This window comes from Astatotilapia calliptera, chromosome 18 (genome assembly GCF_900246225.1).
Source record: "Astatotilapia calliptera chromosome 18, fAstCal1.2, whole genome shotgun sequence".
Lineage (NCBI taxonomy): Eukaryota > Metazoa > Chordata > Actinopteri > Cichliformes > Cichlidae > Astatotilapia > Astatotilapia calliptera.
The window spans coordinates 13,934,743-14,481,706 of NC_039319.1; the positions used below are offsets into that span (position 1 = coordinate 13,934,743).

Consider the following 546,964-nt stretch of genomic DNA (forward strand, 5'->3'; position numbering starts at 1 on the left):
TCAACACCTGAGCACAGCTTAGTTTGGAGATCCTAAAATCCCTGTTTAGAAGGGTTTTGTTTTAGACTGTTTGCCATATTAATTTAACCTGTTAGCATTAACATTTGCTTATTAGTTTAAAAGAATAATGGGAACTTCTGAAACTGATTTGTCAACTGAAGTAAAACTCAAATCAAAGTGATGATTTTGGATCCCCTTGACTTTGATGAGTTGCTAATTTATTACATTCATTTTTTCTTCCACTTCCACTGGGACCTGCTGTGATAGGGCAAAGGGTCAGGGCTAAAACATAGACAGAGACCTACATTAACACCTATAGTCCAGGGATAGTCAACTCCAGGCCTCGAGGGCCAGTGTCCTGCAGGTTTTAGATGTGTCCTTGAGCCAACACAGCTGATTTAAATGGCTAAATTACCTCCTCAACATGTTTTGAAGTTCTCCAGAGGCCTGGTAATGAACTAATCATTTGATTCAGGTGTGTTGACCCAGGGTGAGATCTAAAACCTGCAGGACATTGGCACTTGAGGCCTGGAGTTGCCTACCCCTGCTATGGTCAATCCAGAGTAACATAACATGTATTTTTTTGTCAGTAGAATGAAGCCAGAGTACATGGAGAGAACCCACATTTGACAGAAGGGAGCCCACTTAAATTCCACACAGATAGGCCCCAGCTGGTGGATTCAAACCCAGGGCTTTCTTGCTCTAAGGCAAACCCATGCGCCACTGTGCTGCCCAGTTGTAGATTTAAATGGATAAAATAAATAACATTTGCTTTAATCATATGGAATGTGCTGTTAAAACTTTGGCTGGAGTCCATGTCTGACTAACTAAAGTGTGTATGTAAGTGGTAAGATGAAAAAGGTTTTGAGGCCTGTTGAACACAAAGGATCGTGGCAATCCAACTAGTGCCTCTGGTAACTTTCATGAGTCAAGATTGCATGTGGCATCACCTGATCTGCATCGAGACCTGTGTTACACAGTTTTTCATCTCTTGAAAGTGCAATTTGTACCCGGTCAAAGTCTCTGAGGATCTCTGTTAATAGATGACCAACCGTTGTGTTGAGCATTGTTCTGCTATCTCAAAGCCAGAAAGATCAGAGGGGTGACCATCAGCAGTGTCAGTGATTTTCTTGAGGTTCATTTGTAGACCATTAATGTTTCTCCCAGGACCAATGCAGTCTACTGCTACAACATCCTGAGGCGCCTGAGGGAGGGAACTTAAACTAAGACACGACAGTATGCAAGATTTTTGGCACCAACACAAATGTTACTCCCTCCCACCTAGCTCACCAGATTTGGCTCCCTGTGAATTCATGCTCTTCTCCCAATTTTTGATACAGTGTAGGATATTCAGCATGTGACGCAGATGGTGTTTAATGCGCTTTCTAAATAGGACTTCCAGTGAGTGCTCCAGGCGTGACAGGAGCCCTGGAGTGGTGTATTGCTGCGCAAAATGACTAACAGCCAACTTTAGATTAGGTATGGTTTTTGCTTTAATGGATGCAGTCAATGAGCTTTTTGACTGCAGCTTTTAAATGCATAATCTAGATGGTATTCAAGTATACATTAAAAAGTTCAACAACAATCTCTCCATCTAATAAATATGGAATCAAGCTGTCACTCTAGCAAAAATGTGTTCTGCAGCAATACAAGAACCTGCAGCTCACCAGCTCACTTTATTAATGAGGCATTGATAGCAGACTACCTAGATGGAAGCAACTCTGAGTAAGACACACGAGAGTTTCCTTAGAATTTGTCAATATAAAGCAGCCGCATCACTGAGCGCTAAAAGCAATCCAAATTCTTTCATCTCCAATAAATAATCAGTGTATCTGTTCACTCAGGTTTTATAAGAATTAGATGTTAGCAGGTTAGCTGCTAGTTTCTATCGAGATGATGTAGACCACTTTCTGACTGAAAGATTTTTGGGAAAAAAAACAACCCTCAAGTGTACAGCTCTGCTGTCACTTTGGACATAAAATAAAGAACAACAAACTAAACAGCAGTGATTTTTGTTGGTTTCTGAAGTTAGGCTAGCTGACATATAATAGTCTGCTACCTGGTGGCTATGGTTAGGATAATATAAAAACATTAGCACATTCGAGATGGAGACTGAGGGTTTACGTTTTTGCCCTAAGTAAATGTCAAACTGAGTTTTTCAAATCGACAGAGAGAAATGCACACACATGGCAGGAAGAAGACACTGAAAATAAATTCAAACTTTGAGTTTAGTCATTAATAATCTCGTGCATGGTTTGGATGACTCTCTATGAACAATTTGTGATCTTGAGCTTCTTATCCTCAATAACTTCTTATTCAATCTGAGAAAGATTCTTTTCTGAAGCTTTCAGTTATTTAGTGTCTGGCAAATTGTGAGCCTGTGGCCTTCTTTATATTTATTAAAACAAGATAAAAACTATTACACACAATAAAACAACAATAGCCTCAATGAATGCAGTAGGACCCAAAAGTTGGGCCGATAATCACTTAAGAAGCAGATATTAAAGAACTGTGGTAGCTTGAGGTGGGTGGATTGTATCAATAAATATTGATAGTATCGATACCAACTCAGGTATTGGTATTGGATTAATATTAGTGCAAGAGGATCAATACTTTGTTTCTATCCTCTAAGTTCAGCATATGTCAATAACACCAAAGCTAACCCTGTCTTTTCTTGGTATTGGATCAATACGAAAATTTTCAGTATCGCACACTACTATTGATAGCAGCAACATTTTTGGGTGGTGCTTCTCAGACGCAGAGACAGGGACACCTTTCATAATTTAAACCAGAATGAATGCACTAAAATATAGAGAGGTCCTTGGGGTAAAAACCTCCTTCACAGTGCAGCAACCTGAGACTGAGGTGGCAGTTTACCTATCAGCACAACTGTGAATCACATCATGTAGACAAGGCTGGTGTGACTTCAGGGCAAGTCTCTAACTGTCTTTGAGGGGCCGAGTCAAAGCCTTTAGATGATCTGTGGAGAAGTCTGGAGACTGCAGTTCACACATGCGTCACATCCAGTCTGACAGGATCTGCCAGGAAGAGTCCAGCTGTGCAAAACCTGGGAACAAATTTCAGTTTTTTTACTTTTAGCATATTTGCAGAAAAAAAAGGAGTCGTGTTTTCACTTTATTATTCGGTATCTAGTAGTAAATTAACAGTGAATTTATAAACAGACACACTCCAAATATGGCAAATGTTAGCCAGGCAAATCACTCTGAGGCTAAACAACCTGAAATCAATCTCTTAATTACAAATCCACTAAAAATGGATTTCTCATGGATCACCAACAAGTAGCACTAAGTAATACATTTGTAATCTTGCCTCAAGAGAGTCATTAGATCTCAGTCACCAGTGCAGGCCAAATGGTCATTGTAGTGCACTGAAACCTCCAGCTGCTCGAACAAAGCCTGGAGGTCATGCAGCTGGCTTCCGCTCACCTTATAATTAGTTATCTAAAGCAGGATGACAGTGATTACTACATTGTATGTGGAACCATTAATCAACTGAGCAACTGCATAGTGATTAATGTAGCAAATCTTGGCTCACAGGAGGGTTTGAATCCTGAGAATATGTTGGGTAAATGTTTAGAATGAAAAAGAAGCCGAAACACGCACCTCTCTAATGCAATTGGTAAAATCTTTTTTTTTTTAATAGATAGTAGTAGATACTTTTTTAATTTCACCTGTTGAGAATGAAAAAAGAAAACAAGCAGAAGAAAACGAGAGCAATACAATAAACAACATCATGATGATATATGGGAATATAACAGTAAATACTAAATATTAAACATTATTGTGCAGCACGTAAGATCGACAGCGCACAGTGTGCTTTCAGGTAGGAGCCAAAAAGGGTGTAGTTTGTGTCTGTGAGCACCCGTGTGTACACCTGTGAGCATGGACGCGCTTCTTTTAAAAGGTTCCTTCATGTAATGATCTGCTAGAGGGTGTGGGGGGGCCACAGCCCCGTCCACCAGGGCATGAAACAGGTATGGAGGAGATCAAAACTCCAGACATCCAGAGGCCCTCAGAACACAAGAGACCAAGGAAGACCAACAGAGGGGCAGCCGCACCACTGTCCCAGAAAGAGCTGAGGAGAGTCCCAGATGAGGGCTCACTCAGCAGCTGCGGAGCAGAAGCCAGGGGGAGTTGCAGTGACGCGCCCGTGAGCTCCGCCGGCAGCCGAGGGCACCCCACCTCCGAAGTGGCCCGAGCGAGCCCCAGGCTCCAGGCCCCGATAAGCAGCCACCAAGGAGTGAGCCGGTGTGTACCTGGACGCCCATCCCCGGACACAAAGAACCACCAACGCACCGATGTCTGAGGGCGTCTGCCACTGGCAGGGGAAGTGGTGGGGGAGATAGGCCTCCATACCTTGGAGGACCTGGGATGTCCCCAGAGAGGTGCCATCTGATACCCGACCTGACATATGGACACAGACATACAGGCACATACAGACACAAACATCCATTCCCACCCTCATGCTCTCATATGCAATTACTCAACACTCACCCAACGTGGAGACAGACATAGAGAGACACTGTACACACAATCACACTCCCCAAGCGTACTCTAAGCCCCGGGTCTAGGTACCCTTGCCCCTGGAGGGGGAACTGCACCCAGACCCAGGTGGTGTTACCCTTTTTCCCTGCAGTGGGGAGAAGCAGACCGCCCTGACTCTGCAGCAGCAGGGAGGCCCCACATTCCAGACCCCAGTCGGACGGCCAACTTCTCCTCCTAGCACACCACCACCCCCCCCCCCCCCCCCCCCCCCCACCACCCCTGCAGGAGCAGGCCACAGAGAACGGGGGTGAGAGAAGACTCCAAACCTCCCTCTGCCCGCTCATATGTGTTGATGCATGTGTGTTCTAAGGTGCATTTAAAACCCAGGAGGGCATGGAGCTACCTGCCAGAGAGCAGCAGGTAAGCGCATAGCCCCTCCTGCTAGCCCTCAATGTCTACGTGTATTTAAAATTGAGAGGTGGGCAACGATGCCAGGGGTGAGGTGTACACCCTGATGGTCTTTTGGATTCCGTGTAGCGTGCCCACCCCCAAGATCCTATATGAATGTGTTATGAGAGTGTAAGTAATGTGAATGTCTAAGTAGTGAGATAAGTGGTAAAATCTTAATATACTGTAGCCAAGAGAAAAAAAAGAAAAGCTGATGACAGTCATCATCTGGTGATAATTTCTGCTTCTGTCTGGATTCAGGAGCATTTAGCATGATTGTTCACAGGATGGGGCTTTAATGTGAACAGAAGATGCATAATTTTGCAAACAAACCATTAAATTTAGACACAACCTGCGAAAGGCCATTTGGAATCATTTGCAATGCTGTCGCCTGCCGTCATTAGCGAAGCAGTGACTAAGAAATAAAAGTCATAGTGGTAAAAACAAAGACATCAGTGCCACACTGTTTTAGAATAAACAGAGTGGCAATGAATACAAAATTAGACCCAAACTATCTCCAAATTAAATTCTGGGTAAAAAACATCATATAGTTTCCTTTTTGTTTGGGGTTTGATGAAAATGCAATTTTTTCTGTTGTCTTGTTTCTCTGTAACATCAACTCTTTGTTTGCTACCTACATTTCACATGACAAACTGTACCTAGATACACAGACTCCAACAAATGAAACAACAATTTTGGTTATTATGAGCAGCAGATTGTGTCTGTTGTATTTTCTGGCATATTACAGACACAATTGACCATAACCACACTAATTTCTTTAATGATCCACATAACAACAGTAGAACAACAGATTTTTGAGCCAATTCATCCCTCATCCCTAGGTTATGTATTTTGGCTTTGAAAAGGCACGGCCTCAGGTTATTTATGATCCTCATACAACAAAAACACATGCAAGTTTTCATACTGTCGATGTATCAAAAGACAAAAGAAGGCCTGATTGATATGATTTGCTTGCTGTTTTTGTTTTACGAAAGCGAATGTGGTGGTAATGAAAACCTGACTCTACAAAGCTGTGTGTAAGTACAGTGGCTCCTAGGGACAAAGGAAATGCAGGACAGAAAGCACAAACATTAATGAAAACAAGTCGAGCTTCCAGAAATTCAACAAATGCTGAAACTAAGTAGACAAAACGTGTTCTTACAAGGAAAATGCTGCAGGAACAGAAAAAAGAAAGTGCGCCATTTTAGAAGGGGGAAGCGATACGCTCTTCATGTCACACACAGATCAAAACAAGAGATCGTCTACTGCATTTGTTTTGCAGCATTAATGACTTCAAAACTCTTCAAGGGCGTCTGCACAGGAAGTGATTAGCTCATCGTGCATTGTTTTGTCGCTGGCTGCTAGCTAACATTCCGAACTCCAGTTGCCTAGGTAACCCTCTAATGTATTTCCTACTCTGTCTTCAGTCAATCAACAGTATCCTCCACTCATTGCTATAGTTGCTGGAATTGCTTGCCTTGAAGCTGAGAAAACTTTAATTCCTGTTTTATAGTACCATGGTTGTATTCTTTGGCATAGATATTTGCCCAATGAGCGCTTACTAGGAGGGGTTTCAACCTACATAAATGTGCTCCAGTGCAGTTCTCCATAAATACTACAGCACGTAGCTCTCCCTATACCTGCCACTAACAATAAAAACTTTATGGAGAGGTGCATAAGTCGAATACTGATTACTTGATATAACTGAGGCAGAACGGAGCAATAGCAGAGTCCAGAAAGTTCACTAGAAACAGGAGAGGATAAAAAAAAAAGAAACATCACAAAATACTGCATGAGAGGTACAGACAATTGCTGCAATGGACACTTTTTTTTTTTTTTTTACTTGGTTTCACTTCTGCTCTTTGTTTGTGATAACTTCTTGTTCTCTGTGGCTTGCTGAAGGACCAAAAACAGCACAACTGAGGCAATTATGGTTCAGGCCGGTCGTGCCACATACTCTGAGTACTGCCTCCACCTGGCAACAGATGCTCTCTGCAGGTAGATGAGCTGCCTGTAGCTCCCTACACACTGCCAGCAGAGAACCATTTTCATCTTATTGCCTGAGACCTGCCTGACTGACGTCATTTACTTTCTCTGGTCTCTGCTGTTAGTCATTTCCCATGTGCCATATTTTGTAGACTGGGTAGCTGTTGTTGCATGCTGAAATCTCAAAATTGGCTAAAGAGAGATGAAGAAGACAGTGCAGGCAGGGTGGAGTGGGTGGAGCGAGTGGAGATAAGTGTCAGGGGTGATTTGTGACAGAAGGCTAGCAGCAAGAGTGAAAGAGAAGGTTTACAGGATGCTAGTGAGACCTGCGATGATGCATGGTCTGAAGACGGTGGCACTGACAAAAAGACAGGCCAAAGGGGAGGTGCCAGAGTTTAAGGTGTTGAAGATTTTTACTGGGAGTGACATGAATGGACAGGATTACAAACGATTACATCAGAGGGACAACTCAGGTTGAGCAGTTTGGAGACAAAGTTAGAGCTGCAAGACAGAAATGGTTTGGAAGTGTGCAGAAGAGGGATCGTGGATATATTGGATAAAAGATGTTGAAAATGGAGCTGCCAGGCAGGAAGACAAGAGAAAGTCCACAAAAGAGGTTAATGGATGCAGTAAAGGAGGACATGCAGAGGATTCATGTGACAGAGGAGGATGCTAGAAATGCTAGAGGGTGAGATGGAGGCAGATGATAGACTGTGGTGACCCCTAAAGGGAGCAGCTAAAAGAAGAAAAGGCTATTCATAGTTGTTAAGTATTTTTCTGTCTTGCTAGTAGGTTAAATCTAGTCCATTGTGGCAAGCTTACAATGCAATAATATTATTTAGCATTCCTCTATTGACATGAGGTCCGTTTTCCACCACCACCAAATCACATGGCTAGAGTCTGGCCACGTAGTACACCAAAGGTGGAGGAGAAGCAAACTTATATGTGTTTGCATACAATGGAAGTAAATTTAAATTCATAAGATATGAAAGCTCATACCAGTCTTTTCATATCTGAGAGGGTTCCCTTTTAACAAAGAAGTGAAAATTCTCTTCTGCATCACCTAAAACGTCACCGATTGAAGAGAGATCAGGGCTCTAACAAATAGAAATATGCAGCAAAATACTTATTTATTCCTGATATTGTCATAATTATTTTCAGCAGGTTAGATATATGATCCTCCTGTGTCTAGACAGCACACAATGAGCTAGCTAAACAACAACAGCCCGTTATAAGCTAACACTATGTTAGGCTTGGGAAAATTTCCCCTCTGATTACATCAGAGTTTATTCTCCCAACAATGTTAGATCCACTTCAGAGAAAGTGTCACTAATGCTACCGAAGAGCAACTAACAACAGCTAACAGCAGTTACACACTGTAACTTTAAAGCAGCTTTGATATAGCGGTGGGCAAGTGAGCAGTGTGACTGCTACATGTGCATAAGAACAACAGTAGTATCAATCCTTACCTGAATGTCCAGAAATTTTATCTGAGTTTATCTGTGAAAATCCCTGCAGTATGAATATCAGGGGGTTATTTAGTTAAAATGAAGCAGCATGAGTTTAAGAGCAATGGCTTGGAAGGTCTCATTAAAATATTAACAAAATGCCAAAATGTCTGCTAAATTACAGGCTAATTTCAGTTGTTTCACACTCGAGTTTAAATGTATTCAAATCAAGACAAGCTAAAAGTCAGTGTTCAGTTACGCAATGTGTGTCATAAAACATGGTTTTGCTTTAAAGTTGGTCTCAAACCAAAAGGTTGAGAAAGCACTCTGTAGGAATAATATTAGTTGCACAGATTGATCTGTGGTATTGTCATGTCTTTGTATCCTGTAGTTTTAAGATAAGATAAGATAAGATAACCTTTATTAGTCCCACACGTGGGAAATTTGTTTTGTTTAAAAAGAAAAGATAAAGTAGCTGCAAATTGTCTTTCTTTGTCTAGACTTCTGCATAATGTTCTTGATTCCTACTGATCAGCGAGTGATCACTGGTGGAAATGAACACAGAGACTAACAATTAACAAATGCACTGGAAACAGGCAGTCAGGCATGCACTCTCAAAGACACACAAACACTCCAAAGTCTCCCCTACCGAGACGTCTGCCGGGTGATTTGTCATTCTCTTCTCCCATACCAGTGAAAGGGCCTCGTGACGACATGTCATCCATTACAGAACATTTTGTTGAGCTGCTTTTCTCTTTCTCTGACAACCTGCAATTATATCCACATCCTCTGAGAAATCAATCCACACTGCCAGCCTCGCATTAAAGGCAATTCAGAGCTTTTGAAAAGTCTTGTCAGGAACGAATTGGAGGGCCAGGCCCTGTGCTGTCATACTAACTCTGACTGCTTAGAAAGAAGCCTCGGAAAGACGATCAGATATCATGACAGTTCCTACAGTATGTTTTAAAAAATTAGCTTCTGTATATCATTCCCAAATTACTATTTATGACGTCTTCAGTTATATTGTTTTTACAAGATGATATCTGTTTTGTAGCTATTTTTAAGAGCATTTTAAAAGTTACTGATCAACTTAGCCAATATTTAGACGGATATTTCGCTCATGTCTTTATAAGCCATGTCTCTTGTGGTGCTCCCTCCAACTTACTGGCATTTCTCTGCACGCATTTCTCGTTAAAAGCAAATAAGTGGGTGAGAGCTCATAACTGAGAACTCTGAGTTTTTTATTCAGCCTTTTGCTCATCTCACCATCTGCCATTTGAGAAAACATTAGCTCCGTCTGTGCTGGAAGATCAACAGTCTTCCTCCTCTTCATTCTCCTCGTTTCTGTGCTATAAACCAACCCAACAGACGTCCTGTGAAGATATAATGTAAATGTAGAGGAAACACCAGTTGAAATTGCCAGTCACCTTGGCAGAACTGTCTTTGTTTATGATAACTACTAAGACTTTTCCAAAGAGTTTAGTGCCCTGTGCAAGACATCCATTGCTACCCTGGAGAGACTTAGACTAGATGATGTTGTGACAATTAAATGTCATCAACTGTAAAGAGACTTTACATGAATACTCGACTTTGTTCTAACTTATTCTACCTTTTGTCATGAGACTGATATGAAACAATGTATTATTAGTGTCTGTTTGTGATTCAAACATGATCTGTTTCTGATTATTTGTGCAGGAACTGATTTGCCCACATCAGTGTCCTTAAACTAGTGGTAAGACTTTAATTTATAAATGTCTGGATTACACTTTATGATCCAGTCTTTCTGTTCATTGTACTGTTAACCATGCACTTTCTAGACATTTCTGTTTTAACTTTGCATTAAGAAGATATATTTTCTCTTAATTTTTTGCAAGCATTCCTTTTCTATAAATCTTATAAATTTTGTGAAACCTACCGACCTAGTAGTAGCACTTAGTACTTACTACACTATAGATTGGCTGACTTTACATACATAAACTCATAAAACGAGATTTCTAAAAATTCTGCATATTATTATAGAAAATAAAGATTACAGCAGTGGTTCTTAACGGTGAGTCGGTCTCAGGGGTTCGGCAGAGCCTTCGCCATGACATGCATGGCTCATTTTGTGCACCAGTAAAAAAATCACATTTTATTTTTCACTAAAGAGGGGTTCAGTGAATGCGCATATGAAGCTGGTGGGGTTCGGTACCTCCAACAAGGTTAAGAACCACTGGATTACAGCATTAACATTAAAGAAATCTCTTTTGCCATATCCCTGTACTCACTATCCACAGGAACACTGTGGAAATATAGTTTTGTATTAAGTCTGCACTGTATGGTAATACATCGTAACCACAAAACCTTCCTGAAACTATTACAATGTAACCTTCAGTGTAATAGTTGATTTAAACTCCTGCAGTCAATCTTCATAGAGCCTACAATCTGACATACACATAAGCGGCCGATTTAGTTGCCAGCATTCGTGCTTGTGTATGGTTTATTATGTGTTAATTACTTTGTGGTTGTATAAGCAGTGCCAGGCATGATAGAAACAAATGAAATGCTGGGACTTTTTCCCCTCCTGGATCATGACTCTTTGTTGCGGTCACTTCTTTTTGGAGGTAACATGTTTTCCCCATGTTCATTTCCTCGTGCCCATTCTGATCTGAGGAATTTGCTAACTTATATTTAGGCAATGATTATTGTTCCTTATATTGAGGTGATGATTGTTATTTCCTTACTGCTAAATTCAAAAACTGTTGAGAATAGTAGCTGGAAATGTGTATAAGGGATTGGCACTATCTGAAGAGATCAAACACAACAGCTGCGGGCTGCGTCAGCAATGCATGCAGTTACATTTCCAGGAAAGTGCACGTCAGGTTACAGCACAGGTTAGGGCATAGGGTTTCCGAGGGTAATGCACTTAAAACATAGGTTTCACACAGAAGTATAAGAAGCCATGCCATGTAACTGGGGATGCAATTGGGAATACACAAAACAACATAAAAGAGCAGCAGTTGCACTCCAACTGGATGTTTGAGCTCCTTGCTCGATCTCTAAGGCTGAGCTCAGCAACCCTGCAGAGGAAACTTATTATCCAGATTTCATGACCACAGGTGAGGGCTGGGGTGTAGGTGGACTGGTAAAAAGCATTGCCTTTTGGCACAGCTCTCTCTTCACCACAATAGTCCAGTACAATGCCCACATTACTGCTGACGCTGCACCAACTTACTGGTCTGATTCACGCTCCACCTCCCCATCAGGATGCTAATGTTGCATCAAGTCAGTTTGTGAAATTTCTTCCCTTCTATATTTTCCAGGGGTCAACTGTAAGTGGCCCTACTTTTTCTGACATTAACATCAGCATAAAAACCATACAGCGGGAGCTTCATTGCATGGATTTCCATGGCTGAGCAGCTCCTAAAGGTGTAATCTCTAGGTGGCCCAGTGCTTTTATCCATGCATTGTGTTAGCTGGACAGCTATTATGAAGTTTAAATAACGTTACTGTTTAATTTACTTTTGCCTCTCTTTTTGGTTAGGATTAGGAAATTACAAATTATTGAATGAATCAAGAGTGGAAAAATGTTCAGACAACAAAGGAATAAAAGAAGAATAGTTGAAGTTCTAGTCTTTTTCTCTGAAGCTCCTCTGATGCTGTCCAAGGCAGCCATCTAGCTTGCATTATGGCTACAAACAGGTTTTAATTATTGTCAAGTTTTTAAGCTCTATAATGCTTGTGTTTTTGGCACTGTATCGCCAAGAAGCATAACTAAGGGATAGTTTTCCTCCTCCTTCCCTGCCTTGCCTCATGTGCATAGCTGATTGATTAATCCCCTCCATGTGAGCCACTCCGTGGGAGGTTGACATGTGGGAGAAGAATGAAGATGGCATGGAAGTTAGGAGGAGGTCTTGCCTGGTTCCCTGCAGCGTCCTCTCAGCGATGAGATGGATAGGTGGTCTTTGCACTCAACCACTTGATGCTATCCTCCCACATGCTGTCAAAGATGAGTCTCCATGGCAATCCAATCTGATTAGTGCATGATGGCAGACAGAGTAGGAGAGTAGTCCTGTGGTGAGCCTCATTGAGTGGTGGCCCAATGGAGCGTACGCACTTGTTATATCAATAACACGACTAAAGAAGCAAATTCTTCCTGGGGATGTTCTTGAATCTGTGTAAATGGACAGAGTGTAAAATGTAATGCTTAATATTATATTTGACAGCACCTTCCACGTGTGTACTTGTTTGCAGGTTTTATTGCTGTGCTACCAACTTTATTTATTCATATAAGTAAACAACCATTATTTGGATTGCCTTTTTAGAATTTTAATGTACCCTGTGGTCAAATCAAATCCTGAACCCTTTCGTTTTCCTTAAACTTGGTACTTCCTACTTCTAGTAAGATGATGTTTGTTTGGGTTTGGTTTTTTTTTGTTGTTTTTATGTATGGACATTCATGTGCCCTTTGGGATGATCAGTAGTAACACTGGTTATGACCAAATACCTACAAATATAATGGCCTTCCAATAACTTTCAACTGTACTTTGGGTTTTGTGTCAATTACAAAATGTTAGCATTTTTCTCCCCATTTATGCAGAGGGTTGATGCAGAGGAGGATGATATAGAGATAGGGTGAGATGGAGGTAGATGAGCCTCTGTGGCGACCCCCAGGCACTGGCTAAAAGAAAAAAGTCTGTTTCAGTATGTCAACAGGCTAAACTAAGACAATTAGCATGGTAAGCCATAAATCTGCTAAGCATCAGCTATTTGAATTTATGAATGGAGCTGTCAAGGCGTTCAGGTTACAAATGATAACATCTTAAATCATCTTTCAGTGAGGAGGGAAAAATGTGGTTTTTAGACATAAAAACCCCAAGTGACTCACTCTTGAAAATCTTTTAAAGCTTGATTAATATTAGTTCCACAACCTTTTAGAAAATATCTTAATACCATAGTATTTTTTAATAAAGGACAAAATTGTTCACAATTATCTCTTTCTCTCTTTTTTGTGTTTTAGGGTTTTTATTTGGATAAAATGAACACCAGTGTCATATAACACACAGGTTACCATTGTGGTTTAGAGGCTATTTTATATCCAGAGTTGGTGGTTTGACCCTTGACACAGACACACATTTCTATTATAGTACCCATTACCATCCATGACTGAATGCCTGAAACCCTAAACTGACTGTTTGTGCAGTAATTGCACTGAAGAACTCTATGAATGTGGATATTTTAGAAAAAATATATAAACACAAGCAGCTTTATCTTCTTCTTGCCTTGTAATTCTGCGCACACACAGAGGCAGTTATCACAGCAGTAGGATTCTGCAATTGCTTTGCTGCTTGGTCTTGAGTTAATAGAGAACTGGAAAGCCAAATTACTGAAAGTAACTGGTAGAATCCGTGTTTGCCATGGAAACAAGGCTAAAATCAGTGTCTCACATGCTATGATGTACAACACTCTACAAATCTCTGACTTTAATAACAGAAGATTTTCTGAACTTGTCTCACTGGGAGCATTTCTGTGTCTGTCCTTGAGGCAAGTCCAGTAACAGTGTTAAAATGTTCCAGGAACAGAGGGAGGCATGCGTCATTGCTCTTCATGGGCCCCACCCCCACCCCTATTTCATACATTTTGATAGAGACGAGTGTCTTCAAGGCAGTTAATGTGGCCTTTTCAATTTCCTGTTTGGTTCTCTGGATTTAATACTTTTTATGCTTCATTGATTTATAGCCAACCCATCAAAAGCCTCATGCTGGGTGATCATTCACGTCTGAGTCGAGCCACACTCAAAACACTGGAAACTGCCTATATCCTTGGATTCTGGGGCAGGTTAAAGAAACAGCTTTAAAAAAAAAAAAGGTTTAAACTGAGGATAAAAATAAGCTTCTTTGTTTGTTTCAATGAATCAATGCAGAATTAATTCATGTTATATGCATAAATAATATGCATAAATAGCTGCTGTATGTGACTCCAAATATCTCACACAGGTGACACATTTTTCTTCCGCACAGCATCCCAAAGTTGTCAAAACACTGGGTTCAGGGTGTGGTGTCAGGGCAGGCTGACCAGAACAGCTAACAAACATCGTCTAATCATGTCTGTCCTATTTGAGTATGATGCCAAGACACCAATTGACAAGGATCCTTTGTGGTCACACGACTAGTGAGGACCTAGACTATGAGGTGGTACGGTTGGATAGGGGATGACCCACACAGATATATCACATTCAACCTCCTAAAAGCATGGAGAGAGGCTGGAATTGCGTCTCTGGTGATCCAGGTGAAGGAGAGAAGAGTTGGAGCCGGAGGTGCCAAATTCCACTATTTCCCCTCTCTCCATTGTGATGACCATCTCACACAGGAGCAGACGTTGCTGCATTGCAACAGCATTTTACAGATGTGTTCTCCTCCCTACCTGGCCGCACCAGTCTCATTGAGCACCATTTCGATACATGCCCTGGCATGCTGGTGTGTTCACAGCCCTACAAGTTACATGAACATAAGAGACAAATTGTTCAGAGGGAATTGGCTGCAATGCTAAAGCTGGCAGTAATAGACGAGTCACACAGTGCTTGGTGTAGCCCCATAGTTCTTGTGGTGAAGAAAGATTGGTCTATATAGTTCTGTGTTGACTATCGCATGGTGAATGAAGTGTCACAGTTTGATCCCTACACCATACCCTAGATCATCGAGCTCCTGGACTGGTTAGGCATGGCTTACTTTTTCACAACACTGGATTTAACCAATGGCTACTAGCAGAGGGCCTTCTCCTCTCCGTATGGTTTGTAGCAATTTGTCACACGTCCATTCCGCTTGTTTGGTGCAGCAGGTGGACGCAGTCCTGGAGTCCCTGAGGTACGCGTGGCCCACGGCCAAACCAAAGAAATGTGCGGATGAAGGTACAGTATCTGAGGTACCACTTGGTAGGTGGGCAGGTGTGTCCACAGATGGATAAAACTGCAACCATTGCATCCTGCCCATGTCCCAAAACCAAAAAAGAGGTGAGGCGGTTCTTGAGGCTGGCCAGTTACTACCGCCAGTTCGTTCCCGGCTTTGCATAACTGACCAGCCTCTTGACTGATCTCACCCAAAAAGGTGTCCCAGATCTACCGACTGCTGCAGTGGTTAGACTAGGAGGGACAGCTCCGTGGCCTAAGTAGGGTGATGGGGGTATGTGGCAGGGTGTAGGGGAGGGGTGGAGCAGTGGGTTCAGGTCGTGGTGTTAGCAGAGGATGACCAGAAATGCTGACAACCATCGTCTAATAATGTTTTCCCTTTTGAGTGTGCAGAGCAGAGGGACACAGCTGGAAAGCTGCGCAGTGATAAATATATTGTGGGGTACACTGCAAATAAAACACCATCAGCGTGCAACGCAGTGTGCGTGGGTCCTTATTCCTGTCACACTTATGTAATATGATTGTGTATCCTTTTTATCTCTTAGTAATTCTTGATTATGTCTTTTTTTGTCTTTATTGCTGAGTGTCTGGTTTTGCTCATTCTGTATCTTTTTATCTGTTCACTTTGCTTTTCAATATTGATGTTTTATGATGTTGCTTTGTATCCAGTTTCACTTGTTTTGCATCTGCAGGTTTTATTTCTCTTTGCCGTTGTTGGTACAGGTTTGTGGTTGTTTTTCATTCTGTAGTTTTGTCTCAATTATACTTTTGCACTTCCTTCTACTCATTTTATTTCATGATCGTGTAAGCACAATAGACTGACACTTTGCACAATTCAAATGTAATTTTTTGCGGGGGGTTAAAGTATTGGTCATCTTGTTGCATGTCTTTGTGGCCTTTTGACTTGTTTCCCAAATCAGAAACTGCTTCTTCTTGGTCTTTTGGGTAATTCATTCGTCTGGCTTCTCTCTCCTGTGTGGATACCAACAAAGAAACTCAACTGGAGATTTAATTAAAGCAGCTCAATATTGATACCTAAGCTTTGTTTAGCTGCTGATAAAAGGTCGCGTGGCTGACTGGAGGCGTTGCTTTCAGTTCATTGGTTCCCTGCGGCGATTTCTTGTGTGTGCTGTCCGTGGTCCTGAAAGTAAACAGCATCGCCAGCGGGCCACAGTGGCCTCTGCGGGCCACGCCTTTTGGAGTCCAGTTGACAGTCTTAACTCGACCAGCATGCAATTTGGGCTTTTTAAGTAGCACATGCAGGAATTCAGATGTTAAAGTTCTGACTAAATGTGAGTCACGCACATCACGCTGCCCACTCAGTGCCTCACAAATTGCGCACAGCAGGGGACCGGACCCTGTACCTTCTGGAGCGTCTGAAAGGCGCAGGCGCAAATGTCAGAGTTTTATGAGTAGTTTCTTTTTGGAAACAAAGTCCCCCGCACGCACGCGACGCAAAGACGTGAGGAGGATGTTTTTTCTTCCATCACATCCCAGACTTTGAAAATCTGTCTCCTCCCCGCGCTGCGTCGATGCACTTGTAGACTAAACAGCTGTCTCACTTGGCTTTCTGCGTGTCTGACGAGGCGAGAACCCCGAAGGTACTGACACCTTCATCATCATCATCATCCTCCTCATCCTCCTCTTCCACCTCATCGTGGTGCCGCAGCAGCCAAAGCGGTGAGTGCGTCCTGCAGCAGCAGCAGCAACAACAGCAGCAGTAACGGCACCTGTCTATTTTTCCCAGGACGGGCTTTTCTTGTTTTTTTAATTGTCTTAGGAGTGAAAACAAGGTAGAAACACCGCCGCAGAACCGTAAATGCCGATGGCTCCATGTGCAGACATTTGCGCAGGTGAAAATTAGGCATCGGTAAGTTGCTTTGACTTGTTTTCCGGGGCGAACGCAGCGCGCTCTCACTCACATCTGTGGCTTTCGATGTGACTGGTGAATTAAGGAGGCATTCAGCTGAAGCCTGCAGGTCTTTAAAATGCTCTCTGTGTGTGTGTGTGTGTGTGTGTGTGTGTGTGTGTGTGTGTGTGTGTGTGTGTGTGTGTGTGTGTGTGTGTGTGTGTGTGTGTGTGTGTTTTATTGAAAAATGGGAAGCAGTGAATCCGTTTCGAGTGAATGTGCCGTGAAAAGGGGAAGGCTGACGGTTTTTTTCCTGCTACATGTGCAAGCGAAGGTCACACACATGCCTGATGTGTTAAAGATGTGCGAATGTGGGAATAAAGGAAAAAGACAGGGCAAAAAAAATCGCCCCTTCTGTGCGGTTTAGCGAAGGAGAAAGCAGCTGTCACTTACTGTGTCTTGTGTAGACGGATTTCTTTTCCCTGTGATATGATAGAAATCAACCGACGTTTTGCGATCCGCGGTATGTGGGCCATGTGACCTCTGTGCTTCAGCAAAGGAACATTCATTGAATGTATGTGGAGGTTTTGGATTGCGGTACACGTTCACGGCATTGGAAGTGGGTTGATTGGACGCGGTTTTCTCGGATCGCTTTGAATTGGAAATGATGTATTGATGCAACACAATGTTCTGGGGAATTCAACGCACATACAGGGGAAGAGTTCTGTAAAATCCCCTTTGCAGTGAAAATAAATCTTTAAGGAATCTGAGCTGGGTCTCATATTTTCTCTCTTGTTTTTGTCATGCATCTGCTTATAGACACAAACACACACAGAGAGTCTTTTGGTTGATTGGCATCTTGGTGAGTGGATGTGTTTCCCAGTGTTTTCTTTTCAGCTTTTGTTGACATCCGTGCCAAACAGATGTGAGTAAAAACTGTTATAGCTTCGTCTTCTGCTCCATGCAGTGAATAATCCTGAATAGTCCCATGGCTGCAAACCTTCCAACATTTCCTGGTGACTCAGTACTGAGCGAAGCAGACTCTCTTGGCTTTCTTGCCCTCAGGGTAGTTCTGCCCGTCTGTTGTTTTCTGCACCAGAGCTTTCTCAGGACCAAAGAGACATTGATTTGCTCTACATAAGGCCGTTTTTAACTTCATTTGAAGCCCAGAGCAGCATGACTGCTTTTGGGTTAAATAGATGGAGTGTGGGGGAAAAAGAGCGGACCAATCATGCCAGTCCCCGTACCTATCTGCCCCTCTCTGTTTTATTTGTGCATTTCGGTTTGATTGCTCACCCTGAAAGTTTGCTTTCAGCCCTGTTGGACATATGTCTTCCTCCTCTGTATCTCTGGATTTTTCCTCTGAGCACACTCTGTCCTGTTACTTGATAAAGCATCCGAGAGATGCTTTAGAGGTAATTGGGTTCAGTACAAGAAGGAGGGGATGCAGAGTGGAATTTGTTTCTATGTGTGCATGAATTATCTTTAGGAGAAGGTGTGCATGTCTGCTGGTTTACTGGTTGTGTGCTTGTTATGTGTTTCTGGTGTTGCTGTGTTTTGTGTTAGCAGTGAATCATTGTGTTTTCAGGAGGCTGAGCGGATGAGTAAGACATGAAGTCAGGGAGGTTCGGGAGGGGGATGTTTTAAATTCTGACCCGAGGCACATGAATTTTATTATCTTAAAGGAAATTTAGAAGAATCTTCCAAATTTCTTGCCTTTTGGAAATCAATTTGTCTTCCAAAAACCCATGTTCATGTTTTAATTTAGTGAATAGATGATGACATCTCTTTTTCTGTTGTTTATTTACTCAGTAAAATGTTGCCTATGTGATTTAATCAAAGTGTGGGGTGCTTTAGAGACAAAATATCAAATCATGCACACCCACTGAAGGCCTGTGTTTGTTTATATGTTTGATGTGTCCTAGTATGAGAGTTAAGTTGTGCTCTGCAGTATAAATCAGGGTGTTTTTGCTTGTTTATATTCATGTTACACAGCTTAGGCAAACAACAAAATCCAACATTTGATGGAAATGTATAGAAATGCACTGAAGGGCTGCACCTGTTATTATTTGATATGAGTTGACAACTGAGCTAAAATAACCTGCTGGTTAATTAACTACTTAAATTCATTGTTTTGATACACACACCAAAAAAACCCCATCTAATTGTTCTTTTTCTATTTTTAAGTGACAATATTATCTTTTTTCTTCAGGGTTACTAATTACCTGAAACAATACCTGATGACAGAATTGATTCTCATGCGCATTGTTAAGTAGGACTGTGTGAGGCCCGTGTAAGTGTGTCAGAAGGTATGAAGGTATGGTAGGAACAATAAAACACATACTTTAAAAGCAGAAGGGTAGGAAACATCCAAATTATTTAATAGAGTTGCTCCATAAAACGTCCAAAGATTGCCTTGAATAAAGGTTAAAATGAAAGATGCCACAGTGTCCAAAAACTGTTGTGTAACTCTTATAAAATCAACTCAGTATGAATAAAGGCATCAGGAAGCATTTCAGTGTAATTTGGCTTAGACTTTAGCATTAAATTAGCCACTAATTATATTTATAGTACACAGTTCTTTCAGTCTTTAGAAGTGCACTGTGATTTAAAGTCTGTTGAATAAAGTCTTGAAAAAATTAAAAATAATATTTTTTTTAAAAAAGATGACGTTACAGGTCATTCTGGCTTTGTGTCTCGTTTACACAGATTCATTCACTTCATCTGACATGAGCAGTGACGTCAGCACTTGAAATAAAGCAGAAATTCTCAAGAACGAACCATTTTAGTCGCCACAATTAGCAGCAGTAACATTATTAGTTTACACACGTGTATCTGCAAATTGCGATTCTTGTTATGACTCAGAAAAACTTAATGATGTTGTTGAGTGATGGTTGTTGTTTCTTCTTCTAGTGTTTTTTCTCTGTGTGCTGTGTTTCAGAGCCCTTGATGAAGCACGGTGACGCTGTGGGGAGCATTTTTAGTGCATCCCTTTGAAAACACACAGGCACACACACACACACGAAGATAGCAAGGAGCCTTTTGGATGCAAACACTTCCCAGGGGATGATGAGAGGCTTCCTGCTGACTGCAATCTTTCTGTTGCCCTTGGTGAGTAGCTTCTGGGCACTTATCTGTATGTTGTCCAGATTTGTGTGTGTTTGTTTGTGCGTTTGTTTGTGCGGGTGTTCAGGAGCATTGGAATGCATATATCCATCCATACGGGTATGTTTAGGTCTCTGCTATTATCCTCCTGTTCCTCAGCTTGAGCCTGGTTTATTTTTATATCCACACTTTTGCTGATGTGTTTGTGACAAGCAGTAGAAGGATGGAAATCACCCCCATGCACACCACATCAGCATACGTTACAGATTCAGGATCAGCTCATCATTAAGGCAAGCACAAAAACAGATGGCCTGACTGACCAGAGAACTACCCATCCATCTGCCGTGACTCACTTTTCTGTGGTCTCATTGAAATGAAAAGCAGAATGGAAGAGTTGTGCAAGGTGTGTGGGAGGAATTATATTCAGAGAACTGATGCAGCATAGCAGCTCTTTCCTTGGCCAAACCACACAGATGTAGAAATTGCTTTAATATAGTTAATATCGTCCTTTTCGTGATGATGGTTTCTTTTTGCCTTTGTAGCTGCTAGTAAAAATTTCACAGCAGTGCCAGCTGATGATGGTGACTCAAATGAATTCATAAAGTGACCTGGCAGCCAGAAACATTGTGTCCAACCTTGAAGTCACCGCCCCCTGACATATGTGAAGTGCTTCTTCAGCTGACATCTTTGAACAGTGCCCATCTAAGGCTGACCTTTAGCGACTGTTGTGGCAGATATGTCTGTGGTGATGTACTTATTATGTGTCCGATGGGTCTGTACAGTGGGCCAGTGGTCTGCGACGTCATCTGAGAGTTATTATCTGTGTTGTGTGGTTCTGTGGGTGCTACTGAGTTATCTGGCTCTCGTAAAAATAGCCTCGAGGGGGGAAACTGAATTCTGCAGCCTCAGAATGGAGGCCATATCTGGATAGACATCTGTTTGAGAGAAGAAGAGTTACAGGGAGCAGAGATTAAAAAGCACGCTTAGAAATATATTGATGAGCCCTGTACTTTTACGCAGCTTAGTCATGCCTGTTTTATGTGTCTTTTAAAATCAAATACAAAAATTGTCACGAGTCGCTTAGAGGTTCCACTCGCAGGACTCCTGGGTAGCGTTCAAACGGAGATAGTTTATTACAGATCTTCACCAAGTGTATGTACAGACAGTGCGAGGTTAGTGCTATATACAAGACGTGAGGGGCAGGGGTCCAGGCCTCCAGGGAACACGGGGAAATCACACACGCGCTCAAAACAGCCTCGCTCCACTCCGCTAGCGACCTGTCACTCCTTCCACACTCCACACGGGGAAACACGGGGATGGGTCCGGGGAATCTAGGAACAAAGGAACACGTTAAGTCTCTGAGACAGAGGCACGGCAAACTTGAGCTAGGTGTGTACTGACAAGAGCCTTCACAACAATCCAGCGTTGAACAGCTGATCTCCTCCTTCTAATATACCAGCTGGTCTGATGAGGCCCAGGTGTGCACGACCCGGGAAGGCGTGGACCGAGGGCGTGAACCCGCCATGAGTTCCGCTCCGGCAAAACAGGGGAGAGGGAGAGAGAGAGGAAAAAGAGAAGAGAAGGGGGGCTAGGAGTGAAGAGATGCTGATCAGCGCCTTGCCGATCCCGCAGGTCGTGACAAAAATGTTGATGCTCATAGTTCTACCATCAAGTTTAAAAAATACTGATTTCACATTATATACTGATATTTCCGCATTTAAAAAAAGAACTTGAAAAAGGTGCTAATCACAATATTAGCTGTCTTATTGTGGCCTCAAGACCCATCACAAAAGTCTTTAAGGTACCAAGGTTTAACAATATCTGAAGCTAATGTTAGCATAAAGATTATCATTAAGAACCATTGACTCAATAACTGCTTAAAGCACATTCTTTTGTATATTAGAGCTACGATGTATTAAAGTGGGTAGAAATTCTTGCTAATATTGTGGGTTTAGATCACAGCAAGCAACATTATTGTATAAAAAAAAGGCTCTGAAAATCCAGTGTAGGCTGTGCTAAAGCTAGCAACTAGCAAGGGAAGTCAAATTAAAGCATTTAGCAGGTAACAGCATTACTGCCCCCAGAAGCTTTAGGACTCCAAAACAGAGCTAAAAGGAAAACTCACAATGCTGTCTGTCCCATGTTTAGTCAAAATACCACATGCAGGCTTGTTTTGTTTTGCCACACTGCAGGGTTGTAGTCAATTCAAACTGATGTAAATGGCAGACCTACAGTACAGTACCTTTGGAAGCTCTAATTAAAGAAGTACCGATACCAAGTAGCAGAGTAAACCAAAAAGTTTTACTTCTATTCAGTTTTGTAACACAGAAATATACTACTAAAGCTATAGGATAAAAACACATCTCTGAATATTTTATTTCCCATGTACATTTATTTTCTCTCGCACAAAACTGCATAAACAACGTTACAGTTATTTTAATGCTTCAATTCTAAACAACTATGATACTGTATTTATGTATGTTTCCATGAATATTATGTATATTTGTAGGTTTTGCCTTTTTCTTAGCAATCTCTCATTTTAAATCATAATTGTAAATTTTGGTCAAGCTATAAATTAAACAGTTAACTAAGATCCAAGATTCAAAGATTCAAGATTCAAAGTGTTTATTGTCATATGTACAAAGAAAAGCATTTGTTTGTACAATGAAATTCTTTCTTTGCTGTCCACAGGCAGATGCCCGGTTAATATATGCAAATTGAAATAGAACAGATAAAATACAAACAGTATAAATAAATAAATAAATAAATAAAGACAAAATTTAAGTGTGAAATAGATATTATGCAAGATGACCTGCATATGTGCAAAAATTATTATTACTGTTAAAATAGGTTAGCTGTTCAAGAGACTGATAGCAGTGGGGAAGAAGTAGTTGTTGAGGTCCTCATCAATGTTCCCTCTAAGCTATTGCGCACTGCTGGCATGATTGGGCACAGAAAAAAAATCTAACCTGAATTGAAATTAAAATTAATACTTTAACAATTCTGTTTTGCAGTGTTAGTCAGTAAGTGACTGGCTGCTCCCGTATAGGATTAGAACGATGCCACCTTATCCCATAGTCCAGCCAATAATGCGATTCACATTTGTATATACCGGTAAGCAGCTAATCAACATCGTTGACAGGCTATGACAGTGTCCTTATGCCGACACCGGTGTTTTAGCTAGCAAAGCGGCGTGGCTGATGTGGAGTGAAGCCACGTTAATGACAACGTGCACAACCATTGGAGATGTGAGCAGGACAGACGGAACAATTGACGGGTAAAGTGTGGACTTTATACCAGTTTTGATTTTGTGTTGATAGGCCACGTAAAACCAGAGTTATGATAAAAATATATGCAGTGTTTGTTTTTTTCCTGAATGCAATCGTTGTTTATATTTACTGCGGGAAGAAACGGTAAAAACAGTGTTTTATAAGGAAAACGCTCGAAAGCCTGCGAGCAAAAACACCCTCCACCCCTCCCAGCCTTTCCTACTGGTGGAAAAATGTACCATGTCGACCAATCAAAAAATGATATGGCAACATGACATTTAGTTGTTTAGGAAGGGGGAAGTTTTAGCAGTGGCGGCGGTGTTTTGAGATGTGAGAGATTTTCGAAGTTTAGCGCAAATCTTGTGTAGTTAGTGTGTAGTGTAGTCAATAGTTGTTTTGTGTGTCAGAACAATGAGGCGACTACTGAATGTTACAGGTGTTACAGGAGTGATACATCTCCTGTTGTCAGGCCTGCAGGTATCAGGCTGTTGTTCTCCTTTATCTCATAGTGGACAGGAATTATTTTTTGGACCACCACAAATAATTTGGGTGGCATCAGATTTGATGCAGAACAGCTGATTGTTCTGTAAACAGTTTGAAATGTTTATTTAAAAAAACGCCTTGGCTGCATTTTTAGGTAAACAAAAACAAAAACAAAACTCAGTTACTTTTTTGAAGAAGTAACTAGATAATTAATTGCCCAACATTGGTCATTATATACTGTATTTTGCAGACATAACTTAAGAGTTGTCTGCCAGTCTGGACGTGATAGAGCCACTGGTTGCTAGGGAAAAATGTGTTTTCCCCGGCTGGTTAGCAGTGGTTCCTGGAGGTTGTTGACTCTTACTGGGTACAATCAGAGGTTAAAAATGTGCTGCTCAAAAAAATGCCACAGTTGACTGTCATTTCTTTTTCATGTTTCTCTACAAATACTCAGTAACTTACATATGGAACAACTTTTACTTTGAAAGCAAACAGTCTCCAAAATGTAAATTTTTTGCCAGTACACTATCTCCGAGCTAAGTTTTACATTTCACATTTTTATTTCCATTTTTTAACAAAAAGAGTCTGTAAATAGTAATCAGTAAATGTGTAAAAAAAAAGTAATATGGAACACATTTTCATTTTAAAACAGCACATTATACTGTATTTTGTTTGTTTGTTTGTTACAGTGTAGGCACTGCTTTATAATGAGCTTAAAAGCATTTTGATTAAACATCAGGTCACATAAGTTGACCGTATTTCATATGATCTCTTAAGTTAGCTTGTTGTCAATTGCAGCTGAAAGTTACTGACATCAACAGCACACAGCACTAGACACCAAATGTAAAAATTACTTCTGGTATCATGCACTCACATAAAAATGTCCTCAAGCATGAATGATAACAAAATAAACTCCTGTAGCATGAACTTGCAATGCTTTCATAAAGTATTAGCCTTACTGAAGTTACTCTGCAGATAGAATCAGTAAACATCATTCTGAGTAATCATCACTGCCTGCAAACATTATGTTTACTACACTCATAGCTACATCTTTGGATTATTTCATGCAGAAATACAATTTTAAAGCTTATTTGGGAACAGGAAACGGTTCATATACATACATGCACACATGCACAAAACAGGTGAGTAACTTGAAATGGAATGAACAGCACATTTCATACTGTCATCTTACAGGCCTGCCTGCATTCATGCTAAACAGATATTAGTCATCTGCATCCAATTATTTCTCATTTCTGAATCTTTGCCTACACTGTGTGCTGACTCCTGGCTGGTAACCTGCTGCTTAGCAACATGGATGCTTGCGATGGGTACAGAGAGGTCTTCCTTTAAAACACTCCACTAGTTTTATTGAAGAATACCAAACGGTTATTACAACATGAAGAAGTGTGTGTGTGTGTGTGGGGGGGGGGGAAGCTTGCTTGCTTATTTTTTGCCATCACAGAGAAGTGGCGAAATTATTTGCATTTAACAACTGTTGCCCTTTAAATGGTAATGTGCCAGAGAATGGATAGCTCTAATAATTTTTCACATTATTCCTGGAGTGTTTCAAAATTCTGCTCTTGTGCTGAAAGATAAAGGAAGGAAGTGAGTCCTAGGACATCTTTACAGTCAGCTGATGACCCATCTTATCTCAATACCGATGCCTGAAGTGAATTCATATAGAAGAGGAGGGAGATAGAGTGATGAGTCAGCCATGGCTCAGACGGCTGGGATATATTACACCTATCATTTCACCATGAGAGCAAAGGAAGGGTTGCAAGAAAGCTAAAGGTGCAAAATAGAGATTGGCCTTAAGGGAGAGTGCGGGGGTACATCAACAGAGAAGATGACAGACATACTGTAAGTCTACTGCCTGAGAGTAAATAGCTTTCCTCACTGCATCATGGAGGAAGATGATATCTTGTTTACTCCACTGTGGTGGCTTTTGTGTGCCCTTTTAATGGGCTTTGGTTTTAGTGGTTAGCAGAGGATGTCTGAAGGACCATAATTTTGGAACCACTGTCCCAATCCCTGGTTGTGTTAGAAGATTATTCCCAAATTTAGTTAGTAACTCAATGGATACTCAAAATGGATAAGAGACAAGAGGATGTTTTATTACAATAGATCTTATTATAACAGTCAAGCAACATCTCTTTGATCGGGTTAGAGTTGCGCTTGAGAATGCAAATGTCCAGCACAGCCATCCAGTACATGTTTTTTATCCTGCCACCTCGCTAGCAGAAACCCAATTGCACCCGTATGAGAATAGCACAGGTCATTATCCTGATAATTCACAGTGAGCAAGTGGACGACATGGTCTTCTGCAGAGCACCCACACCAAAAGCAAACAAGCAAAAAGAGTGTTTCTAGTCAAATGCATCTGATGTGGACTATATTTCCCGAGTCTCCCCACATCAGTGTGTGCGCTTGTGTGTTTTCTTTAGGTGGCCTCCGAGTCTGAGCACTGCGTAATAAAGCGTGAACATGATAAATGCATGGAGAGGATCGCAATGCACAAATCAGATGGAGAAGAATATGGTAAGTGAGGATGCGTCCCCAAGTGTGGGTATGCAACGTTTTCATATGTTGCTTTTCATTTCTGTGCTCCTGTGATTACATGGTCTACGCCTCGGTCAGCTCCAAAAACACAGATCTGCGGATGAAAGTCATGAATAGCTTAATGGGAATTAATGGAATGCAGGCTTGTTTTTATACTCAATGATCTGGCATTTTTCATGTTTGAAAAGGTCATACAGGGACATGTAAGGATGAAAGATGAATGGAGCTGTATTTCTGATTCACATTGCAAATGCATTACCTCAAAAGGCCAGTCATGTAGAGCAAAGAGAAAAATGTTTTCCTCGAGTTGCTTTTGTATTTTATCCACGTCACTTTTCAGAAAAAAACCCCAGAGGAAACTTGTAATGTGGGCCCTGGAAACAATTATTTTCTTGGCTATGGATTGTGGTTTTCATTAGCGACTGCTACAGGTCTCCTGCTGCTTGAAATATGCGCAGCAGACTACAAATCCCAGACTGCACTGTGACTTACAGCTTTGGTGACAGTAACAGAGCCATGAAAAAAAAAGAAACACAAGAAAAATGTAAAAGATTTAGAGTGTAAAATAACAAATTTAAGGAGGAGAGGAGCTGTAAGGTCAGCTCGTTTTTCATCTGTAGATTTAAAGGTCGGCCCTGTAGTCTCCCTGCGTGCTGCACAGCAAACTGCATTAGGTTCGTCTGTTTTTATCTGAGTGTTTTCGCTTTATCTTTGCACAGTATGAGGTGGTAAAGTAGAGCTGTCATTTATAAGCAAATGTGAGCACAATTTCTCACACTTAAATGATTAAAATGAGGCATTGTGTTATTTATTCCTTCAGTCCTCTTAAAGATTATCAGTTTGTTTATTTTTTCTTTCAATTTTTTTGTAGCACAAACAGTAGCACATATTGGCCAGCCTTGAACCTTTAACCGATCCCTGTCTCCTCCCACGCCTTTAAAAGAAGCCGTCCTGCTGCTTTCTGCTGACAGCAAATCATTTGTGAGGAAATAAAACTGCCAGGTTTGCAGAAATCCGACATGGAGGTTTGAGAAAAAGCGAAGAGAAAAATGAAAACAAGGAAACAACAAGTCAGACAAAGCATAGAGAAGCTGTTATGATGAGGCTTTTTTTTCTGATTGATAAAAATTGATTTCTAAACAAACTGATTTATTAACGGATATCAACAAAAACAGTCTCCAGTTTCTCAATTAAGATGATTTGCTGATTTCAGTTGATTCCAAATAGGTTATCTGTGGATGTTGGACTGTGCAGATTTTGATAGCGCTTCTATGACCTTTAGAAGGTCAAATTGGGCATCTTTAATTTATCACTCTTTTATTTGTTGTATTGTATGGATTGGGCATTCTGTTATTATTTTATTCCCTCATTGCTCTGCAACACAAACAGTTTGTTTATTTTTGTTTTTAACTTTCAGTTTTTAGACCGCAGTAGCACATAATAGCCAGCCTTGACACTTTAACTGATCCTCCCCTCGCTGTAAAAGAAGCCGCCCTGCTGTTTTCTGCTGACAGCAAATCATTTGTGAGGAAATAAAACTGCCTGGTATGCAGAAATCTGACATTTCTTTCATTACAAATTAATTATCTGTGGATGTTGCACTGTAAATGTTTGACAATACTGCCGTGGCCTTTGGGAAGTCAAACCAGTTGATCGAATCTGCTTCAGAAAATGAAATTATACCAGTCTTGTGAATCCAGCCATGTGTTTTTTGTACAAATGTATTTTACATTTACGTGGACATGTACAGAATGTGTGATGTGTGATTTTCATATGCTGAATTTTTGAAGCCCGGCAAATACTATGAGATTTTGCGTGAGATAGGGACAGGGAGCTTTATTAAGCCAGTTACCTCTGTAGCTCAGTTCAGCTCATTTGGCTCAGATTTGCCCTTTAAAAGGTAATTGGCTTTGTGTCCGGCTCACCAGACAGAACCAAAACAGATTAGAGAGCCAAGCAGAGTAGAGAAAGCACTGCAAACACACCGGACACATGCACAAACTCACATATGCACATGAACAGATAACCCCCAGTCACAAAGACACTCAAAGTGCACACAAATCAGACTTCTGCCTGCCTCTGCAGCACTATAAACCGCCCGAGCATAAACTAGAAAAAGGGGGGAAGGATTGAGAAGAGATGGGAGCGGAGAGAAAGACAGACAGAAATTAAAACTGTGAAACCAACACATAGAATAAAAACAAAAATGTTGAGCATCACTCAAGCATTGAGACAGATGAATAGCAGAAGATCAAAACAAAGCAGAAACCGGTAAATGGAAATGAGCTAAGAAATTGTCTGCTTCCAGCTTGATTCAACTGGGACACCAGGGGAATTAACTGTATCACATTAAACCTGCAAAAACCTCAAGAGTTGCTCCTTTATAAGGTACAGCTTGCAAAAACTTATACTTAACCATTCACCATTTTCCTGCAAAAGGAAAATATAGTTGCGAAACAGGCAAACAAACCAGGGAGGGCATCACACTGTCACCCTTTACCATTGCTCTATTCACAGTTTTCAGGGTAACATATGGAAATGATTTCCAGGAAAAAATCCTTTCAGGCAAGAATGGAGAACAATAGAATAGTTCTGTTTCCTGACGGTTTCCAGATTTTGTGTGTTTTTGACATTATTCCTGATCACTGAGTGTGTTTTTTGGTTCCACAGGAATACAAACTGTTAAAACAGCATCAGCCCTACAGTGTGAAATGATGGGCTTTTTTCTGCTGCTGGTCAGACAGAATCATTTGTCAGCTCTTTTGACAGCAAGGGCTGATACTCTCAAGGGTGTGTCTGTGCACAGATAAATGTTAGACCAACTAAAATCTGTCATTTTGGCTCTGACAGTGCATGTTTGTGAATAAATGCAGGTACTTGTGCCTACCTCCTTCCTCAACATCCTCTTTAATGGTCTTTCCAGTGAATTTAGAGCATAAAAGGCGGCGAATAGTGCAAAATACACAGAGTTAGAATAGCTATAATTAATGTTTATATACTAAAACATATATCCATTGATAATAAAAGATAAATGTGCAGCAGAGCCTTATTGACTTTTACCTCACAAATTCACTGTTCCTCCAAACGCTCACTGCTCAAAGAGCTGGTCTTTTTCTGCCATAGCAGGCAGTAAAAGTGCTCTGGAAACACATCGTACAAGATCTGAGTCCAACAGCACACACACAAAACAGCTGGTGAACACAGTGGATCATTAAGCATCTAAAAAGCCACATGAATTTTCCTAAACGAGTTGGAGGAGACCAAAAATGGAGCTAAAAGACTACAGGGAACCCATTGCAATCATTTCAAGTCCTTATATTTTTCTCACCTATATATCATTCACACCTAGACTGGGCCTTTGTACAGTTATTCAGTTTGTCCATTTTCTGAAACAAGCTGTTTTAGCTCCTTTGCCTTTAATTCCATTGTTTTCATTCTACTTCTGTTGTTTTCATTCAAATTCTTTTCTTTTCATTCCAATTCCATTGTTTTGATTCAAATTCTGGTCTGTTCATTCTAATTCCGTTGTTTTGATTCAAATTCTGGTCTGTTCATTCTAATTCTGTTGTTTTCATTCAAATTCTATTCATTTCATTCTAATTCCGTTCATTTCATTGAAATTCCGTTGTTTTCATTCAAATGCTGTTGTTTTCATTCAAATTCCATCGTTTTCATTCAAATTCCATTGTTTTCATTCAAATTCCATTGTTTGTTCTCAAATTCTGTTGTTTTCATTCAAATTCCGTCGTTTTCATTTTAATTCCATTGTTTTCATTCAAATGCTGTTGTTTTCATTCAAATTCTACTCTTTTTATTCAAATTCTACTGTTTGTTTTAGAATTCTGTTGCTTTCATTCAAACTCTGTTCTATACATTCTAATTCTGTTGTTTTCATTTTAATTCTCTTGTTTTCTTTTAAACTTCCATTGTTTTCATTCAAATTCTGTTGTTTTCATTTTAATTCCGTCGTTTTCATTTTAATTCCGTTGTTTTCTTTCTAATTCTGTTGTTTTCATACAAATTCTGTTCTTTTCATTCTATTTCCATTGTTTTGATTCAAATTCTTTTCTGTTCATTCTAATTCTGTTGTTTGTTTTAAACTTCCATTGTTTTCATTCAAATTCTGGTTTTTTCATTCAAATTCCGTTGTTTTCATTCAAATTATTTTCTTTTCATTCTAATTCCATTGTTTTGATTCAAATTCTGGTCTGTTCATTCTAATTCCGTTGTTTTCATTCAAATTCTATTCATTTCATTCTAATTCCGTTCATTTCATTGAAATTCCGTTGTTTTCATTCAAATGCTGTTGTTTTCATTCAAATTCCGTCGTTTTCATTTTAATTCCGAAGTTTTCATTCTAATTCTGTTGTTTGTTTTAAACTTCCATTGTTTTCATTCAAATTCTGTTGTTTTCATTCAAATTCCGTTGTTTTCGTTCTAATTCTGTTGTTTTCATTCAAATTCTTTTGTTTTTGATCAAATTCTGTTCTTTTCATTCAAATTCTGTCATTTTCATTCTAATTCCGTTGTTTTCATTCAAATTCTTTTCTTTTCATTCTAATTCCATTGTTTTGATTCAAATTCTGGTCTGTTCATTCAAATTCCATCGTTTTCATTCAAATTCCATTGTTTGTTCTCAAATTCTGTTGTTTGTTCTCAAATTCTGTTGTTTTCATTCAGATTTCGTCGTTTTCATTTTAATTCCATTGTTTTCATTCAAATGCTGTTGTTTTCATTCAAATTCTACTCTTTTTATTCAAATTCTATTGTTTGTTTTAGAATTCTGTTGCTTTCATTCAAACTCTGTTCTATACATTCTAATTCTGTTGTTTTCATTCAAATTCTGTCGTTTTCATTTTAATTCTGTTGTTTTCTTTTAAACGTCCATTGTTTTCATTCAAATTCCGTTGTTTTCATTCTAATTCCGTTGTTTTCATTCTAATTCCGTTGTTTTCATCCTAATTCTGTTCCATTGTTTTCGTTCTAATTTTGTTGTTTTTATGCAAATTATTTTGTTTTTGATCAAATTCTGTTCTTTTCATTCAAATTCCATTGTTTTCGTTCTAATTCTGTTGTTTTCATTCAAATTCTTTTGTTTTTGATCAAATTCTGTTCTTTTCATTCAAATTCTGTCATTTTCATTCAAATTCCGTTGTTTTCATTCAAATTCTTTTCTTTTCATTCTAATTCCATTGTTTTGATTCAAATTCTGGTCTGTTCATTCTAATTCCGTTGTTTTCATTCAAATTCTATTCATTTCATTCTAATTCCGTTCATTTCATTGAAATTCCGTTGTTTTCATTCAAATTCCGTTGTTTTCATTCAAATTCCATCGTTTTCATTCAAATTCCATTGTTTGTTCTCAAATTCTGTTGTTTGTTCTCAAATTCTGTTGTTTTCATTCAGATTTCGTCGTTTTCATTTTAATTCCATTGTTTCATTCAAATGCTGTTGTTTCATTCAAAATTCTACTCTTTTTATTCAAATTCTATTGTTCTGTTTTAGAATTTCTGTTGCTTTCATTCAAACTCTGTTCTATACATTCTAATTCTGTTGTTTTCATTCAAATTCTGTCGTTTTCATTTTAATTCTGTTGTTTTCATTCTAATTCTGTTGTTTTCTTTTAAACGTCCATTGTTTTCATTCAAATTCCGTTGTTTTCATTCTAATTCCGTTGTTTTTCATTCTAATTCCGTAGTTTTCATCCTAATTCTGTTCCATTGTTTTCGTTCTAATTTTGTTGTTTTTATGCAAATTATTTTGTTTTTGATCAAATTCTGTTCTTTTCATTCAAATTCCGTCGTTTTCATTCTAATTCCGTTGTTTTCATTCTAATTCCGTTGTTTTCATTCAAATTCCGTTGTTTTCATTGTAATTCTGTTTTTTTCATGCAAATTATTTTGTTTTTGATCAAATTCTGTTCTTTTCATTCAAATTCCATTGTTTGTTCTCAAATTCTGTTGTTTTCATTCAAATTCCGTCGTTTTCATTCTAATTCCGTTGTTTTCATTCTAATTCCGTTGTTTTCATTCTAATTCCGTTGTTTTCATTCAAATTCCGTTGTTTTCATTCAAATTCCATGGTTTGTTCTAAAATTCCGTTGTTTTCATTCAAATTCCGTCGTTTTCATTTTAATTCCGTTGTTTTCATTCAAATTCTGTTCCACTGTTTTCATTCTAATTCTGTTGTTTTCTTTTAAACTTCCATTGTTTTCATTCAAATTCTGTTGTTTTCATTTTAATTCCGTCGTTTTCATTTTAATTCCATTGTTTTCTTTCTAATTCTGTTGTTTTCATACAAATTCTGTTGTTTTCATTCTATTTCCATTGTTTTGATTCAAATTCTTTTCTGTTCATTCTAATTCTGTTGTTTGTTTTAAACTTCCATTGTTTTCATTCAAATTCTGTTTTTTTCATTCAAATTCCATTGTTTTCATTCTAATTCCATTGTTATCATTCAAATTCCATTGTTTGTTCCCAAATTCTGTTGTTTTCATTCAAATTCCGTCGTTTTCATTTTAAAATGTGTGTGTCTGAGAAAATATAATAGAGCCGTCTGGAGCATGTGGAGAAAGAACTCTTCAAAGGGGTAATGCCTCGTTTTAGTCAAGTAGTAACACTGGTCGGTAATAAAATGATCTGAGATTGGTTAAGAGAGGTCATAACATTTGAAAGTTGCTTCCTTGGTTTTTATCATTTTGCCAAGAAAATGCTAGATATCTTTAGAAACTGAACTGTTTTACCACCATTTAAATTTTCCTGAATTCTTAGTTTTTTTTTAATTTTAGTTGCTCTGTTTCCTTTCCGTTGCCTGTCAGCATGTGATTGGATGTGGGACAATCTTACCTGCTGGCAAGCGGCCAATGTTGGGGAGGTTGTGGAGGTTAACTGTCCGGAGCTCCTTCATGACTACACGGTCCCTGAAGATGGTGAGTGGCAACACCATATTCGGATAGTCTTATTTGAACATCAAGTTTCTTTTCATTCAGCGCAGTTTTATTCAGGCATATTTTTTTATTTGCAGAAATGGGGAAGGTCAGTCGTAACTGTACTGAATATGGATGGTCAGAGCCTTTTCCTCACTATGCGGAAGTCTGTTTCTTCTATGACAACACTACCAAACTTGTAAGGCTTTGTGGATCTTTTTATTCCATATGGCATGTACTGTATATCAAGTACACAGACTCATTCTCTGTCTTTCTCCATTAGGATCCATACTACGCATCAGTCAAAGCCCTCTACACAGTCGGCTACAGCACGTCGCTTGTGTCTCTGACTACAGCCATGGTTATTCTCTGCAGGTTCAGGTGAGCTTTCTGAGCATCCATCCATCCATCCATCCATTTCTAATCCATCTCCAGAAGTCCTTCACCCCAGCAACACTTTCAAGCAGATTGGCATGCCCTGAAAATCTCCAAAGGAAGGTGTCCAATATGGACCCAGATGCCCCGACCGCTTCAGCTGGCTCCTTTCAAACACAGAAAAGCAGCAGTTCTGCTCTGAGCTCCCTTCAGATGTCCGAGCTCCTCACTTATCTCTAAGACTTTGCTAAAAGCATTTTGGAGTCCACTTGGGTCCTGGTGACAGATGTTGCAGATGATTGCAGATGTTCTTGTCTCTGCCAGGTTTCTTAGGACTCATCCGTGGAGACTTTACATTACAATGCACCAACTATGCACCCTAGGCAGTGAATTTCAAGCAGACTTCAAAGAAGTATAACAGAGCTGATTATGTCACTATGATGTCTCCACAGCTGTCCATGTATGCGACAGGTTCAGGCCTAGCTACCCTACACAGGAACCTCATTTCACTTCATTGTATTTGTGACCTCACTATTTCTGTCATTGCTCAGATCCCATTACTTTAGGTAAAGGTTGGAACTTTGATGGACTAGAAAATCAATCATTGATAGGAAAAATATGTTCACAATTTTTTTAACTATTTAAATAACAAACTTGAGTTTGTGACAAAGTTTATTCAAAAGTAGCTTTTTTGTGTGTTTGTTGTTTCAAACATTCAAGCAAAAATCTATATCATTAGTCCAACAGGAGAAGAATATTGTACTTTGATCAGTTATTACTAGAAGCTTTGATCATTATATAAATCATTATATTTATGTATATTCATTGAAAATAAATATCTTTAGATTCTTTAGGTTCTGGCTCTATACCTTTAGTTTCAATGACGGGCTTAATGACAGAGTCTTTAAAATTCACCCTGTTTTTACTCACTGACTAAAAGCTTGGAATCATGGAAGGGTAATGATGCGCATTTTATAGACAGTTTATTCTGAAAGGCATTTATTGGATTGTGTTTAGTTATTCATAAAGTAAAACCTTAAGCTTAAGAGGAAAATGCAAAATTCTCTTTACTTTCTTATTGCTACACAAATGCCCAGTGTGTGTGTGGGAAACTGTCAGACCTAAACCTCCCTAATGCACCACCAGATGGGTGTGGCAGTGGTTGTTTTAAGGCCACCCCACCATAAATCTTAAGGTTCAAAGACACCAATAATATCCAGTTGCAGCTTTAACATGTTTCTATCTTAGAGGTCCCTGTTCAGGGACCAGCCCTTATCTGTTATTAGAGCAAAGCTCGTCAGCATTTTTAAGTTTGCAAACACGGCACATTCAGGGATTTTTAGTTAAAGTTGCAAGAACAGGCTTTCAGATTGAATTCCACAAGGTTTCATGTGGTAATTTCTAAATCATCGCGGAGCTGGAAGGGTTAAACAGAGCACAGATGTAAAGACAAGATAAAGATGTGTATATGTCCTTTCTCATCTCTCCAGGAAGCTCCACTGCACCAGGAACTTTATTCACATGAATCTGTTTGTGTCCTTCATTTTGAGAGCCATCTCAGTCTTCATCAAGGACGGCGTGTTGTACGCTCAGGAAGACAGCGACCATTGCTTCGTGGACACAGTCAGTAACAACAACCATATATATATATATATATATATAGATATATACATATATATATATATATATATATATATATATATATATATATATATATATATATATATATATATATACACACACATATATATATATATATATATATACATATATACTATGTCGGCATCATAATACAAACTTCACCTGCTGCTGATGGTGTTAATCACTTCCAGAGGAAGCAATTGTGACTGCTGTTTTAGTGATTAATGGAAAATTGGTAGTTTTCAGTTTCCAAGGTTAATTAGATCATTAATTTTAATTTAAAGCCAATTGTTTTAAGCTGAAGCCTTTAATATTCTAAACAGTCCCTGCTCTGACAAAATAAGTGGACACTAGAGTCAGTAAAATACATGTCCTGGTTTATCGGGTGTACCGCCAAAATCCAGCCAATCAGGTTATAAAGAAAATGGGCATAAAAAAATATGGCCAGGCTTGTTTTGTTTGAGATACAGCGAGAGCTCGAGAACGCCTGAGAAATACGTCTCCTCCAGCGTTTCCTGTTTGCCGTTCACCTTTGAAAGAACTTCAATCAGATGCAAATTTTACAAAAAGCAAACATGCTATTAGATGACTAATACTCCCTGATTACAAATGCAGAACAAGCTCTTAGCCTTTGTCTGATAAGAATACATTGTTCACTATTGTTAAGCAGCCATGATAAATAAACCTAATTAGATGCGCTAATGGCTTTAGCAAGACCAGTGGAAATCTTCTGCTAGAGTCTTATTAACATATCAATGGCTACTTTGCCCTTTTTTTCCCGTTTCTTTTTTTTTCTGAAATCAAACACTTTACCACTGTTGCCATGGTGATCACAGGTCATTGTCATGGCAGTACAGAGAATCAGATCAGTCCTGTAATTGGTTGACCCCACAGTGTATATGGACTTTAGTCATTAACACAGTGTCATCACATGACACTTCGCCTGGCATGTAGGTGCTGGGGGAGATCATTTGCATATTAGCTCATCGGGTCGTGCTAAATATTTAGGGTTATTACCGTCCTGTGCGGTGCGCTGTCGCCTTGTTGTTTACATGGATAATGTCACTCTGACATTTGGGGTCTATTGCTTTTGAATAAATAACCATTGACCATTTAAACACAACTTTTCTGTTTAGAGAAGAAGAAACAAGATTATCATAATTAACTTCACTGAAATTTTGAAGATTATTTTTCTTGTTTAGATTAATATTGGTACAGAATCTTCTAAGATAATAATTGTTTCATACAGATAGGTAATCACAACTTATCTCCTAACGTGTCTTCATATGCAGGTGGCATGTAAAGCAGTGATGGTTTTCTTCCATTACTGTGTCATGTCCAACTATTTCTGGCTGTTCATTGAAGGTCTGTATCTCTTCACTCTGCTGGTGGAGACTTTCTTTCCCGAGAGACGCTACTTCTACTGGTATACCATTGTTGGGTGGGGTAAGTAGACATTTTTGCTTGATTATCATTATTGCCATAAAGTGGTGACTAATTTACATGACTGGCCATTTTATTACTATTATATTCCTTTTACTATATATTCCTGTTTAACAGCTTGTTAGTGCAAATATTTAATATCTATCTAGCTCATTTGTTGGGATTTTCCTATACTCCACCTCTAGATCAGCGGTCCCCAACCTTTTTTGTGCCACAGACCGGTTTATACCCAACAATATTTTCACGGACCGGCCTTTAATGTGTCGCGGATAAATACAACAAAATAAAACTAGTACCGGTACAGAAAAAAAGATTTATTCATAACACACGTGAAAACCGAGTTAACGAACAAAAAGATAACAAAATAACGCTGAAAACCGACAAAAACCCTGAAAACCATACATTTCACACCTGAGCCTGAACTCTTGCGGCCCGGTACCAAACGACTCACGGACCGGTACCGGTCCGAGGCCCGGGGGTTGGGGACCGCTGCTCTAGATGGTTCACAGAGAATGTTTTTGAAAAAAGACAAGAAAATATCCACTGAGCTAAAGAAAAGCCGTGTTGATGCCAGAGGTCAGAGAAAATTTGCCAATCTGCTTTGAGCTGATGGGAAGACAACAAATAGCAGTTGTTATAAATCTAATATGCAGAAGAGAATCTCTGAATCAAACCCTGAAGCAGATGGGCTACAGCAGCAGAGACCAAACTGGGTACCTCTCCTGTCAGCTAAATACAGGAAGCAACAACTCACATTTTGATGAGTCTCAATTTCTGCTGCTACATTTGGATGAATCAGAATTTGGTGTAAACAAAATGAAAGCTTGGATCTTTCTGCCTTGTATCAACGGTTGACACTACTGGTGGTGTTATGCTGGGGAGGACATTTTGGGGCTCCTTAGTACCAATTGAGCATTGTTTAAACTGCTAACCACGTCAGTCACTTTATGACCACTGTGCCATCTTCTGATGGCCTCTTCCATCAATTCAAACTGGTTTTTCGAACATGACAAAGAGTTCACTGTACTCAAAGTCATCAATTCTCAGTCCAACAGATCACCTTTGGGATGCGGTGGAATGAGAATGTTATGCTGTCATGTCAATATGGACCAAAGTCTCTGTGAGGAACGTTTCCAGTACCTTGTTAATTTTATCCCGTGAAGAATTAAAGACATTAATTAGGCAAAAGGGGACCATTGCTGAGTTACTAATCAGATTGTGAATTTTAAATTTTGTGCTGTTTACCATTTAAAATTTTGTTTATTATCTATTATATCTTCTGCACTGTATAGTTTTGATAAAAGATTTTTTTTAAAGCAAGTGGTGTTTTCTTTCTCAGTTGCTTGAGGTCTTGTTTAAACTTTTTTATAGCTGTTTGTTTGCCTTTGCGAGATTAGTGAAATTTGCCATTAAATGTTTTAAATATTGGCGAAACAAAGCTGAAGTAGGGAAATACGCAAATCTGATTGTGATTGTAGCCTTTGATACAGGGTATATCAGAAAGAATCATCCAATTTCAAAGTGCTTTAATTCCACGGCTGTTCTATCAAAACTATCAAAACATATATTGTTAGACAGAGAAGAGTCGTGAGTTTCACGCGGTTGCAGGTATGTAATGTAACAACAGCGGTGGCTGTTCAGACATGTTTGCAAAAACATATTTGACTTGGACTTGGCTTTGAGATAAGCCGTGCATCTGGAGGGAAAAACGTTGAGTGCCTTAACTTTATATACATGTATTTTAAATTTGTTCATTACTTTAAAAATATAGCCTTTTGAAATCGGATGATTCCTTTTGATTCCTGTGTTTATGTCTAAAGACGAGATTTGACTAGTAGCAACTATGGCAGTCACATTAACATTGTGCATTTTATTTCTGTTTTACTTTTTCTGTTTTTTTTATTTCTGTTTTTTCATGATTACAGGAACTCCCACAATTTGTGTGACTGTTTGGGCTGTTCTGAGGCTCCATTTTCATGACACTGGGTATGTCTGGACTCCTCTTCCCCACCTTTAGTCACTGAAACTAAGTGCATATAATCTTTCTGCTGCTTTACAGTCCTTTTCCACTGTAATTTAGAAGCAGAGATTATACATTATTATTTCACAATATTTATTGGATTTTGTAGTAACTATTAGTTATGCTCTAGATTTCAGAATCAGCCAATATTTGATTTATTATGAATACATTTCAAACAGGGCTCGAGAGCCATGGAGTAAAACTCAGTATCCATTAATACTGGTCTTCTTATATTATATTAGATAATTACACATTATTAGATACATTGTTTGATAATATCAGATAATGTTACAATAGATTATAATATTGGTTACTTTTACAATGATTTTTATCTTTTTTTGCTTTTGGTGCCCTTTAAGCAGGAGCCTCTTTTATGTGTGAACACTGGCACCTGTAAGTCTTTTTCCATGTGAAACTAGTTGCTTATTAACGATCACAAAGAACCGTCAGGACTGTTATATAAACACAGGTGTCATATTATTAGCCACACAGGCCAGAAAACCTCTTTTAGTTTTATTAAAATCATTTTTTAATAATATATTTTCATTAAGAAATTTACAATATAATTAATGTAATCAGTGTAACTGATATTGACAGAGGTTTGGTGATGTTTACATGAGAAGTTTTAGCCATTCTTATTAGCAAAATACTGATGACAATACTGATAATATTTGCCATTATGAAATTTCTCCCTTTGTTGGGTACGTTAAGCCTCTGTTGAGTGCTCGGTTATTGCATCCTTTTTCATCATTTTTGAGCACAATATGTGATGTAATACAAGTGTAAGAAAACAAAAAACCATCTGATAGTATTAAGCTAAGTTTGTAACTCAGTTTTTCATTCTCAGTTATTGAGAGTTTTTCCTTTCATTTTAAATCCTCCTCACTAATTTGAGTATTTGGTGTATTATAATTGAAACCTGGCTCATTGTTTGGCAAACTATGAGGTTGTGCATTACCTAATGTCTGAAGCATGGTGTATGATTACTGAAATGTACTGTTGGCCTCCAGATGCTGGGATACGAATGAGAACACTGCCCTCTGGTGGGTGATCAAAGGACCTGTGGTGGCATCTATAATGGTATGACACTTACTGGTTGCTCATTCAGTTTTCCTTTTATTAACTTGCTCACCTGCAAATGCAAAAGCTAAATGTCAAAGGCTTTCTTACAGTGGCCCCAGTTTAAATCCTATCTATCCTAATGTGGTGTGAAACAAAAGGGAAAATAATTTTTTATAGACAAGCGTGTGATTGAGTAGACCAGTTTTAAAGGCAACCAGCAACCTCTGCTTGCTACTTCCTCAGGAAGAAAACCAAGCAGAGAAGGGAAAGACCTAATGTTCAACTGACCGCAGTGAAAATATTTTCTGTTTCATGTCAGATCAATTTCGTCCTCTTCATTGGAATAATCGTGATCCTGGTCCAGAAGCTGCAGTCGCCTGATATCGGAGGAAATGAATCGAGCATTTACCTGTAAGTTACAATCGGTGGGGTTAAACGTGAGTTCAAAAATGTCAAAATTTGGATGAAGAATTTATGCTTTAATAAATTTGATTGCTGCAGTTTTCTAGATCTTGCAACCCTGCTACTCACAGAGCTAGGATTCAGAATTTTAAGTTAAGGCTGGCACTATTACTTTTTTTCATCTTGTCAAAAAATCCCAAAACCAGCATCAAAAGACCAAAAAGACCAAAACCTACAACCAACTGACCCTACAGAAGGTACCATCTGTATATTAAAAGCTGGGTGATATTTTTATAGATGCTAACATATTAAATGCATATGTTGCACAAGGGTTATTTTCTCTCTTGTGAGTGTCACAAACATGTCAATCCAGCCATTTTTTGTAATACTCTGTGATAACCTCTGACATGTCTGCCTAGATTATTTTTTTTAAAATTTCAGATTCATTTGTAGAACCCAGTGTCAGGAAGTTTGAACCTCATTATGGAGTTGTACTGTATCCAGACATCACTCCTGCTCCCCTCCCATCGGATAGTATCTTTGGAGGCCCAGCAGATAATACTTTTGTCTTCTGCAGCTTAGACCTGAGTGTGCATGACCGAGTGTGGAGATGTGTGTGCGCGTGACACTGTGCGTCTGTGTCCCTAAAGACATTGTCTTTGTTGTATTGTGTGTTGTCTTTGTGCTGTGTAGCAGCTGTGCTCAGAAATGCTTCAGTGAGCCCACACAGGCTGTTCAGCATTCGTGCAGGATGTCAGAGTTATCCACCATCACACTGTAAGTGTGTGTGTGTGTGTGTGTGTGTGTGTGTGTGTGTGTGTGTGTGTGTGTGTGCGTGCGTGCGTGCGTACGTGCGTGCGTCCGTGTGTGTGTGTCAGTTTCTGTCTTCTGTTCACTGCATGTGTGTGTCTATGTGTGTGTGTGTGTGTGTGTGTGTGTGTGTGTGTGTGTGTGTGTGTGTGTGTGTGTGTGTGTGTGTGTTTGTATCTTACACCAGGGGCTCTTAAAGTTTTAGGGGTTTTTAATTGTCAATGCATTACCTCACTCACAAAACAGAACAAATCTAATCAGTGCTCATGCTTTTGAAAATGTTCTAATCAATAAGTTATGAAAGGACTCATTTACGGTTAATTTCTGTTTGTTTAGATTTATATTTCTGGTGCTGTTTTTTATTATTATAGTTACTATTAGTTGCATATCTCCTTCCATTATGATAAAACATTTAAAAGAATTTGACATTTTGGGATATTGTTTACTTGTTTTCTTGCTCAGAGTTGGATGACCAACACCTTTTTATTAGCTAAGCAAGAGTAAACAGTATAACCTCACTATACACTTTTAATCCATAAACTGCCAAAAAAAAAAGTTTAGATTCAGGTAAATATAGACAATGTGTTAAATATTAAGCTGTGAGGATTCAGAAATATCTAAATAAGTGTTTGTTACCTGAACTTGCACTGTTAAAAATAATAATATTTTTTTAATAGTGTAAGTTTATATTAAGAAAAAACAGTATGTAGAAAATTTCTGCATTTCAAAACATCACATATATTTTTAGAGATTTCTTTTTACAGTGTGCACTTTCTCTATTCCCACTTTAGGTGCTAAGCTAGCGTCACACTAAGTGGACAGATAAACAGGTGACCTTCTCCTGTAACTCTCAGCAAGAAAACGAGTCAAACTCTAGTTGTGAAACTATTTCATAAGGACCCCTGGCGACACTGGACCGCACTGTAGAAACCACTGTTTTGCACAGTTGTGTCCACCAAGTGTTTGTCTGTATTGTGCCGTTGATATTGTGCGTCAGCCAGTGTTCCATCATACACGCCACAGTGTAATGACACAGCTTTATGTGACTGCCATAAAGTATCAAACACAGCGGCAGTTGAGTGCGTTCTTGCCGGTGTCTTGACCTAAAAAGAACTGATACATTAAAATAAACCTCAATCGTAAAGTTAAGAATGGATGTGTGGTGCTATTTTATTTTTCTGACTGTCAACAAATCCAGTCAACTACTTCTGACCTAATATTATAGAGCTTAAACAGCTGGGCTATGCTGATTTTTAGTCGCTAAAACTGGGCTAAGCAGTACAATTTTTAGGTGATTTAGAATATTTATTTATGCATGACCGTGTATGTGAAACTGAAAATAAACTGTAGTGCTTGTTAAAAAAAAAGTTCATCTAAAAACAGGAGAACATCATTGATCTTTTTTTATATATACTGGCTAGAAATGAGGGGCTTTAGACTACAACAAAGCAGTTTGTTGTTGGTTTTGGTCTTTTCAGTGGGTTTGTTGACATTAAGAAAAATACAGAATACCACCAGCCTTTACCTCGAACACTTTAAGTATTTATTAAATCCTCTTTTTTTATACAAAGCTGAGGATTAATATATTATTATATTAATATATAAATTTTAATATATTTTTAATATATCAATATATAAATTTGCAGCTTAATGAAACATTTAAGAAACAGTATAGTAGTGAAATGTGGCACAGCATTACATCAGCAATGCATCTCTAGCGTCACCTGACCAGCTCCAGTAAATCTACATTAAAACAACTTTGATTTGTGTCTCACTCAATCTCATTAAACTATTTGTTGTTGTTTGTTCAGGCGTCTGGCACGCTCCACCCTCCTGCTCATCCCTCTCTTTGGTATTCACTACACCGTGTTCGCCTTCTCACCTGAAGATGTCAGTAAGAGGGAGAGGCTTGTGTTCGAGCTGGGCCTTGGATCCTTCCAGGTACGCTCCTGCAGCTCCTTCATCATCCAGTTTTACTTAAAGAAGAGATCCCAGATGATGAATGAGTGAACGTAATGGGACAATAAATCATTTGAATATAGAAGATACAGCAGAATCTTAAGGAGAGTTTTAGTAATATCCAAAAGTTATCTTCTGCAGTCATTATCAACAGCTATGAAAAGTGAAGAGGAGCTAAGTACATACCCCATAAAGCCTTTTTACTGGAAGCAGTTGTGAAACTGTGAAAGTAATATTGGGCAGCACATTAAGCAGTAAGAATAACAAATTAATGCTATAAAGCTACATGCAGTTAAACACAATGCCGTTAAAATGAGCCCTGCAGCAATTAAACTGGATTTATAAAAGGATAAAATAGATGGAAACAATTATTCTATATTGTCTCCGATGCCAGGAGGAAATGTGTTTATCAGTGAAAGATCAGCATCAGTAATGATGAAAAAAAGACTAAAATATCTTCAGTGACTCACTTAAATTATTTTGTTTGTTTCATCCAATAAGATGCCATTAGGGGGTGATCAGCTAACATGCTAGGTAGTCAATTTCTTTTGTGTTTTTACATTTTTGACAGCACACTGAGGAACACATTTATAGACAATTGTTTTTGTTAAAGTAAAGCTACATGTAGATACAATGGTCGACAATTTCACTGGCTCTATTTTTCTAAAGTTGAGAGTTCATGATAGGCTTTTCTAAGTCTGTCCTTTTTCTAACGAAAAGCAGGCACGGCTGTCATCATCTTCCTAGTGCAGGTTAACCCTTTACCTTCATTTGCATTTGATTTATTTTGTGCAAAGTCATCAAAGGGTGACTTGAGAAGGCATTGTAAATTTTATTGGAAAAGAAAGTGCCTTGGAGTTCTTTGAGGATTTAGCGTATGTTTATCCTTTTCAAAGAACACCTTAAACAGAAGCAGTTTGAATCCAGGAAGTGCTCCTTCTCAGGAACAGTTGAACATTTATTTTATGCGTATAGTATTTATTTGATGAGAAAGATAAAATGCCAAACCTTATAATGGTTTTGTTCATTTTCTTTTTTAAAAATTATGGCTTTTTGTCATGCATTTTGTTAGGCCTTGGTCACCTTAGCTGGCAGTAAACTGACAGAGACAGGTATCTGTGGCAGATATGTCTTATCAGCCTGGTCACTTACAAAATGGTAGATGTAAATATAACCATTAGTTGTAGGTAAAACTAACTGCTGGTGGCCAATTTTTCCAAATAATGTACTTTGATATACATTTAACATCCCAAATACTGAAGAGACCTGTACGTTGTGCACAGCAAAAGCAGAAGTCAGTTTTCCTCTTTCTTTTCTCTTACAGTGCTTATAACATCAGTGCTATACATATATAGCACAGCTGTCATAAGTGTTGCTTGATTATATTAAATGTATATATTACCACAGTTAGATTAAACTGAATCTCGAGCAAATTTTCTCTCATTTCTCTTTCAATTTTCTCTCCATCCTCCTCCTCAGGGTTTTGTGGTGGCTGTCCTCTACTGTTTCCTCAATGGAGAGGTAAGCTTCCCCCTTATTTATTCATATACACGCTCACTTCTTCATAGTATTTTTTATAATAGTTCTTGTGCTTGCAATTTCAGGATGAATCTCTGTGCTTATAATCCTACCCAAATTAATATAACTTAATATAAATTTTATCACCATTTAATAAATTTTGTATAATATACAATTAGTTGTAATATACATTAGTTGTAAGCAAATATGAGGACAGATAGTATAACTTCTCCCATGAAGCATCTGCAAGTGATGCAGAAGCAATCTGTCTGTTTAATCATATAGTGTAAGAAATATTAAAAATCTAATGAGTTATTTTATATTTATGTAAAGCATTAGTTGCTGGCCAGTGTTGAAAAAAGTGTGCCTTCTGAGAACTGATGACCTTTTTCCATATTTTCCCCAGATCAGCTATAATTTAAAAAATAAAGTAATTTTAAATTAGAATCTTAAAAAGTCTTTCAGTTCTAACGTTTTATATATCAGGACATAATAAAAAAAATATTGTCCTTACCAGGTTCGAAAATTATTTGAATACAGATGATCAAGAACACACACTCCACTTTGTTCCAGATGTCTTTTGGTTTGTTCAGATGCAGTTTTGCAAAAACTAAACTGAGGCTTCCTCTTCACAACTCTTTGAAACAGGCCATATTTATTATAATTTTCTGATAGTACTGTCATGATCTTTAACATTTAACATGCTGAGATCCATAAAGAGAGATATGCTGGGTCTTGGGGTTTTTGCAGTTTCTCTGAGCACTGCATGGTCAGACATTGGGATATTGTCTTGGTTGTTTTCCACTTTTGAATATTTTTTCTCACTGTAGAATGATGGACTTGAGTTTGTTGACCTTATAACTCTTTCCAGATTGAGCAGCAGCAACAATTGCTTATTTAAGTTGGTTGCCAATGTCTGTCTCTGGAAAACACAAGAACCTGAAAAGTCAAAATAAGTCTTTTTATAGAGGTGCTCACACTTGCTGGTTATCAGATAATTAAGGTCATTCAATTATCAGTACCTCACTTCTACTTACCCTGTTAATTCCTCAGGAAGGGGAAAAGGTATAGATAGTTTTTCATACACAACTTCTCCATTATTCATATTTACTTAATTTTAATACCTGCTAAGAACCAGATTTTTTTTAATACTATGTCCTGATACATAAAACGTTGGAATTATTATCTATTATAAAAGCCATGTTATATTACAGTCCCAAATCCCAAAAAGTTGGCATGCGTGCATGTCTTTCGAACGCTCTAGATCACATTAGGAAACTCTTCTTTCTAAAAACCTCACCTTTACTGTACCTTTTCGTGGAGCTGGTACAGCTTAAAGTACATTAAAAATGACCTTGTGAAGTTTCTCCCTGAAGGTGCAATCGGAGATCAAGAGGAAATGGCGCAGCTGGACGGTGAACCGGTACTTTGCTGTGGACCTGAAGCAGCAGAGGCATCCTTCGTTGGCCAGCAGTGGAGTGAACGGCGGGACTCAACTGTCGATCCTCAGCAAGAGCAGCTCGCAGATACGCATGTCGAGCCCGCTGGCGGAGAATGCCAACATCAGCCTCCCGACCTGAGCATCTGATTTGCTAGAATCAACTTCAAGGTGCCGTTCCACTTACCTACATCAGACCAACCAGAGCAGACCAAAGTGGCCCCTCAAACCTCTTGCATGTAGTTAATTCACCTTTAGAAAATTAATCTTTCTGAAAACATTTACTGGAGATTTTATGTCTTTATCATTTAATATTGAAGTAATATATTTAATTTATCTCACTACCTTAGACTACTTTAGGTTGCAATTTATATGATTAATGACTTAAAATGAATATTTTTGCACAACTTAAATTACATTTTATTGATTTAAACTCTCTTTATATAATATTTCCCCCTTTTATTGTTTTATTTACATTCAGATAGGAGATGGTGCCACAAGAGACACTATTAAAATAATAATAATAATACATTTTAAGAAATAAATAGCTTGACATAAAGTATGGGGTCATATTTGGCTGTTGGTGTAAAGTAAATGTGCTTCAAAGTGCCAAACTGGTTGCCTGACTGGATTTCATTACAGCCCAAAGTTAATTATCAACCAAACGTTCGCCTTGCTTGTAAAAAATGCTCATTGTTTAAATGTTTTGTCTTGAATTTAAACATTTTCTACTTTCAGCCGTAAGTACAGAGTATGTCAAAATATAACTTATATATAAAGAAAAAAAAACAACTCATGGATTGTGTAAATAGTGACTTTTAGTGTCTAGATCAGAATTTCTTTATTTAGGATAACGCAGTATTGTTATGACCTTTTCAAATAAAAGGAACTGGAGCCCAGATCTGTAGACTACATCCCATATCCAGAGGACCCAGAAGATCCTGCCCACTCTAGTCTGGACTATTTTTTGTATGAAATGAAAAATAAAAACACATACAGTATATATAAAAGAGATGTGAACGAACAGTGTTTCCCAACCTTGGGAATCCCAAGATTAGATTGAATTAGAGGGACTGTGAGATGTTAGCCATAATGTGGACATTAATATTGGTTTGTTTTTCCTTCTAGTTCCTCATCTTGATGCTTAAAATAAGCAGCCTGTCCTCACAGAGTGTGATGATGGGTTGTGAGTTGACTTAGTTTTGTTTTAAGCGGTTACAGATCAGAAAGGTTGGGAACCACTGGTCTACTATCTGAACCAACTAGAGCCTTTAGCTGCTCTACTAGTGGAGCTCGAGTCCCCTTTTCCCTTTTCAGACAGATTTTTTTTGCAAACTGTGAACATAAACAGTACACGTGCCATATAGTGGATGCTTTCACCCAAAGCTCTTCATAGTGCCATGAGTTTAAATGTACATCGTTTTATTGTAGGGGAAAGATTCCCACTGTCAACATGCTCTTGAACATAACAGATTTCATTGTCTCTTGATCTCTTTCCTCCAAGCTTGAGACCATTGTGCCATAATAAATTGTTCCTACTCTAATTTTAACCATCCTACGCTCATATTCCAAAGTGCCTAGTCGGTCACAAATAGCTATCATTTTTACATTTTTACAGGTAATCTAAAGGTGCAGCGAGTCATTTCAAAGAATGTACAGAGTGGTGGATTTCAGTGTAGATTGAAGAAAATATGCTTTTTCCATTGTGTGTCTCAAAACTTTATTAGTGAATTTCTCATCATTGTCAGTTTATTAACTTACACACAGTGTAAAAAGAGTCCTGCTGTGTAGTTTTCCATAATTTTTATTTATTTTATTTATCTCTTGGTTTACAGCCATGATGTATCTACAACACTCATTTTAGCAGCAATGTGAAAGATAAATGGCTTCAAAACAAAACAAAAAAACAAGTGGTGTAACAGTCAACATTAAAGGCTTTAATGTGACAGCTCTTGACAATCGCTGATTTTTGCTCATTTTTCTGTTTTGTTTGTGCAAAAAACAGACTGAGAAACAATAATTGTACAAGTGGGAAAATTATTTAATAGAATAAAATGTGAAATGATGTAAACAAAAATAGTTTTTTCACCATATTTATTTTATGTACCATCATAGTTGGATTCTAAGAATGTAGTATCTTTGAACAATGAATTGATGATACTTTACAGATAAGGATGTATATTTATTTTCCATGAAATGGTGCCATGTAAAGTGACTATATGTACAGTATACATGCTTTTTTGTGCATAAAACATAGTTGTGGTTCTAATGTATGATTTCATTATTTTGAGTGATGTGGTGTTCTTGGTCTAAGTGCCATAAATGTAGTGTCAGAAGAAGTGAGAGTGGGAGATGCATAGCAAAGTCTCTCACTCTAGAGAAAGACAAAAAACACAAGAAGCAGATGCAACCTCTGAAAAGTAACATTATATCAAATGCATCATCTTTGCAGCTTGTGGACAGTAGAGTGAGGACAACAGACAGGGGACATGATTTTATTCAAATAGATTTTTAGAGGTGGAACAAATGCAACAGACAAAACACAAAGTGTGTAAGAGAGTGTGACTTTAAACACAAACACTCTGCTGCTGCTTAAGTGTTTCTATCACCAGCCGTCACTCTGAGTGTTAAACAGCTCAGATGTAAACGACCATGTCTCAAAGCTGTTACTGTATGTGAAAAAAAGAAGAGTAAAAATGACTCCTTGCTCATTTCCGTGCTGTGTATTTGTCTACCACAGGGTGGCAGTAAAATGTTAAGGAGAGTGGACAGTTTTGACAGGCACTGTTTTGCTCATGTTTAGAAATGTAGGATAGGGGGTAGAGATGCTTATATGCCATATTTTTATTCTTTTTCTACATCTGTTTTTGTGACAAGCCCAACATTTTGATGTCCATAATAAAACTTAAATTAACATTGTTTTGTTTTTTCAATGTAGAGATATGTGTTTTTCTGTCATGCCATATCTCAAATTCCTCCCCTTCACTTTAGTGAACTGTGAACTGTGTCAGTTTTTAACCATACTGTGAGATTAGAGGAAATCTGGAGAATTTGTTTTGATTCTTAGCACTAGCTAGAGGAAAACTGAGCATTGTAGCTTTTAGCTAAATTTTGGCTAAAAGAGACCACACTGCTTTTCATAAACCTCTTCTTGCATTTATTTTAGAATTATTATAACAAACGAATGTATCAAAGAGAAACCCTGATAATTTTTTTTAATATTATATATAGAGATATATAATAGCGTGATAACACGCTTATATCTGTATGCTAGAAAAAGAAGCTATATCCAGTGATTAGGGAAACAGCTAGCCTCTGATCCTCATTTAACTCCCTATTTTATACCCATACCAAAAATACAATATATATAATTTATGAATAAACCTAAAAGGCTGTTTCCCATACCTAGTAGATTTCTACTACCTGGAAGTGACTTTTTTTACTAGAAGAGAAACCCCCCCTCCCCTTAGCTAAATAAGCTACCTGGACAGCAAGCTAATATCTTGTCTTTTTGCCAGCATTTTTAGCATCAATCTCATTTAACTTTCTGCAAAAAAAAAAAAAAAGTAAATGAGTGTTTCTAAAACTGATTAAAAAAATATTTTGACTGTAGTTATTCTATGTGGCATATCTCTGTGCTAAGATGCTGTTACTTTGGCGGTTGTGCTTGTTGAGCCGATTTTATGATGTTTTGATTGTGTGTTAAGTCTTGATTGCCAATGAATTGAATGTACCGTTGTCGCTCAGCTGCTCTTAAATGTTGCCTGCTATAAATTTGCCATAGTGTACAAATGATGTCTTTTCTTTATCATGTATGCATACTTTTGGCACACAGGTGGACCTCTTGACTAAGACCTGCAGTGTTTGTGGCTGTGATTTTGTACATTTCTTTATGTACCAGTTTTCAGTGTGTGTGTGTGTGTGTGCGTGTGTGTGTGTGTGCATCTGTGTTTGAAAGTTGGAGACTGTAATCTGTATGCATGTGTATGTAATGACAAGCATTTAAATATATGTAAATTCTCAGTTTAATGAAGAAAAAATATCTATGAACTTTCATCAAAGGTTCTACCTGTGACAGTGTGCCATGTGTAACAAGCGTTCTGGTGTCCAACATTCATGTCTCCAGTTGTGTAAAATTGACTGCAAAATAAACTTATCGGTGGTAAGTTGTTGTACTTGCAAAGAGTGTGATTCATTATTCAAAGATGGAAGATTTACTTACATTTACTATCGGTGTAAGAAGTTTACATACACATGGGTGTGAATGTCATGGCAATTTGGGGCTTTTAATAATTTCTTTGAATTGTTCTTTTTCCAGGATGAAATGATTGCACAGTATCCATCTTTAATGACTTTAAAAAAATAAGAATTATCCACACAAGGTCAAAAGTACACGTATAAGCTACATCGCCACTAATATTTGATTAAATACAGAATTGGTAGAGTTCATTTAAATTCGTTGGTTTCCTGGCATCACTTGGCTTTAAGTATAGTCCACAAATTTTCAACAGGGTCGAAGCCAAGGCTTTTAAAAAGGTCATTCCACAAGCTTAATGTTAGCCTGCTATATTCATTCCAAAACCAGATCCAAGTTTAGGATGATTGTCCTGTTAGAACACCCAATTACGTCCAAGCTTCGGGCTGTTGATCTCAGGTGATGTTGAAGAATATGGAGGTAGCACTCCATTATTCTAAACACTTTGTTGAATGTACTAGTATCACTGACAGCATAACAGTCCAAGAGCACCACCACCATGCTCCTCCAAACATACCTCGTGCTGTAGGAGCCAAATAGCTCAATCTTTATCCCATCTGACCGTAAAACTTTTTCCCCAGAAGACAAGTTGCTTGTCTATATGTGCAACTGCAAATTTCAGCCAAGCTTGAAGGCAGCGATTTTGGAATAGGGGCTTCTTTCTTGATCAGTGCCTAATCAGGCTAAGGCAATGTAATACTGGACCCACTGTGAACAGTGACGCTGGTGTTTCAGCAGTTTCCAGGCTTGAGCTTTTGTGGTTCCTGGGTTGTTCCTGAATGCCTTATCAGATCTTGGCAAAGCGGTGACACATACAAATAACTTGTACTTATGTACAGTTGTTTGAACTGATGATCTCAGAATTTGCAGATGTTTAAAAATGGCTCAAACGTTCTTCTTTTTAGAGCTTCATTGTTCCTTGGACTTTACCATTGTTCTGAGTATCGGTCAATCAAACAAAGAAAAAGAGAAACTACCAGTTGTAGTCAATTATGATTACCGATGAGAAGTTAATATGTCTTTGCTTTATCAAGTCAAAAGACATTTTAGATCCTGAATATGTACTTTTGACTCTGTGTATATTAGAGAAAATCCAAAATAGCTTAAAACTTGTGCGCCTAATTCTTGCTTCTTGTTCTTGTTTTTTTTAAGTCATTAAAGATGCATGCTGTACAATCACTCCATCCTGGAAAAAGAACCGATCAAAGAAATCATTAAGAGTCCAAAATCACCATGACAGTCACACCCATGGTGTGAAAGTCACAACTGTGGAGAAGAACAGGATTTTTGCACTACACGTATAACTTTATTGCGGGGGATTGCACCCAGTGTGAGTAACAATCTTTGTTGGTGTCTGCGCTAAAGTAACCTGAGGGGTCCACTTTGGAAAAACTATCCTAAAACATTAACTGTACGACTTTGATAGATTTAACAGATAATCCTGGGTGCTTGTTAATAAATGTTAATTATTATTATTATTCTAAGGGGTTTTTGGACATACGCGTTCAAGACCAGTTTTGGTCCTCTGCTCCATACGGGATTTAAAAGTAATTTAAAAAAGAGTTTAAAATAAAATAATTTATCTAAAAAAACATTTTATTTAAAACAAGTTGGCTTTCAGTTTATGACTGCAGAATTTGTTCAAGCAAAAGTCAAATCCAAGACACAGAAAATATTTCTTACCAGTTATTGTGGGCAATTGTGTTTATTCAAGCCAAAAAATAAAACGTTTGCTCTCAGCAGCATTAAACTGTTACCCTCATTGGAGTACCATGTCATGAGGAGAACCACCAAAGCTTAATGTTATATTTCACAGTTTTCTATATTTTACATTTCCTACGATTTATAAATTATTCTATTCGATAAAAGTTTCATCCCATTTTATTGAGTATAGCTTCTTGTGTATATTGTATAACATATATTATACTAATTCATATACACATAAAATAAAATATTATTATACAAGTTGTATCTACTTATTAGGCCAATAGAAGGGGGGATAGATGGGCTCAGTAGGATCACTGAGATATCAGCTGCGACAACCGGAAGTGTTTTACATTCATTATGAATCGAGCAAGTAGGGCCTATAGGCATAATTTTTAGGTCTGAGGAATAAAGAGGGTCTGAGGAAGGTGAGGTTTGGCTTCAGGTCCAACATTGTATTTGGGGAAAGGAGAAAATGTGCTTTTCTTAGGTCCTGGTTAAAATTCTGATAGAAAGGAAATCCTATTCTTAGATGGAAAAAGTAAACACTGAATCCTTTTAAAACCACAAATGTTCATCTATTACTGTGCATTACATGCACGGGTACACTGTTACAGTGTTTGATGTCAATTGTGTGTAGTTAATCTGGTACTATCTTTGTGTTAAAGATCTTGTATAGTGAAATATTTTTGTACACTAATGTGTCTGCAGCTTTGCTGAATATAAAGACTTAAAAAGTGCAGGGCTGAGATGCAGCATATGAAGTTAAACCAAACTTAACTTCAGAGATGCTGGATGAACTATTACTTTAGGAAATATAATTAAGCAAGCTGTTCCCAGTCTTTATGGTGAGCAAATCTAACAAACTGCTGCTTAAAATAATTACATAATTACAAATGCAAAGGCTTAATGGTTGTACAATTCTCAATACGTATTTGTGTGCACACCTACTATAAAATTTATATACTGACTAGAAAAATCACGTGAACGTCCCCTGAGGTCGGAACAACAACACAGAAAGTCTGAAAAGACATCTTGTGCATCTCTGCAACCCCAGGCACATCTCACAGAAAGGCATAATTTGACACCCTGGGGTGAGGAAGTGTTGTAAAAGCACATGAACACACAGAACTCTGAAAAATGACTTCCAAACTCCAAAAATTGGACCACCTGAGGAGCACTTGAATGCACAAATAAGAGGTGCTATGTTTTATTGTGCTGTAACTTTGGACCATTGTCAGTGTGGGTAACCAGCCCAGTGTTGTTAAACACAACCATTTTATGACATTGTATTATGTAAATGCCAGGCACTCTTTTAATAATTTGGTATTTCTTTAAGTGCAACTAGTACATCAAATGCTCATGATTTATCACATCTGACAACACCATAAATATGTGGAAAGCAGCAAATAAGTATTCACAAATCCAATGGCTCATCATCAAACCAATAAGTTAAAACATGATGTACCAATTAATGGCAATGCAAAATGCTTGTCCTGGACTCTCTGGATCGCAGTACTTTAAAAAATTATATATAGATATACATAACATATATATTTCAGTCAGTGAAATGCTAAGTGAGCAAGCACGCACAACTCCAGAGTGGTCCTTCAAAAGTTTCCAGCATAGACTGCTCCTGCTGCTTGCTGCACAGAACTACTTCACATATGTTAGCGATTTCCCAAATCCAGTGTTTCCACAGCTGTCTCTATTGAGGTTTCTCATGTCATGAGCCCATTGCTCAAAAGTTGTCTTCCATAATGATGAAAAACACCCATCACTTGACAACTGGTCATTAGTGGTTTCTGGAGGCTGTTGGGTGTAATTGAAAGCAAAGATTTTTTTTTCTCTAATACGTCTCTAATTCACTTCTCTTGCTGACCATTGTACAGCTGTACAATATGAATTTCCCCAGTGTGGGATAAATACAGTCTATTTCTATGTCTAAACAAGGAGCTTCAGCACTGCAGCCCACATTTTTTAAAAGGCACAACTTATACTTTGCAGACACACAGTCGCCACTTTTTTTCACAGTTTTTACTTGAGATAAAAGCCCCTTTTCCATTAGAACCTACTCGGATCGACTTGCCATGGTTCACCACGGTTTTCAGGGTCTTCTCTTAGTTCATAGTATCTGGACCAGGTACTAACATAGTACCTGCTTGGCCAGGGTTCATAGTGAACCGAGCTTTTGCTAAAATGTGACGTGGTCAGACTGCATGCCGCCAATTGGCTAGTCAGGGGCATCGCTCAATGAGTCATGATAGCATCCCATTCACGAAAATCAAAAACACTTATTTTGAAACCTGGTAACGAGGGGAAATGGCTACAAAAAACAATGCCATGGTCCCCAAGTCTGATAAAAAGCCACAGACTGAACAGCAGGTATATTCTTGCCTCGATGTCCACCTTTGTTGTAGCATTCATTTCATACATTAACCGTGTATTTATCAACGCTCCGCCCCGTTTCTATAACAATGACCATGCACATTAGGTGGTACTCAGTTGTAATGGAAAACCAGTCGATCCGAGTCAAGACGTGGGCGAGTCGTGGTGAGTCAATCCGAGTAGGTATTAATGGAAAAAGGGGTTAACTAGACAACGTCTGTAGACAAATCACTTTCATTCAAATGATGACCATAGCAGCATGCTAGCAGCGAAAGCAATCACAAGGTTGGGGAATACACATTTTTCCCTAGAAACTGGGGGTTGCTAGGTGGTTACTGACCTATCTATAGGCCTGTTTAACCTCCAGCAAACACTTTTAACTCGTTGGGAAATAAACTTTTTTCCTTCTAACTGGTAATTGCTACCTGGCAATTACCAGTTACCTGGTTATTGACTGGCCTCTAGGCCAGTTTTTCTTGAATTTTGTGTTTTGGTGGATTTAGTAATTTCCTTTTGATCAATTTGCTACTGTGTTACTGTCACCGCTGCAACTTGACACCTTTCCTGAAACCTGGTTTGGTGGCTTTATTAGGTGGGGTCAGTGTTAGCCTAGCTCCTTGTTTTGTTTTCAGCCTGCTTGCTAAGTGCTTGCTACCTTCAACAGCTGTTAAGCACTATTATGACAGTGTCTTGACACTGCCTGCCAGCATACACACAGTTAAAAGATGACCTCCGCCAGGTAAAGCAGGAACTGGAGAAAAAGGATGAGCTAACCATGGAGTTCTCATCTGTCATCACTACACAAGCTAAGCACTTAGCTTCTCTACACTCCTCCTGCTGCAGAACCAACTGCTTTTCCACGCATTTCCTCACTGTGACACCATACTCCCCTTCTGTCCAGTTCTGTTTCTACTGGAGGTAACCCTGTCATATACTGTCAGGTCAGTTGAATCTGTGGTTTGTCTTATATGACAGTTAAAACCTAATTTTTTATAGTATAACATTTCCTTAGTCTTTTCCCATTATTTTTGGTTCTTGTTCTTCTAATGTGTGTATGCAGGAGTGAATGTACTGTAAGATATTTGCCTGTGTTTGGACTTGTACATTACATCCTGTTTCATCCAAACTAGGAATTTTGTAACTGCATTTTTTAAATAAAATAATCATTGTTGTTATTATTATTAACATTGCTGTTAGTATCATTATTAGCATTACTATTAGCATTATTATTAGCATTATTACTGCAATGTCACCATGCTCACACACTCAAAATGGCAGACAAATTAACATCTGAGGTTTGTCGTCATGTGTCTGCAAATGCTAAATATGATTCCACAACATTTTTGCTCAGTCATTAACTCAGGGCCAGCTCTGTCCCCAGGTTTTCCTCTTTCCTCTGTGGCACCGTGACATCCCTACAAATCAACCACCATCGGAGACGGTCCAAGAAAGAGCACGCTGTGTTTCAAATGAGAAATGTGTGCTGTACCATCCTTAAACTGCAGCCACAACTGCTTCTGAAATCAGTATAATGCATCCTGATACATTTCCTCCTCACTCACCTGTGCTCATTCTGGTAACCTGTTCTTAGAGAGGGGTTGTTGAATTAATGTCATCAGCATGTTCAGCTCCAAGGACTGATTCATTTTTCCCCTTCCTTTTCCTTTGTGAAACATTTTCTTCATTAATGATCTCTGAAATCATACAGAAGAGATGTTGCCACTAGAAGCAGGCAGCCCGAGCCCCCCATGAGTCCGAATTGTGATCTGAGTGATGCTTCTCTTAGCTGGTGTGAGATGACTTTGATTGTGGCACTTCCACAGCCACCTCCGCAGCTCTGTTTGGACCTGCAAACAAATAGAAATTGCAGAAAGTTACAGATGCCTAGGCTTTTTGTTCACCTGTTGAGCAAAATGGTTAATGTCTCTGCAATGCTGCCATTTACCCATACCAAAAAATGTGTTTGAGGTTTTCACTCCAAAGAATAGCTCTTACCTCAGGGCAGCTATTTATGATAAATGTTTGTATGACTTTTTTTTATTACACAAGCTTCCCCTCCATTTGCCTACCTCTCCATTCATGAAACAGTAAAGAAGCGCCACCACAAACCCCTGCAACATAAAAGACATCTGTTTCAAGATAAAATCATAAGAGTAAGAACTGATTGCATGTACAGTCCGCTTAAGGGAAAACAGTGACTTGTGTTGCTAACACTTAATTGCACAAAGCATCACAATAACTTCAGAGAACAAACAAGCAAAACAGGATGAAGCTGCAGGCTTTGAAGAAGTCATTCGGTTGCTGATTTATTGTTGTTTGTTAATTCATTTTGTCATGTTTATGGGATACATTTTGTGCTGCATAAATGTCAACATTCCACATAGTTATAGTCTTACACATGCACAAATATTATGGAGTGGTTATTTATGACCGTGATTATTTCAGCCAGCAAGGGCTGCCGCTCTTAGGGGTCGCCATAACAGATCATCTGCTTCCATTTCTCCTAGTATCTAGTATTCCTAGTATCCTCTTCTGCCACATATTCATATGAATGTACTCTTCCTACATATGCCCAAACCATCTCAACCTTGTGTCTCTATCGCTCAAGCCCTCCTTCTGATATTCTCATTTCTAATCGTGTCCATCCTGGTCACTCCCAATGAAAATCTTAACATCCTCAACATTGCCACTTTCAGGATCAGCTCCTGTGTTTTTGTCAGTGCCACCATATCCCAACCAAACATCACAGCAGGTCTCATTAACATTTTGTAAACCCTCCCTTTTACTTTGGCTGCTATCCTTCTGTCACAATCATCCCAACACTCATCTCCACCAACTCCACCCTGACTGCACTCTCCTCTTCACTTCTGCTGTGCACCCTGTATTGTGTCTTGTATCTACTGACTTTCATTCCTTTTTTAACTTGTCCATCACCACTGCATACAAGAAGGTCCTCAGAGCTGATCCCTGATGTAGTCCTACTCCCACCTTGAACTCATCTGTGTCTCTGTCTCCTACTGCACCTCAGTGATATACTCATACAATACCACAGTTCCTCCAAGCACACAATCAATGACTTCTCTAGATCCATGAACACACAGTGAAGCTCCTTCTGGCCTTCTCTATATTTCTCTATATTTCTCTATCAACTCTCTCAAATATCTTATCTGTAGTGTTGTCTGTGAAGGTTCTCAGTCATCCAGATCATTGCAGTCTAAGGAGCTTGGTGAGAAAAGTGTCTGGACTATACAGCTGTCATCCGAGAAACTTCCGAGAGTGCCAGACCCTCTTGGGGACATTCCCGTAGGGCTTAAAATCTGGGACTCTCCACCAGTTGCTCTTTGAACTGAAGAAGCTTCTTAGATGAGAGGTGAAACGTCTTCAGTCCAGATGCTTTTCTTTCCAAGTTCTGTAGTGTTACTTCTTGGCATGAACCCATACTGCTGCTAACTGATATCACCTCTCTCCTTAACCTAGCTCCATGAACTACAACTGAATGTCTACATGGGATCACTCATCAGCTTTATCCCTCTGTTACCTCCTGTTTTAACTTTGCGCATAATCTTGATAAATTGGAAGATACAATAGGATATCAGTGTGCGCAGGTTTCTCTAAAATATAATAATCGAGTTGAGAATTCAGTGAATTTTAGAGGGACAGGTGCTGGAACAGACTGAGGGATGGATGGCAGACACCTCACCATCACATAAGTTCATCTGGCCTTCAGCCGACGAGCTTTAGTTATTATTGTGCATGCACAGGTATAAATATCAATTCCATGATGATTCAGATTTGTAACACCTGTGCTTCTAATGTGACAAGGAAAATAAATCTGCTGGGAAGAATTTCAACTTGAGAAATGTGAGTTATTTATTTTTAGCAATTCTTTGTGAACTGTGATTCTGAAGTTTTATACCTGAAAGGAGCCCAGTCCCAGCTCGATGTAGAGTCTGGCTGCTACTCCAGTGTTCTCAGGCAAGAAGGCAAATACAGTGTAGTGCATCCCAAACAGAGGAATCAGGAACAGGGTGGATTTTGCCAGCCTCCTGAGTGAAGCAAAAAGAAAGGACTGAAAAATAAAAAATAAGTCCAGATAATGATGCAACACTTTGAAAGATTACAGTGTGTTACCAGTATGGTCAGCTACTTTCAGTCATGTCAGAGGTACAAGTTTCAAATGCCAGACAGACTAAATGCGTCATTCAGGTTTCATCAAAGCTACAATGGTGGTGTCAGATTTTCATTACACTGACCTTTAAAACAACATCGTCATCAGGCCAATCAGTGGAAAAGATTAAAATGTCAAAACACAAAACCTGAACACATTGTGCTTAGTTCAGCTCATATCACTGATGTCTAAATATCATGTAAATGTTGCCATTTAATTTCTTATGACATTTTGTTGAAACGGTTTCCCGCAAGTAATGCGGTTTGAAAAGAGCAACTCAACATCTGCTTCATCATCAAAAGACACTGAGATAAGTATCATGTTTATGCTCTTCATCATTTACTTTTCTGTATATCCTATTGAGATTGGAAAACCTAGCTGGGTACAGATCCACTCACAAGAGTATCCAGTTCATCAGAGATCAACAGACAGCTGTTATCCTAACAACTGACATGTGTGTGTTTTTTATTCTCACTTTAGTTTCCTCAGTGACACTCTCACATGTATGAGGATGTTGCAGTATATGTTTTAGTCATCTAGATAGTCAGATTAAACCATAAAATAGCTCTAATCAGAAATATTATCACAGCTTCAACTGCTTAAAGATTAAAGATGGAGGGGAGCTATCAGCTTATTTCAGGTGAATAATTTGTGCCTTTGTGTGAATGCCAAGGTTCCTCCTGAATCAAATTTAAGTTCCTACGACAGGCGGGGCTTTTAATCCTGTGAAACATTCATTGAACTGGTGGAACAATCCTGTCGCACGTCAAAGTAGGTAACATCTATTTCTGGAATCTGGAGCTATTTTTATATACTCTCATTCTAAATTAATTCAGCTGAGCACAAATGTGCACCAGCCAGATGTCAAGAGAAAGAAGGATTCTTTCAGGTGAAGCAGGGTTTCACTGCTGCTGCAGTAGATTCATGTATGCATATATTATATTAAAGTGTAAGAAGCCGTTCAAACTTTTGTCAAGGGATTTAAACAGCTCCCCCTCACCTTTTCTTCTTACATACTACTGCCTCAGTTAGCAGTTTCCACTTAACACCCAGCAAAAGGTTTACATGTTAAAATAAATTACTATTTATCCAACTGAATTATAAAGAGTTTAGTGCAAGAAAATGATTTAAAGCTCAGCTTTATTAATGCTGAACCACTTTTCTCTGCATATGATGTTTTTAACTCACACCTGAGCTATAGGTTCCCATAAGTAAAGCCCAAAATTATCTCATGTATCCACTTGTTGGTGTTAGACACTTGTAACGTTGATCTTCATTATGGTACCATGATGGTACAGTTCTGCTAATAGCAAGTGAGCAAGTCATGGAGTTCTTGGGATGTATCATTGCAAATCGGGGCGGAAAAAAATATGATATTGTGAGAAATTTTTATTTCTGGGATTTCACATTGCCGATGGATCTATTTTTACCAAAACCATTTTTTTTTTTCCTTAAAACTTACCAAGGGCGTAGATCATCTTGCATGGCCACTATGGTGAGGTGAGGCTGCTACCTCACCTGACTTATAAAAGTTATTATGTCATAAGCCAGTCTTGTTTTTATCATTTATTTTTCTGCAAAATTCTGACCGTACCATCTGTCGCAACAAAAATTCAGAATCAGACCGGGCAAGTCTGCTTCTTCTTCAAGTTATTTTCAGCCAGAGAACTGATGCTCACTGGAACTTTTCTTTTTATCTGACCACACTCTGTAAACCCTAGAGTTAGTTGTGTGGGAAAATCCCAGCAAATCAGCAGTTTAGGTAACAGTCAGATCAACCTGTCTGATACCAACAACCATGCCACATTCAAAGTCACCTAAATCCCCTTTCTTCCTCATTCTGCTTGATTTGAAATTCAGCAGGTCGTCTTGGCCAAATCTAGATCCCTACATGTATTGAGTTTCTGAGCGATTGGATAAATTGGATAAAACCAGATTTCAACCCTTCCAATAGTTGAGACATTTCAGTAAGTTATACGACTTTCATCCACATGAGAGAACAAGATTAAACGTTGGTGAAAAGTGAAAAAGGATTAGTCTTCTGGGCACAATATATGTCTGTAAAAATGTAATACACAAAATTTACAGTTGTTTCTAAATATTTGTGTGAATTTGGTTTGATTTATTCAAACCTATACTTGTGATGTGCTGGCTCACATCCAGGCTTCAAAGAAAGACGGTGAAAGTTGCAAACTCACAGAGCATATCCAATCCAAAAAAAAAAAAAAAACTTGAAAGAGATTGCATCAGAGAGGGGAAGTGTGGCTTTGATCTTATTTTTCAGTCATACAAGACATTTCTTATAAGTACAAATGTAATCTGTAAGAAATCAAATTTTATTCTTGTACAGTGTTTAAATTTTAAACTTACAGATTATTAAAATGATGGTTTATCAAAATAGCACTAAGATTAAGTTCAGCACCCTATGTAAGATGTATGGATATCGAAACTAATTTATCTGATAGGTTATTTGTTCTTCATCATTTCCTGACATCACACATGCACACACTGGGGTAAGTTCAGAGCTCTTTAGAGTGCTGTATTAGCTGATTGGTGCAAGCTACTTCTTTTCTTCCTCACAATCAGAAATCTGTTCATCAGCTGTAAGGTTTCCTGCTGAGACGTATTATCAAATCTCATTTTCACTAGATAAAACAGCCTTCCTGAGCAGTCCATCCTCACAGACTCCTCTTACCTTACTGCTGCCCTAAAGGTTTTTGGTTTTCATATTAATTTACTACTTTACAGCTTCTATTAAAGAGCAGCACGCTTTTTATCAAATCAAAGCTATTATATGTCACATCAATAACTTGTGACTAGAGTGATCATATGTCCCACTTTGCGAGGGGCATATGTTCAGCATTTTGATTGGTTCCTTACATCTCATAAATCAACACTGAGTTACACTTTTCAAAGCCTGGCTCTTATCCAATAAGAGAAAGAAGAAGAGGCCGTCTCATTGGGGGCAATCAATCGTAATCATATAATTGGTTCTTATATAGCACTTTTCTACTCTGCCTGAGCACTCGAAGTTCTTTATACAACTTGCTTCATTCACCCATTTACTTTTTTCTGTGTTTAAGTGTTTTTTATCTAACATTCGCACACATCCACACTCCGATGGGCCCACTGCAGAGGAACTTGGGGTTAATATCTTGCCCAAGGATATTTAGCATGCAGACTGGAGCAGCCAGGGATCAAACCACCAACCTTCTGATTAGTAGGTGACAAACTCTATCTAGTTACCTAGCTACAGTCAGGAGGTATAGCATTTAAACTCTGAACCAAAGAAAATGAATGGAAAGATAAAAATGGCTGAAATAACTAGCATTTACTACACTGTGCAGCAAACCCAATCACAAAGTTCATTAGACTGTTGCAGTAAACTAGCACCAGTCATTTTTTCAGAGTCAGATGAAAATTTCCTGCTTTTCAACCAGGTGCTTTCAGGGTGCTAGGGTGCATGTCCTGTGTGGGCTTGTAAGCTGTTGTTGCCATGATGAACAAACAGAACAGGTGTTTTTGAGTGTTTCTTTTTCTCTGGAAAAGTTTTCATTTGTATTAATGTGATTTGAACTATTTTGTTCAATGTTTTGTCTTGTGAATTTTATGCACCTTATTGAGATTAGGAGGGTGGCCTGCAGGACGCAAATGCATACTGACTTTTCAGAATATTGCTGTCCTTCAGTTAACAGGCAGTAGTCGAGAAACTTGTTGATGCAGTTTTTTCTCTGTTTTTTGTATCACAAGAACGACGGACTGTTCTTCTATTAATTTTGACCAAAAGAGGGAATACACAAGTGCAGACAGCCACATGTAAACAGTTCAGCTAAATCTGGATCTGTTGCATGATATTTTTAAAAACCAGCTATAACAAAATTTTGCACTAGCACAACATTGTACACTGTGCCCCACATTGTCCCACGGTAATAATCTCTCCTCGTGACTCACATAAAGTGTCCAGTGTCATTGTTCCCTGTCATGGCAGAAGATTTAAGCTTTTCAACCAGAATCCGGATGACATTGACGAAGATGACTATGTTGATCTGGAAGAGAAACATGCACAGTGGCCTAAATGGCAAAATCAGATACACACTAGTTAAAAGACATTCAGTGTTATCACAGGGGAATGAAAAATTTAAAAATCCTGTATCATCACAGGATAAAGGTGATTACTATTGAACTCGAGACAAAGTGAACCACAATGTGTCACTGCAAACGAGAACATTCACTCCGCTGATGGGCCAAATGTGTCTGAGGCAAGAAAAGTAAATACAGGAAAAAGATACTATGTTCTGGACTAGTTGATTACGTGGAAAATCAATGTGTTTATCATATTTATCACAGTAATATTTCAGGAAAAAAATGTACTCTGAATGTATACAGAACTCTGTTGCATCTCATAATGCAAAACGTAAAGAATTCAGGGAGGCTTTTAGCTCAATCTTGCAGCGTACACCAGGAAATTGGGTCGGCTCGAAGTTGGATCAGATCCTCACTATAAACTAACCACTCTGGAGTTTGTCTGGAAGTGGACCGAGTCCAGAAAAAGTACAGGTGAGTAAACAACCTCGGTTAACTGAAATATTACCATGGCTGCCAGAGATGTTCATTTCTACCAACTCACTGAAGTAAAGTTATCTTAATTAACTAGTTAAACTTGTGCCAGGAACAAATGTGATTTGCAAGAAAACTTCTGTCTCTCAGTATGTTGGCAAATATTTATTAACCTTTAGCTTTGACAAAAGAAAATCTGACATCAAAGGATTTAAAAGACAAAACCACCAATACATGTTTCTTAACAAGCTCCTAAAATTTTAAAACATCGCTGGTATATTATTTAATATTTCATGATCACTGCCCCAAGGGCCACAAACTTGCACTTCCTCTGCCTGAAGAATCCCACTTTAGTGTAAAATTTCATTGTAAAACTTTAATTGTAAATCTGCCACCACAAAACAAAAAACCAGACAGGCAAGTTTATCAGGTACTTGGTGTTTAACTCCTATACTCACCAGCAGTGAGGCTGTTATTGGTCCCTTAATAATCCACCAGATGCCAACATTGTCTGTATCATCCCAGCAACTGTAAAGCCAAATGTAATGTCAGTGCAATACTAAACCTACAAAAATAAAATGCAGAAATATGAAAGTAACAACAGTAAAAACATACCCTCTGTCATCATAGAAGAATCTGGTCAAAACCCACAGTATGAGAACTGTAGATGGGAGCCCTAAAACGTAAGGGCAGGAATTAATTATGCATGCTCTGTTTACCTGTCAAGTAAAATCAATCCGAACATTGCTCCAGACCAAACGCATCTGTTTGCTGCATATTTCTTTGTTGACAAGCATAGAAAATATTAAGTTGACTCTGTGTAAAAAAATTTCCATGCTACTTGCATCTGTTTCATGCCCAAAAAAAAAGGAGTACACAGAGAATAAAAGCAGGAGACACGAGAGAGCAGGATAGTAAAGACAGAAAGAAGCTGATAAGACGCATCAGAGCCACCGTGGTTACAGTCTGAGCACCACTCGTGTGCACACACGTAAACACACCTCAGGTGCTTTGTGTAAAAACATTCAGGACAAAAATATTTACATATCTTAACATATTCATCTGTGTAGTTTCATATTTTTTTAAGCATTATTATGGCTGTTATTGTTGTAACTTTGTATAGGGAATATCACAAGCAATCTATCACCAACCCAACATCTGTTGTCCAGGTATAAAATGTGATAATTTGGGGGAACAGCCGAATTTATTAAGTAATCATCCTTTTATCAACAGCTGAAACTGCTGTGCATTAATTCTTGGGTGAAAATAAGGCAAATAAGGAAATCCTGGGTTTTCAGTAATAGCGGTTCTGTTTTTTCTTTTTCTTACCAGGTTATATCGCCATGGTAACTTGTGGGTCATGTTCAACATTAGACAGGTGAAATCACTGCCTATAGATTAATCGACTATGCAGAAGACTGTGTAAACATTCCCAGAACATGATAGTAAAATGATCTAAAGTCTTTGTGTTTGCTAAATCAACTGGCACGTTCAGGTATGGATACAGATCAGTGTCAGAATTATTTGAACTACCTTACGAGTCAAAATATGAGCAATAGTGCTCATTACTTTCTTTTTTCTGGGGGGAGTTTAACACTTGCTGTGACAAGTCGTCAGGGTTTCTTACAACAAAACTGGGATTTCATTTGACAAAATGCAATCTTGGAACCACTGATGATCATCTGACAACGATTTAGCTCTTGAGATCTTTGGAATCATTTACATTCGTAACTAATGTTTGGTGCACACAAGCTAAATGATTGAGCTAATAGGCTAGCCACTGGGTTCTCTGATGAGCTCCGCTCATCTTTATGGGGAAATTATGGTTCACCAATGGCAGTGTGGGCAGCCTGTGATCAGATTAGGTTGCTGTGGGTCCATCAGGTGCAGAGAATAGTAAACTTCTAGCACACGAAGATGATTTGGGGAAATTTGTGGAATTTTTTTGAACTTCTACCTTTTTGCTACCTTCCCTGTCCCCGCCTACTCATAAACCGATCAGCAACGAACACACTCATCCATGTCAAGCACCATGCAGCATGGATTTTGGACGACTGTTGGGAGCATATTTACATAGTTTGAAAACCCCTCTCCGTGGACAAATCCCTCCATAAATCGAAACAATCGGGGTAGCATAAACTAAGCATGACACAGGTTCTGCTTCTATGCCACAACACGGAACAAATTTTGCTTCCTCCTTCACACACTGCTTCAAATCACACCATGAATGTTTCAGAAGAAGTCTGCACAGTTCTCACCACATTTTTCTTCAAGTCAATCTGATCTATAAAGAGGACAGAGTCATTTTTCCAAACACAGACGAACTTGTGTAATACTTCTGACTGAAACAAGCTCTGTCTTGAGCTGGCCTTAAAGCCATGTATTCTCATTGTTATGGGTACTTTTCCCTATGTAACCCTCTGAACACAGGCAGGATTCACAACAGAGTCCAGTATCAGCACTGGACTCTGATACTGCCTCATCTTAAACCTGAATCAGTGGTGAAAGATGCACGATTAGCTATTTGTCCATGTTTTTTCTCAACGTGGAGGAAAAAAAACAAAAACTAAGCTTCAGAAAAGGCAGTAAAAAAAGCAGGAGACCTTGGGCCTGATGTCTCACCCCATTTCTCTCTGACAGAGGAGGGGACAGCAACGCTTTCATGTCACCTTTTTTGAGTGTAGAGTGAGCGATGAGGTGATTCAAGTTGAGTCATACAGTTCAGAAGGACAAAACAAAAACACTGTGATGTGACGTGGTGCTGTATGTGTGCATGTTTGCACTTCAGTCTTGCGTCGCTGGTTACCGTTGGAAATAAATCCTTGTAAACAAAACTTCTCAACAAATTCATCACTGCGGTACACACATCCACATACATTTAATAAATGTATTCCTTAATGATAAACGGGTGATATTAATAAGGCTTACACAGTCTGCATTTTTGCCAGCTGGCTCAAGAGAGCTTAAAGTGCACACAGCATGTTTGATACTGCACTACTGTACAGTGCTCCTCCACTCACATGGCTCAGGAGCTGAACTGGTTGCACTCCATTGCTTTCAGACTGTATTATGTGCCTAAACAGTTTTTTCTAATATCATAGTTTGATTTTCCTTGTTAAGAATCAGTCACTCAGCTCTCTGTAAACCTTTCACATTACTGACTGGTCAGATGCCTCCATTTCCGCCTCTTCCAGGGAACCACCCTTGCAGCTAGATTGGGAAGCTGTGGACTAACTTATTGAAATTATAACCACCTTTGTGTGACTGATTAGGCTGATTGCTGATGTCAGAGAAGAGAGAGGGGAAAGATATCCTGAGTATGTTGTACCTGCTTTGAAGCACAGCCCCAAGAAGCATTCACAATTGTAATTATGACTAATCTCACAATTAAGAGATCTTCTCCAAAAGGTTAAGGAGGTTGTTAATCAGAGATAAACTACCTGGTGTAACTTATGCTATTTTATTAATAATAACTTTTAATATTGTCTCATGCCCATGAATTCAGTGCTATTCCATTTTTAAAATTAGCAGTTCAGGCTTATAAAGCAGTGCTGCTGTGAATTGGAGCTGGAAAAATTATCACGGTTCAAGTGCAAGTTCCCAGACAAGGTGTAGAATCAACTGATCTCCGGCAGGGATTGACAGCGGTGGAGGATTTCACTTTCCTCTCTTAACTTCCTGTCAAAGCAGCTGAGCAGCAGTTGCCAGCTACAGCATCCTGCTCAGCGTGACTCACTGTTTGCATGTGGAGCACCTTTAACAACAACCTACAACTGAGACAGCTCACAAGACCTGACGTGAAATCATAATAATGTCTGCCTGAATGCTGATGACCTACCTCTTCTTTTATTAAACTGTAGCGGCGTGCTTGTAGCCCTCAGGGTCAGATCCATTTATATCTTACCATAAATTCCATTCATCGCCTTATCAGAAATATCCCTGCCACCGTGTGTGAATGCAGCATTGCACTGGCATTCAGCGGAGGATTTAAAAAGCCCACGTGGTATGAAAGGTTTTGTTTTGCCAGCTGGACATTGCCTAAAAGTTTCAGGTAAGTGTGTTGCTGTTTCTCACCTTCACTGCTGCACTTAACAAAAGTTTCTGCTTAGCTCTGTGTGGCTGGACTAAGCTGCTATATTTTGGTAACAGGAACCATATGAGACTGACAGGAGCGGTGGAGTATGAGATTACAGGCTTGAATAGGAAAATATACAGCAGCATGAAACAAACAAAACAAAAAGACAGTGGGATGGGAATGGTAAGACAATGGAAAACACTTGGCTTAGGAACAAGGGATGAGAAAACATGGAAACCTCTCAAAACATCCATAGAAAGCTAAGAAAAAAAAAAAAGATGGGAGAGAAAATAAAAGGGGGGCCGAGGAAAACAAGCGCTACACTCATCTTTAGGGCTGTGCTGCTGCCTAAATAAACTGCTACCAGGATTTTGGAGGCTCAGTTCTTGTGTAAAAATAGATTTCCAACCCAGATATGAAGATAATGTGTGATAATACTGACTTTAACCCCTTAACACCTAGTGCTTTATATTAGATACATGAGTTTTTGTAAGCGTTTGAGGCTTCTATCATTAGTTTAAAATTTTCCCCTGACAATTCTAAATAAATTGTAAAATAAATGTCAAATTAATATTATGTTTTTGTCAAAAGGTCCAATAAACTCTCTCACTTCAAAATTTATAATTTTCTGGGAATAGTTTTGGCTTTAAAGGGTTAATCCATTTAAGGCACTGAAAGGGGTTTTCATACTGTTCCCCTGTTATCTCCTATTCTGCAGCTGAATATATTAAATTGAGCACATCACAATGTGCAACTGATGGCACTTATTCTCCAGCAGCATCATTTACGAGAGACAGAAAAGCAACAAGACGCCTTGACTTTAAATCAGCAAAAGCCACGATGGAAACATTTGTTTGTTCTTGAAAATTATTCCTTTACCTACATTACTCTGATGTTTTAGAATAAAAAAAAAATCATGTATTTATTAAACTTTCAGTGGAGCTTAACACATTTTTGCTTAAATAACAGTCAATTTTTATTTTTTACTTTTTCTTCATTAAGGAGTTAATATGAGTGAATCTTTGACAGGTCCTTCAGGCATTTGCTGGCAAGCCTGTAAACGTCTGACATGTTTGCTGCAGGACCTTTAGCAGATGTGGCCGATGATGGTGACAGAAACAATGAGGAGTGAGACCTCAAGTGAAGAACTTGCCATAAGCAGAATTAACAATGGGCTGGCTGCCTGGAGAGATGACGACGATTATGATGATGATGATGATTTGCACTGGATCACACTTCTCTGGACTTCAGAAAACCATTGAGAGCTTCTTTGAAATGGAGAAACCAAAAATATACAGCTAATGATAAGTTCTTGATGTTTTACTGGCTATTTTTTTAACGTGTAGTTGTGTAAGCTAGTTAGTTACTGTATAATATGAGCAGTACTGTGTGTGGAGGTCAAAGTGGCTCGCTAGCACCAGTTGAATATTTAATAGCAGCTAACATGCTAACTGCTGTGTTTTCTCCGCTTACCAAAAGAATATCTTTTAATGATTATTTTAATCACTTTTACATCTTTTAATGGTCTCTGACATGTGATATTTTAACGGTTAGATGAGCTGTTGCTGTTGTGTATTTGTCAGGCTACATGATGATCAGCTAGTGTAGCTCTAGAAAAAACATGTCGGGACCTTTTGTGTGACTCGAGGCTTCAATGCTACTTTTACCTGGAAACAGCGATTCAATTATTTATCAAGTATTTCCATTTTTTAAGTTCACAGGCATCCTGTTTGTAAGGATACAGTCTCTTCAAGTTGGAAAATATTGCTCATTCAAATCAATCATTTATAGTGTTTTTCTCACACAGAGACACATCCGGGATGTAGTGAGAAAACCAATCACTGTTGTAGGCTATGACCACAATTTTACATTTTTACATTTTTAAAATGTATGTATTACATTTTCCTCTTTCACTATCCTTCTTGAATACTGCTTATTTAACAGTTTTAGTTTTTTAAAGAGTACCACTAAATAGATAAAGTTTGTGAAGTGCCTTTTTTAACCAGTCCCTCCCTGCCTATATAAAACATTTGTTTTTAAATGCTGCAATCCATTTAACAAGTTAACATCATACGGGTGTTAACAAAGGGTGTTTTCCCATATTATTCAATTGAATTTCAATGTATTTTGCACAGTGCAAGCTGTGGAAAATTTTATTTGGATTTCTTTTAAATTACCCAAAGTCACACACTACTAAAAAAAATTTCTTTCCTGTAAAAACTTTAGTTTGTACCCCTTAAAACACAATGAAATCCCATTTAATTCTAGGAGAATTACACTTTTGTGTAATTAAAAAATAATCTGTATTAATTTGTGTAACACAATTATAGAGGCTGTGCTTTTGTACACAGAAACAAAGGAAGCCTGTATTTTAATTTGCCCATTTGACATGTCGGTGCAAATTGACAATATTCCAATGTGAGCAAAAACATCAAGTCATGGGACTTATAAACATATACAGACAAAGGACAAAAGGTGTCAATTGACTGTTTAGGATAATAAACACCCTGTTCAGTAGTCAAAACCGCAAAACAAGGCAAAAAAATTTTGACTTTCTAAGCATATTTTCAGAAAAGCAAATTGTTTGTCTTTGCATCCACAACTGAGCTTATTTGTAACAAAAAAGAAGTTTTTCTACCATATTTATAGCACCTCCCCTTTCAACTGAGCCTCTGTGTTCTATGGCCCTGTCTCTATTTCACCAATATTTGCTTTATTGCTAGAGCTGATCATGATTAACAAATGATTTTAGATAACCCTTTTGAATATTAATCTGTCTGTGGGTCACATTTTATTCTGTGTTTTTTAGTGTTTGTGTTGGAGCTACAGTGTGTGATTGTTTTTGTAAAGACAATTCAGTCACTCTTACTCACCCCATCCAATCAGGATATACCACCAGAAGTATTTCCTCTGTGAGACGAAGGTCAGAGCCAGCAGTGTCTGCAGATACATGCCCTCCACCAGCAGCCAGAAGTAATTGGCCAGGATGCTGAACTGGAAGAAAGCCACGGCTGACTTGCATGCTTTCTATAGAGAGGAAACAACAAAACAAAGTTAGAAAAACTGGATGTGTCATCATTTAACATAATAATACATCTTTTTGTGTAATAAAAGGGAAGGTAGTGACAAAAAAATATTTGATTCTTCTTCTACTTTTGCTATAACTTCAACTGAAGTCAATCAAGTACAAAGAAATACAAAATAAGCACCAAGGAACTCAAACCAATTAAAAAAAAGACAAAAATAAACTACCTAAATAGTCACAAAATCACAATTTGAGAAGACTTGCAAAAGAAATTAAAATTTATAAAACAATAAAAAAAAGGAACACAAAATTAGCAAAATCTAGAGATATAAACCAACAGGAAGATGTGCAGTACATAACCACAAAAACACACAAAAGTGTAAAACCAGCACCAAACAATAAGTGAACAAAGATAAACAAAAAAAACCCCACAAAGATACACAAGAGAATAAAAACCAAAGATGACAAAAAAGCAATAAAAAGCATGGACACCGAGACCAAAACATGTAATAAGGAACAAACACAAAGGCTGTTTTTTAAAATCAATTCATGAAAAAAGAAACAAACCTTTTCTCCAAATCCAACACACACATGTGCAAAAAAAGCATATTCAGTACATTCTATATAAGGAGATCCTGATACAAAATATATACAGGACGGAAGTGTCTGTATTCCTGTTCACTCTATAACCTTCTGACTTCCAGCACATGAATGAATCATGCCACCTGCAGAAGTCGTCTAATGACACTGCAGTGGTTGGGTGTATTAGGGACAGGGCTGGAGTGGGAGGTGATGAAGAGCTATGTGTAGTACTTTGGCGGAAAACCACCTCCTTCTGAAATTCAGCCACTCAAAAGAGATAGTGGTTGATTTCCGGTGACTAAGCCAATTAGCATGATGGGTGACTGAAGCAGTGGACGGCTACAGGTAATAGGGTGTTCACATGAATGACAGATTGGATTCTATTTTTTGAGGAACCTCAGTTCCTCCAGTGTTTGAGGCAAAACGGCAAGACCAATTTTTAGCAGCAAGTGCTGCTGTCTGCTTGGAGGGGTGGCATCTGTGCCAGAGATGCCAGCAGGAACAACAAATTCATCAGTGGCCAGAATCTGGAGGCGTTTGAGTCACAGAGGGACAGGAGGGCATTGACAAACTATTGTCCATCATGGACACACCCACTCCATTTCACACTACAGAGCCAACAGAGTTCGTTCTCCCTCAGACCCCACTAACATAAAGACCACTTCAGGAAATCATTCCTACGGTTATACCTTCATCTATCTATCTATCTATCTATCTATCTATCTATCTATCTATCTATCTATCTATCTATCTATCTATCTATCTATCTATCTATCTATCTATCTATCTACTGTAGATTTAAACCTATATTTTCTCATTTTTCCAATATAAAAAAAAAATCTTAAATTGTTGCTAAAAGATTTCATCAGTCTAATGAGAGTATTTCCCTCTCATCGTTTTGCCACGTGTCTTCCCCTCCTCGTTCTCTGTTTCCACTGTTAACTCAATCACACAGCATGTGGGAATCTATTTTGATGCAAACATCAATTAGAGCCCTCACCGTGGACATGGAGCAGTGGTCCAGGGTCTCATCAGCAAACAGCACGGTGTCTTTAATGAAGACGGCACTGGCTCTCAGGATGAAGGAGGCGAACAGGTTGATGTGGATGTAGTTTCTGGTGCAGCGGAACTTCCTGCGTAACAATAGCGTAAAGCATACACTGCATGTAAATTAATATTTCATAAGGCGGAAGAAGAAGGTAAACAACTTCATGAATTTGCATGTGTAAGATGATTCATAATCCTCTGTACTACAAAGGCTCTTTGAGGCTTTATCATCTGAATATATGCATATTTTCCTAAAATTATAAGATGCTGTCCTAACCACACAAATCCTGAATGTGTCTGCATCATAGAAATTTCCCCTTTTATTGGCCTTTTGTGGGTGCAGATGGTGGTGTGTGCCGCTCTGGTCTAACCTGAAGGCTGCGAACACCACGATGGCTGTAATGAGGGAGATGAGTGACGTGGCGTAGCCTACGGTGTAAACCTGTCTGAAGGTATAAAGGTAACTCGTCTGGAGACAGGAAAACAGAGAAACCGTTAGTTTAGAAAAATATCAAAATAAAAGTCTGAAGCTGTGAGTCTGACTCAGATTGCTGCAACTTCAAGGGTTCTTTCTTTATAAGATTCATGAATGAATAATAATTTGTTTAAGCTTTAGATAGAAAAAGCAGTAATTATGCTGAAACACTGAAAAAGATGTACTTTTAACTGTGTGGTTATTTAAATATATAAACAATTTCAGGACCTGTAATTTCCCTTGAGTTGTTTACATTTATTCCTGGAACAAAGGTCCTCACAGCTAACTACAAATAGGTCTGACATAAAAAGGAAACAGCGATAGAGGAAGCAGAAACAATATGTTCATCCTTCATTGACTGGCATGATTACAACCACATGTCCGTATACCTCGGACTCAGGCTCGCTGTCATCGCTGAACGCGCAGGCCTCCTCATAGGGTGGATACATTTCCGACCAACCGTCAGCAGTACAGTTCCTGTAAACATACCCTAATGTGGGGAATCCAAAGAGAGAACGCAAGGAGACAGTTAATTTCAAGTGTTTCAATCGCACAAATATATGAATGTTGTTCTTTTATTATTTTTTGTGCCCTTCCTGACACAACCCCAAAAGGATTGGTGTTTCCTTCCAGGAATAAACCGGAGGTCTTTTTGTTTGCAAGGGGAATGTGCAAACCACTTGGAGCCACTTTTTCTGTCTCAAGAATGAAAGCGGCAATTTCAGTTCAGTTTATGGGTCGCATAACCACTGCATGGGAACCTGTAAATAACACCTTCAAATTGTTTCTTTCTTATAAAGACATATAACTACCTGCTGAAAATGTTCACATGTAATGCACCATGCATTTGCAAAACATGGTGATGAACACCCTGAGATCTCAACAATGTTCAGTCAGTCTCCTGACCATGAGCTTTCAACACGATGCTTGGGTGAAACTGCTAAATGCCCTCTTTCTCTATAATTTTGGCACTTTTCAAATCCCTCCAGTGGGACAGTCTGATGGGCTAGTTCTGATCTACAGGCTGTTTGTTTGACAGCCTGGGTTTAGAAGCTCAGTGAACCTTTTTGTTACACCAAGTGTCCTTTTCTGTCTTGGTTTTTAGTCTTTTCATACATTTTACAACACAACTGACTGACAATACGAGCTATTTTAAATCTACCTGAATTAAAATGTGTTATTCGCATCCCTTTTTGTTGTGAAATGCTGTTGAAATTACACTCTGGCTCCTTTGGTCGAGTTTAACTTTTAGGATTTTTGAAAAGTGAAGAAAAAGGTGTTGTATGAAACCTACTGAAACCTACTGAAACTCTGCAGGTATATTTTCCTTTTTAACTTCAGGGCTAATAACTGCTACACCATTATCATCTTTTAATTTCTTTTTCTCCATTATATTTGAAGCAAATCCTCTACTCAGTCTATTGAAGCTCACTTTGGTCTCTTCCAACCTCTTTTGGAAATATCTGGTCCTTTATTGTCTAAAGTCTCCACTGTGCTTTCTTCTGACAATATATCTGTTGTTCAGCACAAAGCAGCAGTTTACAGTGATTTTTGACTAATGATACCAAAAGCAACACTGTGAGATGGAACAGAAGTTGCTGGCTGGACAGTTAAACAATATGCAGAACCTCATCCATAATCTCAGGGCAGCCTATTTTCACACTGCAGCAGTTTTTTCACAAAAACATATCGAAGAGACGTACTTTAAGTAAATGATATGCTTCCCGGCAGCTGTGTAAAGGGGGAAAAAATACGAATATTTAGAAATTTGCAAAATGCTTGTGAAACCATGAGCTGATTAATTCCTTTGTAATTAAATATTGAATCATAATTGCTTTACAAATCAATCAAAGCAATTTTCCTGTAGACTCCTGGTGAAGCATAGGGCCACAACAACACCACGCCAACGGACTCTGTTCTGGGCCGTTCTCTTCAGCTGGGTCCACGTCATTCCGGCGGCCTTCACTTCGCTCTCGACAGATCTTCTCCACGTCTGTTTGGGTCTCCCCACTTTCCTTTTTCCTTGTGGGTTCCACTCCAGTGCTTGCTTTGTGACGTTGTCGATTGGTTTTCGAAGTGTGTGGCCTATCCAGCCCCATTTTCTCTTCTTGATGTCTTGACCGACCGGGTTCTGGCTGGTTCTCTTACACAGGTCTGTGTTCGAGATCTTCTCAGGCCATCTGATGTTGAGGATGTGTCGAAAGCACTTGTTGATGAAAAGCTTACCCGGCTCGCTGAGGAGGCAGAAAAGACTGGCCTGAAGATCAACGTCAGAAAAACAGAGGTGTTGCGGCTGAACAACCGACAAGAACATCCACAGCAGCTACAGGGAAAACACTTGGTGGAAACTGACTGCTTCATCTACCTAGGAAGCATAGTCAACAGTGATGGTGGCGCAGATGAAGACAAATCAACAAAGCAAGGCTTGCATTCAACACCCTGCGACCCATCTGGAACTCCAAAGCCTTATCTCAGCACATCTTCAACACTAATGTGAAAGCAGTCCTCCTGTATGGGTCCGAGATGTGGCGGGTGACCAACACCACTACCAGCAAGATCCAGATTTTCATCAACAATTGCTTTACACGCCTTGTTTTAACCTACAAGCTTTAAGTCATCAGTCCGGTACACTTGCACCAGTATTTCTTCTCTGAGACTATTTCGGTCCATCGTGCTTTGAGTCAAAAAACGTTTTATTCTTTTATGTCCACTGACGTCTGCTTTTGGTTAAAGTTCATTTGGATACAGCGGGTGACAGGAGAAATTCATCTGGTATTTGTGGGACTGTGTATTTAAATATCTTTGCCAGAGATAGCGCATAGGTAATAGCAGAATTGCTGTTTAGCAGAACAAAGATGCATAAAAATAAATGACAGGAGGATTTTTTTTCTTTGTTCGTTATTTCCTCTGAGCAAACAGAAACCGACTGGAGTCCAAATGCTGCAAACTGTGCAGCTGAAAGCAAAGCCTCTTGTTTGGTTGGGTGATCAGCAATTCAGATCATAATGAGCCGTTATTTCCATCAAGGTAAAGGAGGAAAGAGCATTACTCGTTAATTAATGTGGCTTTCCCTCCTCTAATGGTCCTGTAACAATACAACAGACCAATATTGCTGTCTGTGTGCGTCATTTTAAACGTTTACTTGTTGTCCTATAAGGACCAGTTTAATAGTCGCAAAACATGTAATTGTTTTAACCAAAGAAAAAGCTAATAAAAATCTTAATGTGGATATATGTGCATTATTTACACACGTATGTGTAAATATAAAAATTGCTAAATGCAAAAGCTCATTATTAAGAAAGAATTTATTTCTCATGGTGTCACAAGGACTTTCTTTGAGGAGACAGCAGCCGAAAAGGATGTCAAATTGTGATGAATGAACCCTGCAGACAAGATTTCAATCCACTTCTGCCAAAAACATCCTAGAGCATATTATATGTGTGTGTGTGTGTGTGTGTGTGTGTGTGTGTGTGTGTGTGTGTGTGTGTGTGTGTGTGTGTGTGTGTGTGTGTGTGTGTGTGTATTCTTGCCAACAAACATACATGAATACATGCTATGATTCTCCAGCATTGACTCCAGCCTGCTTTAGCTCTGCTGATTATCCAGCAGAGCTAAAGCTAATACTGGTGCGACAGCACAGCATCCAAGAATCGGATTTTTACATTATATTATTTTAACAATGCTGGTGATCAGATGATTTGGCTATGAGGATCTGTGCTTTTCTGTGTTCACTGAGGCTGGTGCAGGAACCAACCTTGATTGCTGGAGAAATGCTGGAAGACTTCAGAGCAGGACAAATTGACCACCTGCCCAACCTCAGCTCGCAGCCAGCACCCGATCTCATCCCATTCTGTTTTACATCCTGCAAACAGAGACAGAGGGAGAAGCAGCAGAAAGTTATTAATAACACTGTCACAATGCTGACAGTATAGACATTCAGGTGCTCAAGATTTAGTGCAAAATCCAGCTGCAAAGCTGAACATCTCTTTTGTCAAGCTTTAGTTAGAATAACTCTACTTCCACAAACCGCATCCTAAAAGTTTGTACTTATATTTTAAACTTCATAGGTAATTAGAACAGGTTAAATTCACTAAATTTATGCAAACATTTACAGCTTTACTTAGTGGCTTTCCCAATTGCAATTTTTACAAAATGTACAGTACTGTTCAAAAGTCTTAAGCTACCCCTCATATGTTTACAAATGGGAAATAGGTGCAGCCTTGCTTATTTTGCAAGGTGAAGATGCCAACAATCAGTCAGCCCCTTATGAACAAGCACAAGCGTCAATGGGAAGGAAAAACTCCCTTTTAACAGGAAGAAACCAGCAGAACCAGCCTCAGGGAGGGGCAGTTTTATCAAGTTTATAAAGTTTTATGAAAAAAGAAAAGTTTTAAGTCTAATCTTAAATGATATGTGGCTTGAGATTTGTATAACTTAACTATTAAAACACGACTATTCTGAATGTTACTTGAGTATATTTTCAATGCTGGACTTTTAATTAATTAGCTTCAGCTGATTAGCTCTGCCAATCTGTCACACCAATCTGGAAAAATAGCAACGAATCACTATTCCATTCTCTCTCGTCTTCAGGGCTCAGACTGTGAAACAGGAAGCAAACTTTGTTTTGAGTCTGAAAACCTTCTCGTGTTTTCTGATAGTGTGTGTGAGTGAGTGTGTGTATGTTTGTGTGTTTAGTCCCCATTGCCGCATTTGATCACAAATACCTCCACAACTATTAAACTGACATTACAGTTTGTTTCAGACATTTTTGTGCCATTCAGGATGATTTGCAATTACTGTGATGATCCCCTCGCCATCAATCACAATCATTATGTTTCAAAGTTATTGTCATACGCACAGCAGAGAAACATGTTTCCCTGTACAATGAAATGTATGCTTTACTGTCAACAACAGATGTCAAACAGAACAATCCACATATAAAATAGATAAGTAAAAGAAATAATCATTTAAAAACATTTTTTTGAGAAATACAGTAGAAATACTAGATATGTAAATAATATATTTACATTTGGAAAAAGAATCTGAGCTCCAATAAGCTATGTAGATATTACGCTATATGCTACATCAGTGTTTGTATTATCTCTGTTAAAGTACCAACATTATCTGGTGTCTTTATGTGCACCACGAAGGAAAAATGAGATCTAATGCTTTTCAGTCGTCCGTCAACAGCCTCAGCATCTCGCATGTTTATGAAAGACTGAGTACATCTCAAAAAGCCCTGAACTCCAGCAATGTTATGAAGAGTTCCCTGCAGCGTGACATACATCCTGCTGTTTTATTTATGAAGAACGGAGCAGACGCATTTAAACCTCAGGCCTTCATGTGCAAACACAGTACATTCAGGTGACCTGATTGCCAAGTCACGTATTCACTCTCGTATAATTAAAATTGGGTATTTATATTAATCCTGACCTAATAAATCCAAAGTGATGCATAACACCAGCTGACAAGTCCCGTCCACAGTCTTGTAGCTGTGATTGGCCCACATTAAAAGCTTTCACTTTTTTTTTCATCAACTACATTCTATATAAACCGCGGATTACTCGCCGGTGTATAACGGACTAATTCATTTTTCACTGAGTTGACAGATTTGACAGGAGAAAGTGGATGATTGGATGGAGTAGCTTGTCTGATCAATTTTAATTGTGCTGATAAACGGAGCGTGTACTGCACCAAATATCTGCAGTAATCTCAGATAAATGTCAACAGCAGTGATGAATTAAAAAGGCAATGTAAGCAGATATTTTTCTTCATTTACCCCAAAGGCTGAGGTGAGATCAAAATAAATGTCAAATACATTTTAAGCAGGAAATCTCTTCTCTGAAAAAAAGGAAAAAAGTATCAAATCCTCAGGCACCATAAACTTCGAGGAACATAAAACAGTTTCGGAGGCTAGAGTGATTTCTGAGTAAAACATAAACACAGCCCGCCTGCATCTGAAATGGAGATTACTGCTCTGCACTCGGCAGGATGTTGGTGAGGCAAATTTTGTCCTAGTGCTGCCATTCATTTGATTGTATTTGTGACCCTTTATGTAATAAATACTTTCTTAACTGGTGACTGAAAAAGGGAAAAGTATACCAGAGGCTGTATGTGAGAAAATAAGCAGTAAGTCACTTAAGATATAATTTTTTATTGCCAAATCTCCAAGTTGCTCTACTTTCTCAAATCTGGTGACTCATTTCAGTGAGCTTGTTCAGTTTGGGGTTTCATGTTCTTTCCTAGAATTGCACTTTATGATAACCTAGATATATAAAAAGTAATATAGCACATGATGTAGGTCCGATGGCCTTAAGATACCATTTGAGGCGCAGACGGATTGACCTTATGTCCACTTGTGAGTGGGTTCTTCAAAATAATACCTTTTCAGGACAAACTAAGTCAGGAAAAGATGACAGCTATGGATGCATGTTTTCCATCTACTATACATATCTGTTATTAGGAAAATGGCAGAAACTTAACATTTTCCAAACAAAAAACTGTGCGGTGCAGAAGACACAACGATGATATGTTTGTATTTGTCAAGCACAGAAAAACCCTGAATGAAAATCTGAAGTTCAGCTTGGATTATTACCTACAGGCCATTAACTTTTTGGATGGATTTCAGAGGACAACGAAGGATGCCTGCAAACCTAAATCATCAGAAATAGGACTATCCGAAACCCCATGTAACATGCAGACAGTTTTCATTACCTTCTCATTGAGAAAATCTCTTTTAGGATGTGAGACTGAGACATTCTGATCAGGACTCCAGAATCCAGTCTATGAGCAGCATTTCGCACAGATATAAATCTCAGGTGTTCACACTGGCTCATAACAAAGTTTTATAACTCGAGAGAAGCAAATTGATCAGCTCTAAACCAAAGCAAGAGCAAGCTCATAGACCTTACTTTGCCGCATGCTACAGCATCAAAAAGATTAGAAAGAAAAAAAGGGAAACTGCTGAGAGTAATAATACTTTATGAGAGATTTTTACTGAATTCCCAGGAATCCGCTTCAGACGCACGGCAACAATCAAGGACAAACTAGTCTGGGGGCCTCTTTCTGCTCCAAACCAGAAAATTGGAAGTTGTTGTTGTGGTAATTGCAATTAATGTGAGAACCTGATGAAAACTGACAATTTTAAAGATGTGTTTATTATTAAAATCTGCCCTAGCACCAGTTTACAAACTGCTGATTAGTTTATTCTTAGTTTGTTCCCAGAGTCTCTCAGTTCTCCCTGGATGACTCCATCAGGGTTTGTTTTGTGCCTGTTTGTTTTTGTTAGTGTCCATGGGCGGGACCCATTTAAAAACACGGTAAAAAACAAAAAGATGATCCAAAATCAGGTCATTTAAAAAGGTAAAATAAGACTCTAGTCTAGTAGTTTATGTCATGGTCCGTGGGAGCAGTATCTGGGGAGTGTTCGTGTTGCCTCAGTGGCCACGCCCTCGGGTTGGACCATCAGCATCACACCTGTATTCCATCCCAGGCAGCAGGGCTATTTCACCCAGCGCGGACGGCTGATCCACCCCAGTCCGTTAGTCACTCTTGGTAATAACTTGGGTCTCCTAAGCTCTGAGTTTTTCAGGCATTTTGTTACCTGTGTTAATATTACGCCCTCCTGCCTGTTCTGCGTGCAAGAGAACTCCCTCGGTCTCCGTCTTTCCCTGCTAGGATTTTCCCACGGACACTCTCCCCTCCGAGCCCCACGGTCTGACTCTGATTATAAGCCGCAGCATTCTAATTCTTCTTTAGTTTTGACTCTCCGTTCTCCTGCACCCTTTCTGTTGCATCTTCCCACGATCCCGATCACGGCTTCCCAGGGCATTTCAGTTCCCGGTTTCCTCAGCTTGAGTTATATTCTCGTTCCCTTGGTTGTTCCTGGACATTTATGTTAAAGAAATAAATCTGTACATAGTTCCCGTGAATTTTGTATTGAGTTTGCCTTTGGGTCCCATCTGTGAGTGTAAACCTTGGTTCCTGACAGTTTAATCCATTTAAAATATTTCTCTAGCATTTTAGCATTTTTTAGTAGATAAAGGCGAATGGCTTAAACATGAATTGAGCTGCAGTTCGGGGAAGTCCTCTGAGGGGACTTGCGGCAGCTCCCGGGCCTGGCAGATCCCCATGTACTAATGAGAAGTGAAAGAACTGAAAAACGGAGGGTGGGGCATGAAAACGAGAACGAACAGCTTGTAGAACTGAGTGGTCATATATAGATGAGAACCGGAAGGGGCGTGTTCAGAGGCGTGGTCACACTCCTGAAATTCAGATAATTTATCTCCAAGTAAACTTTTCCTTATTTTTCCCACCTTTGTGATTTCAGGTAACAAGCAGGCAGAAACAGTAAGGCAGCCTGTGGGATTACATGAGAGAACAGTTGAGAAAAAAGAAACCAGTGTATGATAGAAAGCTACTGAATTATGTAAAAGTGACAAAGGGCAGCAAAGATGTATGTAGAGAAACCGATGAAGCTAATGAGATTTCTACACGTACAGAAACAATCGCTTGTTTCTAAAGGTTATTATGTATCAATAGAAACATATTTTTACCTATTACAAGAGCAGAACTGAAAATTATTATGCTCATTAAAGAAGCATTACAAATTATCCTGTTGACTAGACTATCAACATCCTTTTTCTCCCTCCTGCCTTATCTCCCCCCCTTCTTCCTCCCTGTCCTCCTCCATATGTCCCTTCATCCCTCACTCCTTCCATCTTCTTCTTTATCTACTCATTGTGTTCTTAATGTTAATGTTGCTCATTTTTAAAAGAATTGTGTATATTTATTGCATTTTGCTTGATGGTTGTGTGATTTCTGCTGACTGTACAACAAATTGCCGTTTAAGGACAAAGATTTCCTTCATCCTTGACCCCCTAGCTTTCTCATTCTTCTCAACCTTCCTTTCTCGCTTCTTCTTATCTCCCTCCCTCCCTGTCCCCTCTTTCCTTCCCTTCCCCCCGTCATCTTTTTCTACAGTTCTTCACTTGATGTCTTCCTACCTATCTCCCTCCCTGTTCAACCCTATCTCTCTCCATCCTCTTTCCCTTAATTTTCTTCCATCTACTTCCCTCTCAGTCTTCTTCCCTATCTTCCTCACTGCCTTTCTACCCCCATTTATTCTGTCCCTATCTTGTTCCTTACCTATTTTCCTCCCTTCCTCTCAATCTTCCTCTTTACATTTCCTGTCCATCATTATGTTTATCCTGGTCAGCTGTTTTTCTCATGTGTCTCCACTTCCCCTGATCACCTCATGTGTGTATTTAAGTCCTTTGTCTCTTACTGTTCATTGTCAGGACGTCTGCCAATTTGAATGAAGATACAGAGAAAGGAAGGCTGAGAGTGTCATGGCGGGGTGCGCCGGTGTGATTGTTAGAGTGGACCCAAAAGCAGACACTGGAGGAAGGAGCTGGTTTGCAAACAGAAGATAGGGTAGCTGAGAGCCTTTATTGCATCAGCCCTTATTTATTTATATATATAGATATCTCTCTCTCTCTCTCTCTCTCTCTATATATATATATATATATATATATATATATATATATATATATATATATTACATTTTATTTAAAAATAGCGCCTTTCAAAGCTCCCAAGGACACTGTACAACAGATAAAAACACAGAAACTGGAAATATATACAATAATAAGAATAATAGATAAAAGTTAGAGCATACAGAGGTTTAAACATAACCAATTTTAAACAGATGAGTTTTGAGGGTGGACTTAAAAAGAGGGAATGAACTAATATTTCTGAGGTCGGGGGGTAAGGAATTCCAAAGTCGAGGGGCAGAGCAACTAAAAGCCCTGCCCCCCCATTGTAATCAGACGAGCGGAAGGAACAGAGAGAGAAAGAGAAGATGAGGATCTGAGGCACCAGGATGGGAAGTTCATCTGTACTAAATCGGAGAGGTATGGTGGAGAGAGAGAATGAATAGCCTTAAATGTATAGAGGATTATTTTAAAATGGATGCGAAATTTAACCGGGAGCCAGTGAAGCTGCTTCAGGATTGGGGAGATGTGGTGGGTAGAGGAAGTTCTAGTAATAATACGGGCAGCAGAGTTCTGGACACGTTGGAGCTTGTTAATAGATTTTTGTGTAAGGCCAAATAATAGTGAGTTACAGTAGTCAATTCGAGAGATAACAAGATTATGGACGAGAATGGCAGTGGCATGAGGAGTGAGGAAAGGGCGGAGGCGATTGATATTACGGAGTTGGAAATATGCTGCACGTGTGACATTATTGATATGTGAATTAAAGGATAATGTGCTATCAAGAATGACACCCAAGCTTTTCACAGAGGGAGAGATAGGGACCAGTGAGTTATTGATGGTGAGAGAGAAATTGTTAATTCTGGATAGCAGTCGTTTAGTGCCGACCAGGAGAAGTTCTGATTTATTGCTGTTGAGTTTAAGGAAGTTGGAGGAGAACCAGGAATTGAGTTCAGCTAAGCAGAGGATAAGGGAGGGTGGAGGAAGAGTAGAATCGGGTTTGGTAGAGAGGTAAAGCTGGGTGTCATCGGCATAGCAGTGGAACTGAATATTATATTTACGAAAAATATGTCCGAGTGGAAGAAGGTAAATGATGAAAAGAAGGGGCCCGAGGACAGATCCCTGGGGCACCCCAGTAGATAGAGGAGAAGGCTGAGAAGTGAAGGATTTTAATTGAATGAACTGAGTGCGGTCAGACAGGTATGATTTAAACCAGGCTAGTGGAGTATGAGAGAGACCAATAGAAGCTAATCTGCTAAGAAGAATGGGATGAGAGATGGTGTCAAAGGCTGCACTCAGATCAAGGAGTGCAGCCTTGATCTCTCTCTCTCTATATATATATATATATAGAGAGAGAGAGAGAGAGAGAGCGATATATATATAGAGAGAGAGAGAGAGAGATATAAAGATATATATCTATATATATAAATAAAGGCTGATATAATCTTCATTATATAGTAGATTAAACAGCTCAGCACTCAGTCATGAGCCCTGCAGGTGATTTTTAAGCAGTGTAGTGGCTGCTGACATTTATGTGAGACAGAGCAGTGACTCTGTCAGAGTGAAATTCCCATTTTCTCTCTGTGCCTCACTTCATCTGTATAAAGCCACCATGTCTAATCCATTATGATAATGTTTTTCTGTCCCACAAAACCAACTGCACTCATCTAATCAGATAATCCGCAACCCGTCGTAACCCTGGGAAGCGATAGTGAAACAGGGGTGCATTCGCAGAGACCCCTGGATGGTTGGACTGTGTGGCTGTCAGGCTGACTCGGTCTGATGTTCCTGAAGTCGAGGATTCAGAAATGACAAAGGGGATTGTGTGGAGGGATGCTTCAAATCATCTATCATCTCACTCAGTGTTTGTTCAATGAGTTGGTATCTCATGGGTTGGCGCTATGAATTGTGGGGTTGTTTTAACACAGCAGGTCACAACCAAACACACAGACGATGCATGTTTTACAGTTCATGTCTTCATCTGTTGGCTCCATTATGACTAGAAGTGTCAGTCTTTCTTTGGGATGAAATAACTCAAAACCTACTGCATGGATTGTCTTGAAAATTGTATGCAGACACTGAACACTTGATGTCCACTGGATAATTCTGATATCCGTACTTTTCTTGTACAGCCACATTTTTGGTCCCCTCTCTGTTTAGAAAAATGCAAATGCCTTAATAAAGCTTAGATGCAATTCTGCACCTCTGCTTTAGTTAATTTAATCTATACAGAAGTTAGTCCCTGCCACCACTTCTAGCTGCTTGTTGGTATGGTGGACACTGCCCTAGTCAACAGTGAGAGGAGAGGAAACCTCGGTCCTTAATTTTGAACTAGAACATATGAAACACCTCTGTGGTGGACTGGCGCCCTGTGTACATCTCCCCTTGCCCTTGGCAGCTGTTTTCCCTTTGCACTACAACTATATAGTAGGGCATATGAAAACTTTCCTGCCCAGCTCTGCACCGCTCAGTGAGCTGCATAGTTAACCTCATCCTGCAACTCCCTCTTTCAGCCAGTTCATGCTCAGCTAATTCAGCATACCTTTGATCACTCACTCACACTTACCTTCTGCAACCCACAATCTCTGGGCAACCCTAATTAAATGTAATTAAACCGCAAACCTGGTGATAAACTGTTCTCATCTGTACCACAATCTTCTTTTGGATCCCTTTGGCTGTCTGTGACAGTTCCAGGATAAAGCTTGCATGCTTTTTGTAATACTTAAAAGCAAAATAACCATAATTAATCTCATTAAAGACAAATATGTGCAGCAAAAAAATTAGATTAAAAAAAAAAGCTTGTTATGTCTCCGCTAAACCAGCTAATTATAAAAGAGCCTCTTCTCCTCTCTCATGGCTTTCCATCCACACTAAGCCAGAATTAATCACAGCCTGAGAAACAATGCTTTTCAAACCACTCCCTGTCAAGAGCATCTTGTTGTGAGGGGGGTAAGATCTACTGTGGATAAGGCGATTAAAGTAAAGTTCTGAGTAAAAACAATGGTTACATAGTGGGTACAAGCTTGCAGTTAACTACCTGCTGGGGTTAAGCTCGAAATAAAAGATTTATACAAGGACTAGGAAAATGCATTCTCCAAGATTGCAGATATTTCTCACTGATTATAGACAAAACTGGATCCTCAAATTTAAATCTGGTGAGAGGGAAACGTCTTCTTAAGCACACTGTATGTGGGAGGATTGTCATCAGAGAGGTCTAATCCTTACAGAACAAAGAGAACAGTTACAAAATAATTCAGTTTCATGGCAGAGAACGAACAAACCCAAACCGGAGTCCTATCTGTTTTCTCAGCTGCAGCATTGTTGACAGTCAAAAAGAGAATAGCTGAAGGGAGACCTGATTTAATTATTGAATTTCAGGTGCAGAGCAAAAATGATCTGGCAGCTTGTAGGGTTGAATTTAAATCAACTTACTACAATATAAAGCGGCAGGTAAATTCATTAAAAGTCAGACATATCTAATATTAGAGTGCACTGTATGCCGTTGGTTGTACCTGTACCACGTATTGAAAGCTCCATATAGAAGCTCTATGAAGCTGTAAAGGTGAGAGGATGCCAAAATGGGAACCAAATGTGCTAAAATTGCTGCTTTTCTAAAGACTTGGTGCACGATGACAGTGTGAATTAGGACACTGGCATATCCTGACACAGTGACAGCACGTGGGCTTACTATACACAGGAAAAAACAGATGTGGATGCTTTGAAGTGCACCCACTGCCAATACTACATTATAGCAATTTAGTAATGAAATGCATGAATCTACTCAAATATTTATGTATGTAAGTACAAATTTACTTTATTTTTAACCACTCTGTACTTCTACACCACTAATTTGCATAGTTTTGCAATATGAAGTGTCTTAGATTAAAAGAGAAAGACCACCTTGGAATTGAGCAGGAAGCCTAAGGGTACGTCTTTCGCCATCTTACAATGGTGTAATTGCAGGCATTCCACAACTCTTTGTAAATGGTACTCATGGCCATTGATCAATGGTCATAACAATTTGCATGTTAATGATCAAGAAACTGACCTCTCAGCCGATTGTTCATTCACTGGTGCTAGTTTCAGTCATTGTGCAAATGTACTGTTTATAAGATTGGGGAAACCCAGGCTAAGACTGAAGAAGTCACTTGGATGAGTGACAAAACGTTTCTCCCACTGAAAACGCTACGTCCAGATGAACAGAATCAACCTTTTGTCTTAAGGTGACAGATGTGGATTGTTTCGGTATAAACGCACTATATCAGATAAAAGTATTGGACCACACCTCTTAATTTTCTAATTCTGGTGTTTTTCGTCCCATTACCACATTCTAAAGAGCTTATCAATTTGAGTGTGGTACTGTAACAGGAAAAGTGAATAGAAAAGCCAGATTGTGAAATGACCTCTGACTTAGATTTTCTATAATCAACTAACTGTAAGGGATATTATTGCAAAGTGGAAATGTTTAGAAAAGCAAAAGTGACAAACCAAGTAGAGGTAAATGCTGGGTTGGCCAAGTGCTGAGCTGCAGAGTAGTAAAACTCCCCAATGCTTTGCTGACTCGACTGCAGAGCTCCAAACATCCGCTGGTATTAACATCAGGACAAAACCTGTGCACTGGGAGCTTCATTTCATGGGTTTTGAAGGCTGAATTGCTCCTGTAGGTGCAATGTGTAGGTTTGCCCACTACTTTTGACCATGTAGTGTAAAAAAATTTTTTAATCCATTTTACTTAAAAAGTCAGTGGTTCACCATTTACAGTTAGCTCCATAATTTCTCTGTAAACCACCACAATGGATTTGAAACCAAACAACCAACATGTGGTTGAAGTGCAGACTGCAGGACTTAATTCAACAGATTTAAAGATTTTTGCATTAACTGTTTAGGAATTTCAATCATTTTTACACACAGTCCCCCATTTTCAGAGGCTCAAAATAAGTGCAACAATTAACTGACAAGCAGTTCCATGGCCAGATGGTGCCTGTTCCCTCATGGAATTTCATGATTATTGAAGCAGACATGATATCTGAAGTGTTGACTTTGTGTTGTACAGATTTTCAGTGTACTTTGAAATAGGAGGCCCAAAGACATGTTGGTGCAATTGACCATTAGACTGAAAAAACAAAATAAACTAATCAGGAACAAATTTAGGAGCGGCCAAATCAACAATCTGGTTCATTCTTGAAAGGATTTAATGCACTGACCAGCCCAACAACTTCAAAAGCCCCGAAAGACCAAAGAAGACAACTAAAGTGAATGATGGCTTATTTCCATGGTTAAGAAAAACAACTTCAAAACCTCTAACCAAGTCAAGAACACTCTCAAGTGTACAATCAAGGGACACCTTTATAAAAAGAAACAGAGAGGGCCAGGAGGGCCAGATTAGATTCTGACAGAAACTATCTGAAAGAGCCTGCACGGATCTGAAAAAAAATCTTCTAACAAAATAATGGGAAGAGAAAAGTATGGAGAAGATCATAAACAGCTGAAGCATCCAACATTAATGTCAAATATGTGGATGTGATATTATATCATGGGTATGCATTGAGCTGGATCATAGTGTTTAGTGATGATGTGAATGCTGATAGAAGTAGCAGGATGAAATCTGAAGTGTGCAGGGCTCTGCGCTTTGTTCTGACTCAGCCAAAAGCCTGGTAGAGGAAATATAGTACTTTGTGCTGGATCTACAATAGAAACAGTCACAAAGATTTTCATCTAAGTATTAAAAACAATCTTTATATTTAACATGCTCCTGGGTGAGAAAATCTACCCTTTTTTCGGCTGTAAAAGGGTAGATTGCCTACTCTGGGTTGGAGAGTTTAAGTACTTCAAGGTCAAAGGAGGCATTTGACTGGGATGCTTCCTGGGCACTTCCTAAATGCAGACCCAGGATGGATAAATGGATCGTCACTCTCTATGACAGCTCACTTTTCACTGCCGTTAAGTGTGGCCATTTGGAACAGTATGAAAACCTTTTGATTTTCAGCAAGCTCTGACAGTGTGTTATACAAGTTAGTTTAAGCATGACACTGCCGTTAGCTGCAGCTTACAACTTACAATCCTGTCCTGTCCATGTTTCTCACAGGACTGTCAGAAGACTGCAGACTCTTCATTCTGTTCCATATTTGTTTCCACAGGCCTTTTTAACAGGTCCTTTGAAGTGTATATGCACCAAGTTTTATATTAAGTTGTTTACCTCAAGCTGTTTTGTGTTCCTCATACATGTTGTGTTGCTTCCAACTTCAAATTAAACTTTTGCTGTCTCTCAAGTGGTGCAATAATAATTCCCATAAGAGAGTTCCCGCTTGGAAGTGCTTAAACTTAGATCTCTGAGCTTGAGTCATACAGACACTGAGCCTGAGATTAGAGGTGCCAATGAAAGAGGCACAATTATGTGATCTATGTTAAGGATTTTTGCATTTGTCCTCATTCATTCATGTAACAAAAGCCAGAGCGAGTGCAGCCAAAACCCCAAATTATGGAAACTTATACTGTTTCTGACATCTTTGTGTTCAACTGCAGGGGGAATTGCAAACAATCATCTCAGAAGCTGAAATGTTTTATTCCCCAGTGCTTCTGGAGTTCTATAAACTGCTAGAGTTTACAATTAACTGAAATGTCGAGAGGTTGATGATTTATTTTAAACATTTCCTTTCAGATCAAAGGGTTTTAACCCACACTGAGCAGGGATCTATTCTTAGGCTTTGATTAACAGACATCTCCAGAGTATTATACACTTAGCCATGAATGTCACCCCATTTAGGATTAACAGTGACGTATGAAGTAACTTTGGACACAAATGAGCGTTTCCCGAGCAGCACTGAGGCAGCAACTCGATAACATCTTCATTTATTATACAGCATGAATTGAACTGACTTCTCAGTGTTATTAATGTTAATGTTTATTGTGCAAACAGATGTTTTTTGGTTTGTTTATTTGTTTGTGTCTTTGTCTTTTTTGGATGACTGTACACATATGGTTGATTATGATCACATGATCATATTTTGCAATAGAAACTTTTGACTTACTACTTCTAGAGCAGGACATACTGGAGTATATTTATGAAGAACAAGTACTTTGGCCCCAGATATGGTATTTTAGAAAACATGAGTATCATGGTCCTGGGTCGGTTGGTTTCTGTGTCTTACCTGTGTTCCACGTTTAGTTACTCTTGTCTCAGTGTTTCTAGTTCCCTCTGTTCCCCTGGTCACTCATGTCTCCATGTCTCAGTTTCTAGTCCTGTCTCTGTTTTCATTCCCCCAGTCATACTGTTAAAGTGTCTTGTCTGCATTCACATATTTGTCATGCTTCCTGTTTTATTTTGATAGTCCTTATCCCATGTGCAGTATATTTAGTTTTGCTTCCTGTTTGTCTCATTATGTGTGATTATTCCCAGCTGTGCTCTCCTCCTGTGTTTCGTTCCCTCATTACCTTCTTGTGTATTGAAGCCCTGTGTTTTCCTCTGTCTGTTGCGTTGTGCCCTCTTTGCTGTGTGTTTACTCTTTGTCTTAGTTTTCTAGCTTCCCAGTGTTTAGTTCTTAGTTTGGGTTTGATTATTTTTCCCAGCAAATAAAGCTGCCATTTTAAGTTTACTTTTACGTGTACAAGTTCTGCATTTGGGTCCTTCATCCTGCCAGCCACACAGTTTACCATGACAATGAGTGTATTCATTGTTATGAGACTGCTTTTTAAAGCGACTTGAAAATTAATCTATTGATTGAACACACATTTTTTTTCTGGGTGACATATAACAATGCTTGCCGTAAGTCTGAGTGTGGTTGGGTAAGTAGGATGCCGTGGCAGTGGCAAAAGTTCTAATTCCTGGGGATGGGAATCTTATAGAGAACTGGTTCCCAGTAGTTCATTTCCTTGGAATTGTTATTCTGCTTGCCTGCTCATCCTGTTCATTGGTTCCAACTGCACTTGTGCTACAATCAGCTGATTTCACTTAGTGTGTGGGGGAGGGAATTGGTGATGCAGCGTGGATATGGACATTTTATTTATATTTCATTGCACTATAAAACAAGAGCGAAATGTTAAACGGAAAACTGCATCCAGGACAATAACAGCTGCATTAGGTTGCTAACACAACTTTGTCTCTTTGTAAGCATCTGCACAGACAGCATGCTAATGCTAAGCTAGCCAGTAACCCAGAATAATGTTAAAGCTAAGTGAATGCCTAACCCAGCCCAACAGCCAGACCCTAAACTTCAGCAGGTAGCAAACTGAAGCTTGGCTGTAGCCCGCATTTCTACCTGTTCATGTTTCAAAAAGTAGAATCACTCTGGCCACCGTGTATTCAATGGGATATGGATTTGTGTGTGACAACTTGAAGACTTTAGGTTTTTATTGTTAAATGGTTCAAATTGTTAAATTAGGAGATGATGCATTTCAGGTCATTTTACAGAGAAATGCAAATGTAATGTAATGAGTAGTAATGAGTAGTTATTTCTCCTTGCAGTACATAAGAATCAATCAGAATCAATAAAGAATCAAATCGGTAAGTGATGTCGATAATGACATTTGAATCACTAAATTTCCATCCCTACTAATCCCACATCAGAGTTTTCTGTGTTTACTTTGTAATTATACTGATATGTTCAATATTAGATCATCTTCAGCAATATTTTTATCAAAGATTCAAAATGTGCAGAAGGTTCATTGTTAAGTATTCTGAAACTGAAATTCAGTAAAAGCATCATCAGTTGCAAACAATCAGTTCATTTCTGAGAGAAAGGAATGGTAAATGGACTGATTCTTATATAACGTTTTTCTACTCTCCTGGAGTACTCAAAGCGCAACATTCACTCATACACACAAGCACTGTTGTCTATGCTTTGTCAGTGCTTCCTAACTAACATACATTCATACGCATTCATGCATCGGAGAGCAAGTGGGGGTTAGTATTTGGCATGCAGACTGGGGGAGCCAGGAATCTAACCACCAACCTTGCAATCAGTAGATGACCTGCTGTACCTCCTGAGCTACAGTCACTCCAATCCAGCGGCTGGATCAATACAGAAAGGGATTGATCTCATGTGTATTTGTTTACATAGTTTTTTGGTAAAATCATATTTGTCATTTCAATCTCACAAGCAACTCATTTAATGCCTGGCAAGCTTTGAAAAAAGAAATAATAAGGATAATAATAAGGAATTAATGAGGACTGCTAGACAGCCAGATGATGCAGCTAACTTGGTGTCACTTGAATGAATTCTTTTGAGAGATCCTCTGGCCATCAGACTGCTGAACACGTCATAGACACCTCAGCTTCACTACTGGAACTTCAACATTATGCACTCCACACTGTATATAAATGCCACTTGTTTTGCACATATTCAACTCTGTATATTTTATATATTTTATTATTATTATTATTTTTTTTTTTTTTTTTATTTTTTTTTACTATTTAATTTGTAAAAATGTGTACACACACACACACACACACACACACACACACACACGTAGGAAAATATTTAGTATACACATCCAGAAATGCATACACTATTATATATTGTACATATATTTATTAGTTTCAGGTTGGCCATTCTTGTATTTTGCTCGTTTGTGTTGTTGTGTTTGCACATCTCTGTTGCTTGTGGGGCTCGCACACAAGAATTTCACTCGCATGTGCTGTGCCAGTGTGCCTGCACATGTGATGTGACAATAAAAAGTGATTTGATTTGATTTGATTTGATTTGATTTGTTCTGCTGACTTAGAGATGCATAAAAGACTGACATATATTTGATGCCCTTGCTACAGCATTTGAAGATATCTTCTTTTTCTTTCAACTGCTCTCTTTAGGAGTCGCCACAGTGGATAATCTGCCTCCATCTCACCCTATCCCCAGCATCTTTTTCTGTCACACCAACCCTCCACGTTTTCCTTCACTACATCAATGAAACTTCTCTGTGGTTTTCCTCTTTAACTCCCTTTCTGGCAGCTCCATCCTTAAAATCCTTTGTCCAGTATATCCACCATCTCTTCTCTGTGCATGTTTAAACCATCTTGGCCTTGCCTGTCTATCTTAATCAGTCCACTGTCCCTCAGATGTACACATTTCTAATTCTGTCCATTTTAGTCATTCAGAATGAAAACCTTAACATCTTCAGCTTGGCTTCCTGTCTTTTTGTCAGTGCCAACATCTCCAAATCATAGCAAGCCTCACGACGATCTTGTAAACCTTCCTTTTACACTCTTGCTGATATCCTTCTTTTTTAACAAATCACTCCGCCTTACTCCACCCCGCCTGCACAATCTCCACCCTGTGTATTTAAACTAACCTACCATTATTACCTCTGTTTCTTACAGTTTCACTGTTACGCCTGTCTCCCTCTCACTCTCACACTTGCTTCTACTGACTTTCATTCCTCTTCTTTCCAGTGCATTTGATGCCTTTGTTACCTGTTGAAGATGCTGCTGGATGTTAAGCATTCACTCAGCCTTAACATCACTCTGGCTTCTTTAACTGGCTTGGTTTTAGCATGCTGTCTGTGCAGATGCTTGCACATAGCCAATGCTGGATTAGCAGTATAATGTATTTGTTTTACCCTGGTCACAAATTCCCCTCTTGTCCTTATGTGCAACAAAAATAAAAGTAATCTTCATATCACCACTCCACAAAAAATGTAAATGTTTTGCCATTTTCCTCCTCCCTTCACACGAACCAAAATCACCTGATTGTTGTGCAAGTGTCCAGAAAGAAAGGAGGGTATTTAATTGTTTTCTCTTTCAATGTGTCATTTATGCAAATAAATAATACATTATATTGCTGCATAACCCAAAAAACTTAATATGATTACAGAAATCGGTTGCTGTGTAGCAGATTTCCCCCAATGTTCCAAAGGACCTCCACAGGGGAGAAGAATGACGAAAACATGGACAAAATGAACCCTCAAACATTGATGATGCTTCAGAAGATAAAAGTAACGCAGCAACGGAAATTACATAAGTATTGTATTTTAGATGACGGCATGGTCCTTGATCCTATCATTTCCAACAGCATTAAAAGTGCACCTGCCTACCCCATTAACCTTTGAGTATACTCTTGTTGCATCAGCATGCTAACATACTCACAATGACAAGCTGTACATTAGAAAGCTCTTATTTATTAACTGTGAAGATATTATTACTTTTACAGATGTTTGGACAAATATACATTTTCCCCCTGATGATGGGACAGAAAGTTAGAGTATTGTTAAAATATAAATTCCATAGTAATCAACAGTATTTTTTAAAGATTTTAAAGGTCTGCAAACTTGAAGGACTTATCTTTCTATGTAGACTAAAACAGATGAGAGCATGTAAATGGGCACTCTGGACAAAATATCATAGCGATCTGTGCCGGGACCAGTATCCTTTACATCATACATGCTTCCATAGGGCAATATTATTAGAAAACACTGCATATATTTTCCTTGCTATGCAGACGATATTCAGCTATATCTGAATGAAGCCGGGGCATCGTAGAGAAATTTGACATCTTACCCAGTGATATCTGACATGCAGACTGGAGCAGCCAGGGATTAGTAGATGGCCTGCTCTAAGGCCTGAGCCACAACCAACTTTGCTTATGTTTTTCCCATATTAATATTTCTTCATTGGCTCCCTGTAAAAGCCAGAATTGAATTTCAAATGCTTTTCCTCACATGCAGAGTCTGAACTAATCAGGCCCTATCAGATCTTAAAGACCTCATACCACATTATGACACTACAGCACTTCACTCTCAGATTGTTGGCGTACTTGTGATTTCTAGAGTTTCTGAAAGTAAAATGGGAGGCAGAACCTTCAGCTATCACGCCCATCTCCTGTGCAACCAGCTCCCAATTTGGATTTAGAAGACAGACACTTTCCTATGTGATGAAACCTATACTTGGGTGGATCAAGTGACCCTATTATAGGTTCAGACTGCTGCAGGACTTCAGGCGATACACTGTGATGCACAGAGCACTTCTTTGCAACCAACAAATTAAACTGTCAATACAAATAAGTGTTAACAGGCATTAGATTGAATCAAACCATCACTTTCAAATTTGTAGCTAATGGCATCACATTTCTGTTAGGATGCCTGGGTCGTTGACCCAGGGTTTTTGAGTGTATGATATTATTTATATTTTCTAGTTTTTTGGTTTCTTTGAGTTCTGTCTCATGGTTTATGTCTCTGTCTTCTTTAGTTGCTCTGTCTCCCCTATCACCTGCATCCCCTTGTCTAGTTCGCGTCTATGTGTATCCTTAGTTCCTATATCCCCGTGTCCACTCAGTGTTTGTGTCTGCCCTGGTCCCACGTCTCTGTTCCCTCTGTAGTGCCTACATGTGAGGCTGTGTCTTTGTTCAGTCTGTGTTATGCGTTTCCTGTTTTACTTTGAAGGTCTCTGTCTTTTCTCAGTGTGTTCAGTTTACGCTTCTTTGGTCTCGTCAGTTCTGATTTGTCCCAGCTGTGTTTCCCTCCTGTTACTCATTCCCTGATTGCTCCCTCTGTGTATTTAAGCCCTGTGTTTCTCTGTGTCCGCGTCGCGATCTACCGTTTACTTTGCTGTGTGTTTTGTGCATCCACCGGTGTAAGTTTATTTTGAGTTTTTTCTAGTTATATGATGTTTGCGTTCAGCATTAAAGCTGTTTTGGTTTAAGTTCTGTCTCCGGAGTCTGCACCTTGGGTCCTATTCCTGCTTGCACACAGCCTCACCTAACAATTTCAAACTGGTACAGCTCATGTAACATCTGTTTGGGCCCTTTACCACTAGGAGTGATCTGCATTTCTCTTTGGGTTCTATCTCTGCATGATAACACATGTCATCTGCACAGTTGCTATTATGCAAATGGAGCACAAACACACATTTTATCAAAAGACATTTGTCTCAGTAATGAGCAGCAGATGACAACTTTGCACCGATGTGTTGTGCCACTTCACTATTAATTAAGATCAAATTAGTTTGGAAATGTTAAAGTTCATCACTCTCACAGAAGGAAACTTTTAAGTTGTTGTTGTATTAGGGTAGTATCTGATGAAATGTCTGCTATGGAGACATTAAAGTGCACGGGGAGATGGAAGTTCATTCATTTTAAAAAATAAATAAATAATAATAATAATGAGTGAGTCACATTGGAAGAATGAGCAGGTGAGGCCTCACCAGGAGGAAGTAAAGGTGACAAGAGTGAGAAAAAGGTCATTATGGAGATAAAGTAGTGCACCAACACAATTTTCCAGTGTTACTGGCATTTTCAGCCTTTTAAAAAAAGTTCAATTTAACACAGCTGAACTACTACAAATAAACAGACTATAGTTTTAATGGGTATGTTACTATGATGTACTTCTTCTTAATATACTATCACATGACAAACAGTAACATTTACATAAGTAAAAGTAGGAATATCATATTAAGTGGTGGTGTAAAAACTAAAGATGTTCTTGCATTCTAATGCAGTAGAATGAGCAAGGAGCACAAAATGTACCTGAAAGCTGTACAGACAATACAAGTAAATTAATTTGTCACTATTTTAAATGTATTGTGTTTTTTATCCTATATTATAATTTGATTTTAATCACAGAGGCGTATTCTATATTGTTTTGTCTGTTTTGTCACTTTAAATGCGTACAGTCCTTTCTGTTGCTATTTCTATTCCATTAGACATATGAACTTTTACCACCTATTACTGTGATCGTTGTCAGAAAGAAAGCATCTACAGAAGCTTAAATGGATGGTTGATAAGGTTAAAAGTAAAATTGGGTTAATCAGCTGATCTTTTCAAAACCATGGTCTCTCCTAAGAGGTTACACTGTATAGTTGCTGTGGTGGTCGCTGGTACATTTTCTGTCACTGGTTTGTCAAAACGGGTCATTTAAAGAAAGGAAACCAGTCAAAGCTGTGACTCTAATCTGTTATAAAAGAAATGCAGGTTTAAAAAAAAAAGAAAATTTAAATGTCTTATGTAAACATAATTTTCAGTTAATTCAAGTGGTTTACTTGCTCATTGCTCATTGATGAAAGCTCCAAATGTTTTCACCGGTATGGTTCTTTTTATATGTTTGGTCTTTATGATATGCATCCTGCATGCCGTGCTTGGATAGATTTCACTCAAAAATATGCTTATGTTCAAAAATGCTCACTAACTTTCCACGTAATTTTGTTACGTAAGTACGATGTAAAATATTCAATTTAATGGAATCTGGTCAAATGAAAAATACTTGATTGGTACATATTCAGTTTATACCAAGCATATTTTCTTTCTTTCTTTCTTTCTTTTTTTTTGTGTGTGTGTGTTCCGTGTTGAAAGCAAATTGCCTCTCACAAGGACGCAAATATCACAGCACAAAGAAGAAGACATCCAACCAAACTGCAAATAGCGGAAGCTTTAACCTGCACTGTGTTCCTCTGTGAGCGTAAAAACGCGTTTTGTTGTACCTTTCACTCCCCAGCCCATCTCAAAACTCCTTTTTTTTAGTTCAGCCCACATTCCAGTCTATTAAAATCCTCTCCCAGTGCGCCAACGTTTCTTGCTTATCTCTTGAAATGTTTGCGTGTTTGCAGAAACAGAAAGCCTCATACACTCACACACACGCGCGCGCGAACCCACCGCTGTGGTCGGTTTGGTTTTGCGCCTCGCTCCTCCTCGTCTGGCTACATATCTCACGAGCCCTCAGGTGCTGGGAGATGATGGCGCAGTCCGGATGAATTGCTTCGGCCTGAAAATAAGATCCAACTAAGTTATCTGCAGGAAAGCAGACACATGTGAACAAGCTGACTTTCTTTCGCTCGGAGCCTGATGGAGTTATGGTGCCAAACGGTGCAGCATTTGTGGGGGGGGAGCGACTTGGAAGTGAAATGCAGTTTATTAAACAAACATCAACAACAGACATAGTTTTAGAGAAGATAACGAGCCTGCACTCTAGAAAAGAAAAACGACATTTACGCGTGACTTCCCTGATGTTTACAAGTTAATTCAAGTTGACATTTTGAGCCAGAATTTGAATCATACTAAAGAACAGGTCCCGTTTTTGCGAATTCATTCCCCGATCTGTATGACAACATCTCTGTATCCCCCCCGGCCACCCCACACACACACACACACACACACACACACACACACACACACACACACACACACACACACACACACACACACACACACACACACACACACACACACACACACGTTTTCCCTGCTGATTTGCTCTTTGATTGATAAAGACGCAGGTTGATGGATGCCGGTCGCTAATTAGCGCCTCCAGCTTAATGAGGACATTTGCCGTTCAGGTCTGATGCACGCCCCGGAGAGAGAGCGAGAAAGAAGGCAGAGGACAATGTGAAAAGGGGTATTAAAGTAAAGATGTCATTAGGGCGTATAATTGAGAAGATCGTTTTCTAATTAAAAGCGTTTTTGCGTGTTAAAAGCTCACACCAAAGGGACTTTGTTTCACTTTGAGCAGCTTTTAATCACTTCATGGATAACGGCACCTTGGCAGAGAGGAAGATTCTGCGGCGAGTGCGCATAAATAAAAGAATCAAAATGCCACTCACCACGGGGCTGAACAACATCTGGAGATAAAAGATGAGGACAACAAATTTCCCCTGTCGTCCTTTCAAACCCTTACAGTTCATTTCCATGTTCTTATCTGTCTTCTTCATATCCCTCACCGGATGCCGATGAGACCGCAAATCCAGGTTTATTTGTTCTTTTTTTCCGCCTCTTCAAGCCTGACTTCTTCTTTATAGCCTCGGTGCGAGCATGTACTCTGTCAACCTATTTCTCCCTGCCAGCTGGAAACTTGAGGGAGAGGAAAGCTTCTCTCTCTCTCTCTCTCTCTCTCTCTCTCTCTCTCTTGCTGTGTGCAGATGAATGAATATCGCCATTCACAGACATGGGAGTGGGGGTACGAGATATTAAAAATAAATAAATTTTAAAAAAGAAGAAGAAGACAAAGAAACAGCCAATGGCCTATTTTCAAGTCATATTTTTATATTTTGTAAATATTTATGACTAAGATGCTAACAGTCAGCCTAAAAGTGTAAAAAAAAAAGCTTGTATTTGTACACAGGCTAATAGACAAACCATTTAATTATTAACAGAAGACATCATGACCTACTAAACAACGTGTAGGGGTGGAGTGCAAGTGTCAAGCATTTAGAAATGTACTAGTCACATATTTTAATAACAATTGTAATGCTCACACAAAAATGATGATGCATTTTAATCAAAATAAACAGTACGTAACCGTAGGTATTCTTATATTAGCACAGGTGCCATGTCATTTCAGCTTGTGTGGGCATTTGCCCCCCCTCCCCCCTTATTTATTTTTTTTCAAGATGGTTAGCAATAAATATTGTTAAATTGCTTTCATGGTAAGGGTTGGGTTTAGCATTGTTCATAAGAAAGAACACAAAGATGCTGCACTTATGTTTTTACAGTAGAGTGGTACACAAATGGGGGTTTTGGCACTCTGATTTGGAGCTATATAAAACTGCAGAGCCAGTTTATTTATTGGTAATCCAGTCCGTGATTTACGCAGAGGGTGTTCACGTAAAGCTCCTTCATGTAATAAAGCTGGAATTTGACAAATATGTTACTGACTACATGAGAATTAAAAATAAAATGAATTAGTCTCCTTTTATTTTTCTTGGAGAAAACACTGATGCTCTGCTTGTGTCCGCTGACTGGTTGGTTAACGACTTAAAACTGGAGATGCTCGCTCATAGCTTTTAAAATGATAAGTACAACAGACTTTAGAAGCACATTGGAAGCAAAGCATAAAAAATTGTACATGAATCTGAAAGGAACTGGTTGGGGTGGTCCCTGATGAGTGCTGTCAGGTGGCTGCTGGCAGAAATTCTCTGCTGCTGCTCTTTGATGTGTGAAATCTAAATGGCAAATGCAGTAAAGTGGTCTTTGGAGCTGTGGCATTCCCCATCCTTACAGAGAGGTATTGCAATAAGCAAAATGTCAAAAACAAAAGTAAAAATAAAAACCAGAACTTTGCCTGTATTCTATCAAATACAATAAAACATTTTTTTAAATCTCATCAGTGTTACATTTTTAGGTTACAGCTCTATAGGGTTCAACTGATTCTGGACTTGTGAGCACCCGCTACGAGACCAGAGAGTCATAGTTCCCATATTTAGAAAGTCTCTGGTATCAGAGCTTATGGAAGCTGTGAAAATGGTGATAACTGTGCAGTTACCTGAGGCTGGAGAGCTGAATATCTTTTTAAACAATGAGCAGTTTGATTTGAGTATATCTGAAATTACTAGAGGTGTGCCAGCAGTTGTTAAATATGAGTAATTAACAGTTAGCCTGATGTGAGAGACAACCATCAGCTTGTTAAGCTGTTTCAACTTGCTTCTTTGATCTGGCGCCACAGTCGCTGTTGATCATGGTCCCAGCAGGCCAGCATCCTTTCACTTCCTGTCTCTCTCATCTCCTGCTATCTCGTTTGCTACCATGTGGAGTACAGTCAGGCCTTGGTGTCCTGCCCTCAATCCAGTCACCATACCTGTCTATCGTCCATCCAGCCATTTCCCTCTATTTGTCCAATTCAGGGTCACAGGCGAGCTGGAGCCTGTCCCACTTAGTGCAAGAGGCGGGGTACACCCTGGACAGGTGGCCAGATCCTTCACTCTTCACCTGGTTGTTGTCACCTTTGCAGCAGTAACTTGGATTTCAACTCACGAGTAGTTCTTGAGTGTACCTTCTGTTTCCTGACCTCGTTCTCGCACCAAGCTTGGACTCAAGTCACTTGCGAGACTTTCATGTTGTTCATCTGCAGAGGAAGGATTTTTCTACAAATCCAAGCTGCTTTTATCTCCTTCAAACTCACCTGCCTGCCCACTCTCCTCTGGCACGGCATTCTGGAAGCCAACTGCCAATCACAAAGAAAACAAAATTCAAGTCGTTTGTTAACATTTTTGGCGAAATAATCTTCTGCAACCGTATTTACCTGCTCTCCTCTCTGGAAGTTCCCCGTGCCCCAAAATGACTCACATGATCTTTGCCCAAAAATCCTGTTATAATAAAAGTTATTAAAAAATTTGTTTTTCATTACAACTCTGTCATCACTTTCCAAAATAGAGGAGACTGAAAATTTTCATGACTAATCATTGGAGTTAAAGATAAGCAAAAAAAATCCAAGTTGACACACACACTGGTTTGAATACAGACTTTTTGGATGAAGAAACCGGCTGGGGCAGCAGTAGTGTTAGATTTCACCTGACAATTTGCTAAGGTAGTGTGTGTTAATGTTTTCACTTGTGTTGCTTGCTGTGTTTTGAAATGACCACATAGTAAATCTGGGGCTAAGTGGGAAGATAGATCTGGCCTCGGAGCTGCTCTGAGCAGGAATTTATGGTGTTCTTTGTTGGGGAAAAAGAAGCACAGTAAAAGTGTAATAAAGATGTTCCTTCAGAAAATAATGCTCATCTCCCTCTCACACCAACAGGTCAACACTATCACCCTAAGTGGTAAACCACCGTAAGTCTCATTCTGTAGTTGCTTTTGTTGAGACAACGCCGGTCTCTGCCATTCTTTTGGTCCTGGTAGAGATTACGCTGAGATGTTTCCCTGTTTTACACAATCCTTTTATTACCCATTATTCTTACAGATGCATCTGGAGAGCAGCACACTGCATCCTATGCAGTCCTATGCTAAAGGCTGATCTAAAGAACTTTACACAACAGTTACAGTTATAACCTCTGGTCTCCTCCTCCCCTGCAGTAAACACCCCCACAATGGAAATACACTAGTACAGTGGCCAAGGGTGCTGACATCCTGACCCCCACCTCCTTTTAAGGTAGTGTCCATTTGCCCTTTGTCTGCCCCTCACCCTCAGTAACTCTGGCTTCCTGGCCTGGGAATGGGGGTTGATTGTCCTCCTGCCCTGCACCCCAGTTCTTTGTTCCCATTCCAGTCCTTCTTACACCCATTAACGGCCATATTGTAATATTACAGTCAATCCCAAACTATATTCTCTTTAACTCTGATGTATATTAAGGAATCTATTCTCAACACTTTCTTCCTGTTTAAACGAGACATATTTTTTATCAATTTAAACTGCATCAAAACAGGCTTTGAACAAAAGCAAGTTAATACGCAGAGTACTGAGAGGCTCATTATCATCTATGATTTGATTCTTTTAATAAGAGTATATAAATGAATGCAAGGTTAGTGCTGATGCATTACATGATTGTGTTCTGTTTAGAAAGAGTGACATATATGATTTGGCAGAATATGAATGTATCAATTTACTGTAAAGAACTGCAAAATGTGGCTGCAATGAAAGAACAGCTGTTAAAGTACCCAGAATGATTTCAAGAAATTCACTGACTGGACTCAAGTGTTACCGTATTTATGCCTTTAAACAATGCAGTCTATACTGGAACGCTCAAGGTGGTTTTCAAATGGGGTCACCCTATACAGTTTTCAGATGTGAATGTGGAGCAGTGCAGTGCTAAAAAAGCCAAAGCCTCCCCTAAAGAGTAGCTTTCCAAGAACAGGAATATAGGTTTCAGCCTTGAAGTGCTTTTCAGAGCGACCGAGTGATTAATCTATCGAACATTTTACTGCAACCAGAGCTCCTATCAAACAACAGGGACGTCGTGAAGGTTTTCATCTTTCTCCAGGTGTGAAACTGAAAAACAAATCTCCCTGCAAAAACGTCACACGTTATCAGGGCGTCACCTCGGCACGGGTTTCCCATAATGGTGATCCTATAACACGTTACCTGTTCACACACTGGGGACAAAAGGTTTTTGTGCTGCCTGGTGGGTAATTACTTGTTTTTCAAACAATGCATTTCAACAAGGCTGGACATCGCCTGTTTGATCACTGGTTTCAATTCTGCGGAGGCCAATCTTTATGTTGCAAGGATGCCGTAAAGCAGCTGAGTGTCTGATAACCAGAGGAGTCAGTCCCCTTTTTTCATGCAGGTGTGGGGGGGATTTGTTTATCTTAAACCCATATGCAGCAGTCTCCCACTTTAGGATCCAAACAAAAGGACATTTTATTTTGCAAATTTAAAGACCAACATTCACTAATTCAAGAAATTCAAGTGTGTTTGGACCTTAAAATAGCATTTAAATCTATTTTTCTACTGCCACCATCCAGGTCACATCCTCCTCAGACCAAAACAATCAATCTTATCTTTATTTGTTTAAATATGTGAACAAATGGCAAATATGAGATTTATTTATTTGATTTTGCAAAGAGCTGGCTCCAAATTAACTTCATAAGTGAACACAGATCTGCTTTATTGTGCAAAACTCCTGCTTTATATTGCACAGGTCCCTCTTTTGCTGCCAAAATACTTCATGGTAGGAAATCCATAAGAAGTATACAGCTGTCCTTGATTCAGGGTGTAAGATGTTAGCACTGAGTTTACTCTGGGCTCTGCTTTCAGGTTTTAAAAATGCAGCTTCTAAAAGGAGACATTAACCTTTTTTAGGCCAGAACTAGTGAGCTGTGAGGTGAGATGATAAATTAGTTAAACACAACAGTTTGAATCCTGCGTGAAGCTAAGCAGCATTAGTGAAATCTGTGCTTGTCTGCTGGTGTGGTTTAGAACAGAGGGGAGAGTTGCAGGAGGACTGACTTTCAATTAACATTCACATATTGTTTTTTTCCCTCCTGCAGCTTTAAGTCCTGTAAGTAGCAAAATTGGGCCTCGAAGAACAAAACTTGTGTCACATCCGACAGAAGATTAATCATTACTGTGATCTGGGGAATTTGGAGGCTAAGTCCTTGAACTCTCTGTCATATTCAAACCATTCTGAGTAATGTTTGCAGTGTAACAGGACATTATCCTAATTAGTGAGGCCACTACTGTGGGGGAATGCTGATCAAGATATTGTCGGTGACAAAGTAACATTCATATGAGCACCAGCAGAGCATCGTGCTGCCTCTTAAGTGTTGCCTCTTCCCATATAGTTAGTCCAGCTGCTGTTTCTTCCCCCTCGTGAACAATGCTTACTCAGCTTGGCGTGTAAAACAAAATGTGATTCATCAGACCAGCTTCTTTCATCGCTCAGTGATGCTCACATGCTCACTGTAGGCAGTGTGTGTAGTCAGCATGGGGACACGAGCCAGCCTTCCTTCCCCACACACATCACTGAGCCTTGGGTGTCCGTGATCCTGTCACTGCTTCAGCTGCTGACTTCTGGAAAATGCTAACTGCTGCACACTGGGAGCACTTCCACTAAACCTGTTGTTTTGAAGATGTGACCCAGTTATAGCCATCACAAGTAGACCTTTATCAAAATCACTCAGATCTTAACTTACACTTAGTGCCATTGATTTCACTTGTCAGTGGATTTAATGTTGTGGCCAGCTGTATGAAGCAGCAGACCCCAGCAGACACTTGCTGTGCAGCTTGAATATGGAACATAAATAATGCAAAAATCATCAACTGACATCACAAGTACTAGAAGTAACACGAAACTAGGACAGGAGGAGGTTTGATGACAGAAGAACAGATTAGGCAGTCAGCGAAGTAATATTGTTGGACAGCATCCAGGAACATATGAGATCAAAGAGGAATGAAGGTCAAAAACACATGAAAGAGTTCATTTGTATTTAATCAGCCTGAGCTATATACAGCATCTTGAATGCTGATTCTCTTCCAACAGTGATATTTTGGTTCACCAGGATAACTGAGGACTAAGACTCCAAAAAGCAACTGAGTTCATTGGCTTGAGTTCTACTCCAGACAGAGGGGGGGTTATTATTATTATTATTACAAGTCAGTATAATAAACTTCAGTTCTTTTAATCAAACTGTGGAAAAGCTCACCTGTAGGGAGTGTAAAATTATTTTAACGTTGCTCAAAAAAATAAAACAATAAATAAAATAAGATATAATTTATTTACAGCAAATGTTGGAAAATTCCTTTGTTTACCAAATTAGACACAATCTATAACACAGTAGCTTAAAAAGTAGAATATATTAAATAAAGATCAACAAAAAAAATACAATGTGACCCAGCATTTATCTCAATAATAATAATAATAATAATAATAATAATAATAATAATAATAATCTAAGTCTATACTGTTGTATATTATATATTTTCTAGGTGATGGAGAAGGTCAAGAAAATATATTTGGCTAATTCGTTTGAGTTATTTTTGCTTTTATTTATTTATTCATTTATTTATTTATTTATTTATTTATTTATTTATTAATAAACAGGAGAGGGGGTGGGGAGACCTGCATACCTTTTTAAAGTAATATAAAAGATAATGTGCTGAGGAAGGCGGCACAGCCTGCCAAAACATCAGTAAACTGAGACAGCTGACAGCTAACGTATTCTGCTATGCAGTTCCTGGAGGTTCATGGGTAATGAAGTCTTTGAGCAAAATGGATTCTACCAATTTTGTGCTTTAATGTTAGCTAAAAAGTGAATTCCCTTTATTGTGAGAATTAGTAAACTTGCAGCATGTTTTATTTCTTGTTTTTGACTTATGTTATTTTATATAAATGTTAGATAAGCGTTTAAAATATCGTTAAAGTCGTTAAAACGCTAACGTCCTCCCCCCTCCGCCACTGAAGAATAGAGGGTGCCTGTTAACGTGAGTCCTCTTCTACCGTCGGATTACAGCCGAGGCGGCACGCTAAAGGACTTCTTCTTAGTCATAAAACGTCGAATTAAACCAACAGTAAGTACATTAAAGTTGTATTTTTTCACATGTGGAACATTTTTTAAAAAGTAAGATGATTGTTAACTCTGCAACTTATTCGGAAATTAAAGGTTTTTTTTTAACGCCACGTGGTCAGCTGAACTACAAGTTGGTGGTACTGTGAGAAACTTTGGCTAATGTCAGAGAGTGCAAGCAACCGGCGTAAGCCATCAGTGATATTTACGGTCGTTACTGCTACTTTGATTAGAAATGCATCACAGTTAGAGACTTCTGTTGCTCGTGAATTGTACTTTTCTTTTGGGTTCCCCCTATCCTTTTGGCACTTCTGTAGCTTTATCACAAAGGTTTTTAATATTAAATTGAATTTCAGAGGCTCTCTTGTTTCTCTGTTGCACATTAGCTTCGTATTCTAGTTAACAAGGTGAGTGTCGATGTTGAGGCTACTTTTCAACTAATACTTTAACACATGCACTGGCTTTTGCATTCTGGTGATAATTAAAGTAGTTAACACTCATTTGACAGTTTGGAACTGATTTATTTATACATTTTTTTTTCTTAAACATGTTTCTAGTATTTTTGTCAGGGACTCAATATTCACTAATTAGTTTGTCTTGTAGATCATTTCCCCCCCTTATTTCGTGCAAAGCTCAAAGACATTAGCATTGAAAAGTTCGTGCATGTTTGTGGTTTTTGTTTGAAAAGTGAGTGCAGAGAGTACTGTCAGAACGAATTGTTTTAGATCAAACTACATCCTTCAAAATGATGGCTAACCATTGAAAATGTCTTGAAAAGGTTAAATCTGTACTTGTTTTAAGAAGATGTACCTAATAAACTGTCAAATGAGACTACAATAATCAGCCACAACATTAAAACCGGCTCTATCCAGAGCTACTTTGTCCACACAGTCTGGCAGCGGCTTCAAAGTCTTTTTAAGGTGGAGGTTCTCGTGATTTAGGCTTGTTTCAACACATCCTGTAGGTGATGTGTTTAGCTTTAAGTTTGAGCCCAAGTAGAAAACCTTGGGTTTTCTATTATTCCTCAAGCCTTTCCAGAGTAGTGTGCATTGTGCTGGGACTGTCATTGTTATTTGGCAGGGTGTCCTTGGTTGAAAAGTAAAAGTAACATCTACTTGAATGCCAAACCCAGTGTGCCAATGCACTGCAAGCAGGTGATCTGTTTAATTCATTTTTTACCTGCCAATGGTTTTAATTTTGTGGCCGATCACTGAACACCTGCCATGTGACTGCAAGTTTGTCTGTTTGTTTTGATGTCTTAGGAATGAATTCTGAGTAAACAGTGAATTATTTCAATATCCAATTTTGCAATAGGCACTGTACTTTATCCCCATCATGCCAAAGCAAAGGTGAGCTACAAACTGAGTTAAAATGACTGTTTTGTCTTAGTTAAGGCATAAACAGTGTTTTCTTGTCCTGCTGTGTCTAACGGGAGTGGCCTTTTTCTAGTTTTACAGCATATCTGTCTTTATTTTAATTTTTACACCTTAAATGATAATAAACAACTTGATTTGAAATGGACACGAGGGAAATACTGTAAGCAAAACCTAACCTGAAGTTGGGTCTGGTTTGTTTTGGCATGGCTTGTCCGGTGTGAGATGAAAGTCTATTTTGTAACCTTTCTCTGCATTATTTCATAAACATTTATTCATCAAATCTTATGTAAATAAACTATTGACTAACCAGTGAGTGTGAGTGCAGTACCACCTTCACGCTGAACTAATGGCTCTAGTTTCCACCTGTTGCTTCTTTTCTCTCCAAACAATCCAAAAAAGACAAGCAAGTAAAGAAATGGATCAGTCTTGTCAAAATCATCAGCAAAGCAGAGCCCCTCAGAACGCTGTACCTATGGGAACCTTCAGGCAGGGTAGTGTTCCCGCCCTGGAGAGGGGCATCATTAGTGGAGACAACGTCCAGTTTGGGAGGCTGCGTCGTCACACGCGTCTGTCCCAGTCGGAGAGCTCTGGGGCTGAAGAGGAATGGTTGAGCTCCTCAGTGGAGGCGAGTGGCTCGTATGGTCAAAGCCCCGTGCTGCAGGGTTTGCAGGCAGAGGCAGTGTGGTACAACCGCAATATTCACGATCAGGTTGAGCGTGGCGGACTGCTGTCGTCCTCTCCCCGGAGCCCAAACACCAGAGGATTCTTGCTCTATCACTCCAGACCCAATCAAAGTCACCTGCAGGGTCAAGGACCCTCTGTCACCACAGTGAAGGCCTCCGGTACGCCCCACCGTCAGATTGGCAAAGGCCGCAATCGCACCTCCTCTGAGACAGAGCAGGGGGGCAAAGGTAGCAGGGGACCACACCCAAGGAAGAGGGGCATCTCTGAGACGGAAAGCAAGCCCAAACGGGACAAGTATGACACCTCTGTCATGGAGTGAGATGTGACGTGTGCTTTTTGGCTCATTTAACACTTCTTTTTTTTTTTTTTTTTTTTTTTTTTTTTTCTTCCTGTGTGTTGGCTGTTTATGCTGACTTCTACCTGTGTGTGGTTTTTTGTTTTTGTTTTTTTTCTCCCCATACATAGACCTTCTGGTTGAACTTACGTGTGTTGAGGGCAGGTGGACATGTACTGCATATGGAACCAACGTATGTTAATATGGGGTTATTCAAAGTTTGTTCAATCCAGTAAAAATGCCACAGTTGCTTTTCCCAACCCTCTTATTTACCAGCTGCTAGTGTTACGCTTATTTTTAGATTCGGAACATTAAAAAAAACCCACCTTTCTGACCCTTGTGTGCCTGTACATATTTGTTTTCACACATGGAGTCCAGACGATGTCGGGGTGGCCAGGTTGGGACTTTCTCACATGTGACTTACAACAGGAGATAATTAGCATTAAACTTATTCTCATAATGGAAATGCTTCATTTCATTAAGACGTGTGCTGCATGGATTTGCAATGCCTGTGCTTTTCTTTTTTTTTTCCTGTTTGACTCTTCAATTGTAACTGTCAGGTGTCGACTACAAAGGAATGCCCAAGTTAGTTGTATACAGTTCTCCCCTTTCAAGGGTAATGGTATGTGTAGTCAGGGGGGGTTGTTGGCAGGCAGTGACTAGCCTTTTGTTCAGTAATCCAGACTCTGCAGATCAGGCAACTCTGTTTGTGTGAGTGTGTAGACTGATGACTGACTGCTGCAGTAATTCACGAGCTGAATGTGACAGGGGTAAATCATAGGTTTCATTTAACCATTCATTTGTTGTCATCTTACAGCTGTAGCTGAAAGCATTGGGGAGAAACTAACTGCAGTGTCAAACTTCACCTGTAGTTCCTGCTGTTGTAACCTGTAATACAGCAAAATCAATCGAACGGCTGTCAAAGTTGTTACGTTGCTTTCCGTCTCAGCAGTTTGGCTATAACGCCTAAAATTCTTGTCTCGTGGTTTGCATATAAATTATCAAACTGTTCTGTTGAATTGCTAAATCTCTCATGAATTCTTATTCTTTTTCAGTACTAACATGAGTGGACTGATCTGCCTTACCACAGAAAGCATCTGGTTTGACAAAAACCGCTACGATGAGGCAGAAAAGCGTTTCTACGAGGGAGTCAACGGACCTGCCACGCAGCAGGTACAGAAACTTCATCAATCCATTTCTTAAATGCTAAACACTTTTAGAGGGTTTTAATCTGTAGTCTTTACTCAGAGCTATTCTGCCTGACTCTCTTTTGGTTCATGCCCTCCTGTCGGTGGCAGCGCAGCTCCCTTTTAGACAGTGTCCTGTTGATTCAGGCAGTAGTTACATCATCTTCTGTCACAGCTCATGGCAGCCTGGAGCAGCTGTGTGCATGTGAGTTAAGCCTCTCGATTTAGAAGTGGCTTGTACTAGCAAGAGGGTCAGGTGGTTTGGCAGCTGTCTTATCTTCTCAGGGCTGCTGCAGCAGTTCTTGGAGTTTCTATATAATGCTGGGAAAACAATGAAAAGAACCACATGCAGATAGTCTTGATTTTATGTGCAGAGTTATTTATAGATCTCTACAACTGATGTTGCTTGAGGGCTCCACAGGTAGACATGTCAGTGCATTTTATTGAATCAGGTTGGAAAAAGTTTAAATGAAAGGTCACGTCTCAGGACACAAGTGTGTGGGGGATTACATCGGCAGCATGAGCTGCTGGTTAGGCCATCGTGCCAGGCTCATGTACCCTCAGGTCTGCTCCCAGAGTCTGTAACTTTTGTATTGCTACATCAAATGCAAATAGATAAGACAAGTTTTGTGTGTGGGGGGGGGGGTTTTTTGTTTTTGTTTTTTGGGTGGGAGGGTGTAAGGTTTGCCTCTATTTTACAGAAGGAAAAGGGAGGGGGGGGGAAGCCTTTATTAAACCAGTCGCCCCACTTTTGTCAGTCCTGCACACTGCTTTGTCTTTGACTGCTTCTACTTCATTAGCTCTTTTCCCACACGTGCCTGCGGGTTAGGTGAGATGATGCTATCATGCAGGACATTGCTAAATCCACTAGGAAAATGTAGAGTGAGTACCACATTGTGCATGAACTGCAGATGTTCACCGTGTCATAATGTGGAATTGAAGTGTAAATGGCAACATTTTGTGCAGTCCATATTGAGCATTCACATGCCGTGTAGTACCAGTTTTTGTTTTATAATAATCATAATCATCATCAGTGGTTTTTAATGTTTTGCTAGCAGTATACGTTGGTGTCGTTTCAAAAACGGGTCTTGCACGTAATTGTTGTAATTGTTCCTCTCCTTTATTAATACGAGATTCCTTCTTAAAAATCTAATGTTAGTGATCAAGATTAAAATGAACTATTTTGGTTATCACCAGGCTACAGTTGTTACTTACAAATATGGTAACTTCTTTCACTGTAATACAAAGATTGTTTGTTTGAGGACCAGTAATGGAAAAATGACACAGACTTTAGTTTCAGTGGGGGGGGAAAGGACAAGACTATTTCTTTGGTTTAAGGTGAGGTTTATAAGAACTTATTTTCATGGGGGGAGCAAGGAGGACAACCTGTAGTTGGTCTGCTTTTATTCTTTCGTGCATGTAAATATGAGCACCAGTTGACAGTAGTATCCCAATAAATTGTAAAATATTGATCTCTTTGTACCTACATCTTCTACTTTTCCTGTTGTTTTCATGTTTCCCCCCTCATTTACCCTTTACATCACCGGGTGCTGGTGATAACTGGCGTGCAGCAGGCCAAAGGTCGCCAGCAGAAACGGCGGCACAGAAACGTAAGTCGGTCGCACAGCTTTGCTGCTCAGGCAATGCTGGAAATGCTGCATGAATGAGACAGCAATGCTGGCTGCGTCTGCTGCTGCCTGACCTGGAGTGTGTTATTCATCACGACATCATGGTATCTCATCCTGTTCCACCACCTCTCGCCATCCAGCTTCCTTTTCTGTCTGTCAATATAATTGATTTAGACTGCTTCTAATAAAGCTGATTTCATTTATTCTAGACATTGTGTTATGATTATAGTTGTGATTATCAGTTTTGATCAAACTGCTAATGATTCTTGGAAGCAAACTGTTTTCTGAGAGTTTGAGTTAGATAAGGTCAGTATCAGCCTCCCAGCTTTGTTAAAGACTGGAAGCAGAAGGTTAAAAAGGCAGATGACAATTTAAAGGAAAAGAGAGCTCTCATTATACTGTCAGTCACCATAAACTTGTTTTGGGATTTTTTTTTTTTTTTTTTCTTTATTTTGTTTTGTTTTTGTTTGTTTTTTGGCGAGTGTTGTATTTCTGTTCCCCATTTTAAAGCAGTTTGCTTTCAATCTCTTTGTTAACAGGCTGGAGGCTAATGATGAATTACTATCACTCTGACTCGGAAAGAAGCAATCTTGTTCTGCTTCAAAATTCATTGGAGATGGAGTTGATTTCTAATCAGTGTTTTGTGTTTAAATCTTTTTTTTAACCCCTGCATGTTTTTTGGTTTTGCTTGCTTTTTCACATCAGCCTTGGGTTTGTTCTTGACCTGTGCGTTAATGCATTTGTTGCTGTGTTTGCTGTCCTGCAGTGTGACTCTTGGTGTTAATTTGTGGTGTTCTTCCCGCAGTCATCCTCACATGCAGGAGACCAGGAGCTGGTTTCACGCATGAAGAGCCTGGAGCTGGAGAACCAGACCCTGCACAAAGGTTTGTGCTTAAACTATAATACACATGTTCAAGATTTTATCGAAATAAAACATGACATTATAAAAGAACTGCTCGTAGTAAAATATTGCAGGGCGGCAGTCAGACGTGTTGCACAGTTTCAAGATGAGGTTTTTTGGTGTTCCTTCAGTTAGGTTTGCAGCTTATCTGTCAGGACAGTGAGCCTTGATACATCAGTGCGCCAAGCTGCTGCACCCAGATGTTTGCCTGTACACAAGTGTGCACATTGCTACGACGCAGACCACAACAGTTGTAGTTTGTCTGTTTATTGCAGTGATGTTAATGAGCAGATTGATCAGGACACAAAGTCAAAAGTTTAATTCCATGAAATTAAAACTACTGATTTCTTTTAAAGAAACTTTTTTTTTTCTTTTCTTTTTTTTTTTTTTTAACAAATAAACCCCGTGGTTGAGCAGATTCTCAGTTTGTAGCTTTCATGATCAAAATCGGCCAAAACCAGTATCAGGTTGACCTTAAAGGTGTCTGGAATCTGAATCACCCAAAAAAAAAACGGTTTAGTGCAAATCTATTTAAAGGGTTTACTTAATCATCTTGACAGGTTCAGTCTTTTCTTACATGCATACATCTGTCTGCAGGGTGTACACACCCATGATGAATGGTGGTAAACAATCAATTTGGCTATTACTGTTACAAAAATGTAGGAAACTGTGGAGAAGTTCAAAGCAAAATGTGGAGAGGCTGATGAGGGATCGTAAACCAGCACAAACAGATTTGAATGTGTCAAAGTCAACCCTGATAACCTATACATACCAGCTTGAGATGTACCCTTATTTGTAAGCTTGTTTTTGCTGCCCCCAAGTGGCAAATGCATGTATTTGACTTTGACTTTGTGTTTGCTTGTGTAGTGGTGGTTGAGATGAGGGCAACCCTGCAGAAGCTAGAGTCCAGAGTGGCTGTGCTGGAGAAGAGCCCAACACCAGCAGCCATCCCTGCTGCAAAGGTAGATGCTGTGGGATGTTCATAGCTTCTAAAACGGACTTCTTTCGGGGGGTCCTACAAATCTTCTCTGTACTTGAATTCAAGTTTTGATGTTAATCAAAAGGGAAACGTGTACACTGGCAGATCACACTTTTGGTTTTGATTTGAAGTCATTTCTTTAATCTTCTGTCATGTGTGTGTGTGTCCTTGTCCTTGTCTGGTTGTTTGATTGTATTTTTATTCAAATATCTTGTACCTGCGCCCCTTCCTTATTTCATATAATCAATTGAAGTTCCTTTCCTTTATGCCTTTCACTGTGATGTTTTGAGTCACGCACTAGAAAGACTATTTGTAAAATACACCATCTATTCCCTTTTTTCCATCTGCATTGTCCAGGTTGCTCCAGTCAAACAGGAAAAAGTGATAAATGGTGACGATGATGACATAGACTTGTTTGGCAGCGACGAGGAAGATGAGGAGGCAGAACGTATAAAGCAGGAGCGCTTGGAGGCCTACGCAGCCAAGAAGGCAAAGAAACCAGCTCTCATTGCTAAGTCATCCATCCTGCTGGATGTCAAACCTGTAAGTATCTATTAGGGGTGCAACGATATTCGTATCGATATTGAACCGTTCGATACAGTGCTTTCGGTTCGGTACGCATATGTATCGAACAATACAACATTTGTAATTTATTTTATCAACTTTCCTTCCGACGATGCTGTCTGTGTTGAGCGCTCAGTGAATCTGCGTTTGACTACTCCGCCTAGGCTGCACTGTCGAGCGCAGATCCACTGAGCGCTCAACACAGACAGCATAGTCAGAAGGAAGAGCGCAGGGCAAGCTAGCAAGACACATGGACCTCCCCCACCCTCATTCAGATCTGGCGTTTGGAATTATTTTGGTTTTCATGTGACGTATGACCCTGAAGGTAAGCGAGTCATGGACTAAAGTAAAACAGTATGTTGGATGTGCCACGCAATGCTCAATTACATGGGTGGGAACTAGTGTGTTAGCGCAGTTAGCTCGTTAACGTGTTGGCCGTCTAGCCCCATGCACGGGGCGATCAGCGGTAGCTCGTTAACGGAGATTTGCCGTGTTGTGGCGTTAAGGTCATTTCAACGAGATTAACCTGAAAGCACTAGTGGGAACACAACGAATATGACTGCACATTTACGCCGACATCATCCTAGTGCAAAGACAAAAACAACAAGCATGCTACTAACTTTAGCCGAGTCATTTAGACAGCTGTTAGCACATGATTCTCCTTATGCTGCTGAGAATATAGCCCAGAAGAAGCGGATAGTATAGCTTTTATTTTGGAAAGAGACATTTCTCTGTAATAAACTCTCTTTTCCAAAGATGAGTGATTCCTCAATCAGATACAGGGCTTGCAATATCGCTAGCCCGACGTCCTGGAGCTAGCGATTTTTTTCAGTCGGGCTACCAAAATCTATCTCTTCCCTGCCCGTCGGGCTATTGTAGGAAAAATATATGTCAATGCTTTTGCATTCTTTCGGAAATGTAGCTGGGTAATTATGTCATTGGCATCGGTGAGCCACTGTCAATATGTGACATATTGAAGTCGCGTTTGAATTTGCGCTTGTTTTTTTGCTTTCACTTTGCAATTGTGTGAACTGTGTATAGAGAGCGACAGTACTGATCTGTGAGTGATGATAATTTGTGCACCAATTCCTCTGACATCGTCTTATTAATCGTTAGCTTACTATGCAAACATGACAAGTGAAATCTCCCGCAGCTTAAACATGTGAGAGGTTGATCGCGCAGAGAATCGCTGAGCTTATGTGAGTGCGTGTGTAAAAGCAGCAGGATTTATATTTGACTACGATGACCTGGATGACTGAGAACCTTCACAGACAGATATATATTTTAGTTCTGCTGAGCCAAATAAGACAGGTCAGGGTGAAGAAGTGACAGCCAAAGAAAAGCTTACCACAAAACGGAGAAGTTATGACAAATCAGACTATAAGGCAAAAAGAAAGTGCAGCTTTATGGTTTCATGGACAAAAGAATTTCTGTGGCTGCAATATGACGAGCTAAATAACCAGGGCTGCACATAAGTGGTCCGCAGGTGCACATTCGCTGTCAAAATAAAAAACACGCACAAGGGTTAGGGTTAAATTTAAAAACGGTACTTTTGAGTTAAAATATATATTTATAATTTTAATAAATGACAAATTAAAAAGGCATGAACATTTTTTTTGTATCGAAAAAATATCGAACCGTGACACCAAAGTATCGAACCGAACCGTGAATTTTGTGTATCGTTGCACCCCTAGTATCTATCGAAGCATAAAAGATTTTCACATGTGCAAGTTTTTCTTTAAAATTTTAATTTGATACATTTTATTCGTGGTTAAGGGTTTTGGGGGTTTTTTTGTTTTGTTTTTTTTCTGGTAAATCCTGAAAAACTGACTAGTCTGTAATAGTAATGATTGTTGAAGAGGAAAAATTTTTTTAAAAACTTTTAAGCGATACATTTTAACTGTAATGTGAGCTGTGTCATTGAACCCGATTGGTATTTGTGTCTCTCCCCTTCTTGTGTGTGTTTAGTGGGACGATGAGACGGATATGGCTAAGCTGGAGGAGTGTGTGCGCTCGGTGCAGATGGACGGGCTCCTGTGGGGAGCTTCCAAGCTGGTGCCAGTCGGCTATGGCATCAAGAAGCTGCAGATCAGCTGTGTGGTTGAGGACGATAAAGTTGGCACAGACATCCTGGAAGAGGAGATCACCAAGTTTGAGGACTATGTAAGTAACAATCACAGAGGTGTAAACAGTTTGTGGTGTTGAGCCATGTTTTAACTTACATTTATGCAACAGTTGTCACAATGCAGCTGGACGAGAGTTTTACATGCCAGTGTTCAGATTAGAAATGGTTCCCTCCTTTCACCAGACAAATATTGTTTCTCCAAAAATGCTTACATCCTTTGTAATAAGATTATCTATATATAGATAGGTTTGTTTTTGTTTATTAAAGAGGTGGTTTCCTCCTCTTTATGGACTCCTAACTCTCCATTCATGAATCTAGTCGTTATCTTTTATTCTGCTCTGAGATATGAATCGAAAATTCATTTTACTTTTTAATCATTGGTGCAAGAAATCATATATTGCAGTAAACATTTAGTGAAGACTTCTCACTCACTCATCACAAAAAGCATCTTTTACCAATTTTGTAAGTTAATCAGTAAAACAACTTTATTTAAATAATGGCTTTCATTACATTAAATCTTAATAGCATAAATATGTTGCAATAACTGACTTTGCATTCAATTCTTTCTTCCTCTGTAGATCCAGAGTGTCGATGTTGCTGCCTTCAATAAGATCTAAGCTCCTCCAGCCCTTCACCTGCTCCACCAAAGTGTTGTTGCTGCTGCGGGTGTGTGGTTAATAAAAAGAAAAGCAAATCTTTGAGCACAAACATCTGCCTCAGTTTCCTCATTCTCACTGAAATGAATTATTCTGCCTGTCTTCACATGTTAAATTGAGCACAGCTTCAAAGTGGAGCCCAGCCCCACCCAGAATCCAGGGTATAGAGGCTGCGTGAATGTGATCTTCTCTTTGTGAAGCAGAACCATTGCATCAGAAACATTAAAGAAGGATAAAGTCCCACCTCTGAAATCTAGATACACTCCTATTCTGCAAGCACACTGGGCACTGAGAGTCATGCTCTCCTTATTGTGCTGAAATGAGCAGGCTGTGGGTGAGCAGTCCAGGCTCCACGATTTAGAGTTGTGCCCCAGCTTGCACTCGCTCCCTCCTCCGGCCCGGCTCATGTTCTTGTAGCACACGCCGACGGAAACCCCTCCGTTTCCGGTCCACTCGATCTCCCAGTAGCAGCGTCCAGCCATCCCGGCCTTACACAGCACCTGTGCCCAGCTGGTGAAGCGGTCTGGGTGGTCCGCGTAGGGCTGCGGGTCGGCGCGTGTGGTCACAGCTCGTTGCCCGTCAGAGAAGCACAAGTAAGAGTTGGCAGTGTTCGGGTCCAGGATTATATCGTTGTAATCTGGACAGAAGATGAGCGTGTGCTACAGATGACTGTATTTGATGGTGGTATGATTTGTAAATGATCGTACTCACATTGAAGAAAATCAGCTCTCGTCTTTGGTTCTGAGTTGTAGGGTATGTCAGCGTCTTTAACTGTTAGATTTAGAGGATAAAGGGTTAAATTAAATTTAAGTGACAGTTTTCTAAGTTGCTTTTGTGTGTGAGGTTTAGTAAATCTCACCTTTAGACCTTTCAGAGTTGTTCTTACTGCTGCTTTCTTTCAGTAAAGTGACTGAAAATGTAAATTAGAAAATAAAGGTGTTGGGGTTTCTTTGTAAATCGTGTGTGTTGCAATGAGAAGTGAAGTAAAGGGTACATTTACGTCACTACTTACCCTTTTCAGATATTTTGGAGAATTCTTTTTGAAGTGTATCATCCAGATTGTCCTTCAGGTTAACCAGCGCCCCTTTCGTGGTTTTATACATCAAATAATGAAGCGCATCAGTGCTGGGCATCTCCACGGGCTTTGTAGGGAAGTGAAGAGACTTGCACTTCTGCAAAAACATTCAACACAACAGCATTTGAATTAGGGCTGTTGGATATAACAATATATATCGGATGACCACAACTGTTTACGGCAATATTTTTTTTTTTCATCGTTTTGACGGTCACTGTAGTGGCTATATTAATTTCTTAAAGTTCTCTCTTTCTCTTATAACCACACTGTGGACGGACAAGCGCCTGTTTTTATGCATTAGCAACAATGATGGTAACACTATCGTGTGTCCGCTTGTTTATTTTCCATATAAACCTTTCACAATAAAGCTCAGGATCCTGTTGAGACTTTTCAAAATAAACTGAATCACGTGAAAGAGCAGATTATTTACGGATGAGAAGTAAAAAAAGATCCGCCATGTGCTAAAAAATAAACCTTAGACTCAAATGTTAGAACAGGCTTTTCCCCGCAGCACGCCGTGTAATAAATACTCAAAGAAAACAGTCGTTACAACTTATGTCTAAAAATGTATCGTTTCATGCATCTGTTAAAACACTCGACTCCAGGTACATCACGCGCAGCTGGAAACACTTCCCGAGCTGCCCGAGATTCACAGAATTTACAGAAAATGTTACATTTTTGTGATTTATATCGTCATCGGACGATAGAATTCTTATATCGGGATATGAGATTTTGGTCATATCGCACAGCCCTAATTTGAATACAAATGCAGCAGGTGTAAATAAACCAGGAAGGCTCGCAGAACAGTTGTGGTGAATCGCTTACAGCCCAGACCATAATTAAAGAGCAAGTTTTATTTATTTATTTTTAATTTAATAAAAAGGATTAAAAGGAGACAAAACATTTAAATATATTATCGTGCTGAATACTTTGGATGTGTTTGATAAATAGGCCATTTGGCTGCAGTTCAAACATTACTCAGGTTAACATGGATCCAAATAGGGGAAAGCAGGGTCATAAGACGACAAGCATAAGTCGGCAGGTTTGACCTTTTCCATAGTTCTGCATCAGTAAACATACAGGAGTCTTTCTGGGAAGGGACCTTACAAAGTGCCTTTGCCAAATGATGTGTGACTGAAGTTCACTGCAACTCTGCAACTTCTGAATTTTAAAGTTTGTAATTTGAGTTTTCACTTCAGTTTTTCTCATGCTAAGTTTCAGATTTGTCCTTGATTCTGGAGATCCTGGAAACACTTCAACAGACGCTGAATGAACTTTAGTGTTAGTAGCTAAAGCTGATAGCACACGTGTCATTTGGATTATTTATCATCCTCAGTTAAATCTCACTTCATAAGTAAATATAGAAATTACAGTGTACTTAGTTTTAGATGTGATTAATTTCAGTAATTTTTAAGAGGAACAGTGAAAGTAAATTATCTAGACGTTAGTAAAATGGGAAATAACCTCACTGTCTTCTGCCTGATTAGAATTTCCCTCACCATCCAAAGCCAAAAGAGGTAAGTGAACACTAAACTGAGCAGATTGTGTATTTATAAAACCCCTTTCTGGCCTCAGGGCCCCAAATCAGCAAAGTATATCAAAAAGCTTTGAACGTTTCCCTTATAAGAGAGACTTGTGGTTAGATTAAAAACAAAAGTCAATCTTTCCCACATTTTTAGTTCAAACTTCAGTTTCACACCTGAAGAAAGTGGATGTGGTCTTCAGTGTGAGAGAGCTTCTCCAGCTCAGCGCCGGTCCTCTTGAGCTCGGCCATCTCCTTCTGTATCTTCTCCAGCTCCTCCTCAGCCTGACTGACGGCTGCTTTGCCCTGGACTCTGATCAGCTCCTTCACCTCGCTGTTCTGTTTCTCAATGGATCGGATCAGCTTGGAGAAAATCCTCTCACTCTCCTCCTGTGCAGCCTCCGTGGAGTGCTGTGGAAGATAAAAGTTTCCTCTTTTGGTCCCCTGGATTCACTGGAACTGCACTTTTGACAAAGACACATTTTAAAGCTCCTGGAGAGGAAATTCACTCACCTTGATGTATCTGATTACGTATCGTAGTTCCTTCTCACTCTCCTTCAGTTTCTGCACAGACTTCAAAGAGGTCTCCTGGAGTTTTTTCTAAGAGAATACAAAAGATGAATATCAATCACATGGAGCAGTCCCCTGTGCCGCTTAGGCGAATAATTTTTCGCGGCTGCATTTCACGGTGGAAAGTTTTGATTTCAAAAATCAAAGGATGGCAGTACAGTAGGAGGCCTTTGGTCTTCCAGCCAAGATACAGCAGCAGGACCAAAGCACACGTTACTCTGCTTGTGTTCAATATTTTCAATGCTGAGTTTTCTTTATTTGTATATAATGGCTATCACTGTGACTTTGTAGCCTTTTCCAGAGTGACACATATCAGTGACTTTGTCTTTAAAGCAACACAAGAAAAGATGAGAACAATCTTAGTCTACTTCATATGTTTTAAGTGATTCCTTGATTCAACAGGTCTGGCAGCAAAACTCAGCTTTCCAAAAAATGTCGATTAAGAGTTTTTTGAGCTTACATCATAGACTGTACACATGACCTTATCTGGAAAAAAGGAAAATATTCAACAAGCAGCCTAACAGGTAACAGCCTCTAATTGGTCGGTTTTTCTTTCTTTCTCATTCCTCATCTGGCTCTCTCTGGCTTTAACACTTACCTCTACAGACTGAGGAGTACTATCCCTAAGTACTGATTTGATATGTAAATCTTGACAAGTTTCCCCTTAAAATCCAAATTTGTGCTGCCAGTAAAAGCTCTCTGTCTAAATAAAGGTCTTAGAAAGCCAATAGAAGGTCAAGTGCACATTTTGAATTTCAAATCCACTCAGAAAAGATTGCAAAAAAAAAGAAAAATGCTCAAACCCACCTGCTGTTTTGCCCTCTCGTCCACCACGGAGACAGTTTCATGGCCCTTATGGCTCTCTTTAACACACTGCGAGCACACACAGTGCTGGTCATTGTGACAGTACAGCCTCAGTAACTTATCGTGCTGTGGGCACAGCTTCTCTTTCAGCTGATCCGAAGGTGGGATCAGCTTATGTCCCTTTCCACGAAAGCGTTCTTCGTGGGCTTTCAGGTGAGAGGCGCAGTACGACCCTACGCACATAAGGCATGACTTCACGGCTTTGCTTTTTCTCACCGTACATGAAGTGCATTTCACCTCCTCTGGTTTGCTGGATTGTTGACTTTCGGCCTGAAATCCGGTTTTCTGAAGCTTTTCCACCAGTTCACCCAGAACAGTGTTCCTGCTCAGGAGAGGTCTCGGGTTGAACACCTGCCTGCACTGAGGACAGCTCCACTGACCTTTCTGCTTCGCCCTGTTCCAGTAGTCTTCAATGCACTCCAGGCAGTAGCTGTGTCCACAGGGGATCGTCACTGGGTCTCTTAACACCTCCAGGCACACTGAACAGCAGAACTGGTCCTGCTCAACAGAAATCGTTGTGGCTGCCATTTCCTGCACTCTCGACTGAAACTAGAACAGGCAAAGATGGGCGTAGTTCACAGGTGTGCTGACAGCAGCTTCTCATGTTTCACCTGCTGCAACCTGAAGCCTCCAATCACAGCCAGCAAAGAAGCAAATGGGCCGTCCCAGAGAGCCTGTGCAAAGACCAGCCTGACAAAGAAAACGCCTCCAGGTCCTACATCAGGGAAGCTCCTGTGAGATCACATTTAAATACAATCTGATATGAGGCTGTACTGGAAAATGGCATTGTTTTCGTGCCTGGAGCCAGCGTTTTGGTCACGGAGCTGATGTGTAAACAAAAACCACCCGTGAGAAAATGTAGTGCGTTTGTTTTTTAATGCCAGCATGTCAAATAATCCACGTTATCATTGAAGCAAATATGACTGTTTACAGAGGATTACTGGGTTAAAAAAAATAAATAATATACCTTTAAAAGCATCTAACACTGAAATAAAACGCACTAAGTCAGTCCTGCTTGTTGCTGCTGAATACATCGTCAGTGCGATCTTCACAGATGCTTTTCTCGTGCCTTTCCCAACACTGATTACATTTGAGTATAGCAGAATAAAAAATTTAAAAAAAAACAGCAATTACATGACTTAAGTTGTAGTGTGGCTTTGTGTGTGGACAGCACTTGATTATAATGACGTTCCATCAGGGTGAGTGTGTGAAAGTGAGGTTTGATGTCCTTAAGAAGTCTTATTTCCTCCTGGGGTGAGCACGTCGTGGAGGGTGCTTATGTCTGGATCCCGAGGAGAATTTAGAGCCTGGAAAAAGAAGGAAACAAAGAAAAATCTTTTTTTTTTTTTTTGTCTTTAGCACAAATAAATACCACAACTTATACCAGTAGAGTCTAGCTTGAAATGTGAGGAAGGGGTAAAGTTGTTACTAATTTTCTGTTTAACCACTGCTTAATACTGGATCGAGCCTTCTACAAAGAATGATGATCAACAACAATAGCTACGTAAAAAGATAAAAAGATCAATGCACACGTGTGTAAAAACAAGCTTTTCTGGAACAATATGAATAAAAACCAAAGTCCCGCAGCGTGGAAGCGATTGATGTTCTTTTTTCATTGTTTTCTGAAGTTTTTGAGTTTTTTTTCTTTTCTCATTTTGTGACGCTGTTTAACAGAATTTAGATTAAGTGAATCGATCCCTGCCTGCCTTTAAGCTAAAATGTTCAATCCAAAAACCTGACTTAGCAGCAATCAAATAGCCAGCATGAGCAAACATTTTTTTAAAGTCAAACTTTACTCCGGCATTTTTTTACAAGATTATATCAGATTTGTCACGTGGCTATAGATTTATCTCAAAGTACTTTGGCTGATCCCTTATTTCCCAAAGGGTCACCACAACGGATCGATCCATGTTTTTGTTTTTTTTAAATATCGGACTATCAAATAGAAGCTTGTTTCCACTCCTGGAAAACAGTGAAAATTTCAGCTCAAACTTGTTGGAAAATAACTAAAAATTGAGAAAATAATTTAAAATTTCAAGTTATTTTCACAGAAGATAGAGTTAGTAAGTGAGAATTGTGAGATACCCAAACAAAAACTTTTAAATAAAAATCTAAATTGTAACTCGTGAATGTTTTTAGTGCCAGAAATGAGCTTCCATAAGTTCCTGACACAACCCTCCCATTAATCAAAGCTTGGGATTAGGACTAGGAGTGCCACGCAGCCACATGAGAGCACTGCTTGCTGACGTGTATCAAATAAAATTTAGGTCTCAAACTGTGCTGAGTGGCTCCAAAGTGTAGAGCTTCACACATCCACCTAACAAGGGAACGATCCCAGGCGGAGACAAAAATCGATATTTAAAGATTCTCGACCATCTGGCTGAGCTACTTATTAACTAAAGATTAGCTTTAAAATATTGACTATGTAAACAAAACACAACAAACAAATCTATCAAACAAAGAAACAAGAGTTAATATTTGCACAAGTTCTTGTTACAGTGACACCCGGCACTGGCGGGTTTAAGCACATCTAAACTCAATCGGCTTCTTTCTTTATTACACTAGAACAATAATATGAGCAGAAGGATTTGCATGTGGTTTGCTTGAGTTAAGTGGGTTTCACACACGTGCAGTAAATACTGTTTAAATGTTGTAGTTACCAAATGGTGAAAAGGAAAACGCTGGAGGTCCTGGAGTGAGGAAGGGGTTGAGAGGGCTCACATGACTTTGGTCTAGACCAGGCGAAGGGATCACTGCGATAACAAAGACGGGTAACAAAAAGAGGTTACTACAGTCTCAGCTATCGGTCTTTATCTGCAGATTCAGCAAAGCCAACTGCTGTGAGATAATAAGATCAGATTAACATGTCTCATTTTTCACAATTAAAATAAAAATAAAATAAACAGAGTTTTATCAGGACAGAAATTTTACATTTTTAGTGTGTTTTTGGTGACGTGTGAGAGTTTTTTGTGGATTTATATTAGTCTTACTTAAGTTTGATTTAAGGCAAATTCCTTCTAGAAAAACAGGAAAATATTCATTTTGTTTTCATGTTACACCAAACATGAAAAATATCAGTGTAGACCACTGAGCTTTTGATAAAGTGGATGAATTTCTTTTATATTTATATCACATTTCTGTCAGTATCTCCCAGCTGTTACAACAATATCACCCAATTATTATATCACTTTATATTTTTTTATTTAGATATTCTTTATTTTAACTGCCATTTATTATCTAAGAGTTGTTTGAAATCAGTAAATTATACATTTTAATCTTTAATATCTTAATGGTGTGTGACCCTGCTGCCAGGGGAGGTTTATTTAAATACGTGCGACTATGTAAAACCCTAAAAAATAAATGTATTGAGCTTTGTAAGAGTGTTTAATCCGGCGCAGATAAGATGGTGATTTTGATTTAAAAGAGTGATTTAAGATGATTAAAAATCATCCCTGACCACCAAAACTGCTGCACTGTTTAAAACTGTTAATAAAACCTGTGAATGTGACACACATGAACACTCACATGCAGCTGCTTCCATTTGTACAACTTCCAGATTAAAACTTCGATCCACCACCGTGCAGTCAGACTCGACTGAGAGATCTGGATTCCTTACAATTACGATATTTCTCACTGTAAAAGATAAAAAAGTAGAACAACGTCAACAGACAGTCGACAGAATCATTTATGGTGCAAAAAATTAAAATGTGATACAAATCTTTATATCTACCTCTCTCATAAATGCTGACACATCCGTTCTGACAGACCTCCTGCAGAAGCGCCTTAAAATCTGACACAGCTGTCGTCACCGGGCCGAAGATGAAGTCTGGGTCCGATGCAACCAACGGCGAAGCCGACAGCACAGGTGGAGCATGGAGGGACTGACAGCTCTAAATACAGACCAGGAACAGTGGTGAAGATAAAACTTGAACCACTTTTTTTCCCAAGACTTTGCTGTGGCGGTGTGTTTATGAATATTTCAGCACATGGTGGGCTTAGCAACATAGAGACTAGGAAGGTAAGCTGACGCAGAGATGTTTCCCAGCATGCTATTTATACAGAACACAACAAGGAAGGGTGAGTAGCAGAAATAAGTGGAGGGGTGGCATTCATGACAAAAGACAAGACATAAAATGGTTTGGTCAACGACCACAAGGCACCAGATCCAAGGCTGGGACTACAGTAGTGAAAGATTATCTACGAATGGGTCTGGATGTGATAAAAGCTTAGGAAATTCCTAAGTTTAAGAACTCCCTACAAACAGGGACTATTTTCATTGTGTAGCATATCGTCACAGTAAAATGTCCTGAGAGTGTGATAAACTCTTATCCACCTGAAGGAAATGGATGGGGTCTTCAGCGTGGGAAAGCTTATCCAGTTCATCTTCATTCTTCTTCAGCTCGCCGATCTCCTTCTGAATCTGCTCCAGCAGCTTCTCTGCCTCACCGATGGCCGTCTTCTCCTGAGCTTTAATCAGCTCTCTAACCTCAAAGCGCTTCAGCTCTATTGACCGAATCAGCTCGGAGAAGACTGCGTCGCTTTCCTCGGCTGCTGCACGAGCCGAACGCTGGAGGGAGACAGAGAACAGAACGCCAGGCAAAGAGTGAAGAAAGACCAAAAAAAACTTCAAAAGCTGATAAAATAGCAAATGTAGACCTTTAACAGTAGAAAGATTAGACATTTTTACCATCCAACAGTGAGATGTTGAACATCAGCACTTACGCTGAGAGAGAAAATGGCTTTTCTCAGCTCCTGCACCTCCTTTTCTCTTTGCTGAATCCTCAGCTGGGAGCTCTGCTTGATCTCACTGAGCTGCCTCTGAAGAAAATCAAAAATCAAAAGTCATGTAACTGAACAGAAGTAGATGCATTTCATTCTCTGCTACATTATCCAGATTTCCTGCTACACTGGGCCTGTGCACGGACTGAAGTCAGTTGTCACTAAAACTGAATCACTAAAAAAAAAGAGAAGAAATTAAAAATTATTATGAAGTCTTTCAGTTGTTTAATTCTTTGCTGCTTTTATTCCACACAAATACCCAAAAACAGGTTTGAGGAACTCCAGAGGTGTTTCAAACCCAAACTATAAACTTCACATCTCTGCTCCATTTCTCTGACGAGTCTACAGTTAAACTGTTTGGTCCTACTGTGGATCAGGCTGAAAATGTATTCTAGATTAGATAGTGTGGTGAATTAAAGACACCGAAACACTCAGTGATGAACGTTGGATCTTCTTAACACAAAGGATCTGAGTTATCTGCTTTAATGCGTTCCTCATTAAAACTGCATCACAAATTATGACTCGGTAGTAAAACCCTGAAAACCACTGAGACCTTTAAAATACAATCAATAGCTCAGTTCACAATAAAAGAATAATGAACAGCAGCAGTTAGCAACAGATATACAGAAAATTAAATGATGTTCATTTGCGTGACTATTATTTGAACATGTAAGCAGTGGTTTATATGTTTGCCTATCAAATGGAAAGGCCCTTGGTTAATTCCAGGAAGAGACCCAAATCAATTTGGAATTACAGCATGTCAAAATTTACATGAGGGTGTCAGCTTTTCTTTCTTTTTCTTTTGGTGAGATAAATAGGAAAAGATTTGCAGCTTTTCTTTAGATCTATTGGAGTCATTTTAAATATTTTTAAGTTGGTTGCACTTTTTTTCCCTCGTTTCTCTAAGTCAACTTAACAAGTGGCTCCATCAGGTAGTGATTTGCTCAGCAAGTGAAGCGGCGCTGATTTGATTCCAGCTGGAGACACAAGTCCCTTTGGGGTTGTATCTGGTGGAAAACTCAAACATGTGGCGCTTGCAGCTGTGACAAAAGAGCAGCTGAAAATACATTCTTCCTCTCTAAAGCACCCTGACACTTAGTCACATTGATTTTTATACTGCTGTGAATAGGGACAAATATTTGTTCATGCATAGGAGGCTCTGTGGTACAATGGTTGTCATGTTCATCTTACACACAAAAGTCCTTCAGGACTGAAACACAAACCCAACCTACAAGCAAATGTACATACCAGATGAATAAATGAGTTCTCTTATAAAGGAACAGACAAAGTTACCTTTAGTTGAGGATTATTTTATTTTGGAAAAATCTGGAAAATTTGACTTCTTTTCTCACATTTGATGTAAGGTAGAATACAACCCTACAAATGGCAACTGATTGACAAAACCAAATCAGCGCTTTAATGAAACATTCAGAGGTTCATAATTAAAGAACAGACAACACAAAATTAATGAAACAATGGGTTGATTTATAGATAATTACATGGCAACCACTTTGATAATCATTTCAATGCAGCTTCCAGCCTCTCAAATGTCTTTAATTATAAGATTTGCAGCTTTTCATTTTACCCGTGTGCGTGTGTGGTAGATATGTGTCTTTTCTGCCCCATTTCTCTAAAGCATCTTAACAGTTAGACTATTTTTGTCCCCCTGTGAATGGGTCCCTGGATTAGATTAAGTCTTCACTTAAAGAAAAAGAAAAGACACATTGTTTGACTCTGGAGTGGATTCAGTCCACTGTTAAAAGACGATTTTAAGAGAAAGTGCATGTTGGAAATGTCAACACACATTTGCATCTGTGGATTATGTTTATATGAGAAAAAGACTATATTCACTTTAATGTTTACCTTAAGCTGCACTGCAGTATTTAGACTTTTTAAACCCTGACTACAGTCATACGGAAAAAAACTCTAAGGAAGCAATTAAGATTTTATTTATGTAGCACAAAAAAGGCAAAGTGCAACAAAAATGCTAAAACATAGAAACAAAAAGTTACCCAAAAAGCAAGTTTAAAAAGCTGCTTTTTAAAAGAAAGCACAGACCACACGCTCAGACAGAGAAGGTTCCAGAGGGTCTCAGGGTCACTGTTGCAAAAGCTCCGTCCTATTTTAGTTCTCAGCTTTGTATGTTGCAAAGCCAGCAGGCCCTGATCACATGACCTCAGGGACCTGCTGGGGTTGCACGATGGTGCCCATCCCTGCAGCGCTTTAAAAGGCAAAACCAGAATCCTATAGTGGACTCTCCAGATGATGGGGAGCCAGTGCAGCAGATTTAACTGCGGTGTGACATTTGAATACGAAGGAGACTTAGTCAGAACAATTGTACTTGTAAGGTTCTTACCTTTGCTTCCTCTGGCAGTTTGCTATAGTTTAGATTTAGTTAACTGTGTCAAAATGTTTTGTTTCCCTTTAATTTTTTTTATCACTTTAAGTGTTGCTTTTAGTCTTTTTATAATATGGGGATATTAGTGAGGGGCAGACTGGGGTTTTAAATCAGGGAAACACTCCAGACAGCACATTGTGGAGGCAGTTAACTCAGCCTCAGAAAAAAGGGAATGAGCTCCATGTAGGAGGCTTCCTCCCTCTGTGTAATTCAGGTGAGGTGATTACCTTCTTCTGCTGTATCTCCTCCTCAGCCAGCACCGTGTCGTGCCCTTTGTGCTCGTCGGTCAGACACAGGGAGCAGATGCAGCGCTTGTCGGTCCGGCAGTAGACCTCGAGCAGCTTGTCATGTCGCGGACAAATGGTCTCCTGGAGCCGCTTGGAGGCAGCCACCAGCTTGTGTTTTTTGAAGGCTGAGGACTCGTAGTGAGGCCGGACGTGATCATCGCAGTACGACGCCAGACAAACCAGGCAGGAGCTGGCCGCTTTGCTCTTCAACCCGATGCAGACGTCACACTCCACGTCGCCGGCTTCGGCAAAAGTTCGGCCAGCTGTCGGTGCCGCGGCGTCCTGGAGTGTCGTGTTCTTAAATATCTCCACCACGTCGGCCAGAATGGTGTTCCTGGCGAGCAGCGGCCTCGGGTTGAAGTTCTGTCGGCACTGCGGACAGACATAAACCCCGAGGTAGTCGTCCTGGTCCCAGTAGTTCTGGATGCAGCCCGAGCAGTAGCTGTGTCCGCACGGTATAGTAACCGGGTCCTTCAGCACGTCCAGACAGATGGAGCAGTTGAACTGGTCCTTGTCCAGGAGCACCCCGGCTTGAGCCATCGTAGAAAACACCAAAGTACAGCTAGAAAGTGACAAATAGCTACTGCTTTGTTTACAGGAAGAGAATGAGGGGGCGTGGCCACTGAGGGCTTTAACAGGACTACTTCCAGTTTCTGTATCGACGGTCGGCAAACGACGAATGGGTGCTTTGCTGCCACCAACTGGCACGGAGCGGGAGTGAGGCGAACAACAGGTTTATCGTACTGCAGACATTCTGGCTTGATGTTCAGAAATGGTAAAAACCAAATATTTCATTCGATTTTGCAAACTGTGTTGTAACGTTATTTTGGTTATTCTCTTAAACGAATTTAAATTATATATAAAGTCTTTAAAATTACTTCTAGAAAACAAACCATAAAAAAATATAATATTCCAAAGCATCTACCCACTGAAATTGTTATCTGAGATAAATCACGTCTTCTATTATAGTTGTTGTTTTTTTCCCCGTCTTTCTCTCTCTCTTCGCATATGTGGCATTTAATTTGTAATCTGTCTAGATGTCTATATTCGCTGTCTATATAACGGGGAAGTAAGGGTACTTAAATTGAATTCTAATAACTTTTTACATGTACTCCCTACATTTTTAAACAAATATCTGTACTTTCGACACAGACGTGTTACTTTTGGTTAAACTGTATCATTTATAGCGTTTATACTCGGGACTTGGCACACTATGGGAATAACTGCACGCAGTCTGCGTGTTTACTGATGTTTGTTGAGCTTTGTCAAGGTTGCATTGAAGTGAGCTTCTGAGCATACGCGATGTTTTCTTAATGCGATATGATACGGGACTTTGTAAAGAGACAGTTTGGCTTGTTGAATTCTGTATCAAATGCATCAAATGCAATTTAAAAAAAATATCTAATAAGTATATAATAAAAATATATCATACACAACAAGATATAGAAAAAAGAAGAAAGGGGTTAAACAGTTCCAAGTTCCAAAAAATCTGATTTTTTTTTGGGCTATTTAAGGAAGGAAGGCAGCTGTTGTACCTGCTGGTTTTAGCCCTTGCTCAGTGAGTAAAATGGGTCGTTCCAGACATTGCATCGAGGGAGAAAAAACTTTGATCAGAAAGTTGATTGGATAGAGGAAAACTTAAAAAGAAGTGCAGAAAATAATTGGCTGCTCAGCTAAAAAGATCTCAAATGCTTTGAAATGGGAAAGAAAACCCGAAACACGTGGTAGAAAAAGGAATACTACCATCCGCCTAGATCATAGAATAACAATAATGGCAAAGAAGCATCCAGTGATGAGCTCCAGAGAAATAAAAAAAGATCTCCATTTACTTGTGAGAACTTCAGTAATCAGAAGATGCTTATGTGAAGCCAAACTATTAGCAAGAAACCTTCATAAATACCACTGCTGAAAAAAAAACACATGTATTGAAAAGGTGACAGTTTGCCAAAGAACACATTGACTGGCCTAAAAAGAAGTGGTGCGATATTCTGTGGACAGATGAGAGTAAGATTGTTCTTATTGGGCGTAAAGGCCACTGAATACAAGCCACAGTACACTTTGAAGAAAGTAAAACATGGAGGTGCAAGCATAATGGTTTGGGGCTGTTTCTCATACTTTGGAGTGGGGCCCATTTATCACATAACAGGCACCATGGACCAGTTTCAGTACCTAAAAATACTGGAACAGTTCATGTTGCCTTATGCTGACCCTTAAAATGGGTGTTTCAGCAGGAAAACACCCCAAACACACCAGCAAGCGGGCAATATCCTGGTTCCAGACAAAAACAGATTGATATCATGAAGTGGCCGGCCCAATCCCCAGACCTCAATCCGATTGAGAATTAGTGGTGTGACCTCAAAAATTCTGTTCTTAAAGCAAAACCCAAGAATGCAGAAGATCTGTGGAATGTGGTCCAGTCAGCGTGGAGGCAAGTCTAAAATGTTAGTTGTAGATCAGTATATACGGATATACAACTTAATATTAGTTCAGTGCTTAAAGGAAAAAGCCAAATACTCATTTCATTTTCATTTTATACTATAAAAATTCCAGTTTGTGAATGAAAATGAAGACACTGCTATTTTTGTGAATGATCTAATATTCTTTTTCTTCATTTTCAGTAAAGAAAAGAAAAGAAAACAATATTCATGTTTTTATCTGGGATTCCAGTGCCTTTGTATATATGGAAATACATGCTATTATCATCTCCAAAAATGTTAGAGCACTTATGCAAATATGTGATGTCTTGATGAATCGAGCAGATATTTGAAGTTTACACAGCACCATTCTCGCATGAAAATATCTTACAAGTTTATTTTGTGACCCAGAAAGAGTAATATTTCAAACTCTGCCACTCTGTGTTCCTCCGCCACTGCCTCGTTTGAATTTTGGACGAAATGGATTCTGGGATATTGCATTTCGTCATTTCGAACGGCTTGGAGACCAGAACAGCCAATCAGATTTTTTTGCATCCAAGTCTGTGATTGGCTGTTTTTGTGGCACAACTTTTTTTCTTTTTCTTTTTTTTTTAAACTTTATTAAAGAGTTGAGCGCGCACGGGCAGAAATGTTGAGCGTGAGCAACACATTTTGAGCAAGCGCAAATGCAAAAACTGAGCGAGAAGGGCTGCTATTGTGTGTGTGTGTGACCTCAGGAGGAGGAATGAATTTTGTTCACTCAAATTCAGCTTTTCGTCGCTCAAAATAAATTTCTCCTCAAAATACAACACTTGCACCTGCAAACTTGTTTTTACGTGCGCTCAGAATAGTGGCACAAAAATAACGCCATACAAATACGCTAAACGTCACAAATCTCTAAAAACTCCCTCTCTCTCTTTTTCTACTCTCTCTCGCTCTCTCTAGCCATCACTCCTAAAACTTCCCCCTCTTCCTAAACGACCAAATGTCATGTCGCCATATCATTTTTCGATTGGTCGACATGGTGCATTTTTCCACCAACACGAATCATAAGCAGAGAGTGCTTGCTAGACAGTAAACGTGGCGAAACTATTCAGGAAAAAACGCCGAGTATATATTGTTTATCATGACTCTGGTTTTACGTGGCCTATCAACACAATTTAAAAACTGGTATATATATTACTCGTTACTGAAAAAAGTAACGCCGTTACTTGTAAGGGGTAACGCCATTACAAGTAACCGTTACCAATTCTCCTAATTCCGCCGTTACCCCTAATTCCCATCACTGGTCTACATATACATCATTTCTAATGTGGGCCGTGCTGTTTTAGGACAGTGACATGTCTGACACTGACCATGTACCAGTGCCTGAGAACACTGGTGTGGAGGGGGAGATTGCATTCAGACTTCTGAGTTTGAATGCAAAGCAAATGTGTTGTTTAAACTAGAGACAGCTCTTGTGACTGAACAATAAATACTGTTCTGGGAACGAATTAGATTTTACAGTGACAATGAATCTTCCATCGTTTGTTGCATGTTTAAAATCTCAGTTTGCACTTGACACAGCTGTCAATGCCCATGATATTGAGATGTTCTTTGTAGATGTGCCTGTATTGTTGACTGCTTTGAAATTTACATTGAAAACCTGAAAGCAAGGTCAGAAACATATTCTAATTACAAACATTGCTATACAATGAAATGAAAAGAGTGTGGAAGAAATGGCAAAAATGTGAAGGTGATTGTGTATTTCTGACATTATTTTTGTCTTTTCTGGAGTATAATGAAACCCACATTTTGGAAATTACACCTGTGCCTGTACATCCTTGGGCTCTTGGTCACTGATGGGGGGACTTTTCTAAATGGATTAAAATGTCACAATTGTTGGCACTTTCACGTGGAAGGATTTTGAATGGATACCTATCATTACTTTGACGATCACATTTTTAATCTGGACTCGTTATCTACAAATAGTTTTAGTAACTAAAACTGTAAAAAGCACATTTTCCTGTAAAAACAAGATTAATTTGGTGATGGAAAAATTAAATACATAAAGCTACAGCATCTAAACATATAACTATAACAGCCCTGTACTTATGGTTTTTGAAAGTTGCAAATGCTGCTTTTCCAGCTCTGAACAACAAAGGAAAAACTCAGAAAGTCAGAAATTTTAGATTTACATGCCAAATGTTAACTGTTAAATGATCACCTAAAGGCTGTTTAATATAAATTAAGTACATTAGCTGTAAAAATGTCCCGTGAAGTTCTACAAACCAAACTGCATGTGTACTTTGCTCACAAAGACAAAAACAGTGACCCAAACAGTTTCCAGAGCATTTTTAATTGAAAAAAAATGCACTTACATGTTAACAAACACAATAAATAAATTTTGATACATTTCAATCAATCATAAATAGTTGGGACTTAAACAGAGAATGTATAACTTTAAACTTAAAAGAATCTGGTGATCAGTGCATCAACAACATAAATAAAACAGATTAGACATCTTTAAAAAAAAAAAATCGGATTTCCTTCACACAGAACAGTACATTACTTTGGTCACAAAGGAAAAACTCTGATGCGTTAACGAGAACATCTTTCAAATGACCCCCTCAGTGGACTCAAACATCACTCAGACATTCATTGGTAATTGTGCGTTGCAGGTTTTGAAAAGTTGCCAGCAACCTCATGTTTGCGCATTACACCCGTCAATCGAAAATATAAGCACGCTCTCATAACATGACACGCAGGCCTGATTGAGGGGCTGTCCTTTTAAAAGCAGATATTTTAATTCTTCATTGCACCGATATATTCATCCCTCATAAGAATTTTTGTTTTCTCCCTTAGGTTAATAATAACTTTGTGCAAAATACTGATAGGGAAATTAAAACAATCGTCAGCACATGTTCATTATATCCATTCAAGTATTTCATTGCACCCATGTCTTTTTTTTGGTGAAAAGTTATAACGTGTTCTAAACTACTAGAAACAGGCACAAAAATATTCTGGTTGTTTCAAAACATGCATTGACGTCAGTGGAAGATTACATTTTGTTCTACATGCTTATCTGAGGTTAGAGGATTTTGCTGAATGAGAATGAAGATGTGTAATGCTGGTCTACTTACAGTCAACTACTGAATAAGCTGCAAGGGTAAAGCTACAAACGCCATTGTGATCCATTTACATACTGAGCATTTGAAACCTTACAGTTCAAGTTTTCATGTTCAGCTCCCCTCGGGTCAAAGAACTTCACGTCTTACAAAAATACACAGCAGGTAGGATTTATTCAAAACAGAGATACTTCTGGAAGTCAACTAAAACACTCTACAATGTTTAAGTGTTTGTGTGCATGTATATGTGCGTGCAATGCTATATATGATATGAAATGTGTCGACACTCATGATACGCAGCGTCATGGTGTGGCTTCACTTGTTCTTTCCCTCTAGTCCACTCTCTGCTCTCAGGGCTTGGCTGCTGGCCGCAATGAAGTTCATCCAGTGTTTGAGGTCCTCCGGAAACTCTGGGCACTCGATCTATAGTGTTAGATGAATAAAATTGATTAATCAGTCAATAATACTCATAGTTTTGTGATACTAAAATGTGATGATTTTGTGGATTCTACTCCTGAACAGAAGCACTTTGAGGATGACGCCACCACTTCCCTTACCTTCTTTTTGCAGATAAATTCAATGATGGTTTCGGGGCTGCAGTGCACCACATTCTGCCTACAGAGCATGATCGCAGAGACGAAGCCATCTTTCTTGGATACAAAACGCTGCTCCAAGTAAAAGGCTTTCTCGTCCCAGCCCAAAACTTTGGTCCGAATCTCAAAAGCCTCACGGAAGACCAAGGAGCGGCGGTACCGGATGGTAGACGCCCCTACCACCAATTTCGCCCCCAGTTTGCGTGAGGCCATGAACAGTCCGTTTCTCATGTAATGGTGAAAGCGTGCAAAGTCACACTCCCTCAGATACCGAGAGTTGTTCATGTGGCCCAAGTAGTCCAAATCATGTGGAAGGACCATGCCTTCGATGCTCTGCTCGGCTAAAATGTCCCGTATCCTGGGCTGGAACCATGCCTGGATGAACACCTGGGCCCCTCGCAGGAAGTACCAAACATCCAGGCTGCAGAAGAGCAGGAGGAGGGCACCCAACGCCAACAGCAACATCTCTCTGGAGAAATAGTTCAAATATTAGCATCAAAAATGAAAACCGAAGTTTTTAGAAAAGAACGTGTTTATTTGCAATGTTACAGTCATTATCTTTTATCTTATTTTTTTAAATTAAAAACATAAGCATTTTTTTTAAAGAGTCTAAATTGATGATTGCCTTCAGGATTAAAATAAATGCATCTTTGACCTCATCAATGACAGTGCAGATGTGGGGGGAAAAAAACAAAACAAGAGATCAGTGTTCCCCTCCTTACACTGACTTGAAATTAACCTGGCTAAAAATACAGAAGCAGCATATTTTCACAAGCAGTCGATTCAACCTTGAGGGGATTGTAAAGCTAACGCTTCTCCTTTAAAATGAACGGCCTGCAGATTGCTGTCAAAGCCAAATCTGTTAGCTTAGCCGCTAGCTGCCAGCAGCCGGTGCCCTCGGAATTAAAGCGAGCACAGCCTCCTCGCACAGCCGCCACACTTCAGTTCACCATATCAGACATTAAGCGTCAACCATACAGACGGCAGAAGTATCTTTTAATGCCCGTGAAACTCACTGCGCGTCCTGAAGAAAGTGCTATCATGGAAAGCGGTGCAACTTGAAGAAACCGGTAGAATCAATGAACATAATTTCCGGGTGTATGACGACAAGAAGCCTTATTGGTTGACCTGTCGGCATGGTTACACGAAAACGTTTTCGCGTTTTCCAGGGATTGGCGATGCCACAGTTACACGTGATTTAGTTACTTATTTATTTTATATCTTAATTTATTCATTTGAACCTTGGTTAACACAGAGACGGTATGTAAGGTCGTTCCGTGCGCCCTTTCATTCACTAGAAGTTACTGTTTACTTTGTATAAGACAAAATAGTGCTTTTTAAACATAGCACTGCCAATAAATAAAAACATATTAATAATAATAAAACTACTTAATATTTTTATTATATTTTATGGTACGAGAGTTAGTTTTTTTTGTTTTTTTAATGTTCTAATTAGTTTCTGCTCCTAGACAGCTTTCTCCTTTCAGTTGAATTTGCATCTTATTAATATAATATGGAGGGTATTTGTCAGGTAGATTTCAGAGATTCCGAATAGTAATTACAACACAGCACTTTGTGGAGGAATTTGACTCATAAGGCCATTCCAAGTCTCAACAAATGTATGTATCAAATCCTCAAAAGGCAAGACTAAAGCTAAGAATATTTCCTAGAAATATTTCTTTTAGTTTAGTTTGTTTTGTCAGTAGACAACATCTCAATTACTATGTTTTGAAATTATTTTTATTGCAGTGAATATTTTTCTTCACTCATAGTTTGTAGCTTTGCTTCTTTGTTGGGACACTTTTTATTGTAAGGTAAAAATCCTACAATAATTCAGAGAAAACCTAACAATCAGATGACTTCCTATGAGCAAGCACTTGGTGACAGTGGGAAGGAAAGACCACCAACAGAACCAGGCTCAGTGAGGGGCAGCCATCTGCTGTTACCAGTTGGAGAGAGGGGAGAGACAGGACAAAAAGGGATAGGCTGTAAAAGTGTAAAATACGTAAGGCTTATGGCCAATAATGATACTTAAGTCTACACGTGGCACCTTAGTTACAGAGTAACAATGTACTGGATTGACTTTATCTACTTTTATGAATAGTGTAGATAGTGTATTCTTTTCCGGGTACTTTTTTCCCACTGTTACAAACCTCTGAACCAATTCTAGTTTACAGTGGACATAAAAAGTGTACACAGCCCTGTTAAAATGCCAGGTTTTTGTGACATTCAATGGTATTAACTCAAAATTTGCTTCAACAAAGTATTAGGTTTTCTCCATGGGTTGTCTCCGAGTACTCAGATTTCCTCCCACAGTCCAAAGACATGCAGTTGTGGTGGTTAACTGGTGATTCTAAATGGCTCATAGGTTTAAAAGGTTGTCTGACTCTTGGCGTTAACTCTGCGACAGACTGGCGACCTGTCCAGGGTGTACCGCACCTCTTGCCCTATGGTAGATAGATAGGCTCCAGCCCCCCTGAAGTGGGGGTGAACTGACAGATGAATTGTACAGGTTACAGGTGACATGAAAAGTGAGAAGAGTTTTGGATTGATTTATTGTGGTCTTATTTTTTTACATCAAGAAAAACTGGTATCGAATCTGTTCTCACTTGTAACCGCCAGTCAGCCGTGTGCATGAGAAGTGTTTGTGACATGCTTTATGACTCAGTGTCCAGGCAGCATTCATGACACAGTCGTTCTGACTGAATTTTCAGCTTACTTTTTAAGTTTTACATGAAATCTGTGGATGTTACAAAGGCTGATGTGTCCTGGCGGTTCTGGTCATGCAAACATGTAAACTGTGTGATCATCCCATCACTCAAGCATGATGTCATTCCCTGCTACACCTGTTCACACTGCAACACACACACTCTCATATAAAGTAGTTTAATCTCTTCCCATTTGGTTATAGTAAAAACTTCAAACCAATTTCCTGAATTCTTTTATTGCTGTCACACCACATCATAACACACCTTATAAAACTGTATTACTTATATTTTCTAATATTTTATTATTTTTACCATAACTGTCAACCTCTCAGAATAATGTAGTGTGCTGTTATCAAGTGTTTCATATCTGCAAATGTTGGAATTTAAATAAAGCTTGTTGTACAAAGTGCAGGCACAAGTGTGTTTAAGTGAAGAGATTCTGAATAGGAGAAGACTTTCCTCCTGGGCTTGTAAACAGGCTGACTCACAAGACGCCACTTTTAATATCTGCCCATGAAAGGTTTTATTTGTTCTTCTCCTCCAGGCCGCTCTCAGCCCTGAGGGCCTGGCTGCTGGCAGAGATGAAGTTGACCCAGTGCTGAAGATCCTCTGGAAACTCAGGGCACTCCACCTGCAGCGTGCAAAACACAAGCTCAATGTTATTCAGCGGGACAGCGTGTGTAACTCATGCATCTGTGTGGTTTCCTCCCTTACCTTTCTTTTGCACAGGTGCTGCAGAATCTTGTCCGGGCTGCCGCGTATGACACTCTGCTTGCAGTACATCACGGCACACACCAAGCCATCTTTTGTCGACACGAATCTCTGCTCAAGGAAAAAGGCTTTGTCATCCCAAGTGACGATGCGACTGCGCAGCTCATAACCCTCTCCGATACACAGAGCCCTGCGATAACGAATGGTTGTGGCCCCCACCACCATTGAAGCCTTGAGGGCCCGCACAGCCTTAAACACGCCGTTACGCATGTAGAGAGAGAAGCGAGCAAAGTCACATTCCCGGAGGTACCGAGCATTGTTCATGTGGCACATGTCGATGTCATGGGGAGTGACCCGGCCTGTTAGGACCTGCTCCGCTGTGATGTCCCAGACTGGAGGCTGAAACCAGGCCCGCAGGATGACCGCTGCGGCCCGCAGGAAGTACCACACATCCACAATGCAGAAGAGAGCCAGCAAGATGGCGAGCACCCACAGCACCCACCACATCTCTCTAGGGAAAAGATATTAATATTTATTAGTATTAATATGGTCATTAAGTGAGATGTATAAAAAGACAAGTCAGCCTAACAAATAATGAGCATAACCGAAGACAGACAGTGTTTCCCCTGTTCAACGGACAGACATTTTAGTTCAAAAACAGAAATGAAAATAAATAAAATATTTAGGGTCAAACACGGGCTCAGTGTGTGTTCACCGTTTAACACCCAGCTGGTCCAGCAGGGTGCTACTATGATCAGACTTCCATAGTAATGAAAAGTGTAAGTAGCAGCCAGGTACTGCTAATCAAATGTGCTTAATCAGTAAGTGAGAGCACCCCTGTAAAACCAGGGGATTTTTGCTGGTTTGGAGCATTCAGGTGTGTGTTAAAAAAAACAACACAGTTTTTCTCAGGCTGGATCTGCCAGCAAATTCACCTAAAGGTCAGACCATGCAGAAATCAGAGAAACTGCAATATGCATGAATTTATTAGCTGGATCCTCGTTTTGCCCTTTTAGCACATATAAGACAGCATCAGTAGCCCGACCAACAGTGACTTATGCTTAGAGTAAACGCTTACATGTTTCACACTTATTTACAAATTCCTAAAATGAAGACTATTATTTCTCACTTGTTTTTTATTTCATGAAACACAAGTGAATATTTTGCCTCCTCTCCCTGCAGCATGCTGTTGTGATTTAATCAGTTTAATCCAGTGTTTATGTGTCCATACCTTTCTGGAGGCACTTCTTCCATTATTGTGAAGGGCAAATGGGGAATCTCTACAGATCCACTGTGATGTACTCCATTTTCAAAATGAGTTTCTACTTTCGTAACACTTGTGCACTGATTTAACAAATCGTTAGGATAAACCGGTGCTGCAGGAAAGACAGGCTGCCTCTGCAAAAGCCGCACGTCTTAAATGCACATGCAGCTCAGAAAATGAAAAGACATACTTTTATTTAGATTTTAACGTAATTTAGTTATCCTTGATTCTCAGTGCTACCTATATGACTACCAAAGCTAAGGTTTGTGTGATGTTTCATTACTGCATCCACTAACTTTTATTTCATTTAGATTAAACTACGGTTACGACCAACGTTCAGGGTGGGCTAAGTAAAAACACCGGTTTGTGCGGGCATTAACTGCATTTTTAGTAAAAACAAGTTAAAGAAAGTGGGAAAAGACGAATAACCGTCAACGTGTTTACGCTTTACAATAGGTAAAGTGCTCACCTGCTGTCCGCTTCGTCCTGTTCAGACTGTCGAGTCGACACCACTCAGAGCGCTGAGCACAAGTAAAGCAAAAAGCGATAAACGCGGATAATACTCTTCCGGTGATGGCCTTCAAAATAAAAGCATGTTTACAATATTGCGTTAGAAATTCAACCCGAAAGGACGTAAGCAGGCTTAAAACCAAACAGCTTAATTTGTAATGACATAATGTTTTAAAATGACCTATAACTGTACAATGATGTTAAGTGCTCAATGTTTTTCCTACCTCGTTGACATTTAATTTGAAGGCCTTAGTGATTCACTTAGACGTGACGTAAGAGGAAATGGCGGCGGTGATTGGTTATTTATTAACCTATTACACTTGACAGAAGTCCGCAACAGCAAACATGGTGGTAGAAGAAACTTCATACGAAGCTTTTTAAAACCTTTATTTTATTGCCAATTTAACAAATCTTTAAAATAAATTTTTAAAAATGCAGCTTTTATGTCAGAGACCATTGAAATTTTCTTTTAATTTTAATATTTTTAAAACTCAGGCCGATTGTTCCAGTGAAAGTAACTCCTCATGCTTCTGCATACCGAGATATTTTGGAGCTTGGAGACTTTCAAGTTCACAACTTGGGGATTTTCCCCTTCCTGTTCCAAGACATGGTTGACCAAGTTTGGTGTGGTAGAACTTGATTGGCCTGCAGAGAGTAATGACCTCAACCCAAGAATACCCCTGACTTCCTCATGGAGATCGTTCCTCTCATGCTTTCTTTAAATCCACAAAGATACAGTGCAACTCCTTCATACCTTCTATATAGTGCTCTGTGTACACTCTAAGAATCTAGTCTGAATTTGGAACATGAGTAAGAATAAAAGAATGAGCTAGAAATACCAGAAAATCTGCCATCACTCATTTTTATACTTTATTATATAATCGCAACCAAAATAATTGCAATGAACTCTTATTAATCACTCCAAAAACAGAAGATAATCAAGCAATTTGGTCAAATAATAAACAACACAATCAACTCTGAACTGAACGTGTTTATGTCAGCAGCTATGCAGCTGAAATTCCTACAATATTTGACTTTCCCATACAGGAAGGCTGGTTTGTCTCTTGTAGAAGTTGTTCTATAAAAGTATGCAATGAACAGTGAATAAAAACTGTATTAAGTGCTCAGAGTCCTTTACAAACAAATTTTCAAAAATGGATATTAAAACTGACCTGAGACTTCACTAACTTGGTAACTTGTTCAGAAGTTCTGTGATAGAAACGCCACAGCACCAACAAGCTGAGAGAAAAAGAAAAAAAGAAACCCCTATAGAAGTCTAGCTAATCTTCAGCCAGTCTGTTCCCTCCCACATTCACTGAATTTGGCGAGCTCGATGATCCATCACCATTTTCTTCATGTCCCTGTCCGCCATCATGTCACTCGCATCAAGCTCGTTTCCTGGGCCAGCCATCGGATCATACCGGTGTCTGGAAGAGAGAGAGGAGATTCACAACCCTAGAACATAATCTGCCTGATCATTTAGTGAAATGCCAAAAGCAAGTTAACATTGCTAATAAAACAGACTGTGAGACAACTTTTGGAACTTTGTGAGGACTTTTAACCCCTGAACTCACTGTTTGAGGTGCTCCTCAATGGCTTTCCGTTCATACACGGTGCCATATACTGTTTTCACAGGATCAACAAACATCTTCTTGGTTAGAGGACAAATCAGATGTTGTGGTAGAAACTGTGGCACAGGATCAACCAGTTTCTTTAGAAAGGAAAATAAGTCAAAGTAATGTGATCACAAAAAAAATCTTTTACATAAAACAGAAAAATCCCATAAATACTTTGTTCACTCACTCACCTCCTCCATGCTATCCATTGACTTTCCAGCATGTTCTCCTGTGTGCTTTCTGGCTTCTCGTTCGTACGTCTCGCGGCTCGTCAGGAATTCCTCAGCTAAAATGCTTCCAAAAAAAGGTTAATATGCAAATGTAAGTATTCATATCTGGGGTCTGACTTGTAACTTGTATCAAATACTGAAACATCTTGTAGGTGCAAATATAACTAGCTGATCATACTGAAACAGTTCTAAATGCAAAAAGGGATCAAATTTGGTCCTAGCAATGTGTAACTAATAAAGTGGCTGTTGAGTGCATATAGTAATAAAGTTGTGCATGTCTCACCTGTCCAGTGGGTCATCAGGCTCAGGGATGATGAGGAGTCCATACACAGCATCAAATATGTCCCTCATGGTGATGTGGGCGTTGTAGCTGCGATCAAATATGTTGTGGCAGATGCGGCCAACACTGTTGACATTGCAGTGGTATACCTGCCGCTGTGTTAAGATAAATGCTCGCTATGAGAAACACATATGCAATAACCACTTTTATATTACCCTAACAACTGGAAACCATTTTAATATGAACACTGTAGATGTCAAAACAGCTTTTGTTTGTATTTTGTCAGGATACACGTGTGACAAAGCGAACGAGCGGAGGCTTCACTGGGTATTCAGGACCAAACTGGCAGTACAGCTCAAACACTCCTTTCTCATATGGTGTGTCAGGAGGTCCTTGCATGAGAATCCTCCAGAACGCTGAAAATCAGAAAACAATCAAACATTGTTGCTTTTCAAGGATTTCATCATTTTAATCAAGTTTTAACACTACAGGTCCAAGAAAGTGTTGCTATGCAGCTTCCAACAGTACAATGACTGCAAACACAAATCCCTAATAAGTAATCAACATGCTGCATTCATCTTCCCCCCCCCCATTTCATTATTTGATTAGCATTCAAATCTCCCAATGAATTAGTGATGGGATTTCCGGCTCTTTTTAGAGAACCGGCTCTTTCGGTTCGGCTCACTAAAAAGAGCCGGCTCTTTCGGCTCCGAACCGGCTCTTCAGGTTGTTTTGTTGCTTTAATTAATTTATTATTAACAATAATATAAAATTATGCACAAAAGGAATCACTAATGTAAAAAAAAAAAAAGTGGATTTATTTATACATGTCTATATATAAATATATGCGGTGGCTTCTAGAGACAAAGCACGTACAAACTCCAAAACACATTTCTAGCGTTAACTGAACTTCCTTAACAGAGCTACTAGATCACTTAAAATACACAATTGAAAGCATGTGTGTTGTTTGTGTATTTATACACAAGCACTCATATATATTCAAATGATTTAAAAAAAAAAAAAAAAAAAAAAAAAAAAAAAAAAGTTCATTTACCTGTTACTACCACACACCAAATACGATCCTTGGTACTTGCTGGCTTGTGTAGCCACTAGGTAACAAAAGCTCAACACTGCGCCCAGCATCCTGGAGCACTTCTGTTGTCTTTTGTACGTGTTTTGAGTTTTTATGTGCTTCTGAGTTTGTATGTGCTTTGTCTCTAGGGGCCACCATAAATATACTTTTATTTATTCACTCCACATAAAATGTAATAAATAAATCATATAATACAAAAATCAACTATTCACATTTCAACTTTTAAATATTTAAATTTTCAGCTGTTTCCTTTCACAAATTTAAAGTGAAACAACGCAAAACACTGCAAACCACAACACAATTAAATATAAATTAAAATATGAAAACAAAAAGAACATTCATATCCTCTGTCATATGGACCTGCATGAATAAACTTTCTAAATCCTTTATCATCTGCAACTGAAAATAGTTGTGCATGATCACTATACCTTTCTAATGTGACGTATTTGTCCCTGGCTCTCTTTCTCTCTCTCTCCCTCTGGCTCTGTTCCTGTGCTACTGAGTGTAACTACCGCCCTCCCCCCTCTGCCCAACGTAAAGCACAAGGCTCGCATGCGGAGTGAAGCGGAAAAAGTGCGAGAGAGAGGGTGAGAGAAAGGAAGAAAAAGTGCCGTTTCGTTCGCGACCGACACATCACTACAATGAATACAGAATAAAGATCTACCACAAAGCAAGAATTTATCAGCTGCATCATGAAAACACTGATATTATGAGTCTATCAGATAGCCGAGATCAAATAAAATACACAGAGCAATACAAACACAGATGAGGAGAAACCACATCACTTACTTAAGTCTGACTCTGATGGATAGACTCTAAAGAAAGGATGAGGGTCACAATGCAGGCACTTGAGCTCCTCCACGATACGTTTGTCCTTCTCCATGAAACGACCATCCTTTGCCTCCCGAATCTTATTCTTCAGAGCACTGTTTTGAATGTTATATAATGTTTCATAAGGAATGCATGTAATAAAAAAGGACCACAAAAAAGTCAAAATTATCACTATTCATATGGGACAAGACTAAGGAGGCATCCTGATCAAGTCTTAATCAACAAAATATTTTAGACTCAATGACATGCTTTTTGTCAGGAAGCCTATACACATTTTTAAAAATAAAAACCCAGCGTCGATGGCGCCTGATGCTGTACCTGTCCTGTTGGCCAGAGCATCTACTGGGTGTCAGAACCTTGTAAAATAAGATTTTGCATTAATCTACAACTACACTAAAAAAAAAAAAAAAAAAAAAAAAAAAAAAAGTTGCATGAAAATTGACATTTATGGACATCCTACAAGTGGAAACAGACTACTTTTTCTCTTAAGGTATGACTAAGTGGAATCTCTTCATATTTTGGACAGCTGAACAAAACTATATTGACAGATAAAACATGCAGACAGAGTAAATTGTTTCATTAACAGCTCAAGAAGCTCATTTTCTTTGATCAGGTGTGTTCTTAGCTTCTACAGGATGGGTGTTTCTGCCACTCACCTTTCTGTCACAGTCACTTTGCTGTTTATCTGGCTTGGCAAGGATGTCTCTGGATATGCATCATAGCCCAGGGTAACAAACATCTTTGTAAGTATTCCCTATAAAACATGAAAAAATATAATAAACATATGACGGCCATGTATGAAGTTAAAGAGTGATCAGATTTCCTTTTGAAGCAGACTAAACAGACCTCAGTGATGGAAGAAGGGTCAAGTTTTTTCTTGGGCTTCCTCTGCTCCAGAGACAGAACTGTCTCGATCTCAAAGAGTTTCAGACCATCCTTGACTGTCTGTGGTTTGAAACAGCAGCCACCTGTAAAACACAAGTCACTGTTTGGCCCTTTTTGGCATCAAATATTTTTTTCAACTTTATTATGTTTACATAAGCCAGGGTTTAGGACTACACTGTTAATACAGATACATGTAATTACAGACAATAATGACAAATTTCAGAAATACTGCAGAGATTAAGTTAATGTCTCATGTTCAGTTAACTAGTTAGAAAGAAAAAAAAACCCCTGAAAGCAGTTGGGATGAAATATCAAAGGTCCAATAAAATGGGCCAAAAGTTGATTCTGTGTGTGCCCATTTACAGGTTTGCTTTCTGTGATTCCAGTCCTAAACAGCTGCAGGTTCCCATTAACAATTTCACTGTTTTTCTAAAGTCACACAGAGAGTACTTCTATGTGCAACTGACACAACTTGTTGTTGATGGTCATTTTGTGTCCAGCTATTACGCAGATAGCAAACAGTTCACAACATCCAAGCCTGCAGATGGTACACTTGTTAAAGAATGCATCCAGATTGCAGCTTTATTTATTTTTTATATATTTATATATATATATTTTTTTTTACTTTTAAAGGCAGAGAATTGTGCATTATTTTATACATATAGTAGTACCTGTTGCATTGCTGATTCCATGGAGCATTGTGTTTTCCACATTTCCAAGAAGGATTGAATCCACAGTGACGTTTGATTTCAGCAGCTTGGCTGTTACAGCAGCTGGGTCCATAAAGGACCTATGGCAAGATGAAAACAGTCAGCTGCTGCCCCAGAAAAACATAATTGATGGGTGATCAAAGGCAACTTAGGCAGAAAGGGGAACTTACCCAGAATCATTGCCATCTGTGAGGCACAGGACGCGGAGTCTACAATCTGGGAAGCTCGCCTTGACCTTTTCCAGCTCTGAAGCTCCACGTCGTAGCGCGTCGTACAGCAGAGTACATCCGCTCGCCTCAAGGTTACGTGTGTGGACCTAAAAAACAAAAGAACCCCAAAAAGGCGACAAGGGAAAAAAAATTATATTAGCGCCACTGAGCAAGTTGAAAATGAGGGAAATAAAGTTGCCAGGCTGACCAAAGTAAAAAAAAAAAAAAAAAAAGCTTTTTTAGCTTTATTCTTTCAAAACTTCGAGTTACTGATCAGGTATCTCAAAACTCAGTTATTCTGAGTATGTCAAAATTTCCTCACACATAATACCACCTCACAATTTTTACATATAGAGGGCAATAAAATTCTTCTTGAGCGGAGGTAACAAGCTTCCAGAGGAAAGCCTTCCATCCTCACAATGTTTTGCAATCACCTTGAACTTCTCCAGATTTTCTGTGAATGTGTGGAGCATTTTCACCATGGAGTCAAACTTTACGAGACCAATGACGTGATGGAAATCATACGCCATGCTCCTCGTGGCAAAGTTGTCAAAGAGCTCTTTGACAGCATGGATTTTCTTTATTTCTGCATTTTCATAGCACTCCTCTTCCATCGAGGAGCTTGTATCGATCAGTACCTAAAGTAATAAAGTCAGGAAGAGGAAATATTTAGCAAATGTTTTGATTTGATTCCTTTAGAACTTAAAATTTTCACAGATCTCACCAGTATTGCCTCTTCTGGAGTCCTGGTTGTAACAAATGACTGGTCGTCTCTGTGGTCACCAGTGCTGTATTTAAAAAATAAAAAAAAAAGACAAAACACCATCTTTTTAGCTTTACACAGTTAACACGAGACAAGCATCACATACTCTGTGAATTTCCTGTTGTCAGGTGGGTAGATTGTGCCTTTAATGCAGATCAAGATGCACAATTCAATTCAATTCAATTTTATTATATAACACCAAATCACAACAACAGTAGGTGTTTAAGGTGTTTTAGCTTGTGAGATAAAGAAAAAAGGATCAGACAAGCCACTATGAGCAAGCACTTGGTGACAGTGGGAAGGAAAGAAACAGGAAGAAACCTCCAGCAGAAACCAGGTTCAGGGAGGGGCAGTAATCCGCTGTGACTGGCTGGGGGAGGGGAGGAAGACAGAATAAAAGACACGCTGGAAGAGCCAGAAATTAATAATGACTGATAATTAAATGCAAAATAGTGTACACAACCGTGTGAAAAGAGACAAGTAAAGAAGAACCTCTCAGTTCGTCATAGAAGACTCCAGAATGTGCCAGAATGAGTCTGCCCTTCGTTAGTTCACTCCATTTTGTTTTGGTTTAGGTACTCACTTGGCTGCTAGCAAGTTTAAATCCATCGTTTTTACTTTTCCATCCAGACAATCGCGCACGTCGATCATATCAGCTGCTCCTTTGCTTTTATGCAAATAAATGCCCAGATTATCTGACAGAGAAATGTGAAAATAAAGCAAACATTAATGATAATAATGGCTTGTATTTATTTATATAGCGCTTTTCGAGACCCTCAAAGCACTTGAGGGTCTCAATTCCACTATTCATTCACTCTCACATTCACACACTGGTGGAGGCAAGCTACAGTTGTAGCCGCAGCTGCCCTGGGCAGCGAGCCTGCCATATCATGCCATATCATGTGAAGTGTCTTGCCCAAGGACACAACGACCAAGACAGACAGAGCAGGGGATCAAACTGTTACAAGATGAGCTTCCCAACCCTTGAAACCATGGTCGCCCCATTAAGTTAGGTATAATGCCTCTCAACACACATGATAAACAAAACTTGATATCAGAGGTGAAAGGCAAAGTAAGAAAACTGGTGGAAATTCCTTTTCCACTTAAAGTGACTAACATTACTAGTGTAAGAGGAGCAACAGTAGAGACAATCTAAGCAAAGGTGGAACATACCCCTCAATTTAGACTTAGACTGCTGCAAAATGAACACATCTGTGGCCTAAAACCTGACAAGTCAGTGGCATCTGCTGTATGATACAAGTGTTTGCAAGGTATAAGCGTGATGATTCACTGAAAGATGTGAATATTTAGCCTGGAATAGTGTGAAATACCTTCACTGAGTAGAACAAGGCAGCTCTGATAATGTCCCAGATCCTTCAGATGTAGAGGTGGGGTCACATTAAGGCGAGGGAAAGATTTCAAACGTTCCACCATGCTGCCAAAAGTCCACTGAATATTCACCTGAAAGCTGTTTCATTCAATGAATTAGTCAAAAACAAACAAACAAAAACAACAACAACTCTGATTTAAAACAGGTCATTATTCAGCCTGTTTACACTGGCTTTGAGACAATCCTAGACACCATGTGTAATTAATAAATAATAATAATTATTAATAACGAAGGCAACTAACTCAACACCATGTTTTAACCTCAACTGTTTGCATATTATATTTAAGCATTGGACAGTGTAGACTAGACACTGTTCATCTATAAGAGCTGTTGCCACTGATTTTCAGTTCAGTTCTTGAGTCATTTGGCATACCTCAGACTTTTTTCTTTGTTTCCCTTCATTAAGAACAGCTTCTTGACAGCCAACCTTCCACTGAGACCACTTCTGATGAGGATTCAGTGAACAGTTTATGGATCAACTCAAGTGCCAACTAAGGTCCTGTGTCAGGTCTTTCCTGTTTTCTTTTTTTAAATACTTCTTAAGGACATGACATGTGCTGAAGACATTTTTTAAGCCTTTAATTTCTTTTTTTTTTGTCCTCCATTTGTTCAATTTCCTCAAATTCTTTAAGAACACACTGCATACCATGTTGAGACACACCAAGAGTTCAGTTATTGTGTCTTTGGCAGTTGCCTTTTTTGTGCAAAAACACTATTTTATGTCTGTCAAACTGGGTTATCTTTGGAATATTTTATACATTTCACTACAAAAATGAGAACAAATGAAATGCTTTTATGACAAGCTGCTAGCAATAAATTACCTAAAGATACAAATTTTTAAAAAAAAGTGAAATTGTATTTGTTTTTTGCTAGAATGTGTTATGTGTAGGCACAAAGCTGAATTATCCACTGGGTTAGGTGTCATTTTTATGCTTCAAAAATGCATAGGTCAGTGCTAAATGGCTTAACAAAAAATACCATTCTTCTGAAAAGTGTGATGTACAAGGACTGAACTGAAAAAGAGTGAAAATGTCCAAAGAAAACGTCTGAAAGACCTTTAGGAATCCTGGAGAACTGCTGCTTTAGTCCACTTAAATAAAATTAGAAGAAAGTCTGGCTCCTTGGATGCAAAATATGAAGAAATAAGTGGTGGTTTAAGACTTCTGTACAATACTGTATTACTAAGAAATCATGAATGAATAATCAAGAATTCATAATAAATTGAATGTTACTGAATTTACATCCATTTAAAACCACCAGCAGACCAAGCATATACTTTAAACCAAATGAAATATATAATCTTTCACTGTCCAGCTGTGCATAAGTGTATCATCTACACTAACAGAAAATAAAGAAAATCTGCTTAAGTTGTGTTGAAAGAAATAACTCAGTCACACATACTTCTGACCAGATGTCTTGTGGTGGTGACTCCAGAGAGGATACGCTCGGACAAATCGAGGAATGCTGAGCAGGATTTTCTCAATGTCAGTGGCTCTCTGTAGTGAGAATTCTCGCAAAGGCTCTTCGGTGCAATTTGGAATTTTCTCTCCATCTAAACAAAATAAAAAGAAGCCAGAAACGCATAATTCACCACCATAATGCAATTTAGTAAAAATTTTAACAAAATATAATTTTTGCATCTGGTTATGCAGGAATGCTTGTGCACAAGATTTCATTTTCAAATAATTTAAATTTTAATAATAATAATAATAATAATAATAATAATAATAATAATAATACATAACTATCACTGCACCTGACTGAAGGAGGATCTACCTTTAAAGACTCTCTGATTATCGATGCTTTATACTGTCAAATCTGGTTACCGGTATTTATTTATTTTTTTAATTTCCAAAGTAATTAGTAAACTAGCATTACAGCAAATATAATCTAAACAATTAAAACAACTGCATTCATTAAGCCACATTAAAACCTTTCAACTTTATAGTTTAAACCCTTTCAGTGCCATTTGTACCTTTGATTTTCTGAAGGACGTACGCCCTTTCAAAGACATCTGGTACTCCAGGTACTCTGACAGGTTCGCAGAAATGGTCATCATCTTTGGACACGAGAGAGATGGGAGCATAGACTTCATGCTTTGATGCTTGTTTCTGTCAAAACAGAGCCAAGCACGATACATTTAAACTACAGAGATAATATCTATACATAATACTAACACCAAAACTAAAGACCAGCTTCTGTTCAAAATTAAACTCAGTTATACCTTAATTTTTGAAAGGAGATGTGCCCAGCAGTACAATGAATTCTCAAAGACATCCTGGTCCTCTATGACTTTCTTCCCTTGCTGTGTTGCTTGCTGGGGCAATAACTCCCTGAAGAGCATGTATAAGCCCTCAACAACTGCAATCTGCAAGAAATCAGTCAGTACACAACAACATTTTCATGCAAAATAAGCAGCAAGTAAATCACAGTTATATACTGTACAAACGATGAGCCTTTTACGTGCTTCCTGCATGAGTAAAATCAGAAGATAGCTTTAACACACATACATGGAAACAGGCATGTCATATCTCTACATTCATGAATACTGTGACACCTCAGATGGTTTCAATCACAAGTTACCATCATGACGATATCATTTTAAATAAACAAATCAAATAAGGTGGCGTGCAAAAAGCTGCTGTGTTAAAATCAGTGGACAAAACATGCAAAAAGTCACATAAAAGTCTGATGCCAGATTTCTTGGAAGATGGTAAGGCCAGTGGTGCAAAGACTTAAAACTGCAGCAGCATGTCAGCTGTCCTTTATTTATGAAGAAGATATTAGAGAAAGACCGAATTCTAAAACTGTAACAAGTCTTACACCACCTCACACTTTTTACCTTCTGGTTCCTGGTCATCCTTTCATTCCTGCAGAGTAACTGATGCAAACTTTGGGCGAGGGGGTTACATCCCGTCAATTTTCGTATGTATGCGATCAGTTTGTTCTGGATTATTTTAGAATGATCTTTCTACAAGTAAATACACAGAAATATTTGAAAACAGGGTTAATGCCACTCAGAAAAATTAAACACAATGGGCTAAATAAATTTGAGTTTTGTTTGTGAACATAGGTCATCAAAGTGCACAGTAAAGAACCCACATTGTTTTTTTTCCTCCAGGGTTAATATTGGATCCTTTAGGACAGTGGATCTCAAACTTTTCATAGTGAGCACCACCTCATAAAATTAAAGTACCACCCTTATGACCGAAGTACAGTAGTATAGGCCTATTTAACACCATATACAGTTTACACAAGACTATTTTATTTCTTATATGAATGTTATTTATTTTAACTGTCACATACAGGATGAGAAAAGTGATAATAATAACAACTTTTGCATTGATATTATATTCCTCCATAAAAGCAATGCTGAAGAGCCTATATGCGATTTTGAAGTTAAATTGCAACCTAATCACTATTTGTGGAGGAATTTTTGAGGTTCACCAATGGCTGGACTCTGAATGTAAAGACTTCATGTGAATTTATGTGTGCATTTATCCATTATGTTGTCTTGGGTGTAGCTGCATGTTTTTCATGAGACTATAACTAGGCTTGAAGACAGGCTAGGCATGAATAAATAAAGTTCATGTTCATAGGATAGCAAGACCATGGGACAAATATAGGACAGTGTGTTAAATATAAAACAGCTTACCGCAACAGCATAAAGAGAAGACAGGAACACACTGATTCCTTTTTGGCTTTGTTGCACTGAAGGCACGACATCATTGATGTAGAAAGTTTCATCAAGGGGAGTCTCTTCAGTAAAAGAGGACAGAGTGAAGGCAACAATTGACCCTTCAGAGATTCCACACGTTTGGAGTGTCACAGCACCAGAATGAATACCTCTAAAAAAACCAAAAAACAAACAAACAAAAAAACAGGGACACCAGAAAACAGAAGCACTCATCAATGCTAAGACTTTAAGCGTATGAATGTGGGGGTGGGAAACAAGTTAGAAAAATACTGGTGTCTACTAATGCTACTCTTAGTTCTCTAGTTTTCTAGGAAATCCTAGGTGACTTGCTTGTTCCAATTAAGAGAAAACTTGACCTCTGACCTTGAGGTCTTTTAGTAGATCTACCTATGGTATGACTTTCAATATCCTACATCGCTTCATTCTCAAATTATTCTATTCACAAACCAGGTTGTCTCCGTTGCCCGCCCAGCGAGGTGATGACAACACTTTTCAGCCTTTTACATCTGATGGGTAAAAAAACAACAACACTTTTTTGTGAGGCAGTTTACCTGGGATGGAGGACATGTGCTGGTATTCCACTTGCATTTGACAGGATCACTTTTAGAGTTGCGATTGTGTCAGTTTCCAAATTCACCATAATCTCAAAGTTTCCCTTAACATGTAAAGAAAAAGATGTTTAAGTTACATTATGACTTTACATACATGTTAAAAATGGGGGCTGAAAGTTACAACAATAAACTGTACATTAATAAAATAATTGATTCACTTGTATTTCATTCTTCTCTCTTCAACACAATGACTGTTTATCAAGTAAAGGTATATATTTTTATTATTTTTAAAATGGAGAAGCTCAGATGCTACTTGGAACCACTTTGTTTGAACAAAAAGAGTTCAGAAATCATTACTGGCTATTTTATTCCTCACAAACATATAATATGAAATTTGACTGGCCAGTTTCATTTGCTAGCAGTTCCCAGCATCCTCAATTGAGCAGCATACGGTTGTTAAAACGCACCTTGAGCATGATGTGGCATTGAATGACATCTGTTCCAGAGGGCTTCCCAGACTCTTGTCTTGGCATTTGTGGAGCATGTGTCAAGTTTTCTTTTGGCGTAAATATGGCATAAATTACAGCTCCATTTTCAATATGTCTGTCTTTCAAAGACCCTGGAGAAGAAGACAATAAAATGAATAACTGTGCCAGATCCACAGTTAACACAAATAAGGTTATTTAAAAAACAAATAAATAAATAAAAGTGTTATTCCCATCTATATGTATTAAAGTGAAATCATCTCATATGATCATGATCATTTTAGAAACTCCTGGTGCTCACCACCAGTCTTAAAACTATTCATCCAAGACTGTAAATGAACTCTCCCAATATTTCATGCAATTAAAAGTTTTTCCCTGAAAGCTGTTTGTATTTTGATAATACACAAGATTTGTTTCCTACTAATTCTGTTTCAATAATACATTTAATTTAATACATTTAACTTTTCTTACCTAGTAACAGACAGAACTACAGAGTGAAAACAAAATTTGCAGGCAACAAATTCAAACTGCAATGGTGTCAGAACTCTAATGCCACCCTGTAATTCTAATTTACATAATTAAATAGTTAAAGCAAAAAGCTTGCCTATTACCTGTTTAAGTATACAGCACTTGGCTATGAAATCAGACACAGTCAGTAGTTCTCTTTAAAATAAATTATGATCATCACTCTGTAAAACAGTAGTTGTTTCTAACTTTTCTTCTTACAAAACAATTTATGGTACTTTTCACTTTTATACCAATATATCCCTTCACCTAAAGCCAGCTTTTCTTGCTAACTTCAAGTATTCATCTGTTTGGATCACAAGGAAACGCAGATAATTTGCTAATTTCTGATGGCCTAGCAAGATTACTTAAAAGGCAGACTTGAGACTAACTTGATTCATCCTAAATATAGTTTGTTATTTTTGGACAAACACACCTTTAAGCACCTGAAAATAAGTGAGTATAAAAGTGGCTACAATTCCTTAAAAGTTTCTGCAGTACTTTTCTTCAGTTCCTTGAGCCTCAGATGAAAGTCTGGACTCATAACAATCATGTAAATGTAACAAACATGTTTTGGTACATGGTGAAAATTGACTTAAAAAAAAAAAAGAAATAAATAAAGGGACCTAAACCTAAACAAACCTAACAGAATCATATACTGCTCCACTGTTGACTCACATGTGTTGAAGAAGGGATCGTCTGTCAAGGGCATCCCATCTGCTGTGTAGAGACAAACCCCTTTGGTGTTTCCAACATTTTCAAGATGACAGATCCTCAACATTATGTCTTCAATTGTGTTTTGTGCCAGATCCATATCTGTAGCATTCAAATATTAAATATGTCACCTCTATGTCCTTATGTAATCATGCCAAAGGGATGATAGCTTCTAAAAGATGTGATCCTGTTACCTGAAATAACCTTTGGTTTAGGACATTTGGGGTATGTGTACTGAAGACTGAACGACCTCACTGACTTTTGCACAGGTCTAACAGTTAAGACTTGGCATTCTGGAGCTAGGAGTCTTTGAATGAAGTCTTTCATGATTGCAAAACGATTCTTTTCCACATGACTTAAACCTGGAAAAGAGACAAAATAAATTCAGCTTTACCGTTTAAGTTTACTCAAAGGTTCATGTCTTGATGCATGCTGAATCATCCAGGTAAGTAAATCCCAAAAGGTTGATTCTATTCATCTGCTTTTACATAAATGTGGTGCTTTATTTTTGTTAACACGTTTGTTTGTTTTTTTTAGTTTTCTGAGTAATGAAAAAGCTAAACTGAAAATCCTAGCTTTGCTTTTGAGCACTCTTACCAATGCTGTTTAAATCGTCTTCCGTCACACTATCCAGGAAATCTCTTTCATCTTTAACACCCATCTGAACAAACTGGTTGAAGTACGACTCCAGTCTGTGCTGCTCAAGTAGGTTGAAGATTGCACCCATCTACACAAAGACCAGTAGATTATAATAATATCTGTCTTCATTAAAAAAAAAAAAAAAGTCTATAAACATATGCCCTTTGACAGGAGAGGCCAGATGTCTGAGTCATGATTTCCAGCTGCATACAATGAATGTATGACTAAGTGAATGTTGACTAAGTGAATGCGCGGGACTTTCTTTTGCAACTGAAACTAACTACAACATTATCTTATAACTATTTCAGAGAAATATGCTGAAGTGCATTGCAGAGTGGTCTTAAGGAATTCTTGAAGTTAAAAAAAAGAGATGGAAATCTTACCTTGACCCAACTCCAAAGACCACGAAGAACAGCTGTGCAGTCCTAGTTGTAGTTGGAGGAGGGGTCTTTGTGAAACTGAAACCTAAGGAAACGAAACCAAGGAGGTGGGATGTCTCTAGTGAGCAGTGGAGAAATAGTTATTGTATTTGACAGTTTATTGACCTACACAGAGCGTGGATTTCAGAAGGGGGGGGGGGGGGAATAGGAGTTTCAAAATTTCCTGTATGCTGAATAAAAAACAAACAAACATTGAGGACCCCAGGTTTGGTGGGATTGTTGATAAGACCTTTCTTTTTAAGAAGTTCAAGATGACTGTTCTCAGCATTTGCCCTGCAAAGGTCCTTCCTATCTGGTTGATAACACTGAAAATTTGAATATATTTTATGAAGGAGAGGTAATCTACAATTTTGAAACTGCATTTGACAGAGCATGTCAAATGCAAGTGCATAAATAACAGTTATAAATGATTGTCTAATGTTCCAGTTTCTTCCTTAGGCTATTTCTTTATGTTCACATTTCCTTATTCCTTCGTTTTTTCATATATTTCCAAATGCCATTCTTATTGACTTTATATTGGTATTTATATATGTGGAAAATGTCAGTCTAAAACAGGATTAGTCTGCAGGGGCAACCCTTTTATGCATTTCATTATTTATTGAGTGCATTGACTTCTACTGCAAATACATCGTTTCCCTTCAAACCTATTCTGTACAAATGTCTTGAGTAACTCGTCATTTTTTCTATTTGATATTTTTGCAGGAAAATAAGAAATAGGTGCAACAATTTATTGACACATGCAAAGATGGAAATACAGAGAGCGTCCATCTCTAAAGAGATTGAAATTCCAGATTTGGGATGACCACCTTTATTGTTTAACACAGCCCGACCTCTCTTAGACAAGCTTTCTTCTCATTTCTTTAAGTAGTCTTCAGGAATAGTTCACCAGGCTTCTTGAAGGACATTCAAAGTTTTTCTTTGGATCTTGGCTACTTATTATTCTGATCTCATGCTGAATCAATAATGTTGAAGTCTGGACTGTGGGGAGGCCAATCCATGACTGATAGTGTCCAATTGTTCATATCGTGACGTTTTTACTGCACGGTCTGTGTTTGGGATCACTGTCGTACTAATAAAAGTCACTGGTGACCAGATGCTTTTCAGTTGGCCTCTTGAGCACCAGCGCCCCTAGTATGCAACCCTCAAAGACTAAGTCTTTTATGTAAGTAATCTAAATGTGTGGGAGCCACAGAAACCTTAGAACCCCAGCTAAATGCTCACGCAAACCATTTCTAAAACCAACAAACACAGCGAAAACAAGCGATGACTAAACTAGCAGTTACGTAATTTCGCGTAAAAGTAAAAGTCCGCTAAACACACAACCGTGTCATGAACTCTCCCGACTTCATATAAAAAGGAAAACAAAGCCTGGTTAGCTAGCTGAGCTCTCACCGATTCCAAAACATCAAGTTTCACCCCGCTGACCAAAATTCACTGAACCAGCCGCAAAAGAAGACCACAAAAACGCAAGCTTCCCATATACCCTAAGAGAAATTCCCTTACCGGACAGGTTTCCTCAGCTGTTTTTCACCAGTAGCCGACAGCTGCTGTAGCTTGTGGCGGAGCTAACACGAGCCACTTCAATCTTCGGCCATTTTAGGCCCAGTTATAATAGGGCCACGTGGGGTTTTGGTCTTGCAACTTCTGATTGGTGGAAACCCCCTGCATGTGAACGTGTGGTTAATTCTTCAAAAACATAAAAAATAATAATAATAAATTTAAAAAAAGAGCAAAAACAACAACCATTTTCAGCATGTTAATGAAATTAAATATTTTTTTGCAATTTAATAGCTAACAAATTCATCTCATATATGGTGTCCAAAATGTCCCAAAATTGTGCAAACTGCACAACGCCTTATTTATTAAAAGTGCTGTCATTTTTCTCTGTTTCACTTTAGAAGCATACATCTTTGCCCAGATGATATTTATATGTTGATTACTGATTTTCTAAACTAAAGCATATTTTAAGGTGTTATATGCTAAAAATGAGTTTGTAATTGCATAGAAATACTCATTTTTATTTTTATTCATTTTGGGCATGTCATTTTGAGATGGAAGCTCAGAAAGTCCTTTGGGTAGGAACAGGTTATTATATGGTCACTGTGTTTTATAGATGGCTCTTGGCACTCACTGTTCTAACTATCTCCTGAGCTGCTCCATATTTATTGATGTTTTGAACCAAAAATTCCAAATCAGGATTCATCAGTCCATAAGCTCTATTGCCACTGAGGTTTTGTCCAGTTTGTGTGTAATTTGGCACACAGCAGGTTTTCTTTGCCACCCCTTCCTTAAGAATGGATTTTTGACAGCTACCCTTCCAATTTTCTAGGAACACACTGCACACCATGACAAGATATGGCAAGTTTGCCACTAAAAACTTTTTGGAATCATATAGTTTGTACAAAAATCATCTTTCATGTCAAACTGTGTTACCTCAACAAAAGAAATGATAACAAATTATGTGTTCTTGTAACTACTTGTATGAGCAAAGTACCTTAAATGAAAACATAGAGGGCATTCAATCCTAAATATATAAAGAAATGAGAGGTGACTCGAGACTTTTGCACCGCTATTATTATTTTTTGAATCCTTATATAAACAAAACATTTTTTGCAACTGTCAACTCATCCAGCTTGGAAATAAAAAGAGAAGAAAATAAATGACTAGAAGACACAGAATATCCATCAGAACTACAAGCCAACTTTATTTTTCCTTGTGACACACCATTGCCCTCAGGTAGTAGTCGTCTTTAAGTTTGGACTCTTGTAGGAGGCACTGGCTGATGAAACCTCTGGAGAAACTGGGGCTCTGCTGGTTCTTTTGGCTGACTTGTGCTTCCCCCTTGTGGTTTTTTTGAAGAGGTAAAAAAATGTTCATTAATCTTTGCTGGTGGTCGCTGACTGCATGCAGCTGAAGGATGAGATGGGCAAAGTGTTGCACACTGGCCACCCAGGTTTTGTTGCTCTTTGCCATCATTCCTGAAGGCACCACTTAAATTTCTAGAAGTCTCACCGCTGCTCTTCCTTCTGCATGTCTGTGCAGGAGTTCTCCGAGTTTCAGACATGACTGAATTCTCAGACATCTTCCTCCTGCTATCAGCATATGACTGTGCGCTCGCTGATTCTAAACTGCCTTCACAGCTACTATCCTGCTGCCTGTTTTGAATACCTGATTTCCATTTTGCTGCCACAGATTGGTCAGTACTTTTGCTGCTGCAACTTCCTGCATTACAGAGACCGCTGGGAGCAGGAACAAGTGACGGAGTGATATTGATGTTTCTTGGCCTGTATGCAGGGCTGCTCTTTCTCTCCCTCTGCGGTGACCATTCACACTCTGTGCTTTGGCTGTGAATCCTGCAGTTTACTGATAAATGGGTTTTGTGAAGGGGTGAGTTTCTCTCAGATTTTACTTCAAAATTAGCCGTAGAATCTGGGGTCCTGCAGGAAAGACCAGCACTGTCTTGTTCTGGACAAAAACCGCACTGGTTATTATTTCTCATTATGTGGTCAGTGGTGAGGAGACCGTGTGTATGCCCAGATGTGTCAGCAGTGCTGCAGGTAGGTGTTTTGCTTGACTTATTAAAAGCTGATGTGACTCCATGCTGACCGTGAGTCCTGGATGTTGACATCTTAGAGAGACGGGGTCTAGCTGGAGGCCTGGGAATAGGAGGGGACAGAGGAGGAGGTGGATGCGGTCTTAGGACTGATGGAGGAGATAAAGTTTTCAGACTCTCTGAGCTTTGTGCTGCTGTCAGTCTGTGGAAAAGGAATCAGAAGTTCACGAATTAAGGGAATTTTCATTCACAATGACAACAAAAAGAAGCAGTTGAAGGTATTTTTTGAGATGGTGTTATAGGAAAAGCGTCATCGTGTTCACATTCAAAATATTTAATGGAATAAGAAGACAAAAACAAGCAATGAAAGTGAAGCAGCTATTTTAATATTAATTACATAGCTGTCACTAATAATAATGCATACTAACCTGAAACCTTTCTTTGCAGGCAAAGGGGACGAAGGTGGGAACAGAAAGGGGCTGAGCTCCAAATCCACTTGTATAGCTCCTCTAAGTTCTCTCAGGTCTACAAATATACAAACACAACATATCTGAGATATGAAATGGTCTCAAATATGATTAAAACTATTTTGAGATATTGTGATTATTAATTACAAACATTAAATTAAGTCCCTGTTAATCCTAACTAATCCCTGAACGCCTCCTTGTACTCATGAACTACCTGTTAATCAGCAGAAGACAGACCCTGCATAGCTCACTTTTACATTCATAAATATGTCTTGGAATCAGTTTCAAATTGTAAACTCAAATAAAGACATGTAACGCGTGTTGGACAAAATATTTTGCCAGCAGATGGCAGCAAATGCCAAAATTTGTGACTTAACCTGCAAGTGAAGGTTCAGATTTATGAAGTCCGCTGTGACACTTTTGTTTAATGTTTGCCTGCAAGAAACACAAAGCACAGGAGAAAAGAGAAACTTGAGAGCTCATGTAAACTGTGCAGTTCTACTCGTCATCGCAGCAGCATTTAGCATAATGCTGTGGCACCAAACTAGGACACACTGGAAAAATAGGATATAAATGTATTAAACATGCTTAAGATGAGGCTTTGGAAATAGCAAAGGAACAGGGAAGAGGATAAAACTAACAGCGGGAGGAGAAGGAAAGGAATGTGTGTATGTGTGTAACCGCTAAATGATTGAGCAGCAGTGTTCCATCATAATTTGGCTTCAAACATCGATATCCATAGCAAATGAAAACCATAGAGCTCTGTGTGTTTGTGTGTGTCTGAAACTCACAAAACCAAAGACCTGATTGCAAAATGTGTCTTAATGTGCATGTGTTTGTTACCAGAGACTGGCACAGCCTCCTTCTCGTTTTACAGCAACACAAATACTAAGAGTCTTTATAGCCACCGCAGACTATTACACAAACACACATGCACGCGTGCGCACATGCACAAACACAGACATACCCACATAAACCCACAGGCCTGGAGACTGACAGATAAAGCACATACTCTGCCCTGTTCTCATAGTGGGATTCAAACCCAAACTTTCCAGTATTGTCTTTCAGAGCGACAGACAAAGTATGTGCGGTGCCACTGACAGAGAAGTGACTGAAATCTAAAACAACTCTAAAGCGCACGCACTCCAAAAATAGCCTGTGTGGTCCGTGTGGGGTTTGAACACATTACCACAGTGCAGACTTGGTGGTATTTTAGGAAAGGCTGTATGTTTTAGTGATTAATCTGATACATGAGAACCCAAATCCGCCTCTGCACGACACACATTTACGGCAACTTCCTCGGCAGCTTAATCCTTCTACAAAATCCAGCTCAAAGCGGTATGACAGCCATCTTTTCATAACCTGAGGTGGTGGTTCTCTAAGATGGCTCTGTCAAGCTTGATCAAGCTGGTCAAGCAGTAAAAAAATAAATAAATACTTTCAGCATCCTGATGGAACACCTTATATAAGTTGGTTTTATCAAGTCTCAGTCACACTAGAGTAAAAATAGGCCAGCAACCTCCTTGTGACTACGAAAAACTGGTTGTCACCTGGTGAATGCACTGAATTTTCTTCTCGTTTGGCAAAAACGAGAAGTTGCAGTGAACGCTTTCAACAGCAAGCCCATTGCACCTTTGACAACCTGTTTACAAGCAAGCGTTGGCCGACTCAAACTGAGTCGAGTAACTCTCTTACAAATTGGTGAAGCTTTGAAAATATCATTTTTATAAATGCAGACAGATTGACAATACATCGCATTCAATTTCAGTCAGTTTGGACTGATGAGCTCAACTCCAGTGCCACCTTTCTTTTTGCAATGGTGGGCTCAACTCAACTGGTTTTATTCTGGTTATAATCCTATATAAAAGCAAGTCTGTTCAGCACCTATGTTATTATACAGTTAAATAACTATCCTGCAGCAACTGCAACACCATTTGTGAAGGAATTCTTGAATTTGTCTTGCATATCTATGAGGCTCTGGCCAGACTGTAGCATTTGGTGGAGAAGCTACACCAGTTTAACCAGAACTGCATAGTTTAGATGTTTTCAGGATGACATATTAAGGTCATTTTTAATCACATTTTACACAGTATAACTTTTATAAAGTCAGTATTGTCAGAAATGCATCACCATACAGAAGTAATAATACTCTAGCTGTTGCACTGTGATGTGCTCGTTTATCTCTGAGATGGGACTATATTATGTTGATTTTAGAAGCCAGGTGTGTAGGGTGGGGTGTAAGGCAGCTTTGAGCTAGAGCAGGGCTGCTAGCAATTCAATAGAAAAAAAAACATGAATAAAATAAAGTAAAATAAAATGTAAGTTAAAAGCCAGCAGCACCTCTGATAGCACAAACAAAAATCAGTCCATCAGTTTAAATAAAGATCATATAAATCATGAAATCCCTGACAGACTCCAGTCCTATGACAGCAGTGAGTTAAAGCTGACTGCGATGTTTAGACTACATATCAGAGGCTCCACTGAGACGTACTCCTTTATTTATTATGAACAAATAAGTTTCAGTAACTTTGTGTAAAGCTCAAAGCGTAGCCAAAGTCAGACTGTGATGGAAGAGATCAGTGACCTAATAAGTAATAAAGCTGTGAAGAGAGTCATGATGATGATTCCGATTTACCAGTTAGTGTCCATAAAAGAAAAAGTTCACTTATTAACAGATTGTGTAAAATTGTGTGTAAACCTGTGCTGACAGCGCGGTCTTTACTTTAGAGTAAGGATGTTTTTGTTTTTTTTTACATATTTTCCGCAGCTCGAGTGTTTTATACTCAGTACACTCAAACAAGGATCAGTAGAGGTTTGTGTATACATGTGTGAGTTCCTCCTATCTACTGTCATTAAGAGTTGTTTGTTTGGTGCTGGTCCAAGTCACTATCTCTCCCTCCTGCTAAGAGAAAATGGGTCATTATGACTGTGTTTAGGACCATTTTATGATTGGCTGCTACATCCAGCACTAAAAAAGCAATTAGCTCATACTGTAACAATCCCTATATGCCTGATATGCCTTTGTTTAATAGCTGTTTTAAAAACAATATAATTTAACTGCACTGAATAACTCTAAATCAATAGAAACCTCAGCTGTGCGTGGTAAAAAGCTTACTGGCTGACAGGCGTAGCATTTAGAACATGTGGTTGATTACGTAAACAAGAAAAAGCCCCCCCAAAAATGTAGAAATTAAAAGCAGCCCTTGGAACAAAACAGAGGTTAACAATTATGATCTAAAACTCTGACTTGAACATTCAAATGTTTTCCTGCTTAGCTCTGCCTCTCCATAACGTCTTCCAATTTGGAGCAGAATCTGAATTCCCCTTGAAAAACACACAGAAAGAGAATTGGTGATTTAAAGAAAAATATACACAAGTCTGTGAACTACTTCTAAATCTTGACTGTCGATTCCTTTATGACCGCCTCAGATGTGGTGAGATTGTAGAATTGTTAATAATCGAACAAGTCACACAGAAGATCCTGAGGCCAGTGTTGTTCCAAGATCTGAAGCGCTCACTCTTAATAAGGTAATGATGACTTGCACAATGTAAGGCCAACACGGTCCCCACATCTGTGACTGAACATGCACAGTGAGTTCATGCCAATCGCACATCAGACAGCAGACACTTGCTTAAGGAAACAATTTCCTTACTGGCACTGATTGCAATCTCTTTTAAATGAGATCTAAGAGAGACAAAGAAAAGTGGTTAAAATTAACTTCCCACCGTCAGGCTTTTAAAGCTAACACATGCTTGGGTCACGTTTCCCCTTTATCTTCACTCTCCTACACGGGGTTTTACTTTGTCAACAATAAAAAGCTCAATGAGGGTTTCAATATTGTGTACCTTTCCCGCTTTGTTTATCTTTTTAATGGCATCTTCGCCTCACAGGAACGTTTAAGTAATTTAAGAAGCTGTTTGCGCTTCAGGCACAACAACACTTCATCCACTGCTGGGTCCTTGAAAACATGCAGTGAACTTGAGTGTCTGTTCTTTGCTTAGGTTTCTAATATTTCCAAGAGAAGCTCTTGGCAATGCAACACTTGTAGATGGTCAGACACAAAAAGAGTGTACAGAGAGATAACTTCAACATCTGGGCAGCAGAGAAGTCCTACATCTGGCTAAACTCACTCTGTTTCTGTGATAACGTACATGTGTAGTTAGATCGAGTGTGTGTGTGTGTGTGTGTGTGTGTGTGTGTGTGTGTGTGTGAAAATGTCTTTATATGCCATTTGATTGATTGGGAGGAGATTGATCTTACTCTTGGCTGGAAAAATGGAAAATACAAGTTCAGACTGAGGCTTTGCAGGCTTTTGTGAGCGTGCATGCATGCTGATTTGTGAAAATGTTCGCCCTGGCTGGGCTTCACCGCCAAAAAGAGAATTAGCAGGACTGCCTAAGGGACTGAAACTAAGAGGGAAAAACATATCTTTTGTCTTTCAGACTAAAAATTTGCTGACGCACGAGGAAGTCAGTGTAATGGAAACGATGAACATGCATCAAACAACTCAAGCTCGAAAAATGCTAAATGCTAAAAATGCTATTTTGTATGTAGTTTCTTTCTCTGTAGCTGAAGAAACTTTGGATGAAGGTAAACTCTCAGTTTGGGGATTAAGAGGAAAAATTACACCTGAAGAAAAACCCTACTCTACAGATTATGCTACATATTGATAAAGCACATATTATTCAGGCCTCACAGTCCTTCGCGATGCTCATAATTCATGGATTGTTTTGATGTGTAAAATTCACAGCTGTTTTGGTGCAGTCACCTGTAAATAACTGTAGGATTTTCATCAGTGTTGCACTGGCAACTAACAAAAAAAAAGGTTGAGTAAGCATTCATTTGATAGGTGGCTGTTCCATCCTGATCTTCTTACCTTTATATGCTTCACCAGTCTGGTCAGTTCTTCACATTCCCCTATTAGGAGAGCTCTGCATGGATGGATAGACAGACAGACTGACAGATAAATATCAGTTTCAATAGGATGGAAAACACAGGCAGCGACAACAGAATAGGTGCATTGCTCAGACTTTATCCTCTGCAGTTTTCATACGGTACAGAGGAAACAGTGTCCTATTTTTCTTTTCCCTCCCTATCTTTGCCCTTCTCCAGTTACATAACCGTAGTAGATTTTATTCACTTCTTTCAAATGAAAAAGAATCTTCTGCTGGCTCTGGTCGGGTCTGGGATCCATTTATTGACAATGGGGCCTTTTGTTCTGGTCTAGGCAGGAAATGGGAGAAAGAGAGAGAGGGAGGGAGGCGTTTTTCTAAGGTAGCTCCAGCGACTGCTTTGCCCCGTGGGCCTCAGAGCGAGGGGTGAAGGAAGAAACGGAGGGATGGAGCGTGAAGGAGGCAGGGCAATGACAAAAGCCACAGAGGAAGGCTGAGGGGGAAATTAAGGGGAAAATGAGAGGGCTCAGAGAAACTCTGACTTTCAGAGTTACAAAGACCAAATATGAATGAGTCAGTCACAAAAAAAATTATATGCAAGATGTGTCGCTGCTAGACTGTATTACAAAAACCAGGACAAGAGTTCATTCTTTAACTATTGTACCAGTGTGAACTGTGCTCTTTCCCAGTTTGGACCGCATGTATGCCCTTACGTTATTCCACTAAGTTGGGTGTGTATAGATGGTGCACTACAGGGTCATATATAAGGAGGTACGGAAAAAGATTTTAGGGGTCACAATAAACAAACAGCTGTTTGTTTATTGTGAAATCAAACCAGACTGGTTTGATTTCACAGAAGACTGATCGATACAACCGGTGCTTTCTCTGAACAGCACAATCCAAATAACAATATGTTGTATTGATACAAAAAAGTAATGAATGACAACACTGAAAGTGTTTTAAGTACAATAATAAAGGTTCTTTAAAGGAAGGTGTGATAATGTATTTGCTTATTAAAATCTGGATGTATTAGGGCGATACTGCCGGATTTGTAAATAAATTCTAATCATTCGACCCTGAAGGGCAGACTTTGTGGATTCACAGCAAGCACTGAGCCTCTTTTAAAAAAATCATTTCACTAGCATTAAAAGATTTTCTGTTCTTTTGTTTTTCTTTTAGCTCTGTAACTTTGAGAACGTGTGACATCAATGTTGCTTACTTACACATACCACAGATACCCAGCAACAGCGTTGTTTCGAGCCTCAAGTTTCAGGTTTTGATGCCTTGCCCTCAGCTTCTTAGCTTTAACAGACTATCACTATCTATCTGCTATTTGGTGCCAAGTATGGTGAAGACTGCTGCAGCTTCAGACAACAACCACATGTGAACACTTCAAATGACCCACAAACAGAAAAGCTGAGGGATTTAAAAACTTAACAAATAAAAGTCTGAAAGTAGTACAGATCTGTACATTCAGATGATAATATTCCCTTTGGTACAAATGACCCAGTTCAAAGTTGATTAAAATACTTAACAAAATTTTTTTAAGGCTTTTGAAATCCTTAACATGGCTCAAACTCACCTGAGTCGATCAACCACTTGGTCTATCTCGGTGACATTAAGCTTTCCTCTCACCGCTTCGATCTCATCTTCAGCTCTGGACTGGACTGAGCAGCGGGAGTCCGGCCTAAAGAGGGACAGGTTGGAATTGAAGACAGAAGATTACAAGACTTTATCAAGTTCTGCATAATCTCAGTAAATTAAGCAAGCCTGGGCTCTTGCTAACCTGCTTCCACTGTCAGTATCTTTAGGGTTGGTGCAATTAGTATGACATCTGTCTCGGTGGCCGAGGGCGTAGTTTAGAGTCTCAGGTTTGTACCGATGCAGGAGCTCCTCAACATCTCTAATACAAAAGAGCCACAGATTGAGCTTTTGCTTTTCTGCAGTTTTCCACAGTGCTTTAATCCTTTGCATTGCCTAAAAGAGGTTGAAACTGTATCCAAGCGCTTTGCACTTTTTCATAGGATCTGCTAATGATTTCAGCGGCATGACAGCTACACTGTAGTAATACTGGTTGGAAAAGTGAGAAAAGTTGTGGTAGAATGTGCTGTTTGGTGTTAAGAATATAATGAAGCATAAGCATAAGTTCAGTAAGAAAGATCTGTAAGCACTCATCTGCACTGGTGGTTTTTGCCTGCCAGTCTATTCTTTGTATCAGTCCCACTTTCACAGGCTCTCAAAACTCAATGCTGACATCACTGTTCTAGTCCAATCATCTTCTTGCCTGTCAGCTTCAACCCAATCAGCTTCCAATCTGTTTAATTTAAACCTCAGTGCTCTTCTGTCATTCTCTCTTTCAGACTTTCATTCACGCAACCCACTTCTTCCCCATCTCCACAGCACCCGAGTCACTCAGGGCGCCATCCAAGCCTTCATCTTCATCTTCACCATCACCGCCCTCCAGGGGGTCCTGCCCTACTTCCTGTCACTGGTGGGACGCTGTTCTGCTACGATGGGTTTTTGAAATCTAATTGCCAAATAGCTTAACTGAATTCTGTATATCAATAAATCATGTTCTGCTATTCCAAATGGTCTCTTCTTATTGAATTAAATTTTTAAAACGTGTCCACAAGTTATCTTTAAAAAGCATGTATATCTCAAAGCAGAAAAGTTATACAGCAGCAGCATTAAATCTTCTTCACTCATGGAGAAAGCCAAACCACAGGGGCAGCTGCAGGTGAGGTAGCTCTCTGCCTGATCCATTCTGCTTAATTTCACAGTCACTGCGCAATAGAAAATGCATGTTTTTATGCGAATCTGGCAACGATATGCATCTATGTGTGTTTGTGTATGTGTAAGAGACTGAATGGTAGGAACATCAGGACCACACAGGAGGAAGCCTACAAGATAAATCAGTCAGCTTTACAAGGCACACACCCACCCCCACCGCCTCATACAAACGACTTAAACACAGAAAAATGCAGCACCGACTGCATCAACAACTATTGCTGAAACCAGTCCTGTCAGGTAAATGTCTAGTAAACCTTTTTTTTTTTAAAGGTACAAATACTTTGTATGAGAGGTCCACACCTTGATGTATGTATTCTCAATTTTAACGCCAACAGAGCATATTAAATTAAACAGATGGTTGTCGAGCTCTACAGTGAAAGTGGCATCAGCGAGAAGTGTGTGTTAGGCTTATTCCTGAAAGCCATTCAGCCGATATGCACTTGGGACTTAGCCTAATTGAACGTTCAAAGACCTGGATCACACACACAGTACCATGCATCAAGGTCAACAACTACACAGAAGCCAACTTCAAAGAGAAAAGGTGATTTGCACTGGCACAGTCTGCGTGGCACCAATGCCTTTTTTTGGCACTATTCCCTCCCAGCCAATAACAACAGGCTTGTTTCTCGGTCTGAATGGTACTTTTTATAATCCATTTACATCCAAACTAGAGCACTTTACAAGAGTGACTTGTGTTTTGCAAGTGAGCGAGGCTTCAGTTTGTGTCTTGCTCAGTGACACGTTAATAAGACACTCTGCTGTTCTGGGCATCAGACCTGTAGCCTTATGGATATTGGATTGTCAGCTTAAACATCAGGCCTTGCTACCATCTGTAGAAAAAAATCCCTTTAAGATTGCTTCAAAATAAATCCCTGTCAACTGAGCTGTCATAACACGCACCAGTGTAACATTTTATATATTTTTTGATCCACGAACTAGATTCAGTAGGAGACTGTGGAGAAAGAAGTCTTAAATAAAAAAAATAAAAAAAACAGCCAGTCAGTGGAGGGCAGTGCTGGTCTGTTGGTTAACTTTGATCAAGACTGAAATATTTCTCAACTAATAGATGAATGAATTCGAGCATGGTGCTGTAATAGGATGTCACAGCTGCGACAGTTAGTCAGTTTGTGAAATATCTTCCCTCCTAGATATTCCACCATCAACTGTAAGTGGTATTACAGCAAAGTGGAAGCGTTTAGGAGCCACAGCAACTCGCCCATGAAGTGAATGACCATGTAAAGTTGCAGAGCGGGGTCGCTGAGTCCTGAGGTGCATAGTGCGTAAAAGTCGCCAACTCGCTGCTGACTCTGTAACTGCAGAGCTCTGAACCTCCTCTGGATCTAACATCAGCACAGTGTGCTGGATCTAACATGTGCTGGAAGCACACAAACTTTCAGTACACAAACTGTGCTGGAAGCCTCATGGCACTGGTTTCTAGGCTTTACATTACCAAGCACAATGTTAGCATTGAAATGGAGTGGTGTGAAGGATGCGGCCACTGAGCTTGAGAGCAGTGGAAATGTGTTCTGTGAAGTGGTGAAATCACACATTTCTATCAGCCAGCATGTAATGCCAAAAAAAACTTTACCTGCCTGACTATAAAGTTTGGTGGAGAAGGAGTGGGTTTAATACATCTTTAATTGGGTTGTTTTTCTGGAGCTGCGCTGAGGTCCTTTTTAATGCTTCAGACATCTTGGACAATTCTATGCTTCCATCTTTAACAGTCTGGGAAAGGCCATTTTCTGCCCCTGCATGCTCCAGTGCACAAAGTAACATCCATAGTTGGATGAGTTTTGTGTAGAAGAACGTGATTGGCCTGCACAGAGCCCTGACCTCAATCCTAGCAAGCACCTTTAGGATGAACTGGAACCAAGACTGAACCAGGCTGTGGTGAACAGTACTTTTCTGGATAAAAAATGGCAAGAACTCAGACACATTCCAAAATCTCAATGAAAACCTTCTCAGAAGAGTGGAAGGTGTTATAGCAGCAACAGGGAGACCAAAGCCATATTAATGCCTTTGGATTAACAACTGGTTGTAAAAGCTCCTGTAGGTTAGATGTGTAGGTGGCCCAGTACTTTGACCATATAGTGTAGACTTTATACGGAGTTTAATTCGTCTAATCAAATACCTGCAAATTATTCAACTTCTTGTGTATGTCAACTGTGTGCCAATCACACATAGACAGCAAAGAGGTGATAAAACATTTCCATGGTGCAATTTTAACTACTAAACACACAAAATAAGGACTTTTCTAACATTTATTTCTTTGGGTTTGGGAAATGTCAGTCTTTATGGCATTTTTACCATTTGAAAGACATGATTAATAAAACAAACAAACAAACAAACAAACAATATTAGATCAACCCGTAATTTATACCCACAAATAGCTCAAACGCAAATAACTACATTTAAAAAGACAAAAAAACAAGGACAACCTGATTGCCACTCATTCTGCGCTGTTAGTGAAGACTGGATGGCAATCAGGTTGGACTTTGGTGATACTTATACTGTAAACAGGGCAGGCCTTTGCTGGTGTCTTTCTTAAGGTGTCTTTATGGTTCTTTTTTAATTACCACATCACTTATTTAAAGTAAACTTCTTAAACTTCTTAATCCTTTCATCAAGTCCAATTTAAAGCCTAAATTTCTGATTATTGGCTTTTCACGACTTTTTAAAGGTCCACAGAAACCCACAGAATAAAAAGCTGCCTCCAGCCTACAACAGCCTGCACAAATTGACAGGCAATAAATGGTAAGCCACAAAGCGGAGTGCAATCCATCTTATGTCCTAAAAGGCCTCAGCAAAACCAGAGAAGTCATGCGGCAGCATTCCTGGCTGCAAACTGCAAGTTGTTGGGGTAGTTGCTACCTTAAACATACATAGTCTCAGTCTCTCACACACACCTCCTCACAAAGGCATTATGTCTTAATGTGAGAATGCAGGGCAGTGCTGGTAACCAATATTGCTCTGCCAATGGTTTTATGACATTCTCCAGAGTATTTTAATGCATGTCATTAAATTGCCAGTTGTTACAAGCTTATCTCTGACCTGCATTGTACGATTAGCTGTAAAACATTTTAAAAAAAGATGAAAAAACAGGAATTAGGAAGTTTTATTACTACTTCTTGAGACGCTTATAACTCCCTGATGACATATAAAGCAGATATAGAGTACTAAGTCTCAAAGCTGTCTCCCTGAGTGCCCTTCACTGGATCTCAATCAGCCTTTCTTTTCCTTCAAAGTTGTTGCAATTCTATACTAACTTTTCACAAGATTTTGAAGATGAGTATTTGGCTCCCATTTAAAGTAAAACATATCTGCAATTCGACAGAGCTTGCACTGAGTGCGAGTCTAGTGTTTGCAGTCATCTATCACTGTGTCTCGCTCCTATAATTGTCCTATTGTTCCTCAATTCCCACACCAGTTCCCGTCTCCAAAAACCTTTGTCCTTCTGCTTTCCCATGCCATTTGTAACCGACATGGGAGCACAAAATAGCATTTTATGGTACTTTTTGTCAGGAGGGAGAAATGACGTAAAACGTGTGAGACCATGGTCTTAACTCATCTGATCAGCCCACCTAATGGCTGGTGAATAAAGGAAAGACATGAATGATCAGGGGAAAGAAAGAAATGTATAAAATGGGCATAAAAAGTCAGGATAAAAAAAACAAACTAATAAAGCTTTTAATTTCTTAAGAAAATGTTCAATGTATTGTCACTTAGTCCTGGGACAGACTGGTGACCTGACCAGGGTGTACCCTCACATCTCACCATATGATAGATGGGACAGGCTCTAGTTAGAGTGGATAGATGGTAACATTATCAAGATAACAAATTAAGTTATTCTCCAAACTTTGAAGTGCATTTCAAGGCTGTAGCAGAGACTGATGAATAAAAGCGCCATAACTAGTTCATTAAGCATGTCCAGCAGTGTTGATCTGAGTATGTGAGATGTTCCACCTACCTTCCTGCCCTGCTGGCTTTCTCTCCGAGAGTCTGTAGTAACATCTTGACCTCAGCTCTCAAAAGCTCTTTCACAGCAGGGGGGTCAACTAGAGGGGCACTCTGCAGACATGGGAGCGGGGTCCCCGCCCCACCGCCGTGCTTTCCACTTCGCTGGTTCTCCTGCCACATCTTGTGCCACATCTCTGCCTGCAAAAGGTACCACAGTGAGACAAGTGTTTAAAAGTCCCACATTTACTCATATCTACATGGAAATGTAATTGGTGCAAAATACAAGTGTGCAGGGAAAATTACCATGAGAATTATGAAACGCCCATCGGCCTATTTTGTTACCACTGTGCACAAGTTAGTAAATCAATTTCATTTGGAAACAACAGGTTTGTGCAATCTGTTTACAATCTGCATACTGCAACACGCCCACGCCCACCTGGAGGTGAAGCAGAGAAAGTGATGACAATGATGTAAGACAGAAGCCTGCATGGCTAATAGGCTGGAAAGCAGGGGAAAACTGAAATAACAGAGGCTCACAAGCGGCAGAATTCAAAAAAGGTTGGACATGAAAGTTGAAATGAAAAAGACCACCAGTTACTTTAAAGGTAATCTACTAGTATTTACTCAATGTAAGGATACAAGTAGTTTCCCTCACAGTGACTCAGAAGTTCTACACTGAAAAAAGAATCTGTTAAACTGAGGGACAGATAAATATTTCCACTGACAGTGCAAATACTAAATACTACAAGGAGCAGACATTTTCTTGGCTGTCACTGATGCAAGAAGAGCTTGTTTACTGTAAACTGTTGTGCACAGTTGACAGTCTTCTTGGAACAGGAAGAAATACAACTTCTACATCCACAGGGACAAAGGAGAAAGAAAATCGATATAAATCTGAAAACGACATACACCGTTAGCATGCTTTCACACCACACTGGCTACTATATGTCTTGGGCTGAAAATTAGACAAACACCTCTGTTCATTTTGAGGCCAAGAACCTTTTTATTCTTTGTAGCGCGTGTGAATGCTCATGCCTCAGTGAAGTCTGGATCCCATTAGCACCTCGACACCTGTTGCCTGCCAATCATTTATGTCATGATGCAAAGACTTTACTTCAAAAGAAGGATATTAAACATAGCACTTCTGGTCTTTGCATGTGTATGTGTGTGTGTGCACATCCTCTCGTAACGCCAGCATTTACACCCTATCATGGTGAACACATACAAACACACTAACTTCCGCCATGTGCCTTTAGGCGTTGAGGTGTTTATATTAAAGGATTCATGGCTCACTGGCTAATGAGTTGTTCCTGGATGTTTTTCCCTTTTTCCTCAGCAGTAAGCCAATCTCATCCAAATGCTATTTCAAGGGAACACCGGTGAAACGTTTCCGTTTTGCTGAACTACTTAAATTGGGTTTTTGAAAATATTTAACTTTGGGGATGAAAGAGAGAAAGACAGAGTGAAAGTGAGAGTTCAGGGAGAGATCGGGCCTTATAGGGAGAGTCTAATATTTTCTCTGATCCTGCCGCCTTAGACAATGAGGGCCTTGATGGAGAGAGGAATGGCAGCGCTGAGGAATGGAGGAGACACCTGCAGATCTGCTATTACTTTTCACAGTGGCTCACTGAGGAATGGAAGTCATTATGTGGCTGCAAGAGAAACATAGACAGAAAAGAGAAAGAAAAGACATACAGAGAGCCGTGGAGAGAAAAATGAAAGTGATCCATCCTAAAGTAAATGTAAAGACTGAATCAAAACCTGAATGTACTTGTGTGACAGTCAGATAAGGCCCTCTCTGCTCTATTTTTCCTGAATAATTCTCAGAGCTTTTAGCCTCAAGTCTGTTATTCCACCTGGAGGCTTTACAGTCAGACACACTGAACTGTAGATGAAGAAATGTCAGAGCAATACTCAAAGTCACACACACATACACGTGCAAGGGTACAGGCGCACAATCAAAGCTGACGCACACATACACACAGTCGAGTCAAATTATATGTAGCTAACAGTCTTATCAACAGTTGAGGATTAGCCTCTTTAACCCTGTTATACCGACCCCCTGAGTGACTCAGCTTACTGAGCTTCTTTCTGTGTGTATATAGTGTGTGCGGGGTTGTGCATATGCTGAATTATCTTGCAGTAGTGAGAAGGAGTACCTGCATGCCGTACAGTTGTCGTGTGGATTTCACATAGAAACTGCTACAAATATTATATGTGGTAAGAATCTACATGGCAGGCCTCTAGAGCCGAGTTAAAGCACATCCAGGTGGTTTCCTTTTCTTTTTTTTGTGTGAGCAGTGACTGAACCATTGGGGCACGGCATGGAAAGGAGGGCTGACCAACACATGGAAAGATTTTAGTACTAAACAAGCAGAAGAAAGAAGCTGGTAAAGAGTGAATGGTCTGCATTTAGTAGTGGCTTTTAACCTCAGAGGCTCTACAAAGCATTTGCAGTGTTTCTCATTCATTCATTAACACACACCAAATGCTGCCACTGCAAGGTGTTTGGCTTCACTGTCTTGCTCAGTTACACCTCAGAAACTGGAGGAGTCCAGACAATAAACAGCCAAGCACGAGAAATTTCTGTTCCTCAGAAGGTGGTGAAAAGAAAGCCTACAAACTTGATCTTAAGTGCAGAAGCACAACTGTCTGTCTGAGGTCTGTCATTTGAGTGTTTCAGCTTTCACTTATTTCTTTAGTCAGCTGATCATAGATTCATTAGAAATGATCTTTTACAGTTCTTTATTTTTCTTTATTGAGGTGTTTGGTTGCTTTTTATGGAAAAAGAAAACATATGATGCCCTGACTTTGCACTTTTTTTTGGAAGGTACATTTGACTGATCCCTTATTTCCCAAGCGTCGCCACAGTGGATGGATCCACGAGTTGATTTGACACAGGTTTTATCCATCTCACGGAGTGCACTGCTGTCTCTAATCAGGGGTCTACATGTCTGAGGCAAAAATGCCCACAGAGCCAGATGCACTTATTAGAAAAAAATGCTTTTTAAGAATTCATTATTTGAGAAAGAAAAAAGGACAGACAATAGAAATATGTTTTACCACAGCTTTGGTTCAGTGGTTGTATCACATCAAGCCACAGTATGAAAGCTGGAATAAGATATTTCAATTTGAATGAATATATAATTACATTTCTCAGTTCTTCACAGTTTTTTATTAATGAGTATCAGGAAGTCACAGTTTCTTCCCTGACATGTTTCACTTTGACTCTTCTCAAAACTTTTCCTCTTTTAATGAACATTTTCACCTCAGTCTTGATTTTAAATGTGCTTGTTTAATGAGTTGTGAGCCATTTCAAGTCCCTGTAGGTCTGAGAGTTTAGCTGCTCTGGAATAAATACTGAAGTCTGTCTGGCTCACATTTGGATCTCATTGTGGCGCCGTGCCAGCTAACCCACATTTCACTTTTATTATGGAGTCTGGGAATTGTAAGTAATGAATATATGCAGCAAAACTAACCTACTTACACAGCCTTAAACCAGAGTCCTTAAATTGTTTGGCTAGGAATGCTTAGCTGAGCAATGTTTTGATTTGCTTCTGCCCAAAAGGAAATTCTTGCAGAAGTTGTGGTAGTACTTTTGTTAAATCCTGCTAGAAACAGACCCAGCGTGAATTCCTCAAAGAAATAAAACCATATGAATGATGAAACAATCTGCTGACTGTGAAGAGGGACCTTTCAACTTACAAACCAGGTGTTGTGGTACTGTATGCAGACAGAAGACATCAAACACTGGAGTTATAAAACTTCTCTCACCTCAGTGTGCATGTCCATGTACACATCTACCAAGGAATGGCCCAGTGCGGTGTAGATCTTTGGCAGCTCTGACTCAGAAATATGTTCAGCGATCAGGCCCCATAGGGACTGGCCAGGGCCCCAGACCTGGCTTTCATCAGGTGACTGCATGTGAATGTCAATCTAAGAGTGAAGAATACAAATTATTGTGGAACATAACAACATACACTGGTGTGAAAAGGTATTTGCCCCCTTCCTGATTTCTTTTATACCCCCCATATTTAAATGTTCCAAGTAACCAATGTATATAATAAATTTATTTATACATATATATGGTCCAGGTATTGACTACAACACTTTGTCCTGCTGCATAACAAACTGATGGTCAACATGGACTTTCTGGTAGAACGCAGAATTCATGGTTCCATCATTTATAGCAAGTCGTCCAGCTCCTGAAGCAGCAAAGCAGCCGCAGTCATGATACTACCACCGTCATGTCTGGCTGTTGGTATGACGCTCTCTTTATGAAATGCTGTGTTAGTTTTACGCCAGATGTAACAGGACTTAAACCTTCCAAAAGGCTCGTCAGTCCACGGAACATTTTCCTCAAACACTTGGGAATCATCAAGATGGTTTTTTTGCAAATGTGAGATGAGACATCAGCAGCATTTTTGCTCAGTCGTTTTCTTACTGTTGAATCATGAACTCTGACGTTTACTGAGGCAAATAAGGCCTGCGGTTATCCAGATATTGTTCTGGGTTCTTTTGTTTGAATTACTGACAGACTCTTTGAGTAATTTTGGTAGACGGGCCACTTCTGGGAAGGTTTATCATTGTTTTCTTCATTTGTGAATAATGCTCTCACCATGAATCCCAAAGCCTTAGAAATTCCTTTGTAACCCGTTCCAGGCTGATAGATGTCAATGACTTTGTTTCTCAGCTGTTTCTTGAGGACTGGAGTTGGACACCCCTGCTTTAGATCGTGACATGATGTGCAGCTTTTTGCGCTCTTTTTGCCTACTTCACTTTGTTAGAAGCTTCTATTTAAGTAATTTCTAGTAGTTTATGAGTAGGAGGGGAATGGAGTAGAAGAATCAAACTGGGTAATAAGCTAAAACTTCAGGCTACACCTTTCTGGCCAAATATTTGCAGTCTTTTGTTGCTTGTTGTTTTCATTTTCATAAATAACACCAAAAAAGAAAAGAAAAGAAAAGAAAAATCGTTATGTAATTAACGTCAGCAGTACTACACAGTATTTTCTTTCCTGGTAAATGGTGCTGCCATGTTTCAAACCAAACGGGCCTGCTGACTTAATAAACTTTAGCCGCACTACTGAAAATGAGTGACAGGAGCAGAAAGTAGGAGCTCGTTTAAACCGATGTGATGTAAGTTTAACACTAAACGATACAAAACACGCTGTGTGAAACCTACTTACCAAATGTGTTTTTTAAATAACACTGTAGCCAAAGAGGAAGAGAGGCTCACCTTTTCGATGTTTGATGGGCGTTGAGCTTGCGAGACTATGGTATCTAAGGATAACAATTGAGTTGCTAGGGAGAGATATCGCGAGATTTGTCTGAACCGTTAACACAGAGACTGCACTCAATTAAATCCAGGTAAACTTGGTATATTGTAAAATAAAAATAAATACAAGACTAAACAGATAAATCACAATAAGAGCAAATTTAAAGGCGCAGTAGGCTTCAAGTATCACACAAGGCCACGAAGAACTCTTGTAGGAGGCTGAAGTCGTGCGTGTTAAACTAGGGAGGGACAGGTTTCAGCTTAGTAACGTTAAGGGCAAGCATGTACTCTGATGAGAGCAGTGAAACTTTCCCCCTCATGCTCCCAGCCTCCACTCCCTTCCGGACTCCTTGCCTTGCAAAAGTGTGCGCAGACCCGGCAGACCGCTGTGGAGAGGTTCAGGATTTGGGGGGCTTTGTTTTTAACAATCTAACGAAGAAAAGGTTTTGTTTGTTTTTTCAAATCTTGGCTGATCGCTCTACTAAACCCAAGTAGGACTACAGTGCAAGTTTCCCTTCACTAACGAACTTTTACTCATTTGGATTAATCAGATAGATTATGGAAAAGCTTGTGAGAGAGCGCCTTTCCTTAGCGCGCGGGATACGCACGGTCCTTCTGGCACTCGTACTTTGCGCGCAGGCTTGTTTTGGCTTTTCGGTCGCTGGACAGCAGGAGAGCACCTGCGAGGCCAATGGCAGCATTTACTACATGGGAGAATGGTATTTCCTGGACTCTGATCACTGCACTCAATGTGAGTGCACCGCTGAGGGCTCCGTGTGTGCCCGCACTGAATGCACCTCTCTTCCAGCTGCATGTATCCACGTTAGCCACTACCCCACCGACTGCTGCCCCAGGTGTGAAAAAATTGGGTGCGAGTATCGAGGGGTGGTGTACGAGCTAGGACAGAACTTCCAGGTAAGTCAGTGCCACATAAATAAACATAACCTATTGGAAAGGTCTAAAAATTTGTCTTTTTAGGCCTAATTTTTTTTTTTTTTTTACACTTTTTCTATATTTACTTTGATATACGTTTGTGAATCATCAGGCTTTGAAGAAAATGTAAGAGGGTTACAGGTGTGCATTGGTTGAGACGTCCATCGATAATAGTTTAGTTTTGTAAGAATAGTGCTCAAAGTAGCTGCAACTATTTAGAAAATGGCCTACAAGTGAAAATGTCAGCATCGTCATCCTAAAATGAAGCACCTTAGTGCGCTTATGTCAATAGTATTATTTAAGTAAATCTTTTTGACGTCAAAGCTGTAGTAACTGTACTGTACTGTAAATGCATCACAGCAATAACAGTGTACAAGAACATTATAAGAATACATTATTCGAAAGAATGACTTGAACACTAATAATAACAACACTTAATAGAAGCTCTAAAATGTAATTATTATCTAAATAATCTGAATATCATAGAGATATTCTAGTAACACAAGGGAGCACCAGTTGGTGTTTAAACTTTGGGTCTTCTGGTCTCGCCCCATTGTTCCCAATCGTTGTCTCTGAATGCATGTGTCAGAACCAAATGAGGATGAGCTTTGATGAATACTAAAGCCTAAACCAGATATCCGTTTGTATGTAATGATTATGCAGTATTAAATTGGAGGTAAATGGCGCCCCCTTTTGAGTTGGTACGAGGATTAGTACACGCTTTAAAAAGGATACCATTATACATAATTCGTGTGCTTGCTAGGAGTGACTAACCCGCATTTACATCACGAGGAGATTAGGAAATGATCCCTGCTGGGTTTCAGTGTATGCGTGTGTTTGTGTCGGTGTGTGTGTTTTCCAGCCATCAGAATGTGAGCAGTGCACTTGTGACAGTGATGGCATTGCCCGCTGTCTTGTGGCAGATTGTGCGCCTCCACCATGTGTCAACCCTGTCTATCAGCCTGGGAAGTGCTGCCCTGAATGCAAGGAGGGTATGTTAAAAACACAGTTTAATAAAAGTAGAAAGTTAAAAAAAAAAAAAACACTCACAGACAGCATCACAGAGAGAACATTTATCTTTTTTTTTTTTATAATTTGAGCACAGTTTTCAAATGTTGTCATTTAGACCCACTCTAGTGTGGTCTTGTCTTGTTTTTGAAAATTGGTTTAAAATAGGGATGAGTGTAGTTACACAATGCTATCCATTTGACTGATTATGTGTAGTATCTGTTAATTTCAATTACCTGTTCTTCTCTTCTCCCCAAAGGTCCTAACTGCTATGTTGATGGATCACGCAGTAAAGTGATTCCTGCAGGAGAGCCCATCTGGGTTGACTCCTGCACCAAGTGTCGTTGTCACGACGGCCAAGATGCTGGTTACTGGGAGGGAAACCGCCTCGCCACCTGTTCCCGCCTCAGAAACTGTAAACCTCACCAGCCGCCCACCCAGAAAAACTGATTCTCTGTCAGTAGGTAGACTGTCAGAGGTCTACATTTCTTAAAATACATGTTGTTTAAAGAAGCAGTATGTTAATGTACTGTACAGTACTGTGCAAATGTCTTAAGCCACCGGTTCTTTCTTTTTCTTTTTGCTAGAAAAATGGGAAATAGCTGCATAGATTTATTTAAACTTGTGCAAACACACATAGAAATACATAATAAAAGGCAAAAACAGAGTTTGTACTATGCAGTGGAAGGGCATCTGTCAAGGAGTGAATAACAGATGGATCAGCTGAAAGGCCACATACAACTCTCAGGTCCTGTGTCAGGTCTTTGCTGGACTTTAAGATGCTGTTTATATGCTGCAGATTTTTGTTTGAGACTGCCACTTTTCCTCCACTTGTCCAGTTCCTCAAATTCCTTAAGTTCACACTGCACACAATGTCAAAATATGACAAGTTTTCTGCTAGAAGTTCTTTCGGACCTTCGCTTCTTGTTGGTGCAAAAATACTATTTTCTGTCTCTCAGATTGTGTTAACTTTGATATTTTTTGTATCATGTGCCTAAACATATGATTTTAAATTTGCTAAATTGTCTCTTATCTAATCTCTCTTACACTGGTTCATCTCTTGAGTTTTTTATTTTATTTTATAAAAGACCGCCCTTCAAAAATAATCAAAACAGCAAAGACCGTCCAAAACGGTCCAAAGAAAAAAAATTGCAAAGCCTCTCAAAGTTTGGAGAACTATTGCTCAGACCAATTTGAAAAATTACAATAAAGCCTGCCTACTTTGAAACAAAATATAAAGAATGACATGTGGCTCAAGACTTTTGCACAGCATTGTACCTTAGGCAACAGGACAAGGATACCTAATCCAACATTTCAGTGTAACAAACAACACTAAAGCTGTCACTGACAGGACACTAGCTGAGAATTATAAGAACTTCAAAAACACAAAATTAGGTTCCAGTAATGTTGTTTTGAATGGACAACAAACACTCCAACACTTGTTCCCAATACCTGCACTACTACAGAAGAATCTTTATTGAAACAAATCTAACAGGAACAAGTAAATTAAACGACCCTTGAGTAGTGGCCTTCCTATCATGATTGGTGTTTTTCTGAGAGAGAGAGATGAGTGGGCTATTGCAGACCTTGGGGAGGACCAAGGAGGTATTTCAAGCATCAGAACAAAGCCAATGTAATTATTGGATGACAAGAAATGATAATTGACCTGTCACCAGCTGATGCAGCAGTAAAATGCATGCATCACTGTGATGCAATTTAGACTAGGAAACAGCAGAACGGAGCAATAAACAACTTTGTGTCTGTTCTATAAATATTGTAGTTCAATTTCCATGCTAATTGAAATATAATGTATGAGAGTATGGCCTGACATATGACTGTACAGTAGTTGTAGACAAGTGTAATATTTGAAAGCAGGGGTTCATTTAGGAGAATGTGATTTGTACATGTACACTGTAGAGCAGAAAAAAAAACATCAATCTGTAACTCGCAGCTTTGCTCATTTTTCACAAGAAAGGTGTAGCTTTGATACAAACAACCTTCTACATTATTTGCACTCTCCAAGTGGAAAATTATGATTTTCTGTTTTCAGAATGAAATGTAGCATGAAGTATATTGTCTTTTTTTTTTTTAAACAGAAACATTGATAGGCAGCAGGCCTACCTTCTGTAATTTGTCATCATTTCTCACTTTGATCATGAGGGACATTTCATAGAAAAAAAACAAAAGTGATTTCAAGTTTAAAACTCTGTGTTTACTGCTTTGACATTACATAATAATCTCGGGCTGCTGCTGCCTGCATCAGTGCCATTGATCCATTGTAGCTAAATATCATTAATAAGCAGACGCTGTGTTTGTATTTCACAAAATATGAAAGAATTCCTACAAGTGCAGCTTTCAATTTACTGGCTGATATGAAGGGAACTGATGTGATGTGATGCTGCATACCTTTTTTGATAATCCATACAGGTGTGCAGAGAAAATGTGCAAAGATTCTTCAAATTAAAACTCCTTTTTCATGCCCATTAAACTTGTCTGTTTTGAATTGCTTCTTTTTACTCCGAGTGACTCATTTACTGTGCTTCTGTCTGTGAGGACACCTGCCCGATGCCCCTGCAGAGCTTTTCTGCTGACAATGGGAAACAAGCAGCTTCCTGGAAAAAAAAACAACAACGATAAAGAACCAGTAAACTAAAACAACAAGAGGACGAAAAGGCTTTCGTGTTGTCGACTTAACTAGAGGACAGAATTTAATTCAGTTTTATTTATATTATTATGAGCAATATATGTGGGAAGTGACAGTGGGAAGGGAAAACTCCCTTTTAACAGGAGGAAACCTCCAGCAGTGCAAAGCTCAGTGAGGGGCAGTCATTTTCCGTGACTGTTTGGGGCTGAGTGGAGGAAGACAGGTCAAACAGAGTATAAGAATAGAGCCTGAGAACAACTAATGAATAAATGCAGAATGGTGTAAAAACCTACGAAGGGTGAAGAAGAAGCACTCAGGAGAGAAAAGAGGAAAAAAGTCTGCAGAAGTTCAACTGGACTGTTTGAGATCAAGAGGAAATATTCAAAGAAACATGAAACACACCATCATCACAGGATCTTTTTAACTGCAGATTTATTGATTGTATAGAAAAAGTAGGTTTGATATGATTTAATGCATTCTATATAAGATATAACATTTTCAACATTCAATGTACAAAAAGAAAAAAAAACATACAGGTACAGGAAATCTTTAAAAACACCCACAGGCCTGAAAGTCCCGTCTGCCATCGGCAGCAGATGAACAAAAAAAGTATCAGAAAAAAAGCGCTTTGAATAGTTGAACCACCAGGTTTACCTGACAGCTGGAATAGCTTCAAAAGTCAAAAAGTCCAACAAGAAACATCAAGCACTCCTCGTGGTTCTTTCAAATACTACTTATGCTAAAGTTTCTTCTGCTGATTTTTACATCTTTAACCCACATTTTATACACACTGCACTGCACCCATCCCTCTCCTGCTTTAAATTATACCTTTTTTCAACTTTCTGTCAACTTCTCATCTCATAAAGGCTTCCCAGAAGGATTGATCTTACATTTAAAGGGACACTCCACAAATTTTACAGTTCAGTCTATTTGTTTAGGTGTGACTTGAAATACCACAGTGCCCATGAATTCCTGCTGCCTTTGCCATCGAGGAGAAGGCAGCTGGAACTGTGTTTTGAACTCTAGTTCAAAGTGACTTAAAAGGTGTTGAACCCACTCATAGTTGATCCACAGTTAAGGGCAGAGCATGCAACAACATTTTAAGCCCATGCAAAATGAACCCAGCGAATATGAGTCAAATTCTTTATTAATCTTTTGGTAAACAGGGAAGTAATTTTAATTATTTTTAAAGGGTTTTTTTCTTGACTGCCCAAAATGTCCAATTGCACTTACCAACTCTATGAAAGATTTTTAAACTTCTATTTTAAAGCTAACCGCACAGCTGGGATATGTTGGCCGGAGTGGCCACAACTTTACAAAGCACATTAAATTGCTGCACTGTCCCTTTGATATGGCGAGAATGATGAAAATAGTGATGCCATCATTTTATCTGCCTTTAATCTTTGATTATGTTTAGATAACACAACAGGTTTATAAGACAAATTTTTAAAAAAATGATGACTGCATTAGAATTGAAACTAGTCCTTAAAATGTCATCCCACATCCCTCAACAATGACTTAAAAGAAGAACATGATATAGAGGTGAATGAATCTGTAATATTGCACTGCGTGAGCTGTAAACACTTTAGAGAAGGGATCGTTGTTGACCCCTGTGTGCAGTCTGACAACACAAAAACTCACCAGGAGACTACTGCTTAAAAAACAAAAAAATAGGATCAAAGCACAGAGAGAAAAGTGAAAAATAAAATGACGACATCCAAAGAGGACATGAAAAGAAGGGAGACAAGGATGGGGATGTGTGCCGAAAAAGAAGAAAATGGAGATACAGTAAGTGGCCGGGACTTCACAGACTCAAAGAGAGGCCCTGTCAATATCTATTGAAAGTCGAAGCACCCTTGTGAGGCACGGCTGCGCCTGAAGTGGGTTCATCACAAAGCACAACAGTGTGCCATTGCCACAAACAACCTAAACTGGCAGAGTACAAAAGAAGAGGCATTGAAAAGGGAGATGGTGCAAAAAAAAAAAAAAGAAAAGGGGAGGGCTGGACAGTTTGAATGAACATGTGTGCTCGGGTGTGTGTGTGTGTGTGCAGAAAAGAGCGTTGATACCTTCCAATAAGCTTGAGGCAAAGATAACAGAGAGACAAACAGATGGGAACAGTTTTGCCTCAAGGCTAACCAAAGAGGAGGCCAACGGTGCTCGATTTTCACCAAAATAAAAGCCCCAAATTGTTCTCTGTGGTTCAAATTGCAGTCGCAAGACTTTATGCAAACCCCCTGCCACTTTCATGAAAACATACTACAAATGCTTTCTTTATTTTTTGCACCGAAACAAACATTTAAATATTTTCAATCTCAAAACACACATTTCTATCGCGTCATCTTTGCCCAAAAGAAAGAATTCAAGATAACCTTCCCTTCCCCTTAGCACACATCACTTCTAAAGGCATCAGTTTGGCGTTTAGGCGTCAACAATAACAACACTGACAGTACAGACCAGGAAAAGAAAACAGAGGAAGAAGAAAAGCAAAGCATCAAAGTACAAAACAGTCAAAGACTTCAATGCAGTGAGGGAAGAAATGACAGATGTAAACATGAGACAAAAAGTTCCAGAACTTTAAATAAAAAAAGGATTAATTTAGCCCATCGATTGTGAAATCTGAATGCGTGATAAAACCGTTTAGCATGTAGGCTTGACAGCTGATGTTGATAAAATCTGAAGCAGCAATAGGGACGTCAGTCATACTGCTCAAACTGTAACTTCTCATTACTGCCCTAAAATTAACAATTTCCACCAGCCAAAGAGCAGCACCTTATAATTTCCTCCGTCCGGATATGATCGTCTCCTGCTAAACGATTGACAGGAGAGATAGCAGAGAGATAAAACGGCATATTAATATTATAGTATCAACGGACTATTAATGAATTGTGACACTTAAAAAAAAAAAGACTACCAAGTTAGATTGTAGGCTTAAAAGAGACCTTGAGAATTATTTCACCTTGTCCTGCCCGTGGAGCCGCTTGTAAATCTTACAAGAGTCAGCTTTTGTATTCACGCTGCTTTTTTCTCATAAAACATAACTGACAGCTCATTTCTTCGACATCCCACCGAGCAAAAACCTGTTCAAAAGACGGCGGGATGACGGCGGGAGACAATTTTGCCAGATGTCTGAACGACATCAAGATTTGGTTAAAAAGTAAAGGATGAACAGCAGGATGACATCAATCCATTGATGAACAGATCGATGGATTGATGTCCCTTTTTTGTCGATTGTTGTTTTGTAGATTCAAACATGGAACCTTCTCGTTATGAGGCTGCGGCGCTCATCCTGCTCCTACTGTGCTGCTCTAGCATGCTGGAACAATGTGTTTAGCCTCTGCAGAGGTGTACACAAATACCATCACTATGCAACACACAATGAGAATAAAAACATCATTTACATGTGTATACACACTTGAAGTTCGGTCCATAATTTGTTGGACAAAGACATAATTTTTTACAATTATGTGCACAGTGCAGTGGGTTTTAATCAATAGGTGGCTGAAGTGCAGACTTTCAGCTTCAAATTCCAATTCAAGGGGTTTAACAAAAAGTTTGAATCAATGGCTTAGGAATTACATCAATTTTTTAAAAACTATTAACCAAACCAGCGTAATTTTAAAGATTTTTTTTAATACTTTCATGAAACTCCTTTGCAGTCAATAACTGCTTGGAGTCGAGAACCCAAGGACATCACCAAATGCAGTGTTTCCTCCCTTGAGATGGCTCGGCTTTTACTACAACCACCTTCCACTGCTGCTTGTTTGTGGGGCTTTCTGTTTTTGTATTTAATAACTGAAAAGCTCTGTTGGGCTGAAATAAGGTCACCGACTTCGTCATTGAAGAATCTCTAATTCCTTTGCCTGTAAAGGAAAAACTCTTGGGTTGCTTTCTCAGATTGCTTTGGGTCATTATCCATTTGCACTTTGGTTGAATCTGAGCAGAGAGCATAGTGTGTACACTTCACAATTCACTTGTGTAATTAGGGGTCTTAGATCTTGTTATAAGACGTCTGTATTTCCATTCATGAAGGTGTCTCATGATTGTGGACTTTGACAATGATACCATTACCTCCTTGAGTTCATTCTTGATTTCGTTAGACAAGAAGTTGTTTTTCTTAACATCCGTGTTATCATTCACTTTAGTTGTCTTCTTTGTCTTTCAGGCCTTTTGGTGTTGCTGCGCTGGTCAGTGCATCCATTGTTTTTAAGAATGAACCAGACTTTTGATTTGGAAAAGGTTTTTGCTGTGTCACTGATAGGTTTATCTTAGTTTTTCAACCTAATAATGGCCTCCCTCACTTGCACTTACATCTCTCTTGGCGTCATATTTGAAATTACTTTGAAGAGCTGTAACTTGAGATATTATGTCTGGTTCACTTGTTGTGAAAAAACAAGATAACAGACCTCACCTGGCCATGAAACTGCCTTTCAGCCAATTGTCCAAATAACTTTGAGCCTTTGAAAAATTGGGGATGGCATATAAAAGTGGCTGAATTTCCTAAATGGTTAATGCAAAACCTCTGCAATGCAATCAGATCTGGATTGGGTGATTTAAAACCACTGTGGTGGTATACAAATGACAAAATCTGTGTCTTTGCCCAACAAATTTTGCACATATCTGTACAGGTTGCCCAGTAATATTAGCCTATTTGGTAAAAAACGTTCACTTTTGGACCAAATTTAAAACTTTTAAGACACCCAAACAAAACAAATTTCACCCCCTGACTTTTCAACCAAATTTAGCGTTAACAGTGACATTAGCTAAAAGAAAACCAACACCAGTGGATGTCTGGAGCTTTGGGGAATACTGTATATGCAGAAAATATGGTAAATTTCCAATATCTTTTAAAGGAGTATTAGCTCAATGTTGACTTTAAAGTGCATATTAGCAAAATAAACTGAAAAAAAAGAAGTTTCCAGAAGTATAATCTCCTTATGTGCTGCAGGGGGTCAAAATCATAACTGAGCTGTCAGTATGTATCAGACCTGCTGTCTTCAGTTCTTCCATTTGATTTCAAATGCTCTCCAAAGATAGTTTCAGTACACTGCATACAGGAGAAACCCTTTCATCCTTTCAGTTTATTTACTGTTGTTGAAAAACTCTCAACAAGTCAGCTTCTGCTTCCAGAGTTTAACTTCATATATATGTATAAAAACAGAGAACAAAAAGAGAGTTCCCGGTCGTCTGTAGCGGCTGACAAACGTGTTTCATCAGCATGTTCATGTGTCACCAGCACTCATTTGAGTCTTCTGCTGTAGATGCAGGCACAATACACATTCATTAATTGATAGCAGAGGGTTTGATTGAGTAATTAGATCCAAACAAGTCACTCCCTGACGAAAATGTCCAAAGCAAATTGTCTGTTAGCATCACAGGACAAGAGACGCTGATGTCTCTGATATGCAAGCCGTTAGACACAGTAACACAGTTCATCGCTGCATGTCAGTACGTTGTGGTAATGTTACAGCTTGACTCCAGGGGCTGTTAATGCGCACAAAGTTAGTTCTTTCTTGCATTTTCAAAGTATGCATGAAAACAGTCTGTGCGTTTTCTCATGGAGACAGTTTTAAGACGTTACGAGAAATCCATCGTCAACATTTAAGAAAGTGTTACGTGACACACCAGCAGTTCCTGTCAATGCTCGCTGTCAACATGCCATCGGTTGCCCTCCAGTTTGATAGGAAAACTTAAGTTTGACGCCACTGATAATCCACCTTTGGTCCACAAGTTATTCATTCTGCAGTCATTGATTGTTACAGGTGTGATAGCACCCACTGTCTGCTTCAAGAAGTTGTTGGTGGAAAGAGCCTGAGTCCTAAAAGAAAGAAATATCAAGCTGAATAGAGTGGAAACAAGGCAGAAAGAGACACTATGATGTGCTTGCGACAAGTTTTGCTCTCTTATTTTCAATTTCATATTCTTTCAGATGCCTGTGAGACACTCTCAGTTTTCTTTCCGTCCTTTAAGTTCTCTTCTTTCACATCTTCCTCTCGCTAGGCCAGTTGCATCCTCCCCCACATCGTCCACTTTCTCTCTTTCATTTCTTCTAGCCCTTAATGGGCCGAGGTGGTGGCTTGCCGATCTCCACGGAGATGTTCGTGTACAGAGGATACTTCTTGACTTGAACCAGTCTGTAGGTCAGAGAGCTGATGCCGTCCTTCTTCATTGTGTTCTTGGTGTTCTGTATTTTGTTGAATCTAATGGAGTAAATGAAGAGAGGGAAGGAAGGGCAGGGAGAGAGCAGGAAATGAAGGAGACAATCAAGAATATTAGATTCAGTTCAGTGTAAGTTAAAAACAAAACAAAAACAGGAGTACCAGATAAAAAGTACCAGGTACCAGGTTACAGCCCAAGTTCGGTTACAGTTACAGCAATGCTGCAATGTGGATGAGAAAATATAAATCAATCGTTTCTTCTCGTCAACTGTTTTTTTTATTCTACGAAAAGCAACCAGATGCCTGACACACTGCTAAGGACTTTTGCGAGATCTCGCAAAAGTCCGTCTTAATTTTTTTCCCGTATATAACCTTTGTATATTTGCAAACCCTTAAAACTGCATCTGAAAGTTGTGCCAAGTTTGGTCATTTTTTCCATCCTCTAATCCAATTCCGGGTTGCGGCGGCACAGAGCACAGCTGCTTTATTTTGCAGGCGCACTTTTAATGGAATATGCAATGCACAAATATACACAAAAGATCATATTCTGTGCACAGGACACTGCAGAGATTGGAAATAACTTAAAGACAGGGGATAAACTAGTCCAGAAAGCATTCAAGGCAAATAAAAACAAAACAAAAACAGATATTAGAAAAGATTAAACTTTCAAAAACATGCATGAACTCCATCTGCAATGTGCTGCTGTGCACATTTAACCAATATGATGAAAAGAGCCCGATGTCTACTGGCTAAAGTTTCCTAAAAGTTAAGAAAATAGAGCATCTGATTTTTTCCCCAAGCTGATCGTGACCAACAGGTGGTGCTGTGGCCTAGCACAGGGACTCAGAGAACAGGATGATCTATAATATCTACCTGGGTTTGTCTGTCTTATGCCGGGATATCTTTTTCCATGGGCTGTGATTCAGCAGTTACATCAGAAAGCGCTCTGATTTTGGTATTAAAGATGGGGGAAAAAATTCACACAGTGTGTCAGGCAGTTACACAGAGCGGCTGCTGAGCCTCAGTTCAGCATGTGATGCAACCTTTGGCATTAAAACAGATTCATAACACAAACACGGCTGTCACCCTTGTAGTAGCATGAGTTTTTGCAGGCATTCAGAATGGAAATGAGGCCACAGTGTCTACCAGCGTGTTTACACTCTTGTCTTAAAATCTCTTCCTTTTTTTTTTTTTTTTGAGGTCTCTGAGCAGAGAAAGAGCTGATGTGTGCAAACACCCAGAACTCCACACTCACTTTCAAAAGACAGCCGTGACTGACTGCAACAAAAGATGTCTTCTTAATGATATGCTTGGACATGCAACTGGAGATGACACTTCAGTCCGACATGGACCAGTGAGTCTACAGATCCTTGTCAGAGCTGACGAGCAAAGATCTCTCTTCTCTTCCTGCATTCTGTCTCTCTCAAATCAAATCAAAAATCTTTATTGGCATGAATGGAAGCTGGGTAAAAAAAACGTTGTCAAGCATCTTCCTGCTGCACAATATACAATACAGTAACATATACATAGAATCACGTGTTCTCTGACTTCTACAAAAAGACAGCACTTTTACCTGGAAGGAGGGGGAATTCATTTAGGAGAAAGAGAAAGGAAGCAGAAGAGGAATGGGAGCGTGTTTAAGGTAAAATAGAGGTTGGATGACAGGGAAGAAAAATGAAGGACAGATAGGCGATGAGATAAACATGTCTGGGTGTGACAGATGGATGGCGATATACTGATATTAAAAATAAAGCGAATGAAGGGGGGGAAAGCTAAATCTTTGGATGACTCTATCATACGAAGAATATTAAACACAATCCCTGCCTACATTCAGTATAAAGAATATCTAATACATGTAAACACACACATACAGGCACACCCTGTAGGTTACCTTATGTATCCTTTCAAAGCTCTTGGACTTACTTTCTAGAGTTAGAGGGCGAGACAAAGACATCCTCGTTACATATTCATTAGCCTGATTTCCAGACGTCCTGACTGGGCTAAGTAAAGCTCCTTTTTAATTCCACTGAGGGTCTCACAGGAAAACATTTCTGGTTAAGAATCTCAACAATAGATTGTCGTGCCAGCTAATCAGGGTTATTTTGCTCTAGTGTCACATTTTGAGTTGGCCCACTTAACCTTGTTTGAAAAAAAAAATCTTAAAAGAAGAGTTTGGGTAACTCATTTGGTTCTTTCTTAAGAAAGAAAGGTTTTACAGGACTCTAATGCAGTACTGCGAAAAGTAAAAAGTATATCAATAACTTTTAAGAACCACATTTTGCAGGAATATCTTGAAGTAATTGTATTCTGTATGACTTTTGGTCCATTCTTCTTTACAATGCTGCTTCAGTTCTTCGAGGTTTGTAGGCTTCTTTAATTTGCTGTATGCATAACTCTCTTACAGTCCAGTGACAGCACTTTACTCAGGTCAAGGTCTAGACTTTGACTGGGTTATTGCAGCATCTTGATTGTATTCTGTTCATTTGTAGATTTGTTGCTGTCCTTGGGACCATTGTCCTGTTGATTTGACCCAATTTAGGACAAGCTTTAGCTCTCAGAAAGATAGCCTCACATTTAAATCTAGAATACTTTAGTAGACAGGCATGGTCTGACTAGCCTTCCAAATAAGCCAAACATGTTCAGTCAATTTCTAATTGTACTGCCATGAACTGAGATGTATCTTTTAAAAAATTTCTTTGAGCAATGCAAGGTCTGACTTTTGGGTGAATTTACTGGGAGATCCACTTCTGGGAAGATTGTGGCATTGTGTTAACACACACCTGAATGCTTCAGACCAGCAAGCTGCCAAAACATTTAAGCCAAAAGTTTTTCAATTAATCAGGTGCATTTAATTAGTAGCAGCTGCTTGCTACATACCCACACTCAAATAAATCTGTTGTTGGATGAACACAATTTAATCATGGCACCCTTTTTGCACACAATTTAACCAAGTACAATAAACCCTTTTCGATCATGTCAAACCAACACATTTAGCATTTGGTGGTTTAATGTAATCAGATTACGTTGGATCAACATACTATACTTACATTGATTTGAAGTGATTTATTTAAGTATGTAGAGTGAAATTTGTTTTAATTCATTCTACACAATTTAAAAAGTTTAGGAAAACAGAATTAAATCTTGTTGTTTCAACAACTACTTTGTTAATCAAGGCAATGATTTCACTCATTTCAACCAAATTATTTCAATTAGATTTGTTTACATTTGTTACACATTTAGAAACCCACTACTTTACAAAAAAAGTCACAATCAGATTATGATAACATTATCTTTATTAACTGGATTTAGTGGACAATATAAAAGCTTACCATTTTTGTACACCTGCAAGCATATACTTCAAAAGGTAAAATGTTAAAATACTTATTTACATAGGTAATATGTTGGAACCAAAGCTTCCACAACTAAAAACAGATGCAAAATTTGCTCAATATATCGACTGCATTTTAAAAAATTAAACTAAAAGATAAAAATACATCTCCCACTTGGCAAGTTAAAACATGTGACAAAATCGAATTGTGTGAATTTGGAAAAATAAAATAAAATAATTAGAAATATTTTGGGGGCAATACAACAACAACAAAAAATTCCATAGGTGATGAAAATCTATATTTGTTTGGTGTATCTCATTGAAATAATTATTAGTTTGACCAATTTTTATATTTCTGTATTTATTTTTTTAATTTTGGTTGCAGTCCTCCACAGCTAGCAATATAGTTTTGCTGTGTTTTAAAACATGCTAGCAAGCAAAATGGAAACAATAATACAGTGAACTTAACAGGTGGCAGTGGTCTTAAACTTTACAGGACCTTGATACATAAACACAACATAGTACTTCTGTCAGTACTTCTGATCCATTTTGAGCCATCTATATAAGGACAAACAAAAATCATCTGCAGTGCTGTATAAAAGGTGAATTGCCCAACAGAGAGAATCCAAAAACTTAAAAAAAAATGTTTTAAATGAAAGAAAAAAAATATAAACAACTCAAATATTAACATTATATATTGGAAATCACCATTGCACCAATGAACCATTCAAGACCTATCAGTCATTTTCAAGTGCTCTCACCCCATAAGCTTGTTTTTCAGAAACTGTACCTTTGAAGACAGCTTTTGTCCATCAAGATTTAAAAGTATCTTCTGGAGGACTTCAAAGGTGCATTTAAGTTCTGGTGGGTAGCTCAGGTTCAAACGGTATATGAGTCCAAACAACAGAGCACATGCTTGTGCAATGTTACCCAAATCAGTGTTAGCCTCCACACCCTCAATCACGACACCAACGTCCTCTGGGTCATCTTCAGGTTCAGCACCCTCCTTCTGGATGACGTACACCCCCATCACAGTTTGCTCCATGCAGCTTTTTGCCTCGCTGTCCGTATCCTACATGAAAAAGTATAAGACAACAAAGTAAAATTTAAGAGATTGTTTAAACAACTGTTTCTATGCTGTTCATAAAATCCAAGTAGTCAAAGTAATAAACAGAAAATTACACCACTAAAGTAGTTGTTAGTAATTACTCCAATACATAAATTATAAAATACACCTCTCATGTCAAAAGAGGTGGCATAATTGACCTCTCACCGGCCCCTCCCCCGAAAGGGCCATTGTCCAATTACACATTATAGCAACCGTTACTGTGTCTGACAAACATTAACCTCAAGCAAGATGGAGAAGCGGTGTGCCCACCGATACGCCGAGAGATTGTGTCTGGAGGAGTTGTGTTCTTTCCATTCACAAAGTCAAAAACAACGTGAATGGATTAAACAGTGTGTATGGCCCCATTCCCAGGTAAATGTACCGAACATTATGAAGCATGTCTGCTCGCACATTCGGGTACCCATTGGTGCGCAGAGGAAACCATTTGTTTGTCGGACGTAGCAAGAGTAACTTAGGGGGACAGGACTCGAGAAAAGGCTAACTCAGCTGCTAAAATAAAACAGGTATAGAAGTGTTAGTACTAAACAGCTCAAAGTTCATAGACATTTCTATTTACAAATACTGATGAACATAACAATGAAAAAACAACAGGACTTGTTTTAATCCAAGTACAGATTCAAAAGCAATATAGTCTTGATGCATGTTAAATGCATAGTATGTTTGTGTATCAAGTTTAAGTAGGCATAAATTTCTTTCCTTCCAATACCAAATTCCAGAAATTCTTTATTGCAACGCTTAATACTGTTTGGTATTCAAGACATCCTTCCCCAATACCAGGTGTCTTGTTGCTAATCTCAAAATTTTAATTTTAATGATTTGCATTTGAGGCAACGTCACAATTTGTATGAGAATGTTACAGACAACATGCTGTCACAATGGCTCACCAAGTACTCCTTTATTAACTTCTCATAGTCTTCGTTTAGGTGGATGCACAAAGACTTCAAGATGCATGCTCGTCTGGTATGGATGTTGTCATGCTGGAGAGGAGGAGGAGATAATATGAGCCAAAACCAGTCTGTTTTTCTTAAAGCTAGGGTAATCAGTTAACTTGCATAATTATTCTTTAGGTTAGAACCTGGCATGTACCACTTGTTAAGCCGAAACAAAATTGACAACTTCATCTCCAAATAAAAGTTATTTTTGCTGCCTATGACAAAGTCTACTCAATCCTAATACAAACCTTGGAGATGGCAAGCATGAGACCTCTTATTTTCTTTCCACGTGTCCCTCCTTTGGTCAGAAAGATTTCCATTAAGCGTGGCGCGTATTGGTCAAGCTCGGCAAAGAAAGTAGATAGCAGAGGCTTTGTGGTGATTCGCAGAAACTCCTTCTCAATCTGCAATAGAGAACAAATACATTGATTAAAAACGCAACTGTATATTTCACTCACTTCACATCTAAGCTGACTAAAGCTGCTTTTAGAAGACCATGCAGACATCAGTGCTGTCTGTGTAGGACATGAATCAGTCTGTGTCAGATACTGAATTTGAAATTTCCACTAAAGTCACAAGTAAGAGGCAAGTGGAACCAAGATCTACGCCATTTGCTTTTTGAAGTTTGCAAAGACTGCTAAATTGCACCAGTGGTAGTTCACTCTTTGCAACACAGTATGCTGTTCTAAACAGATTTTTCAGGTTTATTTTTAGTATATTATTTGCAATTGGTGTTTGTTCTGGGAAAGATATTGCAGACTGAGCAATAATCCATTTCTAATGGGGGCCTTTCTTAAAATGACTGGTCCCAGTAACAAAGGCGCTTGTCAACTCAGAAATCAAGGGAAAACCAACAACACACCCGGCAGAACATTATGTTATTTACACGGGTGCACATAAGTGGTCCGCATGTGCGCATTCGCTGTCAAAATAAAAGACGCGCAACAGATAAGAAGTTGCAACGCACGTTTGCATCCATATAAAAAGCACTGTTTTTGTCCGCTAGAGTGGGATTTTCACGGCACATTCTGCACCACATCTGTGTGTTCATCATTTGTTTGAAGCCAGCTCACCTCCTGCAATCACTTTTGCGAGAATACGCGCTTCTTTTGTGGTTCGGACTCCTTCTGACATTTCTTTGGAGGTGGAGGAAAACCAAAGTAATTGCTTAAAGGAGCTTCTTCGACATATTTAAGAGTTCTAAACAAATATGTCCTCCTCCAGAAAATCTTATGTATGCAAACACGCGTTGCAACTTCTTATCTTGTGCGCGTTTTTTATTTTGACAGCAAATACGCACTTGCGGACCACTTATGTGCAGCCCCGGTTATATAGCTCGTCATGTTGCAGCCACAGAAATTCTTTTGTCCATGAAACCATAAAGCTGCACTTTCTTTTTGCCTTATAGTCTGATTTGTCATAACTTTTCCGTTTTGTGGTAAGCTTTTCTTTGGCTGTCACTTCTTCACCCTGACCTGTCTTATTTGGCTAAGCAGAACTACAATTAATATCCTGCTGCTTTTACACACGCACTCACATAACACTCAGCGATTGTCTGCGCGATCAACCTCTCACATGTTTAAGCTGCGGGAGATTTCACTTGTCATGTTTGCATAGTAAGCTAACGATTGATAAGACGATGTCAGAGGAATTGGTGCACAAATTATCATCACTCACAGATCAGTGCTGTCGCTCTCTATACACAGGTCGCGCGATTGCAAAGTGAAAGCAAAAAACAAGCGCAAATTCAAACGCGATTTCAATATGTCACATATTGACAGTGGCTCACCGATGCCAATGACATAATTACCCAGCTACATTTCCGAAAGAATGCAGAAGCATTGACATATATTTTTCCTTCTTATGACAGCCCGACGGGCAGGGCAGAGATAGATTTTGGTAGCCCGACTGGAAAAATCGCTAGCCCTGGGACGTCGGGCTAGCCATTTTGCGAGCCCTGTACAGTGTTTCAATAATTGTACCTACTACTCTCCCTGATGGAACAACGCTTGCACTGCCACATACAAGTCACTGAAAGAAAAAAAGAAAAGCAGTTTTAAGGATAGTTTTATTGGCACCTTTTTTTCACTTTGATTAAATCATAAAACTATCATAAAAAATATATGATGGTAAAAGGCTTACCATGTATTAAAGAGGAGGCACAAACAATCAGAAAAAGGGGTCAGCTTTCTTTGTGGTGTTACTATGGTAAAGAAAACAGAAAAAATTATTTTATAAAAATTCCACAGTGGATTTTTTTTTACTTTGTTGCAAATGTATAAAAAAAATACAAATACATATAAATACCTCTTGCAATATAAAATTCACAGATAAATATCCAATCTGTTGCCAAATGTAATAGCAGTGTTTCACACTATGCAATAAAGATGCTGGTAGTTGCGGTAAAGGTCCCACAGGCAATTTTCATAACTATCCGCCATTGCCTTTTCCTCTGACCTCGTGTTTATGCTCTTTTTCCCATGCACTAGCATCAAGTCAATTCGAAGGATGCAGCCCCTGAATTTGGACACAGCTAATATTTAGCAAATCGCGCATGCTAGTTTAACTTGCATTACTGTGAGAGGCCGAATGCTTAAAATAAAAGGAGAGAGAAAGAAAGAAAAAATGCAAATGATAATAAAAAAAGTGAACAAAGACCATGTCTTGCAATAACCGTCATTTAAAACCAAAGTGAATGCTAACAGAGCTAGGTAGAAGTTCAATGAGACAACCATACTAGCTTTAGCTAACTTCATTTACTTTGAAAGTGAATTACAAACGTGTTAAATATTGAATCAAACATATCAATAACCGCTAAAAACACTATAAGACTAACTGCAAAAACGGGTAAAAAAAAGAAAGAAAAACAATGAAGTGGAAATGCTAATAATAGTATAAATATACCCAGAGCGGATTATAAATCAGGTATTAGACGGTACCGATTGGCACCGTCTAATACCAGATTTTCACTGTATTTGCTCCACTCCCGCTGTCTAATGACAACTTACACATTTGGAATTAAAAACATTGTTAAACAATTAATGGACAAAACAACTTCGTTTGACTAAGATATTTTGAGTTATTTATTACTTACCTGTATTGTGGAAGATTCCGCAGAGGGAAATGGCAGTCCACTGAACACATATAACTTCTCCGCGTTCCCGCCTCTTCACTTTTGGGAAGTTTGAGCATGCGCACTAGGCATCGGTTTTAGAGTTGTTGATTTAAAATAATTACATTTAATTGAACTGAAGAATGCAAATCTAGTTCATTAAACTTTTTGTTATTTTATGTTAAACCAACAACTGATAATGATTTAAAAACCTAAACTCAATATGTTCATGTTAAATAGACAAATGTCTATTGAATTAATCAAACAACTGCCTTAGTTGACTTTTTTGAGTGCACTTAAGTCCTATGCAAGAAGTAAGGGTGTACTTAGCTTTTGACAGCACAGCAACAACTACAGATCAAGGTAAGGTTAAGTTTTTTTTTTTCAGTACCCTTAGATCTGTGTACAATCAGTCCACCATCAGAAAATGACTTAACCTTCATTTATTTATTGAGTCTATAGGAAAGAAACACTAAAGCTTTTTAAACTGCAGTATTTTATTATAAGTTCATTATAATACCCAATATATAATAATTATCTTTTAATCTAATCAAAATGAAGATAAGATATGTTAGATATAACAAATACAAACATAGCTTAGAAAGATATCTATCAAGTCACGTAACATAATAAACTACAACAGCTCACAGGACTGTAAGCAGATTAGCTGCTATTGCTAACAGTCCAGCTAAAGATCAATGTTGTTGTTTTTTTAAATGTTGTTTTTTTTGATGAAATTAAGTCATTCATATAGAAGAAATTAATTAGTGTGCATCAGATAAGTCAATAAGTGGATTTTCTTTATCTCTTTTAGATGTAGGCTAGCTGTTTCTAGCTAGCTATACTAAGCTAAGATAATATTTACTACCCAGATGTGAGAATTTATCAATCCTCTCATCATTAGTCTCTCAGTAATAAATTAGCAAATGAGAACTACCTCCCACTTCTTCTGTATTATGAATGAAACTGTAAATTTAAAGTGATGTTAGGTTACATTTTTATCTTTAAAGGTAATTATTAGTTATGGTTTATTATTGGTTACATACACATACAGATATCAACCCAAATACACACAAACACCCTCTGAAGCTGCAATGTCCCAGGATGATAACAAAGGGATGGCATATTGAATGAGCTTGCTGTGCATCTGGTTCAATTGCAATGCTGTTTGCCCGATACAAATGGTGTATGGGTGTGTGCTCTAACTGATACTTGTAGCTTGTGATTAATGTTCCTCTTTCTTAAATCCATCGGCACAACATCTCATTGCTATGCCTAACCAGCATTTCAGACAAGCTGAGAGAATGGACTCCTGTGAATGTTCAAGTTAATGTGAATGCATGTGTGCAGAGGAGATAGTAAACATTCATCAGATAGTCAAGACAACGCTTCCCTTGGTAAAAGCTGGACATTACGCAGGTACTCCAGATAAACTCTCCCAAAAGGCTCAATCATTAATCTGAATCTAAACAGAGAAGAAACTCTGCACCTGAAGACAAAAAGCGGAAACAAAAGCTTAGTTTATCAGTGCAATTGGCAGGCTTCTGCAAGAACAACCTTAAAATGAAACTTTACACACACACACACACACACACACACACACACACACACACACACACACACACACACACACACACACACACACACACACACACACACACACACACGCACACACACACACGTGTGTGTTCTGCATATACATGCTGAATATATATACGGCACATAAGGGGCCAATGACCAAAAACTCCTTGATATACTTCAGAACAAGGCAACGTAAATGGTTTAAAGGTAGTCTATTTATGATATTCTATCAATTTTTGAATATTTCCCATTGACACCTTATTGGTTGCCAAATTTTTGGGTATGTGATATCATTTGAAAGCTATCAACAAGTATCCCCAAATCATCTCTTGGACTAAAGAACTGACAAATTAAGAAATTTATGGTAAAAGGTAAAAGTTTATATGCTAACAAACAAAGCAATCACGGTCCTTGACGGTCGGTCTGTGTGCCTGGAGGCTTTGGCAATTATTTTCCCAGCAACCAGCTGTCAACCTCCAGCAAACAAACACAATCAATCAGGGAATAATCATTTTTTCGGCCAAGTTGATGTTACATTGTTAATTGTCACGTCTGCAAAACCTCAATTACAGATTTATTCCATGACAAAAATTAACAACAGTGTTGCTGTTAATGTTTTGTTAGATAATTCTGAAAAATTAAACAGATGCATTGACACTTTTTACTTAAGGCTCCAGTCATACAGGACTAGAGACTGGCTTCTCGCCTGGCAACCGGTGGTTGCTAGGGAAAAAAGTATTCCCTGACTGGTTGAGAGTGGCTGCTGGCAATTTCTGTTAAATCAATTACTGAAGCCACAGTTATGCAGGCCTACAGGCCACTCACTAACCCCCTGGTAACCATTGGTTGCTCATCCACAGCTCCGAGAATACATCATGTCAGGCATACAATAGGCTGGTTATGCCAGTCACATTACTTGGATTATGGAAATCCATAAGAATTGAGTGGAATCATCTTCAACTTGAATCATCAATTGAATATACAAGCAAATCATTATGTATAGGTGATTCATGTACAAATACATGATTGATTTTAGGTTTACCATCTTGAGTTGCATTTGGTGGTGTGATAGGTGGCAGTGTTGGTTAATTGGTAGTTTGGTCCAGACTGAAATATGTTCAGAGATTAGCTGCAAATGCACTCTTGCCCTCTTATGAATGCCACTTTGGGTTTAGCAATAATCATCGGATGCATGCTAAAGTAAGATGATGAAGTAAATGATAAATCTGCTAAACAACAGCAAATGTGCATTTTTATTGTGAACATGTTAGCTTGCTGTGTTTTCTTTGGTGTGTCTCAGAGAACAGGGTTCACTCTGGTAACCAAACAACTATTTCCTTGTTTCTGCCTTTTTTCATGCTCTCTTCAGAAAACATTAGATGTTCTGGCATATTGAATTGACTTAAGAATTTCCTGCAGAGAGAAAAAAGACCCTTTAAAGTAAATTAAAATAAATGCAAAACTGTACAGCAGAGAAAGGACAGAGAAAAACACTCTCCCCTTCACCCATACTGCCATGAGGTGGCGGATTTTCCTTTCACAGCCTCCTGATTATTCTAAGCTGCCATGCTTTATTTAAGCCCAAATCCTGCTTCTTTTCAAACAGATCCTTTAAGTCAAAATTTCCGGAACATTATAATGAGTGTCCAGAAGGGCTGTAAAAATGAAGTTTTTGCCCACTAATAGGCAGATATTTTCTGCCCCTCGCCACAGTTATGAATAATGCATCGACCTCAAATAAATAGCATCCCTGTTGGTGTCACCTCTTATTGAGGAAGTGTGGTCTATGGTCTATAGAGTCCAGAATGACCATCAAGACGAGGAGGAAAACGACAAAAAGGTATCAATCAGACACACGCATGAGTGTGTGCACATACACAAACACTCTCTCCCTCTCTCTTTCAGTCCACTGGCTGATTTATTGATTTTGATGAAGGCAACTAGACCACTTTGACCTAGCGGGCTCCTATTTCTAACGGTGTCATTTCAGCAGGCAATTACAGAGGGATCGTTGAATCTTTCTCTCTGAGTCAAACACACACACTTTCACATATACACACATACACAAAACAATGATAGATGACACATTAAACAGGCCTGGTTATTTTAGACATCTTTGCATTCAAGTTCCTGCCGCCTTTTTCCAGGACAGATTGTTAAGTTTGAAGTTAAACTACATCTAGATGGACGTCTGACATCTCTACTTCTGTAGTCGTGAAGCATGAAAAAAAAAATCTTTCCATTTTGTTTCAGGTGATTTTATTTTTTTATATTTATTTATTTATTACCTTACAGGTTGTAATAGGAGACTGGCATGAAGAAAGGAAGAGATTTAATAAAACAAAAAACTAAGAAAAGACCAAAAGTCATGTTACATATTTAAGGTTAAGAGGAGACAAAAAGGTTCTCTTTAAGGTATCCAATTCATATTTATAGTATAATATAATATAATATATTTATGGGTATTTGTGATCAACAAGAACAGCTTTGTATGGATTTGCAGTGACCGTTCCCTCTCAGGGTACAAGTGAAGTCAAATCCTACCTCCCCATCGCATGACAGATGCCTCAGATCTCCTTACTGCAGGAGACAAGAGTTCAGCTTTTCCATGTTGAAAGGGGCCTATTATGCTTTTCTTATCTTCAGTCATATACTGCTACAATGGTGTATGCTCATAACAACATGGAGAAAAGTTTAAATAATGCGACCAGTGTACTCCTATTGATGGTACCAAGTCCAGATAAACGGGGAGGGCTGCATCAGGAAGGGCGTAAAATCTTGGCCAAATGAAGCATGTCTCATTCTTTATGTGTCATTTTCATACAGGATCGGTCCGAGTCTGGGTTAACAACGACCCTCTTTGTGGCCAACAGTGTGCTGGTGGACATTGTGCTACTGTTAGCCTAAAACAATAAAAGAAGAAAGCGGGGAAGACATGTTAAGAGATAGCGAGAGAGAAGAAAAGGCAGGAGGTTCAGAGGTGAAAGCAGTGACTGCAGAAAGATATCGTCAAGAGTAAAAGGGATCTTTTACAAAATGGTAGTGAAACCTGCTATGATGTATGGTTTGGAGACAGCGGCACTAAGAACAAGACAGGAGGTAGACCTGGAGGTGGCACATGAAGATTTTCACTGAAACTAAACAGGATGGACAAGATTAGAAGTGAGTACCTCAGAGAGACAGCTCAGCTTGAGCAGTTTGGGGACAAAGTTCGAAAGGCAAGGGCGAGATGGTTTGGACATGTGCAGAGGCGAGATAGTGGATATACTGGACAAAGGATATTGAAGGTGGAGCTGCTAGGTAGGAAGAAAAAAAGGCGACCACAGTGAAGGCAGTAGTGAAGGAGGACATGCAGAGGAGGATCCTAGGGTTAGCTAAGATGGAGGCAGATAATCCGCTGTCATGACCCCGAAAGGGAGCAGCAAAAAGAAGAAAGTGAAGAATAAGCGGGGAGTTGCCCAGCCTGGGGGTTTCTCAACCCAGTGACAAAGTGGTTTTGTGTGTTTTTATTTTTTAACTCTTGTCTCAGAGCAGAAATCCATAATGAGGTCACCTGCCTCACATAGCATTGGCTGTGGAAAAATTAGCCCGCCCATGTGTTTTTCAAAGTTTTGTCCGTGTTGAGCAGCCAATCAGAAGAAAGCTGAAACTCTGCTTTTAAGGTCCTCCTTGACCTTAAAGGGAGAGGAGCTGAAACGGCATCTTTCAGGTCTGAACAAAGCGGATGCACCAAGCTCCAGTTTATGATAAAGAAGGATTATTTTGAACTGTGACTCATACAAAGCTGCTCTAGGACAGTCCGAGAATAAAAATATGAAGATGGAAACCAACAAAACATATTTCCTTTAATTTGTCGCATACAAGTAAGTATTAAAGGTGTGCAATAGCTGTGACTTGATTTGTTTGTTAGTTAATGAGTTACCAACAAGATAAAAATAAAAACTATATACAACACTTCAGCTTTTGCAGCTCAGGCTCGTGGTGGGGCTCGAGGCTATTCGAGCAGTTGTGAGGTAAGAGGCAAGGTAGATCCCTACAAACCAGACAGGACCCAAGTCTGTCGTAGGGCTAAGAGACAGACAACCAGTTACCCTCACATCCACACTTACAGCTAATTTTAGAATCCAACCAAAATAACGAGCATGTCTTTTGACTGAAGGAGAAAGCTGTAGTACCCAGAGAATGCATGCTTTGAAAGTTTATCTGAAGTTTATTTTAAAAGAAGAAAAAAAGTGAAAGTTTTCAAATTCAGTTTTTGATTACAAAATAATTCTCGAAGATACCTTTGTGAAGCTTTCTTTTAGTTTAGACTGACCTTGGCGTATTGTCCAAACTTTTTATGAAGCACCTTTTCAGAGCTCTGTGACTGTTTTTGATGTGTTTTGCTGTTTGTAATTTTTTTCACAAGCTGTATAAAAGCCTCTCTTGTAAAAAGAGCTATTGATCCCATTCAGGCTCGCTCATTAAACAAAAACTTTAACAATGTATCAGACGCAGCGCTCACAGGCTATCTTCAAAATTCAAATCAAGCTGGTCAGAATTTGTCTGGCTCCAGCAAACACAGTCAATACTCTTTCACTCATGGCTCTTGTTGCCAGCAGTTTTTAATCTTCTTATAAACCAATTTAGGAGCTACAACTAAACCAGACCTCACTCCACCATGAGGCAGCAGTTTGTCAGAATGGTGAAACATAATAATGTCACATGAGATCAAACTAAAATGTTACTGGAGGAGACAACAGATTTCACTATGTCTCCATTCAGCCGGAGCCACAGCAGCTATTGATTTTTTGTGTTGAGAGGCATCGTTGCCCAGTCTATTCAGGCATGAAAACGGGGGCTCTTAGAGGAGAATAAACAGTGATAATCCACATTTAAGCAGCTTAATGTGAGGTGCTATACTCCTGGTGATTAATGTGTCTAGAAGGGCTCATCTCTGCATATTGGGTCTCATTCATCAAACCATAAAATAACACACTTATAGGGGAAGGTTTTTACGCATTTGTCTGAAAAGCAATTTAAATGGGTGTAGCCAAAAGAGCAACATTTAAGCCCCTGGGCTGTATCTCTGAAAAGCAATTTTTGGTTTAGTGAAAGTGTTTTGGTCCTGGCATTTAAAAATCGCACAATCTTTAGTGACCACCAAGGTTGAGCTGTGGCCTTCAGAGGTTTGTTTTATTTATATTTTGTTCAGTCATCTGATACTTTTAGGCATGAAGTTTCCATCTAGGATTCTCTACACTTACAAGAGCCACAACGCTCATATTACTATTTGCCTATTATTAGATTACTTTCAATCAATAAGGGTTCAACAAGAATTTATAATCACACCTTTGAGCCAAACAGATTTTATTTAGTTAACATGCCGCCTTGTCTTCTTGCATGACATCGGGCTATTGCTTCAATATTTTAATATCCTACTATGAGTAAAACGTTTCACTCATGTTGTTTACACCTGCACTGAGAGACTGAGAGATAGCATTGCATAGTGGATCAAAATCTGATGGCGCTTCTTCACGTTCATGATTTCCATCCAGCACCACTGACTGAAATGCAGCCCCAAGTCGTGACCTTCACTGTGTTTTACAGAATGCTCTCGACACTCACTGTTGTACCTCTCTCCTGACCTGACAGGCAGGAATGACAAATAACTCTTTGGGAGTCAACTTGGTGCAAAAATAGTATTTCATACTTGTCCTACTGATGTGCTTGGCATTTTTGTATATTCAACTAAAGAAAATGGGAATAAATGTGTTTTTGTGACAGGGTGCTCGTTACAAAGTGCCTAATGATACAAATAAATTTGCTTAAGTGTGTAATATGTGTAGAACGAACACTGGTTCATCCTTGAGTTAGGTGCCTTTTTGTGTTTGAATGATTCATAGGTCAGCAATAAGTGGCTTAAAAAATCTTCTGAAAATCACCTTGTACACAGACTGGAGTGAAAAAGCAGCAAAGAAAAACTGAAAGAGCTTCAGAAAGCCTGGAGAACTGAAAAAACCCTCCTCTGGCTTCTTGGCAAATATTAAACTGAGAGGAGCAAGACTTTTGCACAGTACTGCATATACAGTACAGTGATATTACTGTGTACATTTCCCTGGATCACAGTTTTCAGGGTTAAGAGTGATATGAAATCACTGGAGTATAGAAAAATCAAACATGTTTTTTTTATGTCTAAATGTTGGCACTAAATGATTAGCAAGTTAAAAATAATTGCTCCAAACTGCATCAGTCAGGCTGTAAAGATGCCACTAGTGAAGTAATATATAAAGTTAAGTCTTTTCTAAAACACTTTCACACTTCTAAGGTAGCAATTTTCCTTTTGCCCACCGTTTCTTATGACAAGCTGCAGTACTTGTCAGTTGTAGGGAACTCCCAAGTGTGAATGTGCACGGTGTAAGAAACTGCTAAAAATAAAGGTCAAGTCCTCATTTAAACACCTCTGATTAAAGGTTAAAGTATCCTTAACATTTAAGTTTTGCAAAACTGGACAGAGTGACAGTGGATAACCTGGACGACAGCAGTGAACAGGAGACCCACTGCTGCCCATAACACTGCCTCACATTTCAGAGCAGTAAATTGCACTGTAGGAAACATTAATTATAAAGCCACGCCACTGATGACTTCTGCAGTGCCACGCGATCATAATTCTTTCAAACTGAAATGAAAAATTCAGAAAGAAACGTCTGAACCGAGTAGCTGTGAAACAAAAGCGGCGCGATCGATCCGAATATAAAGCCGGAGAACGACTTCAGACAATGATGCAGTACCTCTGTGGGTTGGGCTCGTTGTGTTTGTCTCTCTCGTGCTTAATCATTCTGTAGCGGCCGATGCGAACGTCTGGCCTAGACACCTTCATCCCATTCAGAGTGATCCTGCAACACATGCAGATAGAACAGAATCTATTAGAGAAAAGGAAACAAACTGAGCCAAAGAGCAGGTGAGAGAGAAAACATGCTGATTATTGAGGAAAACACTGTAACAAACAGAGCTGGAAGACAAGGAGAGGGAGAACACATTAATGAAGAAATATAGCGAGGCTGCAACTTTTTATGTTATCTATCAGCTATTTTATTAAATCAACAGCAAAGAGAATCAATTTATGGAAATCGCAAGTTCCCAAAGCCGAAGCCTGAGATGACAGCACTTCTGCTGTGAGAAGAAATTATTTAGTCTACAAAAAGTGGGAAAAAAATCCTTTAAAATACCTGTTTCAAATATCTAATCCTTGAAATAATGTTTTAAATGCCCGAACCTGATGAATAGTAAACAAAAATAATAAAAATGTTTGTCACACACAACAGAAAAGCTGGAAATCCACACATTTAGTAAGTTGTATGAAAATAATCAATAATAAAATGTGATATGTTCAACTTGTGTTTATATTAATAGAGAGTCAACAAAAGCAGGAATTCCTCATATAATAGAAGCGAGAGCGAGCAAATGTTTTGCTTCAAAACAAATCAATAAATGCGGCTGCTTAATTTTGCCTTTTTAGTACAAAATCCCCCCGTGGTGTTCCCACTGACTTAGTCTCATGTGTGTTTGTCGTCAAACAGCTGAAGCTTCTCATTACTGCAGCTTTAGCCGAACTTTGGAGAATCGTGGATTTTGGCTATCCATCTGTCACACCAAACGCTCAGCAGCACTGAGAGAAAGGCCCTTATTTCCCATGATCTGTCGTGTAGCTGCGTCAGTTACTGCACAACGCACTTTTTAGATTTTCCTGCCAGCTTTTGCAACCAAATAATTAACTTTCGAACCCCAATATGTGCACTTCTGTGATGCACATGTTATAGAGAAAACTGTGAAAAGGTTAATTTTGTTCCTCGGAAGTGATAGTTATGCAATGCTACTCTGTGAGTCTACTGAGAATTGGATAAACCTTGCAGAGACCAAGAAAAAAGAAAGGAGAATATGAGAACAGAAATTTAATGTTGTGTTCGTTTATAATCTGCTATGGTCTTCATTAGGTATCCCTGGGTCCATTCAAGGCCAGGAAGGGCAAAAAAATCATTACAGCAACTGACAACTCTATTAACAGACTGTACAGCTAATCAATATTTGTGCTAAAATATTTCTGTAAGACACATTAAATCTATACATATCTCACAATAACTGACTATTCTTGCTAACAGGAAAGAATTTGTGGTGGTGTATCGGCTATTTTGACTTCTGCCCTTCACATCGAACTCTTAGTCCCATCCTTAAAGGGTCATAACTCACCTAGACAGGACATTGCAAAGCAAAGGAAGCTAAAAACGAACACAGCAATGATACTTGTATACCACAAACATAAACGATCCAACCAATCAATCTCCACTCTCGAACTCTGGGGACATCAGCTGGGAATAAGGGGAGCATTAGCGGTGTTTTTCCCTGTAAAGTTTGGGATCAGAACTTTTAGAAACAGTGGTAACATTGTATTACTAGGATTCAACACAGAGCCAACTCGGCACAGAGATTTATATCTAATGCAACAGCAAATGGGATGTAGACAACACAAACAACATCTCTGCTCCACATAAAGCCCAGTTTAAAACCATAGGCTTCCAGAGACATTGATATTCATACCCGAGACGGCATAACGGATACTGAATGAGCGATTCTTATTTATTGTAACGCTCTGATTCGTGCAGTCTCTTTGTCTTAAAAATCATCCATGCCTGATATTGCTCCGCAGCAACTTCACGTGTATTCTAGACTTTCAATGCAGAGCTTTCCCTTTTTTCTTCTCCTCTACTTGTTACATCCTCGTTTATCTTATTCATACCTTTCTCTTTTTGAATCTGCTCATTACTCTCACCTTCAGTTTTGTTCTCTTTACCTGAGTTTTTAAAAGCTGATTCCAAATGTTTGCACAGTCTGCTGAAGGTTAAAGTCGGTGCTTTGTAACAAATTTCCCACGTGTGGGACTAATAAAGGTTATCTTATCTTATCTTATCTTTGTGAAGTGCTTTTGTGTCAAAGAATCATATCTAATTGGCATGGTGAAAAAACACATTTTATAATAAAAATATCTTTGGTTAAGAAGTGGTGAATTTATTCAACCCCACACAAATGACTTGAAAATTCAATTTATTCACTTTAGTGACTCAATAAAATGTGAAAACATTCAACCTCATGTTGAGAAAATATGTAGCTATTCCTTTTCTTTCTAAATTGTATTCATTTGGTGTATGGAGCTAGATATTAGGCTTAACTTTAAACAAAAAAGAGCCCAATTAACCAATTAAAAAGCTCTATAGTATAAATATTCCCCAACTGGCAAGCAAGTTATTACTTTGGTTGCTAACAGATTCCCATGGTTCCTTGTATATGACATGAGTGATAATGACCTATCTGCCAGTACTCGCTAACTACTAGTTAAGCGATAGGAAAACTGTAACACAAATCAGAAACAGAACAAACATTCTCCTAAGCACAGTTTTGAAGAGTATCAGAGTATTTGCATGTAAGTGGACGTGTTCACTGCAAACTATGAGCCTGATTTACTTTATCCTACACTGCCACTATTTCAAAACGTAGGACAAGTTTATCTAATTTGGTTAGCGGTTATGTGAAGGCAAAACTGATAGATATTATGATATATATCCACAAATAAATAATATTCAATAAAAAGACCAAATTTAAAACCTAGCTAACTGCTATATAACCATAGCTGCAGCCTAGTAGCGATAACATTTAGCACCACTAGACATTGCTATATAAATATACCTTTATTTGTGTAGCACTGTTCAAGTTTTTTCATCAAATTTTTGAAAGTGTATATTTTTGAACTCTTCTGCTCCAATAGCTTTTCCAACTGTTAAGCTAGGGCTAAGCTAACTGCCTCCTCTTCTCATGTAGCCCTCAGTAAAAATACAAATTAAAAAGCTACATTTCTCAAATGTGTGTCTTCAGTTAAATTGGTATTACAGAGGGAAGTGATTTTTTTGTGGACTGGATAGAGTCACAGCAGTCAGCACTCTTTGCACTGATGCTAAACTCAGTTTTACTGATTTATCAGTTTAACTCAATCTCTGCCTCTTTTCATATCCACTCCTTTCCCTCCCTGACCATCTCTAAAGGTATTTCCACACATTAACTTTGGAAAATGTGTAAAGAATCAGGTCAGGGAATTGCTCTTCCTCAAATGCAGCTAACAACAGTATACAGTTAGCACTAACAGCCTTCTCTCTTCCCGAAATACTTTGTATGGTTTAGAGGAGGGTGCTGCTTGAGTGTGTATGAGGCAGAAGACAGGATGACCACTCAATAGTTGCGAATACCCCGGACTATTACCAGTGCTATACCAATATTGGAAGTGAGGGTAAAGATCGTTAATGTCCAGTCTGATTGCACAGTACATTTGCTTTCTCATTTGCACCTCCGTTGGGTAATGTGTATAAAAGTACAGGGCTGAAGTGAATGTGTAAAAATGGCTTTCACCTACCTACTCATGCTCCTTGTTTTCTTTTCACCTTGCTACTCCCCTCTGTGCATTTTCTTCTTCACAGTATGCTTATTTTCACCTTTTTTCTCCTCCCCACCCTTCCTCATCTCCCCCTCTTGTCTGTACTTTCTCTGTGTTCATCTCCTTCTCTTCACGTTCCCTTTTCTTTCTCACCTCTCATCTTCTCTACAGACTAGCAAAATGTAAATAACCCCGAATGGAGCACCATGCCATCAAAAGCACATCAGCCTGTAAGAGAAACCCAAACTCCATCAAAACAACCCCATAAATAAATTCATTGAAAAACTAAATAAGAGATTTTAGCCTCTTTTTCTTTATTTTTCTCTCAAATCTCGGGGACTTTGCTGATTTAGCAGCCACGCATAGATAACTGCTTTGTCAGTGTGTGTGCACATGTGAGCATGAATGCATTTGCATAATTTTGAGAGTTATTATGGTGCAAATAATGTGTGGGTTTGAAAGTGAGCAAAGCAGTCCTTCTCTGAGCTTAGTTTTATATTATGCATAGTTCTGCATCTTTAAAATAATCTTTTTTTTTTGCCTGTTACCCTGCAGAGAGTGTAGCTAAGGCTCGCCCGGGGTGAATCCTTTCTCCTTCATCTGAATCAGTACAAATCTCAGCATCTTATTTTTATATTCAGAGATTCACGTCACGAAAGAATTTTTGAGTAAATCAACAATTCGTTTCACCCTTTGCCATACAGACAGCTTCATAGCTGGCTGTTTTTCAGACTGGTAATGGTACTTTCAGAAGAGTCTCCCAGAACTTCCGTAAGTGAAAATATAGATGACACAGCATAAAAACTGTTGCAGGTAGAGGCCTGCTATAGAAAAAGGACAAAATAACAGCTCTATTTACTAAGAAAGCTCAATAGTTCTCAAGGCTAAATTATTAAATGCTGCATTATTCAGATTGATGCTTTAATGTGAATCAAAAATTATTTTGTACTATTTTCTAGCCTTTAGTGTCTCATAGAATATTCAACAGTTTTACCTCATGGGTAAAACTGTTTACCACCTGTCATTAAAATTAATCCTCTGAGAAGTTTCGAAGGGATTTAAGATAAATGCAGTGACAATATGCCACTCTGGTGTAAAGTGGAATAAATGTGACCTTAATTATATTTAAACTGTACTTTTTAATATAGTACTTGTGAAAAAAACTGGAATACTACGCATGGATTACAGGCCTGTAGCACTGACTTCCCACGCCATACACACCCTGGAAAGACTCATCCTTGACCAGCTACAACTTCTTTTTAAGGCCACATCAGGATCCCCTTCAGTTTACCAGGCCTGCTTTGGAGATGAGGATGTCATCGTCTACCTCTTTTGATGCATTGTCATGACCATTGATCAAGAACTACTGATCAATGGAGTACCATGCACAGAGTTGGAGAATGGCTGCAATCACAGCATTGTAAGATGGGGAAAGATGGTGTCCGATCACTGCAGGCCAGTGGCCACTCTTTCAATGATGAGGATGTACACATTCTGGAGAGGGAGGAACGCTGGTTTGAGAGGGCAGTCAAGGAGGCCATTTATGTGAAAAGGGAAAGACAGTGTCTGAATCAAGGATGGGGCCTAAGGGTACATATTAGGCCCCCTGCTGGAGAGGCAAATTTTGTCCAAGATAAGGACGATGCTGGACAATACTTCCCACCCACTGCATGATCAGAATCAGAATACTTTATTAATCCCGAAGGAAATTAGGGAAATGATGTTCAGTGAGAGACTGAGGTTACCCAAATGCACCACTGAACGACACAGGAAGTCATTCCACAGTGCAATAGTTACACCCTTTTGCACATCATCTACAGTGAAAATAACAAATAACAAAGTTTTACAGTTCAGAGTAAAATGTCAATCATATAGGTCTCTGTAACATACTGGATATTTGTAATTGAGCTATTTCTTATAGTTTGTAAATTTGTAATGTATTGTATTATTAAATTTAGTTCAGTCCTTTACTGTTATTATTGTCTTGGAGCAACTGTAATTACATAATTAAGCAATCCTTAAATATAAAAAGGTCCCATGTGAAAGTTTTAAGAAGTGTGAAGGCATAATCAGACATTTTTAAATCTGCGCTCTCCTTTATCTAAATGGCTGTTTAAATGAATACAATTTTAAAAAAAGCTAAAAAAAGAAGAAGAAGAAGACAAAGCTTACATTCTTTGATAATAAGAACGACTGTTTTGTACTGTTATAGTTACAGGAAAGCTTCATTTTAACAGCTTAGTATTAAGTCACACTTACTTTGTTAAAATAAGATCAAAATATACATGTGAGACTATAGCAAAATTTCCTTTTATCCAAAGAAGTTCAGTTAAGTAATTTAAATAATTGAATCACTACCCAATATAAATCCAGCTGAGCTACTAGCAAGTTACTTCAAAATGTAGATAAATTGATTGATTTAATTGAGTTCTGTGATGATCCTAGGTTCTGGGCTCTGGGGTTTGAGTTTTGGACTTTCGGATTATTGTTGTTCTCTTTTGTTCTTGATTTGTTTATTGTTCAGGGATTTATTTCTGTGCTAGGCTAATTTCAGTTTTCAGTTATTAGTTTCCTCTGTTTTATCCTCCTGTGCCAAGTTCTCTTGTGTTCCGTGTTCCAGTTTTTCATTTCCTGTTTTATTTTGATAATCATTTGTCTCTTGTGCCTTATGTTTAATTTTACTTCCTCCCTTGTCATTATCTTGATTATCTTGATTAGTTTTTGTCTCGTTTCTCCCAGCTCACTCCACTCTGCCCTGATTTCTCTTCTGTGTATATATAGCGTCAGCTTGTTTTTGTCCTTTATTAGTTTGTCATCTCTGTGTGTTTCCAGCCCATTTAGAGTCAGTTTGTCCTCCTGTTGGATTGCTGTTTTCTATAGTCATCATATGGACTTACGACCTTGTCCTGCAATCAGGTCCTCATCTAGCAAACCCCATGACAAATTCACTCTTTTCCCAACATGCACTGAGAAAAGTAGAATGGGAGGCAGACTTCAGTTTTCAGGCACCTGTTTCTGCCACCAAATGAACAGATTGAATAGACAAATGCAGGTGAGGACCACTCGTTATGAATATTATGAGTATTATGAATTTAACTGGAATACTGGGGGTGTATGTTTAACTACATTTGCTATTGTTTAACACTTCTCTATAAATTACACCAAACTTTTCTGTGTGTGCGTGTGTGTGTGTGTGTGTGTGTGTGTGTGTGCGTGTGTGTGTGTGTGTGTGTGTGTGTGTGTGCGCGTGTGTGTTGAGCTGATCAGAAGCACTGCTAAGCTTTGTTTGCTGGCTTCTCAAACATAAGAAGATCGAGCGTGCTTGTGTAAAACAGCATCAGGGCTGCTCAGAAATCCTCTGCTACATCATTGTATCACTGCTTGTTACCTTCCCTGCCTGCTTTCAAAATCTTCTTTTCATCATGAAACACTCCCTGAGGGTGGGCCAGCTCTCTAGCTCCTCATTTTGTCAATATGAAACTTTGCACGATGATTAATGCTGGTCAAAGACACTCGTTCAGAAAAGGAAGGCACAAAGGCACACATAGAAAGAAAGCAAAAGCAGCTGTTATAACTCCACACATACCCACATTCATCAGCTTAACGCCGGCACACACTGTTAGATAAATGAAGTTCAGGGTTGGTACAGTGTGACGCAACACAGAGCTAAAAATGTCAAAAAACCCCTCCTCTGCCGCTGTGACCTTGCATGCTTATGAATGCATATGTGGATTAATGATTTGCATGCTAACTAATGAACTAGCATTTCTTTATTTTTGCAGTTGCATCCTTGCTTGACCAAAGGAAAAGAAATCATCTAGAGCGCACACACCAACACACACTCAAGTGACACATGAGTACAGTGAATATTTTCCACGGCTCTGACAGGCAGGAGGCAGTAACACAGTGTGACAGCGTAGTGTGACTATTATGCAAGAAAGAACAGGACAGTGAGGATACAGCGGAGCTGCAGGGAGGAAAGCTTTAGCGTGCTCTGTGTGATGTATATAATCCAGAGACAACACATTCAACAGCCACCTCCACTGAAACACAGCAGGTGGGTGGCTGCTGAAGAATTCTCCACTCGGGGGGAACTTACAGCACTTTTTTTGGAGACTCAAGTGCAAAGACCGAAAGCAGCCAGATTAAAGAGATAAAAAAAATACAGAAGAAGGCCACAGTGCTTTTATAAGATTCATTGTGCTATGATGAGATTATATAAACAGTTTCTGATTTTGTGGCTAGCACCGTCACCTGTACAGTTTCCTCCATTTTCCTCTCACATGGAAACAGGATGTATGCAAGGTGACGGGAAATTTGATGCAGATATAAATACGAGTGTGCATGTTTTTCCCTCTCTCTGTGCTAGCCCTGTAATGGACCTGTTCCACAGTGTACCCCACGGCTCAAAATCATCTGGGACCAGTTCCAACCCTCCTGTGACCCTAGATGGATACAGGTTTGGAAAATAAGTTAATGGATGAATAACTTCATAATTATTCATAAAACTACAAAATATTGAGCTTAACAAAAAAGGTCCTGCCCTGTTTTGCACTCTCTTCCATAACAGTCCACTAACATTCATCATATTCATCATAACTGAGTCAGTTATTCAATACCTGACAGTCACTGAAAACTTAATTAGGAATATAAAAAGAAATAGAACATTTGATTGACATAAATTACAAAATCCATTTTACTATTATTTCAAGTCTTTATCAAGTCCTGTTATGATTGGAATCATAGTTAATGTGATTGGAAGGGTACAGTTCTCACAAACTCACAAATTAGGTTCAGTTTTTGATTCCTTTCAAGTTAACAACAACAACAACTGTTCTTAGTAATAGATGGTTACTCATGAAATTACCCAGTCGGCCGATCATGTGGCAGCACAGCAATAGATAAAATATTAGAAAAGTCTGCTAATGTTCATATCAAAACCAAAACTGGGTTTAATTGTCAGGCCTACATGAGCTGGTATGGGTGTTTTTGAACCACTGTGGACTTTGGCAGTCTAGGGTTCATTCAGAAAAAAGAAAACATCAGGGATCGGCAGTTCAGGGGACAGAAACGCCTTTTTGATTAGAGGAAAGTCAGAGGAAAATGGCCAGCATGGATGGAGATGACAGAAAGGCAGTACACAGTAACTTAAATAATGGCTTTTTATAACCGAGCAGAAAAATATCTCGGGATGCAGCCTCGAGGCAGATGGGTTGCAACAGCAGAAAACCACATCAGGTCACACACTTGTGAGACTAAAACAGAACGGAGACTGCAGTGGGAGCAGGCTTAAACAAACTGGAAAGTTTAAACCAGAAAATAGTGGCCCAGTCAGGTTAATATAAATTTCTGCTAAAGCTACAGATCCTAGGCTTGGAAGGCACCGCAGTACAAGTCCATGGACCCTGCCAATGGACCCAGCTCAACTTCTTCTCACTCAGAAGCAGGAAACTGGTGCCCACTGCTAGAGCCAGGCCAGGCTAGCTTGAATGCATAGCCCAGAAAAAAGGCAAAAAAAAAAACCAAAAACAAAAGAAAGAAAAAAAAAAAGATTTCAAAAAGAACAGACCAAGATGGACATTTTTAAAACCTTATAAAATAAAATAATATGACATTTCTACGCTGATTTTATGTCATTTTGCAAGAGACCATGAACATTGTCACACAAGGAAGTGGTAAAACCATCCTTCAAACTGGACCTTCATAGTCGTCTGGCAACTCCTCCTCAATATACTCAGAAGGGATTGATTAGAAACTTTGCAGCAAGCAAGCAATCCAGGGTCACTATATGATCTTACTCATCTCAGCCTCAGTGTTCACACTGAAAGCATTCACCTCAACAGCTTTTATTCTGAATCAGTCGTGATGAAGAAAAAAAAAAAAATCACACAATTACACCAATTATAAGTGGAATAAAATGCTCCATAGAAGCTGAGTCACAGTTGGACTCCTGCTGTGAAACCATTAACCAGCAAAGTCTTCCTAACTACTAGAGCCACCACCCAAAAAGCTCTAATTTTATGTCTTATCCAACACTTTTTCCTTCTTAACAAAGATATCTGTCCGCTAGAGAGATCGGTCTTGAAAAGTTTCATTGCTCTGCAGCACTCTTGACGGAGGAGATGCACAAACCCATGTACCATAGACCTGTTTGATTGGATTAATCAGAAATGTCTCCAGCTCTCCTCTCTTATTCCCACAAGTGGAGTTAATTGTACTAGTGCAATGGAGTGAAGTAGAAACGGGAGCTGAGTCGTCTGATGTCCTGCCTCAGTTCCCTTCTGTGTGCAGAAATGAGCTGGGAGAGGAAGAGGAGGAGTGGGTGGCTGTGGTGCAGGTTGGACGATGTGCAGCAGAGAGTGGGTGATAATAGAGGAAGATTTTTCTTTCAGAACTAGCACATCTGTGTGCTGCGAGAGGGAAAACTGACGAATGGCCTTCTGCTTTTTAAATTTTTTTTAGTTATGGTAGTTTCATAACAGCGTGGTTTGTAGAGATAACTCAAAAAGTGCTTTTTTAAAGACGCACGTGAGGATGTGTACTAGATAAACTATGTCCTCCCGAATTTGTTATCATTACCAGACTGTTGTAGGAAGATGTTAGCTTTATCTTGGTGAGATGGGCAAGTAGCCAATGTAGTGGAAGCTAATGGGGAATTGACTAGATGCACAAAGACCTGAGATGGGGCTTGTAGTGCGATCATAGTGTGTGCAAAATGGCACTGTAAAATGACTCTGCTGTGTTGGTAAACTGGAAGCATGCTGTGAGTATATCACAGGTCAACATATTTAAGTATTTTAAAGATCAGAAGCAAACTTTTTAAACCAGTTTTGTAATCAACAGGTAGCCAAGAGAGATGTTTTTAGAATTACACTAATATCATCTCTTAGAAGCTCTTTGGAATATTCGGAACTTCCATCAATTTGCTGCAGACTGCATTATGATCCAGTCAAAAGACAGATAGACACAGATAGACAGAGAGACAGATAGATATATATAGATATATAAATAAAAAAAGGGCAATATAGTTTCCTGTTGGCAAAAATATTTGATATTTAAAATATTTCTGAGAAGACTTGGTAGCTGTTTCACTGATGCTGCTGATGGTTGGATAAAAATACAGGTTTGCATCAGTAATACCTCCTAGGATTTGTACTTTGTCAGTGGTTTGGGGGATTGAGACTCCAAAGAGGCACAGATCTGCTGACTCTAAGTCTTTGCAATGTGATTTCAGAACAATGCTGAGGCTGTAAGAAGCACCATCCTCATGCTCCAACAGCCTTTAAATGACATTTAAAGGCTGTAGCTCAGGTGGCAGAGCAGGTCAGCCACTAATCAGAAGGTCGGTGGTTCGATCCCAGGCTGCCTCCTGGCTGCATGCCAAATATCCTTGGGCAAGATACTAACCCCGTGTTTGCCTACTGGTGGTGGTCAGAGGGCCCGGTGGCGCCTGTGTCCGGCAGCCTCGCCTCTGTCAGTGCGCCCCAGGGCAGCTGTGGCTACAATGTAGTTTGCTATCGCCAGTGTGTGAATGTGTGTGTGAATGGGTGAATGACTGAATGTAGTGTAAAGCGCTTTGGGGTCCTATGGACTAGAAAAGCGCTATACAAATGCAGGCCATTTACCATTTACATGTCTGATGGCAAAAATCAACCATAGATAGGGCAAGTTTTTTTTCATTGTTCCATAACAATTTTTTTCCAGTTAATACACCAGAAAAATCACACAGGACATTAGTTCAGACAGATTACAATATCTGCTGCTGCTGGATGTACATCAGCCAGCTGACCTGGTTTATACTCATCAGTGCCCCCACACTCATGTAGCTCTTTCTGTTTGCTGCTGCTTCTTTTCGTCACCTTGCTTTCACCCTACATTGATTCAACTCTAGAATCAAGCAGGTGCTCTCTACCGTGTCGCGTTGACTTCTGTTCCTGCGACTGTCACATTGAAAGTATCGTATGATAAGAAAAATGTGCCTGCTTACTCTCTCTTTTCCCAGGGGCTTCTTTGTTCTCCCTGCCAAGCCTTGTGGATGCTTTAATTTGTCCACGGAGCATATATAACTGAATTACCAAACCAGAGGAAAATTTAAAAATGGCTGTCAGCCATGCATTAAAAGATATTTATCACAATTCCCTAAAGGACCTTGGACATTTTCCTCTTATTGCAGTCACCCCTAAGTTGATAAACTCTTTGTTCACTAAGCAAAAATGCACTCTTCATATTTTTCACAACACATACCTGGAGCTAAGTCAAAAGCTGGAGAAGTAGAGGAGGGAAGGCATTACATAATATAGAAAATGGGGATAATAACGCACTATTGGACAGACAGTCCTTGAAAGCATTTGTAGAGTTGCGTCGCTGTTTCACGAATGGTGGGGGAAAAGAAATCTTTTTCACAAATTGTGAAGGTGATTGAGGTGAAGTCGACGTGCTCTTACAAGATCCATCCATCCATCCATGTGCTTGATAGTCTCTTTTGCTACTGCACACTTAAGCTGCTGAATGAAGTGTGGGGAAATGTTCTTAAATCTCTTGGTCATTAGTAAGACAAGATTTGCCTCATGAACAACTGAAACTATCCCCTTACTCACTTCATTATTGTACCGGCCCTCGCCAAACTCTCCTGTCACATTGTCTTTTTATTACCACCACACATTTAAAATAAGACCATTTCATATTACCAAATACAAAAGAATAGAGCTCAGCCGACACAGCAACTTTAAAACTGATACTGATATTATTCTGATTAATAACATTTAGTCTAGTCATTTATTTACTCACTGACACTCTGCCCAACTCAACACATATTGCTAACAGGGAAATTGCAGAGTGCCCTCTGGTGGACAGGCTTTGGAGCATCAACAAGCACGAGCTGAAGGATGTTTCTCCCGTCTCTATTTTTACCTATCTTCCTTTATAAATCCATACTCTAAAAAACAACATCCTAAGTATTTGTACAAATATCTGTTGTATCTTTAGGTATCGGTTTACTGACATATACTTGTATCAGTACGTCTCGTGTGTGTTTAACGAAACAAAGTCAAACAATGATCTAAGAATAAATCAGGGCAACTGGAAAAAAGGTATAAAAGACTTGATGTTTGCTGCTGACCTGACCCAAGGGTGAAAACAGCTTCTTAACCTAGACGTGTGACTGAACTTACCAAAGGCTGCTCAAAGTGTTGAGCCAAAAATATCCCGATTCTTACACCATTGTCAAGACTTCACAGAAACATGCACAGTCCTTGTGCTGCATGTGCATATGATGCTGGCTCAGGCTCTGATGAAAGCCACCGCTGGGAGGTTTACAGAGAGGAAGGGGAAAGGGCAAGGGAAGGAGGGTGCGTGGAAAGAGTGAGCGTCTGCACGTGTGGTGAAGGCTGGTCTTGCACTCAAGCCCTTGGGATAGGAACAGTCTTTGCCTAAGGCTAATGCTGGATGTTCAGAGAGGGTGAGAGAATAGTGAGGAAAGAAAACACTCCCTCTCTCTTCTTCTTTCTCAGCAATAGCCACCAAGGAGGAAGTGGTGCTGACAGTTGTGCAAGTGGCATGTGCCCTCTCTGCCACAGGCTCAGGCCACACTGAGCAGCAGGGACAGCTAGTTCCCCCGGGCTGGCATTAAGCAAGCAGGACCCGTTTCAGGCAGTGGCCACAGCCCGTGGCATCAAAACCAGGATAAAGAGAGGAAAATTACTTTGAGGGAAAGAAGAGAGGCAGACAGGAAAAAAATAGATGTGAAGAGCTGGAGGGTTAGAGAGGAGGAAGAAAATACAGTGAGGCAAAGGTGCTGGAGCAGAGAGCAGATAGTATAAAGGGGTGATTTAGTCATTTAGCTGATGCTCCTCTTTCCAGAGCAGTTTTCAAAGAAAGAGCACATGGAGATTGGTGGACACATCGACTGCTTACACGTTTCATACCCATGAACTTTGTTTCCTTTTAACGAACCAGAGGCAGATTTCATGGACACTGCACACTCTGATGTGTACTCCTGTTCTTTTATCTCTTCATCCCTTTATCCTACTCCTCCAGTTGTTTTACTGAATCCTGAGAGACTTAACTGGCCAGCCTTTTAGTTCACTCAGCTGGAGATCCATCCTTCCCCGCTGCATCTACAGCTCGCATTCTTAGAAGCCTTTCAGCTTCAGATACTTGTTGTGCTGAGACGCCCCCCCCCTCCCCCTCAAACAAGGGGCAGTTGTTACTGTCTAGAAGCAGAAGATGTCAAAGAAGCAGCTACTGAGGCAGAAATATGTTCCAAAAAAGTGGACTTACACTTAAGTCTTAATGAAAGACAAAATTAATTCACTAGGGAATCTGACCAAATACAAAGGAACTAGTAAAAATAAAACTAGATAAAATACCACCTCCTCTCTCCTCCGCTACTCAAGCCCATGCACCTGCATGGACCGTACCATTTACACAGGTAAGGAAGGAGTGGTCAACATGAACATCTAAGGTTCAGCCAGGCAACACCATGTTCAGCCTATTAAATATCTATCGCTCATGTCCAGTTGTAGTTCGTTTTAACGTCTCTGTATTTATGCTCTGCTTGTGTATATATATGCCTATTTAAAATTGTCTGTTTAAAAAACTCTATTTTTTGTATTGAGAAAGCAAAATGAACCAGAGTGAAATCCCTTGTTTGTGTGCACAAATTGTTAAAATAAAGATGATTCTGATTGTGTGAATGTAAACGGGAATGGTTGTCTGTCTCTCTGTGTCAGGCCTGTGTCAGGCTGGGAATCTGTCCCTGCCTCTCACCCTATGGCAGCTGGGATAGGCTGCAGCCCCCCCTCGGCGACCCTGATAAAGTTAAGCAGGACAGAATGGATGGATGGATGTATCAGCAGAAGAGCGGCTGATTTTACAAAGAAAGATAGAACTACACTATGGGGAAAATATGAAGAGATTAAACACATTGAAAGCAACACAGCTTCTGCAGATCAAATCAGTGGCGTGAGTGTGCTTGAGAAGAAAACCACTGTAGAGTAATATACTATCAAAAGTGTGTGCTTTAGTCAATAAGACTGGAAAAGATCTTAATATTAATCAAGTTTAGCGTATTTAAAGCCAGAAAAGAAAACACAAATGCCGACTTTGTGAGATGACAGACTTATCAATATCAAAGCTCTATCACTAAGACACCGGAGAATCTGATGGATTATAATCAAGTATTTGATTACATTAATGTTTAAACGCCAGCTTTATTTATTATTCCTTCAGTTGCAACCTTGATGAATTTTAACAGTTGGAAACTAAAGATTAAACACAAAACAGAATTAAATGTTTAATCTATGTGGAAATTTGTTAAAAGGTCAGCAGGTGCAGTGTAGATATCCTGTTTAAGGATAATATATTAATGTTGATAGAACAATAAAACTGTTGTAAAATCTTTTTCTGCCAACATAAAAGAAAAAACAAGGAATAAAGTTGCCTTTTAAATATCTATATTTATTTTTGAAACTTCAGAGCCCCTGTACTATCTGCCAGAATCGATTGGTCAGTAGGCAGGGATTTCATACCTGTTGATCTAATCTGGAAGCTAACCTAATCCAGAACAGCTTTGGTTCATAGCACAAGTTACTATGGCGTTATACCATGAAATATACAATAGTATTGTTAACCCTGAAGTCACCTGGATAAGATGAAATCCTGCTTCATACTACAGGCTTCTGGTTTAAACTGTTTGCTCAGGTCTCAGAACTGAACCATGCAGGCCTGTGTTTTCACTACTACTACTACTAATTACCACCTTATTCCATTTTGTGTGCACTTTTATTCTGAAACTGAAAAACAATGTAAAGGTAAAGAAATGTCTTTGCTGTACCTTTGCTTCCTCTTTTAACAAGCCATGCCTGACTTTCCTTTTATCCCGACAGCTGATAAGACATGCCCAGGCCGTGCATCCATCTGACAGGCTAACACACCACCGCACACTTGACCTTTGGGTGGTGCATGTGCAAAAGGGTGGGTGCTGCTCAGTGCTCATAAAGCCACATTGTCATCATTGATAAACCTCCCAAATCTCAGCCTGAGGAAGATTCAATGTGATCATACTTAATAAATGCAAATAGTTGACACTGAGCTAGACACTATCCATAATCACTGCTGACATTTCTGCACTCTTCTATGAATGATGGGGTTTTATTTTATGGTTTATGTATGATCTGTAGCACTTGTTGCCAGTGCGTGAAAGTGGAGATGCTCCTGCATTGTGCCCTTGCTTTGTACTCTGAATGCAGCAGCAAGATGCTGTTAAAGTTTGTGCAAATGGCAACTGCTGTGAAAGTGAGAGCAGAGCCACATTTCTGAGGTTAAGATGCAGCTGTGTTTCGAGCTGAATGGTATCATTACCATCCTGACATGCTGATGTTTGGCAGCCAGTACTTAATATTTATACATAAACTTTATGGTAATGCCAAAACCTTTGTAAAGTACAATACAAATGAAACTTTTGATCTTATGATTTCACAAAATGAAATAAGGAAGTAACCCAAGTTATTACAATTCATCTTGTGGGTACTCCAAATGTGTGAATCAAATGTCAAGACAATCGATTGAACAGTGTTTGAGCCAATTCACACGAATCCACAAATGTCAACCTCATGGTGGAACCAGAGGAAAGGTCAGGGGATCACCAATGCCAGCAGGAAACTTACATTTCCATCTGTTAATATGATATATTTTAGTGTGGATCAACTAGCTGGACTGACAGGGACAACTAAGGTCTTGCTAAAAAACAAGATCTTTCATAATAAAAGCTGAAGAAGAAACTTGTTACTTGGTTTAAAAAAAGCCTCAGCTATGTGCACACGCAGCAATATCCACACTCCATAGTCTTTCAATAGCTTGTCCAAATGCGTTTTCAGGGATTTTTCAGGGCTTCAGCCTACTCTGTGAAAAGCTCTAAAACAAGCCAGCCCTGAAAAGTGAAGGTGGATGGTGGGAGGAGATGTGAGCCTTCAAATGAAGCACTACCCAGCCATCAGGCTCAGCTGTATTTGCTTTTTTCTGCATAAGTTTCTTCAAGTATTTATTATATACTATTATACCAAATATGAGTATAATTTCAAATATTATTTTTATTATTAAGTATTATTATTATTTATAATTATTGAGTTTGAGGCTTTTTACAGTACCTCTCATGATTTACAGAGTAAAAGTGTGAGGAACCAGATGCAGAAAACAAGTGAGCTATTTATTAAGGCTGATTAAATGTCTTAACAAAAAACTAAACAAGGAGTAAGGAATACGGGGAACACACAACAGGAACAAGCAGGAAACGTACAAGTTGACTAGACAGAATAACAACAAAGAACAAAAGTAAACTTAGGGTTTAAATATAAAGGAAGGAGAAACGTGTGGGGAACCAAACACAGCTGACACTAATCAAGGATCACAAGACAAGGGAAGTAAAAAGAAACAAGACACAGAAGATAACAGCTGCCAAAATAAAACAGGAAGCAATAAGATAAAGGTTAGAGTCTAATAATTCTAATTAAAACTCAAACCACAAACAGAAACTAGATTGCAAAAGGTAGCAAAAAAAGACTAAAGACCAAACTGAGAAAATAATCATAAAGAAATCAACCAGGAGTATCTACTACATAAACACAGTGAATCCAAATATAATACAAAAATTTAAAACTCCAGCAAAAAAACCAAAACAAAACATGTCGTCCCTGACAGCAGCATTTTGGAATGAATAAAAATACAGAATAAATACAGAAAAAGGTCAGTGAGAACTCTTTTTCTATAATTTTTTTTAGCACAACACTGTATGAATCGACCCCTCCAGCTACTGTATGTTTATTGGACAGCACTGTTGGAGTTTCCTCCGCAGCTGAAAAGTAAACTACAACACACTGTGGAAACACAGATAAAATGTAAAATACATCCAGAGTAATACTTATAGAGCCTTCTCAGTCAAATCTCAGTGGGACTATCTTATCTAAAGGATAAAATCCTGCCTCAAGTTTATATTATTTCTAAAGGCATTAAACATTAAACACTTAGCCAGTCAGTATTACTTCATTCAACTCACTCGCTGTTCTGATGTTGCAGTGTGATGTAAAGATGCACAAACTCCATTTTGTCACTGAACTGGCAAAAAGACAAAAAGTCTAATTTGGGATTGTGTTTCTGGTCATCTGATGAATATACAGTCGATATTTTGTGCCCCTATAAAGAGACATTTCACCCCATAATCAAATTACCATATTTTTCATCTGGTCTGTAGTGCTCTTTATCGATCTACTGTAGACTGCTCCTGGTGTGACTTGCCAAGTTTTGTAGATAGTGGCTGTAGAGATGTCTTCTCTTTACTATAATGGAACCTGATGGCATTTGCCTTCTGCTGGTCAAAGTGCCCCACAAATACATTAGGAAAACTCAGCAGCTATGCCTCGTTCCAGAAATCATGACCCAGTAATTCAACTACGAAAACCTTGGTGTGTTTCATAGTTTTTTCACTCTATTCTCCCAACAAAAAGAAGTATACACATAGCTAATACTGCCGGTTAAGTGAGGAGGGGATTATATCAAGAGGCTAAAAAGTTATTGGACAAACTAACACAATTTTAAATTTCGGGATTTATTTTAATACTTGGATGAAACTCATTTGTAGTCGATGACTGCCTAAAGTCCATGGACCCTTGAGATGCTCCATCGCCTTGCTGCAAACAATCTGCGGACTTTGACAATGACACTTGCACCTCTTTAACATCAAATAAACCCACCTAAACCTACCAGTTTATCAGTCAACTGCTAAATTCTCTTTATAATAGGGGACTGTGTGTGAAAATGTCTGTAATTCCTGCACAGTTGATTACACTTTTTTGTAAAACTCCTTGAATTAAAGCTGAAAGTCTGCAATTCACTCGCATCTTGTTATGATTTAATTTAAAATTCTCTGTCTTGCTCAGAAACAACTTACTGTCATCATCCTGTCATACATGTCATAAGAAACTGCTCACAAGTTTAGATTATGTAGAGCAATCTGGTCAGGATTTATGGAAAGACACTGCTGCTCATTTTGTGTCTGCATGCATCATCTTTGCTCTTTTTCTTTGACTTTTTGAGCTGATAGGCATTTAATGCCATTATATTTGTGACAATGCAGACATTTATAGAGTGAATATCTCCAAAACGGAGCAACTCACATTATAGCAAATAGCATTACGGGTCAGAGAAACAAAATCTAAATTGAATTTTTGGGAGAAATACCCCTTTAACACCCTCTTTGGTCTCCATAAGCTCCCAAGAAAAATAAGTGGGGCTTTAACTGCTATAAGTTCTACATTATTCACCACATCTACTTCAGCTTTCTGAACTTATTACAGACCTGACTCTGCCGAATTGGCAGCAGCTGTCTACAGTTTTATCTGGATGAGTGCATCCATATGGTACACAACATGTTTGGTCTAAGAAGTTAAAGTAATATCCTAAAAGAGGCTACAGGCTGTAAAGTAGAGCCAAGCCAACACTGGTATCTTCGGGCAAGTGCAGATGCCAGCTCTGATATAGATTTCTTTGTCAGTAATAAATTCAGACTGATATATCAGCCAGTATTCTTTGTGTACAAACACTGTATTTCACTAACAAGTAAGCAACTTAATATGAGGATTCCTTGTATTTGGCATGCCTTAAGTAAAGCAAATATTATTATTTTGCATTTTTTATTCTGGTTTGGTGGAAAATGTTGCTGTGGAGCTGGCAACTTAAGTATTTTAGTGTAAGAGCAAGTGTGAACTGAGTTAAATTTGAAGTGCAGAATTCAGTGTCTGAAAGTTTTCTTTTCCTAACTGGCAGTTTAATGATATATGCACAGCACTTCACTTCACATTTCATAGCAGCCAAAATAGCTCAGCTGGAGTGCAGAAATTATTTCCAGAAAAATCTGCAGCATCCAATTGTAAAGTTGAGCTATCTTCCGTTAAAGTCAGTACTTTAACTTTTGGTGCATAATTATAGACCTATACACACAACCGTTCAGTGAAGCACACATTGATCTCTTTTATCACATCCAGCCAGATGCTGACAAACAGCTGTAATCTTCTAATACTGTGTTGGCTGACACAGTCCATCCTCACAAACCACTATTCTCAACTGCTCTATTTTCAGTTTTCTTATAATGCTATTACTCCAAGAGGACAAAGATAAGCTTCGCATTGTGAGCGTGACAGCGGGACACAGAGAAAGACAGAGAGGAAAAACAAAAGAAGAAGAAGAAGAGGAGGAGATGCAATAGAGATGAAGGTGGCATCGTGTCTGTGGAGGAGCATCCTGCTGTGAGTATACAACCCTGTGTGTTTATAATTATACTCTCTGAATGCGAATGCATCTGTTTATGGGACTGCAATATATTCTTTTGGAGTTAATCTGCCATCTCATATGTTCATTTCAGCTGTTAAGAAACATGAAACTGACATTTTGGGTTTGTTTGTGTGACTGATGGAGCTAATCTGTGCTACGAGAGAAGATGTCAGGGAGAGATAGAGGTCCTGTGTTTAGTTAGCTTCATTATTTCTATGGTATATCATTATGCATTGCGTTTAGCTGTTATGATTCTTTACCAACCACAGACAGATGAGGGTTCATTGCTGTAGCTGTCATTTGTTAATAGTCTGATCATCACTTCACCGGGTAATCAAACAAAGTTCAGTGCAAACAACCTCCCGAGCAGACGATAAATTCAGCTAATAGTCCCGTCTTAAGTCATCTTTCTGTCGAGCTGTCAAACGAATATTCTTCTCCCAGATTTGATTTCAGCCAACATCCACAGAAATGTCATTAGTGAACTTCAGCTAGTCATTAAAAGCTGACTGAAGTGCTTCAAAAGGTTAATTTATTTGCTAATCAGACTCCCTCTCCTGAATAATTATAATAAATCACCTCTTCCATGAAGAGCTTCAACGTCACTTGCTTTCGCGATACTTGACTGTGCCACTACCGTCTCCAGGAGTGGCATAAATAATACATATTCAACACATAAAAGACGTGAATGTGTGGTGCAGTTTGAGTGTAAACCTGACAGTAGACTCTGTCCTCTACTCATGAATAAAAATAATTTAATGTAGTTTGGGTTTTATAAATTGCCTTCCTTTGCAGAAAAGTTCCATTATCGAGGATAACCACACATTTTAACAGCGAGAAAATCGCAGGCAGAGCTCAGCCGTCCACACATACCTGTTGTAAATGTCGTCGTCTTCTCCTCCCCAGCCCCAGTACTCGTTCGGGAAGCCGTTGATCTTCAGAAACTGTTTTTTACTGAGACCCGAAACACCTCCAAAGTAACCTGCGTAGGGCAGCCTGCACGACGAGAGGAAGGGAGGAGATGGCACAGATGAGACAAGAATATACTTTTACATTTTAGAGGCTGCACATGCATATTTGAAATGCATATATTACGTCGATTAAATTACATAAACAAACAAGAGCTGTCAGAAAGACTGGCGGTGGCTAAATGTTACGTTCAGCTTCAAAGGGCTGCATTTTGACAAAGTTCACTGCGCCGCTTTATGGCACGAAGATCGTTTGTGAGAAAAAACAAAAAAGTGTAATACGAGCTCAAGATCTCAGTGACTTAAACAGCTGTGTGTACGTGCATGTTCTCAGTGCTGTTAATTTCAGTGGGCTGACAGCGAGTCCTGGGCGGCATGAATACATGATAATGTGATGCATTAAGAGGAGTTTTCAAACGCTGCTTAAGAGACACGCAATTTACATTTGAATAAAATCTTTTCAGTTTGTTTCAGGCTATGAGATCTTTTCTTACCGTGTCTTGTCTTAGATGGTCTCTAAGTGGATAATTTAATGGGAGTCTTTTTACAGTAAGTGGATAATCCGCATCCGTATATAATCCACTCAGGCAACATGAAATGACCGAATGTAAAGACGGGTGAGAATATACTTGCAAATAAAGACCTCTACAGCTTCTTTAATGGCGATTCTAGCTATAATGCTAGTTATAGCTTTAGAGGCACCGGTCACTTTATTAGGTACACCTGTGCAGGTGTACATGGGAGCAACTCAATGCATGGATGGTCAAGACAGACAGAACCTGCTGAAGTTCTGAGAATGGGGGGAAGAAAGGTCATTTAAGTGACTTAGAACGTGGCGTGCTGGTTGGTGGAAAACAGGCCGCTCCGGGTATTTCAGAAACTGCTGGTCTACTGGGAGTTTCCCACACAACAATCTCTAGTGTTAGCAGACAATGGTTTGAAAAAGAGAAAACGTCCAGTGAGCAGCAGGTCTCTGGGTGAAAATGCCTTATTGATTTCAGAAGAGCATGGCCCGATTGTTTTGAACAGATTAACTCAAGGTACAAAGAAGACTTCAGTCTGAATGCACAGCATGTAGAAACTTGAAGCAGATGTGCTACAGCAGCAAAAGACTGGGTCTCACCAAAATTGGACAACAGAGGATTGTACAAATGTTGCGTGGTCTGTTGAGGCTCAGTTTCTGCTGCTACATTCAGATGGTGGAGTCAGAGGCAGGTCTAAAACACATAAACCTATAGATCCATCTGAATTGTATCAATGGTTCAATGGTGGTGTAATGGTGTGTGGATATTTTCTTGGCACACTTTGGATTTCTAAAGGTTAATGTATTATATATATCAACTGAGCATCGCCACGGCCCACCTGAGTGTTTTTGCTGACAATTTTCATCCCTTTATGACCACAGTGTACCCATCTTCTTCAAATAATTTTTTGAATTTTAATGGTCGCAAAACGGAAGCAATTTTATATGGCCCGCATCGTTCTACTGATTCTCCAGATGTTGATTTTGGTGATTTGACCTCTCATCTGAAAAGTTCAGTCACTAATCTTGGTGTTAAACTTGATTCTGCGCTTACTTTTGAAGGTCATGTAAGTGGGGTGGTAAAATCAGCTTTTTATCACCTCAGACGCCTGTCGAAGGTTGGTAAATGGTAAATGGCCTGTATTTATATAGCGCTTTACTAGTCCCTAAGGACCCCAAAGCGCTTTACATATCCAGTCATCCACCCAGTCACACACACATTCACACACTGGTGATGGCAAGCTACATTGTAGCCACAGCCACCCTGGGGCGCACTGACAGAGGCGAGGCTGCCGGACACTGGCGCCACCGGGCCCTCTGACCACCACCAGTAGGCAACGGGTAAAGTGTCTTGCCCAAGGACACAACGACCGAGACTGTCCAAGCCGGGGCTCGAACTGGCAACCTTCCGATTACAAGGCGAACTCCCAACTCTTGAGCCACGATCGCCCCAGGTTAAGCCTTTCCTTTCCAAACCCAATTTGGAAACTCTTATTCATGCTTTTATCACCTCACGTCTGGACTATTGTAATTCCCTTTTAATAGGGGTCGGGTCGGGCACCTTGTCACGCCTGCAGTTAGTGCAAAACGCGGCGGCGCGATTTTTAACCAGTAGTAGGAAATTCGATCACATCACTCCGGTTCTGGCTTCCTTGCATTGGCTTCCCATTGATTTTAGGGTTCGTTTTAAGGTCCTTTTATTGGTTTTTAAATCTTTAAATGGTCTGGCTCCTGTGTACTTAACTGACTTGCTGAAGCCACATGTTCCTCCTCGCTCGCTCCGTTCAGCTGAGCAGCTGCTGCTGTCGGTCCCTAAGTCGCGGCTGAAATGCAGAGGAGACCGTGCCTTTTCAATTGCGGCTCCGATGCTCTGGAATAACCTTCCCCTCCAAATTAGACAAGCGTCATCAGTGCAGGTCTTTAAGTCCAGATTGAAAACCTATTTTTATTCCCTGGCTTTTAACTCTGTAGGAAACTGACACCTTATTTATTTTATTGTTTGTAATGATTTTATGGTATTTTTAATTTGGTTGTTGTTTTGATCTGTGTTGTTCAGCACTTTGGTCTGCCTGGTGTGTTCTTAAAGTGCTATACAAATAAACGATGATGATGATGATGATGATGATCTTCTGATGTCTGCTTCTGGCAACATAGCATGCCATGGCTGTAAAGTTCAAATCATCTCAATTACCCCTTGCTGAATTCATGCCTCGAAGAATTTAAGCATATATATATATATATATAATTGTTGAATGTGTCATTGTGTTTCTTAAATTTGTAAACTCTGATCAATCTATAGGATCAAGACATTCCTTTGTCTCTGACCACCTCTCCAGCCACTCTGTGCTGGGGGAGGTTTTATTGCAGATACATCCTATCTGGAAGGCATGTTTTTTGTGTTGTAAGCTTCCTGCTTTTATGACCCTTTTGGTCAGCAGGAGGTCACACAAACGCACCCCCATGACACACACACATTCTCACATGCATACACATACACACACGCACACGTTCCTGCTCATGCATACAGGTGCTTACACATACACACACATAGTGTAACTAAGGGGGGTTTTACGGAGGGAGGTGCTTGTGCTGTGATGTGTATTGTAACAGTTTGTCAATATATAGCTGTGAGGAAAGCTGCTCTTTTAAGGATTTGGGGCTGGAGTCAGGTGAGGAGCGTGAGCTCCAAGAGCTGGTTCTGACCCAAAACTTCCCTCGTTAGCGAGTGACAAGCCGATTGAAGATGTTCTGTCTTGTTTTCCGCTCTTCATGAGGAATAAGTCTCTAAACTACCGGGGCTTGTGGCAACACAGACCCAACAGGAGCCAAGCAGGGTTTTATTTTTCCTCAAAAGACATGAGAACAGTCCAACGGACATTGGTTGGAAATGTCATGACAGGAGCCTGGAGTCTAACCAAAGGGCAGTGTGTGTGTGTGTGTGTGTGTGTGTGTGTGTATTCTACAGTGTTGTACAATTTTTGACAGCTCCCTGTTGAAAGATGACAAGTGAAAACTAATGAGACCGTATGTTTCAACACAAGCTGTCCCAGCAACAATATGGTCAGGTGTGTGTGTGCTTAAAAAGGACACATGCTGAGGGAAAAGAAAAAGAAAAGCAAAAAATTCAGAGTGAGCGAGAGTCGAACTGCATGTTTTGTTTGGGGGAGTGAAGTTTTTATTAAATCTTCCTACAAAGACAACAAAACTGGCGTATGCTGACACCCATAAACGGTAGCAGCTGTCACCCCAGAAGAAAAACACCAGCTGATCGTGTCGGGCCCGGTCGGTCGCACAGTGCTGCTGGTTGTGTTAGCATTAGCAAGCCTAATGAGTGCCGACGGGAAAATGACATTGTAAATGAACGAGATTAATTCCAGACACAACATGTCTGCGTACCAATGACTCTGGGACTGTGACATGAAAACATGCAGAAACACACATCAGTAATCAGAGCTCAGTCAAGGCGATTCTCTCAAAAGGCCATAAATGTTTTTCTAATTACTTCAAAAACTCCCGACTCCTTTCCTGACCTGAGCTTCTTCTGGCTCTGATCCGCAGCACTCGGGCTCTCTACATTACACTGAGAGGCAGGCAGTCAGTCTCCTGAATCCTTATACAACATATCCATGAAGCCAAGTTCATTATAAACTAGTCTTTTAATACTCTGGGAGAAGTGGTTTAAGCAAAGTTCAAAATGAAAAATTGTAGATTAAAGTTTCTGAAAGTTTTCTCATCACGCAAAAACCCATTCATACATTTTCTCAACCACTTCAGGTTAAAAGGGTACAAAAGCCTATTTCAGCTCTCGTAGGATAAAAGATGGTAGCTTGTCCAGTGTGTACCCCATTTCAGGCTAAAGCAGACAGAAAGACAACAGTTCATGCTCATATACACATCTACAGCCAATTTAGAGCCACCAATTAACTGAGCATGCATGTCTTTACACTGTGGGAGCAGTAATCCCACACAAAACATGCAACTCCGTACAGAGAAGGGGTCAACCGTCCAATGAATTCAAACCCAGGATCCCCTTGTTGTGCTGTGTACCACTGTGCATCCGAGTTCATTATTCAGTAATTACTAATTAATGTTAGGGAGAAATATTAAAGTTGTAAAACTAATGTTCAAATAGCTTGAATGTGTGAAGTTGTCATGAAATAAGTGTGCTAATAAACCTTCAGGATTAGATCAGCGCATTTAAATAAACAAGCATAATTGTAGTTTATTTGAATATACTGGACCACATTCACAATGTTCCCATCCACAAAAAAAGGTTTGTGAGGTTTTCCATATTTCTGCATAAATATAAACTAAAATGTCATCCAATGAGGGGAAACCAAGAACAACTAAAATTTAAATAAATAAATATTTTCTTGGATGAAGTCAGTAGACCCAATATTGCTCATCTGTGTGGGGGAAACTATGTAAACTTTGGAATCGGCATTAATTTGGAAAGGCAATCAGATGCTTGTGAAATACAGATCTATTATGACGCCTGAGCCTGAATGGTGCAAATGAGGCCACCTAAAAAGAGCTGTTAATGCTCAGGAACCTGGGAAAGTTTACAAAACTATCTAAAAGGTGTTTGGAATCCACCGATCTACAATCAGACAAACGTTTTGTAAATGAATGAATCTGAAAAACCCGACACAGGAGGGTCAACCAACAAAGACCCCACAGGCAAGGTGTATAATAATAATCTGCAATGTCACTAAGGAACCCAGGGTAATTTCTAAGTAATTAAAGGGCTGTCTTACAATTCATGAGTCCACCAGCTTTAAAAATGAAGAGCTAAACGAGAAAGCCACTGCTCATCAAAGGGAAATTAATTAGAAATTAATTTGGAATTATAACAGCAGTTAATTTCAAGAGATAGTGAAGTGACATCCCACACTTCATGTGATGAAACGGCACCTGTGTCACGGTCCAGGGTTTTTGGAGTTTTTATTAAATATATTCTGTTTGATTCCTTGTAAGCTTATTTCTTATAATGTATCTCGTTGTTTTCCTTAGCATTTACCTCTAGTGCTTAGCAGTGGCGTGTCTAGAAAATTTTTGTTGGGGGGGCCAGGTAGGGGCACAGATTTGGAGAAGGGTGGCAGATGTAATTGGCAGATAATGTTTAAAACAAATTCTACCAACCATTAACCATAATTCAATAACCCTATAAACCTAATAACCAAATGCACTTTTAACTCTTATTAGAATGAGATTTTATCCACTACGGTGCAAAGTTTTTAGATACTGCGTTGATAAAGTACAAGAGATACAATCAGTGCTTTGTCAGTGTTTACTCAGCATTCAAGGACAGCAATATTTGCATAGTATTTTTACTGACATATAGTGCACATATGTTTTGGGCAAAAACAGTTTTTAATATTAAAATACGAACATTTGTAACAAACAATTGACAAATTAGCCAATGCCAATGCAAAACTTTATCTGCCTGTTAAAAAAAGAAGATAATCTTCTCACAAACTGGTGATTTTGAAACAGGAAAAAAGTGGAGAAACAACTGAAAAGACTAACATTTGAATAAAACCTGAAAGCAAGTAAATACTTTCTATGCTGCCTTATGGTAAACATCTATACATTTTACGTCAGATAAAAACTTTGGTTGTAAGATTCAGATAATTATTTAATAAAAGCTAGATATTTTAAATGAGGATAAGAAAGAAAAGTATTTCTTTGTGCCCATCTTTCCCTGTTAATGCCCTACATGGACCCCTGGCAAAACTTTGCTAGACCCGCCCCTGCACAGTTACCAGCTGTCAGCTGCCTAAAAAAGGATCCTGGTGTTATTTGTCTCTCAGAAACAGTTCATAACTTCCCTTGAACTCATTCATGTCACCTGAAAGGTAAACCTGTTTCTCCATCACTGTTCAGCTCTGATGATTCAGTAAGGACATCTCCTGGTTTCATCTTCATGTTTCCCTCTCACCACATATCCAAACCGACATCATGACCAGCAGCTTTACAGCTGTGGCTCCAGCAAACATCAGCTGATACTAGAAATTGGAGGTTCCATTTTTAGGGCAGAAATACCGGGGTTACTCGCATATCTCACGGAGGAATAAACCATACACACGTTGTTTAGAGTTTTACATCAGAGGGACACACCTTCCTCTGCGCCATCATTTATTGCACACACACTTCCGTATTTATACCTTTCAGGTTAAGAGCACATACATATATGATAGGGCAACACCCCCACTTGCTCTTAACACTATACATTACACATGATATACATATTTACATGATATTCACATATCAACGTTTTATGTTCCAAACAAAATATGCGTAAATTTATCTATTTTCACTTTACTTACAGACTTAGTCATGATGTCTGCTACCATGTCTTCTGTTGCACAATACTTAACTTGTACTTCCTTCTCAGTTATAGCAGACCTAATAAAGTGATACTTGATATCGATGTGTTTACATCTTTGACGGTTTATAGGATTTTTGGACAATGCAATTGCACCTTGATTGTCTGCAAGAATGGTAACTGGTGAATATTGCCTTTTAATGTCCATGCCATTAAGTAGCTGTGAGAGGTATAAGCTTTCTTGTACTGTGGCGGCCATCGCCATGTACTCTGCCTCGCACGTTGACAAAGCTACTGTAGCTTGCTTCCTGGTTTTCCAGCAGATCACTGGCCCATTTTTGGATAATACAAAACAATAACCCGTTGTACTTCTCCTGTCACTCAAGTCTGTGGCCCAATCTGCATCGCTGTATGCTATAAGATTTAGGTTTCCTTCTATCCTTTTATAGCACAGCTCTTTGTTTAGTGTCCCCTTAAGGTAACGTAATACATGTTTTGCTGCTGTCCAATGATGCTCTTTTGGCTCAGACAGGGATTGTGACAGTTTGCTCACTATCCAACTCAAATCTGGTCTTGTACATGTCATTAAGTAAATCAAACTGCCCACTAATTCTCTATATTTTCCTGAATCAACTGATTCACCATGTGCACCAAAATCATTTTTGAGTTCACAAGGAGTAGAACGTGGCTTACAGTCAGACATTTTGAACTTTTCCAGGATTTTTGTGATGTACCGTGTCTGATTTAGTCTTATCTCATGGTTCTCTTGTATACAGTCAATACCCAAGAAATGTTTGAGCTCACCAAGATCCTTCATTTTAAATTTCTCATCCAACATTTGTTTCACGTTTCTGATAGCGTCTTCACTGTTGGCAGCTATGATTACATCATCAACCCAGATGATAAGAATCACTGTCTCACTCGCTGTCTGTCTGGAATATACACAATGGTCTACAGGATTTTGTTTGTAACCTTTTTCACATAAATGGTCATGTAACATCTTATTCCAGTTCCTGCCAGATTGTTTCAAACCATATAGTGATTTGTTTAGTTTACAGACCAGTTTTTCACCTGTGTCTGACTTTACTTCAAAACCTTCTGGTTGCTGCATATACACCTCACAATCGATTGGGGCGTGCAAATAAGCAGTCTTCACGTCCATTTGATGGAGTTTAAAGTTGTGCTGTACTGCTAATTGCATCAGCGTACGCACTGACGTCATATCTGCAGTCGGCGAAAAGGTTTCTTTGTAATCAATGCCTTGAACTTGGCTATAGCCTTTAGCAACATATCTTGCTTTAAATGTTTTAGTCTGATTTGGGTTCTCTTTTATCACATACACCCATCTCCCCCCCACTGCATTTTTACCTTCTGGCAGCGTGGTTAAAGTAAACGTATTATTGTCTTTCAAGGATCTTATTTCATCTTCCATAGCATCTGACCAACACTTAGAGTTCGATGACTGCATAGCTTCTTCAAAAGTCTTTGGTATGTCGTACATCACCCTGTAACAGTAATCTACAGTCAGTGATGTTTGGTCGTCTTCTGCAGTTTGGACATAGTCTTTCAGGTAATCTGGCCTTCTCCTGTTTCGTTTGGGATATCGTTCAGACTCTGTTCTATTACTCTGTTTGTCTGAGTTTTGTGCATCATTTATGCCATTGTCCTGAATGTCACTTTCAGGTTCCAGGATCATACTTTCATCTGATCTCTGGTCATTCCCTGTTTTGTCCTTTCTAGCGGGGTACTTCAAGATGTCCCCTGGAGTCAAATCATCATCTCCATTGTCATCAACCTGAGTGGTCTGGGTTTGGTGCTCAACTACACTTTTAGTGAGGAACTTGACCAACCTATGTCTAAGGACTCGTCCTGTTTTAGGGTAGTAGATTAGATATGACGGACTGTTTTTATCGTAACCCACAAAAACTCCTTCGTCACATCTTGCGTCTAACTTTTTTTTGTTGTGCCCGTAACCATAGCAAACTGATCCAAAAATCCCCATCCTCGACATGTCTGGCTTCTTTCCTGTCAGCATGTAATAAGGGGTTTGCTTTGTGCGTCTGTTGTAACACCTATTACGAATTACTGCGGCAGTCATAACAGCATAAGTCCATAATCTTTTTGGCAGGTTACTTTCGATCAACATACACCGTGCCATTTCAAAAAGTGTTCGCCATTGTCTCTCGGCAGTCCCATTCTGATGAGGTGAATACGGCGCTGATGTCTCATGCCTTATCGTGTTTTTATTTAACAATGTCTGAAACTCTTTAGATGTAAATTCAGTTCCATTGTCTGATCTGATTCTCTTTACTTGCCCATAGGGGGCGACGTCTGCCAAAAACTTTTCAGTTGCTTTTACGGTGTCACTTTTAGCCTTTAGAAAGTACACAAACATTGTGCCTGAGTAATCGTCAGTAAATGCTAACGTGTACCTGAACCCGTCTTTAGCTTCTGGTTCTATCGGTCCAGCTAAGTCAGTGTGCACTAGCTCTAATGCTTCTTCTGCTCTTTCATCAGGCTCTCTATTCCTGGTTTGGATAAATTTGCCTTTTGTACACACTTCACAGTCTTGGTAATGTTTAGCTTTACCTTTTATTTTCATACCCTCGGTAATGTCCTCTAGTTTAACCAAGTCTTCATAGTTGCAATGGCCGAGGATTTTGTGCCAAGTTTCTACATCATGACAGCCATTGCATTCGTCGTTGTCAACATAATGATCAGATGTAACACTGTTCAAATAGTATAGGCGTTCATATTCACTTATCTTAAACCTTGTCCCGTTCTTATGGATAAGCTGGTTGCAGCCCTTCTTGAAGGTTACTGAGGCTCCTTTGGCCGTTGCCGCCTGAACCGAGAAGATATCTTGCGGGTAAGAGGGAATGTAAAGTGCTCCCTCCAGTGTCGCCTTCACCTTTCGTCCCTCGCTGTCTTGTAGATAGACCTCCACATCTCCCCTCTTCAGTGCGACCCCACTCGTCCTTGTTCCGTCAGCTAATTCCATGAAGTGTCTTCCAGGTGTGAATGTCTCATCAAAACTCTTAAATCTCTGAATGTCCGTAATAATGTGAGAAGTGGCCCCTGTATCAACCATTAGGCCTCTCTGTTTCAGCCCTTGATTTCCACAGTCTTTGGCTTTGAACGCGAAACTATGATCTTCTGCATCAGTTACGTGTTTAGCAGTAATCTTCTTTCGTCGGCGACAGTCGCTGTCCTTATGCGTTGAGCTTTTACAGTAACCGCACCACTGCTTCACTTTTTGTTCTTTCCTTTCGGTCTTTGTGTAACACTCACGTGCTATATGACCCTCTTTTCCACAGTTGTAACATGTTATTTCTGCATTGTCTCTCTCTTTCTTCCAGTTATTTGCCTTCATCACATTGTCTTCAGAACATGTGGCCTTTTCGGTGCTCTCGTAGCTTCTTAATTTAGCTTTGAATTCACTAAATGTCATTGCTTTGTCACTGTGGGTTACATGTATGGCAAACGGCTTGAAAGATTCAGGCAACCCTTTTAGCACCATTGCAATAAGCAGTCCATCACTTAATGTCTCTTCTGCATTCCTCAGAGCTGTAATGGCAGTCTCAGCCCTTATCATATAGTCTGTGACGCTCTCAATGGGAGTTTTCTGTAGCGACGTTAGCTCCGTGTACAGGCTAATCACACGTGGTGTACCCTTACCGGCGTAGTGCTCTCTCAGAATCTCCAACGCTTTTCGTCCGTCATCCTTGGCATCTCTCATCACGAGTGAAAGACTTCTATCATCCAATACTTGGATTAGCTCTGCATAAGCTACTTCATTCTTTTCATCCAAGTCCTTGTCTTCTTCCTCCGACTCGCCGGGCTCGTTCAGAATGGCAGCCTTTAGCCCAAGTAGCCGCAGGTATCCCAGGAACTTTGTTTCCCACAGTTCATAGTTTCTCTCGTCTCCGTCGAAGCATAGACGGTTCCACCGGCTTCCCACATCCCTTCTGGGCCCATAACCTGTTGGAGGTTCCATTTTTAGGGCAGAAATACCGGGGTTACTCGCATATCTCACGGAGGAATAAACCATACACACGTTGTTTAGAGTTTTACATCAGAGGGACACACCTTCCTCTGCGCCATCATTTATTGCACACACACTTCCGTATTTATACCTTTCAGGTTAAGAGCACATACATATATGATAGGGCAACAAATATTAAATAAATTCTAACAACAGCTGATCAAGCTTAAACGTGCTGCTGTTGTTTAGCGTGACATCCGCTGGTTTCCTCTTTCTGGCAAAGTGGGCGATAAATAAACAAGAGAGAAAAGACGATCAGCTGATCATTGATCAGTTTCATGATTGAAGTAGAAACGGGAGAGGCAGGGGAGAGAATGAGAGAAGAAGAGGCAGCTGTGCAGCGTAACGACAGAATAAATCCAGCTTTGTGTCTTTTTTCCATTATAGCTGAAGTTCGGGACAAACTGCGTCTCTTCTCAGCTCAATACGAAACGCGTAATATTTTCTCTGATTGAGGGACCATTCCATTTTTTTAAGGAGCCGTTGGCAACTCTACTAACTAACCTTATGAATAAAATAAAGTTCACTATCAGTAACATCATAGCACCCACCCAGCTGTATAAAAACTCCGTCAAACTGGCTAGAATGCAGTACGAGTTATTGCAACTGAGGGTAAAAAGTCAGCACAACGAAAATAAACTCCACCTGAACTTGGTTTAAATCTGACCCAGATAGACTGCAGGTCATAACTTCTTACCTGAAGTTCAGTTCACCTGACACTCAGACTGGCGGCTGCCTCGGGTCTCTCCTCCTGCCTCCCCTTCCCTCATCCACCTCTGTGGAAGCCCCGTCATAGCCACCACCAAACAACGAGTTATTTCTACACATCGACCTGCATCTGGCCAATCCACCACCTCTCATTGTTCATGCGTTACAAAAAAAAATAAAAAATAAGTCATCGGGCATATGCCCGGTATGCCCGATGGCCAGTCCAGCTATGTTAACCTGCAACCAAATCTGCAGCTCCATACAGCAATGTTACGACTTGGATTATATCTTATAACTCATAACTCTTATGTTAGCTGCCCTCAGTAGCATACTGTCTGATATATTCGACGGCTGCAATTATTCTTTAAGTGTTATTTTTTCCTTGGTATTCTAATTTCACCGAAGTTTACTAAACTCAACAAACTTAATATTACTTACCGGGACATTTATTCTGTCCTCATTTTCTTTCACCGAAAAATTGTTTCCTGCAGTGCCGTCTTTCTGCTTGGCTCTCCTACCTTTGCTAACGTGATGCGCATAGCGCAGAAGCGATGCTGCATTCACTTACACTCGGATATCTGAGCGTCACCGTGAAAACATAATCGGACATTTGATATTTGATTGAATTTTATTGTTTTGCCTTTGGGGTGGCACCTGGGGTGGTCAGTCTGGTTGGGGGGGTGGCCTGTGCCCCCCCAGGCCACCCCGCTGGACACGCCATTGGTGCTTAGCTGCCCTTGCTATTTGTGGTTGAGTTTAGCCGTTCCTCAGGTTTTTCTTTTCTTTTATTCACTAGCATTTACGGTTTCTTATTTCTAGGTATTGATTGTTCCAGTATTTCCCTGTATCGTGTGCGACCAGTTCCCATTAGGCTTTGAGTCTTGGTTACAGTCTGTCTTCTATGAACTCTTGTTCCCTGCCTTGTGTCAAGTTTTCTATATTCTGTGTTTTCAGTTATTCCCTTTCTGTAAGTTATTTCTCTCTTATATTTAGTTTTACTTCTTTGTCTTGTTTAGAGACAAGAAAGTTTCAGCTGTGTCTCATCATCACTGCCTGTGTCCCCTGATTACCTCATGTCTGTATTTCAGGCCTCAGTTCATGGTTGTGTTATACTGTGTATTTGTTTTTGTAGTCTGTTCCTGTCTGGCAACCTTAGTTATTCCTTGAATACCTTGTGTTCTGTATTTCTTTTGGACTTTGTTTGCGTCTGTTTCTGAATTTACTGTTTTGCATTTAATCAACCTTAATAAAGGCTTGCAGTTTTGATCCGATATAAAAAGCACAGGGTTACATAAAAGTGTTATACATACTTTTAAATTTGTTAAATCAGGTTCTCTTTTTCTACCTAAAGAATTTAGTGAAACTCTGATATGTCAGGTCATGTTATGTAGAAATATGAAAAAGCTTAAAGAACCTCTGAACCTTTTTCTTGAAGCTCTAGCACATAATTTGTGCAATACTTTTGAAAAAGTCAGAGTTATGAAATGGACTTCAAGGTGACACACTCTGCTCAGAGAGCTGTTTGGTGTTTTGAGGTGCTAAGGTAATGGAGTAGCACTTAATGTGACCTGACTTTCACTGTTAGTGTTTTTACCATTTCCACCATTTATCAGAAACGTCTGCTCCTTTTACATTTTGAAATGACTGAAGTTGCCTTCATAAAACGACAGGGCCAAAATACTGAAAGGTACTCACTTTAAAAATGTGCTCAAAAGTCACTGGAGTCTGCTGCATTTTTTTCTTGCACAGCTTAGAAGTTTATGAACTTTTTACATGCTTAAATTTGAAGTACTGAACAAATGAGTTGATCGGCTGATTCAGACCACGCTGACCTTGGAATCAGTTTTCTTCAACAATCTCATTTTAACATAAGTAATTAACCACAATCAATTCTCTGACCTTCCAGTCACTCTCACCTCCAGGCTGTCCTTTCACTGTATGCCCTTTTCTTTATTTCAGAGGAGCCAAAAAAAACCTGATGAAACCATTTTAAGTCTTTACTGATTAATTGCTATTAAGAAATGTAAGCTTCAGCCCTTCTTACCACCTGCATTGTATTTGTTGCCAGATAGCATTAGCTTATTGAGCACTATATCAGGGACCTGCAGGAGCCCCTGAGGGTTTTCAGTAGGATAACTCTTGTGGACTGACAGCTTTTGGATGGCCAGGTCACATCACTGGCCATATTTAGAGTATTCATCAATACTTCCTGTGCTTTTAGATAATTGAGGGTAGGTGTGGTGTCATTATGCAAAAAGATGCTTAGACAGGACCCAGCCATTCAGGGCTCTGGACCTCTTTGGGTTATCCTGCATTAGAAATTAGAGACGTAGAGCCCAATGAAACACATCGGTTGGATTATTCAGTAATTCTAACTGAGCAAGTGACCTGTCCTAGGTTTACCTGCGTTCTGCCTTATGACAGCTGACTCCAGTCCCCCCAAAACACAAAGGCCCTAGTCACACAGGCCTACAGACTTGTTTGCACCCCTGTTAACCTTTGATAACTATGGTAAATGTATGTTCTCCAACTGGTTAGCAAGTAGTTGCTACAGATTGCTGGCAGTTTTTGGGAGCTGATTGCATTGGTTGCAAGCAGCCTACAATAGTTTCCAGGAGTTTGCACACTATTTTTAAGTGCCCTTTCTCACTGTCCCTCTTCCTCTTTGTTTTTCTTTTCCTTCATATTTCTTTCTCCCTTTCCTATCCCCCAGCCATGTAGGAAGGAGTTTGCATGGAAGACACCAACTTATCTGCAAACACTTGTCAACTATTCTACATATGATAGTGAAACTTGTGCAATGCACTTTTTCAGAGTATTTGCCTTCAAAGTAAAACTTACATATTCTGAAATGTGTTAGTTTGAAGGTGAACTCTTTCTTTTTCTCCTTTGTGTCTCACAGGTTGTCTACCGCTTGGCAAGCAGTGGGATAATGATTGCAAAGTACACAGGGTAGGTGACCACAACAATCTGTTAGTGAGCAAAGCAATCGCAAGAAGTTTTCAGCACAACACTTTAAACCTTGAGCAATGAATTTCACCTACATGTAGGTAGTGCCAACAACCTTCAGCAGCCACTCACCAGCCAGTCATGAAATACACCTTTTTGTCTAGTGACCTGTGGTTGTCTATGGTTTCAGACCAGACCAGTTAAAGACCTGCGTAACTGGAGCTGAAGTTGAATAAACTGCTAAGGAAATACATGAACCTTTTTAGAGTATAAACCTTTACTTAAACATACACCTTTAAATATTACCTTTTTTATCTGAAAGGTTTTTTTGTTGGTTTCAATGCGAGTCTGTTGTGTCTCCATTTCCCTGAAAACCGTATGTGCATAAATAGCCATGTCTTTCCTCCAAGTCTTTGCCACAGAGTCTGTTAAACTTCCCATGTGTCCTCACTCTTTGACTTCCTGGGCTTATTTGAGTTAGCTGAGTTTTTTTTGTTGGGACTATGTTGTTGTCTTGGAGTCTGCATTTGGGTCCTCATCCTACAATACCTGATGATTGTTTTATCTCCGCATTATCATAAAGTTCTATAAGATACCGATTAGATTTTATACACTGAATGATAATCATTGATAATTTCCTTATTTTATGTAACAGAAACACCAAAAACCAAAAATATTAATTGTGTGATTAGACAAGAGCAGTCTAAGCAAAAAATCTATACCCCAATAAGTTTGGAATTGAGACTAAATTATTAATTTATCACGAGGAAAATATTTTTCTAAAATCTAACAATTGTTTAGCACATATATTTTGTTTATTATGACTCAATTAAAAGTAACGATGGCAAATAAGACAGCAGCAATGAAACAGTAATAACATTTGATAATAGGCTCATCCAGCTAATTCAGTTTGCACAAAGGCTTCACAGTTACCAAAGGTCTCTTCACTTGCTGTAGTCCAAACTCGTTAGTTACACTCTGAAACATGTGCTCTTGTTAGTACGAACTGATCAAACTTGGCAGCAGTGAACTGTGGTGAGTTTTCATACTAATTAAGGCTGCAGACAAGGGATTCAAAGTATAATGAGATTTACTCAAATTAAAGACTGTTCTTTCACGATTGTCTGTCAGAACAAAGGCTGTAGGGGAAATTCAGTTAGGCAGGAACTAGCAGATTTAAATTCAATGTATTTACAGCATAGAAGAATGATGTACAACAATAATTGGAGTTGGCAAGACATGTATAGAGTCCACCAGACAAATAAAACCATGTGTGGGTTGTCAGTGTTTCAGACAAACGAGTGGGGAAACTGGATCTCATTCCATCACCTGAAGCCAAACTTGTCCATGGCGATGGCAAAATGTCTCGGCTGGTCGTAGCAGTGGTAGAGGTTGCGGTCGTCCATCGGGATCAGGTCAACGTCACTGAAGATGAAGCAGTCATATTCTGCATCCTTCAAAGCCTCCGTATAACCAACGTTCAACAACTTAGCGCGGTTGAAAGTGTCCTCGCCCAACTGCAAGACACACAAAGGAGAATTTGACATCAAGACACAAACCTAAAAACTTTGAGCACGTAAGAATACAAAGATATGCGATGTCAGGAAAACAGGCAGTGAATTTCTGATCAAATGTACATTATTAAAATGTCCGTGTCATAGAAATGAGAAACAAAAAGAAGACCGTATATAAAATAAGACATTTTCATTTTTCTTCAGTATTATAAAACAATATTAAAGTGGGAGTAGAGTAGAGCCCCTGAAGTTATAAATCTGGTCTTTCACATGTTATACGAATGAAAACAACATCTGAATGTACAACTGCTACAGGCACTTTTATCATAAACAAAGAGAGAATGAGTCAGGCTGTAGCAAATGAGGTCAGGCTCAAATCAAAGGTGTTTTTCTTCTATTAATCCACTATGACCTGATGTGTTTATTGACCCCAAGGAAAGATAATTTGCCTGAACCAGCGAAACGCATCTGTGATAAAAGATAAACTCCATTTATTTATATATAGATATATCTCGATAGAGAGATAGAGAGATAGAGAGATAGATAGATAGATTTTTGTAATGTCTGCTGCACTTGGGTGAAATTGATTCAAGCTATGTGTGAATGTGTATATGAAGTAATAATGTTTTTACTGTTGATAAATCCAACAGTAAAAAAGTGTAGAAAGTGGAAGACATAGTTCACGACAAAAAGCGAGCTTTAATAACTGATCTCCAAAAACAAAGCCCAAAGATGTAAGGAGCAGAAGTAACCCAAAAGTCTGGGACAAAAGGGACTTTACAGAAAAGAATATAAACTGGAACAAGACAGGAAGTAACACTGCCACAAACCAGGGCTTTTTATAGTCAAGTGATGACCGGGGAAGACAATGAGACGGGGGAGGAAGTGAAGCTCAAAACAACACACAAGAGAAAACTGGCAACATATGTATCAAAATGCAGTACTGTGCAAAAGTCCCGAGTCATTCCATTCTTTATATTTTGCTTCCAAGGAGCCATATATGTTGTTTTAAACTGGTCTTGTGCAACAGTTTTCCAGGTTTTCTGAGGCACTTTTAAAGTTATTTTTAACATTTTTCCTTAGACATCGGTTGCTTTTTCACTCTCATGCATATTTGTTCACATTTCTTTAGCTGGATTTATGAAAAAATGCCAAATACAATGGTTTGACAAACATGAAATAATATTTTTGTACCAGAAAGTTTATTTTTAACTATTAGCCAAAAACCTGGAATATCTCTACATGGTGTTCAGTGTGTCCTTCAAACAGTTTGAGGACACTGGAAAAGGGGAGGACAAAGGACAAAGTGACAGCCCAAAAAGCTATTTGCAGGAAACTAATTATCTGAAAGTCATGTCTTTAGGAAAAAGGAAGAATCTAGCAAAAACCTGACACAATACTTCAGAGATAAATCTGACCATTCAGTTGATCAATCAACTACTTTTTTTGTGCAGCTTTTCCTGATTTCTTAACACTTTCTGAAATTTTCTTTTCCTTTCATCAAAACATGTAACGCTGAGAGCATCACTAAACATCAATATTTAGTGTCTGCAGTGTTAGTCTGAATTTAATGCTACAAACAGAATGAAGTGATGTGTTCGCTGACCTTAAGAGACCCTGCTGCTGCAGTGAAGTGCATTTATTTTTCAGACATCCATGGCCCAGGTTCTACACTTTGGCTAAGATAAATTCTTACCCAGCAGCATGCCGGCGTGAGTTAGTTGAGGTTAATATATATGACAGTTCAATAGTGTAGAGGGTACTGTATATCTCTCTCAGCAGAACCCTTCTGCAACAGCTTGGTAAAGTCCAAGCCCTTGTCTAGCAGCAGGGAGGTCAGCAAGCAAGAAGAGAAGTTACTGCAACCTGAGACTGTTTGACACTTTGGCAGTCCATCAACCTCGAGAATGCTTTGAATTTATTTATTTATTTTCTTTTGCAGCTTTCATGAGAACTACAGTGAAGAAGAAGAGTCAAGGAGTGGAGACAGAAATGTGCCATCAAAAAGGGGAAATATAAATCCAAACCATTTGTTTTGTCAGTAACTGGTGTACGAGACCGAGTCATAAAGATGGTTCCCCCTCGGGAAACCTTTACCTTACACTCTGTTTACAACTAGTACATATATTTTAGAGCAAATTGCCTCGAGCCCTTTTTTTCTTAAGAGGAGCAAGTACAGCCTTTACTGCAACAATTACATCTCTAGTTGGGTCAGCAACTTCATCTGCCATAAGTGCAAAAACCTGATACGGGCAGGAAGCAAAAGATCCAATATAATTTCTGAGAGAGACAGAGGGATGAGATAAAATTAACCTTATGCCCTAGAAATTACAACCATATATCAAAAAACTGTTTCCTAATTATGGCTTAGTGACAAATATCACTGCCTGAATTTTGTGGCTCTAAACTGGAGGATTTTCTCTCCTAAGGCTGGTGTCTATTATCTGGGCCAACAGATAAGCAATTTGAAGATGCTAAAGAGATGGGCTATGCCTGTAATAGCAATTTTGGCATTAACTAGAAAAAGCAATGACTGTAACAGACACACCTATAAAATAAGTAATTCGCTTTAGCTAAACACATTATAGCAACAAGTTGACAAAAATAAGAAAATTCTATTTTTAAATTAAAATGTGAGACTTTTAAAGAAGCCTTATGCAAAGTCTCCAAGATGTGACAAGAATATCAATTTATATTAATGAGACTCCACATTCATGTCATAAAAAGGCCTTCCAATTTTGGATTAATGCCCAAGTGTACACAAAGTAGCAGAAAAATAAAAAAGTGTTACAAATCTGCTGGAGTCACGCAATACTTGGTCAAAAGAGAAAACCACCCACTTTTGACAGCAAGGTGAATCTTTGAGATGATTAATGTATCTGCTGTCTGTCCAAACTTCTGATCAGTTTTCAATTTTTTTGTCGTTCTTGTCTCTATGCCGGTGCATTATCTGTTCGAACCGAACGTGAATCAAGTACAAAGCGTAATCCCCGTGGTAAGCTCACTAATACCTGAGATTTGAAAGCATAATCCGTCTGTGCAGGTAACACACAAAAAAAATCTATTGTCACAAATCCACCGGGGCTCCAAGTATCAGCTAAAATGGGCTTCTGCCTGTTTTTGAACAACAATGGGTTTATTAGGTCGGAACCATATCGTATGAGGTCAGAAGAGCAAAATACAACCCAGGACCAAACAGCAGACAGATCAGAGGCTGGTGATGAAGGGGGAAAGAGTGGAAACAAGAATACAGATGATAATACAACAGTTTGTGTGCTCTGTGTAACTGTTGTGCATTTTTTCCAAGTACTGATTTCACTAATAGTATGAGAGCTAGCTGAAAAATTACAACCAACCACACCCTGTATAGAAAATAATATTAGGCCACACTAATCCCACTACCACAGGTGTATAAAATGAAGCACCTGGCCACATGGTCTGCCTTAACAAACATTAGTGAAAGAGCGGGTCAATCTAAAGAGCTCACTGAGTCCCACCATTGTGACAAGTTAGTTTGTGAAATTTCTTCCCACTTGGATTTCTAAGTGGAATTATTACAAAGCGGAAGCATTTAAGAACCACAGCAACTCAACTATGAAGCAGCAGACTGTGTGAAGTTACAGAGCCTCGTTGAGTTCCAAACCTCCTCTGAAAAAAGCAATTTCTCCCCATAGACCAACACTGGCAGAAGACATCTGCAACTCCAAACGATATAATAAAAGTGTGACTCTTTTGTTCATTAATTTTAAAATCACAAGTGTCTGCAAATATCACTCAGAGCTATGTAAGAAAAATGCAGTTCTGCATAAAAACAGGGCGCTATTTTGTCCCAATTCCTTGTCTTGGCTTTGAGGGGAAAAACTTCACTTAGTGCAGTCGCACATGCCTCGAGCCTTTATACTTGGTTGCTGACACATACACAGACAGCTGGAGACCTGATGGCCGAGTAGTCATTCCTGTCATACTTGAAATCGCCTTGATGTCAGCTGCCTGGGCGCATGCATAGCTGGTGCATTGCAATGTAAATTTCCCACTGAGAAGGCACGCACAGAGTCCACGCTGACTGTCTAAGGGGGCAAACATTTTCCCCTTTAATGATGCTGGTAACTTTTCCGTCTGTAGCCCATGGCAGTAACGCTGTATGGATTTTGATTGATTAATAGTTTCTCATAAACCTTGTGGAGTTTTATCAGAAGTTTACATTTTAAATTTATTTCTCAATTTGTAACCACAGTCGACACAATTTGACATCCTTAAGTTAAAGCATAGAAAACCATAGACAAGATAGATAAATCAAAACAGTTTTTTTATGTTAATGCAGAAGTTTCAAAATGTTCTTTTCTTCTTTGGGTCCTAGCTGGCAGCTGGTCCAGGTGGTCGACTGTGGTGTACTGTAGGTCCGCAGGATGTCAAGCTCTCTAAGTGACATTCTTCAAAGACTTTCGATCAGTGGCATTGGTTGTAGCTTGCTCGAGATCAAATTGTTGGCCCTTTAAGTTGTCCCCAGTCTGTTTGGTCCATGTTTTCTTTGGCATTTTTGTTTGACGTGCCAATGAGCACGCTGTAATTAGTGTGGTAGTTGACCTGGTGCACAAACCATTGAAGTTGACGTTGATGTATTTGGTCACTGCCAGTTGGTTGCTGCTGGCAACAGTCTCCAGTGATTTTGTTTCCCATGTGATCACTTATAGAAACTCCAAGGGCTTGTCGTAGACAATGCATTTAGAACACCTCAAACTTGTCAATGTCTTGGTTTCAGAGCCGTAGGGGAAGATGGGCAGGATCAGTGTTTGGAAGAGATGAAAGTAGGTGTTTTAAAATTTAAAAAAACGGATTAATTATTTCCCAAAGTTTAGGAAATTTTGGACATTTGCTAGTTCTTTGCATGCTTGTCACGTATCATGATACATGCCATGTTTTGTTTCATACCGTGGTTTTGTTTTTTTTGCTTGTTTTAATTAAGTTTTTCTGTCTCTCTCAAATTATATGCTTCTGCTAAAATTTAAGAAACGCATTCTCCCTTTTTTGTGCTGGAACCTGCAATTTTCTTAAAATGTAACCACCGGTATTTTTTTCTAGGAGACTACATGAGATTCAAACAGAGGTGCAAAAGAACACAAAGAGCTGTCAGGCATTGTTGTGTTTTTTCCCAGCAGATCAGCTCATATATCTTTACAAAAAGTCCACCCCTCTTTGTGTGCTCCTAACCTCATTAAGCATTATTGCGGTCACTGTTTATTATTTTCATTAAGACATCTGTGTGGGAAACTCCCATCAACGCCGCTTTATGGTGCTCTATGTCTTCCCTAATCACTTCATGCCATAAGCAAGTTTGCAGAAGGATGTAAATAAGTAAAACTGACATATGTTACAGTGGACAGGGCACTTAAGCATTGCAGGTAAACAGAGGCAGTGGGATTGATAGGTGCAGATTTTACATGTCTAAAGTAAGAACAGATACCTAGAAGGTGTATTTTATTGCATATATTCAAAATTTAAAAAATGGTTAGACAACATATGAAGAAAGATGCTGCAGATTCTCCTTCTGCTCCATTTTTGGGCTTTTATTGTTTCTTGTTTTTGTTTTGTTTTTTTGTCTTGATGCTGTATTTTCCTCTACTGCTGGCCTTATTTTCATGTTTTCTCTTCAGGCTATTGTTTTCTGACCAAAACCTGTCTTTTTTTCTAACGCAGAATGCACAGCCACAATTTGCCTACAGTGGCCCACAGGGGACAGCGAAACCATTCATGTGTGAATATTTGACAAATCAACAAATTACAGGGTGAAATGCAGAAAGGGTACTCCAATTTAGCGGAGAGCAATTTTTGGCTTCTCATTTGCAAATTCATAGGCATCTTTTAACTTTCAAGGACATTTCTGCTCCATTAATTTTTGATCAGGCTCTACATAATACAGTGTGCATATGCATGCGGGCATGCAGCCTCAGCCTTGTGTAAATGAGTTTACTGACAAGTGTGACAAGTATGTGTGCCACAAAAATAGTTTTCTTCAGTTTGCTGAGTCCTCTTCAGCTCACACTTGGAGGGAATATTGAAAGAAAAAAAAAAAAAAGTAAACAAGAAGTTCCCAAGATAGAATTTCATCTGTCTGGATGCTTGAAAACATCTACTAACCCTGACTGAAGTTTGTGTTTTGCATGTGTGCTTATTTCTGACACTTGCGTCCGGATTTTAAAAAATAAACTTAAAAACAAAGCAGGTAGCGGTCACTGTGACAGATTTTGTTTTGCAGGGAAGCTTTTCACCGTTTAGTAAACTGTGTACATACAAAAGGCTTTTTAATTCGCTGTTTGGTAATTGTGGAGTAATTGCCAAAAGAGTGCTGTCTGCTGACATTTGTGTATTATTACAGTAATCTGGCAGATCAATGGTGATGTGCAATAAGTGCACTCAAGGAGAAGCTATCGCTATAAAATCAAAACTTTTATATGCTCTCTTCACTTACAAATAACTAGAAGCATCATTTACGAGCCAGTGTTTACTCATTACTTATTTAAATGTGTAAATGTAACTAATGAACTGAATCAGTCAAACGTGGAGTGGAAATGTAAATATGGAAAACTGCATTCTGAAAATGTTGCTCGAGATTTATTTGGATTAATTTCCTTTTATATCCTGTCATATTTGGATTTCTGCATATCTTACCAAAAGTGGATACTTTTGGTAACTTTAATTGTAACAACATCTTAACTTTTCTTTTCTTTCTCGTCAATCAAGATTTGTGTTGACTACATTTCTTACTCGATGATGATGTTGGTGGCTCACCACTATCCATTAATAATGCGTTGGACAGTTCTTAAACCAATTTTAGTACCTTCAGCAATCTCCTTAGTGGTTTTAGTTACTTGATGATAATACTATAAAATAGAGCATCTTTACAGATGTAGGCCACAAGAAGGTGAAAATAAACCAAAAGAAAGTAAAGTTTCAAACTGTAAACTGGACACAGGATGTTCACATATACTAGATTATAGGCGAGCTAGCTTCTGCAGAGATGACTGCTACTTATTGTACGGTGTGTGATTGGTAACTGTGATGAAGTCAAAGGAGCAGCTGGGAAAGTGAACCGCTGGGGTAAATCACTGGCTGGCTCCGGAAAAAAATGGGTGGGGTAATTGAAAGGAAAACACTCATCATCTAGCGACAAGGTGTCCAGTCACTTCACTGTGGAGGCTTAGTGACTGACAGCAGGAAACTCTGGTTCCTGTTGTGGTTGTTGGCAGCTTCCTGTAATGTGTGTGTGTATGTGTGTGTGTGTGTGTTCCCGTGTGCGCGACAGGCAGGATTTGTGTCTAGTCAGTCCTGACTGGTGGGGATGATTGCAAAACAAAACATGCTTTAAGGAACAATGTGGAATACCAACAGTGATAAACATTCATTCCAGCAATTTTTAACAATGCCTCTAAAAGCCGCTTTGCATCAAAATCTTTAGTGATGAGATTTTCAGCACCTGCGGCGCTTTGTCAACTTTTGTGAAATCGATAATTTATCACTTCAAGAAACCCGAAGAAAACAGTCATTGTGAGAAACCACTGGTGTCGGAGTTCTGATAAAAAATTCATGTCGCTATATCCCAGGTGTCTTGAAAGCTCAGTACACTTCTGAGTTGTCCCGCTTGTTAGAAATCCGCGCGTACCCACCCATCGAATGTGATCTCTACTTCCATGACTACTGTGCCAGAAAATGACCCTGCGGTTCATTTGTGCAAGCTCTTAATACAATTTGTGGTTAGTGCACGCTGAAAGTACGTGACGTGTAGCTGATGTGTGTGTATGTTTGTGTGTCAGGGTTAAAAATGTCCCCTGTAGTCACTGTCTGTGCTTCTCGTGCTGCTTTTTTTACGTTTGGTTTTTTTAGCTCCTCCTTCTTTGTGATGAATTCAGCTGTCACTTCTTTTCCTGTTCAAAGCCACTTTTAACCAATCAGCATGCTACATACATCATCCCAGTCTTGTCATGGTCCTAAACCTGTGGACTCAGTGGTTTTGGTTTTGATTATTATCTTATGTTTCAAGTTAATTCTTGTTAGGATTTTCTTGTTCTTAGCTTTGGTTTCTGTTTTGTATTTTGATGGTAAATAAAGCTCACTCATTGCATCGTCAGCCTGTGATTGGGTCCTTTTTCCTTCAACCCCATACGACTGCCGCTGCAGCCGTGACAAGTTTGGCTACATGCTACATGTTTGTGCATAGGATCCACACCTAAAATCCTTCACCCTGTGTAGTGAAATGCCTTCACACACCATTTTCTAACATTTAAGATTATGAAAACCTGTTGTATTTTATCACAGACCATATTCTTTTCAGTAAGTCAGACTCCTTCATGACAGTCACCTGATTCTTAACACACTTCTAGTCCTTTGATGTGGCAGCAGTCTTTTTTAGCTTCAGTAAGGGTAGAATACGTTTTTCAGACGTCCAATATCATCGTTCAGTTGAGGAACTTGTTGCTGCTTTCAGAAATTTCACAGTACTTTAAAGATCCATAAATTTCTCTACCATGTCTGTAAAACCTGCTGCTCAATTATACAAATATAAAACATTACATCCTTTCAAACAGGTAAATATTACACAGTTAAAGGTGCAGCTCTTGGATATTTATTGCTGACATAGCTTAAATCCTTTAATCCACTAAATCATTTTCTAAATGTCACCTTATCAAGAAAAGCATTTTAAAGGGAAATAATAATAATGTTTAGAATAAAACCCACCAACACTAAAACCACTTCAGTCCATGAGGCAGAGGTAGAGTAGAGTTGTTTCCACTCTCGCCCAGCAACAACACTCATACAGTCAGTTTTCACGGTCTCGGTGATGTCCCCCATCTTTTCCCCTCTGTGGGAGTTCCTACTGTCATTTTATAAGTGTTTAATTTTTTACCTTACATTAACAACTGAATGACTTGTTGAAGCTGTATATAGCTGTCATGGGTCATCAAATTAATCTGTTAATGTAAATTATTCTTATGTATAAGGACATTATCTGCTGAACAGTCAAAAAGCTGCTGATACACTAAGAATAATATGAGTCTGATATTTTTTTTAACATAAATACATAACATGACCCTTAATTATAATAATTTTTTTTTATTCAATTTAAATGTATGTTTTCAAAAGAAGTTTGTGGAAGAACTTTTCCTCTCTTTAGTAGTGTGACAGCAGGAAATGGAGCAAGAGTGGAACTGGGAATGACATGCAATAAAATCTCAATAGCTAAGCACCAAGGATGGTAATAGACAACATTAGCCAGCAATGCCCACCCTGGAACCGGTGGGTGGGGAAGTAGATGGAGTTTCAACATGAAACAGCAACTGGGCGATCTCCAAACTCCTGCTGGTAAGAATCACATGACCAGATCCAAAAAATCCAGAGCAACCAGTTAATGAACCTTCAAAGAGCATTGCAGCCCATTTAACAGATGCAGGAAAGCAGAAATATGTTTTTCATATTGTGAATTTATGCTTGCTATATATGGTAAACTGACATTTACCATATAGCACGTTACACTAATAACAGTTATAATGTTGAAGTATTAGTCTTATAAACTGATAAGGGGTAGGTAAAAGAAGTCAGCTAAAGCCTCAGTCACACAGGTCTGGAGACAGCTTGGCGACCTCGTGGCAACTACCAGTTGCTAAGGAAAAATGTGTATTTCCCAATCAGTTTGGTAGGGAGAAGTTGCTGGCCGGTCTAAGAGAGGGACATGGTGCTGCACCACACATTTCTTTGTGAGTGCTTTGGTTGCTAGCAGGCTGCCACAATCACCTGTAGTTTGCATGGACGATGTTGAACTGTCTGGAAGCACTCGCTAACTAACCACAAAGAGGTAGGGAAACGCGAAAGAAATGCGATGCAAACTGGAAAACCGAGAATATCAAAGTAAAAGTGATGCCTTTCAAAATGCAACCAACATATTTCTAAAGCCCCAGCGTTAACTTTGAAGGTGAATGGTCTTCGTTTCGGGTTCGCATTGCACTTTCACAGTTCAACCACCACTTGGCAAGTAGTTGGTGAGTGTTTGCAATTGGTGGTGCAAAACAACATACCTGTTTGCAACCAATGCCAACTAACAACTTCCAGCAACCACTTGCCAGCTGGTTGGGGAATCACATTCTTCCCTAGAGACTGGTGGTTACAAAGCGGTTGCAGACTGGACTCTAGATCTGCACGACTGCGGTCAAATCTAACTTCTGTATTATATTTATATTAACACATAATATTCTCCAAAAAGTATAAAATCAGTGATATTCACCTTTAATGGGGGAAAGTTGTTTAGTTAAGTGATGCAATATAATTCAAACACTTTGCATCCAAACTCAATGCAATATAGCGTGAAATTATGGTTTCAGATAAAGTGGCAGGATAATTAATTTAAAAAGCCTTCAGGCCCTTCAGTTAGAAAAATACAATATAAAATAGCAATACAATAACAACAAAAGAAATTAAGGGAATTAACATTTGCCATATCCAATCTAATTTAGCTTCTATTTGCCCTCAAACTTTGCTTTAACTTCACAGCTTTCACTGCCTCTTGTATTCACTATTTGACTTCTGAGCTCTAAAGGGAGAAAGGTAAATCTTCTTCCACCTCTCCAACTGCCTGCACTTCCTGCTCTCGGGTCATCAGTTACATTTATTTTCTCTCTGCTCTTCTCGGGCTCCTTGCTCTGTCTGTCTCTGGCAGGTCTTCCCTGGTGTGTCTGCAGTAATCTGGTCAGTGTCAGCCATTCTCCCCCTACATGCCCTCGGAAAACCAATTAACCCTATCAGCCATATCTGAGTATCACCAGATAAATCCAGTGCCGCTGCATCTATGAAAGAGAGAGAGAGAACATGTGTGTGCGTATGTGATGAAGACAAATATATACTGTAACTTTCTCCTAGGCCTGGTCATTGCACACGCACCTATTGTTGTTGCCATGGAGAGGGATTAAGGTACAATCAGTGCTCTGCCTGGATGTCTGTCAGCAGATCGTCAGACCTAACGTGGGTGTTTCTGAATGGTACGTGTGTGTAAGTCCATGCACAACCTGTGAGTGTCTATGTGCACGCAAGTGAGTGTGACAGGATTTCAGGCTCCTTTGGAGACGCGGAGGTGGGGACTCGTGTCCTATTATTTGGCCAGTCGACCAGTGCCGGGAAAGAGCAAGCACAGGAGATGTACAGAGAATTCATTTTATCTCACTTAATGGAGATTTAGCTGAACATGATCAGGTTTTCCTGTGTGTGTGTGTTTGATTTTTATATATATAAAAAAACAGTGCAAGTGTACAAAAGAACATTGACTTGCTTTGATGTAAAAAAAAAAAAAAAAGAAGAAGTTAACATTGTTATTATTTATTGCTATTTCAAGACAGGGGTGATGATGCTGGAATAAAATGCATGAGCATGAGCATACTCATCTTTTTTTGTATTTTTGGAAAAATTAATTAGCTTAAAAATGTTACAAAGGCCAAACACACTTGTTAGTCCTCACACTACAAACACTTTTTGTATATTTGCAGTAAAAACATGCTGTTAGACAATCCAAATTACTACACTCACTAGCCACTTTATTAGTTATACATACTCAACCTACTCAATCATCCAGTCATATGGCAGCAACGCATTCAGGCATGTGGCAAGATGAACTGCTCAATACCAGCACAGGGAAGAAAGGTCATTTAAGTGACTTTTAATGTGGCATGGTTGATAGTGACAGACAGGCTGGTCTGAGTGTTTCAGAAACTACTGGCATTTTCCTTAAAGCGGATGGCCTTTGGAGGCAGAAGGCCACACCGGGTGCCACTGCTAAGAACAAGAAACTGAGGCTACAGTTCACACAGACTCAAGTGTGAACTGAGTGGTTAGATCAGTCTCAACCTGTGTTACAAGATTCGAAATCTAAAAAACACATGGTTTCATCCTGCTGTACTAAGCTATGACAGTTGAGGCTGCTGGTGCTGGTGTATCAGTGTTTAGGATATTTTCTTGGCACACCCTGGCCCTTTTGTACCAGTTGAGCATTATTTAAATGCCACAGCCTACCTATTGTCCATTTACCATGTCAATCCTGTAGTGAGCAGTATGTCCATCTTCTAATGGCTGTTTCCAGCAGGATAACGCAACATGGTCACAAAGCCCCAAAAATCTCCAACTGGTTACTTGAACATGACAATGAGTATCCATGGATACCAGATCTCAATCCAACAGATCATCTTTGGAATCTAATGGAACAGAAGATTCACATCTTGGACGTGCAGCTGACAAATCTGCAACAACTGTGTGATGCTGTCATGTCAACACAGACTGAAATGTCTGAGGAAAGTTTCCAGCACCTTGTTGCATCTATGCCATGAAGATTTAAGGCACAAGGGGTTCAACTTAGTATTAGCAAGGAGTAATTAATAAAGTGGCCAGTGAGTGGATTTTCCCACAGTTTCACTCTGGTGAGTTTGGCTTTAGCTTGAGACCAGTTGGCTGAATCCATAAAACAAGACATTAAAAAAAAAAAGCCTGTTACACTTCTTTCAGTCACTCACTGAGATAATTTAATTAACGAGCTGGTTATTGCTAAAAATATCAGCTAGTGAACGGCCGTCATTTCAACTCTTCAAATTTGAGCGTCGCCAGCTATAAAGCGGCTGCTTTTATTTGCTCTATGTGAAGTGGATTTACTGTTTAAACATTATTCATTTTAAGTGGTAAATCTACAAATATTCAAATCTGAAGCTAAAAAGTGACAATTTGACAGAATTAACCACCAAATTATTATTTAAAAAAGTACATATGAGAAAGAAGAAAGCGAGAGAATGATAAAGAGAGCTACCATGTTCATTAGAGCCTGCATGAACGCTAAATGCACTCGGCCATGCGTTCTTAATAAAAGATGATTATCCCTTCATTTCACCGCCACCTGGGAAACAGGAAGCTCATCAAAGCTTGATTAGATACTGCAGTCAGCCATGCACAGAAACACAAACACGGCCGGCCAATGTATATCTAATTCATAACCTTACAGTCTTCAATCGTATCCGCAGCAGTGCGTTTTCTGCTTTATGAGAGCTTGGCAGAGAACACAAAGACTGAGGAGAGAAGAGTGTGACAGAGTTGGCGTGGGGCCAGAATAACTAATTTGCTGTAATGACTTTCTGGCAGTTCTGACACAGAGGAGCTCCCACATAAAGTGAGAGGCCGGGCCACGATGGGCAATTCAATTACGATTCCGTCACAGTAGCCGATAGTCGCAGATCAGGGCAACATCAGCACGACAGCCGGCAATGATACGCTACACTGCCGGGCCGAAACAATGAAGCAGGTAATGTCTTTTTTCCTTTTTTCCTCTGGTAAATAAATACAGGACACATCTCTAAGATCCCGCACAGGAACTTTTGGTTGTTTTGTTGCAGAAATGTGAACCAAACCATCCATATGGAAATCAAAAGTAAGACTGCACCCCACTATATATTTTTTTTATTTATGACTAGATGAGGACATGCTGTACTCTTTTTTTTTTTATATTTATTATGTGCAAAAGGAGAAATAAGAATTGCACAATTGGCACAAAGTAAGTGTTATACTTTTATTCCTAATTAAAGGTTCAAATAATTTGAAATGTTCACAGCAAAGGTCAAAAATCCTCAAGAGGACAAAGCTGAAATTGGCAATGGAAATTAAAACAGGGAGCTCAAATCAGGTAAAAAAAAAAAAAAAAAGAAGACACATTTGATTCCTCGTCCCGTTCCTTCAGTGCTGAAACAATCATGAATTATATTTGGCACAGCCAAAATGATCCCAAGTCTGAACAAAAAAGTAGATCACACTACGTCAAAGAAGTCCCTCAGCTGCTCCAGAATATTTTTCTGCTCTCTGCCTTCCTTTAATTTGCCTGAATAAAAACAAAAATCATATCAATAATGGATAAAATAATACTGGTTAGTGTGACCCCAAATTCACACACAAATAATTATCATTTTACTTTGCTGTTATTTTCAGCTCTGCTCATTGTTTTGGGATTACACCACCCAACTTTTCTGTTTTAAGCCCCCCCCCCCCCAAAAAACCTCTCAAGATCCCGTATGCTACGAAGTCATCGCCAAAAAGCAGGAAAACAACCAGACGATGGAGAGAGCATTTGTAATAAAACATTTATCTCCTAATATTGCTCCTCATCTGCTGAATGTGTACATAAGAAGCTGTTTCTGACATGTTCACTGTCAACTCCAGCTCCTGGTTTGTGCATCTGCAATTTAGAAAAGGTCCATGTGGCGTCAGTTTTATTCAAAGACTGACTGTAAGAAGAACTTAGCTTTCAATCACTGTTTCCTTTAAAATATGCTATATTTCATATCTTTGGCGTCATTCTTTTTCAGCACTTTCACAGATTTTTACACCGCTAACCAAAACAGGTAAAACATGGAACAGGAACATTGTAAATTAACAGGTAGATTTACACACTTTTCTCTAAAATTCATACTTATGGGATGTTTATCTTAATTCTTTATCTATATGAGGGCAACTAGATGTCTTGAAAACAATGATTCTGCCTTGTTAACTTGGGCTTGCAGGCCGAGAAACTTGTGAGTGGCTACCCAGGTTAATGATGAGTGGTTCCTGGAAGATATTAGGTGAAAGGTTGCAAAGACGTTGCAAAAGCCTCCTTGCGAACACTGTGGTCAATAGCAGATTAAAAATTGTCGCTTTTAGTTTGCATAAAAGACAAAAGTCAACTTGTCTGCAAGCACTTGCCAACTACTTGCTGTAGTTGGCACTGTAGTGAAACTTGGAAGTTTGACCTTCGATCCTCTCTAAACAAGTTGGTTGCAAACAAATGATTTACATTTTCGGTCACACGTTTCCAAGGTTCACTACCGCTCACTGGGTAGTTGGTGAGCACAGAAAAGTCGGCGTTTTCGTGCAAACTGTAGGTGACAATCTGCTGGCAACCAAAGCAATCAAAAATGATGCTTTTCGGTGCGACACTCCCTTTGCGGCTGATTTCACCTGCCTACAGCCAGCTACCACTCGCCAGCTAGTCGAGGAATGCACATTTTTCTGCGGCTTGCCTGGCTCTGTGAGACCTAAGCTGTAATTCAATTTAGGCTAGATTTGTTTTCCTGCAGAGACGCCAAGAAAATTACCAGACAACATTTAGCTTGGCGGAAATATAGTGAAACATAAAAATACCATGTGATTGACAAACCACAGTACAGTTAGCAGTGCCCTGCGATGACAGTATAAGTGAATGAGCAGACCAAAGAATGACTGGCACTGAACCAGATTCATCAACGTGACGGATTAAGCCAAAGAGGACGAGGGTAAGAAAGAGAGAGGAAGACTGACAGAGAGAAGAAATGATGAAATAAAGGGAGCGGGAGAGGAAGAGAAAAGAAAAATATGATGATGATGATGATGATGATAACAGCGTAGCTGCCAAGAGAAATGACAGCAAAGGTTAGAGCTGCCCTGTAGGGGTTGGCTGACATGTGTCACTCAGAGAAAAAGCAGACTCGTGCAGAAAATGCACACACGCATGCATGGACACACTAACACATCAAAATGTCCTCACTCTGATGGACTGAACCTCAAACATGTCCTCACTAAGACAACTGTGCCATATGGACCTGCTCTTGTAAACATATGGGGCTTTGGTTGTGAGTAAAACAAAAAAAACACTGTGATGGTCTAGTAACAAGAAACACACATAAACAGATCCTGTACTTAGGAGTTACCACCTGACATGTGTGAGTGGTAAGCGAAAGGCGAGTGGCAGGGAGGTGAAGGGATGAGAATCAAACCCACCTGACGAAAGATGGCACCGCAGGAAACAATTTTTCGGTGAAAGAAAATGAGGACAGAATAAATGTCCCGATTCCGGAATGGCACCACTTACCTCAACATCCAGCTGTGAAAGCTGCATCAACCTGAGCCAAAAAGTGATCGAGCTGGAACAAAGGATATCCACGCTATACCAAATCCAGGGGGCTGAATGCGAACTTGACACGATCCTCCTTGGCAAAGCTCAAACCACCGCTACTAGCGCTGAGCTAGCCGACACAGTGCACCATCCAGCTGCTGTGTCCCAAGATCCCGCCAACAGTCAACACAGGCTCTCAACTTGCGTCGCTGGTGCTTCTTCCAAGGACGAGAACTCCTGGTTTCAGCTAGGGGCAAGACCCAAGGCTCTGGTCAGCTCCACTCCAACCAGCGCCATGGACCATGGTTGAGACGCGTGGTGGCTGCAGAGGGGGCAGGAGGATCCGTCTCTCGCACCCCCACCCCTCCGGTGCGGTAGTATTGGAGAATAAATTCAATGTCCTGGATCCTGTGGACTTTCCTCCTCTGACCGCTAGCCCTCGCCATCCCGCTGTGTCGCTGAGGTCTGCGCCATCTCCACCACTACGCCCCCGGAGCCGCGGCGGGCAACCCGACGCTGTGGTGCAAACTCACCGCGGAGAGCTGTGCTTTACCCCGGCTCCTCGGAGAAGAGGACCCACGGCACGGCTACCTGGGAGTCACTCACGCAGTCCGGCTGGCGCATCTCCATCTGAACACCCCCGGTGTCGCGGCGCGGGCGTCTCAGATGGCCAACAGCCCCCGGTGGCACCTCCTCTCTCCACGCTGGTCCTCGGGGATTCCATCGTCAGGAACGTGCGGATGAGGGGGGCGCTCACGCTGTCGTTCCCGGGAGCCACTGTTGTTGACATAGTGGACAGAATTCCCAACATTCTGGCATCCCACCCACAGGTTAACCGGCTCATCATCCACATCGGCACCAATGACATCCCCAAACAGCAATCTGAGCTGCTGAAGTTGGACTTCCTCGAACTCTTCAGCCTCCTTGGTCAGTTGCAGGTGAGTGCTTTTATCTCTGGGCCCACCCCCACCTGTGGCAGAGGGATAGGCCGTTTCAGCTGGCTGCTCAGCCTTAACACCTGGCTTTCCTCCGCCTGTGTCTCCCACGGCTTGGGTTTTATTAACAACTTTGATGCCTTCTGGGAGAGGAGGCATCTTTTTGGGGCAGACGGGCTCCACCTCAACGCCTGGGGACGCCGTTTGCTGTCCGCCAATTTGGCATTTGGCGTACAGCACTCCCGCACATCGCCCTGTCACTACCCCAAACTGACATTACCTGCTGATCTGTCTGCCACTGACTGATGTTCCCCTGGTCCCAGCTCCTATATTTATATTTGTTCCACTTTTAACAGTAATACACAAAACTCTGGACTAGGACCTTTCTCTCCCACAGTCAACACAATACCCGTCATAATCACAAACAAAGAGCAACAGAATTATCATAAATCTAGTAACTCCAAAAACATTAATAACCTCCGGCCTCTTCAAAAATATCAACATCCATTCAACTCTATTGTCAAAAATCCACCAGTCTCAATCAGTATGGCACTTTTAAATGTACGCTCTCTGTCGAACAAGTCTTTTATTATTAATGATTTAATTTTAGATAATAAACTTGACTGTTTATTTTTAACTGAAACATGGCTGGGTTCGGATGCACCAGTTGTTCTCACTGAGGCCTCCCCACCAAATTTTAATTTCTCTTTTTCTATTAGAAGTGGTAAGAGAGGTGGTGGGACTGCATCTTTAACCAACAACACACTCACCACCAAACAAATATTATTTGATCATTTTACCACTTTTGAATTCCATGCTATTGTTTTCAGCAGCCCTCCAGTTTTATCTGTCACAATTTATAGACCACCTAAAGACAGCGCTGCTTTTATCAAGGAATTCTCAGAATTTTTAACAAACATACATTCAAAATATAATATGATAATTTTAACCGGTGATTTTAACCTGCACATAGATAATCCTTCTGACCCTGCAGCAAAAGAATTCTTAAACATTCTTCACTGTTTGGATTTTATCCAGCACGTCACACAGCCGACTCACAACAGAGGACACACTCTGGACCTGGTCATCACCCATGGGCTGTCCACCAGCGTGTCCTCTGTTGTTGACTTGGCTGTCTCTGACCACTACTGTGTGTTTTTTAACATCACCGGTTTTATTCAGCGGGAGACCTCAGTGCGAACTGTGAGGAGGCGCTATCTAACCTCTGAAGTGGCTGCAAATTTTACCAGGGTTTTAGACGAATGCCCCCCTGTGATTTTACCTGCACCCTGCGATTTGATTTTTAGTTATTTCAACAGCAAACTGAAGAAAAGCCTTGACTCCGTTGCTCCACTCACCACCAAAAAGATTAACGTAAAACATGCATCACCCTGGAGAAACGAAGAAGTCAAAAAACTCAAAAGAAATTGCAGGGCAGCAGAAAGGAGATGGAGGAAAAATAAAAATACTATTGTAGCACCCCACCCGTGATACGGAGTCTAAATCCACTCACCTCAGTTTGGACCCCCTAGGCGGGGTGTTAGGTTCGTTACAGCCTAGATACCACAAAAAGGTTCTGGTATAGACAGGAATCAGGGAAACTATCAGTAAACCTTTGCCTGCAAGTTAGACTTAACCAGTAGTAAAAGAATCAACCCCAGACAACTCTTTAACACAAACCAAACGTTTACTGAATGTAAGGGCAGGAAAAAGTAATGTATAAAACACCCTTTTCTTAACTCAACTCAAATGATATCCAGCTCCATAAACAAATGAAACATGCTGTGTAAATGAAATATTTCCCTTTGAAATTATGTTAAACAACACAAATTATGTTATCACCTCTTGGTAAGTGACTCACGAATGTACACTCAAAAATATGCTATATAATCCACTAGATACACAATATTCACACATGGGCCCCACACACACTCACATTCACACTTGTTGCAGGCCTGTTTGCTGCTCACGCCGGACGATGGAGAAAAATCCTCTTCTCCCCAGTAAGAGCACGAAAGTCCAACTTACAGTTCAGTTGCTCGGTAGGTTTCCGTTCGCCAGTCCCAAACTAAATTCACTCTCCGCTCTCCCTGCGGACCGGATGCTGTCTCTGCTACAACGCGTTAGCCAGTCACTGTCCAGCTCTCCGACAGTCCATAGCGGCTGCCTCCGTGGCGCAGCCAGGCAGTCCGGGCTAGCCTTTAGCCTCGGCGGTCGTAGCTGGAAACACAGTTTTTTCACGGTGGTGCGACCATTGAACACAAAGTCACTTCCCCCACACTCTGTTGCGAAGCTCTCACACGGTTAGCTTTCTAGTCCGACACTCTTTTGTGCTAGGTAACTTCAGTAAAACTAGCTGAGTCTCTCACTTTGGTTCAGCTAACCTCGTGCATCTCTCCATGCCGTTCTCCTCTCTTCCTCCATTACAACAGATACCCAGGTCCCGTTTCATGCTACCTTCACGGGCCTCCAGAAAATTAGAACTCTGAACAATACTTTAACTCTCTTCAGAGTTACATACCATAAAATAATACTTTATGATTAACATAACAGGTTCATTGCTCTAATTACCTGTATTTACCTTGTGACATATTACAGGGCAAATTACATTCAGAGTACAGTTAAATCACATAATATTAACTGTGAACACCTTATGTTACTGTGGCGTTTAAGTCCATGGGAATTACGAGTATCTACTCCCAAATTCCCATCCGGGCTACACCCTCCCCCTTCTAAATGCGTTTGATGCCCCTATCAAACCCCACAGATTTATAAACACAAAAATCTGTGCTTTGTTAGTCCAGCTCTAATTTAACACAGGAAGGGCATAATGCTAGTGGGTGACACCATGAAGTCTGGCAAGTGTGATCTCGTGAATGTCTGTAAGTGCCACTTCCCACCAAAACCCCATGGCTCAAAACCACTACAGGGTGATCTGATGATTGCCCGAGTTCATCATAACTCAGTCTCACCACAGGCCTCTTTAGTCTCTGTGGGCGGCCCACTGGATGCTCCTCTCCTTCCAGCGACATCCCACTCTCTTCGGTTCCCTCCTCAGGGCCAGTCACTGTAACTGCCTCAGGGTCTAGCTGGAGAGCTGGAGGGTTATGATCATCTGAATTTCTTTCAATATCTGCCAAATCAGTGGTTGAACTCTCAAGATCCAACACGTTTGGCTTTTGACCTTGGTCCCTCAGAAGCTGTTCTGACAGTGACAGAAGGTTTTCACAATCCATGTATGGGAATTGTGTCAGGCATGCATCTTCGGATTCCGACTCTGAAGAAGATATTGCATCTCCCTGATTGTCAACTGGTGTAGCCTTGGCGAGTCCCCTTTGGGATCGAGTGACAGGTCTATCAAACAACTCTGGTTCACTATCATTTGGAAGTCTCACTAGATACCCTATGGGTAATAAGTGGTTACGATGCACCGTTTTCTCCACCCCCCTTCCCTTCTCAGGTTTCACTCTGTATACTGGTAGACGGGGCATTTTGTCAAGCACAACATAGGGTGCAGTTCTCCACTTATTCTTCAACTTGTGCTTTCCAGAGACACCAAAATTCTTTAGCAACACCCGGTCTCCTGGTGCCAAGGTCTGTTCTTTCACATGCTTGTCATGTGCTTTCTTGTTTCTCTGATGACTTTTGTCAGCAGCCTCTGTCGCTAGGCGGTAAGCTTGTTGCAAATCAGCTTTCAGCTTAGCTACGTACTGGTGATGTGTCAGACTGCTGTGTGTCTGGTCGTTGGTTCCGAAACAGATGTCCACAGGCAGCCGGGCCTCCCTGCCAAACATAAGCAGGTAGGGTGAGTACCCAGTTGCTTCGTTCTGCGTACAATTGTACGCGTGTACCAAATGACTGATGGACTGATTCCACGCCTGTTTCTTCTTGGGATCCAAGGTTCCCAGCATGGAAAGTAACGTCCGGTTAAATCTCTCTGGCTGTGGATCTCCCTGGGGATGATAAGGCGTTGTCCGGGATTTCCGGATTCCCAACACTTTCAGAAGGTCGTGGATCAGCTTACTCTCGAAATCACGTCCCTGGTCGGAATGTATCCGGGTCGGAAGTCCATAATGCACAAAGTACCGCTCACAGAGAATCTTGGCTACTGTGGAGGCTTTCTGGTCTTTAGCTGGAAAAGCTTGTGCATATCTGGTAAAGTGATCAGTCACTACCAGAACGTTAGCATATCCCTGAGAGTCTGGCTCTAGGGATAGGAAATCAATACACACGAGATCTAGTGGCCCACTACTGGTGATCTGGTTCAATGGTGCAGCTCGTTGTGTGGGTGCCTTACGTGCAACACATCTCCCACAATTCCTGATGTACTGCTCAACTTCTGCACTCATCCTAGGCCAGTAGAATCGGTCTCGTATGAGCTCCACAGTCTTGTCCACCCCCAGGTGACCTGACTCATCATGAAGTGATCTAAGCACCATGGCAACATGCTCTCGGGGTAGTACAAGCTGATGGATTTCCTTTCCAGGTTGTCTCTGTACTTTCCTGTAGAGTACTCCATCAGTGATTGCCAACTTGTTTGCCTCTCTTTGAAGCAACATGGCTTCTGCATTGGAGTCTTTGTCGAAAGTAAAGGGAATCGCTCCATTCATAGATTTCTTTACAGGAGCGATCACTGGATCATTGTCTTGTGCTTTGATAAGCTCGGCCTTGCTTATCTGGGTCAAACACCCATAGTCAAGATAAGTGGGGAAAACAAAACACTCTGGGAGTGCCTCAGGGGAAACTCCTAACGATTCAGCAAAGCTGACTGCCCCCCCTCCTGCTGAATTTCTACAGGAGATCTGCTTACACAGAGCTTTGACACTGTCCAAGGGCAGAGTTTGCCAATCAGTGTCCTCTGTTGGTAAGGGGTTGCGCGATAACGCGTCAGCATCAATGTTGCTGCTCCCAGGTCGGTACTGGAGAGTGAAATCGTAAGTGGCAAGAGCAGCTAACCACCGATGCCCGGTAGCATTGAGCTTGGCAGTGGTGAGGATATATGTGAGGGGATTGTTATCCGTCCTCACAGTGAACTGTGCTCCATACAGGTAGTCGTGAAATTTGTCAACTACAGCCCACTTCAACGCCAAAAACTCAAGCTGGTGCACAGGGTAGTTTTTCTCTGATGAGCTAAGCTTTCGGCTAGCAAATGCAACTGGTCGCAGCCCTTCTGGGTGTTCTTGGTTGAGCACAGCACCCAACCCCTGAAGGCTAGCATCAATGTGCAACACATATGGCTTGGTTGGGTCTGCAAATGCTAGAACAGGTGCATTTGTAAGAGAATGTATAATGTTCTGGAAAGCTTCTGTACATGCAGCATCCCACCTGTACCCAAACGGTTCATTTACGCGATGGTAGGTCTTTTCTGGGACTCTGACAGCTCGCTTTCCCTTCTGGGTTGGTGGGTAACCTTTACATAGTTCGGTTAACGGCTTGACAATGATGGAGTAGTCCTTTATGAAGCGACGATAATACCCACAGAACCCTAGGAAAGACTGCAGTGATGGGAGATCGGTGAGTTGCTTCCAGCGAGCTACCGCCTCAACTTTGCTTGGGTCAGTGGCAATCCCTTTCTCTGACACTATGTGTCCAACATATGTCACCTGTGGCCTGCAGAACTGACATTTGTCAATGGACAATTTTAGGCCAGTCTCTTCCAGTCTGTCAAGAACTTTGATTAGTCTCTGCTCATGTTCTTCCAAAGTTCTTCCGAACACGATCAAATCGTCAAGGTACACTATGACCTCAATCATGTGCATGTCTCCCACTGCTTTCTCCATTACTCTTTGAAAGGTAGCGGGAGCTCCGGTTATCCCCTGGGGCATCCTCTCAAATTGAAAGAATCCCAAAGGACATATGAAAGCGGTCTTCTCCTTGTCCTCTTCTGCCATGGGAATTTGGTAGTATCCACTACGCAAATCCAAGACAGAGAACCACCTGCTGCCAGACAAACAGTCCAACGCCTCGTCAATGCGAGGAACCGTGTATTGGTCAGGGACAGTTCTGCGATTCAGGGTCCGATAGTCCACACACATGCGCAACCGCCCCGTTTTCTTTCGTGCCAAGACGATGGGGGAAGCATAGGGACTCCTTGATTCTTTTATTATCCCCGCTGCCAAAAGTCCTTGCAGGTGGCGGCGTAAGTCATCCAGGTCAGCTGGGGCAACACGGCGGGACCGCTCTCGGAAGGGGGTATGGTCAGCTAGACGGATGTGATGTTGCACTCCTTTAGCCAAACCCACATCCCATTCCTCCGTCGAGAAAACTTTGCCTCTCTCTGCAAGTTTCTGACTAAGCCTCTGTTTCCATTCTGCTGGTATAGGAGAGTCCCCAAAATTAAACAGAGATGGGTCAAGCATAGTAGAAGCTTTTGTGTTTGGGCCGGGGACATCAGTCACTATGTCAGCTACATGCAGATGTGCAACCACAGCGCCCATGGGAATGGCAGTGTCTTTTAGTGACTGGTTGCGCATGAGCACCAGAAACTTGTCTCTATCAAGCATCTTGGAGAACAGTACGGTTGGCTGCACAAGCACACTCGGGGGAAGGGCATGTGAAGCTGCCCGTTCTGTGATGAGGATGCTGTCTCCAATAGTGTGGATGTCTTTGACTTTACAGACAGCTATACGTTCTTTCCCAGCTGGAATGACCAGTGGGCCAGGACCAGTCCACTTAACGTTAGCTACTGGACTGTCATCATCCTTGGCAGACTCAGACATAATAGTCGGTAGGTTCTGAGGCTGCTGAACATTCACTTTGGCAGAGCAAACATTCCCCACCCTCACTTTCTTTCCAGTTGCAGGAATGGGTCTGATTTTATGAACATTGGTGCCCAACAAGACAGGTATGGTATCTGAGCACCGAGGGTCTGGGCACACCAAAGCGAGGACTGGGATAGTCTCAACTTTCTCTCGTGTTTCTTCGGGGAATTCCAATTCAATTTGAATGTACCCCCTGTAAGGATAGCTGGTCTCTGATTCACTTAGTCCCCAAATATCTAGGCCCGTAACAGAGCGTAAAGGCACATGAGACAAGTGTTTTGAATACCAGCTGTCAAAAATGATGGTCACCTGAGAGCCACTGTCTAAGAGAGCGGTGCAAGATACACCATCTACCTTCACACCGGCTGTGGAGGGTGGCCCTACCAGTCCTTCAGGGAAACTAGGCGTCCTGACATTGACAACACTCCGGTTAACACCTACATTGGTGGTGGTCGGTTCTTTGGCAGGACTGGGAGTTCTATTACTTTCTCCCTGTTTCCGTTGAGCATGAATGAATTTCTGTATCACTTTAGGGTGGTTTTCTGGAGCCTTACACTTGGTAGAGATGTGCCCATCCTCCCCGCAGCGATAACAGAAAAAGTGACTGGGATCTCTGAGTGCTCTTGCTCCCCGCTGAAGGTGCGTGGGAGAACCATGGTGCCTGGGTGAGGGCACCGCAACCCCTTTGCTGGGGTTGACTGACATGACAGAGATCTGTTTTCTTAGCCTCACCACTTCTTTCTTTAATGCTTGGAAGTTTTTGTCTTCTCCCAAGCCGTCTGCTTCCACATTCTCTGTGGATGCTGCCCCAGGTGAATGGACACCTGGCACCCCGGCAGCAGTGGTGAGATCACTGACTTGGGTTTTCAGACCTTGTATCTCAAGTCTGAGATTTTCCACGTGTGCCCCTGTGGGTACAGTAGCGCTTTTGACATGCACGACTTTATTGAGGTTAAGTCTGCGCCGAGAAGCTTCATGCTCCTCTTCAATGCGGACCTCATTTAACAGCTGCAGAAAGGTAGGGGGATTATCTTTTCGTTCCCTTAAACGCAAACTTAACAGCATCAGGTCAGACCCTGTTGCACCTTTAATGAGCTGATCAAGACGTGCTTTGTCTATTAGGGCAGGAGACAGACCTCCCCTTTTGACCACCTTGCTGAGAGATCTCTCCATTCTTCTCAAAAACTCAGAAAGTTTCTCCCCTCTGTGTTGACATAGCATTCGGAAGGCAAAATAGAGTTCCTCTCCTGTTTCTGGTGTGTCAAAAGTATTCTCAATTACATCAATGTATTCTTGAGGTGTTGCTTCAGGGTTATTAAATCGTACAGCCTGTAAAATCTCCAACGCGGGACCCTTTACACTTTCCATTATCCTGATTTTCTTCTCTCTGTCAGGCCGATCATATTCCTCTATCATCAGTCGAGCCTGTAGTATCCAGTTCTCCAACTGCTCCTCTCCTGGGGGTGTGGGAACAACCCCTGAGAAGGTGCGCAACCTCCTGTAGCTGCTATTGTCACTGGCAGGCTTAGAGGTATTTTGCAGAAGGTCACCAACAGCTCTGATGATTGCTTCAGGAGTGGAGGCCTGAAGTGTGGCGGCAGGTCCCAAATCAGTTTGAGATGCCTGCCAGTCATCTGCAACCATCTGGTCAACTGAACCATCCTCCTCCTCTAAGTGGCCGATGATTCTCCAGGGTGAATTGCTGCCATCAGCTAGAATGTCCAGAGGAATGGCTTTAGTATTTACCTTTTCTCTGCATTCGCACAGTACAGTCAAACACTTGCTCTGAGGATCATACATACGTCCTCTAACCTTCACACGTCCAAGAACTTTAATGGATTGCAGAGTTCTTTCTATGACTTCAATCTCTGTGTCCTCGGGAACATCTTTAAGTAGTATGGCATGCGAAGGGTTAAGGCCTTCTCCTTTACACCAGTGCCGTAACTGAGCCATTTCTTGGTGTTGAGTGTGTGAATCTTACTGTATGTGTATAGTGTAACACAATACCAAACACAAACTGATTTTGCTCTGCTGTAACCTACTATAACTTCAAATCACCCTCTCTTTAAAGGTTGTCTGGGTCACAAGTTAATACTAATTACTACCAGTCTTTATCCCAGCGGTGCCTCCATTTTATGTAGCACCCCACCTGTGATACGGAGTCTAAATCCACTTACCTCAGTTTGGACCCCCTAGGCGGGGTGTTAGGTTCGTTACAGCCTAGATACCACAAAAAGGTTCTGGTATAGACAGGAATCAGGGAAACTATCAGTAAACCTTTGCCTGCAAGTTAGACTTAACCAGTAGTAAAAGAATCAACCCCAGACAACTCTTTAACACAAACCAAACGTTTACTGAATGTAAGGGCAGGAAAAAGTAATGTATAAAACACCCTTTTCTTAACTCAACTCAAATGATATCCAGCTCCATAAACAAATGAAACATGCTGTGTAAATGAAATATTTCCCTTTGAAATTATGTTAAACAACACAAATTATGTTATCACCTCTTGGTAAGTGACTCACGAATGTACACTCAAAAATATGCTATATAATCCACTAGATACACAATATTCACACATGGGCCCCACACACACTCACATTCACACTTGTTGCAGGCCTGTTTGCTGCTCACGCCGGACGATGGAGAAAAATCCTCTTCTCCCCAGTAAGAGCACGAAAGTCCAACTTACAGTTCAGTTGCTCGGTAGGTTTCCGTTCGCCAGTCCCAAACTAAATTCACTCTCCGCTCTCCCTGCGGACCGGATGCTGTCTCTGCTACAACGCGTTAGCCAGTCACTGTCCAGCTCTCCGACAGTCCATAGCGGCTGCCTCCGTGGCGCAGCCAGGCAGTCCGGGCTAGCCTTTAGCCTCGGCGGTCGTAGCTGGAAACACAGTTTTTTCACGGTGGTGCGACCATTGAACACAAAGTCACTTCCCCCACACTCTGTTGCGAAGCTCTCACACGGTTAGCTTTCTAGTCCGACACTCTTTTGTGCTAGGTAACTTCAGTAAAACTAGCTGAGTCTCTCACTTTGGTTCAGCTAACCTCGTGCATCTCTCCATGCCGTTCTCCTCTCTTCCTCCATTACAACAGATACCCAGGTCCCGTTTCATGCTACCTTCACGGGCCTCCAGAAAATTAGAACTCTGAACAATACTTTAACTCTCTTCAGAGTTACATACCATAAAATAATACTTTATGATTAACATAACAGGTTCATTGCTCTAATTACCTGTATTTACCTTGTGACATATTACAGGGCAAATTACATTCAGAGTACAGTTAAATCACATAATATTAACTGTGAACACCTTATGTTACTGTGGCGTTTAAGTCCATGGGAATTACGAGTATCTACTCCCAAATTCCCATCCGGGCTACACTATCAACCATCAAATATTTTCCGAGCAACTTAAAATGTACAATAATACATTAAGGAAGTCAAGAAATTCATACTTTGCCAAAATAATCAGTATTAACAAAAATAATCCCAAGGTCCTCTTTTCCACCATAGATCATTTATTTAACCCTGATTTTAACAGCTCCCAAAGAACCCCCACAGACTCGCTCTGTGAGCAGTTTGCAGACCACTTCAGGGGAAAGATCAGCGCCATCAGATCTGATATTTTATCTAATCGCGATATGATTTTAAACACATCTGAGGGCTCGATTGTACCTGAGGAGACACTGGACAGCTTTGTCCTGGTTAATGCTGAGAACCTTCAGAAAGTTTTCTCCACAGTGAGACCCACCACATGTCTTTTAGATCCAATCCCTTGTTCACTCTTTAAAACACTTTATGGATTTTTTGAGGCTGAGCTTTTATACATGATGAATTGCTCTCTTCAGTTGGGTGTCTTCCCTGCTGCCTTTAAAACGGCGGTGGTGAGGCCCCTTCTGAAGAAGAGCAATTTGGATTGTAATGATTTTAATAACTACAGACCTGTATCCAACTTACCATTTTTAAGTAAAGTCTTAGAAAAACTTGTTTTTACTCAGATTACTGATTTTCTCAATGATAGACAGATCCTGAAGATATTCCAGTCTGGATTTAGGGTGAACCACAGCACAGAGACTGCTCTCCTAAAGGTTTTAAATGATCTTAGATGTAACTGGGACGCCCAAAAGCTCTCAGTCCTGGTGCTACTGGATCTAAGCGCAGCCTTTGATACAGTAGACCACGCTATTCTTTTAAACAGACTGAAACACATGGTGGGCCTCTCTGGTGCTGTACACAACTGGTTCACTTCCTATCTCTCTGACAGATCTTTTATGGTGAGTATGGATACATGCTCCTCTAAGATCCATAAAATGACATGTGGTGTGCCTCAAGGGTCGGTTCTAGGCCCTGTACTTTTTAATTTGTATATGCTGCCTCTCGGCAGTGTCATCAGGAGGCATGGAGTGAACTTCCACAGTTACGCTGATGACACGCAGCTGTACATCTCCGTGTCTCCTGATGACACCAGACCAATGGATGCCCTTTTTAACTGTATCTTAGATATACGATCTTGGATGGCAGAAAACTTTTTACAGCTTAACCAGGACAAGACTGAAGTTTTAATTGTCGGTCCTGAGGCTCAGAGAGAGAAACTCTTGTCTAAATTAGAGGCATTTTCACTATGTCCTTCGCTACAAGTGAAAAACCTGGGTGTTATTTTTGACTCTGAGCTTGGTTTTATCCCACATGTTAAACGTGTAACCAAAATTGGATTTTATCATCTAAAAAATATAGCCAGAGTCCGCCCTATTCTCTCTCGGGCCAACACGGAGATGCTGATGCATGCTTTCATTACCAGTCGCATTGATTACTGTAATGCCCTGCTCTCTGGTCTTCCTAAGAAGAATATTTCAACTTTACAACTTTTGCAAAACTCGGCAGCTCGTGTGCTGACGAAGACCAGAGGGCGGGCCCACATTACACCGGTTTTAGAATCGCTGCATTGGCTCCCCGTGTGTTTCAGGATCGATTTTAAAGTTCTTTTATTGGTTTTTAAATGTCTTAATGGTCTTGGGCCTTCTTATCTCTCAGATCTGCTTTTACCATACGAACCCTCGCGGACCCTGAGGTCCTCTGGTACTGGCCTTTTGATTGTCCCTAAAGTCAGGACACATACTCACGGAGAGGCAGCTTTTCAGTGGTATGGTCCTCGTCTGTGGAACAGCCTGCCGGAGGAGCTCAGGGCCGCAGAGAACGTACATGTTTTTAAGAACAGGCTCAAGACCCACCTTTTTAATTTAGCTTTTACTTAGCGTTTATTTATTTTTTATGCTTATTTATTCTATCCTGTTATTCTATTATTAATTTAGGATTTACCTAATATTTTTTGATTTTATTCTTATTCATTTTTTAATCTTCTTACTCTATTTATATTTATATTTATATTGTATCCTGTTCTTATTTATTTTATCATTTTACCCTGTATATATCGTATTGCGTTATATCTCCAGTGTTTCCTCGGAGGGCGCTCTCTGCACCGGGGCTGTGATTGACCGTGGCTGCTGGGTCTCTGGGGGTCCTCTCAGCCTGGCTGGGGGGCTCCTTGGCCTCCCTCCTGCTGTGTGCCCAGCCTGGAGGCTGCGGTCTGTGACCGGCTCCCGGTGCAGACAGCTCCCTGTTATAGTGTTTCCTCACTTGGCTCATGCGAGCCCAGCCCAAATTTTACTCTTTAAGTGTGCGCGTGTGTGTGTGTGGGTGGGGGGATATATGTGTATTGAGAGTGTGGGGAGTGAGTTGGAGGGTGGGGTGGGCTGCTTTTAACTATGTAAAGCACTTTGTGCTACATTTTTTCTGTATGAAAAGTGCTTTATAAATAAAGATTGATTGATTGATTGATTGATTTGACAAATACGTGCAGACGCTTGCTGTGACTTGTAGCTTTGACCTGCTGTGTCAGACCTGCTCTCACGGACATATGGGACTCTGATTCTAACACCCTGTGATGCTGTAAAAAAACAAATACAAAGCAAAACAAACAAAAAAAAAAATCCCCAAAATAAAAAAGGTGTGCTTTCCAGAAGCACCTTTCTCTCTTGGGCATTAAAGCACTAGAGCTCCTCATCACATCTGGGCTCCTCAGCATCAAGGGCACTTAGTACACATTCAGCTGGAAACTATTTTCCTCCAAAACACCTTTACTGCAGGGAACATAATATCCACAGTGCAGCAGGTACCACTTTCACTACACACACGCTTGATGAGAGCGTTAGAAGCATTGGTAAAAATTTATCAAAAAGAGGTAAATAACACTTGAAAGTACTTGGTATCTTGTGCATTGCATCGTACACAAATATTTTATCAATATTTGCACTCTCTGCGGCCTCTCAGTGCATGTTCGCACCTATAGTTCATTTACTCTGGTCTGAATCAGTTCATGGTTCTGGAAGCCAAAATGCATCAGTACAAATGTTCATTGCGCTTTGTGGTCAGATGGGTCTGGGGCAGGGGCAACAAACAAACACAGGAAGAAGCTGGTGTTTTCTGGGCTAGTGGATAAAATTGAAGATTTCCATTCATCTTATGGCTAACTGCTTCAGTTTGTGCATTCTGTCTATAATACTGAGCCATATCCCAGAATGTAAAGCATACCTTGCTACTTCAAGCCTTTTAGCTCAGACTTACCATACCATACCATACCATAGTATATTTATAAAGCACTTTAAAACAACCACTGCTGACATAAAGTGGTGTAAACTGGAACTGAATAATGAAGATACATTAAATATAAATAAAACCCATTAAAACGTCAAACAACGAAAAGATGTGCGTGACTCGAAAGCCAAACAATAAAAGTTAGTTTTAGGACGTGTTTTAAAAGCAGCAATCATTGAAATCACATGACATTTTCACCAAAAACAAACAATGCTAGAGTTTATTTGAAACTTGACCGAGATTATCTCCTCCAAGCGGTCTCGGTGGGGTCATTTTTGTCACGGTGTCGGGTTTGACCGTGACAGTATTTGGTGTTTGCCTGAAACTGTTTCCCTCTTTCACTCTGTCATGTCACTGTGTCTGTGTCTCAGCGTTAGTGATTTCCTGTTTTATTGTGACAGTCACTTGTTCTGTGCGCATTGTGTTCAGTTTTGCTTCACTTGTCTGGTTTGTCAGACTTAGTTCATCTGTGTTCCCGGTGTGTTTAATCTCCCTAATTTCCTTGTGTGTCATGTCATTGTCATCTTATCCCCTCTCGCTGTGTGATCCGTCTGTTTGGAGTTTTCTTTGTCACCTGATTTAATATCCCTGAGTTCCTGCTTTATGTCCTGTAAACTCAGAGGTCTAACTTAAAGAGCAGCTTTAATGCTGAGTCCTGCATTTGGTCCAGTCTTGCCTACCGCACACAGTGTGTTACGACAGTTTATGCAGCTAATGATTAGAAGTGACAGGAAACATTTTGTTGGGCATCATTCTAAAACAAATCCATAATAAACTAGAATTTCAGCATTTCAAGTTGTCTGAAAGGACTATAATACTCCTGCATGTTCTCTATTTTGAGGTTTTGCCTGTGATGAGAGCCTTCAGGCAATCAAAGGTCTTTTCATACCAAAGCAGGTGACTTGTGCAGAGCAGGATGAAGAGTGAACGATCTGTTCACTTCCACAGACAAAAAAAACTAAACTTAAACAACACCTTTAGTCACAAAACTCCAGTGAAATGCCACCATATGAGATGAGTACCTGTGAGCAGGGTGATTTCATCATATTTGCATGAACTTAACTGAGAGACGTTTACACTAGTTTAATCTGTATGCTTAAAATCTCAGGTCAAATCTCTGTAACCTTTCAGCAAATTAGAAACTTTTTTCTTGTTCTGATGTTTCATCATATCTCTATTCTCCTTATCAGTCGCGGCTAAATCTATACAGCTTCTTCCAGGTGCGACACAAACACACAGAGGCTGGATTACATGCGAAACTACAGCTCGAGATGACTCATCCTTCCCCATTTCCCATCAGGACCAATATGGGACGCCATCTGCCTCAGCCTAATGATGACTGAGCCTTCTCTTCTTTCCCCATCACTTGGAGATATTGCTCAGTCCGAGTTTTTACTCAAGCAAATAAGGAATGAGTCAATCTCCAATCTCACCGGAAGAATCCGGAAGCATTGCTCAGTGAGTGAACAGACAAAGACACGCAGTCATAAGACGAGCTAATAATGGGTAATGATTCTCTTCTTGGAAATGTTTCTGGTGAATGAAAGTAGGAAAGCGTGAAAAAGAGACTTTCTTTAAAATGCGCCGCGTCGAAAATCAACACATTTCCTCCCGCTTCACTGCAGTTTCAAATGAGAAAAAAGGTTTAAGGTTTCAGAGTTGCTACAGGTGGAGTACAGTATGTATGAGGCGATGGGGCTGACTTTGATGGAACCCTATTTTAGCCTCAATTGTGTTGGTTTAAGAGCCAACATCTGAGGTGTGGTTGACAGCGTATGAGCAATTCTCACACTTCATCATGTTAGCACTCTCAGACTGTAGATGGAAAGAGAGCAGCTATGAACAGTACACAGCAAATCCATCATGTCCAAATTAACACTGTCGGATTTGATTTCAACACTATTAAAGTGTCTATATGGGTCCACACCAGAGAGTGTTAATTTAACTCTTTTTGGAGAGTTGGTACGTTAACTCTGATTTAGTGTTAAACACCAAATCTGTCTGGAGTTGATAATTTAACACTTGGTGTTAAGAGTTTATATATTAACTCTCAAAGAGTATTTTAGTTTAACTACGTAAGAGTTATCTTCTAATTCATTCTAAAAAGCGGGAATTTTACTGTTCTGAACTTCTAGAAATTTCTTTTGGAAATAAACATTTACTAAAAAGATGCAATGGTTTTTGAAAAACATTTATTCTGAACTGTGCACCACAATTTCAAAACATTTTCTGAAAGATGTAACAGTATACATGTTCTCACTTTCATTAGAATTTTGTTTATCAAAAGGTCTGACATGGTAAATGCAAATAACAGCATTCTCATCACTTATTTCTTCAATACAATATGCATGTCCTTCATTCATCACTTTGTGGAACTTCAACGCACTTCTGCTCTCCCCCATATTCCATCTTCACAAGCATATCCTGTGCGGAGATCGAATAAAAATTAGTTGACACTAATTAATGGCACAAATAATCCAGTAAACAATTGCAGCACAGTAAAAAAAAAAAAAGGAATCCTCTTTGAGCCATTACTTGTGTAAAGTATTTTCCCAAAAGACAAGGACGCAGGCAACAGGTAATACTGAACTAAATGTAAAACCTCAACCTTTTTCATTTTTACCTAAACCGTGCGCACAAAACTCTGGAGGGATCTAAATGCTAACTTAGAACCCAGTCAGGATGTCTGCTACTGCTGTTTGCTCGTTTTTTTTTATTTTTATGGGCGATCGTTTTCAGGCTTCAAGTAGCACCATTATACCAACATTTCACATTCTAGACATTGTTTTAGGTGTATTTGACCAAAAGTTTGACTGAAAATTCACATGCAAGCTTTTTTTCAAGGCTGTGGTATTTGCCCGCAAACGATACCTTTCAGCTAGCTAAAACAGAATATTATGCTATCACCGAGCAACATGGCTAATGCCTTTCACACAGCTTTGTCTCAACTCCAAAGAGCCACAGAAGTAAAAGCTAATAACAATTGAAACAATCTTTGAAAAAGTGACTTACCAAGCATGGCAAACAACTCAAATATGTAGCAAATGTTCTGAAACGGCTTCACTTCAGCTTCGATTGGAGCCGTGCTGGGGGCGGAGTCTGTGAATTTACTCTGTTGGTGTCATAGCCCCTGTAGGAGTTCAGAGTTAAGAGGTCAAGAGTTAATGTTTCCATTGTAACACCTCCAGATTTGACAGAGAAACACTCATTTTTAACACTCGATTTTAACTACTATCATTTTACACCTCAGAGTTACATTAAAAGAATGTGACTCTACTTAGAGTAAAATTAACTCTACTTTTGCAAGGAGACTATTAACACCAAAAAATTTAACACTTTTGAATTTGCTGTGTATTACATTATATAGCATAAACAATTGTAATTATATTATATTGACTTTTATGGGTGACTCCCAGGCACTAAATATGTATGTCAGAAAGGTTGAAGGCTGTTACTGGAAGAAATTGGCTGAAATTCAGATGCTGCCCCAAAAACCTAATTGTGATTGCTTTGGTTGGCAGCAGATTGGTGTGGTTGCCAAGAGTTTGCATAGAAGACACCAGCTTGTCTGCTATCATTCCCAAACTGTTTGCTGAGGGGTAATGAAACTTGAAAAAGTGCTACGTAAAACAATAATGGAAACAGTTTACCTTCAAAGTTCTGCCTTAACGAGGATAATACACGTAACTATAACTAAACTGACTGTGATGAACATTTTTATTTAGACTTTGGATATTTACAAACCTGTGTGTCTACTTTCTGTGTTTATATTCTAATAGCTATACTGTTTTTGCTAACAACACCTTTCCCGTAAAACAGCGATACTTAAAACGACCAAAGCTAACACTGAACTGATGACGAACTGAATAAAAATGAAACATTTTCAAATGATAAAATAAGCGGCATTTTTTCTCTAGCGATCTGTTGCCAGGAGATTACAGACCCTTCTCGATGGCTGCGTAACCTGTTATTTCATGTAATATCAAAATATCATAATGCTGGTCTGTTTCTGCTGTGTGCATAGAAGCATTAGCAAACAGTTGCTTTTCATTTTAGCTTAACAAATGTTAAGATTATGGGTTTAAAATGCTTTTTCTCTGTAGTCAGTCTGCAAGGGAAGATTTTGGTATTTTCACTTGCTGGTTTCTGCTGTAAGCGACCACCTTTCTGCCATTTGATGGCATGAAAAAAAGAGAACAAATCAGCCTTTAGATCAAATTTAAACAAGATGTTAAAAGGCTGAATAGAACTGAAGGATTGGGTTTAGTGACACTTGGCATTTGTGATCAGCTGTTTTGTTTGCTGACTAAACCTGCATGCTTTAGGGGTGACTGTAACTTATGAGACAGAGCTCGTCATCTACTGATCTGAAGCTCGGTACTTCGGTCGCTGGCTGCTCCAGTCTCCATGGCAAAGCATCCTCAGGTAATATTCTGAATCCAGCAACTCAAAGTTGTTCTCTGATGCATTCATCAGAGTGTGAATTTTAGATAGAAATCACTAGAAAAAAAGTGCTCGAGTGAATGATAAAGTGCTTTGAGTGCTCAAGTAGAACAGCGCTATATAAGAATTGGTCCATTTACCATTTACGGGAGATCGCATTTCCCGAAGCACACTGTTCAAGAGCACGTTTGCCGTGGGGCTCCTCTCAGGATTCACCTCAAACCTCTGTGGTAATTTTGATAACGAAAAGCCAACCAGTCAGTGAAAACCCTGTGAAGCATCTTCAGTCTAATATTAGAGCTTTAGTCTCACTCTTAGACTCAAACTTTGAAGCTCTTCAGGATTCAGTGGCATGGAAACTTACTGTTAATGCTGTCAGCGTGAAAGGTGGCCCAGCAGTGAGAAATCATGTTTCCTATTAGGAATTGCCACTGTGAAGAAATCCTGACACACACACACACACAGCAGAAACAGATGATCTAGTATCAGAGAGATTAATTTAGCCTGCGTTTCAGACTTGGACTTATCTGTCCTGTGTCAGCAGCTAAAATGTTAATAATTATGCATGATGAAGATACTTCGTTAATTATTTTTGTTCAAAGGATCACTAATTGGGCAGCAGACATTTGAATTTTTTTATAGTGTAGGTTTTTTCACATCCTCTCATCTTTCAATCTTAAAAAAAAAAAAAAAAAGTAAAACTGTTTGGTACTGCTTCCTGTTTCCAAATTTTGCCAGCCAACATTTTGAATAAATAAGAAGGCCATATGTTTATATACAGTACAATTTGCTATTTGAAGCCAGTAAAAGTTTCAGTACTTATAGACAAATAAATTAAGTTTCCATAAGCTGTAAGTGTGAGGGTGTATGAATCAGAGCCAATACATGTCCAATGAGGATTTATTAATTAGTGGAGTGAAAGGAGGGATGCAAAAAGAGCCCGGGCTATATCAGTCTTTTGGTAACATGACTTGTCATAAATGTGCTCTAATTAAAATAGTTTAAGACATACCAGCTGTTTGCATCACCATGACGCCCCCCTCTCCCCCTTTTCCTTCGTTTTTTTACTTCAAGTGATTAAGGTGCCATTTGCTTTACCTATTATCAGTCTTCCACTGGATGGAGATAAGGTCCTCAAGGAGCAAAGAAACATAAATCAGACTCTTAAAACAAATGTGCGGTGGATGTAGTCTGCAGAGATATGCAGCGTGATCTATTGAGACGTTAAGGCTGCCCTATATTATTCACAGCCATGTATAGCTGGGGTCAACAACATGGCTGCTTTGGGAATGAGAGGTCTAAAAGCACTGTATCATTATAGATAAATTTTACAGCCCTCAGCTGAATTTCATCCAAGTGAATTATGTCTAATACGTTAGCTTGATGTCTGCAGAAGGCCAAAGGGTTTCATACCTCTATAGTTAGATGAGTGTTTAGCTGATATGGAGCATGCATGTTGGATGATAAAGCTTTATATGCAGGATAACGTCTGCTGAATATTTAGATTGGTGTGAGTTCTGTACATCTATCCGTACCTTCTTTGCTTTATGTGACCCAAAGGAGCTACTAAGTTCTGTATGTGTTTCCTTGTTGCATTATACGATTCCACTTGTAACCTTTCACCACAAATAAAGCCATTTATTGTTCAGTTTTTTTTCAAATATATTTTGTGAGAATTATTTTTATACAGCATTTAATACACCATGTTATATTTTTAGCTCGGTCAAAAGTGGCAGGAAATGTTGCAATGTGACATGAATTAATAACAAGGTAAGTACAGTTTCAATCACCTTACAATGCTTTTCTTTAGGAACAAAGACATTTCGTGTTATGTTAACAAAATTAGCTGCAAAAGACTCTTTGCCTAAGTGAAATATACAATTTACACCAAGTGGCACACGCTAAAACTAGGACCTGTAACACCAAACAATCCTAGTAGAAGCTCTACTTAGAACTACTTTGCGGTTTGCGCATCAGATGGTGAGCTATGTTCATCATTTCAGTCTAAGACAGTGTCATTAGTTTTGCAGATAGAGTACTTTCAGCTGCTCCATTATTTCCCAATCGGTCGACCCCTTAGGAACAGCCAGCTTCCCTTCCTAATACAACTTCGGCTTGGGAATGACCCCTTGATGTCAGGTTTGTGTCTTCTCCCCTTTATAAATAATTTGCACACCTTAGCTATTCTGTCATGACGACAGTTGGTTAGTTCGAGTCAGAATACAATTGTTTAGTGACAGGTTACTTCCCATCAGGCATCCTGTGAAATCACGTTGTGATCCAAAGTCGTCACCCAGAGGTTGATTGGTGTTGCATGCTCAACCTCTTCCTCAACCTTTACTACAACAAGTTACTGAAGCTGAACACTGCAATCACTGGTCGCTACTATAAAAGCTCGTTGTTTACATTCTGTTCAGAGGATACACTACTTTAGGATCAACGGCTGCGTGCGCTGTGCCATACAAAATGCTGTTCTGTTCAAATGAAAGGCTGCCCTTTTAACAAATATGCATCCAGCTGTAGGTTATTACAGAAAATACCAAGACAGGTCACAACGAGAAAGCAGTCAGAGGGAGAAGATTTATTTTTAACTGAATCACAGGCACTAACCTTTGACTCGTAACTAGATGAAAGCATGTTCTTCCATCATCCAATAAAGTGATATGCCCGTGGTTTGGCCTTGTCATAGCTGAGCACTGAGCGGAGGTACCGTTTTCAGACTAAGCATTGCGAGGATAGAGCCCCATGGGGCACACAAGCCCAGAATCTGGCCAGCCAGCTTACTGCACAGCAGGAATGGTATGTGTGTGTGGAAGGGAGTGTGTGCTTATGTGTATTAAAGGTAATGATGCAGGGAAAAAATAAAAAGAGCAGATTTTTATCATCATAGAGTAACAGCAAGGGCCCACCATAAAGTGGTAAATCTAAACCAAATAAAAAGAAAATTCTCTTCGGTAATAGCTTTTGCAATTAAGCTGAAGATGCTACTTGCAGGATTTGTTCAACTATTGCTGTTGTCACACAAATACTAAACGTTTAATCAGAAACAACTATTAATAAATACAGAGTTTTGAAAAAAGAAACTGTTATATTTCACTTCTGAGTCGAGAATAAAGCATGTACTCTGGGGGATATAACTTTGATTTGAATTTTACTTTCTTTGATTGTAAATGTAAAACATCACTGTGCAACTACACTGGCTTTTTCACCACATTCATGCTGTTAAGTATTGTAATCCTCAAGTTCTCTCAGTGTTTTTTTAAAATGAAGAAATTTAGCACCACTCAGCTTGCTTTGAAGAACCTTCAAGTGCTTAATAACTAAGCAGACTCTTGCTTCTCACATCAAAATACCCTACTACAGTACAAACACATGCTTAGAAGAGAGTGGGAAAAAATTCTCAAAGAAATGTGGTTTTTATTGCCTTTTTATGTAATCAGCTCATTTCATCTGCTGAGTTAGGGAGCAGTGATGTAATGATGCAGATGATGGAAATCAACTTTCATGATTGGCACACGATCAAAGAGCTGCAGATGCAAAGGGATGGATTACTGCATGCACATGGCGTGAAATGCAAATGTTTATTTAATCACAAGGTTCAAACGATCATTTAGTTCAACTGATCACAGAATATTGGTGAAGGACGCTTTCATGTAGGAAGGTGGATGTTTACGGATGTACGCAGGGGGCGGAGGCCAGCAACTTTTTTTTCAGGGATGTCTGTGAGCAGTGTTGGGGAGTAACGGAATACATGTACCGCCGTTACGTATTTAGAATACAAAATATGAGTAACTGTATTCCGTTACAGTTACCGTTTAAAAAGGTGATATTCAGAATACAGTTACTTTGTTGAAATAAATGGATTACACTGCGGTACTTTCCTGTTTCATATTGTCGCGGGTCAGGACTGTTTCGGTTTTGTTTGACAGCTACGTTCTTTTGTTCCAGGCGGCAGCGTTACGGTTGCCATGGTTACAGGGCGACGCTCTCTCTCTCTCTCTCTCTGCGATTGTGTGTTTCCTGGGTGAGAGAGCGCCTTTTCGTTGTTGTTGTGCTAAGCTAACAGGCAGAATGCTACAAGCATAGCTCTAAAGAATGTAGCATCATGGGCAGTGTAGTCCGTGCTGCTGGGAGAATGGACTGCCATACACGTTATGTGTCTGTGAGCGCGAGGAGGGAGAAAAAGGGGAGTGGAAAGGTACGAGCAGTCATCGAGGAAAAACGGGAGCTGGAAGCATGTAAATATAATAATAACCACTGCAGCCAAGAAGAGTGCCTGACGAGCCCAGTTGTAAGTAAGCTATTAAGACTCGACTGTACACCGTGTTCGTGTTTTCCTCCGAAACAATAAGTTCCGTTGGAGCAGCCTTTCAACGCCTCTCTCTGTCTCTCGCAAGAAGTTGACCCACACAACAAAGTAAAGCTATTTTTCGGCTACAAGCCGACAGGGACCCCGCCGTATTAGTCAGAGGTCCCTTTACTACAGTTCGGAGTCGCGGACCTTCAGTAATAGTAATAAATCACACAGCAATAGTACATTCACGTTGTTGTAAAAAGCATGATAATATATTAAGTATTCCAAAGTATTCAGAATACGTTACTGTCATTGAGTAACGTAACGGAATATGTTACAGAATACATTTTAGGGCATGTATTCTGTATTCTGTAATGGAATACATTTTAAAAGTAACCTTCCCAACACTTTCTGTGAGGCGACAACATGCTATGACAGCAACTTAACACCAAGACTGGACAGGAAGAAACCGCACATAAACTGAGTTTGAGAAAAGAGAGTTGGTTCTGTGCTGACAATGTTGATTTTATGTTTCATATTATTATTATTATTATTATTATTATTATTATTATTATTATTATTATTATTATTATATAATGCGGATTGTCAGCACGGATTAACTCCAGTCATTAATGATTATCTCTAAGCCATCCATCTATCCATATTCAACACCATATCTGCATTGCAAAAGCAGTCTAGGCAAAGATGCCTCTCAGTCAGCCTCCTCCAGCTCTAAAAGGCATTTTCCAAGCGAGCCGAGACATTCTCTCCAGCATATCACTGGTCTATCCCTGGGTTTCCTTCCAGAAACACCTCAATTAGAAGGCGTCCTAGTTAGATGCCCTAACCACCTCAACTGTCTCCTTTTGATGTCTAGGGGGAGCAGTTCTACTCCGAGCATCTCATGAACGGCTGAGTGCACACACCCCTTGTAGTAAGCCCATCTTGACAATCCTATACTTCTCAATTCAATATTATTTATATAGAGCCAAATCATAACGAAAATGCCCTTTATATATTGTAAGGTAAAGACTCTACAATAATTCAAAGAAAACCTCAGAAATCAGAGGACACCCCTATCACCAAGCACTTGACGACAGTGGGAAGAAAAAAACTCTCTTTTAACAGGAAGAACCATCCGACAGAACTGGTTAGGGGTACACAGTAGGTGAGGATAGGAATGTAGCTGGCCCAATAAAACAACAGCTTTGTCTTCCTTCAGCTCTCTTTACTGTTACAGCATCCATGTCACTGCAAACATCTGTCCATCTCCCACCCTGTTTTTCCCCTCGTGAAGAGAGTGATACTTAAATACTTAAACTTTACCAATTTAAATTCCTCCACTTGAGGGAGTAACTCCAATCTTTTCCAGATGAGAACCATGGTTTCAGACGTCAAGGTGCTAATTCTCGTCCCAGGTACTTCACGTTCAGCTACGAAGTGCTCCAGTGCAAGATGGAGATTACTGCTCGATGAAGCCAACAGGAACACTGAACCTGACCTGTCCCTTGGCTTTACCTTGAAATTTTGTCCATAAAAGTTATGAAAATAATTGATAAACAAGGGCAGACAATTATTTCCCAGTGGAGTGTCTGTCTCTATGCCTGTGCTGGAACAGCTGATTGTATAACAAAATAATGATAAATTAGGTCAAAGAATTAAATTTAGTTTAAGGAAGACGCCACAGTGCAGTTTCCTTTACCAGCTTTTGTTACAGATAAATATGTACCAAGAAGTGTATGAAATATGCACTGGAATATTACACTAGAAAAATCAACAGGAGAGCAATTAACAAATACATTAATACAATAAAGTGCAAAGTTCAACAACACCTCTCTGCCACTGTTGTGACAAAGGAAGTATTGCTTGGCTGTGCAGATATTCATGTCTGTAGACTGCAGTAGGATGCTGTCAGTCAGGGTGTGAGCTTCACCTTCTCTCTTGTATGGACAATCAACCTGCTAGAGTTTCTAGTTTCAATAAGTCAGCTGAACCATAAACCACCTCAAACAGATGCTCCATCTTGCACAGAGGCTAAGCTGGGTATATATCTGTTTTGGACTGACGTGCTCCTTCAAAGGGAGTACCCCATTGTGATTCGATTATTCTGAGGAGCGCTCGGCAACGAGCTGCACACAAGCTCCACTGCGCTCTGATGTTTTGTCTTTCAGCTATGCGACGACAGTTGCATTAGGGTGCCGAAATGTCCTAAAGGATTGTTCAGTCAAGTGTGACGGTTGGACTTTGAACTCCAGGTATCAACATCAGTTTACCAACCCAATAATGAAGACTGTGGTGAGGGGGGAAAAACGTTTAGCTAGAGGAAGAAAGAAAAATATTGGGGAAAAGGAAAAATGAACAAAACAGGAAACAGTAAAGGAGAGAACTTTGACGAGTGAATGAGCTGTACAGCAGACCTGGTTATTTGAAAACAGTCATTCTGCACCTACTTGCACAGAAAATTTGACTTAAACTACACGCTGAGAGTAAAATCATAGAGCAGCGCTAAGAGTTAGCTGGTAAAACTGTGAAAATTTACAAATTACCTGCAAGAATATTACAAATTCAGTTTGAAATGTCACCAAAAAAAGCTTTTTTCTGCGACCACATGAAAATCTGTAATTTATCTGAAGAAAAAGGAAGCGAGGCACACACCAACCAGCCTTTATCCTTAAACAAACCTGGTTCCAACTCGTTACAAACTGAGAGCGGCTCATTCAATGCCACTGGATCTTTGGGGCTTTTTAAGGCGCCTCCTTAAGCTCGTGCCTATCTGCTGTCCTCATTATACCCTGTCTATATGATAAGCCAAATAGGACTGAGCCAGTGCTGTGAGATACTGAAGGCCATTTGACGAAAGGTTATTTTATGATAAATGTCACCATCCCCCGTGGGTACTGGACTTGCGGTCCAAATTTCCTGCAATGACGAGAGAGAAGCAGACGTTTCACATGCTGCTTTTACGAATATTTAGCACAGTTTGGGGAAAGATAAACTGGAACTTATTAAATAAACCAGTTTGGACACCCACTTTTGAATCAATCTACAATAACAAGCTCCCGACCGGAAAATATGAGCCAACCTTATTTTTTTTGTCCTCATAAAGTCAGCTATACATTCCTATGCACTGCAGTTTGATATGTAAATGCACCAAATGTGATTCAATTAATAATTCACAAGCTTGTCATTAAGGTCAGCCGCTCCAGTGTTTTCCAGGCCGTTTCACACCTTGTAAGTGGACGTTGAAGAAGCTTGTGTTATTAAGCTTGATGTAGAAAATTAGAGCACTGGTCCCAGTAGGGTTGGAGTCTTGGAATATGATCAGAATGCCAGGAGAAATAAGTTTGCGACCATCTGCCTGCTTGTGTCTCAATATGTTCGAAAATGTGGGGAGTGAATTCAATCCATTCAGAGCCTAATTAATCCCATGCAGTCGGAGATCACAAATGAAAGCTAGACTACCAAACAGATGGAAAAAACTAAGGAAGAGAACATTGTTTTAAGCATTTGCAGGCATTTTCTCAGAATACGTAGCAGGAGAAACACTCTCTGCTCAGGAGAGTTTGCAAAACTGAAAAGATTATTTAATATAGACGAAATGATGCACTCCTATTTGATTATCAGACAAAGTCGATTTGAGACTCAGCTTTTTAGCACGAAAGAAATCACAGTGGTTTCTGAGTTCAATCTGCCACTGTTTGCACGACATTTGGAGATGGGACGCTCAGACGCAGCAGCAGGTTGGGACGCTGCTGAAGACTAAAAGATGGAAAATCTGGACAAACCACAAACAATAAAAGCCTTAAGAGCTTGAACATTTTGTAGTTTTTCAGCAGCAGGAATAAGAACATAGCTGATGACAGAATTAATCATTGTAAACTTATTGTTTATACAGACATCAATTCGCCCTGAAAAGGTTTTCTGACATTCATTGTGGAGAAGAAATTAGACCGACTGCATTTTTACATTTTCACAACAACGCGATTTTTCACTTTTATTGACAATGATAATGACAGATATTTAATCAGGTTACGTGTCAAATACAATTTGGTCCAATTCAATCCGGTTCCAATCCAATTTTATTTATACAGCACTTTTTTTTTTTGATAAATTGCTTGATAAACCACAGAAACACCACATAGCAAACCAATAAGAAGACAAAACACAATAATGAACAGAAGGTAAGAACACGCCACTCTCATTCTGAGTTAAAAACAAAGGAATAAAAAATGAGTTTTAAGAGATATTTAAAAAAAAAAAAAAAAAAACAGGTAGTGAGAGGGAAAATCCTAACATGGGCAGGGGGATCATTCCACATATTAGTATATTACGGCTATAATATTATGGCTTTTTCATGAATGCCAGGAGCAGCTGGTCCATGGACCTCAGCTTAAGGGGAACATATGGCAACAGCAGCTCAGACATGTACGGTGGTGCTGATCCATTAAAGGTTTTAAAAACAAATAATAAAATCTTAAAATTAATCCTAAAACAAATGAGGAGCCAGTGGAGGGAGGCCAGGACGGGGGAAATGCACTCCTGTTTGCAAGGACCAGTTAAAAGATGAGATTAACTGTATTGGGAAGGCCAACGTAAAGTGCATGACATTGGTCCAGACACATTGTGATAAAAGTGATAAAACTAGTTTTAATGACATCAAAAATCTGCTCATGTAGGTTAAATTCACAAAATGTATTTAAGGGAATAGTATCGTATTTTATACACAATGTAGGAGTAGGTGTGGGTACTTGTAAATAACTGGACCTGCTTAGCTTTTTAGATAGTTAATAATATACTACAGTACATTTCTAACTAGTGAGCTCGTTCTCCTTCTCTTGAAAATCATTTCTATAAAGATAGAACACATTTTGGTGTCAAATTGGAAGAACAGGTAAAAGACCTCCCAGCCCACTGTTCATTCAGTGGTGCTGGTTTCAGTCATTATGCAAATGTACTGTTTATAAGGTTGGGAAACCTGCAGCCAGCTGACACTGAAGACGTCACTTGGATGAAAGACGAAACGTTTCTCCCACTGAAAACGCTCCGTCCAGATGAACAGAATCAGCCTTTTGGGAATGGGGAATAGACTATATGAAAGGTAAAAGTGAGGTCAGAGGTCAAATGTAATTTTATATTTAGACTCTTCATATACCAGCCTTATTTTCTAAATGTTGCCAAATACAAAAACAGCTGGATACTTTTATCCATAGTTTTAAAATATGAAAGACATTTTATGAAAGTTTGACCATATGACCTTAAAGAAGAGGTCAGAGGTCCAAAGTAACATGATATTTTTTAAATTCCCTGTAACACTCCATCACATATCTACTGTATATGTTGTCAACACGAACACTGGCAGTCAGAAACCTAGGTTTTAAAAAGCTCTATATAGAATTTTTATGACTTTGACCCTCAGTTCAGCGTATTGACCTCTAAGCAGAGGTCAGAGGCCAAATGTGACATGATATTTTAAATCTTTATATGGTGCTTTCTATGAAAGCCAACACAGACAGCACTTGTGTGAATCATAGTTTCTACGTTATAATGTTTTTTGTCTATTTTCAGCAAATAAATCATTAAGCTGACCTTAAAGGCAAATTTGAATGGATTGTTAACATGACCCCACCCTTCGCCCCTACAAAGTTTTAACAGGATTAATTCAAAACATTTTGAGCTATCGTGTTTACAGACAGAATGACATGCAAATGCTACTAAAAACATAAGCTCCTTGGTGAAGGTAACCAAGAACTATAAGGTTGCATGCTTGTTTGAGCTTAAACAAACAGTTTTACTGCCTGTTACACTGTTTTAGGATTTTAGAGCCTAGAGAGGCTGAAGGGTCAGTCCTCCACTGAGACAGAACAAATCAGCACCTTACCTGATGACTTCACAGACAAGTTAGTCATGTAAGGTCAACAATATATTTAATATCCTTTTAAGATTATTTTTAATTAAGACCAAGCTTACTGTTGTTGTTGAATGAGGTTCTGAAATTAGAAGAAACTAATTTTAAGCATTGAATAATTCAAGTTTTGTATCATTTATAACCATTAAATAAATGGTTACATATTTTTCTTTCCTCCAGTGTCACAGATTCATGTTAAAATATTACTGTGGCAGAAGGTGCAAAGTGTTTTATAGCTCCAGAAACATCTACTTAACAATTCACTTTACTTTAACCATGAAATTAGAAATAGCAGAAGATCCAACCTGAGTCAGAGTGACTTTTGAACCTGAGATTTTTAATCACCAAGTTTGTTTGCAGTGGATTAATGGATTTGATTTAATATCTTTGTTTTGGAGTCACAGAGTCAGAATTGGTTTGATCATAAGAGGATTAAATTATTTAATCCTAGTAGTAGAACCTTCTTTTTTAGCCTCACTGAGAGAATTTTTTTTTTTTTTTTTTTTTTTTTTTTTTTTAAATGACATCAGAAACAGCAGTATGCGACATTATGTGATGGCAGAGCTTCAGTTCATCCTTTGTCATTTTTTTTTTTTTTTTAATAAATAGGACAGGGGGAATGAATGAGAGAAAGAGGGGGAGAGAAAGAAAGAAAACCAAAGGGGAGAAGAGACGGTGAGAAGGGGGGGGAAGAGAGAGAAAAAAAAAAAAGAACTCCTGGGTCACCTGTATGGAGAAAAAAAGAAACAAACAAAAAAAACAAACAGAGGAGACAGCAAACAACAAAGAGCAACATAATAATAGAGAAAACAAAGCACCATCACAATAAACTAGCTAGTCATAGATATCAATATTTACTAAATAATAAACGATATTGTGCAGCACGCAAGATAGACAGCGCACAGTGTGCTTTGAGGCAGCAGCCAAGAAAGCTTTAGTCCGCGTCTGTGAATACCCATGTGTGCATACCTGTGTGGATCAGCATGCTTGCATTCCAAAGGTTTCTCCATGTAATGATCTGCTAGGGAGTGTGGGGGGGCCACAGCCCCGTCCTCCAGGGTGTGAAGTGGGTATGGAGGAGATCAAAACTCCAGACATCCAGAGGCCCCCAGAATACAAGAGACCAAGGAAGACCAACAGAGGGGCAGCCGCACCACTGTTCCAGTAAGAGCTGAGGAGAGTCCCAGATGAGGGCTCGCCCAGCAGCCGCGGAGCAGAAGTCAGGGGGAGTTGCAGTGACGCGCCCGTGAGCTCCGCCGGCCCCCAGCTGTGCCTGAGTGACCGAGCCCCAGGCCGAGAGGCCGGGGGCACCCCACCTCCAAAGGGGCCCGAGCGAGCCCCAGGCCCCAGGCCCCGACAAGCGGCCGCCAAGGAGTGAGCCGGTGTGTACCCGGACGCCCACCCCCAGATACAAAGAACCACCAACACACCGACACCTGAGGGAGTCCGCCACCGGCAGGGGAAGTGGTGGTGGGTGGAGATAGGCCTCCAAACCTTGGAGGGCCTGAGATGTCCCCAGAGAGGTGGCGTCTGATACCCAACCTGACATATAGACACAGAAATACAGGCACACACAGACACAAACATCCATTCCCACCCTCATGCTCTCATATGCACTCACTCCACACTCAACCAACGTGGAGACAGACATAAAGAGACGCTGTACACACAATCACACTCCCCAAGCGTACTCTACAAACCGGGTCTAGGTACCCTTGTCCCTGGAGGGGGGAATTGCAGACAACCCCGACTCCGCAGCAGCAGGGAGGCCCCACACCCCAGACCGCAGTCGGACGGCCAACTCCTCCTACTAGCCCCCCGCTCCAGCAGGCCGCAGAGAATGGGGGTGGGAGAAGACTCCAAACCTCCCTCCACCCGCTCATTGTAGTGTTGATGCATATGTGTTCTAAGGTGCAATTAAAACCCAGGAGGGCATGGAGCTACCTGCCAAGGAGCAGCAGGTAAGCGCATAGTCCCTCCTGCTAGCCCTCAATGACTAAGTGTATTTAAAATTGAGAGGTGGGCAACGACGTCAGGGGTGAGGTATACACCCTGATGGTGATTTGGACTCCGTGATTGTGCCCACCCCCAAGATCCTATATGTATGTGTAATGAGAGTGTGAATAATGTGAATGTCTAAGTTGTGGGATAAAATTTGGATACTGTACACAAGCTTGAAACCAAACCACTAGACCGGACAGCCCGTTTACTCTACTGGCCTGATTTAAAGCACCTAAGATAAAAAGCAATCCTTTTTCATTCTCTCACTGTTGTACTACGATGCGTCGTCATTTATCCACTCGCAGTATCGCTCTGCCCAGACACCGCTGGCCTGAAATCCTTGAATAATATGCAAAGGCCCTCAGTGATAGGATGTGACCTTGGGCCTGTTTATAATTAAACCCCCAACAGAAGCTGCCCTTCATTTTTGCTACGTTTTAAAGGTCGTGCACATGATGAGGGAAAAATAATAAAAAAGGGATGAAGAAAGAAATCTCCCACTGAGCGGGCTAACATGGCCTGTGACCTCCTTCTCCCCAGTGCATATTTACCACAAATTAGGATCTTTCAAAGGATTGCACAGTACGTGGCAGCGAAAGCTCAGGGGGGATGAAAGTGCTGTAAGGCCATATGAAAAGTCTTTATCTTAACTTAACTTGAAATGTGTCTTAATCACATATGACTCAAAAAAAATAAAAATAAAACAGAAACATGTGGGCTGAGAAAGGCAGAAATATAAGTGTTCTTGGATAAATAGTTATCAGGCGGTAAGCTAAACATTTCTCTTTTAAACTTTAAATAGTTTTGCGTGCATATAAAGTGGAAGCATATAAGCATTAATCCAATTTGAAGTTTTGCTTTGGGCATCGTTTATCTTGTTTTTCTGAGAGCACCGAAATGATGCGCGATATAAAACGTTCCTCACAGGCGCTATATGGTTTTATTCTCTAAAGTAAATCTCATTGGATTAGAAGAAAAACAAAAGAAAAGGAAAAGGAGAACAAACTCAGAGAAATGAAACTCGCATTGTTAAACTTTGTACATCCTCTGAATGGCGCATAGGATTTGTTTCTCGTAAGCTCATCAGTCATAATCTTTCCTCCTAATTTAATCGGTAAGTGTGGATTTTTAAACATCGGCGTTCACTCCTGAAGGGAAAACGCAGACACACTTTAAACTGAAAGGGATGAAAAATCTCACTAAGCTCTTAAAAAAAATGAAACTTGCACTGGTGACGTACTGTAAGTTGTTAATATTTCATATCGGTTTTGTCAGATTTTTCTGTAATTAAATATAAACTTTTGAGTAAATGTAGTTTTTCCAATATTCAGTGATTGCAGTGTGTAATTATTGTGGCAGCTGGGGTCAAGAGAGGATTTTCTATCTCCAGGAAGAATAATGGTATATATAATAGATAAATGTTTTATTTCTGTTACACTGTCATCTTCCATTATTGCTCACGTCATCTTTTAAAAGCCCTGCACTTAAATCATTACCTGCTGTCAGCTGTATTAAACAGGAAAAAAAACATCTCCACGAGGAACCATGAAACTTTGATGAACTGTGGGTTTAGAAAATTCTGCACTCAGGACATCCACCTGTTTTAGTTACACTTCCACGTTTGCCTGTAAACTGACTGTCCTGCCTAAAAATGAAGCCAGACGTGGTCCAAAATCTCACCGTATTTTCCATGTTCAATTCTAAAAATATCTCCAACACCACAGAAATACAGCAACAAACCATGACAGAGTTTTACTGACTGTAGACACTCACTGTTGTACATTTCTCCGTACACAAGGATGACGATTTGAACCAAAATGTAAAAATTTGAATTCATTACTTCATAAGACCTCAGTCTTCATTCTCAGTGTTCATTATCTGTCAATACTTTTGTAGGCCTGGCACTTATTTTTGTCCTCCACTTGTCCAGTTTCCTTAAATTTTTAAGGAAACACCACACACCGTGCTGAGATATGAAAGACTTCTTGCCAATAGATTTTACAAAATCACATTGTTAGTGCAAAGATACTACTAAAACAAACAAACAAACAAACAAACAATGAGGGTGATAATGAGTGAGTGAAAACCAGGCAATGTCCAAAGAGATTCAGACAGCATGGAGAACTACTGCTCAAGAGCTCTTTAAAAAATGATGAGAAAGTCTAGCTTGGAACCAAAATATCAATAAATTTGCATAGTAATGTATTCTGCATCTTAAATTAAGAGTACATATAAACATTGTGGATATTTTCTGTATGTTAACTCCAAATATTTTCTTACAGTTTATTAAAATGCTCATTTTATGGGCTGATAGTACTGTTTGGTAGCTACTGGGCTCTATGAGGTCTCTCCCCAGCTGGGTGATCCATCATGCGGGAGGATGAGAAAGAATGGCAATGATTCCCTGAATTACCTCCGACACACACACACACACACACACACACACACACACACACACACACACACACACACACACACACACACACACACACACACACACACACACACACACACACACACACACACACACTCTCTCTCTCTCTCTCTGGGAGTTGCCAGGTGGTGAAAGCGAGGAGAAAAGATGAGGTGAAGAAGGACAAGGAACAGGGAGAGTGTACAGAAAGAAATGTACAGAAAAGCGCAGGAGAAAAAGGGCAGCAGGAAGAGCAGAGACACAACAGGCTGTGAAACACAGCAGTCAGGGTCGAACGCTTGCTCCCTTAGCAACTGCCAAACTGACTTAAATTGCTGCAAGTTGCTGAAATAAACACCTTCCCACAAATCTGCACCCCAGCGCTTATTCTCTGTATGCACACCCATGTCACTGCGAACATTACATTTCAGTCTGCAGCGTATCTTTACGAGCTACAAGGTAAAAGAAATGGTCAAGGTGCTTTTCCTGATTTAACTCCCCATTAGCTCTGCTCCACGTTCAGGTGTGAGTCGAATTTGTTATAGTATTGTGCTGTGGCGTTTGCAATATGAGCGAGAAAGCATGCTATGCTGCCTTTGTGGGCACACACATGATGAATTTCTTCAACAGGCAATAAATAAACACACAGAGGGAAGTCTGTAGTAGAAATACTCCGTTTCTTGGAGTAATTCAGACTGCTGGAGCAACACACAGTAAAACAGAAAAACACTTGTCTTCATTTATGCCGATGAATACTATATGAAGGGGAGCACGTGTGTCTAAAACACAGTAACCTAGAATATTATTCCACATGAATTTACTAATCACATTACAGTTACTAATTAAACAATTATTTATTACTTATGTTCCATAATAAGGAGGAAAGAAAACAAACATTAACCAAAGCCTTGTGTCTGACTTTGGCTAATGTGGGGGGGACCAAAACAGCAGAGTGTGAGATGACTAAAAACCAAACAGCACAAAGGAACATTTTGATTATGCATTTGGAAAAACAACTAAAGGCTGTGGAAACACACTGTTCTTCTCTTTAAAATACTCTTTTATGCTGCAGAGGCTGGAAATGCAGATTAGTCACCTGAGTTCATGAAGAGTCTAACCAGCTGAAAGTTCCTGGTCTTCCCATTTCTACCCCAGTAATGAGTCCATTTCCTGTTTCAATTATCAGCAAAGCACCTTGCTTTTACAGTGAACCTGTACAATGTTACAGCTGCCATTTTGGCACATCTTTAGTGTCTAATCTTGATAAAGGTTCCACTTGCAATTACTTCAAAATTACCATTTATTAGCAAATTATTGGAAAAAAAGTTGTGGAACGTCCATTCAGATCCTTATTATTCAAATTAAAAATGTCTGACCCTTTTCAATCTGGCTTTCCAAAGCAGCGCTCCACTGAGACTGCTCTTTTAAAGGTCTATAATGATCTTTTAATAGCATCTGATTCAGGGAATTGTTCTGGACTCATTGTACTTTGTAACGCTGACCACAGCATGTTAACAGGATTAAGGTTTTGGCGGGTATCTCTGGCTCTGCGTTAGACTGGTTATCTATTAATCTGACAGGACCTTCTCTGTTTGGGTGAGCATGTTCCCTTCTATCACTGCTTCACTAATCTGAGGGGTTCCACAAGGATCAATCCTGAGTTCATCATTATTTTCTTTCTACATTTTTCTTTTGGGTGGCATTATTGATCATCTTTATACAGATGACATTCAGCTATATATGTCATTTAAGCTTCCCCAGCTCAATATGCTGCACACCAAGGTTGATTATTTCTACTAGATTGGTGCCTGGCTCTCCAAGAGTTACCTTATCTTTCATTTCTACGAGACTGAAAGCAACCATAACAGCTCCTCCTGAACTAAATCCAAGAATCAATCCAGGGCTTGCTTCTTTCTGCTCATCAGCGTTCACACTGATTCTTTTATGGTCTTTGACTCTTATATAAAATCTATTTCACATTCCTGTTGCTTTACTTTCTGAAACATTTTTACATTTCGAGCCATAGTTTCCTGAGCTGAACTCCCCCCAGATTCCTGCAATGCTCCTTTTACAAGCGCAAACATCTCTTTCACACCTCCTAGTGATACAAAATGCAGCTGCCAGACTAATAACGCATTCTACTAAACACACATTACACATAACTTATGCTTCTTACATCTTTTCACAGTAAATTATAGGATTTATTTTAAAATTCTCATACTTGCATACAGAATACTAAATGGACACTAGCTCCACACTAGTTATCCCATTTACCCTAATGGTTGTTCCTCATATGAGACTGAGGACAGATGGAAGGATCCTTTCAGTCTGTGGCGACTTTGGAATAGTCTCTCTGTTTAGTTGACTCTGTAGACTCCTTTAAACGAGACCATGTGTTGAGATTCTCATTTAAACTATTTTTTAATAATCTGACTTTATTCTATTGCGTTCTGTCTTTTAACCTTTTTTTGCGATTAATTATTGCTATTAATTTGATTACACAACGAATTGTGACTACTTTTCGTAAAAAACGTATGCCAATAAATGTTTTTTATTGGAGCATTATAGTTATTGTAACATATCAAGTCTCTATTGTAGTTGTTTTTTCTGGTGTTCTACTATCAGTTTATGCCAAATATTAGATATCTGCTAAAAAAAAGAAAAAGGGAAAAAGAAATGGGAATGAAAATGTTTCAGCATGTCTCACTTTAAAGCTACAGACATTTATTGCATAATTTAATGTCTTTATCAACAACTGTCAGGTTGCTAGCCACCCACAAGCTGGTTGCTAGCAACCCATCATTAGGTTTAATTAATGTTCTAAGTATTGGAAGCTGATGCAACAAATGCAAAGCTTTCCTTCTGCTTCTGAACTGAACTCTAATGGAGAGCGCCACTGGTATTTAGGAGATGACACAACTGCAGAGCTAATAAGCACAATAATTACTGAATGGAATGAAAAGGTTAAAGTGCAAGCCTCTTTAATGCGATGTTATTTCACCATAAGGTCTGTTAATTTTTAAGTATTAAAAATATGAATACAAATGATTTCCAATGCAGAGTGTTTTTTCTTTTCTTATTAGGATGTTTTCAAGCTTGAGTGGGATTGGATGGACAGGAGAATCCCACTTACATCTGAGTTTTTGAAACGATGGGCGTTTGCACACGTTAACATCACATCCCACTATCCATACATGGATAAGCTTAGAGCCATGCTAGCTGGAGCACAGGATGGGAAACGGGGATATTGGGGGATTTATGAATATAATCCAGACTACTTTTGAAGAAAGGACATTTTTGTCTTTTCAGAAACATAAACCGTCAATCACTTTTATCGGCTTTGGTGCGAATGAAAGTGACAACAGGCGCACTGGAGAGGCAACAACAAGACAACCTCCATAAAGAAAATGGTTTTGCAGGTATTGGCCACAGATCATTGCTCTCTCTTTATCACCTAGTTTTGCTTTTTGCCCCCCTGACGGCAGGGATAGGCTCCAGCAACCCTAAATTTTAAAAGCAGTTAAGAAAATGAATGGATGGATGGAGACGGAGCTAAATATGAGGTCAAAACTAACTTTCAGCTGTCTTTAAACATTGTTGTTTTTCTATATCTTATCTCCTTTCTTGATCCTTCTTATCTTGTTTTGAGAACATTTGACTACTCGACAAGTTTAATATTCCATGCAAACTTCTGAGCTGCTCTTTTTGCACCCGGCCTGCTTTCTACCGCAAATCCTTTCACAGCACTTTTATATGTTTGTATAGTTTATGCTATGGAGGTTGAAAAGCAACAATCAGACTGTTAATTTTATAACATGCTTCCTTTGTCTTTTCTGATATTGTTTCCCAAGATTGAAGAGCAATAGGTGCAGTTCAGATCTGCATCTTCTCCGCTTAGCAGCAAAATTAAATCTAGCTCTGAAACCCTGGCTGAAAGAGCTCATTAAAGATCAGTTCAACACCTAAAGACTTTGAATGCACTTGAAATTAGTAACTGTGGCCCTGTTCAAACCCTTTGCTCAACAGACTACATACAAAATTCAGTTACTCCGTACACACACACACACACACACACACACACACACACACACACACACACACACACACACACACACACACACACACACACACACACACACACACACACACACACACAAAAAAACAAACAAAAAAAAAAACAAAAAAAAACACAGGGATCAAAGGTCATATCAAATATCATGACAGCTTGCCTCCATTTCCCAGCACACAGTCAAACCTCCACTTGTTTAATTTTTCAGAGGGAAGCTTTTGCTGTGCCGATCCTCAGAGTACAACATGCTTCTCCTGCTGAGACCTTGAGGAGAACAATGCCAGATTCATTTTGCCAAATCAATACGTATGAGTTTCAAAGATGTGTTAGCTGCTATTGACAGAGATTTTTTTTCCTCCTAGTGGATTTAACATGGCGCTTCGGTCGAATGGGTTTCCTCATCGAGATGTCGAATGCCTTTCTTGTTACCCAGACGTCCTCTCCTTGCTGCTGGGCTGCTGGCACGAAGGCAAAAATAAACAAGTTGAAGGTCAGTCGGCTCAGAGAGGCGGTTTTAGATGGCCTGATGTAACACCAGCTATCACACCACATCCCGTGGCCCATCATGCGATCGCTGCATTACTGACCGCTTTAACATCCATCACAAACACTGGAAACACCGTCCTTGGTGTCAAACTACTGCCTCAAAGTTTTTTTTCAGAAGCATTCAGCAGACCGCAGGGATGAAGGCGGAACAGGCATGGCTGCTGGAGGGTGGGACTAATGCACAGGCTGCTGCCACAAGCTACAACTTTTCCTTGTTTGTAATTTGTGATTTACATAAAGAGTTTAAACCTGAATAAACCTGCAGACTACTCAAGAATAACTGAGAATTTATTACAAATTTGGTCTTGTTTTAGGAGTAATAGCAGCTCTTTCCTGAAAGCTAAAATGCTGAGAGTGTAACAGCCTCATGTTGGGATTGATAGCCGATTTTCCTTTCTCTTTTTCGTTCATTGAAAAATGCTTAGGACTGCTTTTCATTGATAAGCAATGATGGTGCAGTTAAGCTGTACTGACATTCATCTCAGTGTCCTGTAGTGCCCATCTGTGAGGTGCGTGCACAGCAGTTTCTATAACTACCAAATCAACGTAACTGAACTCAGGTGTGAAAAACCCGACAGCAAACTATGACAAACAAGTTTTGTTTGTCAAACAAGTTTTGTTTGTCACCAAAAACCTAACTAAGCAGATAAAGATGGGACTCTGATGTGGGAGAGTAAAGACCTGTGCTGTCCAAGTGCTTCAGTGGTGGCACTTCTAACACAGTAGTCAACCTGCCAACCACTGCCGACTAACAGCCGACATCCTCGGCTGTTAGTCGGGTCCTGGAAACAGATCACAACTACTTTTTTTTTTTAATTATTCCATGATATATCTGCACCTGGCAACATAATCGGGATCAGTGAGATGTGCTATAAACTAACCCTCATGTTATCTTGAAAGAGAAAAGTATAAATTAATACTAAAACTAAGAGGCAAGTGGTCTGTTGTAAATGTTCCCTCTAATGTATAGAAATATGAATAAAAAATAAGTTTGAATAGAAAGTCAAATATAGTCCCGTATTAGCAGGTTTTCAAACTTAGGTGGGATTGCAATGAGAAGAGAATCCCACTTTCAGAAAGCTTCTAGTTGGAGCACTTTTTATTTATAAATAATAATAAATATATTTATTATATTAATTATTAAGATTTATGCCTCTTATCTCAGTTTCTTTTAAAAAAGGACATTTTCTCTCTTGATAATTAAGGACTTTGATAGAAGCTACTTTCAGCTGCTACATTATCCACAATGGGTCGCTACAACAGGCAGCTCAACAATTTAGAACTTTAATTTATGTGACTGAAAAGATGATAAAACCTTTGAAATATTAACCTAGACAGATTCTGCGCATGTACAGTAGAAGAAATTAGGTCATAGCCACAGAAGCTAGGGAACAATGTGATTCCCCAACTGGTTGGTGACTGGTTGCTGGAAGTCTTTAGGTGAAACTCACTGCAAAGAGGTACAGTTTACTGTGCTGCACCGAAACAATGAGACAATGCATTGTATTTTGGCAAATTTCACTACCGCTCAGTCAAAGGAGCTTGCAAAGACAAGTGTCTGTACTTCTCCTTGAAGACGTTTCACCTCTCATCTGAGAAGCTTCTTCAGAACTGAAGAAACGTCTTCAAGTAGAAGTCCAGACACTTGTCTTTGCAAGCTCCTTTGACTAAGATGACCTGGATGACTGAGAACCTTCACAGACACTACCGCTCAGTAGACAGTCTGCAAACACGTCTTCCATGTAAACTACAGCAGTAACATCTTTGTTGTAACAGATTGGTTTTGCTTAGTTCTGCCGTTTTCAGGTAATAAACTTTAAAGTTTTGCAGCATCACGATTAACATCTGATCATCAAACATTGCATAATAAAGCAAAAGCGGTACATTAATGTGCAATAATTATGTGCATTAGCAGCTTTTCATCAACTAATGCAAACTGTTGTGTCCTTATAAGCCTCATCTGGCATGCTTGAGCACAAGCAACCCTGTCAAACAAATGAGACGCTGTTTGCAGAACTTGATTTGCTTGAGAAGTGGGAATACACATGCACGCACACACACACAGTAATGATAAAGGTTTGTCTAGAAGGAGAGAGAAGAAACAAAGTGGCCCTCTCATACCACAGACAAGTCCAAGTTACAGGATGTCTCACTTATCTCTGCACAGCCATTAGATGGAAACATGAATGAATGGGAAGCACTTTGAAGCAATTTTCTAAGCAATTATTACTAACAGTATTTTTTCCTCCCTTGTCTAGTTTTTGTGCTTCATAGCTCACCACAGTATGTTTTACACAATGGTCTTATCCCCGCCGGTGATCTCTAATACTGCTGACATTATTACAACTGGTCTCCGTGTTTATGCCAGTAGTAGGCTCAAAAGATGAAGTGCAGCAGCAGGGTAGGAGGAAACAAAGAGAGCAGACAGAGAGATAAATAAATAGGTATGCCTGCCTTTGTCATAAAATGCATTAAGAGACAAGAAGGTTGCAGAACATTAAAAACCTGCAGGTTATTATGATAGTTATTACTGAAGTAGCTCCCACTGAAAGGTATCTTTCTATCTGAGGTCACTTACCCGGGATTTGCATGCGGGTCATATCCCTACTACATTAACACTGATTTCCTGAGTGAAATCAGATTGTTATTCGCGTTTCCCAGACAGTAGCGGCATTATTTAAATCCTTTGCAGAAATGGCCTGCACTTTGGAAATGAAGTTGTTATGTCTGTCTGAACGGGATAATTTAATTATTTTTTGTTGTTGTTGTTGTTGTTATTATTTATTTTATTTTAAGTTGTTACAGACGGGACAGACACGACTGAGGGATAGGAAAGGGAGAAAGAAAGATGAAGGAAAAGAAAATCAGAAGGGAAGAGGGACAGTGAGAAAGGGCACTTAAAAAGAGAAAGAAGAGAAAAAAAATCTCCTGGATCACCTGTTGAGAGAAAAAGACGAGAAAACAAGCAAAAACAACAACAACAGAGCAACATACTAAACACAACACCATCACGTTAATCTAGCTAAGTGTAAACAGCAGTAAATACTAAATATTGAATGTTGTTGTGTAGCAAGAAGGACCGACAGCGCATAATGTGCTTGGAAATAGCAGCCAATAAAGGTGTAGTTTATGTCTATAAACAGTGCACACCCGTGTGCACACCTGTGTGGATCAGCACGCTTGTATTCAAAAGGTTTCCCCATGTAATGGTCTGCTAGAGCAGCGGTCCCCAACCCCCGGGCCACGGACCGGTCTGTGAGTCGTTTGGTACCGGGCCGCGAGAGTTGAGGCTCGGGTGTGAAATGTATGGTTTTCTGGGTTTTTAGCGTTATTTTGTTATCGTTTTTATCGTTTTTATCGTTTTTATCGTTAACTCGGTTTTCCTGGGTCTTTTCACATGTGTTATGGATAAATCTTCTTTTTTCGGTACCGGTACTAGTTTTGTTTTGCTGTATTTATCTGTGACACCTTAAAGTCCGGTCCGTGAAAATATTGTCGGGCATAAACCGGTCCGTGGCGCAAAAAAGGTTGGGGACCGATGTAGAGAGCCATAGCCCTGTACCCCAGGGCATGAAGCAGGCATGGAGGAGATCCAGGCTCCAGACATCCAGAGGTCCCAGAGTGCGAGAGCCCAAGGAGGACCACTGGAGGGACATCCGTGCCACCCTCCTGGGAACGGGATAACTAATGCAATATATAATTATCAATAATTAAAGACAGAATGAAGCAAAGTACAGCTTTAAATATGTGGCCTTGTTTAAATAGAGATAAAATAAGTACAGTAAAGTCATCCAATTCACAAAAAAGCAACGATATCATCTGCACAGGAGAACCTTGTTTGACTTCACAACACAATGTGACGTCTTGCAACGCTCTATCCTGGCCAATCGAACAGGTGGTTTAATCAAACACCAGTGAAGTAGTGTTTGTGTTTACCTCATCAGCCTCCCAGATGTGATCAAAGTGATTATGCTATTCTAAAAAGTGTGAATGTGTGCGTGAATGGGTGGATGACTGGATATGTAAAGCGCTTTGGGGTCCTTAGGGACTAGTAAAGCGCTATATAAATACAGGCCATTTACCATTTAAAAAATACAATAAAAACTAATAGTTATGCCCCATAATGTTAAAAATAGTTGTGCTGTGACTTTGCATTTGATTTGCCTTTAAAATGATGGATTTACGTGACAGTTAGTGGCCATAACAATCACCAGAACTGCATTTATTTATAAATGCTGACAGTTCGATCTTCGTGATAAGACCAACGCTTAATAAGACCAACCGACGTTCTGAAGAATATGGTTAATCTGGTGGAATATCTGAACATACCAACAGAAATAACAGGACAAGCATGAAATAATCCTTAGAAGTAATACTGTATAAAATGGACATGAACAACAGGTGACTGTAATTATTTTTAAACTGCATTTTTTAAATAAATGTATAAGAAATGTATTTATTAACATAAACTCACTGCAGCCAATGAGGCAAGCTATGGGTGTGGAGTCTTGCCCCAGGACACTATGGCAGCTGGAGGGGTCAGAGACCCTCGAAGCCAGTGATTAGTGGACAACGCGCTCTACCACCTGAGCCAAGGCCTCTCCACTACTAAAGGTGTATTATTAATCCTTTCCCATAACCTTTGTGAGCAAGAAGAAAAAATAAAAACAGTTATTTATCTGGCCTTTTCTGTCAGCAGTGTGTGATGCAGGAAAATGAAGTCAAAAAGACAGTTTTAGCGTGAGACTGAGGTAAGTGCTGTTGGGGAAACAGCAGAGCACCGAATGGGTCTGAACCAGAGTGACATTTTCGGGCCGTTTTAACGAGGCCCTGTCAAAGCAGTTAGAAGGTTTCATACAGCTGTTCTCAGCTCTCTGAGTAGCAAGGTTATGAAGTTTGGCTGTGTGGCTGATGTCTGCAGTGGACTGTGTGAACAGTGAAGACCCACTATTCAAACATCAAAATGCTTTAGCCCTGAGTGGAGGTGAAAAAAAGAAAAGAAACAGGTGATTTCAGGCTTTCAAAGACTAACAAACATCAACAACATGATTTTAAAAGAGAGTCGAGACAAACAGTCACGCACAAAGTTTATATGAGGAAACCAAAAGCCTATAAGCATGTCTGCAGTTTATCTGACTCTAAAGATGTAGCTGATTTAAGTCTGACACTGATTCCCTGACATCACATCTGGGCTAGCCTCTGTATCGCTACAGTTAAATGAAGGTAGAAACAGAAAGCAGATAAAGTAGCACCCAGGTGCATGGCATGCTACAAGAAGTTCAAACTTTAGTGCATTTGATAACGTACTTTTTTGATTCACGTGGCTTTGTTGCCAAATACCACCTAGATGTCATCTTTACTGTTAAAAAAAAAAATCAAACAGTAACAAACAAAACCAAACAACTTTACTGTGTTTTGTCCTCTCTGTTTTTCTGTTAATGTACACCTGTGTGTTTCTATAACGTAGAACTTCTGCTGAGCTTTGTTATGACCCCAGCTGCTTAGAGGGGAAGGGAAATAACATTAATGACCAGGCAGAAGACGGTAAAGCCAAAATTATAATTTCTCAGTAAATGAAAAGTCTTTATAAACAATAAAAGAACTAACAGACAATGAGCGCTATTTAAAAAGAGGAAATAAAGGATTTTATATTGTCCTTCCTGCCTGATTCCTTAAAAAAAAAAAAAATCCCCCTCTATCTTACCCAACTAACCACAGCAATAATCATTAGTGAATAGCACCTTTAAACCCAAGTGGTAAAAAATGAATCCCCCGCCCAGCGTCAAGGTGCAGTGAATGTGTTAAGCAAAAACAAGAAGGCATCAGTAAAAAACCTACTGCAACCTAACCACAACAGCAAGTAAGAAGGTAAAATCTAACCTAGAAAACAGTGACAAAAAACAACCACAACGCACATCAGCAGGCACAATTAATCACAGCCGGCCCAACTAAGCAGATGGTGCAATTGTTGGCGCAGCTTGATTGGAGCAGAGACTGAGATGCTGGTCCAGTCAGGCACAGCAGCAGAAAAGACAACTGGAGACACCAATCCTGGGCAACAGCTCGAACATACTAATTACCATGTTAATCAAGTCATGTTAAATGTTAATCAAGTCTTCAAGCTTGGTCACCAGATCCAGCTCCCTGCACAGACATGCAACCTCTGATTCGCTGTCAAGAAATCAGAATACTAGGAAGAGATCAAACTCTCCTCTTCAGGTGTGTCAGTAGTTTTCCTTCAAATAACTCACTTTAAGAATGTTACCACATAGACTTTTATTTGTATAACTGTATTCAGCTTGGTTGAGATTTCACTGATTAAAGCTTAAAATGCATTTTTTGTTGCAGTGATTCTTTCTTTAGCAATTCGCTAAACTGACACATATTTTAAGAGAAATCAGTGAACAGCCTTGGCAAGATGTTCAATAGTCTTAGAGGCATATAATTAATTGAAATAACCTACCAGGAGCTGAATAGCTTTCTAAAAGCTGCTGACAAGTCACGTATTTTCAGTGTAAGGCATCTCGACTTGAAGGGAGCTGGACTTCTTTTTCAGGTTCTTCACCTTTCATCCAAAAGAGTACTTTTAAGGCAGGGATCTCAAACTCCAGGCCTCGAGGGCCGGTGTCCTGCAGGTTTTAGATGTGTCCTTGATCCAACACAGCAGATTTAAATGGCTAAATGACCTCCTCAACATGTCTTGAAGTTCTCCAGAGGCCTGGTAATGAACTAATCATTTGATTCAGGTGCGTTGACCCAGGGTGAGATCTAAAACCTGCAGGACACCGGCTCTCAAGGCCTGGAGTTTGAGACCCCTGCTTTAAGCCCTCCCAGTAGACACACCTATGGTATCAATTTAAAGCTCCTACGTTGCCTTGTTTTTAAGTTACTGCATTCACAAACTTGAGTGCCCAGGCCACCTTACTAGCAATCTAATCTGCAGCACTAACTTCTGCTTTGTTAGTTTGGGATTTTTTTCCAGTAAGGAATATATGGCAACAATATGTTCCGAAACCCTGGTGGCCTTAAGGTGGCCTGTTCAGGTAGAATTTCAGACCAAGCTGGAGCTCCTTGGGGAGAAAAAAAAAAGACTACCTTAAGAAAAGCTTTGTTCTGATAAATCACAGCTGGATCACCGGGGAGAGGATTTCTGATGACTCCAGGGTACATTGTATTTACTACTAACTCTTCAAATGATGGCGATATATGAATCATATCGATCGTGTGTATCAGCATGTACTTTTGTCTGTAATTCCAGAAAGGTGGTTGTATATACTAAAACTAGTTTCAAGTCTCTTCCTGTGGTGTTTGGACTTCTTGTACTGTTTACTCCAGTGTCTACGAGGAACACTGTTTATTTTATACACCTGCTCACATTGGCCATTTGGGACAATAAAAAATGGCTTGAACTACAACTGAGTGTAAAAATGAAACAAAACTCCAGAAGTAAAATAAAAGCCTCACAACTGTACTGCACAGTAAAAATGACATTATTCTTTAGCTTGATGCTTTAGTTTTGTCTCCACAGCTTGGTGTCAATGCTTCCTTGATTCAAGCGGAAACTGATTTTGGGGGTGGGTGGGGGGGGCACACATTTAATTATGCATCACTAAAACGCTAAAATTTAAATTCATGGTTACGCCAGGCTTCACATTATGCCTGTGCGCATTAAGTAAACACACAGGCAGGTGCAACATAGACCTTCAGAAAAATTTGTTTCAATGAACGTCACATGATTTGAATGTAAAAACAATTACAATTGGAGAAAGGAACACCTGCAAAAAAGTAGCAGTTGTTCCTTTTTTGACCACACAGTTTGGCAAATTATGAAGAAATTGGGGAAACTAAGACTGAGAAATTTTCTTTTGTAGAAGCTCGGATGGTTTAAGTTTTCCATAGAAAGGCTAAAAAAACCCAACAAAACAAAACAAAGAACAAAAAAAACATTTTTGTTCTACAAAACATCAAAACCGGCAATGGTGGCATAATTTGAATAAACCTGAAAAACACACACACACTTTGACTATTTCTATCTTATTTCTAAAGAAGAACACTGCATTCGCAAAAGAAAATAAATCCTGACTCATTACCTGGAAATTATAAATAACTACCTAGTAACTATGAGAACTATGATTACTTTGGAAAATGTCACGTTAAAAGTCTTTAATTGTGCAGGCTGTGACATTAGTTTAGAATTGAAAGATATAAAAGATATCTATCAAGTTTCTTCATACTCATTGATACTCGATGTGCTTGTAACCAATGTTCCCTCTAACTTTTCATGTGTCTGAGCAAACGCACAAACTCCCTTGGACCACTGTGAGCAACAGCAGACGTGTGCACTGTGGTCACGGCAGCATCGAATCCATCCAAGTTTCATGGTTTATTAAAATAATCAAATTACAGCACTTATATTTATGTTAGACTACTTTTAATGAAGTGCTTTAGCCCACTTACAAGGAAAATTTAAATAAAATCTTGTTCATGATCTGTGTAGTATGTTACACTATTGGAAGTAAAAATAACTTGAACTCCAATTTTGAAAACACAACTTTCTTCTTTTTTTTTTTTTTTTTTTCCAGCTCAGACTTGTATTATGAGTCTGTGGTCTGGGAGAGAGTCCTGTAACTCTCTGTCTGCAAAATACAGTAAATAATGACCAATGTTGGGCAATTAATTATATAGTTACTTCTTCAAAAAAGTAACTCAGTTTTGCAAACAAAGTTTTTTGCAGCTGTTTACCTAAAAATGCAGCCAATGCAGTTTTTTAAATAAACATTTCAAACTGTTTACAGAACAATCAGCTGTTCTGCATCAAATCTGATGCCACACAAATTATTTGTGCCACTCCAAAAAATAATTTCTGTCCACTATTAGATAAAGGAGAACAACAGCCTGATACCTGCGGGCCTGACAACAGGAGATGTATCACTCCTGTAACACCTGTAACATTCAGTAGTCGCCTCATTGTTCTGACACACACAACAACTATTGACTACACTACACACTAACTACACAAGGCAACACACTAACTTTACACTCCAAACACGCTAAACGTCGCAAATCTCTCACATCTCTAAACACCGCCGTCACTCCTAAAACTCCCCCCCTTCCTAAACAACTAAATGCCATCTCGCCATATCCTTTTTTTGATTGGTCGACATGGTACATTTTTCCACCAACAGGAAAGGCTGGGAGGGGTGGAGGGTGTTTTGTTGGTTTTGTTTTTGCTCACAGGTGCAGAGTGCTTTCGAGCGTTTTCCTTATAAAATGCCGTTTTTTACCGTTTCTTCCAGCAGTAAATATAAACAACGATAGTATTCAGGAAGAAAAGCAAACATTGCAGATATTTTTATCATAACTTTTTACGTGGCCTATCAACACAATTTAAAAAAAAAAACTGGTATAAAGTCCACACTTTTCACGTCAATTGTTCCGTCTGTCCTGCTCACATCTCCAGTGGTTGTCCACGTTGTCATTAACGTGGCTTCTCTCCACTTATTTTATGCGCAACACAGATTTTCTGTGCGCAGAGACCGTGCCTGCAGTGCGCGATTGCGCATGCGCGCAGCTTAGAGGGAACATCGCTTGTAACTATCACTGAATTACTTTGATGATGGGAAAGTCTTAAAAACCGAGCCAGTGATCGATTCATTTTATAGACAGTGATGGTCTGAAAGCAAACATGAAAAAAACTTGGGTTATTTCTCTTTGATTTTTTTCTGGATTAGATTTTTTTTAATGCATCTCACTACGATCCACTTTAGGTGGATCTCTAGACATTAAAGTCATGTAGACATGGTACATTTTGCTACTTTTATGTTTGACAACTGGCTCTCTGAAAACTGCAGGACAGAAGAGAAGAACCTTGCAGCTAAATCTGATGAATCTATAATTCATCAAAGCGCAGGCAAGTGCTATCACATCAAGCACTTTGCACCTGGGACTTAATGGGGTCTAAGGGTACAAGAGCGAACAAGAACATTAGTGCAGTTCAAAACAGCAACAGCGCTCCAGCAAACACCGGAACATAAAGTTGCAGGAGGGCAAGGTGGAGGAGGAAAAGGAACACAGTTGTTTTTATAAGATCAATATCCTATTCCATGGTCAGCTGCACATATTTCCCTTTTCCTTCTCTTTTTTTTTTTACATTTACGGTTCAGACAGCAGAGAAACTTTGATGCATGTTGCAGGCACCAAAACGAGCTAGCATTTTTCATTTTATCTGTTGTCCACTGTATCACTTGATGCAATTAAGCAGATATTGCACTTTTTATATTACAATTAGTACATTTTTTTCCCACATCAATCTCCGATATTATTAGAGGTCTTTACACTTTGATGGATGAAACTGGTTCAGTCCTTCTTGAATGAATAGGGAAGTGAGGGATGTTGTTCATTATTCTCTTACATTTTACAGCCCAAAAAATGTCACCTTATTAATAATGAAAATTAGCTGCAGCTATAATTGATATATGCTCATCTTTAATTTTCACCATACCACTGACTGGATACTGTGTCCTCTTCTACGTGTGACTTGGCAGAGTCAAAGTCGAGAAAACTCACAACTCTCAAAACAAGTGAAGACAAAAAGGAAAGTGACTGATGATTATGGGCAAATTTACCAGCGAGAATAGATGGACACGGGCGTTTGCTCTCTTGAAATTTAATGAAATGAAAGCACAAAAACAAATAAAAAAAACAACAAATGTCACCCAGTGAAATGCACAACACCAGCCACTATAAACCCACACTCACTGCCTGTTCCCAGACCAATGAACCATCTAGTCTGCCTTAATGTGACCTTCACTTTAAAGTCCAAACAAATACAAACAGGAATACACACCATTTAATCCTTCCTGATCCTTTGGGGTCCACTCAGAGACGGACATTGCTGGATCTGAGGTGAAGACGTGAATGCAAACAACAAACAGTGGGAATATCTCTATTTGAACTTTCTTTATTTCTATTTTATTCTACTCTACCTCTTCATTTTTAAGGAAAATTAGTACTCTATTTGTCTTACATTTATTTGAAAGGTGTAGTCCATTTGGCATACAGTTTTACATTCATAAAAAGGTGAGCTATGAAAATTTAATGTCTTGCTAAAGTTCGAGCTGCTAATCAAATGTCAAGGTCAGGGGTTGCAAACCTGAGGCTCTGGAGCTTCACGTGGCCCATCTCAGCTGGCTACCTGAAGCTTTGTTAAAAAAAACAAAATCTATATAAAATGACTCTTATGTTAGTAACATAAGAACAGAAAAAAAGTCTTGTGTAGCAGAACATTTCCTTTTCCTCTTAAGTACAAATTTTAAATCTGACATATTTATTTCATGACCTTTAGGAAGAAGCCTGACGCCACAGTTGAGAACCACTAGATGATACATAACTCTTACTAAAACTAGCTTGACATCAACAATAAAATATTGCTTGGTGCATTAGTATTAACAGCTGAATAACGTCACACAGTCACAGAGGTCATTTGTTCTGCAGGATAAGTGCTTTTGGTTTTAATAATGATTTTGCTTATAATTTGTATTTTTGCTTCGGTGTGATTTTAATGCAGGATCATTCCTCGTAGAAATACATAAATGTGTCCAGTTTTCAAGTGACCTTAAGCTCTTATAAAAAGTCCTAACAGCAGATGGCTCTTCCTCCTTCATCACTTCTGTCGCTCACCCTCTTTCTCACCCTCTTTTCTTTTTGTTCTGTCCCGCTCTTTGCCTCTCTCTGGGCTTTCCTCCAGTTTTACGCGATGAGCTGATGGCCAACAAACAAACATTGGCCCCGGTCCTCGGCAGGCAGAGAGGACACAGAGCAGCAGGGCAGAACAGCAAGGTTGCTATATGCCTTTCCGCATGATCCCTCTGCAACGCCTACTCACTGTACCTCACCAGCTGCACCACCGCTTTTTAGAGCGAGATGATAGCTGCTTAAAATTTTTCAGTTGAGGGCAGTGACACAGTGCAGCAAGCAGGGAAACCACTCTTTAAGTTTATGAAAAGTTAAATGACCTCTGACTTTTGCTCTTATGGATAAATCATTGCTCTTGCACAGCACTCATACCTGGTCACCAGTATGAGGTGGCAGGAGGTTGAAAGGAGTTGTTTTGTAGTAAAATATTCTAAACATATAGAATCTGGAGGGTTAAAAAATGTTTCCAGTCAGCAGAGAGGACTGCAAAGTTACAGATAAATGGTTATTATTGAAGCAGATATGCGACGATAAATGGACTAATTTAATTCCAAAAGACCAAAATTCCTTTGTGTAAATGAAGTGCAATGACGGATGACCATATCAGATTTTCTTAGCCATTCAAAAGCTTGAAAAGTTTCTTATTGAAATAATGAACAATACTGTACAAAATACAATGTGATCTGAGAATACATCTATCATTCATTAGCTGCTGGTTCACTCAGTCCTGTTGTTTGTGGTGCTGCAGTTTCAACAAAAACACAAAATTATGACATCTGTGAAAGTGAGATGTGTTGCAGGACTCTTGCACTAGACTGCTCTGTGTGCTTAAAAAACAGGCAGGTGAGCTTATATGCTGATGATGTTTGTGAGGATGCTTGGGCCAAATTTGATGCTTCAACTCTGTGGGTGAAAATCACACCAGACAACACAGCCTTCCTGTTTCCCACTGATGTGAAATAGACTTGGTGATTGTAAAGGGTTGTATTTGCAGTGTGTAGCTGTTAGCTGACCTTCAATAAAATAAAGAGGATATTTAATATCTGTTTGAAGGACGAAGATTCATATACAGCACTGTGCAAAATTCTTCAGTCACCCCTCATTTCTGTATATTTTGCTTCCAAGAAGTCAGCTTAATTTTTAAAAAAGTGATCTTTTGCAATAATTCATGCTTTCTTCGGTCTTTCGCAGTTTTTCTTTGGACATTGGCTGCCTTTTCACTCACTTTCAGTCCTGTCCTTGTAATTGATCGTTTTATGAGGAGTGTTTATTGAGCCACTTAACACTGATGTGGATTATTGATTATTATGAATTATTTAAGCATAAAAAGGCACCTAACCCGAGAGATGAACCAAGTCAAGTATCAATGTATTTGTGTAGCACATTTAAAACCTCAGTTGACAAAAGTTCTCCACAGTAAAAGCCTGGATATGATGATCAAAGAAAGCCAGCGAGTATCAGTCTTTTTTTGATTGAGTGATTGCACAACTCTTTTACCAGCAGTGTTGGGGATATGTATCCGATGTCAAAATTCTGTAATTGCAAATGCATAATAATGCTATCAGATATTCATCCACCATGCAACACCATCTGAAAGGCATCCGATTATCAAAAGCTTCATTTTTCAGCACGGCAGTGCATGACAATGTTCTACAATGTTCTATATCGAATTTCCCAGAGGAACCCACCCGAGGGATTAATAAAGTTCTATCTTATCTTATCTTATCTTATCTTATCTTATCTTACAATAATGCACAATGAAACTATATAAGTCATGGATTGGCCTCACCAGAGCACATTACTGAAACTTTAGTGAAGCCTGAGATCAGAAGTCAGGCGACTTAAAAAAAAGACAGCTTGTGTAGAAGAATAAAGGTGGTCACAACAAATATTGATGTTCAGATTTTGTTAAAAGTGCACAAACTCTATTTTTTTCCCATGTATTTTTGCAGATGTTTCAATAACTCAGTGCATCTATTTCCCATTTTCCTAGCAAAATACAAAGAAATGAGGGGTGTTTTGCACAGTGCTGAATGTGCGTGTGAGTGACACATACACAAAAAGCCTGTGTTGACTCGAAGGACATGACAGCCATTATCTGTTAGCCAAGATGAGCCCGGAGGGTGGAAATTATCACAGCATGACCTCCATCCCTGACACACACACCAGTGCAACACCCCCACTCCAACCTTTTAACTCCGTGTTAAAAGGTTACAGATTTTCACTCTTTCAACACTTGAGCGAGCATGATAGCAAAGTTCTCTCCGCTATCCTTTTGGAAAGTGACGCCGGGTGTAAAGGTTTAATTGCCCACCGTGTCAGATACATCAGGGCTTCTTGTCATCAGAGTCCCACCTCTGTCGCTTTGATTCGCTTCCACTCAATCTGCCTGCTTGTTCCTCATCTCTGCCTCATTTTAGCATCTTTTCTTGTGACTCTCTTAGAGGTGTTCTGGCAATCAGAGCACTCATGTGTCCTGACTGACCTCTTTAACAGAAACCCGTAATAGCTGGAAGAAACAACGTTACCAATTGAGTTATTCAGGCAAACATTGTGGAAGCCTCAAGAATGAAGATTGGGAGCTCTTATGTTAATCAGAGGTCGAGTTTTTAAAAAAAATGAATCAGCTGATCAGCTGTCAGTCAAAATATTAGACCAGATAGAATCACAGACTGTATATTAAAGATGGACATGATAATGAAATCACCCGTTGACTGGTTGGTTGGTTACTAGGCTTCATTTTGAAGGTTCAGTTTTTGTAACTTTAGCTTTAAGTAACCAGTGGATGAAGTACTAAGTTATTGGTTAATAGATAAAAGCCTGAGCCTGGTTCTGCCAGAGGCTTCTTCCTGTTAAAATTGAGTTTCTTCCCCACTGTCATCAAGTGTTTGCTAATGGCGGTCACCTGATTGTTTGGGTTTTCTCTGTATTACTCTATGGTATTTACTTCACCTCATCTTGAGGCGACTGTTGTTCTGATTTGATGCTATATAAATAAAACTGAATTGAATTGACAAGCATACTTATAAATTAGTCCCAAATAAACCACATCACTGGACAGCCTGACAAGTCCACTGATTTAATTAGTCTAAGTGAAGCCCAGCAATGGGAAGGGATAGTGATAATTCACACGTTTAAACTTGCATTAGTTTAAACTTGCATTAGTTTAAACTCATAAGTTTCATTCTAAATATATGGAAGTGTTACCAAATGCAGTGTTACTAGGCAGTAAATATGTTTGTTTTTGCTATAAAGCTTTATGCTGTAGGAGCTGAACTTGCTTCTGATTAACTGCAGACTTTGGCCCTCATGCATTGGCTTAATTCTTCAGCACTGTAGGTCACTGTATGGCAGCATCAGAAGAGGTTTTGAGATAGAGGAGAAAAAAAGCAGTATGATTATGTTTCAGACAAAAATTGGGAACCTAGATTCACTAGCAACACTTAAACTTTCATTGTTGTCATCATTATTATTATTCATGACATGTTCGCTTTTTCAAAAAGTCCAACTTTTCAGTTAAACAAAACATAAAAAGGGAGATTCGTGTAACATCACAAGTCAAAAGATAAACAGAAACTGCATGACATAAGACCTCTGTGCCTGCAAACCGCCCGGAGATAAAACTGAAGGTGAAGTCAAAGTATTTACAGTCTTGTGATGGAAATGCCAATGAGAGATGGGCTGGAAGGAAAGGAGAAGGTTAGGTTAAAAATGCTTCAGATGTTGCACCCACTCTAACAGCTCTTACCCTCACTAACAGCTTTACTTTTGATATAAGGAAGATTAAAAACCGTTCAGATGTGTTTACGTGTGTGTGTGTTTGTGTGCATAACTGTAAGCGAGAGAGAGAGGACGAGAGCAAAGGAGTAAGACACTGGAACATAACCACATCAAGAGCAGAGCGCAGCAGGGCAGGCGAAACCAAAGGCCTGTTCCACAGGGGAAGTGATTAAGGCGTTGCACAAGGCCCACAGGGAGCAAAAGGGCAGAAAAGAGAGCTCATTATCCATAATGTGGAAGAAGAGTTATTCTCGCCACAGAGTCACACACACACTCTCGCAATATTACTTAAAAATCCATCTTCTGAACCGAGTGATAGTAAATATGCTGCTCTGGAGATGGGCTGTTATTTGGGTTAAAGACAGTCAATGAAGAAGTTTGGGATGGGAGAGGGGGGAAGGCAGCCGTTAGGGACTGGAAGATGACTTGTTCTCTGTTGCATGCAGCAATGAATTCGACTGTATTAATAGATTAAAAAACTTAATATTGTGTTCCAATGATTTTTTACAGCTTAATACAAGACAGATGTACTTCGTTGCTCTTGTCATAGTGTATTTGGAGTTTTACAGGTCAGGCTCTTCTGCTTAACCATTGGCTGGAGCCTATCGCAGCTACCACAGGGTGAGAGGTGGGGTACCATGGACAGGTCGCAGCCCATCGCAGGGCTAACACACAGAGACACAACCATTCATACCTATGGGAAATTCTGAAATATCAACTAACCTAACCCCACTAAAATATTTATAATATGTTTACTTTGACACCTAATGACAAGTAATGAAATAAGAAAGAAACCACTCAGTTCAGAAGAGTTACCCCCAATCGAGGGGAAAGAGTTAAAAACATTGTTTGTTTCGCTCACAACAGAACTTAACCAGGAATATGACCACAAATTCAAGATTGTGACTTTTGCTCATGGTGCAGTATTGTGAATAATCAGTCCACGGATCAATAATAATGACCAATTAAGCATTAATATAATTTATCAAGCAAAACTGCTGCAACAAGTGATTTGTAGACATTGCACAGCTATAAATAACAAATAATTAATTCCTCCTTTAAAATAAATTTAGAAATACATAAAATGAAGAGCTGCACTTCATAATTTTCATTTTCATGAAAGAGTAGAGTGAGAAACACAAAGAAGCCATCAACTTATTGGCAAAAGCAAAGTCGGTCCATAGCCTGTTTTTCTGTCGACCTAAGCCGAAACGTAAACACACAAAAAATAAGCCTACTTTTATTTATGTTCATTAATAGTCTGATAAATTACTCACATGGAAACCAAATCATTGTTTTTCAGTTTCAGATCATCAGCGTCAATGTTCTTCCGTTGTTTCTTCTGTGTCTCTCTCAAACTTACATGAAGGTGTTACCAAAGCCTGCAGACTCTTAAATATGCAACTGCTGGTCAGTTAAAAATAAACAGGTGGTCTGTTCAGCTGCTTCCCTGGAGGTCACCGCAGTTCCCAGGAGGTCACAGATCTGCATGTTTGATTTGGCCAAATGCCCACCCTCCCATTTATCCTGGCTTGTGACCTCCTGTGGATGGGTTTGTATTTCCTCACAGTCTCAAACCAGAAATCCTTCACGTGAAAGGCAAATTTGTTAACCACTACACCAAGAAGCCACCAGGTCACTTAAAAAGAAACGCCGTATTGCAGTTCTTACTGCCGTTCAGGCTCTCTGACATCCTACCTGGTTGATGATGTAGATGCCGTAATCAATCTTCTGGCGTCTGAGAATAGGGTGGAGGTAATGGAGCCAGTACTTTAGGTGATTCTCTCTGTGACGAAACGGGATGATGATGGCCACCTACACAACAGGGACAGTTTCAGCACATTACCTGATTGTCCTGAATGTGTAGATTTATTATAGATCATATCCCAGACATTACCACTTGACTGCCACGACCTAAACCTGGTTCTGTTGGCGGTTTCTTCCTGTTTAAAATGAAGTTTTCCTTGAGCACCTTGAGGTTACTGTTCTTGTAATGTGGCACTATAAACACACTGAATCAAACCGAATGACCACAAACACACACCAACTAAATCTCTAACACGAGTGAACTGTTATTTCCACAGCTCCTGTTAATGTCACAGTGAACATAAAGCAGGTTCTTATCCATAATGAATAAAGCACGCCAAGTGAGCAGAGCTCACTGGCATCGCATACTTGAGACAAATTAAGGGGCCGTGTCTCTGAACTTGAAGCGAGTCATTTTCAGGTGTCCAAGGTTGAACCGTAATCTCCTCTGTGAGTTCATGGTAATTTTGTGTTCAGATGAAGATTGGCAGAAAACTAACCTTGGTTTCTGTATAGTTGAGCACCGAAATTGCCCAGATACTCAAAGAGGTGTCATGTAGAGGAGAAAGTCAAACACTGAAAATGCTGAAATTAGGGAGTTCTCAAAAAAGCTGCCCTCCACACCAATATAGCAATGTTTCATTTGTCTCCATTAATTTAAATCCAGTAAAAGTGAAAATGAACTCCAGTAAAAGAGAGCTGATCAATCAAAGTTAAATGAGAACATCAGTAAAGAAAAGGTGAGTAACAATTTTTGTGATATATATATTAACTTCAAATTTTGACTGTCTGAGGATCTTCTCTGCCGCATCTCTGCATGCGTGTTTGTGTTTTTAGTCTTCTTGCAGGTGTTGAAGTGAAGATGGGTATCGTGGTCATCAGCAATGCCACGATCCCTGGTGGCACTGCTCCACCTGGTGTGCCAGTGCTCCTATACAAGCAGCTCAGTGGCTGATACGAAACCGAGACGTTAGCGAACGTTGAACTTAAGGTCAGTGTCAGATCTGAATTCTGTCTGTAGCCTATAATGTTTAAAGGTTCAAATCGCTAATATTCAACTATCACATTTGACCAGTGTTACCTTTAGCTGTCAGAAGATCTATAAATGCTATGAAATAAAATGTTTCACCCATTCTTTTTGAAAGCATCACGCATTTTATGTGCGCTCACAGAGAGCCTGAAGCAGAAAACCTGAGTTAAGAGAGAAAGTTGATAACCACCGATATGAAAACAGTTATCTCAGACTGTGGTTAAAAGGTTTATTTAACAAGGTAATGCAAAGAAAGCCTGACTATGGACTAAGTCATGCAGATGGTGATCCCCTAGTAACCACTGGTTACTTGGGAAAATGTGTATTCATTCACCAGTTGGTTGCTAAGGGTAAATATAGGTTTGCATAGAAGTTGGGGCACCAAACCCCCCTCCCAAAGCAAACTGCTGTGGTTGCCTGTAGTTTCAACTCAAGCCCAAACAAACGTTCCCCTTCAAAATAAAAGTTGCACCATTTAGAACAAGTTAGTTACTTATTCAAATTTCAGTATCGCTCAGCGAGTTTCCAGACAATTCTCCGTCTTCAAAGCAAACTACGAACTCTGAGTCAACACCTCATAAAAAAATGAAATAACAGTCTGTACCATTTTAAATTGGGTATGTTGTATTGTGTTAGCTTTTCATAATTTTGTCTATTTCAACATTTTTGTTTAGTACCTCATCATTGTGACTTCGTCCAAGTCTCAGGCACTTTATCAGGCACTAAATCTCATCTTTTATTTTTATACTGGCAGAAGCTGACTTCTGCTAGAATATATTTACCGTACAATGTGAAATATAGTTTATTCAAATGTTGTGAAATACAAATAGCGATGCATCTACAGACCTTCCATCTGGGCCGACAGTCTGGAGGCGTGTATCGGCCTCCCTCGGTCACATTGGGATTTTCTTTCTGCACTCGTTCCATCGTCATCTGGGAGCTGAACTCGATCAACAAACGCCCCACTGAGGAAAAGAAAAGAGACAGAGAAAGTGAAGAGAAAAGCATTAGTGGGATGAGTTGGGTAACAGACTAGACAGGGCATGAAAGAAGTGAAAGAAAAAAGACATGATGGGGGGAAAGAAAACAAGAGAGGGAATGAGGGACACGGAGCAAACGCTTTTAGCTTCAAAGCAACACTATACGTGTATCAAAGTGATGTGTGCAGAAATAATGATTTCAAGGGATATGTTTCGCATAATGCTTCATTTAATAAGACGCACAGGCTTTGGAAAACCCATACTCCTAAAAAACAAACAAACAAAGACTTTGAAGTCAGATGTGTAAACACATGGAAAGTAATTATGCAGCTTAGTGATAAACCCACATCATACAGTATGTTACATCTCTGCAAATCAATCCTTTGAGTACTGATGAGTCAAAAACTATCAGTGTGCAAGTGTGTTTATGTGCATGAGACCAAATTAAAAGAAAGATATGCTTTAAATCTCTGGCCTGGATGATAAATCCAGCCCCTTGCTCTGAGAACCGCCATCATTAAAACACCCGAGAAAGCTTCGCTGTTTGGACTCCGACCAAAGCCCCCAAACCACGGACCTCATTTCAACAAACCAGACTCTCAGCACTCATTCTCCAAACTGCAAAATGTCACTCATTAGTGCATGTCTTTCTTCAGCGGCTGGGAACTCATTAGCTCAAATCATCACGCATCATTTGATTCACCAAAAATATTAAGTAGTATTACATGATTTTTATCATTCAAGGCAACAAAAACAAGCCCTGCTTATGTATAATAATGCAGTTTATCTATATGTGACTGAAATCTTTAAATAGAAAAAGGACAGTCGGTGACTCGTTCTTCATTATCTGTTTTACAATGAACACTGTCACTGCACTACAGAGGAGAGAAGCACAGCGAGCGGCCATGAATGTTTTCAACAATATGAAATGTGTTTCAGTCTGCAGATGAAAATAATACATGAAAAAATGCACTTCTTATGCTGTTTAAATAATCGCTATATTTCTGAGTTGTTCAGATTTTTGGCATTCATTAGCATGAAGTATTTTAACCTGTTCTCACAGTTAATACAAAAGAAAAAAAAAACTTCAGCACGGCCGTGGTATAGCATTTCGTACACGATAAATCTGGTGTAAATTTTTACCTGATATTGTGGCACCATGTGCTTAGGTTCCCACGTTCCCTAGCTCGCATAAGGAGACAAGCAGACGTCTCAGAGAGAAGGAGCTGCAAGTGATTCTCTAATGAGAATTTAGTACACAAAAAACAACCTCCAACAAACTACAATACTTTAGCAGGGAACAGTTTTATTGCATATTTTCCAGTGGTGGAAAAAACAAACTTGTTTCACCACTTGAAAACCCACCATTGAGTACAACCAGGACACGAGGACAGATGAAGAGACACGAGCGGCAGGATGATGTGCGACTGCAGAAAAACAGGTTAGAAAGCTTGACTTAAATTGAAAAATGTTTATTTTATTATGTGACAATGTTGTGCACCTGCTGAGAAGTTGCAAGACTAAGTTACTGAAATGTTAAGCGGTTACGTTATTTACTTTGAGACTTTTCCATCATCAGACTGATCTTTTCCCCACTGAAAAGCATAAGTTCCACAATACACTTTTAAGCAATGAAGTGCCAGATTTACCAAATATGATACTAATTAAAAATCATATATGCAAATTTATATTTTATTATTATTTTATAATTTAGGCTTTAAAGGCTTAAAATTCCCATTGAAAACAATATTACTGTGCTTGTATATGACTTGCTGTGTCGCTGTTGCACTACTGCTGCTCGCACCTCGTGGCAATGACTTCACACTTTGAATTAGGCAGTCTGTCATCAATGACAAGGATGGAAAACGTCCTTCATTTACTTACACGTATAAATGCTGCTGCCTTCAAACTGTAATCACCAATAAAACATTGTTGGTGATTTCATTTTTTTCCTACATCACCATGACATCATTTTGAGGCTACATCATCCAACCTGTACTGTTCAGATGGTTGTTTATTATGAAAGCATTTACCTTTTTAAGCTTTGAACATTTTATCTAAAATCCATCCATCTTTTCCTCGACGACACTACAAGAAAAAAATTAAGGGAATTTCCAGAAACCGTACGAACCCCGTGTTTTTAAAACGGCTACGCTTGAAGGCCACCCATTTAGGGTGTTTTGCCGGGAGCGTCTTGCCTCCTGCTTAATCACTCAACGATGGACTGTCAGTTTTAAACAGTTACAAAAATTAACTCATCGAAAACGTACACGTGAGAGGGATTCGACTGTGTTTGCTGGAGTGCATTGGTGTGTTGAGTGCTTAAAGCAGAGCAGGTAAGTGATGAGAAACGACAGTAAAAACAAAGTTTTGCCAGACTGTAACAAACATTTAGATAATTACAGCTAAAGCAGTGATTATGCATCAGTGTACATGGATTGTATGATTCCCATTTGTAAGTATGTATATTTACTGTGCAGTAAACAATCTACTTTCAACATACTTTTGGTGGCCAAGGTGTGTCTTGTGTTGTATTATGCACGTATAAACAGACAGTATTCGCAGCATCAGAGCACAGGAAAGAGAGGTGTGGCTCGTAGAAGCCCACGAGACGATAATGGGCTTAACATTGATGCATGAGCTCCGTGTTGAGAGGTCTGCTCCAATCAACACCGTGCAGGTGAGGAGTGTAATCAATGGAAACAAGGTTACATGTCCATAACACACCTCTTTATCACACCACAAGAGCTGAATGCAAACAGTCCCAGCAGCCCCTGACTACTTCTACCCATCGCCCTCCATCCCCTCCGCACTCGGGTCTCTTTCTTCCTCGTTCCCCTCTCACCCTAATGAGACAGAAAGTAGAACATGGTGTTTTCATCTTCTCCCTGTGATTTTTTTCCCCAAACTTAGTTTTCAGGCAGCTAAAACAAAACGGGGAGCTTACTGGATGTAGCATAACATAGTATACTGTGTATTAGGTTTTCTGAAAACACAAGAAAACATTGGGCGAGGTTTTAGTTGTTCCTCTTGAAGATAAAAGCTGGTTTATGGGGAAAAATCCCCCCAATAAATATAGATTAACATCATTGCAGCACAGGTCGTCCAAGTGTGACTCAAACTGATACTGCTACAATTTCAACTTTGCCTTCTTTACAATTCCAAATATGAACCGTTTAAACACTGGGATGCATACATTCACTGGTCTGCAACGATCCTCAGGTAGGCTGTGGTGTTTAAACTATACTCGACTGCTATTAAGGTGCCTGTATCATTACACCATCATCCTGAACTGTTGATACAAGACAGAATAGATGCTGTTTACGCCACACAATCTGAACGCCGTAGCAGAAATCAAGACTCATCAGCCCAGGCAATATTTCTCAATCTTCTCTTGTCCAATTTTGGTGAGCTCATGTGAAGCAGATATGGTCTTCTCCATACTTTGCTTGTAACACGTGGTTATTTGAGTTACTGTTGCCGTCCCATCAGCTTAAAGCAGTATTTCTATTTTCCTCTGGCCTCTGGCATCAACAAGGCCTTTCTACCCAGAGGACTGCTGCTTACTGGACATTTTCTCTTCTTCAAACCATTCTCTGTAAACTCATGAGATGGATGTGCAGGAGAATCCCAGTAGATCAGCAGTTTCTGAAGTGCTCAGAACAGCCCATCTGGCACCAATAACCATGCCACTTTCAAAGTTCCCTAAATCACCTTTCTTTGTCATTCTGATGCTCAGTTTGAATTTCAGCAGGTTGCTTTTACCATATCGAAATGCACATGGCAGCACATGATTGGCTGATTAGATAAGATATTTAAGATTTTGAGTTTTGGTCACAACCACTTGTTAAAAGGATTTCATGTGTAGCAATTTTGGTGGCTTGGCTCTAAGAGCAATATCAAGACCACCAAAACAGCACACACTAGGCAATTAATGACAACAAACAAGACACTGATGATGGATTAGAAGCTGGGGTCCAAAGTGGCTTGCAGGGGGCAACATAAGCAGTCTAATTAATGTACATCGTCTTTGATTTACTGCTAAAATGCACAGAATGGTATCTGCAGCATTTAGATCTGGATATTTGAGGGGTGATTTGTCTCAGAGATTTATAAAGCATGATATCGAAAGAGCTTAAAAACATAATCATGAAATAAAATACATTGGCATTGTCATTACTGCATGGTGAAAATGTACAGGTACAATTCAGTAATCTTGAAAAAGCACGGTGACATAGGTAGAGGAAAACTTTTAAAGATATACAGACTGTGTCGAGCCAGAACACACAAATAACAGAAAGAGAGCATTTTTGTGTTTGTGCATGTGTGATGCAGAAATGTGCAGGTTTGTGTATAAAATACACTTCAACAAACAGTAATGTGTTGTACAATGATAGCAGTGGAATTATCTACACACACACACACACACACACACACACACACAACAGCCACAGACACCTAACATGCTTATCTAAGTGGCAATATTACAGTAATACATTATAATCACACTCTTTGATCACTCTATCTGGGACATCTGCTGCACTTTGGGGAATGCAGAACTGCTTTATCTGCAGATATATATACACAACACACACACACACACACACACACACACACACATTATATGACAACCAAATTTTCTGTCACAATACAGCTGTGTGCAGGCAAGAGTAGGACCCAAACGCAAACTCGCAGAGACAAAAAGTAAACTCAAAAAACGCAGCTTTATTGCTGGCGTGGAGTGGGACACGAAAAACAACACAAAACTAAACTGGGGAAACTAAAGCACAAGGAGCCACAGGGGAACACTCACACAGCTATGAGGGAGGACGCCACCCTGACAAAGAGACACATGGGGCTTAAATACACTGAGGGATAACGAGGGGGAATGAGCCACAGGAGGAGAGCACAGCTGAGAGTAATTAGGAGGACGAGACAAGGGAAGCAAAACTAGAAACATTAACATAGGACAGACTGTGAAAGTAAAACAGGAAACACACTGATGGAACTCAAGACATGTAAACTTAACAGACTGGGGAGACAGAACATAGGGACCAGAAACATGGAACAGAAAGGCACAGTAGACACAACATGAACATAACAACGCCACAGGGGAAGAGTAAAACAAAATGCAGAAACACAGGACCTCTTTCAAAATAAAATCTGAAACATAATGAAACGCAAACATGACAACATAAGAAACACAGACATGAAGCACATGAAGGACAAGGGAGACTTAACGGGGTTGGATACACAAGGGGAATCTAATAACAAACGAACTTAGATAACCTAATGAACAAAATAAACTCAAACTTAAAACGCTGGGTCAAAAGACCCAGGATCATGACATTTTCCCCTCACAACAGTAACGAAACAAAACGGCAGAGCTATTAGATTAGCAGCACTCCCTTTCTCTTCCTCCCTTCCTGCCATTGTTGCTCCTATTCCCCCTCCACTGAACCTAGGATCCGTGGGCCCTAAGATGAAACAGATCAGTTTAATCTAGCTCTGCCAAGACTCCCCTCAGACCCCAGTGTTGCTACATACGGTGTAACAGAGTTCTCTTATTATCTGGTCTATCTAGACTGTATAAATAAAATGCAGAAATACCTTTAACAACTGTGGTTTAAAAAAGAAGTCTGGTTGTATAGAAGGATACGAGAAAACTGCCCAATTTCTCAATTGATTTATAACCATCCATCCATCCATCCATCCATCTTCATCCGCTTTATCCGAGGCTGGGTCGCGGGGGCAGCAGCCTAAGCAAAGAGGCCCAGACCTCCCTCTCCCCAGCCACCTCCTCCAGCTTATCCGGGGGAATACCAAGGCGTTCCCAGGCCAGCCGAGAGATATAATCTCTCCAGCGTGTCCTGGGTCTGCCCCGGGGCCTCCTCCCGGTGGGACATGCCTGGAACACCTCACCCAGGAGGCACCCAGGGGGCATCCTTGTCAGATGCCCGAACCACCTCAGCTGGCTCCTTTCGATGTGGAGGAGCAGCGGCTCTACTCTGAGCCCCTCCCGGATGGCCGAACTTCTCACCCTATCTCTAAGGGAGAGGCCAGCCACCCTTCGGAGGAAGCTCACTAAATATTTTCTGCATGACTTTATGGTCTCAATTGCTCATTTTATCTTACAGGATACAATATGATGCACATTTTGTCAATTCTGACCTTCTTCAGAGTAAAACAGATCATTGCAAGGCTGCGCTTCTTTGCAATGGACAGTTTGCTTAAAAAAAAAGCAAAAAGAAGATGGCTATGACATGGTGGACACATCAATCATTTACATAAGACCCAAAAATGGCATAAATATCCATCAGATATAAAGATATAAGAAGAGAAATACACATTTTTCCCCAGCCAGGTTACTGAGCATTGCTAGGCCTGTGCGACTCTTATAGGAAAACAAAACATGCAAAATATAACAGATTTTCATGGATCTGACAAATAAATTATCAATGAAAACCAATTAACTTGTTTAATCCTGTGTTTACTCTTATGTAGCTGATTGCAAAAGGGTAATAAAGTGAATAAAAGCAGTTTGATACCCTTGTGCACTGACTCAGTAGCTTTCTTTGTCTTTCTCTTAAAGAATGAGTTCGTGTCAATAAGGCTGTGAATTGGTTTGTCCTCACAGAGTCACTGGTCGGGCCATCTGACCATGCAAAACTCTACGACAGGCTGTCTGTTAATCAGCAGCCCTGTTCTGAGAGTTTCTGCGCCTTTGTGTTACTTAAGTGACAACTGAAGCGGCGCCAGGGTCAGATTTCTGAGAGCGGTTCTGAGTTTATAATTGAGTTTGGCTCTTTGGCCTCAGGAAGGGGAGGGAAATGAAAGTTAGAGAAAGTGAATAAATGAGAAGAAAAACGGACAGAAAGGAGAGCGAAAGCTGGAGGAAGAGGTTGATCCTCTCCCTCCTGCTTCCCACTGACACTCTGTGACAATAGAGACTTTCAGCTCCCTGAATCTTATTAGCCTGTCCACTCTCTCAATCTCTTTTCTTTCAATCATTTACAAGTGCCTCCACCGAGCACAGGCCATAATTGAGATTCTTCCCATTTTGATGAAAGAAAGAAAAAGAGCATGAGGTACAAATGGGTGTGGAGGAGAGAAAAGGGAAAAGAGTCAAAAGTCTTCACGTCAGGTACCTACTTCTGCTAACATAGCGTTCATTTTGTTTATCTTCAGCACACTTTGTCCTTGTGTTAGCGATTTTACACCCTCTTCCAAGACTCATTACTGTGGATTGTGAAAATCATCGATGGCAAAGGCTATGCTCAGCTGTGAAATCCTGCCCGTGTGTCTGTGTCTGCATGTTGGGGTAAATTTATTGGATCAGAGGATTAGAGGTATCTGAGAATCTCCTCGACATGCAAGAAACACATTATCTGGTCGTGTGGGTGTGTATCTATGCAGAACACCCAGCGTGCACCCAAACAGACGAGATAAAGGGTTAACCGTGGTGTATTTACACCGCACCAACAACAAGCACAAAAGGATGAAGAGAAAGCTACAGCATTCACAAACTCATAGCTTTGTTGTCGCAAGTCATGTTGCTGGAAAATGGAATCCACCAGACAAAAAGGCAAACATGAATCTCAAGCAAAGGATAATGTGAAACTGGACTGTTTTGGATTAAAAAGTAAAAGGTTGATGTTCTGCCGCTGTCTTTCAAACAGGATGTGTCAGACCACAAGAGACAGAATTTTCAAGACAAAATAATTTCCAAAGGACCTTGACAGAAAGAGAGAGAGAAAAAACTGAGCTTATCTTTTGCAGGGAAATGAACTGCTGTCTTGAAACAAAAAAAATAAAAATAATAATGTGCTTCAAAAATGCCAGGAAATACTGTTAATACTATCCTAAAGAATATATAATATAATGTAGCCATTAGAGGGACATAAAAAATGCAGTGATTTCAGAAACAGGCGTGCTGTAAATGTTCTCTTTGTTTGGTTGATGAGTGTTTCAAAGCAAAAGGAAAAAGTCGGTCGGACCAAAGCCAGCATTTACACCCATCTGAGCTGCATCAACACAACATGTGTTTACATCTGTAGGCAAGTGCATGTCAGGTTAGGGCATAAATTATGACATACGCTGCAGTAAAAGTTACGGTGTAGATCTTGAGGAGGGTTTGGGGTTACGGCGCGCCTATGGCGTAGATTTACTACATGAGTATAAATCCAACATAAGGCCACAAGCTGAACAGGGGTGATAGTTTCTGCAAGTTAGCCAGGATTGACTCAGGTCTGAGTGAAGCAAATTCCATCAACAGACAGTAAACTGTGGGGTGACTGTGCAGACATCGGCGTAGCTGCCAAATCTTAGACCCGTCCAACTACGCGTCAGATCCAAGTGGCAGATCAGCGCTGATATAAGTAAAGAAGAAGTCAGAACTGGAAAGTAATTGCTGAGTGTTTTCTTCAAAGTTTTTTCCACAGAATTTCAAGTTCTCAAACTGTTGCAACATCTCCCTCTGTATAATCTGTGAATCTCTGAGCTTCTGAGCTGATATATCATTAAAACAGCCGTAAAAACCAACACAATCATACACTCGTGTCTTCAACCCAGGTGTAGCGGCAGTGGTACAAAAATCGAGGGTTGCACAACTGGTCCAAGTGATACCAACGTGGCAATACATGCCAGCAGATGTGGTATCATTTTGGCCATGTAGGGCAGGGTGTAAGCAATGAGCATAAAAGCAGCCTCAGAAAGCAAAAAAAAAAACCCGCAAATTTTCTTCTAGCAATCATTAGAAATTAAACAGGTAAGCTGAAATCTGGTGCAACAAAGACCACCAGGATGGCAACAGAAGCTTTTGTTTGCTGTTATTTCAACATAAATCAAATTTATTCTGCTTAGTTTTACTCAACATTGTAGCCATTGGCTGCTCAAACCCCAGTGGCTCCAGAGAAGCCTGCATCCAGTTTGAGAAATGCTGTATCATAGAGAAGACGTGCGATATTATCCAAGGACAAACATTGTGAACATTATCAATAAACCAGTTAGGACCCCAAAACACCTTCAGCAGTATCGTGATAAAAAGTGAGAGCTTGCTGAATAATAAGCAGGATTGAATGTGGCTGTTTAAAAATTCAGATATGTGTAAGTTATTTTACACGCATCCTTTATTTTGTCTTTTCTCACAATTCTACTAAAACTTGTCATGAAGTATAATCAAAAACAAAAACGCTGCCAGAAGCATCTTCCTTTGCGTTTGTTTTGCTCTCATGTTCAGACGTGTTAGCAGCCAAGAACTGGGAGATTTTTTTTCCTCATCAGGAAATGTTTTCTTTATTTACTGTCTGGTGTGATGCAAGGAAAACAATGTGTAAGCAAACAAGCCTTAACAAGAGATTTCATTAATGAGCGTGAATTTTAAGTAGGCCAATGAAAGTAATTACAGTGTGAAAAGCTGCAGATGCAAATACTGATTGTACAAAAGCTTGGTTTTTTTTTTTTGTAGTGCTGTTTCTTACATCTCGTAACAATACTTTTATCAGTGTAAAGTCCTAATTATCAGCAGCAGAGCTGCAGATCATCACCCAAACAAGCAAAGTAAAAAAGCAAAAACAAAAATAAAAACACTTAATGGCTCAAATCCACGCGCACAGTATGTTCACTGACTGTTTTTGCTCTGAGATGGAAAAAGCTGAAAGTAGGGTGCTTGAAACAGATGGAGGATGCATGTAACACAACAACGTTTCCTGTCAGGGGGGGGGAAGAATAAAGGTAAGAAAATAAAAGCACAAAAAGATGAACGATACAGTTTCAGATGCTGAAGGACGGCAGTTGGAGAACAAACACAGACAAAAAGAAAAAAGAAAGAACATGAAAACAGTAATAACACAGGAAACACAAAGTGATGGGGAGTGACAGATCGTGTAAGCCTGTGAGCCAGATGCTAAGCAACACCACTCCACACACTGCACTGCAGTTCTGCTACTGTCGTTGTTGCTTTTGTAATTTCCTCTGTGTCACAGGCTGTCATACACCAAATATCAAGAGCCATTTACATTATAACACAGACTAGTGCGCTACAATTGATACAGAAACCCTGTTGTTGCCTCTTTGATTCATCACAACAGCCTTTAATTAACACGGAGGTCATGTGATTGCTTTCATTTCTCTGTTTGTTTGTTTGCTAGCAGGATTAATCAAAAAGTTCCAGATGGATTAGCATGAAAATGTGACCAGAGGTGGGGGTTTGGTGCAAATTAGACGTGATTAACCTTTCAAGTCGGAGCCACGCATTCTTTTTTCTTAGCAAGACATTATGTTCCACATATTCACTACTAATAAATATATATATTAAATCCTAATTGAAATAAAAAATTGTGACACTTGATGTTCTCACATAAATATCACAAAGTAATCCGTACCCAGGATCCAGAAACTCAGTTTGTGCTTGGTATGGGGGAATTTTCAGCCTTGGCGGAGGGATGTAGACTTGGACTGCTCTTGCTAACAGAATGATCCTTTAATTAGTGGCAAGTAATATCTGTCTGAATAATAAGGGAGAAAGAATCCTTGCATAAACACTTGCATGAGCACCAGAGATGGGCAGTAACGCGTTACTTGTAACGCGTTACTGTAATCTGATTACTTTTTTCAAGTAACGAGTAAAGTAAGGGATTACTATTGCAAAATCGGTAATTAGATTACCGTTACTTTCCCGTAGGAACGCTGCGTTACTGCGTTACTAAAACCGTGATTTTTTTTGCGAGAATGTCTCATGACAGTGACGTAAGCAAGTGCGACGTTGGTGACAGCAGCTGTGTGCAGATCAACAATGGATAATATATTGAGTGCAGAGAGAGTATGAGCGTGCAGCGTTTAAAGTGTGGAAGTACTGACCTTACTTTGAGTTTGATTCCATAAAAAGTGACAAAAACATTAGCGTCCATCGTGCGTGGGAAGAAAACTTCTTTTTACAGCGAAAAAAACCCCTAAACTTCCGAGCAAGCACCGAGTAGCTACAACGTGATGGGAAACTCACAGAGACACTCGCGCGGATTCTTCAACTGACCGCAGCACACCTACACCAGGGTAACCCTCCGCCTACCCTGCTCCTGCTTTACAGGTGAAAATAGAGCAAAAGGACCGCTGAGTCTTTGACTTTATTTATTTTCTGCTGTGTTTTACTTGCATCTGTTTGAAAGAGTGAGTGAAAACACAAAAAATATTTTATTTTATGTGCTGGAATGTGTAGAAAATAGGTTTAAATGTTAAACTAATTTATTCAAGTCAGAGAATGTTGCATATAATTAAATGTTTTGCTTGATGCATAAAGTTAAAAGATTAAAACTGATAAAACAAGTTAAAAAAAGAGACTTTTCCATTTGATTACATTTTGTATGATGGATTATGTAGAAAAAGTAGAATTGGGCTGAAAGATCTATCACTTTATCACCTCTTCAGGTTGTAAATCGTGTTTTTAAAAAGTAACTAAGTAACTAAGTAATTAATTACTTTTGAAAATAAGTAATCAGTAAAGTAACGGGATTACTTTTTGGGGGGAGTAATCAGTAATTAGTTACTGATTACTTTTTTCAAGTAACTTGACCAACACTGATGAGCACATACACACATGCAAAATAAAAATGTGATATATGAAGCACATATGAGAGGAATGTTTCTTATTATGCCATTTAATATTGGGGATACTTTATTCAAAACAGTAATTCTGATGTTGGTAACCACTATCTTGATCCCCGTAGTCTTTGAATGGTGTTTTAGGTTTTGGCAATTAGTTAACGCAAAGAAAGCTAGCTAGGCTGAACTTGCTCACCCATCTGAGCTTTCACTACCAATCACAGAAACCTACGTGTTCTTGTGTTACTTTTCCCCAAATGTTGTTTTTGGCACAATTTGGATTATTCTCCCTATTGCTCGATATCAAATCTGCATGACTGGCAGATGAATTAAGAGTGGCACACCAGCATGTGTCCCTTGTATAAGCATAAGTGTCTGTTTTTGGCAGTACAACTACAGGTCCCACTGCCGCTGTCCAGCTGGCATACTGACGTGCTAGTTGGCACATGTGCTGACCTCGACACACACACACACACACACACACACACACACACACACACACACACACACACACACACACACACACACACACAAGTAGTTGTGTATCCCGAAACAGCCAGAGCCAAAGTCATGATGACTTCAAGGCCATGAAACTGTCAGAGCACTGTGTTTGGAGTGGTCGTTGGGACAGACATGAAATAGTGCAGGAAGCTCGAATCAGGCTGCCAGAGAATTACAATCCAGACACAACTGTTCCTGATGCCAGGACATCATCCAGGAATAACATAGCAAAATACATAATTATCGAGTATTGAGTTTAAGTCAAAGCTGAGGTGTGAAATAACGTGTAGCAGCTAAAAGCAACTTTTTTGTTAATCTAACACTGAGATCACATCAAAAATCATCACTTGTTTTTTTTAGAAAGTTGAGTATCTGCATGTTTAATGATGTGGAAAACATACAGTATCTGTCCTTTATATGCAAGCATTCTCTCAGCTCACAGCAGGTTCACAGTAGATGAACAGCCATGTTTGATTTGGCAGACTTTTATCCCAGACACCTTTTGTGATGCAGGGATTTGTCTCTCCTCCTTGTCTTAAATCAGGGATTTTTCACAGTTAAGCAAATGTGTTAACCACTGCAGTCATTCCACTTAAACACAGCACTGAGTCAAAAAGGTTAAAGAAGAGACCTCTGCAGCATCCTGCTTAGTTCAAATAAGTTCCTGTGTTAACAAACTAACCTGTCAATACGACATCCTCTGTCCCATAACTCAGTTATAAGTTCCTTATGTCTATGTTAATAGTAGCTGCCAAACTAACATAGATGACGAGCTACACTGTCCTGCAAACTTTAAGCCAAAAAGACTAGAAAAGGACCAGAGAGTGTCTTCTCTTTCCAAGGCTATAAAATATCTTGCACAAAAACTTTTCACAAGCTCTCAAATGTCGATTTCTTCACACAGAGAAAGATAACACTTTATTATATTGCAGGCAGGAGTAAGACTAAACCCCTGCAAGGATTCTACCATCAAAGGCCATTTTATTCATTTAAATTGCTCGTCCTGTCCAGGGTTGCAGACCCAAACGCAGACTTCATAAACAAACCCTTACTGAGGTGATGCAGGTAATCCAAAAGGCAGCAAAAAATACAATCAATTCCACAGAGCACACACAAGGGAGGACAGACAGGAACCCAGTATGACTCACAACAAGGAACAGAAGGAAACCGAGGCCTTAAATACACACAGGAGGTAATCAGGGAGAGTGGAAACACCAGGGTATCAAAACACAGCTAATACTAATTAAAACAATTAGTTTTAAGAAAGTAACAAAGGAAATTAAATTAATAGCAAGGCACAAGAAACAGGAATGACCAAATTAAACAGGAAATAGCTAAATGGGACTCACATACAGTACTAGAGATGAAAACCAAAACACAAGAAGACACAAATGAGGCTGGAATAAACTAAAGGATCAAACATCTGTACAAACACAAATAACTAGAAGAAATAAACTATCAAAGTTATTGGAGTAAAATAAAGAAATAAATAGAAATGATATAACAAAACAACCAAAAATAAACATAAACCACACCATGACAGGCCCCTAGTTGTATGGCATTATTTTTGTGCCACTATTTTGAGCGCTCATAAAAAAACATTTGCAGGTGCAAGTGTTGTATTTTGAGAAGAAATTTATTTTGAGCTAAGAAAAGCTAAATTTGAGTGAACAAAATTCATTGCTGCGTGCAAAAAATGTATTTCAGTGTTTGCTATTATACACACACACACACACACACTAGCAGAAATGTTGAGAGCGCAAGCAACGCATTGCAAGCAAGCGCAAATGCAAAAACTGAGCGAGAGGGGCTGCTATTGTGTGTGTGTGTGTGTGCGTACGTGTATTGAGAATTGCAAACACAGGAAGAAGACCGTTTCTGGCTCATCCTTGGTTGACCTTGAAGATGAACTAGTAGCCTAGAAACTACCATCGACATGTTTTGATGAACATGATGTCAAATATGAAATACCTCTTCTTGCAATAATGATTTCCTGTCAAGTGCTTGTTCTTTCGCTTCAATTCAAGAGGTTAGTTGATTTCCTCTCAATATTACCAGGCACTCTGGTGGAGGATACAACCCAATCAGCGATTGATCATACAAAATCTATTATCAGCCAATGGAACACTTTCTTGTGCTGCAGTTTTATGAATTAAAACATTTAATTGGCGACGGAAGAGATGACTCTGATTACAAACTAATGACAAGAAACGCAGCGTCTTTGTCTGTGAGCTAAGCATTCCCTGCTACTGTTAATCAAAGCTGCATTTATTTTATTTGAAATACAGAGAAATGAAACAAGAAGGAGCAGCCAGAGCGAGCGGTTAGATGAAGCGCTGCAGGTGACAGGCTGCACACCTCCAGCTTCTCGGGGAGGTGACCAACTGCTTTCACTGTGCCCTGCTGTTTGTGGACTCATGCCGTGTGCAGCATGAAAAGACCACAGTTGCTTACAGAATGCTGGAAAGGAGCCAATTATTGCATGACTTTCTTTATTAAGAACAACAAGAGGTTGCGTTGCTGCCCAGAGAAGTCGTGACCTGTAATATTAAGTCACATATACCACGGGAATCAAAGGATCAGCCCAGGCCAAAATCTCCTGATTGTTAACAAAATTCACTCTGATAGATGTAGGCTTGTGTGCAAAGACAGCTGCAGTCATCTACAGTCCATCACCATAGTAACAGTACACACAGCGTTAGCAAGCTAACACCAACTAAGATTTGCATGTATGCCTGTTTATGATTTGAACACTTCAATAACAATCTGGCTGCGCCTCTAGTTCCTTGAGATCCAACACTAATAACTTCCTGGACACCGTGTAAATTATAATCTGTAACTACATCCACACCATAATTCTCCAACATGTAGGACTATTTTGAAAAAAATATATATATATTCAACACATATTTAAAGAAGTTTAAAGACACAAAGGAGGTGTTTTCAATTGAGGACATACTCACACTCACTAAATTAATTTAAAACAAAAAACAAAAAACCCTTTTGGCTCAGCTGTGAAAATCCTAACAGGTGTCAGTCTTGCTAGATCAACTGTATCCCAAATACCAGCAAATGCACAGAGAGCTGCAAGTATTTTTAGCAGTACTTTAAACAGAGAAAGAAGTAAATGCTTCTTCATGGAGCAGGTGGTGTCAAGTAAATATTTCTAGCTGAGCCAAATGTGACATTTGACACTTCTGAAGGCCACGCTTTGACACTTCTTGCACGGATGTGTGCGTTTGTATGCATGTGTGCAGAAACACGCGCAGACACCTACAGACAGACACACTTAAACCCATCTGAGAGTATCAGTGTCCCTGTGTTCACGTCTGTCTTGATCTTCCTCAGCTTTAATCTTCTTTCCTTCTTTTCTCCCTGGAATTTTTTTTTTTTTTTTATATGTCCATCACCATTAAAGGCCATCGACATACGTCCAACTGTGTTTGGACTCAAATCACATACCACACACATACACATACACACTAAAATGCACGCAGGCATCAATCAAAAAGTCATGCCGATCTGGAAAGAGCAAGGTGGCAGATGGGCAAACAGTTGGAGGGCTCATAAGAATATTTAAGAATAATCATGAAATGTTTACATTTAAAATTTGAGAAAGAAAATGATTCTACGTAACTATTACGGTGTATGCTTTCAATGTTTAATCAATGTGTCTGAATTTGGGTTCAGTTTAGGTTAAGTTTAGTTTAACTCTAGTGTTTGAGGTTTTTTGGAATGACTGGTGATATTTATGATGTTAGTCTTTAATTTGTGCTATTACTTTATAGTTATTCTGATTGTCTGATTCTGTTAGTCTGATTGCTTGATTACTTTCACCTGAGTCTCGTTAAGGAAAACTTAATTTGACCTCTAAAAGCGGTTTTGCTGTGGGTCATTATTTCCTGACTTACACTCTATTGTAATTACATTAGCTGTAAAATAACTTAATGATTGCAAGGGTGAAGTGTGAGCTATATGTTTAAATTTAAATGACTTGCAGCATCAAGAAAAGAACAGAACAGCTACTGTGTTTTGCACCATATGGCTTCTTTTTTCCTTTTTTTAAAGTTGCCGCAATTAGTGAAACAAGCAGTGAAAAACTACCACAGAAGTCATCTGTGCTTGTCCTTACAGTCCCAGCAACATCAGCCGCAGCAGCACAATGAATCAAAGCAGCTTGATAAGTCAGACCCTCGTTTACTCCGGAGTGCATCACCATAATTAGGAGCCACAGGAAGTCATGCATGAATCCCCCCAGAAAGTAGTTGAAGTAGAAAATTGAGTTTTCTGTGCAAGAACAAGAGTTTTAGAGTGTCATTTTTATTATTGTAATTAGCATTATTACTTATACAGTATTTTCTGAATTTCTGCATTACTCAACTTCCTATAAGCTCCTTGCTGCTCACAAGGAGCATGTGGCCTGCCGGAGAAAGCTTCCTAACTCCATATCCTTTTTGAGTCTAGAAAAGCTGCTTTAAAGCTGCAGGGTGGTATTATTATTATTAATATTTCCCCTGCTTTCAGGGATTGTTTAGGAAGCAGATATATTAAACTGGTTCCCACTGTCTTGTGGGAGGAAAAAAAATATTTCTTGGTCCTGGTTTTTGCTTGCAGTGCAAAAAGCTAACCTGGCTTTAAACAATGTGTATGATATGTCTGGATTTGCTCACCTGTGAATTTTCTGATCTGCCTGCAGTGTTGTGGTGGATGGTGGCTAGTGCTAAATGTTGCAGAGATATCGGCAGAACTCATCAGGTACGTCTTCTGAACCAAAATATGGATTGCTTCATCTGTTTGATTAGTTAGTTGACCTGTTCTACAGTACATTTATACGACTATGCAAACATTTATTCACAATCTAAGGCGCGCTACATATAGTATAATAGTAAGATCAAATATGCTTCTTTTAAAAGCAGCCTTAATCTGTTCAAACACTGGCAGCCTAAAATTGAATAACAGACTCACTAAAAGCCATACTGTGACTGTTTTTAAATTACTGTGGAAATCAGATTAAGGCCTTTCTGCCTAAAGTAATAAGAGCTATTTTGACTTTAAAAAAAAAGATTTTAATAAGTAATGGGTATCCTTTATAAAGAATATGGAGCGAAGAGGCTAATGAGTTTAGATGAGCCATTTAAAGAGTACATGGCCCTACTCACAACAGGAAATGTAACAGTGGAGGTGCACGTAAGACAGAGAGGAAAACCGAGAGTTGACAGAGAGGGGCTGAAAACACCCCGAGGTATGAAGGAAAATGCAGTCCGTTAGAAAAACCGAGACAGTGTGAAAGGTAGAAGGTAATGCTTTCAATCTCTCCACCTGGTGGTGTTTACCCAGCCGGAGGCCCTGACAGGCTAGTGCAAACTTTTCCCACACCTGGGGTCTATGCCGCTTTCCTCTTTCCTCTTATAACCCTGACTTCTAGGATAAAACATGGCAAATTTCTCCTATTCAACAAAGATCACCTGCAGCATTCCTGTGCACGTTAATGATTTATGTTTTACCAGCAACGTAAACCAGAGCTCGTTTCGACTGATTGTAGTCCTTCAGCATTTATACTCGACTTTTATTAATATAAAACCTTGTGAAAATGTTCCCTCAACCAAAACTCAATTTCTTGGCCTTGAAATTTTAAGGCACCCCCCCAGAAAAAACCCCCAAACTAAGACTAAGTTAGAGGCATTTATTACATTTTATTATTTATTACAGTATTTTCCTTATTACTTACGGTCTTTGCAGAAATGTCTGCAGCACATGCACTGGAGCATATAAACTCAAGCAATAGGTTGTTGTGGCCCCAGTCACACAGGCCTAGAGACAGAGACACCCTGGCAACCACGGGTCACTAGGGAAAAATGTGTTTTCCTTGAACAGCAGGCCAGTTGTTGCTGGAGGTGGCTGGGAGTTGCTTGGTAAAATCGATCACAAAGAGGTATGAGGTGCAGCACCAGAAGCCTCCTCGTGATTGTCACAAGCAGATTGCCACAGTCGCCAGTTAGTTGGCCAGTTAATGCCATTGGCCACCATGTGTAGTTACATTTCTTGAAAGGCACATGTGAAATTACGCTGTAGGTTTTGTAGTTATGACATAGCTACAGCGTAGATTTCCCACTGAAGCATAAATCCCAGTCCCCTGGAAACGTTTGCCTTCAAAGTAAAAGTTGTACCTCGCACAGCTTACAGGGAAAACTCAAGGAGAGCGAAGTTTAAAGGTGTTTATATACCCACGTCTGCCTTGGAGAGCGCACAAATATCAGTCACAATTATTAAACCTGAATGATTTTACATGCCAGCAAATAACAAAGATTGGAACAGGCACAGTCCAATTTATATTCATCATCAGCTACAGATCTAATCTTGTACAGAGGCATATGATGTTCACAGCAAAATAACACAAAGTATAAACATTTACAGCACCAAACACACACACACACACAAATCACAGCTTGTGTGTCTGTATAAACATGTCTGTAGCCGATGATGATATATATCATCTATCTATAGGAATGAGAAGAGACAACGTGTCATTCCTTTCATTTCTGAAGAAACACACACCTAAGCCAATTCAATTACAGATATATACTCACAAGAACGCACATACACACGCACACACACGCACACACACACACACACGCACGAGTGAACCGCTCAATAGCAATATATCATAGCCCTCATAACAAATGAGCTATTTTCACCTCCTGTTCTTGTACGTTGTGCCCTGCACAGCAAACACTGATTCGACAGAAGAAAATACAATGATGAAATCACTGCAGTCTGAGCTAATAGGACTATCATGAAGTTACAGCACTATTTCAAATAGTGAGGAATTAGTTGTTTTGAATTATTTTTAAGTTTTCACTGAAACCAAACCAAAACTTAATATTTGATCATTATGAGCATGATGGCATAGAATATTTCCTCCACAGTGCTTATGTAGTGTACGTAAGATATTAGTTGTAAATAATTTTCTGTATTGCATTCAATATGTTTGCAGCCGTTTTTATTCTTAGATGACGAAAATGAAAAAAATCAAATAAAAAGGAGTTGATGCATACAGTAGAGTACAAAAGTGTCTAACCTAATTACCTGTTTTTAATCCTCTCGCACTAGAGTAGGCTCTGAATATGAAGGCTCACCTTTGTTAGAATAGGATAAAAGTTGCCTTTCGTAAAAACTTTTCAGCTTTATTATAAAATCAGCCCAGCAACTAGTGACTCTACGTGTGCGATACTGAACAGATTAAGTGCGGTACACCCCTCATTTATTCATATTTCTCTTCCAAAGAGCCAGACATTTTTGTACGTTTTTTAAAGTGGTCTTCAGGTTTTTTTTGAATGCCTTTCAAAGTTTTTCTTCAGATTGTGGCTGCTTTTTCTCTCATTTTCAGTCCAGTCCTTGCCCTGCAACCAAGATGTCCATCTCAGCATCTCTTGACTGCAATGAGTAATCTACTGACATTTAGCAGTGAGATTTTACACACTGTAAATTTACTGAAATGAACGAAGGAGAAAAGGCTGTGGTATGCTAAATTATGACAGAACTGCACTGATAATCATTGACAACCAATCTTATGGACTCACAAATCCAATTCATCAATTTTGGGTTCAAATCATCATCAGTATGTACATGACTGGCACAACAGAGACATCTACAGCCATCTGTAAAACATGGTGGAGGCTCTGTCATGGTTTGGAGCTGCATTTCAGGCAGTGGAGTTGGAGATCTCATCAAAATTCATGGAATTATAAAGACAGAAAAGTACAGCTTTTCAGCATGACAATGATCCCAAACACACTGCCAATTTAAAAGCAAACCTGGATAGAAAAGCACACATCAGTAATGGATGGGCCTCCCCAGATCCCAGGACTCAACATTACTGAAGCTGTGTGGGATCATCGTGACAGATAATGAAACAAAAAGGCAGCAAACATCCAAAGAAGAGCTTTGATTGTCCTTCAAGAAGCCTGGAGAACTATTCCTGAAGACTGCATCAAGAAATTACAGAAAAGCTGGCTAAGAGTGTTTAGGCTGTGTTGAAGAATAAAGGTGGTTGCACCAAATATTGATTTTCAAGCTGTATTTCCATGCATGTTTTGACATGTTTGAATACATTTCTCCAACCATTTCCCATTTTCATAGCAAACTATTATAGAAATGAGGGGTGGCTTAGGATGTGCACATGTTCATCTTCAAATTCATGGAGTCTGATTTGTATTGTAACAGAGGCCTAGCAGTCCTCCCCTCATTTACTACTCTCCTGCAGTTGGAACAGTGATAACTGAGTATATGAGCAATCATTTAAAATGGTAAATAAAGTTTTTGGCAGGGAAAAAAATGCAACTAGTGGCAAAACACATTCACTACGTACACAATTTGAGTGAACTTTTGTTTGTGTGTGATTTCACCAAGGAAATGTAGAGATAAGTTGATATGCTAGCTCAGATGGCATCCTCACTCTATAGTCTGCCTAACGTGTCTCTTGGCTGGGTAGCGGTTCTCTTAGTCCGCATGTAGCAGCCACTTCCACTAAAGGGCAATGACGCTCAGAAAGTGCAGCTCAGAAAAGATACATGGATTTCATTTACTTTCCAGCAGCAGTCCCTTTGTGGACCGGGCCAGACATCCTGCACTCAAATCAGCTGAGAAAGTTAAGATCTATAGAAATAATTATTATACCAGGATGTAAGCACATCCACAGACAGGCAGAAAGTCTCTCAAAGCCATATTCACAAAGTAACTGCCTACACGACCGCACGCACACGCTCGGACTTTGGCTGTGGCTCAAATAAGAGCTTTTAACTGATGTAACTGCAGTTTTGCTCTTCTGCTGGGCTGAAACCCCTGGCAACCAGACTCTATCAGTCTCCAAAGACACAGTGACAGATCCGATTTCAACAGAGTGCTCTGACCGTCCTGAAAGAAGAGAGGAATTGTGAGAAAGCTGTAGGGGAGTGAGAGAAGGAGAAGTAGAGAGCTGAGAAAAGTGGAAGAGAGGGAAAGAAAGCGATAACCCAAGATTGATAAAAATGAATGGACAGGAAAGAGGGAGGAGGTGGGGCAGACGGCGACCCAGCGACGAAGAGAGAGACCCATTTGGCATGGAAGAGGTGGAGTGGGAGAGAGGAAGGACAGAAGGTTCCTTTTGTTTCCTCTCCATCAGCAGCTGCACTCTCCTCTCTGCTCAACATGCTATTTCATCTCCATCCATTCAGAGGTAGAGGGAAACAAAGAGGAGAGGAGCTCTCTCGAAGTAATCTGATATTTCTATCTGCTCTCCACTGGCTTTATTCTCTCCTCTGGAAACCTGAGTGCGTTTTCTGCTGCCACCATGTTGGTGTGATGTCACCTTTTGAAAGAACCTGTGATTCGTGCATACTATGTTGAAATGTACATTAATGTGGAGTGAGACTTTAGGCACCAACATAATTCCATATACAAACATGCAATAAAAAGTAGAAAATGTGGAAAATTTCAATCAAATCACCTTTTATTTTGAATAAAAAGTACCCGTTCTCTCCTTCTGTGGACTGAATCGACCTCTTCTGTCTCTCCATGTACTCCCAAACCCCTAAATGTCTTCTGAAGCAGCAGTGACATCCCAAAGTAACAGAAGAGCTTGCTGCCACTCCTTTAATGCAGTGTAATATTTTAATCTTGTTGTTTCCTCTTGAGAAATCGTAATAGCACTACACATACTCGTTGGCTTCCTACAAATCTGTTTAGATTCCAGTAATTTGCTTTGCCAAACGCAATTTGGACGAGGTTTAATTGCTGCTTGGATTCTGATCATTGGCAGCATTTGTTACAATCAGTGTCCATTCTCATACGCACAGAAGTGATGGTGGGGGGAGGACGCTGGGTCTGGTATCCAACATGTTGTACAAGTTTAGGGTTAGTTAGGGAACAGTCACAGCTTTCACTCTGCATTTCATTTGATAAATTTACAAAACTGAGACCAACCCCATAACCAAAGATTCCTAAACATAAACGTGAAACTGTTTTTTTTTTATGCCTCAATAATCAGAAGGAAACAAAATACATCAATAAAAGAAACAGAATCAGTTCTCTATCACTTCCTTTTAAGATGTATTTGTATCACATAATATACATCGAATAATTTCCAAGATGATGAGAGTTTACTTTTTTTCCTTTTATGAATAATTTAAAAGAGCTCTTTTAGATGGAAACATATCTACAATTGATGCAGCACAAGCTGCACTTTTGGCCACTTGGGGGCTGCATAATTAGTTTTTTTTTTTTCTTCTAACAGACATGGAGCACCATTAGCATTCATCAGAAGCTGTGGTGCAATGTAATACTCACTCTCCATTAAAATCTGTTCTTGTCTCCACATCCTCCTGAGGGAAATATCTGGAGCTTTTCCAACTAGTGCTGACTTTTGCTCGCAGTTTGATAGTAAGCAGGTAATCTATAGTCAACCGTTTATTAGAGGAATTTAGTTGAAACCAGTTACTAGAAATGGCACCGTTGATAGCTATAGAAATGCATCATGACAGTAAAATGCAAAAACCAAAACAATGAGCTGAAAGACTCTAAAATGCATAGCAGAGCTCAGGCAAGCTGCAGGGTGGGATGCTAAATACCTGAACTACATTTGATATGTACTAGATTTATTGTTAATGAATAATATCCAATCCCCCAAAGTGCATAATCCTAGCTACAGTGGCCGCTGTAGGACAAATATATTTTATTCAGCTAAACGAGATCAAGGAGATCAAAAACATTACATTTAAACCTTTACCCTATAAAGGTCGTGGCCTGCTGCCATGTTTCTGCTACCGTTTGGACCATATCCATTTTTCCCTGTCTGTGGAAGGCTGTCAGTCCACGGTTTACCTCAGCTGTCCATGATAAGTGAGAAGTGTCAGCGTCTTTTCACTGTGGAAGAGGATGTAAAAACTTTGTGAAAAAAAAAAAGTGTGATAGGGATCAATGATTCAGGTCATTTCTGATCAATGATAGCAACACTGAGGTTATGCTTAACTTTTCCGTTGGTAAAACTGTTATTTTTACCCCTGTTAGCCTCCGTTAGCCACAGTTACTTGCTATTAGCCACTGCTAGTGGACGTTAGCCGCTGTTACTGTCTTTGAAGTGAATGTAGCTTTGTTAGACTCTAAAACTTCATGAATAAACTCTCATACAATGTAAAAATGCAATTTTTATTTATTATTTATCAAAGGTAAGAGTGTGATCTTTAGCACACTTGAGCCTAGCATTTGCTGAGCTAACATTAGCTTATAACCAGCTCCTGTTATTGTTTACAGATTCTAATGATGCTTCATATCTTAAGTCTTAAGATGAAGAGACAAATGTAAATGTCCCACCATGGCACGTGAATGCATACAACTTCTCTCCCTTTATTTTATGTATGTGGCCAGTCTCTAGCAACGTAAGAAAAATGTGGACGGAAAACCTCTTAATTTGTTGGAATACATAATTACATACTAATCTACAGTGGAACCCCGACTTACGAAAGACCCTCGGGAACAAATTAATTTCGTAAGTCGAAAATTTTCGTAAGTCGAAGCACCTTTTTACATCGCCTTTTGAGTGAGGTGATGCTGGCCGAAGACGAAGTTCTTGGTGGAGGAGGACCTCGCTCATATTTATCAATAATTTCTTTGTTTCCATCGAGAGCACTTTACGCTTCTTCTTTTTACTCTAATTACTTGCAGAAACAAGCTCGGCTTTTAATACCATCCGGCCATACAAACTCCGTCCCAAACTCCACCAACTGGGACTTAACTCCTCTCTGTGCAACTGGATTGTGGACTTCCTCACTAACCGTAGACAGAGTGTCAGAGTGGGTAAGAACACCTCTTCCACCCTTGTGGTCAACACCGGTGCCCCTCAGGGGTGTGTTCTGAGCCCTCTGCTATACACTCTCTTCACCCATGACTGTATTTCCTCCTGCGCGTCCAATCTCATTGTTAAGTTTGCAGATGACACTACAGTGCTCGGACTTATATCCAACAATGATGAGACAAACTATAGGACAGAGGTGCAACAACTAGAGTCATGGTGCCACGACAATAACTTGGTCTTAAACACCAAAAAGACCAAGGAGATCATTGTAGATTTCCGGAAGAGGGGTCATAACAACCATCTGCCTCTCTTCATTGGCAGTGAGGCGGTGGAGAGGGTGAGCAGTTTTAAATTCTTGGGGGTAACTGTGACCGAGGACCTGTCCTGGGGCAACCATATCACCTCAGTTGTACGGAAGGCCCAACAGCGCCTCTACTACCTGAGGAGACTGCGGAGCGCACACATTCCCAGATCTCTGATGTTGAACTTCTACAACTGTGCCATCAGCAGCGTTCTGACGTATGGATTTCTAGTGTGGTTCCCCAGCTGCACCAAGGCCGAGCAGCAAGCACTCCAGCGGGTGGTGAAAGAAGCTGGCAGAATTATTGGAACAAGTCTGCCAGAGATCAGTAATATCTTCCCCACTCGCTGTCTGAGGAGGGTGCACAGTATCCTGCGGGACCAACATCACCCTGCGCGCCACCTTTTCCATCTGCTGCCCTCAGGGAGAAGGTACAGGTCTATACAGGCCAGAACATCCAGACTGGCCAACAGCCTGTATCCACAGGCTGTGAGGCTCCTGAACTCTCTGCCCCCCTCTCACAGACAATAACCATATCCAACTTCTTAATAGCAATGAACTGGTCTGCATTGGTGCATCATATCTTTATTCTCTTCCCCCTCCTGCCCCCCCCCCCCCCCTCTTTCTTAAATAGATAACTATCATATCTGATATCATATCTCACAGTACAATAATATTGAATGGGTTGCATTGTTGTATTTTGTCATGTTTCTCAGGTCTTTGTCTGAATTTCTACGAACATTATTGCTAAGGATTGTCTTATTGCATTGGAGTCACACTGGGTTAAATATGTACACTTGGGTTTTAAGGGGTATTTATTATTTTCTTCTTTTTTTTGGGTTGTATGGAAGCCCCAAACGCAATTTCATTGTTCTTGACAATGACAATAAATAAATAAATACTAAATACTAAAGTTTTTTTGGCCTCATTATGAATGAACGATAGGCTAATTGCAAACAAAAAGCACACGAAATAGCGCACTGTAACAACAATACATCTTTCATGTGGAACAGCGAAATGCAACTGTTAAATAATCTAAAATAAATTAATTACTGACTGCACAATTAATTAGAGCAGTTTTAAAGTTTTAACTTTCTCCCATTTGTGCCTGACAGTGCCACAATTGACAGTGGGGCCTTAATTTACTCTGTGAGATGTGCTTCACGAACGATTTTTATCTGCACAGCTTTTTGTATTACAAATATGACCAAAACTTTATCAAGCAGGAAATCAGTGTGAATATATTTGGACAGCCATGTCTGAAATATTTATCATCATTGTGCTGCGGATAGGATAAGAGCGAAGGAAGGCAGAGTAAGGAGAAGAAATGGGAGAAAGTGAGAAATAAAAGAAGAGGAGAGGATAAGAGAGGAGCACATCTCGTGGCATTCTGATCTTTCTGCCCTCTGTGCTTTGAGCTACAGTTGCTCTTCTCATTGAATACAAAGCCTGCAGGTGTCGGGCCCCTCTTGTTAGCACAAAAACTCCTTTCAGACACACATTGAGAGGGTTTGTTTATCAGAGACTTTGCTCCTTTTGTTTCTTCTTCTTCCCCTCTCATGATTTGGATGAATTATTAATATTGTTTCTTGTACTTTCTTTGAATGCATACAACACATGCAATAAAATGTTCATGTGAAACTCGCTGAATACATTCCAGCCTTATTTTGCAAAAATCATTAATTTATGGACAGCCAGCAATCTATGAACTGAAAAAAATATGAAAAGTAGAAACACGAGGCAAAAATGTGAAAATCAGAAAGGACTTAAGAAAAGATGTACACACACGTACACACACATATTAGTCTGTTTTTTTATACCTTTATTGCTGGTTATTTGATTCAGACAGCCAGTCATCTGCATTATGCAAGAAACAAGTTCCTATTGTTGTGTAAAATATCCCAGGCAGCTCCATGAAAGTAATATCAGCAAAAAGGAAAATCTGAATGTGATGCATTGCTACATATTTGCTGATGCAGGTGTTCTGTGGTTGATATTCAAAGGCCTGGCTGCTATGTGCCGCTGCTAGAATACATCATTCAGTAAAATCTTGCAGCAAAAGGATATTGCTGTTTGTTTTAGTAGTGGGTCTGGTGTCGCATAAAGCTTTTTGACAGCTTGACTTCATTGTAAATAGGGGTCACTGTGGCTAAACAAATAGGAAAAAGCAGAGTCTTCTTGAAGGAAAGCTAAACAGATTTAGACACAGAAGTGAACTTGTTAAAGCTGCGAGGCTTTCTTCACTTTATAAACAGTGGAGAAACATTTGCATGTGGACTGGAAATGTAACCACTCATGTGAAAAGCTAAACCAGAGCTGTAGGTTGGAGGAAAACAGATGCCAGACATGTGCCGGGGTTGGTAAAGGGGCATCACTCTTTGTCTGCTAAGCCATGCAAACAGGGAACACAGACTGTTTATGTCAGCACAAGCACCACATTAGCATAGCCCGAGCTCTGCGAGACTTGATAAGCTATGTGGCAGACACTGACTGCACTGCAAATGATGGACGGATGGATTGATGGACAGACAGATGGAAAATGAGACCGGCAAGCAAGAAAATAAAGTAAAAGGGGATTGGAGACGGTAAAAAAAAGCATTACATAAAAGACAAGCGAGCAAAATGATGACAAGATATAGTATATAGTAGTATAAATGAATGACTACTCAAAACCTGAACAACTTAAACACCCACAAACTAAATTAATCAATTAAATCTGCTTTAATTTTTTGGGTTAGTTGTGGTCATCTACTGCTAACCCCAGGATATCCTGATTTGTGAGCAGTTAGAGGTAAGACAGCTAATGCTACAGACACACTAGTGAAAACGGTGGAGACCGTAACAAAACCAAATTATTGCAAATGTGAGCAATGAGCTTGTAATCTTGTTGCCTTTGAAATGGTTGCTTTTGTAGACCTGGTCACCGTTTTCAAACTCTTGCGGTCAGTTGCAGATCATAAAAGGACTTTGGTGCATCAGGACAGCCATTAAACAGCAAAAAGACAGAAGTACTCTGCAATCAGTTGGTGATTGAAGGGGTTAAGCTGACAATTGCATCCAGTCTTTCCGTGATAACATGACGATTACTTGATAAATCATTGATTTGTTGCTTTCTGTTGCCATCAGCGTACACAGAAATTCACACTAAGCCAATTACTTTTAAAATCTAACCAAAAACGAATTGATTTGAAACAGAAATCCAAATAGTCACATAATAACTGCAGGATGGCAAAATGATCTAAACAGTCCACAGCCTTTCTTTAATATATGAATTTAACCAAAATCCAATCAGTTGGAAATCAGTTCAGTCGAGTTCCCTACTGTAGAGATGCATCGCAGATGAGTTGAGCTTATCGGCACAGACTCAGTCAGACTGTGATTCGTTGGAGAGAGGTTGCTTCCCACCAGGCAACCTGTGCAACCACCTTGCAATTCAGAGGTTGGGCACACAACACCTTTGCAATGCATTACTATTACTACTGCTACTAACCCTGTGCTGGTCACCCAGTGACAGCTGAGATGGGCTTTAGACCCAGGTTGAATAAGTGGTTAAGAAAATAGATCGATGGATTGACTCATGGTTATTAGTAACGATAATAAGCAAAAAAGAACTATGTACTGTTGGCATCATCATTTTGCAACCACGCAGTGTTGGTGTGATCATATATGCCAGATTATCAGGCATTCTTTTTATGACGTGAAATACAATTAATTAACCTTGAAAAACTACAGCAGTCCTTCAATTTAACTACTAGCCTCCATATGCCACCACGGCTTCTTGACTCCACAATTCAATAACTTTTTTTGTGTGTGTGCAAGTAGCTAAATTACATTTCAGAGCTGCGTCCAGCTGGATTCCTTCTGCCAAAGAGACTGGCAGAAGTGACAGTTTTATCTCAGTGAAAGTCTCTCTGTGGGATTACATGGCCCAACTGCAAGGATCACATCCACCACACTGTCACTGGTGTTCATATTTGATATGCTGCTTCACTCAAAACAGAAAAAAAAGAAAGAAAAATAATATTCGAGTAGTTATGCTGCTGCTTAATTTTCCTTCTCTTTTGACAGTTCAACATTAGCAGACTCATTCTTTGATGGTTAAGTTTCATTAAAATATTACAGCCAATCCTGGGAGATTTTTTCTCTCTCCCTGTTCAATTCATGTTGTAGACTGTTATAAATGAAAATCTGAGTTTGTCGGTCCATGAATAAAGGCTCAGCCTCATTACCTTCCAAGTAAAATGGGCAAAATTTCCAGTATTTTGAAGAATAAATACAGCTGCGCACACAGTTCACAATTTATATGCTTCGTCTCAGCGGTGGACACAGTTTGTAGCCTTTTAAGGAGCGTATGATATCGATACTCGCTAAGACCACTTAAAATGACAGATAATCATCCTTATGTAATAGCAGGGTGTCAACATGCAGGAAGTCGCAGTTCACAGCGAGCACGGAAACACTTTTCACTTCATGATGAAAACCATTTTTTGCACATTAGTCTTTTTGAGTATTTTATCTTACAGCAGTGTTAACTGCGGAGAGATCATAAATGGACTGTCTAAACAGCCACAGTGTCCAAGATCGGATTTATTTTCTTAACTGTGTGAATTCATCTTATAGGAACCCTGACATTATTATTGCTCTCGATGGTCTCAAGATAAAAAAAGAAAAGAAAAAAGAAACGTTTTCGACTGCTTTGTCTCAGCCAAATCAAGTCAATGTTTTGTGTACAGTCTCAAAACAAAATTTTGCCTCAAATAGCTTTGCAGCGTCTGAAGGGACTTGGATGATTTATTCTCCGTGTGTTAACTCGATTCTCTCAGTGTCAAAGTTTTTCCGGCCTTCCCGGTTGCTCGACTTCATCAATGTGCCTGCCCACTCTTCTTCTGTCAAGTTCACTTCTAACCTCCAACTGTCAGTCTGACTTTATTGCTTGACCACCTGCTCCATCTCCGCTCCACTTTTTGCATTCACTGCAAAGCACGGCTTAGTCAGCCTGCAAATCCACCTTCTTTCACCTTTATCAACAAACCCGTTGTTGACCAGCAGCTCTTATCCTGCTGTGGGCTTTTATTTTTTGCTGAAGAAGCCACAGATACTTGGCAAATAACTGCAGCACAGAGTGACATTTGCCAAGCAGAAACCAAATAAACATTTATCACTTTTCAATTAACAAAATATTACTGGGTTTATGTTCTTTCGATCAACTACATGACTGATTTTTGCAGGTCTGCTTCAGTTCTTTGGATGTTTGTTTGAATTAAGCTCTTTTATTATTTGATTTTAATTATTCACAACTCAGTTTCAACTTAAAGCTTTGTATTTACCGGATTGTAGAAAAGATACATGAGGCAACACAGAGCACCAGAACACAATACACCAGAGCACACAATATGCAGACTCAGGCAGAGGAGCCATGGCACAGTAACAACAGTGCTGTACACACAGATGGCTGAGTCCCAGTCCAAATGCTGCAAGGCTCATCCAGTATCTCTGCCTAACTGGAGCAAAGGAAACGAGAATTATTTCCAAACTAGACATTTTTGGCTCGTGTATCGACAAGTCCCAAGCCCAAAAGTCCGGAGCCCCAGTCTCATTCCATCCTCAACTAAATATCATCTATTCAATTCAGTATATTTAGCTCAGTTATAACTCAGTAGCATCTGTTATTAGTTTTGGCCCCGTGGCACCTTTTTAAATGTGTAAATAAACTGCAAACTCAGTAGCCTTCTTATCCTCTGTGTTTCATCCTAATGCAAAAATCATAAAACATACAGAGAAGCCAAACCCCAACATTGTGGTACATGTCTCTACACTTTTCGGATTCCCTGCTCTGTTTGTCACACTCAGCTCTAGCTCAACCACTCTTATTGAAGCTATGAATTTCTAAAAGCACTATTTCTGAAAGGTGCCACGTACAATAAGTGCTGCTAAGCAGTGCTATTACTAGAACTGTTTTTAGACTATTTTTAAATATATTTTGTACAACTAGTAACTACAGCAGCAGGATGGTCTGTCTTGATTCATTTACGAAGAATCACGTTTTCCATCTACTGTATGCGATAACGAGTGTCAGCTGGTGCAGCTGTGAGACAGTGTGATTATGCTGCACCGACAACTTACATTCACTGATCAGTCAACTAAGACTTCAGTAACGGGGAAAAAATGTGTGTTCCCCAACCACTTGGTCAGTGATTTCTGTGGTTGCCACTAGACTGCCACAGTCACCTGTAGCTTGCAAGTGTCCAACTTGTCCACGGAGCAGCAGTGAAACTTTTGTTCAATGTAAAAGTTTTGGATTTACGCTGAAATCAAATTTCCAATAGTGCAACTTTTATTTTACAGGTGAATAGATGCGGTTCATGGTTTGTGTCGCAAAATGCAAGACAAGAAGAGGGATGGTGCTGCAGATTATGAATATATATTCTGTATATACAGTCACTGGTTTGGAACTGTGGTTAAGACTCTTAAACATTTTCATCCTGCCTGCTGCTACTCATTACTGGAGCTACTGCTCAGGGAGGCCTCCACAGAGTTTATCCCTCCATGGCATGAAACAATACATGTGAATCTGTATGCATGCTGTACATATGTGCAGTATATGCGTGCACAGGAGTGAAACAGAGGGAAAGAGAGGTATTTTACAGTTCAAAGCAATGACCTAAATACAGGTACCATGGTAATATACCACACCGGATCGTCTCTCAATAGCCTGAAAAACAGCTTTTGGGAAATAAAATCCTTTAGATCCAGTATCCTTTAGTGCTCAGTGCATTTTGCAGTGATAGGATGGTTACCACATGATTAAGTGGACAATATTTCTCATCCCACAGCATTTTTATTTGGAGATTAGAACACAAAAATCTGCTTTAATACTGCAATATTAACCCTAAAATGATTGAAAAATAATAAATAATAACAACATGTATGCAGGTAAATCTACAGCCAAGATGAAAACAAACCCAAGAATTACAACATGCTGTTTGTCAGGTTTAAATTATGTGTGAAGCTAAATCTGCCAGCCCCTCTGTCAATAGAGAGAGAGAGAGCACAATGAGACGTAGGACGAGGTGACAAATCATCACTTAAGCTTCTGCTGCCTGCCCACACTGCAGAACAATGTAGACCTGGCCATATGTGAAAAGCATTGAACACCATGACAATAGTGGGGAAAATATGGTGCCTTTTAAAATGCTGCCAAATATATGCAACATAAATTGGGAATATCTCAAAGACACAGAGACGTCAACCCTGCAGCACTGTAAGCCCTTTCATTTGGACTTCGCCTTTGTTCTGCAGCATATTAAAAGGAAGCAAAAAGTGCGCCTAAACAATGCTTCTATTAAACCAATATGTTGAGCCCCAAGAAAGCCAACATTAGTCATTTTTAGCAAAAGTGACAAAGCTCTCAAGCAAATGATAAAAACAAAAGTTTTTTGGATGTATAATTTGATGAATATCATCTTTTTGGGGCTAATTTAGTATACAGAGAAGCCTTACCATTGGAATTGTGAAATTTTAATGCAATTGCTTCTTAAATGTTCTTTTAAATCTTTCATATTTACCAAAACTAAAAAAGAAAACTGAAATGGATTCCAGCTTGCCCTTATTTTATTCTCAATAAACAATATACAGGCGAATTCCTATACTTTTTTATACCACGAAAGGATCCCTGAAATTTTTAAATCGCATTGAATGCTTGTTGTGTGTAGTCAAACCCTGTAAGCAGCAATGTGGGAAAGGGGCGATCGTGGCTCAAGAGCTGGGAGTTCGCCTTGTAATCGGAAGGTTGCCGGTTCGAGCCCCCCGAAAAACTAGTTCATGCATTTATTACTTCCAGACTGGACTACTGTAATTGATTATTATCAGGATGTCCAAAAAACTCACTGAAAAGCCTTCAGCTAATCCAAAATGCTGCAGCAAGAGTACTGACAGGGACTAGAAAGAGAGAGCATATTTCTCCTGTTTTGGCTTCCCTTCATTGGCTTCCTGTTAAATCCAGAATTGAATTCAAAATCCTGCTCCTCACATACAAGCAGAGATGGGCAGTAACGCGTTACTTGTAACGCGTTACTGTAATCTGATTACTTTTTTCAAGTAACGAGTAAAGTAAGGGATTACTATTGCAAAATCGGTAATTAGATTACCGTTACTTTCCCGTAGGAACGCTGCGTTACTGCGTTACTAAAACCGTGATTTTTTTTGCGAGAATGTCTCATGACAGTGACGTAAGCAAGTGCGACGTTGGTGACAGCAGCTGTGTGCAGATCAACAATGGATAATATATCGAGTGCGGGAGAGAGTATGAGCGTGCAGCGTTTAAAGCGTGGAAGTACTGACCTTACTTTGAGTTTGATTCCATAAAAAGTGACAAAAACATTAGCGTCCATCGTGCGTGGGAAGAAAACTTCTTTTTACAGCGAAAAAAACCCCTAAACTTCCGAGCAAGCACCGAGTAGCTACGACGTAATGGGAAACTCACAGAGACACTCGCGCGGATTCTTCAACTGACCGCAGCACACCTACACCAGGGTAACCCTCCGCCTACCCTGCTCCTGCTTTACAGGTGAAAATAGAGCAAAAGGACCGCTGAGTCTTTGACTTTATTTATTTTCTGCTGTGTTTTACTTGCATCTGTTTGAAAGAGTGAGTGAAAACACAAAAAATATTTTATTTTATGTGCTGGAATGTGTAGAAAATAGGTTTAAATGTTAAACTAATTTATTCAAGTCAGAGAATGTTGCATATAATTAAATGTTTTGCTTGATGCATAAAGTTAAAAGATTAAAACTGATAAAACAAGTTAAAAAAAGAGACTTTTCCATTTGATTACATTTTGTATGATGGATTATGTAGAAAAAGTAGAATTGGGCTGAAAGATCTATCACTTTATCACCTCTTCAGGTTGTAAATCGTGTTTTTAAAAAGTAACTAAGTAACTAAGTAACTAAGTAATTAATTACTTTTGAAAATAAGTAATCAGTAAAGTAACGGGATTACTTTTTGGGGGGAGTAATCAGTAATTAGTTACTGATTACTTTTTTCAAGTAACTTGACCAACACTGCATACAAGGTCTTAAATAATCAGGCCCCATCTTATCTTAATGACCTTGTAGTACCATATCACCCTATTAGAGCACTTCGCTCTCGCTCTGCAGGCCTACTTGTTGTTCCTAGAGTATTTAAAAGTAGAATGGGAGGGAGAGCCTTCAGTTTTCAGGCCCCTCTTCTGTGGAACCAGCTTCCAGTTTGGATTCAGGAGACAGACACTATCTCTACTTTCAAGATTAGGCTTAAAACTTTCCTTTTTGCTAAAGCATATAGTTAGGGCTGGACCAGGTGACCCTGAATCCTCCCTTAGTTATGCTGTAATAGACGTAGGCTGCCGGGGGATTCCCATGATGCATTGAGTTTTTCCTTTCCAGTCACCTTTCTCGCTCACTATGTATTAACAGACCTCTCTGCATTGAATCATATCTGTTATTAACCTCTGTCTCTCTTCCACAGCATGTCTTTTATCCTGTCTTCCTTCTCTCACCCCAACCGGTCGCAGCAGATGGCCCCGCCCCTCCCTGAGCCTGGTTCTGCCGGAGGTTTCTTCCTGTTAAAAGGGAGTTTTTCCTTCCCACTGTTGCCAAAGTGCTTGCTCATAGGGGGTCATATGATTGTTGGGTTTTTCTCTGTATCTATGAAGCGCCTTGAGGCGACTTATGTTGTGATTTGGCGCTATATAAATAAAATTGAATTGAATTGAATTGAATTGGTGGTGGTCAGAGGGCCCGGTGGCGCCAGTGTCCAGCAGCCTCGCCTCTGTCAGTGCGCCCCAGGGTGGCTGTGGCTACAATGTAGCTTGCCATCACCAGTGTGTGAATGTGTGTGTGAATGGGTGGATGACTGGTTGTGTAAAGTGCTTTGGGGTCCTTAGGGACTAGTAAAGCGCTATATAAATACAGGCCATTTACCAAAGGGAATAAATATACTCACGCTACAGATAAAGTTACAATCTTACACAAAAGCAGAGTAGGAATGGGGCAGATAGGCCTACAAGTGTTGTAGTCTATTCTTACTAGGGCTGTCAAAAAATATTGATACTGACATCGATATTAAAATGACTGGATTAGATGTTTGTTTAAATACTTGTACACTTACGGTACTGTCTTTGCCTGCTCGCCACTCTTACGTAAAATCACAGTGTCGTCTGCAAACATCATAATCCACAGGGACTCCTGTCTGACCTCATCAGGCAACCTGTCCATCACCACTGCAAACAACAGAGGGCTGAGAGCAGATCCCTGATGTCCTGCACCACCCTCACATACTTTTCTGCCACTCCTAACTTTCACGTCCTCCCTCATAGCTGTGTGTTATTCTCCCTGCGTCTTCTATGCGTTTGTTATTATTAGTTTCCCAGTTTAGTTTTGTTCTTTGTTTTACCTCCACACCTGCAATAAAGCAGTGTTTCTGAGTTCACGTTTGTCTCGGTGAGTTTTGCGTTTGGGTCCTTTTCCTGCATGCACACAACCGTTTTGTGACAGAAGGACACGACAGTAACAAAGAGAAACACAGGGCTTAAACACACTGAGGGATAACAAGGGAAATGAGACACAGAAGGAGAGCACAGCTGGGAGTAATTAGACTGGACGAGACAAGGGAAGCAAAACTAGAAACAATGACGTGAGACATGTACCTTCAAAATAAAACAGGAAACACACCAACTGAACTCTAGACATGTAAACTTAATAGACTGGGGAGACAGAGGATAGGGACCTGAAACATGGGAGAGAACGGCACAGTAGACTCAACACAGAACACAGAGAAGTCATCACACAAAACCTAAGAACTAAACCCTTGACAGCCATAACTGAAACCTTAGGAAATGACAATAATCAAAACAGTACAACCAAGGACTCAGAACATAAACCATAATATAAAAATACAAGAACTCAAAATGCTGGGTCGCAAAGACCCAGAACCGTGACAAAAAATATGACAAGTCGCCAGAAGGACAGGATTACTTAAAAATACAGTTTTTTGCACTACCTAATAGATAGCATGGTATTTTCGTTGGTATTTATATCCCTGACATGGGATGATGGCATCTAGTCCATTATAGCTCCAGTCCAGCTCACTGCTAAAAAGGAAGTAAGTGTCAAGGATGGAGATGCTTTGCTTTTCTATTTTTTAAATATATGTTGCCTTTTATTTATTTAGATTTATTTCTACTTTTTTTTAAGACAGCTACTATTGTGAAATCAGCTATGTTCCATAGGCTAGAATGTTTACGCTAGTTTAAATGATACGAATGGTTATGCTAATGTAGTCATAATATTTAGTAGGTTACTCAATACTGTGCATGTCCAGTTAACAAAACATGGTGACATTAAAAATAAACAGCCCACCACCAACCTCTCAGTGATTTAAAATGACTTTTTAATAAATAATTGATTCTTTAGGTCAATCCCATATTTTTGTTGTTGTTTTTCTTACTGCATAAATGTAAGAATTGATAGGGCAGCCAGACAGGATAAAGAAAAAAGATTAAGTTTAATTACCTAAAGCTGGATGAAGTGTATAAGAAGATCATAATAATGTCACAAGGCCCAGCGTATCATCTGTGTGTGTCGCTTCAGATCTCCTCTCTACTCTCTAACACAAACACGTCAGGCCTATGAGCTGAATGAAAAATAAGCATTAAACAAAACAGAGATGTAAAAAGAGAACAAATAATAATAACAGAAACTGCAGGTCTATCAAATGTTATGGTTTGTTTCGAAAGCTAGTTCACCCTTTTATTCCTACGACCCACACTAACACACACTCATACAAAGACTCATTTTATCCACAAGTCAGCTGAATTTTAAAGGGCTCATCAAAAGAGACGGTTTTAACAGGGTGCCCGGAGGGTGCCAACAAATCCTTTAAATGTACTGGCTTTAACAGATGTCCAGTATATAGCATTTATATTTAAATGAGGCCTTAATCAGCCAGGCAGCCTGAGCTTTGCCTGTGATGATGTGGAGTGCTTCAAATGACCACCCCTCTCGATAGTCTCGGTTTCTAAAGTTTTTCGAACGGTGCAATTGCAAACCTTTAATATAATATAATATAAAAATGTCATATTCAGCCATTTTGCTTTTTTGTGCTTTTTTACATTGCTTTTTTGGATTTTGTTTTTATTTTTTGCATCATGCAAACAGTCAAATTACTTGACACATTAAGTCCTCCTTTAGGAGGAGATGGCATTGCAGTGCAGACATGGCCTAAAAACATGTGAGGCTCATGTTTATTGGAAAGATGGAAATACTTCCAATGAATACAAAGTTTTTAGACATGCATTTGCTAAAAACACAACATTGTGCGTATCTAAGGCTACGTTCACACTGCAGGTCTTAATGCTCAATTCCGATTTTTTGATCAAATCCGATTTTTTTGTCTGCTCGTTCACACTACAAATAAAATGCGACAGCAAACGCGCTCTAGTGTGAACGCTCAAAGCGGCCCGCATGCGCAAAAGAAGACTTCACACACAACGCGCTCTGTTTAGACCCAGAGCAAACAGTATTGTTTGATAGATGGCCCTTAAGACTTCGGACTTTATGTTTCCCAATTTTTGCTTTAAGTTATTTTGTTGTTTACATAATAATGTAAATAACCTAATAATGATCCTTATTGCTGTTTTAGAGAGGAGCGGTGCTTCAAAGGATAGCTGCAGATTTCTGTCAGAATCTGCAGATTACACAGTACAAATAAAATGGTCACGTTTCTCCAACGTTGTCTTCCCAACAGTTTCACTGATATCTACACGGGATGGCCAGAGAAGCGTTCGCGATGTCTTCTCTGGCGCTTCTCTGGCACTGATAATTGGCGTCTGTCTTGTGTCAGTGACGTAAAAGACGGATTTAATGCGACCTGACCGTTCAAACAGCAGTCGCTTTCTAAAACATCGGATATGTATCGGATTCAGTACCACATACGAAAGTGACCCAGATCGGATTTGAAAATATCGGATTTGCGCCGTTCACACTGTCATAGCATGATCGGATATGGGTCGCATAGGGTCAAAAAAATCGGATTTGATGCGCTTTCGCCTGCAGTGTGAACGTAGCCACAGCAATAAGACAGTCTTACTCTTTTTTGCTTCTGAATTTGTAAAGGCAGCCTGTCTGTTTATATAGTTTTATGGGAATTGCTGTGGAAGCAATTAACTGATTAACCAATTTTATATATGTGTGTATATATATATATACATATATATATATATACACACATATATATATATATATATATATATATATATATATATATATATATATATATATATACACATATATGGCAAATGGTGGTGGCTAACCAACCGGACATAGTGGTGGTAGACAAACAGAAGAAGACGGCCGTAGTGATCGATGTAGCGGTTCCGAATGACAGCAATATCAGGAAGAAGGAACACGAGAAGCTGGAGAAATACCAAGGGCTCAGAGAAGAGCTCGAGAGGATGTGGAGGGTGAAGGTAACGGTGGTCCCCGTGGTAATCGGAGCACTAGGTGCGGTGACTCCCAAGCTAGGTGAGTGGCTCCAGCAGATCCCGGGAACAACATCGGAGATCTCTGTCCAGAAGAGCGCAGTCCTGGGAACAGCTAAGATACTGCGCAGGACCCTCAAGCTCCCAGGCCTCTGGTAGAGGACCCGAGCTTGAAGGATAAAACGCCCGCAGGGGCGTGCTGGGTGTTTTTTTATAATTGATTGATTTATTTTTAATTAAAGCAGTCTGTTTGGGGACTGTGAATGCAACACACATGGGCATAGATGCTAATTAATGGGAGGAAAATGCATAACATAAATCAAAGCAATTAGCCGAGTGACATATAATTTATATGAAATTCATTTAAGTAACACATTCATTGTCATTTTTTAAAGTCATATGTCGTTCAAATGTCAAGCACAAGCTTTTTTAGCTCGTCAAATATAAACCTTGTTTGCTTTACTTTTTCATGCATAACAATAAAATTAATGTTTAGAGGTTTGACACAGTTGATTCAACAAAACAGGTTAAACAAGTAATAGGAAGAAAGTAATCGGAACATACCAGCCTAATGTCTAAGAAGTTGTTTGACTATTTTTCCAGCAGTGACTCTAAAGTGACCAGTTATTTATTTTCTTTGTTATTCAGGTTAATTTTCCTAAAAACAGCACAGTCACTGACAAAGCAGCTTATTTTTTCCTTTCACTGAACCCGTCGGCTGACTCCCAAAAGGAGATGCGGGTCCTCTGCACATATTGGTGCTTTATCACTGAACAAATGTTTGCCCATTTCTAAAACTTTAAATACTAAACAAGTCCAATTTCAATATTACATTTTATCTACCATCGAAGGATTTGGAAAGCTATTTCCAAATTGCACTCATTAAGCTTTATCACTTCTCATCAACTTAAATGCCAGACCAGCCGGACCTGCTGTCTGAACTGCTCTGCTCAGGGCGGTAAAAACTTTAATATGACAACAACAACCGCCACCCCCAGCTGTCAGCATGTTATGGGCTAATTTCAGATTAAACAATGTTGCACATGTCAGAGGCAACTGTCAAGCAACAGTGGCTGATCATCCACAGGGAACATGAAGGCTTCAGAAACTTAAAAAAAAAAAAAACAAGGCTTGAGGCACAGCAGGAGGGAAAGTGAATTTTGCTGGCAGCGGTACAGAAAACTTAAGCGGTTTAAGAGACAGTTTGGATGCAGTCGCTCCCTCTAGCTACGCACTAACAGCTGACAATGGCCTGAAACTTGATGACATGAGGTAAAACATAAATTTTAAAGTACAAGATACAGCTGAGATCATTTGCATGAGGAGTATCAGGTGTCTTAAACAGAAAGAGATAAGGTCCTCTCAAAAAAACTGTCTACATGGCTACAAGCTCTGACAGATCAGAGATTTCAGGACTATGGCGCATTAAACTGCCTCAACGTTTGATTTTATCTCTGAGATGACTGCTTAGTTATGTGAGCTCTAATTTACTCTGACACATTCATACAAAGCACCGTCAGATGATGTCATTATGATGAAATGCACCCAATGCAGATCGTCTTTCCAAACTGGAGCATGAAGGGCAAACACAGTTTCAATTTCCCTTGTTAGGAGATCAGATGAGATGAGATGAGAGCATATGTTGTTGGAACTGAAGTGCTGCTGTACTGATTAGTTCGTGATGATCTTTAGTTAGTTTTAACTGAAGTTGAAGAAATTTTACTTACATTAACAGAAAGTTTGTTTTATATCAATGAGAATAATTTGTCCAGGTGTCTTACACACTAATTTACACTAATGTAACTTTTTAACTATTTCATTAATACAGTTGTTTTTAGTTATATTTAAAAAAGCACATTGTAAGCTTGATAGACGATTACCACTCCATCCTATTAGTATGCACTCCTGTTTTGAAGCCTTGAGTATCATGATTTGAGCCAGAAGTGATTTATTTAGACAACAAGGTGGCACGCTATGTTTTGAGCTAATTGTTGCACCTTGATTAGCAAGCTGCATCCACAGACAGTACCGGTACAATGCACACAGACATAGATAACTGCTAATTAGTGCTAACATAAATAAAAAAAAGACACTAGATGTTTAGTCACTGAAAAAACAAAGACTTCTTGGACAGCCTGTTAGCATAAAAACAAGCCACAATATTTTTAATGTAAAGTAATTGCATAAAAAATGTTTTCAAAGGCATAAATACAGTGAAGATACATAGGTGTCTATTTCCACCTGCTGCTTAGATCAGACAGACCCCTAATGAGCCTGTGAAGGTTCTTATCTATATCAAATATTTTAATGCACCATGTTGCTTAGCAACCACCTACCCATGGGCAAAGGTGACCCATTTATACCATGTATGCACCTATAACATCTATTATTTAATGACAGTAGAATCAAATTTATAATCACAAACCATAAATTATGCATGGTATATTATGATGTCACCATTTTGACTAGCAACCAATTCTTTTATAAGTTAATAAATTAATTTTTAGGCACTCTAACAGGGGCTGACTCCTGACTCATGTCATCCTATAAAAGAACAATATAATTTTAATTTAAAACATCTAATTTATCAAACATAGAATATACTAATTTTTGATATTTCCAAATTGTGATGTTTAAACTATCAAGATTACATCAAATTACGCAATCATATCTACTATATTTAGGCACTGAAGCATGGGCATGTACTAGTTTATTAAACGTGTGAACTGCAAAGCATCCATCCATCCATCTTCATCCGCTTTATCCGAGGCCGGGTCGCGGGGGCAGCAGCCTAAGCAAAGAGGCCCAGACCTCCCTCTCCCCAGCCACCTCCTCCAGCTTATCCGGGGGAACACCAAGGCGTTCCCAGGCCAGCCGAGAGATATAATCTCTCCAGCATGTCCTGGGTCTGCCCCAGGGCCTCCTCCCGGTGGGACATGCCTGGAACACCTCACCCAGGAGGCGCCCAGGGGGCATCCTTGTCAGATGCCCGAACCACCTCAGCTGGCTCCTTTCGATGTGGAGCAGCATCGAAATAATGCCTGTTATGTAGAAGGAAATTAGCTATAAAGAACATTTTTGTACCAGATATAAACATGTTTCTATTGGTTCTTCTATGAAGCTGGCCATTTTAACAAAGGACTCAATATGCGTTGACTCTCTTTTTGAGTCAACCTCAAGTGGCCACTGGAGAAAATGCTGTTTTGGGGGGATTCTGCTTTGGAGTAACTTTTTAGTCCACAAAGAGGTTGATTTTAAATTTACTGTCATAGAATAAAACAAGGAAAAACAGTTAAACAACAGACAGGCTGAAACAAGCACTGGACTTTAAAGGTCGATAAAGTAACTAATAAAGTAGAATATGTGAAAATGTACCATTTCATGCCAGAGACAAGGCAAAGCTGTATGAGCCAGCAGATCTGAAAGATGCTGTAATGAAAAAGAAGTACGTGGCAGGGCATTATAAACCAGCATCAGTAATGAGGCTGATACAGTCTGAGCTGCCACACTGGTGTGCAGCAGCATCGCTCAAGGAGTTTTACTGTGGACAGTTAATGTGCATCTTATATTCTATCGCCCATGTGTGAAAATGGGGGGGTCACATGGTATCAGAGGAGGCTGAATGTTTGCAATGAATTCTGGGTTATTAGGAAAATTAAACCTGTTCTTCAATTTAAGCAGAAAACTAGCAATATGCTTTCAGATTAGGCTTAGTGAAACATCAAGCTTCTACGTGTGTTAAGAAAAGATTATGCAACAGTGCAGCATAACAACAGTACTAATGTTTAAATGTTCTTTTAGCTTCTACCTGCGAGAAGAATATATTTAGTCCTGAAGTCATGAGGGGTAATGCTTGTTTCTTTGGTTATGCTTCAGGGTTAAGACTAAATGCAGAAAATGGTCAAATATAATCTCAGCTGGTGGGAAAATAAGGAAAGCACAAACATGCAAAGCTTTATTAACAAGAGACCAAACTTTTAAATAACAACTACCTGAACCTGAAGCCTACAACAGCTCAGGGGAACTATCCGGATTGTTCAGTGCATTGATTTTTCACTGTCTGTGTGTGTGAGAGCATGTGTGTGTGTGTTTGATTTGTCTTGGGGAAAGAAAGAATGGCCTACATGAACTTCTCACAGGTAACTGAAGAGAGACTGAGGAGTTGTAATTGGATCTCAGTGTGTCTAGCTGACACTTTCACACGCACTTGAACACACACACACACACACACACACACACACACACACACACACACACACAGAAGGGACCCTGGGAGCAGCCAAGGTAAAAGGGTAAAAGTGGAAGTTGGGTCTCAGGACTTCAGCTATTATGTGGAAAGTGAAAAGCTCCAAAATACCTCTTTGCTAAATTGAGGTCGACTGACAATGGCATGTTTGTGTGTGCCTACGCCATTAAGATGATCCAAATGCAAACTGCGCATCTGTAAAAGCAAGCGTGTTTACATGCATGAGCCTGTTCTTGTCACGGTCCGGGGCAGCGGCCGTGTGGAAAGTGGAAGGAGGACCCAAAATGCAGCACTTATTCAGATGTGAGGGTGATTTATTGTTAATAACAAACACAAAGTGGAGATGGCAAACAGAACTAAGGACGAAACTAAACTGGGATAAACTACACAGAGGAGTGGCAAACCTGAACATGAAGGGAGAACAGCAGGGAGAACACGCAGAGGATTACACCAGGTAGGAACACAGACGACGCGACGAGGAGCAGAGGAAATCACACACTATAAGTACACGAAGAGACACTGGGAAATCACACACAGGTGGGGGAAACAGCTGGACCTGATTAACCTGACGAGACAGGGGAACACTAACACCAGGGACCAACAGAGGGAGCACAAACCCAGAACCCAGTGTCTAAAATCCCAAACACAAACCATCCCAAAACAGCCATGAATAATAATGAAAGTAATAACAATAAGTACATAAACATAAAGTCACTGAGTCATGGTCGCGGGACCATGACAGTTCTTGTGCGCATGCCAAGCATGACAGCATGTCTGCAGCTACAGTATGCACTGTATCCCTGTATCTGTGTGTCTTTGCATGACTGGCAGCGTGGGTAATGAGGCTATCTACAGAGAAAGACTTGGCTGTGCTCTTATATAAAGCTGAACATAATGGCACACATACCACAGACAGCGACTGCTGGTGACAAAATGCTTGATATGCAGTGAAGATCAGAGCAGACAGCGTGGTACAGGTCAGTTTTAAATATTTTCAAGGAAGAATGCCAAAAGATGGAGCAGCCATAATAAACTACTTAATTAGAATTGCTATACACTCCAGTTACAGCAGCTTACATAAGTTTGATTGAGGTTCCAACATTCAAAACATCATTGAGGAATAGAGCCGTTCACGCTGGGTAGAAACACATAATCAGCAGGAGTGTTACATTCTTTATTATGCTAGCTTACATTTTATTTTATTCACGGGATTTGGTGTCCTGCAGTTAATATATGGTTACATTTAGAAATTGGCTCTTAACCCTGGATACACTTAATTTGTGGTGACTGCTTTCCTATCGGGCTGTCAAAACCCTTAAAGTCTCTCTTTAATTCACCTTATAGAGATTTTTCTTGACCTCTTATTTCACACAGAATTATAGATAATATAAATTCCAAAATATAGAGATTTTAAAAATGACATCCCAACATCCATATTGTCAGAAGTGTGCAGCAGCATGTGATATTCTGTTGTATCGTTTGTAAAGTATTGTGCAATTGCTTTATTGCATACCATAAGAGAAAACCACACAAGGCAACTGTAGCATTTCAACAAAAAAGACAACAACAAACATCACAAAAAAACCCTACATGGTCACACTTTTAGTAAATGTATTAAAAAAGACAATAAATTGACATAATACATCTATAGACACCAAACTTGTTGCATCAGCTTTGTATGTTATACGTTAATTTCTTCTTGATTCATCAAACTAGGACAAATACTGATTACAGGTACGGAAGTCATCTTTTAATTGTTATTTATGAGACAGTCAAAAATCAAAAAAAAAAAGATCTGGTATCTTCATGTTTGAATTTTCTGGGGGAGGTAGATCTCCTCGGTTGTGCATCTGAAATGATGAAACGTTTGCGTCTCCTGTCATTTCATTAATGAATTGTGATTTCATCCAGAGCAGATGAAGCATTACTTGCCTTCCTCTCAGGCACTCGGGCAGCAACATGGGGCACGGAAACAGGTTTGATGAATCACACAGCCGTATACTCCTTCAGCTAATCATGTAGGCAACATAACAGTAATTCAGCAGCCCTGGGGAGTCATATCCGAATCCAAATCCTCATAAAGATACAGTCCAACATAAAAAGGCTGGAAAGGAACTTGACAAATAAAAGGAACTTGACAAATAAGCTGAGATATCAAGAGGAGAGTGGTGTTTATTGGTTGTGTTCAAGTTAAAAAAAATTTTTTTAAAAAGCCAAGAATTTTTGCTAGATTTTAATAATTTAGTTTTTGGTGGCTCTCCAAATATATTTGAATGCTGTTGACAGAAGAGCAACGAAGAAAAACACATTTAGCTGAAAACATGTATTTTTGAGGGTACTGCATCATTCAAATGAGGAATAAAACGTGTCATTAACTTTATGTAACTCATTCTTTGTCATCTTTATCGCCACTACAAACAGTAACCATTTATTATCATTACCTCCCGCACACTAGCACTGTTCCATTGGACTGATTATTATACAGACATGCAGGATCCTCTAGAGGGCCACAATTTCTTAATCTAACACTTCAAACACATTACACTACCTTTTAGAAAAAGAACATACTTTATTCACTAACTATGCAAACCTACTCTCACAGGCCATGTTATTAGTATAGTACATAAATTATATAGTACAGTTACAAAGAAGCAACTCAGTTCATTCAGGTGCAGTATGTAGATAAGGTTAAGACGACTTTCTGAAGATTAAATCGAAATTCCGTGATTTAAGTGACTTTGAATGTGGCATTATGGGTTCCAGATGGGCTGGTCTGAGTAACTGCTGATCTACTGGGATTTCCCAAACAGGCATTTCTAAGGTTTACAGATAATGGCCAGAAAAAGAGAAAATATCCAGAAAGCAGGAGTTCTCTGGGTGAAAATGCCTTGTTGACACCAGGGGTCAGAGGAAAATGGACAGACTCATTTGAGCTGACAGGCAGGCAACAGTAACATAAATAACCTCATGTTTCTACCAAAGTATGCAGACCCAGAAAACATTCCAATGTGGGCCAACACTAGGAAGCTGTGGGTGAACTGTGGGGCTGTACGGGCAGGGCAAACCCACACTTATACAACATCCCCAACTGCACTTGTCCATACAGGGCCAACAGCAGTTTTGCCCTTTTGGGCACCCAAGAGGGATTTCTGTAGAATGGATCCAAGTGGGGTGTGTTTGCTGGGGAAGAGCATCTGAACAAGCATCACTTTGAACCTTCAAGCAGAGTGGCTACAGCAGTGGCGATCACACCGCTCCCAGTCCTGTCAGTTAAGAACAGGAAGCCGAGGCCACAGTTGTTATTGGGCTCATCGAAAATAAGCAATAGAAGATTGGAAAAATGTTGCCTGGTCTGATGACACTCGATTTCTGCACAAACTACATGACAGAATGGATCCATCGTGCTGGATCACTTGTTCAAGTTGCCGGTGGTGATGTAATTGTATGTGAATATTTTCTAGCAACACTTTAAGCTGAGTATTGTACCTGAGTATTGTTGCTGTCCATGTCCATCCTTTTATGACTGCAATGTATCCACCTTCTGATAGCCAATTCACCATGTCACAAAGCTCAGATCACTTCAAACTGGTTTATTGAACATGACAGTGAGTCCACTTTACTGAAATGACCTCCACAGTCACCAGATCTCAAGCCAATAAAGTACCTGTGGATGTGGTGTAATGGGAGGTTGGTATCATGGATGTGCAGCAACTCTGTGATGCTGTCATGACAATGATAGACTGTCGTCAAAGTTAGCTTTCTTCAACTTAATGTACTTCTAAAGGTGAAACCAGTTCTTTCCTTCAAAGATTGAAATTGCTATTCATTACTCTGATCTGGGCTCATGTAAAAGCCTTTATTCTGCAGCTATAATGCTGGCTCTGGCTCCTGACCTAGTACAAGGAAGAAAATCCAATTATCATCCATACTGCATGACAGTTTTAGAGTTGATTTTATTACTCATTTGTTTTTAAATAACTGTATTCAAAATTGTGGACCAGCCTACATCTTTACATCAGGACCTCACAGGTGCTATTTTTAAAATGTGTTTTTAGAGGTTAAAACCAGACAGACTGGGCTTTATTATTATTATTATTATTCAGTTGTGGTTTTATTTAATATTTTCAAGACACTTATTGATTTATTTTTACATGTAATTATTATTATCTTTGAGATGCACGGCACTTTGGTCAGCACCTGTAGCTCTCTCACCTGTACCTTGAGAAAAAATGAGCACCAACAAGTACTTTGCGTCTGTAAAATTCAACCGTGAGGTGATTATTTCCTGCTTAAATAACTGCACAGTGTTTTTGGTTTGTTTTGGGTAAATTAAAAAAGAACACTGACCCATAGCTTGTTATCAGATTTGATGTTTTATTTATTTACGCACTGTTTTAATATTGATGTAACTCTCTCACAAATCGGTTTATAAGAAAAACCTGAATTTTCTTGAGGTTGTGTGTATCAAGTATGGCCTGTCCACTACAATTAATGCTTAATGACATAAGCACCTTGGGGTTGGGTATTATGAGCTCTGAAATGGAAAATGGGCCTATATCTGCACAAACTGGGGGCACATTTAATAGCATGCTTTTCTCTTATTCCTCTCAGCTATGAAAGCTGATTCCCTCAGGTCAGCATACAAGTAGAATCTTAGCAGTATGACAGGAGCTAGCAAAGCTTTTCAAAAGACAGAAATGGACCAGTGAAAATCACAGGAGGCTTTTAACATTATAAGATTGTCTGAAAAGACAAAATATTCTCAAACCAAAAGCAAAAGTTGGAGAGCTTCATCCCTCAAGAATTTTAAATGTAATCAGAAAGCAAGCTGAACCTGATATGTCTACACATAGATATATGGTAATTAGTGTTAAATAACATATAAAATATTCTAATCAAAAAACAAATGTAAGTTTGTGTTTTACATACATTTTTAAACCAGTACTATAATATATGCATATACAAGATAATTAGTATAGCATATGCCTTCCTCTGGATGCGATGTAAGCAATCACTCATCTGCACAAGAATTGTGCAAGTATTCTGTTCATGGAGGAAAAGCTTTCCATTTATGGGTGATTGCAGCCTGCAGCTGTGCAGAGATGATTGGGTGTGGCTGCTTCTGATGAACAAGTCAACCCTGACCAAGGAAGTCTTAGGATATGCTCTACTACTCTGGCAGTGGGCACAGTTCTGCTGAAACAGCTGCAGGGAAAGATGCTGGCACAAGAATGGCACAATTACAGGTTGGAGGACCAAAAAGTACCTCTGTCCAGTCAGATTTTTACCAAGAGCATTAAGATCAGAGATTGCGCTCTTATAAGCGTGCAGGTCCGCAACAACACATTTGACATGCGTCTCAGCATCTAGCATCCCAATAGCATTGCTTCTGTAAACTCCAGTCAATCACGACACGGTGGCAATGATGACACCAAAGTTAGGCACTCATTTTTTGTCATTTTGTCTGCATAAACTGAACTAATTCTGAAGCTTACAAGTGAGTTTCTTTATGCTCTTCATGGAGAAAACCCCCCCCAAAACAGTCATACCCAACACTATCTTAATGAAACCAATCAACCAGAACCAAAAACAACTCCAAGTATGTATTCTAAACCAAGATTAAAAAATGTATTAACCGACAGATAATCATTATTATAGAATTATACAAACCAAAACTGGACCACAGGCATCTAGGGTAATGTAAGCAATTAACAGAATTAACTGCACAACAAGCATATTACTTGTCAGATAACTGCTTTAAAAACTATTCAAAAAGCAGCAACACCTTATGTCCAGTGTTTCTGATGGCCTAGATCAGGGGTAGGCAACTCCAGGCCTCGAGTGCGGGTGTCCTGCAGGTTTTAGATCTCACCCTGTGTCAACACACCTGAATCAAATGATTAGTTCATTACCAGGCCTCTGGAGAACTTCAAGACATGTTGAGGTCATTTAGCCATTTGAATCAGCTGTGTTGGATCAAGGACACATCTAAAACCTGCAGGACACTGGCCCTCGAGGCCTGGAGTTGCCCACCCCTGGCCTAGATCCACGCAATCAAGTTCATGTCTTTCTACTTAAAAGTCAAGTACTTTAAGACAAAAGTCTTTTAAAAGGGGCAGCACGGTGGCACGTGGTTAGCACTGTTGCCTCACAGTAAGAAGGTCCTAAGTTCATGGCTGGGGTCTTTCTGTGTGGAGTTTGCATGTTTTCCCCATGTTTGTGTAGGTTCTCTCCTGGTGCTCCGGCTTCCTCCCACATTCCAAAGACATGCAGTCAGTGGGGTTAGGTTAATTGGTAACTCTTAATTGCCCGTGAATGTTTGTCTGTCTCTATATATTAGCACTGCAACAGACTGGCGACCTGTCCAGGGTGTACCCTGCCTCTTGCCCTAAGACAGCTGGGGTAGGCTCAAGTCCCCTCCCAACCCTGAGAAGGATAAGCAGAAGAGCCAGGATGGATGGACTGATTTTTTTTGCTTTGCGCTGTCACGAAAAGAATCAGGAATCCAAAAGAAACCCAAACATAACCAGCAAAATGATCCTGAACATTTACTCAAACAGCAATTCCTCTGCAGATGTTCAAAGTTACTCAGTTATTAGCTTTCTCCCATCTTTGGCTCATACAACAACTTCGACGGCTATCCAACTATTCTGCCAGACGTCTGTTTGACCTGCTGAGTAAACTTCAAAGCATATGGAAGATGACACACCAAACAATGGCGTTGCTGTCCAAATATTTGCAGTGCCATGTTAAATAAATCATCTTTTAGCCTCTTTCCCCTTGCCGTGGCATTGTGTGAGTCACCTAATAGCCTGAATAGACGTGTTAGCTGATGCATTAGCCGGCTCTATTAAGATGAATCATCAAATGGCATCACAGGACTGAAAGTAAAATATTGCAAACTGAAAAAAGTAACACAAAATCTTTTACATTAAAAACAGATGAAAAAGAAGATTAAGCTATGTGGACATGCTGCCAGATAAATTTTCTCAACTCAACTCAAAATTGTATCCGTAGCTTTTAAATTGACAATCTCACCATGAAAGGTCCGATTAAAAGTTTTTTGACACAGGGGAATCTCGTGTACACTCTCATTCTTTTTTCTATGTAATACAGCTGCTCATTAAAGAGGGGAAAGTGTCTAGTTGTGAATATGAACCCACAGTAATTATCAATTGGAACAAATATCCACTTAGCGTCTTATCTGCGTATGTGTGTGTGTGTCCTCCTGACCCTCTAAATGGATCTATTCATCCCAAAGAGGATGTGGCTTCTCCACAGACTCCACACTGCTGTTGCCTCTAGCATACTAAACTATTCTTCAATCCACCCTCCCTTTCTTCCTCCACACCACCTCCTTTATTTGACTTTAATCTGTTCATCATCAGCTCATCTCTCTCCCCCAACCTTCCACTACTTATCTTTTCGTTTTTCCTCGCTCGTTTCGCGTTCTCCACCCTCATTTGTTCTGTCTGTTCCTCTGAAAACCCCTATTGGTCTATGGTGAGTTATTAACCTGAGAGGCCTTTAGTCTTCCTTACACCTCACATGAAACACAAATAGTCAAATGATATGATAAATGATCTTATCTCATACATCATCGAGACTTCATCGAAAACCAGCATGGAAAGCCCAGAACTGTGCACACATTACAGCAGCAAACTATCCAAATATAGTGCAAAAATATACTGACTGGTACATCCTGCTTGGACTGGTTTGGACCCCTCTTTTACCTTCCTTTATGGCAAGAAAATAAAAAAGGTGCTGGAAAGATTTCTCATTTCTCCATATTTACATGCACACAGTTGCACACAGTTGGTGCAGATTTGTCAGCTTGAATTGAGATGTGGGGGACATTTGAGTACACTGAACTCGCTATCAAGTTCAAATTTGAGAAGATTTGAGCTTTGTGCCATGCGTTATACTGCTGGAAGTACCCATCAGGAAATGGTTAGATTATAGTATTTAAACAATACTCAATTGGTACTAAAGGATGCAGTGTGCCAAGAAACTATGTCCCACACCATTACACCACCCCCTCCAACATGAGCCTTTGATGCAAGGCAGGACAGATCCATGTTTCCATGCTTTTATGCAAAATTCTGAACTGTTGCCTCAGTTTTCTGGAATGTGATGTGAGTGGCACCCTGTGTGGTCCTCTGCTTCTGTAGCCCATCTGCTTTAAGGTTTAGTATGTTGTGTATTCAGAGATGATTTTCTGCATACCTTTTCTTTTTTTGGGGGGGGGGGGGGGGGTTGTATAATCATGGTTATTCAAATTACTGCTACCTTCCAATCAGCTTGAAGCAGTGATTCCCCAGAGAACTTCCAACAGCTGGGTACTGGATCTTCTTTGGACCATTCTCTGTAAAACCTAGAGATGGTTGTGCAAGAAAATCCCACTAGATTAGAAGTTTCTGAAATACTCAAACCAGCCTGTCTGCCAACAACAACTATGCAACGTTCAAAGTCACATAAATCCCCTTTCTTCCCCATTCTGATGCTGTTTGAACTTCACATGTCTCCATGCACTGAGCCATAAAAAGTGTAATTCTAATAGTCCCCTTTAGTCGTAGATTGTAGATATTTGATGAAATATGTTTTCAACATTTATTGTGCAAATATAAAATCTATATATATATATTCTAAAAGTCATTAGACAAATTAATTCTGTCTATCTTGCTGGGCTTAAATGTGTAATTCTTTTCTAATCATTTTCTTTTTTAATCATTTAAAACATAATAACATGAGGCATTAACGTGCATTTAATTAAAACTGACATCATTTAAGATGAGGTTTTTAAATCACCACAGTGTAACTGTCATTGTCTTAGAACTGAAATGTTTGATAAAAGATCTCATGGATGTGTTGAGTATAAATTTAAAGGAGCGACAGTGTGTGCAGTAGGTGGTGGTAAGACAATGACACCACATGCAGCACAACAGAAATAGAATTAAGTAGGACGAGGTGACATTTCTATTCATATGTGAATTCTTTAGATCATTTTCCTCAGTGGTACGGCAGCAAGTGCTCATGCCATTCATTCAAATTCCAATAATATCCAAACCCCTTATTTGTAGTCCGCCGGTGCTGCGCAACTAGTAATAATCCTTTTAACTAATCCACATCAAATCTCTGACAATGCTAATCCGTTAGTCATGATGTTCCACCACAGCCATTCATCTGTGCACACTTCTAACTCTGGCATGCATAATTAAATTGTAATGGTAATTTTTTTGTATTGCTGGGCTTGGCAGCGTCTTAAGTATTCATGTGCTGGGGGTTCACACTTATACATAATGGGGTGGGATGTGAAGCGGTTTTGCATTATGTACAAGACAAGAATCACGTGAAAGAGGAAAATAGAAAATTACAGCATGCCATATTAAAGAAGTCATTACAACACATGAATAAAACAAATAATTAAATATATGCAGAGATGGCATATAGAAGATTGGAATCCAACTCTATATTAACAGTACATGCACTCACTGGCTACCTGGGTACACCTTCACAGCACAGTTATTATTATTAGTAGTAGTATTTTCAGAAGCTCTACTGGGATTTTCCCACACAACCACCTCTAAGGTTTATTGAATTAAATTGTAATGTAATTGAATGTATTGCAATGTAATGTAATTTTATCATGCCACCATATTTCCATCTAAAAACTAAAGTTTTCTTAACGTCTGTTGATTAAGTTCTATGAACGTGGCATACATTCATCAGTTAAATTTCATTCAATTATGTAGCTTTAAATTATTAATCATTCGTTTCGTCTAAATATTGAGCTTTACCAAATCCAACAAATGTCTGTTAATTTCCAGAGCATCAATCAAATACCTCAGAGTAACAACATGTTGCCTTGTTATATCAACTACTATGTACTTAGTGTAAGAAGTGTCAGTCTTGTTGAATGAATTAATAAACTGTTAGAAAGTTTTATGAATATTAATCTCGTTGTTTCAGTTATTTAGATATCAAAGTTGACCACAGATAAATTACATTATTAGCACATCCAAAGAAATGTAACATTTTCTCTGTAGATGGCAACGGGTAACAGCAACCAACATTACTATTATAACTAGTTCTTCCTCCTTTAACACCTCTGTCATGTGCTAATCTTTCTTCAGTTGCTGTCCATCCCACAAGCCACAGGATTAATTAAGGGTCATTTTGTGCTGATGATGTTTGACCCTGTCGCAGATTTGTTTCCATTATTGCTCTCTGTTCGGTGGAGGGCTGACTTTAAGTGCTATAAGGGGTGAATCAGAATTAAATAACGTGAACAATTCACAATTTGTGAGCACACAAAAGCTGTAGACAAATGTTACGTTAGTCAAATTCGCCACATGTAGGATTTTCACTCATTCCATTTGGAAAGCTCTGTTGAATCAACCGGTTAAAATCAGTCCTTGAATCGGTGTCACATTAAATCAATTTTAACCTGCGCTGTATTGTAACAGATACTAATTTTATTTTTCCTGCCCCCATCATATACTTTTGTGAATGTTATAACTTTTGTTCACAGAAATTACATCCAGTACCGAGAAAATAAATAAATTCAGTTTTTTGACAGTCAATATTAAGACATATAATTTAAAATACTGTAACTGATACTTTTAACATATTCTAGTTTTCCAGGTTTTCTGAAGGTTTTTCAAAGTTGTTGGGTTTTTTTTTTATTGGATGCTTTTTCACTCGATTTCAGTCTGAGGAATCAAACTACACATACCCGACAACTTAGCAAAGAACCAATGTTTAACTGTATATGAAGGTACTTTCTTTAGCAGAAAGCTGAGCAGAAAGTTGCCTCAGAAAGTTGAGGCTGTGTTAAATAAAGTTAAATAAAGTTACTCAGTCTTGTTTAACTTGTCCTAAAAGCTTGTTTTTGCAAGTTTTTGCCTTGGATGAAAATTTGTGTCCATCATTCCAGGATGTATTTGAGCTCTGGTGGATCGCTTAGGTCTGTTCATGTTGTTGGACATAGACAACATGGATCCATCTTGCCTTTTATCAAAAGCTCAGCATGCTACTGATGGTAATGTTGTGGGGGGATATTTTCTGAGCACACTCTGTACCCCTTCATATCAAGTGAAGTTTATGCCTAAGTTCAATAAGGAAAATCTATGGTTTCACATCTGTCCGCTTCCTAGGTGTTGCCGGCTAAATCTAAAGCTACATCCACACGTACCCGGGTATTTTTGAAAACGCAGATTTTTCTATGCATTTGCATCTTTCGTCCACACGTTAACGCCGTTTTTGGTCACTGAAAACTGAGGTTCTTAAAAACTCCTGCCAGGGTGGAGATTTTCGAAAACTCTGTTCTTGTGTTTATGTGTGGACGAGGAAAACGGAGAAAACACCTGGGTGGGAAAGAGTAAGCAAAGATGGCGCATAGAAGCAGAACTGAGTCCTATGTGTGGAGGGACAGTAACTGTGTGTAAGCATTTAAACACTGCAGAGAGTAAAATTAACAGTAACAGTAACCAAAACAATAACCTGGCGCACAGTGTGACATCAAAAAAGGCGCACACCTTTGACGCTGCGTTTTCTCCGTTTTCCTCGTCCACATGCAAACGCAAAAACTGAGTTTTTGAAAATCTCCACCCTGGCAGGAGTTTTTAAGAATCTCAGTTTTCAGTGACCAAAAATGGCGTTTACATGTGGACGAAAGATGCAAACGCATAGAAAAATCTGCGTTTTCAAAAATACCCAGGTACGTGTGGACGTAGCTTTAGATTTAGTCGGCAACACCTAGGAAGCGGACAGATGTGTTTTTGAAAGGTGCAAACGCATAGAAAAATCTGCATTTTCAAAAATACGTAGCCTAAGATTCACATCAGTTCCACTTTTCCACGCTGTCAAGCTGATCGCGACATCAGTGGTCTAGTCCAGTCATCTTTCTGCCAGCCTTCATTCCAATCAGCATACTTTAAATTTCACTTCACATCTGTCATTCTCCCTTGCAGACGCCTTTGTGCAACCCACCTCTCACTGGCTGACTACATTCAAGCCTCCATCTTTATCTCCACCACCAGCGTATAGACTCCAGATCACTGCTGGGATTCCGTTCTGCCAAGGCGGGCCATCGGACTCTAACCGGCAAGTACCTCTATCTAAATTCTGTACATCAATAAATCACATTCAGTATCGTCTAATGAGCTCTCCTTATTCAGCTGACCAGTGTTGAAACACCACAGCCTACCTGAGTATTGTCAGTGTCAATGCCCACCATTTCAAGTTGCGAGATGGAGGAGTGCATACTGCTTTGGACTGAGATGGAAAAGAAATCAGCTCTTGGGTTAATGGTAAACATAATCATTTCTATGACTAAATATTTAAATGTTGACTCTCAGGGATTAACAGCAAATTGGTTGGGATATCTCCATCCACTGTCACATAAATTATAGTGGGCTGTTTGCTTGATGCCAGTGATTACTCTCATCTCTGATTAGTGGGCTAATTAATGAAACTCAAAGCAATACCAACCAGCTCTAACATCAGCATAAAGACTTTAAAAGCATCAGCCCTGCAGACTAATAAGGTCAGTGTATGTCCTGGTATCATCAGCTGTCAACTGTTCTAAAACTTCTTATATTATAAGAGAGAAATTGAATGTTCAGCGATAAAAAATGAAAAACAAAAATCTGTAGTAGCACTACTTCTCTGAAGTACAGCCAAACTGCACTGAATCAATCTGCATACCCCTACACATACATTATATCAACTGCTCTCTGACCTTGCTCCTCTAATTAAAGGTCTTGAGTCTTTTGTGGTACTGTTTCTCAAGTTTATAATTATTTCATATTAAAGGCCTACAGGTAGAAATATTGATAAATCCTTTTCTGTTCAGTCGGTGCAATTTTCCCACAAGCATTTGTTTTATGAATCATTTCAAGGCACTAATCAGTTGTTACACTGGGAGATTTCCATTGCTAAGCGGCTGAAACGGCAACCTCTGCACCGCTAATTAATATATGCACAAAGCACTGTGAATGAATGATCTTTTAAGGCACTGATAGTCCCTTGTTTAATATGCTGAGATCCACCTACTTAGACACATTAAAAACTAACCTAGCAGAGTTGTGAATATGACAAAAAGTCAGCCCACACACTGTATTCATCCTCTCTCACTGTAACAGCATGAGAGCTCAGGGGCTTCAGCATCGTGATGTGCCGTGATTGATCTGAACACAAGTTTTGATTTTTCAAAGTGCTGTTTCTTTCCGGCTGGTGTTCTGGCAGCCTCTTTAATATCATCCTAATCAAAAAAAAAGTTCAGGGCATGTAGTGTGAGATTCTTTTTTCTGCAGGACTTTAAGGCTTATTTTATAGTTTATGCATATTACATATATTCTCTCATACAATGGGGTGTACTGTATATCTCCAGGTCAAAGGCCTTCTAACATTATAATCAGTTTAGAGACTAGAGTTTTACTAATAGAGTTGACATTTACTTAAGTGTTTTGAGTTCAGCGTAAACCGCAGCATTAACACCCCCCCAATAATTGGCATAAATGACATCGCTTAAGTACCAAATTTAAATCTAAAATTCTCAAAATAAGTATTTTTTCTCTCAGATGTAGCTGCGATGCAGTAGATACTGAAAAGAGCCTGCACAATAACAACAACAGGAGGAACAGCAGTGGCAACTGCAGGTGTACCAACACATCCGCTTTGCGCTGAACTGAACACATAGTTTTGATTCTCAAGGACCAATGAGACATAAGTTACAGACTGCGAATGCTAAATGAAAAACACATAAACACATCAAAAGTCCTAAAGAGAGGCATCCTGAATTCAAGGTGAGCAAGTATCAGTTATTAACTTCATATTAACATCATCAAAATGTCCTTGACAGCTGAATCTGGCACTTTTCACAAGGGACATTTTGATGTGAAACAGCATGTAAACACAGATGTTACCAATCACATTAATTGAAGGCCTGTGCCTAAATACAGCAGAACATTTACTAATGTCATTAGTAACATCTGTGTACCTACTTATTAGTGTCAAAATGGTATCAAAAAGTGCAAAGAGCTGGGTGCTGCTTATGATGTTAGTAAGGTACCGTAACGACCTGTAGGCATGTTAAAGTATAACATGCATGCGTTTGCTCCACTAGCAGTTTCTTATTGAATTAGTCTGATTAGATCTCTGTAGTATCAAATTTTATGTTAAAAAAAATTCAGTGGAATTTGTGTCAGAATTCTTCTTTTTTTGTATTATGACCACTCAAATGGAGCATTTAATGCAATCATTTGCTAACCATAACGTTCATATATAAAGTATTACACACATTGAAATTTTGGTCTTTCTGTACCAAATTTTATGCCTTTAAATCAGAAAGTTATCGAGGCATTAACCCTTGTATGGTGTTCGGGTCTGTGAGACCCGTGTTCAGTTTTTTTCAAAAGGAAAATTAAACAATTAATTATTTTTTCACGTGTAAATGTGTTGTGTCTTTCCACTCACTCCACTTGATTATAACTGATTTATTTATAACATTTTATATAAAAGAAAAACGAGAAGCACATTAATTCATAAATGTGATCTAACAAAGGTAAAGGGAAAAAATTAACCATGTTTGCTGTTCATATGTCTTGTAATTGGGATGAAGTAAACATCTGTTGAGTAATTTAACATAAAATTGTTTGATAGTGTTAATTTGGAAAGCCAAAACTAGCGGGTCCACCAGACCCATGAACACTGGCTGAGTAACAAAAATACGAACATCACACAAGGGTTAAAAATACAAACGTGTGGCATAAATGTCGGCACAACATTTCAAAGCAAATCTATGCATCAGTTCAAGAATTGGACCAAAGCAGTCAGCTCTCCACCAGATGGGCCTTGTGATCCATCCAACTACTCTAGGTAAAAACCTTTTGTTTATTTAACTTTTAGTCTGTTCATGTGTGAAAATGTTGTGCATGGAGCAAAAGAAATATACTTTAACAGTTCAATCATATGCCTGAGCATACAGTGAATCATCACCTACACAAATGATTTGATGCATACTGTAGCTGTTGGGTGACAACCAAGTGATGTCAAGTTTTTCTGAACCCAGTCATCGGCTGTTGTTAACAACAACAGCATAAATCAATCGTCTCCCACCACCCACTCAGCTTAATGAGAGCTTTTACAGATTTTGGGACGTATTATCAGATCCTGGTGGAAGAAGGGAAACAGAACAGACCTGTCTATAAAAGGAGAAAACAAATTAGTTTCACATTTAATTTAAACTCTAAACAGATTTTAGCACTGATGACTGGAAATTATTGCTTGAATTTTTCAGAGCTTCATAACTAATTGCTTACCGTACATGGCTTTTAGTTTCCTGGTGTTTGTTTTCATCTTGGATTAGTGGTCTAATTAATTTAGTCAAAATGGCCAGGATCAAGAACAACTCAAAAACCTCTTGTTATATTATCACCAACTTTGTATACTAATCAAGATAACTAAATGTCAGGGAATGTAGTTTTATAGTAATAAAATATACTGCTGTCAAACTGTGAGTCCTTGGATTCATGCAAATGTAGCATTGATGCATACACCTCATCAAAAAATGAACCGGTAACAATTTTTAATGTGTAAATAAACGACTTTAAACTGTATCTAACTCACAGGACATTTTAAGAATCTCAAAAGCTAACCTTGCAGGTCTGTGCATCTGTGATTCACTCAAATCCAACATGTTCCTTGAATCTTTGCACTTTAGGATACACAGCCAGAGAAATCTGCAGGCACCCAAACATACACGCTGTTCTTGGTACTGTGGGATAGTCATTACTCAATGATGAAAGATTGGTCCCTTTATTATTCTCCGCGACCAATCAGAGAAGCAGTTTGCATTTAAAATCCCTATAATCGCTCCCTTCCATTCACTGTTAGTGGATACGCATATGCACAAGCACAAGTATTACAGCTGTGAACATAGTCCCACATTTACAAATGTTTAAAGGAGAACACTCAGGCATAGACGTCTCACAATAGAACACATAACTCATTAGTAATGAGTTTAGTTGGCCTACATTTCCCTCACTAGAACCATTAATACTCAGTGGACTCAAAGGGAAACTATATTTTCACGAGAAATAATAGCTTCTACAATTTTCATAGTGAAGGTGTACATGAAGGCTTTGTGTTGTAGGGTGGCCTTGAGAAAGAAGAATCAAAGGACACACTAAAATAATGATAATAACAATAACAGCAGAGAAATAAAAATGAAAAGACACCAACAACTAAGACACACATTAAAATAAATGAAAACGAACACAAGGAAAATGTAAAAACACAAAAATCGGATTATCTATCTGATTGAATATACAAGAATATATTATCTTAGCCAGTAAGAAATTCTTTATAAAAAACAAAAAAAAGAAAGACCCATGACAATACACAGCAATACTTTTGGTTTCTGGTAAAAGACTTTTTCTTCAGCTCCTATTTGCTATCTTATTTTTCTACTTCAAACCTTCATGAATTAAGAGCATCACATACTTGAATGTGACCATGAAAGTGCAACTGAAACAAAACCTGTTTGGCAAAAAAATAAACCTCTCATAAAAGTCCCAAGTCATTGACGATAGGCAAGCTCCAATGCTGAACACTTCAAGGGTCATGGTAAGGGTTGCTGAGGGCTCAGCATTGACAAATTCCTACTGAAAGTTGTACATAGAGAGGAAAAGGCATGAAATGATGACAGGTTGTTTGGAAATGCGGAGAAGAAGGTCTGATCAACAACTCACTCCAGCTTGACCTGCTGTAAACATCTTTAAGTCCACTAGACTATTTTGACTGATTCTGACTATTAGGCTCTTAAATTGCTCTTATGCAACTTAGATTCAAAAGACTCGCTTAGTGAGGTACTAGCCACGAGGTGGCCATGGCTAGTACCATGCAAAAGCCAAAGAAATTTGCCAACTTGTTCTGATGATGGGCCAAACAACTGTTGACAACGCAAAGTGGGCACATAACAAGTTAAACCAATCTTAGCTTTGCAGCAAGCCATTGAAAAACGTCCAGTGTAATCAAAGAATGATGCTGGCTTAAAATATAAAAGACAGGTGCTTACACAACAAGAGTCTGCAATGACCACGAGCAATTAACTGTCAGCTACAAAGCAATGAGCCAACCACAACAAAATGAAATCTAAGACCTGCTTGTTCTCTATGGTGAATATTTTTGATTACTGCTGAAAAAAAAGAAAAAACAAGGCTGTCATTTGTGGTTTGATTTCAGTATTCTGGAAGGACACCCAGTGGTATTATAGGTTTAAATACATGACGAGTCTGTGTTCAGAGCTTTCTGCCAGACAGGTGCTCTATAACGTTGTTAATGCTGTTGAAAACTGTTTTTACTGAAACCTTGATCTTTTTTAAATCAGTTTTAGTAGTTTATCGCCTAAATCAACTCAAGCTGTAACAGAAAACTGAAAATGATATTTAAAACAAAAGAAAGCTTTTCTGCTGAATGACTGCTTGGTGTAAAGCCTTGAGGGCAAACTGTCACTCTCAATAGCAAAGGCAAATTAAAATTGACCCTAAATTAAGCACCTTGATTTGGCAATATATAAATAAAACTGAACTGGATCAAAAGATTCCTACTACAGTCACACTATGAGACAGGTCTATTAGGGAAACAGGTCTACTACCATTTGTGGTCAGCTGTGTTTATCGAAAAAACTTTAATGCACCACAACGATGATACGGCAATAAGACTGAGTCGATTGGGTGAAGTTGACAATTACATCCAATCTGTTTGCGATAAACTGTCACAAATCGGTTGTCATCAAAATACACAGAAATTCTTTTCATACAGAAATTTGTAGTCGGAACCTCATTGATTTGACACAGAAATTCACACATTCCTCCACAAATAGTGACAGAATTGCTGAAGGATTTATGGCACAGACTCTCAGCAACCTTAGTGTTACACAACCAGAATACCACCAGTGTGCCATCAATTAGGTCAAGTGCCCTATTGCAAAGAGAAAAATTACAGGTGAATTCCACTGGTTGGTAAAGACTGACTCAGATTGTTGGCACATGTAAATCTATCTGTGTTCATAAATTAGATGGCAACTAGTTGCAAACCTTCGACAATCTGTCTGAGAGTGACTGCAGTCAGTGCAGGTCTACCTGTGATTGTCTGGCTCCCACCAAGTGATCTGAACAACTGCTTTGGTTGCCCAGAGGTTGGAGGTTTTGCACATTTAACCAGAGGTTAACTATTTGCAATAGGTCTCTGAATGTTTTAAGAATTCATTAATTAATAAATTCTCCTAGTTGGAAGAAGGCTGCTATTTTTATTTTTTTAAAACATTATCTTTTGGGCATTGTTGCCTTTACTTTATAGGGCAGTGAAGATTATAGGGGTGAAAGAGCCGGGGGTTGGATTACATTTTCTGCAGTTTATTCATTGACTTCACGTAGACCCCAAACTGTCACTGCCATCCACCATCTGTTTTCTATTCTTTATGTTAAATGCTTTTATGTTTTATTTATTTGTTCCCTTAATAATTTGTTTTCTTCTGAAGGACCATATTCATATTACTTTTCGTTTCATCTTCTTTATTTATTATATTTTGCTGTTTTTGCAGACATGTGAGTGATAGAAACAGTCCAACATCTGAGGGAGAAAAGCAAAATGAGGCAGGTGAGAAAGAAATAATTGAGTGAGATATTGAGAGAGAGAAGGTGAGCAGTGAGCTCGAGTGTGTTTGTGTGTTTGTGATTGTGTGTGACAGAGAATAACCGACCGTGTTTTACCAGATGACAGCAGTGTGGAGGCAGCGTGTTTTGTCATTTATCACTTGGAGAGCTTGCTTGTTAGAGCACACATACCTTAATAGTCATTCTGAACTGGGAGAGCTGAGATGAGAGGAGGCATTTCATTACCACGCCAACACTACAAACACATGCAGCATACAGTATAATGTGAGAGCACAAAGACAGACGTACGGCGGTAACACAACATTTAGTATAAACATACACAGACGCAAAACAGATCCGCCTGTTGACAAGCACACTATACTGAAAAATAATCTGCGGCTTTCTACTGCACAGTCGATTTTGTTTCTGCGCGTTTTTATTGGTGCCTTTTGCAGTTTGGTGCAAAATAATTTTAACAGTCATTTAATGTTTATCTTAGAGTGTTTGTTCTAGAAAATGTGATAAACTGTGAAAATGTGCAACTTTCTACAACCCAAACAAATATTACCATGGAGATCGTTTTCCTTGATATACTGCACGGTCTAAACAATTACATAATGCACATTTATTTTCTCCTCGGTAATTATTTAAATTCATTCTTTGAATTAATTTCTCCAATTTTATTTATAAAGCACATTTAACAAGTTATGTATATAAAAAGTGTGTTACATTTTAAATTAAAAGACCCATGCCCATGTGCATTGATAAAATTATCCTAACAGATAACAAAAATACATATAAAAGCCTGAATTCCTACAAGTCTCACTCTGGGTTGAAAGACAGAATAAAAATGAGTTTTAAGGCATAGTTTACAAATGTGCAAAGTGGAAACCACGAGAAAAACAACTCATTCCACAGTTTAGAGGGTTATAGATGAGAAAGCTCACTCCCCCCTGTTCTTCAGTCTAGTCTTTGGAACACAGAGGTCAGCAGATCATAACCAAGATATGGTGTTGCCAACCCATCAAGGGATTTAACATCAGATTAGATTAAATCAGATTAAATATAAATACGACAAAGCTTATTTCTGCACCTACAGTCACTGGTCACAGCAGTGTAATGGAAATCAGTGTAAACCACAGGTGTTATTTGTGCAGTCTCGAATCTCTCATCATAAAAGCATTTATTGTCCTTTAGCTATTTATCCCTGTCAATAGACACTTACCTGAAACCGGCAGTTCAAGCACGAGGTGACTAATCCACCGGTGTAGTTCACTCACTACACATCACGTTTCCTGGTCTGATTCTTGCATGTAGGTAAAGCACCAATTGTGATTCTGCCCTCTGTTAATTAAACAGATCTTTGCGGGTGATGAGCGTGCTGAGACAGTCAAGCTGTCATTGTTACACCGTTCAAAGCAGGTGAGGCTCAGCTTGCATTTTACTGTATAAAAGCCCAAAAACTATCTCGTGTTTTAAATCAGAAAAACAGGACAGAGACAGAAAAATAATGACAGGAAAATAGGGAAGTCAAAAACAAATATGGAGTTAGACCGATGAAGAGACAGAATTGGATAGTGAAAATAAATTGTGCATCCACATGCGGATGAAACTCAAACGGTCCTGTGGAAAAAAACATGAATGGCACAGAGGAACGGAAGCAGGGCCATTTTAATGAAGTTATGGCAGTCATTATGTTGTCAAGAGCCCTTTGCCTCCACGGCCATGGCTGCGTTAGCTTCCTGGCTGTGTGGGAGTGCATAGCAATATGTTTCTGAAGGGACCAGCCTTGTTTATTGGCTTGATTGAAACCACTGAGGAAAACAGGCAGTTTTCCTTTCTCACTCGACTGATGTTATTTCTTTCCCTAATGAACACAGCGATAGCCGAGGAAACACAAGACAACCTCGAGGTTGTTCTCTAATCGTATTTTCAGGTTTTAAAAGGTTCAACGGTTTAAGTAAACACAAAGTCGCACGAAAATGCGGTTGGCATTAACTACTCCCTGCCATTTTTTGTCAATAAGAGGTAGCACAATGTATTTAGACTTGGCGACTCCAAATGAGTAAACACAGAAGAGTAAAAATTTTAAGAGAGTTCGAGGATAAGTATATTGAACTTTTTTTGCAGAGGTTGTTTTAAACTTTTACGTTTTAATGATCAAAGCTTAACACCTAGTTTGGTGGAATACAAATTCCAGTGAATTTTCCAGTTCAATTTGTCACCTGTTGCACTCTGGTGCAAATCAGACAACTAAATAATGGGTTTTAATCATATTAACCTCTCTGTTGTTGTGACAGCAAAGCAGACCATAGAGCACCGTCTGTATGCTCAGTGAGAAACCTTGTATGTGAAAGAGCTTAAAATGAACAGTTTATAAAAGATCATTTGATGGTAACATCTATATATGTTTGAACCAAAACGTGTTGTACTAGCGATATTATATGAGAGGGATAAGGCTCTCATAAAATACTGAATAGAAATTAAACTCCAAAGAACCTGTCTCCAAAGAGCCAATCAGCAGCCAAACCAAGAAACGTATGATCTAATCAGCTGCACTGATACATACATACTGATGAAGTTCAATTTCATATGTTTTAAAGGCATTTCTACTTGTTATTATACTGAAGTTGAAGGCAAGTGTACTTTTTTTGGCTTATTGTTTCCATAAAGGGCTTTGTGAATGAAATGTCACTGTAGAATGAGCCTGAATGAAGCTTTTATGTCCTGAAATTGTGCACATCTACAGTAGTAGTATAACTTATGTCTTTTTAACCCATATCTCTTTGGCAAGATTGCCAAACCTTTCCTGACTCTTAATTCTGTACATGTAAGAGTCCCTCTGACCACTGACATTACAGATATAGCTGTTAACAAGATGGATGCAGAGTTGCAAGGCTTAGTTTTGGAAGGACTCTGCATATACCTAAACTCTTCACCCTATTATCCAGATGTGATCTGCATTTTGAAAGACTCCCGCCAGAAGTTTCTTCCTGTTAAAAAAAGAGTTTTTCCTTCCCACTGTCGCGAAGTGCTTTTAAAAGGGGTCATTTGATTGTTTCGGTTTCTTTATTGTAGGGTCTTTATCTTAAAGTGTCTTGAGGCAGCTGTTGGTTTTGTGATTTGGTGCAAGATAAATAAAATTGAACTGAATTGGTATCAATAGATTTAAAACCTATTCCATCTTTACCCAAATGCAACCATCCATCCTGACATCACACTGAAGTCATTCATTGTCTTTGAGAAAAATGCAATTTACAGAAAAGAAAATCAATACCAACAATGCCTTGCAGCCCTTTCACACATCATCAGCCATCGCATTATTTCTTTTCCCACTGTTTCCTTGTTTCCTATTTTTGACAGAATAACTTTTACAAAAAGGAAAACAAAGAATAAAACAAAACAAAAAAAAAAACACCCACGCACTAACAACTTTTTTTTTACAGCCCATTTCATTTTTTTTTTATAAAATCCACTGAGGGCTATAATAGCTTAATTAGTAGACACTAAACTCTGTATTATGATGACTGGAATTGCTTCTCTGTGTCACAGTGTCTTATTTTCAGATGTTAATGTTAATGATGATGATGATGATAATGTTTCTTTGTGCTGATTTTCCAGCTTTGAGTGAGTCAAGTTTGAGTGAAACTAAGTCTTTGGAAACCCGCACCTTTGTTTGTCTGCCTGATAGTTCACTGCAGGCTACAGAGAAACAAACAAAATAATTTCCCTATCAGAACCTCTTGCTGCATAAAAATTCAACAAACCATCCAAAAGCAACGATTCATGTGACTCAAGAAAAATACAATAAAAATGCAATAAAATTCTGCAGCTTTTTAAAACCACCTTATGAAAGCAGGTGGTGCACGGGCTTCTGTGCAACCTTATAGATCTAATGCTGATGGAACAGACCAGAGAAAAAAAAGAAAAAACAGTCTTAACCTCGAGGCAACTCTTGCTAGTGTTACAAAAATAAATCTAGAAGTGTTCAGTGTAGTAACGTCATAACATTATCAATCCTTTAATAAGGGAAAATGACACAGGGAAAAGCAGAGGAACACCACATGGCTGTTAACTATAACATTTTAAAGCTTTTTTTTCTCTGCCTGTCCCATTTGGTTCTTTAGCCGTCAGAATTGTAGTCTGAAGACCAACAAGGATACCCAATGGATTTACTTTGCCAAATGGATCATCACGGCCTTGGTCCATTTGATCGACCTTTGTTGTTATTATTTATTATTTGATTTTCAGTTGTTACAGATGGGACAGACATGACTGGGGGATAGGAAAGGGAGAAAGAAAGATGAAGGAAAAGAAAATCAGAAGGGAAGAGGGACAGTGAGAAAGGGCACTTAAAAAGAGAAAGAAGAAGAAAAAATCTCCTGGATCACCTGTCTCAACATTTTAAAGCTTAAAACAAGTTATCCAATCGCCAGCATCACAATAAAGGCCTTTACACACCAGATGTGTAAAATCTGTGCAAATATTACATTTGCTAAAAATATTTCTCGGACTCCCCTTTTTCTCCTATTAATGCAGCTGTTCACACTGAATGCATATTTACGCAGGACGAATTTCCGAGATTTATTTTTTCAGTTTGCAGCGGAGCACAATTAAAGCGTCCAACATGGCGAAACATTTGATTGTTGTTGTGTCACAGAACGGCTCGCAATTGGCTCTTTGAAATGGTTTCTCTGCTTCTTCAGATATGGTTCCAGTTCTTCCAACAAGAGCTTAAACTGCTCAACTGACATTTTAAAATATGCACAAAAGCAATCATGATACACCTTCAACTCCTGGATCAAACTATAAAATTCTCCCTGTTGTCGCTTTCTCTTACGAATGGTTTATTAAAATCAGACACCAGGGCCCTGTGCTTCGTACATCGCTTACTACATCCAAGATCAAATGAAACATCCAAGACCAAACCATCGCGCTAACCGTGAGCGCGCTAATCCGGTTCCCCGAACACACCTGCTGTTGACGATTAGTACAGCTGGACGCAGTAATGTGACATCACTGGGTGTCGTAAAAGGGGCTACGCATCGATAGTAGAAACATTGATCGGCAACCCTCTGATTGGTCGGCGAAAATGTCGACGGAGCGCGCTCGGCTCGGTATTTTTCGGCAGCAGAGCAAGAACTCTTGAGTGAGGGATTTCAGGAGTTTCAGAGTTTAATCAGAACGCAAGGGAACACTGCAAAGGCTGCAAAAGCAAGGAGCGAGGGCTGGCAGGAAGTTGCTGACAAATTAAACTCGTAAGTAATTTAATAATAACAATAATAATGGAGTGGATTGATATAGCGCTTTTCAAGGCACCCAAAGCGCTGTACAATGCCACTATTCAGTCACTCTCACATTCACACACTGGTGGAGGCAGCTACAGTTGTAGCCACAGCTGCCCTGGGGCAGACTGACAGAAGCCAGGCTGCCATATCGCGCCATCGGCCCCTATGACCAACACCAGTAGGCGGTAGGGTAGATTTATTATATTACATTATATTATCCAATATTATATTACATTATATTATAATATGTTATATTATATCCCCTTTCACATTAGAGCCACAACAGGACCCACTAGAACATGGGAACAGGTAAAAGTGAAATATAAGAATATTCTACAGAATGGTAATATTTATCACTTATATTGCTTTTAGTCTCTTGGAAAGAGACCCTGGAATAATCTGTTTGTTTATAACAGCAACCAAGAAAAGGGCAGAGCAACAAAAGACAGGTGGTGGTCCTGCACCCCCTCGTCAACAAGTTGGTTAAGTAAATAATACCCTCACGGGAAAATCGATATCTCTCTATGAGCACACTGTCGCGCTGAGCTAAAGGATCCTGTCTGTCCCGCAATATACGCTGAATTCTGAAAACTCTCCTTATCAATCTTGCACCTTCCACAATGGGTTGCTCGCGTATACGGACAGGACATGGCTGCGACAGACTTCCCAAATCCACCTTCGCTTTTATAGCCGTGGTCTCTCATCTTGATTACACGAAGTAATTTACAATTGCTACTCTGAAATATGAATTACATCTGTAATAATCACATACATGTAATAGAATGTTAATAGTACATTTCCCTTTTTTAGGGAATGACCTGTATGTATCTGTGTGAAATCAATAAAAGGATCAGGTGCTGCATTGTCTTTAGTTACATTGATGTTATTTATTTATGGTGAAACAGTGGTGGAATATCGCTGTTGCTTTCGTATGAATGACGCGGGCATACCTGCGTGGCCGCGATCTAATCCTGTTTACATAAAGTAAACCTGCTCCCCAGCAGGTTTACGCTTACGGCTCTGTTGCTATGACAGCAAGTCCCGGATGGGCTTCGGGGAACCGAACGATCCAGGATCACGCGAAATCGTCAACAATCTCATCCAGCTAACTCACTTAGCGCGGTACGAAGAACGGGCCCCAGTTCATCATTGCTTGATGTAAACTCCGTTTTTTTCCACAGTGCATTATACGAGGACAAATTTTTTTTGCAAAAACACACCTCAATTGGTGTACACATCAAGCTCAAATTTGGAAAATTCAGGATAATGTGTCGGTTTTACCCAATGCTTTTGGTGTCACATTCACCATCTACACTTCTTTTCTGTGTAGTCTCCATGACTCCTCCAAACATGCTTTGGGCATGATGTTACAGTCACCTTAACATAAACATGTGAAGAGCCAACAATGACTAATCAGAAGGAACTTTGAGTCTATTATTTCCTCTTCCTTTTAATCCAAAGGATGATGACGTCTGGAGAATTATTCATTTCATGGGTTCTTTCATATCTTTTGTTTGCCTCAGAGGTCAGATCAAATTGTCTACTATAAAATAATTTTGTCTCCCTGCAAGGTTTACTTAAAAACATAATGTTTGTTTCCAGAGCTCCACTGACTGTGCTAACACATTGTTCTAAACCTAAGCATTTCTATTTAAACCCTCCATTAAAAATGTAGGAGAAAGGTAATAAAACATGCTGTGCTACAAACCCACTGTTCACTGAGCAGCAGGAAGGTAAGGGCATAAGGACCTCCCTGGATTCAAGCCTGGCCTTAAAAAAATGAGGGAGGGTGAAAAATTATTCAAGCTTGTCTGATGGGCTTTCCCCACAGTGGACATACATAAGTCAAAGTTACAAGGGACATGACATTCTGTTGAATTGAACTCGCTGGCTATGAATAAAATAAGCATTTGTGGTTCAGAAGTGGGAAAGGGGGTCTGCATAATGTACAAATGTATTTGTTTCTGCAAACAGTTCAAGCTTGTCAGTTATTATAAATATGCTTAATCTTGCATTTTTGCATGTTCAAGCTTATACAATAGTGCTTATCTATATTTTATATCTTTTTTATTTCATGCATACAAACACATGTAAGCATTCTTCGCTGGATGTAACCAGCATTTGTCTAATCAGTGTTTCAAATTACATATACAATTCCACCTCATCTAAGCCATGTTCTCTGTAGAGTCTCTGTAGCTGTACTGCAGAGCAGAGTAAAGAGTCGTGGACATAGTGGGCTGTTGACCTCAGTGTGATACAGTTGGCCAGTGGAAGGAATACTTCAAGGATCTCCTGAATCTCTCTAACATGTCTTCTGTAGAGGGAGCAGACACTGGGTACAAAGGTGGTGGCATTCCTATGACCACAGCAGAGGTCTGATGTGGGTTAACCCTATTTCTAACTTTTTTTCACAAATTAATATAGTGTCTCAATGTTTAACTTTTAATGTTTGGGTTGATGCTCAAAATTTGAATGGAAAAATCTTCAATTTCTGCATTTTTTCGTCATTAGCAGATCTAGTGATCCAGCCTTTTGGTGTACAGATCACATCTCACCATTCAAAACGAATCAGTATGAATATAATAGGCAATAACATGTTCTTTCCTGAGGCTGTTTAATAATTGTTATTTACAAAGCAAATGGAAAACATTTTACATTTATTTCATTTTGATGGGGTAAATTAAGCAAAGAACTTCAGAGGGTTATATGCACTAACTATCCTCTCCCCAGCCTCTCCTCCAAATCATCCAGACACCAAGGCATTCCCAAGTCAGCTGGGAATCTCTCCAGTGTATCCTGGGTCTGTCCCAGAGCCTCCTCTCCGTAGGATATGCCCAAAACTCTTCAGCTATGACACATCAAAGAATCATCCCATTCAGATGCAGAATATATAAAGGCAAGGTCTCAGTTAGATGATCCTTGTCCCAGCCTTCAAAAATGTCCTGCTTAGTTGACAGCAACTAAATGAATCAAATGCAACCGTCCTAGGATTTCTGCTTATATTTAGCACTTTTACATTAGTCTTTGTACATTAAGCAGCTCAGTGATTCACAGCTTTTTTTGCACTAACTTGCATATCAAATAGAGCAACCCCCTGTACTTGTAGACACTAAGACGAGGTACATGAGCTAACCTACGTCCTCTCTTTCAGCTGCTCCCTTTAGCGGTTGCCACAGTGGACCACCTGCCTTAATCTCACACTATCCCTCTTCTGTCACACCAACCCTCTGCATATCTTCCTTCCCTACATCCATGACTCTTCGCTGGGGTCTTTCTCTTTTCCGGCTGTCTGGCAACATGCAGCACAAGGAACTATAAAAATGATTAACAAATGAATATATTTTCTCAATTTTTAAATGGATTTTTTAGTCATGTGACAAGTAAAAACTGAAAAACGTGGCGTAAGCATGGAGGGTGTTAGAAAGTGAGACGCAATAGCATGACAGATGTGGAAATTACAACGTAGAGAAACAAAGCATTTAAAGAAGAAAGAACAGGTTTTTTGACAACATAATGCATAAATAAGAAGAAAAACAAGCATTAAAACTTAATGACGTAACCTAAACCATTAAAATAGAACAAAAATGAGGAGAAACTAAGAAAACTGTGGAAGAAAAATGAAAGAACTATTAATTACATCCACATACACTGATTAAACGTAGCAAGTATTGGTACCAATGTCCTTGATCCACCCTTCTTAATGGTCTGACCAATATCCAGAAACCCGTTGCTAGACAACACCCCTACAATTCTGGTATGCCATTAAATACTAAATCACCTACCTCCAGGAAGACATAGTGAAATGTCTGTATTTGTACGTTTATGATGCTAACAGTGCAGATTTTAGTGACTTTAGTATTTATGTCTTGGTGGACAACTGCAACTCAAGTAGATGGCTAATTCCTACTAATTACATTTAATTGAAAAAACCCAATGGAGCATCCAATTAAAACAAGACCTGGGAAATAGCTTTTAACCTCCCATTGAGCTCCCAGTGCATGTGTGTGTGGTCTGGGTGTGTGCTCAAGCATCCTCATGTCTTGTACATGGGACATCATGAGTAATAGCAGGAATAAATGCAGGGACGTGAGGAGAATTCACATACATGGACTTGTCTGAACTTAACTTGCGCACAGAGAAAAATGCATACGGAATTTAAAACCCACAAATCAAAACTAAAAACGTGACAGTGCATTTCAATATGCAGCGAAAAGACACCTGACACAAATGTGAGGCTAGTCTGTCATCAAATAATCAAGAAGAAGCAACAGAAAAAGATCAGTGGCGAAACTGAGATAAATAAGAAGAAAAGAGCATTTAAAAGCAGTAAAAATAGAAAACTAAATGCAGCACAAGACCATAAAGCTATCTTAAATATAAATAAAAATATTAATTAATTATTAAATTTTGTTATTATAAAAAAATCATAATTACAAATTTAAAAAATGCATTTAGTGTAAATACATTCAGCCTCATTTACACAACCATCACTTACATACAGCCTCCAAGTTTCAGGTTAACTCCTACTAATCTGTCAGATGTCATATTTCAGTCTATTGAAATTCTAGCCAATTACCAGAGACTTTAGGATTTAGTCACCTGTAACACGTATAGTGAGATAGTGTCACTTTAATATCCTGACGGCAACATGACGTGTGCATAACATGAAATTATCACATTGCATAGTTACCACATAGCAACAGGCTCAAATAACAGACCAGGCATCAGTGGACCAAGTAGCATACATGTTGTAGACATAAAACCTGACTGACTTGTTTTTTTGTGCCAAATCACAACAACAGTCATCTCAAGGTGCTTTAAGGTAAGGACCCTAAAATGATACAGACAAGAATTATTATTATTTTTTTTTTTTTTTTTTTTTTTTTTTGCCTGTCCCGTTTGGCTCTTTTGCCATCAGAATTGTTGTCTAAAGGCAAAGAAAGATGCCCAACGGATTTACTTTACCAAATTGACCATCCCAGCCTTGCCATAATGGTCCATTTGATTCACCTTTTATTGTTTATTTTATTTTCACTTACTGAATATGGGACAGACTTGACTGGGGGAAAGAAGGGGAGAAAGAGAGGGAAAGAGAAACAGCTGAGAAGAGGGACAGGGGAGAAGGGCAAAAACCAAAAACCAACAGAATGAGCAGAAAAAGAAAAAAAAGAAGAAAAAAAGAAAAAAAATGCATATATCAATCACCTGGATCACCTGCTGAGAAAGAAAAAAGAAAACAAGCAGAAGAGAACAAGAGTAATAGAATAAACAACATCACAATGATATATGGGAATATGACAGTAAATACTAAATGTTAAACATTATTGTGCAGCACATAAGATCAACAGAACACAGTGTGCTTTGAGGTAGGAGCCAAAAAGGGTGTAGTTTGTGGGTGTGATCACCCGTGTGTACACCTGTGAACATGGACGCGTTTGTTTTTTTGTTTTTTAAAAGGTTCCTTCATGTAATGATCTGCTAGAGGGTGTGGGGGGGCCACAGCCCCGTCCTCCAGGGCATGAAGCAGGTATGGAGGAGATCAAAACTCCAGACATCCAGAGGCCCCCAGAACACAAGAGACCAAGGAAGACCAACAGAGGGGCAGCTGCGCCACTGTCCCAGAAAGAGCTGAGGAGAGTCCCAGATGAGGGCTCACTCAGCAGCCGCGGAGCAGAAGCCAGGGGGGGTTGCAGTGACGCGCCCGTGAGCTCCGCCGGCAGCCAGCCGTGCCTGAGTGACCGAGCCCCAGGCCGAGAGGCCGGGGGCACCCCACCTCCGAAGTGGCCCGAGCAAGCCCCAGGCTCCAGGCCCCGATAAGCGGCCGCCAAGGAGTGAGCCGGTGTGTACCTGGACGCCCATCCCCGGACACAAAGAACCACCAACGCACCGACACCTGAGGGAGTCCGCCACTGGCAGGGGAAGTGGTGGTAGGGGGAGATAGGCCTCCATACCTTGGAGGGCCTAAGATTTCCCCAGAGAGGTGGCGCCTGACACCCAACCTGACATATAGACACAGACATACAGGCACACACATATACAAACATCCATTCCCACCCTCATGCTCTCATATGCACTTACTCCACACTCAACCAACGTGGAGACAGACATAAAGAGACGCTGTACACACGATCACACTCCCCAAGCGTACTCTAAGCCCCGGGTCTAGGTACCCTTGCCCCTGGAGGGGGGGAACTGCACCCAGACCCAGGTGGTGTTACCCTTTTCCCTGCGGTGGGGGGAGGCAGATCGCCCCGACTCCGCAGCAGCAGGGAGGCCCCACACTCCAGACCGCAGTCGGACAGCCAACTCCTCCTCCTAGCCCCCCCGCTCCAGCAGGTCGCAGAGAACGGGGGTGAGAGAAGACTCCAAACCTCCCTCCACCCGCTCATTGTAGTGTTGATGCATGTGTGTTCTAAGGTGCATTTAAAACCCAGGAGGGCATGGAGCTACCTGCCAGAGAGCAGCAGGTAAGCGCATGGTCCCTCCTGCTAGCCCTCAATGTCTACGTGTATTTAAAATTGAGAGGTGGGCAACGATGCCAGGGGTGAGGTGTACACCCTGATGGTACTTTGGATTCCGTGTATCGTGCCCACCCCCAAGATCCTATATGTATGTGTGATGAGAGTGTGAGTAATGTGAATGTCTAAGTTGTGGGATAAAATTGAGGCAGAGGCAGCCAGAAGGAGACGGGGGGGGGGGGTGGCCTCCTCTGCACCCTGGTGACATACCCCTACTCCAAGGTCCTGCATGTGTGGGTGGTTGTGGTGGAGCGGGAAGAGGGAGGCAGCTGGAGATGGGGAGGGAAGGAAGGGAGGGGCAAGTGACCCCTCCCTGGGGCCAGCTCCCCCGCTGACCCCAGTAGGCACCCCCATACTCCGCGACCCACCAGGGAAAGGAGGCCCAGGCCCATCCAGACCGGGGCCCAGCGCAGCAGCGCCTCCCGGCCCCCCAGGTGGCTCGATGCACCGGCGGCACCCTGCTCCAGGACTGGGCCCCCATGCACCCACCCGCCCATAACCCCGGCAACACACCAACCAGGACCCAAGCCCCCGAGGCCCGGCCCGGGCCCCAGCCCAGAGACGGAGCGCCCCCAGAACCTCACGCCCATCCCGGACCCACCCAGGGGCAGCCAGGCTACCAGGTCAGTAACCCACGTCCGTCAGCACAGACCCTCCCCTAGCCCCGCTGCACGCAGCCGCGAGGAAACAGTCACCTGAGAGCCAACAGAGCCCCTAACCGGACATGACCGCTACCCCGGGTTGAGCCCCCCAAGGAAGACAAGAATTAAAGTTAGCTCACCATCAGCCCTCACTTACACTCAGGTACTCGCACTCAAAACTAAAAACACTGCATGTGAACTAAAAAACAGTGTTTGTGATTTTCATATTATAGCCACATATTTTTTCTTCCTTTTTACAGAGAAATTGCTTTTAAGTGACAAACATGAACTCCTTAATCTGTATTTTCTTAATATCTATATAAGAATTTTCATAAGGAACTGGTGGTTTGCAAATCCACAAGCCAGCTAACACTAATAAACACAAACACACGGCCACAAACAGAAACGCACACATTCAGGATATAAACTGTGGATGCTAGCCACTCATACAGGAAGCACCTGTCAGCTGGTGTTGTGGGACAGCCAAGGACTTGCTTGTTTGTTTCTCCCCCCTTTTCACTCACTTTCTATGTGAGTTTGTGTGTGTGTGTGTGTGTGTGTGTGTGTGTGTGTGTGTGTGTAGTGTGTGTGTTTGTATATACCACTGTCCAACATCTCCCTTTCTCGCTCTACACCCCCCTCACCTCTCCACCTGCTGTTCCTTCCTTCAGTCCATCCCGCCTCTCTTTCTGTCGTACTTCATACAAACCATCATACCGCCATCAGAGATCACTCTCACGCTTTCTGTGCACCTGTGACTGAAAAACAGACTCGCTCAGTCTTTCTATGCCTTCCTGCTCATTACAGCCCCAAGGCAGCCACTTCATCACTGAGAAAAGGCAGAGATAAGCTACAAGAGTACACCTGTGCCTGGTATGAATGCCAAATCCAGTGTCAGTGACAGCCAATTCCAGGCCAAATAATGGAATCAGCAAACCTCAGCTTCAGACAAATCAGCCTGACAGCTTCATCTCTCACTCCCAATTTCAAAGCACGTTACCAACCTCATTATCAAATGAGAAAAGCAATCAGTGAAAAAAATAGAAAGATGTTCACTCCTCTACCCCCCACTGTTCACGAGGGATTACGTTTACTAAGCTCATTTACAAATGGAACAGGTGGGAAAGAAAAAGAGACATGTTTTTTTATTTTACCAGAAGATGTTTTGAGGGGTTTTTTTAACAAAAGAAATATAGATATACAATGTTGTATATTAACCTCATATACATATATATATATATATATATATATATATATATATATATATATATATATATATATATATATATATATATATATATGTTGACTATATGTGCCAAAGCTTAACTTAAACCACATGAAAGACAGCAAGTTTAAAAGAGTAATATCAAATAACACATTTTCATTTCAAGGTAAATATTTAAAAAGTCCACCTACTCTTTCTCCCTCACTGAACTATGAAGAAAAAAAGATTCTCAACTTAAAAACTGCTGGAAAAGTCTGTTTTTACCGTATGAACAGAGTGCTGCAAAAAAAGGGTTGACCCACTTCCTGATTTCTTTTTTGAATACTTGTCACAGTGATGTATTTCAGATCATAGCTTTTTTTAAAACTTATATTTAAACTTAAAATGTGGTTGATTTCAATTAAATGTAATTTATGTTGCATCAAATCCCAACAACAGTTGCCTCTAGGCCCTTTATATTGTAAGGTAAAGACCCAACAATAATACAGAGAATGATAGAGGCTGACGATCAGAAACAAGTGTAACAAATATGCAAAGAAAGAAAAGACACGTAAACGCACTTAAACTGAGACTGACTTTCAGCACAATGAAAGTTTTCTTTCTGATGATGATTTTAAAGAAATGTTGCCGTATCAAACTGGAAAGTGAGGAACAAACATCCAACAACAGGCACAACAATTAGTCCTTCTTCTCTTTTTGAAAGGAAAGAGACTTTAAAGTAATGGTAAATGGCCTGTATTTGCATAGCGCTTTACTAGTCCCTAAGGACCCCAAAGCGCTTTACATATCCAGTCATCCACCCATTCACACACTGGTGATGGCAAGCTACATTGTAGCCACAGCCACCCTGGGGCGCACTGACAGAGGCGAGGCTGCCGGACTGGTGGGCCCTCTGACCACCACCAGTAAGCAACGGGTGACGTGTCTTGCGCAAGGACACCACGACCGAGACTGTCCAAGCCGGGGCTCGAACCGGCAACCTTCCGATTACAAGGCGAGTTTTTGTTTTGACTCATTAGGATGAACTGAATGATGCTGAGATAAGCAGCACGCAGGTCAAGCCTACTTTAGCTAATGTGAAATAATGACAGTCAGAGTTCCTTCCTGAGCTCTATTTATCAGTAAGTATTCATGAAAGGGTGTGTTTGTGTGTGTGTGTGTGTGTGTGTGTGTGTGTGTGTGTGTGTGTGTGTGTGTGTGTGTGTGTGTGTGTGTGTGTGTCTGCATGGGTGTGAAGTAAGTGTGTGACCACCATGTAATTATGGATTTAGTGCACCCCAGGCTTAGTGTGACTCTATCGACCTCAGATTTGTTGGGTGGATACATAATGATGATATGTGTGTGTAAGCAAGTGGAGGTGCCCTGTGTGCAGCTTGTTTTACATACATATCGAATATTTTCCACCTATTCCCAAAGTTATTCATCTAAGCGTTACTGCCTCCGTGTGTGTGCATGTGTGTCTTAAAATCCTTTTGCTGACGATGGGAAGTCTTACAAAGTCCACACTGTTTACAGTCCCACGGTGCATTCACAGGGCAACCCGGCCAGTCTCCTAAAAAACATACTGGCTCTAAACCGAATTCACTGATATGCAAGTCAGAAGGTTGGGAACCAAGAAGCCGTCTCCCCATCAGACGATGTCTTCACTGAGTTTCAGTTTTCTTTTTTTAACTTTTAAATTCTGTTTTTTTTTTAGATGGATAATTCTGCAGTTACACTAGAGAAAACAGTGGTTTATGATCTCAACATGACAAAAAATTACTGTAACCATGTTTTCAATGAAGGTCTCATGTTAGCTTTGAAATAGCTGCTCTAAAAATGGAGAAAATGACTATGGCAGTCAGTCTGCTATCAGTTTGCATTTAAACGGCATCAAGGTAGCAATTAACTATGACAAATCTGCAAAAATTACAAGTCTGTGGCTGTAGCAAACCACTTGCTATGTACATACACAGAAATTCACATTTCATAGAGATTCAACTACAAAATGACATACAGATAGTTGGCAACCAGTCCAGTCCTCTATCGCAGACGGACAGATCGCAGACAAGTTGTTCACATCGGTTCACACTGATTCAGATCGACTGCAAAGTGCTGGCAACCTGTCGATATTTATAGAAATACATTTGCAAACCTTAGACAACCTGTCTGAAAATGACTGCAGACAGTCCGACCAGTCACCAGACCACGGTTGTTATGTGACTGGTTACCTCCCACCACTTGTGCAATCACTACAAGGACTTGCATTTAGTCTTTGACAGCAGAAACATTTAATGCAACCACCAGGCAAACAGTAATTTGTCCTCGCAAGGAGCCCGCCCCTCTGTTTTAACTCTAATGTGACTGAGCCATAAGAAACCAAAGCAACTAACTAGGTTGAGTAAATCGGGTTAAAATAATGTTAAAATAGAGCCTTTCCTTTGTTTTTAAGTTTCAGGGTGATGAGCCCACATTCTTTTTCTAACACATTTTTTTTTTTGCCTTACAAGAAACATTACTACTTTATATATTATATTAACATTTTTATTATAACACTAAGAACACTAAACAACTAAAAAAATGCAGGACTCTTTTAAAACTGATCCTGCACCCTCCGCTTTCATCTGTGCTGCTGTGTGTTTGTGTTTGTGTCAGCTCACGTGTCTCACTGCATGAATTAATAGCTCCACTGTGAGACTATAAGGTTGAAATACCACATTGTAAATTGTTGACATTAAATCCATTTTATGTTGCAGGCTGACCCAGAAAAACAAAATTATGGTTACACTTGCTCTTTTGCTAATTGGAGATGCATTTATTTACAGAATATAAAGTAGTACCTACACAGCTTTAAGCTCTGATCGAAGGCTCATCTAACTACATCTGCATCTAACATTACTCTAATGAATGATGTGCAAATCCTCCTGGTTTAGTTATACAATTACTCGGTATACAGTACAAGCAAACTGGATGAAGAATAAATAAATAAGCTACGTATTATCAGAAAAAGCTAAAGAAGTGTAAAATCAGAAAATTAAACCTCAAACTTGTGTACACCATAACTTAGATCTGACTTGAGCTAAAATGAGTTGTGATAGGAGCTGAAGAGTACAGTGTAAGCACAACAAAAGCTAAATGCTAGTCCACACATATTATATTAAAAGCAGGAGTTACAAGGGAAAAGCTTCTCCTAGAAAATATGATCATGAAATCTTTGTTGTTCTCAGGCAAAAAATTCACATCTTCAAAAGATTCATTTTGCATTAAAAGTCAGATCAAACAGAGATGCACACAGACGTCTGCTTCACATCTGTTCGTGTCATCGACATCCCCCTGATATATGCAGAATCCTGTCTATCTACAGTTAGCTTGCTGGCTACATGACAAAGACAGGCCAGATAAAGTAGAATCGACAGACTGCTGCTGTGCCCATGGTTTCGCCTCCCAAGAGGAAGTGTCACAGACAAACACAACTACAGACAGGAATATTTTAAATCTCACATTTTTGTGAAAGGCAACTGTGAAATTTCTCCCGGGTAGCTCCACCATATTTAAAGTCACCGCCAACAGCTTGACAATAAAGACAAAAAATCTACCTGTTTGTACATAATGCACATGTGAGGAGCGACTACACTGACCAATCAGAAAATCTGTGAAAACATATTAAGGGTGAGTGTGTGTGTGTGTTCTGGGGTGAAAACAACTCGTTATTGTAACTACAAAAGAATTGGAAAAAAGCGAGGGAAATGTAGGAGAAGTCTGTGACATTATTACTCACCAAGGCCAGGCGGGCTTTCAGGACATGGTGGCAGTGGTTTGGGAGACGGTGTCTGAGTGTTCTCCGGCTGCACACTTGGCACCAGCTGCTCGCCTGTGGCCAGGTAGCTGGCTAATGTGGCGTTGGGCCTGGAGAGGTTGTAATAGTAATAATGATGTCCGCTCCCTGCCCCACTAACATTGCTCCTGGATCCGTTGCGGCCATTGTTAAAGCGACTGAAGAGGTCGAAGCGCTGCGAGTACACATCGAAGTACAGGATCATCATGATGAGGAAATGGAGCAGGCAGAGCAGCAGCACGCCTTTACAGATGCGCTCCAGAGTCCGGCCCAACATCAGCCGGGTCATGGCAGAGGAAGACGACTGTCCTGCGGCGGCCAGCCACGACAACGCTGACGTGGCCAGGTTAGGGGCATGCGCTCATCCCGACGGACATGTGGGTAAAATCAGGCTACTGTTAGATCTCTGATTAGGTTATTTCATACTCAACGATCTGACTTCAGCAGGGGTCATGGGATTACTGATGAGAATGGGCAAGGTACACCATCACCTACGCCTGCTTTTCCCAAAATGTGATCAGCCAGCTTGTTTCTGGCGTGTCCTGAGATTCCCTGCATGACAAAAAGTACTAAATGCTATAGTTTCTATTTATCACAGCACTCCTCGAGCCTGGTGAAAAGCATGGATAGATCAATTTAAACTACAAAATAAGGTGGCTTTGTGAACATACTCATATGAAAATGTGGTAAAGGGTTTAGTTGGCCATCATCAAAGTATCAAACTATGGCTGATGCCAGAATTAAAAGGCAGTCCACTTCAGTAGCTAGTGCTGCAAAGCTCTAAATATGTGCCGATACCAGAGATGGCTCAGATGTTCATCGTTGTAAAGAAGAAAAGTGTAAAGCGTCAGCTGACATGTCTGTTGGGTCGATCTCTTCTCACATGTCTGCTCACGGGTCCATCAGACTTTGTTGGATGGTGAACACGGTCCTCTTTAGTCTCGCAGCGTTAAATGTGGAAAGCCTCAGCGACCTGGAAGATAGAAGTTAGATAAGAAAGAAATACTTTAGGATGAAGCCAAATCATCTTAAGTTCATTTTAATTACACTAATAAATCTTTTTTCATTAAAATAATGGCTTTGTGCTGTTAAATAACATTAATATTTTGGCTTCTTATTTAAACAGGAACAGGTGAAGTGTTATTAATTGAAGCTGTGCATTTCGACTCCGTGCAGTGACTTTTTGTACCATTTGCTGCATAAAATCAAACTGGGCATCATCGATCTTCCGCTGGCATTTTCAGTATTCTGTGACCTTGTTCGTATTCGAAATGCCTGGTTTAATAGCAGTGAAATAAATTTAGGAGTTCTCTCTCATCAGAGAAAGAAGTACACATGGGGATTTGGCAAAAACAGAATCAACAATAAAAGCATCTACAGGCGCAAACAAACACCAAGCCTTGACTGGGGCGGTTCAGCCAAATTGACATGCCAAGTCAATTTTCCAGTCAAGTGATTTAAAAAGCATTTATGATAGAATGAGAAGGCAAGTGGGAATACACAATGCAATGAACATGTGAGCAAAAGGAGAGAGGGAGAGAGAGAGGGAGCACTTAGAGCATTCCCACAGGCCAATCATACTGAAGGTTTATAGCTTTTCCAATCAATGAGAGAAAAGGAGGAGATGAGGTTGAAGATGATGATAAAAACCCTGAAAGGCACGAGACTTTCTGATGAAAAGAAAAAGAATTAAAGGGAAAGACAGAGGCGGTAATAGATATCTGTATATGAATGCTGGTATTCTGAATGAACGTCAGCTCATAGTTTCTCTACAGGTTAAAAAGACAGACACACTAGACAATCAGAGGAGGTTTTGCATACCCGGAAAAATTATTCTTGTCCTAACAACTCTGTCTTCAAATACAAGCGAAAGCAAGACCATCTTTAAGTGAAGACGTCACTTAAAGAAACGGGAGAGTTTTATCTTTTTAATTATCCATCCGGTGGGCCCGTTTTACAAGTGCTCTTTAAATGACTGTAACTATGTTAGCATCTGTGCTAAAGACAAAAAGGTTTTGTAAAGAAGAGAAGAGAAGCATTACTGTAGCACAAAGCATTCACAGCATACTGCTGTCTGGACACAGAAACAAAGCTCCAATTAGAGTTTACCATGTGCACTTCACATTACCAACTCCTCAACCATTTTCAGAGCCAAAATTACAAAATAAGTCCAGGTGACCATATATGTCAGTTTTTAAAATCCAATCCAACATAACATATACAGTGACTGGTAGTTCTCTTGGCAAAAATGCCTTGTTGATACAAGGGTTCAGAGAGAATGGCAAGACTGCTTTGAGCTGATAGGAAGCAAAGAATAACTCAAATAATTGTTACAACCGTGCAGGAGAACATCTCTGAACACACAACACATCAAACATTAAAGCACATGGGCTTTTTGCACTGGCAATAGGGAGTCCAAACCAGTACTAGTGTTCCTAATAAAGTTTCCAGTAAGTTTCCAGCAAGTCTAGAAACCTGTTTAAAACTTACATGTGGTATTAAAACAGGTCATTACTTACTCAGATGCATATTGGTTTAAATCAGAACTTAAATCAGGCAATTTCATTCAAGGTGATTAACTTGTCACTGAAATATCATGAAATGATTCTAATAAAAAATGACCACAGTGATTTCCAAAGGCACAAGATGGCTTTTGGAAATTCTCTTTCAGCTGAACAAAAACTCAGCGGCATTTACTTAACATTGAATAATAATAAAAAAAACATCTAAAGTTCTCAGTTTGCAAATGAGTTGTCATTTTTTACAAGCAAAACTAACTGAATTATTAATTATCAGCATATCTGACTGAGTTTCTCTTGATTGAGCAACTAATCCTTTCAAGTCTAATGAGGCTTTCAGACAGGAAATGACAAAGGCACTGCTGTGCTCTGAAAGCCATTATTTCCAATGGCTTGCACTAAGCAGAGCACAGTGCAGCACTCAGTAATTTGTACAGTCAAACTTCAGCTGAGGTTGGTGTTATGTATGAACCAAGAATTATTGTGTGCTATGCAAGCCATCGCCAGTAGGGGGCACCACGCCCAGTTATGTGTGTATGTTACTTCTGTGTGATCCCAATAAAGAAGAAGTCAACTTGTAAACAAACTGTTGTATGTGCAGTCTGACTCGGCATAATCCTTAATAGTGTATTGACACTACAGTGGAAATATAACAGTTGGAGCACTTCACGCTGTGACAAATGCACACATGGCTAGTAAAAAATCCATGCGGCGGCAGGCAGGGAAGGCAGAATGGTTTCTCTGAATGATGTGACTTGTGTATAAAGACCTTAAGAGGAAAACCCTTTCCTGGAAAAAGGCTTCAATCCAAAAAAGACATGCCAGGTGTGCACTCCAAAATGTTTAGGTTTCCCTAAACAGTACTTTGGTGACATCCATCCATCCATTCACTTCCGCTTATCCTTTTCAGGGTCGCGGGGGGCGCTGGAGCCTATCCCAGCTGTCATAGGGCGAGAGGCGGGGTACACCCTGGACAGGTCGCCAGTCTGTCGCAAGGCTAACACACAGGGACAAACAACCATTCGCACTCACATTCATACCTAGTGACAATTTGGGTTATCCAATTAACCTATCCCCACAAGCTGCATGTCTTTGGACGGTGGGAGGAAGCCGGAGTACCCGGAGGGAACCCACGCAGACACGGGGAGAACATGCAAACTCCACACAGAAAGACCCCGGCCTGATGGTGGAATTGAACTCAGGACCTTCTTGCTGTGCGGCAACAGTGCTAACCACCGTGCTGCCCACTTTGGTGACATGTAAAAAAAAAACAACTTTTTTTTTTTTACATAAGTACAGATTAAAATGTTACATTAAATGGAATCAAATGGAATATAATTGATTGGGAAGCTAATACCAAGTATATTTTACTGATTAAATATTTGGATAAATAAGCTTGATCTGATATATTTCAGTAACATTTTACTCAAATTATTGGTTCATGTTTACGAGGGCCAAGAATCATTTTAAGTGAGTATTTTAGCAGTTAGGTAGCTGTATGCTATTAACTCCTCCCCACAGTTCCATAGGATATTTAAAGCTTTTGAATTAAACCCCACTATGTTTTAAAAACTATACCTAACTTGTTTTGTCCTTTGTGCCCCCTTAAATGGTCGGCTGAATTCAGCAGTAGGAATTTATTGCATCCTGAGACTGGCTTTAAAACAGGACCTAATTTTGTTGAGTTTTATGTTTGTATTCTTTTGAATTCTACTGTTTTCTCTTTCTATAAAATGGAAGAAAAAGAAAGATCTCTAACTTTCTACAAGAAAAACTTTTACTGCCAGAAAAATAACATTTTCAAATAATGACCTGTCCAACTGACAAAGTTTCCAGCCTTTGGGTACGATGCTGTACCATCTGCTTTACTCTGCGTTCTGATGCTGACTTTTGAGGCAAAATGTAATAAATTTAAACACATGTTGGGTGACTGAGCTGATGGTCGTGGCCTGTCCAAAAAGCTGGCTGCCTTTTGTCTGTGGGCAGCAGTGTTAAAACTGCCAAGACCGAGCCTCGAGGGTGCGTGTTTGAATGATGTGTCTGCGAATGTGTGAGTGTGCGCAACCTGCCAGTTAATGAGATGGATTTCTGCTGACCGAAGGACCCGGACACTGCATGTCAGTCACATGCTTGTGCGAGCCAGGATTTATTTCCCAGTCGTGCTGCTCTTCAGTGGCTAAACAGGCCGACACGTAATGTATCGGGGTAAATTTTTCAAACGTGCAGTCAGGCAGTCAGACAGATAATCAGTCAGACAGACTGAAGAGTTTTTGCCCCATTTTCTGCTTCAGCTGCAGAGCTCAGGGACAAAAAGGTTGCCACTGGCGTCGAGCGGGTATTAAAGTGTTTGAGAGTCAAGTGTAGCGCTACTGAAAATCATCAGCAGCAAAACAAAAGAAATAAATCGGGAGACAGGACTGAGATTTAGTTTTCCCACGGACGACCGGCTGCACAGCATTTATCAAAGATCAATGTAGATAGCGTAAACATCACTGCTTTTGCTCTCTTGTGGGGTACAAAACAAAGTCCATGGGTGCTAAATCCATCTAGACATCGGCTTATTTATTTGCTAACATTTCGCTCAACTGACTTTTCTTTAAAGAAGTATAAGTTTGTTTTGAAAAAGGTCAGCAGAGCGAAACAAAAGAGGAAATGTGTGTCTTTCAGCCTCTTTTTAGCGCTTGTCTCTCCCGCTCAGCCCTTTATTATCTATCTCTCTCTCTGGGAGCAGAGATTGTATAGATGGCAGACAAAGTGCTCACCTTCAATTTAATATGTAAATGTAAACTAGGGAGGAATACGATGACCAGGAATTAATTAATTACATCTCTAAAGCTCATAAATCTCAGAGTATGGAGATGCAAGAGGCAGAGAGAGAAGAGACAGATAAAGGTAGAGACATAGATCTTTTATGTAGTTTGTGTAGCTTATTCAAGGATCCCTGAAACTCCCTTTTTAACAGCAGCAATAAATTTCATAACAGTCCCTGATCATATCACGTCTGCCAAGGAACCCACAGAGAACTGCTGTTAAAATATGTGAAGTAGAATATAACTGCTTGTTTCCATCTCTGTTAAGTTTCAAGGCTGAGAAAGATACTGCAGATGAGAAGGAGGGGAATATGAAGATCACTAAATCTACTATAATGAAATCAAAGAGGGGATGGGCCACAGACAGTCAAAGAGATTGGAAATGAAAACAATGATTAGGACAGGTGAGTTTTTATTACAGTTTGTCTCTTACTGGAGATTAGCAGGTTCACTAATCTCTATGTGAAGCTGCAGAAAGTACAACTCACTGTTAAATGGGTTGTGGATTAATTATGATACTGCAACTCTGAAAGAGGGTGTAGCTACAGTAAGCTTGTTGGATTAAGAGATGCGTTCAACAAAAGCGAACTTCCAACACCTCCACTGTGATGTTGCTAAAATGTTTGTAGAGGGAAAACTTTTCACATTGTGCCTGGATGTTAGTACCAAAAGTTGTCTCTGGATCATAAAGCAAATACATTCCTGACTCGAGAACTTTTTTTTTTATTCCAAAAACAACACAATATCCACTCACTGGTGTAACTACAGGCTAAATCATGTGCACTAGGTATGGGATTTAAATGCTTCCTCCAACAGTCCAAAGACATGCTTGTTAGGTTAATTAGTAATTCTAAATAGGCAGTCACTGTGAATGTGAGTGCGAATGATTGTCTCTCTGTGTTACACGTATGATAACCTGGCAACCTGTTTGGGTTGTAACGTATCTCAGCTAATGTCAGTTATCTGCAAGTGTGAATTGTACAAGTGATTAAGAAAATAAATGGATGGACGGGTGGATGGATGGATAAGTACCAATGATAATAACATCTTGTAATGTACTGTACAACTAAATGATTATAATTGGAGTAAGTGGTCAGGTGGTAGTTATTTAAATAAAGCAAGTACAACTTAAGTGCTCTCTTTCTTTGAACACCCTCTTTGGCTGGTGCTTAAAAGATAAGTGAATAAACAACAGCTGGAAGACACTGCTGCGACAGGAGGTGGAGCAGGTCATCTACTAAGTGAAAGGTTGGTGATTCAATCATTGGCTGGTCAAGTTTGAACCCTCGTATTATTCCTAATTTCATAAGAAGCCTCTCTGAACTTTGAACGTTGTCACTTAAAATGGATTAATGGACGTACATACAGAGCACTGGTACAACGCTACCCTTTTAACACTATGCCTCACCAGATATCAGCTCCAACAACCTTTAATACTTTTCAGCAAACTTTATGCAGTTCCAAATTAGATCTCATTGCTAAAAAAAGCCAAATGTGTGTTGTTTTACAACACTAAATTAAATTCTTTGAATTTTCCATCTATCACGAATCTTCATTGTTTGAAGATTGATTTGATATCAGAATATAAAGACCTCAGAATTCTTGTTTCACCTGGGTGGTAACACTTTATTGTGCATTTTATAAACTGTATTTTGAAAAGCCCTGTCAGCAACAGTAACAGAAGCCATTTCCAAACGGCCTATTCATAACAGAAATTGAATTCTATGTTATGGTATCAATCAGTAGAGCCGTATACTACAACTACTAAGGGACAATAAAGCAGAACTTGCTTTTCATTAGATATACAGTATACGCAGCCAATCAGACTACTACCTTCCTTCAGCTTATGTTATATATACATATACTGACACAATGTTAGATGCTTGTGTTATACATGTCCACAATTTCAAATAACAAGGGCAGCGTAGGCACAAATACACTAGAATGTTCAGTTTCACACAGGATCTCTTTTTGTTTTCGACCTGTATGATTTGGGGAGCCAGGATTGAGATTCTGTTTTCTTCTGGGTTGTGCAGCATTTATCAAAGATCAATGTAAATATTGTACACATGAGTGCTTTTTCTCTTATGCGGGGTACAAAATAAAGTTCATGGATGCTAAATCATTTAGACGTCAGCATATTTGCTTGCTACGTTTCTCTCAACTGACCTTTCTTTAAAGAAGTACCTGAGTAATATGATCATCTCAGGCAGATGAGCAGTAGCCCCACCTTCCATTCCAACCTTAAGTTTGTGAGGAGCAGTGAATCAGAAGAAACCTGACTCAAAGAAAGTATTCACGAAAAAGCCTGATGTAAATTAATTATCATAAGTCTGGTTTTACTTGGCCTATCCACACAGTTTAAAATGGGTAAATAATTTGAAGCTGACATTTTAGCGCTGGCACTTCCGTGGACACATATGGAAGTAGAAGCATACAAGCATGTATATGCATATGTGAAACTCAGTGGTGGGTAGTCATTTAAAAACAAAAACTATACTATAAACTATATATATAGTTTTCATTTATGAATTATATGCTCAGCTGTTACTCTTTTCACATGCAGCACTGAAATTTACATCTCAATAATACTGTAGAGCTTAGCTATTGCACTTTTGAGCCTGCCATTGCAAGAGACCTATTCATGTACACATTTATAGCCCAGTGCAATGCCTACAATAGAATAGAATAGAATAGCCCTTTAGTGTCATTGTACATGTACAACGAAATTATGAGTGGAACATGAATGTAAGATTAACTAGAGAAATAGAGTAAATATACATGAATCAGGGATTGTAGTAGTCAAGCCATTAAGTTGTAATATATCAGACACCTGTCTATTGTAGTAAAGAGAGAGATGAGTGTGAAAGCAAAACTGTTGATTAACTGGTCAATCTAAGTTCCTCGCTCATCTATGGGCTTCAGCTCTGGGAAGTGACCAAAAAAAATGAGACTGCAGACAGAAACAGTGGGTGTCGAAAGATAGGGCGAGGAGCTAGGAGGGGTTCAGAGTAGTGTCGTTATTCCTTCACATCGAAAGGACCCAATTGGCATGGGCATCTGACTAGGATGCGTTCTAGGTGAGGTGTTTCAGGCATATCCAACTAGGAGGAGATGCTGGCACAAACCAACTTGCTGGGGAAAGCGTGTCTCTGAGGGAGGTGTGGGCAGGTCTGCTTAGACTATCGCCCAGCGACACGGATGAGCAGAAGAAAATGTATGGATGGGTACGAGACGAGGTTAAAACCTTCTGTGTGGCTACACTAACGTTGGCAGCCTTTAAAGAAATTTCAAGATACTAGACTTCTTTAATTTTCCGGTTCTGTCACATTAACGTAATGGATTCCTCTTTCAAATGTTGCACACTCACTACACACACATATCAAAAAGCACATTTAGATGAAGTGCCAACTAAAGCTAGCAGAATGTCGACAACATCTGTATCTTAAAATTTTAATTGGCTGCCAGACGGGTGGCAAGACTGGTAATTTGTGAGGGTACATAATTCATCAAGTAGAGGCCAAGCATATGCTGGAAGGAGAGATGGTCTCTGACTGAACAGGGGGCTTTTAATGCGAAGAGATCACTCGAAACAAAACATCACATCACTGTCGCACAGTTTCAGATGAATGTCTTTATCCGAACATTGAGAGCCACAACAAACCACCAATTCAAAATTTGGAGGAAAGAGCTGCTTTTTATTCTCCGCCGTTAACCACTGGTCACCTCCGATGGGAAATTTGTGGTTTGAATTTAGACTCAGTTACACCATATTCAGAAACGAAGGTTCAAAAGTAAGTGTATAGGGAATCTAAAATGTGATGATTTTCCAAACTTAGTCCCATCAGTCCAGAGCAGGGTTTAGATTTGATAAATGTCAGTTTGAGTGGTTTGAGTGTAAATGAGAGGATATCTAAATTCTTCCTTTGACTCACACGATAGTTTGTCTGTTCCTTTTAGCAGATTGTCTTCACTGTGCCATGCCGCTTCATATCTCTTTCAAACTAAGCATCCCGACAGTTATTCCAGAATGCAGTCATGCATTTTACCCGAGTGCTCTCACAGCACGAGGCCATGTGTGCAAGAGTGAGCAGTTAACACGACTTATTTTCTAACTACGTTTTGCACGTCAGTGTCAGGTGTAAGTGTAGGTTACCAAAAGTTAACAAAACTTCAAATTTTCTGTGACATGTTAACAAATGAGCATCAAAATCCATTGTTTAAAATATTTATGAAATAAAACTAAAGAGTCAATGTTGATAAAAGAAGATAAAAAAAAGCATAGCACAACACCCCATCATAAAAAAGGACTATTTAAACACACCACTGTGATTCGTTTTTTTACTAGTACAACCCGATTGTGGTGATTTTATATAATTTACCACAACATGATGTTTGTATAATCATAATAAAAACCCCTGGGTGTTCTCTTCTTCATACACATGCAACCGCTGTTGTCACTGCAACAACTTCTACCTGTTCTCTCAGTCTTCCTCACACCTCTAATTGCTTCAAGCTGTGTTCCTACCAGATGTGTTTCAGAGGTGCAGCAGTAACACACAATCCAACATGGAATTGCCTTCACTGTTAGATAACGTGGAAAAAAAAACGATTTTAATTTGTTTTCAACGCTGAGCTACAGCGACAGTCATACTTGAGGGTACCTCAGGATGGAAATAAGTTCAAATTGCTAAAACATATGGAAGTTTCAAGAAGCATAGAAGGATGGCCAGTGAAACAGGGTAAGTAAAAGCTGTCCACCAGGGGCAGATAAAGTACTGAGCTACCCATTATTTCTTGATGTTTTGCTTTCAAGGAGAGAGACTTGCAATTTTTTGTAGTGCAAAAGTGGTAACTCTTCAGGCTTTCAAAAGGTCCTTCAAAACTGAAAACAAAATATAATAATAAATTGTTCTTCTCCACATCCTGTACTTCTGTCCATTTGCCATAACTGAGCTGAACATATCAAGTAAATTAAGAATATGAGATCGTATTGTATACACTCGTGGATCTTCCCGTCAGTGCAATCACCATTGATCATTTCTAACAGGGTTTAATGCAACAGAGAGCTTTTTCACCACTACACACATCCATAAAGACATTTACAGTTTGTACTAGAAAACCTATTGATATAATGCATGACCCACCTCCTCACCCCATCATAAATACTTTACTTTTAAACCTAGAACCAGTTCTTTACCCTAAAACAAAAACAAAGTACTGTACAGCCCAAAAGATCCTCACTCCCAATATTTAAAGGTTCACACTGGTTCTTACAAAGACAGACATACAAGCGGATACACACACGTCCAGGATCATGAGTCTCCAGCTCTTTAGCAGATGTTCTCAGACTGCACTGAGAACATCTGCTAAAGCCTCAGGCTGTATGCCTTGTTTAGTTTATTTTATATACTCATCTTAACCAACTGATGAGGCAGACAACAGATAGAGAACTGACATTTTTGTCACATGCAAAGATTTTCTTTGTCATCAAAGTGGCTATAATAATTATTTTTGTTATAATAAAACATCACTACTTATTTAGAATTCTGTATTTTCTGTAGTCATAATAGGCAAATGAAGCAGTCGCAAATCAGACACTTTCCAAATACTTCATGGTGGATAAAAATTTCATGATAACTTTCTGCATTCACATTTTCATCAATTTTGACAAGATCTCCGACACCACTGTCTGAAGGGCCCAAAGCCCAAACTCATGACCGAGCCTCCACCATGCTTTATAGATGGCTGTAGACGCTCGCTCTTGTACCTCTCTCCTGACGTCCTCTGTATATATTGATGATGATTTCAAGCAAAAATAACCCATCTGGTTTCATTATTCCATTTGATCTGTTGACTCTGATTTTCAGTCCAGTTTTTATGTAATTTGGCATTGCTTGGCCCTTACTCCTGGTTTCCCTTCCTTACGAATGACTTCCTGACAGCCACCGTTCAACTGAGACCATTTCTGATGAGGCTTTAGTGAACAGTAGATGGACCAACTTTCACTCTTCACTGTTCATCGACTGCAGATAGTTTGTTGGGACACACAATGCTAAGATGTACCAATAATTACTTTTGGTATTTTCTGCCATTTTTAAAGAAATAGGAGAAAAATTGTAACAGGCTGCTAGTAACAAAGTGCCTAAAGATACTAATTAAAATGGGCTGTTTGGTAAGATGTATGTTATGTGTAGACACAACACTGATTCATCCCTAGAGTTAGGTGCCTTTTATATGCATGAATAATTCAAAAGGTCAGTGTGAAGTGGCTTCAAATTTGAAAAAAACAAAACAAACTACAACAAAAACAAAACATTTTAAACATGATAAAAAAGTCTGGCTCCTGCAATACAAATATAAAGATGAGGGGTGTCATGGAGAGTTTTGCACAGTACTGTAAACCATCTGAAACCCAAAATATAACTGAAGAGAAACAGTTCTTCCACATCCTGTACTTCTGTCCATTTGCCGTAATTGAGCTGAATATATCAAATAAATTAAGGATATGAGATCGTATTGTATACACGCCTTGATCTTCCCGTCAGTGCAACCACCATTGATCATTTCTAACAGGGTTTAATGCAAAAAAGAATAAGACTTTCTTTTCCCAGCAGTGAGCTTTTTCACCACTACACACATCCATAAAGACATTTACAGTTTCTACTAGAAAACCAATTGATATAATGCATGACCCACCTTCTCACCCCATCATAAATACTTTACTTTTAAACCTAAAACTAAGTATTAACCTTAAAATACACACTCCCAATATTTGCAGTTCACACTGGTCCTCACAAAGACATACACACGCAGACATATAAGTACATACACACTCGCTCCCAGCATCATGAGTCTCCAGCTCTTTAGCAGATGTTCTCAGCGCAGCCCTCAGGCTGTATGCCTTGTTTAGTTTAGTTTATATACTCATCTTAACCAACTGATGAGGCAGACAACAGATAGAGGACTCTCACTGTTGCCTCATAAAAACATTTTCTTTGTTATTAAAGAGGTTTTTGTTATTTTTTTAATTATCTGTTCAATTCAGTCTTATTTATATAGCGCCAAGTCATAGCAACAATCCAAACTGGGAGCTGGTTGGACAGAAGAGGGGCCTGGAAGCTGACGGCTCTGCCTCCCATCCTACTTTTAAACAATCTACGAATCACTAATAATCCTGTAGTTTGAGAGATAAGTGCTCTATTGCAGTGATACAGTACTCTGAGGGCTTTAGCATAAGATGGGGACTTATTATTCAAGGTCTTGTATTTGATGAGAAGGATTTTAAATTTGATTCTGGATTTAACGCGGAGCCAATGAAGAGAAGCCAATATAGAAGACATATGCTCTCTTTCTCTAGTCCCTGCCTGTAATCTTGCACTAGAATTTTAGATCAACTATAAACTTTTCAGGACGTTTTTAGGACATCCTGATATTAACAAATTACAATAGTCCAGCCTAGAAGTAAGAAATGCATGAACGAGTTTTTCTGCAGAACAGGACGCTTCTAATTTTAGAGATACTGTGCAAATGGAAAAAAGCAGTCCTACATATTTGTTTAATATGCATATTGAAAGACTGGTCCAAAACAACTGCAAGATTCCTCACTGTGTTACTGGAGGCCTAGGTAATGCCATCTAGAGCGAGCATCTGGTTACATAACACATTTCTAAGATTTTGAGGGCCGAGTACAATAACCTCCGTTTCATCTGAATTTAGAAGGAGAAAATTAGAGGTCATGTCTGTGAGACAGCCCTACACTTTAAATAACTGATGTGTGTTATCTGGACAGATAAAGTTTGGTATCATCTGCATAGCAGTGAAATTGTATGCTATGTCTTCTAATGACACTGGCTAAGGGAGGCATGTACAATATCCACAGAAGTGGTACTAACACAGAACCCTGTGGAACTCCATAACTATCCTTAGTGTGTAAAGAGGACTCTCCATTTACATGAACAAAGAACATTGGAGATTGGCCTTTAATTAGCTAACACAGCTGGGGCAAGTGATGGCTTATTAAGTAACGATTTAACTACTTTCAGCTTGAAGGCCTCATCGGTACATGGCTGATTTTAAAAATTTATTTGTGAAGATATTCATAAAGTCATGAATCAAATGAAAACCAAGCCAGGAAAAAGCAACTTCCTGCTTAGAACCAGGAGATTTGGGCGTTGTTTTTCACAGACACCAATACAGTATATCAGGTTACTTGGTACTCATAGGACAAGGCTAGGTTTTTGCACTGTTTTTAGACCGAAGTTGTAAACTTAGTTAACTGATCTCGAATCTTAACATCCGGCATTTCCTCTAATAACAACTTTAAAGTCATCGTTTTCCAGGCCATAACTTCACTGTTCTGGTTTTCCCCACTGCACCCACACTTCTCACATTTTCAACTGCAGAAGCCTGCTTTTTTAAGTGTTTTTAATAAAACCACTGTGGACTACCTGCTTATCACAAAAGCTGGCAAACTGGCAAACATTATTAACTAATGCCCAAGGTGTTTTACTGAGCTAGGCAGAGCACAAAAAGAGCTAGAGCTCATTCATCAGATTACCTGAAAATGCTCCAGAAAGTGGGTGAATAAGAAACCATTTACTAACAAATTCACCATGTCATCCAAAATATGTAATTATTGACCTCACAGTTTGCTTCTGCTGCCCCCAAGTGGTCATAAAAACGCGGGGCTGTTATATTTCTTCATATATTGACTACGACTCAAAACAAAGATGCTCAAAGGTAAATAAGCGTAAGTTTAAGTGTGACGTTTGAGTGTGAAGGCAGGATGAAGGCTGGATGAAGATCACAGTCTGAGCATCTCTCTCTCTTTTCCTCTTCCACCCTCCATCGCTTCTGCCTCTTGAGCCTCCAGCCTCTTGAGTTTTAACCTACAAGTCAGCCCTCTCAGTCTTATCAAAAATTAATTAGCCATGCTGCACTTGATAGTATAGAGCCTCAGAGGTCTCTCGTGGCACCAACACATCTTGCTGTAGGCAAGTTCATCTCCCACAAACTAACCAGCACACACTGAGACAGACAGAAGTTATCTATGGCTTGGCACAAGCAGCCTGTAGAGTGTGAGTCTCATGTATTAGGAAAAGAAGCTAAATCTTTCATTCACACCACACAAAAAGAGGTCACTTAGAGGTGCATATCTGACGAAATTACAGATTTGGAATCCAGTCAGAGGTATTGCACCACATCTAAAGTCAACCAAAAAGGCTTTTTCAAACCTATAAATCAATTTTCAAAGAAAACCACAGAGTATCTGTGTCTTTGCTGAAAATTTGATCCCCATGATGAAATCTGAAACCAGTGAATGATATAATAAAAACGGAGAGAGAGGGGGGAAGGGGAGATGGTGGAAATAGAGCGACAGAGAACACACTGTCATTGTGAAGGATCTAGGTCACGTCCCTAAGAAGCAGGGTATGATGGCAACAATACAACATACTGCACAGGAGTTAAGAAAATAGCTTGCCGCAATATTTTAACATAGTCTGATCATGAAATACGCGCACAACAATAACCCCCAAAAAACTGAACTTAAGGTAAAATATTTCAGAGATCTAAAGACCTGACTTCCACTTTCTTCCTTTATCATTAAGGGAAGTCAAAGAAAAGAAAGAAAGAAAACATTCTTGACTTCAAGAAACACAAAACCCCATAATCCCCTGTAACACTAACATGTTTTACATTCTTTTTTGTAAGGATTAACACACAAATCGTAATAGTCTGTAAGCTTTAGAGATCCTGTCAGGAATATTTTAATTTATTTATTATTTCACTTATTCTGAGCCTGGCGAGCTGTTTCCACCTTTGTGCTAACCAACCTTTTAAAATAAAGTCATACTTTATGTTTTCCAGATGTGGTAAATTACTTTGTTGCAGCAGTTTAAAAAAAAAAAACACTGGCTGTACACCTGCATATTTAAAATGCAAATACTGTATTAAGATTATGGCAGACTAATGTGCTCATAAAAATACATACTCAGATATAAGATTGTGAGAATAATAGAATTTCAAAGTCAATACCAATACCCAGAGAAGTACCTGAAACCTGATTTTAAATATCATAATAAAAATGAACAAAAAATCTGATCTTTTTAAAATAAAGATAGGAAAATACCAAAATAACATTAAGAGCAACACCAATGTTACATTGTGTGATGATCACACAGTAACTATAAAGTATATGTGACATATTTTAAGATGCTGTTCGAAAGTGCAAAAAAACAAAAACAAAAAACAAAAGAAGAGAAGAGAAGAGGGTTTTGGGGGATTTTTGTTTTAATTTTTTAAATTTTGTATTTCAATGCTGGTTGTTAAGGTAGGCTGCTGCTGTTTCTAGTTCTAGTAGCTGACAGAACCATAATCCAGCCTCAATCTGGGACCTTATGAGAAACTTTCTTCAAAACAAATAATTGTATCCTTCTGTTAAATGAGACTAACCCCCACATTGTTGTTTTATCATTAACATTAGCCACTATCTTAATAACAACATGGTATCAAAACATTATGCTGCGTCTTAAGGATTAGTATCAAGTTTGAAATTCTATTATGGTGACAACCCGACTGCAGACATGAGACAACTAAAACGAGGAGTGGTACCGTTCAACTTCTCACTTCAGTTCAGCCTTTTTGTGTATGGTTCTGTCCATTTCAAACCCTCTCAAGCTGATTTTTGAGCATCGTTAGTGAAAAAACCGACATGTGCACACGTTAAAGGTCACTTTCAGTTTTATCAAAGGATCAAGTAGCCAGTCAAACCCAGTTTGTCTGAGAGCACGTAAGCTCAGTGACTGAGCTTCAACCTCACTGTCACGATGGGAAAGGACAAAGCATCATGGGTGAATCAGCCACTCCACGTCAACACAGCAATGACCTTTCGGTGTTCATCAGCAAAGTTCATTCAGTTTAAGTTCACAGAGTTCATCTCACATACTGCGTCCCTCATGAGTGACATAACAAAAAGAAAACAATCTAAAGGTAGGCGAATCTAAAGTGAATCATAAGTGGAAAAATACATCCACAATCAGCGCGTCATTAACTTCTTCATCAACATAGTAACATTACTCCTGAAAAAAACACAAACAAATGACCAAAATAATGATAATAATACACTTTTCTTATACTTTTTGTTAATTTTCTAAAAAAACAAGAGGTGAAATTACAATGTTATTACACATCAGGCATCATCTTTTCTATTCTCAGGAAGCCTGTTATTTGACATGTAGCAGATTAAATAGTCAAAGATGTAACTACAGGAAAATCATAATCATCAATTCACAAGTATACTGCTAACCCTGAAGTAAAGTGCTGCAACTACTCAGCCGTTAATTAAATCAAGTCATTCACAAAATGAAAACACTGTGTCTGTATGTTTATGATCTTTTCATTGAAACTGTGTTTTTAATAGAAAATAAAAGGTAAAGAGAATATTTCTCTGCCTGCAGCAGAACAATGTCACATGAGAACTCTACAGTTGACCCACCTTATGGTTGTGATAACTCCAGGCTCAAATGTGACTTACATTATTAATGCACAAGCTGTCATACAATCACGAAGTTCTCCTGCCTGAAGGTAGGACTGACAATAGTGTCTAGCCTGAGCTAGGTTTATAAAGACAGTTCTTCATGACTTATACAGTGTTGTGTGTCACTTTGACAGATGTTTATTGTTGCAAATATGTAGGCCTCTATTTTTACCTGCGATTACGAAACACACTACGAAAGGCGAGGAGTGAAGTTTTAGAGCTTCGAGAGAGTGACCGAGATTAAGGGTCGGCAATCTACTGGGTGTTTTTCTATCCAGGTATACTTTCACTACATTGTGTTTGGGATCTGATGGTACTTTGCTGTCTTTGTAATTCCAATAATTTCGACATGTCCCTAACACCACAGGCTGAAATACAGCCTTAAATCAAACAGAGGCTCCACCATGTTTTACTGTAGATCCTCACAGTTGTCACTCTCTCCATATATATTGATAATGATTGGACCAAATATTTCTAATTTTTAAATTTATCACTCAATCAGACATGTTGCCTTGATTTTCAATTCAGTTCTTGCGTAATTTGGCATAACTCAGCCTATTGTCCCCATTTCCCTTCCTTAACAATGGCTTCTTGACAGCCACCCTTCCACTGATGAGACTTCAGTGAGCAATAGTTGGATCAACTGAAGGGTCAGATGCATCTCTCAGGTCCTGCATCAGGTCTTTGTTGGATTCTTTTTTTCCATTTCTTACAGACAAGACTTTCAAAAACTGTTCACCTGCTGTACATAATAGATAGCCTTTTAGTCTCAGCACTTCTTCTTTTGTCTTCCACTTGTCTAGTTTCCTCAGATTTTTTAACGACACACTGCACACAAAGCTAAAATATGCCGCGCGTTTGGCTAATACATCGTTGGGTATCATCTTGTTGGTCTAAAAACCCTTTTGCATTCCTGTCAGACTGTATCATCTTCCTCGACTCAAGAATAGTGTAAAATACAGTGTATGTGTGTAATGTATATAATGTATGTATATAATGTAAAAATGGTTCTTTGCTAAGTTTTCTGTTGTGTATAGACACAACACTTAAAAAACCTTGATAGACCTTCAGAAAGGAACAAAAAACAAAACAAAACAAGAAAGCTTGCTCCTTGGTAGCAAAATATAAAGAAATGAGGAGTGTCTCAAGACTTCTGAACTATATCAGCTGTCTCATTATCTACCCTCTAGTATCAACTATCTCTAAAACTTTACCAGTCTTTCTTTAGCCACTCGCACTATACAAAGCAATAACAATCCCCTCCAGACCAACATCTTTTTATTACCTATGTAATAAAAATATAAAAAGAAAAAATATTTAGTTTGTGAAAGTTGTGAAGCACACCTATAACTGTAAACAACATCAGCTTTTAATCTTGTGTTATGGCTTTTTTTTTAATAACCTCCCCTGTGCCTAGTCTACAGACTGAGTGAAATCCAGTGGGAGGCTGCAGTAGGCCACTCAACTCCAAAATAAACACAGAAGGCACAAAAGTATTGGCCTTATCTTTGGCATACAGTATCCAGCTCTCCATAATACAACTACACTAGTGGCTGTGTAAGGCTGCAGAAGCTGTCACGCTGTGAGCTAAATGACAACATCAGCTTGCTAATGTGCTCACAGTGGCGATCTTAATAGGTTAAATAAAAGTTCACCATGTTCACCATCTTAATTTAGCAGGTTTTCACACAGCTGAAGCTGAGAGGAAAGCCAGAAATTTACAGCTAAATTTACAATCAATATGAAACACTAAGAGGTGCTGAATAAAAAATAAATAATTGGGATAGTGACAATAAATGCAAATCATCCTAAGAAGATGACTGCACTGTCTTTACCTAATTTAATCGCAATCCACTTAAGAAAATAGGAGGATATTTCCACCCAGGCTGTGTTTCACTCTCGCCCGTGCACTATTGAGTTTTTCCTCAGTTGTTTGGGCCACGCATTATGTTTTATGGTAGGTGGTAGGCATTACCTTAATCTCACCTGCCACCCAACATCAACCAGGGAGGTACCAAGAGCAAGGCCACATCTTTGGCTAAACGTTAAGCATCCATTAATTAAATTTAATCCTAAGGCTGTGCACTTCTCAAATCCTTGCCTCATATATTATTTATTTTTTTCTAATGGTGGAACAAAAATTACATTTAGCCTGGTGGCAAAGGTTAAAGTGGTTAGCACTGTCGCCTCACAGGAATAGCGATAGTAGAGTTCACCAGCAACGGGAGAACCGCAAAATAAACTTTAAAGACAAAAAAATAGAGTATGGAAAACACAGACAGTGATTGCAGTGGGTACTTTTCATTGTTTTTGACACTCAGTTTTACTTCTGCACTTTGTACGTTCTAACTTTGCTTTTCTCAGCTGGTGGCTGACAGATCAACAACAACACGAGTAAGAGTGGCCCAAAGACCGGCTGTACCACATACACTGCCTCCATCTGACAACAGAGCTCCCTGCAGGCAGACAGGCTGTCCCTGGAGGACCTGTCCAGGTGTATCCTGGCTTTTCTCCTAGGAGAGATGTAATAAAGTCCATAAATGGAGGGATGGATATCTACCCTGCTAAGTTTCACCTCAATAAATAAATAAATAAAGCTATTGACAGAACCTCTAAGTAAAGTGATGCTAAAGCATCCTTGCTGCCTAATGTAGAATTAGCAATTTGAGATTATGGAATAGAGAACGATGGATCAGTATCAGCTATTTTAATATTGTGACAATGAGATTTTTAGTTTTACTTGGAGCGGAAAATAAATTGCGGCTACAACAAAAACAAAACAGAACAAACAGATCCGGTAAATATATATTAAAAAAAAGAGAGAACAAGATGAAAGAAGCTGAGTGGGACGAGGTCGAACAGAGGGGAATAAAAGCCGACCAAATCAGAACAAAACTCTAGTGTTCTCTTGTCTAAAACTTCCTCTTCTCAGCTCTGCCCATGCGGATATTAAATTGCCTCTCAGCTGTCTCTGATCTCAAGGAGGCTGAACTGTTTAAAAGTCTGATATCACATTGCCTCTCTGCTCCTCTTCCTGCTGTCTCCCATCGAAGAACAAGCGCGCCGCTTTGTTTTAAAGGTCCACTCCTGCTCATATATTCGTAAATTTGTTTTTCCAGATGAAATTGACAAGCAACAGAGGAATCAATGAGATATCACAGTGGGAAAAAGTATTTGATGCTGCTTTTCACTGTTTCTCAGCAGGCAGGGCTGCACCCGCATTATGCAAATACAACAAAGCCCCGTCTGTAGTTACAATGCATGGACAACATTGGAAACATCATCATCTCCCTCTCTTTCTCTCCCTCTCTCTCCCTCTCCATCATCTTTCTCTGTCTTCTTCCCCCCCTCACTGTCTGATCCAGCTGCTCATTTGGCAACAGAGCAAAGAAATAAATGAAGTGCTTCAGCGGAAGGAAAGCTTCACTGTGAGAGGGATTGTGGGCAGAAGGAGTGAGATGAGGATTTGGTGAGGGGGGGGGTGTTTAAAGACAGTTTACTTAAATGAGTGTCTTTTTGGCTTAAAACATCAGTGGGACTTTTGGCTTAAGGCCACCACTTTCCAATCAACCTGTGTCCTTGGGTGTTTGGATTTTGTAAACAATTTGAAAAGCGGTGTTTATTCTTTTTAAGTGCAAAAGAAAACAACATGTACAAACAACAGAGTCTGTAGTCACACTGAACAGAAGGAAAGGATAAACCTAAGAAACTAAGTGAAAGGAGATCTGTTGTTAGTTACTGCATAACACAGTCGTTCTTCAAACACTATAGGGTATCGTTACAGACAGTCGGTGGCCACTTTGTAAGAAACACCTGCTCATCAGCTTGTTCATGTAAATCTCTAATCAGCCGATCACATGGCAGCAACTCAATGCATTAGGTATGTAGACATTGTGAAGACGACTTGCTTAAGTTCAAACTGAGTATCAGAATGGGAAACAAAGGTGATTTAAGTGATTTTGAACGCGGCATAGTTGTAAGTGCCAGATGGGCTGGTCTGAGCTGGTCTGATCTACTGGGATTGTCCCACAGAGCCATATCCAGAGTTTACAGAGAATAATCCGGAAAAGAGAAAATATCCAGATAACAGCAGGTCTCTGGGTGAAAATGCCGGGTTGACACTGAATGGACAGACTCCTTTGAGCTGACGGAAAGGCAACAGTAACATAAATAACCATATTTTATGACCAAGGTATGGAGAGCAAGTAAAAATGCCCATTGGGGTCTACATTGGGCATTTGTGAGTAAGCTGTTGGGCTGTGTGGGCGGGGGAGATAGAGCAGGTCCTCTACCAATTGGAAGGTTGGCAGTTTTATCCCTAGCTGTTCCAGTCTGCATGCCAAAGTATCCCTGGGCAAGATACTGAACCCTGAGTTGCTCTTAATGTGTTCACTGGAGTTTCAATGGTAGACAGAAAGCACGATACTGCTTGTGTGAGTGGGTGAATGACACATGTTGTATAAAGTACTTTGAGTGTTCATGTAGAGTATAAAAGTTCTATATAAGAATCTTTCCTTTTACCCTTTTACCTACATGGAGTTCCTTTGGGCAAACCCAATATGGACTTGCCCATATAGGCTACCCCAGTGTCCAGAGCAGTTTTGTCTTTCTGGGCCCCCAAGAGAGGATTCTGTGGGCTGCTCGCTGTGGGCCACATGGCATGTGTGCTGGGGAAAAGCATCTTTGAACACACAACACATTGTACCTTGAAGCAGATTGGCTACAGCAGAAAAGACCACACCATGCCAGTCCTGCCAGTTAACAACAGGAAACTGAGACTGTAATTCCCACTGGCTCATCAAAATTGAACAACAGAAGAGTGAAAATGTTGCCAGGTTGAGTCTCAATCTCTGCTGCAACATTTGGATGGCGACAACATGAAAGCACAGGTCAAGCCTTCCTTGCATCAACAAATCGGGATGATTGTGGTGGCACAGTGGTGAGGGGGGATTTTCTTGCTACACTTTGAGCTTTTGGGTAATGACTGGTTTGGAGTCCCATAACTAGTGACCATAAGTGGAAGAATATCAGGAGAACAGCTAAAAAAAGACATGGAATCATAACATTTGCTCTTTTGGCTCTGTTTGACTTTTTTCTCCTTTAGTCTGCTGTTCTTTGTAAGTATTTAGTTTCTTTTTTCTAAAATGGCTCACCTGTCTCCATGTCAGTCATTACTATATCCGACACATATACAGCACACTATTTCAAACACACAAACAACCAGCAACGCAGAAAGTTATACAGGAAAGAGAAGAGACAATCTAGCATCTCTGCAAAATTACAATTAAATTAAGTTCTATTTTAAAATCAAGGCAGCAGAAGGAAGAAGCACCATTGTCTTCTTCTTTTTTTTTCTCGTTTTGAAATGATGCATGCTCCCCATACATGCATTCATTACGGAGATCTGAGGTAAGAGGCCAACTCTCCAGTCATACTTGTCTGTGTAACAAGAAACTATACCCAAGCAAATGAAATTAAACACAAATCTGATAACAATTTTAAAATCAATACAATAATGGGAAGCCAAACTGAACTAAAAGCACTCTCACCATAGTTAATCTCCAGAGACCATAATCCATCAGGACAACCAGACACCTAGTCCTCAAAAATAAAACTTTTATATGTCATACAGTCAAATGCAAAGTGCAAGTACAAAACTGAACAGTGCAGTCTTACACAATTTCAACTTTTTCTCTTATCATCTTTACAACACCAAAACAACAGACTATTCAACCAGAGTGCATGCATCATACAGTATGCTTTCTGTCATGCATGGCATCTGAACTTCTTTAGGTTTTTTGAAGATCACCTCTCATCCGAGAAGCTTCTTTACTTCTAAAACCAAAAAGTAAAGAGTCAAAGAGTCCAGAACTATGTCTCCATAGTTGGACAGTTCCACACATACACCTTTATTATCTTTGCACGGACAAAACTCCAAGAAAACCCCTAGCAAACCAAAATGTATCACTAAAAACAACGTAAGAACATTCACTTTGCATATTAGCCAGATGAGGAACAAAAGTAAGTACAGGAAGACGGAATTTTAGAATACTCTGCAGAATAGAAAAGGTATTGCAAACATATGGATTTATCTGGGATATACTTTAGGGAAAACTGTACGCAGCAGGCTAGTTGCTGCGCCTACTAGTTGGGTCGGATTTGAGATTATATTCTCACTGTAAAAGAACCGCTTTATTGGGAACAGGACCAAGACCACCTCTTCCAAAGGGTCTCGATGCAGTTGTTTTGGTCCACACCCAAATCTGATTAGCATGTTCATATCTGTCCAAATAAATCACATCAAGGGTAAAAACAAACAGGAGTTTGATTTAAATGGAATCAACAGCGCGGGTAGTGCATCTCAGCACAGTGAAACTGGTTGTGATAGAAGAGAAAGAGACAGTTTTAGCCGGAAATAATACTTCGGAAGATCATTTAGAAAAATACTTGAATAAATATTCAAAATCATCAAAAATATAAATATATATTTGAGAGTTATTTGGGTTTTGTTTAATCTGCACAAACGTTTCTTTTCTAATCTCTAATTGCAGTATTATTTTTTGTTCCAGAGCATTTTTGTAAGGTTGCCGAGCAACCAGCCAAGCACCTCCCTAAAAGGTCAAAGTGTTCACTGAAACAGCAGCACTGTCCACCCATGGTTAAGCGGAGCAATTTGTGCCGTATATTAAATGACAAGAAATGCAAGAAACTCTGCAAAAAAAAAATATGGTCAGCGATCATATCTGAGACTGAGGACACTGTGATTTAATGATATTAACACCCTCTCAGTCCACAGGGACACTTGTGCAAACAGTGCTGTCCTCACAGGCTGAATATAACAGAAGATAATACTTAATAATAAATTAAAGATGATAACTTAACCTTTACTTTACTCCCTAAAGAAAAAATGATAAAAAAAATAGACCACAAACGACACCACACACACACACACTCTGAATTCCCCCCTTCGGCAACTCAGGAATGGCCTGATTAGTTCCCATGACAACAAATCCCAACATGAAAGGGCGATCAGAAAAATGAATCAGTAGCAGTCGCTGTTAAGGTCGCCAGAATCGGAAAGGTGAAGATAACGAGTGAACCAGAGGTTACCAATGTGAAACAAGCTGCCCGCTCTTCACTGCTTCATTCTGTAGAGTTTCTGTAAGGGACAGTAAGGATTAAGTTTATCTGTGGCAGCGTAACCTGCTTATTGTCCATTCCTGGAAACAGACGCAAATTCCTTTACGCAGGACGGGACATTAAAAAATAAAAAAAAATAGAAAAACTTGGAGTGTTTACGCAAGGCTGATCCAAACACTGTAACAGTGATGCAACGTGCCGCAGCCAGCGAGGCTAACAAGAGGCTCTTGACTGAAAAGAAAAATGCCTTTTATATATAAAATATACATAAGAAATCAAGCAAGAGTCTGAAAGTAAATGTTACTCTGGACTCAGGAAACAGATACACAAGAAAATCCGATCACCTGTCGACACCATGTCACCTGTTTAGGTTGAACAGATTCGGACGAAATCTGGGACCTGGCAATTTAAACAATCGCAAATGTATCTTTTTAATCTTCCCGTTAATAGTTTTTACACCTGTAAAAAAAACTCTAAAGAGGTAGTAAAACCATAAAAAAGGTTTTAGAAAGTATAAACTATCAAGCAAATGCTAGGACTTAATTCCATTTTGCCTATTCAGCTGACTTATTCAGCCACTAATGATGAATAACTGGTGCTGACAAAAGTGGGGATGTCTGAGCATCACACACTTCATTTCCTGCGCTGAGGTGAATTTTATGCATCAATTTGCAACTTTTTCTGCATCAGTTTATCAAAGAAAAGTCTATTTACATAAAAAGGAAAACACAAAAATCAAGCAGCAGGTAACAGCTCACCATACAGTGGAATGATGCTCTCAGGCAGGGATGCTTGCAAATAATTGTTATTGCTTATTTTCTTACTTAATATAGTTTCTGCTGATTCAACACACATACAAGTACGATTTAGTCCTCCCCCCTCTTTTGTGTGTGCCTGGATAAAGAAATCAAAAGGGTTGATTTTTCTAGATATTAGGATATTTGTTTGTCAGCTGTTTGAGAAAGTAATCTACTTATTATTATGTGTACATTACCTATGTTTGTGACAAATAAATTAATTCACTTTAACTTATCAACCTGGTAAAACAGTGGCTCAAAATGTTCTTGTTTTTTAGGCGTTTCAAGAAAAAAAAACAACCTCATGTTGAACCTGATCGCTTTGTTCTTTCTGACGCACCATTGGACAGGAAATGCTATCCCATTGCTGATTAAGGTGTGTGTGTGTGTGTGTGTGTGTGTGTGTGTGTGTGTGTGTGTGTGTGTGTGTGTGTGTGTGTGTGTGTGTGTGTGTGTGTGTGTGTGTGTGTGTGTGCAGTAGAGATGCCTGCTACCAAAAAAATAACCAGTTGTATGAATGCATACTTCATATTCATATTGTAGTAGTAAAAAGAAGCTGACCCTCTTGATTAATCTCTGACATTTGCTAAATAACTACTCTGCTGTTTACATCTTCATATCCTGAGGGTGGAGACATAGAAAACCCTGTCCGGTGTAATTAAACGTCCCTGTGCCACAGTCCCCTCTCTGCCATCAGATAAGCCTTGAGTGAAGTCACAGGCTCACTCCGAGGGTCAAAAGATGCTTTCACAAAACAATGAGAAACTACTGCTCAAAGGGATAATTCTACTCTACAGGGAGTGCAGAATTATTAGGCAAGTTGTATTTTTGAGGAATAATTTTATTATTGAACAACAACCATGTTCTCAATGAACCCAAAAAACTCATTAATATCAAAGCTGAATGTTTTTGGAAGTAGTTTTTAGTTTGTTTTTAGTTTTAGCTATTTTAGGGGGATATCTGTGTGTGCAGGTGACTATTACTGTGCATAATTATTAGGCAACTTAACAAAAAACAAATATATACCCATTTCAATTATTTGTTTTTACCAGTGAAACCAATATAACATCTCCACATTCACAAATATACATTTCTGACATTCAAAAACAAAACAAAAACAAATCAGCGACCAATATAGCCACCTTTCTTTGCAAGGACACTCAAAAGCCTGCCATCCATGGATTCTGTCAGTGTTTTGATCTGTTCACCATCAACATTGCGTGCAGCAGCAACCACAGCCTCCCAGACACTGTTCAGAGAGGTGTACTGTTTTCTCTCCTTGTAAATCTCACATTTGATGATGGACCACAGGTTCTCAATGGGGTTCAGATCAGGTGAACAAGGTGGCCATGTCATTAGTTTTTCTTCTTTTATACCCTTTCTTGCCAGCCACGCTGTGGAGTACTTGGACGCGTGTGATGGAGCACTGTCCTGCATGAAAATCATGTTTTTCTTGAAGGATGCAGACTTCTTCCTGTACCACTGCTTGAAGAAGGTGTCTTCCAGAAACTGGCAGTAGGACTGGGAGTTGAGCTCGACTCCATCCTCAACCCGAAAAGGCCCCACAAGCTCATCTTTGATGATACCAGCCCAAACCAGTACTCCACCTCCACCTTGCTGGCGTCTGAGTCGGACTGGAGCTCTCTGCCCTTTACCAATCCAGCCACGGGCCCATCCATCTGGCCCATCAAGACTCACTCTCATTTCATCAGTCCATAAAACCTTAGAAAAATCAGTCTTGAGATATTTCTTGGCCCAGTCTTGACGTTTCAGCTTGTGTGTCTTGTTCAGTGGTGGTCGTCTTTCAGCCTTTCTTACCTTGGCCATGTCTCTGAGTATTGCACACCTTGTGCTTTTGGGCACTCCAGTGATGTTGCAGCTCTGAAATATGGCCAAACTGGTGGCAAGTGGCATCTTGGCAGCTGCACGCTTGACTTCTCTCAGTTCATGGGCAGTTATGTTGTGCCTTGGTTTTTCCACACGCTTCTTGCGACCCTGTTGACTATTTTGAATGAAACGCTTGATTGTTCGATGATCACGCTTCAGAAGCTTTGCAATTTTGAGACTGCTGCATCCCTCTGCAAGATATCTCACTATTTTTGACTTTTCTGAGCCTGTCAAGTCCTTCTTTTGGCCCATTTTGCCAAAGGAAAGGACGTTGCCTAATAATTATGCACGCCTGATATAGGGTGTTGATGTCATTAGACCACACCCCTTCTCATTACAGAGATGCACATCACCTAATATGCTTAATTGGTAGTAGGCTTTCAATCCTATACAGCTTGGAGTAAGACAACATGCATGAAGAGGATGATGTGGACAAAATACTCATTTGCCTAATAATTCTGCACTCCCTGTATACAAGTGCTCCGCCAAAACAGCTTTGCGGAAACTGTCTGCATGACGTGACTTTCAAGCTTTCTTTTAAAATATAACACATAAAATATTTGTAAATTATTTACTCAGTAGACATTATGTTTATTATGTAACAGCACTTTGGGTGTGAAGAAATCATGGTTGACAAATCTAACTTCGTTCTGACATTTTAACGTGTTGTTTATCCAAGAATAAAATAGCAGATTAATTAATGAAAATAGCCCTGAGGTCAAGTACATGTGTTACTTGTACACTAAACTGAACATGATTTAAAAATAAGTACTTCTAAAGCCTAAATATACAGCACCAAAACAAGTACTAAAAAGTACAAATACTGCAGTTGTGGTACTTGTACTTCATTGGCTAGTATACGGTCTGTAACAGCAGCACTAAAGTGACACCGTGTCATACATGAGAGAGATGTCAGACTGGATTACAATCTAGGTCCAGTGCTTCTGTGTAAAACGCCTAGTTAAGCTATGAAGACACCCCCTCCTCCTCTTCCTCACTCACATTCCCCTAGTGTAACGCTGCCAGTGCAGGATATGTTATTATAACAGCACCAGCAATTCTGCGAAAAATTGCACTTTCAGAGTGGATTTTTAGAGCTCCGGAGCCCATCCAACTAAACAGGAATGCTGTATGCTGAGATGGTTCATTTACTGTAGAAGATCAGTGATGGGAGGCTCAATGAAGCCTAGTATGGCGGGTGTAAAGATGCTTCTGGTTTGTGGGAATGTGCATGATAACAAAAGAGGGGTAAGGAGCATTGCATTGCGAGAATATTTCCACAATATCCACAAACTCAGTGAAATGTTGAAAAGCTGCAGGAATTATGCGGAATTAAGTGTGCAAATAGCAACAAAGGAAAAAGCGTGTGTACGATGCTTTATGAAACAATGCATCCCAGAAAGCAGATGGAGCACCTACCTTGATGTTGTCAGGCGGATACTTGTATCTGTGCATCTTCTCTGCTGGAGCACTACAAACTGTTCACATCATCCGAGGGAGAGAGAAAAAATAATAAAAAATATTTTTTAAACTCTCAATAAGCATTTAGTTTGAAAAATCTGGGGAACAAAAGAAAACACAAAAAGCTAGAAGCTCAGCTCGACTCTGCTCGGGATAACTACACTGTTTTCCCACAGACTGGCTATTATGTCTGCTCTTCATCAGGGAAAAAGCTTCATGTTGTAGCATTACGCTAGTCAAACGTTAACGCAAGCGCTGACGATATTCTACCGCAAACCGGGAAGAAGAGAGATGCTCTGCTCGTGATTTCCCGTCATCCCGCTGTGTTTTGATGATGATGTTAAGAAAGCAGAGAAAGGATGCTCTCAGGATGTGGCAGCAAGCAGGTCCTTTCGCTCCTGCTGCCTACGGAAGCCTGCGCGCTCCGGGTTTTCCTTCGCTTTTTTTTCCTGATACAAGGCGAGCTGATAATTTAGTATCCAGCTTTTGCCAGCTATTATTATTAGTATGCTGCAGTCATGAGCAAAATAATAATTGTAAGATTTTTTTGAACGATACCCAATACAAGGGAAGTTCAAAAAAGTGATAAAGTCTACATTTAAATTTACAGAGAGACAGATACTTAAAGTAAAAATAATAATATATTTCTAAAATCCCTTTAAATTTGTTTTAAACCCATTTTCTACAAGTTCGGTATGACCGTATAAATATTGGTAAATCCAAGCTTTAAATAGAACAAAATAAAGTGTTGTAAAGGCTAGACAATTACAGGCAGGCTAACTCCGCCCCACTTGCGTTTAGCCTAATTGAGACCTTTTACAAGATTATCTTTAACTCTAAACATCCAAAGTTTAATGGGTTGCTTTGTTGTTGTTTGTTTGTTTTTTCTCTCTATTTTTTCACTTTTACTTCTTTTTGACACTTAAATTGTGGTGTTCAAACACTTTAATTGACCACATGATCTATTTAAAATGTTGCTACATACTTGTAATCGTGCTTTATTTTGTTTACTTATTTTTGACTTTGGTGGCATTTTTAGAGCTGAGATGGTTTGGACATGTGCTGGGGAGAGATATTGGATATACTGGACAAAATATGTTGATGATGAAGATGTCAGGAACAGAGGTAGACTACCGAGAAGATTTTCAAAATCAGCTTTGATGGGCACATTTTAGAGGTCAGCAAACTGATTGTAAGTTTAAAACATTACAGTATATTACGCCACGGTTGTAGGGCTTTCATTGTGATGAAATCATTATTCTTCAACTGCGCAAACTGAAAGATGGATATTAATGTTTAGCTGAGACGTTAACAGGACAAAAAAAAAAACTATTTCCTCAAGAAAGTTTTCAGCAGCTGTTTTATCACGGCAGATGCTGTGGATTTCAGAGCCATCTAGTGGAAACAAGTACAAACTGCAAAGAGTAAAGCGGCCTTTTCATTGGCCTGGGTGACAATATGCTCACATTTAATGAAGACAAACACAGAAAAAGCCATCAGAGATCTCGATTGATTCATTTTATTTTCCTCAAGGACATTTATGAAGGCAGAAACAAAAATCTGATTCTGTTTTTATTATACACAATTTTGAAAAATGAATTATTTTCCAAGTCACCATCACGTCAACATAATGTACACACAGTACCACCTACAGTCACTGAAAGCCCGGGGTTTGGTACACAGCCTGGTTCTCCAAAGGCATCTTGGAGTCACATCTGATTATTATCATTTATGAGAGCAAAGACCATCTCACTGCTCCGACACCTTTGTGAGGCCAGACTTCAGTGTTTGAACTCTTGAGTATGTGGAGGGAAAATTTCAAGAAACCAAAACCAAAAACAGGACAATTCACAAAAAAGCCATGGTCTGTCAGCTCTGTGGAATGATGATCAAAAACATAAGACGTTTTCAAGCTATGTTTACACACACACACACACACACACACACACACACACACACACACACACACACACACACACACACACACACACACACACACACCACCATTACAGCATTTTCTCATTTTAGGCTAAACTCAATTTTATGTTACTGGTAGCTTAGAAAATAATCATTTACACCACCCAAAAGGCTGCTTTTCAACATCTACCCACAGACAACTGAGATTTAAAACATAAATGAATGAAACTTTAAGGAATGTTGAACATAAATGAGAAGAGTTGACATTTTCACACAAGACAAAACTAACATTCAAAAGAAAAGTTTCAATGAAATGAAGATTTGGCTGCAAAATTTGGATGTTTTATTATTATGAATCAGCAAATATAACAGAGTCAGAGATTTGGACCCTTGTTAAATGACAGTAATACCACAGGAAAAGGTAAAACTGGGTATTAATGGTGGTAAAGATTTTACTTTCCTTTCTAGTAACTGACTAGGACAGCAATAAGCTTCTTCTTTTGTTTTACTTCAAGCAAACACTATATCCAACTACAGGAAAGGATCACGACTCTAATAAAAGTGAAGTCAATTGGGAAGTTCTGGCTGCCGGATACGACCGCAAGACTCAACATTACATTTTTAAAGACTGCAGGAAATCTATATGTGATTTGACCAAATTTGACCTCCCATTGAGCCACCCAACCTTAGTGATCAGGAAGCCTGATAAATACTGTATTATGGCTGCTGTGTGGGTTAGGACCATCAGCCTATCAGCAAAGAACAGATTTTAAAAAAAGGAAACAGATCTGACAGACCAGGCTACAAACACAATGACAAACATCCTCATGCTTCACAGGAAAAAAAGATCACATGTCCTGCGCGCGCGCACACACGCACACACACACACACACGCACACGCACACGCACACGCACACACACAGTTTTTCAAATACTCCAGTCTAATTTTTAACTACCATTCAACAAGAGCGGTCAGATAAAAATGATGCAAATTAAACAGTTATCGGTGTAAACCTCTCCTTAAATGCAGAGTGAATCTGTCCGTCTAGCCACTCCTCAGACTGCCCCGTTTACTTCTACTGCTCATCAGGCTAAATCATCACAGAGTTCACTCATTTTTCTTTATTTAAAAAAAAAAAAAAGGTATGAAATGCAAAATATGCTGTTTTCTTCAACTTTCCTTCTTCCCTTAAGAATTAAGAGCAGGGCATGGGTGTACCAACTCTTGTATGGATGTTAGTTAAAAAAAAAAAAAATACCAGGCAAATAGAGACATTTAAATAATTTACGACGTATTTACACAATAATCGATCTTTTTTGTTTTGTTCCAGCGTCTGTCTTCTCAGCGTTTGAATGCACATTCTAGTCACCCATCTTTACTTTCGACGTCTGAGGAGAAACAAAAAGCAGTTTTTAATAAACATTTACTGTAAAGAGTTATAATTTTTTAAGTCTCTGCAACAACATCTGGGCCTTTGTCCAAACAACTATGTTGTGGAAAGATTGTTATAACAAACCAAAACTAAACTAAAAACTTAGTTTGCAAAAAAATTGTAAACTGAAATAAAAAATTTTTTTAAAAAACGTGAAATTCTATCACATATTTAGAAAAAGATGTTTTAGCCTCGCTTAGATTAAAGCAAGGCTAAAACCGATAAAACTTAATGATAAGATTGTGATGATTGACAGTTTCTGACCTAAAATAATTAATAAGTGAAATTAAAAACTTCAGTTTGTGCTATGTGGCCATTATTCTCCTGTGAGGCAAAAGATGAAGGGTAAAGGCTTGCAAAAAACTGTATTTACCTGCAGAATAGCTACAATGACACCAAACAGGCCGATGGCACTTCCAAAGATTTCCACAATTAGGATCTTCACGAAGAGGCTGGCGTTCTGGGCATCTGCCAAAGCGGCTCCGCTGCCCACGATGCCGACACAGATGCCACAGAAGAGGTTGGAAAAGCCCACAGTCAGACCAGCTCCAAACATGGAGTAACCTAATAGGACAGAAAACAAAATGAGTCACAGTTCAACCTGAGTAACTCACAATGGAGTCGTCTACATCGTCGTCGTTTCACATCACCACATTCATCTGATTGGCCTTCATCTTAGTTTCACCTGTACAACGAATTCTTTTCCCCCAGAACTGTGCAGACTCTTTTAGTTGTTTTCTGATCTTCCTGTTCCTCCACCTTGTTGCAAACTCTCTGTACATTCATAAAGGTATGCCTGGATTGTAGACTGTAACACCAGTAAACATTTATCTTAAACATGGAAATAATTCTGCGATCATTCTTGTGAGACCTTCGTTGAGCTGGTCAGTGCATTGGGCTCAGTGCTGTAACTCAGGTGGTAGAGCAGGTCACCTACTAACCAGAAGTTCGATCCCAGTCTGCTCCAGTCTGCATGCCAAAAATCCTTGGGCAAGATACTAACCCTATGTTGCTCTAAGATGCATCCATCAGAGTATGATTGCGTGTGTGAATGTTAGATGGTGTGATTGGGTGAATGAACAAGTTGTGTAAAAGCGCTTAAACTGCTCAGGTAGAGTAGAAAAGCACTATATAAGACCCAGTCCATTTACCAATTTTAAGACTCAACCAGATTGCAGATTTGCCCACTAAAATTTTCCATCTATGACAGGTTTATTTTGGCTTGGGGTTGTTTTCAGCCTAATGATGACACCCTCGCTTGCATAGATTCTCTTTGAACAGAATATTGAGATCTCCAGTAAACAGCAACCAAATACAAAGTCAACACCTGAAATCAACTCTGGATCTTTTGTCCTCCTAATCCTTCATGAAATTAAAAGGGCACAGGCCTCACCTGGGCACTGACTGCTTGTCAGTCCAGTTAATTTTGAGCCTCTGAAAATGGGGGCCTATGTATAAACAGGGCTGAAATTCTATTATTGTTATTATTATTATTTATTTTTAAAACCCTAGAATTAAAGGTGAGATTTTCCTATTTCAGTCAGGAGTCTCTTTTCTTACCAGCTTGGTAGTTTCGTGCCCCAATAGTCTCAGGAGTCGTTCCACTGAAGTTCTGTAAGACGAAATAAATCATTTCAGAATCCTTATTCCGGGCTCTACAATGACATTTCACTTGTTTTTGTCTCTTACAACTGCAGCTTAATTTCAAGGTGTCGCTGTCCTCTGTGCAGGCTTCCTTGCATCATTTATGAATTTTTTAAAAAAAGGCTTCCTCAATCATCAAAAATGTGTTCCTTACCTCGGCCATATTGCTGATGACAATAGCCATGATGATTCCATAGATTGCAACAGCTTCACAGAAGATAATGCTGGGGGGAGAAACAGAATAAGCAAGGGTCACCGTCTCTGCAAAACACTGCTTTGGACCTGCAGCAATAAACTGATGTTACTGGTGCTAGATGGAACCATAATTCACTGAATGCCCTTCTTAGCAACGTACAGCTGTTGACGGGAACAAAACAGACAAGTGCTCTCTTTGACGGGGCTTACCTGACCAAATTTTTGGTTTTGATTCGTGGAGCCTTGACGCCACCACCAATAATGCTAGAGCCAGTGACGTAGATCCCCCTAGGAAAACAAGCGGAAAGAAAAACAACATCACTTACAAAAACATTTTAATGTTACAGAAAAGTCAACAGTTGGTATAAATGGAAACAGGAGAAGCATAAAAACACAGCATGAGTTAAATGACTACCATTATTGAGCTTCACTCTAAAACGACCCATTTACACATAGTATAAATACACATCTTCTGTGATCCAAACGGTTTTCAATGCACTCGAGACTTGTAATGATGCAAAAACAAGGTAAAAAGGATCCGTTTCAACACACAGTGGCAGCACATTTTTCATCTAATGGGATAAAATACTAAACAATAAAAAGGAGCTCAAGGTAGGCAATTAAATGAAAATAAATCTTCTGAACACTGATCCAAAATAAGCAGCCAGCCCAGAGACTTGTAGGTAATATGTGTGAAAACAAATAAGACGACGTATTTCTCATTAATTCCAAATGACAGGAATGTGTAGGACAATCATGCAGAAGAGATAAGTTATTCAGTGTGTAAATCAAAATTATTAAGCAAACACAGGAATCATTTTGTAATCCAGGAACCTGTGGATCGGCAGGTGGCGGTTTTTCCCCACAGACCACTGGCTGTAGCTGGCCTTTACCTGCAGCTGTTCAGCCAAATCTGCTTTAAAGGAATTCGGTTAGAGTTCTCAGAAGATCTGTGGTTCGATTCCCGAGTCTTCTAGTCTACATTTTGAATTCTTCTTTAAGATAACGAACCGCAAACTGCCCCGAAAAAACGGATCAATGTTAGTGTGTGAAATATATAGGTGTGCAAAGTCCATAAAATAAAGTGCTGTGTAAGTAGGTGAATGTGGTATTTTATGTGTAATTTCTGCAATTTATTATTTCACAATCGAAAACTCTGAATACAAAACAAGAAACTTGTCCAAACATCTATTTTTCACTTCACACAGTTTCAGATTTTACAGTTCTACATTTACACCTGTTGTTTTAAAAAGTAAGGTCAAAGGTTTTAGGGAACAGCACTTTTTTTTTTTTTTTTACTCCTCTTATGTTGAAACAAGACAACTGACAGAGTTTGGCATTTTGTGTAAAATTATGCTCATGTTTTGTAATCAAACATAGCCAGCCATGGATACTAGTATGCACTTAAAGAAGTCTTACTTACCAGGCAGCTCCCACCACAGACAACGAGATGGCCAAACCAATGCCCAGATTGGCCCACATGAAAGGAGAAGTCTCTGTCAGGAACCTGCGAGTAAAGAAGTAAAGCTCACTCAGCCTCAATTTTATAACAACATCATTGTTTGCAATACCTTTTAAAAACACGATGTACACTCTGTTTTAAACTCTAACCTTTTTCTCAACAGTCTGTTAAAATAAATACCTGTAGTGGATAAATCCAAGCTATGCCCTCTTCAAGTAGTAGATGGAAACCACTTCATGCGTTTCTTTCACATCCCAAATTTATTTGGGGAAAGTACAGACAGACCTCAAAAATGTCTCCAGTGACACATTCACTGTTACTTTCACTTTCAACATATACAAATTATCTTGGAAAATGTCTGATCAGCCAAGTGAAACGGATTGGTGCCTCACTATCACTCTGCAAAAAGGGAAAAGGCGGGCCCTGAATCTGTCAAAGAGGAAACAGGCAACGTAGACTCGCTTATGTTGTAAGGCATGTCTCTGTACATTTACAATTGTGCAATGTGGGAAAGGCAGTGCTGTTTTATAACTTTTATTACCCAGAATGTCAATATAATATTTTTCCTGGTAGAACCACTTATAAAATATAACTAAAACAACAGACTAGATGTCAAACAAGGTCAAAAATCATCACTTTCTTAATTCTTTCAGTTGCCCAATTTAGGTGGATCACCTGCCTCTATTTCACCCTATCCCTAGGACCCTCATCTGTCACACCAGCCCTCTGCATGTCTCCATCCATGAAATCTTCGTCTTTTCCTCCTGCCTGGCAGCTACATAGTCAACATCCTTTGTGCAATATATCCCCCCATTTGCCCCTTTTTCAAACCATCTCAGCCTTGCCTCTCTAACTTCATCTCCAAACTGCTTGACCTGAGCTGGTCCTCTCATTTCTAATCATGCCCATTCTGGTCACTCCCAATGAAAATCTTAACATCTTCTACTCTGCCACCTGTCTTTTTTCTTCTTTTTTTTTTTTAAGTGAAAACCATCTTGAAACCATACACCATTGAAAGTCTTACTACCATCTTGTAAATCTTCCCTTTCATTCGTGCTGCTATCCTTCTGTCACAAATCACCTCTGACACTCCTGCCCTCCTCCTTTCTGCATTCTCTTCTTCACCTCTCTTGTGTACACTCCATTGGCTTTGTATGGTTGACCCCAGGTATTTAAACTCATTGACCTTTGTTACCTCTTCAGCGTTACACCCATCTCCCTCTCATTCACTCACACTCACATGTATTCTGTCTTGCTTCCACTCAACTTCATTCCTCTTCTCTCCAGAGCATACCCCCACCTACTCTCACTACACATCACAATGTCATATGCAAACATCATAGTCGGCAGAGACTCTTGTCTGATCTCATCTGTCACTGCGACAAGGAGGAGCTCAGAGCGGATCCCTGATCCCACCTTAGCCATCTGTCACTCCTAGCAGACACACCTCACCACTGTCTAGCTGTCCTAAAACATGTTCTACACCACCCTGACTTCTTCACGCAGTACACAGTTCCTCTCTTGGCATCCCATCATATGCTTTCTCGAGATCCACAGTGAACCTCACTCTGACCTTCTCTATAATTCTCCATCAACAGTCACAAAGCAAACATCTGTACAGCTCTTCCTCAGCATTAAGTCATAGTGCTACTAACTGATCATCACGTCTCTTCTTAACCTACCTTCAACAACTCTTTCCTATAGAAAAATGGTGTGGCACGTTAACTTTATCCCTCGGATACTAATGATTTTAGAGTATATATGAATCTTTACCTCCAGACAGCAGCTGTGTACAAAGAATACTTACCATGCCACATCAAAGCGGAATCCCAGGTCAAATATAGTGTAGCAGATCCCTGTGGAAACAGTGACGGTCATTTTTAGGCATATGTGGGAAAAACACGGTAACACTTTAAAGATGAGCCATTTAGTCGACCCGTGTGTATTTCTGCATGAGTAATCTTGTGTTTTGCAGGTTGCGTGAAACACAGTCACACTTCTGTTCTAAAAGAAGCTGCAGCTTCGGTGTGACCACTCACACTCACGTGAAAACCACTGTAGTTCCTACCCAGCACAGTCAGCTGGACACACAAACACCTAGACAGCTAACCTTAGCACGGCGCAAACAGACGACTTCAAACTAAAATAAGAAAAGCGATCCAAGCATGGTAAAATATTTCCAAATCATACAAGGTGTGACACTAATAAAAATAAAATACAATCACTAACATCCAACGTTAAAACCTCTGAAAATTTCTGTTATGAGAGTACGCTGTAAGCTAACTACCCTTAGCTAACAGCATGCTAGCCAGATGCTAACTTAAACCGTGTTGTTTATATAATATGAGCACACAGCGATTTTTAAAAATACATTCAACAACGAATTGGGTTTTCATGTATCCCTCTTATCATGCATTAGTAAACCATTTTTTCCATATGCTAACTAACCTATCGACTATCCCAGTATTTAGACGGGTCCTGAAGTACAGCTGTCAAACATACCAAAAAAAAAAATCACAATGTCACGAAGAGACAACGATTAAATACACGACCATTACTGCAAATTACATGAAATATATATTTTCATTCATTCATTTAGCTATTATTAGGCATTTTCCTGTAAAATAAAACCTTACCAACGATTAGTATGGTGCTCCAGAAGGCCAAAGTGACCCCCGTGTAAAGAATGGCGTGTCCGTTCATCATCCACTCTAGTAGCATCTACCCACCGGGTTAACCTGCTGGATCAGCAAGATCTACTTGGCCCAAATTTCAAATCTGATGCCAGTACAGCCCAGGTAGCGATATAATGCAGTTTTACGAAGCGCTATCAGTCGATGGAGGAGGAAGAGAATCAAAAAGAGAAGCTGGGTGATGTCAGCTGATCCGGCTCGACTAGCATGTGACCCAGGAAGGAAGGGAGGGAGGGCTGCGTTCGCTTACGTTTTTACTTTACCCACTGTCGCTTTAAAACAAGCGTTTAAAGCACTCTTTGTGTTGAATTTACTCGGTAATTATTCCACCGTAACTTACACAAATATAGAGTTAAATAAAACAAAACGACACCCAACCAAGGCAAAAGAGGTTTAAATATCCTCGAAGATAGTATCCGAAACCGGAGTGTTGACTGCAGCGCGCACAGTGGCCGAAAGATGTCACTGTTGAAATATATATGGCGCAAAGGCAATAAGACTGCAGTGTACACGATTTATAAAGGAAAAACCCAATCAATACTAAGTCTATTTGACTGTTCATTTTTATCCTATAATTAAATATAGTTAACTTGATAGGACATGTGCAAGACAATAACTTCATCCTTAGACCACGAGGGACACTATTATTTTTCAATAAGTGCAAAAATGCTGTGATGGAAATGTTATGGTCTTTGTAATAACCTGATATCATCTGAATAATTATGGGAGATTTGGGACCAACATGTTGAGCAGTTGTGTTTTGGATAAATGTTACATATTTTTCCTCTTGCAGTACTTAAGATATCAAATCAAGGCCAGGGGGCAGGGAAGCTGTTCCCATGACACATGGTAGGGAAACACAACAGTAAGACACTTCATGTTGGCTTTTTTCTTTAATTCATTACCTGTTTGAAACTTTGTTTGTTTGCTAAGCCACTTAACACCAACCTGTAAATAATTCAGGCATCGAAATGACACTTAACTCCAACCGGTGTTTCATTCACACATGATACTTAGCAAAGAACAGATTTAACAGTTGCATATTCACACACTTTGCTACTAGCAGCCTGTTGCAAAAGTACAACATTTCTTAGGTTGAATCTACAAAAAATGCCAAATATAACACAGTTTTATATTCATTGGCACTGACAAGGTGATTCCCAAAGATCTATTGGCTGAAAACTTGGTACATATTGGCATGGCAAAAAAACTGAGGAAGCTAAACAATTGGGGGACAAAAGAAGATATTTCAGACTTGGATGTAATTATAAATGCAGAAAGGAACCATCACATCCACTATGTAGCAACATCTCAAAAAATAAAATTGTCAATACTTTCAGTGTTCAGAAATGCAGTGATCCTAAACATACTGCAAATGCAGTAAAAACATACCTCGATTGAAAACCACACAATGAAACACTATTAGTCATGGACTGGCCTCCCCAGAGGGGAGAGATGCTCGATCCATGTCTCAAGTCAGTATTTGGTATGACCATGGCCATACCAAATACTGACTTTCAAACGTATTAGAATTGTATACAGTATTGTGCATATGTATATAAAATAAAACACATTTCTATTTGCAAGCACTATCTGCCTTGTTGCAAGTGTTCTGTCACAGATTACTAATTCTTACATTATTTGAAAGCTAGACACTGTGCTTTGACGCTCTCGGTGTACTCTCAGTATACTCCAGATTTCTGTTGAGGTATGTCTGCTCATCCTTTTAGAACTGTATAAAAGATTTCCTGTGTGTTTCAGCTGAAATACAATAGTATACAAGAACGTATGAAGCACTCTATCACCAAAGCCTTAAATGAAAGTTTTGAAGTTTTGAAGTTAATCCTAGTAATCCTTTTTTTGTTTGTTTTTTCAACTACTGTGAAATTTAGAAGAAAAACAATAACCTTGCATCAAATGAAAATGCCATGACACTGCGTTACTCATTATCTATAAAAGCTATTTTTCTTGAACTGTTTCTTTCATTTTCACTGATCTGTATACTTTTTTTTTGCTGAGCTATACATCTTCAAAAAACTATCAAAATGCAATACTGAAGCACTGTTATATCTCTATGTGGAGTTTTTGAATTAATGTTGAACTTCTTTTTAGTGATGAGCCACCAGTTCTTTATCTGTTATTCTTATAGACTCATCTTCATTAAAATGCAGATGAATGAACTGCACATCAAGTATGTTTTTATGACAAAATCCACCAAAGCAGGCCTACAGCTAGGATTTGGGAAGCTACACCATTGATAACAAAATGACATTTGCATGTGTGATAACATAACGTGTGTCATGTCAAACATGTCTCTCAGCAACATGAAAAGAAGCAAAAAAAAAAATAAATCCCCCATAAACCAGTTTTCCATGTGACTGACAGCTCAGAGCCAAAAGCAATTCAGAAGTCTGATTCTCCCTTTTCATTAATTTCAAGTTGAACAGCGACAAGGGGCAGTACCCTCCATGGAGAAGGAGGCTAGAGGGCAAGATCAAAGTAGCACGGAGGGAGGTTAGCCAACTAACGGAGTTGCAGAAAGGTGCGACAAAGAAGGTGCATAAGAAATACAGCAAGCTGTCCATACCTGAGGCCTTGGAAACTGCCAAGCAAAGACTTACAGCCTTGGCCAGCCGCTTGAGGAGGTACACCAGAGAGATAGAAGGCAGGAGAATAAACCAGCTGTTCTCCACAGAACCAGCAAAGGTGTACTCTCAGTGGCAAGGGAACAATAAGAGAACAGCACCACCAAGGCTGGAGACGGAGCAATACTGGAAGAGCATATGGGAGAAGGATGCAACCCATAACGGCAATGCTCAGTGGCTAGAGGATCTGAGGGCAGACCACAGCGACCTCCCTGAACAGGGTCCAGTAACCATCACAGTGGCAGATATCCAAGAAAGGGTCTCCAGTATGAAGAGTTGGACAGCACCAGGGCCCGACATGGTTCACGCCTACTGGCTGAAGAAGCTGACTGCACTCCATGAGCGTCTGGCAGCACAAATGAACCAGCTGCTAGTTAACGAGAGATACCCGGAATGGCTAACCGAAGGTCGGACGGTCCTGATCCCCAAGGACCCCAAGAAGGGACCGGTCCCCTCCAACTACCGACCAATAACCTGCCTCAGTACTACATGGAAGCTCCTGTCAGGCATCATATCGGCTAAGATGAACAGGCACATGGGTCAATACATGAGCGGGACACAGAAAGGAATTGGCAAGAATACCAGAGGCGCAAAACACCAGCTACTGGTAGACAGAACAATCAGCCGAGACTGCAAGACCAGACTGACAAACCTGTGCACTGCCTGGATTGATTACAAGAAGGCCTATGACTCAATGCCCCACAGCTGGATACTGGAATGTCTAGAATTGTACAAGATCAATGGGACCCTAAGAGCCTTCATCAGGAACTCAATGGGGATGTGGCGTACAACACTAGAGGCCAACTCCAAGCCCATAGCACAAGTCACCATCAAGTGTGGGATCTACCAAGGAGATGCTCTGTCCCCACTGCTGTTCTGCATAGGCCTGAACCCCCTCAGTGAGATCATTAACAAGACTGGCTACGGATACCGACTACGGAACGGAGCAGTTGTCAGCCACCTCCTGTACATGGATGACATCAAGCTGTATGCCAAGAGTGAACGAGACATCGATTCACTGATCCACACTACCAGGCTATACAGCAATGACATTGGAATGTCGTTCGGACTGGAGAAGTGTAGTCGGATGGTAACAAAGAGAGGGAAGGTAGTCAGAACTGAGGGGATTGAACTACCAGAAGGCAACATTGCAGACATAGAGGACAGTTACAAGTACCTGGGGATCCCGCAGGCAAATGGGAACCATGAAGAGGCCGCTAGAAAGGCTGCAACCACCAAGTACCTGCAGAGGGTCAGGCAAGTCCTGAGGAGTCAGCTGAATGGTAAGAACAAGATCCGGGCCATCAACACGTACGCCCTGCCCGTGATCAGGTACCCTGCTGGGGTAATAGGCTGGCCAAAGGAGGAGATAGAAGCCACTGACATAAAGACAAGAAAGCTCCTTACCATGCATGGAGGGTTTCACCCCAAGTCCAGCACCCTGAGGCTGTACGCTAAGCGGAAGGAAGGGGGCCGGGGACTGGTGAGTGTCAGCACCACAGTCCAGGATGAGACAAGGAACATCCAAGAATACATTGGGAAGATGGCCCCAACTGACCGAGTGCTCAGTGAATACCTCAGGCAGCAGAAACCCAAGAAAGAGGAGGGAGACGAGGAACCATCATGGAAGGACAGGCCCCTGCACGGTATGTACCACCGGCAGATAGAGGAGGTGGCTGATATCCAGAAATCCTACCAGTGGCTGGACAAAGCTGGACTGAAAGACAGCACAGAGGCACTAATCATGGCAGCACAAGAACAAGCTCTGAGTACAAGATCCATAGAGGCTGGGGTCTATCACACCAGGCAAGACCCCAGGTGCAGGCTGTGTAAAGATGCCCCAGAGACAATCCAGCACATAACAGCAGGGTGCAAGATGCTAGCAGGCAAGGCATACATGGAACGCCATAACCAAGTGGCCGGCATAGTGTACAGGAACATCTGTGCCGAGTATAACCTGGAAGTCCCGAGGTCAAAATGGGAGATGCCCCCAAGGGTGGTGGAGAATGACCGAGCTAAGATCCTGTGGGACTTCCAGATACAGACGGACAAAATGGTGGTGGCTAACCAACCGGACATAGTGGTGGTAGACAAACAGAAGAAGACGGCCGTAGTGATCGATGTAGCGGTTCCGAATGACAGCAATATCAGGAAGAAGGAACACGAGAAGCTGGAGAAATACCAAGGGCTCAGAGAAGAGCTCGAGAGGATGTGGAGGGTGAAGGTAACGGTGGTCCCCGTGGTAATCGGAGCACTAGGTGCGGTGACTCCCAAGCTAGGCGAGTGGCTCCAGCAGATCCCGGGAACAACATCGGAGATCTCTGTCCAGAAGAGCGCAGTCCTGGGAACAGCTAAGATACTGCGCAGGACCCTCAAGCTCCCAGGCCTCTGGTAGAGGACCCGAGCTTGAAGGATAAACCGCCCGCAGGGGCGTGCTGGGTGTTTTATATATATATATATATATATATATATATATATATATATATATATATATATATATATATATATATATATACACACATATAGTATATACACTGGGTGAATGTGCAGTAGTAGCAGCAAGCAGGTGAATTCTGTACATTAATATGAATAGACATCTGACTATTTTACAGGATAGACAATATAAACATATTTAAAATTAAAGGAATTGAAATGTACATTGTGCCTTGGTTTAGTGTCTGGAAGAGTCCTGTCTCAGTCAATTATAGATGATGTGAGAGGGCGGGTGTGTGTGTTTAGGGCACGGATGGCTTGGGGATAGAAGCTCCTCTTGAGTCTCTCTGTCCTTGCCCGGAAGATGCGGAACCTTCTACCAGATTGCAGAAGTTGGAACAGTTTGTTGCCAGGATGGGACGGGTCCTTCAGTATCTGCGCTGCTCTAGTCCGGCATCTCCTGGTGTAGGTGTCCTGAAGCGGGGGGAGAGCAATCCTGCAGCAGCGTTCTGCTGTACGGATCACTCTCTGGAGAGCTTTTTGGTCCTTCACACAGCTGTTCCCGAACCATGATGTCATGTTCTGTGTGAGGATGCTCTCCACAGCGCCTGTATAGAAAATCCTGAGGATCTTTGGAGAGACCCTGAACTTCCTCAGTTGTCGTAGGTGATACAGGTGCTGCCTAGCCTTTTTGGTCTGGACCTGAATGTGGGCAGCCCATGTCAGGTCTGAGGAGATGTGGACACCAAGATACTTGAAGGACTGCACCCTCTCCACTGGAGCTCCATTGATGATAATGGGCTTGTAGTCTCTGTGCTGACCCCTTCTGAAGTCCACCACCAGCTCCTTGGTCTTGCTGACGTTCAGCATTTCCCCTGAAATGAGGCTTTTGAACTTTGGTTGTCTGGTTTTGTACCCTGGATTGATTATAATAAAGTGTAATGCATTGCTTTTTGAATCTGTGAACATACCAACACTCTCTAAAACATTTATTTTCAGCAGAAAATAAAGTCTCATCCTGCATTTCTCCTCATTTAAGACGTATAAATGTTCCACTTTAATGCTGCTTAGAGACTGCTTTATAATCACTGAAAGATAAAATTTAAAAAAAAAAAAGCCCAGCTTCTAACAGTGTCTGCCATGAAAGTTATGACGGAAAAAACCACAACTCCTACTTCTCCCAGAAATCGACTAATATGGTAGCACTTAGCAAACTAGAGCAGAGGCAGCGTTTTCTAAAGAGAGGGTTTAAGACTAGCTGTTGAAACTGGGGATACTAGAGTTCATTCTATGTTTATTTACAGCTGTTGAACACATTTTTAACATAACCCTGGGATGTTTTTCTCTTATCCAACAAAAATCCTGTGAAGTGGAAAAACAAATTGCTAAAAATGCCCGGACTTTATAATTGCTTACATTTTGTGCAGTTTCTGACATGTTATCATGATTTCTCCTCTAAAGTAGTCCAAAGAACATGATTTTCACCCCCTATAACTCCTGACCATGATTTTAGCATGTGTGGACTATTAACTAATTACTTACAGAAAGGACAGCCTCATTCACTTGTAGGGTTTTACATATCAGGGTAAAATGAAAAAAATCTTTGGTAAGTCTTAGTAAGTCTTAAAATAAATTAAATACAACCTCAGATGAATGAAAACTGAGAATAATTAAAGAAAGAAAGAAAGAAAGAAAGAAAGAAAGAAAGAAAGAAAGAAAGAAAGAAAGAAAGAAAGAAAGAAAGAAAGAAAGAAAGAAAGAAAGAAGCTTCTCAGATGAGAGGTTAAACATCTTCAAGGCCAAAGGAGCTTGCAAAGAAAAGCGTCTGGACTTCTTTAAGTACTTAAGTACTTTTCTTTGCAAGCTCCTTGGACTACAACGGCCTGGACGACTGAAAACCTTCACAGACCAATAATGTTATTATTCAATTAATTATAACATAATAAAGATCATCTGGTCGTTAAGAAGCCTTAAAGTTTGGTAAATACAACCTCAGATCAACTGTGAAACTCTATCGTTGTTTTTTAACAACAGCTAAGCCAAATATTTACAAATTAAGTACTCTAAGTCATGTGACAAAAAGGTTTTACTGTCATGGCCTGGGTCTAGGGACCCAGGGCTCATGTATTTTAGTGTATGTTTATGTTTATATTTTCCGTGTGGTATTTTGATTTTCTCTCCTTTTTTCTCCTGGTTTCTCCGTGTGAGCTTCCGGATGTTTTGGTTCGCTGAGGAGACTGCGAACCCGGAAGTCTTTCTTCACTCGAGACAGCCACACCTGCCGCTCGTCCTCCTCTGCCAGCTGCAGCAGATTACACTCGTCAAGGGAGCGGTATTTAAGTCTGCAGCTGAGCTGAGGCCGACGCTGGATTCTTGAGTCAGAGCGCGTCAGTGCAGCCGTGGACTTTTGTATAAACCTTCGAGATAATAGATGTCCTGCTAACCTTAATGTGTTTGTGTTGCCAGGAATCTGGAGCGGAGTGTGTTTTGAAGTCACGGTGTAGGAGTTTTTTGGAGTCGCCACTTTTCACCTTTCACGGACATCTGCACTGTGTGGGATTCAGGGAGAATCGCCACAGGACCACAGTGCCTGGATTTTGTATATTGTTGTGGGTTTTCCACCCCCTGTCAATAAATCCACTGTCCTTCACTAAAAGTCTCGCGTTTGGGCCCTACTTTCACTGCAACTCCACGGTCTGCCGTCGCAGCCCGTGATCTTTATTGGACTCTGTGAAGTCCTGTGCAAAACTTAATATACCCAATGATTTGGTAACCTGTTCAATGACCTTTAGCAGCAATAACTTGAAAAAAAAATGCTTTCTGCATGACTCCATCACTCTGTCACATGGTTGTGGAGGAATTTAGGTCCACTCTTCTGTACCACATTGCTTCAGTTCATTAAAATGTGTATATGCTCATGCACAGCTCTGCCACAGGATTAGAGTCAGGTTGAGTCGGCCATTAAAACACCTTAATTCTTTTCTTTTTCAGCTATTATATCATACATATGCTAAGAATATTATCCTGTTGAATGACCCAGTTTCGTCCAAGCTTTAGGACAAATGTGAGGCCTGATGACCTCACATTTGTGTGCAGTGTGTTTTGAAGTCACGGTGTAGGAGTTTTTTGGAGTCGTCACTTTTCACCTTTCACGGACATCTGCACTGTGTGGGATTCAGGGAGAATCGCCACAGGACCACAGTGCCTGATGACCTCACATTTGTCTCTAGAATACTCAGAGGAGTTAATGGTTAACTGCAAGGTGTTCAGGTCCTGTGGCTGCAAAACAAACCCAAATCATCACCACCGTGCTTGATAGTTGTTATGAGGTGTGTCCCGATGTGCTGTGTTCGCTTTTCTCCAAAAGTCTTACTGTTAGCACCAAAGCTGCACTTCTCTGTCTGAAGGACATTGTTCCAGAAGTCTTGTGGTTTGTTCAGATACAACCTTGCAAATGTAAGCAGTGCTGCCATGTTGGTGTTTTTTTTTTTTTTTTAGAGAAAAGAGACTCCTGGAAACCCTTCCAAACAAGCCAAACCTGTTCAGTATTTTTTTTTTAATTGTACTGTCATTTTTTTGCAGTTCTTTGAGCATTGCACAATCTGACCTTGTGGTAAATTTGCTGATACACCCATTTCTAGGAAGAATGTGGCATTGTATCGATGCACACCTGAACCCTCCAGACCAGCAAACTGCCAAAACGTGTACTGGACATGTTCATGCATTAAATATGGCATCAGAAATAGCACACCCTTGCCTCAGATAGCTGGAACAGAAAGAATAAAGGCATGAATCAGTTAGGAAGGCACTCATAAGAGCACATTACTCCAACATGTCCAACAGATCCCTTTGATTCAGCCTGTTTAATGTTTCCTTCCATTTTGTACTTCACACAAGGTTTTACTCCCTATCTGCCAGGTCGTCTTGTCCTGTTCATTTTTTGTCTCAGCAGTCTTGAACTTTAACTAAATGACATAAAAGTACATTTCTCATTGGAATACAATTCTCTCTGGAAACTACTGAATCAGACATTTCAGGCTCTAAAATGCAAACCAACCAACAAACACCTAAAATAGAATAATACTGTGGAAAAAGCCAAGGTTTAACCACAATCTAATGTGTTTTACAGTGTTTGGGGAATACAACCGCAATTAAAACATATCCGATCCCGCCTATTCACTTTGATCCTGTTAGTGTAATGAGATTCTGAGTAGTGTCAATTAAAATGAAGATGCTGTTAGCTTTGTTCATTATGTAAAGTACAAACAAGAAAAAAACAAAACAGACCCTTCCTATGAATAACAAATGAGACAGGGAGACCAGCACCAGCTCCTACATAATTTTAATATTTACTTAATAAATATTCCAGTTTGCTGAATTATAAATATAACAAATCAAAGTAAAAAAAGAGAGAGAGAAAAGAAAGACCAGTAGGATCAACAACAAAAACAACAAAACACAATAACTACTTAGGAATAATATGATGGTAACAAAAAATAAATAGAAAACCTCCCCCACATATAAACTGTACAAATAGGAGATGAGACGAGAAGCAAATTCTGAGATTAGTGCAGCTCAAGTTACTCTTCTGAACAATATTTAGGGCATATAGAGTTTACCAGTAAGTATATAAGTGCTGAACTTTCAGAAACAGCCGCATATTTGCTTCAGTAACTGGCCCTCGATTTGAGTCAGACTTAAGCAACAGTTTGGCCATTTATTCTTGAGGCTGACGGTCCTGTCATAAGCTGCTCACAAACAAAGGCGGGCATAGTCAGAAGAGGTTCTGAGAGTCATTTATTTATGCCGGCCTCCCAAAGTGCACAAAGGAATATAAAACAATAAATAAATTACAAAAAAAAAGTCACGGCAAAATCTAATTCCAGCGTCTTTTCCACAGCTCGAATCACATAACTCAGCGACGTCATTTCAGAGATCTTTGGTCACGTGATATTCTGATAACCGGCCTCGATAGGGCTTCATTTGAACACGCCCCCTTTACTAGACAGAGACACTTTTTTTTTTTTGCACAGAAATGTACAACAATTATGGCAATCTCTACAAAGATTCTATTTTCCCAACATGAAGTAGTATCAGAACAGGCTGAATTCCAACATATAGAAGATAGATAATGAACAGGAAGTACAGTGGGGCAAAAAAGTATTTAGTCAGCCACCGATTGTGCAAGTTCCCCCACTTAAAATGATGACAGAGGTCAGTAATTTGCACCAGAGGTACACTTCAACTGTGAGAGACAGAATGTGAAAAAAAAATCCATGAATTCACATGGTAGGATTTGTAAAGAATTTATTCGTAAATTAGGGTGGAAAATAAGTATTTGGTCACCTCAAACAAGGAAAATCTCTGGCTCTCACAGACCTGTAATGTCTTCTGTAAGAAGCTTTTCTGTCCCCCACTCGTTACCTGTATGAATGGCACCTGTTTGAACTCATCATCTGTATAAAAGACACCTGTCCACAGCCTCAAACAGTCAGACCCCAAACGCCGCCATGGCCAAGACCAAAGAGCTTTCGAAGGACACCAGGAAAAGTTTTGTAGACCTGCACCAGACTGGGAAGAGTGAATCTACAATAGGCAAGCAGCTTGGTGTGAAAAAATCAACTGTGGGAGCAATCATCAGAAAATGGAAGACATACAAGACCACTGATAATCTCCCTCGAGCTGGGGCTCCACGCAAGATCTCATCCCGTGGGGTCAAAATGATCATGAGAACAGTGAGCAAAGATCCCAGAACCACAAGGGGGGACCTGGTGAATGACCTGCAGAGAGCTGGGACCAAAGTAACAAAGGTCACCATCAGTAACACACTACAACGGCAGGGAATCAAATCCCGCAGTGCCAGACGTGTTCCGCTGCTGAAGCCAGTGCATGTCCAGGCCCGTCTGAAGTTTGCCAGAGAGCACATGGATGATACAGCAGAGGATTGGGAGAATGTCATGTGGTCAGATGAAACCAAAGTAGAACTTTTTGGTATAAACTCAACTCGTCGTGTTTGGAGGAAGAAGAATACTGAGTTGCATCCCAAGAACACCATACCTACTGTGAAGCATGGGGGTGGAAACATCATGCTATGGGGCTGTTTTTCTGCCAAGGGGACAGGACGACTGATCCGTGTTAAGGACAGAATGAATGGGGCCATGTATCGTGAGATTTTGAGCCAAAACCTCCTTCCATCAGTGAGAACTTTGAAGATGAAACGAGGCTGGGTCTTCCAACATGACAATGATCCAAAACACACTGCCCGGGCAACAAAGGAGTGACTCCGTAAGAAGCATTTGAAAGTCCTGGAGTGGCCTAGCCAGTCTCCAGACCTCAACCCCATAGAAAATCTGTGGCGGGAGTTGAAAGTCCGTGTTGCTCGGCGACAGCCCCAAAACATCACTGCTCTCGAGAAGATCTGCATGGAGGAATGGGCCAAAATACCAGCTACTGTGTGTGCAAACCTGGTAAAGACCTATAGTAAACGTTTGACCTCTGTTATTGCCAACAAAGGTTATGTTACAAAGTATTGAGTTGTATTTTTGTTATTGACCAAATACTTATTTTCCACCCTGATTTACGAATAAATTCTTTACAAATCCTACCATGTGGATTCATGGATTTATTTTTCACATTCTGTCTCTCACAGTTGAAGTGTACCTCTGGTGCAAATTACTGACCTCTGTCATCATTTTAAGTGGGGGAACTTGCACAATCGGTGGCTGACTAAATACTTTTTTGCCCCACTGTACAAACAACAACAAATAAATAAATAAAAACAAACCCCAAACAGAATCAAAGCAAACAAACAAACAAACAAACAAACAAAAAACAAAAAAAAGATGTTATACCTTAGGGGTTTTCTAGCAGATCTAGTTCAATAATCATATGATTCAGAACCAGAGCTTGTTTTTTGTCCATACATGTAACAGATGAGAGGAAGAGGCAGAGTTCTTTGTGAAAAGTAAAAAAGGACAGCTTTGTTTTCAGAAAACGACATTTGTGAATGAAGAATTTGCCCATAATAATTATTACATTTAGAACATTTTCAAGCTTCTTTTCTTTTCTTAGAGAACCAAAGATACTATCATTTTTAGAAAATTCAAGTAAGTTTGGAATCTTTTGAAAGAGCCAGTAGTGCACATCGTTCCACAGGGCTTTGCAGAATATACAATTATAAAATAAATGTTCTGTAGATTCAATATCCCCATCACAAAAAGAGCAAGAATTATTATCAATAGCTGCGACGTCTGAGAAATTCTTTGGAAGGGTAAATACCAGAAAGGGTTTTGTAGTGGACCTCCTTAGCTTTGGGAGGAGTGGGAAGTTTTAGGTAATTTTTTCTGCTAAATGTAGTTCTACAAGCAACCAAATCATGGGGTGTACTTAGCTTTTCATACACTGTGTCTACATTTTGGCCTAGATTTTGTTAAATAAATAACACAGTGTAATATGTCATGTGTTATTATTTGTCTGAGGTTGTATTTACCCAACCAGGTCTGGGTAATTTTTATATCCTGATATATAAAACCTTAGAAGTTTTCCCAGGACTGCATGATACTGTGATAACTTTGGCATGAGTTAGATACAGATACTAAAGTGTAAAAATTGAGCTCACTGGAATGTATCTCAAGAAACTGCAGTGACAATGTAATATTACATATTATTACTGGTAGGAGCTTATGAATACTTAGATTTTAATTTCTTTCCTCAGCATGAACATATCCAAGTGGTATTAAAAATTAATTTTGTTCTAGATTAATCTGTGTCTTTCATCAAGCTGCTGCTGTTGATAGATCACTTGTAGCTGTCTTTAATGCTGTTGCTGTTACACCATACTGTTTATTAATTATCCAGAGCAAGCACTTCTCTGGTGTGTCACCACACGAGTCGGTAACGTCTGGTTTCAGACACGTCTGTTCACTTAGCGAGTATGAGTCTCCTCACGTACTTCAACACAGATTGAACATCCTTGAGTTTGCAGAATAGAGTTTGCATTCTCTGAAGAGATTAAAGGAACAAAAGGAAGGATATTTAATTGAGGCACCAAAAAGATACTTTTTTACTAACATTTAATTTAATAACTAGAAATGAAGGCAGTTGGAAATGTGATGAAAAATCAATGCAATTAGTTTGTATGCTGGAATGATACGAGACTGGGCAAATGTTATTGAACTGCTCAGTTTCAGTTGCGAGCCTGTGGAATTGACCATCTCGACACATGTGCTGAGTTTAAATCTGACTCAGAGGTCTTATTTTGCTTGTTAGCCCCTGCAGGGTCATTTTGGCTTTCATCCTTTTTTTTCTTCTTTTTTTCAGTGGTTAGTTGGTTTATTGGACCTGAAGCACCATTCAACTCCAGCAGAGTAGTGTTTTGATTCCCGTTATTGTTTTAAATGTCAAAATTTAATGCTAAAATTACCCTGGACAGAAATTTGAAAGGTCACCCATTTGGTCCATCTTAGAATTTTAATGCAAGAAAAATAACTTACCTGCAACATGTAAGACGTTGTTTAACTAACACATGTTAGTTGCATTCACTGGTTTTTGTAATAATTTCTTGACTCATTGTGAAGCATTGCTTGATTGCAACAGTACAGCCTTCTAATAAGAGAATGAGTACAGCTGGTTAGGAATAATACAGCGGCCATCCAAGAATGAAATCTATTAAAGTTTTATTCAAATATAACAAAGGAGAAAATCTTCATGGCAGCTGTATTCCATGCAAGTAGAAGGACACATTTTTAAAACATTTTCATTAATTTGAAACCCTGAAAAAGTGTTTATCAGCTTGATCTGTGTCTAAAAGTGTATTTGGTTTCTGGAACCTCCTACCTAAACATATTGCTATCCGGTCGTTAAGTGATGACGTGAGGAATCCTACTTCCGGGTCTAAAGTAGTCTGCGTTTAATATGGCTTTTGTGTTGTTAACATGTTTAATGTTTTGTATTTTCTTCTATTTGATCTCAAAAAGCTCCTAAAACAGTCAGTGATCACTGTTGACCTCCCTCGGCTTTTATTACCGCTAATCATTTATTTAAGCTCAGTTTTTAAAACCTTACGATGTAACTACAGCCCAGCCCATGCAGCAGTATATGAATGACTAACCTCGTATTGTGGATGGATTATCTCAGTTGTTCTCCTGGCTGAAATTTGATCCTTTTACAGCATCCTACCATGCGATTACATTTGTTCCTCACCACCGAGAACACTCGCGTTAACTTTTATCGAGTGGAAAAAAGTTAGCTTGTTTATATTATGCTAACATAGCTGTGTCGCTAGCGGTCACGTAGCACATCATTATATACCAGCTAGCCAAACTTCAGTAACCCTATAAACGTCATTGCTGTTTAGTTTTCTGTCTTTATTTATGTTGGAAGTAATAACAGAGTTGTATGTTTTAATTTGTTTCCAAAACCCCGCAGTCAGGACATGCTATATTGTATTTAGATAGAAGCTAGCGAGCTAACATCCTGCTAACTTCTAACTCCGTTAAATGTCATAAATTCCGTTTTCATGGATGCCTGGATGTTAAACTCAATTGTTACACCTGGTAGAGCAGAACACTGATCATTTTATTAAAGATGAAAGACTTTAGACAGTTTTCCAACTCTCAGTAATGCCATAGTGATCGTTTGATATATGGACCTGCAGCGGAGTTTAGGCCCAGACATGGCTAGTGACGTCAGACTTAACGACCGGATATTTATGATTCATTCCAGAAGACTCAGACGTCTTATGGGGAAACATTTACTGTATTCTCAATGCTGAGGAAACAAAGATGACAAAAATTGTTCATTTGACATGTTGCCTCTCTTTTCTTTACACTGAATTTCTGCTTCTTCTGTAGAATGTTTTGTAAGCAAGGTCTACCTTCATGAAATCAGACAAAAGAGATGTGTCTCAGGCGCAGATATTTTTTTTTAACTGGATCATTTATTGAGCTTTCCGACAAACAAACATGTGGCACAGTAGCACGGCATGTGTCTGATTGCATACCTCAGGTTTTTCAAGAAAAAAAAATCATACCGATGATGTAAATGTCCCAAAAACTCGAAAACAGCCCATGTGAAATATACACAATTTAAAAATGATTGCAGATCTGTCAGCACAACTCAGATTGGTTGATCATAGCCAGATGGATAAATGGTCCTTAACGCATTACGCTGGACTAATTACAAATGAGCTTGCAGGATCAATTTTTATTCTTCTATACCAGCCATAACTATCGTCAAAGGGGTTATATTTTAGGATTTTCGGTCAGTGAGAAAGTGATGAGATTTGAAATCCAAAAGATTTAAGATCTTTTTCACTGTGACTTTACATATTTTGTGGCATTTTAGCAGAAGAGATTTTTGAAAATTGGTACTTGAGTGGTTAGTAGAAGCATATTTTAAACATGTCGTTTGTTCATTCTGGGGAATGGTAAGAACTTTGTAATGAAACCATTGACAGTTTAAAAGGTGGTTTAACTTTCCTCATCTGAAAAGTGAAGCCAGTGTAGAAGTACATCAAATCTGCATTCCTTTAAATAACCAGTATTGGGCAACGCCTGTGAAAATGGTCCTCAGCTCTCTCACGCCATTGAACACTTTCCTCATGACTTTGTGGGCTTAATTAAAAATTTCAGGTCATACTGGATGGTCATTTTCAGAAAGGAGGATTCATCAGAATTTGGTCATGCTCATCTGTGACTGTCCTTATCTAGTGAGCATGTGTCTGTGAAGGTTCTCAGTCATCCAGGTCATCGTAGTCAAAGGAGCTTGCAAAGAAAAGCGTCTGGACTTCTTTAAGTTGCTTGAAGACATTTCACCTCTCATCCGAGAAGCTTCTTCAGTTCTAAGGTCAAATGGTGGAGAGTCCCAGATATAAACCTAGTGGGAGTAACCCCCCACAGAGGGACAAAAGGACCCCCTGATGATCCTCTAATCGCCTGAGCCAAGGTGTGAAACTGGGCGTGGGTCCCAATCAGCCAGAGTTTCGGGTGTGTTCATTGTGAAACCTGGCCCCACCTTATCATGCGAATTCCTGAGGTCAGCTGGCCCAGGATGTGAGTGGGCGTTAAGGCGTCTGGGAAGGGATCTCAAAACTGGATTATAGATGGCAGAGAGTTGGTGTCGTAAACCACCGCCTCTGTTCAAAGATAGTCGCTCACAGTGGACATAGATGGCTTCTTTCACTCCTCTTTCAAACAATCTGTCCTATCTGTCCAAAATGTGAACATTGGCATCCTCGAAAGAGTGTCCTTTATCCTTAAGATGCAGATGGACTGCTGAGTCTTGTCCTGTGGAGGTGGCTCTTCTGTGTTGTGCCATGCGCTTGTGAAGTGGCTGTTTGGTCTCTCCAATGTAGAGGTCTGAGCATTCCTCGCTGCACTGTACAGCATACACCACATTGTTAAGTTTGTGTTTTGGCGTTTTGTCTTTCGGGTGAACCAGTTTCTGTCTGAGCGTGTTGCTGGGTCTGAAATACACTGGGATGTCATGCTTGGAGAAAACTCTCCTGAGTTTCTCTGATACACCGGCTGATACAACAGAAAAGAAGACCAGACACCAGCGAGGGAGGATAAGAAGGACAGACGCAACAACATTGTCATCCCCTATGCAGCCGGTGTATCAGAGAAACTCAGGAGAGTTTTCTCCAAGCATGACATCCCAGTGTATTTCAGACCCAGCAACACGCTCAGACAGAAACTGGTTCACCCGAAAGACAAAACGCCAAAACACAAACTTAACAATGTGGTGTATGCTGTACAGTGCAGCGAGGAATGCTCAGACCTCTACATTGGAGAGACCAAACAGCCACTTCACAAGCGCATGGCACAACACAGAAGAGCCACCTCCACAGGACAAGACTCAGCAGTCCATCTGCATCTTAAGGATAAAGGACACTCTTTCGAGGATGCCAGTGTTCACATTTTGGACAGAGAGGACAGATGGTTTGAAAGAGGAGTGAAAGAAGCCATCTATGTCCACTGTGAGCGACCATCTTTGAACAGAGGCGGTGGTTTACGACACCAACTCTCTGCCATCTATAATCCAGTTTTGAGATCCCTTCCCAGATGCCTTAACGCCCACTCACATCCTGGGCCAGCTGACCTCAGGAATTCGCATGATAAGGTGGGGCCAGGTTTCACAATGAACACACCTGAAACTCTGGCTGATTGGGACCCACGCCCAGTTTCACACCTTGGCTCAGGCAATTAGAGGATCATCAGGGGGTCCTTTTGTCCCTCTGTGGGGGGTTACTCCCACTAGGTTTATATCTGGGACTCTCCACCATTTGACCTTAGAACTGAAGAAGCTTCTCGGATGAGAGGTGAAACGTCTTCAAGCAACTTAAAGAAGTCCAGACGCTTTTCTTTGCAAGCTCCTTTGACTAGTGAGCATGTGGTTTCACTGTAACATCCAGTGGGTGAAGCTGGCAAAGTTCATCTGTTATACTGGCTGTATCCCAATTCAGGGTCTGCAGCCTTGAAGTACGCAGCCTCAACGATCCTCAAGGGCCGCGTACTTAAAGACCGCTAAGGCCGGAAGTGTGAGGCTTGTGAAATGGGACAGTCTAGCCTCCGTTGGCTGCCCAGGTTGCCTAGCAACCATGATTTTAACAGCTGGAAACGTTTCATACAGCTTTGTTTGACCGAAATGAAGGAGAAAATCTTTTGTTCATTTGTTTGTTTGTTTCTACATGAGCTTTGATCATTCTCTGTAAGATTAAGGTCAGCTATTGAACGGCGTGTATTTTAAAGTAAAGGCTTTAAAACCAAGTTAGTACAAACGTCACTAATGTCACATAACTTTGCCGACATGTGGCCAACAGTAATGTTTTAATGTTCTTCGTTATTAAACATTTGCACATAAATAAGAGACATAATATTCAGTACTTACTTAAAGTTTACTCTTTGGGCGCCACTCATCTGCCGTTTTTTTTTCCGGCAAACTTATCCACACCCTATGCATTCTGGGATATGTTGGGCCACGAAGTCTAAAGCGCCACGTCCTTGAAATTCAGGGAAATGAAGGACGCATTTGAGGGCCGCATTTCGAGCAGCCCTTGAATTGGGACAACCTTCGTCGCGTCGCTGTAAAATAATAGGCCTTAAAATGCGGCCCATAAGGCTGCAGACCCTGAATTGGGATACAGCCACTGACTGTAGGGAAAAATGGCAGAGTGGTGGTGGACCTCCTACCACTGAATGTACAAAGAGCTTCCTCTAAAGTCAACAAGGAACATCCATCGTCCATTCATCCATCCATAGTCTAAGCTATAATAGGGCAAGTGTCACGGCTGGGGCGGCAGTCGTGTGGAGGGTGAGAAAGGAGGATCCAATAGCAGACAATGGCGGAGGTGCAAGTGGGTTTTATTTACAGTGCGAATGGATGGATGGATGGATGAAAACCAAGGTGTGGGCAGAACCGAACATAAACCTAAACTAGGAAAACTAATACAAAATGGAGGACATGAAGCGAGGAGCAGAGAGACACGAAGAAACATGGAATAATGCAGACTACACGGGAGGTTCACAGAGAAACACAGACGATGCGACGAGAAGCACAGGCAGACACCAACTATAAATACACACACCAGGTAATCAGGAAATGACACACAGGAGGGGACACAGTTGGAACTAATGGGCATAACGAGACAGACCTACAAAGTAAAACAGGAAACACCCAGACTGTTTTACAACACAAAACTCGGGGACCCGTACAGAGCACAGAGGGAGACACAGGTAGGGAAAATAAACACGACAACCAAACCCCAACAACCAATACAAATCAGAATAACTAGAAAATAATAATCACAAACTCAAGGCGCTGGGTCGGTGACCCAGCAAGAGGTTGGTACATCACAGACAGGTCAGCGGTCTACCAGCAGGCTAACACAAAGGAACAGAAAACCAGTCTCACTCAGATGCACATTTATGGCCAATTTAGAATCAACAACTAACCTAACATGCACGTCTTTGGTCTGTGGAAGAAAGCTGGGGTACCAGAGAAAACCCATGCAGACGTGGAGAGAACATGCAAACTACACACAGAAAGATCCCAGGTCAGGAAACAGTACTAACCACTGCACCAGTGTACAGTAATTTCCAGATAATTATACATTAAAAAGACGAATTATGAATATATTATCCAATTTCTGCTGATTAATATCCCTAAGTAGTTCACACTGACACTTAAAGCTGAGACGACCAGCTTGAATGAAAACAACTGCGTGTTTACACACCTTGTTTCCATTAAACGTATCAGTCTAACCTCACTTAGACTACACTTATCAGTCTAACCATTATCATCAACCTCACCACAGCTCTTTTCACTGAGTAGGAAAAAAGAAATCGGTATTCCCAGATTCAAAATCTCGTGGAGAGTCTTTTTCCCGAGATGTGGAAGCTACTACAGCAGAAGATTAAAGCTGGACTTTAGCGTCATATTTTTAAAGTCAGTAAACAACAACAACAAAAAAACCATTTAATAACCTTCCAGCATATTCTGAAGGGTCTGAGATGGAACCGGGTGCTTGCACCTCCTCTAGGCTCTGCTTTGAGGCTGTAGAAAATCAAGCGAGACTGGCTAATCACAGGTCTTTTCACTTTTCAGATCCTCACTGTGTGAGGATCTGCATAGGAAGTAAAATATGGTGATGCAGTGGGTTAGGCAGAGTGCAAAAGGAATGTGTGTGTGCGTGTGTGTGTGTGTGTGTGTTTTAGCCTTTTCTAGATTTAAGCCTTCTGCTGCTTTCCATGATTTTAAAATAAGATGCTCAACAACTCAACAATATGTGTGACATGGTTAAGTTTCCTCCGTAGCATCTGTACACTGTGTAGCGGCTTGGTCTAAGGAGCTTGGAAAGAAAAGCATCTGTTGGTCTTCCTTGGTCTCTTGTATTCTGGGGGCCTCTGGATGTCTGGAGTTTTGATCTCCTCCATACCTGCTTCATGCCCTGGAGGACAGGGCTGTGGCCCCCCCACACCCTCTAGCAGATCATTACATGAAGGAACCTTTTAAAAAACAAAAAACAAGCGCGTCCATGTTCACAGGTGTACACACGGGTGATCACACCCACAAACTACACCCTTTTTGGCTCCTACCTCAAAGCACACTGTGTTCTGTTGATCTTATGTGCTGCACAATAATGTTTAATATTTAGTATTTACTGTCATATTCCCATATATCATTGTGATGTTGTTTATTCTATTACTCTTGTTCTCTTCTGCTTGTTTTCTTTTTTCTTTCTCAGCAGGTGACCCAGGTGATCGATATATGCATTTTTTTTTCTTTTTTTCTTCTTCTTTTTTTTCTTTTTCTGCTCATTCTGTTGGTTTTTGCCCTTCTCCCCCGTCCCTCTTCTCAGCTGTTTCTCTTTCCCTCTTTCTTTCTCCCCTTCTTTCCCCCAGTCAAGTCTGTCCCATATTCAGTAAGTGAAAATAAAATAAACAATAAAAGGTGAATCAAATGGACCATTATGGCAAGGCTGGGATGGTCAATTTGGTAAAGTAAATCCGTTGGGCATCTTTCTTTGCCTTTAGACAACAATTCTGATGGCAAAAGAGCCAAACGGGACAGGCAAAAAAAAAAAAAAAAAAAAAAAAAAAGGAAAGAAAAGCGTCTGGACTTCTTTGAGTTGCTTGAAGACGTTTCACCTCTCACCCGAGAAGCTTCTTCAGTTCTAAGGGTCAAATGGTGGAGAGTCCCAGATTTAAACCCAGTGGGAGTTTCCCCCCAAAGAGGGACAAAGGACCCCCTGATGATCCTCTACCTAATCACATGAGCCAAGGTGTGAAAACGGGTGTGGGTCACAATCAGCCAGGGTTTCAGGTGAGCTCATTGTGAAATCTGGCCCCACCCTATCATGCGAATTCCTGAGGATGTGAGAGGGCGTTAAGGCGTTAAGGTGTCTGGGGAGGGATCTCAAAACTGCATTATAGATGGCAGACAGTTGGTGTCGTAAGCCACCGCCTCTGTTCAAAGATGGTCACTCACAGTGGATATAAATGGCTTCTTTCACTCCTCTTTCAAACCATCTGTCCTCTCTGTCCAAAATGTGAACTTTGACATTCTCAAAAGAGTGTCCTTTATCCTTTAGATGCAGATGGACTGCTGAGTCTTGTCCTGTGGAGGTGGCTCTTCTGTGTTGTGCCATGCGCTTGTGAAGTGGCTGTTTGGTCTCTCCTATGTAGAGGTCTGGGCATTCCTCGCTACTGTAATCTGATTACTTTTTTCAAGTAACAAGTAAAGTAAGGGATTACTATTGCAAAAACTGTAATTAGATTACCGTTACTTTCCCGTAGTAACGCTGCGAGTGCGCTGTTAGTGACAACAGCTGTGTGCAGATCAACAATGGATCACATATCGATTGTGGGAGAGAGTATCAGCGTGCAGCGTTTAAAGCGTGGAAGTACTGACCTTACTTTGAGTTTGATTCCATAAAAAGTGACAAAAACATTAGCGTCCATTGTGCGTGGGAAGAAAACTTCTTTTTACAGCGAAAAAAACCCCTAAACTTCCAAGCAAGCACTGAGTGCGCTACGACGTAATGGGAAACTCACAGAGAAAAGGATTCTTCAACTGACCGCGGCACACCTGCACTAGGGTAAACCTCCGCCTACTCCACTCCTGCTTTACAGGTGAAAATAGAGCAACAGGACCGCTGAGTCTTTGACTTTATTTATTTTCTGCTGTGTTTTACTTGCATCTATTTGAAAGAGTGAGTGTAAACACACACACAAAAAATATTTTATTTTATGTGCTGGAATGTGTATAAAATAGGTTTAAATGTTAAACTAATTTATTCAAGTCAGAGAATGTTGCATATAATTAAATTTTTTGCTTGATGCATAAAGTTAAAAGATTAAAACTAATAGAACAAGTTTTAAAAAGACACTTTTCCATTTGATTACATTTTGTATGATGGATTATGTAGAAAAAGTAGAATTGGGCTGAAAGATCTATCACTTTATCACCTCTTCAGGTTGTAAATCGTGTTTTTAAAAAGTAACTAAGTAACTAAGTAATTAATTACTTTTGAAAATAAGTAATCAGTAAAGTAACAGGATTACTTTTTTGGGGAAGTAATCAGTAATTAGTTAATGATTACTTTTTTCAAGTAACTTGACCAACACTGTACAGCATACACCACGTTGTTAAGTCTGTGTTTTGGAGTTTTGTCTTTTGGGTGAACCAGTTTTTTCCGAGTGTGGCGGCTTGGTTCAACAATCTGTTTAAGCCAACAACTTATCCAATTCCTGGTCACCAGGTGGGGATGGGTGGACTTGGAGCCCATATAACCCAGAGAAAGAAAGAACTATTCCCTCTCTTATCCACACTTTAGCAATTTAGCACCACCAATTAACTTACCAAGCATGCCTTTGGACTGTGGGAAGGAGTCCCTGGAGAAAACCAATGCAGCCCCCACCCCCATGATTTTCCTCCACAATACAAACCTACTGGATAACATGCCTGTCAAATATAAGTTAACCGACTCCAGTGTTGCCATTTTTACTCAGTTGTATATAGTATTTGTATTTGTATTCTATTTTTATCTTATTGTATATTTATTTTATTTTATTCTACTGTATATAGTATTTTATTTTATTCTATTCTGTACAGCTGTGTACTGTATTTATTCTTATTGTATTCTAATTTTTGCCTCATAACTTTTGCACTGTCCACTTCCTGCTGTGACAAAACAAATTTCCCAAGTGTGGGACTAATAAAGGTTATCTTATCTTATCTTATCTTATCTTATGTACACGCTATATATATATATGTACAACAACACCCAGCACGCCCCTGCGGGCGGTTTATCCTTCAAGCTCGGGTCCTCTACCAGAGGCCTGGGAGCTTGAGGGTCCTGCGCAGTATCTTAGCTGTTCCCAGGACTGCGCTCTTCTGGACAGAGATCTCCGATGTTATTCCCGGGATCTGCTGGAGCCACTCGCCTAGCTTGGGAGTCACCGCACCTAGTGCTCCGATTACCACGGGGACCACCGTTACCTTCACCCTCCACATCCTCTCGAGCTCTTCTCTGAGCCCTTGGTATTTCTCCAGCTTCTCGTGTTCCTTCTTCCTGATATTGCTGTCATTCGGAACCGCTACATCGATCACTACGGCCGTCTTCTTCTGTTTGTCTACCACCACTATGTCCGGTTGGTTAGCCACCACCATTTTGTCCGTCTGTATCTGGAAGTCCCACAGGATCTTAGCTCGGTCATTCTCCACCACCCTTGGGGGCATCTCACATTTTGACCTCGGGACTTCCAGGTTATACTCGGCACAGATGTTCCTGTACACTATGCCGGCCACTTGGTTATGGCGTTCCATGTATGCCTTGCCTGCTAGCATCTTGCACCGTATATATATATATATATATATATATATATATATATATATATATATATATATATATATATATATATATATATATATATATATATATATATATATATATATATATATATATGTATGTATGTATAAACCAAAAGCAAAACAATACTACGGAGTGCACACATGTATCAGGTTAAATAGCCATCATCTTGGTATTATTTAAATCTTATTCTTAAGACTCCCAGAACTGTGGTTAAATGGTACAAAACATATCTTTTTTTATTAGTTGAAGATCTTTCTTCCTTTATGTTTTTCTTTCAGGTGGTAAAGCTGCTCGAAACAATAAAAAAGCAAACCACAGCAACCACTGTGCAATTAAGCAGAGTGATGCATTTGATATTGGAGAAAGCACGTTATGTTCACATAATGATCTCTTTTCCAGTCTCTGTCTTTTATCCCACTTCGTTTCCGTTACACAGACACAGTCTAAATACAAACGGGCCTTCTTAAGATGATAACAAACACCAAGGGTTAATAAAAGACACAGGACAGAAAGCATAATGTTCCATTCAAAATCATCAAGCTCCATTAACTAAGCTCCACTGAGGATGTTTACATGCACACTAATACCTTGTTTTTTCCGGGATGTGTTTTGCCTTTTACAGTTTGTACATTTATAAAGATCTTACAGAATCTAGATTTATAAAAAAAAAAGAATGAGTAATGAGCTATGATATTAATATTTAATATAAACCAACTGTTGGGGATATAAGGCACACAGTATTGCTAGTTGGGTTTAATTAGGCTCTAATCAGCATGTAAGCTTTCCTCCCGACTGTGTGCACATGAATTACAGTTCTGTGTAATTCTGTCTGTGGATGCTGCAGATGCTGTTCTCCTCTGCAGACCTAATAATGCATCCATGTTCTCCCAGCCACACAAATTAACCATCTTCAGAAAAGTACACAGAGTATCAATAATAGGCTGGAAAAAATATGTTTTTACATTACTTAATGGTTTATCAGCTGTGCTCATGTAAGGTGGAATGAATCATTCTGTTCAAATTGGGCCTATTGTTTGTCCATTTCTTCGCTCGGCTGAGGTAAATACAAAACTTTTTCAACTGAAGTGTCTTGACAATCTTGTTCTGTCTTGGACTGTGTGCCAGTGAACCATCACGGTGTATTTCAGCATCCGGGTACATTTCCCTTGGCCAGTCACACTTTCTCCATCCAGGAAAGACAGTTTCAGTGTCAAGTGTGATATGATTTCCCTCCTCTCTATAACAAGTACAACCAGTGAGTCATAACCAAGTTAAAACCTGTCAAAATCATTCCTTTCAGTTCTTGCCTTTTGTAAAATAAGTAAACCATAAAAATGTGTTCAGGCAGAATGATTTGTATTGACTTTCATAGATACTGTCTTATGGTTAAGACTATCACACCCAAGAGCTACATCTCAGACTGTACACCCCTCAGTATATTAAACGTTAAAGCTCAAGCCTCATGAGAAAGCCCCATCTCTCCAAATCAAAACCTTTTAGTGGTCCCCCACACTCGTTTTAGAACTCGAGGGGACCGATCTTTCCAAGCTGTTGCACCCAAACTGTGGAATGCACTTCCTCTATTTCTACGGTGTCTGGACTCGGTGGAGACCTTCAAAAAGCAGCTAAAGACTTTTTTTTTTTTTATTCAAAAAGCTTTTAATTAGACCAGGGTTTTTATGATGTATTTATGACTGTATTGTGTTTTCTCACCTTTCTTGTACAGCACTTTGTGACACATGTCTGTGAAATGTGCTATATAAATAAACTTTACTTACTTACTCACTCTAAAAGACTGTGGCAGCATGTCTTAGGATAGGAAGTTACATCTCAACAAACCAAAATACTTCTAGACCAATGTACTTTGGACATGTGACCAAAGTGAAGCTGTTTGACCAGAATGCACAGCACTATGTTTGGAGAAAGCCAAACACAGCATATCAGGGAAAACACCTCAGCACGGTGGTGGATGATGATGATTCGGGCTCGTTTTGCAACTTCAGGACGTGGGCACCTTGCAGTCATTGTGAACACCATTAAATCCTCATTTTTCCAAAATATTCTAGAGTCAAATGTGAGGCTTTATGTCCAATGGCTAAAGCTTGGCCCAGATCAACTTATACAATACAACAATGACTCCAAGCACAGCAGCAAATCTATAACAGAATGGCTGAAAAGGAAGGAATCATAGTGCTGCGATGATCCAGTCCTTAAGAGAGCTGTGCACAAAGGAATGCAAAAACAAAAAAAACAACAACAACACTAAATGAACTGAACTGATGTTGTAAAGAAAAGTCCTCCACAATGATGTCACAGGGTGATAAAGTCACACAGAAAACAACTACACTGTAAAATCTAGTTCTGAGCTATTGAATGTTGTTTTGTTGTTTTTGGTATGACTGTACATTTTCAAAATACATTTACTTTTATGCCTAACATTAAGAATTATAATTGTAAAAATATCTTATATCATCAAAAAACAAACTCCAAATTGGCCAAATGTCCTTAATGCAATTTTGTTTTAAATCAGGCCAACATTTTTAATTTTTTAAAGTTTTTTTGCTTAATAAAAACCTCTTTCTGATTGTTCCTACAGTACAGCAATTAACAACAGTTGTGCATTGAGGCAACTGTTATTTGTACTTTATAAATAAAACTAAACTGGACTGAACTGAATTTAAAAGAAGTTGCTTTGATTCTTTCCTAGCTGCAGTCTTTGACATAGTTGTAAATGTTGACAAGAAAATGTGCTCCCCTGTGTTTAATCATAAACTTGTTCCACACATTTGATGGTATAATCAACCACCAAGTCACTACTATAAATAAATACTGCAATGAACTGCATATCATGTATCATTTATAAATATTTTGAAAGGGTAATCAATTATGGGCTCCCTGAGGCTTGGACACTTGTTCGATATATATCATCAATCTGAGTGCTGGTGTTATAGAACAGCAGGCACAAAGGACTTGACGGTATTGATCTGTCTGGGATGTTAAAGCTTAAATGTTCTCTGTAAATGTATTCTTGTTGAATGGGTAATCTTTTGGGTCATTGTGTGTTTTTCAAAAAGTGCTATTCAAGTAATTGTAAAACTGCATCCTATCATACTAGTATTAATTTGTGTATATTCTATGCCATCACCTGCCTGCCATCTGCCTAATTGATGTCAATGTGCTTGTTTTAAAAAGCTTTTTAAAGTGCTGCCATTAAAAACTGAGTGTGCAGAGATACACGCATAAAAGCAGATAATGAATCTGCTGTGAACGTTCAGACAAAAGGGACAAACATTGATTGCAAGAAACACGAGAAGGCTCGACAGCATCTATTGTCAATTTTGTCGCCTTCCTGCACTTTTGTGAGTGTTGGTTTCAGCAAGCAGTAATGTCGTGAACTACTCCATCAGTCATGATTGATTCAATGGGCTTGATGAGCTGGAGTCTTCCTGATGACTGCCTGGGGACAGATGCACTGCTGCACTGGTTACTTGCCGCAATCATTAGCTGCTTCTATAAAGAAGAAGAATTGCTGGACCACAATTGACTGACTTTACATATCAAGGATGTGTAAACTCATCGAGAGTGTCTTTATGCCATTTTCACCATATTTTATCAGGATAATCAGCTACATAATGAATCCGAATCAGGCTCACCAAATAATTAATGTGCATCCCTGTGCACAAATTGCCATATGAGGATTAAAAGCCTCCAATTAGTTGTGTTAAGTGGAAAGGCCAAACATTACAGAACGTTCATACAGTTTAAATGATCATTTTCAGAAATATAGGCATATCAATCAGCCAGTTGTTTAAAGCAAGTTTGAGCTTTTCTTAAATATACCATGGCACGGTTAAACAATTTCAATCCTAGCTAGAAGATTTTGCATTCTAAAGTCAAAACTGACTGCTCTTGCAGCTGGTTTAAAGAGCTGATTATTACTATTTACTTTAAATGGGATGTAAATGTAACATGCTCTAATGAATAAACTGTAACTTGTAACTAGTGATAGAGACCATATACTAAAAAATGTCAAATGTGTTTTAACATCAAGTAACCACAAAGGCGTCTCACAAAGGATGAACACTTACATTGTTGCTGTTTTGTATTTTAACTCCTTGTTTGCGGCAGAAATATGAGACGGTCATGTTGGAGAGACGGAGTTACTGCTCATGATTAATCTGAATCAGCTGGAGTGATCAAGGCTGATATTTTTTTATTAACCGCATTAAGGAGCAAAATCTGAAATGGAACAAATCAACAATGTGCTGGGCATTTAAGACGACTACTTTCTCATTTTAACATAGATGATAACTTAATACATGACAAATGACAAATCGTCATTATTATCAGATTTTTGAAAAACTCTAAAAATTGCCAGACACTCCCCTTATTTCCAGTGCTGGAAAAGTGTGGGCTGAAATGTTTTCAGATGCAGTTTGACAACCAAACAAGCCCTTTTGTTAGCAGCATATTAAGCACACAGTTATTTATGCTTGGCCGATGAGATGCAAGTATTGAGGTCTTTGTGTTTAGTCTGAATGGCACTGAATCATGCCTTTGTGAGTACTAACACGAAGAGAATAAACAAAGGTAGACAATTTCAACCATTGCAGACCATAGAGCAGACTCTTCAGTTTAGACTCTGTCATCTCCTCTGTTCGTACTCTTACAGATTATAATTATTATGATGAATTGTTTTGTACAGAGACAGGTTGATTATGTAGCTGGGTACATGTTTCTGCCATTTATCATGCCTTTCACTAGTGCTTAGTCCTGTTGATTACCTACGCGTGTGTGTGTGTGATCAACAAAGACAGAAGCCATGCCCCTAGGGTCCTATCACTACAGGGAGTGCAGAATTATTAGGCAAATGAGTATTTTGTCCACATCATCCTCTTCATGCATGTTGTCTTACTCCAAGCTGTATAGGCTCGAAAGCCTACTACCAATTAAGCATATTAGGTGATGTGCATCTCTGTAATGAGAAGGGGTGTGGTCTAATGACATCAACACCCTATATCAGGTGTGCATAATTATTAGGCAACTTCCTTTCCTTTGGCAAAATGGGTCAAAAGAAGGACTTGACAGGCTCAGAAAAGTCAAAAATAGTGAGATATCTTGCAGAGGGATGCAGCAGTCTCAAAATTGCAAAGCTTCTGAAGCGTGATTATCGAACAATCAAGCGTTTCATTCAAAATAGTCAACAGGGTCGCAAGAAGCGTGTGGAAAAACCAAGGCGCCAAATAACTGCCCATGAACTGAGAAAAGTCAAGCGTGCAGCTGCCAAGATGCCACTTGCCACCAGTTTGGCCATATTTCAGAGCTGCAACATGACTGGAGTGCCCAAAAGCACAAGGTGTGCAATACTCAGAGACATGGCCAAGGTAAGAAAGGCTGAAAGACGACCACCACTGAACAAGACACACAAGCTGAAACGTCAAGACTGGGCCAAGAAATATCTCAAGACTGGTTTTTCTAAGGTTTTATGGACTGATGAAATGAGAGTGAGTCTTGATGGGCCAGATGGATGGGCCCGTGGCTGGATTGGTAAAGGGCAGAGAGCTCCAGTCCGACTCAGACGCCAGCAAGGTGGAGGTGGAGTACTGGTTTGGGCTGGTATCATCAAAGATGAGCTTGTGGGGCCTTTTCGGGTTGAGGATGGAGTCAAGCTCAACTCCCAGTATACTGCCAGTTTCTGGAAGACACCTTCTTCAAGCAGTGGTACAGGAAGAAGTCTGCATCCTTCAAGAAAAACATGATTTTCATGCAGGACAATGCTCCATCACACGCGTCCAAGTACTCCACAGCGTGGCTGGCAAGAAAGGGTATAAAAGAAGAAAAACTAATGACATGGCCACCTTGTTCACCTGATCTGAACCCCATTGAGAACCTGTGGTCCATCATCAAATGTGAGATTTACAAGGAGGGAAAACAGTACACCTCTCTGAACAGTGTCTGGGAGGCTGTGGTTGCTGCTGCACGCAATGTTGATGGTGAACAGATCAAAACACTGACAGAATCCATGGATGGCAGGCTTTTGAGTGTCCTTGCAAAGAAAGGTGGCTATATTGGTCGCTGATTTGTTTTTGTTTTGTTTTTGAATGTCAGAAATGTATATTTGTGAATGTGGAGATGTTATATTGGTTTCACTGGTAAAAACAAATAATTGAAATGGGTATATATTTGGAGCACGGTGGCACGGTGGTTAGCACTGTTGCTGCACAGCAAGAAGGTCCTGAGTTCAATTCCACCATCAGACCGGGGTCTTTCTGTGTGGAGTTTGCATGTTCTCCCCGTGTTTGCGTGGGTTCCCTCCGGGTACTCCGGCTTCCTCCCACCATCCAAAGACATGCAGCTTGTGGGGATAGGTTAATTGGATAATCCAAATTGCCACTAGGTGTGAATGTGTGAGTGAGTGTGAATGGTTGTCTGTCCCTATGTGTTAGCCCTGCGACAGACTGGCGACCTGTCCAGGGTGTACCCCGCCTTTCGCCCTATGACAGCTGGGATAGGCTCCAGCGCCCCCCGCGACCCTGAAAAGGATAAGCGGAAGCGAATGGATGGATGGATGGATGGGTATATATTTGTTTTTTGTTAAGTTGCCTAATAATTATGCACAGTAATAGTCACCTGCACACACAGATATCCCCCTAAAATAGCTAAAACTAAAAACAAACTAAAAACTACTTCCAAAAACATTCAGCTTTGATATTAATGAGTTTTTTGGGTTCACTGAGAACATGGTTGTTGTTCAATAATAAAATTATTCCTCAAAAATACAACTTGCCTAATAATTCTGCACTCCCTGTATATATAGAGCTGAGGAGCATGTTTTTTGTTTAACACACTGTAGGTCCCAAGAAGAGCACGTACACCGTGTAGAACTGCAGAAACACACTACCCTCACGCAGTGTTATGTACCTGTACCACATAAATTGAGAAACATGACAAAATAATCTGCTGGTGTTGGAATGACTGTGCAAAGAAATACATCTGTGCTTCCTTCATTATAAATAGTTTCTTAGTGCACATACATATCTCTCATGTAAAGATCGGCACCTTACACTTAACATGTTTTGTGAAGTGCTAAAAATAACTGAAGGACATAAAACTCCGAGAATAATCATTAAAACTCGCACAACCAGAAGTAAAGAGCACTGGATTATGTAACACAATGCTTTATATGCTTGATCACACAGATACTGCAAGAATTAAATAACTGGTACTCACTGAAATATATTGAATTAATTTCTGCTCATTCTGTGTTTTTAAGAAAAATAAATGTCAGTTTTAATTTGAATTGAATTGAACAGTTGGTGCTGTATCTGCTTGTTACGTTTAACATCATTCACACATTGGTGCTCCAGCCTTTTCTGACTGAGAGCCATGGCCTCAGACTTGTTGCTTCACACCTGGCTGCAATCTGTCTCACTGCAAGCTGAAGGTTGTTGGTTGATGAAGCCAACGGAACCACATCATCGGCTAAAAGCAGAGACGAAATCTTGTGATCACCAAATGTGACGCCCTCCACCTCTTGGCTGCATCTAGAAATTCTGTCCAGAAAAATTACAAACAGAATCTTTGACAAAAAGCAGTCCTGGCAGAGCCCGACACCGATTGGATAAACAGTTCATTTGGAAAGTATTCACAGTGCTTCACTACTTCAACACTTTGTTGTGTTACAGCATTATTCCAAAATTAATTAAAGTTTATTAAATATTTTAATTCAATGCATTAAAATAAATTCATTTTAAAAAGGATACATGTTATATGCAGAGCATTTGTGAATACTTTCTGGGTGCACTGTCAGTCTGACTTACCAACATCCAGCCAAGATCTCACGATGGTTTTACAGGGACCGAATAGCCCAAAGCAACAAGCCCAATACTCCTGAAGCACCCACCACAGGAAACCTGAATGCCTTATCTAGATCATAAAAACACATAAGGACTTGTTAAACAAATTGTGATGTACCCATGAATATCCAGTCATTTAAAATTGTAACTCTTTCACTCTCTCGCACACTATCAGAGGACCTCCTTTATTTAAAGTCAGAAACAGTGTAGGGTAAAAGGTCAATACACACATGGTTGACCACAGTAATTACACTAAATCCATATTTTACACCTTTATATATATAAATATCCATGAATACTGTCTCGTGTTTTCTGTGGATGAAGAAAACGTATGTTTTGGAAAAAAATGGGGTATATCTTTTTCTGAGTATGTGGCAGTGAAGTCGAGAGTGCAATTTAATATTTGATTTAAGTGCAAAAAATCAGGAATCAGTTGTAAAGTCAGAAATGAAAAGCAAAATTCTGAACAGCTACACTTGAAGGTGGAGATGAAACACCGCTTAAATGTGGAGAAAACAAAGCACAGTTTCAGATTGTCCCTCGTGAAAGGCATTCGTAATATCGTCCTTGACCGATCACACAAACAAGACATAAATAATTGTTTCAAAAGGAGGAAAAAGGAGCTATAAAGAGAAATTCAAACCCTGGCTCCGTCCCTCATTTTTGTACAGCTAATCATGTGTGAAATAGCTTTGCATACCTGGTCAGCATTTTCAGAAAGCTTCAGAATTACCAGACACAAAGGGCCCGTACACCCCATCAGAACTGCTCCCCTTTACACCTTTCCAGAGACTGGGGCAGTTCCAAGCCTGTTTCAACTATTGATAAGCACATTTGATGGAGTGTGACCCAATAATTGGGAACTTCTACTAACTGATCGTTGCTGAACGAAGGCAGCCAGAGTACAAACCTGACAGAGCCGTGTTATCACCTGGTCAACATCCTGGTGTCTCGCTTTTCTTTTTGTGCTAGCTCACTAATTTTCCCCACTTACGCTTTAACAAGGTGGTGAGGTTTTCCGCTGTATCTGGATATATGATATATATATTTTAAGTAGTTAGATTTACATTCATTTGCATTAATACATCTCCTCCCTTGCTTGTTACTTGGATTTTTGATCCCACTGACAACAGATAGGCTTCTACTGGGAAAATTACAAGCTCTCTCGAGCAATGGACCCCTACAATCACCATTTTCCAACACAGTGGCAATTCCTGTGGGACCGTGAATAGGCAGTGTCAGCTGTTAAGAGTGCCGTGAATCCCATGGAGTCCTGAAATGAGAAACTGAAAAAGCACTTTCTGCTGCTTTTCACAGAAAGCGGGTGGGTGAGAGGCCACTGTGCAGTTTCAGTTTTCCCTCCAAATAAAGCTCCTCAGACAAGTGAAAAAGTGTGCTAAATCGTTGTCCATATATTTGCCTGTTTTCTTTTTTGTCCTCAAATAGGCCTAACTTAATCAGCTCTTTGCCAGTGTTAATGACCAACATGTTTAAAGTGCATTCACATTTATACAGCGCCTTTAACACTATACAAACCTACTGTGCAGTGTATTTCCTGTCACAGACTTACTGCTAATTCATTGGCAGTGTTGGCTTCAGTCTGTGTTATTTCTGTAAGCTCATCATATTTTCCCTAAAATTACAGTTTTATCTTCATTTGTGAAACCAGCCGCTCTGCTGCTAGCAGGCTTATCCATGTTTCTGATTGATCAGATGCTTCCTATGGCATGTGAATGCGCTCATAGCTAGACTGGGACCACTTAGCAACTTAGCAACTAGCTTCATGTGACCAATTATCCGGACTACCGAAGTGTCAGGCTAAGAAAAAGCAGATAACTGAAAGCTGCCTTGGATATGTTTTTTACTTGCTTCGTATTACACAGTCCAGCGCTAGGAATTAACACAGAGGTGATTTTGTTTGGGCTTTTAGTTATCTGTAGAAGGAGTTTGTTAACATAACAACAGCAAAACCAGGAAATTTGATACGTGCCAGGCCCTTTCTCTTTTCCCTCCCACCTCCTTTTTCCTATTTTATTTTTTTGTTAAGCACCTTGGTATACCCTTGGTTTTTTAGTGTGCTTTATAAATAAAGTTTATTATTATTATTATTATTATTATTATTATTATTATTATTATATGCAGTCATTCAACTATGTAGAGGTTTTATTAGGTTCAGCGTGAAGGCCAAACTCATGTATGTATGAACTTATGTACTAATGACAACTCATGAGTGCTAATGTAAAGACACTTCAGGGAGGCACATCTGGTCTGAGCCAACTGCAGGTTCTAGCTTTAAATCTCGGCAGTAGGACTTAAAAATCTTGGAATAAATGAATAATTTTAAACACTGACATGTGAAGGAAACTCTATACATCGGAGGGCCGTACTACCAGCCAAGATTAAGGGCTTAGCGAGCTATGTTGACCTTGAAGTCAGGGTTTTGTGAGATAAAAGTGGCTCCCTTTTTACCTGACTAAATCACCATTATAACTTATGCTGAACACATGACCCGGTTGGGAGAAAGTTATGTTTAGAGTTTTGGTTTAAAATCATCTGGAAGCACCACATTTTTGTTTGCTATATTCAAGGTTACCTATTCATACCTATTTAGTCAATAAAATTAATTTAAATTTCATCTGGCAACAAACTAAGACATTTTCTGTATCTCTTTTTGTAAACAGTTGAACAGTAACCTTTAACATTTAAATACATCCAGTTTAAAGTTTCAGAACTGTAATGAGCAGGAGTCACGTTAGAAACAACAGCCTTAAAATAATTGACTATTCTAATAATTTGCTTTCTGTGCTCCCAGGGTTATCAATTTTCTTCAGGATTAATAGTATCTTTGTTGCTGCAGTGTTGAATTTTACACTTATATTTTTATATTTTTATAGATTTTTATCAACATTTAATCCTCATCACCTGATAGTTTCTCTGATTGTAATAGGGGGGATGCATGGAGGACATTGTGTGCAGTAGAAGAGTCATGTAATTCATAAAACATAAATTTTTAAGAAACAACTCACAGAGCCGGAAGCAGAAAGCTCAGCCTAACAAACAAAGTTCATAACTACCAACGTGATACCCGACGTCTCTGACTGGTATTTTAGTTTTTTCATGCCAGCTAACTCAATAAGAGCTTGGCTGTGTTGATTATTTTTTCGTTCTACACGATTCGGCTTTGTGCTGGCATACCTTCAGTCTGGCACTCACTGAAAGCAATGCACAGGTACCACCTACTGAATTCTTGAAAACAAGGCTCAAATGTAATGGGGCTGCCTTATAGCAGCAAACTCCCCCAGACAGGACGCTGCACCCTCCCACACAGACGAAAACTACTGATCTAAAGGAACACAGCACAGCAGCACGTTTAAGCATAAGCTGTATTCAGGAGACTGACAGCAGCGTTACAGTTTTTATTATAAAATAAGAACAACTTTATTGAGAAAAGGTAAGTGACATTAGAGGGAGGTTTCTCAGCAGGAGCTTATGTCGGAGAGGAGAAGAGATGTTAGCAGGAGCTGAAGTGGGTATGATAAGATTTTGCTGTTATTGTGATTTGACTTGGAGACCTTGCTTGTTTGCATCGTGGGTAGATGATCTGGTAGGCAGGTGAGATTCCAGGGAGGCAGAGAGAGATTTGGTGGAGCGTGGGCACACAGGTGAGTTACAGGTAAGCACTTTCCTGTGTAGTAGCAGCGACCGGCTGGGTGTCCGTAAAACCACACAGGGTAACATTGATCGGAGTGGGAAACTGAAGAACAGGTAAGAAAGCAGTGTGTCAGAAACACAAGAACTAACTAACTACTATAACGACAACAACAAGCTGGTGGAGGGCCCCAGCCTTTAAATATCATGAGCAGATGAGTTACCAGAGAAAGTGCAGACAAGAGAGCCCAGGAAAGAGATGCTCCACTCACAGACGAGCCAACAAGGAAACACCAGCCCACGACTCCAGCTGTGAAGGAGGAAAGTAAAGAGAGACAGAGAAAAGAGGAGAAAATATCACAGAGTCCCCAAACCCAATCTGTGGAGGCCCCTCTCCTGCTAATGACACTTTGTGAGACACCACAGGAGACCCCAGTGTTCAGATGTGTTGTGGTGGCACTAGGGGGATGTGCGCAGCACTTGGCAGGTGGTGGTCCTTCTGAATGAGTACAGATTTTAAGTGTGACAAACTGTCTTCTCCTCTCTCCCGTCACGGTCATAAAAAGGACACAGTCAGCACATGTTACCACAACTGTCGCTCAGAGTCTCTCATTTTGTTATGTGATGATTGCATACCTGTGTATTTTATTCATTGACCTTAAAAAAATACAGAAACACAGCAGCCATTATGAGACTATAGTCATCGAGTTCCATTATTCCACACTGGCTGACAATCACACAAGACAGCAACACGGCAGATAGGCAATACTCAGTGCAGCAGCAGATCTACATCTGTCAGCATCCTATTACTCTTTATTATTTACAGATGTGCAACTATGTGCCTCATTTGTCTTATGCTGAGACACGATGCACTATAAGCATTTATTTGCACCGTTCACTCTGTTGTGGAGACAAGTAAGCAGCATTTTAGGTGCTAAATACATGAGCAGAATACAGAGGATAATTATTCTCTGATCTATTTTTAATGTAAAACTATTGATTAGTGCAGCTTTGATTAAAGGTCCATCAATAGTTCATGGTTTAGTTAATTGAATTGATTTTCCTTTCACTCACGTTCTGGATGAAGTTACAGAAACATGCAAGACAGCTGAAAGCTAAATACAAATGCATGCAGTGGCATTAATTTATAGCCTTATGGGAAAGACTTCTTAGTGCACATTTTGTTCTCTGTACATTGTGTTATTTGTTCTCAGACCTTTATCAGCAGGCTGCTGGTGTTTCTCAGCTCAAAAAACAATCCTGCAAAAATCCATTAAAAGCCAGCCACCTTCCTCCTGTGCACCTACTGCTTGTCTGTCTTATTCTCCTCAGTCTCCTCTCACCTCTCCCACTCCCCTGCTCTTTTATTCTCCCCTGGTCCCACTCCCTCTTACCCACTGTCTCAGTGCTTTCCATTTCTTCCCCGTCGTCTTCTATTGATGGATCCCAAAGTTCAATTTCTCAGCCCTCGGAATGTCAAACAGTGTAGATACTGCCCCAAAGCACAGCTCAGAGCCTCCACAGCAAAACCATAGTGCCAACATTTAGCCGCAAGTTAAGGAAAATAACAAAAGATACTTCTGTGGCACTTTAAAAAGAAAATTGTTAAATTACCCATCTGTAAACCATGCGGAGATAAAATAAACGCCAGCTATTACAGTGTCGGTTAATGGAGTCTGACCAATGCGGCTTTTTAAATGAATTGCAGCCAGCATACGGACAGACATTTTCATCTGTGCTTCTTGGTGGACACTGAATATGTAATGTACATGGTGCCATGTGTCTGCACTCATTTTGACAGTTTTGCTGGTCCCAAAGTGACATTTGTCCAAAGAAGAATGTCATTGTGAATATTTGAAACTTTCTTTTTGGCCATGAAGAACTGTTTGAGTGATAGTTACAATCCATCTTGTATCTAGCCACCCACTGCAGTGCTTCAGTCAACGGCTGTCTGCAGGTATCTGCTCATACTGTAGAGATTAGTCAAAGTGCTGATGACGTAAGCACCTTGCCTGCATTTACATCCTCACTCACCACACAGCAGGCACTAACCAATTAGACTCAACTGAATTAAGCAGGAGTCATGGAGGAGACGTCAACCGCTGCCTTTTTTTTTCTTTTTAAAAAAAAAAGCTTAGTTATATTTAGCTTCAAATATTCTTTTAACTATTAAAAAAATATTTCACTGCATATGATGTGATGTCATGTGACAGCAGATTGGGCTTGTCAGAGATTGCTGGAATATGCCATTCATTTAAAACCACACCACTTACAGATGATTTTCCCTTCCGATTGATCATTTTAAATAATTTAGAGACCTTTTTATGTCCTGTAGCAGACATTAATATCTGAGAGTTAAATACGGCAGATTCCGCATACTACTCACAGAGGTGGTTCTCATTGCTTTTTATGCATGGGTCTAATTTTTGTGGATATACTAAAAAAGCAATACATTTTCATGAAGTGCCTTTGTTTGTTTGTTTGTTTGTTTGTTTGTTTGTTTTAACACAACCACATCTGCAAGCTCTAATGTCCACATTACATGTTTCTAGCAGCATATGGATTTGTATGCAGGATCTTCTTGTTTGACTGATTATTGTTGTGATATTGGATCAAAATTCCATCAAAACTGAGAAAATACTAGATGTCTATTTGAAACAGGATCCTATATTCTGCTTACTGGAGCTATACAACATCAATTTCAAATGAATTTGAAAACTCAAAGGGACATGTGGCCACCTTCTGCTATTTTTTTCTTCTATCTATCTATCTATCTATCTATCTATCTATCTATCTATCTATCTATCTATCTATCTATCTATCTATCTATCTATCTATCTATCTATCTATCTATCTATCTATCTATCTATCTATCTATCTATCTATCTATCTATCTATCTGATCTAATGTACAGCACTTTGTGTCAGCTGTGGTTGTTTTTAAAGTGCTTTATAAATAATGATGATGATGAAGTAAACATCATAATCAGACACATACACGGTGGAGATACAGACAGAAAATGCAGACAACCTTTTGTTTTTTCATAATGCAACATTTTTATTTAATCAGCCGTTAAAGCTTGTTTTGTTGAGCATGGCATTCAGTTTAATATTGCTAATATTCTGTAAACGGCTTCAATATCCTTTATTTATCGACCACAGGGTCTCAGGAAATTACATTTCTTAAGAACTGCATTTGAGCAGGCCAATTTAGCTTGTGTCTTGCTTTCAGAGGCTCCTCTACGCAATTCAAGACCCTGAGCGTGACTCACGCTCCAGTGACTATTGTTACACTATCACCATTAGCCAACATTGAAATAAATAAAATAAAATCTGTTTTATTGTTTTCCTCTTTTACACTGTACAAGTAATTATTGGTGAGCAGTTGTTGAACACTATACGAAACACCCACCTGATCTGACAAGAGGCTCCACTTCACCTGTGGTTGTCTGGTCCCTTTATCGCTACAGCTAGCTGCTACTCTGGTGCAACATTGTTTTTGTTTTCATGTAATAACAATGCTTGAAATGAGATGGTTTCAAGTAATAATTCACTGTAATTATTTACTGAGGCCCAAATGAAATGTTCAGAAGTAGGACATCAGTCACTTTCTAAAGCGATTTCTAACGATTTGAAAGTTACTTTCCAAAATGTCCCCTTATTTAACTAACAACATTAAAAACAGCTGCATTTAGGTGCGCCAGCGCTGGGATTGTGGTATTGTTCTTACTAGCATGAATCGTTAGTCATCAGTGGCAGCAAGGCTTCTCCTTCTGATGGAGACAAAGCAGCAGGAGCTTTGAGTTACTCTGGATGAACTCAGATTTAGAGGAGACACAATTCAAGAATAATGCTCAAACTCCTACTCATTAGATCATTCATGGTCCTTTCAGACGTGCTTCGGAAGTTTGTGTAATTACACTGATACGTGAATGATTAACAGCCTTTGGGGGTCATAGAAGAAAAACAAAATGAAGGTTAACAGGGGGTATTAATAGATAACTGACACCCAAAGACCTATTATTTTTCACTGATGTACTGTAACTCCTCTGCAGTTTTGCAGTTCTTCATGGCTGAAACTGCAATTACAGCCTGAAATCTTTTATAAATGATGACAACCATTAATTAACCTGGCCCTATTTATGCATGAATTAGGCAAACACACTACATGCCTGCTCAGAAGACTCTTTTTAAAGAAAAATAAAAGTCTGCTTGTATTTGTACTCAAAGCAGCACACTGAAAGATGAATTTCACTGTTAATCATCGGGGAAAGAGGGGAATCTAGATTTTATGTTACTGTACTTGTATTTTTCTTGAACTCCAATTGTGTTCTCTGAGCTTCAGGTTCCCTGTTAAGCTGTCAGATGAGAAAGCATTAAAAAGGTGTCGCTTTACAACATGTTTAACAAAAACACAATGAACACCTGGCCAGGAGGTTAGCTTAGTATGTGTAGCTCTCTGCTGCCCCGCTCCAAGATGGCCAGTAGGTTGTGTATGTGGACACAGCTGGCTGGAGAAGCTGCATCCCTGAGAGGTTGATGCTGCGTGTTCAAGAGGTTGCTGTAATTTTGGTGTCATTACAGTCACATGCTGGCAGGTTATTGTTATTGTTTCTTCCCTCCCTGTTTCTGTCATGGACCTCGTGTCCTCCCATGTCAACCTGCCTGTCTATCTGTCTCTACACTTTTTTGCTCTCTCGTTCCCTCTCCTGTCTGTTTGGTTGTGTGTGTGTGTGTGTGTGTGTGTGTGTGTGTGTGTGTGTGTGTGTGTGTGTGTGTGTGTGTGTGTGTGTGTGTTCTCTAAGCTTCAATTTATGATCTTTTTCTCAGCATGAAGCTAAACTGCTGCTCCCTGAATGTCACCTGTCTTTCTTAAATTTCCCATATCTTCATGTCATGGCTTGTCGGCTTTATCCCTCAGTAGTTGGTGCAGCTCTGCTATTGTTCAGTAAGCTTCTTCTTCATTCCTCAAGCATCCTCACTCTCTAGGACTGTGTCCTCTCTCCCAGACATCTCCCACGCCTTCACAGGTTTGTCATGTGGACAAACTGCCTTTCCACTCTGTATCTTTTTCACATCTGCCCTCACTTCTTTATAATTCCTCTGCCCTTCCTGATTCACTAACTGTCCTCCATCCATAACCCCATTTTTGCACATTTTCTTCATTCAGCTCCACAAAGTAGTCCCTTCATCTTCTCAGCACACTCTCTTCACTTGATGATACATCACCATCTGTATAACCTGCTGCACATCCTTTCCAGCACAGTCCCGTTGCCTTGCCAATCAAATCTTTTTCTCAACCCCTTTTCTCCTGCCTTAGTGTCCAGCCTCACATACAAATCACTATACGACTTTTCCTTTGCTTTTACCACCTCTCTCCCTGTCATTTGCATGGTCTCTCAGTACTCCCGCCTACTTTCTTCATCTCTCTAAAGTATTCATACTGCATTTCACGGAGACATTTGGTGGTGGTCTCTGGTACACCCTTAGACTCCTCAGGAGAGTGAAAGCTACAACTGAAGCCTTTCCAAAATGAGCAATGCCAGTTTTCTGAAGAAGACTAGAGAATAGTTTTTGATTCATTTCGATTGTAACAACAAATCCAGAGGGATTCAGAGTAATCTCAATGAGGCCATTTCTGTTCATTCTGACTATTTATCAGAAACTGTGGAAACAACAATTTATAGTGTGTATGTTGCTCCCAGATATGAGGTGAATCATACTCCCCCCCTCCCCTCCCTTAGAGTGACAAGCCTCCTGTGTGCCTCTCTATTTCTCCAGGTACGTGTTAGCATTTTTCAAGCCTGGCATGGTTGGGGTGCCTGGGGTTCAGACAATAGCACCTGCATCTGGCAGTGCATGCTGGGCTAGTAGTGTGTGCATAATGTAGATTTGTAATTTGTCCATTTGTACTGGGCAGCAGTCCTGCTGGCATGATCAGTGGTGTGTTTTCTTTGGAGGATTCATTAGCTTTGCAATTTGTACAGTGTTATCACTGGTTGTCACACTGCTTGCATTAGGATTTAACATTAAAAAAGGTTTTCATATCAAATATGACGTTTTAAGACCCAGTTTTACATTTGAAAATAAACCTTTGGAAAACCAGATTGTAGCTAAGTGAGAGGGAAAATCTGTAAATTATTTCCAGATTCATCCTTTCTGATGATAATTTATTTTTCTGGTGTGGAATAAAAGGGATTTTGACCATAGACGGTCCTCGGAGAGAACACATGGTTAAGAAATATAACATCAATATCTTTAGAAACGGCTTCTTTGATATTTGCAGGTTTTTTTTTTTTTTTAAATAGACAGCTTTCTCAATTTAACAGTGATATTCTTGATGTTTCCTGTCTGCCTCTGTAAAGGTATTTTAAAATGCTATCTTATTGTAACTCCATGTGGAGCACGGTGAAATCGGTTGGAGGCTGTTTTTGGCAATTGTTACTAAAAGATTTAGGGATAACGTTGCTAGGAGACCCTTACATCAGCTATTTATCCCAAAGTCATGTAGAAACCCACACACAAACACACTGACACGGATTCAGTGTGTGTGTGCGTGTATCTCCTCTTCCCACTGCGTCTGTGCGTTCTTGCTCATACTATAAAGCTGCAAGCACCTCGTTCACTCTGCTCGCTGCCGTCTCCGCGAAGCATGATTTCTATTCAACTCAGCTCTGCTTAGAGGATGCACAGCAGATGAGGTTTTTTTTGTTCCCAGTTCATTTTATTAAAAAACAAACCATTTTGTCAGACACAGTTTTGTCAGGGTTAGAGAGCAAATATCAACTCATTTACTAGCCTGTATTTATCTTTTAGTCAAGTTACTATCCTTTCCTCTAAAGGAAAATCCCTGGATGGAAGGTTAGGTGATGGATTGAATTGTGGACCTTACTACAAAGAAGTGGAACAGTGGGGACAAATCAGCTGAAAACCAACTCAAAGAAAAGGAGAGGGAGTTGCAAGTACACTGGATTTGCTTCTGAGTATTTGATGACCGAGCTTGGAGAAGACATCTGTGTGCCTGTCAGCATAACCACGGTTGTTAATAATTTCCCAGGGCTATTGAAATGGGCGCTTAGCTCTCGAGTCAGAAAAACAGCAAGCTTTAAAGCTCAACGGTGTTGGCAGTGGCAGTTTTCATCCAACAAGCTTCAAAGAAAAGAAGCCCTTTATCCACTCCTGCTCACCTCCTATTTTTTTATGACCTGTTGACATAATTTCTCTATCCTACTTTGAGTCCGACACTTGAGCAGCTTAAGAAGTATTTTTCCATCTTGCCCGACCCCCTTTTCTCCTGAATTGCATCCCTCCACCTTTTAATTTACCTTGCTACCCTTTCACTTTGATTAAACTGCTTGCTATTCACTTCTATTTTGCCTCATCTCGTATCTGGTGTTTTTCCTACAATCTGCCACCCCATATACCTTTCACTGCTCAACTTTTCTCTCATGCGGTCTTCCTGCCAGACTTTTCCCCTCCTTATTATTTGCTTTTCTCTCATTTTCTTTGCCTGAGGGCAGAGAGGACCGCATACTGCACACTCTCTCTCTTCAAATTGGTTCTAGACCTCATACAACCTGCTCACTTACCCGCTCCCGTCCGTCAATTATTCCCCCTCTCCTGTCACGATGTACTCCTCCGAGGAGCTGTGGAACTCCACCGAGCAGGTCTGGATCAATGGATCCGGAACAAACTTCTCTCTAGGAAGACACGAGGATGAGGAGGAGGAGGAAGGAGACAAGCATCCTTTCTTCACGGATGCCTGGCTGGTCCCTCTGTTCTTCTCTCTCATCATGCTGGTCGGACTGGTGGGCAACTCTCTGGTCATTTATGTCATTTCAAAACACAGACAGATGAGGACGGCAACCAACTTCTACATAGGTAAGCTTCCATGTGCAAGTTTGTATTTATGATTCTTGGTAAATGGACAAAGACTAGAAGAAGATAATGATGCATAGGAGATGTGACTCATATGGACAGGAGGGAGATAAACATCAGCTATGTTATTAAACATCTCTTTCGTCTATCCTGTAAAATTTCATCACATGCTCAAGTGGGGATCACGAGAAAGCCAAGTGCAAATTTCCCTGAATATGCATTTGACAGTTTGAGTGCACAGCTCATTGGAAAAATGTCTGTGCTGATTAAAGATTTCACTTTAATTATTAACGACAATGCCAGGTGCTCAAACGTGTCATTTAACTTAATGCAGATGTCTTTTTTGAAACAAGAGAAAATTAAACATTTTTTAAAAATAATTATCTGCTGTTTTGGGACCAGTGCAACATGGAATCTAAAATTTATCTGCACCAGAAAAATATTTTTCTCACTCAGTGGTTCATGGTTTGAAATATGCATCAGTTATTTGTCGCTATGTGCAGAGGTTATTTGCAAATAAAGCTCCAAGGATTCATGATATTAAATTCATCAATACAAAAGAGTAAATCATGAATTCCATTTTTATTTCAGCGTGTTTCATTTAACAGCAAAAATATCTATCCTGAAGAGACATCAACTTAAAACTGAAATCTACCTTTAAATGCAAATTTGAAATGTAAAAAATGCTGGCAGAAGGAGGTAGGTGTGTTTCCATCTACATTTAGCCAAACTCTATGAAGGACAAGGTCATGGCAACAGGTGGTATTCAGCGGATGCTGCACTCCACAAAAAAGGGCTGGGGGTCTGGGAGGGAAACAAGGCGAATGTTATTAAAACATTCAAATTAAAGAGATGCTGAATCCTCTGTGCCAAAAGTCTGAAACAAAAGAAAGTCAGCAGCAAATCTGGAAAGTTGGAAAAAGTCAAGTGCGATCATTAAATGTAAAGTACACTCTCCTTTCAACAAGAGACACAACAGAACCACTCACTGATATAACACTGCCAAGCTGGTCCAGCACTGGGCTAGCCAAGTCCTCTCTTCAGTGCAGTAGCCAGTGCTGACTGCCAAGTGGAGACAGCTGTACACTGGCTCCACAGGACACAAGGGATTGTATCTGAGTCAGGGAGAGAGCAGGGGACACAATCACACAACAAAACCTTCCTCTGTCCTCCTGCCTGTGACCCGGAAGTCAAACACAAAACGCTGAATGATGCTTTAAGTCCTTAAAAAAACAAATACAGGGGACAAAGGAGAGAGGAGGCATTGTTTTTGTTGTTTAATATAATCAAACCCTTCCTGTGTGAGTGCGATTCAAAAGTTATATCTTGTTACTCTGTGCCAGATGTCTTATTTAGTTGAGGTTGCTTGAACGTGATCGCTCCAAGGCCTGTTTACTCACTTTCTCCACTCTCAGCTCTGATGGGAGGGACTACCGCCCAAGGAGAGGAGTTGAGGACGTGCAGTTTGAGAAATGAGACACTACCTCAGTGAATATGGCTGAGAAGAAAGACTTGGATGCTTAAATGTCCCAGACTGCAATACCCCTACATGACCAGCAAGAAAATCATGTCAGGGCAAGATTTCAAAGATAACCACATATGCATGGTTTTCTGCTTGAGTCATACATCAGATTAAGTCTGTCCATAAGGATGTTTAATTAAACAATGCTGCTGATGTTTTTATCTGCTTCAATACCTCTGCTCTTTTGTGAAGTTAACCTTTTATTTGAATCACATTCTTCACAAGTACAGTCTGCGACTTGACTGGTGAAATTTCTTTTTGCTGGTTTGTCAACTCAGCCAAGCAGGCATTTGCACTTACACTAAAGCCAGCATTAACTGTACTTATGAAAACAAATGAGACAAACACACTTTAATGGAAGGTGCAGGTGTTCAGACATGTCCTGAGTCCCAACTGAGTGCAGATTATTTCTAAGACCATCCACATTATGAGAAAAAAATCTAATTAAAGTGGTATAATAATGATCATGTTGGAAGTGCTTTGGGATCCTCGTTGCATACAGGTTGGAATTATTAATTTCTGCAAGCAAGCAGTTTTCATGGTTCAGTAGACCCCGTAGCTTAAAATCTGCTTCCCTTTTCTGTGTGTGTTTGCAAAAGGTTTTCTTCTTAGCAGATAATGCTCAGGGGATTCATATGAAAGGAATCAAAGAAAAAAGGATTTCTTACTACGTGTTTGCTGTCTCCAGTGTAGTCAGAGCTTCGGTGGACATTTAAACCATATGATTTATGTACTGCTAATTGTTTAATTGTGGTTGGTCACAATTGTAACAGTTAACTTTGCCTGAGACAGCTCGGAAGTGACATGACAAGACGAGTGAGATGGAGGAAAAAGTCAGAATATAAGTACTTGTTTTGCAAAAATATGAATTAATCATGAAGCAGACAAAGTCAGTGGCTTTCGATATCATTAGTGGTGAGGGTGTGTGAGTGGGTAAGTGCTTGGTACTGTGTGGCGAATGAAACAAATCATACAGAAATGCCTGTGAAAGAAAAGCTCCACTGGGACTGAGGAAGTGTGGAGCTTTACAGCTAGGAGACACAAATGATGCACTCTAAGTGGACGAGGCAGACAGGCAAGCAGATTATCCCAAAGGACATGGGTGTAAATATTTCATTTTAAATGTCACATAAAGTAAGATAAGAAGGGGGGAAATAATTCAGCCCCTGCCGAAGGTGTAACTTTAAAATGAACCATCTTCAATTTTATGGTAGCTTCATTTTCAAAAGACACAGAATATCAACCAAAAGTCAAGAAAAACACACATTACATAAAAGTTATGCATTCATTTTCATGCCATTTAGTGAAATAAGTATCTGATCCCCAAGAAGAACATGATTTAGTACTCGGTGGGAAACCCTCGTTGACAACCACAGCACGTTTCTTGTAGTTGGTCACCAGGTTTGCACACATCTCAGGAGGGAGTTTGGTCCACTCCACTTTACAAAAACTCTCTAAATCCTTTTACAGTGAGGGGACACTAATGATATGCTCCTTTGTAGACGAGCCAGACAGGCACAATGGACACATGCATAAATATTTTACATGGAGAGTTGCACAGATTTTCAATGTCTGAAATAAAGTAACATAAATCAGTGTCCAATCATGCTCCGATCTGCTACCTCGTCTGGTCCTTAAAGCACCGAGACTTGCAACCTGTGTGATTATTCTTTTACTGTTTAAGTCAGCACGCCGGCTAGAGCTGTGATGTCTACTGTCGCTTGAAGAGAAATGCAAAGGTGATTGATTTACTGGATGAGCACACAGAACAAACAAACAAAATATAATTTCAAAAATGGCTTGTCACAGGCATTCACGGAAATGAGCTCATTTGTTGCGTAAATGTTGCAGTTCGGTGATTTACTGCAGAAATGATTTGCGTCTCTCTTTGCACAGTGCATTGTGGATATGACGAGAATTTCATGTTGGATAATATACCTCAAAACCGCAGCATGGAAACAGCTTAATATTCAGCAACATTTCATTAGGGCCTGCACCATCTGCCTATCCTCTCGACATAATGGTTCAGTAGCTACACTGTGATTAGATCAACTAAAACAAAAGGAAGTAGTGTGTGGCATATTGGAATGATGAATAAATGAAGACAACACCAGAAGCAGGCTATAAAGGTTTAACCAAGCTCCAACTTCTGCTTGGTGTGTGTGTGTGTGTGTGTAGGTGTACTGTATGACCTGCCGGCAGTCAAGTAACAGCTTGAGTCTTGATTTTCTAAAGGCATCATCATGTAAATACATTTTCCTTCTGAAGCAGACTATCAGTACCTGAAAAAATGTGCCAGTTTTATATTTCTTACCTTTAAATTGGAAGCTTTATGCATTTTCCTGTTTCTGGCGTGTGTTTTAAGGTCAGTGCATATGTTTGTTATATGAGCCAGAAATTCTGACTTATTTCAGAAAGTCAATAAATTTGCGTGCTGAATCGCGGTGCAACATTAAGATTATTTTGGATTATGAAAACTTGCTAAGCTGATCTAGTGTTCAAGAATGAACATTTTTTAACGACTCAATACAGCAAAACCCCAAAGAGGACACTAAACACTTCACTCAAAGCGCTACAACCTTTATAATAGCTGTATTTTCATGCGGTCATGTGAAAAAGAAAGTTTTCACTGGAGTCTGTGGAGTCCTGTGAAAAACTAAACACACCCCATATTTGTAACCTGTGGAACCACCTTTAGTAGCAATAAATTGAAGTATTAATTTTCTTTATAAATCTCTCACATGATTGTGGAGGAATTTTAGCTCACTCATGTTTGCAGCGTTACTTCAATTCATTGAGGTTTGCATGTATTTATTTATGCACAGCTCTCTTAAAGCCCCTCCACCGCATTTCATGATTTCATGGTGGTGGATCCTGTTGCGTGACCAAATTTTAGCCAAGCTTTAGCTGTCAGACAGTTGGCTTTGTGTTTGACTCTAGAATACTTTGGCATACAGAGGAGTTCATGACTGACTCAATGACTGCAAGGTACCCAGGTCCCGCAGCTGCAAAACAAGCCCATATAATCACCATCCTTCATAATTGGAATAAGGTATTTGTGCTGATGCATGAAGATGTGGCCCTGTGCATCTTTGGTGTTGTCTGTCCAAAGGATGTTATTCCAGAAGTCTTGTAGTTTCTTCAGATACTTTTTGTAGAGAAGATGCTTTCATCTGGCAGTCCTTCAAAACAACTCGAATCTAGGCAGTATTTTTCTAATTGTATTGTCATGGACTTTAACATTTAAAATGCTAACTGAGTTCAAGATGTAGTTCTTGGGTTTTCTTATGCAATCTGACCTTGGGGTGAGTTTGCTGTGGTGCCCACTCCTGGCAACACAGCCTGACGCTTCAGATTGGCACACAGCTTTTATAGAGGTTGTCACACGTCCTGATGATCACTTAATCAAGTGAGTGTTGAATAGCAGCACCTGGTTGCTGCTTATCCTCTTAATTCCTATGCAAGCAGTAAGGATGTACTTAGTTTTATCAGGATGTTTACAGGACTATGAAAACTTTTCCTTTTTGGATGGCCATGACTGTACACGCCTGCGAGTCTGCAAACTTGCATTAGATTGCACTAAACTTTACAACGCTGCTGTTAGTTCCTAGTAGTTGATGTTACTGCAAACAGGACTGCGTGCCTCCATATCCATTTTCCCACAGATGGTTTAAAAAGACTTGTTATGCAAAAGAAGAAAGGTGGGATGATAGTTAGAAGTCCTTCTGCTTTTTCCAGGATTGTTGAAGAATCCATGCCACTGGCTTCAAGCGTTTTCAGTTAAACACTGTTCTGCAGACTGTACAACATTCATCAAATACAGCGTTATCTTTTCTCCCTGTGCAGCAAACCTGGCCGCCACTGACATCATCTTCTTGGTGTGCTGCGTCCCCTTCACCGCCACCCTTTACCCCCTCCCTGGATGGATCTTTGGCAACTTCATGTGCAAATTTGTCGCCTTTCTGCAACAGGTAATATCTTTTGAACCACTTCAACTATTCTGTTTCTCAGCTCAGAAATGTGCTTTCATGTGAATATTATATTTTCAACACTTCCCTTAAAATGATCTTGGATTCTTTAACTTTCTCACAGTAACAGCATTCAGGGCTTTAACACTCCCACTCCCATGAGAACAGTGAGCCAGCTCGGCGTTGTCACAGAAAAATCAATCTATATAATCCTGTGAAGGTGGTCACAGTTCATCCTCATAAAATTACAGTTCTCAAGAAAGCTAATCCAAAATAAGCCATTGTTGAATTTAGAGTTTCTTCAAAAATGACAATGAAAGTAGGTCGAACTCTACAGCTTTAAAAGTCAAACGTGTCGAGATGTGTCATACACAGCTGACAGAGAATAATAACAGTAATCAGCATCAGTCACAAGAAGGAGGAGACACAAAAGAGAATAACAGAATCTTCTGTTAAGGAGATGAAGATGTTACGTGATACGATGCTTCCATAGACCCAGACATTAATCAAGATTTAAAGGGGCTACTGAACACCGTGTGCCAATGAAAAAACATTATTTTCGTGGGATCCTTTATAATATCTAATCCAGGAATTCAAAACAGATTTCAGCCACTTAAATCAATCATGCCTCTCAATTGTTTTGTTTGATTAGTGAGAGGCCAAAAAAAGTATAACAGATATTCAGAGTGTCATAATAAAATAGGTTTGCACAGCTGCTGTTGGTTGGAATTATCAAAGGCACTGACTGACGGTGAGGAGCTGCAAACTGGGTAAAAAGCCATTTTCACCTTTCATGCATGGAACAAACCACAACTAAAAGCCTGTGCAGCAGACAAACCACCTAACAAAACAAAAAGGAAAACGACCTGTAGACAGTACGACAAAAGCTGCCTGTCATGGCTTCAGCTGCACTATAAATTGTTGCTCTAAATTTGGAAATGTGGATGGAATAGCACAACAATCCTTAACTTGGAAGTGTCACCTGCAAGATTTTGAACTTATCTGTTATTGGCACATAGTCACTGATGGAAACTGTGTGAAAACAACCTGTGAATTCAGTGTTGGAGAATATTACTAAACTATCCTGCCACTTAGTAGCAGTGCAAATAGCTACAAACACCATTATCATATCAAGTGTCTAGTTATGCACTCACCAGACAGAAATACTTTTTGTTTGGAGTCATATTTCCATGCAGTTGATAATTGTTCTCTTTTAATTCTAGTTTACTCAAAACCCTCCCCCGAGGAAAATATCTAACTCGATATACTGACACATGATACATCGAAGCAGGAAGAATGTTAGAGGCAGGAAAAATGGGAATGAGGATTTTAAACATTGAGTCTGACAAGGGCGAAATTATGATGGCAGGACGTCAGAGCATCTTCAAAAACTGCAGCTGTTGTGGGGTGTTCTTGATCTGCAGAGGTCAACATCTATCAAATGTGGTAAAGGAAGGAGCCATGGTGAACCAGTGACAGGGCAGCAAAAACTCACTGATGCACGTGGGGAGAGAAGGCTGACCCGTGTGGTCCGATCGAACAGATGCTACTGCAGCTCAGATGGCTGTAAAAGATGATGCTGGCTCTGATAGAACAATGTCAGTGCCTTGCAGTTGATTGTGTATGGAGCTCAGCCAAAGACCAGTCAGGGTGCCCAAACGGATCACCATCCACTGCCAAAAGTGCCAACAATGAGCACGTGAGCATCAGAACTGGACCACGAAGCAATGGAAGAAGGTAGCCCGGTCTGATGAATCACATTTTGTTTTACCTCACGTGGATGGCCGGCTGCACATCCATCAGGGGAACACCTGACACCAGGATGCACTATGAGAAGCAGCCAGTGGAGGCGGTGCGATGCTTTATGTAATGATCTACTGGAAACTTTGGGTTCTGCCATCTATGTGGATGTTACTTTGATATGTACCACCTGGACAAACAAATCTGATCCGTGGAGCCCCCACCTCTCAGCTTACAGGACTTAAAGGATCTGTTAGTAACATCTTGATCCCAGATACCACAGCGCACCTTCAGGGCTCTATTGGAATCCCTGCTTTGATTAGCCAAGGCTATTTTGGCAGGTAATCATAATGTTGTGCCTGATCGGTGTATATCCAGCACAAATCAACAAACTGAGAGATGTAGGAAAGTAGGGTTAGAATAAAAGGCTTATATTGAAGAGCTACAGGGGATAGGATCTAAAAACAGCTGGAGCACAGTGAGTGATGCAGAGCTACACAAAGAGATGACTCAAGAGGAATAATGGCCAATTTTAGATAATGTTTCTCTTTTTTTGTGGAACTTTTTGAATGCGCCAATTACGTCCATGTTTTTTTCTTTCCTTGTACAAGTGCATCACGAGGGGAAGCTGTCCAAGGTATTTTAGCATCGCCCGGCTTATTCACGGAGAAAAGATGTTAAAAACAACATTAAATGCATAGTGTCTGACAACGAGCAGACGCTTTAATTACACTCAGCCTTGCACTAATAACCAGTTCTCTGACTACTCTAATGACAAAGTCAACCGCGAACCAGATACAGTCACTCAGAGAGACCCACAGCTCCTGTTCAGTTAATAAGCACTTTGTCATTACAAGCAAAATCACTTTCCCCAACATTTTAATCTTTAATATTAGAGGCTGATAAAGTATGCAGCAAATGTATTTAGCTTTCTATTTCGTGCGGCAATTTGATTAAATTTCATCTCATTCGACATGCAGGGGATATTCTGTCAAACTTAAAAAAAAGAAACACTTTAAAATTTTTAGATGTCAGCCTCAAAAAAAAAAAACCTCAAGAAAAACATAGGCATGATTTGATTAATGGATGTGAGCAATCAGACTACGTGGTCTGTGAGTGTGTCTTGATGACTAAGACCAAGCTTTTTATTCTGAAAGCAGAAAGCGTCTGTCAAACAAGACTGTCTGTCTCGTTTTCCTCTCTTATCAGACAACCATTTTCTCATCTCAAACCTTCAAGTCAGTTTCTATTATGCTAGCCTACCATCATTTATTATTGCATACAAGGGAGAAAGGTAATTAGGTGACGAGATAAGAGAAGTGGCCACTCTCTTTGCTTTAATCTCTCAAATTTCTCCAAGAAATAAGAGCTGTTAGTGTTATTAGTGTCTTAAAATTTCCACAGTTTAATGAAAAAAACAGTTGATGGGTAACAGTGGGTGATGCATTCCTGCTGTGTTTACATCCAGCCTCTGTTAAAGGATCGTGATGACAGATTACCCAACTACTGCTTGTCGGATAGTACAGTTATATTGTAGAATAGCAGGGAATGTCTAGGGGCTTTATAGGATTACTGGTCAATACCAATTCCATCCAACCGGCCATCCATTTTCTTTCGCTTATCCAATTCAGGAGCCTGGAGCTGATCCCAGCTGCCATAAGGTGATAGGCAGCGTACACACTGGACAGGCCACCAGTCTCACAAAGGGCTAAGATGGAGTTACAGACAACCATTCACACTCACATTCACCAATTCAATTTCAAACCACAAATTAGATGTGTTATTGCCCACTTAGGAGAAAGTTTGTGTAAAAATACCATCACACTTCATCAAAGGTTCCTGCCCTGTTGTGCTGTTTGAAACTAAATTAAGGAAGCAAGATTACATTGCTAGGGTGGGATACTGCTCCTTCATCTTTCCAGTCTAATTAGCAGATGTATTTTCATGTCCAGTTATTACCAGGCTGAAGATTAGTCTGAGAGGAGCATTGATTACGTTAAATCAAAGATCTCTGCAGGAAACTTTTAGCTCTTCACAGACTTTAGTCAACATTTAATCTGCCTGTTATTTTCTTGAATCATGTATTAATGAAAGTTTTCAAACCTTTTAAAGTCCAAGCTGTATGTGAACTTCAGAAGTTTTATGCGTTTTAAATCTGGAGGAGATTAAAAAAATACTGAAAACTGCTGTTGGGAGGTACAGCGGTGCAGTGGTTAGCACTTGGGTTCAAACCTCCTTGTTGGCTGGGCGTTTCTCTGTGGGATTCCCCATTTGTCTGCAGGGGTTTCCCTCTGGGTAAGCTGGTTTCCTCCCACAGCCCAAAGGCATGCACATTAACTTCTGGGTGTTTCTAAACTGACTGAGGTGTGGATATGAGAGTGTGTGCTTGAGAACCCTGAGATGAACTGGTGAGCTCTCAAGGGCGTGGAACTGCCTCTTGGTCTATTTCTATTTTGCACAGGACCCAGCTGATGGACAGATGGATATTTGAGAAGCTAAAATCACAAAATGGACTGGTATTGATGATTTTTTTCAGATGAATAAAAGTAAACTGTCCCTTTAAATGTATCTTATATATAAATATTAGACTGCAGATCTCAAATACTTTAAGACACTGATGTAAACAGCTTTATCTGAAGCTTATGGCTGAATGTTAGGAGAATATCCCCCGTGTAGCCCTATGATTTTAATTACCATGTTTAAACTGAATAAATAAAAAAGATTAGGAAGCTTAAAGAAAACAGATTCTTATTATTTATTCCTCCCTCATTTTCTTCCGTCATTAAAAAGAAATAAAACTATAGTAGAATAGAAATTATGAGCTACTAATATACCAGACATCTTAAAAAACAAAACATAGGAAAAATGGTATCCATTTCCTCAGCCGCCTCAACACTGAACTTATGATGACCCCTTTCTCTCTCTCTCACCATATCTTTTGAAATCCTGTGGTCCTGGTGCACAAAACCTCTGGAGGGTAATGTGAGCTGGCTTCGTAGTCGCAGATGAGAGGTGGCGAGAGAAACAGGCAGACACATAGACAAAAGAGGGACAAAATTAGATCCTATTTGTAAAAGAGCATAGAGGGAACTTCAGACCCCTCATTTTTCACCCTGCTCCACATATTTCAAAACAAAAATGGATTAGTTTGCCTACATACAACCCACTAAGACCCACAGAGGTGATGTATCCAAAAGGAACAAAGATGGTAGAAAGTGTTAGGCTTGCTTTCTGTGTCATCCTGCTCCATTGAACATCAATGCACAGTTGCATATGAAACAAGAAAAGCATCTGTTTGAGGCTCTTTTTTTTTTTTTACTCTAGAACACCACTATAAGTCCTAGTGGAAATATTGATTCGATTCAATTCACTTCATTTCTCAATGTGCTTTATGTTGCAAGAACGTCAATTACACAGAGAACCTCCCCCAAAGAAATCAAATACAAATGCCCCCCTGTGAGCAAGCACTTGGTAACAGTGGGAAGGAAAAACTCCCTTTTAACAGGAAGAAGCCTACGACGGGACCAGGCTCAGGGAGGTGCAGCCATCTGCTGCAACTGGTTGTTAGTGAGGGGAGGAAGACAGGATAATAAGCACACTGAGGATGAGAGCCAGAGGTTAATAATAAGTAATGATTAAATGCAGTCATTTAAAATTTTGTGTAAGATGGAAAATTTGTCAAACTTTAATGTACGAGTAAAATTCTATATTTGGTCTTCAATTACAATTCTTCTGATTAGCTCAAGTTTAATTGAATCAAGCATCATTGAACTCCATTAAAAATGAAGTTGGATGATTGCTTCATATGCTAATGAAAAACACCCATCACAAATGCTGCCACCTCTGCACTTCCTCTGTACGCGTCCTCTCCGGTTCTATCCCTCGCTCTTTACCATTCTGAATGATCTGCAGCTTAAAAGCATGCAAGCCCATTAGTAAAAACTGGAGAGGGAGTCTGAAATAAAGGACAAAAAAGCTGCTTGAACGTCTGCTTTCTAGAGAGCAGCGATTAAAATATAAAGCAAAAAAAACAACAACAAAAAACAAGTTTGCAAGACACTATAAGAAAAGCGCTTCCTCTAATAGCTTGTCAGCAAACTGTAAGAGCTCTTGTAAGAAACACATTTGTGTCAAAGTTAGTTAGGTGCAGGACTCAAAACTGGTGAAAAGTGAAAGGGGTTTATTTACAGATGCACACCAGGTGAAATATATACAGCAACAGGGGAAGGCGGCTCCAGGGAATCTAAGGGGAGAATGTCCAGGGCAGGGAAACCTTCACACTCCTCTTCACACAGTCCATGAGTCACAAAACCTCCAAATCCAATCCAAGAAAGTTCACTCACACTCACTCACACCCACTCAGGGTCCACAGGGCAGGAGAAGCAGGTAGGGATAGGGAAGACTGCACAAAAAGAACAGATTAGGGAGAAGCACTAGGAAACACAAGGAACTCACTAGCCAAGCAGGGTCTACACTGACACAAGTTAGCACAACGATTCAGCAAGGAAGCAGACTCCACTGAGGGTAATAATCTGTGATGATTGGCAGGTGAGGGATCACAGCAGATGGGTGACAGGTGAGTAGAGCTGAGTAGGCGAGGACAGAGGTGGGGAGCATAGTCTGACTCCACCCTGGCGAGAAAGAGTGAAACAGCAAAAAACAACAACAACATCCTAGAGGTCCTTGAGGCCGTGGCAATGTGTATGTTTGACTGTTTAAAATGAATATATTTCAGGTGCGTTGGCATTTTAATGTCTCTGTTTGGTTTATGGATCCAGTGTTAAGCCAATTTCTTCTCCTCCTATTCAGTTTGACCAACCAGACCATGGCATCTTTCTTTGAGACACCACCACTGCCTAACTTACATCAAGGGATACTCTTTTGGAACACGCTCTACATATTTCTGCAACTTTTCCACAAATGTGCAATATGAAATAATGCCAAACATGATCATTTCTTTTAATTTTAAGCTAGTTTTAAATTTGAGTCTTTCCACTGAACACATAGCTGTGTTATGGATTTATCTGTGGTGCTTGTGGGGATATCTTCTATGAAAGTAGACTAGAAAGATTACATTTGAATTTATTTTTCGGTCATTTATCCCAGTTTTGTTTGCTAGTCTGTTTTCCCTTTGTATGCTTACTCACTATTTAGTTGTTTTTCTTCTTTCTTGTGGGTGATGTAACATTATAAAGCACAGATGGAGCAGAATGAGGACTCAGCTGTCTAAAGCTATTATTTTTGTTAGCCAAGCTAAATAGACTTTATTTAATATATTTCTGCTTTTCAATTTTCTTGGTTCACAGCTGTATTGTTAAACATCTGAGAGTCATAAATAATATTTCTTCTCCTTTCCTAAAGCACAATAGCTTATGTACCTAGAATCACGTCCATTATTATTTGGACAATGACACATTTTGTAATTTCACATCTATACACCACAGCTGAAGTGCAGACTTTCAGCTTTCATTCAAGGGATTTAAGAAAAGTATTAACAGTTTAAGATATACATCCCTTTGTATTCATAGCCCCCATTTTCAGTGGGTCAAAATTAATTGGAAAATTGACTCACAAGCTGTTTCATGGTCAGGTGACCCCAGATTATCCCATCCTCTGAGTAATATTTGATTATTTCATAAAATAATAAAAATAATCTCTGCACGATCACTTTTCTTCTCCAAAAGGAAGAAAAGTTTTTTTCTTTTTGGAGAAGAACCGTTTTTGCTCACACAAACTAATTTGAATAAGACAGCATCATAATTTATCTTTAATTCTATTATCTTTTCATGTATTTGTCATTTATGTTAAGCACTTTGAGTTTACATGTAAATGAAATGAGCATCGTCTTCATTTGTTAGGTGACGGTGCAAGCCACCTGCATCACCCTGACTGCCATGAGTGGAGACCGCTGTTACGTGACAGTCTACCCCCTGAAATCTCTTCGGCACCGAACCCCCAAAGTAGCCATGATTGTCAGCATTTGCATTTGGATCGGTACGTCGTGTCATTATCGACTGACTCGTTAAAAATAGTTGCGTATGTGTATAAAATTTAAAATGCCATCATTTCACCTAACCATGTTTCTCCTCTTCAGGTTCTTTCATCCTCTCTACACCAATTTTAATGTACCAGCGTATAGAGGAGGGCTACTGGTACGGCCCGAGGCAATACTGCATGGAGAGATTTCCCTCTAAGACGCATGAGAGGGCTTTCATCCTGTACCAGTTCATTGCTGCCTACCTGCTGCCTGTGCTCACTATCTCTTTCTGCTACACTCTGATGGTTAAGAGGGTTGGCCAGCCCACTGTAGAACCTGTAGACAATAATTACCAGGTAAGGGCAGGTGTTATATCGGTGCCTCACAAACACAGCCACTAATGCACAGAGATATTATTGTCACCAGCTGCTGCTAATTTTCAGCCAATTAAAAGTTTAAAATCTCTCTTCTCTTCTCTTCTCCTCTCTTCTCTTCATGTCCCCGTCTTTGAAAATGTGTTTTAAAACTTCTTTAAAGTGGCTGCAGTCAACTCTTTATTTTATAATTTTCTTCATTTTATAATTTTTTATTGTGGCTTTCTTTTTCAATGTGGAACCTATTCATAAAAAAGAGCAACTGCATTATACCTGCCAACTTCTGCACACGAGTGTTACAGGAAGACAAATTATTGCCTTTGTGTCAACACAAAGAGATCTTACACTTCACTACATTTTGGGAACATGAGCAGGTAGACCTGCTGTGGACAGAGTGGGAGTAATGTTCATCACTACAGGTGCTATATTGAAAGTGCGACAGGATAAAGTAGAAAACAATTATGGGCAATTATGTTGCCAAACATTCCCACTCAGTGTGGTAGTGATTTTTTTAAGCACTAATGCCCTGATCAATAATTTACACCAATATAGGAAAGAGAGTGAAACAAATATCCTCTAATATCAATGGATAAATAGGTTGCAATGCATTGACAACCTCAAGGGGAAATAAAGTCTTTAATACAGTCACACTAGGAAAAGTAGTGGTTGGTGACCCAGCACGACAAAGGTCTGCAACCACTCTTAGTCAGTTGCTGTCTCTAAAGCAACTTTGGTGCATGAATACATGAAATAAAACCACAACAAGATAGAACTGACTTACTAAGACACTGAAAGGGGTCAAGCTGGCAATTACATGCAATCTATCTGCGATAATACACCAATTAACTCTGTGAAATCTGTGAAAACCGCTAACCTGTGGAACTCTGTTGCAAATCTGATGCAGTCTATGTAGACAGAAAATCACAATAAAGAGAAAATCTCATTCACTGCTTATATTCAGTGTCCAGCCAGAATGTCACAGATTTGAAACAGAAATGAAGAAATGTCCACAGAAACATTGATGTAGTTGCTGCTGGTCAGTTTTGTCTTTAGAATGAATCGAATATAACCAGGATACAATAAACTGGCAACCGAATAAGTTGAGTCTCCAATTACAATGATTCAGTTTAATTTTAACTGATCCCCTATGAGCAAGTACTTGGCGACAGTGGGAATGACAAACTCCCTTTTAACAGGAACAAACCTCAGTGTAGTGGTTCCCCAGTACTTTGTGTGTTGCATGCTCAACCTCACTTACTCACCGAGTCACCAAGTGCAAAAAAGTGCAATCACCTGGAAACCACTGATGGTTCTTCTTGGTCCCGAGGACGTTACATTCTTATTTACTCGAATAAGAGATTCTGTAGCTACCCGAAGGAGCGTTTCTGTGTCCTTTAGTTCCTTCTTTTGATAACTTTCTGTTTTGATTGACTGTTATCACTCTGGTAACACTGTTACATATTCTAAATATTGTCAAAAACATTACAAAGAGGGTTCCTTGTTTTGTCTCTTCAGGTGAATCTCCTGTCTGAGAGAACAATCAGCATCCGGAGCAAAGTTTCCAAGATGGTGGTAGTGATTGTGCTTCTCTTTGCCATCTGCTGGGGGCCCATCCAGATCTTTGTCCTCTTCCAGTCTTTCTATCCTAACTACCAGCCTAACTACGCCACATACAAGATCAAGACGTGGGCCAACTGCATGTCCTACGCCAACTCCTCTGTCAACCCCATAGTTTATGGCTTTATGGGAGCTAGTTTCCAAAAGTCTTTCAGGAAAACTTTTCCCTTCCTGTTCAAGCACAAGGTCAGAGACAGCAGCATGGCTTCCAGGACTGCCAATGCTGAGATTAAGTTTGTTGCTGCGGAGGAAGGCAACAATAATAACGCGGTGAACTGATCCCGATCATTTAACATAAGAAGGATACAGCCAGTTTTCTAATGTGAACCATGAAAAAAATAACACTAATTGTGTGTAAACGTCCTCAAAGAGCAACTGATCTGAAAGAGACACTGTTTGGCAGCCGGGATGTATTTATATCAGTGAATATAACTAATGAAATGATGTGAGGAAACTCAGACACATAAAACAGATGGGCACTAACAGTATTTGGCACAATATGTTACCTGTTCCAACTGCCAAGGCTGGCAATGCTGGCACATGTCTGCCAAACACCAGGTCTGAATAACACAAAGCTGAACACACCAGATGACAAAAGAGGAGAGTTTGGCCTGAAAGCTGCAGGCAGGACATTTAATCCCTGTTTGATCTGATGAGGTCTGCAGCTCTAGAATAAACTGGACCGAGGACAGATGATGATTATAGATATCATATGAAATGAAACAACACTGAATGTATATTTGAATTTAACACTCTTGACTAAATGGCAGTTGGCTTGTTTTATTTTTGTTTGTTTTTTTGCTAGTTTTTCTGTGGTTGACATTTACGTCTTCGTTGGAGAAAAAGAGAATAATTTAACACTTTGAGTATGCGTCACTCCGAAGAACAGCGAACACTGTGACACTGTGTAAATGTTTAAAAGGTGAGCGTTCTTATAATTTCTTTAAGCAATCTTCAGGAATACTTCTCCTGGCTTCTCAAAGGACATTCAAAGCTCTTCTTTGGATGTTCGCTGCCTTTTGTTCCATTTTCTGTCAAAATGATCTCGTGCTGTTTCAGTGGTGTTGATGTCCAGGCTCTGGGGAGGCCAATCCATGACTGATGGTATTTCATTGTGTGTTTTTCTATCGAGGTGTGCTTTGAATGCATTGGCAGTGTGTTTGGGATCATTGTCATGATGAAAAATGAAGATGTTTTCAGTCAGATGTTACTTTATAGTGGATTAATATCTGATAATACTTTTCTTTGTTAATAATTCCATCAATTTTGAAAAGATCCCCGACACCCCTGACTGAAATGTAGCACCACACCAAGTCTCCACCATGTTTTACAGATGGTTGTAGACACACTTTGGTAATGGTTTCTTGACAGCTTCCCTTCCACTCAGACCATTTCTAATGAGGCTTCAGTGAGCAGTAGATGGGTCAACTTAAGGGTCAGATGCATCTCTTTAAGGTCCTCTGTCAGGTCATTTCTTAGAACATGATAGGACTCTACTTTTTTTCAGGTCTGCAATTTTTTATTTTCTTCTCCACTAGCCCTAACTCACAGTTTTTAGAACACACCAAACACTATGCCAAGATATGGCAGGTTTTCAGCTAATAGTTCTTTGGAAATTGCCTCGTTGGTGCAAAAAAGACTATTTTATGCCTGTGAACCTGTGTTATCATTAGCATTCTTCATAGATTCTACTAAAGAAATGAGAACAATCTGTTTTTGCTACAGGTACTAGCAAAGTGCCTAAATATACACATTTTAAATGGATTCTTTACTAAAATATCTGTTATGTGTTAACACAATAGTGAGTTAGGTGGCTTTTTCATGCTTGAATCCTTGGGAGCAAAATATAAAGAAATGAGGGGCGACTCACAAATTTCACGTAGCGAGGTATACTTGTTATTACACATTTGACAACACTGTTTAAACAAACAGCCTTGAATGCCTCATACCGGTACACTGACCACTGTAACGCCAAATTTGTCAGCTTTCACCAGCTCTCTTATCATACAGCCATGTTAAGGTTCTTATCAATCTCTAAGCAAGACAGCAAATATGCAAAACTCCTCAAATATCAAACTGTTTGTTTAAAAATTATGAGTTTATCTCACTTCTGTTCAGTTTTGTGAGTTTGTGAGTCATGTGGATCCAGATCCACATGACTCACACAAAGATTCATCAATTTTATATACTTCACTACAGGTTACTACATACGTCCATGGTATTATAAGTGAAAATAAAAGGGAATCAGATCGTTTCTTGAGGCAACAGAAGTTAAAGCTGTGCTTTTTTGTTCGTTTAAAAACAACTGAATCCAGCTGAATCGTTTCCGTTGCTGGCAGTATGATGAGTGGTGTGATGGCTAAACCGGGGGTTGTAGTCAGTGAAGTGTAGACAGTGTTTACTTTGCTTTTGTGTCCCATGCACAAACATTCGCACCTTACTTAATTGTGCATTCACAAACACTATAGAAACATGCACGCATGCACACAGGCAAATACAAGCACACATCCACATTTCGCCCACTGCATCTACTTTTTTCGTTAGTGGTATCAGTTGTTACATCTTCTCAGAAAAAAAAAAACACCCTTGCACGATCTTGTCAGACAGACGGCGGAGACGACCTGCTCCATTGTGAGAGTGCACTCTGAAGGAGAAGCTGATGACAGAGCAGCTGTCTGGCAATAGAAATGCAGCCTATCATAGTTAATAAATCTGTAAAGCTGTTAATTAGGGGGGAAAAAACATGCAGGAAGATTTTTCTAACATAGGTTGAACTACATGGCCACCTTAATGCAGCTATAGATAATGTAACCTTACATTATACTGGTCATTAGTAGATGCTAATTACATACTTGCAAGAATAGAGTAGAACACAGCAGAACATGCATCTTGCAGCCGTGTGTCAAAATGTTTGTACTCGTGCTAAAAAAAAAGCACTTTGAGTTTTGTTGAAACAATTTGAGCTGCACTGTTTTAGCAGCAAGTAATTAGTCCTCCATTTGCAATTCAAATTGTACAAAAAGCAGCCAACTAAAGAAAGTGTCACCCACTAATTAGAACAGAAAAAAAGGGTATGGCATGGAGTGCATTGTGAGGCCATTTATTTACGTGAGCACTGCTCTAAAACACATCTTAACATGTTCGAGTTCTGCCGAATGGCTGCATATTGCTCTTTAAAAATCCTCCACATGTATGTATAGCCATTAAGGCAAAAGTCATTAATAAAATTTTCATTACTTATACCACACCATCATTGTGCAGCCTTGACAGCTTCAAACATGCAGGCAGAGGCATGAAAGGTTTTCAGCGGGTCTTCACTGACAAGAAAAACAAGAAATCCTGCAGCACAGAGCCCGCAGAGCTCCAACGTCACGAAATCATCGTGAAATCTTGGATTATGTAGAGACAGAAGACACTGAGCCATCCTATATAAAAAGAAGCGTAAAGACTTGTATTTTAAACTTTTTCTGTTTATCTGAGGTTAACTGATGGAAAACTTTTCATGGTATTATTTTTTTAATTCTTTCCTTTGCACAGCAATGTTTTGCACACATTCTCATGACATTGACACTTTTTATGTCTGTCTGGTTTAAAAATATATTCTGCTTGGGTTCAGCTTGAACTGTCTTGTGAGATGAAATATGTTCAGCTTTAGATGTACATGTGAGCCGCTTTGTTTAAAGAAATGATTGTAGTGAAACAGACAAATGATTTCAGAATTTCTCAGGGTTTTGAAGAATCCTGCCTGCAGTGAGATTAATTCTAACTTTTGAACAGAGGTAGTAATGTAAATAAAACCTTGATTCTAATCATGTTGTTGGTGCCAGCCATGCATTGCTCTATACTGTAGAGATGTTGCTGTAATGTACCGCACAGCTTCTGGAAACATTGTTTTCTTTGGTCATTAAACAAATGAAGAACAGGTTATTGGCTTGTGTTGTGAGTAACTTAGCAAAATTAGTAAAAATGATTACCTGCAGGTAAGATTAGAGGATTAGAGGACAAGCAAGAAAAAAAAAATGCTGAAAAGGTTTTGGTTTTGTTTTTTTGCCCCTTAAGTATTGAACACATGTTAAATCTTTAACATACATACATATTTAACATTCTGGATATTGTAGTATTTTTCTGGTATTTTCATTTTATAAGATCACGTCTCCCTTTTAAAAAAGATTTGATCTTCCGGCATGGTTAGCCCAGGGCCGACTGAAACAATAACTTGGGAATTTGATATCATCCCAGGCCACTCAATTTTATAATCTAACCCTATGGCTTCTTTACAGTTATTAGCAGTGTTAGATTAAAAAGTTCTATCACATTGATTATTACCTTTCCTAAATGCAATGCAGTATGTTACGTATTTAATTATTATTTATTTGTTACATTATTGTTACATTACTTTCTTGTTACTCCATAAAATGGCCTGAAACATATTGTCACATAATTACCAGTTAAGAATATGAACCTGTGGATACAGTTCCACACAAATTCCTATCTTAGTGAGCGTCACATCACTGCTGGTGTTACCTGCTGAAGTTCATACTTTGGCTGCTGGGCTCGGGTCAGCTTTACATTAGCATGTAGGTATCTGTTAAGAGTGGAGGTTCTGTTAGCATTATAATGCAGTTGTTTCTGTCCTGGATGCAGTTTGCCGTCATGTTCTTGTCCTTTTGTGCAGTCAAAATAAAAATAATTTTAACACCGATCTGCCTGGCATTCAGATAACTGAAGAACCTTTGTAATGACATAACTGTAACTGCAACTGAATTTAGTACAGTAACGCGTTACATTACTGTGTTACTGATAAATGTCATGTGATTACAGTAAAGCATTTCTTTGTCACCCGACAAACTCAACACTGGTTTTCGGAGATTCACTACAGAATCATCTTAACCTAAAGAATTCCTTTTCATAATATTAATGCTATATCAGTTGATCAGTAATGCTTAGTGAAATTCATGTTTCAATAGCAAATGAACATATAGGTTTACAGGGGTGAAGAGAGTCTATAACCATGAATGTATAACAGCTGTACAACAAATTAACTAGCTAGTAGCTAAGGTGTTCTTGACTGACCTGGTCTCTGACTGGTGCATTTCTCCTCCAAATGTACTTTTTCTTGTTTTATGGATCATCTATCTATATAGTGGGTGCATGTTGACTGTCTTTCCCAGAGAGAGTAACAGAGAAAGAGGCTGCGAAGAGGCTGTGTTTGCTCACACAGAAGAGCAAACAGTCTCCACACATCCGTCACCCCTGAGAGGTCTGTCAACTCAATACTGCTTGCTACAATGTCACTGAACAAGCTGACAGTTCACAGCAGGGCTAAAATAACTATCAGGCCACCAGTGCTCCTGATGTGCAGTCTACCACTAACTGTAAATAAATAATCAGGCCTAAAGTTGTTTTGTCCTGAAAATAGACTGGCAGATTCTTAAAACCACCACATTGAATCCTCTCAGAAATATCTCAGTTACCCCTGGATGGATTGTCATAAAATTTGGTACAGGTATTTCTGCTTCCTATAAATAACCTCGATAGACCTTAAGGACCCAAAAATGTGATGATGAATCACTGCTGCTGTGGTGAGAGAAGGCCTCCAAATTTGCTCATCACCTGACCATTAACTGTTGACCGCAGGATGGTCTGAAGAATATAATAAAGAAAATCGTTATCTTCAAATGTCAGAGATTGAAATGTCACAGGAGCGGTAGCGTCTGGTTAGTTTATAGCTTTCCAGTACAGACAACAGAGGTCAGTCCTAATGGAAAAGTTCACAGAAGAACAGTTTATTGTTGCTTTTTAGATTCAACAAAAATGTAAGAACAGCCACTAACAGATCTGCCTTCTGTGTATCAGTGCAGCTGGTCATGATGACCTTGGTCCTTTTGGCAATAGGTTAACTGACAGGTGTATACCAACTCAAAATTTTAAGGAATGGGAAATAAAGTGGGAGGCAAAAACCCTTAAATATTTAGGTATAAATATAACCAAAAACTATGCCAAACTATATCAAAGTAACTATGGACATATAAATAACAGGATAAGGCAGGATATGGAAAGGTGGAATACATATCTGTTAGGATTTAGTGACAGGATAAATGTGATAAAGATGAATATCTTACCACGATTGCTATATTTATTCCTCTCTCTTCCGATAAGCATACCTCAAACCCAATTCTCAGAATGGGATAAGTATATATCTAGATTTGTCTGGGAAGGCAAGCGGCCAAGGGTACGATACACTACTTTACAGCTTACTAAGGAGAAAGGAGGAATGTCGCTTCCTAATTTAAAAGAATATTTTCGTGCTGCACAGATACGCCAGATAACATATGATGGGGCTCGCTGGAAGGATGTGGAGCTCTCCACACTCAATGTCCCAATTCAAACAAACATGGGTATGAAAAAGATCCCTGAATACGTAACTAAAGACCAAGATAGGAACCCGATAATATCCTTTACATTAAATGTCTGGTATGATACAGTAAAGGAGTTCAGGATTGGCAAAGAGCTTGGTTTGCTAAAATGGATAGCCTTCGATGAAGAATTTAGACCAGGAAAATTGGATCTTGGTTTTAAAAATTGGGATGAAAAGGGAATCACAGCAATTTGTTTATTAATCAAAAAAGGAGAAATTAAAAGTTTTGAAGAATTAAAACGGGAATACAACTTAAAAAACAAGGATTTCTACAGATACTTACAGGTGAGAGATTACTTTAATAAAAACATAAAAATAGAGGAAGACAAAATCCATCCTATTATAAAAATAATTATACTGGCATATAAAAGTGTTATTCCAAAAACAGTGTCTACCCTATACAAATGTTTGATGGAATCAAGACAGGAATCAACTGTATATGTTAAAGTAAAATGGGAAAGAGAGCTGAGTGAAGAAATCACTGAGAGGGTGTGGTATGAAACATGGAAAGAACATAAGAATACAACTCACTCATTGAGGTGGAGAGAATTCATCTGGAAAAATCAAATTCGCTATTTTATTACACCTAAGATTAAAAATAAACAAACCAATACACAACAACAATGTTGGAGGCTGCGTGGATGGGATGAACCAGACCATACACACATTTTCTGGAAATGCAGAAAAATTCACACTTTCTGGGTTAAAATTCACTCGGCTCTCTGTGATGTATTAGGTTATATAATTCCTAGAACCTGCCTTATTTTGTATCTAGGGTACTTGGAAGGTACTGTAGATGTAAAGGATCATTACCTGGCTAAGATTCTTCTTTTGGCAGCAAAGAAGGCCATCACCAAAAACTGGCTTGAGACAGAAACACCAGGAAAGCAGCAGTGGGTAGCAATTGTGGAGGACATTATGGAGATGGAGAACCTTACATATAAACTGAAATTAAAGGAAGAACGCTTTTTGAAGGACTGGGGAAAATGGTTGACGTACAACGGAAGGGGGAAAAAAAGACTGAACTGAATGGAGATGGGCATACAAAAAAAAAAAAAAGTGAAATGAACGATGGAAATGTTTGACGCCACAGGCATGTTTCCTTTTTTTCTTTTGTTTTACTTTATCTTATTTTTCTAATTATTATTCTATATGTATTTATATTTTTATACATATATATATTTGTTTGTTTCTTTTTCTTTCTAATTTCACTGTCTTGAGTTTGTGACTCTCTTTGTATTCTGTTATTCTGAAGAAACTGTATGCGTAATGGACAGGTGAGTTGTTCAAATAAATAAAATAAAAAGTAAAAAAAAAGAAGAAAAAAAAAGTAAGTATTCAAGTTCAACATTCAACATATAAAAGGCCGAAACCCAAAAAATAAATTATTGACCAGCATCCCTGCTGCCCGCCATTTGCCTGCCTGGCAGTCTGACCATGTCTGCAACTGACAAATAGCTCCTGTTAGGTTTTTGTGTGCTTTCCTTCAACTTAGAAACCTCACTTGTGTTCAAGCGCTTCCTCTGGCAGCAGCTTTTCAAGCAAGTAAACAGAAACATAATGTTGATCTGTAACATTATCCAGCCTGTAAAAGTGTTAAGCTGTTGACCAACCTTTCAATACAACACACGGTACTACATGATTAATAATATCACCTGGCTCAATGTGCGGCTCCCAGAGGAAATTAATTTCTGAATTGGAACACGTTACCCCAACGGTGAGGAAAAGCTTGTGAGGCTCGCGAGTTTCTATTTACCAACCTGTTTGTAGCCTCACCACTTCACATTAAACCGCAAATGTTGTAGAGCATAAAAATTATGTTAATGTCAAACTGACACAGCCATTATTTTCCTGCTATGCTGCCTGCTAAGTGGAGTCATATTGATGCCTAAATGACTTCTGAGGGCTCATTTTGTGAACAGAGGTAATTCACTACTCACAAGGGAAGACAGACAATCAATCAAATTTTCAAACTCCCCTTTGTGCCTGACTTCCGCTATCTTGACAACACAGTATAAGATCTGTAGAAGAATGAAAGCTGACAGATCGATTCGGCTGTTAAGAAGAAACTTCTTCCAAACAAGTATTTTCCCCCTATGTCTTCCCTCCTTAAAGTATAGCGACAAAAGCAACCAATGATTTCCTCCCGTTTCCTTTGTCATTTGATGACGCAGCATTTTCATAGTTTTTTTTTCTTATATACATGGCTCGGTGTGACTGAATGTGACGGTCTGGTTTTATGTGTGGAAAAATCCATTAAAAAAATCCATTTGGCTAAAGTCTAAAGAAAAGTATAACATGACAGGAGAGACCACATCAAGATATATGGGGAGCAATCAGACACATTCTTCAAATTAATACAAAATAAAATAAAAGTGTTAGTTAAACTCTTTTAATCCTGTTGCACTCTGTTACTTTAAAGTGATTTAGTGACTGGAGGGAAAAAAGTGTCACCAAACGTTTGTTCTGATGTGCCCAACTCATAATGTTTATATGCTTATATGAAACGTTTGAGGCTCATATTAAAAAAGTCCTTCTGATGACCTGATTAGAAAGCTGAAACTTCAAAATCAAGTCAGGTTTCTGTTCAAAAACAAGCAGTGCAGCTCTTCTGTGGTACTAGCAACACTTTTATCAAATGTGCCCTTGGATTTATTATTGGAGTCAGTCTCAGCGCCCAACAGTGTTTAGAGATATGATAAGATGACCTTCACTTAGCTCAAACAGAGCACCAGAGACTTCGCATTTATGTACCAAGTAGTCCTTTATAAAGAGTGTGTTATTGGTTATACTATTCATGCTCAAGCACTCAGTACCTGGGACATGCCTCATAGGTTTCAGGGCTCACTTAGGTTAAACAAATATGTCTCTTAGGAAATTCAAGGCTTCTTTTAAGTTTTATATTCTGAATTATTTTCATAAGGGGTCTCTGTTTACCTATAGTGGATGCAGAGAGACACAGTGAAGTGCATTCTCTTTGCAATATTTTGGAAGAAAGAGCACGAGATGCCGTTATGGACAAAGCAGAGACTTTAGTTACACCTGCGCCTGCTCTCGCCGTGCTTTTCGTGCAGCGTGAGACCAAACGTGGTCCTGCATGACAAATTACTGCTTGGATCTTATTACGGAGAAAAGTCAAAATCAATAGCAATCGCTCAAATTTATGGGCTGCATCGAGTTAAGCATCAGGTAGGTCAGAGCCTTTCTCGCAGTGGGATTTTGGAGAGAGGCATATCTTATTAGGATCACTGATCTCGAGTCTCTTTCCTGCCACCAGGATGAGTGTGGAGGTGCCATTTTTGAGCTCGTTCAAAAAGCTGGGGAGTTTTTCCATCATTGGAGGTCCTCACCCCTGTGGTACATGATGGGAAGGCAGCTGTAAATTTAAACCAACAGGCAGCAAAAATATTTAAGGTAGAAGCTGTCAGAGATACCACTGAGCCAAGAGGGGCGTGACGCAGTTATCAGTGCGATGATCTCCTGAGAGAAACCTGTCATTCCTGAAGAGGGAGACAGAGAGTCAGAGTCACTGGAGGAAAGACGTTTGGTAGCAAAGCAGCAAATCACTGTGAGAAAAACTGAGAAAAAAGGATGTCTGACAGATGGCTAATGACCCGTGGTATGGTTTCTTGGCAGTGCTTCACGCTCTTTGGAAGAAAACTGTTGAGCATGTATCAAGTGTGTTTGTGAAGACAGAAAAATAGTGTTTCACTTGAATTGCAGCAGAAAAACATGTATGACTGTTGACACCACTGCTTCTGCTCTGGCCCCAAAAACCACATCAGATCATCCAGTGGGTGGGGGGCATGAGACGGGGCCTGGGATGTGTAATGGAGCAACTGGACACAAATGAGAGATTTGGGTCCTATATACTCAAGATTTTCATTCTCATGCAGAGATGGTGTTGTGAGTCATCTAAAATAAAGGATATATCAAAAAAGAAAGTCATACAACTCTCAGCAGCCTGGACACTGCAAAATAAATGCAACACATAAGCCCAAAATGTCTGAGGCTGCTCAGTGTGTGAGTCCCTGGAGTTGTCGTTGCACTTAAAGTCGTAACGTTAAAAATCTAAACCCGCAGCTCTCCTTTTCTTTATGTTTTTTCAGTCTTTCTTGCTCATATATGAAGTCGAATGATGACGGTGACTCAACACACCAAGCAGTCAGCTGAAGGTTGGAGGGGAAAATAATTGTCAGTGGTGGAAAGAGCGCCGAGGCAGATGGCTGTATACAAAGAGGCCTTTCTACCAGTGAGCAGAAGTGCCTCGCGTCACAACACTAGCAGGAAACCATACCAACACCAGCACCACCAACTTGCCCCTGGGACTTACTGTATGCGTGTGTGTGTGTGTATGTGGGAGAGAGATTGGTGAGGGGGCTGGAGGAACACTAGGAAAAAGGAGGGGAAAAGGAAATCAAGGAGCCTGGAATGTTTAATGAAACCAAATATCCTGCCTCTAGTCTAAAAATAAGTGGAGCAACGAGCACATAAATAAACAAAAAATATGTGTGTGTGTTTTGTCTGTTTGTGTGACGTATAGGCCCAGCAGTGAACTGTATTGATTTGCCTTGCTTATTTGAGCTGAAAACGAATATTGTTTGCCCCCCACTGCCCCCGTTATAGCACACACACATCAAGTGGTGCGCACAAAAGCATGTAGAGGGGAAAAGTCAATTTGATTACAGGAACTACTCGCTGCTGTATATGCAATTAAATGGTAGAGTGGGTGCAAGTAATTAAATAGTGAGCTGAAACTTTACTGCTGCATATTTTCTGCAGTGTTATTCTAAGAGTATGTGACTTCTAATAATTACTAATTAGTCAGAGAAACTATGTCTCCATTAAAGTTTTTCACCTCGCTGAAATAAAATTTTATAAAATCTCTATAGCATTGCATGCCTGCCAAGCACAATATACATATATGGTTAAAATGATGCAGGTGCAGGAAGCCGCTCACTAAACTGCACACATTTCAACATTACATTTTTCTGTTTTTAAGAAATCGCAACCTGTGGCAGACCTCACTACTTCTAATAGTATCTAGGCTCATTACTTTGGAGTTTATTTGCTCAAGTTTCCACATATTTGCTCCTTCAGTGCAAAAAAATACAATCATAAAAACCGTGGATTATCGATAGTAATCATGACATTGTTTCCCAGTTTGGTCATTGAGGGCCAAGGTTTGGATTCAGAAAGCCTGAGAACGACTCAAATAACCTTAAGGAAGTTAAGCTTCTCCAGGTAGTGTTGATGTGTTTTTGTCTGAAGTCCTCTGTATGCCATAAATATGTATAACATTGCAGCTATTCTTGTGTCTTTGTATTCAGAGCAGAAGATGTCCTTAATGCTTCACTGATTTGCCTTCTGCCTGATTGCTTGGATGTCAAGAAAAGTGCAGTAGCCCCATGCTGTAATAACATAAAAGTTTACGTCAGTCTTAGCTTGAATTCCTTGTTTGCACTGACCAATTGTTGGTAATTTAGGGTAACACTGGTGTAGTAGAGAATTGGCCGATTTTCTGCATACTCGGTCCAGGACGATGATTAGCCACTAAGTCTCACAAGTAACAGAGAATGAGCCGGTCCATGTCATGCCTGCACATGCAGTTGCACAATAGTGGGCTGGGGTCCCCTGGTGGGAGGAAGTGAGCTGCAGCAATTCAACAGCAATTCAGCTTGAAATTACTTACAGTTACATATTTATATATATTTAGTTTGCGATGTTACTCATTACTTTGAACTAGCTTTACAGATCTTGTACTGAAGTTTGTGTCCCAGTGGCGGATGGGTCACACATCGTCTTTAACACGTTGCACATGACTGGGTAGCAATTTATAACCAACAGCTTGTGTTGTTTATGTTTTTTAAATAGAAGTAAATACAAAACTCAATTTTGTATTTAGATTTTAGATTTATGATTGAGTGGTGGGATTTTCTGGGTTTTAAATGACACTCTTGACTTTGAGAATGGCTGAACAAAATATTGGTAGCAAAATCCTCACTGTGAATGAGGAAGAAACAAAGTTCTCCAAAGTCCCCCACAAATCCTGTACAACAAACATAATTAGACACTTTAACGAACTTTACTCAACTGAACGTGTCCAGTTTAAAGTAACTAAGAAAGGGGACGTAGCTAAAGCTAGCCAGAGCCCAGCCACAAGCCAGCAGCCTCGGTATGAGCAACAAGTGAAAAAGAGAAAAGAATTAATCTCCTATTATGTGGTGAATTTCAAAACATGCTGGATATTGATACAAGTACACTTGTTTAGTTATATTAATGTGTTGCAGCTCCTTTGTTTGGTGGGGTAAACTACGTAAGCGGAAAGTAAAAGTGGGTGTAAAGCAATTCATTTAGGGCTCATTATTTGTATCTCTTTCCAGTCACAGATCACTTTATTTCCAGATTTTTGAATGAGAGAAGATTCTGTAACTCACTGCTTTTTTAAGGAAAGTTTGATTTTATTATGAAAATAAAAAATTGCATTAAAGGAAAGATATTTTTGCTTGTATATGCTGTCAATTACAGTTAGTTAGAACAGAAATTGTAAGTATTCAAAATGTAATTTGCCAAGAAAATTGCAATCAGTGCATTTCTAATATTTAAAAATCTGAGGAATAGCCTATTTCTTTATTTACACATGGAATAATAGCATGTTATCAGTATTTTTTTTAGTAATGTTTGTTTTTCAGTTGTTAAAAAATAGTTTGTGAATCTCTAAAACTAAGAATATTGAGCCATCTTACTCATATTTCAGTCACTTTGTTTACATAAAATATTTCTTGCCCCCATTTGTCTCTGTCATCTGGCACCCTGAATACTAAGTGGTGATATTTTGTGTTGGCTCTGAAGGTTCAACTTGCTGTCTACACGGCTTGTCTATCCTGACCAGGAAGGGTGTAGCATTCACGTCACGCTGGAGCAAAGGTGGAGATGAGAAAGAATCCACTGGTCACGACTTCCATTGAGTTCACAAGTTCAGGATATGTTGTTAAGCAAACATGCACAAACAGAACAATGCTGCACGTTTAAATCACGCTGACGGGACAAAAGAGAAAATAATACTGTGACAGTTACGTCTTTATTAACAATCAGCTCATACCCACAAAATCCCTCCTGGGTGCCCTTGAATGAGACAGGTAACCATACTGTGATACGGTGTGTGCTTATATGTGCGTGTGTGTTTGTAGGAGGTGCCCAGCCACCTGGAGCGGGGCAGGTATGATTAGCGATGGTGCCAAGACACACATAAGATGCAGCCACTCTGTCTAGCGCAAACACGCCTGTCTGAGCTCAGATCAGACGAGTGTGTGTAGGTGCACATATACCTGTACAACTATCTGCGTGAGAACCAGTTTGACATCAGAGCAGGGCCAGTCGTCTCTTACAAACACGCACACCGTGTGTCTGTCCAAGGGTTAACCTAGGCCTAAGGTTAACATCAGGTTAAGATTAGGGTTGGCATTGGCTTTGTTAGGTGCTTAGTTGTGATACCTAAAATCAGATGTCAGTAAATCTCTGTGGAGAGCCAAATGTGCGCAATTAAAAAAAGAAAACAGAAAAAAGTGAGAGAAAGTACTTCACACTATCTGGGTTCATCCAGCGTTGTGCTCTCTCCTCGAGCTTTCTGTCACAGCTCATTTGTGTTTGCGAGTTCTAACTGTTCATTTGCAGGTATGTCCCGTTTTGTGTAGTTCATCAGGCTGGTCTTTGTAAGCTGCTTCATTTGTTTAGTTGCCATTAATTTGATACACTGGGTGTATTTTACATCAAAAGACGTGTCGAACATGTTCTTGGTGTGCCCCGGCTGAGGTGTCGACTTTCAAGTAATGCTGAATAGGAGGAGGCAGAGATTAAGATTTTTTTTATTTGGTTTGTTAAGAGGCTAAAAGAAATGACTGGGTTGTAGAGGATTGCCCGTGGCAAGAGTGGTATTTTAAGACCATGATGTCAGATTTAAGAAGAAATATTTAAAAGTATAGTCAATCATTGAACGTATGTTTTTACAGGGAGTGTAACTGTTTAACACATTTCCCATACAGTGCATGAAACAGAAAACTACAGTATACATTTTAAATATACAGAAATACATAAAATAGATTCATTACGCTTTAATAAGAAATAATTAACTCATTCACTGCCATTGACGTCTATAGACGTCAATTTCGTTTTTCAATGGGAGGGGCTAGAATACAACCTCGGGCAGCTTGTCAGTGAATTTTATTTTTTCATATATTTGTAAATAAATTGTTTTGATAAAACATAACCTTTCTCAGTGTTATTTCTGTTTTATAGAAGTGAAAAACTATTTTATATGTTAGAGGTGTCACAAAGCAAGAAATATTAGTGTCAAAGGCACTTTTCTGCTTTTCTCCCTTTTTTTGGTCAAAACAGGCATTTTTGGTGGAACCCACCTCTCTTCTACAGCTGATTACTAATGAATGGAAAATGGTAGAAACAAGCTTTTTTTTTTGGATGAAAGAAGAGAGTCTGTTCTTCATTTTGGTAGGTTCAGCGTTTATATGATCATAACACACAGTTTTCTGTGGCTCTTCAAAAATGAGTAAAAATGCTCAAAAACCCTGGCAGTGGGGAGTTACCTGATTTGAAAATGGCTGGCAGTGAATGAGTTAAAGTAGCGGGCAAATTTGCAAAAAATCAAAACATACTTAAAAGATTTTAGGGGCTCATGAAAAATGTAAGTACAATTGTGAAGAGATTGAAAAATATATATATTTTAACTTAAGGGTGACTCATGAATTGCATGAGTAATTACACTAATTACATGATTGCTGCAAGTAGAGATAATCCTGTGACTAAATATTATAAGTAAGTGCATTATTATACAGCATTTATCAGCGTGTCAATAATAATAATAATAATAATAATAATTATGATACATGATTATATATAATTTTAGTTCATAGAATTCAAACAGTTATGAAAGGGCTCGTACCCTTAAAGTTACTGAAATAAGTAGCTGAAAGAAGTGAAAACAGGTCTTTTTTATATGAGCTTGTTTCCATCACTGTGAAAAAATACATCTGCAAGTCAAAATTCTGAGTTCAGAATGTTAAAACTCTTACGTTTGAGTCAGTACAAGTCAAGATTTTGAGATACCTAACCCGGAAACATTTGCAGTGCACTCAAATTCCACAGAGTGACCACACGCGCACTAATTTAAACCGTTCACCTCAGGGTGGTGTAAGACACAACCAAATGGTCTTCTTGGTGCAGCACAGCCCAGCCAGGCATTTTATTCTGAAAGACAGTGTCTCTGCGTAGTTTGTAGTGTTAATAGAGAAAGTGATGATAGCAATGTTTTTCTTTTTCATTGCATGCACTTAGAGGGGTTAGGTTATCTGAGCCAAGTCACCTGAGGCATGTTCAACGTGATAATGATGCGGTGTATTAAAAACGTAGTGCACACAATAGATCCACTGCCATAGATACTGTAACCCTGTTTTCAGTGTGGCAGCCTCACCATTCAAATGAAGGTCCTGTTTTTCATAGACCTGCTGTAAGAGGAAGCGTCTTCATCTGGATTTTCTTCAGAAATGCATAAACATTGAATATGTATATAATGTTTAAAATCAAATATTACAAGAAAACATCTGGATTTGAAACATATCTAACCAGCTAAGAGGTCGGTTACAAAATTATATTTGGAAAATATTATTACATAAGTGATATCAAGTGAGTGTATTCTTACAAGCAGCGCTTTGCTGCTGCGTTTGAAAATCTTAAAAAAAAAAATTGCGAACACTTCACAAAACGTAATTTCATTTTTCTCTGGTGCGGCAGCAGAGGTCACATCAGTGAGTGCTTTCAAATTTCATTTCCTTCACCCGTGGGTATATAAATAAATGTGCTTATAGTGAGACTGTTAGCAATTTGGTAAGGCTGACCCTTTAAACAGCCCCTGCCATCTTCTAATAAATCCAGGCATACAGCCGCCATCCAAAATACAGACGTTACACCGCTCACACAAAGATACGTGAACGGTGCGAGTGTGAGCTTAACGTTTGGTTTGCAGTAAAAAGTGCCGTTCTGTTTGTACTCTGCAGCTCGCATACAGTCACCGAGGCGTCATTTCTCAGCGACTGACCCCAAATGACTTTTGTTATTTGGAGATTTTCCATTTGAAAGAAATGAAATGCACTATAAAGTATCTTCAGCTCTGAATGTTTGCTGTTATATTAACAGTTTATTGTATCATGAATCAACAAAACATGCTGTCAAATAAAAAATACTTTGAAGTCCAGGCACAAATCACTTTAATTGACTAAAGCTGACATAGCAGGAGGGGCAAAAATATGAAATGTATAATGTGACAGTATGTAAAAAAAAAAGAAAAAAAAAAGAGTTTACACAACAAACATGAGCTCCACATTTAACTGATTTCAGCAGACCGCTGTTCAGATAAGAACGTGTGGGAGAGCGTAAACACCCAGTCAGCATATAAACACTCGAGCTTTTTTGCTCTGAAGTCCGCCACAACATAAACAATAGGGCAGTGGGATGGCATAACCCTATCAGGATGAAATGGGGGTATTTTTTAAAAATCTTTTTCACTGATCAAATATGAGCTGGTGGAAATAAATAAAGTTAAATACATCTAAATGGAAGTTCAGGTCAGCATTAACTGCAAATCTGAGTGCCTAAGTTGTGCTTGTGAACTTCACTCTGTTTTAAAATGAAATGACTTCATGAATTCCATAAGTTAAAGGTCAGAATTACACTTCACTAGGTACGAAATCCCTTTTCAACGCTTAATTCCCATTCCAATAATATTTGCATGCCATAGGCCTGTTCAGTCAAAGACACAAGAGCCATCATTATCTCATTTAAGTGGCTGTACCTTCCATTCTTTTCAGGTGCCAATAAAAGGCAAGTTTTATAAGAAGCGCTGTCAAAAACCCTGTTAAAAGAACTTTGATCACAGATTTAAATGCCTGCGCATCTAGCGGTCGCACGCAATCCAGATCACCAAGTATTCGGAGAGATGGTTTAACATGTGCGGCAGCTGAAGACCAGAAGTTTGTCCCTCTTTGACCTGCAAATGCTTCGATTGAAACTCTTTTCATACTTTTTTTTTTGTTCTTTTAACCTCCATTTGTCATCATTATATACTGGATGTAATACGCTTTCTTATTCATTCCCGATATTCCTGTGTAAACTTTGAGCACTCACTACGTTAGAAATCCAACTTACAGTAACTCACTGACTGATGTGGTTACATGACTGCTTGTTGCCGTGAGTGTACCAGTGTGGTCATCTTTAATCATCACAAATGGACCAGTCACATTTGCGAAACATGTAGAAAGACTGGGTTCTTTCTAAATGACAAAAACAACAGGGAGCGTTCAGGGCCCATAAAAAAAAAAAAATCACTGTGAATGAGCTAGCTGAAAACTGTGCTCTCGCTAACCACTTAGAGGCTGCAATGCTACAAGGTAACGCTAGCTAAGAGTCTAAGGTGATTCAGTGTAGCTTTAAACGAAGACAACGGCTGCAGTTATCGGTGCATCGTGCAGTTAACATTTCTAAAGCATCACAAAAAGTGAGGAGACTTCAAATCCTACGAAGACTTCATGAATTTGTTTGCTTTCAATCTGTCCACAATCTGTCCCGCTGGATCTCCTCTCATCCTCTGTGTCCCCTCCTTCCTTCAAACCATTAGAGACAAAAAGAAGCCATGAGCTCATCGATCATACTAACCTCCTGTGTGACCTCTTGCCAAATAACAGCCCCCCCCCCCCCACATTTAGAAAAGCAGGTCTGCTCCATGCTGCTCTTTGTCTGCGCTCTTCCTGCGTTTCTCAGAGCAGCATTGTGAGACTCTCAACAAGTGGCTCCTTTAGCCGTTGCAGCAACAGCAGATCGACGTGTTGAAACATACATCCTGCTCTAAATGGAGGTTTGGTTGCAAACAAATGCAAATAGAATTTTTGGTATTTTCACCAGATATCACACTGTTAAACAGCAAGATTATACTGATGTCACTTTTCCGGAAAGATAATTTCGAGCTGAATACCTGTTTCAAATGAGAAACTTCCAAAGGTCTCATTTCTCTCCTGCGGGGCACTGATTTATTGAGAACACATGAAAACTCTTCCGCTTTCATATCACTGAAAATATTTACAGTTAGGGGCAATAATTGCACTTCCCGACACAAGAAGACAAATGCGTGAGCTGTTAACGGCAAGAAAATACCGATGAAAATACCGTGGGTGAACATTAGAGGGAAAGAAGACGTGGAGAGCCAAAGTGTTAATTTCTCACAAAAGAAACGAGTCAGGGGTACTGATACGTTTTCTGTGAGGTAGGAATCCAGCTGTAAACAAATCTAAAGTGGGTGTTCAAGATGCAAAGAATATATTTGCATGATAAGAAAGGACAAATCATGACGCACATGTTAAAATGCTGGTGAATTTAAGTAATTCTGGAGCTTTTGTTGGACTCACGAGCAAAAGGTCACCCAGTTTATCGATAGCTGTCGTTTAATTTTGCATGAACTGTTATGAACTTTTAGCTACGTATAAAAATGCAAATGAATTCAGCCACAGAAATGTTTCGCAACTGCTGATTAATGATAGATGGACAGAAATGATGTGTGTGAGCGCTGAAGTTTTATGGCTTCGGTTTTAAGGCAGATATTTGTCGAAGGAGCAAATATCCGTTGGAAAGAGGCATCTCCCAGCAGAGGAAGGTTGTGACTCATTCACCTTGAAGAAGAACATTGCTGGCGGCTGAGTCACCGGGGTCACACCCTTACACACCCACCAGCCACTCAACCGGTTTCATTTCACACACACACAAATTCAAGTATTACAACATGTCTGTGCTTTGTGGGAACACGTGCGTTGTGTGCGATAGTGGTTCATTCAAATCCAAGTTAAGTGTTAACGTTAATATTTCTCTTCTGTAAAAAAATACATTACAAATAAAACCTAACAAACCGCCGATGGATTCAGTTCTGACAAAAAGGGGACATCTGTAAATATTAAGCTGTTAAGGCGAACGGTATCAGCAATGTGTGGATGTAAAGAGACGATTTACATTGTTCAAAGTAATAATTAAATTTAAACTTTTGTGCATTTACTGCCATATTTTTGCATGCGCTCTGCTTTTGTGTGTAAAAAAATGCAGAGAGAAACTGTAAATGTTGATGTGCTTAGTGCTAATTAACACACTTTTAGACAAATTTACAGACCACATTAACAATTATAAAACAGCAATAATTTATTTTTTATTATTAACGTACTCAAACTTTAGCTAGCGCTATACATCAGAAAGTATTTGCTGTCTTAACTTCACAAAAACACCCAAATCAGCTGCTTTTAATGCTAATGCTGAACTGCTGGCAGTTTACACAATCATTGTACACACTGTACACATCTGCACTACAGCCGCTACAGTATTTTCAGTAACCTGTTTTTATTTATTCTGCTCTTTTTATTAATATGATTTCCTTTATTTTTATGCTTTAGATTTTATAAAGTGTTATGTTATATGCAATATTTGCTTCACTACATGCAATATTGTGGGGGCTATGAACCTAAGAATTGCATTGCCGGTACTGATGTGCCATTGTTACACGTATATGACAATGATAAAACTTGAACTTGGATTTACGTGTGCAAAGGCATAACATGGATCGAGCATCCTGTTAGCTTGTGATCCACATTTTTAGGCTACACTGGCTTCAAAGTAGCTGGATAAAACTACAATTTTTCACTGGTGCTACAAAAACAACTCTGACATTATTTAACAAAATTTGAAAAATCACATTTATATATTAGGAAATTGTTTTCCAGCGTACATTGTGGAGACAAAGGAATCGGTTGGTAGATGAAATTCAGAGCTGGGCCGACTTTACTCTGTAATCGTTAACAGAAGGATGTTCACAAAGCCTGAAACAAAAGCATGCTGGTTAGGAAAGAATTAAATGTTAATAAACACATTCACGAACAGTGGAAATGCACAAGCTTGTATTTAAACTCTCTGTACAAACATTTTACATGCAAATTATCATTCATCATGTTTTCTGTTTCGTTTTTTTTCTGTACTTAAATCATGGAGGTAAGATGAAGATAAAGGCCCAGCTCTCTTCAAAAACTACAAAAAGGTTAATAAAGCTACATTCATTAAAAAGCCATTACCACTGCACTGCCATATATATTTAATATAAGTATAATTGATGCCCTTTCATCTCTTGTGGATGTCATTACTCTGTGGATCTTTGTTCAGTAATTGCAGTGAGTCTGTCATCTTTGGCTGATAGATCAGGCCGTCCAGTTTTTTGTAAACCTGTGTCACAGATCCTGTGTCAGAGGACGCAGCATATACATCCTCAATTACTGCAGCCCACATGTACTTGTCTTTATCCAACCGCTGTGCCTTTTTTTTGGATCCCACCTCAGACACTACTTTTTAAATTTCTTAGTCATGAATCTCGTGAACGTCACGGCAACCTGCCCGGCCTCTCGCCCTGTTATAGATGGAGTAGCATGCAGCCCCACCATGATCCTGAGTAGGATAAGTAGATGAAAATGGATGCATGGATGGTTGAAAATGATTTTTGCTGCTTTTGCTTTACAGCAGCAGCCTCGCTTCTCTGAAGCACTGCACCACCCTGTCCACGCTTCACCTCCAGGCTAACATATTTCATTGCATAGATGAACGGAGGTGCAGCAGCTCATGGTCGAACATTTTTCCAACATCATACACTTTCCTTTCATCACCAGGCATTAACATTTGAATGTAAACCCCCTCGGCGCTGTTTGAGATCAGAACGAACAGATTCTCCTGAGGGTACGCTGTTATTCACTGCGGCGCTCCTCTTACAGTCAAACTGTAAACCGTGAGTGTCATCAGTGTGAGCGTGTTGAAACCACTGACCTTGAAAGACATGCTGATTTGTACTAAATGTTAATGACGATCAAATAGAAGCCTGTCATTAACTGACATTTTTGCCTCTTTCAAATTATACACATAAATGGCTTGGCTTGTATTTGTATAGTGCTTTACATGTATGTAGCAGAAACATCCAAATTATTATTTGTTGTTCGTCTTGTACCACTCACCCCTCTGTCAGCATCTTTTAGCTCCTTTCTAATGCAAATGACAGTTACAACTGCACCCTTTACATTTGAGACGTTTACCCCTCAGCGTACAATTTCAGACGAATTAAATTGAAAAATGGTTAAATATCAATGAATGCTTGCTTCGTCATTTCATTTTTGGTCTAATATTTGTCATAAAGGCTCATTTAAGTAATTATTTAGACAGATATACATATATAGAGAGAATTATTGTTATTATTGTATAGGTCAATACCAACCAAACTGCAGGTTTCTTGTATAACTGGGACTTTGCAGCTCACTGCGGTGGTCCTGTAAGACAGATAACTGATCCAGCTTCTATTTTATTGAAACACAGCTTTTGTAATTTGGGTGTACGTGCCTACTCTCCAGGTCATGTAGACCAAAATGCTGTAGTAAAGTAGCAAAACGTGTGTGTGGGAGTTATTTTTTGATTCATTACACTATCAGATAGGCTAACACTAAAGGTGTTTTGAAATATTTAGAGACAAACTGCAAATGAAACATGAATAAATCAAAGAAATGCCTTGTATTTGTGCTTGTGTCTCGCAGCAATTTCTATTGGGCCCCCAAATTTAACAGGCTTTATAAAACATAATCCGCCTTTGACTCTGCTTGTGTTTTCCCCTTGGGACATTAGGTAAGTGGATAATTCTAATGTTACATTTATTTATTTATTTAAATTACACTACTAGCAGGAGACCTGGGGTTTTCCCCACCACACAGCCTTTATTAGTTTTAAGTTCCTGATTGCCAAGTTTGGGTTAACACTGTAAGCTGCTTTGGTGCTTCATGGTTCGACTCCTCTCTTGCAGTCAACATAATCCAGTCTTAAAACCTTATTAAATTTATAAATCATCATTTACTGATGTGATTGTTCTTTAGATGAACCACAAGTGAAGGAAATCAGGCCCAGAGCAGAGTCAAAATAGTGACTCTGCGAAGAAAGGTTTCCCTCTCAGCACACACGCCTACATTCAAACACATGCAGCTCAAGCTACACGCTATGAAAGAATGCCCGTGTGAAGCAGACTTTCCACATGGTCGGCTGGCTCTTCCAGTAACTGGATGGCACACTTCCCTCTTTTCCATGGAGGGAGAAAACTGAGGGTAAAAAGGGTGTGGACAATTAAAATAGACATTTCTCATGCTGCACGAGCAAACAATTTGACTCTTCTCACTGACAGCTGTGGTGGACAAAACTTGCAAAATATGCTCTACTGTTGCTTAGCCTTTTTAAATAAGATAAAGCACAAAGTGTGACTTCCAGTTCAAAGATGACGAGCTCAAGTGTCGTGAAAATCTGCCATAGGCTTAGCCCCAAAGTTAACATGAAGGAGTCAGTCTGACCAAATGTTCAGTTGAATTTCAATTCAATTTTATTTATATAGTGCCAAATCACAGCAACGGTTGCCTCACGCTCTTTATATCGTACAATAATACAAAAAGAAACAGAGAGAACGCCAAAAACCTTATGACCCTTACTGAGCAAGCGCTTTGGCAAGAGTGGGAAGAAAAAACTTCCTTTTATGCACAAAAATAAACCTATGAGCCTCCTCAAAGGTCTTAAGTTGTTATTTTATGTGAAAAATGTGTAAAAATCACACCAGTAAACCCACACCTAGCTTCAAAATGATCTTACAAGCATGCGAGTATCTGTTTTTTTCATATAAGCTAGTTCAGAGTTTCAAAATGCCAATCCTCTTCTTTCCAAATAAAAATAAAACAACACAAATTTCTTTAAGAAAAAAACTTTTCGGAGGATCTGAACCATTATTCCCAAACAGCAATCTACGCAGAGTCAAACACAATGCAAATACTTTCTTTGTTCCTGTCTTTGTGCTACCAGCAAACAAAGCACAGCTCAACACCCACAAACACAATTTCAAACAACAGCTAAATTACAAATGAGAGAAACAATCGTGTGTGAAGCGAAATTAAGCCGTGCATGGCTGCATTCATAAGGCATCATTTGCACCACACCTGGATTTGCCACTGAAAAGCAAAGTAACGTGGAAATTATGGCCTCACAGTGAAGATGCATATGTGCACAGGTAAGACAATTCCACTGCAACAAGCCAGCTTGTACATAGCCAAGTAATAGTGTCATCTGGCATCACAGGGTTGTGTTTTTGTTAGTTTTTACAGGGGGAGGTTAAAAAAATGTAGAAAACGGGCCATAAAAGTGAAAAACAGTAACCATGTGCATGCAGGTTATTACTGGGCTCTTTCCTCAAAGGTTTTTGTGTTTTCTAAATGAAAGAAAACATCACGAAAACAAAGGTAGTCTGTGCAACATAGCAATTTCAGCAGTAACAATATATGTCCCTGTCAGTACCAATGTTCCCACATCAAGTATACGTAGACGACAGGGCTGCAATCTGGGGCTCGAGCCTGCTGCATCTCTCCCCTTTTGCCTTGTAATGAGGGCTGACTCAAGCAGTGATTAACTGCGATCTGGCTTACGTTAAACACCAGCAGCTTCGCTAGCTTCAGATAAGGATTAAATATTTTAACATGGGACTCTAAGGTGGAGGCTCATTTGATTCACTTAGTTTGTCAAGTCTGTTCATGAAAAATACACCCAATTAGATGGAAATGAATGAAGAACCCTGAAAAGTACACCCAATTATAGAAAAATAAATGAACATCTCCAGGAGGGAAACCTTGTTAGTGTAAAATGAGTAAAAGTCTGTCCGAGCTGATGAAAGTCATAGAGAGCTGCAGAAATCGTGACTAATCCCTGACAGCTTATTTTGTGAAGTCGCCCAGGGTGGAGATGGAGATTACAGTGAAGCAAGAAGCAAACAAAGCCAGTGTAATGCTTAAACACATAATGAGATGGATTTTTGCCTCTCGTGGCTTGTAAACCCAACTTTTAAATTCACCCTCAACTCTGTACAGCTCAACAAAACGCGAAGCACGAGGCCTGTAAATGTGGCTGCCAAGACGCCACGGTGCCTCGGCACCGGGATGAGCAGACCTCCCAAACACTCGTGTACCTGGTGCATCACAGAGACCACAGCGATACGAGCACCCATGAATATGTATAGGCGTGTGTGTGTTTTTCTTATGTATAGAAAAAAACCCTCAACAACAAGTAGCTGTAACTCAACACAATGCAAAAACTGAAATTCACACAGTGAGATTGGTTCCAGGTGCTGTTGGCTCACTGCTGTCCGCTGCCAAAAGGTTAATGGTTGGATCATTTAGGAATAATAAAAAAAAGTTGTTAAGTTTGTCATATTATTTAAACAAGATTGTCCAGACGTGAGTTAGTCCTACTGAAATGTTTTATTTATAATAATTCATTGTTCAAGGAGGAACGCTGCTAATTATTTCAACCTTACAATCAGTTTTTTTTGTTGTGTTTTTTACTCACCACTGTGAAATTAACTCCCAAAATCATCCTCTAAACACACACAAAGATAAAATTAAAGATATTAAAAATATAAAAAAATAAATACAAACGTATAAAACTGATAAAACTCTGAGAATGGAGCCTAAAAGTAAAATCATAATCTTAAAATCTCAATTATAACAAGGTGCAGGACTGTCCTTCAATGAATGAAACACACCTGAATATGTTTATACTCACAAAAGCCCTTTTATTAAATAAAAAAAATGATAAATCCATAAAAAATAAATAAATAAAAATATACCCTCTTATTATTTAAGCCTTGTGTTTATCACATAAAGCTAATTTAACAAACTACTGTGAGAAAGAAATACTTGGTTGTGGAAACATTGCTAAGAAATCTAATACACGAAACACGAGAGGCCAGATGTTTAGGGAGGCTGGGAGGCTTTTTTTTTTAAAAAATATGAAATTTCTTAACATGAGAACATTACGTTGATTTAATCCTTAATTGCTCAGGAGCAGAAACTCGAGTAGGTATTGTAAGTCGGCATGTGCAGTACCTACTCAGAGCTTTCTTTGCTCATCTCTCTTACCCCTTTACTTTCTTACTTTATTATTAAGACGATGAGTATATATAGTTAAATATGACTATTGGGAACACCGAGTTGTCATAAACCAGAATTTTCCCTTTGTTTTATCACACATGATAAGGATTGTGTGTGTTTTCCCTCTTTGTTTGAAATCAAACTCCTCTCAGCCCTGAGCTGGAACGCAATATTTAATTCACCTTTTTGTCAGTGTTGAGTTTCACGTCTTGGGCGAATGCAAATCAGGTACTCTTCACATCCAAAACTGGCATTCTGTATTTTATTTACCTTCACCATATTAGCGATGGCTAGAGGGCAACTTCAGCACATAATTAAGGCGAGAAATTATATAAAGATTTGCATCCAGGTTTCCCTTAACCCTGTGGGTTTAACTCCATTTCTGTTTTGAGACGTATTCATCCATCTGCACTCTCTTGATCCCCAGTCCAAACCACAGCGATGACTCATGGGTAAATGAGCTGAAAGAGGCGGGGCCCGTGAGGCCAGAAGGAGGGCGGCAGAAAACGGACAGATTAAGTGAGAGGGAACGGTTTGTGGCGGCGAATCACAGAGATGCAGTTAGAATGAGACTGCTTGCGGGACTTGGAGACGCATCAGGCGGTGCAGTTGCCTAGAATAACAGAGTCTGTCAGGATGACGAGCATGGATGGTGGTCCCTACAAGTAAAGCCTTTAATAGTAGATCCTTTTCCAGAAAACAGGGAGAGGAGATGGATTTCATTTTAATTCTGGAAAGGTTTTGGGAGTTCATCCAGTGTACATCCACAGAGGATACTAAAACACTCTCAGATGGATGAGAAGTAGGAAACACTACTTTCATTCACATTTATCAGAAGGACACTTTGGTTATTTATATTTTTCTCCCCGACACAACCTCACTATTCTCCTACCATGGACACTCTTAAGCGAACAAATGTGTATTATTCTGCAGATAAAAATAGTCCCCCAAGAATACGCCAATTCATTATATGTTCTTTGTGTAATTTAAGAAAACACAAGATTTATTAAAACTGAGTGCAGCTGGGGCAAGGACATCAGAACGGTTGAGAGTTTCACTGTTTATTATTTAGTCAATTTTAAATACTGGTGCTGGCTAATGTTCGCTGTATTGGGTCTTAATTTGTAGGATAGAATAGAATAGCTTAAAGACTGACATTTCAAAAGAGTAAAAAGGCCCTGAGGGGAAACCCATGGGCTGGTTGTGATGAACAGAAGCACTAAATCACTGACTTATTTAGGTCGCCAGACAAACACACCACATGCAGCATTCATTGAGTTTCACATTTAAGCTTAAAACAGGAGAAACCTGCACGAAGATGAAATAATTTTGAATTGCAAAACAAAATAAGGTAGCTGTAAACGCATCTTGTTTTTCAATCTTTCGAAAGATAAATCTAGTCTCCATTTAAGACGACCGTGACCAACAACAACCCGGTGATGCTGTAGATATTTTACTTTAGGCAAGAAGAAAAATAAAGAAAGCACTTTACAAGTATCAAGCTGAAGTTAAGGTGAAGGGTGTAAGAAGAACATAGTAGCTGAGATGTTTTTGACTACCAGTGTTCAAGCATCCCCACATGGTTTCAGTTGAGCGCTGGCTGTCTGCCAGTCCACTTCACCAGAGGCACCACCGTCCAGACCAGAGTCGTCTCTGCTAGCGAGCGTCCAAATGTAAAAATCTGTTTCTGAGATAAACAGCCTTTGAATAGGAGGGCAAAACTAACTGCTAGATGAATTCAACCATGTGGGGTTTAAGTTTGTTAAAAAAAAAAAAAGTAACTGATTTTTCTTTTCCTTTTTTCTGCCAGCACAGCTTGGACATTTGTTTCCTGAAGCGACGTCCGCTGACATAAATAGCGACTGAAAAGACCTTGCAGGGCTAAGCTGCGAAAACTGGCCTTTCTTTCTCGTGCTGCAGTGTCTGTATGTTGCATGCACGCAGCATATGGAGCGCATTTATCCACTGCACATAAACAGTGCTGCGCTTAAAAGACGGACGTTCTTAAAAGAATGAAAAGGTGAAGATTTTTAGTGTGGCTTTAAGAAGAAATATGGAGTTGTTGATAAATAGGAAAAAACATGATAAATATATGTGATTTTGGGGGGGGGGGGGGGGGGGGGGGGGGTCACCGTACATGTAAAACACAAATAAATCAAAATAAATAAACGAGATTGAAGAAAATTTTACTTCAAAACGGAAAAAAATTGGTATGCTGAATGCATACAGGAGGTGAGATCTGCTACAAAAGACATTTTTCTATGAATTTCCTGTGAGAAAAAACAAATAAAAAACAAGTTAATCAAGTAATCATGAACTAATCATCCTGCACCTCAAATCAGTTGGCTTTTTTCCTCACTTCTGCCCGCGTCGCCTCTCTGAGGTTACGGTTCTTGTCGTAGAACAAACTGCACAGTTCAGCTGGTCAAACACTGCCCTGAAAAGGGCCCGCCCAAACCTTTCATTAACGTGAGTAATGACAGTAAATATGAGTTGATAATAGCAGAGTTCAGGCAAACATGACTCACAGCGTGTTGGGAATAACAGATGTCCGTTTTGATTAAAACGTCTGCTTATTGTTTGTTGTGTTGCTATTATCTCTTCATCTTTTTTTTCTTTTTTACGCAAATGTCTTTAACCCTTTGAAGCTAAAGCCTGAAAACTGCTACATGAGTCATGATGTATGTTCTTATTTTGCTTACAGCATATATTCTAGGTCCACAAATTCAGCCCTCATAACTATTTAAAACAAAACAAAACTTGTATTTTTACTACAAACTGATGGGAGACATATCCACTTTGTACTGCATGCTTTTATTTTAATAGTGCAGCATTCACAGGTATGTTAACTATTAGTTCATTCCAGTAAAATATTTTTAATGTAATCTGAAAGATTTTCTTTTCTACAGAAACAGTCTTACTAAAAGAATTTAGAAGTTGAAGCAACCCCTGGATTTATGAATATTTTGGATTATATTTTTGAAGGATAGAAAAAATATTCTATATAAAAATCAATGTTTAGTTGATCGCACACAACAAAGCAGAGGTACGGGACAAAAACAATTTTATTTGAGTACAGCAAAAGCTTAAAGTGACAATTTATGTGGGCTTTACACACATTCACACGCACGTCTTCACACTTTTTTTTAACCTCCATGAAAAAGTCTTGAACCAGGGGGAAAAAATGTTTAACAGTTTTAATGGTCTTGAACCAACCTGCATTGTCCAAACCTGCCATGTTGTATTTGCCATGTTGTATTACAACTGCAGCCAATAAGAAACTCAGTGAGTGACTCATGAGTGTATTACCATTGTTTTGATTTGTCTGTAATTTTTAACAGAGTTCTGCAGTTCACTGACCTCGCTTCTGAAGCACAGTTCATATTTCTCCCCCTGAGCTCTCGCTCTGCCTTTGAAATAAAAGCAGCATGTAGCGAGGTCGACTGAGGTAGCTACGAGTCCTTCGTTATTCAGAGAAGGATGTACTACTCACGCATCTGTGTGTGTGTGTGTGTGAGAGAGAGAGCCTCACCATCTGGCCTCTATCCGCAGCCTGAGCCGAGGTCCTGCTGACAGTCATGACCAGCTGGCTGACTGGACAACTGTGCATTTGTACCAGAGAAGACCAGAAGCAGAAGGAGGCGGGTTACTGCGACGTCTGACCCGCACTGTGGGAGGAAAAAAAACAGATTTTATTTAAACTTTTATTAGATTTAACAACTTTAATCATACAGTCCATTCAGCTATAAAAAGCAAATCCAGTATATTTACTGTTATTGCAGCATGCTCTTTTCTTTCATGTTAGAATCACAAAATATTCCTTTAATATTCTTTTATATGGCACACACAGCAGTAATGCATTCATATATGTCGATGTGGATGAGTAGGAGGTATGCGGTGTTACTCAATGTGCATTACTTAAGTGCATTTATGTTTTATTATTATGAATAATTTTAACCGGGTCTTATGGGAGGTGCTATAACCCCCTCACCCCACCCAGGTCTTTGGTGCCAGCCATAAAAGGCATTTCAGAAAATTCAATTTACTTTCAAAATAAATCTCATTTGCTAGTCTGAACATGTGTCTTGCATTGTGGGAAAAATACAACATCTACAGTAATAACAGTGATGAACAAAACACCCTGAATGAAGAAAAGCATTCCACTGCTTTAATTCCATCTTATTCGGTTACTTTACCGACAAAGGGTGTTACACTGTATGATCAGCTTACAGGGATCACACTTCACCTAAACAAGAAACCCACCAGATAAAATCATTTAACTACATAATTAGACATAAGCAATTCATCTGTGATATTGTAGCTTTACCCCATAAAACCTCTGTACTTGTGTTTTACTGTGATTTCTGTGTTATTTTATACTTTTATTCTGGACTTAGACCTGCGTCCATAGACCGCTTTGCTTTAAATACTTCACAGCTTCCTGTGTTATGTGTTGTCTGTGGCACTCAGCACATTTTCATACTGAAAACACACAAATCTGTGAAAACTGGTGCAGATTCATTCAGATCAAACACAGTGATCCTTGAGTGTTTTTAATATATGCCTGTTGTGGTGTAAAATATGAGAATAAAAATATGAGACATCCGCTGCACACAGCTGTACTAATTTAAGCGATGGATTCATGGCTGCTTCTGATCATATTAAGGATTTTGGTGAAAATTTGGTGGAAATAAGTACAAAAATGGCATTTTTTGTTCTTTTTACTGCGTCATCTATGTAAAGGATTCACCCCTCACAGAGTCTCAGACAGACAGAGCACATGGAGCAGCTGTCAGTTTGGGAAGTAGAGGTCTGCTACATTTCCTCCATATTCAGCCCTGGATGAGATAAGAGGGCAAACCAGGCACACAGCAGTAAAATGCAGAGGACTGAGACATCCTGTATGCCTGCCAGCACCCAAGCTGGCACATTGCCTCCGTCTGATTATTGTATATTCCACCGCCGTGTTTCAAGTGCTCTGACGCACATTTGAATACACTGTGGAAATTGCCAAGCGGCCTGTGCGACTGGTGACTCAGTGAATCCTTGTTACGGCCCACCTTCCTCAAAATGTCCCCTAAGGGCCAAAATGGACCAGAGCACAGCAGAAAGAGAACAAAGCATGGCCTCTGGCCCCAGTGTTGTTCCCACACTTCCACCACTAATCATAGAAAGTCCAAAACACTAGACCAAAACAGGCTTAGATGAATCAAAACAGTTTGTATAATCCATAAAGTCTGAATAAGTGCTAAGAGAAATTATTAACAGTTATAAAGATAAAAACAGCACGCTGCTAACGTATCAGATATCTTCATTCATTTGAAAATTACACCCAGTTTTGTGTTGTTCAGGAGAAAGCCCTCATGGTTTAAGCCATGCAGTTTGTGACATGTGATTGTCTCTTATTTTCATTTCATAAAAAAATGTATGTGTGTATATTTTCCCGAGCACGTCTGCGCCAACATCTTGTGCAATAACGGCACATCCCACGAACCATGAAACAAAAACACACATGGGGGCTGTGATGGACTTAGAAAAACAAAACAAAACAAAACAAAAAAAAAAACTACAATCTTGACAGGAGAAGTAAAAAAAGCCATGAGTGAGAACGTGTCTTTTAAATCGTTCAGCTAATTAATCACAAGAAGTAAACCTAATGCTGAAATAGTAGTAGCTCACTGTAATGGGCTGAATGTGTTTAATCTAGTAAACGGTTGTCTGGTGTGGAAAAGCGTGATCCCTGTGGTGTAGAAAGATTCATTTTTTAAAGATTGCGTCTGACTCATTTACTGTATTTCTGCAAAACGCTTGTGACATTTCCAGCGATCATGTATTGTCTCTTTAGAGGCGAGCCTGGATGTCCCGGAGGTCTGAGGCCTGTGACTCATGCTCAAAGCTTTTGGGCCTGTGGCATGAAGAAAGGAAATAAGAGCCAGATGCCAACAGATATCTACAAGCACATGGCTCGTGCAACCAACCTCACTCTGTGTGTTTGTGTGCATGCATGTGTGTGTTTATTTCCAGCTGTAATACAAAAGACTCAGGTGTGACTCAAGTGATTTTCCAGTGGCTACAAAATTTCTCAGAAACTCACCTTAGGAATTAAACCGTCAATAGAAAAACACATTCAAAGCACAAACATTTTTTCAGTGTTTACTTTTGAGCCTATAATTGTATTCTGGTTTTTAAGATTTTGGCAGAGGTGAAAACATTTCAGCTAAAGCAGATTTCACCAGCCATATTTTACAGACTTTACTTTCCTGCAGGGATCCTAATATATTGGCTGTGCTGCCAGGAAATAATTTAAACCATTTAAAATTCAAGATCTACCAAATTGCCGAAGTTTAACCGTCTGCTCTCATAGCCAATTGAAAGAACTCTGCTTTTTGAAGTTAAGCGTTCTCAGGGGTTTACAAAGTGTATGTCGTTTTAAATAAACTTCAACAGTCATTTATTCTTTGTTAGATTATTACGAGGCTTAAAACAATAGTTTGGCAGGTATTTGGCAAGAAAATAAAGTAAACGTCACAGTTGGTGGATGGTAGCAGGAGCAGGAAGCAGACTTACTAACAAAAAGCAAGACAATGTATTGACGTTGATGCAGGAGTTAGGAGATGAGGAAAAGCCCAAAAAGCAAACAACATATATAATTGGTAGGGCTACTTCACACTGACGTGTCAACACTGTGTCAAGCTTATGCAGTGCAGATGTTTTGAAATGCTGCTGTGGAGTGTGGTTCCTGTCACCCACCTCACGTGACCACGGCTAATTGAGGTTTTGATGTGTTTCGGTGCAGTTTCTACTGGTGGCTTACCTGCTGCTTTTAAGTTTGATTGATGATGTGTAGAACAAATCTAATGTCACCACAAACTCCCAGAAAAAGTCATCATCATCAAAAGCAGGAGTGTCAGAAGCAGCGATAGCAGAGGACTGTTTGTAGGAACTTTTTACTGGCAGGTGAGTTTAGTACATACAAGGCAACCGCTGATACCACTGTAGAGGTCAAAAGATACCTCACAAATGCATTTGTTTCAAGGGCACAGGGTCCACTAGTTTATTTGCAGGAACAATGTGTTGTATATTCACACTTTTAGAGCTTAGCAAAAATTATTTATGTATATTCGCAATACGTTTGAACAGGTTTTTGGCAAGTCTCAGGACATAAGAAACTGACCCAAAACAGCTGAACTACAACAAATGTAGACATTATTAATGTGATGTTCTCTTAATCATCTTCAATCTCCATAAGAATAATTAACTACAGTCATTCACACTTTCCTCTGTAGATGATAAATCTTTCACAGAATTCCCTGTTGTTTACATTTAGCCTAAATGCAAAGTACGTGACAATTAAATCTACATAACAAATGTAGTTATCACAATAAACACTGCAGACTGTTCTCTATTTCTCCATTACACTGAATTACTAAGAAAGTGAAACAGTAGGTAAAGTATTTGCTGAAACAGCCTTACAGTCACAGCCTGTTGTCTAACACAAAATATGTTCTTGCTTTGGTGTGACGATTTCTCCAAAACATGTGTTGATTATCAATAATTATTTATTGATAATCTTGTCTAATAATTAGCCTTGACTCCAATTGTGCAACAATCTTCTTTGTTAGTATTTAACGGAACAGTTTTTTAAAGATGTAATAATAACAAAAGTGTCCAGTAGGTCCCTTTGTGGAGATGGATGTCCGATTGTTTTGAAATCTCTGTAAATTTCTGGCTAAACTGTGTTAAAAAAATTTCAGTGTTTCACAAAGCCTCACTTTGCCCATCAAGAATAACCAAGAGGAGCACAGAGTACAGACAAGGTAGAGAAACAAACATCCTGCCAAAGGACACAGGGAAAATTGGGCTATTTGTACACACAGAAGCCTGACTAGGGACAATGCAAAGCTGGGGGAACGAGACACAGGGGCAAACAATCAAGAGTCCATCAGACGGTTAGTAGAAACCCAAAACGAGACACAAGAGGAAACTAGTGATCAGAACAAAACAGGAAAGGAATTATGACGCTAACAGAGGTACAGTCATGGGGAATTAGCAACTAACATTAGAGTATAATAGTAAATCATATAAACAGGCATATACAACTCCATGAAAAGTAAACATTCTTAAACTCAACACACTAAGATAATAATGAAATCATGAACCAAAAACACAGGACTGGCCAGGTTTAGAATAATAAAGAACTCAAAACAGGAATCCAATTAAAGCTCAGTTTAAGTTATGATCCATATCCATCATTATTTGTTTCTAAACAACATTAAATTTGAAGCACAGTGAATTTAGTGAGTCCTTCTTCTAGCAAAAGCAAGTGATCTTTCTTATTTTTCAGGCACAGTTCCTGCAGATCTTTGTTCTGCGCTATGAGGCTTTTCACCTCATTGAAAAGCTCTCCATGCTGCACCTCAAGTTTCTTACACCTTTTCTGCAGTTCTTCTCATGTTTCTTGATTTTCTTCATGCTTCTCTTGCAGTTCCTCATTTTTTCTGTGGCAGTTCTTTATGTTTTTCTTCTCAAACTTTCTTTTCCTGCATATTGTTGTTTGTTTCTTGTACTTTGTCATGGATGTCCAGTAACTCTTGATGTCTCCTCTGCAGTTTGTGTAGCGTACACTGGATGTCATTATGCTTTTTCTCCTATCGTCACTTCTCCTCTTGCATTCTGATGTTTGTAGAGTGTGCTTTGTTATACAATCCTTGCAAATAGTTTTTTGGTTTTTTGCTCACCAGTGCTTGGACTTTACTCTGCATTTCTATGCATATTTTCTCCAGTTCTTCAAGCTGGCACTGCAGTTCTTTGTATTTAGCTTCAATGTGAAATGTGTTTCTTATTATTTAATGGTTACTAACAGAAATCGTGAACATTATCTGTTAAAGAAATGTTTGTCTATTAAAATTTAAATGTTTATTTTTAATATTTTTTTTAAATCCAGATCATTATAGAATCCATGCCCTTTATTAATATACATAATGCAAGCTATGTCTCAGCCATTGGAAGTATTTTGTATTATTTAATATATCATAATTATTCTATATTACTGTCTCTGTTACCTGAGTATTCATCACTTCTATATTCAACACTATTTCACAACATTAAATATAAATGTAAATTTGCTAACTTAATCTAAGTTAGTTACTTTGTAAAATTAAAAAAAAAAATGTATATAATATAGTAAAACATTACAACAACATTAAATTTAAATGTACTCATTTAATGTAAAGGAGTTATTTTATGCACTTGAGGGTGGACGATGGGTAACTGTTTCAGGTCATCTAACCAGTTATTTAACAAAGAAGTCCTTCTAGAAGCAAGTTTCCCCTTTTGAAAGCCCTTTTATGATTCATGTTAAGGTTTCTCGATGCATTATCATAGTTATTTTTACAATCACAAGTGAAATGTGGTTAAAAAACTTTACTTTGCCCCAAAGTAAAGTTTTCTCTGCTCTTCATAGAATTTGTTGCTAGGTACACGGCAAATGAAGACAAGTTTGAACAGAATAGGAAACTAATAGTACACTAATAGTACACTTAAGGATATACCAGCGGACCTATAGTTTAGAAAGCTAAAATTAATTCGCTCTAACAATCTAGCCTACATTAGCTAACATTGTAATGCTATTTAGAGAACAAATAACCGGCACTTATTGCGTCACAGTAATGGCCCTGAGTTATCAGAACTATTGACCCTTTTTTGTGTTTTGAACCTTCACAGCTGAACTGCGTCATGAAATTCTTCTTTATGTTGTAGTAACGCAAAATTTACTTAGAAATGACAAGCTGTGCTGAAGCATGCAGCACCTCAGTGGGAGCGCACTGGTTACGTCATCACCTCAAGAACAGTGCCCGGAAAAGGCCCGGCAAAGATCTTGCCAAGTGTAAGGCTTTGGTAAATATGTGCATAGATTTCGAACGTGTATTTAAGTTTTTCTTTCGATAAAGAACTCCCCACTGCCATTCCCACTACACCAAATAGTTACGAAATCAACAATTAAATCACAGAAAAATTGCTGTTTTTCCAGTATCAACTTTAGAAAAAGAGCCTTATTATAACCTTACTATAACTTTATTATAAACACAGGACAGTCTAGCCAATGAGCTACCAGAACCTTTCTGGTATTTTACACATTCATCATGTAGAAAACTGTGACGTAAATTGCACTTCTTCTTTCTTTAGGATATGTCAGGGATTAAATGTTTAGTTAAATGTCTGAAGACACTTAAGATCAAAGTGGGCCATATGTGGCCTACACTGCAAAATTAGTTTAATATCCCTCTTCTAAGGACAATCAAACTAATTTTATTACCAATCAACTTCATAGCAGTTATAAATTGATCTCTGGGAACCATCACTGTGCTCCATCAACAGACCAACATTGCTATTATTGATGCAGTAATCTATGAAGGGGAGCCATGCAGTTAGGGCTGGGCGATATGGACTAAAATCCATATCGCGATATAATTTGAAGCACGTGCGGTAACGATACAGTGGGGCAAAAAAGTATTTAGTCAGCCACCGATTGTGCAAGTTCCCCCACTTAAAATGATGACAGAGGTCAGTAATTTGCACCAGAGGTACACTTCAACTGTGAGAGACAGAATGTGAAAAAAAAAATCCATGAATTCACATGGTAGGATTTGTAAAGAATTTATTCGTAAATCAGGGTGGAAAATAAGTATTTGGTCAATAACAAAAATACAACTCAATACTTTGTAACATAACCTTAGTTGGCAATAACAGAGGTCAAACGTTTACTATAGGTCTTTACCAGGTTTGCACACACAGTAGCTGGTATTTTGGCCCATTCCTCCATGCAGATCTTCTCGAGAGCAGTGATGTTTTGGGGCTGTCGCCGAGCAACACGGACTTTCAACTCCCGCCACAGATTTTCTATGGGGTTGAGGTCTGGAGACTGGCTAGGCCACTCCAGGACTTTCAAATGCTTCTTACGGAGCCACTCCTTTGTTGCCCGGGCGGTGTGTTTTGGATCATTGTCATGTTGGAAGACCCAGCCTGGTTTCATCTTCAAAGTTCTCACTGATGGAAGGAGGTTTTGGCTCAAAATCTCACGATACATGGCCCCATTCATTCTGTCCTTAACACGGATCAGTCGTCCTGTCCCCTTGGCAGAAAAACAGCCCCATAGCATGATGTTTCCACCCCCATGCTTCACAGTAGGTATGGTGTTCTTGGGATGCAACTCAGTATTCTTCTTCCTCCAAACACGACGAGTTGAGTTTATACCAAAAAGTTCTACTTTGGTTTCATCTGACCACATGACATTCTCCCAATCCTCTGCTGTATCATCCATGTGCTCTCTGGCAAACTTCAGACGGGCCTGGACATGCACTGGCTTCAGCAGCGGAACACGTCTGGCACTGCGGGATTTGATTCCCTGCCGTTGTAGTGTGTTACTGATGGTGACCTTTGTTACTTTGGTCCCAGCTCTCTGCAGGTCATTCACCAGGTCCCCCCGTGTGGTTCTGGGATCTTTGCTCACCGTTCTCATGATCCTTTTGACCCCACGGGATGAGATCTTGCGTGGAGCCCCAGATCGAGGGAGATTATCAGTGGTCTTGTATGTCTTCCATTTTCTGATGATTGCTCCCACAGTTGATTTTTTCACACCAAGCTGCTTGCCTATTGTAGATTCACTCTTCCCAGTCTGGTGCAGGTCTACAATACTTTTCCTGGTGTCCTTCGAAAGCTCTTTGGTCTTGGCCATGGCGGAGTTTGGAGTCTGACTGTTTGAGGCTGTGGACAGGTGTCTTTTACACAGATGATGAGTTCAAACAGGTGCCATTCATACAGGTAACGAGTGGGGGACAGAAAAGCTTCTTACAGAAGACGTTACAGGTCTGTGAGAGCCAGAGATTTTCCTTGTTTGAGGTGACCAAATACTTATTTTCCACCCTAATTTACGAATAAATTCTTTACAAATCCTACCATGTGAATTCATGTATTCTTTTTTCACATTCTGTCTCTCACAGTTGAAGTGTACCTCTGGTGCAAATTACTGACCTCTGTCATCATTTTAAGTGGGGGAACTTGCACAATCGGTGGCTGACTAAATACTTTTTTGCCCCACTGTATATATCGCGATATATTCTTTTCTTCTGTATAACGTATTTTCCACACTATAAGGCACACTTAACATCCTTTAATTTTCTCAAAAATCGAGTGTGCCTTATGTATGAATTCTGGTTGTGCTTACCGACCTCGAACCGATTTAGGCGTGCAGAAATCTGTTAAAAAATGTTTTGATGGATTGTCAGAGAATTACGGCTGCCGTAGTGAGGAGCTTTGCGGAGTAATCTGGGTCCAAAACTCCGTCCTCTTCAGGTCCCAAAGTCAAACAAACACAGTTAAAAACGGTCTAAATTCTTTCATCTTTAATTAAATCATCAGCATTGCTGGTGTAACAATTAAGTTTAACATCCAGGCATCCATGAAAACAGAATTTATTAAATTTAATGGAGTTAGAAGTTAGCAGGAAGTTAGCTCGCTAGTTTACACCTAAACATTTCATACCATGTTCTGACTGAGAGATTTTTGAAACTAATTAAAACGTACAGCTCTGCTACCACTTCCAACATAAATGAAGACAGAAAACTAAACAGCAGTGGCGTTTGCAGGGTTACTGAAGTTGGACTACCTGGTATATAATGTTGTGCTACATGATTGCTAGCGACACAGCTATGTTAGCATAACATTAGCACAGTGAAGCTAGAGGATGAACGCCAACTTTTCTTCCACTCGATAAAAGTTAACGTGAGGGATTCTGGTGGTCAGGGACAAATGCAATCGCATTGCAGGATGCTTCAAAACTTCAGTCAGGAGAAAAACTGAGATTATTCATCCACAATACAAGGTTAGTTATTAAATATACTGCAACAGCATGGGAATAGAGCAGCTGCGAGAGAATTCAACATTAATGAATCAATGTTATGGAAGTGGAGGAAGCGCAGTTTTTGGCTTTCCCCATATTTCAAAAGTGCTTCATCTCTTTGCTATGACTGTCGCCCAGCATAATTTGCAGATGGTAATGGTTGTAGCCTCTGCGATGCTTTCGACCAAAACAGGCGCAGCTTGACGACATCATCAACATGCGCTATCGCGATAGAGCGGTATAGTCAAAATCTCTATCGTTGGCCAAATTTATATCGTTTCTATCATATATCGTTTATATCGCCCACCCCTACATGCAGTAATATGAAAGTTGCTCCCTGAGCCTTGTTTTTTTTCTTTATCCAACTTTAGAAAATCTGTCTTCATCACTACTCCCCTCTGGGAAAGAAGTGGTTTCATTCACACAGAGGTTTCTTATTATTTGCCCCTGATCTAATATTTGCTCCTGTCAGAATAAGTAGAGTTCACCATAACCAACAAAGAAGAAACTCGTAATCCTACATGTCTGGGCTACACAGAGCAGTTCATCCTGCCAAAGAAAGATTACACTTGCACTTGTAAAATAATAAAACAAAACTCTCTCCCTTTTTATCAGGATGCATCATTTAAAAAAGAGAGACACCAAGAACTTTGCAGTGAGTAATACACAACGCCAAAAAGATATATCTCTCAAAGGCTAAATGGCTCAGCTATGGATATAGACACACAAAGGAAGGAGATTATTAAAAAAATATGGATGTGCCTTCAGAGTAATCCATCATTTGTTATTAATTAAAACAGGGAAGTAATGCATCATGGTACTCGAAAAGGCAATTACAAATCCATCTCTCCAAAGGCTGACACAATCGCACTGTACCGTGGATAGAAGGAGTAATTAGAACATGAATCTTTAAGATGTTATTAAAAGCTGCAGTTTGGTTTATTTTAATCAGAAGGTGTATGTTATGAGGATATCTACAGAAATAAGCTGTCTTATTCTGCAAACAGACACACTGTTGGAAGTTACTTCTCAAATATACAAATACAAGTGACGCTGCCATTAAAAGTGCCATATTTCAGACCTTATTTGCCCTAGTTACATTTAACGCCTCATTTTTTAGATTTTTAGAGAACTAGTCAACTTTACATTAGTAACCTGATACTCATCCATCACCGAGTAACAAGACTTACAATGAGGGTACTATAAATAAAAAACATGGTTAGGCGGTTCCAATTTGTGAGTCTGTGACCCACAACACTGCTGCTTGTTTGTGCAATGCTTTACAGCTAGACGTGAGCCCTGATGTGACTCATGGTGTTTACATTTTCCACCACATTCTCCTCTGTACTGGAGGACACGGTGAAAGACGCCGGCCTCAGTAGGTGTGGGGTGTGGTCGAGGTCAGTTAGAGCAGATTGATTGCAGAGTCATCAGCAAATTGTTTAAACTTGCCTGACTGAGTCACTTGGCTTTGTTTTAAATTCCTATCTCCACTTAAAAATGCACTGTTTACTGTAGCATGGCAGGGGCTTTCTCCGCTTGTTTCGATTTATTAGGACCACATATATAGTAAGCTTACCCAGTCACTTCAATTAAACTGCCTGAAGGAGCAGCACAGAGAGAGCACTGAGTGTTCTTGTAAATGACATACAATAAGCATTGTGCATATAATAGAAGAACTGCACCCCCACCTCTTCGTATTATTCTGTACAGTTTTTTTTCCTAACAATATTGCATATTGACAAATTTCTCTTACATTCTTATGTGTATATATATATCCTAGATTCCTTTTTTATATACCTTTAGATTTGGATTTATTTATCTTTCCAGCCTGATAAATAAATGAAATGAAACTTTGTTCTGATGTGCACTGTTATATGTTCTGAATGACAATATTCTATTCTAGTCTAGTATAAGAGGTCAAGCTGCCTCTTACTATGAAGGGCTGTGACTCCATATGACTTTATACGGTGCTATATACACAAACCCAACACTTCATTAATTACACCTTGCCCATACGGGGTTGACTCACCCTTTAACTTCAGTGCTGCCTTAAATCTGTGTGGCATAGACTTAACACTGTGCTGGAAACTTTCCTCAGAGATTTTGGTCCATACTCATATGATAGCTTCACACAGCTGATGCAGATTTGTCAGCTGCACATCCATAATGCAAATCTGTCATTCTACCAAATCCCAGGGGTGCTCTGAGTACGGTGAGCTCATTGCCACGTTCAAGAGATGAGTTTAAGATGATTTGTGACATGGTGAACTATCCTGCTGAAAGCAGCAGCGAGGGTCGGCTATGATTAGCAATAGAGATGGACCGATCCGATATTACGTATCGGTATCGGTCCGATACTGACCTAAATTACTGGATCGGATATCGGAGAAAAATAAAAAATGTAATCCGATCCATTAAATATCACGAAAGCACCTCACAAAACTTGCAACACGCCGTAACTCGCCTCAGAACGTTAGCACGTCGGAGCAGTATGCATCACGTGATAGAGCAGCTGTGGCATGCGGGACCTGTCGGTGGTCTGGATAGCATTTGGAGCTTCGCTAGCAACCTGGCATTTCATCTCCGACAAAGTTATCCCCGAGAGAAGTAAAGCAAGTGTGTAAGTCCATCTCTGAATGTTTGTAAAGCATTCCCACGTTAAGCTTAACGAGCGACTGCCTCTCGCTCTCCGGCTGCTACTTCAATCGTGAAACTGCTAATGATCAGCTGATCGGCTTTTCTGTCGCGAGTCCGTGTCTCTAGTTTGTTTTTGGTCCACTTTGCGCCAGAAAGAGCAAACCAGAGGCTGAACAACAGCAGCACGTTTAAGCTTGATAAGCTGTTGTTAGAATTTATTTATTATTACTTTCTACTCCAGGATCTTTTTCTACGTAGCTGACGCTGGTAACTGTGCAGGGGCGGATCTAGCAAAGTTTAGCCAGGGGGGCCGATAGGGCATTAACTGGGAAAAGGGGGCACAAAGACATACTTTTCTTTCTTATTCTCATTTAAAATGTCGAGCTTTTAATAAATAATTATCTGACACCCAAAGTTTTAATTTGATGTAAAATGAATAGAAGTCAATTACTGTATATAGTGACTATTAAGTCTAATATATACCCTAGTAAGCTATAGTACTTTTTCCTTTGGGAAGGTACCATCTGTGCAGTCTGCAATTTTGTTGAAGAAAGCTGTTGAATCTATTTAATATTTCTTGAAAAATAATTGATTTCTGTGCATTTTTTTTCACACTGCATCAAATTAAGGTTGATTACGTTGATTAAGCATCATGAGGTGGAGCGTGAGGGGTGGTTCCCTATTTTTTATTTATTTATTTTTGTTGTTGCTGGGAGTTGGAACCCTATTAGTTAGGTTGCTTAATATTTATGCTAAGTACTCTTTAAAATACCAGAATAGGGAGGATGGTGTAGGTCTAAGTTTATTAGATTGATCAGTATTGCTGAACTATGAAATATTTTTTTTGTATACAGGTATAACAGAATAGCTTTAGTGTAGTTGTTGTTTTAAACTTGAGTATGAACTTGCAGACTTGCAAAATGCAGCAAGATATTTTAAAAAACAGTTTTGTTGATTAAAAAACACTATATCGGATTCATATCGGTATCGGCAGATATCCAAATTTATGATATCGGTATCGGTATCGGACATAAAAAAGTGGTATCGTGCCATCTCTAATTAGCAACAACATTCAGGTAGGGTGTGGTGTTTAAACAATGCTAGGTTGGAACTAATAGGTGTTGTGCATTCAGAAATGCTCTTCTTCATACTTTGGTTGTAATGAGTGATTATTTGAGTTACTCTTGAGAGTCTGGCCATTCTCTTCTGACCACGGACATCAAAAGCTATTTTCAAGAGAGAAAACTGCTGCTCACTTTCTCTTTTTAAGACATCCTCTACAAACTCTACAGATGGCTATAGATCAGCAGTTTATGAAATACTCAGACCAGCCTGTAAAACAGCTGAGGTCACTTAAATCACATCACTTTTCCATTTCGATGCTCAGGTTTTATTTCAGCAAGAGCGAGATGAGATGATGAGATAGCCTTTATTTGTCAGTTGCAGGTCTTTTGCCCACAACCAAGATGACAGACCTTGCCGACTGTACATACAATACACAAACATCACATTGGGGAGACGGATCAGGCTAGATAGCATGTCTTCATGCCTAATTACACTAAGTTGTTAATATGCGGTTGGCTGATTAGACAGTTGCATTAAGTAGCAGTTGAAGAGGTGTACCTAATTAGGTGTCCAGTGAGTTTAATTGTATGTGAAAATGTATTTTTTTTTAATCTCCGTGAACTGAAAAAACCCTCATAAAATAGAAACAAGTAGCATCCAGATCTGCAAAGACGCTCATACTACAATACAGGCTGTCACATTTGATACATGAAAAATTAAATTATGCAACATTTCATCTGTTAATCGTCCAGTAATCACTCAAAAATAATGAAGTGTCCAAAATGTCAAAATCAGTCCAGTGCCTTGCTCCTGTTCAAGCAGCAATTTATTATAAATCTGAAAACAAACAACATGTGTGTACATGGGTTTATTGATCACAGTCACCACTTTTTAAGTCTGCAGCCACACAACTGCCACCACATTTTCCCAGCAAATTACTTTTATCTTTATTTATTTTTGCATTTAGGAAATGTTTTTTTTTCCTCAAATATCAGAAGACGCCAGAACTTCCAGCTACTAGCTGTCCAGACAATTACACACAGAGAAACTAAAGGAAACTTGAACCTTCTTGTTTTACGGTCTGCTGGTTAATATGAATGACTTTCTCCAGACTGTTTACATTCATACACTCAACTGCTGCGATGCTGAGTGTTTCATATTTTTTTCAGACATAATCTAATTGAGGTGACAAAGATAATTTCGCTGGCTAAATTCTGATTTGCACATTGTTTCTATTTTGCCACGTCGCCTTTAAGTTGTACCTTCTTGATTTGACCTTCCTGCCCTTTCAGTCCACAAACTGTGAAAGTTTAGTGTTTCCTGGCACTCGAACACAGATAAAATAAAATTATGCATTTTTTTTTCTGTGAGTGTGCTACCAGAATTTCAATATGTTTTGCAGGCCAGATTTGGATGATTTACTGACCTTTATATATCCAGCAGGGTTGTTTATGGACTCCTTTGAGGATTTCCATATACACATTGTTTCAGTCTCTATAATGTGGACATAGCGATACCCTGTAGGGTCATAAAGTGAGACAAAAAGCAAGTTTGCCAATTAGCCTGACGAATGCACAGATGTGCAAAAGCTGATAATTGGAAGAAGACAGCAAACATGTTTTAGAAAGGTTGCTGCTGTGGCATCATTTATTTAAAATGATGACTGCTGTAGGATAGATGTTTAAAAGCACCATTAAGTGGAAATTAAAATTTCCATTGCCACACACGTGATCTCCGTGCAAGCCAGCAACTCTGGTCTTTACCCTCAGCATTTAGATGAAACTTCAAAGAAGAGGATGTCAGACAATGAGCAGCACAGATTCATAACCAGGACCAGAGTGAACTGGAGCCACTACTCCCGTAGCAGCTGTTTATTCATCTGAGAATGCCTCTCTCTTTATTTTCTTACTGTGTAAGAACTTATTTGACTAATCAACACTGAAAATTGCTTCTTTGCATGAGGCACTTGGTGCTGAACTGAAACATTTCTGTTGCAGTATAGTAAACTATACAATCACACAGCAGCACATTTCCTTGCCTTTTTGATGCAGAACTATTTAGTATTTAAGGTTTATGTAAAATAATAATGTGTAAAACCTTTGATTAGTTACCAGTAACTCATTTTTCTGTACATATGATACAAAAACTGGTTATACTGCGATAGAAAATATAAACACAAGTTAACTAACTGATGACTGTAACTAATTCTTCTGCTGTTTACTGTAGTGTGATTTGATGTCAGGTTTTTCAGGAATTCAAGGGTTAACGCACGCTTCATTAGCAAGTCAGTGTGACAGGACTCCGCCCTGACCTGATGCTGACATCAGTTGTTCAGTTTTAATTGAAAGGCGTGATATGACATGCATGCAGCTACATTTAGGGCGGTGCTTCAAGTTAACTCAAGTCATAGAAAACAAGTCCACTCGAAACACTAGCTTTGTGTATGTTTAGTGTATTACTGTATAATAAATCATTATTCAAGCCTTTATGGCAGCTATTTTTTCTTGGGCCTTTATTGTTAATGATAATGTGGTCAGTGAGATCAGTCTAAACGTAGTGATTAGACTCGTGGCATCTCTCATACTTTGTAGGTGAGATTCAGAAGATTCAGTTGTATTGTCCACAACATAAAATATTTTTACATCCTTCTCTTGTGCAACATTATGAACTTATATTACCTATGTTTTCTAAAAAAAAAAAAAAAGATTGTTTAAACATTAAATAATTATTCGTGTAATGCAGGCCGTGCCTGTCCTGCTGCATTTTTATTCCTGCTGTACTCTTTTATTGCCTCTTTGAGAAATTTGGACTCTTAACAGCTCAACTCTGCCCCACCTTAATATAAAAGGACCTCTAGTGTGGATGTGTGCGTAGGTGCTAGTGGGTTGGTTTGTTTAATCCTTTTGATAAAGCGTACTCTTATTTCAAAATTTCATGTGAACTATCCATTTTAATGCTAAATGGATTATCAAAACAAGCCAACTGGGATTTCTCGCTAACAATAATTTTTAACTAGACAGTTTTTACGTTATTACGACATATTTTCAAGCTACGACTGGTAACCATTTTAATCCAAGAAGTACTACTTATAACAGCGTCTCTGTTTTCTCGTTATAACACAAAGCCGCTGTATGTCGTTAACAAAATGCCTCCCAGTAAATTCAGAGGATCAAGAAACTTACCAGCTTTGCTTAAATGTGAAAAAGATACTTTACAGTTGAAGAAATATGAAACAGATTAATATATAAGACGATGATTCGAACATATGCTGAGGTGTTGCTATATATTATGGCAGGGCATTTCTTTAAATGCTTAATCATGTTTAGTATCAGTGAAGTATCAAAGTATGAAAGGGCAGATACACCTAAATGTGCTTTAACCTCTCTACATCATACTTACTCAGTTTAAAGTAACTCTGTATAAAATTGCAGTCAACTGAGTTCTCATCTTACTCCTCACAATTTAAATGCATTATTCTAGAGACAGTTCATAGCTAGTAGTTATTGTAGGCTGTTAGTACGAGGTTTACTTTGAAGCTTGCTGTTTTTGCTGCTCTTAGCTGCTGCTAAAGCTTTTAGGACCCCTCACACAAAATGCCTGTTGACTCGCTGCAATGAAAACATCTTACTGTTGTAAATTACTTCAACTTCTGTTGCCGTTTGCAAACACTTTGCTAATATCGAGTGATTATTAAGCTATTTGCAATGACCTCTACCACAAAACCAAAACAAAAGTAATCCACAGTTATATTATCAAACGTTACAGTAACCTTTAAATTTAATTATGAGCTTTTTCACATTTTAACACCGTGTATAAATGTCATGTTGCCATATGAGCTTTTTACTTTACGACTAGAAAAGTTAGGAGTAAAGAAAAAAAGAGAACTGTTTGAGATTCTGAGATTTGTAATGAAAAAATATATCCATCCATCCACTTATCCTTTCAGGGTCACGGGGGGCGCTGGAGCCTATCCCAGCTGTCTTAGGGCGATAGGCAGGGTACACCCTGGACAGGTCGCCAGTCTGTCACAGGGCCAACACATAGACAGGGAAAACCAATCGCACTCACATTCACTGCCCCATTCACACCTAGTGGTGAAGTGCGACTGTCTGTCAATCATACAGCAGGCAGCAGGTTTGTTGGTTTTTTATCTCACTAACATTCAGCACCAGACTGATCTACCTGTCGGGTTTCTTCCAACTTGCTTTCATCCTTTAATTCTGCATTGCTTTTTGAACAGCCTGACAGCCTTCTCCTAAAAAATAAATAACATATAATAAACAATAATATATAAACATATATATTTATGTGATGTGACAAAAAGATGTAAAGTGGTGAGTATTCAGCAGCTTCAACCCTGTTGACCTTTTATGGGATTTAGAGCCACTCATTTCCTCTGCAACTGTGGTTTTCTGATGGCTTGGACTGGGACCAAAAGCAAGAGCTACCAGGGTAAGAAGAAATAATGATTCAACAAAAAAAAACTTCCTTGCGGTGCAGTCAACCCTGAAAGAAATACATGATTTATCATGATCTTTAAATTTTTCATCTTTGGTAAACAATATAAAGCAGAGCTTTTATGGTTGTGTTGCAAAGAAGGATATTGAATATTAAAGGTGGAAATTTTCTCTGTCTCTTTGATGTAAAGATGCTGTTTTCTCCTAATGCTGAAGTCGAGCTTGTCAGAGGAGATGCTGAATATGGAAGGCCTGCATAAAAACACCCAAATGTGTTAACGTTTAACCTTAATTTAGGCAATGAAAATCTACTCCCACTACTCCAGGCAGATTGCAAGAACATGGCCAATAATGTAAAACTGTTGTCAGACATAATAGAATAGCTAGTGAATTTGTGAAACCTTGAATACTGGATAAGGTGACGCAATAACTTCTAATCTACTGTGAAATGACATTAAGGTGTTTAAAGAAAGCAGTCAGATTCTCATCAGCTTGTGTTTCGCTTTGGCACAAGTTAGCTAAGCTAAAATTTGTTTCAAAACAACTTCAAACGCTGCCACAAAAGCAGTTTTTTGTGCCCCGAGAAGTAACGTAGGAAAGGATACTAAATACTTTCACTCCTCACTTGTACTCCGCTCTTCACAGTCATGCGCCAGCCTTTTATTTTCCTCAAAGAACACACAGACTTGGTCCCAAAACTGTGAACTCTTTGAAGATAAATAAGACCCAATGCAAGTTCAGAGTCTCCTTTGTTTAAAATCAAGCTGGAAAAAAAAAAGAACCATTGGTTGGATTACCAGCCAGTTCCAGGCAGTAATATTATGTGGGTCGGGCAGTACAAAACAAAAAAAAAAAACAAAAAAAAAAGAGCGCGAGTGGATGCCTTCCCTTCCTTTGAGAGGAGTGACATTTGAAACAAAGAGCCCAGTTATGAGCTGCCTCGGACAGGCAGACTGACGGAGGCCAAATACTCCCAGCCCGCCAAATCAACCGCCCACATAGGGTGGGGTCACCCTGGGATGACTCATTCATACATGTACAGGGAAACATGAGTGCACACACATACACACACAGAGAGAGAGAGAGGGGGGAAAAGTATACAGTGTTTGCAACTTTCTCAAAACACTACATTTGTAAGGCAAAACTGCAGAAAAAGATGCAACCCAGTAAAACTGTGAGTACGCGCTGAATGAAAATGAAAGAAGAAATAAATCTCTCTGCTCCACTCACGCGCTTTTCCCCCAGCAGCTGCTTTTGTCTGCGGCTCAGGTGAAAGTGTTCCTGGTGGGATTGCCTGTCTGGCCGTCTTTCTCTTGTCACTGATAGTCCGTGCGTAGGAGGCCTTTGTTTTCACTTGCCGTTCGGGCAGCCTGCCAGACATTAAGACTTTTTATAGTTTGTGTCTAGAGCACTCCTTTGTGAGATAGCTCGTTTTATGGATCCTTGGAAAGGATTTGTCAATATTTCAGCATCCATTTAGTCACAGTAAATTACAATGGCCAGACAAATAAACACCATTTACTGGCGTTTGTGTGGTTTTTGTGTCACTGATGTTAGGCAGTTCCAGCAGTAGCTTCTGCATCTTCCCCTGGAGCATTTCTTTGTGTTTCTCTTTGAGGCTGCAGAAGAGAACAGATGACATCAGACGTATACGTTTCTGCCGCTCACTGAGCTGCTAATGCTAATTTGATAACTCTGATAGAGCTGGCTGTTACCTAGCAACATAATATTTGGCCATAAATAGAAACTGATGGACAAACATTGCCCTGCTTGGCTACTGTCCAAACGTCACCTCTGATTTCAATGAACATTTTCATGAACAATTATTTCTGAAACGGCTGATTTGTGAACATTGTAAAAGTTTTCTTTCCTTTTTGCTGAAGTCATCAAAGTTTTTGGAGTTGTTTTCACATTGTAGCTACAAAGTCACCGGCCTCGAGTCTTCCTCATTTGCTCCGTTTTTCTTTTTTCCAGTACAGACAATACATTTTAGAGAATTTCTTTTGATTGCACTTGTAGATGTAATTCATTTAAAAACAAAAGAGGATAATAGCAGCATTTTCCATGCTGGGATTGAGTGAGACTCCAGTTCACCATGTCAACGCTACGTCTGAAAAAGTAAATAACAAGTTATTGACTCATGACGTTTTTCACAATGGATCTGAGCACACCCAACACTATGGGCTGTACTCAGGAGGGATACAGCAAAGTGTGTCAATATCTTATCAATGCAGGGAAACCAAATACTGATATTTTATTTAATACATTTTAAAAATGTACCACCACCACCATCCTGAGCAAACTTGCATTAGATTTAAAAAAAAAAAAAAAAAAAAGGTGGCTGCCTGGTGATCGTATTGAATGTTTTTTATATTCTGCAACCTGTTGTAAATTGTGATGGCTACATAGTTGCTCTGAGCTTTAGGGTGTTACAGACTGTTGCCTGATAGCAGGCAACCTTTCTGCAAATAACTGTAGTCTGACTTAGACTGACTGCGGTCACTCTTAAAGGTTTACAAATAATTTTAAATGAAGACAAATTGCCAACATCAGTCTGCACAAATTGAATTTAATTGGCTGCTAGCTTGTTGTATTCTGGTCTTGTTCCATTGGTGGGAATGCACTCTTTCCAGCTTGTGTACCATCAGAGCTGAAAGAGCCATCTGGGTTATCAATCCAGTTATCCTGTCTTCTTCCCATCACGCCCGAACCAGTGGCTGCCAATCCCTGACCCTGGCTCTGCTGGAGATTTTTCCTGTTAAAAGTGAGTTTTTCCTTCCCACTCTCACCAAGTGCTTGCTCCAAGGGGCTTGTCTGATTGTTGGGGTTTTCTCTCTATTATTGCAGGGTTTTTACCTTACAATATTGATTTGGCGCTATATAAATAAAACTGAATTGAGTTTTGGGCTGCAATGTACCATAAAAGACGAAAACATGAAAAGACAGTAACCCACATCTAGTCTTTGTTTATTTGTTCAAAATCAGTCTTAAAGTGTTTAGAATTTCAGAGTATGCTCCTTTCGTGTGCTAATTTGAAGCATTTTCCTTGTGTTCATGAAAATTAAATGAAATCTACTGCTGGGAGCGCACAAAGCTTTTTGTGTTCGCCTTTGCAGCCAACAAAAGAACATTTGGCGTAGTGAGATTTTAGAGTTGGAGAATTGTCTCAGTTACTAAAACAAAAGACTGAACTGAATATGAATCTCTCAGTGTCAACAAATCCCACAAAATAAAAAAGAAAAGAACAAAACCAACAATGAACTGAGCTGACTTGCTAGTGCTGTCAACGTGTAGTCAAATCCTGATATTGTGTAGGTCACAGAGCTCTGCGTTGTCCTAAAATGATTAAAAACACACACTGGTGCAAATAGCGACATGAGAACTGTGTTTTAAATGGATCCCACATGCACTGTCCTGTTGCCGTAAATGTGAGCTAGAGCGCCAAAAAATTCTATTCATCGACAAATGGAAATTAAACACAGAGAGGGGAGAGAAGTTTTAAGGCACTGGGAAACATGTTCAGTTGTGGTCTTTTGTGTAAACGCGAATGCCCTGTCCTAACAAGGTAAATGCGTAGCGCTTGTTGACAGCACTGTTTATTTCAGATACGCTGTGAAACTGACTGCGATGTGAGACAAAAGGCAGAACGTGGCACAGACGTCGCGACAAACAGGAGCTTGATTCCTGCCGCGCCACCCTCACTATTCACGGCGCTGTAAAAAGCCTTTGGATGAAAGGAGCCAGCAACGGGCCTTCTGTTATAATAAAGTGAGATCAAATAAACGGAGGGATGGAAGAATTGCTCTGGGATCACACGTGTTTGGTTAACGCCAAACAGATGTAGGCATACTGTATGATTACTACATCATAGCATGGATTGTATACCCACTCAGACAGGAAAGCGGTGGCAGCTGTTAGCCATCAACAAGAAGGCATAGGCAGGCCTTAACTATAGGCTGCAGCCGTGCCTACTCAAACACACATGAACGCATGCACGTGTTTGCAAATGTACACGCTAAGCAGCCGGATGCACACTCACAGGGGGGAGCGTGGGGAGGCCCGAACACACACACACACACACACACACACACACACACACACACACACACACACACACACACACACACACACGAGTCTCTTTTATCTAGTTAATCTAAAGTTTAACGTCAGGGCCCACCGTACGCCTACCGCCATCTTAAAAAGCACAGAGCTTCTCCAGAATAACATAAACATCCTGAAATGATCGCTGCTCTGTGTCATAATTTACTTTTCATAACAGATCCTACTGCCTGGTTATTTAAAGGCTATGGGTGACCCTGAAACCAGAAGTTTCCTCACTCCTCCTCTGTTGTTATTTAAGGAAAACTTCAGTGTTTCCCTTTCTGCTGGGTGACTCCCTCTCTCCCTCCCTCTCTCTCTCTCTCTTGCTGGGTGTGGTTTTGAAGAGGCAAACTTGTGTGAATGATGTGGACTCTCTGTAGTCATAGCTCTGAGTCAGTCCACACCCTTCAACTTAAAGAGGAGTTTTAAGGAGGTGGAGCAAAGCAACCGCTTGGAGCACAGTTTGAGCTCGGACTTGAGCTCGGAGGCTTTTGTGAGCAACAAGTATGCGCGCTGCTGTGACCTGTGTTGACTTTGTGCCGCGCTCTCTGAGCTCTCTGACTTTTGGATCTCTTCGCTCTGAGCATGTCGAGGCTTCAGGGGCTCACTTTTATCTGTCTCCTCTCAAAGACGTGTGTGAGTATGAGAACAAATCTTGCTTGCTTCTCTAAAGTTTTGGAGCTGAGTGAAGTTTGTATGTGGCAGCGCATACAAAGGTGAAAATGGAAGAGGTGAGGGAGCAGGGGGGCCCTTCATGATGAACATGCATTACTTTAAAAAAACAAAACAAAAAAAACAACATCCACAGAGGAATTGCAGCACTTGCAAGACTGCCATATGTGACAGATGCTCAGTTATAAAAGTTTTACAACCAAGGTTTTAAAATTGGAAAATGTATTTATTGATTGGCTTATTTATTTGTTTCTTTATTTCCTGGGAATCCCTTTAAACAAGTGCATGTTTAAAGAATTATTTAGTTATTTTGTCTTGTGGTTGCTAATTTCTTCAGAAAGGTCAGGTCAGGAGTGTCTGTGAGGAAAGTGATAAAAAGAGACGGCGCGGTAGAGGATTAGTGAGGCGGCAAACTTATAAAATGTGTTACAAGAACAGTACAAAACTGTCAATTTAAATCTCATAAAAGTTTTTTATTTTTTTATTTTATTAGGATAATTTGCAGATTGTTCAGATTCAGACGAGTGGTTAAAGTTAAGGTGAAGGAATGAACCCGAGTAAGCGTAAAAGCGAGGCCCGTTCTGCTGGCTGAAGATTAGAAGGTTAATATTACTCACTCGCTCACACTTGTGTGTAAATGGCCGGCTATTCAGCTGTTTTCCCTTTTAAAAGCTGCTAAACATATTTGTTTACATTGAGGCTTTTTTTTGGGGTGAAGTTTCCATATGTTTACAAATATAAATGGATCCTCAATTCATCATTTCTTCAGCCTGCCTCAGCTCTCCTCACCAACTCAACTCATTGCTCCAAAGCTACAAATCGCTTTTTGTTGGGATTTCTTTCGCTGTTTTGACTGTTTCATGTTTAACTGTATAACTGATAACGAGTCAAGTTTTTTCAAAGGTGATCTGAATCACTCTGAATGTGGTGACGGACGTATAACAAAGAGAACATAAAGCTCAGGCCACGTGGCTTCTCTTCACTCTTTTCTTTTTCTCCCTCGCTCTTCTCAGTCTCTCTTCCTTCCTTCTCTCCATACGTTAAAAGTTGGCACAGATGGAGGAAGTAGCCGGGCTTTTCCACCTTACATCACTTTGCAGTTGCGCACACACACACACACACACACACACACACACACACACACACACACACACACACACACACACACACACACACACACACACACACACACACAGAGGCCACAACTCACTGCGTACTCGAGTGGCTTTACCAGTCTGTCTGGGTTTCCTCAGCGAGCAGTAAAATCTAACTGATATTGTCCAGAAAACTACGGCAAAACATATCAAACTCTGACTTGAGAAGAAAAAAAAGCGAAGAAAAACACCTGCCTCAGTCTGTGTCAGAGGGAGGTGTTGAAATTGTCCAGAGTTAGTTTAACTTCTCATTAAGAAAAAAGCAAAAAAGCGGGAGCACTGAACAAAGCGCTGCTTAGAGCAGTAGCATGTCACCGTGACAAACTGCTGTTGACATGAAAATACAAAATGAGTCAGTACTTTAAGCATCTGCAGCTATTTTTGGAGTCATTTCGCTTTTAATTTGCATAATATTTCACACATGCTTATTTCTAAAAGTATGAAATGTACTTTTTCCTTGTTTTTACACCAGCGATGATGCATCTGCCTCATAATTGCAGCTGAAACTTATTAAAACAGATACTTTTAAACATCCAAAAATGCCTGCTGCTTCAGCAGCAGCACACAAAAACAATTTGATGATATTTTAATTTGCAAGAAGCAGAGAAAATTACAGGAAAACGCTCAAACTGCAGCAGTGCCATAAAACTGCTTTACATCAGCACCAGATCGAATAAAACACACATCAGAGCAGAGTGCGCTGTGACAGTGTCCAGGCCTCGCTGATTGAAATTTATTGGTCTGATATTTCACGTGCACAGTGGAAGCCTGGATAACACCCTCGAATGAAGCTGTTTTTTTAGTATTTAGATTTTAGTATTTATCTATAATAAACTCCCCAAATTTGGGAACATGCTGTTATAAAGCTAAAAGATCATCCAGGATTTAACACATGTGAGGAAAAAGAAGCTCGACAGGGTGCTTTAGAAGAAGGGGAGGGAGACTACAGAGCTGTTTTGACACAGGCTGGATGAAGTGGCAGACAGAAAGAAAGTTGGAAGTCAGAGATCGGAGACTGGAAGTGTAGAATAGCAAGGAAAAAAATGGAGGAAAACAAAGATGAAAGGCTAATACGAGGCAGCGTTGGAAGAGCGTGAGGGGATTTGTTCTCCTCAGTCTTGTTTACAGGAAGTTCTTTTAAAAGTTCCACAGATGGCTGCATTCACAGAAAGACTCTTTTATTGCATTTTTCCAAGGCCCATAAACTCCCTATACCTTCATTTATGTGTGGGAAACTATGATTGATGCTGCTGCTTGGCTCGAGGATGGTCTTGACTGGTCTTGCAGGTTGACTGCAGACATCACCCTCTGAAGAATTCATTTTGTATTTGGCAGTGTGGATTTCTGTCAGCATTGTTTTAAGGTCAGAGCTTTCGAGAGGTTTTAATCTTCTCGTCAATTAACACGTCGTAACAGAGCGAACACACAACTACCGATGACGCCTAACAACATGTTTAAGTTCTAGTTCGCGAAGATGGGCCTGAACATAGCTTCACCTCACAGCAATTAAGCATCTGGCATCGTTTATTAATTAAAACGTACTGTTTTGTTCAAATGGTTAAAACTATAAACTAAATTATGGATGTAAAAATCTAAAAAAGTAAAACAAACGTTTTGGTCCTTTTCAAGTTTAATAGTAACCAGAATCGAGTAACGTCGCTGACGGACTTTGAAGTCCTTCATCAGATTGCACTCATGTGAAAATTAATAGAAAGGAATAAAAACATTAATAAAGAAGAAGATGGCAAGAAGGAAAAAGAGAAAGGAAAAAATCTCAGTCATTGTCAGTCTACAAATTATCAGCTTCTAAACAGCCAGAGAAATTTGATAATGTATATAGATTGTAATTTAATTATTTAAGGATGCATTCAGCATTCATCATTCATTCAAAAATAAACACAGATCAAATCAATACTGCTGCCTCTGCACCTTTAAGCTTGCAGTCACAGAAGAAACTAAGTATTCCTGTACATGCTTTATTCTGCAGTATCGCAGGTCTTCACAAGTTAAAGGGTCTGTTTAGTTCCAAGTGCCCAGAGCAGTAATTTGGTAACTTGGAGGTCCCTCTGAGGCCTCAAGTCCACAGAGGGCTCCAAAACCTTGCACTGCCCTGCTGGCAGCTTGGGAGGTAAATAAAGTTAAGCACTCTTTAAAGGCTTCTTAGCCTCCGGATTTTCTGCGACGTTGGTCTGTAAGAGATTTAGTGGGCACGGCATTTCTGCAGAAGTGATTTGGCTGCTGTGGCCAAACCTCAACCTAATTATTTTGTGTTGATTTATTTTACAGGCAAATGTAAACCATCTTATGACTTGTAATTATCCTTATTTTGCAGATTTTGTTTTCTCAATTTTTTATTTACTTTTTTTTTTTTTTTTTTTTACACATGTGTCGACAATTCAGACTTCTATGTGGAAAAAACATATTCAGGTTATATTCGAACGTGAAAGTCTTCAGATGACTACCAGAGGAGCTGTTGAACATGCATTCAATTATAAAATAATTATGTCCTGGTTTCTCTCATCTTTTGAGCTAAATTACTACTAATAAGCACAGGGAAGAAAAACTTTTTCCCCGCCTGCAAAACATAAAAGACCAAAGGAAACGTCTAGGTATTTTATTCTACTGAGTTCTATAATTGCCACAAAGTTGTTGCTTTGACAAAGACAGATAAAAGTAGCCCATAAAGGGTGGAGTGATTGGCTAAAAGAAATAGGTAGATTATTGAAAATAGCTTTAGGCTATTCATATGAAAATGTCAAGCAAACATAAAGTGGAACCACTGAATGTCATATAAGAGAGCCTTTAAACCCAGAGTTCAATCTGACCTTCTCTCTATATAATACATAAAATATCGCTCCAAACAACACTACTTTAGGTTATTTTAACCAAAAAAAAAAAACCACTCTGTGCTGTGTGTGGGCTCCTGGCTCTGAGTATTACAAGTGCAACAGCACAAATCTGCTGTGAAAAGGCAGCTAAAGGACATCTGAAGTTAAACCCCTCAATCTCTGAAGCTATTTAGTCTTGTTAAAGTTCTTGCTGTCTACACACACGTCATGTCTCCTCAGTCTGACTTTCCTCTTTTCTGTCTCAGCCTCCCTTTCTGTTCTGCCACTCTATCCCTCTTCCTGCCCGCCTCTCTTCGCGCCATCACGAGCATAAAGCCAACTGCACTGCAGGCTCAGGAAACCCCTCCTATAGATTTGCAAAAAACGCAGTGCCCACTTTGTCCACATGGGCACTTGTGGCACTGGAATTAAGATACCTTAAGATGTTGACAAGTGAATGACTTTGAACCTTTGAACATTATGACTAAAGTGCCAGAAACTGATGATCTAAGTGTCCGGCAGGTGCTGTTATTTTTTTCTTTGGTGTGGGATACTGAACGCTTCAGGTCAAACTGGGATAAATCAACCATGCACAAGCCTCAGACAGACCCCAACCAATCATGTGTGCCCTTGGCCTGCTCCCAGAAAAAACGTGTCTAGCCAAAATACAGCACAGCTGAGGCTGTTAAAGTCACGGGGTAATCACAAGAGGAACGGCTCTGGCTAGTAGCTCTCCAGAGAGCGAAGGTAAGGTGAGAGGAGCAGAAATTGTTGAGCAGTCAGCGAGGGCTCCCATATATGAGGTCCAGCTATGTGTTGAGTGTTTGGTTAATGCATCCCCAGATTGAGGTGGCAGCCAGGAAATTGATGCGCTGTCAGCATAGCCATAGCAGCACTCTGTTTTTCAAGCATACTTTTCCACCAGATAAAAGGAGGGTGAGAAAAAGCAATTTTCTGCAAACTTTATTCCTGTCATTCTAAAGAACATGCCGGCACTCGTGGATATAGCGCTTCAGTTCTGCAAAGGCAGCACAGCAGATGAGCTTCGAGCCTGGCTGCAAGCACTGTGCTATTATGAGCACTCTAAGTGGAAAGAAAAACGTTTAGTGCAGCGGCTCAAAAAGTGATTTTAATTGTCACGAGATGTCTTCCTTCAATCCGTGACGCCATTTCCACTCTTGATTGGTCAAAAATCAGGAGCACCTCTCAGTATTATATACATACAGTGAAGACCTGCACGTAACTGTTAACCTCATTCATTTATCGTCACATCTTCTGTGATTTTCATTTAGAAACAAACAGTCAAACGTGTTGCAATGAGCAGCATTTGCCAGTCGCTGCTCAGTTGTGAAAGATTGAAGTGTGGAAAATGGAAAAGAACAAAAAAAAAGGAGTGTGAAGTCTGAGTGGAGGGCATTAGTCATCTACGTTCCTCCAACTGTTATTGAGTAGCTCAGGCGGTCTGGAGCTCGGCCAGGCCAATTGTTGCTCATTTAGCTGTCAAACACCCATAGCCCAGGGGCAGCCACAGGCAAGGAGTGGACAAGTTTTATGCTGGTTGAAATGTTAGACTCTGTTTCCATGTTGTCATGTGAGTTTGTCTTTGGAGACATGTGATGAAACCCTTTGAAGTACAAATCAGGGTTAATTTTAATCTTTCCTTCTTTTTTTTAATGCTCCACATCCTGTGTCTAACTTTAGCAGTGTCAGTTTCTGCTAATTTGGTGCTCCCAAACAAAATCTGATAAAACCCTCACATAGGGTCTCGTCTAACAGCCCCTATGTGTGGGTTTGTCACTCCTGCCATCATTAATTCAGCGGCTCTGCATGAGGGCACCTCACTGTCTGGATATATACATCTATAGGCTGGTGTCTGACAGCTGGAGAGCGTGTGAGGGAGATGGAAATGTGGATGGAGAAAGGCAGACAGCACCAAGCTATCGAGTTACCGCGACTGACTGTCAAAGCTGAGCCCAGGAACAGACTAGCTCTGGGCTGTTACTGTCAGCGAGCTGTGAATCCAGACAAACACAACAGGAGACGCAAACGTTTGAGACAGAGTAGAGACCCAAAATAAGACAACTATTAGCACAAACATAAAGCAATTAAACAACTAGAAAAAAAAGCTTTAGGACAGCAGTGACGTATTATCACCTCAGTGAAAAGCTGGTCGCTTGTGGACATTTCATGTGCCGGTTGCCTAGGAAACCCTCTAACGTATTTACTACCAGGTCACCTTATTCACTGTAATCTCAGGTTCACGTCTTCAATGTCCACCAGCTTCGTGTAGTCACTTGAAGTCACTTGATTCCCGCTTTATGATCTCTGGTCACCTTTGGTCGTCCATGCAGCCTTAGCAATTATTTGCCAAGCAGCCCCTGTTAGCTCTGTTTTGGTCGCCATCAACTGCTGAGGCAGCTAAATGCTGTCCTCTTATTTCCCAAGGGGTCACCACAACAGATGCATCCACATGTTTTGATTTGGCACAGATGCCTTCCTGATACAACGCTCTCATTTATCCAGGCTTGTGACCCCCCCGAGGTCGAGTTTGTGTCTCCTCCTAGAACTGAAACAGGGGTTTTGACTTTGACACCATGGAGCCTGTGTGTTGCATGGAAAATAGTAACTGCTAGTGATTAAATTGCTATACAGGAGTTTTTAGACCCCTTTTTTGGTATTTTTCATGTATTCATTTAACTTTTGGCTGAAAATTGATGGCAATTGCACACAATTAGTTGATACAAATTGTTGTAAAACATTGCCACATTGAGCAACTATTGTATTTTAATCCACTGAAAATATAGAAATATTGATTGCATCAGCTTTAGCACTTAAAAGATTTTTCGAACTTGTAGGTCAATGTGCTCATTCTGGTGTGTTATAGCTGCGTTCACACACATCCGGGCTCTACACATTTTAAAAGAAAACTCATTTTTTTAACACGTTTGTATTAACAGTTCCAGAAGTTATGGCTAGCAGGCGCAGAAACATTTAACTGAGAATATCAGTGTCGAACAGACAGGAAGGCTGTTGTTTACTCTGGGTTGGTTATTCATATTTCCTCTTCTATCAAACACTGTGTTGAGATAAATATTTGGAAAAGCCAGCCACATGCGCCCCATTTACTCTTGTTTCTTGGATGCAAAATCAGGAAGCAGTTTTCCCAGTAGTCAGGTCACATTTTCTGCCTTCTCATGTTCTCCTGTACCTGGAGAAAAGGCTCTTATTTTAATTTTAATACTTAATCAAGAATACAGGCCACCAGGAAAGTTTTTCATGTTTCAGAGAAAAGTTGCCTAATTGCATATGTTGCAGGACATTTGTAGAGACAGATCAATCTTGACAATAGAGACAATCTTGTCAGTCAAAAGCAAACGATCGCATTGTAAGAGAGAACCTAAAGGCAAAGTTGCACAACACATATTATGGATTTTTCTTATGGGTGTGGTCTGTCGCCAAAATACTGAGTAATGAGATAATAAAGATACAAAGTATATAGCAATGTAGAATGACTACTGAGTGCTCATGTAAAAAGTATTTATGGTAAAGTAATAATGCCATTAAAGGAGAATAATGATGGTTTAAAACGTCAGCATGTTGACAGACACCTTATCTGGGATGTTTCAATCACAGAGAGACAAGCTTTAACGATTCACAAAGGCTACAATAACTAAAACGGGCCATTGTCATAGAAATGGAAATGACACGTTTCAAAATAAAATACTTTCATGGGTGAAACATCTCGTCTGGTGTGGCAAATGAGCAGATACTGTTTTATTTTGGAATTGACTATGTTTTATGGAAAAATGATTACTCTGTGTTCGTATGCCTGTATACGAGCTGTATGCCTGTCACTTTCATAGTGTGTTGTGTTCCTGCTGTTTGTTTCCAGTCTTTTCATAGTCGTGTAGCTAGCCCTAATCAAAGCCAAGTCCTTTTCTTCACTCTCGAGGGCTTGCTGTTCTCATCCTGCATACTCCAAACCTAACAGAAATCCAGTGTTTATCATTTGTAACATGCAATGTATGCCAGAAGCATACTGTGGCTATTCTGTAGGCTTGGGTGATTGCTGTATGTGAGAGCGTAGCAATATAATCAGCACAGTCCTGCTCAGCTCCAAACACACTCGCACACACTCCGTGACCCACCTGTGCGAGTTCCTACAATAACCCGGAGCCTATAGATTTAAAATGCAGATCTGTTTGTCCAGGTGCGTCAGTGAAAGAAAACTCTATTGACCCCCCCACACACCACGCAACACAAGCATAACATGTGGGTGTGCATGTGTTACCATTTAAAAGTGTGTCCCATAATGACATAGTGATGAAGGGGTAAATCTACTCTGCCGTGCTGATGTGTACTCAGATAGACACCTGCAGTCTGTGCCCTTTTTTCCTTTTTCTCTCTGGCCTCACCTGCAACCTTCTCTTCTCCACCATGACTTACATCTTTTTTTTTTCTTTTTTTTTTAAATTGTACCGTCTCCCTCCTCAGCTTCTGTCTTCACAAACAGGATACTGAATGGTTGGTTTTGCTGGAGGGATTCCTGGCAGAGTGATTTGGTTGTGATGTAATGTAAATCACATTGCCAGGGATTTCCAACCAGCTACAGCTGAAACCCACGTCTCCAACGCCTGACGGCTGCTTGGCAACATCAACGTTAGCACAGCCCGCTGCTCTAAATACTTTGACGCATCCTCTCGGTTCGAAAAAAATGAATCAATCTTATGTTTTAAAGGTCCCATTTGCTAAGATGCTGTTAAACTGTGTAAAGTAATCCATACAAAAAATGTTCTAAACCAAATTTAGTGCTAAATTTGAGATAATCTCAGTGGATATTTGTGATTCGGCCTTTTTTTCAGTTTGTCATCGAAAAGAACAGTTTGCTACCTATTCTCCCAAAGTGTAGGTTGTGGTTAGGGTTAGCACAGTTAGCTAAGGTGAAAGCATGGTTAGTCTGGTTCATTTTAGAGGTAAAAACCAACATAAGAGCGCCTATAAAGCTTATTAAAGTGCAAGAGAAAAAAACGTTTTGTGGTCAATGGTATATATGGCCCAGGCTAACATTTGGCCCCTAACTAATTTAATTAATTATTGAACAATAAGTTTTTTATACTTTGCTGTTTTTCATGTGTTCATTTGTATGTGTCAGTTACAAAGTTATGAGAATTTGTCTTTGGACAAAGCAAGGCTAGCTGCTAAGCTAAACAGCTGCTTGCGAGAGCTTAGCATTCACTATCTAGATCTTAAAGTCATATTCAGAGCTCCAGAAATGTTAAACGTTTCCCTTAAAAAGTGATCCATGTGTATTCTTGCTCGGGCCCTGCATTACAAAATGCATTAGTTTGGTGGAGGTGAAGGACTTAGCTCGCTCCGTGAACAGTTCAGTGAAGTCCTGTGTTCACAGTGGCTAAGTTCCGCTCCTCTCAAACCTTTCCGGCTCTTTGTTCCCTCTGCCGTAACAGATGTAAGATATCAACAAGTAATCAAGGGTTTGTTTGATTGGTTGTTTTTTTTTTTTTTTAAAGATTATGTTCTGCTAGCATTATATGATGTATAATTCAATATATAATTGATTTTGGGCGTTTAACGTCCTGCTCTCACTGCTGAGAGTGCTTGAGGGTGCATGAGGCACATCCTGTATTGGTTGTGTAACTGACCTGCTGTAGCAGAGAGCACAGTGATTTCCTACCAAACCATTAACATGAAAATAACAAGCTTCTCTTTTACAGTTTGTCAGATGGAGCGACTCAAAGGGTTTCTGCAGTGCACTTCCCTTCTTCTCGTGCTGTCTACATTATACCATCTGTTATGCATGTTATGCAGCAGTCTTTTGTGCGCTCTCTGAGAGGACAAAGATAAGGCTTATGAAAAAAGAAAGATGGGTTAGACGTAGGCAGGAGGGAGGGACGGGTAAGTCTTACTCATACAGGAAGGAAGTACAGGAAATGTCCCATCGGGAAAACAAGCAGCGGCGTAATTGTGAACCCTGGGCTCATTTACTGTCTGGGTGGTCATGAAAGCAAGGTACTGATTTTGTGTGTATCTGTGTGTCCGTGCATGTGTGTATTCATGTTTCAAGTAAACACTTCTGTGAACTTGTATGTTGATTACACAGTGCTACTAACACTGTTCTTTGTTTAAATCTGGAGATTTGAGATGGTTTTTAAATGTTTCTCAGCGCCGAACACTGTAGAAGCATCACGGCACTCTCATAGGGGTTATCCTGTGTTTACAGCAGCTATCTCTATCGTTCTTGCTCACCCAATCGCCACACGGTTTAAAATAAGAGCTACGGGAATTCGAAAAATGTTGTTAATGTCGTTAAGAATAATAAAATATGTCTTCAATCCGACTCCGTTTTTATGTATTTTAATATGTTAATGTCTTTTAAT

At 39.7% G+C, this 546,964-nt stretch overlaps 14 protein-coding genes across 28 annotated transcripts; 4 read left to right on the plus strand and 10 right to left on the minus strand.

The window, feature by feature from the left end:
* Positions 1–16,603: 16,603 nt before the first annotated feature.
* LOC113010475 (pituitary adenylate cyclase-activating polypeptide type I receptor-like) lies at positions 16,604–50,076 on the plus strand. 6 transcript variants are annotated; one of them, XM_026149540.1, is made up of 15 exons: positions 16,604–16,949; positions 20,060–20,229; positions 26,420–26,513; positions 33,352–33,462; positions 33,558–33,658; positions 33,743–33,840; positions 35,325–35,457; positions 36,768–36,921; positions 38,844–38,904; positions 39,949–40,018; positions 40,320–40,411; positions 41,096–41,179; positions 43,024–43,153; positions 44,651–44,692; positions 46,053–50,076. In XM_026149540.1, the coding sequence occupies exons 2-15, from the start codon at positions 20,185–20,187 to the stop codon at positions 46,275–46,277; spliced, it is 1,440 nt and encodes a 479-aa protein (XP_026005325.1). In that variant the 5' UTR covers positions 16,604–16,949; positions 20,060–20,184; the 3' UTR covers positions 46,278–50,076. The 6 variants fall into 6 exon arrangements, with proteins under 6 accessions (XP_026005325.1, XP_026005324.1, XP_026005327.1 ...); XM_026149539.1 differs by lacking the exon at positions 16,604–16,949 and adding an exon at positions 16,956–17,139; XM_026149542.1 differs by lacking the exon at positions 16,604–16,949 and adding an exon at positions 16,956–17,139 and having other exon boundaries at positions 46,066–50,076.
* Positions 50,077–54,900: 4,824 nt separating this feature from the next.
* ghrhra (growth hormone releasing hormone receptor a) lies at positions 54,901–97,989 on the minus strand. 2 transcript variants are annotated; one of them, XM_026150539.1, is made up of 13 exons: positions 97,415–97,989; positions 96,471–96,579; positions 76,158–76,265; positions 72,793–72,893; positions 72,300–72,397; positions 71,882–72,014; positions 70,148–70,301; positions 63,815–63,875; positions 63,658–63,727; positions 62,594–62,688; positions 58,391–58,520; positions 56,544–56,585; positions 54,901–56,321 (listed from the first exon to the last, which is right to left on the minus strand). In XM_026150539.1, the coding sequence occupies exons 1-13, from the start codon at positions 97,520–97,522 to the stop codon at positions 56,175–56,177; spliced, it is 1,356 nt and encodes a 451-aa protein (XP_026006324.1). In that variant the 5' UTR covers positions 97,523–97,989; the 3' UTR covers positions 54,901–56,174. The 2 variants fall into 2 exon arrangements, with proteins under 2 accessions (XP_026006324.1, XP_026006323.1); XM_026150538.1 differs by lacking the exon at positions 97,415–97,989 and having other exon boundaries at positions 96,471–96,945.
* Positions 97,990–104,432: 6,443 nt separating this feature from the next.
* Positions 104,433–115,003, plus strand: LOC113010092 (elongation factor 1-delta-like). 6 transcript variants are annotated; one of them, XM_026148932.1, is made up of 11 exons: positions 104,433–104,535; positions 104,918–104,938; positions 105,846–105,880; positions 106,307–106,885; positions 107,981–108,098; positions 109,660–109,722; positions 110,546–110,624; positions 111,509–111,603; positions 111,978–112,163; positions 114,153–114,347; positions 114,888–115,003. In XM_026148932.1, the coding sequence occupies exons 3-11, from the start codon at positions 105,867–105,869 to the stop codon at positions 114,924–114,926; spliced, it is 1,368 nt and encodes a 455-aa protein (XP_026004717.1). In that variant the 5' UTR covers positions 104,433–104,535; positions 104,918–104,938; positions 105,846–105,866; the 3' UTR covers positions 114,927–115,003. The 6 variants fall into 6 exon arrangements, with proteins under 6 accessions (XP_026004717.1, XP_026004718.1, XP_026004719.1 ...); XM_026148933.1 differs by having other exon boundaries at positions 109,684–109,722; XM_026148934.1 differs by having other exon boundaries at positions 109,687–109,722.
* A 56-nt stretch (positions 115,004–115,059) lies between these two features.
* Positions 115,060–119,714, minus strand: LOC113010091 (E3 ubiquitin/ISG15 ligase TRIM25-like). Its single transcript, XM_026148931.1, has 7 exons — positions 118,940–119,714; positions 118,076–118,162; positions 117,740–117,973; positions 115,978–116,137; positions 115,825–115,875; positions 115,677–115,736; positions 115,060–115,602 (listed from the first exon to the last, which is right to left on the minus strand). Exons 1-7 carry the CDS (start codon positions 119,522–119,524, stop codon positions 115,076–115,078), a joined length of 1,704 nt encoding a protein of 567 aa, XP_026004716.1. The 5' UTR covers positions 119,525–119,714; the 3' UTR covers positions 115,060–115,075.
* A 139-nt stretch (positions 119,715–119,853) lies between these two features.
* On the minus strand, positions 119,854–127,817 carry ftr67 (finTRIM family, member 67). 2 transcript variants are annotated; one of them, XM_026148938.1, is made up of 7 exons: positions 126,401–127,405; positions 123,719–123,814; positions 123,330–123,563; positions 122,727–122,886; positions 122,522–122,629; positions 121,657–121,749; positions 119,854–120,303 (listed from the first exon to the last, which is right to left on the minus strand). In XM_026148938.1, exons 1-7 carry the CDS (start codon positions 126,998–127,000, stop codon positions 120,236–120,238), a joined length of 1,359 nt encoding a protein of 452 aa, XP_026004723.1. In that variant the 5' UTR covers positions 127,001–127,405; the 3' UTR covers positions 119,854–120,235. The 2 variants fall into 2 exon arrangements, with proteins under 2 accessions (XP_026004723.1, XP_026004724.1); XM_026148939.1 differs by lacking the exon at positions 121,657–121,749 and having other exon boundaries at positions 126,401–127,817.
* A 4,223-nt stretch (positions 127,818–132,040) lies between these two features.
* On the minus strand, positions 132,041–133,798 carry LOC113011400 (protein THEM6-like). The gene is made up of 3 exons (XM_026150964.1): positions 133,591–133,798; positions 132,539–133,043; positions 132,041–132,404 (listed from the first exon to the last, which is right to left on the minus strand). The coding sequence occupies exons 2-3, from the start codon at positions 133,037–133,039 to the stop codon at positions 132,297–132,299; spliced, it is 609 nt and encodes a 202-aa protein (XP_026006749.1). The 5' UTR covers positions 133,040–133,043; positions 133,591–133,798; the 3' UTR covers positions 132,041–132,296.
* Positions 133,799–135,499: 1,701 nt separating this feature from the next.
* LOC113011393 (protein THEM6-like) lies at positions 135,500–137,821 on the minus strand. The gene is made up of 3 exons (XM_026150953.1): positions 137,727–137,821; positions 135,997–136,504; positions 135,500–135,913 (listed from the first exon to the last, which is right to left on the minus strand). The coding sequence occupies exons 2-3, from the start codon at positions 136,498–136,500 to the stop codon at positions 135,806–135,808; spliced, it is 612 nt and encodes a 203-aa protein (XP_026006738.1). The 5' UTR covers positions 136,501–136,504; positions 137,727–137,821; the 3' UTR covers positions 135,500–135,805.
* A 794-nt stretch (positions 137,822–138,615) lies between these two features.
* Positions 138,616–154,430, minus strand: LOC113011268 (uncharacterized). The gene is made up of 26 exons (XM_026150729.1): positions 154,308–154,430; positions 152,748–152,829; positions 152,323–152,452; positions 151,920–152,087; positions 151,690–151,827; positions 150,490–150,641; positions 150,023–150,126; positions 149,430–149,622; positions 148,617–148,745; positions 147,999–148,142; positions 147,750–147,885; positions 147,176–147,326; positions 145,716–145,852; positions 144,968–145,079; positions 144,346–144,409; positions 144,056–144,259; positions 143,583–143,728; positions 143,374–143,492; positions 142,664–142,785; positions 142,474–142,571; positions 141,776–141,912; positions 140,185–140,309; positions 139,897–140,042; positions 139,575–139,677; positions 139,342–139,478; positions 138,616–139,194 (listed from the first exon to the last, which is right to left on the minus strand). The coding sequence occupies exons 3-26, from the start codon at positions 152,450–152,452 to the stop codon at positions 139,080–139,082; spliced, it is 3,210 nt and encodes a 1,069-aa protein (XP_026006514.1). The 5' UTR covers positions 152,748–152,829; positions 154,308–154,430; the 3' UTR covers positions 138,616–139,079.
* A 1,042-nt stretch (positions 154,431–155,472) lies between these two features.
* On the minus strand, positions 155,473–173,759 carry ccdc24 (coiled-coil domain containing 24). 3 transcript variants are annotated; one of them, XM_026148446.1, is made up of 9 exons: positions 173,703–173,759; positions 172,239–172,400; positions 168,475–168,662; positions 163,504–163,620; positions 163,300–163,404; positions 161,702–161,756; positions 157,202–157,259; positions 156,786–156,882; positions 155,473–156,559 (listed from the first exon to the last, which is right to left on the minus strand). In XM_026148446.1, exons 2-9 carry the CDS (start codon positions 172,386–172,388, stop codon positions 155,554–155,556), a joined length of 1,776 nt encoding a protein of 591 aa, XP_026004231.1. In that variant the 5' UTR covers positions 172,389–172,400; positions 173,703–173,759; the 3' UTR covers positions 155,473–155,553. The 3 variants fall into 3 exon arrangements, with proteins under 3 accessions (XP_026004231.1, XP_026004232.1, XP_026004233.1); XM_026148447.1 differs by lacking the exon at positions 173,703–173,759 and adding an exon at positions 173,653–173,702; XM_026148448.1 differs by lacking the exon at positions 173,703–173,759 and adding an exon at positions 168,768–168,900 and having other exon boundaries at positions 155,474–156,559; positions 172,239–172,283.
* Positions 173,760–173,853: 94 nt separating this feature from the next.
* On the plus strand, positions 173,854–176,254 carry LOC113010945 (von Willebrand factor C domain-containing protein 2-like). Its single transcript, XM_026150244.1, has 3 exons — positions 173,854–174,656; positions 175,537–175,666; positions 175,942–176,254. Exons 1-3 carry the CDS (start codon positions 174,300–174,302, stop codon positions 176,130–176,132), a joined length of 678 nt encoding a protein of 225 aa, XP_026006029.1. The 5' UTR covers positions 173,854–174,299; the 3' UTR covers positions 176,133–176,254.
* A 2,487-nt stretch (positions 176,255–178,741) lies between these two features.
* Positions 178,742–418,313, minus strand: b4galt2 (UDP-Gal:betaGlcNAc beta 1,4- galactosyltransferase, polypeptide 2). The gene is made up of 8 exons (XM_026148727.1): positions 417,848–418,313; positions 389,680–390,709; positions 311,469–311,587; positions 309,485–309,601; positions 238,193–238,380; positions 222,216–222,338; positions 201,337–201,441; positions 178,742–184,526 (listed from the first exon to the last, which is right to left on the minus strand). The coding sequence occupies exons 2-8, from the start codon at positions 390,023–390,025 to the stop codon at positions 184,376–184,378; spliced, it is 1,149 nt and encodes a 382-aa protein (XP_026004512.1). The 5' UTR covers positions 390,026–390,709; positions 417,848–418,313; the 3' UTR covers positions 178,742–184,375.
* On the minus strand, positions 187,857–190,435 carry LOC113009991 (uncharacterized). Its single transcript, XM_026148728.1, has 3 exons — positions 190,122–190,435; positions 189,826–189,918; positions 187,857–188,884 (listed from the first exon to the last, which is right to left on the minus strand). Exons 1-3 carry the CDS (start codon positions 190,377–190,379, stop codon positions 188,570–188,572), a joined length of 666 nt encoding a protein of 221 aa, XP_026004513.1. The 5' UTR covers positions 190,380–190,435; the 3' UTR covers positions 187,857–188,569.
* Positions 418,314–420,931: 2,618 nt separating the features above from the next.
* On the minus strand, positions 420,932–427,645 carry atp6v0b (ATPase H+ transporting V0 subunit b). The gene is made up of 8 exons (XM_026150444.1): positions 427,177–427,645; positions 426,348–426,396; positions 424,502–424,585; positions 423,289–423,366; positions 423,038–423,107; positions 422,800–422,851; positions 421,613–421,803; positions 420,932–421,195 (listed from the first exon to the last, which is right to left on the minus strand). Exons 1-8 carry the CDS (start codon positions 427,259–427,261, stop codon positions 421,169–421,171), a joined length of 636 nt encoding a protein of 211 aa, XP_026006229.1. The 5' UTR covers positions 427,262–427,645; the 3' UTR covers positions 420,932–421,168.
* A 41,110-nt stretch (positions 427,646–468,755) lies between these two features.
* Positions 468,756–486,356, plus strand: kiss1ra (KISS1 receptor a). The gene is made up of 5 exons (XM_026148714.1): positions 468,756–470,068; positions 475,434–475,558; positions 483,154–483,289; positions 483,390–483,628; positions 485,162–486,356. The coding sequence occupies exons 1-5, from the start codon at positions 469,816–469,818 to the stop codon at positions 485,540–485,542; spliced, it is 1,134 nt and encodes a 377-aa protein (XP_026004499.1). The 5' UTR covers positions 468,756–469,815; the 3' UTR covers positions 485,543–486,356.
* Positions 486,357–546,964: the final 60,608 nt, after the last annotated feature.

What these genes read in the sequence shown, in the direction of transcription:
- LOC113010475 (XM_026149540.1), top strand. Translation starts at nt 20,185, where the DNA reads ATGATGAGAGGCTTCCTGCTGACTGCAATCTTTCTGTTGCCCTTG. An exon ending in ATGACAACACTACCAAACTT is followed by an intron (nt 33,659 to 33,742) that starts GTAAGGCTTTGT and finishes TTTCTCCATTAG; the next exon opens with GATCCATACTACGCATCAGT. An exon ending in GTTATTCTCTGCAGGTTCAG is followed by an intron (nt 33,841 to 35,324) that starts GTGAGCTTTCTG and finishes TCATCTCTCCAG; the next exon opens with GAAGCTCCACTGCACCAGGA.
- ghrhra (XM_026150538.1), bottom strand. Translation starts at nt 96,753, where the DNA reads ATGTCTGTTGTTGATGTTTGTTTAATAAACTGCATTTCACTTCCAAGT. An exon ending in AATGACACTGGACACTTTAT is followed by an intron (nt 58,521 to 62,593) that starts GTGAGTCACGAG and finishes TGCTTCACTCAG; the next exon opens with GAGGCTGGCAAAATCCACCC. An exon ending in TGGGACTGGGCTCCTTTCAG is followed by an intron (nt 56,586 to 58,390) that starts GTATAAAACTTC and finishes TTTATGTTGCAG; the next exon opens with GGGTTTGTGGTGGCGCTTCT.
- LOC113010092 (XM_026148932.1), top strand. An exon ending in AGAAACGGCGGCACAGAAAC is followed by an intron (nt 109,723 to 110,545) that starts GTAAGTCGGTCG and finishes TTCTTCCCGCAG; the next exon opens with TCATCCTCACATGCAGGAGA. An exon ending in CAGCCATCCCTGCTGCAAAG is followed by an intron (nt 111,604 to 111,977) that starts GTAGATGCTGTG and finishes TGCATTGTCCAG; the next exon opens with GTTGCTCCAGTCAAACAGGA.
- LOC113010091 (XM_026148931.1), bottom strand. Translation starts at nt 119,524, where the DNA reads ATGGCAGCCACAACGATTTCTGTTGAGCAGGACCAGTTCTGCTGTTCA. An exon ending in ACCACATCCACTTTCTTCAG is followed by an intron (nt 116,138 to 117,739) that starts GTGTGAAACTGA and finishes ATGTTTTTGCAG; the next exon opens with AAGTGCAAGTCTCTTCACTT. An exon ending in CTCCAAAATATCTGAAAAGG is followed by an intron (nt 115,876 to 115,977) that starts GTAAGTAGTGAC and finishes TTACATTTTCAG; the next exon opens with TCACTTTACTGAAAGAAAGC.
- ftr67 (XM_026148938.1), bottom strand. Translation starts at nt 127,000, where the DNA reads ATGGCTCAAGCCGGGGTGCTCCTGGACAAGGACCAGTTCAACTGCTCC. An exon ending in AAGCCATTTTCTCTCTCAGC is followed by an intron (nt 123,564 to 123,718) that starts GTAAGTGCTGAT and finishes GTCTCCCTCCAG; the next exon opens with CGTTCGGCTCGTGCAGCAGC. An exon ending in TGTCAGCATTTATGAGAGAG is followed by an intron (nt 122,630 to 122,726) that starts GTAGATATAAAG and finishes TATCTTTTACAG; the next exon opens with TGAGAAATATCGTAATTGTA.
- LOC113011400 (XM_026150964.1), bottom strand. Translation starts at nt 133,039, where the DNA reads ATGTTGCTGTTGGCGTTGGGTGCCCTCCTCCTGCTCTTCTGCAGCCTG. An exon ending in AATTTATCTGCAAAAAGAAG is followed by an intron (nt 132,405 to 132,538) that starts GTAAGGGAAGTG and finishes CTAACACTATAG; the next exon opens with ATCGAGTGCCCAGAGTTTCC.
- LOC113011393 (XM_026150953.1), bottom strand. Translation starts at nt 136,500, where the DNA reads ATGTGGTGGGTGCTGTGGGTGCTCGCCATCTTGCTGGCTCTCTTCTGC. An exon ending in AGCACCTGTGCAAAAGAAAG is followed by an intron (nt 135,914 to 135,996) that starts GTAAGGGAGGAA and finishes TGCACGCTGCAG; the next exon opens with GTGGAGTGCCCTGAGTTTCC.
- LOC113011268 (XM_026150729.1), bottom strand. Translation starts at nt 152,452, where the DNA reads ATGGGTGCAATCTTCAACCTACTTGAGCAGCACAGACTGGAGTCGTAC. An exon ending in TCCATCAGAGTCAGACTTAA is followed by an intron (nt 140,310 to 141,775) that starts GTAAGTGATGTG and finishes TCTGATTTTCAG; the next exon opens with CGTTCTGGAGGATTCTCATG. An exon ending in TCGTTCGCTTTGTCACACGT is followed by an intron (nt 140,043 to 140,184) that starts GTATCCTGACAA and finishes ACACAGCGGCAG; the next exon opens with GTATACCACTGCAATGTCAA.
- ccdc24 (XM_026148446.1), bottom strand. Translation starts at nt 172,388, where the DNA reads ATGCAGTCACCTGATGAAAGCCAGGTCTGGGGCCCTGGCCAGTCCCTA. An exon ending in ACATGGACATGCACACTGAG is followed by an intron (nt 168,663 to 172,238) that starts GTGAGAGAAGTT and finishes TACCTTTTGCAG; the next exon opens with GCAGAGATGTGGCACAAGAT. An exon ending in AAAGCCAGCAGGGCAGGAAG is followed by an intron (nt 163,621 to 168,474) that starts GTAGGTGGAACA and finishes CTTTTGTATTAG; the next exon opens with AGATGTTGAGGAGCTCCTGC.
- LOC113010945 (XM_026150244.1), top strand. Translation starts at nt 174,300, where the DNA reads ATGGAAAAGCTTGTGAGAGAGCGCCTTTCCTTAGCGCGCGGGATACGC. An exon ending in AGCTAGGACAGAACTTCCAG is followed by an intron (nt 174,657 to 175,536) that starts GTAAGTCAGTGC and finishes TGTGTTTTCCAG; the next exon opens with CCATCAGAATGTGAGCAGTG. An exon ending in CTGCCCTGAATGCAAGGAGG is followed by an intron (nt 175,667 to 175,941) that starts GTATGTTAAAAA and finishes TTCTCCCCAAAG; the next exon opens with GTCCTAACTGCTATGTTGAT.
- LOC113009991 (XM_026148728.1), bottom strand. Translation starts at nt 190,379, where the DNA reads ATGTCTGCATGGTCTTCTAAAAGCAGCTTTAGTCAGCTTAGATGTGAA. An exon ending in TCATGCTTGCCATCTCCAAG is followed by an intron (nt 189,919 to 190,121) that starts GTTTGTATTAGG and finishes CCTCCTCTCCAG; the next exon opens with CATGACAACATCCATACCAG. An exon ending in AGTTAATAAAGGAGTACTTG is followed by an intron (nt 188,885 to 189,825) that starts GTGAGCCATTGT and finishes TTTTTCATGTAG; the next exon opens with GATACGGACAGCGAGGCAAA.
- b4galt2 (XM_026148727.1), bottom strand. Translation starts at nt 390,025, where the DNA reads ATGACCCGGCTGATGTTGGGCCGGACTCTGGAGCGCATCTGTAAAGGC. An exon ending in GCATCTACATCATCAACCAG is followed by an intron (nt 238,381 to 309,484) that starts GTAGGATGTCAG and finishes TGTGTCTTGCAG; the next exon opens with TTGGGCGAGGACACTTTCAA. An exon ending in GACGACGACATTTACAACAG is followed by an intron (nt 201,442 to 222,215) that starts GTATGTGTGGAC and finishes CATGTGTTGCAG; the next exon opens with GATCACTCTGAATGGGATGA.
- atp6v0b (XM_026150444.1), bottom strand. Translation starts at nt 427,261, where the DNA reads ATGCTACTAGAGTGGATGATGAACGGACACGCCATTCTTTACACGGGG. An exon ending in TTCCGCTTTGATGTGGCATG is followed by an intron (nt 424,586 to 426,347) that starts GTAAGTATTCTT and finishes CTTTACTCGCAG; the next exon opens with GTTCCTGACAGAGACTTCTC. An exon ending in TCATCAGCAATATGGCCGAG is followed by an intron (nt 422,852 to 423,037) that starts GTAAGGAACACA and finishes TTCGTCTTACAG; the next exon opens with AACTTCAGTGGAACGACTCC.
- kiss1ra (XM_026148714.1), top strand. Translation starts at nt 469,816, where the DNA reads ATGTACTCCTCCGAGGAGCTGTGGAACTCCACCGAGCAGGTCTGGATC. An exon ending in TTGTCGCCTTTCTGCAACAG is followed by an intron (nt 475,559 to 483,153) that starts GTAATATCTTTT and finishes TTCATTTGTTAG; the next exon opens with GTGACGGTGCAAGCCACCTG. An exon ending in CTGTAGACAATAATTACCAG is followed by an intron (nt 483,629 to 485,161) that starts GTAAGGGCAGGT and finishes TTGTCTCTTCAG; the next exon opens with GTGAATCTCCTGTCTGAGAG.